Below are 576,716 nucleotides of genomic sequence, written 5' to 3'. Positions count from 1 at the left end.
GAAACCTTTTAGATATCCCACCGAGCATTTGTACCATGACTGTGAAGTGCTCAATGTCAGGCAGCTATACATTTTGTCGACTGTTCTAAGGTACCATAGAAATGCTCTATTTACATTAAATGTTTTGTCAAGAAGGAAAAGACAAAATGTATGGCTGGTGCCTCACACGCGCACAGCTTTTGCTAGGCGTGCACCATGCATCCGAGGACCATTCCTCTATAGTATCGCAGATAAAAAACTAAAAATTTTGACTTGCACCAGATACACTTGCAAGAAAAAACTGAAAGGGTGGTTATTGGGACTTGATTATTTTCAAACTGAACGAATTCTTGTTCCTCTAAAGTGAATCTTTCAATTCATTATTTCCACGCACAGTAATAAACATACCCTCAAACTCAAACTTACATTACATATACTTTACATGCACTAACATATTCAAACTCTTCTCACATACTCACACTTACGCACTCTCTCTAACTCGCACACACACACACACACACATACACACACACACACACACACACACACACACATACATACATACACACACACACACACACACACATACACATTCACATACACATACACATACACATACACATACACATACACATACACATACACATACACATACACATACACATACACACTTACACACAAACCCATACACAAACATCATCAAATAATAACTATATAAATTAAGATGATAAGATACAAAAACTATGTACAATTCTAAGTTACCTACATTATTATTGCTTATTTATATCTTTGATAAGTCTCACTTATACCTTATAATTAACTATTACAATGTATCAAGAACGAAAGAGACTGGCCCCCCCAACACAGGGTATCCTAGTGGGGGAGCTAGGGATCTTAGTTTTAGTAACTTGTACTTTTTTGAATCTAATAAAGAAATTTATTATTATTATTATTATTATTCTTTACTTGAAAAATGTTGCTATATTATCTTTGAATATGAAGATTGAGCTTCCTAAATGAAGATATAAACCGAGTAATAAGGGACTCTGTTTCAGGGTTGAACACATGAATTACGGCATCGTAGTATTGCTTTGAATTTCGAAACTTTACTTTATTCTTCTTGACGATGTGATGAGGAACGTGGTTGCTATCCCGAGAGGCATAAGCTGGGCTTCAGGTGTCTTAGAGGACCTAGACTACGCGGACGACATAGTGTTGATTTCGCCAACTCTCGACCTATTACAAGAGAAACTCGTACACCTGCAGGAGGAAGCCAGAGTAATGGGTCTGCGAATAAACCGACGCAAAACAGTCGATATGCGTATCAAGGCTAAAACCTCGGACGCCTTAATACTCGATAACCAACGCTTGGACTCGGTCGATACATTCACTTACCTCGGAAGCACGGTCACCCGTCAGGGAGGAGCAGATGAGGATATAGAGAGCAGGATCAAGAAGGCGAAGGCTGCGTTTGCCCAGCTCAAACCTGTTTGGGACTCGAATGTGCTCACAAGGCGGATAAAAATCTCCCTCTTCGACTCCATCGTGAAGTCCGTATTGCTCTTTGGTTGCGAAACGTGGAGAGTGACGAAAGGGCTGACGAACAAACTGCAAGTGTTCGTCAATAAGTCCCTAAGATCGATCCTGCGCGTTTTAAAATAACGTTGCAGTGACAGGGTATTCTGGGATATAAGGGGTACTTACACTTTATGCAGCTAATAATTTATCCTGAGGTCGTGTATCGGCTTGTTCACTGTCAAAATATATAAATATAAAAATATAAACACTCACACTTGTACCTAGGTACTAATGAACTCCCTTGCGGGGTAGGCAGAGGTGCATTGCTGCACCCACTTTTCGCCAGTGTTTATGTTAGTCCCAATGTAATAGGGGGCGGGCCTAATGCCATTTTACGGGCTCATCCAAGACCCGAGAACAAATATCTGTATTCAAACAAATATCTACCCCGGCCGGGAATCGAACCAGGGACCTTCGGCACAAGAGTCAGCGTTGCTAACCGCTGCGCCATCCTGCCGTCTAGCTTTCTTTTCTTTCTTTTTAAAATTTTATTTTATCATAATAAACACGAAAAATACACAAATATTCCGCCAAACTGTTAAAACAGTTTAGCTGCGCCACGCCATCCGGCTGTCTACTGTCAAAATACCACCCTGTATAACACGTGTAAGTAAAACAGTTCCTGGAGGTCAAGTTTGCTTCCGTTGATTGAACATTGGCATTTATTTTCTAATGCTCAGAGGAAATCAATCTAAGTACTTAGCTGGTTAGTTGATATTACTTTGCAGTTCTAATATTTTGTTTTGATTATTTCCAAGTTGTAGGATGTTCAATTACAGTGGTGGTAAAGTAAAACCTAGTTATTCTAGTCAACGTGTATCAGCGAAATCAGCGACAGACAAGTTATTGGACAGTGACAGTCAGCGACTAAGGGTGAGGCCCCATTGGTGCGTTTCGCTACTAACGATAACGTCCCAAAAATGTATGACAGCGACGACGCAGAAACTCACCAATGGGGGCCCGACCTAATCTGAGTAGCTGGAGTCCTCTCCACCATTGAAGTCTGATAGCCGCGTGGCGCTGTACTATTTCATTAAGTACTAAATAATATAAAATAATATAATAATTATGTCAGATAGGTAGTACGATAAGCAGTAGGTCAGTTCCCGCCTTGTTTCCGCTGTATATATATAGCTAGTGACGCGGACTCTAATCATATTATTTCAGGTCAGGTTTCACCAGGCGGTGACTTACCCTCATCATTAGCCAATAATCATCCACAGCTGGACATAGGCCTCTCCCAAGGAGCGCCACAACACTCGGTCCTCCGCCGTCCTCATCCAGCCACTACCAGCTACCCGCCTAAGGTCATCGGTCTAGTGGGCAGGAGGGCGTCCCACGAAGCGTTTGCCTGCGACTAACCCTAGTCTAGTTCTACTGTTTCCCACCTTATTTCAACATTCACAAACCTTATTTAATTATATTTTACCAACGTTTTTATTTGATAAGGTCCTTTACGATGTTCTCAAACAAGATGTGTAATTTATGGGAAAACTTCTCATGTTTTCTACTTGGCCTTGGAAGTTTTTCTGCTAATATGACCTTCGAACTGACCCTTTAGCATGAATTTTCATCGTGAACGTGACGTGAAATTACTCGATGAATTTTGAAGGGAAATTTTAGTTCTGCTATCGACCGCCAGGGGCGCTGTTCATATTTTCATACATATTACTCGATGAATTTCACGTCACGTTCACGATGAAAATCCATGCTAAGGGGTCTGATTTGAGAGCGTCCTAAAGGATAGCTAATAATGATGACGAGCCGCTACGTAAAAGCCATTTGTATGTATTTTATATGAAACTTCGCCCTTTACTCCATTATTTATTATAGGTTAGTCAATAAATAATATAATACTTTTTAATGAAATTAAAATTTTATTAAAGCAAATAATATACAATTAATTGTTACAAATAAATTGTAGGTAAGTCAACATGTACCGCATGAAAAATTAATCATAACGTTAAAGGCTTGTAATGATGAGAACGCGCTACGGGTAAGGTTGCTACATTGATGTCAGATTTAACTGCGAGGACAGCTGATCTACCAACATTTCAGTCAACGCTGATGTCATGTTTGCAGTCAGATTTGATGCCATAGACGATAAGGCGTCCGGCAATACGTTAGACCGTAAAGCATCCTTCACGTCTACGTCAACTACATCCATCAATTCAGAATGTGCTTCAGTTGATTCAGTAATTTCTTTTATACTAGTAATGACACCAGCGACCAGGCAAAACGTCCCAATTACACCAATTATGAGGTCTTTTAGTTTGCGAAATACACCTCTTGCTCCTTTCTCGTCCCACCAAGCGCAAGCTTCCAGCCAGGCTGGCAAGATCAGTGCAAGGATCGACAGGCAAAATGCGCCTACTAGTGAAATGAAGGGACCCAGTTTCGGTAACGCTAAAGCAAACCCCCACGGTATTAGTACCAGTATTACCCTCAGCGAATAATCGGCAATTTTGGACAGCGACGGCTTAACTCTCTTTTTAAGTTTTTGCCATATTATTTGCCAAGCAACGTAGTTCTGCAGCGGGAAGGTTAAAAATATTGAAATGGCTATAATTAATTTAGACGCCTGAGCTTTCTTATGACTGGCTGGGAGATTTAATGTAATAGATGCTTTGATATCTTCCCCGTATTTGAGGTAGCCGCAAACACCGACCACTGTGTAGAGGAACAGGATGATAAGCATAGCGATGTTGAATAAACCTGCGATCCCGAGGAACTTTTTTGGCTGCTGCATGTTGTACTCTAGCGCCAGGATAACGCCGACGGCTTCCATCGCAAACAGGGTAGTTCCGATAAACAAAGGAACGTCATTGAGTGACTGAAAAAAAAGATATACGTAAAAACGATATGTACCTACCTAATTACTCTGTTAAATATGTTAAGTGGTCGATGAGTTTCTCGTTCGATGAGGAAAGCAGAGGACAGAGTGTAGCCCTTAGGTAGTGCTTATATCCAGCAATCTATTATTGGCATGTAATCATGGTAGATTAAAACTAAGAACACCCTTTTGACACTCCTTAGAGCAAGACACACGATGCGTCGCGACGGCGGTACGGCGCCGGAGCGGCGTCGCAGTGGGCACACGAGCGGTGCGGCGCCGCATTGTTATTTTGCCGCAGCGGCGTCGCAATGTTGTTATGCCGCCCCGTATGTCCTTCCTCGTGACGCAAAAGAATTGAGCGGTGCCGCTTCGTCCGCCTCGTCTTGGTGGTTGCAAGTCCGGTGCGGCGCCGGAGCGCATCGTGTGCACGCCACAGATATTTCTATGTAAAACGACGCAGCGACGCCGCTCCGGCGCCGCACCGCCGCCGCAATGCATCGTGTGCTCTTGCCCTTAGAGGAGAATCATAAAAGTAATCCAAAAAGTACTCCAAATATACCTTGAATTTCATTTTGTCCGCGGTAAACTGAATGTCATCTTCGAGCAAATAGAAGAAGACCAGAACGTAGCCTAGAAGTGTCAGAACGTTGGAGGTGGTAGACACTGGCGTCAGCAACTTAAGGGACTTAATTAGGTCCACTATAATAAGCGGTATTAGCAGGAAACATATGTGAATACGGATGCCGTAGACAGCGCCATAAACATCTGCGACCTGTGATATGAAAACTATTTTAAAATGAAATTGGTAAAAATTATAAACAAACAAAAAACCCGACTGCACGCTAAAAAGATAAAAACAAGCCCCAATGTTAATGGAAAGTATCGAAGGCGGGGACCAACAGAGAGTTCACCATTTAGCTGAATGTTACCTAGATAGTAGGTACTACCTTGTGTTGTGGTCAAGTTGGTCCCTGCCTGCGATACTTTCCATTAACATTGGGGCTTGTTTTCATCTTTTTAGCGTGCAGTCGGGTTTTTTGTTTGTTTATAATTATATTTTTTTATTTGTAACTTTTTAGTTGTTTTTTTTTATGAAATTTTATGTCAGTAGTCGGGTTTTTTTTTAAATAATTTTGGTGTTGTGATTCAAATACCTACAATATGCATATTTTTGTAATGTGCTAATCAAGCCCTTTCATTTGATACCACACACGGCATAGTTGGATAAATACTTTTTTTTCGTTCATCACTTTTTGTCTTCTAGAGGGCGCTATATACATTTTAATGTAACTTCATATAGCCTATAACCATCGCGCAATCAATACGCTTCTAACGATACCTCAAACATCAAAATCTATCAAGTCGTTTAGGCTACAGGAGGGAACAAAGAAACAGACAAACATACATACATGCATACATACAAACATACAATCGAAAAACATTACACTCCTCCTTCGGCAGTCGGGTAATAAAATACAGGATTTGGTCATTTTGGTGGTGGGCTTATAGTTGCACTGGTCACGTCCCGACACTAAATCATACAATTTCTCCTGAGAGATAACTACATTTTCTGATCGATTATGAAATCAAAAGGTTACATTTGAAGTATAATATTGATAGTTAAGTACTTACCTGTTTTATATTTTCCGCCACAAAAACCACGTAAACAGCACAAACCCCCAGTTGCCATATCAGCAGCATGATCTCAACCAACATGGGGAAGCATTTCGAAGACCACCTCAAGAACTTCGGGCCCGTCTCCGCGGCAATCCCCATAGACTTCTGGTACGACAAGTAACCAGTGCGTTTCTTACGACAGATTACGTACTGGGACTTTATGAGGATATGTATGCAGTAGGTGGCAAAGACTCCAATTAGAATGATGCCGATTATGCCCCAGAGGACGCCGGTTCGTCGGCAAGCCTCGGGCATGGCCAGGATTCCCGCTCCTATGCTGCCCTTTAGCATGTGCATGAGGGTTTCAGAGTAAGTGGTGGGTTTCTCCACTTTCCTGTGCAGATGAGGGTCGTAATTATCCTGGTCCTCATCTCCTCCTATCGTCTCGGCGAGCCCGGACATGTACTCGTAAACAAACATGTCTGCTGTGTGGCTCACTAATATTTGAAACAAGCTCTAATCTTCTACGCAATCTTTCATAGCTCACTTTTGTAATTATTATAATTTGGTATGTGTACGTTTATAATGAATTTGTCTTCGTTTCCACTTCTTTTCTTTTATGATTTCAGTTTGTCAAAATGTTAACCAAAGACTACAATGTTAACTGGACAAACTTCTTAAATTTCTCATTTTGATCAATGTGAAGCAAGACCGTTATTATTCCAACATATTTTTTCAGAATAGTTATTGCAGTTTTAAAACATTCCTCTGAGAAACAGAAATACTTACATTTCCGAAAGGGGGACCCGGTACACTAGAGGTCCCCGTTTAAAAAGCCTACCACCTCACAATAACAACGGATTCGACTTACGCTTCGGCTGACCAACTACCTATACTGGTTCAATACTTACTTGCTATAAGTACTGGTACACATATGATACATTTCCGTACTTTTATTTGTAGTGGCACTCTGAGTAAGTACCTACCTACTTCGATCGGCTTTGTCGTACCTTCATTTTATATGAAGGTCCTTAATTTCATGGGTTTTGTTAATTTGTAATAAGACTCACTCTTAAAAAAGTCAACATTTTATTCATAAATCAGTAGGTATATCTTATAAATTACACATTTACTTAATGTAACACATTTAGTACAAAGATTAAGCTTAGTTCCAATGTAGAAAGATAGACGTCCCTAAAGTTATTAATAAAATATCGTATTTCTATTAAAATACAAAAATATTTCCCTTGCAGAGTTGCTGAAGTTTACTTTAAAGTTGAATGTGAAAGGAAATTATAAATTAAAATACGGAATTAATTGACCCCTCTAAATTAAATGACTATTGAATTGAATGGCTATGTTGAAGTGAGATTATAGTTATAATCATAATCAGCTGATCGGCCGCATTTCAAAACGGCCCTGGGGCACTATCGCGAAGTCAAAACTATATTATTTTTTTTACGAGCATCTATACTCTGTCCATTATATTATTGGTTTTTTGACATTCGAAATCCCATACATATTTGACGACTGCAAAGGAAAACAAACTTTACTTTTACCAGACACAAGGAAACGTCAAAAATACAATAACATAGTGGAAACTCTATAGTGTAAAATTCAATGGACAACATTTCATTTTCTTTACCCTATATTTTTATTATCTATTCGGAAAGGTTATAAAAAATTAGAGGACCCGTATTTTTTATTTTGTATATACATGAATTTTTGCATGTTATTTTTAACTTTAAAGTTAATTATTTTAAAGCCGGAAGTGACATCACATATTAGGCTCAATTTTTATTTTTGTCTATTGCCTTAGTCTCGAAAAGAAACATAAATGACACTGACAAGTGACATTTTAACTTTGTTTACATGCCAACCAACAAATGGGTCATTTTCAAATGACATTGATATTTCTGATGATACAAAGTAGGTACTTATCATATAAAAAAATAAGCAGAAGCATTTTTTCAGCTATGTAGGCGGTGGCATGCTCTGGGACATATTAAATAGAGGTCATCTCTTAATAAGTACTAACCATTTTATATGATAAATTAAAAAAAATAGTCAGAAAGTGTCAGAACAGAATTTATGAAAATGACCCAAATAAACAACAACGACTCGATAAAACGTCAACGTCAATCAAAAATGAAAGTGACAGTTACTTTGTTTTTAAATCTATAGGCTTTGATCATCAAAATGCATCGCACCTGATGCATGACGTCATCAGCACTTTTTTACTATTTTATGATTTTCTCGAAAATGATACATCCAAAAAATATAAAATCATTTTTTTTGTGGCCTTGATAGCTAAATCTCGAAATGGTTTTCGATTTATAGCAGCTTTAGTTTTTTGAAATGTTGTCCATTACATACAGTTTGAATTTCAAAATCTGAGTGCGTAAACCAAAAGGTGGAGAATATACTAAACCGGCCATGATCAATTCGGCATTAATATTTTTGTTGCTACAGCGGCAGAGTCTATTTAAAAAAGGTATCTGTGAAAAGAACACAGGTAGGTACAGTGAAGCTCAGTATCATTAGGTATGCCTGCATAGTGACTACCCTTTGGAATATAGCAGGCATAATTTGATATGAAATGTGTACTAACGGTGAACTTGTCCCAGAAAAAAATAAGATACCATAAAAACTTAGAAACAAGCTAAAAGCTGTCAAACTCCTTATAAATATGTTAAATTCCGTTTAAAACACGCTTTAAACATGGCTGATGTTATGGTGGTGATTAGTTAAATATTTATTGAAGCTCATAGTTAGAAATTCGTCAAAGATTTCCGTCGTGCCGTATTTTATTCTTTCAGTAAAATTATAAATATTGGAATAAAATCGTGCATAGACTAAATTTAAAAAAAACAAGCTTAGACTTTCATCGCTAGCTGCTAAAATTGGCATTATTGTAAAATGCCATGATACCTATTTTAGTATTTACATTAGAGAGTGCTTACTTTTTATATTTTAAATCACAATTTAACGATTAAGTAAATACTTTTTAAGAGTTTTAAACATTTCGGATATAAATGAACATTATATTTTCATATGTGATTTGATTACAATATACTTACTTAATTTATTATATTATTAGGTATTTTTGTTAAATTAAAACATTAACACTTTTTAAAAGCGGTACCAGGCTAAAACCTTCGATCCTATTGGATTTAAGTAGGTACATCAATATGCCAATACTAATTAAATCGATATCGTTAAAAAAATCTGTGATTTATTGACACACGATTATGATATAGGTACAAAATAGATAGTGATTACTGCCAATTATAACAGAGCCAGATACATTTCAAGATATACCTTACTTTAGTTAACACGATTTAAAGCTTTATTTTTTTTCATAAAACATGGTACCTAAATGATATAAAAATGTATTTCGGCGTGTTTTTTTTATGAAAATAATATTTACTTTTTTACTTTCCAATATTTTTTCTACATTATTGTCAAACACACTAATGTTTGGAAGCTACATCCACTGTGCATAGGTCATTCACAAAGCAAAATAAAATTAGAGTATTAAATACCCAAGTAAGTCCATAATTTTATGCAAAACAAATGACAATTTAAGTAATTATATTGTTGAACTTTTGAAGTGACATTCTAAGTTACAAAAGGCTTCACCTAATATATAATATTATATGATTAAAACACTCTTGTTAAAGTTATCTGTAAAAGTGACAACAACAACTATACTTACAAGTTACAACATTTATGTTAAATATAATTTATACGTAAATATGACACCATAAAGTCTTGACGTTACATGTGCGTCTTAGAGATTCATTAATTATAGTTTAGAAACATTACACATGTATAGGTAATAGGTATACAAATTAAACATAATATACAATATAAGAATACCGAAATACCGAGTGAAAAAAGTAGGAAAGATATGATAATAGATATGTATACAAGAGGGTATATAAATTTAAAATCAATTAAGTCATACAATTTATCTTTATGCCAAATGAAGTATACACAATTTTATGCTCTACATTCTAAGTTTACTTTTAACACTGAAGGATAAATTCTTCTTTTTCTACTTCAACAATTCTAAGTTGAAACATCTAATGCCTACTGTATATTTTAGTACTCTACTCTCCTCTCCCACCTTCGTATCACTTAACATTCATAACTTCCTTATAATATCGTCTACAGTAAAATGGACATACAACCGTTATGTTTCATTATGACTACTCTAATTTTGGCATCCCGAGAATTCCGATCGGGTGGGAACATTTCTTACTGTGACATACAGTCACTGCCATTAAAACTCTATCGATATCGATATCTTCCATCTCTTCATCTGTAAAAGAAATAAGAAATATTACTTACATACAAATACTACTTAAGGGCTGATTTTTCAATGGCCAGATAAACGTTATCTGAGGAATAATTTTGATGCTGTCACATCTGAATGTTTGTATTGACAGGTACAATTTTATTCCTCAGATAGCATTTATCTGACTATTGAAAAATCTGCCCTAAGTAAAATGTAACAGGGTGATAGGTGATTCAACTTTATCAAAAACAGTGCATCACGGTATTGGAATTTCTGACACCTTATACTGTATCATTAGACCCTCAAGCTGAACGGTCAGAATTTTAATTTCGTATGTCATATAGGTACGTCTTCTTCAAAGGTACATTTCCGAGTCACGTGGTTCCAGTGACACTGTCGCAGCAACAGTAACTTTGACACTGATTGTAGCTGTGACACTTCGGTCCAACAAAAGACTGTTACTGCGTCGCCGGAGCACTCGACTTGGAAGTGGACCTGAAGACGTCGCTAGTAGCGGTCACAAGCTTCTCCCGCATGCACATGTAAGGGCACGCAGGGTATCATGTTAGAGGTACGGTCAGGGAAAGGTAAATCTAACCCCCCTCTCATAGTAATATAGCTTCTGAGAGGGATCAGGTTTCTCTCCCCCTGACCGTACATCTAACATGTACCACCGTTTTTGGTATGTTGTCAATTTACTAATACTCCCTCACCTGCCATTCAAGCAGCTAAAGCCGGCGTTCTGCTGGTCGCTAGCTGGCAAGGTCACGTTGGTTGGCGGGCTCTTATTTAGCGGGTACCACTGCGCGACTGGTTTCCTCGGGTTGTCCAGCATTTCCAGCCAATGATCGCGGCCGACGCCGATGAGGGTGGAGCCTATTGCCGTGCAGCCAATCAGCTCGTTCGGACCAATCCTGGAAGAACACTGGGCATTAGCTGGGACTATGTGTCAGTGCACTGTGCTATGAGAATATCCCTGCTTATGCCATTTGTATTTGAGAAATTGAATCTTGGCTGACCACAAATAGGCCCCCAAAGCTGTCTCTCACTCCAGGTAAGATCGTCAGGTTTCTAAAAGACCTCGACATACCTAGAGGGTGAGATGCTGATACCAAGAAGAGTCTGAAAATCGATCTTTAAGGATCGCAGTGGCTCATGGTAATCCACCATCACTGTCACTGTTTTAGTCACTTTAACTCCTGTAGCTCCTTGCTTGCGGCTCCGTTGAGAGCCACGACAGTACGCAAGCAGAATCATCGCTCGTCTATGGCGACAACCCTACAATAGAATAGGTACCCCTTGCGATTCTCTCGCCTCTGGAAACTGCCCCTACGACAACCACCTAGCTGCCAGATTCTAGGCCCTCACCTGTCATAATCGATGACCTTGACCAGCAGCGTGACGTCATGCACGTTCTCCTGAGGCAAGTCGAACACCAGGGCCTCGTTGTACACCGGGTTAAGGGTGTTCTTCTTGACCGTCGTCTTCTTCTTCTTGATCCTCTTGCCTTGGCAGATGAGGCAGATCTTCACGTAGGGATCTGGAGAGGGAGGGTAGTTTTAGTGGAGGCGTTTTGGCACGTTGTTGTTGTACAAACAGCATGTTTGGATTTCTGAGAGTGTAATAATAATATTATATTATATGGGGACATCTCACACATGGCCATCCGACCCCAAGATAGGCAGAGCTTGTAATATGGGTATGGGAGTACTGGTATATCTACACAGATACAGTATAATATTTTATACATAATATTAACACCCAAGACCCGAGTAATATCTGTCCTTAAACAAATGTCTGCCACTATCTGACTATTAAGTGTAATCGAGTGGAATCTACACTACACCTAGTCATACCTACGGAATGTTGTATAATAACAATTACACAACATTCCATCGAGACAAGATTTGATTGTATAGGAGACCGAAAAATATACCTAAAGTATGATGTATCTGTAGTTATATTTGTAGACCAAAACCTTTTTATTTAATTTATCGTTGTCATTGTGGTAAGCTGTTGAAAAATGGCATGTGATAGCTTTAAATAGGTTCATTTTTTAAACACACCCGCAACATCTGCCATTGATTACAAGTGATTACGTAAGCAGGATTACAGTGTAAATCACTGTTTTTTTCGTTGGACAGAGAACACGAACATTGAAAAATAAAGTAGGGTCCGGCTATACTCACTTTGCAGCAGGTGGAATATGGTAGATTAATGAATAACCACCATCATCATCAGCCTATAGCAGTCCACTGCTGGACATAGGCCTCTCCAAAACACGCCATTGCATGCGATCTATAGCTGTTTGCATCCAATCATTAAAACTTTAGAACTCGTTTACCCTATCGCTTATCAGTTCTTCGACAGATGTGACTAGCCCACTGCCACTTAAGCTTACTAACTCGGTTGAGCTTGCTATATCAGTGCATTGACTTATATATTACTAGCGTAAGGACAGGCCCTACCGTTCAAGAAAATGACACCCTCGCGTTGGCCCTAAAATCTAATAAATCTGTCATAATTTGTATGAATTAGGGCCAGCGCGGGGGTGTCATTTTCTTTTGACAAAACGTTCTGAAGGGCGTATCCTTCCTTTTGAAATCATTGTATCAGTGACTTTAGTTCTCTGTCGGATTACTTTGTTGCGAATGCAATCTTTCAGAGAAACTCTAAGCATAGGTGTAGGTAGTTCCAACTGAATGTAGAAGAATAAGGCGTACCATATCAGTGGCAAAAAATACAACAAACAATTATTTCAAACTTTAAAAAAAAAATTGTGTTGTCACTTGTTTATGTTGCAAAGGTGGCGTTGTCGGACTCTATCAACGGACATAGATTCAACGGCACGTGTACGGGATTTCAGTAATCCGTTTCGTGAATTTTACTAGTTTGAATATTCTGGTGAAGCGGATTTTATGTAATATTGAATCATTTCAGCAGCGCTGCCTACCTATTACCTAACTGTCGGATTCAGTGTTCAAAAATTCACCCCAAAATTTACTCGGAATTGGAATTCAGGGGTTTTTTTTATATAAAATGTGGTGTCAGCAGTCATCAACGCTGACAAAAGTTGAAATCTGTATGAATATTTATAAGGTTTTACCTGGAATAAACAATCATCTTTATATTCAAGATCATAACAAAATAGGCTTGTTGTGGCGCTCTACAGGGAGAGTCCTATGTCCAACATAAGGTTGGACATACACCTGATAAAGGCTACTAAGGCCCTGGTGGCCCTGTATTTATTAAACAAACTTTTTACACACACACTTCATCATCATCAGCTTATATCAGTACATTGCTGGACGTAGGCCTTTACCAAAGCACGCCACTGGATGCGATCTATAGCTTTCCGCATCCAATCATTATCAACCTTTCGCAAGTCATCACCCCATCTAGCCGGAGGGCATCATACACTACGTTTGCCTAATCGTGTTCTTACCTGAAGACCCATTGATGTCCATGGCTTTGAGGTTCCTTCCCTTGATGACGGTGGCGGTGAGGCGGCCGGCCGTCGGTAGGTAGCAGAGGGATAGCATCAGCTCACCGAGGTCTTTCTTTTCCTGGAGAAAAAATACACCTGTAGCTTTTGTGGGCTATTTTGCTCTTGTATAGTCAGGGGCAGAGAAACCCGACCCCTTTTGTCTAAGGGCTGAGACAGTCATCCGAAGTTGTATAAAAGTTGCCGTCAGCAGTTCAAGGGATAATATAAAATAGCTACCTACTAAGTACATCCATAACATAAATCATTTGGAGGAAAATGCGTCACGTAATGCCTACCTTATTTTGTCATAACACAAAATACTAATGCATCAATTAGGCGAAACCATTAATTTGAAACCAATGATGTTGTAAAATGTTCGGAACACAGAAAGCACATTTCATAGGAATCCATTAGGCATGTAAATATTAAATTCGTTTCCCAATATTGTTATGAACCTACTAATATTTAATAATACTAAGAATTATTCGACATAATATGGTGTTCCATATTATGTCGAATAATTCTTAGTTAGAAGTTCGAAGCTCAAGTTATGGAATGCAAGAGATCCAAATTACAAAAAGTAATCTAGCTGTTTTCACTTACGCCTACCCAATAGGTTATTGCACCATTATATCATTATTGCTTTCAAATTATTTGATTCCCCGAATAAAGACTTCTTCTTACAGCTTCGTGCTTCGCTAACATTGCTAAAATCGTATCTTCCATACGTAGAAGAAGCACTCCTTGGTATGTTAAAGGTACAGTGACAATATACCGTCTATACCTACAGGGTGTTGCAAAAGTGGTATAGTAAGCCAAAAGCCCTGGACTCAGGGGGTCATTCTGAACAACTTTTGTTCTACGACATTTCTAAATTCGCGAAAAAAATTGGTTCTCCACAGAAACTTTGATAGTCACGTGACTTTTAACTATGGCTCTGTTTTTCCAAAGTCATAAAACAAAGGTTGCTAAGGATGACGCCCTGAGTCCCCCCCTTTCTTTTTACTATACCACTTTCGCAACACCCAGTACACACAGCTTCAACTTACCTGCGGCGGCGCGAGTATGTTCATGGTATACTCGATCTCCTGGTGCAGGTCAGCTGACTCCAGCAGCCCGCGCAGCACCACGTGCCCTATCAGGTCGTGCCGGCTGAAGCGATCGAAGTCGTAGACAGAGAACTGGAGGTAACGCTCGCGGATGTCTTCGTAGGGGACGCTGGGGGGAGGGAACGGAAGGTTAATGAGGCACTGTGAAGGTGCCACTGTGTGCGGATCAAGAAACAGTATGTGCGGGTTAGAAAACTAAGAGAAGAAATTTATTTGATAACAATAATAAAAAATACAATACAAAACAAAATAGGTTGCTGTACAGAGCGTCAAAAAGGCACCAGCTGAGTATGTGCTGGTAGAGGAGTAAGGTTACTGACATTCAACCCGGGCGAGATAATTTGGCATCTGGATGACAAGAACCAGGATGCCATGGTAATTAGCTCAGGGATAGCAGGTTCGAACCGTGGTTCTTCTCCGCCAAGAGCCTATATAGTTAACTCGCCAGGGTTTTAACTCTGAAAATGTGCACCCTGAAGTGTCAGTGGGCTGGACATATTTCCTGAAGAATCGAGAATCATTAGGTATAAAGAGATTGAGTGGAGAATATAAACACAAAAATTTAGTTGATGTTGATGAGGAAAACACAGGAGTAAAATTAAAAACGATGGTTGGGAGAGGCTTGCTTGAACCAGTGTTTTTTTTCCTCAGTGAATTGAACAGCAGTACGATTGGTTGGTCTGTTATGCTCTTCATATGAGTTTTTAATCACCCACCCACATACATAATAAATTTGGCATGCCTAAAAGTACGATGATTCATCGATTATGCTGTTTTGATGAGTATTTATTAATCTCCACAAAAATAAATACATTCGGCATGCATGCTTATAATTTTACGATTCGTTAAACACCGACCATATCTGTCAGTTTGTTGTACAATCCGCCACGAATATTCACCTGAACAAAAAGGTCTCATTGAACACTGGGTTGAGGTTCTTCCTGTGCACCTTGGTCTGGAACTTCTTCTGTCGGTCGGGGAGCAGGAACACCTTGATGTAGGGGTCACTGCTGCCGGTCACGTCCTTGATGGGCAGGTCGCGCGCTTCGAAGATCTGGAAGAAGCAGGGGACGTTAGGAATCCGGGCCGAAACGATTGTAGTGTGGATTACACCCAAATACGTAAGAGCATTAGTGATGTAAACTGGATCGAGTCATTTTCAAATGTTTCTGCTGAATTAGCACTCGATTTTTTTTATAATGTTATATATGACATTCGTGAAAAATTCGTACCGATTAGGTCGACATTACGTGACAAATATCCTGCATGGTATAGTCCTGCACTTATAAAAATATTAAAAGAAAAATTTAAATATATTAAAAAATTTAAAACCTACGGCAACTTATCTGATTATTTATCATTAAAAACACTTCGGGGCAGGATCAAGGACGTTGAGCGGCAATGTTACAATAAATATATAGAAAAGATAGAAGAATCAATCAACGTTAACCCTAAATCATTTTGGACGTACATAAAAAACAATAAATCTGCTAGCACATTCCCCTCAACAATGACCTATAAGGACACTTCCAGTGACTCCGGTCAGGAAATTAGTGAACTATTTGCCTCCTTTTTTTACTCTACCTTTAATGAAACTAGTACTTCTAATGTTCACAATCAATTCGCTGACTTTCAACCCTGCTGTCATATCTCGCAAGTTGAAATATTGACTTCTGACGTAGAAAAACAACTTCGCTCTCTTGACTTAAATAAATCTGCCGGCCCTGACACGTTACCTGCTATGTTTATAGTGCCCTGTGCTGCTGAACTATCCATTCCTGTGTCCTTAATTTTCAAGAAGATATTATCTGAAGGTACTATGCCTGTAAATTGGAAACGTGCTTTTATATCTCCTATACATAAAAAAGGCAGTAAACATAAGATTGACAATTACAGGCCAATATCTAAGCTCTGTCTTCTGGCTAAGGTACTTGAGCGATTAGTCTATACCCAATTATATAGTTGCATTAAATCTTCTTTCAGCCCCATGCAACACGGGTTCTTAAAAGGGCGATCTACTGTCTCTAATCTTGCGTTATTCAATGACTTTGTCACCGAGAAAATGGATGGTGGTAGTCAGGTAGATGTTATTTACACTGACTATAGTAAAGCATTTGATCGTATAGACCATAGTTTATTATTAAAAAAGTTGAGTAGAATAGGTGTTACCGGTGCATTGCTCTCCTGGTTCCAATCTTATGTCACGGGAAGATCTCAAGCAGTTGTTTTAAATGGCTTTACATCTTCGTGGATAAACATTCCATCTGGTGTTCCGCAAGGATCTCTTCTGGGGCCCCTTCTATTTATTATATTTATAAATGACATCAATGATTGCTTTCGTAATTCCGAATATCTAATGTTTGCTGATGACATGAAAATTTTCAAAGCTGTAAATAACTCAATTGATGAGGAACTCCTGCAGGATGATCTAGATCGACTTAGTGTGTACTGCCTCAATAATAAACTCGACATCAATGTTGATAAATGTTTTCACATCTCATTCACTCGAAAACGCAACAAACATATGAGTACGTACATGCTTCAGAATCAGAGCCTTACAAGCGTATCAGAAATTAGAGACCTTGGTGTAGTGCATGATAGTAAGCTTCTTTTTGATTCACATATCGATAGCATAATCACAAAAGCTTCTAAGGCCCTCGGTTTCTTAATACGTTCTTCTCGCCCGTTCAAATGCATGAAGACAGTTAAAATATTATACTGCGCCTATGTCCGAAGCCACCTTGAGTATGCTTCCCAGATCTGGAATCCCCAGTATGATATTTATATCGACAGACTCGAACGTATCCAAAAAAGGTTTATTAGGTGTCTCGGCTTTAAATTCAAACTTATTGATTCAAGTTACGAATGTAAATGTATCAAACTTCACTTGCTTCCTCTTAAATTAAGAAGGGATATCAGCGATATAATTTATTTAATTAAAATATTTCGAGGTTACGTTGACTGTCCGGATCTGCTAGGTAAACTTGGTTTAAGAGTTCCGTGGCGAAGAACGCGTAACAGACCGCTTCTTAGTATTCCTCAATGTAACAGCAACTACAGACAAAATTCATTCTTAGTAAGAGCTAGTAATACTTTTAACCAGATGTGTAATAGTAATAGTGTGGACCTCTTTAGCGGCAGCTTATGTTCTATTAGAAAACATATTACAACTAACTTTAGTACGTAATAGATACCAAATAAATAAGTAGCATAAGTATAATCTAAGTAGAATTTATTATTAGGTGAGTATGTGTTGTTATTGTTATATCGTCTCCATATGCGAAAACCTATAATTAGCTTTTCGTCTATTTATGTTCAAATAAGATAAACTTGTTATTAGTATAAAGCTGTTGGTTTTCCATGCAATAAATTAAAAATAAAAAATAAAATAAAATATATCGTTTACGGGAACATATCCATCTACCATAAACGCGGAAGTAAGTCTGCGTTCGTGAAATAGTTATAAAAATAAAACTGTGATATCACTGTTTACAACACCATTATATGTGCTACACCTCTTACATTGCGTTCCGATTGATTTTAGGTATATTATGAGGGTATTTCTTCCCATAAAAATGGGGTGTTTCGAAAAGTTCACCAATCAGAAGAACTCAGGTTAGAAAGCATTTCTAAATCAAGTATACACCACCATTTGTAAAACTTTTTCGATAAAGCCGCACTACCTACCTACTATCACCGTTACTGCCTCTAAAATAAATCCGACAAACAATAATACCCTCGAACGCCGAATAATTTACTCATAAAGCGGCAATTCATTTTTCCCTACACAAAATCTCAGCAGGGCGGTTCTGATGTCATTTTTATGCACAAAATCTTCGACTGAAATTTATATTCCGGTCGTCGGCTCAGTTCGAACCCCACCGGTGCCTAAGCTTAATTTGAAACGACTCTTTGAATATAGAAATCGGGCAACGAGGATTTCATTAAGAATCGAATGCAAAATTGCTGTCTCAGGATTACCCGTAGTTTCGTTTGTAAATAGACATAGGTATTTAAATTAAATACCTACCTTAACGCATACCTATTAAGCTCATAACATTATTTAGATTTAAAAGTTCTATAAGTACCACCTACCTAACCACCTAGTGAATCATTTTATTTGTAACCAAATACACTGGCATCCACGACACAGGCTGAGCCTAGTGTGGAAGCCACTGAATTTCGATAATTTATAACCTCTCACCCTTTTATTTAATTTCCTAAAATTATTTGTTTGTACCTACTAACTTTTCTAAATTCTATGGTGTTTAAATAAATATTTTTGGTTTTGATTTTGATTTTTTTATTTAAAATATTTTTATAGAGTTAGCACAAAAATGGAGTCATGTGTAAAAAAAACAGAAAAAAGGAAGTATCTGGCTTGCTTGTCCCTAAAGAGTGTTATTTTTATGAAAATTATGGGGTCCAGACTGCCACGAAGATAATATCTGATTTTATTACATTTATAAAACATAACTGGGTGGCGCGTTTACAACACGATCACCACTGACGAGTAGATTTTACAATCAATCCATGGATTAAGTCCATTTGGAGTATTGATTTAACATTCATCAGTGGCCACCGTTACGGTACCGGTTGATACAGTTCGGACCAAACAACTTCAAAGTTCCTGAAGGTGGCTGACCCGAGTCCGCGTTATTCTATGCTGCAATTACACTTTTGTATATTGTCAAACTTACAAACCGCCTATTCATTCTTTCAATGATTTGTAGTAGCAGCTACCGCATCACGAGTTCATTCTGTGATTGGTGGAACGCGTATTAAACGAGTTTATCGACGTCGATACCGAACCCGTGTAGCGGGCTCAGGAACTTTCAAGTTGTTGGGACCGACTAGTATAATCTGGCCTACCAGTGACTTATTTTCCCTCCATCTCACCTTAACCACGAGTGCCTCGACCTCCTGGTCGTACTTGAGTGCGAAGTGCAGCTTCCCGTTGAACTCCAGCTCCGCGCTATCGGTGGACGACTGGCGGACCAGCTCGTTCTTGTACAGCTCCGGCTGTGGATAGAAATGGAACTTTAGGCTTTGGGAGTAAGGTTTGTAATCGATTGTACTAGGAAAGTTCTGGCTGTGGATGGAGATGGAAGTTAAGGGTTTGGGGTTATGGTTTATAATCAATTGCACTCGGAAAGCCGTTGAACTCGAGTTCAGAGCTGCCGGTGGACGACTGGCGCACCAGCTCGTTCTTGTACAGCTCCGGCTGTGGACAGATATGGAAGTTTAGGAGTAAGGTTTGTAATAAGTTGTACTGGGAAAGTTCCGGCTGTGGATAAAATGAAATTGTGGTCTTTGGGATTGAGGTTTATAATCAATGGCAAATGGCACTCGGAAAGCCGTTGAACTCGAGTTCAGAGCTGCCGGTGGACGACTGGCGGACCAGTTAGTTCTTGTACAGCTCCGGCTGTGGACGTAAATTGAGGTTTAGGCTTTGGGAGTAAGGTTTGTAATCGATTGTACTCAGAAAGTTCTGGCTGTGGATGGAGATGGAAGTTAAGGGTTTGGGGTTATGGTTTATAATCAATGGCACTCGGAAAGCCGTTGAACTCGAGTTCAGAGCTGCCGGTGGATGACTGGCGGACCAGCTCGTTCTTGTAGAGCTCCGGCTGTGGACGGAAACGTAACTTAGGTCTTGGGAATAGGATTTATAATCAATGGCACTCGGAAAGCCGTTGAACTCGAGTTCAGAGCTGCCGGTGGACGACTGGCGGACCAGCTCGTTCTTGTAGAGCTCCGGCTGTGGATAGAAATGGAACTTTAGGCTTTGGGAGTAAGGTTTGTAATCGATTGTACTAGGAAAGTTCTGGCTGTGGATGGAGATGGAAGTTAAGGGTTTGGGGTTATGGTTTATAATCAATTGCACTCGGAAAGCCGTTGAACTCGAGTTCAGAGCTGCCGGTGGACGACTGGCGGACCAGCTCGTTCTTGTAGAGCTCCGGCTGTGGATGGAAGTGGAAGTTAGGTGTTTGAGATTGAGGTTTGTAATTAATTGTGCTAGAGGTAAGGTTTTAAGTGGATACAAAAACTTACGGCCTATCATTATGATGAGGGCGACAATATTTAGTTATTTAACTCAATTGAGCATTCTTAATTTTACACGTAAATGTTATACATATATTATACAGTCTATAAGAACGGTAAGGTAGACGATACAACAAATGCATAATAGTAGGTTCTACTAGGTAAGTAATTCATATTTTATCTGTAAAAACAGACAAAGAACAAGGATATTCCGCATTTATTGTAAAGTGTAAAATGAATTAGTATTTATTAATATTACTTGAAAAGTTTCCCTTCAAACAACAGTCGTCCTCTGTAATATCATCTACACCATTAATCAATTAATAATTTTCTATAAACTCGCCGTCATCGTATTGAAGGCAAATGATTAATTGAACTTCTTTAGAAACTCCTCCGGATTTCATTTATAATGGCACCTGGAGAGAAAATTATAATTTCCAGGGTCTTTTAGAACGGGACAGTATTTAAAAAGGATAAGTTATCCTTTTTAAATACTGTCCCACAAAATTTGCATAAGTATGTTCTTTAATAGTTTTTAGTTATTTTAGTTAAAAGTTTGTGCTATGGCATTACTAAATATGTACCTCCTTTGAATACCTACTTTAAATTTTACAGTTTCAATAATAATATTATGTGCACTGCTATCGAAGCTGCAGCTCTGACAGACAAACATAATAAACACGTCAAACGTATTCCCCTTCTCTTTCCACACCAGGGGTGAACAGTGAGAGAGCACTACTCTTCTATGCCCTGTAATAACTGGTGGAGCAATGAATTTTAATGACCACAAATAAAATATAACCTACTCTTTTATTACTCCCAGTGGGCTTAATTAATTTATGTGACTTTAGATTTAAGGAGCTGTCTCACAATATCTAATTAAGTGGTATTCATTAGTTAAGTTCTGCGGATATGAATTGTTTTATGAAATTTTATGTGGAGATTCTTTAGCACTGATGGGAAATTAAGAATAAGTAGAAAGAATTCGCACTGGAAAAGCTTTTATGGCGAAATGCTGAATGGATAAAGCTATTCGGAGCTTACCTAAAATGTTTGAATAAAAATTAGACAGCTCATAAATTTTTTGGCATAGGTTTGTTTCGGTTTACACCACATAATAAAAAAAATGTAGGCATAACAGATGCATTTTTTGCATTCATTGCCTAACTCCTGGATTTAGCTGTAAGCAATGCATGTAATAAAACATTTGAAGTACGTACGGTGGCCTGCGCCTAAAAGTATACAGGCGGAGTTTTTAAAATAGTGATCCCTGATGATGAAGGGACCAGCTACATCTGTTATAAATCCGGGGACGTGTTGTGTGTGATGTGTGTAGCAGTGGTGTTTATGTGGATGTGCTTAAGCAGCATGTGAGCTGGAGATCGCTATTTTAAAAACTCCGCCTGTATACTTTTAGGCGCAGGCCACCGTACATGAAATATTATGCTACATCTCTCAATAGAACGCAATTCCTGTAAGATCTTTACTAAATATTGTTACAAGAACAAAGGTCGGGAAGTTAGCAAAAGTAAATTTAGACTAGGCATTTGAATTTGCACAAATATTTGACTGCCTCTAGGCATAGCCAGTTCTTGTAGGTTTATACTTGAGTCGTTGACTCGTTCTGAGGTCTACGTTCTTTGTAGCTGTAGCTTTACTCTTAGATAATAATTCGACATATAAGTACTGGGCCCTGAGTGCGAGTTTTTTCACCTATCGAGAAGTGAAATCGAAACGCAAATTTGTATGGCGCGGGAGACACGCCACCTAGCGGTAAGTAGCTGTACTAGCTCCGGGCCATATAAATCTGCGTTTCGATTTCACTTCTCAATAGGTGAAAAAACTCGCACTCAGGGCCCTGATCGACATTCATGATGAACTATGAAATTGCTATACAATACTACATACTGCTACACATACTCTTCTCAACCAAAACGTAACAGCTGGATTTATTTTTCACGATTTCCGAAAAAGTTACCATTCATTGACCTGCTTTTGCGAAGTTCCCTGAACAAATTTCTTCCTCTTTTTGTAGTTTTAATTAAGAATTTCTTCATTTTGAGAGTGTTCTCATATCTGATAGTCGCATAAAACATAACTATCATGTGTAGGATGTATACTTATGTATAGCAATTCCGAGTATTCAAAGCTTTCAAACCAAAAGCAAACACCCAATGTGCTGTTTTATTTTTACTTCAATGTTTGTGCGGATTGCTGTGTTCCAGACCGCCGTCTAAAAACAAAAATAACGCCATGAAAAATACTAAATCAAAACAGATCGGTTGTTAAAAACACAAACTGAAAAATTCATGAATAATTACCGAATTTTCCTTTTAAAATTTTCAATATTATTTGATTGCTTAGTAAAAAGCTATAATGTATGAAGAATTGGTGTCATTGAAATGGGTAGATACTAATTTAATAATGTAGGTACTTATATGTATAATTTAATATACTTTAAGATATAATTCCTGTAGTAAGATTGCTCAGAAAAGTCTTTTTCAATAGCAAACTTGCAAAGACCTAAATACTTTAATTATATCTACAAAACACAAATTTATTTATTTATTTATTTATTTAGGTAATCCACTTAACACTATCATTACAGGATTTCTCCCAATACAATAGCGTAAGGTATACATATAAAAAGGTAAGTAATAAGTTAATAACTAATTATCATTTAACATACACAGCAAAAAAATAATAATAAAATAAACAGTCAGTATCATATAAAAATATACTAGTAACCTACATACTATAACACAATATATATAATGCTATCTTTGTGAATTCGTTCAGAGAACACGTAAATATATCTATTTCATTGTCCACGCGGTTGAGCAGCTGCAACGCCCGAGTGAGGGGTGCCTTCTTTACCAGGTTGGTCTTCCCTGCTGGTTCCTCGAACAAGCGGCACTTACGCAACCTCAAAAAGTCTCTTGGGACCCTTAGTGCAAATACTTTTAGGAGTACAGCATTAGCGATCTTTCCTCTCCATATTTTAAACAAATACGAGGTCAAAGCTAGATCGTACTTCCAATCTGTTGTAGCCCACCATGCCCAACACAAACAATGTTGGATACATTAGTGGGAATTTTGGATAGACCCCGTATTGTTTTTTGAATAAGTATCTTGTGAACTTATTTTGTATCCTTTCCAGCATCTGAATGTACTTAGCCTCATGGGGAGCCCAAACGACAGCACTGCATTCTAATTGGCTCCGCACCAACGTATTATATAAGCTTTTTATCGCGTCGCTGCTTTGGAAAAATTGAGCAGATCTAAGGACAAACCCAAGAGTCTTGTAAGCTTTCTTACATACGTTCGCTATGTGCTCGCGAAATGACAGATCTGCTGTCATCTGCACGCCCAGATCACGGACAGACTCTACTCGTGTCAGCGGCTTGTCTTGCATAACGTATTGGTGGTGCATTGGAGACCGACTCCGGGTAAAGGAGATAATGCTGCATTTTGATATGTTTATTTATTTATTTATTTATTATAGGTAGATACACCAACAGCATACATATTATTACAGTTTTAAAAGATACATTGAAATGCTAGTTTGTTTCTAATGCTCCAATCTTCCACATTACGGATGTCCTTTTGTAAATTAGCATGATCCACTTCACTAGTTATCGTAGTGTACAGCTTTAGGTCATCTGCAAATAGTAGACATTCGGAATTTTCAATGACATCAGGTAGATCATTTATCATAATAATAAACTGCAGAGGTCCTAAATTACTCCCCTGACTGACTCCTGAGTAAGTGAAATACGGATCCGACACACTTTTACCATATTGAACATACTGCTGTCTATCTGTCAAATAACTTGCAAAGAATTTCAATGTACTATGGGTGCATCCCACCATTGCAAGCTTCTGAAGTAGCACATCGTTGTCCACGGTGTCAAAAGCCTTGCGGAAATCAAAGTATGCAGCGTCCACCTGTTTACCTGAGTCAATCGAAGGAATCGAATCAATTTAAGTGTAACACCTTTTTTTCTCCATCGGGGATACAAGACATGTGACAAAGACACAAGCAACACGTACCACGGCCACGGCTAAACCTAAAGCAAGACAAAGGTTTCTATTTTCGTAGCGAAGTGACAAGCGACACCTACAGTCTTGAAACACGTGTTCGAACCTTAGAAGTGTTAGAAGTAAAACTGAGACAAAACTAACCTTCGGTCTTTGAATGCAGCCGTTTCGAAACTAATATACATACAGGGTGTTACAAAAAGGTTCTAATAAGCCGAAAGGGGGTGACTCATAAAATATAGAGAAGGTTTTTGTCTTTTTCGCCGCCGCCGCGACGCCGCCTCGACTCTCGTGCAGTGAGCAGAGCGCCTTAAAAACCTGGTTCTTTTAAAAGTGTGTTGTGTGTCAAAGTCAATGTTATCCAGTTTCTGTGCTAACGATTTCGTATCATATTCATCGCAGTCTCACCCCGCAAAGAAAATAACAGGTTAAGGTCACACAAAATATGTCGTAGGTTCTTATTTATATGTCGGTAACAGTAAAATTGTTAGGCATGTAACTACGAGAAGTCTCATATTGCGACCTGACATACTGTGTAAAACGTAGTGTTCTTTTCTCTATGCTGTGTACTGCAATCTTTTTTCAAGGAACTACTGTTTACCATTTTCACTGCACAGAGTAGTATATATCGTGTTGTCCATATACCTACTAATATTAACCCTAACTCAATGGTACATAACGATACTAGCAACAAAAACAAAAAAGCAATTAACATTTCACATATATTTATTCTCACTATTAATCATGAACAAAATCCTAATATACAAAAGATACGCGCACATAACCGCTCCGCACAGGAAACACACTAGGCCTATCATGATGATGAAGACGTCAGTGGCTAGCTGGTGCTTGTAGGTACCGTACTGGTCTGGGTACAGTAAGCTGAGGTGCATGAGGGCGGGGAACACGAGGCAGAGGATCGAGGTGCAGAGGCACCCGACAAACGCCACGAAGGAACCTTGGAACGGCACCACATAAGCCACTAGGACTGAAAAGGAAGGCTGATGATAGATGTGTAATATTTTATGTGTGGTATCAAATTGGAAAGTAACCTTTTATTCGCAATACCTATGTTGTACCATTTTTTTGTTTCTACTGTACAAACTTGCAGTCGTCGAACATTGCCACACGATTCCTAGTATACACTCACAAGCAATGAAAAGTGATAAAAACACCAAATTACTCCTAAACGGAGAAAGCTAGCTTAATGACTCCCTCTGTAATATTGAAGTTCATTTAACAGCGCATCAGAATATTATCACAAACTACAAACGTAAATATTGTGTACTAATTAGCGTCAGCATTTAGTAAGTGGAACCTTTTCATAGCTCGCTAGTCTATTTCAGAAACACTACATGTTAAAAAAGAAGCTTGTCCAACTGTAAGAACAAAACAATTAAATTAAGTACTAACAAGTGATAAAAATAAATATGCCACGTATGAGCTTCTCAACCAATTTCAAGTACTTTTCGTCTGGTCTCGTATCGTAGCGTTCAACTATGATCTCTATGACGATCTGTGTCGCTGGGTAGGCTTGTAGTGGGTAGGCAAGTGTTATAGCGAGACAGTAGAAAGATATTGCTACCATACTTTCTCTGGAAATTGTTAGAATATTAATTTAAAAAAAATCCTGCCATAATAAAATGTTATGTTATTTTATGCAAAACAAATAATGCAACTTTCAGCAATTAATTTAAGTTACCCTGTTTACAAACACACATGCAAACAAACCCCTAAACTAATAAAACCCACATGTTTCCTTCTAATGAAAAAACCCAACTACAAACACTTACGCTCTATCAAAAGGCAGTGACCTCAATATGTTTTCGTCCATAGCCCCCAAGGAAATGTAACCGAAGCCACCAAATATTATGCTGAATAATCCGGGAACGCCCATTCCCACCGCCACTACGCCCGTGCGAGTCGTCAAAATCTTTGGATTCCTCAAGGCTCTATCTAAATACAGTATCTGGAAAATTTATATTTTAAAGGAGATATTTTTTTTTAAGTATTAATATTAATAAATCTTTAATACGAGTATGACTGCTATCCGACTCAAAGTGATATTCTTTGTCGCCACTCTTTTCTATCTTAAGAACTACTTATCAATATTTCTTATTGGATAATTACTTTTAGTAATAAGGCCGCCGATTGTACTATTTATTTTCTTCTCTTTGTTTGTGAAACAGTTTATGTTTGTATGCAATAAAGAGTATTTTATCTTATCTTTATCTTACTGTAAAAATATTATTCCTTACCACACCGGTTGCGCTAAGATTGAACAAGTACGATCCGATCGCGAAAAATATGGGTATAGCGTTTGTAGAGGCCCACTTAAATTTTACATGATCTTTCATATAATAGACGGTTTGGAATAAAACTATCGATATTCCAATAAAAGTTAAAGCAGTCGCTGAAAAAAACATTAAATAAAAAAAAAACATAATTACGTATGTATTAAAAATATTAAACTACATGACTGTGTTTTGTACTAATGTGGTGTGTTTTCTAAACTCTTTTCGCCCTGAATACTGGGCATGTATTTGTGTATAGGTAGAGTGGCTGTGGAGTAATACCACAGTATATGTATACCAATATAATATAATATAATATAAGCAAGTAGGTACCTACCTAGTACCAATAGTAATAAAATAAATAGTAGTATTAAAAGTTAATACCTAACATCGACGTATAGCTCACAATCCTTAGTGTATTCATAAAATATCCCAAAAGCAGGAACGGTAATATAATGATTGCCATTGCAATGTTATATGACTCTATATCCAAGACCTAAAATCAAGGCACACTATTAATTTAACCACACACGAAATCTTTCATATATTTATACGTTTTTAACCCCGTTTTCTATCGGGTACTTACACGATTTATAGCTAAGCAATTTTTTTAAGGAATCGACCCTGTGACTGTTGTTGAACAACTGAAGCACGCCGGTTGATAGGTATAAAGGAGGTGACAATAAAGTAAAAGTAATGTTTTTAGATTAGGTAAGTACTAGGTTAGCTTGTCCATCTACAACTACAACAGAGACGAGATTATCTATTCTTGGACCAACAGAGCGCCTACCTCAGCTACTGCAACACCCAGGCTTGCTGCTCCAGTTTACTCGGGAGCTAGGCTGGCTGAGCTGAATTTAAGGGGATATGTACATTGTACAAAGGGTCCACTCGAGAGAGCCACGTACAGGTGCTTCGCCCCCCCTATCTGAATAGAATAGAATAGATTAGGTACTAACGTCTCGAACACATCCCACCGTGAATATTACGTAGACCGTACATATTCCCAACTGACTCATAAGCATTAATATAGATATCAGCAGACTGAAACAAAACCACAATATCTAAGTACACTTACGAGCGATGAAAAAGCTCTAGTAAGAAAATCATCTTATTGCTCCTAAACGGAAAAAGCGCTGTTTAATGACGCTGTTTGCATTATAGAAGCGCAACAGAATGTTTATACTAACTAAATATGAAAATATTTTGTTCAAATTAAAATAGCTACTCACGATCCCTTTCTAGCAATGCAATGCAACCACGACGGCCCATGTAACAGGGCTATTCGAAATCCATAGCGATACGAAATGTATGGAATTCTCAACTGCCGACTGATTTCATTTAAGCACCATAACTGGAAAATACAAACATTTGCTAATGTTCCCAACAATTTGGACTCAGCTTAGAGTAATTCTACATTACATTCATCACGACCCATCACGTCTCCACTGCTGGGGTACGGGTCTCCTTCCAATGAAGGAAGGGGCCTAAAGGCCTAGTCCAGGCAAATATAAATAGGCGGCACTCGAGTTGAGTTCTCTAGTATCTAGTCGTTAAATTATAAATCTAAAATCAAGTCAACATCAACATGTATCAAATCAAAGGGCCTAATAGCATCAATATGTGTGGTATAAAATAGTTACTGAAACCGTTTCAGCGAAACGTACCAAAGTCCAATGGGCCTTAATAATGATGAGTAAAGTGGCGACATTCAAGAAGGTCCCCAGAGCCAGCCCCGCTTGGCTAGTGGCGAGCGGTATGGCCAACATGCCGGCACCCAGCATCGTCCGGGACATGTTGAAGTACGCCATCCATTTACTATAACAATTATTATGTAGTTTATTCATGAGCTTCACAAGCTGGGTCCACACCTGACGATGCAACGCAAATCGCGATCCGATCCAAATAATTGGCAATTGGCACCTTGACGTAATGATTGTTGCAACATCAGTGTACTGGGAAGGGAATCTTCTCCTATTATCGGTCGTATACGTTCAAGAACCGAACCGATAATCTTGGATGTTCTAGAGTAAACAAACATATTCTAGAGTGGAAACCATGAAACGGGAAATTACGCGAGGGACGTCCCATACTTTGGACTTCATGTGACGCTGCTAACGTATGATACTCAAATATTGGCGCTGGTAGCCTGATGTACATATAATTATGTGTGTCTAATGTACTCCTTACCCAATAGCTCGCGAAGGGTTTCTATGTTTTTGAGGGTCATAATCATCTTCAGACTCTGGTAAAGTAAGCGGTGGCAGTTGAGCTTTTTTTAGATCTAAGTACGACTCTTTACCGATGATAGATATTTTGCTACGGCTTACTGATTCGTACGCAGCCATGGCAAAAAATAAAGTGGTGATTATATACTGGTAAAGTTTTCACTGTTTTATCCAGATGAAATCCTTACATGGTATAAGAATACTAACAATAATTAAAATCTTGGAAATCTTCAACTTTGCTTTATGGGAATCTGTCAGAATTTGGTCAGAATATGTTGGCTTTCGTATGGCTTTCGTCAATGGTTGGCACCATAGAGAAAAGAACACTACGTGTTGGCACTTTGGCACTCTGTTGGTTTTGCCAACCATATGCCAGCAATTCTGCCAGTGTCGTGTTTGATGTAGAGAAAAAGGCGTTTGTTAAAAAAAAAAAAAAGTTCCTTTTTGGAGAAATAGATGGCATTGTCTAGGGTTGTTCCAACTGTCAAACCCTCAGAACACACTCAGATCACATGTTATTCTCTGAGGCTAACGAAATGTGAAAGTGACGTAGGTAGGTAGTATTGTAGTATTATTTTCTCTATGATGATAATATATTATATCATGTTATGTAAAGCCGAACCAGGAATATAAAAACCCTCGCCATATTGCGGAAAAGCAATAGAACTTTTTTCTTGCAATGGTATCACAAAGTGTCATAAACTCAAAATGTCATTTGTCTATTGCTGTCAAACTGTGGTGCTGTCAATGCGTAGTGTTTATTATAGCTTTTGTGAGTTTTTTGTGTTTCTAAATGCCGAAAACTATCCATAGCCGTGAAAGGAAACTAATCTACCACATACACAAGTATTTATCGGAGTAAAAGTTCGTGGGATTGGACTTTATTTCTCTTGATAACATAACGGATGCTATTGTCAAAATGACTTGTAGGTATATAGTATAGTATGAGCAAAAGAATTGGCAAATTTTTAAGCTATTACTATAGTTTTTATTAACTACATTACAATAATTGAAACAGAAATTGAAAAATTGATTATTAATCTTGGTGGCAGTGAAAGCGACTCATCAAGGGACGGCGAATCCGAGACATCTGAAATATATCATATGAATACCTACATATCAAATCGGTTGAATTTTGACTGACCTACACATATTTTATCCAGTCAATGGGTTAAACTTTCTTATTACATAGTTCTGCATGCAAACCTGTAGGAGGCTTAGATGTACTATATTTCGAATTCCTGTGGGGATGGAAAATGTTAAGCTAACTCTTGTCTTTTGAATGCTTAAAACCATTTCAGCAAATATGCCTTTAGGTCATTTTAACTATTTTCAAATTGCCGTTAATGAGTACAAGGTAAATACCTACACAACTGTAATCTAAATGAGGGTTTGCACGATGTTTTCCTTCACCGTTAGACTGTTAGTACACGCCATGTTACTTAAGGCCCAAAGAACCCATAAAATATATCCTCTCACTGAGCTACTGACACTCTTTTCAAAATAAATCATAAAAAATTACTATTATAAATTTGAGCATGGCCAATTCACATTGGTATGACTATACTTAGTGTTGCAGTCCTCAACGCGAATGTGGCGCCCTTAATACAGGGTTTTTATATTCCTGGTTTGGCTATAACAATGGTTAATTTACATTACCGCGAATGATTTAACTTACTTACGTGAATGAAAATCACTTGGTATGAAATGATCCGAACACAACCATGATTCTTTTCGCAGTTTCCAATCAATTTTTCGCACATATTTATCCGAGTCGCCTTAATCCATTGTTGCGCCTGGCTTTCATCATTTGGAAATTTATGATGTCCTTTATTTTTACAAGTTGCGACGGCACACATTCTCATCTTGTCTTGTAAGTATTTCTTTGGGATCTTATTTAGGATCATACAATAAATAAAAATAGAAAATCAGTTCTCGCACGCAGCACCCGTTCAAACGGCGCGGGTAGAACTATTCACAGAATACTTAGCACTATCCCAAGCCACATGCAGTCTGAGCCTCGGAAGGATGGCTCGCGCTACCACCCGACATTTAATCACAACTAGGGAGTTCTTATTCTGAGTTTAGTACTCTTTGCTCTCTATGTAATTTTTGACAGTTGGTACACTGCGTTTTCACGCCATCTATCGGCATACCCAAAAGCTCAACTGACAGCTGTCAAGGAAAACGGCTCAATGAGCCGGTAGAGAGGTAGAGAAAGCCTGGATGATGTCTTTGTTCTCTTACATAGTTTTAAAAAAAACATTACTTTATAATGCTTTATAACATTTGTTTTGTGGGTTTGTTTTGTGTGTTTTGAGCTTGGTTTTATGCATATATTCTTCTCGTTGTTTTTGGTGAACTTATGAAAACATTTAAACATTATAATCGATTTAAAAAAAACTTAGGTGATCTTTGTCGCCGTTGTTTACAACATTTACCACATGTATTTTGCCTAATAGCACTGTAAAATTATGTATTAGCATTTGATAAATCATGATGATTGATTAGTTTCATTGATACGATTGCCTGTTTCCAGGCCAAAATCACAATAATCAATTACCTCAAACTGAATTCTCATTGATCAATTACTTGCCTAATTAAGTTAGCTTTTAAAATCCAATTAGTGATGTGGCGCGATAGGATTATTTATCATATAAGAAGAAAGAGTATATACGTATTTCAAACGCAATCAAATCAGGGAAATCGTTAATGGACCTCGAATAATCAACACGTGATTGTTTTTGTACCAGGAAGACTGAATTGTAATTACTTAGAAGCGAGAATAGTAAATTCGTGAATACAAGTAGAAGGCAAAAACCTATTTTGTTCAATACAAGCGCTACATTACATCTATGTATGGTTGGTTTGGTAAAGTATCTATTATAATAAAATGTAAAGCGTATTTGCAGTAAAACTTGAAAAAAAATAGCTAGTGGTATATTAGAGGAAATTTCTAACGAAGACATATCTCGATAAGATTATCTCCGTACGGAATCGAGAGCCTAGCTGACAAGAACCAGGGGTCAATCCGAGTACGCCCGAGCTAGTTAACGTGACATCTGGTTCTAGGCAACCAGGTCCAAGTTAACTCATCCGGGTACTATATAGTACGATGAATCTAGCATTATGCCCTACACATAGAGAATGCTGACTAGCTGGTGACCTACGCATAAATAGTATGAAACTGACAGATCGGCGCAACCTAGTAACCAGCTAGGTGCTTACATAGAGAATCGGGTTCCCTGTATCTACCTGTACCGGTAACCTGATTATGCGAAAGCGCTCACTCACATAGCATTTCCCGGATTTTTAAATGTAATGAGCGCTTTCGCATAATCAGGTTACCGGTACAGGTAGATACAGGGAAACCGTTTCGCTATGTAAGCACCCTTAGCCAGATTTCTTTTAGTATAGGGTCTTACACCTTTCATAATGACTGTGTCCTAAGACGAATTAGGGTCAATATAAAATCGATACGCTGTAAAGAACATTGCCTGCGACCCGGGCACGACTAACGACGGACCTTATTATGCTAATATTCATTCTAGAGTCATCTCCATTTCCTCTGGGTCGCCAGGTCAAGATTACTTACCGATAGCTTGTAATATTCATGACATTTTTGCTTTTCAATATTTTACAGACCCCGTTCTTTGGTTTGAATAATAAAACATAATAAAAAACCACAGCTCGCGCGATCATGTGACTACGGCTATAGAGTATATCCTCATAGCCTAAGGTCTAACGCATAATAGCCCACCTTAGAGACTAAATGCGGAAAATCAGCTCGCCATGATAGATAGATAGCCTAAGATGTAAGTTATATGCCTAGCCATCTTTGGTCACATATTAAACATCACTCGGCAGTCGGTAGTATTTGGTCGTATCACTTATATCCTGAAATGACTTACTTCGCAAAGTTTTTAAATAAGGAGACATCTTACGAATCAGATAAATAAGTCTAGATATCTGAGTATTTCTCTTTAAAGGTAAAATAAGATTCAAACGATAAACATCTTCTTTATTTTAATACTAAGCGAAAGTAATTAACTAATCTTATTAATTACCGTACTAAAATTTATTTTAACTCTCATATACTTTCCTTGCTTTGAAATCATTAGTTAGGTATCAGATAATTTAACCCTAGAATAGAAAAGTGGGTACTACTCAGAAAAACATCAAAGTGAACATCAGATAAATTTTAGACCTAATGAAAACCAAATATTCGTTTATTTTCCACTGAAATGACCGAGTTTTCCACAAATTTTGAATGATTAATCAGAGAATTAACATTGTAAAAAGATTATCGTTTAGATGTATAATGGTTACTTCAAAGGATCATAAAATAAGTAAGTATTATAATTTTATATGAATTGGTAGCTTTTGCTTCAGCGATAGCAAGGTGCTTTACAATTTGTGGTGGTATTCTTTATGTTTAGATTTAATTTCAGTTAACATGCAAATTTAATTATTCTTACGAATATGCTAGCTTTTGTCGGTTCTTAGCTCCATATTTTTCATAAAAAATGTTTTCATTTAAGTATTGAATATAACAAAAATATTAATCACTGACTCGCTAACTTATCGCCTGTTTTATTAACTCAATATAGGTACGTATGTATATTTAACCGACTTTACTGTATTTTCGTTTAATCTTTCTAATAAATCTTCAGGATTTACCCAGAATACCGCGTTATAAATTGTATTAAATTAATGCTGATGATTCCGCGCGTCCATAACTTTTCTCGTCTGTTGTCGGCCAGATGGTTCTCAATTCCCCATTTATATTAAACAATTAACGCAGATGTTCCACTCCATTTTGCTTAAAAAATTAAATTAATAACGGCCATTTTTGTCTGCAGCTGGCCTCAATATAATACAAGCTTCAGTTTTTCTAGTTACTGAGCAGAATCTGTGTGTACACTTGAAAGGTTTTATATTTTAATTTATTTAAGAATATTATAAATATATTCCTTGTCTACTTAATTGTTTTTGTTTACGAACTTTTATAACTGTGAAGTGACTTCCACGAAGAGCAAAACTGGGAAAAGAACGAATATACAGGGTGTTGCAAAATTGGTATACTAAGCCGAAACCTACATGTGCAGCATGGTATATCTAAGCCCGAAACTGAAATCAGAATTTGGAAATTCGCGAAAAAAAAATTTCATTTTCCATAGTAAAAAGTCACGTGACCAACAAAGTTTCTATGGAAAATGATTTTTTTTTCGCGAATTTTTAAATTCTGATTTCAGTTTCGGCCTTAGATATAACATGCTGCACATGTAGGTTTCGGCTTAGTATACCCTTTTTGCAACACCCTGTATATACCTAAAATAATTCAGCTTTTTGTTGCTACCTCAACTTTATAATAGACGAGTAGTGGCTGGATGAGGACACAGTATTGTGGTGCCCTTTTGGTCAAAGAATATTACTTTTTCTTTAACACGTGGGCATATCACTGACATTCTTTGATTATAATATATATTATGTACACTCCCTGACACTATTATAGGCGAGCTAGACTAGGGTGTTTTAGGCCAAGATAGTTAGCGTAAAGATTAGCGTCAGTCGCTGACAGGCCAGACTGCGTCGAAAGTATATGTATAAATTACAGTTAATGCGTCACTCGGGGAGACTCCATTTGTGCACCAATTCACCGTTTCACTACGGACTAATACTGAAGATGATGACCAGGTCATCACAACCCATCACGTCCCAATTGCCGGGGCACAGGTCTCTTTCCAACGATGGTACAGTATTAGGCCTAGTCCACCACGCTGGACGATGATCAAGAGTCGGCGCGCTCCAGTCAGGTGCTTTCATTCGGTCAGATGCTTTTGTGCACCTATTCACCGCTGTAATTACAAACTGGCAGTGAAGATGATGCTTATGTTAAGTTGTACTTCTTCTTCTTCTTCTAATGCCTCTTCACTACTGGAGGGTGTGCGGTCAGCTCTGCATATTCCTCTCTATTCTTCGCCAAGCGCATCAGCTGTTCTACGCTGGCCACTCCCGTCAATTTTCTTATGTTACGAAGCCACGACTTTCTCTTTCTTATCCCCCTCTACCTTGCCCATCGCAATGACCTGAAGAACAGCGATACCAGTCGGTATCGAACGTGTCTGAGCATATGTCTTGTAAGTTGTACTACTAACCTTAATAAGTCCAATAGAAGAGTCGGCTCGCTCCAGGCTGCAGATGCTGAACTGGATGGAGGGCAGGTCGAGGCGGTGGGACAGCTGTCGCTGGAAGGTCTGGTGGCGCGTCGGCACGATCGGCAGCGTCGTCTGCCGGAGCACCTGCTGAGGAAAACCAGGTTAGAGGGCTGAGATAGATGAGAGTTTGACTTTGAGGTTGACTACACTCACGAGCAATGAAAAAATTCAACCCGCCATTGACGTTTCATAATTCACTGGAACTTTTTCTGCACGATAGTAATATGTCAATGCTCACGATATTTAATTTACCGTAAAAGTGATGGTATACATTAATTAAATTCCAAATAACGCATTAATGTATGTGTGGGGAATATTATTAAATGTGGAGGACATCTCAAACGTATTGGTACATGTAAGCGACGGCATTCGAACCCGTATCTATGGCTCACCCGACTGAGTTAACACCGCTTTGTAGATCCGGCTAATGAAACAAAGGTACAACTACTAAAACTCACCATACCTTTATTATTAGTAGAAGCCAAAAAATGCGCTTTCGACAATGATTCTGAATCTTAACATTGAATACAAAAAGAAATACATTCAATAATAAAGAAAATATTTTAAGGTACCAAACGCATGGATGGTCTCGAGCTAATATGAAAATGTAAGTGGCTTGACATTTTAAGTTGTAATAACCTAGCGACGTTAATTTAAAAAAGCCTCGGCCGGCTATTTCTTAAATTATACTTAAAATAGAGTGCAAGTCTGCGATTACCGGGGAAAATGTTCCGCTAAAATTATTTTATTTGAAATACGCCGAGCAGCTTACGTTTACGCTCAAATTATTATGCTACAACAGCAAAGTGTACAATTTCGGTGAAATTACGTATATTAAGGCTCAAATTTTGACAGAAAACTCTGCTTGTCTTTTTAGATCTTTCTTAGTGAAGTTACTCGACTTGGTTTTAAAAAAACAATCCGTGTTTTGCAACTTCCTTGTACATTTGCTAGAAACTTGAAATCCAAATTCATCTATTAATAATAATCCTATACTTTATTCTTCTTTCCCGTTACTCATCTGAGGAGTCTAAAAGATGACACAAGTACCTACCTAACTTCCATTCTTCTCTGTCGGCGGTCAGCAATACCAATCAACTAAAATCACAAATATATTCCGAATCAGCTCTGCTTTGAATCCCTTCCACGAAATCATCGGAGGAAGGAATAATCCAGAGGATAATGTGCCATTTCCATATTGTTCTGAATTGAACCGATCGTAATGGATCACGGGTATCGAGGGGTCACTCTACAGGGTGTTGCAAATAGGTTATACTAAGCCGAAACCTACGTGTGCAGCATATTATATATAAGCCCGAAAATGAAATAAGAACGTCAAAATTCGCGAAAAAAGTAAAAAGTCACGTGACTAACAAAGTTTTTATGGAAAAAAATTTTTTTTCGAGAATTTTGAGATTCTCTTTTTATTTTCGGGTTTAGATATATCATGCTGCACATGTAGGTTTCAGCTTAGTATACGTCATATGACGAAAAACTAAGTTTCGGATCGCTGCTGCTCGAGCCACGAGTCTATATTGCACGGTAGCTCTCGTACGTTTGTTTTTCGATCATGAAGCTTCTGTAGGGGGATCGCCATAGCGAAAATACTGGGTATTTTAGTTGGATACCATAAATAATAATACTACAAAATATATTTACAAAATACAAAATATATTTATTTGACCCATTTTCACACACATTTTACAAATACACAAGTCAGTAAAAACATAGGTACATTAAGAAGTTACTTAAACTATTATTAGGTTAGCATGCAAAACTTAGGTAAGTTATTGGTGTTTTAACAGTGCTCAATACAGGTACTTAGGTAATCTAGGAATGTGTTATTTACATTTTTAATTCCACCTAAACTAGGTCTAGCCTGTACTATAGGAGGAAATGTTTTTCTAGCCAGTAGGTACATGTAGTATTGACAATGAAGGTATTTTGTGAGCGTTTACTCTTGTTACATTGTTAAGTTACATACAGATAAGTACTAAGAGAATTTGAGTTGCTATTTAAATTAAACAAACAATAAAGTTTATAATGAAGTTTATAGTGTAGGTAATTAATTTTATAATTATTTATGGGTAACATGAAATTAGATGCAAAAGATTTTTAACAAAAAATAAAATAAAATAATAGCAATGAAATAATGTATCTAGCTGTAATTCTACTAATTAATTAATTAGGTAACAACAACCAACAAGTCCTCAGTTTCCTGATAGGTTCTGTTTATGAGCCACTTTTGCAGTATTTTTTTAGCTACAGCCCTGGAGTTTGGGTATAAACTTAAACTGCTATTTAATTTGTTGTATATATATGGTCCAAGAAAACAAAAGAATCTATTAGTGAATATAGTGTTAAAAGATTGAGTTCGACAAATAATGTCATGCCTTCGTTTGATTGTTTTAAGTTGGGGATCATAAATAGTTTTTGAATGTTGTGCTAACACTGCGTTTAGTATGTATAATTGCCGAACTGACAACACCTCACAATCTTTGAACAGCTTATGGGTAGGTTCCCTAAACGATTTGAAGGTCATAACTTTTAATACGGATCTTTGAGCCCTTTCAACTTTGAGCATGGATGTCTTGTAAGTTCCCCCCCAAGCCACCACACAGTAACCTAGTAGGGACTGACAAAGAGCATAGTATATCCTGCGCAGCAGGGGATAGTCAGCAGCATGCCTTAATTTTTTGAAAATGACTATTAATTTTCTGATTCTACCCGCGAGCACTCTTATATGGTGCTGCCAATTTAGTTGGCAATCAACCTGCACACCTAGGTATTTAACCACATTTGTTCTGTCCAACACCATACAAGAGCAGCTTGCGTCTTCTGGGAGGCAGGTGTGAGCGCGAATTTCAAGGAAAGATGGCAGAGTTCGACTTGGGTTCAGTATAGAAAAACACATATACTGTGTTTTATTTACATTTAAGGTAAGTAAGTTAGACCTCAGCCATCTCATGACTACTCTTAGACCATATTCAGCTGTTACCGCAGCCTCCTCCCACGTTTTGCCATGAAAGAGCAAAGTTGTATCGTCTGCAAATGAAACTATAGAACCATTCAGAAGGTTTAGGTTACACAAGTCATTTATATATACCAGGAATAAACTAGGGCCTAATATGCTGCCCTGAGGGACGCCAAAATTGACAGATTTTATAGAGCTGCAATACTCACCTATCCTGACCATCTGTTGCCGGTTGCTAAGGTAACTTTTTAAGAGTTCCAGTGATCCGTCGCGAAATCCGACTCGTTCGAGCTTTGACAACAAGGTCGGGACAGAGACTGTGTCAAATGCCTTAGCGAGGTCTAAGAAAATACCAATACACTTGCGTTTGTTATCCAAGTGCTGGACTACAGTATCAGTTAATTTCAGAATAGCATCTTGTGTAGATAAATTTGTCCTGAAACCATATTGGTGTTCTGATAAAATATTATATTTGTTAAGAAATTTAACGAGCCTAGAATTTATTAATTTTTCTAATATCTTAGACAACGCAGGCAGAACGGATATCGGTCTGTAGTTGTTGACACTGTCTCGGTCACCTCCCTTATGAATGGGGTGGATAATGGCAATTTTAAAGTTTTCGGGAAATACAGCGGTATGGAATGACAGATTACAGATGTGGGTTATTAATGGGACTAGAACTTTGCTGGAGTATTTTAAAACTTTAGCGGGGATGTTATCCCACCCTACAGCACAATCGTCTTTGAGGAATCTCAAAGTAGCTTCTACTTCGCGTTCATCCGTGTCAGTTAAAGCAAAGGTGTTATGAAGGTGTTTTATGGCATTTAGATTATCTTTAATGTCTTGGTTAATGTCAGTTTGACCACTTGTAATTTTTTCAGCTAGTAGTTTCCCTACACTGGCAAAGTAAGCGTTAACCTGATCAACTGAGTCATGAGGGTTAGGGTAAGTCTTTAGCAGATTCAGGTTTGACGTTTTATTTTTCCCAATGTTAGCTATCGCTTTAATAGTTTTCCATGTTTTCCGGTTATTATTGGCGCACTGTTCTAATTCAGTTCGTTCATATTCATGTTTTAATTTATGCAGTATCGAGTTGCAATAGTTTCGGTATCTGGTATAAGTTATTTTTAAAATAGAATTAGTTGGCTCCTTTCTTAGTTGAAGGTGAAGTTTATCTTTATTATTAATACATCGCAGCAACCCCGGAGTTATCCACGGTTTGATTATACGTTTGCGTTTGGGTATTTTTTTGACAGTAGTATGCACTTTTATTATTGAAGAAAGCCTAGTGACAAAAATATCGGTGGCTTCATTTACATCGGTACAGTGAATGACGTCAGAGAAGTCAGCAGAGGCTATTTCTTCATTGATTAAATCGTAATTTAGTACTTTGACAAAGCTTTTAGGTATATGTGGTTCATAGGCTTCGAGACAGCACATTACTGCATAGTGATCGGTGATAGTAGCGGGTATAACAATGGTAGTTGATGGATTACAAGTTTTTAACATAACATGATCAATTGAACTATTTATATGAGTTATAAGAGTGTGGCCTGCGAGTAAACCATGCGTTCCAAGTAAATTGAGGTATTCATCTGAGTTGCTGTCATTGTTTTCTGGCTTGATATCTATATTAATGTCACCTATCACCATTATATTTTTAAATGACTTTAGTGACTCTAGGACCCCATTCAATGAATTAAGAAATTTATTCGCATTACGGTTGGCTGGAGAACGATAGATGCACACTATGGCAGTATCATTATCAAAACTTATGACGATGCAATTAGAATCATCGCAAATGTGTTCCAGAGCTTTGCAGTGGAGGTTAGATTTACAATATACTACGACACCTTCATTTTGTGTTTTACAATTCAAGGTCATATGAGAAGTATAACCTTGAATGTCCGGCACAGTATAATTATTTCTAAGCCTACACTCAGTAAACACAAATATGTCAAAGTCAATATTAATTCTCGCAACCAATGTTTCAAAAGAAGATAAGTTTCGATTTAAGCTTCTTATATTTTGAGATAATACCTTCAAACCGGGCATTTTATTTTTATTATTTATGTTTAGGTTTGCACAGACATCCTCTGCATTACATAATAAGGATCTAGATACATTAAAGTTATCTAGATCAGCAGCACAATCATTTACAACCGCCATCAAGCAAGTTGGTTAAAAGTAGAATTCTTAAAATTAGTAGAATCGTGATAGCGAATATAAACTGAGGCAAAGAATGCACAATTGAACACCTGATATAGAAACTATGATTAAATATACCTATATACTTACACTTTGGTCGGCCCGACGCGAAGATATGCACATTCGAAACCACAATAAAAGTACACTTGTTTACTTGTTTACAATGTACACTTAGGTACTGCAACATCTTACAGAAATAGAAATAGGGACTTGTTAGTTGTTGTTTACTCAAGGGTAATGCGCCCAAATGTTTATGTATGTTTGGAAATTGCATTAGTTTAGCCAGGTAAATACTGTTAACAACAGTGAGTGACAATTCGTGGATAAGCATTAACGTAGTGATTAGAATAATATGATAACAATTATACTGAAAAATATGTAGCTGTGTCCATAATATTTTATATTTATAAGTGTATCGAGTAAGGCTATCAAAATAAATGTGTATGTATAACAAATCATTATATTTTAGCACAGCATCATAATGTACATAATAGTATGGCCATATAGTGTAAGTAAAGATTAACATGAAAAAAGTATGGGTCACTTTTAAAATACATAGTATATAGGTAAAGAACGTTTCAAACTGATAACAGATATCTAAGGTTATTGTTATGTAGGAGAATATTATTTTTAATTGAGTGAATTTTGTAAAGTAAATAGGGCAATCTAATAGTTTTAGGTTAAAGATTAACATGAAAAAAGTATGGGTCACTTTTAAAATACATAGTATATAGGTAAAGAACGTTTCAAACTGATAACAGATATCTAAGGTTATTGTTATGTAGGAGAATATTATTTTTAATTGAGTGAATTTTGTAAAGTAAATAGGGCAATCTAATAGTTTTAGTTTATTGAATAAATACTTAGGCAATTAACCTAATAGAAAAATAAGATTATTTTAAATTATTGACCATTTGAATATCACGTACCAACACGTAATCGGAGTTGTCAGACTTCCGCATCAAAACTCGTCCGTTTTTGACCCAAGTGTACTTCCAACCCAGCTCCTTGGCCTTCTGGCGGGCTGCAGTATGAAGTGACTTGGTGTCGGGGGTCAGGTGCTCGACCACGTAAACTGGAGACTTCTTTTCCAGAGCGATTCCAAGGAGTGCGGTGTTCAGTTTCTCGTTAGGGTTCTCTTTGTTGTATTTGCTAGCAGCCGCTAGATATGAGTCCCTGGTGCGTGAGCTCTGGAACTTCACCAGTATGGAGCGCGGACGGGTACTTTGTGGGTTAGCCTTTGCAGTCCGAGAGCAGTACGAGATGTCAGTTTCACGTATCTCACACTTAATTATGTGACCTAGTTGAGTGACGTAACTAACAGCGTTCTCTCCTTTTGTTTCGGGCACGCACTGGATTTCGAGATTGGAGATGCGGCTGAGCTGCTCCAGCTGGTGGATACGCTGAAGCAGGATACTCGTGGTGGCGCGCAGGTCCTCATTCTCCTTCTGGACTTGGTGCATGGTGCTTTTAGCAGATATGACGTCAGATTTGAACTCTTCAAACATAGCGTTTGTGAACGAGATCGAGTCCTTCACGTCGTTGATTTCTTCTCGTAGCTGTTTCAACTGGCCTTTCAAGCATGTATTTATAATGTCGGTTAGATCATCGCGCATAGCCTCGCGGATCTCATTCCTGATGGTACTTATCAGCTCATCTTGGGTGACGCATTGATTACACGGGGAATTCGCCGAGCTCGCAGAGGCCCTGGCCTCGCGAAGCTTGGAGCGGAGCGTAATTTTGTCACTCTGGGGAAACTGGACTGGGGTGTTGGAGTTGTCACCCCTCGGCGGCTTGATGGCACACGATGGACATGTCCATGTAGACTGGAGGACTTTTGTATTTTTTTCCACAGGTACACCCACGCACTGTATATGGTAACTATTTTTACACGATGTGCAATCTAGAGGAGTATCCTTTTTGATATTTATGATGTCTTTACACGCCAAACATGTTTTTGCCATATCTTTTGTAGTTGAGGGTGGTTGAAGAACCGTTTGGTAACGGCGGCGGCGCGCGGGCGGGGCACTCGCAGGCGCCGATAAGGCCCGAGAGGTTCCGATGGTCACCGATGATAGGCGATAGGCTAACGCGAGTGAACACGAGCACTCACGAATACTCCCGGAGTTGCGCGAAGGTGTGGCCGGCCGACAGAGATGGGTGATTAGATTGCTCCTCTTTCACCCGATCGGCGCGGGGGAGGTGATACTGCACTGGATTTATGACCGATATTTACAAAGATAAAACTTTAACTATTTGCGATTTTAGACCTTATTTATTTTATATTAAGGTAAGAAACCATTTACGGAGATTTTAAAGTTGTTAAAGCAAAAGTGGTACACGACTGCTCACAACGAAAACCACTGGACGAAAAAAAAGAACTGTAACACAAATAAGATACTGTAACATACACATACATACATGATAAAAACCAAAGGGTTAAGGGGGGGTCGCGGAAGATTTTTTTTACCAAGGGGGTCACATCATGAAAAAGGTTGAAAAACACTGGTATAGTGAGTATAGTGGAGTAACCCTCCGGCTCACATATCGGGTACACTGCGGTTGTTTGAAGCCATTTTGCAAAGCACTCAAAGTAATGATAGCATGATGGAGTTCCGTTCCGGTAATTCGTCTTTCTCGAAGAAAGTGTAATGTAACAGAACCACTATTAGTGATGAGTCTGATGAGGAATTGTAGACTTACCCCCGTATTCATAAAAAAGTTAGTGGACGCTTTAGCTATTGAACTGTTTTGTCCCTCTCTGTCAAAGAAATTGTTATCTGTTAGAGAGTGACAGAACAGTTCAATAAAGTCTCCACAAACTTTTTTATGAATAAGGGGGATAGGTTCCTATGTCATTCTAGAGTAACATAAAACATGTTAAAAACTATGTAAGAATATGATGAATTGTACTTTTTTATAAAATAACAAATTGATAATGATAATTTACAAAAAATAACGTTTTATTTCATATCATAATTATGTTTTGGAAAGTCTGTACCAATATGTAAACATTTATGTAAGTTTGGGTTATTTTTAAAAACTTACGCTAGATGCATGCAATATTATTAGACATTCTATGTAGGTAAGTATAAATCATAAAACTAAATTTATGTAACTTCAATCTTAGGTATTATAAGTAGGACTTGCATAAAAAGTAGGTAAATTAGTATTTTCCAAGGTGCTATTAATCCCGAGGCAAAGTCAGTGCCTATTGTCTGCATACTTTCTTTAGAAAACAATTTTTAATCAACTTCTTTGTTTCAAAAAAATATGCTTCTCATAACTGTATATTTTCCGACGGTAGTTTTGGTAAATAACGAAATACTCGTATTTCCATTTCATTAGATGCTAACAAAGAAATTAGAATAATTATAACATTGAGCAGTCAAAGAAAAAGTGCATAAAAAGTGTTGCAAAAGTAAGTGAAAAGTGACTCAGGAGGTCATTCTGAACAAAAATTGAATATTTTTTTTCTAATCTAATGATTCGTTGCACGTGCACGTACTAACAAACACAGCATTTTTAATGATATCCCGCTATTTCGCTCGCAATTAATTGCTTTTGATAAACAAACCAGCCAACTCTTTAAAATAACGGAGGAAATTAGTTTTCAGTCAGCAAACAGATTTCACAAAGTTGTGAAATGTACTTCCAGACAAATCACCAAGCAGCAACTTTTATACAGGGTGGAATTTTATCATTGTGATTTATTATTCCTGGCCCTGTAGCACAGGGCGCTATTGACGTGACAAGAGTTTTCCGTCGCGCTCGCTCTTGAGGCTGCGCGATGCGAGTGAGCGCGATGCAAAACTCTTGTCACGTTTTATATGTGCCCCATATTAGCCCTTTGAGGCTTGTTAAAAATAATAATTTGAACAAACACCAAGCAGTCTTCATGCACTTTATAGGTATGTATACCTACAAAGTAGATTTTTGCGAGAGCTTCTATTTACCTTAAAATGTCTTCCCTTGCAGATTCCGAGATAAAATGTATTCTCATGTAAACAGTAGATTAAAAATGCACATAATCGCTAACCAATAGTTACACTAGAACTTAGAACGTGCTTAGTAATTTACATGAATAATAAACTATTCATCAAAGGTCGTACTTGTGATTGAAATAGTGTGAACTACCGATATTTACTTCATTAAAATACCCGATGCTATAAAACTTTGATTTTATGCAGCTTACTGACTTACTAACTTTTACAAGTGGCACGTGTAAAGAAAAGTGTGACATTTTTTATTACTTCTTAACTTGACACAATATTTTCTTACAATTTCTTGCAGCAGCCGCTACTCGGGTACGTTATCGACGTTGACGAACTCGTTTAGTGCGAGTTCCAATAATCACAGCGCTAATTTATGAAAAATCTCGATATAGTGACGTTTATAGTGTATATCGTCGTCGTCGTCGAAGCGTCCGTAGTCGAGCGGGCCTCAGTGATCGTAACAGATCGCTGAGGTTAAGCAACAACTGACACGGTCAGCCATTGGATGGGTGACCAATTTCAAGTGGTGCTTTTCTGGACGCTTTCGTGCTTCGGACGGCACGTTAAGCCGTGGGTCCCGGTTGTTGCTTCGGCAGCAGTCGTTAAGCCTAGTCAGAGGCCTTCGGGCGGCTTGAAAACATCTGGCAGTCGGGTTGCCCACTTACCCGACAACTCTCTCAGCACAAGCTTGCTTGTGTTGGGGTCCACCAACCCGCACTTGGCCAGCGTGGTGGACTAGGCCTAAACCCTTCCTTCATTGGAAGGAGACCCGTGCCCCAGCAGTGGGGACGTAATGGGTCGTGATGATAGTGTATATACTCTGGCGAAAAGTGGGTGCAGCAATGCACCTCTGCCTACCCCGCAAGGGAGTACATTAGTACAAGGCGTGAGTGCGTGTTTTTTTTTTATAGTGTATATTACTTTCTGCATCGTCCAATATAATATTTACATTTTTATACTGTACCTACAAGCTCAATGAAGCTTTTATATTTGTTGTGCGCTAATATCCCATACCATTTTTAGCATGTACAATATAACAAGGGAAATTTAATGTTACGATTTCATACTTGAATACTTAACATAACAAAAGTAGACTCCTTAACCTCAACATAATAAGCAATATTTAATATTTTTACGTATAAGTAAGCAAATAATATTATTATATTGGAGTCTCCGTAGTCAAGGAAAATAACTAGAAACATCCACGTTATTGCCTCTCAGAAACATTTTGTAAGTTTATTAATTCTAAATTAATTTTCTCATAAAGTAAGTTTTACCATCGAGTATTTGTTTGATAATAGTTATTATTGTAACGTCTTGCGTAGTAGTTATCACTATTAGGACTAATAAGCATAATATATACTGTATATGCATAAAACGTATGGGAACAAAGGTTCAAACATAATCCATTTCATTCTTCTTTTCTACTTTTGTTCTTTCAGTTGAATGCTGCGTATTTTGTTCTTATTCCAGTTGGTTATAAAGTAGTATGACTTGTAAAACTTCTTTCAAATCATCAACTTCAAAGGCGTAAGTTAGTACCCTTTTTGAAAGTATTGAAAAAGTTACATAACTCTTTCAATTATGTAATATAACTGTCACAAATTAACGTCATAATATAAGTATATTTTTTGTATGTCTGATTTATGTGATGTTCAATAAAGCACTATTCTATTCTATCATCAAACTCGAAGGCAAAATTATTATATTTTTTTATGTAAGTATTAAAAAAGTTACGTAACTGTTTCAACTATCCAAAATCACACAAATTAACCCAAAGTGACACCCATAGAAAACAGCTAGTACACTATAAGCTGAGCACGTGTGCACATCAAATCTATTACCCGTCTGTTGTCGGTCGCTTGGGCACAAATTGAAATGGCTGCCATTGTGCATACTGATTGCTCGGCCGCTTGCTAAATGCATGGATAACTTAATTATCACACGAAGCGGTAACAGGTAACTGGTGGACATGTGGCATTACAAATATGGAAGGAATTTCGACTATTGATTTTAATAGGGTTGTTGTCGAAAATATTTTCAATAGAGTGTCTATCGTATGTAACTCCGAAACTAATGAATCTATTTTGATTTACAGTTATTTTATGTGTATATATTATCTCATATTTGTAATATTACCATGGGTTTATTGTTTTAATTTGACTAAATATCACAGTAAGATACAAGATCTTGAATCAGTATTGATTGTGTTTTTGATTATGGAACTACCTCCAAGGATAAAATTATTAATGTACTTTGAATTGGAGTCAAAGGCATAGAACAGCATTATTAAGCTTTATGATTAGGTATATGTAGATCACAGGGTCTAATCTAACAATTTTTTCCACCATTTTTTTTACTTAGTGATAATAATATTATTCTAATTTAACATAATTAGCAAATTTTTATAAGGGCGAATATGTTTTCATGATTATGAAGAAATAAGCCATTTCAGCAGAATACTGTTATTACTACATGCTAGGGGATGCTGCAATTAACTTACTAACTACTATTACACCATTCAGAGTGCTCCGGCAGATTAATTACATCTCAAGTTAACGGTCATTAAAAAAAATCCACCCAGATGAGTGTGTAAATAACGGATAGACGATGGTAAATCCTTATCCTTACTGTGTCTGTCTGTTACTCTTTCACGCCAAAACTACAGAACGGATTTGAATGAAATTTGGTATACATACGGTCTAGACCCTGGGAAAAAAAATAGGCTACTTTTTATCCCGGAATTCCCACGGGAAAACTTTTTAAGGCGTAGCGAAGCGCGCGGGAACAGCTAGTACATTATAAATCTATATATGTCATCTTTGTGTTTGCTCAATCACTACTTTATAGAAGACGTAGCTTATTATACCTGCAAGCTTTTCTTCATCTTAAAACTTTTATTATTTAAAATCTTCAACAATCATAAAAATAGTCAGTATCTACTCAGGTAACTTGTAAGTAAGCTAGCAAAAGCTTCTTATTGCTTTACTACGAATCGTACTACGACGTAGTACGCTACGCCAGTCTCATGCTACGCCGTAGCGCCGTAGCAACGTAGCGTAAAAAAAAATTAAGTCGTCGGTAAACATAAACAAGCATACGTGCGTTATCCTTGTATTGTTACCCGTTTTTCCTGTTTGTTTAGTACACAATACTTTCTGAAATCCCAATATCGTTTGTTATGTTATTTATTGAGATGCAAGAATGAAATCAAAACAACTATACTTATACCTATCCATCCTTTTAAAAATGCGTACATTTTGGCGAATCAGAGTTCGTGGACACCAGCTAATAGCATCTAACATAAGCCAGCATGTCTAACCTTCTTAGCCGGGTCCTTGTGCTCCTGCACATACTCGGGCTTCAGCGGCTCTGACTGCAGGTCGGGCAGCGAGTGGCTGATGCGGATGGCGGCCTGGCGAGACAGCGAGTCGCAGTTGCTCTCTTCACTGTCGCGGCGAGTCCTGTGGGCGGGAGAGAGATAGTTATATGTTGCGGTGTGTGTCTTTGGACTATACAGTCGGGCTTCAGACGGCACGGGTCCCGGTTGCCGTTTTGGCAGTAGTCGCTATGCCATGTCGTAAGCGTAGAAAACATCTGACAGTCAGGTTGCCCACTTACCCGAACCGAACTCTTTCAGCACAAGCTTGCTTGTGTTTTGGGTCCACCAACCCGCACTAAGCCAGCGTGGTGGACTAGGCCTACCCTTCCTTGGAAGGAGACCCGTGCCCCAGCAGTGGGGATGTGATGGGTCGTGATGAAAGTGATGAGGTACTCGTATGGAAACATATATACTTCATTTTCCCAAATAACATTTATACTACTCCAACTGTAAGGCGTGAAAAAAACACAGGCATGCTTTAATATTGATACCATAATAACATAAGTATTGTAACTAGGTATATTGATTTAAAATGAAATATGTTAGTTGAAAAGGGTACCAAAGTGGCTAGTAATGGTGGCTGCGCAAACACCCGCACAGAAAACACATATTTGCCATTAGTGTACTTACCCTACTTGTGTATTGAGTTCCACTATAAACAATTATTGTGTGTTGTGTATATAAAATTTTAGCTCGAAGGGTGTTTCGTTTTTCTCCATCCTTTAGATAGTAAAGTATATTTATTTTACATTACATAGAGTCATTTATACGGCCTCATACTAAAGGTATAATTATTATGTTTAATTTTCAGAATGGTCAACGTTGCCTACGTTGACCATTCTGAGCATCTTAATGATTAACTATTACATTTAATTACAAATATTACATGAAAGTAAAAGAGTACTTAAGTACCTTGTTTAATTAAAAAACAATTGAAATATTGTATTGTATTCCAAATGCAATTGAATTTGTTGCCAAACTCGATGAGACGAGCCGAGACTAACCAAACCACAAGGATTAAATTTCCTTTCAACATTGAAGACTCGATCAGAATCAACGAACGCAAATTGAGGGAACATTCCCCAATTAGCAACCATGTAACTTGGTAAGCAAACATCCATCAGCTCTTATTACAACGTAATAGAGTTGAGAATTCAATTGCACTGTAGGTTTGGCTTGATGAGTTCTATAGACGTGAGCAGCGTTTAAATGGCGTCGTATCTTGAACCGTATTACTCACGTGGATAAAGAAACAATATGAAGATGGTGCCTTTTACATAAGTCGGAGTGGGAAACGGAATTGATGGAACTAATATAAGAGTTAAATACTATGAGTTTTGCTTATATGTAGGTTTTGTACGTTACCCACCGATTTTTACCAAGAACCATAGCTCAAACCATGGTTCAAAATTAGCCTTAAGCGCGTTCCTGACTCTCGACAAAATCACACGAGATGCAGCGAAAACGAGATTGTAGTGGTCCTATTCGGCAGAGCTCGCAAGCTGCAAACTGCTGTACGGCTGACGGTCTTTGCTTGCCAGTCAATAAAGCACATTAAAATGTCTAGTTTCACCATACTCTGTTAGACCTATGTTACATTATAATAATGGATTAGTTTTTAACTTTTGATTTTGACACATCTCTCAAGAATTCATGACGGAAATTTTATTTTAGATCACACTTACAATGTAACAGGAGTGTTAATGATCCAACAGACGGTCGTCGCTTGCCAGTACCCACCTGCCCATAATCCACCTCCACGTGGCAGCGCACTGGTAGCCGACAGCAGCCAGCAGCACGGCGGCCATGGCGGCCAGTCAACAACGCACCTTACGTCCTTAACACATCTGCTCATAATAAATACATACGAGTAGGCAAGAGACACCGCAGTTGTAACCGACTGCCTCCAACAGACGGTTGTTGCTTGCCAGCTAATAAAGCACATTAATGCCTAGTTTTACCATAGTTCTGTTAGATCACTAACACCTATGTTACATTCTAACAAGGGATTAGCTGTTTACGTTTGATTTTGAGACATCTGTCAAGAATTCAATTTGTGGATTTTTTTTTCAGATGACACTTACAGTGTAACATGGTTGTTAATGATGTAACTGCCTATGGTGGAACTTGGCCTTGGTCAACTACCCACCTGCCCATAATCCACCTCCACGTGGCAGCGCACTGGTAGCCGACGGCAGCCAGCAGCACGGCGGCCATCGCGGCCAGCAGCAGCGCGGCCACGTAGTCCACGGAGCTGCCGCGCACGCCGCCCGACTCGCCGGGGGGCTGCCACACAGCTGCGGGGGAGGGGGGGAATTAATAATAATAATAATTTCATTTATTTCAGATAACTTAAATCCTTAAAGTTTGTTAGAGTCTTAGCCTATGTTAGTAGATAATATCAATCATTAAAAAAGAATCATGAATGCATAGTCATTGTATTTGTTTTGGCTTTAGCAACGAGCTTTGCTTCGCTCTCAAAGGTTTTCCTGTGGGAATTCTGGGTTAAAAAGTCTATGTCCATCTCCTGGTTCTTACCTAAAGTCTGTTTTTAATCTCAGATTTTGAACGGTTCATCAACAGACGAGTTTCCCGCGATTAATTGACGTATCGTTCTAATGGCGGGGCAATCGACTGTTGATGAACCGGTCAAAATCTGTCAATCTAGTATCTGAAATTAAAAAACAGATTTTCCTCTCTACCAATTTTCAACAAAATCGGTTCAGTCGTTCTTGAGTTACAAATAGTACTTTTTAAGGCGAAATAGAGCTCGCACTCAACAGCTTATTGTATCTATTTAACTGTTTCAGTATCTTTTACACAGCAAGAAAGTTGTAACATCTGTAATTATTATTTATTGCTCACAAAGTGTTCAGTACATCCTCAGATCGTCGTCACACTTCAGTCGGTAAGTGCGTGCTGAAGTGTGAAGGTTTCATAATTAATAACACGGTGGAGGGAGAAAGGAAGGGCTTTACTATCAAAACTTACTGAACTTACATGCTGAATACTGTCAAAAGGCTGTTGAACACCTTATAAATATAGTTAAATTCCGTTGTAAACACCTGTTAAATGTGGTTTTTATGGCAATACGGTCTAGTTTTTAACCGACTTCAAAAAACGGAAATGTCGGGTTAAAACTTTAAATTAAATGTGTGTGTGTGTAAACTTGTTTATTAAAAAATGAAGGTCGGCATTATTGGGTGGATCTTTTTCAATTCTCGCGAGTGTATAATAGAATTAGATAGAAATAGATAGATACATAATTTATGTATTGTTAATAAAAAATGACGTATAACGCGATATACAAAGTATACAGTGATGATAGATATCAGCCGTATTATCTACATAGTTTTAAGCTAAAAGTTAGGTTAGTGGTCCGGTCACAAGGGATTGTAGGGTTGCGGGCGTATTTAATTTAAATTATAACGAACTTTGGCCAGAAAATAATATACAGTAATCAAGTACTTATAATAAATTTAGTTGGTATTTTTTCTATTGAATTTGGTGATCAACTTGCATTGGTAGACAATTTTGATAATCATTTATTTCTTGAAATCTGTCTCTACAAACATTAAATGTGAATAAGTAAAAGAGAAAAGTTAATGGGATAGAACATAGAGAACCCATTTCAACATGTCCTCTTGACATCTCATTTCCTTTAGTACAGAAAATGGCACGTTCATTTAAACATTATTAACAAAGGAATTGCATTATTATTTAACGAAAACTATGTACAAACAGAATATAATTTTATATGTAAAGGTGCTATTTTGCTCATTGCATGTCCCTTATTGTCCATCTTTCCTCTGTTGTTGCCAATTTGCGTTAATTTAAGTAAAGTAACTACACGACATACCGTGTAGTATTGTAAATATTCGCGTTTGGCCAGCAATATTGTCACTAACTTTAAATTACAAATCTTATATAGCATTGTGGAAAAAAGACAAGTAAGTGACTCAAACGAAAAAAGCGCCTTTTTCCTTATCATTGTGAAGGCCTTCAATTTGAATTACTTAGATTTATATTTCTATGAAATGCTTTAAAACGGATTGCAATTTTGTTGAATCAGTCTAAACGATTCGGAGAATCTGACAATTCTCAGAGGCCGATCTCGAAGACCATCGGATACCTGCCATTATTTTCAGGAATATTTCAACAAATGAATGTGTTCAATGGAATGTGAAAATAAAGGTCAGAAATAGATAATCAAATATAGTACTAGTCTATATTCCATTTATGTTACAGTGCCACAAACTTATCTGTTCCGGTGAGAGGTCACGTAAATGTCTAATATTTCTTAATTCTTTAAGATGCTAAGTTTTTCCGTAATGGTAATTTACCCTTGCGGTTTTAATAAACCCATCTAATCTATATCAATATATAATTCATTAGTAAATAATGAGATATGGACCAATTTAGTGAACTGTCACCGGAACAGATAAGTTTGTCGCACTCTAAGAATTTTGAACATGTATCTGCTTTTTAATGTTCGTGTTATCCAATGTATCATTTTCTTAATTATACGTATTATCTACGATGTATCTATAAATATACGTAGTAAGAGAATACTTCTTATTCTAAATTCACATATTTAAATATTTGGTAGTTATGATGACAATTCTAGAGTTATCTATATGTGAAGACGACAATGATAATAGGAAACTCTGACTTAACCATTTTTTTACCGATGACGGAAAATGAGGGGTGTTATAATATTGACTACCCACTTTATAGTATATTATCTTTTGGCCTGTGCAGCCCTCACTGAGACCAGGTCTAGTATAAGCCCGAGGTTCGTGGAAGACGTATCATCGAATCGGCACAATATGATTTCTAGAATTGCCGGTCGGTGTCTCATATGAGAGGTTTAGACAAGATTAGTGTCGTGTTCTCCACTAAGCTGAACTAAGCCGGGTATGTCCATGGATTAACGGTATCCCTAAGCATAATCTACATCATTGTAGATTCGTGACCAAACTTAATTGTGCTCTATTATGAAAATTTAGACGGTACATTGGTATGCTAATTTGTACTCCGAAACCGAAAGAATAAGTAGGGGAGACCGGGGACAAAAGTAACAGCGGGTAGAAAGTAACAAAGACTCTGTGGACTTCCCCAATAGCCTTAACGTCCCAAGCGACAGCTGGTAGTCAGCATGCGATGTCCCCCACGCATGATATCATTTTCCGCGCCCGTGCCGCGGTGCAAGATTGTTTTAGTGAGCATTTCGTGATTTTACACACCCAAAGTAAGTTTTTTGGCGTTTATTCATTTAGTGTTTACGTAGAATTAAAATGCCAAGAACCATATGACTATTTGTTCATTGATTCATTATAAGATTGTCTGTAGCATGTCATAAATTTTTTTCGAATAACACGTGTTGTTTTAAAGTTATGTCGCCTGATATTTCAAAAATGGGGATGGGTACAAAAGTAACAGCTCGCGGCAGGACAAAAGTAACGAATTACTTACGTAAGTTTGCCATGTCACATTATAATTTTTTTTTAAATGTTTTGATTAGATATTTGTGTCATAATATTGTATATTATGGCACAAATAAAACAACTTCTTATCAAATAGTCAGTTTAAATGATGGATCTCATTTACAGTTTATATTAAGAAGTTTTTTTTAGTTTTGTCAATAAGTCATAAGTTTTTTTTAGTTTCGATAGTTTTTTAAGAAGTTTTCTTAACTAAATAATTTGCTTGTTTTTTTTGTTCTTTCTTTTGAATCGTATTTATAAAATTGGGCAGAATTTATGGGTTGTTTCTTTCGACCCATGCCTTGTTACTTTCGTCCTGACCATGGGGTCGAAAGTAACGATTTCCCTTTTTTTTTGAGGCTTTAAAAATGCTAAAATTCGAGATGTATTAAGTAAAGTAAAAATGGATATTTGTAGACTATATACGAAAGTTTTATGTGAATATATTTATTTTATCGTAAATGTTATTAATTACGAGAAATCAGACAGAATCTACAAACTGTTACTTTTGTCCCCGGTCTCCCCTATGTATAGAATGATGCAAAAGTAAGGTAAACTGACTGGGGGTGACTCAGCAAACCATTCTGAATTACTTTTGTTCTATGAGACATTTGGAGTCCGTGACCCGAGTATACGTACAATCGATTGTCATCAATGTATGGAGAAACGGCGTCGACAATGCCGATGAAAATATTGTAGGTAGATAAAATAACCAGTTTTAATATTGCGTCAGGTAATTATGAATTATTCCACCACGTGTAGCTTGATTTAATTAGTTCCGAGCGGCTCGGCTCAGTCAAGGCCCAGTTGCTCAGGTAGTCAACCCTATAACCGACATAGCTGTGTTCATGACACATTATCACATAGAAATTGTATAAACTGTAGACATGGTTTTAATTAAATATGGCGACGGGTAAATGTCACTTTGCCCGTCATTTATTATTATGTTTTATAATAAATGATTAACTTAATTAGCAAGTAGGTAAGGACTTGTTGAAGTTTTGACTATTAGTAACACCTCGTATAATTTTACGCTCTAAGTTGTAAGTTGTAAGCAGACAAAATGCATAAAAAATATTTAATTAAAAAAAAATTTGAGGTAGGTAACTCCAAAATATTTTTTTTTTAATTGTTTGCTAAAACGTTACGTACACGTTAATAATTATTTATCAAAAGTAACATTAAATTTGAAAAGTTTATATTTACTCGCATCCTTAATGCTAAGGATTAAGTAACGTTGAAATAGCTTAATCGAAAAACATTTCAATTAGTTTTAAGAAGTACTTACCTAAATGAGATGAAAAAGTTTTTTAGTACATTAACCTGCTGTGGTCTCATTCTATGAATAAAACACCCTGTTTTTTTGTAAAAGCTGTGTTAACTATACCATAGACTAAATTAGTCTATGCCTATACTTAGGTAAAATGTCTAGAATTAAAAAAATGCAAATAATAAAAGTTATCATGATAAAAACATGTAAGTTACTATACGATATACCCACTGTAATTTTCTAATCATATATTTTTTTTAAACTTTGGGTACCTATGTTCATAAAAAAAATATTCAGTGGCCGGAAGACAAATACTTTTACACAAAGACAGAATCGCTAAAAACGTCGGAACGAGAACAAAGATACATAAAGATATATCTGAAAGGGAAACTATGAAACCTCGACTAGGATTTATGGTCCTACCACCTGTGGCGGTGTCTGAGTAGGGCGACCATCCGTCATCGTTACCCGGGACATGTCGGGACACGTCGGGACACGTGTATCATTAGTGTAACCCGCTGCTGCAGTTAAGATATAAAGTGACGGGGGGGTTCAGGGATGTAATGTGTTGTTTGTAAACATGAAGCCTTATGGCGTGTGGGCAGAGTGGTGTGAACATATTTTGCAACAGACTTGGGTACTATAAAAATCCAGAAAGTTTTGTTAAAGTGGCTTAGAACATAGAAAGTTGAAATAAGTAATTCCATAATTTTGATTTTTTAGGAATATAACTTTAACGAATTCGCATAAAAAGTATTCTACCTACTTTAAACACAAAAAAGTGTCGTGCCTAATATTTTGTGTCAATGTACGTACATTTTTGTTAATTTATTTATTATTTACGCGTGCTAAAGAAGGTGGCGTAGGTACCTACTTTCCACTTAAAGTAACAGAATAGTATTTTTGTGGTTTTTTATGTGCAAGTGATGTAGAAAAAGAGCTCCTTGGGTTATTTACCAATCGTGAACTGTCGCTTATAATTTTTACAGTAATCCACATTGACAACAAACCACAATACAATAAATTGTCTCAAATGAAAATATAATTACAGTCAAACAAATGTACAAACTCCATTCTATCTAAACTTTATCTTGCTTCCGCTCGTCCGAGTACCACAAAAGCATGTACATAATATTGGACACCCTACTCGGGGTGAACCACCGTGTTACAGCTTCAATATTACAAGGTAAATGCTTCGAACATTTACATGAGAAAATCCTTACTGATATTGAAAAAACAACATATTAGATGGAAGTTTTTGATGACAAAATACCTACGTACCTAATATAAATTATTTTGTTTATGAATAATATGAATAAGCAGTATGGTCGTGAAATGAGCACTCACGCCTTTGATATAATACGGGGTAGACAACATTGCATTTTCTCTGCTCATATTTGGCCTTAGATCATATTATTTACTTCCATTGCCACAAGTGCAGTTAGGGAAATAGGCCCATTATCATTTTATTGCTATTCTCATTAAACAAAAGTGTAACCAGGCTTACAATGAAACTCGGGGTCTATAGTAGTATACTTAGGCAGTATAGGTAGAAACTCTGAACGGAGTCACAATAATACTACTAAATTACGATCTTCTTATCGTGTCGACGACAAACTAACAAAGTCGCTAAATAATACATGCCCAGGACTGGGCGACTGATACTGCACCGCAGGTAGCGGTCATGAGCTCTTCCCCCATACAGGTGTAGGGACACGTGGGGCATGAAGTAAGGTGCACCATATTTTGTGGCGCTTTACACAAGCAACTCAGGTTTTGTGCATCCGTGAATCCCAACCTAGCCATATTGTCCTTCCTTACTACGACCGACCTGTGTTCGAAGTCGGTTTAAAAACTTCCAGGTCTTCCAAGGCAAGTTATGTCCAGGTGGGAGGTTCTCGGACAGCTAAATTACGATGTCCTTGCTTCAAAATGACTAGTCGAACTTATCATCATCATCATCAGCCAATAATCATTCACTGCTGGACATAGGCCTCTCCCAAGGAGCGCTACAACACTCGGTCCTCGGCCTTCCTCATCCAACCACTACCGGCTACCTTATTTTAGATCCATGTCCTGCCACGGTGATCAGTTAGGAATACATTTAATCAAAACCTGATTTGTCAGGAATGTAATTCTACGGCTGCTGTACAAAACTCCGAATGTGAGAATTAGCTTTTAACACTTTCTGTCCTACCCTACCCTTCTAATGAATTTAGGAAACTCCAAAACGACTAAACTTTCAGTAATAAATCAAAATATGGGATGTCAGAAGATATCTGCTTTTGGGTATCTGTCTGTACTCCTTAATTTAACTTTAATAAACATAATATATACTTAATGGTGTAATGGGTAGTGATCCTGACTGCTATTCCGAAGGTCTCGGGTTCAACTCCCGGCATTGGCATACATATATGTGTTTGAAGACAGGTACTCAGCTCAATATATCTGCTAGCTAACTTTACATACACCTATAACTATACAGGTTTAGCAAAATTGGAATAGTGAGCCGAAAGCTGACTTTTAGGAATTACCTTTTTCTGCAAGAACCTGTACAGGGTGTTGCAAAAAGGGTATACTAAGCCGAAACCAGCATGTGCAGCATGATATCTAAGCCCGAATCTGAAATCCGAATTTCAAAATTCGTGAAAAAAAATTGTGACTTTTTACTATAGAGAATGGTTTTCACATGCTGGTTTCGGTTTATTATACCCTTTTTGCAACACCCTGTATAAAAAAGATAAATTACTAGCTAACTTTTGAACGTATACCTATCACGTGTGAGGTAATTGGCGAAACACTGTCAAAAACTAATCATAATGGCTGACCAATTTACCGAACTAACAATATAATAACCTAAATTGCTGCCTGTCAAACTTTACTGTTACTAAATGTAACTCGACCGAGCGAGGTCTGAGACTGTTTGTACAGTGAAACTTAACACCAGTTGTTCTAATTTGAAGGGCCGTGTTTAAAAAGTTCTCTTGTTAACATTCAACATTTATTCATTTACTTTTATAAAATAATTTGGGAATATATAGTATTTTTAGTAAGACAAGTTTAACTGCTGCTACACACTGTTGTCTCAAAACAACAACATCTTTCAATTACAATCCATCCCCTTTTGACTATACCTATATGTTTTTGCCTAACTAAACTTTATGCTACGGTGTCTTTATGCTACGGTGTCTTTAATAGAGATCAGGAGAAATATTATTTTAGCCGGGACGATTTAATGATTGGTCGGTTTACTCATAGCATACACTTATTAGAGTTGCCAGCATCCTGTAACTTCTTACTAACCGATAGTTAACTTGGAATACTAAACTTTAGTTAGTAAACTTCTGTACTATGTGGATTCAGCTTGTGCAACGCTCTGGATTAAATTCTGATCTTAACTCGTGCGCGGTAAGAGCTAAATTTCTACGTGTTGAAGAACTAACACATATCATATTCAATATCCAATACAACATTAACTTCCGATCGGCATAAAGTGAAAAGGTTCCATCGCTTCGGGCGAGAGAGGTCGGTTAGGACTTTGGCACAACAGATATAAGGGTTGGTGACCCTCAATTAATTCTGTCGGGTTATTCGTTATTTTGTTCGCTTGATTCATTACCTTGTGTTTGTTTTACATAAAATACATGTTGGATCCGGTTTTTTCTGTTTTTTGTTATCAATTTCAAGCCAGAAGGCATCGTTACAAAAATCTATTAATGATGATAATAATGCGAACCAAAAAGGAAACACAAAGCGAAAGGGGGCGTTTATGAAGTAACTTTTGTAAAACTGGCGTAGCATGGAGAATTTATGCCGATAATAATTATTAAAAAATTTATTAAATTAATAAATTAAGTAAATAATATTTTTTATAGGGCAAAACATTTCCAGGTTCAGAGGGCAGATAAAGTTCATATTACAACATCCTAGTGTAGTCTAGTTTTCTAGAAAGTAACTGGAACCTCTGGTAAAGAATCCCCTATCTGCTTATAACCACATCATTTCCTAATTCAGTACCTGCCAAAAAAAAAAAAACTAAAAATAGTTCAGCCGATTGAGAGCTACGCTACTAACAGACACATACAGTAACGTAAAACTTACAAGATTTCTTTTTTACGTCGGGATTAAAATTAAATAAACAACAGCAAAATCCAGCAACATAAAGTGGTCAAACTTTGTTCCGTGTTTATACCCTCGCTGCTTATAAAAGTCAAAATAATTATTCAAAACTTGTGAATTTATTTACATTGTTATTGTATTTTGGACTAAAATGTTTCCTGGTTAAGGGTGGGCCCCAGTGCTTAAATAAATTCAGAATATTTTTATTGATCAATAGCCTTTTTCCGCAAGGTTGTCTGCAAATTTAAATCCTGTGGGATTTGGGGGATCATGTAGGTATATACTACACTCGCGAGCAACCAAATCGACTCAAGCCTTGACGGCGCAAACATACATTAATACAAGTAAAATTATGAATAGAAATAATAAAAATGATATGTCATTTAAAAGCTTAAGATGTCAGCTTTAATTTCATATCATTATTATTGAAATCCATTCATCATTTTTGAAATAAATGATGTCTGAACGCAATTGTAGGAAAAACGGGAATTTAGGAAAAAAGGGTATGGGTATCGTATTATACAAATTAAACAAAAAATGTTAAGATAAAAATTTATTTATTTAAATCAATACTTTGTATTGCCCCCTCTTGCCCTAATTACAGCCTGCAGCCTGTTTCTCATAGACCTTATCAACTTTTTGACAGTTTCCTGAGGAATGCCGTCCCACTCCTCTAATAAAGCTGTCTTCAGCTCGTCCACGCTTGCAGGGACTGGATTCCTGGCCCGAACTCTTCTTTTGAGCTCGTCCCATAAGTGTTCGATGGGATTCAGGTCAGGACTGAGCGCAGGCCAGTCCATCGTGCGCAATTCCTTCTCTCTCAGAAACTGCCGACTGACTCGTGCCGTGTGGCAGCGGGCATTGTCGTGCATTAGCACGAAGTCTTCACCGACAAATTCTGCATAGGGCACAACATGACCGAGTAGAATGTCGGTGATGTACCGATCAGCTGTTAACCCGCCTCCTCGGCCGCCTCCAGGCACGAAAACAAGTGCGGTTTTTCCCTCTAGAGAAATACCAGCCCACATCATGCAGGAACCGCCGCCATATGCTACTGTTTCAGCGAAACAACATTGGGCAAATCGTTCCCCCGGACGCCGGTAGACCCGGCCTCTCCTGTCACTGCCATGCAGACACACTCTGCACTCATCAGTAAACAGGACCGACCGCCATTGCGCAATGCTCCAATCGAGATGCTCTCGAGCAAACTGAAGACGCGCTTGTCGGTGGCCTGCAGTCAATTTGGGGCCTGATGCAGGTCTTTTTGGTGTCAAGTTGGCTTCCTTCAAGCGTCTTCTCACTGTCCACTCGCTGACAGCCACTTGTCGTACACGTCTCAGTTCTTGCTGCACATCAACGCCCGTAAGGTGTCGATTGCGCAGCGAGGTTGAGACAATGAAGCGGTCGTCTCTCTCTGAAGTGCAGCGGTGGCGGCCCGTTCTTGGTCTTCGATTGAAGGCACCAGTCTCTTGGAACCGTCTGTATACTCGGGATACAGCAGACTGGCTCAAGTGGAGCTGGGCAGCGACTGCTCGCTGACTTAACCCTTGTTGCAGCAAGGCAACAACTTGAGCAGCTTCTTCTGGTGTGGTATCCATGGGTTTGCGAAAACAAGGAATACAATGCAACGAGATGTGTACCGGTCAACTTGCAACAAGCGACTGATAAGGTACACCGGATGTGGAAAGGTTTTATAGCGGGATCAGGTAGCGCAAGGCGTGGATTCCTAATGAGGTAATTAACACTGACGGGCAATTAAAATGCGTCATTAAATCTGCGCTTAGTTTTTTTTTATGGTATTGATCTTAATTGAAAGCCTAATTCTTCAGCTTTCGAATGACATATCACTTTTATATTTACCATTTATCGTTTTAGGAAAATCAATGTATATGTGCGCCGTGAAGGCTTGAGTCGATTTGGTTGCTCGCGAGTGTATATACCTATATCGGATTGTACACTCGCGGGCAATGAAAAAGTTCCACTCACAAAATGCCGACACCAAACAATCCCATTTTTTTCAAACATTTAATTTATAATCTGAATAAAATATTACCGATTTAAGTTGGCAATATCCTGATGCTCTGTTAAATGTTCATCAATGTTGCAGAGGGCGTCATTAAGCTAGCTTTTTCTGTTTAGGAGTAATTAGGTGCTTTCCTCAGTGGAACCTTTTCATTGCCCGTGAGAGTGTGGCATTATAACCGTGGAATCTCGCTCTCCCTACTATATTTACTTTGCCATTTTCGAAAGAAATAATAACAAAAGTAAAACACAAGTTTAGCAAAAATGTGAGATCTGGCATTAATAAGGTGAAACAATACTGATATACTTCCCATTCATTACCTCATAGTGCGTACATATTACAGTACTTAACTCTTATAAATAGTATCTATGATGGAAAAAAATTACAATTATTGCAGATACTACTGAGCCGATGGTCCCGGGTTCGATTCCCGGCTGGGGCAGATATATGTTTAAACACAGATATTTGTTCTCGGGTCTTGGATGTGCCCGTAAAATGGCAATAGGCCCGCCCCCTATTACATTGGGACTAACATACACTCTGGCGAAAAGTGGGTGCAGCAATGCACCTCTGCCTACCCCGCAAGGGAGTACATTAGTACAAGGCGTGAGTGCGTGTTTTTTTTTATTGCAGATAAACAAACATTTTTTATTTTTTTTTATAGATTGTTCCATCCTTAAAGGCAAAGTCACCTGCCAAGTTAAAGCTTCGACAACAACGTAATTCCGAGCGACCCTTTCCTTTCCGTGAAAGTTTCAGCACTTGTTAGTACTTTTTCAGGAGTAGCTGTTTATCAAGAAACACGGAGGAATGTTTTTATAACTACCAATTTTATACTATTAGATTTGAACAAAATACAATATTAATATTACATATAAGACCATTGTAAAACTAACCTGTGTTTATGCAAATAAATTGAATTTGAATTTTAATATTTAGAGCAAATGGTGGAACACCATGGTGGTGTTTAAAAAAAAGAATTTCAGTCTTAGCCGATAATTTTCGGCACAAACACTAGAAGCCAATAACCGTTTCACAATACAATTCAATAAGGCTTTAATGTTAAGTGGTAACAGTACAATCTCAATAATTTATATTGGATGGTAGGCACTTACTATAGCTACAGTATTGAACTGTAAGAACATTTGAAAGTTAATTAAGATAAGATAAGATATTCTTTATTTGCACACAAAAATATGGACAACAATACAAAACTTAATCTAACACATATGTACAAATGGCGGTCTTATCGCTTAAAGCGATTTCTTCCAGACAACCTTTGGGTGGAAGGATATTTAGATGTAAAGGGTAAAGTGTAGCAGAAATAAAGAATGGCTTGTATTTAAACCTCCACCAAAAAATATTCAATTCCGCCTCCAATAAATTCGAAATCTCCGCCAAAACGGATAAATCGTCACCAAATCATGTGTCCTATAATATTGCAGAAATGAACCAATTTTTTTTTTACTTTATACCATAAAACTATATCAACACCATTTAAATTTATTTCAAACCAGATAAGCTATATTGTCACTAAGTAAATGTAACCAATATTTTATTTTATGAGTATCATTTGACTAACCCTGCTAAGCCAAAAAAAATATTGTACCCTAAACCAAAGTTACTTGTTAAAATACTTTTAGAATTAAATAATTAGTAGGTAGGTAGTAGGTACCTACTATAATATATCTTTATATCTTCAAATGAGGGTGGGGATAGGGATGCGAATTTAGATAAGGACGGGGATGGGGACGGGGACGGGGACGGAGACGGGCACCTTGGGCACCTTTGGCACCTTGGGCACATTGGACACCTTGGACACCTTGGGGACAGGACGGGGACGGCAACATATCTTATTTGGTTTGAAATAAATTTTAATGATGTTCATATAATTTTTATGTTATGTGAATAGTGCCAACATTTCTATAATATCATAGGAAACATGATTTGGTGATGATTTATCCGTTTTGGTGACTAAAAAGATTATCTATTGTAAACTTGCAATTATTTGGAGGCGTGTTTATTTATTTTGGAACGTAAATGTTTTTCTTTGGGATTTCGATTTTGGAGTTGGTTTAATTAATTTGGTTTTAATTATTTTTTTTGGTGCAATGTATTAGCGTACAAATATTTTTTTTGGTGATGATTTAAATTGTACCCATAAAGAATATACCATAAATATTTAATATACCAAAACATACTACCTACAATATATTTACATACATAATTTATATACCTAGCATCATAATATATAATATATTAAAATATATATTAATATATAATAAACTACATACCATGTTACTTATATATAATAATAAGCATACATAATTATTACATTAAATAGTATTAATTGGTAAAATTATTAAACGAATCATGTCAGGAAACAAATCAATAAACATTCATTTCGATAAGGATTTAAACGGAAGTATGAATAACGTGGCCTGTTTGGTATTTCTATGAATTATTGTATTTTATTTACTCCAATTGTATTTCTATGAAACAAATAGGTAAATATGTATCTATCTTACTACGTAGTAGCAAAAACAATTCGCAGAAAAACGCGATACGCAACCATTCTCACCCAAATAATAAATTATGTATACACTTTCGTTAACACGGTTTCCTAGAAGAGATTGCTTTAAGTGACAAGGTTTCCTGTTGTTATGTCACGATAAAAAATGCATTTAAAGTACCTACTTGTACTTTACATGCATTTTTTTAGGCCTCGAGTGCGAGTTTTTTTACCTATCGAGAAGTGAAATCGAAAACGCAAATTTGTATGGCGCTGGAGACACGCCACCTAGCGCTAAGTAGCTGTACTAGCTCCATGCCATACAAATTTGCGTTTTCGATTTCACTTCTCGATAGGTGAAAAAACTCGCACTGGTGCAGATTTTGTAGTCCATGGCAGTTTACTTATTAACAAAAGCAATATACACACCAACTTTCCACTTAAAGGCGCCATTAAATAATGTGAGAAAGTTCTTATAATCATCTAACATTGTTATACAGAGTTTAAATTTATCAGTGTACGTTCCGTCGGCAGGTTGTTGCAACTGACATAGGTACTGAGCAAGTACTTAAACAAAGTAAAAAGCTGCTATTTCATAAAAAAATATAAATACAGGGTGAGTCTTTCGTAGATGCATATCCGGAAGTATGTTACAGAGCTCTTCATTCTGAACAACTTTTGTTATAAATGACCTTGGGATATAACGAAAAAAAAACATGCTTCCCCATACAAAAATTTGTTGTTTACGTGACACCGTGTATACCGGGAGTAGATATTTTTTTTCGAGAATATCCCAATGTCATCATAACAAAAATTGTTCAGAATGAAAAGCTCTGTGACATACTTCCGGATGTGCACCGTCTATGAAAGACTCACCCTGTATATAGCTACTGAATAACCATGTACAGCTGTTTGTTTTTTCAGGATTTCAGAGTTGATCAAAATAGTCGCTGGTATTACATTCACCTTCCCACGGGAACCTCACTGATTAATTTCCACCCTACAATATAGAGGCTATACTTTGTTGCATGCTAATTATTCTAAGCGCGGTTTTGCACATTTCCATATTAATTTAGTTTTTGCACTCTAACTGCACGGTAACTTGGGCGTTTATGGCTCAATTTTACCTCCACTTTATTTATGAACTCTACACTTCACCTATAGAAACCTTAAGTCCAGGTTTACTGTTAACACGATTATTGGGCAGCAGACAGATAAATAGTACCTACAGTCCTTATAAACTTATTGATCTGTCGTAAATTTAAAAACTGTCATCTAAATAAAGGGTGGTCTGCTACAAGACTTATAAGTGCGTCAGACTGTACTAAACTCCCTAAGTTTTTCAGTGAACGACCTCTGTCCATCTCTTGCCAGAATGTTTATTCACATCACGTTTTCAGTATTATTGTTAGCAATACTTTTCAGACTTCTTCCCAAGTTATTGTGATAGAAAAGGTACGAGTATCAGGTTGTATTGTTGAATTATTGCAGCATCTTTCACTTTTCAATAAAATAGAGTCTATTATTTAAGTTTTAACCAAATAAGGTACAGGGACATAGGTAAGTCTTAATAAAAAATAAAAAATAAATGTGTTGATACCTTATTTTACTACGCGCTTAGCTATAAATGAATTTGGCTTATATATACAATTATACCTGTAGGTGTATAAATTATACTAAGTAGGTATCTATGAAAAAAATAATTCTTCAAATAAAAGATTTCTCTTCACGTAGGTACCTAAGTATAGTTTTGTTTCAGGCTGTTATTGAACGATCCTGTACGTGAACCACGGAAGATTCTGTGAACTGTGGGATATTATTTCAATCGATTTCAGATTCAAAACTCTATTTTAAAATTTAACACTATAGATACTCTTGAAGTACGTCTACTTAAATTCGTTTTTCAATTTATTCATCTAGCATTTCAGTCACGGGTTACAGAAGAATCTGTTTTCCATTTGTATGAAAAAAGTTTTGCGTGAGAACCTCGGAAATTCGCATGGAAGTAACTTTCATGTAAGTACAGGACGTGTCTTGACCAGTAAAGCTTTGGAATTTTACCCTTTTCGGGGTCAATATACCCAAGAACTTTGTCTGTAAGAAAAAAAGCCGGGGCACTTTTTTCTATACTGCACTATAGATTAATAATTGTAATCCTTATTCTATAATATTCATTAATTGTAAGCACGTTATACTGAGCTACTACACTAATGATACTAGCTAGACGTTATGAAAGTAACTGAAAAAATGGATATCGATTGAGTCTTGAGCAGTAAATTCTAGTCTATCTATAATCAATGCAATGCATATTGATCATAAGTAATCATTACATTTATTCGTAGTAGGAAGTCCCTAGGCGATAATATCGTCGTGTAGAGACACCTTTTATGAGAATTTATAGAAATGCGTGCGTTTTCCTCGCTTGTGGAGACAACCCTTACGGCGAGCACGAACAATTTGACACTTATCGATTCATATCGACCACTCGATACGAAGCCTACCCGGAGGCTTCGAATGCTCGAGTCGGATCCTCTGCCACATGATACCATCCATCAATATCCCTCCCCGTATTTCAGTGTCGGGGACCTGTCACGTATCACATTCAATCTACCGTTTTATTTGATGAAATTTATTGTATTTTTTATACAATGCGGCGGCTATAAAGTGGTTATAGTTGACAAGTCTAGTGGAATTAAATCTAACCAGTCTTATTTTATTTATTGTTTTATACCTCGTAAAATAAATATTTTATTTTAGTAGATTATTTTAAAAACTAGATTAGATGGATAATTATTAAAACACAGACTGTCAGACTTCGTCAAAAAACAAACCATCCGATATAAGCTTTCCATTAAGTCCATATTTACTACACAACATTTCATAGATTTTAAAGAAATAAACCTACAATTTAAAGACCCTTTTCTGAAGATCCGACCTCTAATACGTAAAGTGAAATATAATAATAAGTAACCCCTGAAGCGTTTTCATAGGCTGGTCTTTTTACGATGGTAGTAAAAAGCCTAGTAAGTACATATAAAAGAATAAGAGCACACTGGGCGGTAGCATCTTGTAAAATATTTATACGAAAATTACGTTTCTATGTTTTATAGAAGTTGATAATAAATCTCATTAGTGAAAATAAGTTTAATGATATCTTGGTGCAGCCACTTTCCACCTTCAATAGGTTACTTTGCCAAATTGTCAATATTTAATAACTCATTATTTACATGTTACTATATAAATTTGCATAGGTATTTTTATTATTAAATTATCGTACGTGCATTTTATACTATAGTGATAACTAGCTCTTAACTAATATTATTAAACATAATCATTAAACTGATGTGTGCAATCTAGTCAGTTATAAGAAGGAAATGTAACTGCATATTGTATATGTTTGGAACTCTGTATTCTTTTAACTGTTTGTGTGCCAATATAATAAAATAAAATATAATATAAAAGTATTTATTTCATTACAGTAATTATATTTACTGCAATAAAGATTTATATGAGATCACACACGCAATGGTTTGTGTTTTTGAAGTCTTTTGAATACGAGAATTGGCATACAAGTTCAGCAGAACTTGAGCACATAATGCAGCGCTGTGATTGGCTGGATTGGCGTTGAGTAGGAGTAGTAGTTCGTGCTAGGAGATCTCCTCAAAACAAAAACAGTCAAGCATCAGTCGTCTGAAATATTTAATTTCACGTCTAAAACAACATTTCACAAGATCACTATTTGTTATCATGAAATTTTATAACTCACTTTGTAGCAGTAATTTAGATTAACTTTGATAACTTGGGCGTAAAATTTTCAATATGACAAAAGTTTAAGAGCTACCTACGCCACTTCCTGAAAGATTTCTCATCAAGAGAACAGCTATAAAAACAGGCCCTCACGAAGGTACAGTGGGCCTCTTGTAAAACCAACACTTTCGACTCACTACCGTTCATAATTCGAGTGAGGTAAGACTTAAATTTCTCTGTTTCTGTGATAAATTTGTAGTGTCTTCGACTATACCTCTTAGGACCCTAGTTAGTAACAAGGTTGCTCTTGAATTTAGTAAAATAATTTTGCCTTTCAACCGCATTTGAAAAGTGGAAAACGTTTCCAATCCCTCAGAATTCCTTAGTGAAATGAAAATAAAAACCTTTTTATAAAGGTTTCATATTTGGTTTTTTAAAGTAATGTCATCTTTGGTAAGTAGGCTTGAAACTTTGCCTTTAGGCAAAATCACTACTTTTTTGGTTGAGTGGGCATGTTTAGTATGGGAGAGCTGTACCGATTTCAAAGTTGGCCCCATAAAAAGTTTCTCAGTATAATGCCAACGGGAAGGTTACTGATACATTTCCGCCCTTTATATGTCTTTAAAAAGATCGATAATGTATATGAAACTTAAAGTTAGTGCATCAATATATATAATAGTGGGTCTGTCTATCAGTCCCAACTTCGTCCAACTCACGTAGTGTTACAAAGTTCTAAGTAGTTGGAGAAAACTACGCATCCTGCTTGCCGCTAGTGCTGCTCTTATTTTTTTATCGATAGTTTTCACCTATAAAAGCCATCTTCATCGTCATTCCATCGATCACTCCGGCTGCGTTTAAAGAACTAGAAAGATCGGTCGTTGAATAAAAGTTGTTCAGAATGACCCGCAGAGTCCTCCCCTTTCACCAGACCCTTATTGGACAGATGACAACGCGGACTCCGGTATGGTTAAGGTCATTGCAATGTCCAACAAAGTTTCTATGGAGAAGCAAAAAGTAGTAGTCCGTTACATCATTAACACCCTGTTACATTGTAATGTCATCAATCATACGTCATCTCCATATTAAATTCTTGACAGATGTGTCAAAAGTCAACAATTAATCACTTGTTATGATCTAACAGGGAATGGTGGCCTAAAACAGATAAACCAAACTACTACCTACTGTTAGCTTCAGTGCCAATTTCTCCATTCGCGGTCATCTAACCAACAGGGATTGATTTATAAATAAAATGTCATCTCCATATAAAATTCATGATAGATGTGTCAAAAGTTAACCACTACACCCTGGTTATGCTCTAACCGAGAATGGTGAAATTGGCACTCAATTTCTCTATAGTCGGTTAGATCGTAACCAGGGAATGGTTGATCATCATTATACGTCATCTCCATATTAAATTCTTGACAGATGTGTCAAAAGAAAAGCAATAATCCCTGATTATGCTCTTACCCACTATGGTGAAATTGGCACTTAGGTTTGCTTAAAAATACTAATTACTATTTATGTAATCGATGTTTGGTATTCATCGATGTCCCACCAATATTATCGCTATTCGCTATTCGCCGCGCAGTTGAACACTTCTTGGAACTAAACTACGTAGAACATTCGCAAATTATGTATAATAATATGTAACTATCATAACCTTTAACGTGGAAAGTATGGTTTATGGAGTGGTGATGGCGTAACGCATAAGGTCTCGGTTCTCGTTCGTGAGGCGCGGGTTCGAATCCCTTTAGGAAAACATCGTATGGAAACTCGCACATCTACCCCCAAATTCATAGAGCTTATTGACGTGATTGACGTAAAGAGTTGAAACTTGTGTGTTTCAAAGTAAATTTTAACCTTTTTGTAAGTTAAAATACTGTCTATGAATTTGAGGGCTAGGCTAGGATATAGATATGTACCCTGAGTACATTGTACTCATTCAAAAACGGCGATACGGCATGACCTGTCCCGTGAGTAAAAATATACAGCGAAAAGCGAGTGGCTCGCTTGCGCATCTTTGCTTTCATCTACGACCACCACACTTGCCTACTTATGTACCTGTATAACTTTAGAGTATTATGTAACATAATTCAATATTAATACAACAAAGAAGAAGCCACAACGGCAGGTCTCGGTACTGAAAGTCCCTCTTTGTTCACACAACGTGCCAGCTTAGAGCATCTGAAGCGTATGACGTCAATGGCCCGCATGGGGGGCTACTCCTACTTTAATGTCTAAGCTGTCATGCACTCGGAACGTAACGTAGAGTTGTTTTTTTCACAGCTTCAAGGGACTCAAATAGTAGTTCTAAATCTAAATATTGACAGACGGACAGACGGCAAACAAAGTGTAAGGCTATTTTTTACGATTCCAGGTACGGAACGCTAATAAAGAACTAGCGAACCACCGCTAGCATTCCATGTTTAATATCATCGTATTTCGTGAAGCAGGAGTTGACCCCCTGGTTTCGCGTGACGTGCAACTTCAGTAGCGCATAAGCTTCACTGTTCTGGACATTTGTGTTATTATTTTGCTCTGCACGACGCGTTTGTTTATTTTTCAATGGATTTGAATTGAAACACTATAGTAGGTATATTTAGGAAGTGCTAACTCTGCATTGTTTTGTTTTACTAAAAGTGCATGTTTCCCACAGCATTTGCTTAAATAGCGAAATACCTAAAATGTTGTACTGGGACAGTAAGGTATTAAGTACAGGCATGTTAAATAAAAACCTTGACTATTTATGTAAAAATAAAATACTATAATACTATCTACAATGTAAAAGATAAAGATAAAGAAACATTTATTCGACACATAGACAGCAACAACAACAAAAGAAAAATACAGAATTAAAGAAAAGAAATACATATACAAAATAACAAGGCCAAAAAAATAATTGAACATGAGACAAAAACAAAAATACAGGCAAAATACAAAACAATAACACAAAGGGTTGCTGTCCGGAGTGTCGAAACGGCACCAGCTCAGCATGAGCTGTGGACAGTAAGGCCAAAGCGCTGATTTTCAGCTGGCCCTTTTAAGTGACCTCAGTCACGTACACGAGTCAGTCATGTACATATTTATAGAAGACAAACACAAGGAAAAAATCTTTCTAATTTTCTAAGTTATTAATTTTCACGTAAGTAATGCTTTTACTTTAAAGAGGTGTTATTCAGTGAAAAATTCTTGGAAACGTTGAAACTCAGTGAAGAAAGTAATATCTTTACGCTGACATTGATGAATTGGACCTTGGAACCTTCTTAAAGGAAACTTGTTACAATGGAAAAGTATCCAACTAAAATAACTAATGTGAAAGCTGAAACTTGTACAGTATTTACAAATGAAACGGTTTTAAAAAATATATCACATTGCCTATTAAATGCTATAATAGGCTAACGACCTAAGTTTTATACGGGGTGGGCAAAATGGGTAAGCAGAAACTCAGAGATAACTCAAGGGATCATTCTAAACATTTTTGTTTAATATGACTTTAAAAAAGTTGAAAAAAAAATCACTACCCAGGTTACTAGTAGTACCCGCCGCAGTAACCAAATTTAAGAATTCTTAAAAGTATTTAGAATGATTAGTCATATTTGTCATTTCTTTGCTTTATTGAGTGCCCCTGGTAAAATGTATTTTTTTTAATAGTTAGTGCTTAAGCAGGTGTAAAGAATAATTAAAATTCGAATAATATCGGTGTTTTTTTGCAGATTAATTTTATGCAAAAATGTAATTCTGATTAAATTTATCAGGTGTTTGAAAATCGATCATTGATTATAATGCTCAAGCACTGAAAAGATAAATTCAACATTTGTACTACTAGAGATTAACCTTGCATTTAGGGCCTTGCTGATTAATACAAGTACTAAGTACTTAATCCCAAGTTCACCGAATAACCTAACGGTAGGTTTCCTATATGACGCGACGCTTCATAAAATACTAGAAGTCAAATCCTCTAGTACTCTTGCAATTTACGCAAACGAAAAAAGGTTTAATTTTTTTGTTTGTCATCTGTCAAAAGTTTGATGATATTTTCTGTTTATTTTGCTTGCATTAATACTTATACTTTATAAATTACTTCCATACAAACAGTACCGCAACAAACAGTTTTTATTTTATCCATACAAATATTTGTATAGTACTTTTTCCGGTATATAACAAATGCGACAAATGTGTTATTGTTACAATTACCGAGTAATCAATCAATCTCTGGGAACGGCCGCAACTGCGTCGTCTGTTATACAGGGTGGATCAATGTAATAATACTCCACTGTGAGTTACAGGCCCAGTTTCTGTCTTGATTAAATCTACCTAGTAATGACTTAAGTCCTAGTCAGTGGCATTTCAGCCAATTCCATTCTCTACTCGTATTCTGCTTAATTTGACGTTCTTGGTTGTGAAACTGGCTGTAGTTGTGTGCTTATTATTCATGAAAACAAAGACTTAAAATTATTGAAAAGCTACGGCGCGCCGTAGAATAGTATCGTAGCTACTACGCCGTAGCATCGTAGCACAGTTGCTACTCCGTAGCAATCGCTTGATATTTTAATTATGTGAAATTCATCGATAAATCAACCATTTTTTACAGATACCTACTAAAGGTTTGTATCACTAGTTAGTTCTTAATGTTGTTATGTCTGTTAGTGTATTACTGTTCAAATTACTGATCATTTATAAAAAACATATAAATAAACAGTAAGTAAATTATTATAAAACTATAGCTAACCTTTCCTATATGATTATCATTTGTTACACCAGTTAGCTGGCTAATGGAAAACTTCAGCTTTTATGTACTACTCGTATTTATGGCAAGTAAATATGTTTTACATAAAAAAATTACATGCTGACACCCGTTACTATTTCGCAATACGTACAATTTACTTTTTGCTGTTGTAAACTAAGGAAAATAACCAACATTATTTTGTATTCAAATAAAAAACTAATGATTAACTCTAAAGTTAAATATTGTTAATGGATTCTATGAAGTAACTACTAAAATAAAATTAATCCACACTAGCCACCTGCATTATTTAGTGTTCCTAGAAATTCATTTCAAGTGAAACAGAAAACATATTTATTGGAAAAGTATATATTTTTTCATTCATTATAAAAATCATTTTTTCCAGTGACTTTAATACATAGAGTAATAGGCTGATTTTTATCATACTTCCTAAATTAGTTTTTACAAAAACGACGACTCGAATGACTCACTTTCTAGTCTTTCGACTCACTTTTTTAACATCCTGTTGAACTTTCACCATTCTACTAGGGGTGCCGCAGACTTCCGTTTCCGGTAAAGCTCGGCTCCTATTCTATTCAATGTCAAGTTAAATATAGAAGCTGGCGGAAGCTCCTGCCCGTCGAGCCTGATCTTGAACTACAAGTAGGTCATGGGCGAGGACCGACTGGGATGCCGCCTTTGTACTACAGCCTTCGGTGGGATAAAAAAACTTCGCAGTAAAATTGACGGTAATATCGTGACAGACAGATTTATCTCTGGACTGATGGAGCCTTTTCGAAATACATAGATGGTGGTTGGCCAGAATCAGGTGTGAATTTTATTTTGATTATTTTATGTGAATTTTCAATCAAATCACACATTAGATAATTTTTAAAGATTCTGACCATCCAACATTAGATTGTGAGAAGAATCTGAAGTTAAAACGATATTTTACTAACTTTTGAGTCGAAAAAACTTTATTGAGTGAATGAGGCAAAAGTTGTGAAAATGAAGTAGAAGGATCTCGCAGCCGCTGCCCAAGATCGAGCCAGATGGAGAAATCTACTCACGGCCCTTTGTCCCTGCTGAGGGACGTCAGGATGGATGTATGTATGTATATAATAAACTTTATTACATTTCAGTTTAAACCAACCTTACCTACCTAGTTTTTTTATAGAATCAAGTTTTTAACGAAAAACTTACACCAAAAAACTGCATGATACTGGGTCAAGCCACGGGTGGAGTGGGAAACACACCCGTTGCGATCTTGACCCGTCGCGACCCGTCACTTGTTGCGGAAGGACAAAGGATGGAAGACAAGAACAAACAAGCAGACAAAGAGATTGTTTGATTAGAACTCCTTACTTTCATCACTCAGGTGAAAAACGCTTTGCACAAAAAAGTCGATCGACCGAAATGTCTTTGAGCGATTGAGGTAGGAGTTCTTATATATAATATACCTAAGTACTAGAGTCCGCGTTGTTCTATGTATTGTGTCTTGTTTGTATGCAAACATAAATTCTTCCATCTTTGTCAGTCTCCATCAATACGAAATACACAGTGCCTCGATAAATAAATACCTACGCCGGCATACTACAAATACATTTAAAAAGATGGATAGAAGCAATATCATATAAATCATATACCTAATAGAGTTAATTGTAACACATTCAGAGGAGTTACACGTGCTTAAAACCGTATTATTGAGATAAATTAACTTCCTTTGAGCCCTTATAATTACATGAATACAAGGCCTACATACATTACAATAATTAAGGTACATTTTGAACAACAATTATCTAGAGGTAAAGTTCGTTTGAATTCTCTTTCTCATTGTGTGATGAAAAACCAACTGTATTTCGCTAATTGTCGGTAAAACATGAACATTTGCTGACGTCAACCATGTTGGAGAAATAAAAAGTAAAGAAAGAAGCTTTGAAAAAGATAAAGAAAAATAACAATAGACATTTTATTATCCCTACTACTTACATACAAGAAAGAACTCTCGTAGTACTTATACGAGATGAAAAATAACGATCACCGGAGAAAAAGGTATAAGACGGTTGGAAAAGTCATTAAAATTGGTTTATCTTTACCGCTTTTATAATCACGGACAAAATGAAAGCATGAAAGCAATTTTATACGAATATGATATATACCTTGAGTATAATTAACTACAAAATGAGACAAGACTGTTTTCTAAGTCTTTAATACACCTAGGTATATTTTTTTACATTATTATTTCCCTTTTTATAAAAAGTTAATTTTAAAAGTACTTGGTAGATTAATCATTATAAAAGACTTTGTAAACGCATAGTTTTTAATCCTGATATTTGTATTTACCCTCGGAAGATATTACAGAGTTGATAATACTAACAAGAAGAATAAAAAACAAGAAAAAAATATTCCCTTGAAGTGTTTCCTTTAGCTAAATATATCTGGATATATGGGGATCAGGTTTTGGTCAATTCTGTCGTGTAACCATTTTTTAACCTGTGACTGAGTAAGTTATAAACATGCATGATAGAAGACTCTCTGACTGGCAGATCCTTTCGCCACGATGACAAATCCTAGTCCAGCCCTGGTAGTCTAACAAGAAGACTATAAATAACTTTGTCCCATATAATATTTGCTTTATTCTCGATACTGTTAAAATGCAGCGGAAGCGAGCCGCCACGCGCGTCGTTCATGACATCGCCACCTGACCTTAATTTCATTCAGCCCGTGCATGAATGTACAGCCTCGCTGTAGTAAATAGCTGAAGTGCGGTCACTACATGTTACATCCGTAATGTAAAATAGAAATGACATGGGTCTGTTTCACAATGTCTGGTTAGTGGCTACCTGACGGAAAAAATACATGCTGTCACTCTCTGTTATTATTTTTTAGACAGTGACAGCATGTATTTTATCCGACAGGTAGCGACTAACCAGACATTGTGAAACAGGGGCTAAGGAACTGATTATTTATAATTTTGTTATTATGAAAGTCGACTCGTTTTGCTAACCTTATTACAACAATGGATGCTTGCGCTCTATTTAGCAAAGCTTTCTAAATTATTTCCATAAAAAAATATAGTTTAAATCTGTCTTCTACAATATTTTTATGATGCTGCAACTTTTAATGATGCGACACCCTTTTCAATGCTACCAGGAAGCCATAGCTCCGAAACATGTTCAAAGAGCTATTGAACTTTATTAGTACGAAGCGACTTCAAAGCCACACTCCTTTTACAATGCTACTAGGAACCCATAGAGTAAAAGGAAGCTCCATACAACTACCTCACTTTCCGGGTAGTACCTAGGAAGCAACTTTAAATCCCCGCTTACACCAAACTCCTTTCACAACAGTACTAGGAACCCATAGAGTGAGAGGAAGCTGCAAAGAGCAACCGTACTTCCCGGCAAGTCGGCCGCCGCGCATGCGCCAGCCAGCGATGATCTTGACCCACAACCAGGGCATCCCGCGCACAACCTTGTTCCCTGGCAAGGTGCAAGGACTCGCCGGGAATCAATACGGACGTACGCGCTTCAATGACGGCGGTATTAATGGAGGGAATGATATGTCTGGTCCGGTGGGGTATTTTTAGTGTTACAATCTTGTGTTTATTGTTTGTTAATTAATGACACGTTTTATCTCTTTGTGGTTAACGTAGTAACGAGCTAGTTGTTGATCAGAGCATCATTACAATGATCTTAATTACTCGTAATATTAAATATACAATATTGCAAGGAGACTGAAGTTTAATCTTTAGGATATTGCTGAAACAGTCTCAACTAGCCAAGTTTAGTCCTTCAGGGGGCGTGAATTGGGAGATAGCCAGATACAGGCACTTAGATTATTTCAATAGAATAGAGGAAAGTAAATATTGGAACGTCAATATGAAGTGTTGTGTATCTCGGCAGTACAGTCACCAACCAAGGTGGGACGGACGAAGACGTTGCAGCAAGAATAAATAAGGCGAAAGCTGCCTTCGCACAACTAAGACCAGTGTGGGACTCCAACGTGCTCAAGCATCGCGTGAAAATCTCCCTTTTCAACTCCGTCGTCAAATCGGTTCTGCTGTTCGGTTGTGAAACGTGGAGAGTGACTAAGGGGTTGATGAACAAACTACAAGTGTTCGTCAACAAATCCCTGAGGTCGATCCTCCGCATCTTCTGGCCGAACACAATCCGGAACGTTGACCTGTGGAACGTGTGTAAGCAGACCTCCATCGAACAAGAAATCGCATTGCGAAAATGGAGATGGATTGGCCACACAATCAGAAAAGGAGCCGAGAGCAAAGCGAGCATTGCCTTCGAATGGAAACCGCCTGGCGGCCACCGCAGACGCGGTCGCCCCGTGCACACATGGCGGCGCACAGTGGACGGCGAGCTGCGAGCGCAAGGCCTGAGCTGGACGGAAGCCAGAGCGGTTGCTGAGGACAGAACGGCGTGGCGCACGCTTGTAAAGGCCCTCTGTACCACCGGGGTACCATAGGACAGCAACAATATGAAGAGGCAATGGCGCATCAATAATAAATGATATAAAATTCGACGAGGCAGAATGATTGGTCACTTCATACAACTCATAAATTACTTAGACATTAAATTTTACAAGAAAGCTTTTCCTATACCTATTTTAACGGATCATCAGATCCTATAATCACTATATCTTCATTTTTCTTAGCATCCAATCTTTTAAAGATGTTGAGAATGACAAGTTGTTCGTTTTTAGATTACTTCACCCTTTCTGCGAACGACACGACACTCTCAAAAAAATGATTATTCAGAGACCGAACACATCAGTCACTCGCGCCCCTTTGTTGCCGGTGTTTGGGCAATGATAAATTGAAACCTATCGCTTTTTCATCAGTTTTCCCCCCAATACATTGTGTATGCATATCAAAATTTATTATTGCAAAAGGGATCGACGTAATCACAATGTATTACATCGAATATTTTATGAAATGTTGGGAGTTTTGTTTTTTTTTTCAGGATTCGTTTAGTTTTGCTACTCTTACCTGGTTGCGGTAGGTTTTTGAATCACATGGACCATTAGGACTATGAGAGTTTATTAACAATCGATAATCGCAAGCTTACACTTATGTATACCTACTTAGTCTTAGGTTACTATCAATAAGTCTCTTTCTTTAAAAACCTGCAAAACAACAAGAAAATATCTAAAAGAAATAAAGAGGCATCCAGTCCGCATTCTACTATCGAAGGTCACAGGAGAGTCCTTGACATAGCGAACTCGTTTGTAAATATTAATTTTACAGGATGCTCTATTTATATCGCCGCCCACGGCCGGGCCGGGGTATCCCGCACGCGTCACGCCAGCCACGCCCACGCAATACTACAAGTTTATTTATATCAGAAATCGCGATTTAGACTAAGAGTAAGAGATACGTCTGGGAGTTATACAGAGTTATTTTTTAACCGTAATAAAAATGTTTGGGTTTGTAGGTTTGATTTTAATTTTTGTGGCCACGTAGCTCGAATACGAGTGGAGAAATATGGCATAATTAGAGTGTCTTTTAAATCGTGTCAGTCGCTCAAAATACTGTATCATTTTTGAAACGTGTTATTTTGTAGACAAACACGAAAGGCTTAGGGTTATTTCCACAAATCCCATCGGGAAAACCTTTTATGGCATATCAAAGCTGGCAGGCAAAAGCCAGTTCAACAATACCCGGGTATAACGGTTGACATGACACAAATTTTCCTCATTCCTTATTTAGAAAACCTTGCAAATAAACAATATAAGTAGCAAAAACTCAAAATAATCCTCGTAACCTCGGTGCGAGGTAAACAAAAACCTTGTTCAGGATGTATTCTAATGTGTACGGACAGCAAAATAGGTAGGTATGCATTTCAATGCAAACTGCTTGACCTAAAGAGTCACTTTTGGATGAAATAATGCTAAGACTTTATCTACAGAGCTTTTAGGTATGTCTGAATCTGTTTAATGTTCTTCAACTATAACTCTAAGGACCTGTTACACATTATCTGTATAATGGCTACCTGTGGATAAAATAAATGCTATCACTGTCTTAAACATAATTGCAAGAGTGACAGCATGATTTTTCTCCCACACAGGTAGCCATTATCCAGACATTGTGAATTGCCCTTAGGATGAAACTGCTAGCTGATTGCATTGAGGTGTAATGTTATCAATTTTGCTGACTGTACCTGGCCCTGAAGCCTCGTCTCCAGGACACCAGAAGGGCTAGCACGGGGCGCATTTAAGACGTGACAAGAGTTTAGCATCGCACTCACTCACATCGCGCAGCCTCAAGAGCGAGCGCGACGGAGAACTCTTGTCACGTCTTAACAGCGCCCTGTGCTACAGGGCCAGGTCCATGAGTAATGAGTTCTGAAACAGGAACCGGGCCAAGGACACAGGGATCAGGGAAGCCTTATAAGATCCTTCACAGGGTTCCGTGTAAATGCGAACAATCAAACATAATACCTGCGTCGGGATATACAGGGTGAGTCTTTCATAGGTGCATATCCGGAAGTATGTTACAGAGCTCTTCATTCTGAACAACTTTTGTTTGTGAAAAGCTCTGTGACATACTTCCGGATGTGCACCTATGAAAGACTCACCCTGTATAAAAATGTTATGTCGAAACGCACGTGCGGTCTAGGTGACTGTGCCTGCTACCGAACCCGCCAGTTGTAAAGGAGCACTAAAGATGAAAGGATGGCACAGTGGTTAATTATGCTTCTTAGCGTGTGATACTAGAGTTGGACTAAAGTGTGCCACGTATGTTATGAAAGGATATCACCAGATTCCCATCTTACCGGAAACACAAAAGACATGTAATTATACAGGATGTTGCAAAAAGTGATTTAGCAAAACTCGTAGAACAATAGTTGTTCAGAATAGCCCCCTGAGTCTCCCCCTTTCGGCTTAGTATACCCTTTTTGCAACACCCTGTAGTTTCAGATCAACCTACTTTCATTCATTTTTTTTTTGTTTAATGTTTGTTTCTTGTTCAAGCTTTTTTTCCCTTTGATTCTGCAGATTAATTTCTTTAAAAGCAGGCTTCCCACTTTGCCGGTTGAACCCGGAAGGATTACATTTTATTGATAAAATATGCTGCACGGGTCTCTTCCCTGTCCAAACTTTTAATAGGAAAAGGAAGTTTATTATACAGGGCGTTTGAAAAAACTTCCAAGGGTACTACGTAGTAGCATAACTTGTTCATACTCATACGTTACGTGCCAATAACTTTACAGGTGCCAATGCAAATGTTATTATAAAACCTTAATTTTGTTTAGCATAGTAAGTACCTATAATAATTAAAATAGTTTTTATATCCTAATTTCTTTCTTTCTTTACTCTGAAATTATTGTGGTTGTCCACCCCTCATAAGAAGGGTTTACCTTAATTAATTAAATAAATAAAGGTGTAAATCTTTTGGTGGCCGCGGCCACAGTAACCATCTTGCCCCTTCCGTTAATGTACCCTCCCTAATTTACTGTGAATACCTCGGTTTAAAATGTGTTTATCACTGGCTTAAAGACATCGTTGTACCAGACCCTATCCTGTTACGGCTATTAAGCTCAAGGTAAACATAATTAAGTCATAATTTAATGGCTGTCTTAGACTTGCATTCTAGAATAATGTTACAAAGCACTGAAATAGCAAATCTTTAATGTCACGTATTAAGCTACTTTTTATCACGGGATTCCCACGGGAACTATTAAAGGATTTTGCTGGAAAAGTTAGTGTAAGGGGTAGCACTATGTAATTGTCAGGTAGTTAGAGGTGAAAAGACCGGGTGTGCGTTAAGATGGTTTATTGAGAACTAAAATTACATGGCAACCAAATGCAGTGACAAACAATGTGCTAAATTAACAGAAAATACATAATTTGAGATCATATTGGTCAGTAGGTCGCACATTCCTGCATAAATGCATGCATAAGAGTTGTACTTTGTACAGCTAGTATTATTTATTACTAGCTGTTCCCGCGCGCTTCGCTTCGCCTTAAAAAGTTTTCCCGTGGGAATTCCGGGATAAAAAGTAGCCTATATTCTTTCCCAGGGTCTAGACCGTATGCATACCAAATTTCATTCAAATCCGTTCAGTAGTTTTGGCGTGAAAGAGTAACAGACAGACAGACAGACACAGTTACTTTCGCATTTATAATATTAGTTAGGATACACGAGTTAGTATTCGCCATTGATTTATTTAAAGGCCCAAACGACCAACTGGTGGTAACTGGTAACTAAATCATCAAAGAACCTGCGGCGCTGATGGGTTTGTAAATCTATTACAGCTCCCGCTAGCCCCTGTAATTGGGTTACAATTTTATTAAACGTCTCCAATTCCATTTTCTAGTATGAAATAATAATAATTGGTGATAGAAAAAGCTGAATAATTTTTAAGTAATTGCGTATTTCATTGTATAACACAAGTAAATATATATTTTTTAAGTTGTGGTTAACTCAAAAATAAAGTAACGTTTATCCCGTTTACCTACTGTACCAATTTTACTGACGCTGGATCGGTCAGCTAGAACCCGTTTTATATGTATACGTAAAGTATGCACGTGGAAAGCCCAAGTATAACAAATTTGTGTAGGTTTATTTTTTGCTTGTATTGAGAGCATTTAACCGTGGGGCGGTCTTTACCGGGTAAGTCCATCAATCGCTAAACCTCACCCGAGGCACTTGATGACTGTAGCCTTATACCATAGATAATTCACAAAGTTTTTTTTACTAAAGAGCGATCTGGAAAAGACTTTACAGAGCCCGCTAAAAGGTTTTTTGCCCTCCCGGCGTACAGCAGCCATTTTGGCAAAAAAAACCTGAATAATGCTTTATTTACATACCTACACAGGCCGACATCTAAAAGATGGATAAGCAAAGGTTACGGATCATGATCTTCAGAGACCGAGTATGGTATTCTTAGGGTGCCTTTCCACCAGAGATGTGCTATGTGTTATGCAGCTATGCTACGATAATGTAAAAGAAATCCAATGAATATGATAGGTTGATATCTAACGCATTCGTATATAGCAAAGCGAAGGATATCTCTTTACATGCTTGCTTTTGTCAACCCTTGCCAAGGCTTGGCAAACGTGTAAACGTAACACCAAATTACTCCTAAAGAGAAAACGCGAACTTGATGTAGCCTTATGCAACATTGAAGTACATTTAACAGAGCATCGGGATATTACCAACTAAAAACAATCATATTTTGTTATATTTTTATTAAATGTTTGAAAAAATTGGCTTCGTTTGGTGTCAAAATTTTGTGAGTGGAACTTTTTCATTGTTCGTGAATGTATGAGGTACAGTTGATACGTCATCACTCGGAGAAGCTGTCTCTTTACTCAATGAGGCACTAAGAGATGTTGGCATCTTTCTTCCGCTTCCTTCGCATTCGCAAATATCTTCCCACGCCGTCTTTTATGTGATTTTTGATTTGTGAGGCCCTTTGACATTGACATTATAATACGAACTCGGTTTTGGAAACTTTTATTATTGTGGATCTTTGACATTATAACCTAACACCTTTTTGTTCAAGGCTTGTAAATGCCTGTAATGCTATACATATGTACTTATTCGTGTGAGTACCTTACTTCAATAAAGATTCGGTAATTTTAATATAGGTACTTGATTTCTACTCGAAAGTAATCGCGTGACTACGAATTACGGTATAAGTACTACTATTTTATTATTGGTATCTATTAAGTATATGTTTACTTACAGGTAAATAAAAGAGCGTAGTCAGATAACAGTCTCTTATTTTCCGGTAATGTTCTATAAGTTTATAAATTTGGTTTACTAGTAAAATAACTATATTTTTCTCTCGTTTATAATCCTGCGAAAGTTTATTAATTACCGCGTAAGATTAACCTGTTATCTTCCGGTGACACAATATGTTGTTCACAAAACATAAACGTAACGTAAATCAATAAAGTTAAATTCATGAAACATTCAAACTAAACGTCAAATAATGGCAAAAGCCGAGATCAAACGGTTGCACCAAGTGGTTCTAAATAAAGATAAGAATTATTTATCTTTAAAGAGTCTCTCTGTAAGCACCCTCAAGTGTTTAAGCCGACATCGATCGAAGTACTCTCGGCAGGATAAAAAATTGCCGAGACTTCCACAGACGGCTTAAGATTCATGGATGAACGCTTCAGGATTACCTTAAAGGCTTGTTACATCTTCGTTGGTCTTTTTCTCAATCTAGAACCGATATGAGTATGACACGTTTTAGAATACGATAAACTCATCCCGAGTCCGCGTTGTTCTATGGTTAAAAGACATAATATAATATGTTAAAGTGTACCTATGTAAAAGTGTTTTTAAGTTCTGAAAAAATATAAGAACATTTAATTACTTTAAAGATTTTACCGCGAAAACATTTTATACTACGAATCTTCAGGAAAAAGGTTGCCAACTTAGCTATGTGCAATCTTTTTTGTGCATACAAAAACTCACAAAACACACACACGTTTCAAAGACCTTGGAAAACTGAGCACACATATCTTTGTGAACTCATATTACGATATTAACCCATTTACGAGAGTGCTCAGGAGAATGAAGATTCCAATGGCTGTTTTAGTTTTTATGATAGCATAGACATGATGTGACGAGATAAGTAAGTATGCACATTATAAATAGGTATTTTTCTAACCAGATACCTCAAAAGTGGCGCGGCTGATGATTAAATTATTAAATAATTAAATTAAATCATGTTTGTTATTTGGAGCGTCTACTTTTAATATTAAGGGCTGTTTTTTCAATAGTCAGATAAATGTTATCTGTCGAATAAAATTGTTGCTGTCACTGTCTACGAGTAATACAAACATTCAGACGCGACAGTATCAGAATTATTCCTCAGATAACTTTTATCTGGCTATTGAAAAATCAGCCCAAAATCAGTAACAAAATGTGCTTACCTCGAATAAATCTCCACCTCAAATAGGCACGAAAACTTTAACAACTCACATGCACCTATCTACTTGCAATTAGATTGCAAATATTATGAAACATTTACTGCAAAATCATTTATTAAAACTACTAAACTCAGAACCGATGTAAATAAAGTCAAATGCGATACTAATATGTAACAATTAATTTTAAATTAGAATGAGCTAGCTTTATCTTTGAAACCGGAAGCCTAAAGATAGATTACTGTATCTACTTCCGGTGAATTTAATATGTGTATGTAACTAGGTAGATACATAAATACATAGAAATTATATACATATATATTAGTTTTTATTCAAATTTGATCAATTCAGTGGAGTTACTTTTTTCTTTGTATTATAAGTATATTTCTTCATAACCTTCATGAATATATATTATAGTTATCGAAAAAGGTTAGTAACATACCCAAGAGAAAACACTCAATTAAAATAAGCTTAGTTTCGAACTATCTGGAAAATTTAGTTTCTTATTTACTGTAAGAGCTATTACAGGCTCACCTTGACAATACGAAGTAGGTACATTAAGTATTTCTTCAAGCCTTTTCCATGAAAATAAAAGATAATGGAAAATAACGTTTTCTTAAATTATGTATCGGATTTGTTTCTAATTTGATGAAGCATTAGGGACTTTCCATTAGTTTAATTAATTTTCAGTCAGTTTAACGTTTGTCTCTTGTTGAAAGTTTTAAAATATACTTAGATACAAACTTACTTAAATTATTCATTTATCCTGCCTCCGCCTGTATTCTAAAAGTATACAGGCGGAGTTTTTAAAATAGCTATCCCTGATGATGAAGGGACCAGCTACATCTGTTATAAATCCGGGGACGTGTTGTGTGTGATGTGTGTAGCAGTGGTGTTTATGTGGATGTGCTTGAGCAGCATGTGAGCTGGAGATCGCTATTTTAAAAACTCCGCCTGTATACTTTTAGGCGCAGGCCACCGTACAAATAAAATATTTATAATTCTGAAAGCACTGAGGCGCTCTTGTCCTGAAACGGGTTATTGCTCTCATATAACTTTCAGAAGCGATTCATTTAATCGTAATATAATATATGAAACTTTATTTACGGATTTCTAGTAAGACTTCATAGTGAAAGTTAATAAAATTGATTTCGAAGAATCATTTCTACTCGTATCAGAAAAGTTTGACTAATATTTTTATTAAGGTAAGGTATTTGTGTAAAAAAATACATACTTATTAAATGTTTTTTTTTTCTTAAAACCAATTAAAATGTAGTTTACAGGCAAAAATTCTACCAAATGTAATACAAAATATGACTTAGCACAAACACAAGGTCTGTAATCTGACAGATACAGGGTGTGCCGTCTATTTAGTCCAACAGCCTGCACGCACAAATTAACTCGACACAAAAACAAAACACGCACTGCAAAAATAATCTGGCAAATTATTACAATAGAGCATGAACAACTTTTTTCAGTTTTTTTTTTATAAAATTGTTTTTCAGCTGAAACATTATAAAATCGGTCCATGCCCTTCACATCTTTTACATACAGCTACATATCGTAACACACGCACCAACCTATACCACCTCTGCCTTCTTTTTCTTAAACGAAATTTTATTGTTCCCTTTTTTCAAAAACGAGACAAAGCACTCAAAATTCAAATTCGGAGCACTGACCTTCGCTGGCGCGCGTTTCCCGCGAGTCGTCCACTATCAACAGGTGCGGGCGGCGAGCGCGCTCGAGCAGATGCTCGGTCGGAGAGGGGTCCCGCGTCACGCCCATCACTGCCGGCAGTCGGGGCGCGAATGGCTCGGCGGCTGCACGAATACTGGCTGGGAACACGGTGGCTGTATACCGCCCGCCCTTTGCCTAGACGGCGCGACGGCGATCGCTAACCTTCACTGAAAAGTAAACACAACGCCGACGGCGACGGGTGAAATTCGAACGCATGTTCCATTTTCAAGTACATGTTGCCATTACAGCCGGATTTTCACGGCATTCGATTTCCGAAATGCGAATGTTAGTTTTCATTTTCATATTGATTGATTGACGTTTCGACTGACTGCAACTGAAATCTGAAATTATTCGTATTTTCGTAGGTAGAGGTACTGAATTAATTTTGTAACGCTTTACGCTATCATTAAATGAAAACTGATGTAAAAGCACCGTCAGATTTTTAATGAACTAAAAAAATAAATAACATAAATAGCAATGAGAACACAGAGTATTCATAAAGGAATAAAATAAATGTAGAGAAAGTTCTACTCTTCCAAGGAGAATACAGCTACCAGAGCTTTCCTTGTAATATTGCTCTAAGCGATGTTTAGTGCATATTTTATTAGAATTAAATAGTCTTACTACACAGGATGTGATAATAATTGCACAGCAAAGGAAATAAGATGCTTTTGTTGTAGGTACTAGTGTATCCCATAACACTTTGTGTATCTTTTCAATGTTCTGCTTATGACGGACATTGTTATGAAAGTAATTAAATATATTTTCTATAGTATTCAGCAGCTATACATATAAATGTATATAATTAGCTTTTGTATGCTACCTTCACTGCCTTTAAAATAGTAAGAACATGCAAACTTTAAAAGAAATACAATACACAATACAATACAATATAACTTTATTGAAAAAACACACAACATACATGAAATAACAAAAGGAGTAAGCTCAATAGGCGGCCTTATCGCTAAAAGCGATCTCATCCAGGCAACCTTTGGGTGATTGAAAGACTTATGGAGTAAAAGAGGAAGGTGTACACGTCTTAAGAAACCACCTTTTCGAGACATTTAAGTTGTAATTGTCAATCAGTATAATTTTTTTTATTATATTTTCTTTGCAATATTAAGTGCTTTGCTTTTATTGTTTCCAGTCAGCCCCTCAAAGTGGGAGGGTGCGATTTCCATACGTTTTCTCCCGCACTATAGCCCCGAGCCATTTTTTGCTGAAGTAAAAATGATTACAAAACAGATTGCGGGGGTACATTGAGTATTACGGTATATTTTCATGTTGCATTATCATATATAAAAGATTACAGACAAAACAGAAATAACAAAATAGAGTTCATCATAATTATGTACAAGAGAGATAAGTTGGTGATTAATAAATTAAATTATGTAATTAATGCTTACATCATTTGCAAACCATTTTCATAGTAGCACAAAAAACATACTGAATCGTAGATTCTTATCTTAAATGTCACTATTAATTTCATAAATTGTATCTAGTTTTTTTCAGAAATTACCGGCTAAAAAAATTTTGTTTTTTAGAAGTAAAAGTCGTAATTAAGATATTATGTACTCAATTAAACTTAAAATCTTTATAAAAAAAATATAGGTAGCAACAATTTTACACAAACAAATACCATTCGATTTTTCGTGCTCGTTTAGAAAGAAGAAACATTCGTCAATAAAAAACATGAAATTTAGTGTACGGCTATTGAAAAACGAGGATAACAAAAGCTTTGTGCCACTCACTCGAAACAAACATACGGGCTATGTGACTAACAAACAAACATACAAACGACGGCCCTCGACAATTGTCATTGATTGCCATTTCACGGCCTGTCGATTCGCGGCAGTCACCCTATGAAATGTTAACTTGTTTCGGTTTCAAAGTTAGCGTTGTTAGATTCTAATAATATTTAGACTCGAAATTTTATCATACTCTACATTTTGGAGTATAAGTTACTACACTTAACGCATGGGTACGCGATTTATACCTATCAACTAGAATCGACAACATTCGTGATCAGCACACAGGTATCTCCGGAATGACCAGCACGGGGCGCAATTATGACGTGACAAAAGTTTTGCATCGCGCTCACTCACTTCGCGCAGTCTCAAGAGCGAGCGCGACCGAGAACTTTTGTCACCACTTAATTGCGCCCCGTGCTAGCCCTTCAGAGTCAAGATTGGCGTAGCAGCGATTCGAAACCTTTTTCGCAAGCGAGACCAAATACATACCTATCTAAATGAACGTGAACGTAACTTATATATTCAACAAGTGGGAAAAGTTTGTGTTTGTAGAGAGAGCTGATTTGGAATCGCGAGCCGTATGCAAATAGCTCCGGTACTCCAGTAAACAAACATTCTGACGGTTGTATGGCGTAGTGGTTAGTGGCCGTGACTGCTATGCCGAAGGTCCCGGGTTCGATTCCCGGCTGGGGTAGATATTATTATTATTTGTATTATTTGTACTCGGGTCTTGGGTTTTTATATTTATATTTAATATGTATCTATCTATGTATTTGTGTAGATATATCAGCATTCCGATACCCATAACACAGGCTTTGCCTACCTTGGGGTCGGATGGCCGTGTGTGAGATGTCCCCACATATTATTATTCTACAGTGACGTAGGGTTAATATATATTTATAGGGGAAGCCGGTGTGATAAAAATATAAGCAGGTACTTTTCATTAAATATCTTTAGGTTAAACCCAAAGCCAACTAGCGCCGCCAATTGAAAAAAAACTTTTGTTTAAAAGTCTTTTTTCCAAAACTGCCACGTTTTATGCCCTCTTCATGTAAATTCCAATTTTTGAAACCTACCTCCTAATTTTTTAAATTGGCGGAGCGACTGGGCTTTGGGTTTAAACTTAAGGTAAATAAATATTAAAACAGTCAGTCCAAAAGGGAAGCGTATGGGAATCGTCTTGTTCGCCAACCTTCGATCATATGTACAATGTGTATGTATGCACCTTAAGTATAAGTTATACATTATAAACCACGCCTGCATTCGCTTTTATATAGCGGATAGTATGTTTAAGTAAGTTTTTTTTTACGTAATTTCTTTTTTGTAAGTCAACATTGATTGAGGAACTATGCCACATTTAAATTGTTATCTTTAGTAACCTGTGGACAATGTTGTGGGTTATACATTGAACCAACATTTTTCAATACTTTTAGATCCTAAGATTTAATGTATAACTGTTTTTTGTCCCAAATAAATAAAAAAAAAATAAAAAAAAATACATTTCTTGGCTCTGAAAAAGACTAAGAACTCTGCACTCGACACGATAACGCCCACGTCTGGCACACAAGTCTGTAGATGCCTTTAGATTATTCGAACAATACGTCTTCTTGATATCGTAGCACTTATGTAGTTTATTGTGTAAAATGTGCTGTTTTGATAAAAACCAAAATACGTAGGTATAAATATACCTCGATAATGCGTCGTATTTTCCATACATAGGAAATTTCGTTTTAAACACTTATTAAACAACGCTTAATGTTTTGTGGCAAAGCTTGTTCCTGACCTGAACTGAAAGCGCTACTGCATTTTATTGTAATATGTGTTTCATTACAATGTAAATAAAAATTAATTACGTCATCGTCATTCCACTGACGTACCCCTACCCATTAATGCTTGCAAAAATAGCATCGAATCTAATAGCAGTCATCAACGCAGCCGTATAGGCGATCCAAATAGTCCTAATGCAATCAAATCGTACACTAAACACCCAAACATACTAGACCTTGGCGAGCGCTATTTCTTCTGTCGCATAGTTGTAATAAAGGGCTCAAGTAACACTGGTCACCGGTTGGCGATTCTTGCAAAAATCGGTGACATCGGAAAACGCTATACGTTGAATTACCCCCCCAATGACGTTTCCATGCCCCCCTCCCCCCTTCTCCACTTTTGGCGCCCAAGCACGTACGTCCAGCAATCGAGCGAAAAAATAATAGGCCGCAATACGTGATACTTTTGTAATAAGCCCCAGCTCAGGTGAGTCGGGATAACACCGTTTTATAAATGTAACTTTGGAATATATTATCTGACAGACTGGATACTCGTTTTAAGTGGACAAAGGATTTACTTTAGAGGTAAAAAATGTGTTTGTTCCTGCGTCCATTGTTCTAATATTCCAAAAGGACCATAACTTTTGAAAATATATATATATATATATTTTCAAAAGTTATATAACTGGAAATCATATTATATATAAATTTGATATTTGATTTCCAGTATTTTTACCGTGACAAGTAGTCATAGTCGAGGATATGCTTACCTAACGGTTCAGAATGCATCACAATCGCCAGAACTGCCGTGTCTGCCTTTGTATACAAACTAACGTTACATATATACATTATAATATTATGTTATATACTCGTATATTTGTCCAATGATTGGTATGAAATCTGTTATAGATTGCACTAGATTCTCTAATTATCTAATGCATACATTTATGATTTCAGCTTAATTAGCCAAATATTGGTGTTGGACTAATATTAATATGTTGTAGGTAAAGACCTAATACAAATAATGTATTGGAATCTCTAACATATACTTACTAACTGAACTAACTACTGCCCACACCATTTTAATCAACCCATTATTTTATTCATAATAGTCGTGTCGGTCAATCCGTTCCATTGGGCTATGAGAGTGATGGAACAGAGAGTGCTCCTGTGTACTGCGCACACACTTGGGCACTATAATCTACTCCTGCGTAGATGGCTGATCTCAATTGAGATTGGCCGCCGTGGTCGAAATTCGGCTAGGAGGACATTATTATTTTATTCATATCGTTGTGTAAAGCTTGAAAAAAAAATCTATTTTATCTAGGCACCAGTTTGCGCTGGGAGACGCTCCGCTTTGCTTTTAAGGAACATTATATACACCTAACAAGCTCCTTTGCTCTTGCATAACATATTAAATTACTTGCTACCTGTTTATTATGAATTGTCTCCATTGTCAAAATATCCGTGTTTTCGCAATGTCCGATTTTCGCGAAAACTCGAATTATCAAAATAATCCTACAACATATACCGCGTTTATTATTTATCTTTTCCTGAAGAGATCAATGAACCAGGAGTGTTAGTTACTCTAGCTTGACTAAAAGCAACAATCGTACGTTTAATTCAACAAGATAGAGTCGTGGTTAGCGCAGCACCGTCCGGAAACTTATAAAGCTACAGATTAAACAGTAGTTACTTTAGTTAAAGGCAATCTAGAGTGACCCCAGAGACGTGAGAATGAATAATTCGAAATCGTGCTATCAATGAAGAGCCAACGTCGTAAAGTTTAGGGTTTAAATTTATATGCATGCATTTAAGCTGACACAGTACCTACCTAAAGTTTTATTAGTATTTCAAGATAAACAAATAATTAAATCGTTGGATATACTATTGCCTATGCTATCTGTGAAGGAGTGAAGTATCGTAGCTTGATCTTAGGCGTCGCGTCTTATCAGTTATTACCATAGAAAAATAATGGTAAAATATCACTCTACGTAAACTCGTACTCTCGTGATACGTAAATAAGTACATATATCCCGCACATGGTGACACGTTTCTTCAATCATTAACAACTTTTATAACCACTAACTAAAGTCGTAAGTCGTAACTGAATCTAGAACAGAGATGTAGTCCAACGCATACAGTCCTTGCGACCCAATCCCGCTGTTTCATGAACCTACATCTACATTCTACAGCCCTACATACATACAAATGACTGTTTACTTTACAACTCGTTGCGCTGATCTGTTTCCAGGTTATTTGCCAAAGCTCGAGACAATTTACAGCCAGCAGGGTTACTCTATACTGACGAAAAACGAACTAACGAGAGTTGTCGTGCAATAGGCACGTTTAACACAACGAGATAGAGTCGTGGCTCACGCAGCAGCGATCCGAAACGTCGTTCGTTTTACGTCGTATAGTGCCAATTGCAGGGGAGCTCAACTCACGGCCTCTGTCGGCTCTACTGTGTCTTTAACCAACTGGGCGTAAAACGGGTGTGTTCGATTGACTGTGTTGTGTGTCAAAGTGGCCAAGTACAGGTAGGGAGTAGGTAGTATGCGTTTAAAAATAATAATTAGCGTGATTTATTACTTTTGAACGGGTGAGCGATAAAAATTAACAATATTGTGGATCAGTAGGTACACAAACACACAAATTTAAAAACTGACAACAAACAAAATTATGACAACAATTTCGGTTCTTCCTTCCTTGCCACAAAAGACACAAATCTTTATAACACAGTTCTATTTCGATTGCAGTTCATAAACGCTAATTTGACACTTCGTGAAGAATTGATAAGGCTGTCCTTGGCTTTCCTGACGCCCTAATTACAACACGTGCCGCTTTACGAGTTATTATGTAAATAAATTCCTATGGATTATTCCTAGAAAACATTAATTAACAGGGAAACAATTATTAAATAAATTGTACAATCCTAGTATCAACACACCTTTTATTAGTCCATAATGCTTCAATATTTTTTAAATGAAATATATGCACATCTGTTGTTTCTTTTTTATGTTCTAATAATGAGACAAATTAGCCATATATGTATGGTTGTTGGGTATACTTTACTTAACATTTAGCGCTATAAACACGTATGTAGGTAGGTAGGCTTCTGTAACTTATCAAAGTACACATTCCGAAATAGTTGTAGGTATATGAAATTTTATTTGGACAAAATACATTCATTGTTTACCTATACAATACACATGAGTTACATGACTGTACGTACATAGGCAAAACAGTATCATCGTCCATTTTTATTTCTACCAAAACGAAAGGGTTGAGAACCCTTAAAAGCGAAACATGAAGGGGTTTGTTTGTCAGTCTTTCACTACTCAAAGGAACGACAGTACAGTATGATATTTATATGCACATAAAGATAAAGATAAAATACACTTTATTGCACACAAACAGAAACAGTTTCACAAACATAGAAAAGAAAAATGGTACAATCGGCGGCCTTATTACTAAAAGTAATCTCTTCCAGACAACCACATAGTGGATACCCACCCGAAAACCCAATCAGACCACATCTTGATTTCAATTCTTTTTTATCTGAAACACAGGAAATACTACATTATTTAGTATTTGTCAGTTAGGCCAGTATTTTAGTTATGAACCCTTATTTGCTAACATTCAGATTCATTATGAAAACATTACTTACTTAATCTGAATAAAATATAATCCTACATTAAACCAAGTAATTACTGTACCCGAAGCCCGAAGACGTTGCGTGCAAAAATTCTCGGACCGACGGGAAGATGTCAAGATATCTAGGTCGCCTATTAGTATTCCGCGGAAGATAGGCTGGTTCACTCAGCCAACCATTACTCACACAGGACTGGCCTGGCTGGGACTAAATGTGAAATATATATCACAGAAACACTTATAACATTGTTAACATTGTTTAATAAATAAATAAGAGGATAAGAGGATAATAGGTGTAACCTTCTAATTATAAGCGTGCTGGTGACAAACAAGCAATACTATAAAGTGTTTCTAGGGTTTGTCGAACGTTTTTCGAAGTTTGTCGTTTGTTTGGGCGACCGAATGGCGTAGTGGTTAGTGACCCTGACTACTGAGCCGATGGTCCCGGGTTCGATTCCCGGCTGGGGCAGATATTTGTTTAAAACACAGATATTTGTTCTCGGGTCTTGGATGTGCCCGTAAAATGGCAATAGGCCCGCCCCCTATTACATTGGGACTAACATAACGCTCCGGTGAAAAGTGGGTGCAGCAATGCACCTCTGCCTACCCCGCAAGGGAGTACATTAGTACAAGGCGTGAGTGTGTGTGTGTGTGTGTTTGTCACCGTGGTGAAAGCATCTGCCAATCAGAACAGCGCCAGTCTTTGACTGCAAGGTGCGCTCGGTTTCTAGAAAGTGTGATACGTTACTTGGGGCCTCTCTGGCCACAGCACACGCTGAGCTGGTACCTTTTTGACGCTCTGGACAGCAACCTTGTTTGTTTGTGTTATTTTCTGTTTTTTTTTTCATATTTATTTTTTGTAGTATTCTTTTTCTTTTTGTTTCTGTTTTTTATTGTTCAGTGTGTCAAATAAATGTTTCTTTCTTTCTTGGGGAGGTTTCTTTCGTGCACCCCCGTGATAATAATTTGTATTACAATGTTATGGAATATTAATTCATTTTTTTATGTAATTACCTAGTCAAACTTCGATATGTTCCAAAAATTATAGTTGACCCCGCTTGAATACCCCTGTTCCGTGACAATACTCTCTCACTCACACTCTGTGAACTAGGCCTGCATTAATACCGCTTAAAAATATCCCTTATCGTCACTTGTTTTTCTCATCTTTAACACAACCATTTATATTCAAAAGTAAATAATACAAATATATTTTCTGATTTCTGAAATATAGCGGTTAAGGTTGAAATTTGTGTGCTCTCAGACAGCACACATAGTGTAGTGTGGCAACACTTTCCCCTACCAATAAACGTCATTCTAACATCAGACTTGGCTTTGATTGCGCGCGTCCTCACATGGCGACCGTGCCAGCCGGCCTGCCTCCGTGGCAGTGCCGGCGGACCGAATAATAAAATAAATTAAAAACAAAAGACTTTTACATAAAATAAAAAAAATAGTGTGAGTGATAATGTTAGTAAAAATAAAATGAAAATGGACGATTCATATAATCTAAACCTAAAGGATAAAAATTCCAATAAATAATAATAATTAATTAAATATAAGAAACTTGAAGAAAATAAACATGACAATCAAATGGACAAAATATAATAAAATTCTACAAAAACATGGATGGCGCCGGGAGACAAATTGGCTGCTGAGGAGAAGGCGCTGGGAGTGTGCGAGTCGGGTAGCAGAGGATGTCCTCCGAGCTACAGCTGCGAGGCTGGAGGAGGATGCTGCTGCCTGATGCTGCCCAGAGGGACGCGAGGAGCTGGACGCGCCCACAGTTGGATCCCCGCATGTTCTACCGCCGCGCCACCCAGATGAGAAATTTATATTCTTTCGGAACATTACTTAGAAATTCAGGTTCGCAAATTATTTAAATTCTTTTTTTTGAGTTGATTTACATTTTTTCAGTTAAATTCGTTAAATTCGTAAAGTTATTGTTGTCAAAATATAAGTAAAGTATTTTTGTAATTTTATGTAGAAGATGAATACATAAATATTTCAGTAAGAATAAATAGTATTCGAATGCTTAAATAGTAATTCAGTTCTTAAGTATTATTATTAGTAATTCAGTTATAAATTGTTGCATGTTTATTTTCTTTGGGAAAAGATATATGTAATTAGTTATTGACGCTTGTTGACGACTAGGTAATATTTCATCAATTAAAATCTAGTAAATATATTAGAAAATCATACATATATCGTACGTGTACGTGTCCATACTTATTGTCAATTTTTATATTACATAATATTATATTTCATTTCAGGATATTTTATTTTACAGGTTTAAAGTACCTACATGCAAAATTTCATTTTTTTCAAAACAAAAAAAAATACTTTGATTTAAATCTCATAAAAAATATTTTGATTTCTAAAAGATAAACATATTCATACCGATAAACAATGGAACTCATAAAATTACCAAATAATAAAATATATAATAATAGAAAATCTTACCTTTTTTTTTATAAATTGTTCGAAAATATTTTTTAATTTAAAATGTCTAAATTCCGTCAAAGTACTATTCAAATTTCAAAATTAAACTGCTAACCTAATCAAATTACAATAAATTATAATATATAAAGCTGGATTACCACTGATCTATTCATTGACATGATTGTTCTCCCAGAAGGAGCCATTTTTTGATATGAAAATGTTTTAGGGATATGTACAGGTTGCTCGGGTGAGTAGAGAAAAAATCCGACTTTTTAAAAAAAGTTGTAAAAAAAAAAAATTTTTTTTGCTCCTCTTTTTTGGTGACCATACATTTTTTCATATTTCGAGGGTGTATTTAGAATGTCTGACAGATTATAAAAAAAATATAAAAAAATAAAAAAACAAAATGGCGGCCGAGTTGCAGTGAAGCAAAGTTTAGGGCGTGTCAGACCCGACTTGAGGTGAATTGATCTCCCGGAAGGGGGGGAGGTGGGGGGATGGTGTTTTTTGTAAACGGTGGGGCACATGATGAAATTTAAAGGAAAATTCCAAAAAATGATTTTTTTTTAATTGCGTGGGGAGGGGAGATTTTTTTATAAAAACGTGTTTTTTCGGGGATTTTCAAAGCATTTTTTTATTGTGTTCGAGGCATTTGACAGGTTTGACTTGTATAGAGCGGTTGTGTAGTTTGACGAGTAGAGTTGCCATGTGAAAGAATTTTCCCCATTTTTAGGGTAAATTTGGAGATTTTCCCCAAAAACATGAAAAGTAGAAATGGCCACTTTTGATTTTAAAATTTGATGCAGTTTTGTCGGAAAGACCCGTACTAATGACATTTGACCATTTTTATTACTTTCGACTGGCAACCCTGGGCGATAGGCGAGATTATATTTTTTCCGATTTTTTTACGTCGACCCAACTTGAGGTGAATTGATCTCCCAGAAGGGAGGCAGGTGGGGTGATGATTTTTTTTGAACACGGTCTGATGTATGGTGCAGTTTATGGGAAAATTCCGAAAAGTTGAAAAAACAAAATGGCGGACTGCTTTGGCGGCCATTTTGTAAAAGTGACTTTTTTTCACGATTTTTGATTGTTTTTTTTACATGTTTAGAGTGGTTGGGGAGATTTGTCTTGTATAGCGCATTTGTGTAGTTTGTTGGGTAGACTATACCAGTTAAATAAAATTTCCCCATTTTTAGGGAAAATTTTGAGATTTTCCCCAAAAACCTGAAAAATAGAAATAACCGTTTTGGATTTTAAAAAATGATGCAGTTTAGTCAGAAAGGCTCATACTAATGACATTTGACTATTTTTATCACTTTCGGCTGGCAACCCTGAGAAATACGGGAGATCATATTTTTGAAAAAGTTCGACGTCGATTCAAGTTGAGGTGAATTGATCTCCCAGAAGGGGGGAAGGTGGGGTGATGTTTTTCTTTGTAAATGGTTTTATAAATGGTGAAATTAATAGGAAAATTCCGAAAACTGCAAAAATCAAAATGGCGGATGAAGTGGCAGCCATTTTGTAAAAGAGAAATTTTACATGTTTTAAGGCTATTTCACCTGTATAGAGTGGTCTGACAGTTTCGACTTGTAGAGCGCGTTTGTGTAGGTGGATGCATTTAGTTTTCTTATGAAATAAAAACTCCCCATTTTTTGGGAAAAAACCAAAATTTTCCCTAAAAACATGCGAAATTATACATAAATATGCAATTTTATCGTTTTGTGATGGTCTGAGGAGATTCGAATGTATGGCGCGTTTGTGTAGTTAAATGCATAGATTTTTAATTAATAATAAAAAACTCCCCACTTATAGAAAAAAAAACAAAATTTCTCTAAAAACATGGGAAAATTTACGTAATATATGCAATTTTGTCGTTTTGTGATGGTCTGAGGAGATTCGAATGTATGGCGCGTTTGTGTAGTTAAATGCATACAATTTTAATTTAAAATAAAAATTCCCCACTTATGGGGAAAAAAATCAAAATTTCCCTAAAAACGTATAAAAAATTACCAACATTAGCAATTTCACCCCGTTGAAGTGGTCAGACAGATTTATGGTATATGCCATACCATTCTGAAATGGAAATTCATACTGAAAACTGTCTCCCACCTAAAACAAAATCATCAGTACCCCTGTTATAAAGAAATTCATAGTGAACACAGTTTTTAAGGCATAACAAAACGCAAGAAGTATTTGCTACGGTATGGTCAAGTCAATACCCTGCTGAAACCGAAATTCATATTGAAAACTGTATCCCCCCCTGAAACAAAATCATCAGTACCCCTTTTATAACGAAATTCATACTGAAAACAGCTTTTAATCCAAAACAAAACACAACAAAGACTTGCTACGTTTTGTTCAAGTCAATACCCTACTGAAACCGAAATTCATACTGAAAACTAATCCCACCTGAAATAAAAATCATCAGTACCCCTGCAATAAAGACATTCATAGTGAGAACAGTTTTTAAGGCGTAACAAAACGCAAGAAAGATTTGCTACGATATGTTCAAGTCAATACCCTGCTGAAACCGAACCAAAAGCATCAAAGCACCGCGCGGCTGCTTGCAGCCCGCGCCACAACGCGACCTCTAGTTATATAATATATATAGCTGGATTACCACTGACACACTCATTGACATGATTGTTCTCCCAGAAGGAGCCATTTTTTGATATAAAAATGTTTTAGGGAAATGTACAGGGTGCTCGGGTGAGTAGAGAAAAACCTCGACTTTTTAAAAAAAGTTGTAAAAAAAAAAAATTTTTTTTGTTCCTCCATTTTGGTGACCATACATTTTTTTATATTTCGAGGGTGTATTAAGAATGTCTGACAGATTATAAAAAAAATATAAAAAAATAAAAAAACAAAATGGCGGCCGAGTTTCAGTGAAGTAAAGTTTAGGGCGTGTCAGACCCGACTTGAGGTGAATTGATCTCCCGGAAGGAGGGGAGGTGGGGGGATGGTGTTTTTTGTAAACGGTGGGGCACATGATGAAATTTTTGATAAAATTCCAAAAAATGATTTTTTTTTAATTGCGGGGGGAGGGGAGATTTTTTTATAAAAACGTGTTTTTTCGGAGATTTTCAAAGCATTTTTTTATTGTGTTCGAGGCATTTGACAGGTTTGACTTGTATGGAGCGGTTGTGTAGTTTAACAAGTAGAGTTGCCATGTGAAAAAAAATTTCCCCATTTTTAGGGTAAATTTTGAGATTTTCCCCAAAAACAAGAAAAGTAGAAATGGCCACTTTTGATTTTAAAATTTGATGCAGTTTTGTCGGAAAGACCCGTACTAATGACATTTGACCATTTTTATTACTTTCGACTGGCAACCCTGCGCGATAGGCGAGATTATATTTTTTCCGATTTTTTTACGTCGACCCAACTTGAGGTGAATTGATCTCCCAGAAGGGAGGCAGGTGGGGTGGTTTTTTTTTTTGCACACGGTCTATTGTATGGTGCAGTTTATGGGAAAATTCCGAAAAGTTGAAAAACCAAAATGGCGGACTGCTTTGGCGGCCATTTTGTAAAAGTGACTTTTTTTCACGATTTTTGATTGGTTTTTTCACATGTTTAGAGTGGTTGGGGAGATTTGTCTTGTACGGCGCATTTGTGTAGTCTGTTGGGTAGACTATACCAGCTAAATAAAAATTCCCCATTTTTAGGGAAAATTTTGAGATTTTCCCCAAAAACCTGAAAAATAGAAATAACCGTTTTGGATTTTAAAAAATGATGCAGTTTAGTCAGAAAGGCTCATACTAATGACATTTGACTATTTTTATTACTTTCGGCTGGCAACCCTGAGAAATACGGGAGATTATATTTTTGAAAAGGTTCGACGTCGATTCAAGTTGAGGTGAATTGATCTCCCAGAAGGGGGGAAGGTGGGGTGATGTTTTTCTTTGTACATGGTTGGATATATGGTGAAATTCATGGGAAAATTCCGAAAACTGCAAAAATCAAAATGGCGGATGAAGTGGCAGTCATTATGTAAAAGAGAAATTTTACATGTTTTAAGGCTATTTCACCTGTATTGAGTGGTCTGACAGTTTTGACTTCTAGAACGTTTTTGTGTGTATTGGTACGTTTAATTTTTCTATGAAATAAAAACTCCCAATTTTTAGGGTAAAAAACAAAATTTCCCTAAAAACATGGGAAATTTTACATAAATATGCAATTTCATCGTTTTGTGATGGTCTGAGGGGATTCGAATGTATGGCGCGTTTGTGTAGTTAAATGCATAAATTTTTAATTAATAATAAAAACTCCCCACTTATAGGAAAAAAAAACAAAATTTCCCTAAGAACATGGGAAAATTTACATAAATATGCAATTTTATCACTTTGAGATGGTCTGAGGGGTTTCGAATGTATAGCGTGTTTGTGCAGTTAAATGCATACAATTTTAATTTAAAATAAAAATTCCCCACTTATGGGGAAAAAAATCAAAATGTCCCTAAAAACATATTAAAAAATTACCAACATTAACAATTTCACCCCGTTGAAGTGGTCAGACAGATTTATGGTATATGGCGCATTTGTGTAGATAAATACAAACAATAATTATTTAAAATAAAAACTCCCCACTTCTAGGGAAAAAATCAAAATTTCCCTAAAAACGTACAAAAAATTACCAACATTAGCAATTTCACCCCGCTGAAGTGGTCAGACAGATTTATGGTATATGGCGCATTTGTGTAGATAAATACAAACAATAATTATATTATAATAAAAACTCCCCACTTGTAGGGAAAAAATCAAAATTTCCCTAAAAACGTAGAAAAAATTACCAACATTAGAAATTTCACCCCTTTGAAGTGGTCAGACAGATTTGTGGTATATGGCGCATTTGTGTAGATAAATACAAACAATAATTATTTAAAATAAAAACTCCCCACTTGTAGGGAAAAACTAAAATTTTCCTAAAAACGTATAAAAAATTATTAACATAAGCAATTTCATCTCTTTGAAGTGGTCAGACTAATTTATGGTATATGGCGTATTTGTGAAGATAAATACAAACAATTATTATTTAAAATAAAACTCCCCACTTTTAGGGGAAAAAATATTTTCCCTAAAAACATACAAAATGTAAATCAACTTTACCACAGATTAAGTGCCGAGCGCAGCGAGGCCATAGTCCTCCTACAAGCTATACCAAAATAAAACCAGCCGAGCGCAGCGAGGCATCCGATCGACAAGTAACCCTGCCATAAAGAAAAGAAATCCGAGCGAAGCGAGGCATTACGTATCATAATTATTATTATCAATAAAGAAAAACTACGGGAAAAGTCCCGTTTAAGAAGTGGAAAGCCGAGCGAAGCGAGGCAAAACAACCTAAACCATCAATTCAAAACCTAGAGAGCCGAGCGGAGCGAGGCGAAAATACTGAAATCAGCATCCGGAAACCCGATGAGCCGAGCTAAGCGAGGCTAAAGCGCAATAAACAGCTAGTGCCTATGTAACTGCAAAGCCGAACGAAGCGAGGAAAAACAACCGAAATTACCATTCTGAGACCTAGAGAGGAGCCGAGCGAAGCGAGGCTAAACTACTTTAATTACCAACTGCCTGTTTGACTGGAGAGCCGAGCGCAGCGAGGCAAAACAATCTAAACCATCATACCTCAAACCTAGGTGAGCCGAGCGCAGCGAGGCAAAACATTTCAAAACATCATACCACAACCACTGAAGAGCCGAGCGCAGCGAGGCAATACAACTTAAGTATTACCTTACCGTAAAAGAGGAGCCAAGTGAAGCGAGGCAAAACAAGGCGAACCACCATACTTCAAACCCTCGAGAGCCGAGCGAAGCGAAGCGAAAAAGGCGCGAATGGGGGTGACTCAGATTTATGAGGTATTAAAAAACCCAATATTTGTACACAAAACGATGCCGATGTCGGCTCGATACTAGGTAAAGTTTACGAAACCAAACGTATTTGTGTGAGACAATCCGTAACAGGAACCAATTTTTTTGGGTACGAGTACGGGATGGAGAGTTGGGATATGGACCGAAAATTTGGATGCGTCTTTGACTTGAACACCAGAAAGATCCGCTACGTCGTTGTAAAGTATACCTACCTGAATTTTCCTACTGGTATTTTTAAGGCGAAATGAATACCACTAAAGTAATTATAATAGCAACATTTCATAATAAGAAAATCATAAGCATAAAGCCATAAGTATTCTTCACTCAAATTTGAATACAAAGGAAAACGCCAGAAATTTGGTATATTATAAGTAAAGCCAGCTGACCGATTATTATACTTAAAAACTGTTTTGAAAACAAAAACAAAAGCATCAATACCGACATGATATCGAAATTCATAATGAAAATAGTTTTTAAGGCCTTACAAAACGCAAGAAAAATTTGCTACAGTATGTTCAAGTCAATACCCTGCTGAAACCAATATTCATACTGAAAACGTATAACTACCTAAAACAAAATCATCAGTAGGTACCCCTTTAATATCGCAATTCATAGTGAAAACAGTTTTGAAGGCATAACAAAACGCAAGAAAGATTTGCTACGGTATGTTCAAGTCAATACCCTGCTGAAACTGAAATTCATACTGAAAACTGTTTCCCACGTCAAACAAAATCGTCAGTACCCCATTAATAAAAAAAAATCATAGTGAACACAGTTTTTAAGGCGTAACAAAACGCAAGAAAGATTTGCTACGATATGTTCAAGTCAATACCCTGCTGAAACCGAACCAAAAGCATCAAAGCACCGCGCGGCTGCTTGCAGCCCGCGCCACAACGCGACCTCTAGTTAAATTATATACTTAAATAGATACATTTTTGTTTAAAATATAAAATAATCCAAATTACAAATTCAATGCATTGCACAATTTCCTATTTACTTACTTAATCACTTAAATTCAAAATATTCTTTGGTACTATAAAAACATTCCTTGACTAGCCATTTTTTTTACCTATACTTAAATTGATTATTTGCATTTAAAAATTAAACCGCTTTTCATTTATTAAATCACATAATATTATAGATACGAAGATAAGAAATAATAAATAAAATATTTTATTGCACTTAATTTACAATTAAAAAATAATCAAAGAAAGAAGTAAAATAAAAATTAAATGAATTAAGTAATCCACTATGAGATATTGGTCAAATGAAATTAATAGTACGTAAATATGCAATTCAATAAATACTTTTTATTTTAATTCTAGTAATAAAGTTAATCCCGCGTAAATACTTATTTCATACCTACGTATGTATGAGTACGTTTAAAACCATACTTAATCAAAAACTATATGTATTTTATCAGTAATTAGATTTTTTTAAACCCGTCATAACAATTTTTCTTGTATTAGATTTTACCTTGTGCAGTAATAAAGAGTTTGTCATAGTCTATAACCCGATACTATTTTTCCCCATTTTCTTATTAAGTATAAAAATATCGTATCAAAGTCCAATTACATATTTGGAGCGATGCATAGCATTATTCTTTGAATCCATATAACAAAAACATACTTCTCACAAAAATGGTCACACGCTCAACAGATATCGTATTTCGATCCGCCGCGCATGCAGTGAGGAATCTGATGATCATGCATATTGGGAAATCATGTCATGTCTCGATGCAACACTTAAGCTAAAGTTATAACAGGTCTAAAATAATTTTTTTTTTTTTGGATGTAACTACGTTTAGGATATCATTCATTGGAAGTATTAAAACAGAATCACGAAATATGCAGTAGTCAAAAATTCAACGCGTTAGATAATTAAATACATTATAAAAATAAAAACTGATAATAAAAATAAATACTTACGTACAGTTAGATTCAGAGAAACCTGACCACCTGTAATTTTTTCACTAAATTAAAATAATGTAATGCCCGAACCATATTGATAAATCGAATATTAAAATATATCTCAACAGTATAATGAAGTTCCAGTATCAACATAAATTTCAACACGTATTATTAAAATATACAGTATCTCGAAAAGACACGTACGTCACTACAGAATATAGATAAATAAATAATAAATAAATTTAGTAAACTAATAAAAATATAACTACGTACCAGAGTTAGATTACGATAAATGATTTCGAAAAATAGTTACTGATTTTAAACTTAGGTACCCATAAATAAAAATTATGACGTTTGGAATGTAAAGAATAAAAATATAATAAATAAATATTAGATATTGTTACGTAAACATTATGGTTTAAAAAGAAAACAAAATCGTAATAGAAGAAAGATAAGTAAAATATAAAGTTTATTTTGCGAGCAAAGACACGGCTAGATGTAGTATTAAAGATCTTTTTGTCGTTCCAAGAAATGATGATTAGGTACGAATCGTCTTGTCGTCGTCGTATGTAGATAAGCGAAGGGTATAGGTATCGATGTACAAGTATAAATGTTGTTTAGTACTCTTTTGAGACTAGGGATTGATTAGTTTTGTTAATTGAATGAAGATGTATGTATTATAGTGAAAATGGTTATGGGTAAGCTATTATAGAATATTAGGCAACGTTTGAGAAGTAAAGTAGCTCTGTACGCGTAGGAGCAGTGTATGGTTGAGGATACTTTGGTCTCTAAGACGTTGATAAACAATTGGACTGATCACCCAAGCGTTAACAATATTTTATTGGCCGAAGGGTTCTAAAGGACATGAGTAATATAAAGAAGGTAATACGAGTAAGGGACATACAGAGCGCAATTACCAAGATAATTAGCGATTACGTATGGTCAGAGGACTTATATAAATAAAAAGTTAATAGCAAAGTCATCGAAGGTACATATGGTAGGGTACAACAAGGTGTCACGTCCTTTTTTTCTGATCATAGTGCGGTCGAGAACCCTCCGTGAAGAATTTTGGAATTGCCTAAGAGTAGAGCTAGTTTAAATGTGCCCTTGTAATATTTATGGAATATGTGTTTTATATTATAATTATTATAGAGTCGACTCTCGTTGTTTTGCGTACCCTACAGATAAATATATAAATAAATAATGAAGACCAGCGCTGGCCCACCAAAGAGTGGAAATAATTATATGTACCCTTTCGTAAATGTATGTGTGTGAAATGAAATAAAAGTATAAATAAATAATAAAAAGATGACTTTGAAAATAAAAGAATATGAATGATGAAATATATACGCAAAATAAATGAAATAAAGTATAAATAAATGATTAAAGGTAATTTTGAAAATAAAAGAATATGAATGATGAAATATATACGCAAAATAAATAAAATATAGTAAATGTCAAAAGAAGTATTTAAAAAAGGTAATATGTATAGGAAGAAACATTTTAATGGTTTAAATTAATAACTAACGTCAGTTTGGTATAAAACAAAAGAAGGAAAGATAAAGTTTTAATCATAATTTAGTAAATAAATCAAATAAACTAATAATTTACATTTAAATATATTTACAAGTAGTACAATCAAGGACAAATCCTTCTATAATCATTAGATAATTTTGAATTTTAGTTGGACACAACTTGTGTTAAATGAGTTTCTTGTAGAGTACGTATGTACTGAGTTTTAATAATATTGAAACTAAATAACTTGAAATAATTGAAATTTTAATATTAAATCTAAAAATATGTTTGGAGTATACATTTTAAGGGTACCTATAAATGGATTTACTTATACCTATACAGCTATACAGGTGTAATAAAAATAAAAGATTTTAAATAATACCTATATACCTACATTTAATTTTGGGTAATCAAATTATGAACAAGCGAGTCTTTATAGTCGTCAACAATGCGTCAACATTACGTTATAAGTAGTTTTAAGTTACAAATGTATAATCATTCGTATATTTTATATATTCTTAATTAGATGATGTTTTAAGCTGTGCTTGCTTCTGATTATGACTTTCTTCATTCAACATGATGAATATCTAATAATAATAACAGTAATAACATACATAATTTTAAATATTTTTCATTTATTGGTTTCAAATGTCATACGAACATAGGTACTGTGTATTACCTAATTTGAGTTGTTAAAAGATAAAGTAGCAAACTTAATCATCCTATAGTGCCTAAGTAAATATTTATTGATAAAATATATTAAAGTAATCAATATATTAAAAAAAAAAAAAAAAAAAAAAAAAATTATGATGTCAAGATTGTCAAGTATAGGTAAAATTGTTTTGTGTCTTCAGTGCTACAAAAACCGAATTTCTCTATCTTTATTATTATAAATTTTGGGTTTTATGAATATTATACAATTCATAATGTTTTAATAGTACTTAACCAACTTTAAGTAATTCTGTATAAGTAATAGATATTAGTTACCTTGTCGAAAGAACGAAATTTAAATTAAACTTGGTATACATTAGATATAAATAACTAAAATTGTATTCAAAATATAATATTCATCCTCAGAAAATTATATTATACTTGTTGGCTATATTGCATACTTAAATTCATTATATATTATGTAAACTTTTAGCAAAATTATAGTGTATTGTTGTTTTGGCTCTATAAAAAATGATTTATGTAACATTTTTTTTTTCGAAAAGGGGGAAGGTGTAGTGTGGCAACACTTTCCCCTACCAATAAACGTCATTCTAACATCAGACTTGGCTTTGATTGCGCGCGTCCTCACAATAGATACACAGCAATTGCCAAGACGCTAAACCCAATAGCTTTTATCCTCAAAATAATAAGGATCCGAATATATTTTCTGGAAAGATCCAAAGTTTTATACTCTTTGACGGCGACAATATTTTTTCCAAGAAAAGAAAAACAAATTTTTGTACATACTGTAGAAAATTTTGCAATTTTTTTTTTAAATACTAGTAATTGTAGAACAACTGTTGTTTATAATAAACCTCAGAGTCACCTCCGTTCGGTTAAGTACCTATACCGCTTTTGCAACACCCTGTATAGTATATAGGAGGTCGTCCATGAAGGTTCACCTTTGTAGCTTCAGCTACAGTATTCTACAGCTTCATAATTAAGTATTCCACTGAACAAATACCATTTTAATTAAAAAATAATCCTCCAATCAAGATAGACATCAAAAGAATCATGTAACAAAGATACCGAGACACCCTGTAGAAATTAAATATTGATTCTTGATCAAATATCAATACCTACCCTTCCTATCAATATTTGTGTTATTTGTTTTACTCTTCCACGGGAAATCAGCTGGACCACTTTAGATGAAATTTGGCTTTTAACATAGGATATAGGCTACTTCTTATCCCGAGATTCCCATGGGAAATAAAACCTGATATGAGCTGTGTGAATTTTACATTATACCAAATGCTGTGCTGTGTTGTGCCCTTTTGGTCACATGCATAGCTTATGCTGAGCCTACACCTTTTATCATATAATAATGCAAACAAAATATTGTAAACACAAGTGTTTTCTTAGATTTTCTTTTTAAAATATTGTATTGTTCTACTATGTCTGTGTATATGTATGATAATAAACGTTTTCTATTCTATTCTATTCTAACCGTTAGCGGAAACCGTTTTTCTATAAGATACTCATCAATAACTCTTCGAAAACCTCAACTATTGTATAACAACCGAATGACTAGGCTTTTAATCCCATCAGTCCATTCAATCGGTTCGTGATTAATCATTTTGATTAGTCACATAGCGGGTGACTTATGAACTGTGTTTGTGATCGTGTATTGCCAATATTGTGGTTAATTTAGCAATTTCAAACCAATCTCTCAGTGATTTAGGCTAGTACTATACACCGATTCTGGTTTAACAATAACAAAAATTTTGACTCAGTCAAAACCGAAATTGTTTACATGATCATTAGTACCTACAGCTATATTATATCTCTTTAAATTTTCCGGTAACCTACTTAATAACTGGAATATTTCACATATAAAAACATATATTTCTCTATTTAGGAATGGTGAAATTTCACCAAACGCTAAATGTATTTAGTAGCCTGTCAAACGTTTGTCAGTTGGTACAAAATGTATTTAAATTTTTTCTTAAATATAATTTTAAATACGTTTAGCATTTGGTAAAAGTGACCCTTAAACAAATACCTACACACAAACAAAGTTAGTATCTAGTTGTCTACGCACTTTTGCTACGACGCGTCGTAGCGCTACGGATTTACTACGCCGTGTTGTAGCGTTACGGAATTACTACGCGGCGTAGCATCAACATGTCGTAGTAAAAATATCATTGGCATACAACAATACATGGAACAAGATATTTGGACAACAACAATAAAAGACAAATATACTGTACAAAATATCTTAAAATATAAACATGTATGTTTTTGTATGCAAATTTTTATTTACAAACTATATTCAGTTCTTAGTAAAAATATAATGTACAATGTACACAAATATTAAATCAATATAAATTCAATTCTAGCGAAGACAGAGACCAGTAGCCATGTTTTACTACAACTTTCTACTGTCTTCCAAGAATTGAAATTGAGGATTTTCCTAAGCTCCCTTGAACATTAAAGACACACGGCGCAATACAAGCTGGCGAGAACAGAGGCCAATGTCCTTTGCTCTGTTAAGTATTGAATGTAAAATAACAGCCTAACAAAAGTATATTGACCCTCGACGATGATGCAAATTATGAGAATTTATAAAATAACCTATATTTTACTAAACATACATTATTTTAAGATATCCCAAATCTGAGATTTTATAGATACTGACAAAACAATGAATATTTATAATAGCCTTCAGAATCACGCTCTATTAAAAAAATATGTAATAAAATTACCATTTTGCTTATTTACTAAGCATAAATAAAATACCAGGTAAACCGCTGTATCTAACTGAGAAGAATCTTTGAGGTGGCATCGTTATTTGCCATCTAACTAGTCGCCATTTTACTCAAGTCTTATTAGCCACGCTTCCTTGGAAAGAGTCACTTCAGGTTTTCATATATATACTTAGTAACATACGAAACACTGGTTAAATCAAGTTTTATATGTCTGACTCTAGAGAAATTACGAGCGGTGTACCTCAAGGTAGTGTATTGGGTCCATTATTGTTCCTGATATACATTAATGATCTACCCAAAGACATACCTCACCCAATGGTCTTATTCGCTGATGACAGCACAGTGACTATTAAATGTATAGATATTGACATATACGAATCTTCCATTAATCAGGCTTTAAAAGACATTATCAATTGGATGAATAATAATAAATTAATAGTAAATATTGACAAAACTAAATTTATGACATTTTATCAAAATACTAATACTACTGACTTTTTAAATATAAATTATGATGGACATCCTATTTAAAACGTCACAGTTACAAAATTTCTGGGATTGAAAATTGACTATAAACTGACATGGAAAGAGCAAGCCTCAGAGGTATGCAAAAAACTGAGCAAATTAGCATATTTGCTCTATAAACTATCTCACATAGTGAACCGTAAAACAGTCCTATCGGCATACCACGGCTTCGTTGCATCTACGCTCCGCTATAGCATCATATTCTATGGCAATTGCACGGAGAGAGAAGCTATTTTCAGGGCTCAAAAGAGGTGCTTACGTTCTATATGTGGAATAAAGAGTGATGAAAGCTGTAAACCACTATTTAAATCACTCAAGATTTTAACATTTCCATCTCTGTATATACTTGAAGTAGCAATTTTCGTTAAACAAAACCCTAAACTCTTTCTAAAAGTCTCTGAAATACGCAAAAGAGAAGTTACCATGAGATCACAGTATGCTAATACTCTGTGTTTACCGATGGCAAAAAAGGCACTTGTCAGAAAAAGCATAGTATATATGGGACCAAAAGTATATAATAAAATTCCCAATGACATACAAATTCTCAATCTTCAAATGTTCAAAAATAGACTACATAAACTGTTAATAGAAAAATGCTATTATTCAATTAATGATTATTTAAATGATGAACTTTGACATAAAACTTATTTAACCTATGACCTATATGTACTTATCGACCTTTTCTTTAAATCTTGTTGCCTGTTATATTTTTATTTTATTCTCACTTACAATTGAATGCATGTGCATGTGCTAATTAATTATTCCCCCGCCCGCGCAGCGACGATCCGAGTCGGACGTGTTTGTTTTGCTCCTACAGTTAAATATTAAAAACATTGTTTACAATTACCGATAGCGAAATTAAACTAAAACTTTATAATCAGTGTACGTAAATGCAACTTAATAAGTGCTCAGAAGTTGAAATTGTGTGCGATTAAGTGTTTTATAGCCGGCGCATTGTGCTTATCGTGAATTGGTGATTCATATTTTGTTTGGCTGCTATTTGCACGACTACCGCACGATTGGTAGCGCCTGCCGTCTTCGCATAGCAGTGAATACATCGGTGCTACACTGCTACGTCTGTCGAACTGTGAAAAATTTGAACTGTCATTAAGTACCTTCTACCTAAGCATTACTTGCTACTATTCTACTTGGAATCGTTGAACCTGTATAACTTTGGTTGATCCTATAAGCGCGAAAGATGTTGCGCACTCCTGAAAGGTCTAGCTCCGAATCTAACTTAACGGAGTTACCTATTAATGTGACTACGCCGATGAGGTTCGCTAACCTGCGTAACAAACGAAAGCGCCCAGAGGACTCTTCCGGTGATTTAAACGACTTTAAAACTGAGATGAAAGATATGCTATCTACATGGATGGCTCACCAAAAGAATGAAACAACTCAGATTTGCTCATCTTTAAAAAATATTGAAACATCGCTTACTTTTTTGTCTGCCCAATACGATGAGATGTTTAAAAGGATTGAAGAATTAGAACGAGAAAAAAGAAAGATAAGGAACAGATTGTCTTCTTAGAGAATAAGATTGAAGATCTCCAAAAGTCACACCGCAAAAGTTCATTCGAACTGAAAAATGTACCCCGAGTTTCATCAGAAACAAAATCTAGCCTTGTAAATATGGTTACCAACTTGGCTACCTCGCTGAACGTGGATATTCACCCTGGAGAAATCAGTGACATCTACAGGTCTTCAAAAAAGGGAGAGGCGACGCCAATAGTGGTCGAACTAACCTCGTACATTAAAAAAACTAACCTATTACAAGCCGCAAAAAAATTCAACATTGCTAACAAGAGCAACAAAATCAATTCTACTCACCTCGGTATGAAAGGAAATAGTACGGCAGTGTATTTATCAGACCATCTGACGCAGAAAGGAAACAGACTCTATTACCTTGCACGAGAACTGGCTAAAGCTCAAAAGTATAGGTTCTGCTGGACATCTTTGGGTGACGTCCTAGTGAGGAAAGATGAAAACTCACCGATTATAAAAATCATTAATGAATCCCAAATTCAGAGACTATACCAGCAAGATAACATATGACTATCTCACTTAATCTCCACATTGTGTTATTTTTGTATCCAAACTATAATGTATTATCTATATTTATGCATGTTTTTTATTACTGTAAGCGATAAGATTTATCTGTATCAAGCTGCGAGCTCAATTAGTCCTGTAAAATTTTGCAATCAGACACAATTTGACACAATTAGTTTCACACAACTGTATGTTACACAACCATTTAAATGCTACATACACACTTTTATATACTTACCTACTGTGGAATTCATTAAATAAATACTAATTTAAAACATAATTTATCTGTATTACATTCTATGGATATTCTACTACAAACTAATTCAGAGTTAGATAAGACACAGATTGCCGTGGCAGTTACCTGTGCGCCAGAGGAATGCCGTTCACATATCAAATCACCAGGTAATTTAACAGTCCTCACACAAAACATAAGGAGCATGTATAAAAACTTAGACACCTTTCGTGTGACATTACAGTCGCTACAAATCGATTGCGATATTTTAGTTTTAACGGAATGCCGACTTTCAAAATATAAACCAATACCCGTTCTCAACGACAACTATAATACCTACTATACAAAAAATACGCTAAATAAGTGTGACGGAGTAGTGCTTTACGTAAAGAAAAGCCTTAACCATAGCGTCTCGGAGCCCAGTATAGTAAATGCGTCTTGCCTGCTTCTTACGTTGCCAGATACTATCATTATTGGCATTTACCGAACGCCGTCTATCAGAAATACTGATGAGTTTGTTTCCTCTCTATGTAAATTACTCGATAAGTATGACGGATGTAAAAACATAATAATTACTGGCGATATCAATATTGACATTAAACCTGAGAACCTGGACAGTAGAAGCTCAAACTACTTAACTTCTTTATCTTTTCATGGCATTCTTCCTGCCCATAGACTACTTACTCGAGACAAAATGTGTTACGATCACATGATGATTAAAACTTTCCACGAAGCTCAAGCGTTTGTCCTTACCAATGCTCCCACTGATCATAGTACAGTTCTATTAAACCTCTTATCACAACCCACACGGCGAAAATGTCAAAAGACTAAAATAACTATTAATTATGATAAAGTTTTAGATGAAATCAAACCTAACCTACCGGCAATACTAGAAATGACTGATCCAAACCAAGCAGCTGAGACTTTAGTCAACACAATTAGTATTGCCATAAAAAGTAATCAGCATTTAACAAACATACCCTCTCGGAAACGCTGCTTACAACCTTGGATCACTCCTGGCGTACTACGCTGCCTTCGAAATCGTGATAATCTACACAAAAAAGTTAAAAAAAATCCTGAAAATGAAATCATCAAAATTACTTATTCACGATATAGAAATTACTGTACTAAATTAGTAAGAAAACTCAAAATAAACTATGAAAGAGATAAACTCAATTCCGCAGCCAATAACCCAAAAACTTTATGGAACACAATTAAATCAATTTGTAGTATTAATAAACGCAAAACTAATGACACAAACACTCTTACAACGTTGTCTTCCTCACCTGTAGAGTCCGCTAACCTAATTAATAATCACTTCGCTGAAGTGGGCAAACAATTAGCTGAAATTCTGATGAAATCCCAACCCGAAATAGTAAACTCTTCTATGTATAAGGTCACATCCCCAGCTAACTCCTTCGTTCTCTTAAATACCGATGCATACGAAATCAACAACATTATCACAAATCTCCCTAACAGCTCTGCTCCTGGTTGGGATAACATCACTACAAAATTTACTAAATTATCTAAACATGTTCTTATACCTATTATCTGCCACATCTGTAATCTTTGCTTTGAGAATGGTGTATTCCCTTATATATTTAAAATGGCCGTCATTACTCCCATACATAAGGGTGGAAGCAGTGACGACGTCAACAACTACCGGCCTATATCAGTCCTTCCTGTTATGTCGAAAATTCTAGAAAAACTCATTAACAACCGTCTAAAAAAGTTCCTCACTGACAACAATCTGATATCTAAGAACCAATACGGCTTCAGAAGTGGTCTGTCTACAGAGGACGCTGTCTTAAACTTAACCGAAGAAGTTACCAAACATCTGGATGGTGGTGAAAAATGCGTTGGAGTCTTCTTAGATCTGGCCAAGGCATTTGATACCGTCGCTGTTTCCATCCTCCTAGACAAACTACTTACTTATGGTATAAGAGGAGTACCCCACTCATTGCTCAAGGATTACCTCACTGATCGTCATCAAAAGTTAAAACTCGGGGAATACGTTAGTCACACTTGTGACATATCTTTTGGAGTGCCTCAGGGTAGTGTGCTCGGACCTACCCTCTTCCTTATTTATGTGAATGATCTTTGTAATCTTGTCCTCCCAAACTGTAAAATTTACACATATGCAGATGATACAGCTCTTATTTTCCACTCCAAAACTTGGGAACACTTAAAAACTACAGCTGAAGAGAGTATATCTCTTGTTTCAAATTGGCTTAGAGCAAACCTCTTAACTCTCAACGTAAAAAAGACCAAATTCTTACCCTTTTCAATTCGTCAGAGTTCACTTCCACAAAATTTCCTATTAAAAGTCCACACATGTAACAACCCTCAATCAATCACCTGTGAGTGCGAAGAAATTGACAAAGTGCACCAATTTAAATACCTTGGTGTTATTATCGATCAGCACCTTACCTGGAATCCTCATATCAACTTGACCTCTGATCGATTGAGAAAGTTGATGTGGGTCTTTAAAAAACTGAGACAAGTGGCTAACGAGGAATTGCTTATATCTACGTACAAAGCCCTGGCTCACTCTGTACTAAGCTACTGTATCCCAGTATGGGGTGGTGCCGCAAAAACTCACCTAATTACTTTAGAAAGAGCACAAAGAGCTCTACTAAAAACTATATTATTTAAGCCAGTCCGTTTTCCTACTTTTGAACTGCATATGTCCTGCAAAATCCTAACCGTTCGTCAAACATACATCCTTAGATCACTGTTAAAAAAACACACCACTTTAGAATTTAACCAAAATTATACATTAAAGCGAAGACACGACATTGTTTGCCAAATTGTTAAATGCAATAGTACATTTGCAAAAAAACAATTTCAAGCTCTCTCGTCGTCCCTCTACAATAAGATTAATAGAATAAGCCCAATTTATCCTCTAACTGTGTCTGAAGTCAAGCACAAATTAACACTACTTCTAATTACATTGAATTATGATAATACTGAGTCGCTACTTGTTACATGATTATTGCAGTTGTTAATTTTATTTTTCTATTTTCTATTTGCTTACAGTTTTACTAACCCAATATATAAAGAAAACCATCCATACCCATTGCAAAGTTAGAATTGTCTAACGCTAATATTTATTTTAATAATAATAATAATATGTGGGGACATCTCACACACGGCCATCCGACCCCAAGCTAGGCAGAACCTGTGTTATGGGTATCGGACAGCTGATATATCTACACAAATACATAGATAGATACATACTAAATATAAATATCAACACCCAAGACCCGAGAACAAATATCTGTGTTTAAACAAATATCTGCCCCAGCCGGGAATCGAACCCGGGACCTTCGGCTCAGTAGTCAGGGTCACTAACCACTACGCCATTCGGTCGACGTATTTTAATATGGCAATTTGTTTTCTAATCTCTAGTGGGAGTGCCATTTGGCCATTTGGTGGCGACATTATTGGACAGGTTTAACTCCCTTATACCCGTGGGCTGGCCCATGTACTTATAATAAAGCCCTTGAACTTTTAAGAACATTTAAGTACAAAAGCTCTACACCGCATAATAATTCACTTAAAAGGAAATTGTATTGAGTGAATCTATTCAACCCGTAAAACGGCGCTGAATTATTAAAAGTTGTATTTATGTTGGTGACATCAAAGAAGATGAACGCTAAAATAATAAAGACTGATTTTGAAAATGCCATAAACATCTGCAGCGAGAAAAAACTTTACATTTGGCGTCGTAGTTCGTAGTCAAAGAATCCTCTCTTATTTTTGTGATCCGACAGTAATATTGCATTTCCAAGTTAACCCATATATGCCCAGAGGGTCGCTAACGACCCACTTGAGTTTTTTGCATATTTGAACTCAGAATCTGAATCTTAATCATATCCCAAAGTAAAACAACTTCATATAAAAACTAATTATGGGCATATATGGGTTAGGCACTGTGAATCTAGTCGTAATTTTTAAACAGGTACTTTGCAAAGAGTAGTAATACTTATTTATTTTCTGTAATTTAATAATTTATGCAATTATGCTTGTAATGTTGTACTTATACAGGATGTTGCAGTTGCAAAAGGACACATGACTCTGGGGTTTAAACTGAACAATTTCGTTCAACGACTTTCGCGAAAAATAAATTATATTCATCACCGTATTTTACTTAACGAGTAACATCATAGTGAATGTCATGTGAAGGTGCCGGGGCGTGTTGGCGCGGCCGGTCGGTCAAATCGAGTGTGAGAAGGGGCTCTCCATGGCTACTTGGTATGGATAATACCGTTCACTGCCAGTTTCAATAACTCTATACAGGGTGTTGCAAAAAGGGTATAATAAGCCGAAACCTACATGTGCAGCATGGTATATCTAAGCCCGAAACAGAAATCACAATTTCAAAATTCGCGAAAAAAGATCATTTTTATTTCGCGAATTTTTAAATTCTGATTAAAGTTTTGGGCTTAGATATACCATGCTGCACATGTAGGTTTCGGCTTATTATAACCTTTTTGCAACACCCTGTATATCGATAGCTGACAGTAACTTTTATACCTACGATTTTGGCAGAATGCAACTTTAATGTGTCAAAATCTTATGATTTATGAGTATTGAAACTTTCAGATAGGGGTTATAAAGTGCTGATAAATATTTGTATGATCTGTTTAGCAAACGCTAGAACGGTTGTACAAAATTTAGTAAATTTTGTACGTTAGAGTAACATTAGGGTTGCTAGTAGATATCCTCGCTAACTTATACTGTAGTAACTTGTACTTGTAACTTGCAGCCTGGCTGAAAGAGTAGAAATTAATACATGGACAGTATGGGCACTCAAGTACCTTGAAGGGCTGCCAGTCCAAGAAAAATTGTTCCGTTTCTACAGTACTTAACTTGCTGTAATTTGTAATGTAGAGGAAGCCCAAAGCGACGAAACTGATGGGGGTACTATTGCTTGACAAATACGAATTGTCGAATTTACCTCCTCTAGCAAGAGTAGACCATCACAGCCAACTCCACCGCTGAATTTTGCCACATACCGGTTCTCAAGTGATAATTCACCAGCAGTGTCGTTATCCTCACGATATTTCCCTTGACAAATTCTTCATAGCTGAACTTGGTTGAAGTAAACACACTTTTATTCGAAATTTATGTAATTAAGTTTCCTTATTAAGTCTTTGATGAAATTTATTAATAAAGATTTAATAGGTACTCATTTTATTTCCCCCAAAGTTTGTTGTTGCTTGTTTAGCATTTTGTTTATTCTAAATTCTGTCTAGTTTTAATAGAGTTTTTATTTATTTAACGCTACTTATTTACCTGTATCTAATGAAAAGTAATAAATTGACATAGATTTCGGAATAGTATTTCTGCGGGATTTGGAAAATTATGAACTGTCACAGGAATAACCTACACTGCAACGAGATAATAATATTATATAATTGCTGTAAATTTCGGTACGTACTACTCGTACGAATTAACTGTGCACCTGGCCAACAAGAACCAGGTGTCACGCCGGGTACGCCAAAGCTAGTTAATATGACATCTGACCCCTTAGGGTCAATTTATTCTAGTACAGAGTCGAAGCGCATCGAAGCGTCTATTCAATACTGAACATTACAAATACAACATTAACTCCACAGCATAACGCACACATTGCTACTGAGATTTTAAAAAGTCGCGCGCATTCTTCGCGATTCGCGCGTCTACGCGTGACCAACGCAACCAACCATTCGTGCGGATTTGCTTTAGTTGTGAAGAATTTGACGCTTCGCTGCGCTTCGACTCTGCCCCAGTATAAATTGACCCTTAACATGAATTTTCATCGTGAACATCGAGTAATTTTGTATGAAAATATGAACAGCGCCCCTGACGGTCGGTAGCAGAACTAAAATTTTCCTACAAAATTCATCGAGTAATTTTACTTCACGTTTACGATGAAAATTCATGCCAAGGGGTCTGGTTTATGTCAGTCAGTTGCACAGTTAATTCTACGTGTAGTACTGAACAAAGCCGCATCCACACTAAGCTAGTACCGTGTGCGAGGAGCGGTCACGTGGTCGGGCGCGCTCGGGCGGCGTCTCCGGTTCACTGCCTGCGACTACACGCACTCCGAAAACTGCACACTCACCCTATACAGGGTGTCCTACGTATAGGATAGGATGTACCGATGAATTATAACTACTTACTTTCTTCTTCTTTCTTGTGGCGCTCCTTGCCTATGTCCAACAGTGGATGATTGGCTGATGATGATGATGAATTTCTTCTTCATCGTCTGATTCGGCGTCTAAAAAGTATATAATTTAGTAGGTATATAGAAAATATAGGTTATAGAATTAAATAAAGTAACGCATATGTTTATAACTTATAACTGTTACAACGTAGGTCCGTATGGTAAACTAAAGTCTAATCTTGAATTTTCGTCAAATTAATATTTTAAATTTTATCAAAATTAATAAGGCATACATAAAGAAAACTGTGTGTTAAATAGTCAGCCAGTAACACGGCTGTACAATTAATCTGCAGCTTCCTTCACTAACACACTCTTTATAACTACACGAGTGCTCCCTTTGGCACGACTCAAGACTCTTTAAAACTGTAACTAGACTATTACTAAGTGTGAATCTTTCTACTTAGTTTCCTCTAGCCGGCAGAGCCGCTATTCTCTAACTTCTGGTTGAAAATCAAGGATAATGGAATGAAATGTCTTACGTCAAATATTGGTAAAAACGGAAGCATCTGATTAGTTCATATTATCTACTCTTATTACGACACTGATGTCGATTCTGAAGGCAGAAATTCTAATTTTAACGCTCTGTCAAACTAAAAAATACCATAAAATGACATTTACGGAAACAATCGTAGAGTCGAATTTTAAACAAAGAAATTAAGGTTTTGACAGCTCTAAATTTAGAATTTCTGCCTTCAGAATCGACATCATTATTTAGAGATTTAAAAAAACATAAGTACAAAACATTTATTTTTTTGTAAACGTTTTACTTAGATGGTAAATTTCTAATCTCAGAGCCATTTGTAATATAATGATGGGCAATTTGTTTGTTAATTTGTATTAAATACACTCCAAAACTACCAAAACGATAAAAAATCTATATTTTAAGTACTTATAATCATTATCAAGGTAAGTACATAATCTCCGAACCAAAGCTAGTACTCAGCCTAGCTACTTTGTATACCAGAATTGACACGGGAAACCCTTTTAAGGCGACGCGAAGAGGAAAGCAAAGGGTTGAAGCCCCCTATTCACTACCAGTAGGGCTTGCACGGGGCGCATTTAAGATGTGACAAAAGTTTTGCATCGCGCAGTCTCAAGATCGATCGACGGAGAACTTTTATCACGTCTTAATTGCGCCCCGTGCTAGCCCTTTTGATGTACAGAATAGGGGGCTGGTCACACGAGGAGATCTAATGCAAACTAACTTGTTTAATGCAAGGTGTGATGTACGCGCGTATGATATTGTGTGTCAAGTCACTCACGCACGTGTAACCGTATCATGGACGGGAAGGTGGTGATATTGAGTAGCCATGCTTTAGTGTACCTATACAATCTATACCTACATATACCTCTACATTGTACATAATCATAGATCATAGGTAAGCGTCCACAAGCTATTTATGGGGTATTAAAAACATTTTATAAAAGCTTTTTATGGTATAAAATTTATATGAATTATAAAATTTCTCAAAAAGTTTATAATTACCGGTCGGTAACGAACAAACGTCTCAAGTATGTATGAGTTATTTATTCATTCTTCTGAACGCAACTATAGCCCAATAGTTTTTTATAGCTGCAATCGAAACCAAGTTTATTGTCAAATTGTTGGCTACGCTTGATAGTATGGAAGATTAATTTCAGTGAGGCCCCATAGGGATCCTTGATAATGATATAAAATTGGCCTTAACAATATCATTTCTTATATTCATGGCTAAGGTAAAATTTGGTGAGGTTTCTAAACTATGGTAATTTTGATCCTGGTGCCAATTAAACAATTATTTATGTACAAAGTCTGTCTCAAGATTACAAACAAAACCAGTTTATTTACTCAAAGATGTTAAAATAAACGTAATCAATATGCCAAGGCGTGCTTAGAAACACAATCAATTTAGATACCGTTATTAAATTCCTGGCAACACTGAACCTCAAACTTTGTCTATCAAAGCCTCACTACGGTAATATTCTAGCGGAGCTATGTCTAGTCCACAGCCTACGTTGACGTTACTGAGGGGTCACTCTATATGAGGAAAAACTAACCCCCTTATTCATAGAAAAGTTACAGAACGTTTTAGCTATTAAACTGTTTTGTCCCTCTCTGTGAAAGAACAGTTTGTTTTTTTGACAGAGAGGGTCAAAACAGTTCAACAGCTAAAACGTTCTGTAACATTTCTATGAATAAGGGGGTAAGTTTCGGAGCTATGCTGTGCGAGCCACGACCCAAGTCGTTGTATTGAATGTGCCAATTGCACGACAACTCTTGTTTTTCCTCAGTATAGAGTGACCATCTGCTCGCTGCACTGGGCGTTCACAGTTATTTTACCTCTGATATTTGTTGTTAGAGAAGTACTTATGTATGTGTCTTGGTTGAGTCATCATCACTTTTTTCATCATAATTTCGGTATAAAACCTTACCTAATCCAAATTACCATTTAGAAGATAAGAATATAATACTCTTACTTACAGTTAGTACCTCAGTCTTACTCCGTATACACACGTTTAAACAAACACATAAATATGTTGACAGATTGAAAAAGAAGTGTCGTTTGTACTCGCGTACAATTTTATTCTGTGTAAAGTCCAGACTCCAGACTATTTAATCACTTCTGAAATCTATAATAAACATAGAATAGAAACATATTTCCGGGTTCTACACCCACACACTTGTATATTCAGTTTTAGTAAGACTAGTTTTCTCTAAGTCTCGAATATTAAATGGTTGGTGTAGTGTGAATGTCCTTTAGCGGAGATTATGGCAAAATCTCCTTTGCAGTTAATCCGAGTGTGGGTGTGCTTATCAAGTTCTTGCATTTATAGACTGCGTTATTCAACCATCTTCATCGCAAAGCTAAGGTGCCAGGAGGGTTACTCTATACTGGCGAAAAACAAACGAACTAGAGCTGTCGTGCCATCGGCACGTTTAATACATAGACATAGAGTCGCGGCTCGCGCAGCACTGCTCCGAAACATAGTTTTTCGTCATATAGAATGACCCCTCTGTCGCTGTGACATCAGTGACATGTCGCTCGCCACATCTATACAGGGTGTTTCAAAAAGGGCAAAGCCGAAAGTGGACGATTCTGGGAGTCATTCCGAATTACATTAATTTGTTCTAATCCTTTTGAATATTATATTTTAAAAAACTTCTATGTCTCTCTTCATATAAAGTTGAAAGTCCCGTGACTTTATACTACGGAGACATCGATTTTTTTTTCAAATTTCCAAATTGCCTAGAATAAAATCTTCTTTCGGCTTAGCTTATCACTTTTGCAACACCCTGTATAAATTTACAGCGACAGTTACGTTGTCGCCTGCTGTAACCTCATTTGTCTTCTACCACCAATTTTCACCTTTATACCTACCCCATACCAGCACAATAACCTGTAACTTAAAATTAAGTCCCCAACTGCCAACCCAGGCTGCGTCTAACAACTTGTGTATCCTTCACCGATCCCATCATCCACTTATAGTTCGAAAACTACGTTTGGAGTTGTGAAATGTGAAAGATGAAATAGTTATACATCTATACAGGGTTGAATTTTGTGATTTATCAAGACACAAGGGGGTGGGAGGTAAATATATAAATATTTAAATATGTGGGGACATCTCACACACGGCCATCCGACCCCAAGCTAGGCAGAACCTGTGTTATGGGTGTTGGACAGCTGATATATCTACACAAATACATAGATAGATAGATACTAAATATAAATATCAACACCCAAGACCCGAGTACAAATATCTGTCTTTAAACAAATATCTGCCCCAGCCGGGAATCGAACCCGGGACCTTCGGCTCAGTAGTCAGGGTCACTAACCACTACGCCATTCGGTCGTCAATGCAATTGATATGCCAAAGAAAAAGAAAACAGGTACTTACAAAGAAGCGTAATAGAAACGACTTATAATGAAAACAGGTGCACCGTTCTATTAAAGTGATTTTTCCAAATAACGATTCTTTAATAAACTCTACCCAAATTGTTACTTGCAGAAAGCCTCATAAGTCGGGTAAATTATCTGTTTTCGGGTCGATCACTAATAAAACGTCACTCTATTCAGTTCATGGCGCTGCGGGAGGTGCCAATGTACGTTGTACGTCTGCGAACTTCAGGAATTCCGACTTTGTCAAAGCAAATAAACCAACTTTTGTTAGTGCGTTCAGTGTACGTACCTTGTCATCTTAGAAAAATATATATTTGTAAACTTATTAGCATCTGCCTTATAACGTGTCACACGTGACACTGTCATCTGTAAAGACGCTAATTCATCACAGTCATCAAGGTATCTGGGGGTAGTTTTTCTCTTGCAACCACTGGACTAAGTGTCCTAGGACAGCTGTCTAATCCGTACAATGGTAGCTATTCTGAAGGCAGAAATTCTAATTTTAACGCTGTCAAACTATAAATTTTGCTAGAACAAAATGACATTTACGGGAACACTTATAGAGTCGAATTTTAATTATAGAAATTAATGTTTTGACGGCTTTAAAATTAGAATTTCTGCCTTCAGAATCGACAGCATTATATTGATATTTTTATTTGATTTTTTTAAGGAAAAACCAATTGGAGTTATTAGGCACAAACCATATTGGAAGTATTGGAACCAACCTCAATTTTTGACATAAATAAATTTTAAGAACTATAAATTAGAATATAAGATAGACTAGGACGCATTTTGTTTAACATTTACAAATGCCTTGCACATAGTGCACATACTATAGTCTAACTCTCAGAATTACGTATCAGAAAATTCTTATTAAAATGGACGTGTCGGTTGAGTTGGTAACTTTTTCAATAAACAAGATTTTTCAGCATGAATAAGTATCGTACCTATCAATACTCCAACAAATAGCGTGGTAAGAATGCTTTATTATCTTTGTTTTACAAATAATATTATTTCACTATTTTTCAATAAAGCTTTAAAAAAATTGGTCTGTTAAACGCCGACATTTTGAACAATTTTTATATACAAGGAATTTTGAAAATTTGCATGCCTCCCTATAGTTATTTAGAATGACGACCTGAGTGACCCCTTTCAGCTTACGATGCCACCCTTACAACAACCTGTAAAATATATCATGTACCTGTGTCGACCTGTGATGGCAGCCTCCAATTCCAAACTTTCCCTCTTTTTGCGTCAGCTATACAAATTCCTTCTAAGCTATCTTTCCTTGTCACTGAGTTTTTAACTTCTGACGAAAAATCACAATACAATTCCCGCAGACAACTTTAATACTGTTTCTTTATCAGGTCTTTGTTATGATTTCATTTCGTTTTGTCGTAACTCATAACTGTAATAACTTGGAAGCTAATAAAGGCCAAGGTGCTGAGTATCAGTGGTATAACTCGTGCTGTTACTGATCACTCGACCCGATTTCGCTTTTGGATCATTTACAAGGTCAGCAATTGCTGCAAGTACATAATGTACCTGCAGCGCTGATTTTCAGCAGGGACCCTTTATGTGACACACGGAAACTACAAATTTACAGGTACAGTAAAACTATAAAGTCCTGATAACGGAAGTGAATCCTAACTAATTGTTACAGACCGTATTTAATCGATGTATCGTTAAAAAGCCCGTGCCCCACGGTATTTTATTATTTTAATGTATGTGTAAGTAAATAACTGATAATCATAAAAAAGTCTTGTCAGGACTTAATAGTTCGACTGTATAGGTGTTACAAATTTATCATGCAATAATCTTATTATCGTGTCATACACAAGAGCTCTAGGGCTTGCCACCGTGTAGAAAGTCAAATTAGCCCCAGTGGCTGATTGCCCAGTGCCCAGGGTGCGCGGGACGTATGCAAGGATAAGGTGAGACATCCCTTGAAGAGGCTCTATTTGGGCACCTTATAGGGGCCAGCTGAAACCCAAAGCTTTGGCCTTATAATATCTTCAACACATGCTGAGATAGGATTCGTAATGAAGAAATCCGCAGGAGAACTAAAGTTACCGACATAGCCAAAAGGATTAGCACGCTGAAGTGGCAATGGGCTGGCCACGTAGCCCGCAGAGCCGACGACCGCTGGAGTAGAAAGGTTCTGGAGTGGAGACCCCGTGTCGGCAAACGGCGTGTCGGTCGCCCCCCAACCCGTTGGTCTGATGATCTGCGGAAGGTAGCGGGAAGCCGCTGGATGCAGATTGCGGGTGACCGTTTGGGGTGGCGATCGTTAGGAGAGGCCTATGTCCAACAGTGGACTACAGAAGGCTGAGAGAGATGCTGAGCTGGTGCCTTTTTGACGATCTGTACAGCATCCTGTTGTGTTAAGTATTGTTTGTTTTATATTGTATTCATTTCTGCATTTTGTTGATGTTTTGTAAAAAAAATCAGTATTTCTATGGTTCCGTTCCCTTTTCTCAGAAACGGGTAACGGGTAGATATCAAGCTGATGTTTCGCATTGATATACAGATTTAGGGCCCCAACAATGTAGTTAAACAAAATATTGAAAAAATAATGGAACTAAACTAAAGGAAGGATGTTTTTTTCTCGTTGTTTTGATGTTGTGGGGTATAAAAAGGAAAACTATCTCAGGTAAGTAAACTGGTACTGAACCCTCAGTTCGCGAGTCCAACTCGCACTTTGAGGTCTACGCGAGGTGGCAGCGAGGTGGTTTTACATACAACGTCATAATATATATGTTTATACGTATTTGGTATTTGTATAGGATTCATTTACAGCTAATTACATACTCGACGACACGTCCATATAACTACATCAAATTGTTCTAATATACTCTTTTGCTCTCTAAACTCATGATTTTCGATCCGTTACCTATTATATTATTAAGTTTACCAACATACCTAATACATAATGTAATGAACCATACCAAATAGTGTAGAAGATAAGATGAAATCCCGCACCTACGTCAGCAAACATACACACATCATACACAAGTATATTTATACATATACGTATATTATTATGAAGGTTGGTTTTACGACAAGAGCAAGGAATATCTAGGAGGGCTTTTTCAATGCCACATGAAGTTATGTTCTATTTTATACCTCTCAAGATTGCTTTTACACCGAAGAGCAGTCATTTAAAGTGTGATCATAATATGCCTTTATCCTGTCGTTTTAAGTGCTTCTCCGGATATAAACACTAGATGCTGCGTTTTAGATTTACCCTCAAATTCGTAGACTGTATTGTAAATTTACAACAAGGATAAAATTGACTTTGAAACACACGAGTTTCAGGCGGCTCTTCATGTCACTCAAAAAGTTAAAGTTCGTATATCACAACGTCAATCTTAAACCTATTTTAAAGTGCCAAAAAGCACTATGACTTCGCGGGTTAGCATAGAACAACGCGGACTCGGGGGGTTAGAATTTAAACTCATCTCCTGATTATTGAATAGTAATTATTTATTTTGTGGTATTTCATATAGATACAGAGCGTTACAAAATTAGTAGGTATATGTATTAATCCAAAAAAAAATATCTGTTTTTGGTGTGTACTTGTTTACACAGCAATATTCTACAATGAACTGTAAGATCAAAATTATTCATTATTTACTAAGTAACAGTATTTAGTAAGTATTGTTCGATTGTATGATCCGTACATTTATAAATATGTTTTCATCATTAAATGGCCATAGCTGCCGCAAACTTGAACCGAGCAATACCGAGATATACAATGTATAAAATGTATATCTAGCGGATGCCTTTTGTACAGAAATGAAGGTAGTCAGAATCAAACGTTGCCACTCCACTTGTTTGTGAAATGAACGCCATTGTTTCTGTCTTGAAGAAGGTAACAATCGACGTTGGACAAGAAAAGGCATAGAGAAGTCCTAATTTTGCAAAAAACATGATGAATTTATAATAATTTTTGTTTTTATTATGCAGTTAGTTTTGTTTAATATTCGTTACTTACAGTAAATTTACAGAATCTACACGGTACCTAGATCTAACAAATGTAAAGAAGTTCAAGAACCGCATAATATTATTATTATTAGATTTATGCTTTTAACTTGATGCAATAAAATCATTTTCACAAAGCCATTCTTGAAAATATATTTACTTAATGCTTTAACAGCCTTTGCCCCACGGGGGGGTCATAGGACGCCAAGAAGAAGAAGAAGAAGAATGCTTTAACAGGTAGGGACATAATAATAAACAGTACTTAAATACAGTACGGAAAAAATATCGGACTAAACTACTCTACTCCACCAATATCTAGTTCGCCGGTGGAGGTTTTTTCATATTTTTCTGTCCATCCTGTATCTTTCTTTTCTTTGCCCTGTACCAGGTATTCATGACTGGTAACAGGCAGTAATTGCTTCAAAATCGATATTGAGAATTTGCCTCGGATATACATAAGTTTGAATGTATCTTATTATGTAATATGTATCTCTCTGAAGTCACCTGGCTAATTATTCTCGTAATTTATTTTTTCCATTTAGACAAACTTGTTAGGTACTGTTCACAACTACGCTTTTTAAGCTGTTTTAATTTTCGATTATTTATATCCTTTTGAAAAGAACCACTTGAAATCGGTCACCCATCCAATGACTGACCGTGCCAGTTCATTGAATGACTTTTGTTAATTTTTATTGGCATATAAACTAAAGCAGATCAACAAGCGATTTTGAGTTCAAGTGTGTCGTTTAGAGTGTCTTCCACTGTTCGTATAATACTCGTAGAAAATACCGCGTTCTTAAATATTTATTCTCCTGTCTCCCAAAAATATATTTGCTGAGGCACTAGACCCCGAAAGTAATAAAATATTGGGTAATCAATATATAGCGTGGGTGTTGGGCAAATCAAAAATAACGACCTGAGAGTCCTGTGACACTTTCTACAGGACGTAAAGCCTATTTTTGTATGACACTTCATTATTCCGAGACACTTTATTATCTTCGGCAGCCAATGCTGATAAAGAAGGTAGGATAAAGTAGAAAAAATATTAAAAATCAATTTATTTTAACATACAATAGACCATAAAATAGGTACAAACCTGTTCTATATGGGTGGTAGGGATAATTAATTAGGAATCTTTTATCCTAATAATGAAATAACAAAATTTAAATGCTATGAGTAAAATTATACCTTTAGAATCTAATAAGTATTTTCTATTCGTCACACGTAAAGAATCTATAAAGAAACCGCTATATGTATACATAGAGTTGGAAGACGATAACTTTGCAATTGATGATTATTATAAAAAACCTATTTTGGTGTTGGTATAAAATAAATAAATAGCAACAAAATATCTCATCCACGAGCTCAAGTCACAGTAACTTCTAGGTGTTGTCGCCTAACGCAATTTCCTTTGTCCTTATTGCTTCAGCCTGAATAGGTAGTGTAATGTAAAAGTTCCAGCCTATTTTAAGCTTCCCCTTTTGTTAGTTACTGAAGTTTTATCCTACGCTTTAATTAATCCGGTATTTAAAAATAATCTCTTTGGGCCGGCAGGAACGGGTTTTATATGCACTTACATAATACACGCGCGAGCAATGAAAACGTTCCACTCACAAAACGCCGACACCAAATGACTCCGTTTTTTTTCAAACATTTATAGATTCGTTGTTTGTTACCGTGTTGAAAGTATTAGTCACTCATAAGGCGGACCCTAGACCTACAATAATATTGTGCAATATATTTACTGTGCAATAAGTTTATAATCCAAATGACGTTTGCGCAATCTTCAATACGAGTATTAACCCTAGACGATGAATTATATTGCACAATTGTCAATATTGCGCAATATAATTGATCGTCTAGGGGCCGCCTTAGCCTATCTCTGAGTGCCCAGGCCCCGGGGTGTGCCGGGCGTACCTATACCTGTATAAAACGGAACAGGTGACACGTCACTTAACGAGACTCCTTTTATGAATTTCCCCGTATGAGAGTAGCATACAATACCTACCTTTCTGGCCCCCTATCGCCAACTTGTTTTTGACAACGATTTTCGAATTCAAATTGTATTGAATTTGACAGTATAATTACTTCTTTGTTACCTACTTCGTTTTGACTTCGCGATAGGGCACCTGTTACGGTCAAAGGTCATTGAACCTAATTTAATTAAAATCGTTTTTTGATTTCAAGTATTTTACTGCCTATAGTTACTAAGTAGTTCGATACTTGCGCAATTGGATTAAAGGTAAATACAAAAAACAATTTTTACTCCCTGGGGAAGTAGAAGTGCTTAACAAAGTTTTGTAATATCCTAAATTGAGTTTCAAGTTTTAGCACGAAATTCATAATTGACTTTAAAAATGTTAAGGTCATTCCGTCTCAGTAGATAGGCTTCTCAAGACTTGATATAGCTAGAGGGTTCTTGGCTATATCTCCTCCAAAATCTTCGACTCAGAGTGGCTTCGTAACAGATATACCTACTATCTGTGCTAATCACTTATAACACTCCACCTACACTTACTTATAGGTACATCGATAATTTTATCAGTGTCCCTGTATTCTTTAAAGAAACTTAAATGACACATGACAAAATCGTATTACTTTCAGTATGCTTCCTTAAACTTCTGCACACTTGACTATTATTATTTTATTATTAATTTAAATATTTAAAATCATGCGATTGATGCTTTTAGCACTAAGCCAACGTGACTATTCAATAAAAATAAATAAAAGGCTACAGGTAAAAATATAACCCAATAAACAACACCAAATACTTAAGTATACAATTCTCCCTACAACTCTGCTAGCAAGCAGGCTGGCGACATTGCCCCCAGTAGGACTGAACATTGTCCATAATTTGTTTTACATTTCCGTCGCTGGATTAGGGTCCAGATATCTAGTCCGATGGGTTCACGGCCCGTCTAGACTCTAGCTAGACGAACGGTCATTTGTTTGTCTAATCTGTAGCCTGGGGGGTCACTCTATACAACGAAAAAATTGTTTCTAGTAAGACTAAGACTCTTGGGGCCTTACCACAAAAACATAGACAGTATTTAACAGGTGTTTACCGCTGTGAAGCGCCTACAAAACCTGTCAAATTTCGTTTTAAACACTTGTTAAACAGTGTTTAAAGTTTTTTGTGGTAGCACGGTTGTTGTATTAAACGTGTCGATTGCACGACAACTCTCGTTCGTTTCGTTTTTCGTCAGTATAGCGTACCTCTACCGTATACCCTCATGTAGCGCATCTGCAAATTGTATAAATTATTTTGTGCCTGGTTGTATTTAGTTTCGATTAAAATCAATGGCTATGCATCTCCAGGATAAATATATCTTCATAGAACGGGATTATATGGCTTTTATCAGATGGAATCGGTAAAATTATGGAGAGATCCACCATTTAATAATAATTTATAACTGTTTTATATTCATAATATTTATTAAGATAACCTGTGTAAATTTTTTGGTTAAATAAACATTTTTTCATTTTAATTTTTTTCATTTTCATTTAGAATTATTATATTTATTTACTTGTATTCTTACGCTATCAATTTTCATTTTATATAGGTACTTTGCCAAAAACGTTTAAAAATACCCCAGTGGTTCTCCAATAAAACTTTCTTTACAGTCATATACTTACCTATTAACTATAGTTTCTTAATTTTTTGGAATGAAAAAAAATTACACCTAATAATGTTAGGACTACTGACTTTAGTTTGTAAAAAAGCTTTTAGAAGCATACCTACTCGTACTATGTTATTATTACTTGGTATTCAAAGCTCCTAAAGATCTATTTTTAGCCAAATTTCTGTGTTGCTAGTCCATTTTTACAGCAGGAAAATGGACATGCCTACAGAATCAAATAACGCTACATGGTACAAATCACAGATTGACCCATTTTCCCTGTTCTTTGCTATTATGCGAGTAGGTAAGTACATCACGTTTCGCGTTTTATCTAAATCCGTATTTTCAATTTGTTGCTAGAGAAGAGAGCATTAAAAACGCTAATGGTTGCTAAAACTCTGAGTACCTTAACTACCTTCCTTGTTAATTAAAAAGTTTTTATTATCACCTTTTCCCAGTAGGATTCCGTATACTGGCTGCTTACCGAAACCTTAATAACATACCCTACATTGTTGCAGAAATAAATTATTTGATGGAAAAACTATTTCTTTAACACCTATATCTAAAAGTCACTGTGTACGGTCAGGTGCAGAGAAACCTGACCCTCCTCTCATACTAACAATGCTTCTGAGGGGGGTCAGGTTTATCTGCCCCTTACCATGCGTTGCCCAGATATAGCATTGCCTTTCATTTCATCCATTTCAGTAACCAAGGCCTATCTTTCTGTTTTCAGGGCATACTGGTCTACCCTCATGTGAAAGGTCCATAATGGTCTGAGAGAAGGCTCTAGTGCTGAAGGTGTCAGAATCGAATCCCGGCCCGGAGAACGGAATTAATTGAATTGCACAGGCTACAGAACCCTTATATAGGTTTTTAATTTGTCCACAGCCAATTAAATGCTAACGGAGTCATCATATTTTGTTAACTAATTGATATTTTTTAAAGCTGTTATAATCTTTGACCTATATTTGAACGATGAGATGACCCCTTTATAAATTGTTAAATTAAGGTGCACAAGGAAATTTTTTTTTTTTTTACAAAGGATTGTCGAACTTTATCCGAATTTCGTCGTCCAAATTACGCGTGTGCCTTAAATGAAAAAAAAAAAATTGTATCTTTACCAATTTACCGGTTAAAACAAGCTGTTAAATAGTTTATAATAGGCCATAGGGTCATGACATGAGGCATGTTCACACTGTACTGTACGTATTCGTACAGTATTATTATGATTAAGTAGTGCATTTTTAATTTTGCACTAACTACCGTTCTATACAGCCTTCAAAATATCCCCCCTCGCAAACCCCCAATGCATTTCAGAACTTATCTAGAACCTATCTAGACTGAAGTGGCCACAGTCTGACCTATAAACGCTTGTAAAGTGCCACAACTCTCGCTCTCAAGAGGTACAAAATGCACAAAGCAGGTAGCAGACTCGCGAAGTAACTTCAACAATAAAACTACTGCAAACTCCGGCTGGCGAGGGCCCTCGAAGCCTCGGCTGTGGCTCCAGGTTCCAACAAAGCCTCCAACTAATACTTTTGTAGAGTTTTGTCATTGAGATGCTCCAGCGTCGGTATGCAGGCGGACTACCTTGATTGTTTCAGGGAATAGAATCAAAGCGTACCTTTGTATACTGTTGCCTTTTCATTTATCATTATGAATAACGGGGTAGGTTTATATTATTATGTTTTTGATCTTAAATGACAATAGAAACAGTTATGCTGCTTTAGTGATATTCTAATTAATTAGTAATGTAATGTTAATCCACACAAGTATTACCCATATGATTCGGTAGGAAAAAATAATACTACATAAGATCACATTTGTAAAAAAAAATTGGTCCTTTCTGTAAATCCAAGCAATCAGCAAAACACTCATTCTTTTTTTAATGATTTGTAATAAATACACTAAGGTTGCTTTATATTTCTACATCTTCAAATAATTACGATTATTTGTACGTTTAACTACTTATAGAATAATGTATTTTATATCCTACATATGTTATAAAAGTTACACCTAATATGTGGCTGCCTACAAACAATAACGTTTCGTTCAACGCAACGAAGGTGATTGATTATGAGTTAGCCTGCGCCCGGGGCCACAATGGGGTGGGATGAAAGAAACGGCCTGATTGCCTTTACGACTCACTGCCTCGAGGGTACGCGTTCCTTACAAACCACAGATGACAATCTCTTTTAACTGAGCTGCGGTTGAATTGTGACGAAGGTTAGAATATGACGGTGTAGCACCTATAGTATATAATGTGATATTGATATTATATTGTCACAGGTGCGAGTTATAAGAACCTTTACTAAAGTTTGTAGAATTTACTGTTTCCGCTAGCTTTGAATTGCCTGTAAAGATAAAAAAGCTGCCTACGCTTTTGCTAAAAATAGCTTACCTGTACCTCAAAACCATCTAAAAACTGAACACTTAATTTTAGTATCCTCCATATATGGGTCAAGTATTACGTCACTTCAAAAAGTTCTAAAACCAACGCGTGGGTAGGTAGGTACCTACAGTGTGCTACGGCTATAAAGGTGGCCTAAAAATAAAGCTAAAAATAGAAAACAACTTTATAACTTAAGTGTGAGGGATCTCTTCCCACGACTACTTTAGTAGTTTTCGTAGCGAACGTCGTAGCAAATATCGTAGCCATTTTTCGTAGTAATTTCGTAGCGATCATGTAGCTCTGAAATCTATAGCGATGCAATGCTGTCGTTGCCCTTCGTTTAAGTACTGAACGATCTAGAGAACTCTTCTGGGGTGCTAGTGAAGTAGTGATGAAATAACAATTCACATCAGCACAAGAAAAAATAACAAGCCACCTAAATATTGACTTATTGACTTTAAATCAAACGATTGCCTCCGACCCGGTCCAAGTCCAAGATGATGATGAACATCATAGTGACTCACAGTAACTGAGTTTATGTTATATATAAGTTATTATATAATATGTATACGTAGCGTCGTTGTCTCTACGCTACGGTTAAACATAAAAAAAACTCTACAGCAATGTCGCCGTCTAATTGTTTTAATTAAGCCAGCGTCGGCGGCAACATAACACTTTTCCATTGTGTCATTTCTCTTTCTTCGGGAGAAAACCTAATTGGACACCAGCACGAGACTTTCGACAGAAAAGAGAAAATTAATAGCTATTGGGCACGTGCTAGATTGAGATCAAAAGGAAACCAGATTTCGTAGTGCCTTAGTAGGTTACTAGCTACCTGCCTACTTGCGTGGGAGTCCATAGGTAACTAATTACTAAGAATTCCCAGCCGGTAAAAATCACCCTTTATTAGTGCCTGGATTGGAACTTAGCTTTTATTCTAGAAATAAATAGTTACTAAGCGACGCTCGAGGGTAAATGCTCGTGGCTAGTAATCAGTACCTATATAGTAGTATTAGCCATTCAGTAAAGCGGTTAGCACTCAGCTTACGCCATTGCACTTAGGTAAAGTACCTTCCCTACTGACCTACATGAAGGTCTCAATATCGGTAACAAGATATTATCCATTATACTGTGGGTTGAGTGGACCGAAGTAGACCTGAGTATTGTCTAACGACCTACCTCATGGGCAATCATGTTGCTTTGATCAGGTCAGGTATGACAATGGTATTGGTTACAGGCACTTACAGTGTGTCTAGTTTTCTTCCTATATATTATACCTACCTCGTCTGAACATAGCAGGGAAGTGGGGTAGCAGAGTGGTGTTAGAGGTAAAAATCGACCAGACAGATTGCATATCCAATGGGTGCTATGGTATCTTCTATGCTAGGGTAGGGAGGACCCTAGTAGGGGTGCATATCTATAAAAATCATACAAAAACGGGTCGGTGCGAAGGAATAAGGCCTCTACTACAGCTGCGCTATATAGCTTCGCGGCTGTGGGCCTGAACAGACCGCCATTTCGCTCCGCATTAGCTACCTCATTTCTCCGCTGTGCTCCGGTAATCAGGCAGCCAGCTTTCATCTGCTGAAACAAGAATATAAAATTTAAATGAAACCAAAACTTCATTCAAAATCAGAACGAAATTATTAAGCTATCTAACTACTGAAGCTGATGGAACAGATAAAGTCTTGTCGTACTGTACTTATCTAACTAGGTATCCAGTTACAATTACAATCCTCTACTTCAGGCATGAAGATATCTCTTAGGCCTTAGGCATTTGATAGTCTTGTGAGGGAAGGTCTCGTGTGATCAATTATTATTATAGCCACCTACTTTGTATTTTCCTAGTAAGTACTTAGGCCAATATTATAAACCTGTATAGCTACGTAGTTATACATAGAACCTAATAGTTTGCTGAAACTACTGGCTGGGAGCAAATAAACTGTGTAACATTTCCTTTGCTGGGGCAAGTAGGTAAATACTAGTTCACATTCAAACGAGACGAGTTCAAGCAGTCCAATGTATAGCTACCGTGGATTAAGTAGCGTAGGATTTAATTGAATACGACCTACCTATCTAAAATCATACAAACACGGGGAATTAAATAAAATTGGGTATTGAAATACACATACATCGGTAGGTTCCTAGAAGGAGAAACTAGGTACCTACTTTCTTTTCAGATGAAACTTTCATTGTAAGATTAGGATTAAACATTATCGACTTTCAACGGTTGGATAACAATAATGGACGATTATGATGAATGCTTACCTAAACAGAGGATTGAATTTTCAGGAAAAAATACACTCTACGGGCAATGAAATAGTTCCAGTCTCAAAATCATCAAGTTATTCCTAAACGGAAAAGGCTACCTTAATGACGATGACGCCATCTGAAATATTGAAGTAACTACATTTTGTTCAAATTTCCTATTAATTGTATAAAAAAATTTAGGCCAGTGTCGGAATTTTGTAAGTGGAACTGTTTCTTTGCACGTGAGTGTATTAAAACTTTTTTATTATGAATTATACACAGTTCTGTGGCCGAAACGCGGTTTTGTTATCGACGTCGATAATCACAGAGTGTGCAGCGAGCATAGGATTCGATACTATTTTCGAATCTACACGAAGGGACACTTTTACCAAAAGCTAAAAAACGTATTTTAAATCAAATTTTAAATACATTTTGTACTAACTGACAGACGTATGACAGGCTACTAAATTTATACGTTTAGCGTTTGGTGAAATTCCACCTAACATATGGAAAAAACAAATGTCACTTTTGGAACTAACTTTGCTTTACATTTTGACAGTGACAGTTGACGATACGCAACCATAGAGAAAAGAACACTACCTACGCAACGTTAACGGAGGATCGAAACTTGTGCTCACGACTCAGTATTTATGGCGAATCACGATATAGTGTCGTTTTTTTTTAATGCATTTATTTCATAATAATCTTAACTTTAGTTAAATAAATAAATAGGTCTGCCAAACTGCATAACAGTTTGATGGCAGACATTAAACAACGTCGATAACGAACCCATGTAGCGATAGCTCAGCTGTATACCTACACGCCTAAATCAAGTTTCTGGAACTCTCTTGGAGATTGTTGAGCCACTACAGGTCAGATCGTTACCAGTGTTTCGATTGACGGAGCATCCATGTCGTCGTCCGAACTCGTCCGGAGGGAGTCACCGTTCTCGGAAACTATATTTCCGAGCGCTGTTGCACTAACAGTGTATCTGTCGTTGAATTAAGCGTACCTACATGATGTTAGCTCTCCTAAACTTCGTTTGTCAAGCAAGAGTAACCCCAGTGCAGGATCGAGTTAAGTTCCAGCATAGGGAGCGGTCAGCGGATGAACTTGTTATTGTTTACCTACTACTATGAATACGGAAATACAATGCAGGGTGTTGCAAGTCGTATTATACGCCGAAAGGCGGTGACTCGGGATGCATTCCGTAAAAAATCAAATGTTTTATACGCAAATTTTCAAAAGTCGTAGAATAAAAGTCCCCCTCTTTCGGTTTACTATACCTTTTTTGCGTTCAGTAGCATAAAGTACCTATTTTTATTTATTTTTATTTTATTATTGTTAAGGAAACATACAGAGCAGATGGATGCATTAAAGTTAAATACATAAGTAGTACTTTTTCCAATAAAGTTTCCATTAATATTTAAAGACATTTTAGTTTTAAAAATCCACAATACACACTAAAAACTTAACACACACAAAAACATGGTTACACAGAGCAATTATACTACAAAATTACAAAGGTCACAGAAACTATGCAAAATGCAAAATTTAAGATACTACAAGGCTCAATATAATAATCCTTATAAACCTATTCACAAAAGGTATTCATTAGGTATTTTTTAAATATACACATTTTAGTATGGAATGGATCAAGTTTGGAGAAGTTTTTATTAAAAGACGTACATGCACGTGATATAAAAGCGTTATCAGCATATTTGGTTCGAGTTGAAGGTACATGGAATAACTTAGGCTTTCGACAAGTTACCCTAGGGCATAAAATAGATACTTTAGAAAGCAAGTTTGGGGAGTCAATTTTATTATTAAGTAATTTGTACATAAACATTTACTCAAGATAATTGCGCCTATTTTTAAGTGATACAAGTGAAATGGAGTTATCTGATTTGAGTTTGTTAGTATTTATTCTATAAAATAGGTGTTTAAGAAAAGTTTCTTGTATTTTTTCTAGTTTTCCCACATATACAGCGTACTGCGGGTTCCAAATAGTCGACGACCTATCGCAAAATGCACCGCGGAGATTTTATTTTTGTAAGCATAATGTACCTATCGCATAATGCACCTATCGCAAAATGCACCCGTCTCAAAATGCACCTGTCGCAAAATGCACCTGTTGCAAAATACACCTATCGCAAAATGTACCTGTCGCAAAATGCACCTATCACAAAATGTACCCTTGTAAACAAAAATCTATTAATTATATTTTTTTTTACTTTCACATAATAATTATGTGATCCTGTCTGTTGGTTGATATTATTATTATATTTTTTTGTATATTCATGGAGATGATGATATTTTTATACCATCATCTCCACTGCTGGGGCACGGATCTCCTTCCAACGAAGGAAAGGGTTTAGGCCTAGTCCACCACGCTGGCCTAGTGCGGGTTGGTGGACCCCAACACAAGCAAGCTTGTGCTGAGAGAGTGGTCAACCCCACTGTCAGATGTTTTCAAGCTGCCCGAAGGCCTCTGACTAGGCTTAACTACTGCTGCCGAAGCAGCAACCGGAACCCACGGCTTAACGTGTCGTCCGAAGCACGGAAGCGTCCAGAAAAGAACCACTTGAAATCGGTCACCCATCCACTGGCTGACCGTGCATGTGTTGCTTAACCTCAGTGATCATCATCACTGAAGCTCGCTCGACTACGGACGCTTCATGTATTCGCTTCTGTATTAATATATTCATCTATATTTTAGAGGTAGTTAAATTATAGTCTATTATCATGTTTATTGTAATCAAGGTAGGTTTTTATACATATACAGGGTGTCCGTAAGTTAACGTCAGGCCGGTGATAAAACTCATCATTCTAAGCAACTTTTGTTTGGGTTCTTCATACCAATTGAGTTGGTTTTATTACTTTTTAGTATGGGGGACTTAATTTTTTCCGGAAATTTCGATATTTTCACAGGAATAAAAGTTTAAAGTATGAAAATTATAATATTTATACATATACCAAACAACAGACAGGATCAGATAATTATTATGTAAATGTAAAAAAAAGTTTATAAGGGTACATTTTGCGATAGGTGCATTTTGCGACAGGTGCATTTTGCGATAGGTGCATTTTGCAACAGGTACATTATGCGATAGGCGCATTTTGAGAAAGGTGCATTATGCGACGTTATTTGCATAGGGTACATTTTGCGATTGGTACCTTTTGCGACTGAGCCTTTTTTTGAAACACCATACCTATAATGTATAGGGTGCCACCGTCAAGAGTCTACGTTCCTGGATCATGTGCTGGATCATAATCATAACTATTATACAGCTGAAACAGCTTGAAGAGTTACTAAAATGCGCTGTTGCTATCCTATTGCTGTCTGGTTGTATTTATAGTTTCTTCGTACTAAAATTAATTGGGGACAACTTGAAATAATAAGGCAGGTACTTATAATTTATACATCAATTTATTAATGCAATTTAACCTAAGATCATGCGTCATAGAACTCATAATCTACTTTTTATGGAACGTATCCATAAATAAAGTAACTTAAGACTAACACTAAATTCTAAAGAGATGTACATACACTTTTCTAATCAATTTTCCTAGCACATTCAAACAACACGGTAGGAAAATAGATTTCACAATTTTAACAATTATTTATTTACTTCACAAAAACATTTGACTGATGATCCGAAATTTAGTAATTGGTGTCATATTGGAATGTGTCTTATCTTTAGTAAATTTTGCAAAAAAACCTGTACTTAGAAAGCGAAATATAAATTAAAAACGTAAGCAGACTTTGGATACAATATTTGTAACACACATAACAGTTCTTCATAGTACTTGGTCAATATAAAAAGCTTTTTGTAAGTTAAAGTTTAGCTACCTAAATAATATAGGTAGTAGATTTATATTATGTTGATGGGATTTTATTTTCAGATAGATTTTAAATTGTTAAGACACTGAAGACTAAGATAGATGTATCTAGTTCGATAGGGATTCAAAACAATACAAAAATAATCCCCACTCATCCCCGTAAGTGGAATTCAAAAACAATACTAATCAATATGATGTCAAATGTCATCAGCACCTAAATGCCGATAAATTATATGCTTGGGAAGAAAATCAATCAATTCAGGTTGCCGTGAGACTGTGACTGTGCTATTTTCCGCTACATAGACTAGCAGCAAACCCTACAACCGAAGTCTAAGCTAGCTGTGGAACTTCAGCCACTACATCCAAATCAAAAAGTCTTGAGTTACATAAATATTTCCGTCAACATTTCTTCCGTGGTGTCAAATGCAGTCATCCTTGTCTAATGCCTGGCCTCCCGGCGGTGGTCTCTCTCCCTCTCAGCGGCGACGGGCTCGCGGTCGCGTCGCTCGCGGTATCTCTCGTCGTAGTACGGTGCCGCTCTGCTTTTAGCCGCTGGGGCGTCGCCGCCGCCCGCCTCGGCTGCGGGCTCCACTGGCGACTTGCCGCGAGGTCTGGTGGTGGGAGAAACGGTATGAGTAAAGTTATCTTCAAGTTTAAGCAAAATTTTTAGGGCAACACGCCAGATAATCAGACACCATAGAAATCTATTGTCGTCAGGTGCGATATCGCGACTTCCGGACGCAAATGGTTAAAACCTAATACGAATGGCAATTATATGGATCTGGATAGTATAGTGTTTTTCTTTTGGTAATCTGGCAATACATATATTATATTGCCAGATTACCATCGAGGTTAATACGTATTATAATAGTGGTGACTAAACAATTATGTATGTCAATGAAACTGAACCTGCATATTGCAAAATCCTTTTTTCCATTCCGTTACCCACAGTTTTATAACAAAACAAACAAAAAGTATGATTTTTCGAGGTTAAAAGCACCCGCAACCAGTGAGCTGTCATGTAGTCATATAATATTTATATGATAATGGAAGAGGCGACAGGTAAAGTTACTGAAGACGAAATAGAAAAAACGTACCTGCTAGTGCCAATGTTTCTCGATTTGCTTATGCTTGAAATTTTACTGCAAAAAATGGTTTTATGTTTCAGATACTGTCTCCTCGTGACTCGGATTGTTATCCACTTTTACGCCCAATTTTAAGATAATAAGAAAATAAAAAGGTTTTGGACCGAATTAACTGAGATGTAACGGAATGGACTAAGTAGGAATTCTATTGAAATATGGGGATTAGGGTGAAATAGAAGTGTATTAAAGTAAAACACACACCCTTGAAATTATACCATAATTATTTCATTGAGATAGCCATAGTGCTTTGTTATTGCTATATGAAATTTGCCTGTTTGCTAATGTTAATTTTGAGACACAAAGCTCAGTTGCTATATAATCAGGCTCATTATCCTCACCTCTCCTCCCGACTGTGTCCGCGGTTGTAGTGGTCGGTGCGTTCGCGGTCGCGCGAGCGAGAGCGGTCGCGCTCCCTCTCGCGGTAGTCACGGTAGTACCTGCAATGAGAGACGTTGTGTTCACTTGGTGTTGTGATAGGTAGAGTGGGTGACGGGTGCGGTCGATTGGTTAATTAGTTGTGTCGGTTTGAGGTTGGTTGTATAGTCAGACCAACGCAATTCAGCGGCTTATGGGTAGCTCAGGGAATGCCACATACTGAATACAATGTTTAATGGCAGAGAAAATAGGTGTTATTGCAAATATATTTGCTTTTCGCATCAAAACATAACAAGTATATAAAACTAGAATACTGTAGACAGTGGTGAAGGTTCCAGGGTATTTACATGGAAACATTTTGGCATACACTGTCGATGGCTATATAACTACTACCATGAGTTTTATGTGTGCACTGTCTGTCTCTGAGCTGGCCCAAGATCGTAAAGAATGGCGGCGCTTCACTTCGGCCCTTTGCTCCCCAGCGGAGATTGGGAATAAGTAAGTAAGTAAGTACTGTATTTATTCTCTGCCGGAAACCCTCTTCCACAGAAAGCAAGATGCGATGCGACCATAAAGATACAGTTTAACCCCCTTATTCATAGAGAAGTTACAGAACGTTTTAACTAATAAACTGTTTTGTCCCTCTCCGACAAAGAACAATTTGTTCTTTGACAGAGAGGGACAAAACAGTTTATTAGTTAAAACCTATTGTAACTTTTCTATGAATAAGGGGGTTAGTATTTCATTCGGTACGTAAGTTACTTAAAAGTATCGTGACCTATAAGCGTTAAATCTGCTTCCCCAGTTACTATTTACTATTCATACACGCGCAAACAATGAATCCTCAGCTTTCAGCAGCGGAAAATGTAACTTACGCATCACGATCCCGTTCGCGATCCCTTGACTTTGCCCTGTATCTGAAATAGAATATCCACATTGAACTGGGTCCATAACTGTTGTGAAAAACTCGAACTACCAATTGCAATCTAAATATTCTACTTCAGTGCTTTTCGAAATGGCTTTTTTAAAGTTATGTTACATAGCCCACATACGAAATAAAGTACACCGAGTACATAAGAGTAGTTTTTCCTTTGCGGCCCGTCATAACGTGCGCGTCCGCTTACGCCACACGAATCAATGTAAAGCTAATATTATACAGATCGTTGCAAAAGTGGTATAGTTAGCCAAAAGTCACATTTCGAACAACTATTGTTCAACGACGTAGATTTTAAAATTTGTGGTTATTTTTTTCAATCCAAGTGACTTACATAGTTTCTGATTATTATTTTATTTTACCCTCTAAGTCACTTTTCGGCTAACTATACCCTTTTCCACACCCTCAAAGAACCCCACCCCGCTCACCTGTCCCGATCCTCCCTGTCGCGGCTGCGGTCCCGGTACCTCGACGAGCTTCGCTCCCGACGCCGCGGCGGGGCGCTGCGGTGGTGCGCGCGAGCCTCCCGCTCCCGTTCCCGAGAGCGCGAGCGTTCGGTTCGCCGCGAGCGCTCGCTGCTGCTGTATGACTTGGTTTCGACGCCGTGGAGAGTGTCTTGGAGTGAGGATATGAGGATCTTGCAGCGGTCGTCGTGAGCCACCTGGAATGAGTTGGAGTTGTCATGTGAGCTTTCTGCTGGGGTTTCTATGCTGCGTACTTAGATGGAAATATGGACATATTTGACAGGCAAGCGCCGGTTATAATGGGAAGAGGCAGGTGCAAGACCGCTACTATTCGGGGAAGCTCATGTTCTGGGCTTAACGGGTCGTAATTTTTCGACTGACGATCTTCATTCGTGTGCATTTCGCAACCTATCAGACAAAGATCTTGATTTATAAAGAATGCAGATGCAGATGCTCTCAATTCTCATCTAACCTGCTCAATAATCCATTAATCTACATTCAAGTAGAAATTACCAACCTTGCTCTGTTTGATCAGCGATATCGCAGTAACCAGCGTCTCTATAGCAGACGCGTACTCCCCGGCCGCGGCATCAGACACGGCGCGGGCAATGGCGCTGGACGACACCGTCCTATTGCGACCCATGACCTCTTCGAACTCCGCCTCGCTGATTGGCGGGTGTGTGAGGTGCGGCGCCGGCATTGGTGCAGCGTGGTGCGGCGGTCGCACCGCCTCCGCGCCGGGGTAGCTCTGCAAATAGAAAGGTAAAATTTACAAAACATTGAAATAAATACGGTGTGCGGCGGTAGATCAAAATAAACGACACCAATTGGTAAGCTCTACGCTGCTCGGTTGCTATTATTTTACTGCAGAATTGAATTGGCTTCGTGTTTCCTTATAAGTGTATACGATACGATCTCCTCTTCACGTCTCCTGGTACATATCATCAACCAGTCTCTGCTACACAGGTCCGTTATTGACGTAGGTAGACGTCACGTCACGAAATCGCGATTCACGAACATGGAGCTATGATTGGTGTAACGTACAATAAATGACTTTATCATAGATAACAGAACCGTGCAGCGAGTTCTACATCTGCTATCCATAGCTAATGCTTCATTAAACATTATATTACGCATTAAGCCCACCTTTTGTACATCTATTTCGTATATTTGTGCAATAAAGAATGAAGAAATAATAAATAAATATATTACCTGTGGTGGTCTCCCGTAAGGCGGCTGTCGCGCGCCGGGCGGCGGGCCCTGCTGCGGCGGCGGCGCGCCGTGCGGCGGGTGCCCGTAAGGGGCCGGACCTAGCAACAGAAGACATGTTAGTAGAAGAGCATAGACGCATGGCAGTGCTTTCAAAATAATAGTATGGAGTGATAATTTTTGGCATAGCTTGTAAGAGGCTGTTACGGGTTATTGCTAAATTCCAACGTAGTCTTCTTCCCATCCGGTCTGGCTTGGCAGCTGTCGGAAAGCCAAAGCATCCGACTTTGTCTGAAGACCCTCCCTTTGTAGTGGAGATGCGCTACCACCATAGCATCTCCTTTCTGTCACTAACTCGCTTATATAAAACCAATGTCTACAAAGCCCTTATTACCTGGTGGTCCCGGCTGCGGTCCCGGCTGGGGGCCGGGCGCGGGCTGCGTCGGCTGCTGGTTGAAGAACGCGGGGTTCACGTGCGGCGCGGGGGCTCCCGGGCCCACTCCTGTGGACAATGGAGACCAGCGGTGAAGGAGTGTTTATGGTATGAAGCAGTTTATACGCATGTGGATGGTGCATACAGGAAGCTACTCTATTAACCCGAAAAAATTGAAACGGCTGCGATATAAAATTTCACCTGCATGTTATTTATGGTATATGAAGACCATAAGAGGTACTGTACGTATACGTAGTATGTACTTATATTTATTTTGATTTAACTTGCAAGCAGTACTTAGTATGCTAATAAGTTAGGGCAAGCCGTGGCGCTAGTAATGCTTTGTTATAACTAAAAGCATCCCTTAGTTTTTTTGGACCATCACTTTTTGCTTATGTGAACTAGCCTAATTTCTTTCTATGTTCTTTGAATTCAAAGTTATAGTGGCCATAGCCATTTGTATTCCAGAGTCTGGCAGCTGTATTCTTGTTAAATAACTGCCCAATGGTGCGACTACATAGTCCAATAGATAGCATTTCCTATCTTGTTAGAGCCAGCCATGAATATAGTGTATTTTGTATCATGCAATCGTGTTAGTACCTAGGAAACTATTCTACAGCACCTTTCATCATTATTATAGATTCTGAATGTGAAGCGCCTTAATAGATACTGGCCGTAGCAATGTTGTGTACTTGTTTTTAAGAGGTATAGCAGTGCTATAAGCCGCTTGAAGCCTCTTTAGTAACGTTTCATCTTATACAGCTTGCACTCTAATAAATGGCATTGTTTGATACCCAAGCAGTAAGGTACTACAAAGCTTAGTAAGTACCTCACTCTGATCACGTGATATCCTGCTACATAAGAACAGTTACCCACCCGGCTAGTCATTTATATCTACAGCTTGCATCCTTTTATTATTATAGCGGTGCTACAAGCCGCGTGAAGCCTCGTTAGTAGACCTTGTCACCTGGTATCACGCTAAGAACAGTATAGTGTCGTACCCGGGTAGCCTTTCATACCTACAGCACAGCATCTTATCTACAGCATTTTCGTCAGTAGTACAGCGGTGCTACAAAGCCTCGTTAGTACCGTCTCCCGTCATGCTAAGAACAGTGATGTATCGTACCTGGGTAGCCGTTCATACCTGCGTGCGGCGGGGGGCCGCGCGGGGGGCCCGCGTGCGGGGGCATCTGGTGGTGCGGGGGCGGCATGCCTTGCCCTGGCGGTTGCTGTGGGGGAGAGGTAGAAGGGTTATGAGTTGTTGCATTTGAAATAGTACCGACGCTTCAGACATAGGATGTTTTTAACAGCATGCAGATTTCATCACGCAGGGATTGCGCTTCATACAAGTGTTCATTATGACGAGAGGAATACGAACGCGGGAAAATGGCGACCATCCCGCGTACGTGATGGAATCCGCATTCTGTTAAAATCAGCTATAGTTATGAAAGGCAATGAGGTAGATAATACGAAGTGTGAAGTGTGTTAGAATAAAAATGAAAAGACAATCCCACGTCGAAGTTACTAATAATATGTTAAAGCTGCAGTTTTTTTGGTGCTGATTAGGTTCCTTCTTTCTATTATTAGAAATCATTGATCACCTAATTTCAGACATACATGCACACATTATGCTAACGACTGTAATCCCAGAAAGGGTAGTCAGATGATTCGAAAGCATGCCACCCGCTTTTCGCTGTACATATTTTATACTCACGTTCACTATTCGTGTAAATACTCAATTTCAGACATATAACTATAATAAGGCCGTGTCCCCAGTGACAGACTGTTAGCGGCGAGATACTGAGATAGTCTGCGCGCGTGACGCTGCAAACTGCGTACTAAACAAGCAGACTGTGGACACTCCATTATACAAATATATGGAAGAGCGTACTAAATCGATACGCCGCAAACTCAGTCGATCGCTAACGGTTTGCCTGATGAGGGGACACGGTAATATGTATAGCTACTCACATGCTGCGGGGGCGGCATCTGGTGCGGCATCTGGTGGTGCGGCGGGTACTGCGGCTGCTGCGGCGGCAGCGGGTGCGGGGGGCGCGCGCCCCACTCGCCGCGCGGGCCCGGCGGCCGCTGCATGGGCGGGCCTTGGAACTGTCGAGGAAATGGATGGTTGTAGTGTGGGTGGGATAGGAGATGCAGAAAGGTTTTAATGGAAATTATCGATATTAACTTATTGGTTTTAGTCAATATTTTAAGAGATACATTAACTGTCTGTGATATTTGATTCATTAAAAAACCCTTTCTGCAACTGGGTGATACTCTGAAGATGCACACAAAGCAGCATTTTATTTTCTAGGGTAAGTACATATAACTCATGGGGCCATATTTTTATCTCGAGAACACGTCACACGTCTTCTTGTCGGTTGCGGATTAAAAAGATATCTTTCAGTATATTATTAGAGAAAATTAAATCCAAAGAAGCAACAAAATACACACTCAAACTTTTGTATTTGTAAAGTATAAATAAAATGAAATTACATGCGTGTTCTCTGGTCCGCGCGGACGCTGCATTTGGGGTGGGCCTTGGAACTGTATGGTGGGGTGGATAATCGTTACAATTTACATTTTATAAAAAAATATAATTCATCAAAATTATTTTCAATTTGGAGTCATGTTGGATTTTTTCCGCAGCACGGAAATTTTGATGATCCACCGACTATGAGACGTTCATACAAACAAATCATGAGGAGCTGTGATAACCACTAACAAACAGATTTAGTACATCTTAATAATAATAAGGATAGAAAAACTCAAATTACATGCATATTATCCGGGCCAGGGGGTCTCTGCATTTGCGGTGGACCTTGGAACTGAAAAGAAACGAAAAAGTAAAAATAAATTAACAATTCATAAATTAAAAATAGTGACAAAGCAAGTGACAAAATTATTCTGCTCTAAGGAAGTTATAACATCTTGCTATTTAAGTACTATGTTTCGTAACAACATAGACTGGATAGAGTAAATCAATAGGGATAGGTAGCCGGTATTCGTTAGATAAGGAAGGCCGAAGCCCGACTCTTGTGGCGCTCCTTGAGGACTGTAATCTGAGGCCTACTCTTGCTAGAAGAAATGCTGCGAAGTTTCTGAGCTACTGCGCTAACCACGACTCTACCTCGTTGCTTCTAAAATACCAATGGCATACCACCAGCTCTCCGAAACTTCGTATTTCTTCAAGAATAAGCATCCAGCCACCAAAAATTGCTGATCATCATCATCAGCCTATAGCAGTCCACTGCTGGACTTTTATGTAGGTCTCTCCCAAAGCACGCCACTGGATGCGATCTATAGCGTTCCGCATCCAATCATAACCAGCCACCTTTCGCAAGTCGTCACCCAATCTAGCCTAGAATTGCTGATAAGTTACACAAATAAGTCTCAACCCCTCACCTGCATAGGCGGCCTATGCGGCGGCGGCCCCTGATGGGGCGGGGGGCCCTGATGCTGCATGTGGTGGGGCGGCGGGCCCTGGTTGTGCTGCATGTGGTGAGGGGGGCCCTGATGGGGCGGCGGGCCGCGCATCTGGTGGTGCGGGCCGCCCGGGCCCGGCATCATCATGCGGCCGGGAGGGCCGTTCGGGCCGGGGCCGTTGGGGCCGCCGAAGAAGTCTGGGGGGTTGGGAGGCGCCATGAATTGAGATGTAAGATTGTGTTAGATTACGAGTTCAGTAATTTAACCACAAGCTGCTTTAAAATTTTCTGTCTAGCTTGACTACCATGGTGTAGTTTCAAAATAACACCCCGGACAAATTCTTAAAAAAAAAACACGCACTCACGCCTTGTACTAATGTACTCCCTTGCGGGGTAGGCAGAGGTGCATTGCTGCACCCACTTTTCGCCAGAGTGTATGTTAGTCCCAATGTAATAGGGGGCGGGCCTATTGCCATTTTACGGGCACATCCAAGACCCGAGAACAAATATCTGTGTTTAAACAAATATCTGCCCCAGCCGGGAATCGAACCCGGGACCATCGGCTCAGTAGTCAGGGTCACTAACCACTACGCCATTCGGTCGTCAAATTCTTAATTTAATTATTTCTATTTTTATAATGCTACATACAGGTACCTTCGTAATGTCCCCAATTAACTAGTGTCTGACACCAACCTATGTAGTCTTCTATACTTTCAAGTAGCGAGTCTCTGACAAAACGCTGCTATAATTTCGTTTAGGTATTTGGGTTTTTCACCGTGGTGAAAAGATTGGTCAGTCGCTGACTTGCCAGGATGCGCCAGACATGTATAAGCAACTGGCGAATGTTACGCTGAGGTGCTTCTTTCGTGCACCCCAAATATATGGTCGCCTTGGAGGTCAACTAACCCACGAATTTTTAGAAAAAATAGTTAGGTAAGTATACCAAATGATTCAGAATTGATAAGTCTACAGTGGACAATCATTTTAAGCCAGATCAGCAATCAATAGCAACTGACCTCCTGGATGCGGCCCCGGCGGGCCCCCGGGGTGTGGTCCCCGCATGCCGCCGGGCCCATTGTTCGGCCCTGGCGGCGTCGACCGCGTCTTCGACTGACTCTCGAACTGGTTCAGTGCCTGCAAATGTTATTTACTCCAGTGATATTCGAAGAGAGGCAATGGTGCCTGGCTGCCTGGTGCATTTTCTACAATACTATGATTTTATGAAATTCCATATTGGTTACAACACACAGAACTTTCTTGACTTCACGAATGCTCTGTTGGTAAATAAGTATCTTTGTATGACTGAAGGTTGGCCGGGTAAACAGATTCCATATTATAAGAAGATCTATCAGGGAAATTTACTATAATGGTAAAACAGCCACATGCTATTTAGCTTAAGATATCAAAATTTTCAAGCTAATTAGAAGATATGAGATACTGGTAATGCTTGGGAGCAAACGTAGCGTAGGACGCTCTTTAGACCGCTGGCCCGACGAGTTTATAATCGAAATAGCTATTAGTGACTACATACATAATATCAGAAAGGCACATTGTCTAGCTGTAGTCGATTGTAGATTGTGTATTGATGATGAATTGGTAAATTGTCAATTGTTAGGCTTTAGTACTAACAATCGAGCAAATCTAAAAATGTAACCAACTATACACTCTAACGCATGACATAATAAGCATATTACACTATGGAATATACTCGTCCTATAAAGCAGAGTCTATATGATTCAAAACGGAGCATCAGACTATTCAGCGATGGTTATTACCTGTTTAGTGGGCAGAGTCACAACGGGGTGTTGTCCGTGGATGTCTTTCTTTGGCAAACGGTCTAGGACCATCCTCAAGGATTGATCAGAGCCGAGAGAGATGACACAGAACCCCTTAGACTGGCCATTGGCCCGATTCTCGAAGAATTTCACATCTTGAAAGTCTTGTACTCCAACATCCGCGACGGCGTTCGCTATATCCTGGTCTGTGGCCCACTGAAATCATGGAAATCAAACATGGCGTCTACAAAATGGAGACTGCGAAGGAGAGCAATAATGTCATGTAAAATGTATACGTACTGTGGTTTTGGAACCGAATTTGCTCTTTCTAACTGCGACGCAACTTATTCGAATATCATGAATGTTTTATCAGATGTTATGTAACGGTTTTGTAAGAATTAGTTATGTTCAAAACTATCTTGCTGATTTATATTCCTAGTACTACCTAACAGAAATTGCTAGCTTCTCGTAATCTATCACTTTCTCCATTCATCATCAACTCACTCATGCGCTAAATAAAACGCGGTCCTCTCGATTACTGTATATGCGAAGGAACGGCCGCTAAGGATTTCGTAAAAGAAACAGTTTTGTTTTATAGATTAATTTATTTCCATTATCACATTATTATTTTTTATAATAATTAGGAAAATCTCGTACGTTTGTTGTTATAATTACGTCAAGTATGACAGTATACTGAAAATATACAACAGGATTATTTCAGTTTAAACGTGGAACAAATATAATTAAAAAAAACTATAATTACTTACAAATAGCAAGTGAATTTTCAAACGATCATACAAGTAATAAGAACTGATCGCAACAGGTTACTCTTTCAATAAATTATCATATATTATGATTCGGTTTATACACAACCTGCGGATTATTAGTTATATCGTTTATATTAAACAAGGTTGCTGACAACATTAACAAGAAATAGTGTTATATGTAACAGGCAGTAGAACCAAGTCAACCAAAACAGACATGTATTTTAATTTTCATAAACCAACACGCGTACTGGATAAATTTTGGTAATATATTGTTATTATAATATAAATATATTCGACGTATTATACAATTTAGATAGTTCAACTCAACAAGTTTTCACAAAAAGACAAAAAATTGTTTTCTAACTGTGAGAACTATAATTTTACGATATGTTTTTAATATTTTAAACTGACTCAACATCTGACAACATGACTCCCGTTTCCTTATTTATCGTAGATACATTGTTTAAATTAAAATACTCGTGAAAGTCGTGAACACATATCAGGCAAACATTTCAGTATAATATGAATACAGACAACTAGTAAATCTCAAATACAATGAGATCAACCAATGATGAAAAGCGTAAATGAAAAATAAAAAATAGTATAAACACATAAAAACGCATGAAACAACCACAATATCATCTTACCTCCAAATAAACCTGATAAGAGAGAATTATTAGTTAAATAACAATCGCCCCAATTAAATCTTAAGGATAAATAATTATTAATTAACCGTAAAAATCTACTTGAGCAGGCACCAAAAATTCATGGCATAAAGTATATAAAGATTTGTCATAAGCCGGGGAGAAAATGATATAAAAACTTGGTATGCAAATGTTGGATTAACTCAAGAGATAATCCAACTGCTGAGGCCATAGACATAACATTTAAGATTTAAGCATAATATCAGATCACGCGAAATTTTATTGGGATTTCTAGAACAATAACCATTTTATTACAAAATGTCGAATCAGTACACATTAGCATGGACATATAAACATTTTGGGTTAAATTAATTAAATATCACAGAAAATACCGATAGTAGTCGTGGACTGTTCTTCCAATAATCACATAAAATTATTGGGGAATAAATTTGATGCCGACAAGAGTTGGAAGTGACCACTGCTTTATATCTTAGATTTCATTAATCTACTGAGAAGCAGACCTTTTTATGTTTGAACCACATAATATTACAGAAATCGACGAATAATTCAAAATATTTTGTCACAACAGTTGTACTATAATGTAGGAGTATGTTTACATTATCTAAATAAATAAATACATAAGTACATAAAAAACACTCATCATCTACATTCACTCAATCATAAAAATCATATCATTCAACAGCAAATAGCATGAAAACCATGCATTTTTGGTTATTGAATACCAAGAGATATTTACAATGCGGCAAATGTTACGGTTTGCGCGCCTACCAAAACTACTAGTCAGTTGCAATTTACATTTCATTACAATATTACTCCTTTATTACACATTTTTTATGCAAATGATTTTAATTTATGTTTACCTTTCATATTATGAGCTATTGCAATCATATTTTTTCATAATTAACATTCAATTTAACAATTTCTGTTTAACATACTCACATAGAATAAAAATCACAATTATTTTATGAATACAAAAAATATATATTTAATGGAGGATGTTGGTTTTTGGATTATTCATTACATCATTAATTTTATGACATTGCAATTGCAACTAACATATTTGTACATAACTCACAAACCGCAACTTTACCTATAGTTTTGTAAACATCTCTTATTCCCGGATTACAGAGGAATAAAATTACCGATATAAAGATAAAATATAAACTAAATTCTACAACTTGTAGAATAAAATAGAAATATAAAATCTATTAACTAGAGATGTCCCATAGTCCTATGTAAATTTTATCGATTAAAAACTATCATTTTTATCACAATGTTTTCTGCCAATATTAGAAAATTGACAACAAATAACCCAAAATAATAAAACAAAGATAATAAGTGTTGAATAAAGTAGAAACTTCATCAGTAAATATAAATGAGATAATGTAGGTATGGTAACCCTCCAGACGACTTTCACACATAACAAGATTTTTAAGTGCATTGTTAGATATTATGAAAGTTATGACTGTTATGAGAAAGACATAATGTTACCTTTTTCTAATAACTATTTGTTCGTGTAGATATAATCAACCAATTGTGAAGTTATGCATAAAATTTAAATAACCGGTTCATTTCATTTCAAGTGACGAAAAATGACAACCGTAAAAAAATCCCTGCGACCTATTTTATGACTAATTGATTGTATAAACTGAAATTATTCTATGAATTTAATTTCTTATAGGTATACACGTGACAGGTTCCTGAAAAATTAAGGGCAATGGTGCATTCAAACATAGAAGCAGAGCATTCACCTTTTTCTTTTAGGAATGAGTCAGATGCCTTCTCAAATGAAGTTGGTATTTGTAGTAAACTAATAGCTTAAATCATAGCCATACATAATGCTAATACTGACAAATTTTATCTTTATGGTACCAGATTACTTTTGCTAGTGAAAAATATGCGAAAATATACTTACTTTTATATTATGGCAAATAATTATGCTATACATAAAAAACAAGGATTTCCAATATGCAATATGAAGAATGTATTCAGAATATATTATTCTGACTTTAATACATAGAATTACTTAGTACTTCTACTAATGTTTAAATATAACACAAGTTTAGACATTTAATTTGCAATATTGGAGATGCTTGGAGCTATTGCATACAAGTGCATTCAAACAATTTCATAACAACTTTAAATTGTGGAGATTATCACAGAACTATCACATCTAAAGCAATTTATTCTAATGAGAACCTTCCCTTTTATGAAGTTGGTTAAAAGAGAAAGAAATGATTATAACCAATGGCAAATTTGACATAGGAAATTAGTATGTAGTGTGATAATCATCCATAATTGTTTAAACAAAGGCAATCCGAAATTGAGAAGAGTGCATTCCATTTTATGTAGGTTGATACATTGACGTGGGCAGTGAGAAATGCTTCTTAGAAGCATTACATAAATATGAGAAATATGTATAGTTGTTCATATACTAGCAGAATTTAAACTCAATTAGTGGTGAAACTACCTAGATAAATTTATAAGTAGTGACATATAAATGCTTAATTTCAAAACTATTTTAACAGCTACTACAGGTAGTCAGGACATATTCCTGAAGGAAGTACATGTAAAGTAACCAGACAAATACAGATACCTAAGGTTAGCTTATTTCTGAAGCATAGGGACTGGGAAACTATTGACAAAATCAATATGTATAGTGAACTATATTTCACTCAATCAAATCATTATTAGTAAGTATTATGTTAATGCTTAAATCTCTAAACTAGAATGCACTCAACATATTGGAACATTTTTTATAACATAAAACTTTTTTAGAAAATTCTTGCCACTACTGTTGGTTATGAGATGATTCCGGATATTCGGAATGCCTTTGATTCAGTTTGAATATTATTAAGATAACAGGATTACCAGATAACCATCGTAAAATTTTCCAGCACTAGTGTTACTCATTAGATTTGCCCTATACCTATAAGACTGGTACAGTTTGGTCCAAATAACTTGATAGTTCTGAAGATGGAAGTGATTACACTTTTGTGGTATGACAAAATAACTCAATGTCAATCTTTGAAAGTATGAATGTGTGGTTTGATATTTTGACGAGGTACAAAAGTGTAATCGCTGCCCTATCAAGTTGTTTTAACTGAATTGTGAGTAATGTTTGCAATTAGGCAATTTGAATAAGATTTTAGTTAGTGCGTATCCCGTTAAATCCTTTCAGACAGATACAAATTTATTGTGTACATAGTTCCCGAAGATAACTGAAACTGGGTTTGAAAAGGTTATGAAAAGTTATATTTTATATGAATGCCCATAACTGTAGGTATATTATGGTCTATTGGAAATTTCTGCAGTTGGTATAATAATAAAAATCCAAAAAAAGCACCAATAAAGTTGCAAAAATTACCACGCAATAATAAAGAAATCGGCAAATGAAAAAAGTGATCTGGTAATCCTGGCAATTGGTTAAATCGTGTAGATACAAAAAGTAACAACTTCCTATTACTTATGTACATAATTAACCTAAAAGAAGACAAAATTAGGTACAAACCCAAGTGAGGTTGCCGATGTAAAGCTGGAAGCGTCGGCCGCCATGATGGTGAGACGGCCCGTTGTTGTGGTACGACGAGTTCCCGTTGGTTTCCTCCGGCGGGTGCGAGTTGTGCGACGGCGCTGAAGACGGTGGTCGGTCCCCATCCTCCGGCTTCGAAGGCGCCGCTATCACGTCGTCGTACAAATCCACGTTCTCACCACCAAATTCATCCTGAAATAGCCGCAAGAATTCCACTCACATATCTATGTCAAAACAACGGCGGCGTCCAGGAAAATTGTATCAAACGTTTTCTACGCCTAATATCGTTAATTTCACACAGTTTAAACTCACCTGTCTATTAAAATCCGATTCAATATCATCGGCGTACAAATCTATATCGACGCCACCGTCCGCCATTTTGCGAAGATTGAATTTTTTTTCATGCATTGCAACTTTTTTGTTTTTAAATTAAACCGGAAACAAGGTTGCCAGTTACAGAACAAGTAAAATCTACTAATTTCTAGACGTGAGACCGTTAATATTCTGAAGGTGTGATCTGTCTTATACTTTGTAAAATTGAGATAATATTTTGTAGAATGATGTTTGATTAACATATCATTATGCTTGGTGAATAAAGTAATTTGCATAATTGCATCGATCGCAAACAAAACATGAGTGTACTGGAGGTGGTAGATCACGATGAAGTCTTTTCTGCTTAAGCCGCGTACACACCGGGCCAACGAACGCCAACGAACGTTTTTCGTTGGCCTTCGTTTCTGCAATCTGCTCTGTATTATGTACGTTCATATCCATCGTTGGGATAACCGTTGGCGTTCGTTGGGCGTTCGTTGGCCCGGTGTGTACGCAGCTTTACGATTATCTAGTCAGTTTTTGTCGTGTTATGATATACCAACTTTAAAGTCATGGCGCCACTTAAGTCTCATGTCAGTGCGTTCTTCTCAACCGTCAATACAAATACCAAAGCTGTTCATGTCCCGCATGCAAGCATGATGAGTGAAATAGCTGATGTTAAGAGACTCTTGTGCGCCCAATTCCCATATTTTTATACAGGAACTGACACATTTTAAGGATTCTTGTGTAAGTTTAAAATCAAAAGACATTAGGTATATTATGTACTTATAGCTATTTACAAAAAATGAAATGTTTATTAACCTACTAACGCCATCTCTGATTTCGTTGTTTCTGCTCTCGGAAAAACTCCCATTGATTATGTTATTTATACTATGGTAACATGGTCATATCCGGTAGAAACTATTAGATTTTATCAAAAATCATGTAGATGTCGCTAGCTGTTACTAAAATATAGAAATTTGATTAAAACGATTCATTTTTCGGTATCAGGGTAGGTTTACATGAATTTTAGTAGTATGTTTTTTAAACTAACTTTTGTTGCCACAAAATTCTATCTGGATTACTTACTACGATGTAAATCAGTTGTAATATTGCATTGTAATAAAATAATAGTAGCAGCGCCATCTATTGCATTCAATTAAAACTAATTAGCAGTGCTGCCACCTACGCCAGTTACAAAAAAACACCAACACAGTTGACATGCGCGGGTTGAGCGGAGGAGGGGCATCTCCAGTCGCCCTCGCCATTTTCCGTCAAGCTTGCTTCTGTCAGTCGCTGTGTTTGTGTACTATGTTGTGATAAATTCTTCGTGTCGATGATACTCAATGGGAAATCTTGTTGAAAACGACACCAAACGATGGGTCGTGCTTTGTGTTTGTGGCTTTAATGCATCGTGTTATCTGTGATGATGGCAAAGTGATTGATAAAGTGAAGTGTTTTGTGTCTTATGTCGGGCTGTCACAGCTGTGAGTGGGATCCTTTCTCTGGATAAATCGCCCTCAAGACGTCGGGTCATCGAACAAAAAGGTGACGCACCATGTCTGCGAAGAATATCCCAGGAGATAAGGTTAGTGCTGGCCTACGAAGCCATTAATGTTGCCCCATAGCTGAACGTAAAGGTCACAGTTTTTGTTTCTAAACCCGCGTATCCGTCTCCTTTCTCTTGCGTCTGGCCATGGCAAGCTGTTTATTCCACTAGTTTGTTTATAGATTTGGCAGGAGTTGCATTTTTAAACGAATGATTTGGTAGTAGGTAGGTATGCAAAGCAGCAAAACACTGCACTGCTGTTAGTTCCAATGCACCTGCAATGATAACAATAACATGTAAGCATTGTTAAAAATTCAGGTTCCTGCACATTGGTTATAGAGTTTCTCAATAGGTTATGAGTACTGACATCTGTGTAACTTCAAAATAGAACATCCAGTGCCACAAAGGTCAAGGCAATGGCTTTGTTTCCATTCTATATGATTTACTGAACACTGTCCTACAAGGATTGAAGCTCATCAAGATGTGCTATTAGGTAGATGAGTATGATAATGTGACTTGGTGTTATTCAACCGATAAACAACTTAATAATTTGGTTTTTGTGAATATCTGAATTATTAAGCTAGGTAACAAAAATCTAGGTCAATAAAATCTAAAACCATGGTTCTATCTTGTATCAATGATGGGTGTAAAAACTGAAAGGGGGTAGACATCATGTTTATAAGTGACTGTGTCTATTTACTACAACAACACTGTTTATCAAGTTCAGTTCAGTTCGGAAATTCAGTTTTTGATTGCTTTATTTCTTAATTGTAACAATCCTGAACTTTTTTCTTTTAAAATTAAATAACTCAGGTGGGTCAATCTGAATAACAGAATTACCCCCAGAGCCACCACCTTGTTGGTGCACCTATTTACATGACAACCGTATATTGGTAAAATATTAGTAATGCATTTATGAAAGAAATCATTTAACCTATCTGTTGGCATCCTTGAAAGCAAAAACTTTAGAAAAAAACTTCAATGTAAAACCATGAATCACATGGCCAAAGCAGTCACATTATGATCATAATAATTCTCATTCAATAAACTAAAAAAAGCTTCCCAATACATATCTAACATGCAATTAGGTATAAATCTCGTAGGTATGTAAACTGTAGGTATTCAGTTTATCAAACTAAATAATATTTGGGGACATATTTACTGTAATTTATTTATTTGAACACTTTATTGTACTATATTATGTAGGTATATAAGAATACACTAGTACGATAAAACAAGGGTGGACTTATCGCCTAAACGAATTTCTTCCAGTTAACCCTAATTTAACAATTTAGTGTCCAAAACATAAACTAATCACAGTTCACAACGAAGAGTTCGTACTTTCAACAAAACACTAGGTGCCTAAAAAGCACAAACATAGACACAGACATAGACAGTGTGAAATACTAGAGCGGGCACTACCTGCGGCACAACGTACTATCGAACAAAAAAGTGAGTTGCCACTTTTAAAACAAATCCCTTGCAATCCCAAATTTGCCTTTGCCTATCTTTTTAACCAACCCCATTTTTTAAAATTTCTCCCTTTGTATTATTTATTGCTTTCGGACTTTCGCACCTTTAAGACAATGCAATGTTGTTTTGTGTTTACACATCTGGTGGCAATAGAGACAGTAACTTTTGTTCAACTTGTACCCCATTGGTCAAGAGCGAGTCATTGATGGCTGATGCCTGCAAAGGAAAATGATCCTTAAGGGGGTCCACACTTTTTTGTTCGATAGTACCTCGACGCGTCCGTCGCCTCTTCCACATGAACGGTTCACTTGCCTCTGGTCTGCGAGCCTCAAGGTACCCTATTCCGGCAACTCGAGTTTTAAACAGACGCTTTACTAGTTTTGACGGTAAAATGTCATTCGTGATAGTCATGATAGATAGGTAAATAGGCAGATTCAAATCTTATACTGACTGAATTGAATTACCTATGTAAAAAAACTTTTGAAATATTTTTTTTATAAAAAATACCTTAATGCTCCATTTGCCAAATGAAGCGGCCTTGTTTTTGTTTTTATTTTTTGAAATACAGCCTCTAATTGGTCGTGAATCATAAAAAAATGTACGGATCACGTGGCACAGCCTATTAAGGTATAAAATGTTACTATCTCATGGCTGCTGCAGTCAACGACATTTGAAGATGGAATGTCAATGCAAAAAAAAACGGCTGGACAAATAACACCTCCCTTCTACCACTAGGCTATTTTAAATGAGTTCGGTTAGAAGATTTGTGACTCTATTCATTGGTGCAATGGTTGTCATTAGGTTGAACTAAAAATGCGGACAGTTTTTTGCTTTGTTTTTCTATGCGAAACACCATATTGTTCGGAAATCGTTAATCCAAGGCTATTACATCGACTAGAAACCACTACAAAAACGCACTCGCATTCCTATCGCAATGGATCCGCTCAAATACCCTGAATAGGGTGCCAGGCTGGGCAGCCGCCATGCACCGATGCTCGTGCACTCCGGTTGCACCTGGCTGTGTCATCGCAGGAACATACCATCAGAGCTGCAATGCAATTCTACCGTACAGGGCCTATAAAGTTCTGATTTAACACCTGTGTAAAAGTTATGGATGCAAAAAATTATTGATTATTGAGTGACTGTGAAGGTACAAACTTTAAATTCGGTTTGAAATTCGACTTTATTATTGGCTTCATGAAGTAAATATATTTACTGTTTTTCAAATTTAGGTTGACAGCTTTTAAATTAAAATGTGTGCCTTCAGAATCGCTACCATCGGAGTATTTGACGGATGTAAAAAATAACGACCACCATTTTGTGGTCACAATGAGAATGGCCGTAGAGTTTCGGCTAGGAAACCATAGTTTTGTCATCTATCTTTTCACCCCGGTGACAAATTTTTGTCTTATTATTTCATGCGTTTGTCAGCGACACGAGAAAAAGAAGACTTATACTTAATAATGGATTTGCTGACCTTTAGGACCTTAAATAAACTGTCTAGATTAGGCACAAATTCTTGAATGGACGCTATAAGTCTTTAAGCAGCTGATTACAATTTAATTGCCTGAACAATTTACAAAACAAGGCCAAAGAAAAAACCAGGTAGCCCACAAAACAAAAATGTAACATAATGGATGACTAATAGCATAAAGCATAACTTAACTATTCTAAATTTGGTTGAAACGAAACTAATTTACTTAGAATACTTACGTCTTATTTACCTAAAGTGTAACAATTCCAATTTTGCAATTTGAGCCGAGTACGGATAATGATCCGTGGAAACCGATTTCCATGGTTTTGTAAATGCCACAATAGCAGCAATGAATTAAAGTGGCATTGTACAGGATCTTTATTTAGGTCAGTGTTACGAATGCGACAGTGGACCAGATTAAACACAGAAAGAGCTTAGCCTCAAATCCGTGGATTCCAGATCTCATTCCTTTTACACCCGACCTCGCGCTCTCATTTGTTTTAGTCTGTGGAAATAAAACACAGTTGCAGACTACATGCTAGGAAGAGTGGATCTACCAGTCGCGAGAGACAATCTGAAAAGAATGTTTTTGTTTATGTTTGAAGAAATTACTTTTTGGCAATAAGACCGCCTTTGTATGCGAATAGTTTAAGTCTGTCTATAACCTGTGTAGTCAAAATTTAGTACTTATAAATAAATTTTGGATCGATAGTAATTATTATTATATTGAGGTATGCCAAAGGAAATATACTTACTTAATTATTGGAAAGACAGTTTATTTTCCAACTATCACGGATCATCACGATCAAACAGGATACTACACAACACATGAAATTGTCACATAAAATTACATACGAACCAAGTTAATCCTACGATTTTCTTCTGACTTAATCAAACAATAGATAGGACTTCATACTTTCCTTTTAAAGTGTATATTTAGCATATTCCCCTCACACACCCCGCTTTCGACTTAGTAGATCCTGACTTAACAAAAAACAAAGGGTCAGAATTCGGTGCCTGCCGGATTTGCATAAGTAATTTAGTTCTGGGCTGTTGCTTTTAAATCCAAGAGCTGTTTTTATGCACTGTTGAAAACCTTAAACAGTTTTAGTGTTATGTTTTGTTCCCTACATTATTGCAGTGCAATCAATAAATGTACTTTATTATAAATAATAATAAAAAAAAATTATACCTTTTCTTCGGACCCTGTAAAGTATGTGTATTGATTCGATTCACTTCCATTCTATCGATTAACTTAATTATTTTTACTTAATTATTATTTTTAAATTGCAGCTGGGATGTATAAATTTATTAAGGAGCCAAAGAAAGTACATTTGTTATTGTATATTACATCTGTTTTTCTTGATGGCCTTGTTTCAGTAATGTTTTTCAACAATTTTTCGGTTTCCAGCCGCCTGAACTCGGAAGTCAGCCACGCATAACTCTTTTCATGCTTTCAAGTATAGTGGATATATTTTAGCTTGTCTTATACTTATTTATTTATACAAAATATCTTAAGGGCGTTTCCACCAACCATGTGCGGTGCATATAAAACTTTTCTTATCCACCAATAGCCAGGTGATGATAGATATAGATGTTTTTGGAGGTTACAAGTTTATCCTAACTAATATTATAAATGCGAAAGTAACTGTGTCTGTCTTTTACTCTTTCACGCCAAAAGTACTGAACGGATTTGAATGATATTTGCTATACATTTGGTCTAGACCCTGGGAAAGAACTTAGGTTTTTTATCCCGGAATTCCCACGGGAAAACTATTTAAGGCGAAACGAAGACAGCTAGTATTTTATACTTAATATTATTTTAATTTTCATAGTTTCGCCTCCCCTTAAATAAGAAAACAAGTGGCAGGGAGCGGAACAGACTTCGGTAGATGCTTGTTATTTCCCCCGGCTTTGTTTCACGTTGTGTCATTGAAGTGAGCTAGTGTTCCGTGAATTTTTGCGTAATAGGCTGTCTTTATTCAGCCTCTTGTGGAAGAGAAAGCTGATTGCTTGTATTGTTACAAAATGTTTCTGTTTTGTCGTTCACGGTGAATTATGACTAATACGTGGTATTGTGGTGAATTATACCGTAAAGATGCTTCAAGCCTACAGCCGGTATTTTTGTAAACTACAACCCAGAACCGATGCTACTAAGAAAGTAAAGATTGTCGCTTAGGAACCAACCATCCTATAGCGGAACACTATAAGAAATGTTGCAACTCCAGCAATGTAATATTATGTATTAAGTTTTTGTCTTAATCGTAACAAGGTAATAGACAAAAGATTAATTCGATTTCCATTGTATTGGTCAGACGAATCATCACAGAAGCCGCAACTAGTGAGGGTCACAAGATAGTGGGGCCTTTGTTCTCGGCCTCTGCGGATGATAGGAAGCAAGTGAATAACAAATTAATGTTAGTAACTAAAGCCAAGCCCTAGGTGGCCTGACCGCGTCCAGGCGACACGGGGTACAGTTAGCTGGGACGGCTGTCCGAGGCTTTAATGTCGGATGTACTTGCCATATAGTGACCTTCTTTGCTTCCTACTGTACCAGTTTACAAGAGCTTATGTATGCGCCGAGGTATCTAATTCTTTCGTTTGTAGTCGAAAATAAGCTTTTAACGGGATATCTTATGTGTACGTACATAAGAATGCTACCTATACTGCTGTTTTATCCTGATTGCTAATATGTAGTCCCTAGTCAGCCCTTGTATGAAATATGATCTATCTTATCTATCCTGGTAACAAAATCTATAGATATTATTTTGAAATGGGTCATTTAACCTTAAAACTTAATAAACAAATGCTATTGGTTGTTGTGCTGCTAACACTGCGGTTCAATCACTCGGAAGCGATAATGTCAGTTCAGTTTAAGCAGATAAACCATGGGCATGCGGTGAACCAGCAAATTGATAAGGATAGCCCGAGCTTTGTTATCAAGTTGCTGTCCGGCTATTATCATTGATTATGTTGAGCTATTGTAAACAAATTGAAGGGTTAAGTAGACGCTCTTAATAGACTAACTGAAAGTTTGATGCGGGAACAAGAAAAGTAGAGTAAATTATGGTTTGATGTTCAATCTTAGATTCTTCATTTATTGATATTTGTATATCTTTATGAAATGCACTGTAATCTATAAATTACAGTCGTAGTAGTATTTTTCACTATAGCATCCCTCAAAATATTACGCGATTGTCGATCCGCACAAAAGCATTGTTCGTCACTATTGTTTGATTTAGAACTCAGTTTTGACGTGAAGAGGCAAAGCTTTGAGGTTTTCGCCAGATTTTCAGACCGCACGATTAGCCTATTGTCCTTTTGTACAACTTCGAGTATGTGTATGTATGTGCATACTAGTGATGTAACGAATGTGTGTTTTTGGACATTCGCGAATGCGAATGCGAATGCGAATATCTGATATCCACATTCGCGAATGCGAATGCGAATGCGAATATTCAGCTTGGGTTTGGTGGCTGTCTCGTACTGAATAGGTACGTTCCGTTCTAGGCGCATTCCGAATCAGACTAGCCAATACTAGTCGCAGTTTTTTTTAAGTAGGTAGTTACACTTTTGTTAGATTCGTAACTGTTACGACACACTGCGACTCAGTGCAGTTTCTGAAGTCGACTTACACGAAAAATTTAAACGTAGGTATTTAAATCTATGGCAGTCTTGCTCTGACACTATAGGGTTACTGGTAAGTAGACCTGATCCTTTCAAGAAGTGATAGAGGAAGACATTTCCAGTCGATTGAACCCTTTTATGCATTATCCGAACCTTAACCATTTCTAAAAACAAATAAGTTAAATTTAAAAAGAATGTCATATGACAATTTTTTATTTTTTGGCCATATCTTGGTCATACCTAAATCGATTTTATATTGAAATATCTTATTCAAAAGCTTATAAGTTGATAATATTTTTAAGCTGAAGTGCACAAAAAAATGTGTTAATGATATACTTTTTTCTTTTAACTTATTTGTTTTTACATTTTTTAAATGTTTAACTATTTTGAGGTATTGTGCCTAATTTAAGTCAAATAATGCACATTTGCTTATTTAAATTAGTTTATTAAGGAGTCACTAATGCAAAACAACAAAAAAATATTGAAATATAGCTAGTTTTTTTTTTAATTTTCGTTTTTAAGTAATACATTTAAAAAATAAATAAAATAAAACTTTAATATTAAATATCTTAGAAATGGTTAAGTTTCGGATAATGCATTATTGGGTTCAATCGACTGGAAATGTCTTCCTCTATCACCTCCTGAAAGGATCAGTTCTACTTGTAAATAACCCTGTATCAATATACACTTTTTGTTTGTTGAAAGAGTTTATTTATGTTTACTCACTCACTCACTCTTGATGGCTCGTTGACGAAGTGGATCTTGGCCTCCGCTACCAAAAGGCCCACTTCTCTCTGTTCTGCACAAGTTCTCGCCAGTAGTCCGCAGATCCTTCTCCACCTCATCTCTCCAGCGATACTTGGGGCGACCGACTGGCTTACGCCCAACGGGTCGCGCTTCGTATGCCATCCTAGCCGCCCGATCCTCTCCCATTCATTCTACGTGCCCGAGCCAGCGGAGTCTTGCAGCTTTAGTCTCTCCAATTATGTTGGGCCCGGCCATTAGGTTTTCGAGTTCAGCATTTCTACGGATCCTCCAGGTGCCATCATCGCGTTTCGTGGGGCCAAATAGCTTACGTAAGATTTTACGCTCTGTGACCAGGAGTTTATTCTTTTCACTTTGAGTCAACGTCCAAACTTCGCACCCGTTATTTATGTTTAGGTCTTATGAAACTATTAACTATATTATCTAAAGTTTCATTTCCCAAGGTAAATAAATAATACCAAATGATAAAGTATGACTGGAAATGTGATTAAGAGGGTAATTTGTAATAGGTAAAAAGGTTAGATTTAGAATGAATTTAGATTTTGTTAACCTACCATTATTTAAGTAAATAGTTTTGTTTTTAATAAGTATTGATATTCGCAAAACATTCGCACAAAATTTTGCGAATGCGAATGCGAATGCGAATATCCAAAAATATGCGAATATTCGCGAATGCGAATGCGAATGCGAATATTCGTTACATCACTAGTGCATACATACAGTATGTAGGTACGGTCAGCAGCATAAGTAGGTGTACACTATTGTACCTTGTCAAACTTGCTACATAACAAACTGACAATGATTTAATAGGCACTTTGTGAGATTGACAAGGTACAAAAGTGTACACCTACTTATGCTGCTGACTGTACATAGTACATGTATGATATGTGCGCTTTGTGGTGCCAAAGTTAGTCATAAATTATTGTAAACTGTTAAAAGTTTTTACAGTAGGTACTTAGACTTACACGGGTATTTGAACGTAGAACTTAAAAAAAAACTTAGTTTCATAAGTATTGAATTCCAACCACATAATAAAGTCTAGCATGTACATCTAACCATTGCAAAAACCTTCATAACTATAGTCCTACCCCCACTTCCTGAAGATTATAAGGGGGGTATTAACCCTTTCTCCATTGCAAACAATGAGCAGAGGTCTTCATTAAAATCCGTCGACAAATATTATTTCTTCCAAAACATCGTGAAAAATACACCAACAAAGAAGCAAGGGATACCGTTTTGTTTGTTAAAGACTGGATAGAGTAGAGAGAATGAGGCTACTTCCCTAAATTATCAACTTGAATTGAAATATATAAACACCAACAGCAGCTATGTATCAATGAAATGAAAAAAAAAACTGAATTTATTACAAAAAATCAAGCCTAACCTGAAGTGATGGCAACAATAGTTTTGACACTGTTTCGTAAACATGTTACGGGATCAGTGCAGCGAGCACATGATTCGATACTATTTTCGAATCTACATCTACACGAAGGGTCACTTTTACCAAACGCTAAACGTATTTAAATCAAATTTTAAATACATTTTGTACTGACAAACGTATGACAGGCTACTAAATACGTTTAGCGTTTGGTGAAATTCCACCTAACATATGGAAAAAACAAATGTCACTTTTAGAACTAACTTTGCCTTACATTTTGACAGTGACAGTTGACGTTACGCAACGTTAACGTTGGATCGAAACTTGTGCTCACGACTCAGGAAACCCGAATGGGATAAAAACAGTTCCGCAAGTCGATTTCTTTAAGCCAAAATGAAAAAAGCTTGTATTTAATAAAGGTTTATAAAATATACGGTTCCTGGTAAACATTTGCCAGGAAAAAACATCAGTTCCGCCATTGTATAACCTCATTCAATCAACACACGTTCTAGCTTCTCGAAAACGATATTTCGGATCTCTGCTGCGCAAACTTCGCCTTTATCTCGTGGCATTAAACGTACCGGTTGCAGGACAGGCAGGTTTCTTCGAAACTCCGCCAAGCAAGAGTAGCCCCAGGTGTCGCATCATAGTAGGCCAGACCATACCGTTATTACTGGACAGGGGGGTCACTCTTTACGACGAAAAACTAAGTTACATTTAAAAACATCACATATGTTGTTGTATGTTTTATTTAATGGACAAGAATCATCAATGAATTATTTCGCCTTTGTATGGGCATGGGCACATACAAAGGCGAAATAATTCATTGATGATTCTTGTCCATTTAATATTAACATGACCTACAATAGACAGATGAAATCATTATTTACTTTAACAGTCTTTAAACTAAGTTCGTCATCGGTTAATTTATTTGACATTTGATCACTATTTAACATTTAGTAACGCAAGATAAAACTAGTTACGCATGATTCGGCGTCAACGGTAACCGGTTCTGGAGGGTTACTCTGTATTGAAGAAAAACGAACGAACGAGAGCTGTCGTGCAATCGACAAGTTTAATACAACTAGATAGAGTTGTGGCTCGCGCAGCAGCGCTCCGAAACTTCGTTTTTCGTCATATAGAGTGAGACCCCTATGTTCGATGCCATAGACAAAGTTCACCACTATATTTTTTGTCCATCTATACCGCCTGTATCGAGCGTAACGGTAACAGTAGTTATAAAGTTACTCGATCAGTGATCGTCATGATCTCATCGGGTTTTCGAACCGTGCGAAATAACTGGTTCGCAACTGGCAATTTTCTGCTTAACGCGTTCGCGAATTGTTTATTGTTTATTGTTCATTTATTAATAATATTTCTTAATAATATATACAGTGCTCTTAAACCTAATTAAGGTTTGAATGGGCACACATCACTCATGGTTGCCATTCATAGTTAAGTAGGTAGGTATTATATTATAGTTCACCGAACCAGGTGTATTTTTTGCCGTCCATCGTGTAGTACTTTCAGATATTCCCGCTTTTCTTAATGTTTACGATGGCTTCTTCCACTGTATTCTATTTTCATGAGCAATTTCCCAAAATACAATGTCACAGACGTTCCAGGAATGCGATAACAAAAGCTATCTCTTGACTCATTCCATTCTTTCCTCGGGAAGCCGTTGGACTTTAGGACGATGACTTGGCTATAGACGCTGCCTAGCGAGTCTTTTGTTGTTATAGTTACACAAAGCTTGATTCGGTACTTTACCGCCCACTGACTCTGTCAACCGGTATCATGGGCCGGATATTTTATACGCTGCTTACGGACGCGAGCGCTCAACTGTGAAATCTTAAAAAAATGCCGCTTCATATAGACCCCGGATATTGAATTCAATCCCTTAAAAGAATAGAAAGCTACAAAGTTTATTTTTACTTCCAATATTTCATATTATGTCGATTACAACTGTTGTTTTCTTTCGGAGTAGACGTCTGTAAGTTAAATGCAAAGCGCAAAACTTCGGTAATAATAATACCTTAGTCTAAGCACATCAGAAACATTTTCAATTTATTTTTCAGTCATGTCGCGATTGATTTTCTGTCATAGCGTTAAAATATGACTTTAAACAGTTATTTTCGGAATTCCTAAATTGTGTTTTGAATTTGTTTTCTCGTAAGTTTCCGTGCGTCGATGGGGGCGTTCATCTTAATTTTACCCACAGCAGCCAGACGTCAGTTTTCTAGAGAATTACTTGGTGTTGTATTAAAGTGTTTACCCAGCCGGGTGCCCGGGGGATATCCCCTCCTCTCGGGGAACTCGTATCTCCTGCACCCCCACACTCGCTCCTCCTTCGGGAGTTAACAATAAATAAATTGACCGTTGTTTCTTTTACCTTGCCGTACGCCACTGTTTCTTTACCATCTTTGCGGAAAATTGAGTTCAGATTATCTGTAGTATCTGTACCTCAAGATAGAAGTGTCTGATCTTTCACAACACGTGTTTTGTTAGAAAGCATTCAAGGCTATAAATATTGATGCGTTTTTTTCGAAGTCAAAAGATCTGAGTAGTAAAAAGCTGATGTTTATAGTTTGTTGTTGGGCAATAAATGCCGTGGCGGTGGAGCGGCTCGGCTCGGCAGGCTATGTTTAGTTTACGCTACCAATTCACAAAGCGGAGGAGGACGGACGTTAAATCGTAGAATTAAAGCTCTCGCGTGCTCCACTTTATTTGGTCTACTTGTCACTGATTTAAAAGTTTACTTTGTAGACCGCTTAATTATGGCTGTATTTCGTGCCCTGTCACGACTTGTCATTTTCCTTCCGTTATTTATGCGGCCTAATTTCGGCTTTAGCGCAAAAATAAATTTCTGCTAATGTAAAATACAAATTCATGAGAATGTTTTACACTTGCAAATTATTCTACACTGACTTATTAAGGGGATGGCTTGTGTTTAATTTCTTCAAATTGGCATTGCTTTGCAGCTTTGCTTTTAGCCTCGAATTACCTCTTAAGCTTAGTTATGTCATTAACGACATAAATTCAATATTCTGAGTATCCCGCGGTGCGTGATGGTGTCACTGCCAATAGGACAAGTACTTGGCCTGTTTGAAGAGCACTCGAGTCCACTTAACATACAGAAACTTGTCCCACTTGCAGCTGACAAATACGAAACTATGTATTAAATAGCAATTTTGACAAACTAAAAGTCTTGAAATTTTCTGTGAAATTCCGCTGCTTGATTAGGTACCTACTTAAAAGTCGCAAAAAATACAAATGACAAAAACCTATTAATATATTGATGTCACATAAAGATGAATTACTGAAGTTCTTGAGACACATACACTCATTAATCCAAAAATTATTACATCGTAATTCCTAATAGTATCCCGCATCCGTGCCGATCGATCTCGAACTCCATTTGTTTGACAGGCGGACTGAACTCGGAGCAAACCTGCGATAAATTGGTATTGCATTCGAAGGGATATAATTCAAACAGGATTATGGGGATAATACGATTGACGGGCCGTTAATAAGAAACATTCACCCTTGTTAGTTTTACACACCCGCCCTTTGTGTCCCGCCTGAAGTGTGGAATCGGGGTAGTAAGTGTTCTTTTGTCATTATCTCTCCATTTTATAGTCTCATCGTCGTTTTTAATGTGACCGACCATTCAAACATCATTGTTGTGAGAACGCAAATCCCCGATTTAATCTCTTCACTCAGCCAAACAGTAAATAAAAATATTGAAATAAACATTATTTGCATAGTGTTTAATTTTGTTTTTGGATGTGTCCTTTGCAGGATAATGTGTAATAGTAACTCAGAAATTATCTAAAAGCTCACAGTCTAATGCAGCTGTAGGATTATCATCATATTTTACACATATGCAGTTTAGTGACCTTAATAAACATACCAACTACCTGAAGACACTCCACTTTCCCAGTTGTATTAATAGTGTAAATGAGTTTCACGCGGCAATGCCCCCATGTTCTAACATTTAAGCAGTAAGGGTCTGGTGCACTGATTTGATTGAAATCGCCTCCTGCGTGTCATTGTCCAAATTACTCCTACGCTGCCTCTTTTGATGAGCAGGGTGAATCGGAATAAATTACCGGACGCCTGTTTTTCCGTTTCATCACTTAAATGGTTTTGGGTAAAGTCGGGAGGAACCCTAAATTCCTGCAAATGGAATGGTAAATCAAAGGAGCTCATTTTCCGATGCAACATAAAAGCGCTTTTACCTGATGGAAACCGGAACTCAGATCGAATTATACCTATCATACAAACATTCTATAAGCGAGAAAGGACGTTAGAAACTACGCTGAAATGACAAAGCTACTTACTTACCGAACTGTCATCCCTTCAGATGAGTGTTTACATATGAAAGGATAAGGTCTAAGAACGAAGACATTTTCCATTAGGAGCCTACACCACCCGCATCTCGCGCCATTACCTCCCAAATGGTTCGTAGAAAACCTTCAGCAATTCTGCGACTTGGCTTTATCGTGGAAGGAGAATATTTTTTATGTTTTAAGCGCTGTATTAACTGTGTTCTTTTAAACAATGGAATCAAAGCCGATAAGCCCTCATAGACAATACTTCGGGAAACCCCAAATCGGAAATCTATTTATAAAATATAATCGTCCATTTAGTTTATCCTATTGCTTTTTATCGCTGGGATCGCCATAATCGGCTTAATTCAATTCGGACTCAGATTATAGGAATTAATTTTACTTCTTTATTTCTGTTTTGGCTTTCAGTTGCGATATGTTTTCTACGTATTTCTGTGCGGTAACCTCAACCATAATTCACACTCTGGAGCTTTAAAAAAAAGAAATGCTACCCCAACAAATGATTGTCCATCATGCCAGTATGTGTCCACCCCCGGTCTAATTGACTCGGGCCTCATTTGTCCAAGCTGGTGACTCAGTGGAAACTTGGGGTCGCGCATAATTTATCACCACACCAGATGACCCATGCTTACATGCACTTGTCTCTGTGTAACAAAAAAATATGTTTTGAAATTAAATCCTTAGAGGAAATAGAAATATAACGCTTAGAGGAAAATATAAATTGGACAAACAGGAAAATTAAACAGGTCACAAGAGATGTCAAAGACCCCAATAATGTTTAATGTGAATAACATAACAAAAACATTGATTCTATTGTAACTAACATCGATTGTTTCTTTTGTTCCAGGTACTCGAAGCTGACTCAACAGCGATATCTCATGATTTCCTCGATAAGTTTTAAACGTCAAATGTCTGAACAATTGATCCGGCACAAGGAAATGCATTGTGTGTTACATAAAGACAATGCTCTTATCGTAAAGATTAAGAAAGCGACTTATCGGGTAACGTAATGCGTTGTAAAGAGATATCCCAATAATCCTGAGTAATGCCGTGGGGTTGTCGCCCTAACATCCAATATGTGCCGTTTTGGCGCATACTCGCGAGGGGTGCATTCTCGAGTGCGGAGTCCTGGGAATAGTCCCCTCGGACGTCTTGCCTCCTGCCCTCAGGGGGCGACGAGTAATTTTATTTTATTTCGCTTCTCCGTCGTTCGGGTGTCGATCGCAGCAACTCCGTAATCGAAACTCCGATGTAGCCGCGTTCCGGCTGACGTAACAACCGAGAGAATGGACATGGCGGAATGAAAACGCTCAGAAATTCTCACTTGTAGTTTGTTGCTAAGAAACTGCAAAGTTTTATTGGATTTGGACATTGTGCAAGATACGTTATATTCTGCGGCAGTCATTACGAGCATAACGCTGTCGGAACGTGGCTACACGGCGATTGTGGCTGCCTGAAAACTGGAAACAATAAAATGTTATTCGAGGACAACTCCTGCCGCGCACAAAGCGTTCCGAACATTGGACAATGAAATTCACGCTTTAAAAACTCCCGACAAAACTTTTTGTGCAAGTGCAACTAGAAACTAGGCTATACATTACGGTGAACCGGCACATAAGTCGGCCGACGCTGGCCGTTGCGGCTAAGATGTGGCGCGGCGCGATCGTGAGCACCGATAAACCGTGGCTAGTTGGAAGTTTTATGGAGCTACCGGCCGTTCGCTCGTTATCGCCGACCGGGGGCCTTAAATCAGGTGCCTTTTATTCTTAAAGGCTTTGAGCCTGACAGCGTTCGACGAACCGCAGTCCTGAGGGAGCAGTGAGGGGAGAGTGCGCGCTTTATCTATGGTAATACTGCTTATTGGCTGCGGCTACCCCCCGATGTAACACTACTGATAGCGGTAAAGCTCGGGTTACGATTAGTACAGGAATCATTGTCTAAAAGCTAACCGTCTCGCTTACGATACAGACGCAGCAAAAACAATAGTTGAACACTAGACGAAGTCATTAAAACACTTTTTAATGCTAATGATCCGCTTGGAAAAACGCTGCGGAAGGCGCATTTAAAACGCTTATTCTAGCGAAACCTCGCTCATTGGAGTATTTCCTTTTAGTTGAAAACGTTTAATTAGCACACTACCCGGAAAGCTACCGCCCAGCATCTCACTGAAGTAGAAATGAACCCTGAATTGAGCCTTAGAATTTCTATCGTCCATTTAGGAGTTTAGCCCGAAAACTTTTAATAGCTTTGGAGTTTATTGGGAACATTCGATTATGGTATCTCTAAATTCATTGTTCTAGTCGTTTACTTTTAAACTTACCTCAAGAATTGGGGCAAATCGCTTTAAGTCGTGAATGTCAAGGTTTACATTAGTCACGGTCTAAATACTGCTTCCTTGGTCTACGTTCATTGTGTAAACGTCCCTTTATCAATATGGAGGTCTTATACATCTCCATACAATGGCACCTCACGAGGATTGTTTTGTAAAGTATGTATTTAATCATCGAGACATAAGTATATTGTAAGACAACATCATTATCAGATTTGCTTATTAAATGAGACGGATCGGTGTCGTCTTCTGTCTTAATTTGGTTTGATTATTTAATAAGTTTTATTTTATTGATAATATTTATTGCTTTTTTAAATTAATATTTACTTAATAATTTACCGATCTATCGAAAGTGTGGCAAAATGAACGCATCCTTCCCGATTACATTCAAACAAAAAAACACATTGCAATAAATCAAATGGTTCTAGAGTTTTCGTATTCACAGACAGACAGATACACTACACCACAAACCCCAAAAAAAACGGTCGGGGTTAAATGTATCAAGGTCGGCTCGCGTCTTCTTCACAAATACCGGATTATAAGGTATCTTTGCAAAAGATTGAAAAAGTTTATATTTTGATGGAGTTTCAAAAACTTGTTTGGGTGAAAAACATTAAACAATTCAGATATTTAAAAGTCAAATTTGTAATTGTAATCACTATCGTTTATTTATACTTTGGAGTTGTGAAAGTCAAAGATGATAGTTACGGAGGATCCAATTATAATAATCTCTAATCCAATTATAAGCGGCGAAGTGATCCGGGGCACGTAGAAAATTAAGCGCATCCCCCAGAAATGTGAGGTTGGAATTTTAACAAGGGGATTACTTTATATATGGAGGGGAACTTCTGATTTTTGCCTAACTGGATTATCATTTTGTACTCTCTTTTGCATGCCTGCTTTGTTTTGCCTTTAGAGTTTTGAGTTTTTTTTGCGACATAATATTATGTAGCTTTTGCAATTGCAAGCCTGATTACGGGATGATTGTGAGGATAATTAAGCCTCTCAAGCTTCCATCCATACAGAAAGAAACACAAGTGACATATCGTTCATAAATTACACTTTTGTATTTAATACTCGTATGTACGTATATACATAATTTATGTTTATTGTACATGCTGTGGATAAACCAACCCCGTTCGTGTGCACACCGAATTTACTTGTATCGCCGCCGTAAATGTACTTCATGTTGTTCAGGGTTCAGTACCTACGTGTATTAACTTTATATTCACCTTGCATGCCACTGAACATTTCCTGAATTTTAATTTGATATCAAATAATAGCCGTTTCATTCTAGCTTGTAAATTGGGATCTATTAGCAAACCTCTTTTAGGATGCATCTAAAATTGTTTATGGCGCTGTAGTATAAAAAAATATATAAAACGTTTAATCTCGGCTCGAAATAAAGAGAATATTAAAACAGTCAACATAATAGGTTAATTGGCGATAAATTTAACTTTCAGTTTTTAACAGGTTCTTGCTTTTATGCTTTTATTCCCAATCTCCGCTGGGGAGCAAAGGGCCGAAGTGAAGCGCCGCCATTCTTTACGATCTTGGGCCAGCTCAGAGACATCCGCCCAAGACATCCCCGCCTGGCCCATTTCCTTTTTCACAGAGCGCTGCCATGTCTCTCGCGGTCTGCCGAGTCTTCGTTTACCGCCCTCGGGGTGCCATGTCAGCGCTTCCTTTGGGACGTCTTCAGTACGCCTTAGAACGTGTCCTATCCATCTCCATTTGCGTTCTTTTACGGTTTCTGCTACAGGTTTTTGATGAGTTTTGCGCCAAAGTTCCTCGTTGGAGACAAAGTCAAACCAACGGATCCCTAGGATACTGCGTAAGCATCTGTTTACGAAAACCTGTAGCTTGTTCGTGGTTTGAACCGTTTTCTTCCAAGTTTCGCAACCGTAGAGGAGAACGGTCTTTACGCACGCGTTGAACAGGCGGATCTTGGTTTGGAGACGGAATGCGGAAGACCTCCACACTGGACTTAACATGGCAAAAGCTCCACGGGCTTTGTTGATGCGGTTGCCGATATCCTCGTCAGTTCCACCATTTGGTGTGATTTTGCTTCCCAGGTAGGTGAAGGTGTCAACATCTTCAATGGATTGGCCGTTGATTTTAAATGGAGTACGGTCCGCAGTCATTACTCGCATTGACTTTGTCTTTTCTCTGTTGACATGCATGCCCACTCGGTTACCCAAATGTACGAGGTCATTGAGTTTTCTTTGCATATCAGCGCTATTTTCGGAGAAAATACAAAGATCGTCCGCAAAAGCGAGATACTCCAGAGATGTTCCATCGGACCAATCCAAACCTCCTTTGCCATTCTGCTCCATCATATCCAAAATTACTTCGGTAATCATGATGAAGAGTAGTGGGGATAACATGCAGCCCTGCTTGACGCCAATATTGGGGCTTATTGGTTCGCTCAGCTTCCCTTCGTGGATTACTTGGCAAGTGTAGCCATTGTAGGCTTCTTTAATAAGGTTTCGCATTTTATTCGGAACGTGAAAATATTTCAGCGTATCCCATATCGCTGACTGGTGTACCCTATCAAAGGCCTTCTCAAAATCCACAAATGTCAGGAAAAGGGCCTTTTGCCACTCGGTTGATGCTTCCAGAATTATGCGGAGTGTGTTGATTTGGTCCGTGCAATTTCTTCCCCTGCGGAATCCTGCCTGTTCACTCCTAAGATGTTCATCTACCCGGTTTTGGATTCTGTAGAGGATGATGGCATTCAGTATCTTGGACACTATAGGCAGTAATGTGATCCCTCGCCAGTTTCTGCAGTCACTTAGGTCACCCTTCTTTGGGAGTTTAACGATTGCCCCCTTCTTCCACTCCTCGGGTATCTTCTCTGTCTCCCAAATCTTTTCGAGGACTGGTTTCAGGATGCCTACTGTTGCAAGCGGATCGGCTTTGAGCATTTCCGCTGAAATATTATCGAGTCCTGGTGCCTTGTGACTCTTGAGCTTCTTTACCGCAGCTAATATTTCAGCTATGGAAGGTGGACTAGCGTCGAAGTCTATATTTTGAGTGTGCCTCGCGCAGTTCAGCTCGGCTTCCACCCCATCGTGTTGGTCGACTCTGAGTAACTCCTGAAAGTACTCCTTCCATCTTCGCAATACTTCGCCAGGCTCACACAGTAGCTTTCCTGTCTTATCTTTAACAGGGCGAGAGGGTTTTCTTGGTTTCCGCGTGATTTCTTTTATGACTTGGTAGAGTGTACGGGTATCTCCCTTGTACGCTGCATCTTCGGCTTTTCTAGCCAAGTCATCTCCCCACTTTCTTTTATCACGTCGTACTCCCCGTTTCACTTTTCTCTCCATGTCCCTGTACTGCGCCGCAGACGTGTTCCCGTGCAGCAGAGATTTGGCTTCTTTTCGCGCATCTATCAGTTGCCATGTATCAGCTGTGATCCAAGGTTTGGTAGTTTTCCTTGTGGTGCCAAGAATACTGTGTCCGGCTTCGAGATATCCCGCCTTGACCTTGCCCCACATAACATCTAGAGAATCCTCCTCATCGAAGTTGAGGTTCCTTAGATTTTCTCGCACCGCTTCGCCGAATCGTTCCCGGGTCTCATCATCCTGAAGTTTCGGTACATCATATCTTCTGGGTTGAGTTTCAACTCTTCTATGAACAGCGGCAAGCTTCAGTCTGATTTTGCCCACTACTAGATGGTGGTCACTGCCAACGTCAGCCCCTCTCTTGTTCCGTACATCTAGTAGTGAGCTCCTCCAGGTCTTGCTGATCGTGATGTGGTCGATCTGGTTCTGTGTGCGTCCGTCTGGTGATACCCAAGTTACCTTGTGGCACTCCTTGTGAGGAAACAAGGTTCCACCGATGACTAGGCCATGCATCCCGCAAGTTTCAATGAAACGCTCGCCATTGTCATTCATGGTTCCAACACCGTGTTTCCCCATGATCATTTCTAAGCTTCTATTCTGGCTCCCTACTTTGGCATTTAAGTCTCCCATCAGTACTACAATGTCTTTCCTCTTTATTTCGCGAAGGGTCTCGTCGAGTTGCAGGTAGAAGTGGTCTTTCTTTTCGCACTCAGTATCTTCTGTTGGGGCGTAGCATTGTATAATGGAGACATTCCTAGCTCTTGTTTTGAAACGCGCGGTAAGTATACGCTCGTTGATTGGTTTCCAGTTGAGAAGGCACTGCTTTGCAGACTTGTTTAGGAGAAGGGCTACTCCATATTCGTGCTTATCCTCTTCATTTGGTTTTCCAGAGTATAGCAGTGTATAGCCATCACCCACTGTTTCTTCACCAAAACCATTCCAACGAGCTTCGCTGATGCCGAGAATGTCAAGACTGTACCGTCTGGCCTCCCGAAGAACTTCTTCAAGTTTTCCATCTCTGTGCATTGTCCTAACATTCCAGCATCCAATTCGGGTGTCCGTTTTCATGCCAAAGGTCGTCGTTTTTTTAGCGGTCCGGTTTTTTTCTTCGTCTTCGGTTTCTGTGATAATGGTGTTTCAGGTAGATGAGTTATCAGCCCGTCGTACCCTAGTCTATTAGTGGGGCTGCCACCTCAAAGCCTTAAGACCGGCTCGGTTTAGTACGGGTAACCTTCCCTGTGAGTAGATCCTGTTTTAAGGCGCAGGATACTCGCCCTTTGCCCTTCTATCCTCGGCAACTACAGCACTAGGTGGCGGTCGCACCGAAGTGCGGCTGTAGCAGTATCCAGGGTGCACGGCGCGGACGTGGATAGAGCGGACTGGCTGGGTTCTGCTAGTTGGTAATTGTGTCCCGCCACTGACACAGCAGAAGGAATTCTGGTATTTTTTAGACAGTTCTGACCTCACAATCAGAGACTATCGCCAGTCCATAACCCAGCTTCGCCATGCTGCGTGATCGGAATAAACACAGCATGTGGAAGAGTATATTGCAAAGAAACAAAAACTCAACCAACCCTAACAGGTTCTACCAGTAAAATATTATTATTTGATGTTCTGTCGCCCGCGGATGGATCTGCAAAATTAAAAGCTTTCGACTTGATAAATAATAAATCAAAATAAGAAAAAGTGTATTTAATATCTAGATCTAATTTAAAGCGAAGATTAAAGTATTGCTTTGGAAAGCAATTTATTTACTTATAAAGCATTTTATCCTTATTAATAGACACTCTAGAAACTAACTACATGTTTTGATTCCATCAAGAGTTCTCGGTATTGAGGGGACGACTAGAGGCTTGACGGTTTTTGTGTGGTTATTCCATCCGCTCTGCGGTTTAGAATTACCAACTCTGTGATAAGTCCCACACGGCGCCCGAATTATAAATCTTTTCCACAACCCCGTCCCCAAAGGACCATTTTACTGCTTCAAAACATGGTGTTTCGTGTCCAGATCGACGCTGTAATAAACCGCCCTTTTCTCGCTGGTCAAGTCGTTAAAATCATCGTTAACCTAATTAATTATCTAAAATATTGTCCCATGTTTTAACGCGTATTCCCGGTATTTTTTCCTACTCGAATGCACCATCTCGCTTGAGTTTCATCAGTTAATTAGACGAGAGTGAAGTGTGGGATATAAAAAGTGCATACCAGGAGAAACGTTACCCCTGTGTGAACCTGAGCTAGCGACGCCACATGTTGCCGCGTCGACGTCGTCACGAAAGCCATTCACGGGGGTTTTTTATAGACTTAACATGTGTTTATCATTCAAAAACTCTCCGAGATGAGCATGTCACACCTGCACGGAGTTTAGAGAGAGCTATTAGAACACATTTTAATAGAAACTATATTATAAAGCTGTGAGCAGGAGTGAAATAGAAGGAAATCATGGTTACATAATACACTGAAGAATATGCAGCGAGATAAACGCAACACAATTCTAACTTCCATTTGAAAATGTCACCGCTTTAATATTCCTATTCCTGGAACCTTTTCTATATAATACCCTTTTGCAGTCGTTTCTTAGCCTTCAGTGAAATGAAGTTAAGTGAGCGCAGTGACATCGTTGCGACGACGACGGTTCACTAGCTTGAACGTGAGGTTGCTGTTTAAATGCATATTCGTTGACATAACGAATACGGAGCTTTCAGCTGAAATGTTTTTTGTATCCTACTACTTAGGAAGCCTTTACGAAGACTCTCACTCAAAACGCTGAAGCATTTAGAAAGTTGTTAATTATTTTTACATTCAATAAGTGTCTGAGTATTGTCTATGGATCTCCGATTATAGTTGAAAAATTAAGGTAGCGGACATAATATGAATACTATTATATTTGACATCAGATGATTGACGTTAATGAAGGTGAATTTCTTACAGAATTTTCAATTCTTCAACATCATCTCAACACTGGACATATTATCTCGAGGCCTGCATACAATATTTCACTTAATTTTCGAGATCTGTCGTGTCGTGTGCCACGGAATATCTAGTGAGCGATTTTTTTCCCCCCTGGACCGTATTCTCGTATTAGATAGGGAAATATTGATGGACATAATACAAGAACGTTATATTTACATGTATAGTAAAAGATATGACCATGCAAGTCAATCTATCTGCAGTATCATTTACAAAGGTCGTCAAACTTATCTCACACCACATCGCACATGTGTGAGTAATTATTTTGAACGAGTCGTGTCGCTCCCCGTAAATGCTTCGTGCTGATGAAAATTAAACGAATTATATTCTAAGTTAATGCAAGTGACAGTTTTATAAGGCCGCAGGGAAAATTTACATTGAGTTGATGAGTTTTATAATTAAATGCCAAAGTTAAAACTATTTGAACAGACTTTTTAAAGCACTCCTTTCTTTATATTCACGATATTACCCATTAATGGCACATAGAAATGGAATGACTTTTTTGCAATTGAGAGTTGCCTCATAGTTGATTGTTTTGCTACATTATAGGGTACATAGCGGCCAGTTTCAGAGATTGCCCAAGACCATAATACGTCTAAAAACATTTAAAATCGCATCAAAGCCATATTCTGTCCTCGTTTTTATAAGGCGACCGATTCACGACTGTAACCCGAATTGCTTTTGTTGACACAGAAAAAGCGTTCAAGAAACAATGAGTCCTTAGGTAATCTGGTGAGATTAGCCCCGAATCGTTATTGTTTCAGTGGTTTGAATTCGATGCAATCCGAACCTTGGCTCTGGAGGCCGACTAGCACACGGGTGTTGCAACATCCTGTATAATATCGGCTCTGTTTGCAGAACATCGTTAAATATCTCACCCTGTTTATTATCGGCCGGCGTCGCGGTGAATTATTCTTCTGAGTATTTCCCGTGTTCGCGCGAACTGTCCGCTGCCTGTGAAGGTTGTGGATTTAGGTTAATTACTACGTCATCTACATAGATGTCAAATTATGTTTTAAGTTAAGCGAGGTCGCTAGAGTATCGTTAAACGTACTTAAGTACAACGTTATTAAAGTGTGGCGATGTCTGCTTAGGTTGTTATTATGTTAGCTAAGTTATTAAAATACTTGAAATTTTGCTGGTAAAACAAGTTGTCTACTGCTTGAGTTGAGTCGATAGGCATCAGTTGAATCCGCCTACGTCCGTCTTCCATTCCCTTTTTGGATTGCTTCACTGATGCTATCTGTGGCAGTGATTACAAAACGTACTGTTTTATTCTAGGCAGCTCAAAGTAGGCACACCTATTTTTTGTAAACTTCTTTTTCAGTTTAATGCACCAAGCCATTCAATATGAAGAATAAAATGTTAATGTGTATTTATAATTAGGAAACATTTTTAGCTAGTTATAATGCCGCAATGTACACCGATGGATACAAATCCACACTTAAGTACGCACAACAGTATGTCGAAACCACTTAAGCAAAACAAATGACACCGACCACTAATTGAAATAAAGCAATAAATTGTCTGTTGATCCCAATCCGGACGGTGTCAAACATATCGTTGGGCCCAGTTGTAATTGTCCATGGTAACGCAAACATTGCGTAATGTAAATAAAGCATTGTTCCGACACATGCTGGGTCGTAACCCGATGATACAACCGGGACAGCACCAGTATTCAAGTATTGCTTCTCATCATTGTTTAAAAAGCGCGAAAGTGTTTGTGTGGATTGGCTCGACCTAATCTTTGGCCTACCTTTTGTTTTCGTATCTACGGCATGCATCGCGGTTTGCTCAATTTGAATATGGCGAAATATTTATTCAGTTATTAATTAGCAGAGTCGAATTTGAATGAATGGTCTATACACAACTTTTTAAGTACTATAATTGAAATTTAACTAGCTGTTCCAGCGAGCTTCGCTTCGCCTTAAAAAGTTTTCCCGTGGGAATTCCGGGATAAAAAGTAGCCTATGTTCTTTCTCAGGGTCTAGACCATATGTATACCAAATTTCATTCAAATCCGTTCATTAGTTTTGGCGTGAAAGAGTAACAGACGGACAGACACAGTTACTTTCGCATTTACCGTGTTATGTACTGTTGTACATAAAATTTAAATTTTGCGGTTTACACAGTGTCCCTCAATTAGTCACACACATCCGTCGGTGTACAATTAACAGTAATATACCAATAGAAACTCTTAGTATAAATTACTATATTCACTTGCAACAATTAAACGTAGTGAGGTTATAACTGGAGTGACTCACAAAATAGTACAACTGCTGCCTTGCTCGTCCAATCACTACCTTCCTTCTGTTATGTCTACTATGCTATGGCTATAACTCAAATTAAATCGCATCGCGCTGCTAAATAAATAAACTAAATATGTTTACTTTTTATGTACTTAAATAAGAAATTATTATTATGTACTGCATTTTAACAGTTGCATAAGTAATATAGGTACCTATAGGTACAGTTTTGTACCTTGTCAAACAAATCAAACTTCAATTGTTTGACCATCAAATCAAACCAAATTCACTGTTTCTTAATTTATACGTTAAGGTTGTCTGGATAAGATCGCTAAAAGCGATAAGACCGCCTTTTGTACCCTAGTTAAGTGTCTATGTAAAATTGTTAATTATTTCTTGGTGTACAAATTAAGAGTACGAGTACTCTATCTCTATCTATCTATCTATATATACGTTGACAAGATATAGAAATGTATACGTGTTTATACAGATGAGTATACCTACTTATTAAAGATTTACATTCAAATGCGAAGCCCTGCCGCTGGTGATTGGACTCATGCATTTACAACACGCAAGTTAAAAATGTTTTTTAATTTAGTTAATTCATTAACAAACCAGTTTTAGACGAAACTGGTATGGCCCGGTAAATAAAATGTGGAAAATATTTGTTATTTGAAGTCGGATTTTGTAAAAAAACTCAATTTAACAGTAAGTTAAAAAATAAAAACTGTAGGTGCTGTGGGTTATAAAAACATGAGATGTTGGACTTAAGAACGGCTTGACTAATTTTGACAAACACAATGACAACCTGTGCAATTAGTACTATACCATGCCATTTCCATCCTGACTTCGATTCGATTCATTTTAATACAATTCATTTCACAAACAAGAACTATATTATCAGCAAACTTATTGAAGAACTGGAACATACTATGTTCAGTATAGAAAGTAGGGTTCATAAAACGACTTTAATGAAATCTTGGAAGTGCTTTGATCGCTCGCACATATTATTAAAGTTTGACCTCTTTTGTAGAAACTGAACCTCGAAATAATTTGGTTGTAAGCTTCAAAGATGTTTTACGCAACCCTTCTAGAAACTTTATGGGTTCAAGAAAATATGTTATGGGTTTTGCAAACGGAAGGAACGTGTACAAAACTTTATACAGGGTGCGGTTTTATTAGTGTGCTTCCCGTACGGAGGCAGGTCAATGTACCCGACATACGAAGCAACTGTCATGGGACCTATGCATTTTAGTTTAGTATACTGTATTTAATGGCCATACTTTTTTCGCTCAGTCAAATCAAGGTTATTTTTGCCTTATCTGTTCACTAACCAAAAATCTATTTGTTTCAGGTATGAATGTTCTTTGGCAGTACGTGAGTTTAAAGTCAGCCAGTTTTAAAGGATGTTACATAATAATATTTTAAGCCAAAACTGAGACCCATAACAAATCAAAATACAAGATTTTAAAAGCATTATTAAAAAAAAACGACATACGAAGCTCTATAATAGTTTTAGTTTTTGACAAACGTACGAGTAACTATGCGTCTTCCTCTTCTTCATACATTCAGAGTTATCAGTTAATTAAAAAAAGGTTGTTATTATCTATAATAATCTATATTATATACTTCATTACGTTTTCAACTCGTACGACAAAATTTGTCACCGATTCGAGAGCTTTATTCAAAACGTCCTCTTTATATGCGCTAATTGCCAATTACGAATATTAGATTCCATATTATTGTAATAATAACATAATTAAGTGCTTCGTACATGAATTTATGACATTATTTATGTAAGTAAACGTTTATTAGGTAATGATGTATAGTTGAAAGATATAGACAGGATTTGTTATTGTTATTACTCTTCGTCTATTTATATGCTACGCTACAAACCATGATAAATAACAAAGGTAATGAACTAATATTAAACTACACAAGACAACAACATTATTAACACGCCATAAACTTAGCTATACTTTGTAAAATATTGCATGAGTCATATGACGTTTGATTGAGAGAGGCTTATGCCTGATAAATAAAGTTCATTAATTTCCCTTGAAAACTAACAAATGATGAATAAAATATTTGAAGTTGACAGCTGTCACAGCACTTATGCTATATTCTGCAAAGTATAAAAACGACGAAATGAAACCACATGAAGTTACATCTATATAGCTTATGGCTAAAAAGGATGCCTGCAATTCTTTTTTACGACACAACGGCCCTGTACAATCAGATCAGATGCACACAATAGCTCACGAACATTGATAAATTACAAATGGCGTTATCAATCCCCTTTTGACAGTCTGTCCGCGGTTTTTCAACCGTGTAACCGCATTCATTTTCCATTGGCCCATATGCCGCTTTTCCCTTCAAAGGTTCGTTTTAATCCGAGCGGCGTCGAGACAGTCCCTGAAAGCGAACTTATGGGATTACGCTCTTGGCGACTGACAAGCACTGATTCTAGCGAATTCAGAGGCTACCTCTTATTATGTATTAGAAGATTTACCGCCGAATAGTTGCTATATAAAAAGCAAAAGGGCCTTTTTTATTTGCGGTTTTTACAAATCATACGAACTCTATTACGTGGTGGGCAACGCCAATAAATGTAGGATAATTGCAGTCCAATTTAACTCTTCTCTTGTGATGGTGATTACAAATTGTAACGGTACACGGTTCGAGTAACGTTCGGATTTACCCACTGTGCATAATAAATGCTACACAATCTCGGAATAGCCACAAGCGTGTTGGTGTTTCCATCTCCCGGCACTGGTGGGTCACTCTCTAGAACGAAAAACGAAGTATCACACCGCTGCTGCGCGAGGCACGACTCTATCTCGTGCATTAAACGTGCCGATTGCACGACAGCTCTCGTTGTATAGATAGAGTTACCCTCCTCTCCTGGTACATACAGCCCCGGTCCCCCGGGGCCAATGTCCATTAATGCTATTCCAATTAGCGAGTGTCACGTCTTGAGATGAACCCGAATGCTCCGAATATGAATTCTAATGAAACCCTATGAATATCTAATGATGGCACCGAGAGACGAAGGTATTGGAGTATTGGATGGGCCTATCCCTCTCTACGACCCATTACTTTAATTGGTCTGCTCCCACGACTAATGACATTTGCCAGTTATGAATGTATGTAGTTGGTAGTCCGGCGTTAGTTTGTTAAGATCGTATCGTGGTTATAAAGTTTTTTATTCACTGTTTCAATGGTCCATTAAGGCCTGTGAACAATGTCCTTTATGGCATACAGTTTACGGAGCCATTAGCACCGCTTATTCGATTTTTAACGCGGGCACGTATTACTAAATCGTGGCTGCGTTTCTCCCCTTCACTTCTCAGCAATCAGGGTTAACGATGTTTCACATCAGTAGACCAAACGCACTTCGGCAGTTCAAAATTGGCTCCTAAGGTTTTCAATAATAAAATGCCTTTTGACGAAAAAATTTAGTCACAGCGGTAATGTAATTGATTTTAGAGTTGGTCGCATCATAAGATGGTCTTTTTATACGACTTTTTCATGGCTTAAGTTGTGTCACATTTAATTTACATGCTCGTTTTGGATTCATCCGTATATTGGTATCAAACGAGGGAAACAGGAAATGACAAGAGCATCGTGTTTAAGAGCAACTTAAAATATGTAGACATACATACTCCAATAATGTTATATTCAGCCTATTCACAGCGTATAAAATGAAGATAATATATGCAACATGCCCGGTTATATAGTCTACTTAACACTCGCACTGAATAGTGTTTGAATCGGACTTTAAGCGTCAATTCACACGTACCACAACCACACCACGTCGCAGCGACATAATGTGGTCAAGCTGTGGTTACGTGTGAATAGTGTGGCAGCGGCTTTTTGCAGTTGCGTTGTGGCAGCGACAAAATGTCGATGTGGTTGTGTTGTCGCTGTCGTTGCGATGTGGTAACCACGTGGTCGTATGCAATTAATAGGGAGAGGAGTCAGAGGAGGTTGCCGCGGTGCCGCCGCCGCGTGGCGGCGTTGCCGACGCGACGTGGTTGCGATGTGGTTGCGATGTGGTCGTATTACACAGGTGGTCGATGACAACGGCAAAATGTGGCACGTGTGAATTGGATTATTCATTTGAAATACAAAATATACGCCATACCACACGGCGTGGTTGTGGTGTGGTTGTGGTACGTCTGAATTGACCCTAACAATCAGTCATTTCACTTCTAACTCATTGTAAGTTTTAAGTAGAAATACATTGAACCTAAAATAATATTGTAGCTTCAGTCACAATACTTACAACTTACAACCTTGGCTTCGTTCTGATAATAGGTTACCTGCTTTGATTTAAATTGAAAATAACGTCTCAAAAGAGACCAATGAAAGGGCAATACCTGGAATTGAAATCTATTTTTGCATTTACCCTTATTAAGTATTTATGGTATCATATTAGAATCAATAAATATTTTTATTTACATCGGAAGCCAATTATGGCTTTGATCAAATAGTTCTATGTTTTTTTTTTCATAGTCTACAATTTTGCTAAAGAGAATTGAAATAGTTCATGCTTTTTGACCAGAGAAAGGCTGACCGTACTTGTTCACCAGACAAACTTAGAAGGAAAGAAAGTCTCGTACGAATCATTGGAATAAACTTGTATTAATTAGGTACAATAAGTGTCTGGGTTACCTGCTCGGTATGTAATCAATAAGTAGACTTTCAGAGGCCGTGTTAGAAATAAAACCAGTATAATAATACACTTTATAAGATCGATAACCCCGTTTCCGCGAAGTGGAGCAGGGATCCAATAAAATTATCATTAAACAACTGAATTTATTTGTACTCAGCCAATAGACTGGAACTAAAGCAATGGTTTAACGTGTTTACTTGGCTATCGGCTGTATCGTCAATAGGTAGCATTGTTTATTTTTATTACATATGAGATAAATCTCCAATAATCTATCGGCAGTGAAGTTGTTGTTGTTAAAACACAGCTAATGCGGAGTGGGACACTGCGCTCCTTGAGCCAAAGTGTGTCCAACAGCGGAAGATAATAATTATCTGATGTCAAGATGTTATACAGGGTGTTGCAAAAAGTGTATGCTAAGCCGAAAGGGGGTGACTCAGGGGGTCATCCTGAACAACTTTTGTTTTACGAGTTTTAAAAATTCACGAAAAAAATATTTCCTTTTCCATAGAAACTTTGTTGGTCACGTGACTTTTTACTATGTAGCACGATTTTTTTTTGCGAATTTCCAAAATTTATAGAACAAAAGTTGTTCAGAATGACCCCCTGAGTCACCCCATTTCGGCTTAGTATACCTTTTTTGTAACACCCTGTAGAAATCTGATAAATACTCGGATCACTCAAACAAAACGGACTCCAGTCCTGCAACGCGGTACAGCGCGGTCACAGTTAATTTGCCAGGAAAGTTTCACAGCTGTGTGATAATTTTTTACGCCATCGTCGCTGCACGCCCGCCTCACTTTCTACACTATGGTTGACCCCACTCCGGGTAGCCTATTGTCAACTACACGTCTTTAAAGTCGGCTTTAATTTGCAATAATAATGTGGACCATTTTGCATAGACTTTAAGTAACAGTCACATTTTTCCATAGGCGTGTGGTTGTGAATTTGCTCCCTGCAAAGACAGTCTGTTGTTATCACTGTAAGCTCACAAAACTAACCAAACTTCCTTGATGGTTATTTCTGCGGGTCGGGTATTAATGGTATTATTGCTTTAAATACTTACCCCCTTATTCATAGAAAAGTAACAATACGTTTTAACTAATAAACTGTTTTGTCCCTCTCTGTCAAAGAACAAATTGTTCTTTGTCGGAGAGGGACAAAACAGTTTATTAGTTAAAACGTATTGTAACTTTTCTATGAATAAGGGGGTAAGTATTTAAAGCAATAATAAGGGGGTTAGAAACGCTTGGGACTCGTCTGTCCTAACGCTTTTTTCCTTGTTGGCAAACGCCGAATAGGCCATTTTTGTCTGTCCATGTTTCAACTCTATTGGGTATTTGTATGTGACGGGTATCCAATACGTATACCATTATCTCATGAGGATCCGTTCAGTAGTTTTTACATGAAATAGTAACATTCTCACAAAATTTCACCTTTATAATACGCATAGTATAGTATAGTTTGACATTATTTATTAGCATGAGTGGTTAATGTACTGAGATCTGTATGTTCTTGTACGTTTGTTTTTGCTGACTTAATTAGCTTATGTTATTGAGAGTGTTGTTTGCGTTCATTACCATTGCTATATTTACTCATCTATTATTTACTATTTAATCAGCATCATAGTAGCGCAAATAAATACTTATTAGGGGCCGTCCATTAATCACGTGAGGCTCAAAGGGGGGGGGGGAGGGGGTACTGAAAACCTCACGAAACATCACGATGGGGGAGGGGGGGTCTCGTTAGACATCACGTGTATTAATTTTTTAACAAAAAATGCTAAGTATTTCTGAACCGAAATTTTGAACGGCGCAAAAAAATTTACAATTTGTAGTATGACCTTGATGATTCGGATAGAATTTATAGGATTAAAATAATAAAATTGATTGCATATACACATAAATATTTTTCAATTCAATACGCAATTTCGTTATATTTTTTCTAGTCAAAAATTGCCTTTACATTGTCTTCCAAAAAAATACACGTGATCCAAGGGGGGGGAGGGGGGGTTGGTCCCAAACCTCACCAAATATCACCAGGGGGGAGGGGGGGGTCAAAAAATGAGAAAATCGACCTCACGTGATTAATGGACGGCCCCTTAGATGTTTGTAGATTATCTGCTGCTGGGAGCTAGAGATACATACTAAATGCAATTATCTCTGCGATGCCAATACGATGTAAGCAAATAAGAGTTATTAATAGAAATGTACTATGTACCTGCTATTATATGATATATTTATCAATAGTGTTAAAATATCTACTTCTAACCATTAAACCTTAACCTTGCCATTTTATTTGACTGGCCATTTCAACGACTCAACATTAACACAAAAAGTAGGTAAGTATATTATAAATTAAAAGTATTTTTTACGCAAAGGCTGACTTTTACGAGTTGCGCCAACAGACAGCGCGGTATGGGCTCCGTATATTTAATTACTCTAGACTGGCCGGTCACATCTGGCCGATATTTTTTTTACTACGGCATTTCCGGTGTTGCCATGCCAACTGGGCGACGCGCGTGATTGTGACAGACGTATTATAAATCTCGCCCCATTTGTGAGTCTGCGACGGACCGAAAAAGCAAAAGGTTTTTTGGCTACGTGTTTTGTGCGTCTAAAGCGGTTTAGGAAATGCTCCTCTGATTTATTTGCTCACACTTCGGTCGGTTCGATTTACTAACGTTTGTTTATCCGAGTGTTTGTTATTCCGTAATAAAAGGCACACGTGTCGGCTCCAGTGCCCCTTTCAAGTTTTGTGCCGCTTCGAGTAAACAGTTCGAATTCGAGCAAGCGACTGTAGCCGGAAACATTGTCTTGCCAGTTTCGAGAAAAATACTTTGTATGTATCCGTAGCGGATCGCTCTTGACCATTTTTTTACATATAAATAGGCTCAGGTAAACTTGAATAAATTTATTCGACCTTGAAGTATGTCTCGGTTGAATGTGACACGCAAGGGACGGGAGGGCGGTTGCCATGGCGACGGCAGGACACCTGGCCACGTCCAGATTGATCCCGCTGAGGGGAATACAAATAATTTGCATGTTAAAGCTGCCAGGGCCGGCCCGAGGGCTCTTTTGTCATTAAATCGGCTCTTTTGAGGTTTTATCGCGTAATTCGTTACGTTTTATAAAAGCAACATTGTTAGTCTATAGTTGGTTTGGTTTTGACAACGAGGATTTTATACTTCGCCGCTTTATACTATACCGCTCGCTAGCTTCAACTTTCTGGCGCGTAATTAATTACTTAGGTACTCATGAATTCATAGTGCACACTGGAGTTTATAGCAACCCTTAATCCAGTGAACTTCACCATCAACAATATTAAAGTCAGTACAGTAGTGTCAAGCGGAAAACTTGCATCCAGTTGACCCCGATTCAGAATAATGGTTGAATCTTTCGACGAACGCTTTTTCGCTTGCAACTCTTATAATCACCTTTTCACTATCTCAATCTAGTAATTTTAATGTCTGTCTCTGACTATATTTATTGTGTTGGCTACCAACCTCTGCTGGGGAAAATTTTGCACTTTCTGTTTCCATTTTATTCAGCGTGCAGAGTGTAAGTTATTTTATTACATCGAACAGTGAGAACAGCGCTAATAAGACGCCACGCCACCGCGCCACTGCATGTACTGGCTTTCTCAGTCCATACGTAAGGGAGCATACTCCGGAGACAGCTGACACTGGCGCTATCTTTGAAATGTTTTGTAAGTTTGACGTAGGGCGTGCAAAACCGGATGGTTTTCAAAACCGGTTTTGAGTTTGCGGTTTTCAGCTTCAAAACCGGTAACCGGTTTTTCACCGGTTTTGATCTTACTTATATGTTTTTTTTCATACAGTGTACTGTTATTACTGTTATTAAACAAGAATCCCATATTCTTAGATAGAGATATCCACAAAACATACGAATAAAACATTTTTTATGATATACTTACTTACCTGTTCTTAATCAACCATTTATGACAAATAAAAAATTTAGTTAACAGAAAATATAAATTAAATAAGAGTACTGCTATCAGATCTACAAAAAGTGTGTGGCACCTTAATGGTGTTTTATATCTTTCTGTTATAATCAATAATTGTTTATTTTAAACATACAGGCAGATTTTGAAAAAAAACCGTTTATCGTCTGATTCTTACGACCACACTATAGTAGCAGTAAGATGATGAATGTATTTTTTGTTCATATCAACGTAACGAAAGAAAGCCTAACCGATACACAAATTGTTTTATTTTTAGAGTTTATGGGTGCAACTTCTAATGTATGTGTTTACATATATAAAAATACGATCAAAACCGGTGAAAACACGGTTTTCGGTTTCCGGTTTTGAGCCCCCAAAACCGGTTATGAAAAACCGTGAAATATAGTTCGGTTAACCGGTTTTTCCGAAAAATTTAACCGGTTTTGCACGCCCTAGTTTGACGCTGTACAAAACGAAAACAAAAGAAGATAAAAGTACACAGCTCCTACAAAATAGCGCTTACACAAGCAGTTCGAATTCAAGACTACGCCAGTCGAAAGTAGCGCTGAATCGGGCCGATCGAAAGTGCAAGATCCTCACGATATCGACACGTGCGAGTCATCGCCTATTCATCGTCAGCCCTCATGCATATTGATGGGACTTTCGCGTGGCATAATCCCCACTAACGAAGACGGAGCGCGGCGGAGCACTCACGTCGCCGGACCTGGGACCGATTGATGGGGACAAGTTGGCTGGTCCTCCTCTGAATGTCAGCTTTGCGGAAACGATGTTTGGAAGAGAAGCCGGTAGGTAGGGTTGATGTAATGCGAATAGACACATGGTCAGTGGGTAAAACGTTTTCAGGAATTTTGAGTGCATTCGAATAAGGACGCAGGAGGGTGATCCTTATAGTAATCTTCACATACACACCAGTTAGAAAATAATCAGTTGACCTTAAATGAAGGAGTAACTTGTAGCTTTTCTCTGCGTAACCAAAGAATGAATTAGCCATCTTGCTGCGTTGCTTATTTTCCTTAGCTATATACGGACGGATGGCGCTAAAAAGTCTATAAAAGCAGGTCCTTGGAAACAGCAGCGTCAAACCGGGCTGTTATACGGCCGGCGGTAATTAAAGCGGCTCTCCAGATGCGCGCCGTGGACCCCGTTCAGTATTCATGAGGCGGCCCCGCACTTCCCGATTACTCTGATCTGCTCGCCACTAGTTTCGGATTAGGCCATGTTACCGGCCCGCTTGAGACGCCCGGGTAAGCAATTCCAACTGACTGAATTAGGTTAAAGGCTGCGAAAGTTGGCGGACCCTTATTACACATTTAGCTGGCAACATTACAGCTGGATCAAGGAGCGCGTTTCCGGAAATTGGCCGTAAGATATTCTGCAAAGCAGCGCGGAGTAATAAGCTCATTCCGTCCTACAGAGCTGGTTCCAGGTAGCTGGATGAAATGCGGCCGTAGCTGGCTGGTTTTATTATATTTTTTTCCGCAACGGCAACGTCAAAAGTGAAGTTATCAGCGTCAAACTCGGCTGTCCCACTTTAAAACAGTCTCCGGCCGTAGGTACTATATACCTTTCGCGTTCTACTTTAGCTCTTTGTTCCATTAGAGTTGGGTTTTGGACTTTTTCTCTGTCCCAGTCGTAGTCATTTCCGAGCGCGACAACTTTTGTAATTGAACTTTATTATCTTTCCCATTTTCACGCTTTGCCTCAACGCCGAGTGCATTTACTGGGATTTAGCTTAATTGACGCCAAATTCAGCCTCTGTGCAAGAAATAAATACTGTAATTTATTTATTCACTGTAGATTACGACTAGTTTTTCCTAGGGAAAGCCCGGTAACCCAATAATGGCTTGAACAACATTGTAATGTAGGTCCCATCTCCGAGCGGCTTGTTTGCACACTTCGGCGCTACTTTCCAGCGCTTGGTGCGTGTGTGCACAGCTCTCTACCGTAACCTGCTTCTGCTCTGTGATAGGCAAGCACACAGTTATAACTTATAACCTGAGAGCTTGCTTAGCGCTGGCAATTTATCGCTGAATGCCCAAACAAGCCACTATTCGTTTCCCCCATATGGAAATACTGCTGTCGCTAGAGCTAGCAAATGAATTTACCTTACCAATCAGGGTCTGCGCTAATATAAACTAACCGGAACAACGTCTAGTCCGATTTTATTGACTTACTCACTGAATTTTTATACCTATTTCTATGACATGGAAATTTTTTATCCTATTAGATACCTTAAAAAACTGTAACAACAATTATAGATAAATAGAAGTTAATGCAACGATAGAGCAGATCTTAAAAGCAAGAGATATGAAAATGTATCTAGAGTAAAAATTATAATGCAATGATGCAATATTATTAACATTATGCATATAAATGATGCAGCGAGACCACTTGACCGCGTTGAGAATAGTCCGTAAAGGTAATTAACCTGTCATTGTGCCTCTTAGGCCCACTTGCGTGGATCACAGGGTTAAAAATATAAACTCAGAGGTAACTAACTCAGGGTTAACTTTGTAAAATTTTAACCCGGACTTTTGATTGCGCTAATGGAAAACAACCCTGAGTTAGCTAACCTGACGTTTCTTTTTGCACTCTGTGAATCTATGTCCCGTTCCAGGCTGAAAGGGACCAAGTTTCTATTGCCGTAAAAAACCATTGTCTTCTATCTCACGTCTTTGGATAAAACTATCCCTCTCTATTTCCAGTAATTTGTATTTTGTTTACAAAGTGTCATATTTGTGATTTCCTTGTAGATATACATTACGAAAATTATAAAAAATTTAAAAGAAACGGCGGTAGCTCATTCGTGTAAGCGCTCGCTTCTCACACAAAAGATGCGTGTTTGGATCCTAGCGCAGTTACATACCATTGAGTTCTTTGGAATTTAAGTACAATGTGTGGCAACTTACTACCACACATTCTACTTACCACAAAACGTTCAAGAACCTTATCATAAGCAGCTCTCTTCAATCTAACCGTACCAGCAAGCAATACTCAACCAATAACAACAGCAAGTATTGATTTTATTGAACACATCGCGGTTGCAAGTTGTGCTTTAGATAACAGCAAAGATAGCCCTGTAAAGAGCTGTTTCTGGAAACAAAGAGGGAGTTCCGGAAATAACTGTTCAGCAAGCTCAAGCAAGCAGCAGCAGCGACCACCACCGTCACCGCGGCAGCTCCTAGAGGAGAGCCTCCGACAGCGCAGAAAAGGAACGAGTCCCCGTGCATTCCCAACGCCACGAGTATTTAAGTTAGCACCGCGCGTATAAGTAGGCTTATTTTCTGTAAATAAATTATTATTCTGTCCACTCTGAGTATTATTTTCTACCTACTCTACACAATATCTCCAAAAATGTATACCATAGCACTTATGGTGAAAAAAACATCGTGATCTAAATGTGTACCCTAAAGTGCATTGTACTCTTTCAAAAGCGGCGATACGGCTCGCGACCTATCACGTGAGTACAAAAATGTACAGCGAAAAGTGGGTGAGTCACCTCTGAGTAACTACATTACAGTCATAGTCGTGAGCATATATGTATGTAACCACACCATCGTGCTCTTAATTTCACAAGTGGGACCATTTGCTACTTTGCTAGATAGGGGAAAAATATAAGAATGGTGAGTTAATCATCATAATCAAACATTTCCAACGAATACAAGAATATTGATAAAAACCTTTTCTTTTGACGTAAGCCGGGTTAGCGTCTTAACCCTCCAATATTGGGGGGTTAATTATTTAAGAGTTTATCCCAAGGTTAGCGCTCATATTTCAGCGATGCAAGACAAATTAATAAACTAACCCTCCTTATGTCAAATATCTCCGAGTTAATTCGCTAACCCAGGTCTGCGCAAGTGGACCTTATAATTCTTCTGTCTTCTACACTCTACTATACAATGCGACGCTTCTTATAGTCTATTACCCAAAGCAAATTAGTACGTTAATTATGTATGTAACATGTTTTAATCAGCGAAGCTTTAGGGCCACTTACACAAACATTTAAATCTAGATTTACTGTCAAATCTCGATTTAAGAAACGTCAATCCATATAAAATTTGACACTAAATCGAGATTCAACACCAAATCTAGATTTAATATGTTGGTGCAAGTGGCCCTTAATCTCGAAAAAGTCACTAAACGAAGATCAGCACTATCCGTATTGCATTGAATATACAAGCATTGTTTCTATATTCTCAATAAAATAGAGAAGTCTCAATCCAATAAGCTTAATTCACAGCGACGTTGGTCATTTATTTCCGCCAGCAGCGGAAAGAAACGGCCCTAATTGTCTCCGACCTAGTTCCCAAAAAGGCACCGACAGATTGAAAACAACGGTTACAGTATGCAAATCCCCTATTTAGGAGGCGCTAAATATCCATTCTACGTCACGTTCTGTTTGTTTATAGCAGTGTTTTTCAACCTTTTTCAGGATGCGACCCCCCTGGTACAAAAAAATATTTCGCGACCCCCTTGACCCTTCGGTTTTTTTATCATAATATTACACAGTATTACCAATATTCATTCCATACGACGTATTTATGGTCTCCAAAGTCTCCATCATTAGTATTCGTGCATACTTATCGGATATAAAAACACATTATTTTACAGTTAAAACTCTTCAAGGGCCAAATCAAATGTCATCACTACAAAAGACAAAATACATGGCTTTACAGAAAAAAAAAGTGTGGTTGTCGTCTTTGAATCAAAATAACTTTGATGCTTTTTCGTCGACATAATCTTTTACTGAAGAAGTCGATTGTGAGGTGAACATCAAGGCATATAGACCGGGCTGTCCCAATGGTCAATGTCATGCCTTGAAGGGCTGATTGGAGTGGCTAGAATATCTTAATATGACCTTGGTAAAAATTTGAGAATTTTCGAGATATTGACACTTTTATAAATTTGCTGAAAATCGACACCTCGGTTCAGTTCTTGGCTTGCCGCCGGTACAAAATTCCATATTGTTAGGTTTTTTTTTATGTTGCATCAACCCGTATAGTCCTACTATTGAGCACAGTTAGTGATGGGCCGAATGTGGTTTGACCCGATGTTCAGCCGAATTCGGTTAATCTGTTGCTTTTTTAAAATTTTATCAAACTGGATGAAATTTCCTCAGAGGAGTTCCCGAAATACTGAGCTACTTCATAACTTGACGAAAAAACCTAAAAAAAACGAATACAGCCGTTCTAGTACTTTTACATTTTAGATTATCTTAAATGCTTTTAGCATTAAGTCCACCCTTTGTACTTTTATTTGTAATATTTGTACAATAAAGAGTTAAATAAATTTTTTTAAAAATTATCTTTACTATGTAATACTTGTTTGATTCGCGATTATCAGAGTGTTTCCAAAAGTTGCTCAGCATAACGGGTAGACTCACCCGCCAACAAAAACGTCACTGACAAAATTCCACACTATATTTCTTAGAAAATTGTAGAAAATGGTGCGCCGGATGTTTGGGATTTGAACCGAATTTCGGCCGAATATCGAAGTTCGGTTGAACCTCATGTTTACCAAATTTTGGCCCATCTCTAATCACAGTCCAAGAAAGAAGCGAGTAATGCTGTATATAATTATGTTTAAAAAAACACAGTTTTCTAAACCTATTTTGAGAAAATAATATTGCCAAAACACAGATTTCTAAAACTATTTTGAGAAAAAAAAAAACCATTTTGATGTTAAATTGTGTAAAGATAATTTTAATTATATTTATTTAGGTACGTTATAAGAGCTGTGATCTGGCGACCCCCCTACAGAAGCTTCGCGACCCCCCAGGGGGTCGCGACCCACAGGTTGAAAAACACTGGTTTATAGAACCGATTACAGATTCATAAGACTTCGGGGTCGTTGGTCCGCGAAAATTGCGGTCTGCCGGCATTTTTCAGAGGTGCCCTTTGGGCGTCGTAAAGAGAATTTCTCAACACCGCCAAGATTAATGAGTTATCCTCCTAGTAGACCGTTTATGGGACGTGAATTAATTTTAGAAGAGATTAATGGTTGGAACAAACTGGCTAGCCCAGGTAAGTTCTTCGTGCGTTCTTTGTCTGCCTTTTCTTAACGATCATTATATTTGAAGCGAGTTGAGTGAGTCGAATGAATTATAACTCCATCGCAGTAATCTATGGGACTAAGAACTTTTCCATTGTATGCTATCCGAGATTTTTACCCTTCAGATATAATCAGCTGCAACCAAACTGTATTAAATACGCAACGTATTTTGTGGAAGTAGGACGAGGTCGATCTCACTGCAGGAGCCCCAGGGAGCCCCGCAGATGTACGCGCCTATTGACACCCTCGTCACATGGAAGAAAGTGGAAGTGAAATGAGCTGAAATGTCCTGGGATCCAATCATGGAAGCGAGCATGTCTGGAAAACCAAAAATGTATCCTCATATTTCGTCATTTCAATTTGCTCTTCCACTGAATTGTTTGTCCCGGACAGACAACAGCCGCCGTCTCCAGTGGCGCACGTTGGTAATGACGATACTCTTATTTGTTGCTGGAAAACATGTCCAGGATTGCAATTTGTGGCGGTAATAACACGTCCGGACAATTTAATGGCGTAAAGTTGGATTTTGTACGGCAATGCGGTGTTTGCGAATGCTTTTGAGCTTTTATTTATATGTTTATTTTTACTACTCTGTAGTTTATCTTTCCACAAGTACTTAATACTAAAAAGCTCTGTTATCATGCTGAATCGACATTCTATCAAATTGAGAGTGAAAAAAGTTAACCCGACCGTGTGTGTCTAAATGTTTAAGAACACCGCAGTATATTCCATAAGAGACACGACCTCATTTTGAGATCCCACACATTTGCCAATACAAAAGATAAATTGTGTTATATTTTACACCCAGCAGGCTGTAGCAATCGATGCGTTAATAGCAGATCGCACGAGTGTGTCAGGGGGGGGTCACTCTATACTGATGAAAAGCGAACTAACAAGCGCTCGCTACAGTGGCTGACGCAGTAGCGCTCTGGAACTTCATTTTTTATAAAGATAAAGAAGATAAATTTCGTTATAATGTATCTAGAGTGACCCCCAGTATCGACCGCGTGTCGCGCAAGGTCGCACAATGTCGCCTCCTTCACCCGGCGACTGCGACCGAAGCCTGAATGATACATGATTGCGCCCTTTGTAGCGCTGACCTACTTATTGACGCTTATTGATATTCTCCACTACCTAGGAAAGCTTTCAATAACCTACAAAGAAGGTACGCCGGAGTCGTATTCGAATAAACCTCAGTTGTCGGTTGGCTCGTAATAAGGAAATCTATATCACTAAAAGGCCCGCAGGAAATTGAATAAAGCTTCGGTGTCTTTGTTATTTTACCTGCAATATTTCCTTTCCACGATTTATTGCTGGCGAGTCCGTATTGAAACAACAGCGCGAACGAATCTTATCGAACAGAACGGAATAATAATGACGCCTTTTCTCATTAGTTATGGATTATTTACCATAATACCAATCATCGTTATCAATCATAACCTCATTTTCACATCGGGAAAATAATATGGCATTCGGAACTTGAGGCGTACGTATGTATTTATTTGCCGACTGGTATTAATGATTGACTTTTGCCAAAGGGAAAAGAAAAACACTTGGTTACGGACAAACGACTCGTTAATATTATCGCACCCTTCGCCTTTTCAATTTACTGGTTTACGTCCACAAGTAATTTCTTCTCGGAAAATACGATTCTGAAGCTTCAAATTAGACAATCTGGGAGAATTTAATTTCCCGTCACGTGTCCTCTATGATTCAGGGTGACGTGGTACAAAGGTGCTATTTTGACGCGAACACTCCACGCTACATCTCCGACGTGTAAGCGCAAGGTGAGATCGAAAGGGGAACGACTACCGGAGATCAAGAGCTCTACACTGATAAGAATTGGGATCACTTTCCTGTGCTTCCGAGCAGATATGCATATATACGTAAGTCAGGCTACACACACGGGTATACCCATTTCGGAATTGGGTCACAGAGCCACCCGCGGGCTGCAGAAGCTCCGGTTGCCCAATCGATCCGTTGACTAGTCGACAGATTTGTTCGTTTTCTTTGGATTGATCGAAGGATGTGTCGGATGCAATGTTTGAATGGGTTGCCGATTTTTTGGGTAATTAAATAGACATAACGTGGTAGTGTAAATCGGTTTAAACATCGAATTTAAGGTTTTATTATAAAAACTCATGATAAAAGTATTTATTTTATGTACATACTTGATACGACTTTTGTTACGATAAAACCTGCCATTCTATCACATCGCAAAGATGGCCTTCAGCAAACGTACACCGTACAGTCCCAAATCGTTCCAAATTGCAGACGTGAGAAAACACAACTATAAAGTATAGCCAGAAACAAAAGGGTGCTCCAAACAATTCTTTCCAATAGTTGTTAGTTGACGGAAATTACAGAGAGCTATTGGGGCCTGCGGGCGCGCGACCACGCCTGGAAAATTCTCGATGGAAGCCACCGAATTCGAATTGGATCACTCGATAGTTTTGATTGCTTTGCGCGTAATGTCTGCTGCTACTCACTGCACATTCTTGCTCCTACTCTAAGATGCACCAGATAGCGGGTTGTGTTTGCTCCTAATTCGAAATGTCGTCGACTCGAATTTGTGCTCCCTACTTCGCTCCGTTAATAGTGTTATCATGTTTATTCTCAGCTATTTCCAACTTTGTCCCAATGTGTTTGTTCTCGTCTGCAAATTTCTCAACCTTTACAAATAATTCGAATGCCTTGGCGAAACAAGCTGAAATGGCTTTGTCCAGAAGTTAATTGGCAAACTCAATCATGAAAGTTTTGGTCTTTAATTAAAATATTTGTAGCGCAAGAAAACACTGGCGACGACGTAAACAATTATCAATTAATCCGGACCAAATAGACCGACGCTACTCAGGTTGTTTGTTGGAAGAACGCTTGAATTGACTTACAAGCAACTGTATTCCCAGAACTTGTTGACCTCTGTACCTGGGCTTACACTTGCGAGATCCCGTATAGGTTATACAGCCGGCATGGGTCTTTGATGTTGGTCACCAGGTGGAACAACTTTTCCAGAATTGTTTCAATACCGTACATTAGGTACTATCTGTTTTCTCTGGTAGTCTATTGAACTAAAAGCTAATGTGTTATTTTGTTTTGTTCCAGGTATCTATCTATGGGCTGGCAAATGGCAATATGAATGGCGCTGTATTATTAAGGTTTAGTAGATAAATATTGTGTTGTGATTGAGGTACTCTTAAAAGGGCCTTCAATTCTAATTGTATTATTATTGTGTTTTTGTTTCTAAAGGTCATTGTGGGCGGCAAGCCTACGTTTTTGTGGTTCCTTTGGAAGCGTTGATAAATGGCCCTTTTCAAAGACACTGAATAATAATTAATGTTTATTTATTTAATTGTCGTGATACTTATTATATCATTCACATTAATATTATCAAGGCGGCGTCCTTTCTCCTTTACTGTTCTCCCTGTTTATCAACATCCTGGCAAACAAACTTACTTCTAACTACCACCTATATGCAGACGATCTTCAGCTCTATGCCGGTGCACCACCTGAGAGCTTGAACACGGCCGTTAGTTGTATTAATGAAAACTTGGAAATTATTTCTAAGTGGGTCAAGTCTTTCGGTCTACTGCTCAATCCCTCGAAATCACAAGCAATTATCCTCGGAAGCTCACGAATGCTTCGTAAAATTGACGTGTCAGCTGTCATGAAAGTCACATACGATCAGACTGTCATACCATACGTAGCTTCGGTAAAAAATCTTGGCGTGATCATGGATTGCACACTTTCTTGGATTCCCCAAGTAGATGCTGTCAGCAAGAAGATGTTCGCGTCCTTCCATTCTCTTAAGCGCTTGCAGTACTTTCTACCACTGAACACTAAAGTTACGTTGGCACAGTCCTTACTGCTCCCTATTCTTGATTACGCCGATGTAAGCTATCTTGACCTCACTGAAGAGCTACTCAACAAACTCGAACGTCTCCAGAACTTGTGCATCCGATTCATTTTCGGATTGCGCAAATATGATCACATTTCTGAGTATCGAGCTCAATTACAGTGGCTTGCAATTCGCCTTCGCCGGAATACTCACATTCTCAACATATTGTACAGTGTTTTAAATAACCCCTCATCTCCCCAATACCTGAAGTGCAAGTTTTCGTTTTTGTGTTCTCATTCTCAGGGCAGAGCGTTGAGGTCAGTAGAGAACAAATTGTTGAGCATTCCTGATCATAATGCCGCCTCTTATAGCGATTCATTCGCAATGAAGGCAGCATGTTTGTGGAACTCCTTGCCAGAGGGAGTGCGACAGACACCATCAATGGCAACTTTTAAAAAAAATGTTAGGCATCACTATTTTGAATCATTAGGTTGGCAGGTAAAATAGGTATATATATATATGTATTTATATATTTTATGTAGTATTATTTATATATAAGTATGATGTTATTTTTATAAGTATATTTTATGTTGTAAGTAGTTGTAATCTATACAGTAATAATTTAAGGTTAGGTTTAAATCATAGGCTAAGTTCAGTTTGATAATTGTACCTACTCAAATTAGTTAAGGGATCTAATGGCATTTTTCTTTCACCCAGTCGAAGGTTGGCTGGAAGAAATTGCTTTTTGGCAATAAGCCCGCCTTTGTATACGTTTGTGTTTTTTGATTTGTAACTGTTCTCTTTTATGTTTTTATTTGTATGTGTACAATAAAGTGTATAAATAAATAAATAAATAAAATTATCAAATGTATATAAATTTTCCTACGTAGTCGACCTGGCGAACTACTTTAAGTAACAAACTACTATGACACGTCAGGTAAAGTAATCCCAAGTAAAACACACATTTACATAGGTATATCGCTTTACTAGTAAACTTCTCTTCACTAAAACTGCTTACACAAGTTGGTAGCATCGGATAGGCGAGGTTGTCGACCCTTATAATATCGACGCTTCAAGGACAAAATGTATTAAGTTCAATTTTAATTTATTTTACAAAAATGCATAGATGACAAAAAAAGGAAAATTGTAATGATACTTAGTAGTACCTATCATTATCATAAATTATAAAAAGTGCTATCTATACATATCTTGCTTCTCCAGCATCGATTTTAAGTGAAACTAGCATAACTTTTAAACGATCTTGAGTCACAGTAGTGGGGACTCCCATCTCGAAAAATTCACTCAAAAAATTCGTGTGGGTAGCGCGCACGATCCTACTAAGCTCCGACCTCTACGGCATTTTAATTTGACAAACCATGTCTAAAGCCATGGAAAGTGTTATTCGTGACATGCAAAAGTCGCTAGACATACTAGTGAACAAAGTGAGCGCACTGGAGTCCAAGATTGGTGAGCAAAACATCATTATTTCAAACCAGTCGGTTCTTATCAATCGTCTAAGTACGCCATTACCAGCTGAGGCCACGCCCACATCATCTCCGGCTACCCTCAAGTCGACGCCGACCCCGGCGCCGACACCGCCGGCAGCGCGGGCTCCGACAGCGACGCAGCGCCCGGTCCGCCAAGCCCGTTTAATCGCAGGCGCAGCCATTAGCGCTTCAAGAAGCGCTTTAAATTCAAAAAGTACGCCAACAGTACGCGTGCCGGACGCCGAATCTTCCCCGAACACCACCGACGTCAGCCGAGCGCTGAATAAACCCATCGCACCAACGAACAAAGCGTTGGGCAATTCTGCCACAACAGGCAATGATCATAACGAGGAAGTCAATGGAGCCGCAAACGAGTGGCAAACAGTGGGAAAAAAGAAACGTCCGCAGAGCATCCATCCACGACGGATAATTATTGAAGGGACTGGTCAAAACAACTATGGCCTAAAAACTGTCAAAAGACAAAAGTACATACAAGCTTGGATGTTCGATGCTACCACTACAACTGAAGACCTGAGAACATTTCTACAGAAAGTAATTCCTGCTAACGAATACTACATTGAAAAGCGAAGCATTAATACAAATAGACATGCATCCTTTGTGATTGGCATTGATGAGGACCGATTTGATGAACTAAAAGCACCAGCTATTTGGCCTCCAGGTGTCAGATATGCAGATTGGTTTCAATATCGGCCCCGCCAGCAGCGGGGCGCCGCCGCCAATACTACTGCCAACCGCGATTGCGAATCGCCCTCCGCTAGTGACGCATCGTCGACGCACGGGAGCCGAGCCACCGCCGCCGCCGCCAGACCGGTCGCGGCCGCCCCTGCCCCCGCCGCCGCCGCGCCTCCCGCCCCCGCAGCACCCCGGAGGCGCATCTAGCGCCTGCCCCGACACTCGACCAATGTTTACTATTAGTCATCAAAACGTTAGATCGCTAAATAATAAAACAAAACGACTTGAAGCCCTTCTATTACAGGATTTAAAATGTGACGTACTAGCAATTAGTGAACACTGGCTGACATTAGATAAATTAAAATTGACTACTATTTCAAATTACACGATGACATCTAATTATTGTCGCCCGAATATTGAACATGGCGGGACTTGTATTTTTGTAAAAAATAATTTTAGATCGCAGCCTATTGACCTTCTATGCAAAATGTCAGTCGAGCAAGTCTGCGAGGTATCAGCTGTTCGCCTGATTGATATCGACTTTGTAATTGTGTGTATTTATAGGTCGAACTTGACGCACTGTAATGAGTTCTTCCCCGTGTTTGAGAGCTTGCTCGATAGAATATTTGATTTTAAGTTTGCCAAGCTAGCTATAGTTGGCGATTTTAATATAGACACGATGGTAGTATCGAACCATCGCAAACGACTGCTCGATATACTCTCGTCTCACGATTTGGTGAACATTGTAGACTTCCCGACTCGCATATCTGGCTCGTCCTGCACCTCACTCGACCACGTAATGGTGTGGCGCGGCGCGGGCGGCGCGGCCCTCGCGGCGCCGGTCACCACGCACCTCAGCGACCACCTCGCCGTGCGCACGCGCATGGACTGCGCACAGCGCGACCCCCCGCCGATCACCGTCACTGCCAGGGATATGTCGCGTGCTAACAAAATGAGATTCGTTGCAGGAATAAGAAGTATCGACTGGGAGGCCGTCTACACCAAACCTCGTGAAAACATAGACGACCTTGCAGATTGTATAGTTGATATACTCCATAAAAAGTTTATAAGTTGTTTTCCGATGAAACATAAGACAATTAAATTTAAATATGACAACTGGATATCCCAGGATGTACTTAATATGAAAAGATTGTTATTTAACTTACTTGACATAAATTCTAATATTGACGACCCAGACCTGCAAAGGATGGTGAGTATGACTATGGACAGATACGACCGTATGTTATCGCAGGAGCGCACGAAACACCTATCGACCAAAATCAATGGCAGTGACAATAAGTGTAAGGCAATGTGGAGCGTTGTAAACGCAGAACTAGGCCGCGCAACTCGCAGCTCACTCGATTTTACTGATTTAGTAAAAGCACCTGACGGATCAGTGTATGCTTCGAAGCGAGATCTGCTGGACGCTATGAATGAGCGTTTTGTTGGGGCGGCGACGACGTGCGGCGCACCCCGCGCGGACCTGCCGGCCTCCGGGGCCAGGCTGGGGTTGCTGTGCCCTTCTCTTGACCAATCTTTTAGATTCAAACACTTCAGCGCTCGAGAGATACTCAACATCATCACAAAAAAAATACCTCGCAAAAAGAGTAAAGACATTTATGAGATGTCATGTGAGTTGCTGAGTCTTGTAGCGGACTCGGTCAGTCCCGCGCTGTCCATTCTTTATAACCGATGCATACGGGAAGGTATTTTCCCAACAAGCATCAAGCGCGTGAAAATATCTCCCGTATACAAAGGGAAAGGTAAAAAAGAAGATGGAAATGACTACCGTCCTGTAGCCATCATACCCACTCCCGCAAAGGTATTAGAGAATGGAATTAGCGCTAGACTGACTGAGTTCCTGAGTGAGTCACGCATCCTGTGCGACCAGCAGTTCGCGTACCGAGCAGGGAGGTCCACGACCGACCTGGCACGCGAGGTGGTGTGGGGAGTGCTCCGCGCGAGGGATGCCGGCCTGCAGGTGGCAGTTCTGTGCTGTGATTTGTCCAAAGCATTCGATGTGGCCGACCATGACGTCATTGCCAACAAGCTCCAACACTACGGCATACGAGGGCCGGCACTGAGCCTTCTGGTGGACTTCATGTCCAACAGAAACCAAACTGTGGTAGGAGAAGGGGGACTTGCTAGATCTAAAGAAATAGCTACCAAAATTGGTGTACCGCAAGGCTCATCTCTATCGAACATCATATTCTCCCTTCTCATGAACGACCTGCCTAACTCAGTGAAAGAAGCCCAGGTAACTATGTACGCCGATGACGTCGCCGCGTTGGTCACCGGTCGATCCGTGGATGACCTCGAGAGGCGCCTGGCTCTGACTGCCACGCAGTTAGCTGAGTGGTTCAAGTGCAATGGTCTCGCCCTCAACCCGCGAAAATCACACCTCATGCACTTCAACCTGGCCGGCCGACCGAGCCGTCCCCTGCAGGTGCGCCTGGACACGGATTGCTTGGCGCAGGTCAGCACCACCTGCTTCCTCGGCTTTCGACTGGACAGTGGTTTGTTTTGGGACTCGCACATCGAGTGGTTGTGTGGTCGCCTTGGAAGCGCGTGCTTCGGCCTTCAGCGGCTGGCAGCGACGGTTCCGCAAGATGTGACGAGATCCTGCTACTTTGCCACTGTTCAGTCCCTTCTCACATACGGCATTGAGCTGTGGGGCCGTGCAGCGGACTGGCATCGTGTATTCGTCATGCAAAAGAGGGCAATACGAGCTATGGCCCGTATCAAAATCGGCGAATCGGCTCGACGATCATTCGTCGACCTGCGCCTCATGACGGTGCCCTCCTTGTACATACTGCATGTTGCCCTGTTTGTCAGGAAGAACATGCAGTTGTACAAGGTAAGCCAGCGAGCCCGCCGCAGCGGCCTCCTCCTCGCGGTACGGCACAAGCTCGCGAAGTGCGCACAGTCGGTGTATGTGTGTGGCCCGAGCATCTACAATGCCATACCAACTGAGATACGGGATGAAGAGCAGAAGCTAACTACATTTAAATTTAAATTAAAAAAATGGCTCACTGAACAGGCTTTCTACACGGTGGATGAATTCATTAACAGAAAGAAATAGAACTTGTATACTTAGATAATTTGGTTAAATCAAAATTCGTATTAGGTATAGTAGGTACCTAAGAAAATTCTTATGACATATTTTATCTTATTTTAATTTTATGACATTTACAAATTGACATTTTATATAGAATTTTTATTTTTGAATCTTTGACATGTTAATTAATTATTATATCTTGACTTACGATTATTTCTATGTTTTACGCTTATGTAAAAAAATGTTTATAAATATTATGTTGCTATACAAAAGAATTGACATGTAATGTATAATTATGAAATAAAGAACCTAAACCTAAACCTAAACCTCGACGAGATTTTGTTTGCTTTTTGTCTTCGTTAACTGCCTGTAGGAGTTGGCCCAAGTTTTTAATTACGGACGAGATTGCGGTCCACTAGCCGCGGGGTTTCTGGAGCCGTGTGGAGATATTTTATTTACAGCTAACGGGTAAATGGAGTGGGTACAAGATTGACGTGTCGTGTGTATTACTCGAGTTTTTCCGGGCAATTGAATATCTCGATGAAGTCATCTCTGAATTTAAAATGGCAAATTAAAACTTACAATGATTATTTTCTGTTAAACACAGAACAGCACGCATTATTTTCTCCTGTCCTCCTGAAATAATCCTCAGTGGGAATTTCATGATAAAAAGTAGTCTATGAATTAATGCAGGGTGTCAACTTAACAACAAACTATAAAATCGGTCCAGTGGTATCCTGTGAAACAGTAGTATCCATCCATCCATACTTACAAACTTTCCCCTTTTATTATATAAATAGGACTAAATAATACAGTTTCATCTACTGTAATTGGCGTGGCCCGTCACATGTAATGTGCGGACTAATGAGTGCCGATGTCGGGGGTAAATCAATATCGTGTATTATGTAGCGCCACGTGACGGCTAGCCAGCGCCGAGTCACGCTACGAGTAACTAGTGAAAACTGTTACGAATTGGGTCAGCTGTTGTTGTTACGAAAAACTGTCGGCTTTTGATAGTTTTTTCGTGTTTTTTTTGTAATTACTCGTTTAATGGGCATTGGATTTTCTTTCAGACGTACCTACTTTGATGACCTTATTGTGTTCAGTTCTTCTTCTGATCGTGTCGTTTACTAAAACACTAGAGTAGGAATATATCATTTATCAACGTGATAAAAGGGTGAGTTAGAATAATTCTCAGTAGCTGACTATCCAGGGTGCGATGGACATATATTAGGTAAACTTGACACCCCATATTCAGTAGGTATGAAACTAGGAATGCAACTTCAAAAGTTTCAATCTTTAAAATACATCTAAATGAATTATGTACCAACTATATTCGTCTACTATTTAGTTTATCAGTCTTTAGGCTTGCCGCCCACACAACTTTCTAACAACAGAAGAGTTACTTTTTTTCTAATTTGTGAAAGACAAACGACTAACTATACGATGTTCAAATGTCGCGTATTCAACACGGCGGGTTAATTGAAGTGTCAAACATGTCACTCCAGCTGTTAGACAAAAGGCCTGGGATTATTTTTTACTGTCCTCCGACGAACCGGTTAGTAAAAGCTATGGTTTTTGATTGTTTAGGGCCGGATGTTGCCTCAAAAGCCTACCTTATAGTTTTCTAAGAATTAGTTGATGTTTTACTTGTAAAGGAAGGAATAATGAAATCTCTCGGTACGTTAATATCTACTTGCTATACTAAACCCGGTCCTATTATAAATTCAAAGGACGGTTTGCCAGTAATAACAGCGTTATTGAGTATTTTCTTCAAACTAACACAAACAACACTAAAACTAACAGCAGACACTAAATTGAGCGTCGCTAACTCGAACAATGAGCATTTCAAACATTATTTTGAGATCCATTTGAGCATGGAATAAAATGGAATGTAAATTGAGGTGATTTGCTTAACGAGTGACTCATTTATGTGTATACTTTTCATTTCACTTGTACACGTATTATATCTTGACGTCATGAACACCTGCTAATCGTTATAGATTGTAGCTTTAAATATATAACACTAAGGAAGATTATGATGGCTAATTCTTCACCTCTATAAGTTGTGTTTCATCATCATTATCATCAGCCAACAATCCTATCCTGGTGGACATATAAACTCAAGGATCGATAACCCTCTAGCGATCCTCATCCATGTCATCCATCCTGATAGTCGTTTCTTATATTCTTTTTTTGGCATATTTTACAACTTCCCTCTAAGGCTGGTTTCCTGTGAGCAGGTAGAATCCATTCCATACTCGGCATGCTTACGCCGCGGATTCCGCACATCCTATTATAATACTTAACGATGAAATGGTGGGCGGAAGGGTAATCGACATACATATTCAATAAGACATTGTTTTTCCTTCCCGTTAAAGTTTTGTTGGCATATTCGGAATGGCCGGAAGTATAGGGGTGTTTCTGTGTTGCTTTTACCTTATACATAGAGTTTTGTAGTTCGACAGTATCATCTTCTAGCGTTTGCTATACCATGTTTACTTCATACCTCTACAGGGAACAAATAGTCTTTCCATTATAAATAAATGTGATTGGTTTAAGAATGTTGATACATTAATATCATTTTTATTGGCAATTAATTGGATCGTTGCCTTCTTAGGCCGAAATGTCTTTCCAGAATTAGAAAAGAACTTGGAAATACTCGGTAATTATTTTTATTGTATTTTGAGCCGACAGGGCCCAGAGCTGATCATAAATAAGTAGCAAGAATTTAGATTGCCCGGCGCCGCGCCGTCCGTATAAGGAATTTATTGTGTTGATCGCTATCTGTTTAATGTGCTCAGTTCTGTTACTAGATTTCTGCTACTTCAATATAATGATAGCATTTTATTTTCAAAGAAATATCTCTGGATTTTTGAGTATGGTTTTGATTTGTTATTTTTTACGCTCAATTGTATAAAAGGCTTGCCTATAACTCAATTATGATTAAATACACTCCCGGAAAAACAGAAACAGTCATATACTTCCATATTATATCAATTTTAACCTTTTTATTTAGTATTAGTAACACATTAAAGACATGTTTGTAATGTACATAATCTATCAATTTACTTAAAATAAGCTGAAAAATTACCTTTTATAATTGCTATGGTTAGTCACGGCCATTAAACTACTATAAATTACTATATAATTAAATGTAGTGAGACATATGAATGAGTCCGTTGGCCATGCGGCTAGTAAGTGGAGAAACGTTCTTAATTGACTTTCGCACTAGCGCGCGCGCAAGGTTAATTTACGCGTGTAATTAAAAGGTGACAAGGTTTACTTAGTACGTAAATTATCGACAATGATCAAGGAAAGGCTCGACGCAAGAGGAAACGTATAACATATTGGTATTGCATAATATAATAATAGCACTTAATACATATTTCGGAACTAAGACTTTTTCTTTCAATTCTATGAATTCAACTTGTCACTTTCATGATCTTATTAACACATGCCTTGTTTATAGTTTCATAGACGATCTAAAATGCGCTACCCTATTGGATCTAATATAAATAAAAATATAATTTTAAGGTATATCCAGTAATGTAATAATGACAGTGGTACGTAGTCTATGTAAATTGTATTTTAAACAGTAATTATCAGATGTAGATTTATCGAATCGTTCGTTGTTGCGAACTAAGTGAATTATCTATGTCTCATTGAAAGCAATAATACGATCAAAGACCTATTATGGGTTGGATAGAAAGCAATAAGCTTCAGCAATCGTAATGTTATTCAAATAATGTTAAATCCAATCAAATTGTATTACACGTGCGTGAATCCGAAAATACCTATGTAATAAATAATTTCAATATATATATAATGAATGCTAGTAGAGAAATGTAAGGCTCTAATGTAGTTAAACTACTAAAATGAAATATTAAGCCTTACGTTCAATCATCAGTGGCCACAGCATCTTTACAGATGATAGTTGCAGCATATGCAGAGGCACTAGTTTAGTTATGATTGGTTGATTTGTACTAGAACCTTATCTTGCCATTTGAATTGCGTGTTAAAAAGTCTCAACCGACATTTCACAAGAGTTCTAATATGAAAATAGAATAATAAGCTAGATGATGTTTTAAAATATTAACGACCTATTTAACCGTCGACAGGTTTAGTCTCCCCTCATGTCTATAAATATTATTAGAATCGAAACTCATCCACTGATCGTCTTTAACATCGGACTCTACGTATTCGCATTTTATTTTTGTTGCCTCAGTTTTATCTACTTTTGGCAGTCCATTCTATTCGGAACGGCGAACTTAACAACACAAAAAATATCATAGCCAAACAGCATTTGCAAGGCTCAGTGCCTGAATAAAACATGCATTCCGTATTGCCCCGGGAGCGTAATCAAATCCTTTGGCTACAACCACTACAACTGTGAATCCCCGAATTCGCTTTGTTTGAGCAGCGTAATGAAACACTGCGCCGCGACCCGCGCTGCAATATTCACTCCCGCGGCCAATTTATTGTTAAACAAGCCCACGTAATTAAATATTACATTGCCCTCTGAATTGGACCTTATAGCATCGAGACATTGGCCATTACGTACGATCGATATTTGATCAACTTTGATGGTCGCCAAAGTAAACCACAAGTTTTTCCCTGGTATGCAAAGTGGTATACCAATGACGTGACGCGATTGTTGAACAGTTAACTCCGCTTGGATTGATTGTCTCACGGTTTTCAGCCTTTGTGGGGCACGACTCCATTTGATTGGTAAACTGCAGTGGTATTTTTACTTATTTGATTGCTGCGGCGAGTGGTCCGTTGCACAACCGAGCCATAATCAGCCGGTGGATCTGTGGAGGAAGTATTACTGGAAACGCGGAAGCGGGCAATTGGGAAGTCTTGATAGAAGTGGACAAAATATATATGAGGAAGTAAGGAGGCAATGTGCTCGTTAAAACTGTGATGGGAATTTCAATCGAAATGCCAGCCGGCGATGACAAAGGGGTGGCTGTGCTGCAGTTTCCAGTTAGGGTTCGTTGTCCGCGACGCTCAGTTGCAGCAGACCTCAATGGGGCAGATAACGTCGCCGGTGAATGCCTCTCCGTAACAAACTTGTGAATGCTCCTTTGTGCCAGCACCCAGAGTATCGTTCACGCCTCGCCGCCGCCGCCGCCGCCGCCGCTGCACACAACACAGACATAATGGTGTCTATACCTGTCTGCCTCGGTGCGTGAACGAAATGACATCAATAGTCCCCAAGCTTTACGGGACATTGTTTTGTTTTACATATGCAAAGTTGTACCTGGCCAGAATAGGAGAAACGCTTTTAAATGGCGTTTTCGTGCAGAAGTTACAAAACTCGCTTTTGTTGTGACACACATTTATAACATGTTTGCTGTGATTTCTTTTGAAAAGTTTTGTTAGTGAATATACTGCATCAGAAGTAAAAAATATTAGAATGCCGCATAAATCTAGCCGTGCGGCTGTAAGCGGTCGGTATTCACTACTCACAATACTAAATCTGTGGAGATTCTCTATGTAAATCCTCGATTGAGCTCGGCTTTGGTTCATAAAGCAGCATTACATACAATATCACACTGTCTGTTCGTCTGTCCCATTTATATTAGTGATTCATACCCGCTCAGCGCAGGTCAGGCGGGGTTAACAGGCACGCCCGCCTCGCTGAGCATTTTTACTTTTTAAACTTGTAACATAATAGAAAGTTCTGGTGGGTAACTATAAATATTATAAAGAAAGAAGCACCCTGGGTTACATTACACCGCTGACTCTTGCTTTGAAGACAAATGACGCCACTCGAGCTCGCGGCGAAATCTCAAGACTTTAAACAGCCCCATCACTCCCGCTGGCGTAAACAATCCAAACAAAGCCACTTATTTGGCAAAACTTCCGGGTGAAGTAATTATCAAAAACCAAGTAATAAACCCCGGCAGTAAAATTGTAGAATGATGACTTCGGATTCTTCAAAAGTCACATAAATTTCCCACTGAAGAAGTTATCTACGATCCTAGAAGTATATTGCACCTTTGAAAGTTTAACCATTAAAAAAGTAGTTTCAAAATTATTGTTACTATTTCCCAGAAGTTGTATCGTAAAAAGTTTTTGGTCTGTAAAACAGGACTTGTGAAGTGGCGGCCTTGATCAGGATATTTTGAACTCCTAAGAAAAACTAACCTGAATTTTCACATGGCAATTCCATTGCAAATAGTAGTAGCTAGTATAACCGTCAGTCAGAACTGGAATTATTAATTTGATTGCCTGCATTGAGCTATTGCCTCATCTGAAGCCAATTTTGATTCTCGGCCTTTTCGAACAAATGAATGTCGACAGCAGAGCAATCAGCGATTGAATCTGGCATCATAATGTTTATCAAAGCTCGCATCTAATGGAATAGGTAGCGCTACCTTTTTATTTATAAAAGACTTCATTCCATACATACATATATGTACATTTGTAAACATTACCAAGTTACACATAAAGAAACACAGAGAATGTATAAAAAAGCGGGCTATTGCCAAAAAGCAATTTCTTCCAGCCAACCTTCGATTGTGATGAAAGATAAATTATATTAAATCTTGTTTTATATCTATTTTGTCTGCGAACCAACCCAACTTCTTGTCAAGTGGTCATACCATAAACGCGATAGCTTTTATTCATATTTAAATTTCTTGCTCCAAATATGTGCTACAGAGTTTGAGTAATTCAAGTTGCAACCGGCCCGCCCCAGCCGGGTCAAGAAGACAACGGCCACGGCTGTGTTTTATTAATGAGTCAATTTCCGCGCGGTGCGTCCCGCAATTGGCACAAATTGCTTGAGAACGTTCCCAGATGAAGCCTCTGATTGCGCTTGGTCGTACAATATCCTCTTGTTTCGCTCCAAACGTGACTATTTTCTTAAAAACAAATAAAACATTTGGCGCTCTGTTAAAACGCTCTCGTTTTCCGCCATTGCTGATGTTATTTGCGTTTCACGACTGATTTAATTTAATCGCGTGCACCGTGGTTACCTTACTCGTGTGTGCCACACTGCTACCGTGTAATTCCGTCCTGTCAATGTTGCCGACATGTCAACTGCACACGTTATCCTCGTCGTAATGAGCATCTTGTGTGATGCCAATTAGCGGCATTCCAGCGCGACACTGTATGTGTAAGCCCACATGGATCTATTGTCAGCGATTTACGGCAACACGCTCGGTAATGACGGCAAGGTGATTAGCCTTACTCTAGTCATTACGACAGGCTACTATACTACGATAGGTACCGTAAACCGGTTGTGTCTATGTTATTTATAGTACGTAAGTATAATACTTGCATCTAACAAAGTCACCTTTGATGATGATTCGTAAGATCCATTCTGATGATTAGACGGATTGTATAGTACACGGGTCATCGTCATTTACAGCTACCAGTTTATCAGACGCGTCCGTTCAGCGCGGCGGGTCAACGAGCTCTGAGCGAGCTGAGTCACAGTGCGCATGTGTTGGTTACTACGCATGCGTGTGCGCCTATGATCATAGTAGGAATGTATTTTGGAGGACGAACAAGCGATGCGCCGGCGCAGCCCATGCTGCACTTTGGTCTAGTTTCTGTGCGCCCGCGGTCTATTTATGGAATGCGCGTTTGTTATCCGCATGTTAGATGCTGGATTTGTTGTTTTGCAGCTGGATTTCAAAGTCTGCTCCAAAGTAAGGCTGTTTAGTTATCTACCTATGTTTACATAAAATATTTATCTATCATCACTTGTCCACTAACTTAAAACATAATTGATCACGCTTCAAAAGGGAGATTCATTATTGGAATTCAGAGTGGTTTACCACAGCTTTTGAATGGCCACAAAATCATTTGGCTAATTCATATTATCGCACGTTTAAAATCAATCACACAGTTTCATTTGCAATTAAAAGCATTCATACGGAATGGCCTTCCATTTCGTATGAAACGTGTGACGCTTAATAAACGGCTTGTCGGGTGATTTCAGTGATAGTGGGTATTGTGCAGCGCGGTGGCTTTCGACAACTATCTCAGTAAACGATAAGCAGTATATTCTCTTCCTACTACATGTAATACATACATACCTATGTAAATGACATGATTGTCGTTCTATTCGTAATATTAGAATGTGAAAGTGGGAATATTTTATGGACGGTATGACATTATTAAGAATCGAGCCCACAGGGAAAGGTTGAAAGCGTAGGTACGTTGTCATTAGAACAATGTTTCTATGGTTTTACCATAATGGTGGCCGCCTCCCTCTAAACGGGTGTATTCGTGCATGCATGTTGAATGTAAACGGTAATTCACATTTTCAATAAAGGTTTGTAATTAGGGCTGGCATACTTCCCTCCCGGATATACACTAGTGGAGACTTGGAGAGTGGTAATTATCCGACCGCAGCAATACAGCGCTGATAGAAAGGGGCTTAGTTCAACTGTGGGGCTACCGTACTGCCGTTCCACCGAATAGGCCCGCAAATCAGTAGTTTAATTAAACACCCTTCAGCCGGCGGATTGAAAATTGACGCTACAAATAAAATGGCAAACATGCCTACGAATATGTATTCAGCAAACGAAGGAACTCGAACACGAATAGCTTGTGAATTGTGCAGTTTTTGTGTGAGTATTCCGGCGCGCGGGCTGCTGAATTATGTATTGATATTTTGCTGAACTATTCCGAGCTTAATGGGCTGTAGAAGCGTGTCAGTGGGTTCTTGTATTGTGCTTGTTCGCTGGTGGTCTGCACGTCTGTAATCAGAATCACTAATGAGCTGTATTACCTGGTATCACTCAAAGTGGTATCACTTATCAGAATATAATATTAATTATTCGGATACAACGGTAATTATAGCTTATTTGTGAACTCAATGCAATGTGTATTGTATAGTATATCCCACAAAAAAACCCCCAGCAAAAATAACCTATTTAAATTCTAAAGCGGTCCTTCAAAAGTCGAGGACTCAATTAACTTGCTAATTGTTAGGAAGCGTAACAGCCATATCACATCCCGCATACGATTCCTACCCGAGCTACGGAACAACCGGCCGATATATTTCCCTCGCTTACGCTGAGTTGGGGGGGAAACGTTAATAATTGACATCTCGACAAGGGTACGGTTTCACACGACGCTTTCAGCTAAGAGCTGCCTGCGGAAAGAAATATAAAATACATTCTATGAGAAGTGACGTGGGGATGGTAAATGTAGGTCATAAGAATGATGATAGGATAGAAAATTTGAAGGTCTTATTTTTATTTACTCCATACATACTTGATAGCAGATATATGCTAGAAGTTACTCAGAAATGAGTCCATTCAAGCTGAACTGAAGGGCCGGTGCTAGGTAGCGGAAAACCGATTACCATTAGGGCAGATGAGTTCTCGAGTGGAGAACAAGAACAAGCGAAATAAGGTAGCGTGGGTAATTGGGTACACCTAACGGCGATACGGCGATCTGAGTATGGTGAGGTAGGTGGCAGGCTGTGCTACAAGAAGAAATGCCAAGTCAGGATGAACGGCTTACTAAAGTCTTTATTAAGGAGTGCACGCTTGACTGATGGTTTGGAAGAGATCGTTTGTGGAGATAAGGCCGCCTATTGAACTACCTATATATCTTTTTCTTGCAAATGGTATATACAGGTTGTTGCAAAAGTATTGAAATTCGCAAAAAAAATATTTCGCTTCTCCATAGAAAGCCCTGTAGGCTTTTTCAGTCGAGTTGTATTCTGTTGTTCCTCTGTGTGCTGAGGCCACATCTCCCACTGTCCAGTGTGCTGGAACCCGATGCCACGTTCTCACTTTTCTCCGATTATTGGCACTTTTCGGTTCGCAGTAATTTTCGCTAAACCAGCGTTTTCTGACGTTTCTTTGTTTCTAGCGGGTCGCAACCTTCGTTAGATGTGTGAGTTGCCTTGTTTGAACTTGTTCTCGGTATAAAGTTTTTGTTTGTTATTTGGTACATACTGAAATTACTGAAATATGACTGATATGATATCGATTATGTTTCTTCGAATTCACGAAACAATTATCTATGATAAAATACTATACCTAATACATATAGCATACATAATACATATATTATACTCACCTACTTTACTTACCGTTATTTCTTATTTATGGACTGCAGTTTTTATTATGTTGAATAGGGTAACTATTATAAGGCGAGATGTAACGATAAAACTTCGACATATAAAATTACTTAAGTGGCACTATAACACAATAGCCTGTAATTATGTCGCATAAATACGCACTCCCACCCGGAACCCTAATATTTCATTATTTATATCAAATTGAAATTAACTGTATGTAAAATAAGAACATATATTACTATATGTACCGCTAAACTCGTAATATAAGTTGGAAACCTTGTAAAATCGTTGATAGAACGAGAAAGTTGTAAAAAGAATCCTTAGTGGCTTCTAAGATATCGAAGTTAAGATATCTAAGATTATGAAGAACTTTGAGGATCTAGTTCTACTGATAAATTTAATATCAATGTGAATATTATCCCCGCTTCCTTCAGTAATCTTTGATTTTTAATACCTCTAATATCACGATTTCAAGGAGCATTGTAGATAAAATTTTGGAAAATGTTAAATACCTAAGTATATTTTTGTCTTTATTTCTGAAACTATATTTGTTTTTGATTGCAAGTGTTTTAACCTGTATTGTGTACAGGGTACAGGGTGCAGAGAACGTGAGTACAAATAAAGATAACATAATGTACTTATGTTTTGTCACAAGCCAAGGAGCATTTCCAAACAGACAAAAGAGATAAAACTAAAGTCAACCGCAACGTGTTTCTAAACGGAAGTGTGAATGACTGCTCTGTGAAAGCTATTTAAAGTTTCATAAATCAGAAGCTGATAACGATAAGCGACAGTGGGCTTTGTTTCATGCGTTCGTTTGAATTCAGACATTGTGTTGTACATTGAAGTAAGTTGCATTATATTTGTAATCTAGAAATTTTGTCCCATAAATATTATCTTAAATTTATTTTACACATTTCCACCAAAATGATTTTATATGTCATCGAATTTCAGCAGTAACGAAAATGTGTAAGAGTCTGACAACGCTAAATTTGCAACCAATAAAAGATGGGAGTTTTTTTTTATTAATTCGTTCCACGTTACTGTTGATGATAATGTTGCAGATGTTGCAAATAATAATTAATTGTTGCACTATTAATCTTATATTGGTGTTCGCACTTGTTTATGTTGCTTTGTTCAAACTTTGACTCTACATAAATTATTTACTTAAAAATATCTAATATTTAAAAGACACAGAAGGCTTCGCAACCCCAAATCATTGGACGTAACTTGAAAAGACCTTCGTTCACTGGTTCTAAGCTGGCTCATTTATTTTCCCTACGGGAAGGCATCTCCCATGTTTCAACTGCGGACCCCTTAACCCAGATCTTGACTTCATACACACACACAGGTATATCTGGCCTATAGTAGCTGAAGTTATACAGGAATGCCGTGATACGAAAGGCGCTCCAATCCTACATTTTGTGTACACGGACAATGTATGTAAATATAGGTAACTATACTAACGCAGTTCCTTGCTGCAGTATTTAAAGCTGAGCGGTATTTCTTTTTCTATTCATCTTACCAGTAACAGTACTGACAGTGGTAGGTATATTCCCTCTGCTCCCATAAATAGGTATCGCCATAGAATAACAAGTACACTAGTACTCGTTATTCTATGGTATCGCTTTGGAAATGCCTTTTTCATTCCTGAATAAGGTAACTGAGTGTAGGTACATACAGGTTGTACCAACTCCGTGTCACAATTGTTTAACTAACTATTTGGGAGTAATTTCCTAATAACAACATTGCTTTAGAAGAATCTTAATGGCATCCGTGTAACGTACTACGTAACATAGCGTAAGCTAGGTTATTTTGTATGCATAGGCTAGACTCTGGTAGGCCCTGCTTTTTAGGACTTTTCACCAGAGTTACATCTTCAAATCGATTCAGAGCTTTTAGAAATAATATAAGTAATCAAACCTTTCATTAATCTCTAAGGAATATGAAATAACTAACTAAATTATTTGTACAGTAAGGGCCTGTTTTAAAATATCTGGATAACCTGTGCCACTTTTCCATTCAAAATTCGCTACAAATAACTATTACCATTTTTTTCAAGTTTCTAACAGCGATCCGTTGTTATATCTTAAAAATCTGCGATCCAACCTTTATTCGTTTAATTTCCAAGAAAGTGTTAGAATCCCAGTTCACGCCTCCAACTTAATTTGTTGTACACAATAACGCAAGTAAACAGAGTAAAGTACACCGGCGCCATGCGGCCGTTAATTCCAAATTATCAGATTACATTTTACGGTAATTTACGGTAAAGGTGCGAGAGATAGCCTGCCTTCTTTTATGTTAGGGTGAGGCCACACGAACGTAATTTTGTGAGTTGTGAGTCGCGTAATTTCGGTCGCAGAAATTCTGTCCAGCAGAAATTCGGTCGGGCTGCCACACGGGCGTATTTTTTTCATTAGCAATCCTGTAGCTGACTGACGCTTTCCCCGCTCCCCTCGCCCCTGCTAACAGAATTCTGTCGGAATTGTGCTTGTGAGTCGGCAGACAACTCATTTTACGCCGCCGTGTGAATCAAATAGGACTTTTCTATGAGACCGAATGCGGCAGAATTTCTGCGACCGAAATTACGCGACTCACAACTCACAAAATTACGCTCGTGTGGCCTCACCCTAAAGGTGCGAGAGATAGGCCGCCTTCATTTATGTTAACTGATACTAGCGCCGTAATCTACGGGTGAAGAGGTGGCGTAACTTGTTCCAAACTCTTTGTTAGTGGCTGTTCTTGCACGAAGTTCTTTGTGTTTGATGTTGACCTCTTTGGTGGGTTCGGTATTAAAATATTGATTTGTTGGTAGCTAAAGCGCATATGATCTTTTTCGTTTAGTTATACCGTTAGTTTATTGCACAGTACAAATTTTACGAATTGGCCTTGTTCCGCTACTACACTGTGTTGTAAAATAGATAAAATACGCCAATATTAAGTTAAAATTAAGTTAAATGGGAAAAGTAGGCCAAGGTAGCATTGAGGTTCTTACATTTTGAAGACATGAAAGGAAATTCAGCAGTAATTTGCGAAAATATAAGCCTTCAATCGTTCGGGGGCTTATGTTCTCAAAATATGGTAAAGAATTTATTGTAACTCAATTTGTCCTGTTACGTTACGTGTTTTTTTTACAATTTTATTTTGGCAAAGAAAAAATTTCGTATATCGTAATTGAATTAATTATAGAAGTAATGAGATAACTATTGGCATTGACACAATTTCACTATCAAACATGGTTTTCCTCCCACAAAACATTTGAAGGTCGCACTTCCGCAATACCTTGCTCTATTATACAGTACGAATTAAATACATTATATGTAATATTGTTTGATTATTGAGTTATTGTTGATATAATTCATCAGCCAATAAAGTACTACTATTGGTTTATAGCCGTAGCCGCCATGGCGTCCTTATGAGGCACGGCTCTGTATTCTTCGAAGTTAAAGCTATAACATCCGTCCACTGTTGTCCTAATGCTTAGTCCTTACCGAAGTCCTTACCGGTACCTCACTGTCCGCCTCTTTGGTCTACCAGTATGCAGGAGAGCTTGTTCCGGATATTGACATACAGGGTGTCCCTGAAAGAATGCGCCAAGCAGATATCTAAGTACATAAATAAAGCTTTTATAACTTTTATCCTGGCGGTATCATGCCATATTGAGGATAGAGAAGCATTAATTTATCTAAAGCGGTGTATGATTACGGGCTGATGATGATGATGATGATGATATTTTCAATAACCCTGTTTCGTTTGCTTCATTTCCGGGACAACATGTACTGTAAACGTATTGCTGAACGGTTATTTCAATTCAAATTCATCGCATTTCACAGTGTAATATTTTTACAATTTAGACAGCAATCAATTTCCTTTCAGCGTTCAATGTTGCGTATTTATTTTGTCATTACCAATACGGCTGTATCGGATTACAGTTGGGCTGGATATTTTGATATTTTCAACAAAAATTGCAATAGCGGGTTTTAAAGCTTCGTCCCTCGCTTCAATTGACAAGTGAAATTTTATTACAATCCGGGCAGATTTGCTCGCTACATTTCTCGTCCATATTTTGCAAGTTTTCCGGCCGGCTGCCCGCGGCGCTTGACTTTGAAATGGCCCAGTTGTGTAATTTGCATGTGTGCTTCCACGATATTTGGAGGTACATCTTCATTGTTTAAGCAATGTTTTAAAAATTCGGCACTTATAGCACTTACTAATTGGAGAAGTATATTTTTTGGCACTACAACGTTTTTTCCCCTTTAGGACCATGTTTTGCAAACCTATTTTTTAAACATATCCGTGCAGTAAAAAATAAAAAAAAACTTACATAAACATAGTTATTGCAAAAACTAGAAACTACGGCAAAATCCCGTCTGAAATATGCGCCCCGAGGACAATGTCCTTCCGACACAATTCCTCATCATTTAACTGAGCCAGGGTTGTCACTAACACACCATTAACTAGGCTTGCGGTTTGCAGATGTACACGTTGACCGCAAAAAATATCCGTGCAGAGCGTCGCCGTTATCAGTGGGTTTAGAAGGATTAGTCTATGTTTTTGTGCCTATTCGTATTTTCAGCCAGAATGTTAGTTTGTAAATAAGCTCTTTATAGCTACGGCTACTGGTTTTGTGGCATTTTAACTGTCTATCTATATTTTAAAATAAGGTGATTGATACACGGAAGTCTTTTATCATAATAATTGTCAATCATTCAATAAGTTCTGAAAATAATAGGCACCCTGCAAGTTTTTACCGCAAAGCTGGTCTTCATAATCAATAGTTATTAGCTATGCAGTATATTGGTAGCACGGCTTCAAAAGTTGTTCGAGTTAGTTCCAACTTTTCCCGTTGGGGTTTTTGCTTCGGTCAAGTGGAGCGCTGCATGAGTGAAGCTCATTCACAGTGGAAACAAAGAACTTATCCGGGTCAGCCCTGATTAGAGATGCATTCTAATTTGTAATAGTCTATCGTGAGGGAGAATTTTAAAGTTATCTTACATATATCTAATAGGATAAGATATATACACAATGTAATTACACTTTTAAGTACCTACGTTATGTAATTAGATTATAAATAAATAAACAAAGCTAATGAAATTAAACAATATACATCAGATTCTATGTAAAAGCTAGATCAATTTGAATCCAGTGTTTAGGTTAGAAATTGTCGGAAAGAGCGGGTCAACATTGTGTACTTTGTTAGGGATTAATTATTGCTGCATTCACCCTGATACATATTCAGGTCATTTCTCGTGGTACTAATAATATTCATCATATTTTTGTTTTAAAGTTATTTTTGGTAGTTTTAGTTGCTAGTGATAGACGATGGATGCGCCATGGTAGACCATGTTGGTGTGAAATTTAAAGGTTTTAACATCTTACTAGCCGCGATGTCCTTTCTAGACAACGGTTAGCCAACCGTTATCGGTTCTTATGTCGCCTCTACACGTCTGCAGATGCGTCCGCAGATGCATCCGGAGATGTCATCCGCGGACCTTTAGAGGGGGTGATTTGGGCATCTGTCGTCCGCAGACGCATCTGCCACCGATCCGTTGGCATCGATCGATGCGGATGCATCCGCAGACGTGTAGAGGCGCCATTAGACCGACGTATCCAGCGCATATTCACTGCCTCTTTTCTCAAAAGAAACGACGAAGATTCACCTAGTACTTGACATAGCTATGGTGCTGCTAGATTTATATAACACTATACTGGCAACACTAAGTCTTTTAATCTAATAGTGCACACAGCCCGGTACGTGACAAATGCAATGTAAAACAAGTTTAATCCCATTTGCCGGAGATCAGGCGGCGCAAGGTCCGCGGAATGGGGTCAGCGGCTCAGCGCGTCTCTTTAAGCTGCTTATTCAGGTCATCGCAGTTTTAACACTAGATGTACCTATATAGGTACCTACATGTAGGAGGGTGTTATTATATTCCGAAGGTTTGGTTTTTAGAAATATTAGTTTTCATGAGAACGCAGGGTGAGAAAGAAAGCTAGCTAGCTAGCCTGATGAAGGATGAAGCTCCTGTACGTGACTCTCTCGAGTGGGATCCTTCTTCATATCCCCTAATTTCAGCTCAGCCAGCCTAGCTCCCGTGTATGTAGAAGGAGCAAGCCTGGACTTTGCAAAACCTGACTATTTATCGAGTTAATAAGCCTTAAGCCTTTTGTCGGTATTTGCGTCTTATGTGTTTCATGACGTCGATCGTTATATGTCAGATATTATGTTCCGATCGTGCACAACGAAATATAAAAATACTAACCTTGTTTTTTTCGTTTCAGGTAAACAACGCAACAAATTAAAGTAAACAGTTCGGTTTGGTTACCACTTTACTAGAACCGTAAGGTACTTATTTTATGTTTATCTTTGTACCTAAAAATATTCACTTTTATTATTATTTATAAGCGTAGAAAAACAGTTTCATCCATAATTACATACTTTACTTCTTTATTCTCATCGCCTTGTGATGTCTCAAAGTTCTGAAATAATATTTTCAGTTATAAATTGTACATTTATTATTGATTTTATAATAATTGTAACTACATGGAGTTAAGAATTTAAATCAAATATTTTACTTCATCCATAGATATTAAGTTGTACATAAAATATATAAGTTGGTCACTGCCGAATGGCGTAGTGGTTAGTGACCCTGACTAATGAGCCGAAGGTCCCGGGTTCGATTCCCGGCTGGGGCAGATATTTGTTTAAACACAGATATTTGTTCTCGGGTCTTGGATGTGCCCGTAAAATGGCAATAGGCCCGCCCCCTATTACATTGGGACTAACAGAACACTCTGGCGAAAAGTGGGTGCAGCAATGCACCTCTGCCTACCCCGCAAGGGAGTACATTAGTACAAGGCGTGAGTGTGTGTGTGTGTGTGGTCACTCCCATAAAACCCTACATCAATATTCACTGTCAAACTTTATGTCCAAAGAAGCTCCCCACATGCTTAGATTAAATCTGGCGGGTCACTGACCGCTATTTACGATTACGACTCTAGAACGGTTTATGGGCGATATGTCAATGTTTCTGAGATTTGAAACCGCTTCACTATTTAAGGAAATGTACGTTTTATAGACGCCGCATGGCCGCCGGGGATTCGCTGTGACTCTAATGTTTTTGGGATCATTCATATTTTTATGTTTACCACTAATGGTGATGAATAATTTGCACAAGGTCAAAGTTCTTATTCTGCTATGAGTACATAGTTGTATATCATAATATGTATACCTACCCACATAGGTGATGTACACCGTATACTGGTTCCCAATTTCAATATTCTCATTCTTTTTCGTGCAGATTTTTTCACACTTTTCTGATATTTTAACTTCAGCTAAGTTTGTCCGTTGTCTTGAAAAGGCCTGGGGCGTCAGCTCCCGTATATTCTTATCGGGCCGACCATTTCTCCCAGAAAGGAGCTCCGCGGCCAAACGGTTTGTATTGTTGCGATAAACTTTTATTCCTTTTTTTGCGCCAAGTTTTTCTTTATGGCAAAAAGTTCGGCAAAGTCTCATTTATTGCTATAGACGGAAAGCATAAAATTGAATAAAAATCAAATGACAAAGAAGGCTAGTTGTCTCATTGGCTAATTGTCAATTGACCTCCGTCGAGTCAATCTCAATTTGAGATAAACGCCCTGGCGCCTATTCTGTGAATTTATTGAAAAGTTAGTAATTTGTATAATTTATATTTATTGCTATAAATATATTAATATTCTGTAAAAAAAATATCATAGGGAGGTGTATGCATGTGGGTAGGTAACTAGGTACTACCTATGTCTACCGATGTAAGTACTAGCTACAATAATTAAAAACTCCAGGTTAATAGGTATAAGCTACATTATCAATATCATCACACAGTTTATCGCTTTCAATTAAGTTTACATATTTATGCTCCATTTCGCATTAGAGTGGTTGGTAGACCCAGAATATAGAGGAAGACAGGCGATGGGGATTTAGATTAATTGTCCGTCTTCAACTCTTTTCTCAATCGGATAATAATTAGCAATTTAGTTTGGTTCCGTAGCTTTCGCTTTGAGTGAAAGTCTAAATTGTCGCTAAATTTGACTCTAGAGAATTTTACTTTTCTACTTATACGTAAATAAAAAATTTAATATTTTCTTAACATTTTGTTGAATTCCTTTGTGAGTAAGTACTTTTTTGTTTTTAGAATGACTTGGTTTTTAGTTTGCATTATAGCATTGATATACTGCAGATGGACGTGCGTAATGTCGAGATAGGTAGGTATAGCATTATAGAAAATATGTATTAGTATGACGACCGAATGGCGTAGTGGTTAGTGACCCTGACTACTGAGCCGAAGGTCCCCGGTTCGATTCGATTTGTTTAAACACATATATTGGTTTTCGGGTCTTGGATGTGCCCGTGCTTGGTAGGCCCACCCCCTATTACATTGGGACTAACACAACACTCTGGCGAAAAGTGGGTGCAGCAATGCACCTCTGCCTACCCCGCAAGGGAGTACATTAGTACAAGGCGTGAGTGTGTGTTTTTTATTATTTTGTGTATTAGTAGCCCAAAAGAAAACGTCCAGGGAATAAATAACTAAAGACATGTCATCCAAGTATATTTAAACAATGCACAAACGATGCATCTCCACAATAACCCTACAAAATCAGATGCCGCCCTCAATTACCCGCTCACGTACGCACACACAGCGATTGATTAGTGTTTCGGTGTCTCCTTAATTCGTAGTATTAACAGTTTCCGCTCCATCTGTGCCGGACATTAGGCTAATTGATCGCCGAGCGCGCCACGTGCCGCGGCCTGCACCTGAATAGGTTTGCGTGTATTTGACCTATTAATGAATACATTTATACAATTTTATTAAAAAAATGGCTATATCGCTCAGAGGCAATATCTTATCTCTTGGGCGGTGAGAAAATATCCCTGAAAATATTTATAAATTTCATGGAGTGAGTGATGGCTTTCAGTCCAGTGTGCGAATCGCGAATATATACTCTAACTCATCGATACGTAATTCGATAGGAGTTTCTACAGGGTGTTGCAAAAAGGGTATACCAAGCCGAAGCCTACATGTGCAGCATGGTATATCTAAGCCCGAAAATCAGAATATGAAATTTCGCGAAAAAAAAATATCATAGAAACTATGTTGGTCACGTGACTTTTTTACTATGGAGAATGACTTTTTTTTTCGCGAATTTTGAAATTCTGATTTCATTTTCGGGCTTAGGTATACCATGCTGCACATGTAAGTTTCGGCTTAGTATACCCTTCTTGCAACACCTGTATACGTGTCATTATATTTTTAATGTTACCGACAGGGGCGCTGATCAAGATGTCATACAAATTAAAGTGTACCGCCTATCGACTATCGACGATCGTAATAATCAAGCGTTGAGAGTTGGAAACGTTACGTTGCAAAGAATACGTTACGCTGCTTACATTACATACAATACCTACTCATAGTATTGTATAATTGTTTAGTCCGGCTTGTGTTTGTGTTGGACCATATGGCGACGTCTCAGAGTCCGACACACTGTTACACACGTGTTACATACTAATATAATATGTAACTAATTACATTGCCAACTGACATGGATACACGCGGTCTCACGTTGCCAGAGATAACTTTCTCCCGGTGACATGCTCGTGACAAGTTATATAATTTTGTTCGAGACAGTGACAGCTATTTCAATAACCAATATGTAGGTATGCATAAAATAAAATAAGACGATTTTGATTTCAGGAGTATGTCAAAGTGCGAAAAACAGTTCTACAATGCTAACTTTTCATAAGAAATAAATGCCAACACAAAAATTAATTTATTATATCAACAATTATACTTGTAATTTCTAGCATTGATGTCTGCCGAGAGAAACTGAGGGTTAACCGTACAGTTTACCTACTTAATAAAGAACAGAAGTTGATTCTGACACGATGTTTAGTTGTTTTTGTTTGTTGTTCAGTTGTAACAACTGGGCTGGCTAAGTGAGCCCTTATTAGTCCGAACAGTCGTCTTATGTTACTTTATGAGGTTGATTTATTACTTTGCCAAATGAAAATTTTTGTTTTTCATGCTTTTCGCTCCATCTGTGTAGGCTTAGTTTTTTACTATAAAGTTTTGCTTTATAAATTTTACACTTTTAAAACCACTGTGCCACATTACCCGGTTAATAAATAATATTATAATTTCTTAAGCATTTTATGTCATTAAAATCTATTTAAACTCTCGTGTTTGAAATAACACGCCAACCCCTTAAGAAGCAAGATTTTAAATTATCCTTTAGTGCGATAATATAAATTTAGTAAAGCATAAAAATGTTTATAATCTCCCACAACCATTACTTATATCATAATATTACCTGCAGGGTCGACATACTGCTAGTGTGTTGTGTCTAATCCTATAGTTATGGTGAAAGACACGGAAAGAGAGGATAAAACTTATTTCGATACTCACCAATAATATTACTTACTATTTCGGTAAGATATAGAGATTTGTGTTTTCATTTAGCAGTTTTATTATCTAGATCAAATCCGGTCAACTGTGAAGATAATGTATCTTCTGCTGAGCTATTCTAGGTAATTAGGTGCTATCATCAGTTTTAAGTAATATAGTAAGTATAAAATATACGATGAGGCCTTTTTGTGTCTCCGGTTAGAAACGTGATCAAACTTCATAAGTGACTCTTTTATACTTATTCATATAAAACGCAATCGTAATTTATGTACGATAAAGATCTAGCTAGAGACCGGAGGGAGTAGAACTGATGTACAGTTCTCTACTGTATATGTATATAAAGAGAAATGGCATCACCCAGTGCCTAATTAAAAGCAAACCCTTATTTATTTACGCATCTCGCGAAGACAAAACGTGGCTCGGAGTTATCATGCCGCGTCATTTCTTCCCCTCGCTAGGCAGTGAAATGCAACTAGTAAGATGTATTTAATACTTTATTGCACAAATATAACATTAAAGGGTATAAAGGGTGGACTTATTTAATAAATAATTTAATTTTTGACTGATTCTAGCAATGTACAAAGCTAGTTAGTCAAACGTTTCCGAAAACGGGTTTTGCCTGTAACATAAGAAATGAATTGTTTTATTTCCAAGATCAAATACAAGAGTATACTGTACCAAGTGGTTACGATTCGGAGGTTGCTCCACTGTCCAAGGTTCACTCCCTCTCGGCCGTGGGGTTAATTAAAGAATTAATGACGACACAGGGCCTAAGGGACCCTCCGTGACTGAAATTTGTCACGGGGTTATTAATCGTAGGTACGCTTTTGGCCGGCTTATTATTCGGAATCTTTTGCTGCCGAGGCTGCTGATTATTACCAGGTTTTATACAGGGTGTTGCGGTACACCTTCTTTCGGCTTAGTATACTAATTTTGAAACACTCAGTATACATTCAGACTACTTAGTGTTGCGGCGATGGTGGTGTGTATGGTTTCAGTGCCATTTTACTACCTACGTGACGATTTCCGAAATATAAAACAGAAAAACTACCAAGTTTTCTAGATTTTATTAAGGTCTTTGCGAGCAATAGTTGGAAAGTTAATTAAACTTAATAAATCATCTTGTTCTCGTTGGCTTCCTTAAATAACTATTATCTTTTCCTCGCCTTTCAGCGAGTTGAATCCATTCCTCATTTTGTTCCAGTCCTTGATTGTTGTTTCGTCTTCATATTTCCGCCATTATTCTTCCTTGTTCATATTCACTTGGGTGCGGCGCATATTTTTTCGCTAAAGATTTGAGATATTAGACTTCTCTGAATATTACTGCGGAAAACGCGTCTCCTTGACGACATCTCTGCTAAAATATTACTTATTTTGTTGTGTTCTTATTACTTACGTTTTGTCAGTTCGTTCTCTTCCGTCCACCTGGAAGTAACGGTTGTAGGATTTTCGGAATAAATCTGTTACATTCTAACGCGATGATAGATGCTCTTGCGCAGTGTTTTCCGGGTTCTTATTAAGTATATACATCATGTATATTATTATTTTTCAGATAGGTACACTCTTAGAGAGTACAATATAATATAAAATTGTTCATTGTATATAAAACAAATTCAGAACAAAGGCGAACTTAAAGCTTGTAGCAACCTCTACCAGATGTCGAAAAAGTGATTGGCAGTGCTGTAGGCTGAAAGAATTAATTTAATTATTTGATTTTGTATTATTAGGTCGAACAAAACGTCTAAATAGTCATACGGATTGGAAATATTAGCAGAAATATTTAATTTCCTCCCTCAATTTCTCTTACGCGGCAGAATCGCCCCGCATTCACCGGGAACCTCTAGAAGCCTTTTCTTCGCACAAAACATCAATTGAATGCCATAATCACTATTGAATAACCCCATCCACATTTCCATTATCTCGGAATAACTGCGGAGCGAATTGGATGCGAGTGGTTTGATGTAAAACGGACTTAACGGTACACGTTGTGCTTGCAGCAATCGCCTGTCTCTTCCTTGCGTCTCACAGTGGCCCGTGTGATCGACAGACGGGTGCTGGTGAAACGCACGGCTCATGTGTGTATGCTTCTTGTGTAATCTGAATTATTCATGGATTCCACATCCGCCGAGATTTGTGCACGTCTTTGACGAAGGTTGCTTGACTTTGCCTTGCCAGCGAATTGGTTTAACTTTGATAGGATACGGGTATTTAGCAAATAGTGCAGAAGATTTACCTATGTATCTATTATGTACTAGGCTGGTAATACTAAAATAGTAATTAGATATTATGTAAAACTAGGTATGCAACAAAATGTAGCCATTTTAGTGAGATCATCTCTATGTGTGTTGTTACACCTATAAGTATGTTTAGATTCAAATACTTTTCAATAGACAGAAAAAAAATATTAAAGATTTTTATAATTCTTTTAAAATATCACTGTCCCTCATCCTCAGTTTATCTATATCTTTCGTAGCGACACCGAAGTGATATTTCTGCGATCGCCATAATATTTATCCTTGAACAATTTTCAATATCCGTTATCGTTGTTTCTCCTTGTGTTTTCTGTTTATTGAATAACAAGTGGATATTAAATGCACCTCAGTATATTTGCTGCTTCAGTATATTTGACAAGTGACTTGTTGGACCTTCACAGATGTATTTCCCTGAAAATTTTATAATAATTTAAACTCGGGTAAAATCATCGCGCGTATTGCAGAGGCTAGAACACAATGCTTAATTGTTATGGGTTTAATGTAGTGTTTGCACTTACAAGTATTCCCTGGCAAAGGAAAAGAGAAAACATAAAGGCGAAGTTTCAGCAATAAACATAGTCATTAATAATCATTTACTTACCTTTTTGTTTTAACAAAAATAAAAACACTGGTTAAAGAAATAAATAGCATTAAATTATGTACACCGTAAACTAGTTTATATACCTACCAATTTAACTGTCTAAAGTATTGCTTATCCGAAATGTAGAAGTAGGCTTATTTGCTACTCCAAATATGTTTGTCACGGATAATAAAATATTACATAAAACAACAGAACGAGCCAGGCATAGTTTACGGTTAATAAAGTAGACGAGATACGACGTAGTTACTTCCATAAGAGTAAATACAACAGATAAAAGTAAAACAACTCGTTTTGCTAATAAACGGACAGCGAGCAAACAAGTTCTGCAGATGAAACAACTTAGTTCGATTATATGTAGTACCTTCAATATTCTAGGCACTGGTACCTTTGGGAAAATACGTAATTGAATATTCAATGTACTTTTTCCACTGATCAAAGGTTGCCTGGAAGATATTAATTTTTGGCAATAAGCCCGCCATTCTATGGTGTTTCGTTTGCAATGTCTTTATATTGTGTATTGTGTGCAATAAAGTGTTCATTTAAAGTTTGCTCAGCGTAGGTACTGTTGGGGAATTGGCCAGTTGCTCATCTTAAAGCTTAGAACCGTACCAACAGTGCATCAAATTTTATAAGTATATTATAAACACCAGGTAATTCCGGTTAACAATTATCAATTTCACATCGTACACCTATTTTGACCAGAGCATTTCTCAAAAAAGATTATACAGATTCAACCATTCCATGAAATTATAAGAGCATCTAACATTATTGAGACACAAAAGCGAAACCAATCTATTCCACATTATGCGGTTTAACGGATAATATTTGTGTACACGAAGCCAATTCATAAGGTAACATTAGACCCGATACAGATAGTCTCGCAGCCCCGGCAGAAATCCAATAACGCTCACACGCCTTGACTTATTAGTTCGCTCCGAGCATAAATCAATGGAACGCAAATTATGAGACGTGAGGCTTGAGAGCGAGCTCCGCTAATATTGTCATGTCTGCATGAGTGATCGCCGGCGCGTCACATACTATTATTAACATGGACGCTTTATCAGCAGGGGCACGGAAGCTCATTTTTTCATATTGGATAAAAGGAACACTCTGTAGATAGTTTTGGATGTGTTATTTCTAACTAGAACAAGTAATGATAACATTCTGCTGAAATTATGTGATATACTTACTGCTTATTTCTTATTGTTTTTTTTCATGTTTAATTTCTCATCATACAGAAAATTATGGTTTTAGTTAGCTGTATTTGAAGTGACTATAGAAAATATCTAACATGAGTTGAATTTTTAATTGTTATATGTAACATTGTATCTATGTATTTTCATAAAACTCGGCCATCTTTGAGAACTAAGCTGGCCACTGCCTCGTGACACAGACTAGTCTGGTCTGTAAATCTGTCAAGTGCAGCGCCCCATTGTTAGGAGATGTTCACACAGGGATTTATTGCGATTTGGTGAACGAAAAAACCCCGCAATCTCTTATAGCCGCCATCGACGAAGCCATACGAATATAGAGAAAAAAATATAAAAATGTATTGGAGAAGAGAATTCAGACTTCATTTTATTTATAAAATGTAATTAAAACATAAATGTTCCATCTTCAGATTGATTTCGCGTATTATGAATGATTTTTTTAATCGCTGACTTTGGGAGTTACAGAAAATAAACAGAATATGAAGAACCTCCCTACGACGTACATATTGTCCGTTTTTATCCACGGGTGATATACAAACAAGCGAGGCAACATTCTTGTAGCGGCGCGTGCGCATGTGACGTCACGACCGGTTCTCTTGTTGTCTCGCCGTCTCTCTCTAACCGCATAGGCGTGTCACTGTCTGCCATCACCTTTTCTTTCCCCACCTTTGTAGTCTATTTTGCACCGACATTCCTTAGTCAGGTTCTTGTAGCGCTCTTGTTAGGGTTTTATTGTTATTTTTCCACGGGCACTTTGATTTGAAGCCGTCTTGCTGGAGTTATCAAATATTTTCGTAAACTTTTTCAATTTCTTTTAACCTTTTCTGCACATTTCTGTGACCATTTCCTTCCTTCCTTCCTGTGAACTCTTTACCGCTGGATGGTCTCAATCCGCTCTCGACACTCTTTGGTCTGCAAACTTTGAATCACGTTATATTCTGCGATTTGAACAGTATTTGTATGATTTGTTTCCGCTACTTTCTATCCGGTTTTTTGGTATATAAAGCTCCTCACTAACGATAGCTTTTTGGTAGGAGTTCGAAAAACTGAAAAAGAGGGATAGGTTTGTTGACTTTACTTATAAATTACTTATGTATCCGTGTAGAGATATCAGCTGTACGATACCGATAATAAAGGCTGTGACTGGCTTGTGGGGATTATTATGTATTTATACAACATCGAAGCTCTGAACTCTGAAATGTGTAAGATTCAAGAAATTTGTTTAAGCTCTTAAAAAGTAAGATCATAAGTGCCGGTGTTTATAAGTTTTATAAATAACAGTGATAAACACCAGGATCTGTCATGGTGATCATTACATGTCTCAAGAGAGAGGCTCCTTTCATGCAACCACCTGATACTTAATGCCAATGATCTCAGTGAACTGTAGATCCACTTTATAAAGCCTCGTCTAATGACATTAATTGGCTATGTCACTTAAGCCCTCTCCTGCACACATGCCAATCACTTATCACCGGCTATTAGAACTTATCCCATTAAACTTAGAGTATCGCCATCTCATCGTATAAGGAGTTAATGGCCGTCCCGCTACGGACTGTCATCAATCGGTGGCTAACGGTGCACAGTGCTACTTGCCGTAATAGTGCACCGATCAATGGCTAAACTGGTATCGAAGCTCACGCGTCGTGGTACAATTTCAACTTGTAGATTAAAGCACCGTTTCAGGCGTCAATGTAGCTGTTCTACTGATGAGCTGGAGTAATTTCTGGAAGTACAACTAAGGCATCTTCACAAAATGCAAACCGTAATCCCAGTAAGAGCATCATATAACTTGATGAACGCAACGTTATAGCTTATAAGTGCACTTTGTAGCCGCAGCTGTGGCAGTGATTACTCTGTATATGCTTCAATAACTGTACAATGTAGATTGCAGTGCCAAATCCGAGCATTACGGTGACGTGGAACGCGACGCGCTAACAAAATTTGGCATTAGCCGTAGTGCAGCGCTGACGAGACGTCTGGCAAACAGACACGTCGCAATTAAACAGCACAAATACAAAATAGACATGTTTCATTCTAATTCGGCAGCGAAATTTGAACAAACGCGCGCGCACTCGCGCCGTGCAAATATTGTGTTTATGCAGAACGCCGCGAGGATGTTTGTTTCAGTTGAACCATTTATCTCGGACATGCCAGCGCTTGGTATGCGGCGCTCCCCGCGAGAGCTTCGTAATGTATGTGCGATGCAATAACACCCGCCGCGGCACAGAGAGCCGCTACACATGTGTGTGTGTGTGTGTGTGTGGACCTCATGTTGTCACACCGCGTGTGTGTGTCGCACTGCTTAAATCAACTAACCCAGTAATGCAAGCTTTGTTTGCAATCCATGCATTTCCCTATTCGTTTTCAACGCAGAACAGCGTGGAATCCGAGCGATTCCTTTCAACTATCCCATTTCACCCGGTAAACATAAAGTATGCGGAGTTACCGACGAAAGAGTAGCCTGCATGTTGGTTCGATCTGGCTGAGTAAATAGCAGTGAAGTGTCGAGATTGCGCAGTTTGTTCAGCATCTGGATCACGACCCGTGATAGTTCTGTTCCTCGTCTGAGTTCGTATTGAGCGTGTGTGATGCAAGCGAACGAAGTTTGCCTGTGAATTGTTAGCTGTTGAGTTACGATAATAATGATGAGGGTTTAGAAGCTCCAATTCGTTTGTTCCTTTCGTATGCCCTGCAAAAGTTATCTTTAAATGACCATGTTAGATTTGGTTTATGTGCCACTTAATATCTGATTTAAGAAATAAATACTATGTATCTGACAGCTTACTTAATACTTATCTTGTGGGACCATCAAGAGTTAAAGTCCAATTTAGAATCTGTCTTCGAAATGGCTCTCGATATATCTTAATCTAAAGTGGCGTAGAGTCCTACAAATAGTTACTTTTCTAGGTTACCGGTCCCTTTGTCCTTCTAAATGACTATTTGTATTAATTTGAGGCTTCATTGCTAGGTATTAAGGAGCTCCGAAGTAATGAGGTTGGTCTTGTTTTAGCTCTAAGCGCTTTCTTTATAAATGTCTGAATGTCTGATCCTTATGAGTTCTAAGATTTATATAAAAAGCAAGTTTTAACTGTTTTTAGTTAGAAATGTTATTTTCATAACATAATGCCTTAATTAAATTTAATTTACGAGCTCCAGAAGAATATTTCTAGAACAGACATTACTACAGTGATAGATTATGGAAAATCTACAAACGACTGCCGTAATTTAGCAGTTTCGCCGCCGATAACTGACTTCGTTCCCATTAGTCCACTCCCAATTCTAATCCACACCCCGCCGTCGGTATCAGCGTATAGTTCGACAAATATAATTATCGCCATGTCATCGCCATAGTGCAATTGCATTGGTCCGTACAGTGCAGGCGGTGCGATCGTAAAATACGATTAGACCATTTATATGGACGGCCGCGTCGCATCGCTCACGTCTGCGTTTCATATCCTACCGCGGCGCCGTCGATTTTCGAACGTACTCCGAATAGGGTTGTTCCTAGATTTTCCTAACCTCATTATTGCCGAAAATTGTTGGTCATTATTGGTAAAATTGTGGATGAGTTGTAATTAATAACCCTGGTAACGACCTCATCGTTACATTACATAATGCTAGACAGTGGTGGAGATAAAAATATACCACGAATACTTACCCTTAGTAGTAAAATAGTAAGTACCCTAAAAGGTAACTACTGAAATTTCAAGTTATTTAAGTATTACAAATTTAGTCATGTATTAGGTATACTATCAAGAAATGAAAAACCACTTGTGATTGATGTAACATCAAAAGCTAAATCCTTTGAAGAATACGGGAAAACCCCGACATGACATTACATATATTGCAGCGGGAAATTGAATTTGGTACGTCGAATGGTAAACGAAGGATTTTGCACTCTGTCGCGCCGCGCCGCGTCACCGCTCCCATCTCCACAGAGTAGCACAGAGCCGCTCTAGCCGGCCCACTTGTCTATGGTGCGCTCGCCATGGAATGGAGTGTAGTGGTGCCGTTTAGAGAACTGTCAAAGCATTGTGAATTTGTGACTGTGTGTGTAAGTGTTAGGCGGGTATGCGTGTCTGAAGACACAGTTAAAAGTGTCATTGAGTGTTTACTAATTATTTTTTTCCTCTGTTTCAGGTATTACATCACGTGCAGACAAAACACACTGGCACACTTCGCTAGTTACGTACGTCGCGTACGCACGTAAGGTCGTAAAAACCTAATGAAACCTCCGAAGAATTCGCGCCGTCATAAAAATATATTTTACTAAAATAACTCGCGTGAGCCTCGGAATAACAGTAGACAATGGGTGGCATGCGCGCGTCACGTCAGGTGACAAAGAAATACCTCTTGCCTTCGCGAAAAAGTCGGCATCTTAAACACGTGACAAAAAGGGGTATAAAATAAAACTGAATAGGTCTTGGAAACAGATTCCTCGCGCGTTCTTCCCGCTTCGTCGTCCTTATTTTGTTTTTTTCAGGAAGCTCCGCGCGGCTAACGTAGCGGTTTTGTTTAGTGTTATCACGAGCGATGAATCGATGATTCAGATAGCCCAATATTGTAGTAGTGAGAGATATGGAGCCTTGTGTTTTATCGGCTCACGTCGTTTTATCTACTTTATAAAGTTTGTCGAAATTTGAAAACTTCAAACCGAAGTATGTATAACTGCATAATATTTCTAGTCGTACTTATGTATATTGTACACGATAACCAAGTGTTCTAACCCATTAACGAAACATTGCGTTTAAAGCATTAAAAAGTACCGATAGCTATCTCGACGTACTTTAGATTTAGATTTCAAATCGGTTAGCAACAGATAATGTTGCCAGGAAATAATTGGTGTTTCTATCATCATATGAGTACGTACACACGAGTATAATACTGTAAAAGTGTAAGCCATTACTTTGTACTCTCTTATTATTATTAACTTGTAAATTATTGAATTTATCAATAAATGATTGAAATTGAGTGTAGGTTATTAAGATATGAGTATTATTTTTATAGCCGACTCCGTAGTACGTAGCAAGAATGATTATGAGTTCCGTTTGTATGTATTTATTTATGTGTCTGACTGTGTGTGTAGGAAACCTTCAGTTATGTCTTTAAGTGCATTGTAGGTATTATTGCTCTTTCCTTTCATGCCATAAGTATGTAACATCGAACTACTTTACCCTTTGATAATTACAGTCGTGAACGCGTATATTATGATATACCATTGCCAGAAGGGCTAGCACGGGGTGCAAGACGCGCACGTCAAGTTGTGACAATATTTTTGCATCGCGCGACCTCAAGAGTACTTTTGTCACGTTTTGAAGTGCGTGTCTTGCGCCTCGTGCTAGGACTTCTGACTGACTTAAAATAAAATATTGAATACCTAGGTTTTTTTACCCAAACAATGAGCAGTTTCAAAATATAACCGTTTCCTCTCCTGGCAACACCAGGCAGCTCGTAACGAGGCTGTGTGCGCGGTTTTATCTCGCACTAACGATAGCGTTCAAATTGAATGGCTTCAGCCATTAATATGGTATACCGAGTGCCGAGTGACCTACATACTGGCTACTTGCATTCGTAAACCTATTTATTTATAAAGTTTAGGTTATGCTTCAGGTGTAACGGAAAATAGGAAATGTGTGTCTCTGTGTTAAATACATATGAAAATGAAAAAGTCTACTATGTATTTATATACCTAACAGTCCGCGACTAGATATATAATAATTTAGGTATGCATTAGTTTCTAAAAAAAATAACGGACTTTTTGGAACCATTCGAAAATAGAAAACACATATTTTAAAAAGGGTACAAAAAATATCAATCAGATCATATTCGGCATGCGTACTATTTGTAGGATGAAACAATATTTTATTTGAGCGAGCCGGCGTATTGTTATAACTGGGCGCGTGTGGCATTTATTCGGAGTATTCGTTATATTTTCAAATGAAAACAAAAAGTTTCAGCACCTGTGTATCTGTTTATGGCGGACAACAGGCCAGTTGTTGTTACATTCTGAAAATTCTCCTACCGAGAGTATTACTTTATATTATATATCATAATATAAATCTGTTTCTACCTTATACGGTCTAAATTCCACGCCAGCGTGGTGGACTAGGCCTAAACCCTTCCACCATTGGAAGGAGACCCGTGCCCCAGCAGTGGGGACGTGATGGGTCGCGATGACGGTCTAAATTCTAAATCCTGAAATGGGTACAAATTCGTAGTTACTATTTTTATCCTTAAGGTTAAACCAAAATGAAAAGATTCCTTTTATATTGCGAGTAGGCGCTTTATAGATACTGTAGAATTAAAGATATATTACTAAAATATCACTCAATACGATCCGTGATGGCCCAGACGCATTCGAAAAGAATTGGGTCAAAACTCAAAACCGCGTTATTGAAGACAATCCAAATTGATTTTTACTCGGTCGGTGCGTTGCGAAAAGTTTTCAATCGATGAATTGGTCTCGATCATGACCGCGGATTACTAGATTACGGTGTTGTAGCACGGTTTCCAGTAGGGCTGCCACGCGAGCACGCATCTATCGACAGCCTATCTATAATTTAATAAAACACGAATGTATCGATGTTATTGGTAAACAGCAATACCAGAGTATAGTGGCAATACTATCGACAGTATTGACCGTGCCAATCTTACTACCAACGATAATATCGATAGTATTGCTCTTTTATATTAAATAATAATAATAACTTGTCCTATTCATTGCGTAGGTATACATGTTTGTCCAAGAATCTGTTACAAAACTATCGATTGTTCGACAACACTAGTTTCCAGCCTCGAAATGACTGGGTCAGTGGAGCGGTTTGACTCTCTGAATTGGTTGTGGTCACAATGTGATTGGGACTAGTGTACATTTATGGACTCGAAGTCACGAGAACTATGGTATACTATTCACAAGATAAGTTCATTTAAAATTAAAGCAATAAGTCTACACTGTCTTATCCTAATCCTAACTAATATTATAAATGCGAAAGTAACTGTGTCTGTCTGTCTGTTACTCTTTCACGCCAAAACTACTGAACGGATTTGAATGAAATTTGGTATACAGATGTTCTAGACCCTGAGAAAGAACATGGGCTACTTTTTATCCCGGAATTCCCACGGGAAAACTTTTTAAGGCGAAGCGAAGCTCGCGGGAACAGCTAGTTCATAATAATTTATCAGTAAGTCCTCAGAGAACATGATACAAGCCCTATTAAAGAGACGACCTTAATAAGTGCGTCGAAGGCTGTTGATTCGGTCAAGGAAGCGATCGGCGCGGCAAATCTCGCCACAAATAAATTGGTTTCATTTTAAGGGCTTCTTCACTGTGATTGGTTACGAGAGACGACTCGCGGTTACACTCGTAGCAACTCAATTTCGCGTGAAAATCGTATACGCGTTTCGTTTATTTATTTATTCTTTATTGCACAAATTACAAAAGTAATCATCAGGGCTGTACAATCAGAAGGGCTAGTACGGGGCGCATTTAAAACGTCACAACAAAGTTTTCCGTCGCGCTCGCTCTTGAGTGTAGTGTAGTGAGTGAGCGCGATGCAAAACTTATGTCACGTCTTAAATGCTCCCCGTGCTACCAGCCCAGGTGGACTTAATGCTAAATTCGGTCGATTTTCATTGGTGAACCAGTCAGCGGTAGGTCAATGTAATTGATTATTATATGTATTAATCCTACTGAGCAAGATTAATTTATTTATTCAGAATATTAGTAATAAATACGTAAATAGTATTCGCTGTTCCATTCTTTTTTTCAGAATACCTACAAGAACAGAGATATAATTTCGTATCTTAAGTGGTACTAGTCATTATTCTGTGTCTTAGGTAGGCACCTAACTAAATTGGTTTGTATAGGACTCCGATACTAGGCTCTTTGCCGTACGCAATGTAATAATCAGACCCCTTAGCGTGAACGTGAAGTAGAATTCATCGAGTAATTTTGTATGAAAATATGAACAGCGCCCCTGGCGGTCGGTAGCAGAACTAAAATTTCGCTACAAAATTCATAGAGTAATTTCACGTCACGTTCACGATGAAAATTCATGCTAAGGGGTCAGAATTCTTTTCTAATACTTTTCGTCAGTATAGATAGAGTAACCCTTCAGAATCGACTTCTTGGTAAACTCGCAGCGGTAACTCGCTACCACATTATTACTTCGTATTACTTTCCAGACGCAAAATTGAATTTGTCTGAGTGATGTCTGCGCCACGTGGTTATGTAGTCTGCTAGTTTGTGAATGTCAAAGGTCAACGATTTAATATTATTATATGAAGATGTTTTCTTTCTTTGTTTTACATTTAATATTAGATATCAAACAACACGGTTCATCATTCATCAGCAATTTGTTGCTTATACATATATTCCCGTTGTTATCTATCGTCCTATGTAAAGTATACTAAAAATACCTTTACAAGGAACGTATCACAATATAAATAAGTGTTACAGTCGCATCATAAGTTCAAAGTAACATACATACATTGTGTACACTTTTGATCCTTGTCAAACTGACGAACCGCCGTTAATTCATTTATGTGTTACTTTGGCAAGATACAAAAGCTACTTATAAAGCTGACCGTACAATGGACAACATTTCAAAAAACTAAAGCTGCTATAAATCGAAAACCATTTCGAGATTTAGCTCTAAAGGCCACAAAAAAATGTTTTTGTATTTTTTGGATGTATCATTTTCGAGAAAATCATAAAATAGTAAAAAAGTGCTGATGACGTCATGCATCAGGTGCGATGCATTTTGATGATCAAAGCCTATAGATTTAAAAACAAAGTAACTGTCACTTTCATTTTTGATTGACGTTTTATCGTGATGTTGTTGTTTGTTTGGGTCATTTTCATAAATTCTGTTCTGACACTTTCTGACTATTTTTTTTATTTATCATATAAAATGGTTAGTACTTATTAAGAGATGACCTCTGTATAATATGTCCCAGAGCATGCCACCGCCTATACAGCTGAAAAAATGCTTATTTTTTTACATGGTTAATACTTTGTATCATCAGAAATATCAATGTCATTTGAAAATGACCCATTTGTTGGTTGGCATGTAAACAAAGTTTAAATGTCACTTGTCAGTGTCATTTATGTTTTTTTCGAGACTAAGGCAATAGACAAAAATAAAAATTGAGCCAAATATGTGACGTCACTTCCGGTTTTAAAATAATTAACTTTAAAGTTAAAAATAACATGCTAAAATTAATGTATATACAAAATAAAAAATACGGGTCCTCTAATTTTTTATAAACTTTCCGAATAGCTAATAAAAATATAGGGTAAAGAAAATGAAATGTTGTCCATTGTAACGATGACGTCGCAAGCCAGTCCCACAGGTAAATTGGAAACTTGTAGTTACCTAGATGTCTAATTGCCGGGCAGTATCGTGATTGAACCAGTTCCCAACTCCTTCGGAGCCTTATTCCCACATATCCACGGCACGTGAACACTAGGGGGCCACTCCAGATTACGAAAAACTTTGTTCAGAACGCTCCTGCACTAATCACGATTCTATCTTATGTCATAGAACGTACCAAATGCAGAACGTTCGTTCGTGTTTCGTTAAGGTGGAGTAACCCTTCTGTAACTAGATGAAACGCCCGTGTAAGCTTTCAAAGGGAAGTTTGCTTACGAACGTTGCGGATATCAATCATGGGTGGAACGGTATTAAGTTATTAGACGGGTGCCTGCCGGCTGCTTCGATAAGTGTTCTCGAGTCTAGTGGTATATTTGTCTATGAGTGTGTATCTGTTTGCTAAGTTGAATAAGTAATTATCTTGTGTAATGCAATTTCCATGGGAATTACATTTGTACTTCTTATTCAGTTCCTTAGTCTTATAAATATATTTTAGACGTTAGAGCGCAATCAGCAACAGAAACCGCCATACAGACCAACGAAACAATAGAACGCAGTGCCAAAAATACGCCGACTTCCCGTCCGAAAATAGAGAGAAGAGGAGGGCCACTCTATCTTACCAAAAATTAAGTTTTTTTTTCGCACTTACCACGACTCTTTGCATTGGACACCGATTGCATGGCAGCTCTCTTCATCGTTCGTCTTTTGTTTCCTAACCTGGAGTAACCCCGCGAGCCCTCAAGTCTCACACGCTGCATTCAAGGGCACTCTTCATTATGATACGGCGGCCATTAGCGGGTGGAGATGACGTCACGCGAGGCGTGCCCGAGAGCGGCCGCCGATGCCAACTGGGCCACTGGAGCGAGCCTTGAACGCCAGCTTTCTTGCTTTCATTTGTGCTGAATCAAGCGCTGCATGTGAGCCGCTTAGTTGGCTTTTTTGAGCTGTGGGGTACCGCCAAACGTTAGCTATTAGCAATTATTAAGGGTCTGCAATAGGGAATCGAGGGTTGGCATTGTCATAGAATTATGTAGTAAATGATGCTCTACAGCCTTGAAAAAAATCACACAGGTAGTTGAAGAGTCTAGCTAGGTGCTGAATCATTCGAATTCAAGTAAATGATTATGGATAACTGTAAATTAATTTCAGAATATCGAGAAAAACCAGTCAATCACACTCCCGTATTGTAACAACTGTGTCGTAATTATAAAGAATTTTCATATGATTTTTATCATATTATAAAGTTAAAGGCTTGGACTAGGCGCTAAATACCTTGTTTTTTAATAAACACACACTTATTTTGTGTAAATTAATCCCAAACTTGAGCAATTTTTTTCCCTCAAATCTTCATACAAATATCTATGGCGGCTTTCTGTCTTATAAAATCATAAACACAAGTGACGTTTGACTCAGTTGGCCGCTGGCCTCCAAAGAAGGGTCACGTCGGTTTAGGCAGCACTGACAGCTCGCGATCTTATCGTGTACAGATACAAAATCACTGCACATTGGTTGTCATTGCACTTTTTCAACTTTTATGACACCAACATAATTTGATTTTAAATTGAGGAAGCATAATTCTTCCAGTATATTCAATACATTAAATTAAATTAGATAGTGTGCAATATTCTCGTGATATTACAGTCTCGTAAAGGTCTGATGAGGAGCAGGAATATAGCGAATGGATCTAAGTGATGACAATACGCACGAACATTAGGTTAGGGATCAAAAATACAGTCTCTTGGTGCTGGTTGAGGTATGGTCTCGTGAGGATCTGATGAGGGCAGTAACACGGTGGTGGCTCAATTTTATTTCAAAGATGTTAATAGCTAAAAGCATCGAGTTTGGGCTATTAAGTATGTTTTTCAGAGAGAGAGAAAGAGATTTTGTTTTTCCTCTGGATGTGTTAGGTTTACTGGGTTTACTAAGTTCATTCTGTTAATGGCATCAAGTTGTTATGTGTTCATAAGTAATAATTTAATATATGTGTTCATAAGTAATAATAATACTTAGAGGTACAATAGATAATAAAATTAATAACTTCTACTCTGTATTACATAAAAGCTTCGATAAATTTATTCCAAAAATCACGCCAAAAAACAAACATTATCCAATTTGGTTCAGTCGACCTCTTATTAAAGTAATTCGTGAAAAGAATAAAGCACATAAAAAATGGATAAAGTATAATAACGCCAGGGATTATGATGAATTTTCAACTTTACGAGCAAGACAACACAGAATACAAAATAAATGCTTCGAAAACTACACTCAACATATTGAAGAAGGAATAAAAAAAAATCCTAAATTATTTTGGAAGTACGTAAAATCTAAAAGAAATAGCTCCAATTACCCTGCATCATTTACATACAACAATAAAACATACAATGATGGCCATAGTATTTGTACGGCATTTAATACCTTTTTCGAGAGTGTGTTTACGCCGGCATCCAACACGAGAGTAGATGATGTTCCTTGTAGCCAAGATACCACCTCAGACAATTTTTGTGACCTTCAAGTAAGCGAGTATACAGTCAAAGGCATTCTTAGCTCGATCGATAAAACCAAAGGCTCAGGTTGTGACGGAATACACTCAATCTTCTTGTCTCAATGTGCTGAATCTCTAGCATTTCCCATTACACACATTTTCAACGACTGCCTACAACAAGGTATCTGTCCACAAATTTGGAAACAAGCTTACATAACACCAGTTCATAAAAAAAGGTTCAAAGTCTCGCATAGATAACTATCGCCCTATCTCCAAACTAAACATATTAAGTAAATTATTAGAGAAAGTGGTTTACAATAGTATCTATCCTACACTAACAAGAGCAATCTCAGAACGGCAACATGGCTTCATGAAAAATCGCTCAACTACATCTAATTTAACTTCTTTTACAGACTTTGTATTGAACGGTATGGAGAAAGGAGGACAGGTAGATGTGGTTTACACAGATTTTGAAAAAGCATTCGATCGTGTAGACCACATCATCCTCCTTGCAAAGTTACAGGCACTCGGAATCAGAGGAAACCTGTTCAGATGGGTTCAGTCCTACTTGTCCAATCGGTCGCAGGCTGTTGTACTGGGTGGCTTCAAATCTGACTTTATCAGCATCCCATCCGGTGTTCCCCAAGGATCCCACCTCGGCCCTCTGTTCTATAACGTCTATATTCATGATATTAACAGCTGTTTTCAAAATTCTCATCATCTTTTATATGCTGACGACAAAAAAGTTTACATGAAAATCCGTTCCATAGAAGATTGCATACTACTCCAAAATGACCTTACCAACTTACAAACTTATTATGACAGAAACAATATTGCCATAAGCATTGGTAAATGCCAATGTATTAGTTTTACGCGTAAACATAAACCTATCTCATTTAATTATAATTTCAATAACGTTACAGTGCAGAGGGTCGAGCTGGTCCGTGATCTTGGAGTGTGGCTAGACTCAAAGATGCTCATGAGTCATCATGTGGGCATTACTTTCAGTAAAGCTTATCGGAATCTAGGATTTGTGCTCCGTACATGCAAAGCCTTTAAGAACGTGAACAGTCTACTAGTGGTCTACTATGCCTATGTACGCAGTATTCTAGAGTACGCAAGCCCCATTTGGTCACCCTGTTATATTACTTACAAGCAAAAGATTGAACGCACTCAAAAGATATTCCTCAAACATCTAAATTTCCGAAATAAAATAAGATTTAACGATTACACTGAAAATTGCCGCCATTTCAACCTACTCACTCTTGACGAGAGACGCTCATTAATGGACATGAGTCTCCTGTATGACTTGCTGCGCGGGCGGCTGGACTGCCCCGAGCTGCTGGCGCGGCTCGCGCTGGCGGCGCCGCGCCGCCGCACCCGGCACACCCCGCTGCTACACGTCCCCCCACACTCCACTAATTACGCCCAAAACGCAGTCCTCAGTCGACTTCCCAGGTTGTACAATAAAAAGTTCAGTGAGGTTGATATCTTTAGCGGTTCAAAACTTTTATTCAAAAACAATATTAAAAAAGTTATACTTACTTGACCAAATTTGAAAGGCAAATCGTAAATATAATACAACCTATAACTCTTAAACTAATCTTTTATGAGTAGGTATGCATATTTTACGTATCGAATTATTATATATTATGTATTTTACATATAAAATATGTATTTATGTCTATAACACTAATTAATATCTAAATATGATTTTTATTGTTTTATTGTTTATACATTACACCTATGTATGTTTGTATGTATGTATTTATATTATGTTCATATACTTAATTTATTTTTTTCTTTTTGAATATGTGCTCATCATATTCATTAAATACGAATAGTTATCTTTTCATTCTACTTGCAGATAATTCTTAGTTGAGATTTTCTTCCATCAAATTAATGTAGAACTATGAATGGTATTTTGTCACTTTGTTAGTCAGAATTTAAAATGTATAACTTTGTTTTGTTTCGTTTACAACTTGTTATTAGTTAATAATGTGGGAACTTGTTATTGGCCTTGTATACTATTAATTATCTTAAGTCACATATGTTTTATAAGCGCTGTTAGTTTCCTGAATAAACATAAAATAAAATAAAATAATTATTTATTAACAAAATGCTGTTGATTCTCCACGAAAATGTAAAAATAAAAATAAAATAAATAAAAATAAATTCGTAACGTAAAATTGTCAATGACGGAATTTATTCTATAGACAGTAGCCACAAAAAAACAAACGATAGATGGCGTGATTTGAAGATAAAGATACATTTTTTCGACACATAGACAGCAACAACAAAAAAAATACAGATTTAAAGAAAAGAAACACATACTTATACAAAACAACAAAGAAAAAAAAAGGATACACATCAAAATAACTGGAAAAAATATAAGCCCCAATTTACTTGTGTGGGACAGGGAGTACCATAATATTTTTTTTGGGGTACTCCCCATCTATGCGAAATATAAGCTTGATATCTTTACCCGTTTCTGAGAAAAAGGGCGGTGACAGACAGTCAGTCAGACAGACGGACAACAAAGAGATCCTATAACGGTTGCTTTTTTTCTTTTGACGTTCGAAACCCTAAAATTAAGTAAAAATATTATGCTGCCAAAAAATGTACTTACAGGTATTGAAAAAGCGGTATATAAACAAATTATACCAGCAGAGGGTTCACCATTTAGCTGAATGTTACTTAGAAAACGGTCTTGAGTGGCGGTCAAGTTGGTCCCCGCCTGCGATACTTTCCATTAACATTGGGACTCGTTTTCATGTTTTTAGCGTACAGTCAGGTTTTTAGTTTTTTATAATTGTATTTTTTTATTTGTAACTTTTTAGTTGTTTTTATTTTATGAAATTTTACGTCGGTAGGTAGTTCATGATCATTTTTTATTTCAATAATTTTGGTGTTGTTATTTAAATACCTTCAATATGCATATTTTTGTAATGTGAAAATCAAGTCCTTTCATTTGATACCTTACACGGCAAAGTTGAATTATTATTTTTTCGATCATCACGTTATGTCCTCAAGAGGGCGCTATGTACATTTTAATGGAACGTCACATAGCCTATAGCCATCGCGCTATCAATACGCTTCTAACAATACCTCATACATCAAAATCTATCAAGCCGTTTAGGCTACAGGAGGGAACAAAGAAACAGACAAACATACATATATACATACATACAATCAAAAAACATTACCCTCCTCCTTCGGCAGTCGGGTAAAAAGGAGTAAGACAGGGGGTCATTCTGAACTTTTGCTCTACGAGTTTTGGAAATTAACAAAAAAAAACCTTTTTCATAGAAACTTTGTTGGACATGTGACTTTTTACCATGGAAAACGAATATTTTTTTTCGCGAATTTGCAAATCTCGTAGAACAAAAGTTGTTCATAATGACCCCTTGAGTCATCCCCTTTTGGCTTAGTATAGCCCTTTTGCGACACTACGAGTATGTATTTACTTTGCTTTGTCGTCGGGGTTCAGTTGGCTGGAGGATGCCCGAAACTTATTATCTACACTTTAATACTTTTAGTTACCTTTCTACAAGTAAATACCACATTTGTTTGAGAAAGCTAATCGGGTTCCGAGTATAGAGTAAAGTGGCACCCCTATTAATTTCTACTCTTTCCTGGTGCCTACCAGTGTAAGTAAGAATTATACTTACTTACCCTAAAATCACCCAAAATGTACTTGAACATAATTGTCAATAAAGTTGGCGAGTAAAAGTTTATCGACCCACTGTGCAAACTTACATGTGTGCGTGTCACTGCGTGTGCTGTGTGAAGAGCATTGAAAACCCAAAATTGGCGCGGCACGTCACCCTGTACGGGCCCTTAAGCAGGTTGGTTTGATTGTCTAATCTGACGTAACTTGTGTGGATCTGACATTTGTTTGGCAAGCGACCGACGCTGCTTATGGATTATCAATCGCTAATGTGTCTGTGGTGGTACGGTAGCTGATGACAGCATTTTTTTTCGCGAATTTCCAAACATCGTAAAATAAAAGTGTTTAGTATGGGTAAAGTCATTTCGGCATACTATACAACTTTTGTAACACCCCTGTATAATAAATACTTCTACAATGTTCATGGACACTAATCAAAGAGCCAGAGAGAACACGTGACGTGATTGAAGTCCGATCTGTGTCCTTTAATAGCTCTTTGATGTTCCGTTTCGACAAATTGCATTTCGATCATATAATCGGGTTTCCCTCTCTCGTGCATGAGCAGTCGCATCCACATGAGTAGATCATGCCGAATACTTGTGATTTGTGATCACATCAACTGCTTTATACTTTTACTTTTATACATATTTTTAACAAAATAAACAAAATGAAACTGGAGGAGGTTTGAAATTAGTCTGTGTGACTTTTTATTATGACCCTTCGGATATAGTCAAACAACTAATTTCATCACAGATCAGCGATTGCTGCAGCTCAGTTGAATAGTACTCCAATCAATGCATGTTCAAATGCCACAAAATGTTATATGTAGACATATGTATTTTATAGCATTCCAGCTATAAAATTGAAACAAGTCTGAGTCGCTACAGATAATGATGGTACGGGCTCAGGTACGACAGTTGGAATGGCTTCAACAAATTACGTGATACGAGAGATTTACGAGTTCCGGCGCTGCCTCGACTATCCATCATTTTAGGTGCTGCTTATCTGTCGACTCATCTTCGGAACTGCATGCAGGGTTGCCCCTTCTATTGTGGACTTTGAACTGTAGAACACATTCGAATTAAGGAGTTAGGAAGATTAAAAACTATTACAGCATCAGCCAGTTTCATTTTAAATTTTATAGAACTATGAAAAATATCAACTGATTAATCCACAGATAGACAGCGTAGCGTGGGACGTCCTCTGACCCTTAGACAGGTGGCCGGCAGTCGCTGGATAATGAAGACGGAGGACGGAGTGTTTGGCGCTTCTTGGGAGAGACTAGATCCAGCATCGGATAATTACGGGCTGATGATGACGAATCAACCGAAAATTTGAGCCATGAAATAACACAATCACACAGAAGCTTATATTTATTCATGATTCATTCAAGAATAATGAGACTGTCAGTTGAAGTCGCGCATTCCACCTGATGCATGAGCCTGATTTATGAGACGTCGGTCCTTCCCGAAGTAGCACACATTTCCGTAACTAGCGCCTCCATTATAACTCAAAGGTTTTCCCGTTGCAAAACTAGCAAACTACATAATTTGAAATTTTATTCATAACATGTTTTCAGAATACTTTAATGGAAATTTACTACCGCCGGGTCTGAAGTTTGCTACTAAATAAACACAGAAAGCGCACCCCTGCGAGGCACAAGTTTGCTCCGCAATATTATATTATGTACTAGGTACTGCGCCGAATTTTCACACCACACACTGAATAAAAGCCGGAGTCGAGGTAAATTGACAAGCAATAGCTTCTCTCGACGCCGCAATCCGGTAACGCCCGTATTCAATATCTCGCCCGTCAAGGAATCAATCATGCCTAGAGGATGACAAAGGAATTTCATATTTTTATGTTTGGATAACGCCCTCGCCTATGGGCCGTGATCGATGGCGGAACAGGAGGGTTACTCTATACTGAAGAAAAACGAACGAGAGCTGTCATGCAATTGGTAAGTATAATACAACAATATAGAGTCGTGGCTCCCGCAGCAGAGCTCCGAAACTTAGTTTTTCGTCTTAGAGAGTAACCCCCAAGCTTTTGCTGTTTGCATTGTAACGAACGCGAGGCTGTTTCAGATTAATTTGTCTACAGGAATGCGGGATTCTGCCACGTTAATTGTTAATTTTGCCTCGCGACACAGAGTTGCCTCTCGGCTGAGACATTTTGCTTTATCCCGACAGATGACAAAGCATTCGTTTGGTGTACAAATGCAGGGAGGTATCGTCTAAAAGTGGTTTCGCATAGTGGCACGACTGGCTGTTAGTGAAACTCTATCCTGAAATGTTAGTATAGTTAAATATTTACACCCAAGAATGTTTCGGTTCGTAGGTGCAACTGGGACTAGGCAGACATGCAAACCAATCTATCAAATGAACCCAGCCTGTTAAAATTCATACAGCATTTTCTGTGACATACAGCAGCTAAAGCCTTTCTTGTTACTACCACAAAAACGCTATGAGATATGACACGATTATCCGAGAAACGCTCTTCATAAAATACTCATGTATCCATTGCTGTGGCTCATTAGGAGAGCCGATCCGATATTTCCCGTCCGGTGTCCGATCACGAACTTCCGGTTTCCGGAGTGGAACCGAACGAAACTAGTTTTTATTGTAAAAGAAAATACCCTTTGTTGATTCACCCGTAGCAAAGATTATATTGGACTTTACCTGACTCAAAGAAACTTGAGCTTTATTAAAAGAGACTTCTCGGAAAGACTCAACAATATCCAGTGCTCATAATGAAGTTTCTCTGATATATTATTGGAAGTGCCACTTGAACAGATTTCTTCAGCGACGACGGGGACCAATCTCTTTTCAATAACAGAATTTATGAAACGTTTTTTACAGTTATTTCTTTCTATCTTGAGTAGGTAGTTAGATGCAATATTGAGTTTACGTTTTTGGACAACTTGAACACATACCAATTCTGTGTATTAGGTGGGTGTTATGTGTGTTCAATTTTTAAAATTTCTAATAACCCGAAATCTGAACGTTTCAAACTCACACGTAGTCATGTCATAGTAAATTACCACCGATCCAACCGTCTATCCAGTTTCAGGTCAGAAAACCCACTTCTTCCCCACCTTCCAAAATGGTAATATTGAATGCAAAGGCAGCGCCGCCGCATTGCAGCCTTCTGAACGCAGGTACCGAGACGTAAGTCATCCGCCGGCACTACGACTGTTACGACGCCTATAACTGCAGTTACACCTGATGTATGGCTTTATTGCCGCTGCATATGAGGCACAGCTTCACGGCACTCTACAGGATGTAGACTGTGCACATACTGGGTCAAAAGGAAGGTTGATACAAACAAAGATGTTATATTTGAGCTACAGGTTCAGCCAAAATCATAAATTCGGAATACAGACATTTTTATATTTAAAAAAATACTCGCTACGTAGTTTAACATAAAATCTCTAACTTTTGCTTGAAATTAGCAAGAAGGCAAGCCACTGCTGATCTTAGGGAATCGGTTCACCCCCATTTAAAGGCAGAACTACGAAAATACAGAATACAAACTTAAAACACCCCTGTAATGTTAGTTAACTTTCAAACAAAACTGATTTTTTTAATAGGACGAGAGCTACTATGTACTCAAATTCCAAACACATTAACTCCAACCTCAAATAACCGAAGTAAGTCTCAAATGAGATTGCAACCGTCCGTACTCCCTACCATATTATTCGCGAATGTGGAGCGAATTTTTTACCGACTATAAAATATGTTTGTTGGCACAGAAAGTGGTGAACTTAGGTGGTGCAGGCTCGGATGGCTTGTTATTGGCTCCAGCGTTTGTGGGTCAAGGCTAGCTCTACGCCAAATACGTATTCTCACCGCTTATTCTGCTTTAGTAATGAAACGTTTTTGTGATAAACATAGAAGTTAGAATTACGTGAGAATTTGTCCGAACTTATGATTGGAAATTTAAGTTATAGTTTCTTAACACAATAGGCATAAAATGCGCGACCGAAATTTGGCATGATTATTGATTAAACCTGAAATGAATTTCAAAATTACTTGAAACACTATGCCGAAATTACGTGTCATGATTCCACTACCTTCGGTTGCGTATATTTTCAGCCTAGTGTGTTTAGACCCTTACAAATGAACCAGGTTTATGGTGGCATAGATACATATTCCATGTTTTGTCTCATTTAGATAATTGATTAATAATAATAAGAAATCGTGATCTAGTGTTATAAAAGGCTGGGCTTTGACCTCGTGAAAGATAATGAATATTTGGATTGACCGATACTATTCTGTTTAATTAAAAGTATTATTCTCTATCTATAATCGACAATATCGTAAATAAGTAATATCGATACTCTAATACAATTTCAAGGTGACTATCGTCCAAGTGAATCATCGAATTGAAAGGTTAAGTAAGAGTAATGGAATAAGGTAGGTACATACAATTTATACATAGTTATAACTGTTAGTGCATTTCAGACATTAAGATCCTTTGTTTTGTTAGGTAATTTAGGTATGGTAATTTTTTGTACTTGAACTGTTAATTCAAATAATTATTATGATGAGCTAAAAGTACTCAAGTACTTCACAAAATAATGTTTTGAACTTATCCAAGGTAAAAACTCTCAATATTCTGAATCATGTTCGAGACGCCTTTAGCAACCTTTCCTGTTATTAATTATTTCGGTCACTAGCAAACTGAACACTTCATGCTATATTACTAAACCGATACGCTCTCAGTAGACGGCGAACAATTTGCCTACTGTGAACGCAGACTGCCAGTAACCACAATTTTTACTTCGCGCTGTGGACAATAGATGGCTCTGCCTACAGCACTTCTACATCGCGGTATGGTTGTGTTTCGTTGTCGATACTAGTGAGAATGCTACAGAAGGCCAACTTTACAGACAGATACACATACGGATCACCCGTTCAGGGATCCGTATATTTTTTTGGAATATCGGACGTAGCGTATAGCTTCCGTTCCGACTAATTATAATTAATAAATAAACTGATGAAGTTAATATTGTTTATTCTTAAACAAATTAACTATTAATAACTAGATAAATAAATTAAAAATACCAATAAAATAATCGCGATATTCCTGGTCTTTTTCAAATTAAAATTTAGATGTTGGTTAAACAAAATCAAATACCTTATGCATCTGTCAAATACCGAGTCAAACCTTTTAATGTTGACTCTGCTTTGACATTCCCATTTACGTAACTTGGTTCAATCCAGCTCCCTGAGGCAACAAGTTTGAGAACCCCGGCACAGCAACGTCTGCAACTTAATCTGACTGTACTTAGTGTTTCATCTCCACTCGTGTCTGTCTGAATCTGAAACTCATTAGTCATTAATGAACCTGGGATTTCATTGAGGTTATGAACTTTGCTACCTTTATAGCTTTGAGTAAATAATACATGATCTACTTATAAGTAGTCGTGGAGATTTTGGTGACATTTGTTTCTCGATGAAACTCCTTATGCAGACCCCTTAGCATGAATTTTCATCGTGAACGTGAAGTAGAATTCATCGAGTAATTTTGTATGAAAATATGAACAGCGCCCCTGGTGGTCGGTAGCAGAACAAACATTTTCCTACAAAATCCACCGAGTAATTTTACTTCACGTTCACGATGAAAATTCATGCTAAGGGGTCTGATCATGTTCCTTCTAAGTCCTGTAATGTCGTGGAAATTCCATTTATTATTACTCTTTGTCTAGACAACTTGGCTATGGCTATTTATAAGTGTAAGGATATTTTTTCATTATCAACAATACTCATAATTTAATTAAACTTGTTGACAATAATTTTCACTATTCCCATTGCTATGATGTTAATAAATAACCTAAGTACGTACATAGTTTCGTTGAATGAGCTTAATTATAGTTAAACTAATGATACTATCTACGGCAGAGCGCACGCGTAATGAAATGACCCACATAGGTTAATAGGTTGTGTTATATGAGCTATGCGGATAACTTATGTATTGTCTGTCCAAGTGTACATTGTTAGTTAGGTTATTACTCATACTTCATTAACTGTCAACATTAGTTCCAATTTCTCCATGGTCGGTTAGATCATAAACAGGGAAAGGTTGATCAATTATACGACATCTCCATACTAAATTCTTATCCAATTGACACATGTGTCAAAAGTCAAGCAATATCCCTGGTTATGCTCTAACCCACTATGGCGAAATTGGCACTTAGTCCTTTTCTGGACTACAGGCTAGGTCTCTAAATGCGCCAAAAACTAGTCCTAAGTCTTTATTAATGTTATTATAAATTATTTATTACACATAAAACAAATAAGTACAAAGGCGAACTTATTGCTAATAGCATTATCTACGAGTCTTTGTATCTCACGCAACGTATGTATGTCCTTATAAGTCAAATACTTAACTATTGGATAAGTTAGGTAGGTACCTATTAATTAACTTGTTGGATGAGTTAATTTAATATAAATACAGACACAAAACCTGTATCATGCTCTGAAAACACGTCGCAGGGAGAACCCTTGCGTGACTGGAGCTGAAAAAACATGATTTTGATTGCTTCAACTTAGGCCACAATGAAAGGTTTTCCCAATTAGAAAACCTGAACAAATTAGGTACTTCAGCTGAGGTAGGCTTCAGTTGAACACTAACTTCTATCTCAAAGGTATAAACTGTAAATTGAAATACAGTAAAACTGACTAGGACTATGGCTTTGATTGCGTCGCTCGAGTGTTATGTGACAAAATGTACAGATCAGTCAGTCAAATGTACGGTCAGTTTAGTGGGCTTTATTGAATTATTGGCGAGTTAGCGGCGCCAATTCCACGTGTTCACTGCCCGTGTACGCGCGTGTACCGTGTTCTCAGTTCGTGTATGCGCGTGTAGCGTGTTCGGAGTCCGGACTGGCTTGTTGCAGCTTTAGGCGCGTAGGTGACAGAGGAAGTACACACTGGAGCTTGTACTCGTATACATTATAAAAATGAACACTATCGTATAATATAGCAAAAGATGAAAACAAACCGATTGCGATAAAAAATATATAAACTAATGCTATTATTTTGTAAGTGCACACATTTTTTAATAAATAAATAAATATGTGGGGACATCTCACACACGGCCATCCGATCCCAAGCTAGGCAGAACCTGTGTTATGGGTGTCGGACAGCTGATATATTTACTCAAATACATAGATAGATACATACTAAATATAAATATCAACACCCAAGACCCGAGTACAAATATCTGTCTTTAAACAAATATATGCCCCAGCCGGGAATCGAACCCGGGACCTTCGGCTCAGTAGTCAGGGTCACTAACCACTACACCGCACCATTCGCCCGTCCACTACACCATTCGGCCGTCGCAATATCGCGCATATAAAATAAATACATTAAAAAACATGTTTGTTACTGCATTTTTAAATGGTTAAATCAATTTGGACGAAAAGAAAATCTCAAACCAGTCAGCTGTTCACAGATCATCATCATCCAATAATCCTTCCTTATCCCCATCAAGGCTTCTACTTGGTCGCCCCATTACTATTTCCTCGGCCTACACACTTCCTTATAAATAAGCATAAACGTCCAATACACTAATTAAGTAAAATATGTTTTTGTTACAGGTACGGACAAGCACCATCGACACATCAGTAAAAAACACGCCAACATGGAAGGAAGTACACATTTATAACATTCTACATTATGTATATCACCCAACATCGTTTGCTTTTAATTACGGTTCATTAGACATTTGCCGGTAACGTGCGATTAATATTATTTACCGGTTTATGTAAACAGCATTATGTCTAATTAAGGTCTAAGGTATGGGCATAATGGGGGTTTCGCACGAGGTCTGAAACGATCAGGGGGAGACGATTTATTTGTAACCTATATTGAAAGGTGCTGCCTACTATTTGTAGTTTGAGTGTAGAGTTGGTTACATGGATATCCGTATTACTCTATTTTAAAATTGAATTTAAAACAACAGAGTGATATATCTACGTACGTTTATCCTGGAATTCCCACGGGGTAACAATTTAAACTGCACTATTGCGAGCTGAAGCATAACATAAAATATATTTTATAAAACATGTGATATTGCGAGTTTAATATAAAATGAAATGCCAAGAAGACCCGAACTCAAGGCCACAAGAAGGAACCTACTTGTAGCTATTGCCACTCCATCATAAGGAAGCAAAAACCGTCTTATTTTCTTAGAAGAGAGTGAACTAAGAATTCCCATGGCGAAGCCTGCTGTAAATTTATTTCAGTAAAGGAGAAGTAAGTAGCCGCCGCACCGCCAGGGGGTTACCCGCTTCATACTTTGCTAACTTTATTGTGTAAACGAACCGTTTTTGTGTTGAAAATATTATACAGGTAATATGTACAAGCTTTTCACGCGAGCTTCGCTTCGCCGTTTTCAATAAAATAATAACCATCCGCTTTCCTGTGAAAGAGTAACTAACATATATTCATGCTACTTACAAACTTTCCCATTTATAGTAGGTACTTATAAGCATATTATATATACATAGTATAAGCAGGATTTACGTATAACTAGTTGTCTACTGCCTAATGAATCCAATGATAATGAAATAACTAACTTAACCTAATTTGACTGACTATAAAACATAAACAAACCCCTCGAAATATTAAACATTCAACGAAATACAATAGGTATATCAATATTGGTGGTCCACCCCAGTCGCCGGGCCACAGTTCTGAAAGTAGGTCAGACCTCCGAGGTGATGTCTTATCGATTGAGGAATTGAGGATTAAATGAGACATCCCCTGAAGCCTTCCTGAAAGATGTGTAATTGAAAAAGATTCAAAGTAGATTGCAGTAATTTCGATATGAATAGATAAGAAATTTCTTAGGAAGAGCGAGCGAGGGGTGCTTTTGAAAGATTGCTCAGTTTTTAATTTTGTAATGCACAAAATATTATGTTATAGTGTTCTACTATATCCCAGCTCCGTTGTCTAATGGTGTATAGACTTTCAAGTATGGAGGGTTTTGTTTTGAGTGTTATAATAATTTTATCATCACCTTTTTAAACATAAACACAAAGAAACTCAAAAAATAATATATCTTTAACAAATATTTTCTAAAACGTAATAAAATTGTCTCCAACAACAACTAACAAAATAGGATTCAGAGCATATCAGTGCAGAAGTAACTTTCTAGATCCAGTGAAAGTTTATGGACTCTGATGCAACTTACAGCTTGATTTTTATTGACAGTATTACGTACTGTGTGATTGCTTGTTTGTCTTGTCGTGTCAGGCAGCGTTCCCACTACGCCGGACCGGCAGATCTGCCGAAAACCGGACACCGGACAGAGTGTTCACATTACATCGGATCCCGGAAGAAATTCAGACAGTCCTCAGTTGAATTTGGACCTGCGCGCACAATCGAGGGGAGCACGAGCGGGGCGAGCGGGGGACAGATACCGGCACAAACTCGTTCACATTACTCCGGGCCCGGTCGGTCTACCGGCAATTCGTAGTGACAAAACGTTCGGTAGAAACGCCGGGCTCGGCAAAAATGCCGGACCCGGGATAATGTGAATAGCTTCATATAAATTGTACAGCCACTAGCTCTTCCGGCAGATTTACCGGCGCGGCAGATCTGCCGGTCCGGCGTAGTGGGAACGCTGCCTCAATTTCCTTTCGGTTGACTGGTAGATACTGCTTTTAGAATTAAGTTCAGCTTTGAATGCTAACACCATTGGCTCATGTCATGAAACTGGCCACTACCGGCTGTGATCTCGTCATTTTTTTTTGGTGCAAATAAAGTAGATATATTTTAAGCTGCTGGTGTTCCAGTTTAAATAAATAAATAAAATCTGTATTGTTTGCAATATTTGGAACATTTTTGCCCGTGTGCTCCATGAAATGAAATCAATGAATTTGAAAGCGTAATTACATGTCTGTTTCAAATCGGTGTCATATTGTTAAACATTTAATATTAAATTCAGTTGTAGGTTGCCACGCTTCAATTGAAGCAGCACTCGATATTCATTCAATTACCAAAGCGGTAGTGATTTTGTTTCAGTGGTTTTGTTTGTTACATGCGGCTCAATGTTTGTGCTAATATTGTGTTAATGTGAGCTGTGCGTGGCAGTAACGGTATGCACTTTTGTACGATTAGCATGTTAATGATATTATTATAGTTATTTGCTGTTCGGCAGTATTGTGGATCTGAACCGCACCGAAAATCAAAAATAATATTTATAAACATAATATAGATAATTATCAACAGGCAAGCGAAGTGTGGGATGCCATGATTGAATTGTTTCTGTCAGCTGGTTTAAATGACGAAAGCTTTTTTTTATAAGATTTTTACTACCGATTATTTACGTAAGTACTTACCTTAAACGCTAAATTAAATATATACAGTCATATTTTCATCATTTCTCCTGCAGTGCATGCAAGTGCAACCTAATCATGTAAGTCACGCACGTTACCTAAATGACGACGTCACACAACTTGGCCGTGTCGTGGCCGAGTCTAGAATACCTAGAAGCTAGACCTAATAATTAGGGTTCCTCGAATTATTAATACTGTACGGTGAATGCCAAGGCCTAGGTAGATCAATAGTAGAGGACACGCCAGCCGAGGGTCACTCTCTTAGACGAAAAACGAAGTTCCGATTGCACGACAGCACTCGGTCGTTCGTTTTTCCTCAGTATAGAGTAACCTCCCAGAGTTGTTTCTATTATTGTGATTACTTTATTAGAAATAGTATTTGTACGACATTCGACATGAGCGTCGAACATGAAACGGTAATAAGTTTACTTAGTTACTGTACAAACTGATGGAAAGTAATTACATTTTATTACTTAAAAGACGCTCTGTTTTGCCGAGCTATGTTTGTAACTAATGAAAGGAAAAACTACGTTTTTAACAACTTTAAATACCATGTGAGTCGCAGATTACATATTCGCGAAAATTCTAACCTACGCCTTTACTAAGAGGCCCTTCTAATTTTGCTTTACGAGTACGAGTTCGGCAATTTTGGAACACTCCTATTTTTCGTCTCCTGTTAGTCGTATGTATTAGATTGCACTGATCTTGCAAAGTGCTCACAACACTGCCCAATCCCTGTACAGTTAATGCGCCAGTAAGTCAGTACTCAGTATCGAGGTCAATAGACGTCCGTCTAATTTATGGCTCCTCCCCCGCAAGGAGAATGTTTTTCCAATACCGAGCCATTATTCTAAGCCCCGGACTTCACACGTGGTCGACATTACGTGGCCATGCCGTATTTAACTTTAGTTAGTTAATAAAATACATGCAGACAAATTGAGAACCTTTGCTCGAAGTCGGTAAAAAAATATTAGCTTATCGATCAAAAAAACATGTACTCTAGTCTAGTAACTTTTAGTCAATTTGTTATACGGAACCTTTAAGTTGTTTTTTATACGGAATTATCCTAAATATCTGAAATCTAATAAATGAGATCAAAATAGCATTTTTGCAAAACCCTGTTTAACATTTAAGTTTCACACACATTTTCACCAATAACAGGAACTAAGCGGTATAAAAAAAACCCTATCTTATACATATAATTCAAATACTACAAACTTAGGTATGTTCACTTTAAACTTAGAAAGTGAATGTTAACAACAGCGGATGGCGCTCGCTAGCCCTTTGTTCATGTCATCGAATCATAGAACGTGTTTCCTAATTGATGCTGTTGCCATTTCGTGATGAAGCGGTGTTAACCTCTGACATTCGTTATCTACGTTCGTCTGGTGAATGAAAATATTGAAATTTTTACAATTGTTTTGTATTCGCAGTTGTCTCAGGAAGGCTTACCTTTCTGGCTTGGGTTTTTTTTATAAAATTGTTAGTCAAGTCACAACTAACTTTAACAAAAGAAGGTTATAAAACGTTCTGTTATTTATTTAGCCTTAGTTTTTACCGCAAACTTGCACACACGGGGGCAAGTTTAGCAGTTAGTTATGGATTAGGAAGTTTACATCGCTATAGCATCGCGCAACTTGTGTGAATAGTGCCGCTACTCGCCTGGGGGTCACTCTATATCACGAAAAAAAGTTTCGGACCGCTGCTACGCGAGCCACGGCTCTGTCTCGTTGTATTAAACGTGATGCGAATCGCACGACAGCTCTTTTTTCGTTCGTTTTTCGTCAGTATAGAGTGACCCTCCTGTACCCCGCAGGGCTGCCAACTTCATCGCAAGCTGTTGCTAGAACATTAAATAGCCACCCGCTTACTAAATACAATGTAATTATTACGCTTTCCGCTGATAAAACAGTGTAAAGGGTAAAGTTATGGATACAGAACTTTGTAGGTACTACTCTAGCCGTGGGAATTTCGGGGTTTGTGGTTGCTAATTCGCGCAACTATTGATGTAAATGTACGTATTATTAATTTTGACGGTTCAGGTTTGCGTGATTTTAATTACCGTAGGTAATAACTAAAAATAATTCCAAAAATATGTCACACGGGTGTTGTGTGTCTACTACTGCAAGTCTGCAATGCCCGTGTGTCGCAACTCGCACCGCAAAGTTTTCAATGCAGTAAATGTCCCATCGGCCGGCGCTGCGTTACCTGGTTACGTCGTGTCGATGAGAGTGTGTGTATGGCGCAGCGCTCACGCAGTGCAGACACAACGGCCGTGTGGCATCGCTGAAACTCTTCCTGCCCTAGCCCGGTGCAGAGACTCAGACTAGAGGTCACCCTAGGAAGTTTCTCGATTCTTGCTTCTCGAGCCACGACTCTATCTCGTTGTAATAAATGTGCCGATTTCACGACCGACTCTATCTCGTTATAAAAAACGTGCTGTCACGACAGCTCTCGTTCGTTCGTTTTTCGTCAGTATACAGTGACCCTCCTGAAACTCTTTCAGCCTCCCAGCCCTAGCCCGGTGCAGGCTGGCGCGCGCCAGCACGCCGCGACCGCACACACTACACAAACGGTTCAAACTCACATAAAACCTTGCAGTCGCTACGTGTACACGTAGCCCCTTATATTTAGTGAGATGTGTGATGAGGGACCCTGCGTTTTTATTAGTAAGCCCCTTGTTGCGCAGGAGGCTACATTGTGTCTGTCAAATAAACATATTCAGTATACCTACAGCAACTTTGTAATCTAGCTTTGATCAAAGTATATTACCTATATCGATATTATCTTTATAAATTGTTTTTTTATAACATACCCAAGAACAATGTGCTTACAGTTAATTGGCCGGGAGCCATTTCACAGACGTCAAGGGCCGCAAATTAATCAAATAATGCAATTTATTTTAAAGTTATATCTATACTGATACTTTGCTATAGGTTTCCTCTTTTATTAAATCACTTACTTATCTGAAATCGGTCAAATTTTCATTATTTCAAATCGCAGCGAATAATTTTAGCAAGATTGTAGGTTACATTAATGAATAGAACAATGTTATACGTGTGGGCCGAACATGCAGCCATAACTCCCGCGATATCGGTACGTGAAACACGAAAACTGAATTCCCACAAAGGCTGAGTAATATTCAAACAACCCGTGAGCCACAATTTATAGGGTCAAACGCAGGTCAGCCCGGCTGACACCCGATTATGAAATTCAGTGCAAATACCTGCTCACATATGTAATTATTCATCTGTTAGTCGTTATCCGGAATAACAAATGGATGTATTTGTTTATGAACACTTATCCTCCTGACGCCCAGCCGTTATTTTATTTTTTAGGACTATCTGCCCACGGTCCTCACACAAGGACTATTGCGTTTACCTAGCTTACTGCCCAGAAACTTAAACGTGAATAAATGTCGCAAAAATTATTATATACTGTTCCTAGTAGTATGTACGGTCAATGCATTAAAAAAGGAACCAGTTTCAATAGGTTTAAATTCGAAAATCATTAGTCCTCATGTGAGGACCGTGGGCAGTTAAAAAAAGTTTGATTTATTGGTAGGCAATATATTTATAAGGTAATTTGTTAGAAATAACAAAACTTATGAAATAAGAACCAGTTAGGAACACATTTAACACTTTAAATCAGTCTCACATAAGTTTAGAACTTATATTTATTCTAGATAAACTCTTACACTTATCAACTATTATAATTATTGGGATCAATATAGGAACAAAATAAGATAAAATGAAAGGCTCAGCTAGCAGCGCCTGGACATCATCATCACAAAATTCAAATTCTACGGGTCATGGTGAGTCATTTATGTCGTCATATCATCGTCCTCCGAGAGATCTATGTCCGACATAGCTAAATTTCCTTCAATTTCTTGGATTTCGCATTATATTCTGTAAAAAAAATACATAAATAAGTATATCTAAAATTATAGTATAGCGGTCCAGAGTCCTCAAGTGAGGACTAAACGTTTATGTCATTGAGGACCACGGTACTCAGACGAGTACTAATGTAAATGGATGATCATAGAATATTATTTAGAACCTTAATTGATAAAATATTACTATTCGTCTCTTGCTAATATACTTAACAATAAGGTTTTATTAAATTTATTGTATTAAATGATTAGATCACATAAGTAAAATGAGATTTCAACTTACTTAGTCGACGGTGGCCCCGCCATGGTTCCGTTTTTTGACGTTTTTACAATGAACGATTGATTATCCTCAGATGACACTTAAGACAGCTGTCAGTGATGGAATGTTAAATCCATTGATGCAATCCCAAAAAATAATGGCGGTAAATTCAAATATGGTTCAAACACAAAGTATTCGTCCTCGGAGAAGGACCGTGGGCATTTAGTCCAGAAAAAATATGTTATAGCTTGGGCAGTAACAACTATACTCGTTAAGTACTCACAGAAGGACCGTGGGCATCAGGAGGTTATACCAATGAGGCATCTAGGTAACAGACAACACCCCATACGACCCTTTATAGACAACGCTTAAGCAAACTTCGTCATTACTACCGAATCCACCATGACAGTATGGCAGAGCAGACGCTCCGCCACTTGACGATCGCATAATAAAGTATCTTATCTGCCATATGAAAGCGCTGCAGTGTAGGTGGTGGTCTCTGATTATTTTAAAGGTTGTAAACCCCAATTTCTCCATAGTCGGTTATCTAACCGACCAGGGATTGGTTCATCAATTATACGTCATCTCCATATAAAATTCTTGACAGATGTGTCAAAAGTCAACCACTAATACCTGGTTATGCTCTAACCGACTATGGATAAATTGGCACTTAGCCTAGGATAGACTCTTCATAAAGAGATTCTGAACTAATGTATAATTTTCCGTCTAAAATAATTTAACAAAAGCTGAATTAGCATAGAAATATGTCAACTTACATTCTCTCTTATAGTAAGTAAATTTATGCAATAATGGAATACAAATGGAGCATGTCCAAGTTCACTAAGAGCTTTCTTACGCTAAGTGTCATATCTGTTACCTACTCATCTTCTCTTTGCACGTCCATTTAAACTGTGCTCTTATTGCTGCGGCATTAAGGACTAACTTTAAGCAACAAGGCCCACAGCCTGAATGAAAATAGTATCGCTACTTTGCTCTTTCTTAAAATTTTATGTTTAAATTTTCTATTTCCTCCAAGTTGTGTGGTGGAAGTGGGACTAAAAGAATATGGAACTAGGCTTCAAAACTTCCTTCAAAAGAAGTTAGGTGTGGGCCGGGAATACTAGTTAAATTTTTAAGAAGACTACGACGTTATACAAGTTTTCTAAGTTATGTGACTTGATATTTTAGATTGAAAGTCCAAATGTAAATAAAATTTTGTATTATTTTTATAAATCAACACTAGTAGCTTATGACTAAAGTTTAAGTTACCAAACTAATATGGTTTAAAATATGAGTAACAAACAATGGCTTTGACTTTAAAGCGGGAATACCCGGTTAAGTTAGTAATAACGACAATATTTTTATCTGAGTGCACAGGACAATGGCTAGATATTGATATTCTTTTAATAAATATTATACATTATTGTTCAAAAACGACATCCTGTCTCGATTGTAGGTAATCGAATGATATATAGGAATTTAAATCTTACCTATAGACATTTAATTTAAGTATCTATAAGTACTAATCTATAGTGTTAATGTAACCGATCCTGACCCAAACAATCTCAAATATAAAACTGTTAATATATAAATAAACTCCTCCGAAAAATACCTACACGCATAAGATAGTACCAAACACTAAAGCGAATTTTGTTTTTTTCAAAGCGATACATTTAAAATACACGCAATATGATAAAACATCTGTCACAAAATGTGGGATAGTTTAGATAGATAGTTTTTTTTCTGAAAACGGAAACCTTTTCCTACTTATTTTTAAATGAAGAATGAATTTAGTTCCGGTTTAAACCCGGCTTTGATTTGTATAAAATCTCTGGACTGTAACCGGTTCTAAACCAGAACTATCTCCGTTTTATACTAAGGGCGCTTTTCTTTACGTAATTGCCAAACCCCTGGTAGCCTGCGAGTAGCACTTTTTTGTGGTAAAGCAAAGTAATGTAATATGTAGCATAGTTGGCATTAGTTGGCAACGCCGACAAAGGAAAAGGAGCGCTAGTTAATGTAGTTAGCCGAGTGTGGGGAATCCTGCTACGGATCTGCTTGTGTTTGGGCAAAATACTAGTAATAACTTGAGTAGGTATGTGTAATGCACAAATATAATTACCAAATATAATTACCATCTGTTCTTACAAAGAGATTTATGAATGTACATCTTGGATGTATGTTCTTTCTCATTCCAATCTTCTTCTTAGCGTGTGAGTAGCACACACTGCAGTGCAGCGATCACAGGATTCGATACTATTTTCGATATGATTGTGTAGTTTCGATTTCATATTTTTTGTAGTTTCGAAAATAGTATCGAATCCTGTGATCGCTGCACAGGTATACTAAGACTTGCGTTTGTCACTGTGGTGAAAGGATTTGCCAATCAGATTAGTTTTCATTTGTATTATACTGGTTGGAAGGGTACAATTGATACGTCACTCAAGAAGGCTCATTGCGTCTTATTCCAATAAGTAAGGCCCGGGTCTCCTATTTACTCCGTAGGTCGCGTCAAGTGTCACCGCCGTAGGCCGCGTCACAATGTTCATTATGTCTACGCGCCAACGTCGGCGTGTGAGGGAGACCGCATCAGTACATTTCTATAGTGAGCATAGTGACGCGGCCTACGGCGTGACGCTGGACTCGACCTACGGCGTAAATAGGAGACCAAGGCCTAATACTATAAATTTCGTTAGAGAGCGTCTTTCTTTTCTAACAAGTTCTTCATATAAAATACTGTGTTTTCAAAGCCTAGTATAACTTTATTTCTTGTCAGAAGCCATTCGGTCAAACGGTTGGATTATAATAATAGCAATAGCATGGCACGAGCCTATATCTCACTTGTTAAGTTAATGTGCTAGTAGTATTAAACATAACTTGTAAGAACATAAAGTAGCAAGGTATGAAGAGGAAATGCAAGCTAGCAAGTTTATTAATACGCTTTTCAGTGTCTAGTGCGGCATGCAATATACAGTGACGCTGCATTGCAGACATGTTTTACATTTTTATAGTTTATTCGGTACAGTGCAGTAGCTTCAGTGGCTACACAATACATATTTCGACACAGCGTTATAGGAACAACATACCTTTATTTGTGTTTAAATATACTTTCAGCTACTACAACGCTTTTGCTACCTTGTCATGTAGTGTTCATGTCTTTTCACTATAGAATTTTCAATTTACATACTAGGGTAACTAGGTACTATAATAAATTATCACACCCTGCCAAACTCCGTATAATATTACATTATTGTTATCCCTACCACTGATTTTGAAACTAAAAAGAAGTAAGTAAAAATATTACAGAGGAAAACATGAAATTTGCGTAATGTGAGTTATGTTTTTGAGTTGAAAAGGGAGACAAGGGTGCGAACATTAAGTACCAATACTACCAATAGACACCCTTAATGCGTTCCACGATTTATGCTTGAAATAATCCATATTATAGTAAAGATTTTGTTATTCATGTATACCAACGATATTTATAAATATTACAACAAGACAAAAGTTTTCCAAAAGACATTGGCATCTAACGGAAAATAATAATAGTTTTGAGCCATTATGCGAATTTTACCAGCCAGCTCACAAGTAGCTTTTCTTTTGTACCTTGTCAAACTATGTTTTAAAAAACCATCAATGTGTGTATGAATAAAATGTTTTTTGTGTGTTTGACAAGGTAAAAAGTCACAAAAGTGTATTAAATATTATTATATAGCTTTAGCTACTTATGAAGATACACAACAGTTTATTCGAAAATAAAATCGAAATTAAGAGTCTTACCTACCCGAAATAAGGACAGTAATGGAAAGGGCTAGAAGTATCCCACCGTGTACCTCTTATGGGCTGCCTTGCGCTGTTTATTTTTCATAATTATTATTATTCCTTTCCCTTCAGAGTGCGAGTACTCGTGTGTTCTATTTTCGTCCTCCATTAGGTAGGTACCTATCTGTCTGAATGTTTGCGAGTAAACAAAAAGAAATAAACAAAATATTACAACTTGTACGAATCTGCGAGTGGATTAGTGACCTTGAATTTGTAAATCACAGTTCCAAGACTTCCAAGGTTGATGACTGATTGTGGTGATGACGTAATATTTCTTATTTGCTTTGACTGTGGAATCATAATAGTATTTTCGTTGACATGGACATCTGGCCCTGTGGCGCAACGGATAACGCGTCTGACTACGGATCAGAAGATTCCAGGTTCGAATCCTGGCAGGGTCGCGGAACTCTTTTGTATTTTTTAAATACAAATAAATTTTATAATTTTTAGAATATTTGTTTTATCTATATTTTACATGTTTTTTGCTTTGAAATCATAGTTATTTTTATTTTAAGGAAGATTGGAGAAACAGCTTGGAAGTAGGCAGGACTTATTATCAACTAAACACAATACAAGTTACAGTAAATTGTATGTAGGTACTTAACGAAAACTTTACAGTTACGCAACAAACGCAAGTGGGTATCAAGATGGAAACTGGTAATTTACATACTGTCCCATACATATTTAAGGCAGGGCCGACCCTAACTAAATAAAGTAGCTTCTGTGGCTTTGTCATGTTAATCTGTGCCGAAATAGCGCAGTTAATTCGGCGATGGCGTTCTCGGGATATATTACAACAGACTCTGTCGCTACAAGAGTGCCACCCTTGAGTGTACTCATATTCTTTATTCTGTTAGCATAGAAATTATGTGTATTAAATTATGTAAATAAGTACCATCTTCTATAACGAGTATTATAAGAAACGAATGGAAAGCTTTGGATCATCAACTTTTGTCAAATAACAAAATACTCACGTCACTATTATATTATAACCCTTCCTTTTTCAGTCAGTTCTGAAAAATGGGAAAAAGTAACAAATTTATACAAAGTGTCAAACCATTAATCGTGAATGTGGTTGACTGTATGGTATATAATATGATACAGCACGCGATGGCGTATGTAATATGAATATGTATTTAAATATTGTAATGCGCAATTGCACATAGAACATCCGCAGTCCGCATCGTAGGTATAAGCGTGAAATGTTTGAATTTGAAGTGCTGTGTCCTTATATAACTTCAGAGATCGAAAGGTTGTGCGTTTGTAACATAAATGTCAACGAAAGGCTAGGCTGGATACATCATTTGTTGTGCATCAACAATGTAAATTATATTATCATTCTGATATGTACATACACTAATACTCGACTACACTTTCACGGTTTGCGAAAACATACGTAGTAGGTAATGACAATTATTGACTGGCAATTTTTAGGTCTAATGAACATTGTAATCTTTGTCATATTGTTAATACATCTATTAAATATTGATTTCAAAACAGCTCGACAACATCTCAACATTTGTAATTATTCTCATCTACAAACGTGTCCTAAGACTCCTAAGATCAGCTCTAGTAATGTTTATCATCGTGGCGAATGTCGGTACAGCGTCGCTAAGGCAGACTTATCGCCTAAACGCATTCTCTCCAGTCAACCTTGAAGGTTAGGAGACAACTAGTAACTCTTAATATATAAATTTATGTTTTGATACAAAATAACTTAGGTAACATAACCTATATTCTAATCGTTCGTGTGTTTGTTCCAGATAAACCTGCGTCTGATCCTGGTGTCCGGCAAGACGAAGGAGTTCGTGTTCAACCCGAGCGACTCGGCGGGCGACATCGCCGTCCACGTGTACGACAACTGGCCCGAGGGTGAGTGTGCACAGAGCTTTACTATAATGCGGACAAATTATGTAGGCCACCGTAGGAAACGTCCGACGTCCGTGGCAAAGAGTTCATTTTGTTTAGGGGATGCCGTGTGTTTTTTTTTAATTTTAAGTACAAAATTATGTGGGCCACCGTCGCACGCAACGGACGCAACACATTCAGTATTCTTTGTATAGACATTCACACAAGTGCGTCCCCTTCATCGGCATTTCCGACGCCGCCGCCGTTACTCCATACATTTATGAAAATCTATCCGATACGTACGATACCGATAGGGGGACGCTTACCTTTACGGGAGGCCAGTGTTTTTTTACTAACACAAAATATCGCAAATCAAATTAGTACAATCCAATACAAAATCCGCATAAATACAGTACCTATAAGAAATAGGACTATACACTGAAAGTTACGTAGGTACCTCCATGACTGTGTCGAACCAATGATATGTAAAGTAAACGTGATTCGGTTGAGTAAATACACTTTTTATCGAAAGGGATTATCTTCTGTATTTTGTTCCCGATAAAATATGAATGATGTAGCTATGGGTAGGTTGTGGGAAAAGCGACCTTCTCCACATTTCACCTACGTCACTCTTCAGCTCAATATTATTATGAGTACTTGTGGCGTATTTAGAAAGAAAAACGTTATTAGCTACTGCGGCAATAAAGCTCTTTTTTTCATGAACTGGCGCGTAAAGGTCTCTATTGAAAATAGCTGATGGTTATTTACGTGAGTTGGAATTGGCTATAAATATCTGTTATGACGGAAGGCCCAATGGGGCGCCCCTCAATGACAGGTCTATGGAAATCAGGTTATAAAAGAGGCGTTTTTGTGGCTATTCGGATGCTGCGGGTTTTAATGCCAACTGTAAACTATGTTCCAAGTACGGCACTAAGTATGCCAACTTCTAAATTGCCCCTTTCGTGAAGTTTATAAACAGAATCATCCGCCTTATCTTTTAGTTGCAGAAAACGTTAATATTGTTCGCAATTTTTTAAACGATCTCTCCCGCTGACGATATATTACATCCCTGGGAGGTTTTGCCGGGAAAATATTTACTGAACGTCTTTGAAGTTATTTACGTGGTTATTTCTTAGCTCGTGAAAAAATATCACTGCTAAAGGGGTGACCGATGAAGGGTTAAAGCTACGCTCGTGAGAGCAATGTCATCTGTATAAACACATAAAGAGTGTGGGTGGATGGCAATCTATTTGTCGATTTAATATACTACTCTACTACTAACCTTTCGGTGTGTACAGTACATAAATAACTATTATCAATTGATGATACATTAACACTGCTGTAAGACACTTACATTTTACATATAGTTCAGATTGGCAGCGCAGTGTAGATAATAATATAACCAAGTTTAAGTCACAAACTGTATGGAAAGCGCGGAATGTAAAATAATTATGCTACCTCCAGTCGGCGCTCCGAGTTTGGCAAATATTCGAATGGGGCGCGTGACTGCCGCCTGCCGAAAGACGTGATTTTATTTAGCGAGCGACGACGACTGGGCGTAGGGGCCTGCTACATGTAGGTACCTACACGGAGTAGGTACTACTTGTACTTCTACAGTGGTTGCAGAGGTGATGTAGGTGAAGGGACTGCGGCGCATAGTGCTGAGGACTCATATTATTATCATACCTGCTTCATAAGTTCATAATGACAAAGTTCCAGTGACAATAGCACTAAATTACTCTTAGGCCTTGTTCCACAATGTCTGGTTAGTGGCTACCTGTGAGATAAAATACATGCTGTCACTGTAAAATATAATAACAGAAAGTGACAGCATGTATTTTATCTCACAGGTAGCCACTAACCAGACATTGTGGAACAGGGGCTTAAACGTAAAAGGGTTGTTTTATGACGCAGTCTGCAATATTGAAGTATTTTGTGAGACTTTTTCATTGCTCGCGAGGTCGCGAATGTATTAATTAAGAGAAATGATTTGTTATTATTATAAGATTAATATTATTATATCCCGAAGGCCTAAACTCCGTTCCTAAGCTTGGACCATTTTCCTACCACGCTGGCCCACATCTAGATGTGCACTGCACAATGCACATTGTGCAGGTTTCATCACGATGTTTTCCTTCACCGTTAAATCTAAGCTTGGTTTTTGATAACTGTTTAATATTCCCCATGTATATCCACCACCCTAATGTATGTTCACGACTTGTCTTCACAGTATTCAGATTCGTCGTTGAACGATGTCCCTTTTTGTTACCGTCCCGTTTTCGCTGACCCTTTTCATTGTTGCATTGTTTTGTGAGCTCTGTGGCTCAGACAGAGTATTATTCAAAGTATGAGTAGATAGACGGACAGTTTATTTTATACAGGATGTGGCAAAGGGGTATACTAAGCATACCTATTTTGCAACACCCTGTATACATTCAAACGTATACTACCTCAAATTGCTTCGAATGTTTTGTTCCCATTCCGGGGCTACGATGTCTGTCTGAGCTGACTAAGAAGGGGTTATCGATTTATCGCTTAATTTATAATAGATTCTGGTCATGGTCAGTCTGTTTAGTTCTGTAAGGGCCTGTTTCACAATGTCTGCATAATGGCTAACTGTGGCAGAGAATGACAGCATGTGAAACAGGCCTCAAGAGTTGCAATGCAAATCATATCTCTGACTACCCCTCCAGGGATTATAGTTTGCAATGCCTATATTCGTAAATAAATAATCGAAAGCTTATTTTTTATGAGCATATAGATGAATCGCATATAAACCTTCCTATATAAACCTTCGCCGACGCGCAAATTTACGAACACAAACGTTTTTGTCCGTCATCCGTCACATTACTAATGCCATAATATTTGTTTCTCTAATTTGCATAGTATACAATACAATACGGTAGCGAAATTTTTGCTTACGCTGATTGTGTTAAGTAAGGTCAGTGAACGAGTCAGCTTTGTTAACGCATTGTATGCGTATTCGCTGTTGGGGAGTCATAAATATCATAATTAATGCAAATTTCTAGGAATGCAATGCACCTTAGTGGCACTATAATAAAGGGATGCTTCAAACAAACGCTTTTTGTCCATTATATTTACCATTCGAATTTCGAGTAGTTGTGTTTCTTTGTTAAAGTAACTATTTTATATTTATTTAAAATCGTTGAGTTTCCTCTTCATTTGCCGTATATTTTACTCGGTTGGTTGAGTTGGTTTGACTGACTGCAGCGCCACAGTGGTCGAGTTTGGAACTAGCACTGTATGCAACCTAACACTGAACAATAAAAACTACTCTACGCCCTAATGCACGACAACTTTGTAATTATAGTATAGATAGACCACAAAATAGTAAATAAGTATAGCCAAAGTATGTAACAGTATTGAAATATACAGGCAAAAAAGTAAAAATAATTTTCAATAAATATAAGTTTATTATTTGATCGAAAGGTTTAAATAAAAATAAAAATCTACATAATGTATTTTTTTCGCGAACCCATTAGTATTCCACAACATCGGTATTATTTTTCCTGTTTACTAAAGCTTACTGCTAACGCCATCTACATTTAACTGAAGTACACGTTTGCTTCTTTGTTGTGTGCCGTGTACAAACGAGTTGTAGTGGTGTGAGTGGGCACTCGAGCCCAGTCGATATGAATCGCTATTTACGACAGCACAGTCGTCAGCCTCCATAGCTCAGGGGTTAGAGCACTGGTCTTGTAAACCAGGGGTCGAGAGTTCAAATCTCTCTGGGGGCAACTATTACTTTTTGTTTTTTATTATTTTGCTTTTTGTTTTTACATTTCTGAAATGGTTCTACCTTTTTTGGCATAAGATTTTTTTGCCTAATCTCGTATTGCATAGTAACGTTTGGTCAAAGTCTCGTTACGCCGAAAATCGTATGGCATAAATCTCGTTAAGTAAAAAGTTATTTCGCATAACATTGTTTAGCCTAATAATGGTATGGCCAAATCTTGAATAGCCTAATAATGCTATGGAATAGGTTTATACAAAGTAATAATATTCGTTTGGCTTTAACTTTGACGGAGCGTCTCCCTACATAGCGCAAACTGGTGCCTTGTATTGTTTCCGCTGTTTGGAAAACGCTCCGCTATTTTTAGGTTTCGATCTCATGGGGTTTGTAATGGTTCTACCTTTTTTGGCATAAGATTTTTTTGCCTAATCTCGTATTGCATAGTAACGTTTGGTCAAAGTCTCGTTACGCCGAAAATCGTATGGCATAAATCTCGTTTAGTAAAAAGTTATTTCGCATAACATTGTTTAGCCTAATAATGGTATGGCCAAATCTTGAATAGCCTAATAATGCTATGGCATAGGTTTATACAAAGTAATAATATTCGTTTGGCTTTAACTTTAACGGAGCGTCTCCCTACATAGCGCAAACTGGTGCCTTGTATTGTTTCCGCTGTTTGGAAAACGCTCCGCTCCGCTTCGCTGCGCTCCGCTTTGGTTTTGATGAACATGTGCACCTAACACGCTCCTCCTCGCTTTGCTCGTCGTCGCACCTATTTTTAGGTTTCGATCTCATGGGGTGTGTAATAATTATATTGGTCGTTAACTTTCGATTTTTTGATCATACAATATCGTGATTTTCGGGATGTAGGAGAAAAATACCACAATTTGTACATTTACTACATACTTAATATATTATTTATTAAGATAACATTAGGAGAAACAAGATTATACATAGGTTATAAACGAACATAAATTTGAGCAAACGAAACTTAGGTGTTTAAAGATTGTGCCTAAAGAGTTTTAGACGAAACGAGCCTTATGCCACATAAGTCTTGGCAAAGTGATGGTTCGGCCAAAAAAGTTTAGACCATACGAGTTATGCGAAATGAGTTTTGGTCAATAAAGATTATGCCAGATGAGCGGAACCCTTCTGAAATAAATTAGAATAGGTATATTTTGGAAATGTTGAAATTAAAAAAAATATACTAGGTACTTTGTGAAATGTTTTTCCAAAAAATCTTTTCATTATACCTTATTTTGTTTATTTTTTTGGAATACCTTGAATTGCTTTATTTCTTAATACCTAACTAGTACCTTGAATCTAAAAGCATACTTATTTCATTTCTGCTGGATTCAAAAGTTTTATATGTAGGTACTAGGTATTGGGAGGAATCAATACATAGGTTACAAAATTCATTGTAAATTTTTCCACCTTGCCCTAACCTGCCTATCCTCTAATTCCAGCGGACTGGGCGACGGAGCACGTGTCGCGCGCGGAGATCCTGCGCCTCATCTACCAGGGCCGCTTCCTGCACAGCTCCGTGACCCTCGGGGCGCTGGGCCTGCCGCTCGGCCGCACCACCGTCATGCACCTCGTGCCCAGAGAGCACCTGCCCGAGCCCAACTCGCACGGTAAGCGAACACGAGCTTTGAATACACGTTTCCAACTTTGGTGACCCACACAGGGTTGAATAAAATACCAGATACCAGATGGGCCAAGGGTATCGGAATGCTATTGGGGTATGACGCCATTGTGCAGCTTGACCGACGACCAAGTGGCCGGTAGTGGCTGGATGAGGAGGGCTGAGGACAGTCTGTTTTGGCGTTTCTTCGGAGAGGCCTACGTCCAGCAGTGGACGATTACTGATTGATCATGATGATAAAGCAGTAGTGTACGTTATTGGTGCATCATTATCATCGATGTCTGTATTTTAGTGCGTTTGCTGTGCATGGTTAGTGTAAGTTATGAAGTGTATGAAGTGGAAACTATATGATGGTTGAGTAATCTCAAAAATGTAGCTCGGACGAGCTAAATGGATTTTCGCACTATTAACTTGAAGTAGCACTACCGACCTAATTCAATATGTTTTCCTTCACAGAAGTGCGATGGAGCTAACATATACTTATTCTATACCCACATGTTGCCCCTAATCTTGTAAGAATACGTTCCTATTTGAAGTACTCACTTGATCGATATCGTATACGTAGTGTAAATACTTGTACAGCAGTAAATAACTGATAAATTGTAATGTATTCGTTGGTAGTGGTATTTCATGAACCGTTTCAGTCTTTCTGATAAAATAGTCCGTCAGTTGAATAAGATTGCTACAGAATAAATACTGAATTGGTTAATAAATGCAGAAATTTTGGCAGATTGATTATCAGGAAGAACGAAATATAGGTACATTTAATTACTATGAAACTTTGTTATAATTAATTTTAATGTACTATGTTAGTCATTTCATTTACACGTAAGTCCTAAATGAAATAAGTTTTTAGCTAAGTACCTACCTTAGTAGGTATGTTTTATATAAATAAATCTGCCAAGCTGGGCGTTTTTAGCAGGGACAACTATCGTACAGTGCTCCAAAATTGATAATGCGCATAGAAATCTTTGACAGATCGGTTGTTTTCGATTATGTGACACATGATAATGACTCCTATTTCTTTCGAACAACGTGCAAAATGCAAGTGTTTTTAAGGCTCTTACGATTTAATGATTCGGGTGTGAAGATCTGCATGTGCATTATTAATTTTGGACAAGTGTACCTACCATTGCTTTGGCCGTGTGACTTGTAACTAAATTAGACGTTTCACGGGCCTTTACCATATTTTGCGTATCCATTAGAGCTTGTACAGATTAGGATTTTAAAGCGCGCTTTGGGGTAGAGCAGTTTATCGGAGGCAAGCGCTCGCTTCAAAACGCCTAATGTGTACACGCTCTTAAACTCATAGATAACTAATTTATAAATGAGTATAATTAACTAACTATTGTTTGTTTCCGGTTCCAGATCAGCGACAGAAGAGCAAGGGCGGCTCCAGCAGTTGTTGCTCCGCCTCGTGCTGCATATTGTAATGTCTGTACATCCGGTACGGCCGCCGCTAGACCGCTGTGCCACGGACACCGAGCTACGGAACCCTGCTAGCACATACGTCAAGCTACGGAACCCCTGCTAGCACATCGGTTGAGCTATGGATCCCGTAGCAAATTCTTCGTGCTATGGCATCTGTGCTAGCACACAAGTTTTGATACGGACCCTGTGCTAGCACACTGGTCACGCTATGCACCTCGTGCTAGCCTCTCGGTCGTGCAACGTAACCCGTGCTAGTACAACGGCCGTGCTAGGGACCCCGTGCTACACCCGACCTACACTCACTTCGTTGTTCGGTCAATTACTTTAGTCTCTCTCGTTCATTCGAAACGCACACGCTTCTAGCGGATAAGGAAGTATCATTTTAGGAGTTCGAAAACAGTTTTCGTGAGATTTTTTGTTTGCGAGTTGAGTAGCGAGGTCTGGCGTGATGCAGGCGGTCTAGCGCGACGTGTCTTGTCGTGGACGGCGGTGGTAGGCCCGCCGTGGTCCCCACTACGTATGAATGTCAAAGGACTCAACGCATGAGATTGAATAGTGTATGTATAAATTTTGAGATTCATCTCCTGTTCGATACTTCATTCGTAACCGTTGTCCCACGTGGCTAGCGAGACACAAAATTATTAGTATTAATTATAATTTACCTACTACATGAATTTACGTAACGTTACGATGGAAAATATTTATAAAACAAATAAATAATGACAAACTACTTGGTAACAGAGCGGAGCGGTGTATCTCCACGTTCATTGTAAATAGTGTATTCGGTATCGTTAAGAGAACGTTATACGGGAATATTTTTTTGTGATAAGTTTTGCAATAAATTCGGTATATTTTATTTTTACAAAATTTTCTTATTATGCGCTAGGTGTAGCTTGTAATTAATGAAATATTGGCACTGCCAGAACAGCTCGGTTCTTTAATATTTAAAAATATTTAATTATTTTTTGAGCTGTAAACAAAATTATCGGGACAATATTTTTAAGTTGTAGAACGTGATGTCATATGAAAGTTTCAAGTTTATTACAAGATAAATTATATTTCCTGTAAAATATTACACAAATATACTCCTTTTAATCCGCACTGTGTAAGTTGTACCACCTCCTAGGCGTTACCAACATTACTCTTTAAATGTAAATAATAAATAAACCCTTGTTTCCTTCACATCACATCATACGCATGTAGCGACATTTTGTCTTCATTTGGCATTTTTAGAGATAGCTGTAACAAAGTACTATATTATTATTTTATTTTTAATTGGCGTAAGGATCTAGGTTGATACCTCCTAAAATTACAGGCCTGGCCTTCTGTTGTAAGCTCTCCCACTAATATCGGAATCCTTGTAACATTTGTTTAAACCCAACCCTTACTCCATCCAGTCGTTGCAACAATACGATTTCTTTGTGATAGTACAAATTGTTTATTTCCGAGACAACCGTTCAGTAAATGTAAGTGCCGGGCGCCCGCAACAGTATTATGAACTGATGTCCGCGCGTGGCTCATTTATTTCATCCCTCTAGGTCACTCTAGATTTACTTTACTTTGCTTTTAGACGAGAGCTGCTGTCATGTACTGAGGGTCTAGTACAAGTTTGATAATTTGTCGAAAACTAATAAAAGTTTAGTTTTTCTCGCATACAAATCATCATGAAACTTTTGACACATAATGTATGCAGATTACAGAAGAAAATCAAAACATTTTTCGTTTTCGTAAGGCAAAACCCGTAATAGAGACTCTGTACGTTTAATGTAACAAGATGGTTAGCGCAGCAGTCGTCCTAAAATTAGTTTTTCTCAATCTAGAGTGACCCCAGGACCGATCCTCTTGCCATTTGTCCGCCCTAGAGCCAGCTTCATGACAACGTGAAATAAATGAGGCAGTGCGATGCTCGCGAGTGCGAGCGGGACGCCGCTATGTATGATTAATTTTTATTTTGGTTGCTCTGTTTAGTTGCTGTATGTTTGTATTTTGTTAAGTTGTGTAAAATATACCTAGTTTATAGATAAAATAAAATTTAATACAACTTAATTTTGCATGTTTTATTTTTGGTTCGTTCGTTCTTCAGTTTTCCGTTTTCGATCGTCGTGTAAATATAGATGTCGCTTCGAATTTTTGAATTAACGATAATAACAATAGACGCTTTTGTAATAATTCTGACGGCAGTTGAGATATGTTTGATATGAAGGTACGACGATATAGTCTGATCTTGTCCGACTATTCACTATGTATGTGTGTGTGTGATCAACAGTCGTGTATAGAACAGTCTGGTTGCAGACGTCGGGTAAGGTGATATGTAGGGCCAGGTAGATGAATGTCTTCATTGTATTTTAATATTTCCATAGAATAGTTAAAGTTTAATCTAACAACAAAGTATATAGGTATTTTGCTGCAGTGTTAATGCAAAGCCCCGTATATCGAATAGATTTTCACAATAACCTTATGTGGATAGTACAATGCGACACTAGCATGGTTAGACAAGATTTCCCTATGAGTATCATCGCAAATTATATAACTAATAATAATAATATATGCAAGGGCGACACACTGCGGCAGTGAAGCAAACGAAATGTAAATAATATTCGTGATCTTTTTAATTTAGCAAGTCTCTAGAATAAATAAGATTAAATAGCTTGGAGTGATTATCAGTATGAAAGGGCAGTGTTGCATAGCTGTTCGATATTGCTTTGAAAATAATGTACAAGTTATGTATTGTAGTTATAATATTTTAAAGTCTAAATTTGATTTCATTAAAGTATGTATATTAAATTGTAATATTCAAATAACAAGTGATCGTAACTTTATTTACATAAATGTATTGTGTACCTAACATATTATGCGTAAAACATGTAATTATAAATATGTAATTGCTTAGATTCGACACTATTGACATAATATTACATACGAACAGACACGCAACACTGCAGTACATAATAATAAATAATTTAATTACATAGGTGTCGCTGTTTAACAGGTGTTTAACTACGTACGTACATAATCTATATACTTGTTAATATTAATTAATAATTATAACAATGTTGATTACTGTCACCTGAGTTCTATTAACTTTATTTATTATGCAAATTAGACAAAACTGATGCGTCAGGGTAGCGAATGCTTTGAATATGAGAAATAAAAGAGTTTTTACAATAATTTAGTGTTCCGTTCGGGGTGCGATTCGTAGAGAGTCGACGGTTATTGTCATTTAATTATTGATCGACACATATAAATAATAGGTTGTACATTGTTTGGATGATTGAGTTAAATGAGGTCGAATAAAATTTTAAGAATATAACTCGTATTTTAATGTATCCTATCCCTTTACCTACCTTTTGTTCAAATAATAATGTATGTTTTATAAATAGTAGCGGGTGAATAGAGCCGGAGTGCAAGTTTTTACACCGTTCGAGAAGCGGCGGGTAAACATTAATTTGTATGGTGCGGGAGAGACGCCACCTAGCGGTAAGCAGCTGCACTAGTTCCACGCCATAAATTTGCGTTAGGTTTCACTGAAAAATCTAAACTAAGATCTCAGAAACGTAGTAGGAAAGAGACCAATTTAGTAGGGTTATCTAACTCCGCCTATCGAAGCACGGAAGATGCCTACTTCAGTGATGTATCACTTGTTTCTTATATACGTTCACCGCATGTTTTAGATAAATTGAAATATTTAAGTACCTTAAGTTATCCAGGCTGGCACGCCGACATAGAATCCTTGAAGATCCGTAAAAATCTTTACGATCACTCACACTTTGTATAACACTCTTCCAATATGTAATAATATGCACAGATTTAATGCCTCTCAGATGGAAGCGATATTTTATCACAAAATGTACATAAACATTCCGAAATCCGATCTCGATAGCGTAAGAGAAGCTAAAAACCGACCGACCGAGGCAAGAATCCGCGAGCTAAAACTACCGCACGAAAATTGTAACATACCCGCATTTATTTATAAAAAGTATTCAATGACTTACAGCCTGGCAAATCAGCCTAGAAACGAAACAATTTTTTGGTCTGGCAGCCCTACTCGCATCTATGGGTAAGCTATTTGGGTGGCCATGTATAAGTGGAGCGAGCCCCTATTAATTTCTACTCTTTCTTGCCAGGCTGTAAATTGGACAAGGGTAGTCAGCTAACTGTCGCTAATATGACTGGTCAATGTTTTTACAATGGTTACAAACCCTAGTCTAGCTTTAGCGTTTTTCACCGACACTATAAGTAAAATACCGGTTATCTAGCAAATAGTAATAAATAAAAACCTTTAGGCTGAGTTCAATTATCTTTATACATGAAGTACCAGTGCAGTATGAATAGCGCCTTGTCCAGTTCGATCTCTGCCGTGGACAGTTGCTTGAGTTGCTTCTCTACCGACTGGATGAGTTGCCGTTCCGGAGGCGTTATTGTCTCTTCCACCTGGAATTATGGAGATTATAGGTTTTAGGCATGTAGGAACATAGAAAATATTTTGTCATAGTATGATGATAAAGGCTGATGATGATGATGATGATAAAACATGGCGTTCATTGGGAGAGGTCTATGTCCAGCAGTGGATGGTATCTTATTATGAAAATGATCCACCAACTCACTCTAGTGTGACTCATGATGTTGCTACGAGTAGTTGAAGTCAGATATCTCCACGCATTAATTTATCTACGAATGACGGGTGTCCCACTCTACATTCTACAGGCTGCACGTAAGGTTACTTACATACTTATGGGCTAGCCTGTCAACGTTACCTATCGAATCCCCCAGTATCGAATGTATTTTCTATATGTTAGAATTAATAGCAAAATGGTCACATTTTTTATTGTCGCCGCCGCTCCGGCCGCTGCGATGGCAACGTGGTCGCGGCCTAAGGGGGAACGATTGCCCCACAGCTGTATTGATGTCACTGACACTAATCTACTTCGCTAAGGAGAACAATAACTCACCCGAGCTATATGCTGTTGCGGGTCCTCCCTGACCCTCATACTGTGCACCACACTCCTCACCCGGCGCTGCTTGTCCAGCAGCCTCGCGTGCGCCCGCCGCGCCGCCGCCGCGCGCCGCAGCCCGTTGTGGCACGCTCGGTAGCAGAGTTCACGGGCTGTGTGCGCTGTCTGTAAGTGTGGATTTAAGGATTGGTGTGGTGTGAGTAGTAATAGTGCTGCTACTTGGCGGTAGATGGCGTTAAATCGTTAAGTGGGGTAAGATGTAAGAATGGATTCGCGCCGCCGCCGCGCGCGCCGCAGCCCGTTGTGCGCCGCGCGGTAGCACAGCTCGCGGGCTGTGTGCGCTGTCTGTAACAGTGGATTTGAATGTAGTGATGCTAGTTGGCGGTAGATGGCGTTAAATCGTTAAGTGGGGTAAAATGTAAGAATGGATTTACGGAGTGGTGTGGGTAGTGGGCGGTAGATGGCGTTGAATGGGGTTATAAGTTTGGATGGTATAGGTAGTGATGATAGTGGGCGGTAGATGGCGTTGAATGGGGTTATAAGTTTGAGTGGTGTAAGTGGTGATGCTAGTGGGCGGTAGATGGCGTTGGATGGGGTAAAAAGTTGGAGGGGTAAAAAGGTTGGGTTGGATTATTTCAGAATGTGTTTACATTCTTGAATAATCCCATCCAAACATAGGTACATTTTTTTATTTAATAAAAAAAAACTCTGGTAGTAAGAAGAAGTTAGAAGACGGGGCAAGCTACAATTTCAAAACAGCTTACAAATGTTTTATATAATAATGTTCGGATAAGATAAGAAGGTAAATTACCTCATGTAAATTGATGTAGTATAAATAGATTGCTTTGACTAGTCCTCCCCCCGATGCTGCTTTCCTCATTGGCTGAAAAAATAATATTATTGGACTTTATTACGACGCTTGGTATTTTACATCAATCGTATCAAGCAAATAAAAGTGCTGACTAAGCTCGGTGGTTACAACAGTAGGGAATTAGATAATACTTATCGGGCGCTAATAAAGAAACACTATAAAAATATCGTACGGCATAAGGCTGTTTGGCCTATTCGTATACATACATAGTATTTGTCAATAGTCGTTCTTACTCGCATTTTCATGTTCCTTTATCTGCGAGCGTAATAGCCACTATAGTGTTTATGGTCACAACTCCTTTGTACGCACGGTATAACAATCTACTAGCAGTGTTGTATAAATTTACCGGAACACTGATAAAATGTTTTCCTTCACCGTAAGAGCGATGGTATACATTGTACTTAGATTCAAAGAAGTCATTGGTACATGTCAGCGCCGGGATACAAACCGGCATCTCTTGCGAGAGAAGCGGGCGCTTACCCGACTGAGGCTATCTAGCTAACAATCTACTAGCAGTGTTGTATAAATGTACCTGAACACTAATGAAGTGGTGCTCCATGAGCTTGTACGTGAGCTCCTTGCACTCCTTGTTGGGCACCATGGCGTGCTTGCGGATGTCCTCCTCCTCGATGTACTTCTTGTCTCGGATTAGTCTGGAAATAAGAAGATAAAACTTTGAAATAAGGATTCAGTTGTTGTAATATGACATAAACTGCTTTTTTTTTCTGGCTATCGCTGAGTTGCAGAAAGGGACTTTAAGCTAATGTCGACATTAAATATATAGCTGCCTTGCTTTGACAGTATACGGACAGAAAGAGATAGACATAGATTTAATGCCGACATTAGCTTAATGTTCCTTCCTGCAACTCAGCGTAAGTCATTTACTTCGCCCGACCGGTCTATCGACCAATTACACAATAATTCTGACTACTATACACTGCTGTAGGATGATTTAGTGTAAATTCCGCTGGAGACGAAAGCAAAATGGAACGATTGCTTGCAACAATAGCGCTACGACGGACGATGCAACAAATAATAGAATATTTTTACTTACGGACCTAATTCGACGCAATTTTTCGCTCCCATCTTCGATATCTTTTAGAGCGAAAATAGCTGTAGCTGATAGAAAACCCTCACCTGAATATCCTAGCGGCATTGGACCCCAGTCTCTCGTTCACAGTATGTTCTAGTAGCGCATACACGGTCTCCTTCGCGGCGCGCTGCATTTGCACCACGAACTGGCCGCCCGACGCGTCGCTCGACCGGTCCACCGACCAATCACATGATTACGACTACTATCAAGCAAAATGAAACGATTGCTTACTACACTAGCGCTACGACGGACGATGAATGGAAATACTCGCTGAATACTTTAACTTACGGACCTAATCCGACGCCATTTTTCGCTCTCAACTTCTCAATTGTCTAGATGAGATATAGTTAAATTCCTCACCTGAATATCCTAGCGGCATTGGACCCCAGTCTCTCGTTCACAGTATGTTCTAGTAAAGCATACACGGTCTCTTTTGCAGCGCGCTGCATTTGTACGACGAACTGGCCGCCCGACGCGTCGCCCGAGCGCCGCACGAAGCCGCACCCGTTCTCTTCTGTGAAGGAGATGTTTAATATAATAAGTTTAAGTATCTATTGATGAAAATTGACTGACTCTTTCGGTGGATTTCGTGTCGGAGTTGGCAATCTGGAGCGTGACATCGCGCGTATTAAGTTTGAGTTTGTTTATTTAGAACTTAATGCAAAGAGACATTGTATGTTCATTATTTAAAGGAGGCGACAACTGGCTTTTCATGCGTAGAAATGGCTAGTGTCCATACTTTTGGAATTCCCACTCTCTATTGTCTAATGGACAGACTTGTCGAGTTTTCGATTGCGAGCTAACATGGCGCCGATACGCAGTAATTTACAGGTCCTTAATCAATGACTAATCCATAAACGTCTCATAGTTGTCTATGTAATTGAGCAGCAGTGGACAATAGATAGAGTACTTTTTATTTGTACACTATTAAATAATTTCAATGTAACATTACAACTTCATTAGGGTACAAAAGGCGGTCTTATCGCTTATAGCGATCTCTTCCAGACAACCTTTGGATGGTATATTCAGCGCCTTACCCACAACCCTAAGATAATGGTCCACAAACTGCGCGAGCAGCGGTCGCTCGGCGGCGCCCCTCCGCGTGCTCTCCTTCAACTGTAGCGCCGGCACTGGGGTGGACGAGGCGGCCCACGGAGGCGTGTTCAGGTATACTTGTACTAGCAGGTGGCGCATTAACTCGCCCGCTGGAATAGGAAGGGTTAACATTAATTCACTCGCTGGAATATTAAGGGTTAGTTCAGTTGTAGGTCTAGGCTGGAATGCGAAGGCAAGAGTTGTAAGACGGAGAATGGAAATGTTGGCTCAAATCTTGGACGTGACATGTATTTAGAAATAAATTGAATTGGTATGGGGTGAATCTTAAGCAGTTGAACACCAGAGGTCACCCTCTTTCGGTTTACTATATCCTGTAGATAGGCGAGCGAAGCGAGGCCATACACCTCAACCCTGCATTGCCTAAAGTCTGCAAAGCCGAGCGCAGCGATGCCTCGCTGCCATCGGCTACTACTATACTAACCCCGCATTTCCTAATAAACCTTGCATCGCTCGGCTCTTTGGGGTTTAAAAAGTGCCGGTTAAGTATGTATAGCCTCGATCATTTCGCTCGGCTCTCTAAGCTTCAGGGAATGCAGGATTGAGATGTATGACCTCCTTTCGCTCGGCTGTCCAGGTTGTAAATGCGGCCAGGTGCAACGTAACCCCCGTAGAGAACACAATACATACATAATAATTATGATGTGTCCCTGTATTTACTAACTAATAAAATAATATTATTTGATTGTTTCATATCAATTTTATCATTACCACCATAAGAGAAGCTTATCCGATATATTTTGACTAGCTGCTCTTATAGTGGTAATGATAAAGTTGGTATGGTAAACATACCATTTTCATCAACTCGTCTGGTCATTGCGTCGATCATAATCTCATCTCTGAAGTCCTGGTGGAAACGGTCGAAATTCACTTTCCAGTAGATATCTGAAATTGTAAAACCATACCTTATAGGCATTACATAAAAAACGGTTCCAAATAGGGAAGTAAGTAGAGTATAATATTTATTTAACACACTCCAAACACTTCTGTTTAGAAGAAGATTATTAGTAAATAATCCGCCATTCAAAATGAAACTATCTTTTGGCCTGATTGAATTGAAATTATATTATGATTGAACCCAAAGCTTCCATGCTCTCACCAAACTAATATGTCAATTTGTAGGTAGTTAGGTACCATATAACTCCCAGAGTATCTGACCACACTTTACTAGCAATGTTTTATCGTTTACACACCACATAATTCCACCCAGTCTATAATACTAACTATCAGTAACCTCGGCCCCCTCGTTCATAGCCAGCACAAGCGTCCTGGCGTCCAGCTCCGGCACTATGGTCGCCACCGCCACCATCGTGGGCACCTCCCCCCCCTCCCCCTCCTTCACCTCAGCCACCGCCGCCTGCTGCAGGTACCCGGCCGTCGCCAGGCTGATGAACATGTCTTTTAGCGAGACTATTGATATGTTTTTTTCCTGGAAAGGTGAAGGTGGATTAGAAATTTGGTGGTTTTCTTTGAGAGTTTTATGAATGGACATAACCAAGGATTTCAGGATTTGAAGCAAGAAACCCTTGTATGATTGATTACTGTATTATTAATAAAAATAATGGTTCCACTTATACCCTATCATCCTTATATTTCCTGGCAAGTGTGACAAGTAGGTTGGTGGCGGTGACGCAGCCGCGCTGCAGGACCTCCTCCACAATCATCTCCGCCTTGCTGCCGTGCTTGCTCTTGATCTGGAGCAGGTATCTGCGGGAGATAAGAAGATAATTTTAAGTGTTAAGTCTACATACAATGTAGACTAATACTCATAGTTGGGGAACTTTTGTTAGTTTGGCTGCAACTATTAAGCATTGTAGTTTTATAAATACTTTTACCATTATAACATCAACTATCAATAAGAGCTGTAAGCCACACAATATCCAGAAATTTCCAACAGTAAGGCAATGCAAATCTCCCACAGAAAGGGAAATAGTATGGACTCATAGCAAAATTTTGGCTATCCTATATAATCTGTATTTATTTACCTTGGATATCGCATTAATAGAAGAATATTGTCAGGAACTATTTTGTAGTCTGCAACTACTTCATTCTTGGATGGTTCAAATGTTACCAAATCATACTTTAGTAGAGTGCGGAGACTTTCTACTACCTGTAAATATATCAAAATAAATAATTCATTACGACCCATTACGTCCCCACTGCTGGGGCACGGGTCTCCTTCCAATGAAGGGTTTAGGCCTAGTCCACCACGCTGGCCAAGTACATACTATCTCATCAGTTGGAATATAGAGGCTTGACACTGTAATTTACAGAGTAGCTCCTCAGCTGCGGCTGTTTCAGCTAAAAACAAGGGGATAATTCAAGGGGAGGTTTGACTAGAGCGAGCCACAAACAGGAACATTCTCTACCCAGAATATACCAGTAGCAGTTGAATATTGCACAAAAGGCTGAATAGGTGACTTTTTATGTCTCGTTTTCCATAGATGTTCATATAAATACTTACTTTGATCCTGGGAATCTCGGTGGTCTTGGCGATAGCAGCAACGGGCCTCGCACCGAACGAAAACAGATCATCACCAACTTTCTGAACTATTTCACCGAAGTGTCGATTGAGTATTTCCGATACCAAACTCCCAAGTTGATGGGACATTTTAGCGGGTTTTTATTTGGTTAAATTAGCTTAAAACATAAACCCTGTGAGATTTAATAAATAAATAATAATACATTCATTCAAACAATAAATATTCTAAACACACTATTTTGAGGTTAGAAAACTTTCGAAACTTTTACAGATGTCAAGGGATAGGCTACTCAGAATAATAATAAGAACGTGGTAGGAAAAATATTTTTCTATTCATCTTGTGTGTGTGTGTGTGTGTGTTCAATGCACCGAATAAAAAATGTTTTTTCTTTCTTTTAAATACCCTGTATAGAAATAGAAATAATGATCTTTTTGAGGAAACGATAGTTTACAAACGCTGCTATTTCCGGTCAACCCACAGATTACTGCCACTGACAGTTCTATTCTGACAGCAATAGCTTCAATGTTATTGTTTTGGTCAGGGGATTTTCTTATTTTAATCACAAACTGATAACATTTCATCAATACTACCAACGTTTAGTTGCTTATTTGCGCCCTGTAAACATAGTGAATAAACGTGTGTGCCCATGAGCTAGTCGAACACAAGATGAACATCGAAAGTGCTGCTGTGAATATTCTGAAGAGAGGTGTGGAGTTGGACACAAAGAAACGGTACACTGAAGCCCTGGTCTGCTACCAAGAAGGTCTGCAGATATTAGTGGATAAAATGAAAGGTTTGTTTGTTCCTTGTTAATAAGCATTTAAAGTTTTAGTGCTCAGGAAACATGTTTTAAACAGTCAAGGCTATAACTGTAATAATAAATAATTAAACTGTTATAACTGTAATGATCTCTCTTGCAGGTGAACCTGACGATTCAGTAAGGACCTATCTTAGGAAAAAGGTGGAAGAATACATGAATAGGGCAGAGACAATCAAGAGGATAGTGCTACACCAGAAAGAGACTGGCCAGTTCCATGAACAGGTTCACATAGAGAATAATTCTACTGGCCACGGATATAAAACATTATTTGGAAGGTTTCTGGATGCTGATGTAGACTTTGTTATAGTTGAAGACCCTTATATTAGGAGCTTCCATCAGGTCAGTATCAGCTGAACTTGAATATCTGTTTTATGTGCTGTGCATAAACTTTGAGATAATGGTGAATTTGCATTTAAATTTAAATTTTACATTACTTTATTGCTTTTATGAAGTGTAGAATATTGTGTTTAAGTGTTATACTTAAGCCAGTAGATACAATCAAACAATTGTAAAGGTGATATCTTGGATGGTTGATGATAAGATTACTAGTATCTCTCAGAATAAGGTTTACCAGGCCAATCATTTAAACTAATGTCTAATAATTACTGAATATTTATGATATTTATGTGCCTTTGTTAATTTTATGTATTTTTTATTTTCAGTGTCAAAACTTTTTAAGACTGTGTGAATTGTTAGTAAGATCCTGCCCCAACCTAAGGCACATAGAGCTTCTTACATCCAAAGATGCTAAGACAGAAGGAGATCAAAGGGAGTGGCTAAAAAGCTTAGGGAATGATCTTCAAAAGTACAAAGTTAAACTACTGGTGAAATATTCAGAGACTCTACATGATAGACAAATTACGTAAGTACCTAAATAGTTTATGGATTTATATTGTTATTATTTATGTAATGCAAAATATTTAGATGAAGGATTTCTATGTCTGCTTTTAAAAAACCTACTATTCTATCTATTCTATTCTCTGTGGGGGTGTCAGTACCTACACCTGGCTCTCTCGAATGGAACCTTTGTGCATATCCCCAAGGTCTAAACTGCCTTCCTAAGCTTGGACCATTTCCCACCACGCTGGTCCACTGCGGGTTGGTGGGTTCACATATCTAGATGTGCTAAATCTAGATATGCAGGTTTCCTCACGATGTTTTCCTTCACCGTCTCACGATGTTTTCCGTCATTTCTATGTCTGCTTTTAAAAAACCTACATTTCCACACATAATTCACACATCATAATTCTAAACAATTCATTTTATATTTTCAGACTCAGCTCGGGTTGGATAATTAAAATAGGTCGAGGTCTAGACTTCTACAAGGCTCCAGAGAACAAGTTTTGCCTTGGTGTGTATGACCTGGAGCTCAGACAGTGTCATGAAACTACAGTGGATATTGTACACTCAAAAAATGTGAAACAATCTTATGGATGATGATAAATTGCATGTTTTAGTGCAGTGCCTTAGAATTTAAGTGAAATGGACTTCTCAAATTGCGATCAATGTTTGTATTAATTTATAAATAATACATAAAAAATTGGGTGACCGTTTGGGGTGGCGATCGTTAGGAGAGGCCTATGTCCAACAGTGGACTACGGAAGGCTGAGAGAGAGAGAGAGACATAAAAAATTAAGTTATTTCATATTTAAATTACTTGCCAACACAGATATAACTTTAAGTCAAAATTTATGCTGCACTATTGTAGAATGATACAATACCAATCCAATACACTCCAAATATAATAAGAAAGATTTAACGCCATCTACCGTCAAGTAGCAGTACTATACAAGACAGGTTGCATAAAAATATTGAGTCATCTACTGTGCCTTGGGCGATTTCAGTGGTGAGTTCCTCTATTGTATGTTTTCTAATGGCGCATCCACACATGCCGCCGGGTTTCAGACCGCCTTACCGCTGAATGCAGGCCGCCGGCTTTACCCTAAACAAAAAGCCAAACCAAAATCCGCGCGTGCCGCGGCTGAGATGCGGCAAATGCCGGCGGCTGCCGCCGGGCATGTGTGGATGCGCCATTATATTAATAATAATAAAAATAGGATTTTTGGAGGTATGTCAATAAAAAATATGTAAGTATCTAATGTCTAGTATACTTTATTTTGTAAACAAATAACATTGCAGTGAGATAACTGCTAAGGTCTACGAATTTCTATGCAAAAAGTTTATACAGAGTATATTTCCACTTAAAACTAGAGATATATTATACAAAAAGTAACATGTATAGTAAATGAATTCTGTAATTTTCACATAAAATTTAAATGAAAAATGTTTGCGATAATCAACAACAGTAGATTCACTTCTAAGTAGGTAGTTTCAACTTAAATACTTAAATGGTGGTATAAAAAAGAAAAGTAACTTCGTACTTGCAATCAAAAAGGACTAGTATAAATAAGTATGGCCCCAGAGTAAACTTAAGGATAAATTTCATCAAGCAAATTTATTAGCACAAAAATAGAAAAAAAAAACTTATAACTAATATAGCATATAAATACGGCTACATACAAAGCACTATACAATGCTAGAATATAAATTAGCCTTTTAAATACGCAGTCTTTATATACAAAGCCACTTAAATTTATTTTAAGTGAAAGTATATGGCCATTTCATATAACTTAGCCTAATCGTATAACTATAAATATGGAAACACTGAGTATACTATAGTTAATAACGAGTAATATAGAAGCCTCTGTCAAATCTAAGAGCGATTTTCTGTCTTACATACTAACGTTATACACAAGTAAAACTGCAGGTATAATCCAACAAAATTAAACATAACTCTCTTGTTTAGCGGAGAAGAGCATAAGGGATTCCATCAGATGTGGTCGGATCATTTCTTCGACGTCTTTCTCATACTCTAGAAATGCGCTTTGGTGGTGCTTGAATATGGTCCTTAACGCCTTGAGGCAGTGTATGAGCGTTTGGTCTGGGTTGACGTCGTCTTGGGGGCGTTTCCTTTGCATCCTAACCAGGCGGATAAGATGCGGAACGCCTTCTAGTTGCACGATCTGCTGCGCCACGTCGGGTATCACGCATAGCCTGTAATGGAAATGATCGGTAAGTTACTTTATTACCACAATTTAATAGTCAATCTATAGAATTAATAATAAATTGATAGGCAAAAGAAATGGGCTTAAGATGACGCCTTGTGGAACTCTATCAGATATTCATCTTTAGCACTTAGTTACAAGTGCACAAACTATTAAGGTCGTCTTCAAATCTCAATACAAGTTACAGGAACATCGTACTTAGCATTTATTTAACTAAACTTTTAGCAATTCTTTTTTAATTTACCTAGAGATAGCCTCAGCGGCGTGGCAGTGAAGCCTGGCTTGCGCTCGGAGCTCGGCAGCCCTCGGCCGTTGCGCCGGAGACGCCCGAGTGAAGCACACGAGTGCAACAGAGACGGAAGACAGGCGAGACAGCAGCAGTACGCAGCGGGCGATGCGGGAAAGAGACGCCAGTAGTGACGCTGTTTGCTCCTGTTGAAGTGGATGGAAAATGGTGAGTTAATGAATCTAAATCTAGGCAAGTAATATCTAATATACATATCTAATAATTTTTGTTTTGGTTTAACAGTAATTTAAAGTACTTAAATAAATTAAATTTCTTCAAAAGATCAATAAAACAAGAGAAGCAACACTGACACACAAGGTGGTGGTTGCACCAAGGACTTTACAAAGTCCTTGGGTTGGACTCTGTCCACTGTTCCGACAATCTGTCATTAAGGGCTAGGGCTAGCTGGTGCCGCTGATTAACAGAATTTATTACAAGCTTTGTGAAAAACACTTTTAAACATAAGTTTTTTTAGTTTGCCTTATTAACGTCCACGCCCTCTAGGAACTAAACTGTTCCAGTAGGCAATAAACCTCACCTGCAAAAACACCGAGATATTCGGTCCTCTGCGCTTCACAGCATCCAACAGTCGCTCCACAGTCCTATGCTTCGTGATGGCCTCCACCACGTCGGACCCCTCCCTCCCCTCCCCCTCCTTCCTCTCCAGCTCCAGCTCTCGCACCAGGTTCACTAGGCACGCGGTACAGAGTAGCAGCAGTTGGCAGCAAGAAGTCCGGGATAGGATTCCTGCGTAACGAAAGAGGTTGGTTGTGGTTGTGAATCTCAGAATAATGACGGTTTTGGGTTTTGTGTAGAGGTATCTTAGGTAAATGGTCGAAGCTTAGAGGTATAGGACATGATGTAAAGTTGGTTTGCCTTTGGGTTTAATCTGCTATGAAAAGTAAAATTTTAAGATTTTGTATTTCCATAGTCGCAGGTTCGTTTAACTTTCGTTCATAGTCCAACGACCCTGATAGATAAAATGATGATGCCACTAAATTTGCAACTAATGTAAGTGAGAAATCACACTAATGATAAGTAGACAGCATTAGTATTATCCTTCTAATGAGTGCTAATTAACCTGTATTCAAAACCCATTTAACAAACGCTGCAATTTACAAAACTTAAGTATAGATGTCGCTCATAAGCTACCTTCAGGTCAAAACAATAGATGGCGCCACAAGTCCAATTGACAACCATTGATAAAACTTTTTAGGGAGGGAAAAATACCTCATTTATTAGTCATCCTCACCAGTAATGTTATCAACAATAGAGTCCAAGTATAGATGCATTTGGGTGAGATCGTAGTGACCTCGTAGCCACGGCGCCGTAATCTGTGTGAGTACGGTGATGGCTTCCCGCATCTGAGGTTCCGGGTTCGATCGGTCCGAGAGTATGTCTGACAGGATCTCTATTCCGCCGCCCTGTAAAAACAATTGTAATGTTAAAGTAGTGTTATATTTTAACAATGATACCCTCAAAGGTTGGTCAACCCGACTGGACGTATTTTGTTAAAAGGAAATTAAACATCCGACTTTTTCTCTGGCCTATCCTACGCAATTCATCAACCGAGCAGGCCAATCAAGCTGTCACTATTGTCCTGAGGTTATTCACTTACAGGTTTTTGTAATGAGTTTGCACGGCTTCGCCAATTCATTTGATGTGGTTCTTAGCGCTAGCTCAATCATGTGAAGCGGCCAAACACCTTAGGAATTAGGGTATTTTAAACACGCTTGGGTTTTTACAAAGAGGTATGCTGTGCGCTAGAATTATAATCATTTTAGTTTCTTACCTCTTCAAATTGCTTGACGGCATCACCGTTGACGCAAATCGTTGCCAGTGCTCGTAGAGACAGAGCTTTGATGGAACTCTTGTTGCTTTCAATAATGGCGGTCAACAGAGCCCTCGGCACTCCACAATCCACGAACGGCAATTCGGTTATACTCTTCACAATCTCCAAACATTTCTCGTGCAGGGAACTTTCAGTAGTTTCCGCCAACATGGCTAAATGTCCAATTGATGTAAGGGTACTCTTCAAGATCATGTCGGACGGTGGTTCTTCGATTATGGAGACTAAGGTCTGAAATTAACAATACATAAGTCAGTGTTTGTTAGATGGGAAACACGTATTATTATTGGTGAATCATGTTCGGTATTTACGACTAACATTCGCACTTTGTAATTTTATTTTTGCTCAGCTGTGTAATGTTTTAAAGTTGCATGACAAATTGTATAATGTTATGTTCACATCTGCATTGAAATATGTAACTGTACGAGCAATAAACATGACTATCAAACTACAACAAAAGTTTATGTAAACTGTACCGAATTATCCTCGTCGTTTCGAAAATGTTCACATGAAAATTTATCGCGTTAGTGATCATTCTACGACCGTGAAAGTGAATGCCTTTTCAAAGATGATAAAATCTGAGCTACAATAAGTTTACCTTCATTTGCTGGACCAAAACAGCTTTGGTGGTCTCAATGAAGATTCCAATCAAGCCATCCAGGTGCTTCATTACCACGTCCCATTGTGGTAAACTTTCGTTTAGCTCGATCTTAACATCGTCGCCAATCTCGATGAGCTTCTCTAGATACTTCTGTAAGGACTTCTTGATCTTGTCCCACCGCTCCGGGGTCTCTCCCGGAGGCTTCGTGTTCAATGTTATGCTGTGAGTCAGCACGAATTCGTTGATGTTCGCTATCAGAAGACATATCTGATCTTCGCTTATGTTCTTGGTATCTATTTGCCTGGAATACATAGGTGAAATTAGTTATTGGTGATTCGATTTTGTTTCGAATCAGTTAAAGAATGCAATAGCTAATGTACTCGTATGTAACTGTTAACTATAAATATATTTTGAATCACAACAATGAAGACTTAGTCCACATACCTGATGACATCACTGTACTGGTGCACGATGATTTGTCCGTGCGTCTGGACCTTCTTGATATTTCCGGTGATGGTGGCTGAGCTGGCAGAGACCAAGGCCTTCATCTCAGCCCCTAGCGGCTTGCTCTGCAGTGTGGTCATACACTCGTTCTCACAAGCACCGACGAGGTCACAAAGCCAATGCTGCACTGGTTCTGGCTTCCTCTCGCAAAGACGCTCCAAAGCCGTTTGGTCTATGCTCCTCTCTCTGTACAGTAGCTCGTCCTGGCTATTCAATACTACCCTGTGAACAAATACATATTTCTGTTAATAGAGGTACATAATTTTGAATTGTGAATTTGATTAAACATGGGTCTTTTTTATCTTCAATCTATGATGAATGGTTGTCACTGTTAAGAGGACCCATTTCTCTTTCAATATGGCTCTAGCGGTTAGCGGTAGTCACATGGCACGACACTTTGAGTGTTAGGTGTGTTTTTATGTAAACAAACAAAAAAGTTAATTTAGAAACGCAATGCCCACAATGTTGGCATTTCAAGCACTTAATGCGTCCAACACGATATGACGCGGTTCATTAGTAACAAATGGAAAGTGCTTACCCGTTAAAGTTGTCTAAAAGATTTATTCTACGAGTATTCTTGGTAGTGCTTTTTGGAGTTCGCATATCGCCCATAAATTCGTGAGGGGCTAACATTTTTGGCGTCGATGTACAAGCTAAGTTTAATTGCACGTCTGTAAAGTTCATATCTTTGAAGTCATCATCCTTTAACTTCTCCCTTTTTGAGTCGTGTGTTAAATCTTTGTCGTTCTTTGAGTCTGTTTTATAAGGTGTCTTCTGTTTGTCTTGGAATTGAGGTGGGGGTGGTAGTTTCTTGATATCAAAGTTAGTATCATCTTTTTCTTTTGGAATAGTACCTATGTCTATTAGCCTTTCGGTATAGTTTGGAATGAGCATTTCCGGTTCGGGATGGCCGACTATGACCCATGAATTGTGTTCTGAAACCCTCGGGAGGCCAAGAGATGGCACTCGGCTCCCTTCCAAGATGCCTCCAGCGTAAGATTCAGCAATATCCACTTTGTCTTTCTTTGAGGAGAAAATCTTTGTTCGTTGCTTAGCTTTAGGACCTACTTTCTTTGTAGGTTTTAAATGAAGGCTATCCATAATATTTTTTCCAAGTATAGCTGTAGATGGCTGATGAATTTCCTTCACATTCTTAATATTAATTTTGGGATCTTCATCTATGTATTCTAGGGAATGATATCCTTCTTGTATGTCAAGAATTTGTTGATCTAATCTTTGAGCTTCAAAGTTTAGTGATTTATTTAACCTGTTTCGTTGAAATTTCGGTGTTATTGGTGTGGGAACATTCTCTTCATGAGAAAGACTTCTCCTGTACTCAGCTTTAGTTTTTGAAGATGTTCTTTCAGTAGGTACATATGAGATATTCGATATTGGCGAACGGACACTGGGTTGATTATTGACAGCTATCACATTGTTATCTGCTAACTTTATGTATTCTAGACTTTCATCAGACTTATTTTTACTCGTATCCAGGTCTTTCACTACAGCCACTTTACTTGTAATAGTACTATTCTTACTAGCAACAAATGACTTCTTGGGTGGATACTTCTTTGAAGGGCTTATGATGGTATCGTCTTCTACAGCTATTTCTTTGGTTTCTTTCTCTATTGCACCTTTGTTTGGAGTATTTTCTTTGTTGCTAATATTATTTGGTGGCGTGATTTTTATCTCTATTTTATTTCCTATTTTTGTTATGTTAGTATTCTCACTGATTGTATTTTCTTTGTTAGATTTGTTCTTATTGATAAGTCTAGGAGCGGGATACCTAGGCTCTGCTTTCGGTACAGTTTGGTTCATATCACATTCGACTTCCTGAATATCTTTGAGCAGCTTCTTATGTTCCTGCTCATGATTCATTGCGTAGTAATTCTGCAAGTCGTATGATGTTTGCACGACACTGCTACTCCGTAGGCGGGGTTTAGGCACTGGTGCTTTAGTTGGAACGATATAATTAACGGTGATATCAGGTGTTCTCTCATTGTCGACTTCATCCTTGCTCTCAGCTTTGCTCTCAAAGTCTACAATATGCTTAACAGTAATATTTTCGTTGTTATTGGAATCGCTGCTACTCGATGATTGTTTACTGACTTTGGAGTCATTGTTGTCTGTAGCGTAGTACTGGGAGGGGGGCGGGGAGCTGTCGGAGTCTGAGAACCCTGAGTCTTGGCTTTTATGGCTCCCGGGACTGCCGTGCCGGAGCGGCCAGGGCACGTTCGCCTGCGCGATATTGTCGGCGCTATTGTTCCTCTGCGGCTGCGCCTCATTCTCGATCCACTGCGGCAGCTGAGGCTCCCAGTCCGGCTCCTCCTTAGCCTTATTATCCCTGTTCCAGTCCGGCAGTGGACTCCCTATGCTGGGCGGCGAGTCCCCCCACCAGACCTTGCTGCGCGTCCGCTGGAAGTTGGACATCCTGCAACAAAACAAAAGAACCGATCAGTAATCGACCCGTGAGAACACCATGTCTAAGGTGACGGGTGTAACGATCGGGTGACGTAATGTCTTGGACCATTATAGTTCAGAAGGTAGATCGACGGTGCGTGACGGCCGCGCGGGCCAAATTATCTATGTATCTACTTATTGTCCTTTTTTGTTCCTCATCCATGGGAACTTAGGCTATTCATCATTTGTTTGTGGTGACGCGTTACCTTGAATATTTTTTTTGGGAATATAAGTTTGAGACCATAGAACTAAATAAATATTCAAATGTTTGAGATTTGCTGGTTGAACCAGCGATGTCACAGTAATAAATAATAATAAAATGTCATAATATCGCACGGCACGGACCCTCGCGGGCAGATGTTAAAAACCGTTGCAGAATCTATTGTGCCGCTGCAGAGGGCATCTGTTCATCCCGACTTGGCTGTAAGCTCGACTCCCCTTGCCTTGCATTGGCTTAAAAAATAGCATATTTCTTGACTTCTAAGTTTGATTTAAATTTCACATAACAAACATAAGACCTCAGAATCAGTCCTTAATTTTGAATAAGTATCGAATTTTTTATATTTTTTTTTGCAATCAGTTATTCTGCATCTGGACAGTACTATAGTAGGCAATTAGGTCTTGTCTGCTACCAGATTGCGGTATCACATGACTCAATGTATCTGATTCATAGTGAAGTACTTAAATCACATAGTAGGTACCACTAAGTACTAAATACCTACATCCATTAGGATATGCTTATAAATATTTTGCAATTGCACTGTACCTTAAAGAGTAACTTATAGTTTTACCTGCAATGACTCAATATTCTTAAGTTAATGAGTAACGTAGTTATCCACTGTAGAATACAAGTATAAACACACTACTAATAACTCGTATTTATACGTACACTATACAGAGTAACTAACTAAAAGCTCGTCATTTTAAGACTTTTCTTCAACTGTTGATAAATTGTTAAAAAGAAAACTATGCATAATAATAAAAAGTTGTCTAGAATAATCCTCTGAGTCACCTAGCTTACATACTAATGTTACAGTATACCTACCTACCATTTTTATTAAAAGCCTATCAGTACTATCAGTTTGTTTTGGAAAGGCTTTGTTTACCATTTACAATATTACCTATTAACAAATCTAAACGTTACCATAATTGTGTTATGTTGTTCATTAGTCTATGTGATGTGACCTATTTCTCAATCGCAGAAAAAACTAACATTTCAATACTAATGTGGTTGCTAAAGATCTCGCTAATTAATGGAAATAACAGGTAACAACTTCTAGCAGTGTATGATCGATCGATCGATAGTATAGTATGAGAGAATTATCATTTTTAACCCTCGACGGATGAAGAGGGGTGTTATATTTAACGTGTCTGTGTATCATATGTGTGTGTATCTGTATGTGTAGCCCAGCTCCGAAACCTTGGAACCGATTCGTTTTTTTAGGTTCATAGAGTCATAGCTAATGTTATATTGGAGTGTCCTTAGCCATATTTTATCAAAATCGGCTGAGCCGTTCAAAAGTTATGCGACTTATACAGTTGAATGTCAGGGGCTTTTTACATTGGTAAGGTTAGGTAAGGTTTTTAGACAGCTGCTGTGCTCATCAGCCATATACGTCACTAATCTCTGGACTCGGTAGTTGTAATGTTTTAGCCGTGAAATTCGAGCTTAGCCCATCTGTAATAGAGTCCGGCAACGCTCACTTTGCAAGGGTATGTAACGGTTCATCAACATTCGAATTAAGTATTCGTCGCCCACTGTACGCAGTTTGTGGACAAAACGTTCGTTGGGCGAAACAGTGAGTAAGCAGCAGCCTTGATGGAAAACAAGAAATTCTTATCAATATTATTGAGTTTTCAGCCTTCTAACGTTTGATAATGTCTCTGTCAGGAAGTCAGGAAGATGCCCTTGTCAGGTAAATAATCTACTTTGTTAACTTACTGTTTTCTTAAAACTTCTCAAGTTTAAAAAAAGTTGATAGGTACTGACCTATAAATATTTAAATAAGTAATTCCGTTTTAATCACGAAGATGTATAGTGTAAATAATTCCACAATATTTTTTCATTTAATATTCTATTTCCTTAAGTAAGTATATAACTTATAAATATTATGAACAACTGCGATCTATAATAGTTAAACTACTTTTAAAGCCAGCTGTATTGTAAGTATAAAGAAATTATAAATGATTTTAGGGGAAAATATGAAACCGAACCGTGTTACCGTGTTGTATCTTACTGGTTTCTCAACGCAAGATAAAAGCATCTTCACAACTTATCGACTGATCAGCATCGTTTATCTAGATTGTGATAGCAATTTCAATAAATTCTTACGTTTCTCGATCACCGAAGTGATAGTAATAATGTGATGTGATACTGCGCATTCGGAAAGATATAAGTATCTGTCACTACATAGGTAAATAAATACTTTTAAACACATTTTATTTGGTAAAGAAAACAAAGGACTCACTTTTTAAACCCTGAAATTAAAGATACATTATTATGTATCTTTATTATTATGTATCTTTATTTCCTGCTGTACTTAACTATTACGTTGTCATACGTGCGTATCTAAAAGGGCTAAAGAGAAAATACACTAGATATTTACTTACTTTCACTGAAAATAACAAGTACCTTTACCTATAAAATGATTTAATGAATGGATATAATGATCTAGATAACGATGCATTTAAAACTATCGATGGAGCGAACAAAGTTGCGTAAAAGAAAGAATGCGGTTTATAATAATTTCTTACATTCATAACGTTAATAATAACTTTAATATCGTTCCTAAAGACTGAAACCTGCTGAAAGTACCCATTAATTTAAGAACTACATTTATTCTATCTGTACCGACGACGTACCAACATACTAATACATTTTTTAAATATCTTTGCTCAGTTTTAGTTGATAATTTTTAAGACAAAACATTACCCTCCTCCTTCGGCAGTCGGGTAATAAAAGTAAGTATTGGTCTATTAACATAATATTAATCACCTATTCGTTTCGGACGTAAGCAATGAATTGAGCACATACCTACATAGAATGTAAGGAACAAATTTTAATAATTTTACGTAACGATTTATGTAAATCTAGAGCTATTGATATTTAAAGCCAAAATAAGGAAGTTATCCAATATTTATTACGTAAAAATCGACATCGTTAGTGATTCTACTAAATCAGCATCGGAATATTCCGGATAGAAGTTGTAAATTAACTTAATCATAGTATTACTGTCTCAGTTTGCTAAAGTATCTGTTCACATTGTGGTGAGTAACTAACCTGAGTTTACGAAGAATGTCCGAAGAGCGAAAGCATGACTAAATTATTCCAATAGCACATTTATCGCGCTTCATTGGCCGAAGACGCAGCATCCCGCTGTCATGATTGGATTTTAACGGTTCGTGTAAACACAATTTGTTCTTAAAATATAAACACTTCACGCTTTTTATCTATATTATTGTCTTCCGGGCACTATGAACTTTAAATCACAATTTTTCCTCATCGACTATTTAAAAAAATATCACGTTCGATTTTTGAATTCACCCAAAAACAACAACACGAATTATCACTGGCAGTCGTCCTCGTCGCGAGCGGGCGAGTAGTGTTGCGATATGCAGGCGTGTGCACCTGGCATAACGGTCGCGTGTCATCTGCGCGTCTGCCGCCCTCATATGCCACCAGGCTGCATGGCACGCGCCCTTGCCCTTTCAAATTTAAGAAAAATAAACTAGGTATTCGATTTCATGTGTTTAAATTTGGAATTTGCATTCCTTCTCATCGAGTCTGGAGAAATAATTTAGACAGGATGTTATTCTCTTTAGAGGTTCTTCTTAGCGCCGCGTCGGCGTCGAAGTCGAATAGCGAATTTCCAAATGTTTACTCAGAAAATATATTTTTCTAGAGCGTGTAGTTAACCGTTACATTTCCCACGAGGAGCAAAGGATCGATATTGCGCGCACGCATCGCCGTGTAGTGATTTGATCGCTATGGTTACCGCCAGGTGTAGCCAAGTTCCGCCGCACTACCGACAGGGGTCACTGGTTTGGCGCCCCTGGCTTTTTTGATGCGATCGATAACCAAACAGGCTGTTCTTATTTTGAACTTGAAATAAGCAAAAAGGTTGGATTTTGACTTTTTCGTTTTTCTGTTATTATAAATTGAGGCCAAAAAGACAAAGCGTTTGTAGTTTTGTTTTTATGGTTGTTCATTAATTTAATTAGCCACACTTGCCCATTAATCTTCAAAATTACAGGGTCAGTTACAGTGTACGGAATAATTACAAAAGATGAGTAACATTGCCAATATTTGGAACAAAACTCCTATTAAACAATATGTAATAATATATTGTCTAAATGTACTAGACCCGCTTCTATTGTTCGAGAGGTTTATATTATGTTCTTATGCGCAACGCTGCCTACATTTCTATTAGCGAGCGCAATTTTAGCTGTCAAATGCTAATTAGCATAAGAAATATCACTGCGTAATTGTTTTTGCTCATTAACATAATAATAATGAAATGGATTTACGATTACATTACTCATTCATTGTTTAAACAAGAACATATGGTTTGATTTTATAGATTAAGTAAGTGAATTTAAGTTAGCATTTCGCAGTGAACGGAAATATAATAACTTACCTACGTTATCAATCTGAACATGGATCCAAAAAAATACTTTAATTAATTTTTACAGAAAAAAAAAGTTCACCCTGTGTAAAGCTCTCGAAAAAGACACTTTAACTACAACACTATATTTTAATCGCTCGGGATATTCGGGACCTTATTCCTTACGCCGGGGTGGGGGTCGTTACCGGTGCGCAAACATCTGTCCCACTCGACTACCATAGACTGTTGCATTATGTCTGCTCGAATTACTTATAATGAGAACTCGAGAAGGGACTTCCTAAACCCAACGGAATGTTAAAAGTGAAAGTTTCTTGTATATGTTATCTGGAAGATAAATATGTAATAAGATACACGTATGGTTAACATGTATCTATGATTGAAATTATGAGGGTTTAGCTCAGTAGCCGGTCTGCGTACTTCTGTAGTTATTGGATGCGTTTATAACTTCTCTTTCTTGGAGCCCGCGTTAATATTGACATATTGTATTGATATTAGGAAATAATTTCCATAGAGATTGACATGATTTAAGTACCTACATTGAAATAAAACAACTGATAAGTAAATTTAGTTTTTTTACAATATAATACTCTTATATAATACTCAAAACAGAACCACATCCTAATTCCTAACTAATATTAAAAATGCGAAAGTAACTGTGTCTGTCTGTCTGCTACTCTTTCACGCCAAAACTACTGAACAAATTACAATGAATTTGGTATACATACGGTCTAGACCCTAGGAAAGAACAAAGGCTACTTTTTATCCCGGAATTCCCACGGGAAAACATTTTAAGGCGAAGCGAAGCGCGCGGGAACAGCTAGTGCAAAATAAAACTTAAAAATAAAAACAGTACAAAAAGGCGGCCTTATTGCTTATAGCAATCTCTACCAGACAACCTTTGGATGGAAGAGAGTTATAAAAATAAAAACACGATAAGGGGTAGCTGAGGTTTTAATTAACTAACATTATCTTAATGTATCGAATTACTTAATTAGAAACAGTTGATTAATTAAATGAAGTAGTAACGGCTATTTATTTTGCGAACAATTTACAAAAGGGTAAGTACTTATATATATACAAATATATCTTTTTATCAAACTAATACCCATACAACGCAGCCGAGGCGATAACATAACAAATAAATTGAAAGCCTACAAACATAAATAGCAAGGACCTGGCAGTTAAAACAAGTGGCATTTAAAACTTAAACTTGGAACATCTTTACGCGTTCGAATACCTTTCAAATTGCAACATGAAACTTGTAATGCACGATGCAAATTACAATTTTACTATTAGCTGAACTCTGTTATAGCTTATTAAGGTACCTACCTAATGATGATTATTTTTATTCACATCTTAACGGTTTTAAAAGTTGCCCACCTTCTGAAGTCCTTGTAAAATTCGTAGATATTTTATTTGGGATGACCCAGAGTATATTTTACACTTTTCTGCCTAATTTAATAGATGGCTGGCATTCCGCACTTCATAATGCAACATAAGGGATATCTTGAGGGCCATACCAAGGAAGAAAGGAGTTTTAAAAAATATGCATCGGTAATGTAACAAACTTTATGGTTCGCTGGGTCAAACCAGCCAGCCGCCCCCCGCACGCGCCGTGGCATATGGCTGATAACGATAATGCACACAACACACTCTAATAATTCTTTAAAAAAAAAACAGGCGCGTGCCACCGTTTTTTACTTTTAATTTTATACAAGGCACCGGGTGAAGGCAATTATCATATCAACTTTATCCTCCTGACCTTATTATAGCGACTGGATGAAACACAGCCTTGGAGTTTCATTGGCAATGAATTGATTAAACATTTGACATTTAGTTAATAACGGGGCAGCTGCAAATTGCCCGGTATTTAGCAATTACTCGTTTTTCTTAGCGGCAGATGTCTTCAAGACTACTTATTTACTAGGCACTAACCGCGAGTTCGCGCTAACGTTCGTCGCGCGAAAACCGTTTATTTTTTTCTAACGTTGATAGTTTCTGTTTTAAGTTCATGACTGTTTGTACCAACAAAGAACCCTACCTCACGCTTTTGATGTATAGACTGAATTATATGTAAATTCTTGTTTTCCAATTACAGCTCAACTTATCATCTAGTAAAGCTCCTCTATCTAGATTGTTTTCAAAGCTCAGTAAGGTGATTGTTTATGTAATAGAATCCTCAGCTCCAGCCACGGGGCTGGGAATGTCTTTGTGTCGACTCACCGAGAGTGTGGAGTCATCACCAGGAATGCACACGTGCACCAGAGACACGGTAGAGCAACAGCATAATATGGTTCACCATAGACAACGCATAAATAAGGAATTTGTTAAGGACAAGTCCTTTAGCGGCTTTGTCAAGTGGAAATAGGTCCTGACTATATACTTACTATATAATTACCTTTATATTTGTTTCGCTAAACTAACATAAAACATAGTAAGTACCTATAGTCCGTAATTAACAGATTAATTGTGCATCCTCAAGGTTGGAGGGTTTTTGCCATAATGTCCATGTTTTGCAAGCACGTTGCAGATAGCGGAAAAAACCTTTGACACTACATACCTTACTACACATTTTCAGATGTTTCACCATCCGGGATTCTAACCCAAGTTGTTCGGAAAATATCAAAAATGTTTTATTAGAATAAGATGTGCATAGAATGAAAGCTCTCCGCAAGGACAGCTATTTTATTCATAAAATATTAAAGCTTTAGCCTAAACCTAACTGAGAAAGTAAAAGTAAGGTCTGTATCGTACTAGACTAGGTCCACAGATACGTCAGCATTCTTCTCACAATGTATAATTAAGTCATAAGTAAGTGGTTAAGTAATTCCCAACACCCGCTTTATAGGTAAAAGTATTGCGCAAAGTCACACCAATTATCAAATCCAATTATGAATTACAGCTTTTGTTACGAGACTTACGAGCATAAATCGTAAATCGAATTCTCAGATCTATTAATCGGTGTGAAATACCTCCGTATTTTAACAATTGGGCAGTTTTTGTGCCATTTATAAATTAGTCAGAACCCACATGAAGCAAGTTATTATTGAAGTTACCTAAGTAATTTGGTCACGAGGAACTTAGATTAACTAAGGTAGAAAATTCAGTGAATTTATCAGTGTTAATATTGTACTATTTTCGTTTTCTGTATGATCCCTATCTGCATTAGTTTTATAGCACCCGCAGCTAATGTTTCTAACACATCCGTGTGTACAAAAATAAATGCACGTTTCTGAACATTGCATTCCAATATTTCCAATAATCATGCTCTAATAGCATTCTCGGTTTTATTTAACCCACTTTTTTTCAGTAACCGACGACGATTGTAACCGCGTCTATTACCCAGATAGATAGTTTCCACATAAATATGTTTATATCTGCTGGTTTCTCCATGTTTCCCATGCGCTAGATCTAGATTAAGTACTCAACTGGTCTCCTATCAATCTGTGATACTAGTGATAGTGATAGGTCTGTTTCGTTTACTATAGAAAGCTGTGGTGAATAGTTAGTACCTACCTTATAGGCAATATCCGAAGTACATTATAGTAAAAGAGTAGGAAATAGGAGCCGTGTTGATACTTAGTATGTACTATGTACCTAGTGTACCTACACAGAAAATTATGACTATGAAGTTGGTAAAAAAAATATTCTTCTATAATTCTTTTATTTTAGGTAAAAATAAAAGAAGACCTTAGAAAATATTAAAAAAGCCAATGTTCAACTATGGGCAAGTGCAACTTACCTACTGAAATATTTAGTATACAAGTTCTGATTCTGTATCTATTAAATGAGATTAGAATTCTTATGCCTTACCGATATCGGCACCTACATGAATTTGTTAAATTATTTGTGAACACATCTGTATTGACTTAACAATAAACCTATACCTACCAGCATTCCTTATTAATTCAATTTTAGTATTAAAATAAATATTGGGATTAGCTACGCTATACATACCTATCTAAGTAGTTTTTACTTACAGTAGCCTGCGGGGGGATAAAAATAAGTACTAACTTATAGGTACGGAGCAAAACAGTAGACGCAGTACCACAGGATAATAACTATGTAGTACAGTACTTAGAAATTTAAGTTTTGTTATACTTAAACAAAGGTTTATTTTTATTTTTTGTCAAATTATTGAGGACAGGACTTGACCTATTCGTGGAAACGTTCACTTCCATATAGTTCTATTCTACTGAACTATAAACAGTAAGCAAAGACGTATACAATACATATTACCTATTATGTATGCTTTTCTTAATAAATTGAACGCAACTGACAGCAACGACGTCGCCATTTTAGAATCCCGATGAATCATTTCGAATTCCGAACACGTATCCGATGCCTCGCCACATCGCTACCGACTTACCGAGTTACGTTTACAAACCATAGACCACGAGCTGGCCAGTTACATATCAGGAAGTTTTTAAACTTTTTCGTGTCGTGGCTTTCCGCCCTTCGCGGTAACTGTACCACTTCTGCTAATCGGGCTTAGTTTCTGCGGTATGTGCGATAAAACTAAACGAAATGCGCTTTTAATGTCTAAATGGCTTGTTCAATTAGAAGGTACACTCACTTAATTTGTACCTACTAAGAGATAGGAAGTATTACCTACTATATTAAGTGGAGTGCGTTTGTAAAGCACATTAGTAGAACAAATACATTAAATTCACAAGCACGAGAGAGATCGCCATATTGCGGAACTAGGCATAAGTATTCCGTCAGTTCGTGACTTATGCAATGGATATGCTTGCTTATGCTGAATATTCAGAAACCTATCAATCGTACAACTTAAATACAAGTTTATCACATAGCAAGACTACAAACAGTACGATGATTGATACAATAGAATATAGATAGATAGATAGAATATTCTTTATTTGTACACAAGAATAGATATTGTTTAGTTTAAAAAAAAATAGTTTTTTTTAAATTATGCAAGCCACGTTGACGTTGTTGATTCTTGGCAGCCAGCAGTTGTCCTGACTCTTGATTGTCTATGACATGACATATTGAGGTTAAAGTTAACACTGTCAACGTGACAATACTGCAGACACCAATCGTTTGCCAACTGCCATTGTTAGGAGATTTTCGTTTATCACTTGCGCCAATCTAACACGTATTTATTAAGTAGATAGGATTAATGTGTAGTGTTCTTAATACTTTTAAAACCGTATTTAAATATGCAGGTAAGTATTTCACAACTCTTAGTTCAGTAGGAAATCAAAGTAGGTTTGGTTGGAGGTATATGTATATTTTAATGACTTTAATAAAAAATAGCCTTTCTTTTATTTTAATTATTGAATGAAAGAGATATGAGATATTGTAAATTATAAATGTTTCTATGTCAAAATTACCTAGCTACAGCCAGGCACTTGTAAAACAGAGTACCGTTCTAGGTATGCACTTATTCAATTATCGTCAAAAAACTAAATAAAAGGTTTAACTCGTCGCCCCTAGCGGAGAAAGTCCCACGAAAATCAATGATAGATGCTTCCTGCCTACCTGTTGTAAATATATTACAAATAAATACTACAGTCACAACACCGGTGATCAAAAGAACATTATCTTGATATTAAAATAACACTTTCTGTTGACAAACTGATGGCGTTAGCGACAAGTGCACTCAAGTGTTAAAAAACTTAGCGGCTCTTTCTTCCTCTGGAGTTTCCATATTTTGTGATATTTAAAAAAAATATAGGACTGAAGACATAATTTATATAATCTAATAAGTTAAGCCTAATCATATACTTAGAGGACACTACGTTACATGCTAAACTACAATTTAAAACGGGGGAACTAAACCTTAATATTAATTGGATTTATTTCTCGATTATACCTATCGACCGTTAAATTTTACTAGACAGACACTTTCAAGTTTATTCATAAAATTAAATGTAGGTATGCTATGCTCTGATTTTATCAGTTCTAAACCTCATTTTACTGGGAGCGTCATTCGTCATAATATACATAATTATAATTTAGATAAACCAGCATATTTGAATTTGAACCAGTATGGCCCACAATGGTCCAGTTGGACGCAGGACGGGCTTGACATTTCTTCATCCGGTTAGTGTAACTGTATAACTGTACTGTATGGAGATTTATAAAATAAGTTTTTGATGCATTATTTTTTTCTAAGTAAAAATCAGATTCCATAACTTTATAAGTACTTACCTATACCTACTACCTTTTACATAGGCTTTCTTCAAATTGCTTTAATATAGTAAGCAATACCCAATATTTTGGCTCTATCCAAAAATGGTTTATATATACACTAGCATACATAGATTATGTTTATGTGTGTGAGTGAATAAAACTAAGCATTAAAAAAATAATTACCATATTAAGTACTAAAACTAAAAATATTTGGTCAGTATAATAAAAATAATAAATTAACTTTTGTATGTTTCTTTAGCTCGGGTCAAAGGCTTGTTATAAAAACAATAATAAAAAACTAAAATTGACGTAGCATGAGTCAGCAATGACGAATTCATTCACAAACTCCGTCCAACTTTGAGAATGAATTCCGAGAACCAATCACCTTGCGGATCTCACAATTTACTATCTACAGCCTTTCCGTATGACTCATTTATAGTAAATAAAGTGTTAGGCTGTGTCTGGCGATGATGAATATGATGATACATTTATTGATAACTGGCTGTTTATTATTATTGTTATTAACATTATTATTAACATCGTTATTAACTCGCGCGCTTCGCTTCGCCTTAAAATGTTTTCCCGTGGGAATTCCGGGATAAAAAGTACCCTATGTTCTTTCCCAGGGTCTAGACCGTATGTATACCAAATTTCATTCAAATCCGTTCAGTAGTTTTGGCGTGAAAGAGTAACAGACAGACACAGTTACTTTCGCATTTATAATATTAAGTTAGGATAAAGTTTTTGGCCAAGTCTGGCGATGATGAATATGATGATACATTTATTGCTAATTCTCATTTATAGTGCCGAGTCTCACATTTTTACACCTGCTACAGCATATATTTTTAAGAAGAAGACAGGCAGGGCAATGCTTTTTTCAACAAGGTCATTGTTTTATGGATCCGTTAATGATATACAGGAACAGAAGATTGACAAGGGGGTGACTCTGAAGATGACTCGGAGGGGGGTTATTCTGAACAAATTAGGTTCTAAGTAATACTTTAAAAGGTGCTGAAAAAAGTTTGCTTCTCCGGAAACTTTGTTACTCACGTGACAGATATTAATTTCTATTCAATGCTTGTTTTGTATGGCACTTGTACTGTGCGTCATATATTAATTTCATCAAAGTCGATTAGGATGACGCCCTCAGTCACTTTTACGACATTCTAAAGATATCCACCAAGTTACTGATAGTCTTATAGTACGAGGAGCAAAGTACATAGATATAAGACCACTAGTAGATAGCCAATAGCAACCACAAACTCACCTGACTGGCTAGCAAGTGCAGCTTTCCCGGAAAACCGGATGTGGACTCACTCGCGACACCTGAAACGGAAATGAAAGGAAAATTAATTACAACACCAGTGAAGAAGGTTAAGGATTTAACCACAGTTAAAAGAAAAGTTTAGGGTGATACATTTTAATAATTTTAGATGACTTTAGTTTCTATTCTACATAAGTGAATGCTAAGTCAAACATATCTTACTTGTAAGTAAATTATCATAAGGCAAATTGCTCAATAGTTCTAACGTAAAACATGTAATCGAGAAGCCATAAAGAAAGAAAATTACATAATTATTGTCTATGGTAAACCAGCGTTCCTACCTAACCGTCATGGCGGCAATATTATAGAAATGGCCGCCGATGTCATTACACTCCAGAGGAGACGGGATGGAGACGTGATACAACGGGACCCAAGATCAAGGAAGGTGGTTTCTTGCCAATCTTTCAGATGACTATGTTTTCCTTTGGCAATAGGTAAAAAAGAAACATAATATTAAGTACAAGTTTTCTTGGATGATATGTTTCTCGCGCACATAAATTTATATAATTAATAAATAATATATCAAGGTAACTTGACAGATATTATTTGAGACGCTCACTTTCAAACAAGATACAAAATTGTGTAGCTTCACTTTACGCACGAGATGTAGATGATAAAGCGAACAATGTAATGTTTACCAACAATCTGTGACTGTGTGACGGTGGCACTTTCAAGAAATACGTAAGTACTGAATATGAAATGGTCATACACGTAGGTAATGCCAAATCAAGCAATAAACGCGCACGTAACCAGACGTAAATCATGCTAAATTTATAGACGGCCAGTCGGCCAGAGCGCGTTCAAATTAAGAAAAACGATTAATAAAATATTGTTTATGGAAACGAAACATGTCATTACGCGTGTTCGAATTTTAAATCAATCACATTCGAATCAAAGAAACGGCTGAAACGGTTCTGCTCGAATAACAAATGACAATCATGCAGGTATGCGGGCGAAGGAAAAGTGATGTGATGATTATTCGATTATTCGAGCACCAAGACAAGTCAGGGCGGGCGTAAGCATTGAGCATTCTGAGAATATTTCAATAAGTACCAGGGTACGATGTAGGTACCAACATTATCTGAGTCACACCTTAGTGTTGAATATTCAATTTACACTGGAGCTTGCATACAAGACGTGCAGTATGGACTTACTACACTACATGTATTTGAATTTGAATTACGGAACTCAAAACCTGTTTCTATTCCAATCAGATCAGTCAATATTATAACTAGGCCAGTAGTCAGTACTGATGCGAACCGTATGTTTTTATTATGTGCTTTTTTGAATGGCACTTTCATATTTAGCACACCGGGTTATAGGATAAATTTAAGAAATATTTCCCAAATATGAAAATTAAGTCTATAACTTAACTTCATCAACTTTTTTACTTCAGATTTAATATTTATCTTCCTTTATTTAAACAGTGTGGAATTTGATAGTGTTATAGACTTTTGTGAACTACCTACCTGCTAAACATCTTCACATGTAACGTGAAATTGATACCAATAATAAAGGCCAGGCACCATACTTTATTTACCAAGAACAAAAGCATGGGAACCAGATGAGAATCTAGTATGAACTAAAGACAAGAACATCGCAACCCGTCGTAATTATGTTTTTGTTCATATCGTGTTCACGCCAAATTAGTCTTCATCTGATACAGCATATCATATTGCTGATATAAGTGATATAACACCTCTGTGACACACACATTCATCCAAACTTGGAATGAAACTGACTTGGTGTTATCACTGTTAAAGCAATACCTTCCTTTACCTTTTTATTGTCACTGGCCAGTTTATTTTATGACTTATTTAGATTTGTGATTAAATTTAGTATTCATAGTCCTTGCAGTCCCTACCTAGGTTCCTTTGATTAAGCTAGGTATCTCTATGCAGTGATGTTTTATAGAAACGTCTTCAATATTAGCGTAGTATATTTGCCGGTGCTATTTTTATTTTATTTTATAAATTGGAATTGGAATTTTAAATTGTTTTTCTTTATTATGTTGTGGATACCAGTGTGTACTCCTTATTTGGGATTTCCATCTGCTCTTCACATCACCTGTTAGGTACCTGTTGTTAGTATGGCATCTTCAGCCGCAATAATAATACTTTGTATTTAACTATTGATATTCTATACTTTTTTCAGTTAGATCTTTTTTTTAAGTAAGTACCTATAGCTAAATAAATAGCTAAAAAAGTTACCAAAACTCTTTGAAAATCGAAACTTATCAAGCCTCGGTCTTGTGCCATTTCATTCCAACTTCTCAAATCCTTTGTCATTAACAGAGTGCCTATATCAGGTGAAAAGCCACCTACTCTATTCTATTCTATTCTCTGTGGGGGTGTAAGTACCTGCACCTGGCTCTCTCGAATGGAACCTTTGTGCATATCGCCAAGATCTAAACTGCCTTACTAAGCTTGGACCATTTCCCACCACGCTGGTCCAATGCGGGTTGGTGGGTTCACATATCTAGATTGAAATTGTGAATATTGTGAAAAGCCACCATTACGATTATTTATTAATTTATATCTAGGCACATAACTACTCTAACTACTACCTAGATATTCTATAATAAGTAAAATTAATTAAATGGTGACGTGTGTCATGCTGTTAATGGATGTACAGATGTGTCACATTTACGAGTATCTGTATCGGCACCTGGTATCCAATTATGGGTTGTTATTAACATCTGTATAAAATATTGGATGCTTCACGTGTCTTGTGTAACGGGCATCAGGATATATTTTGTAAAAGGGAATAATGAAAAAAACAGTAAATAAATACCTGAACAAGTTTTCAACCTAGCGGATAATCAAATAATACAGGCTACAGGATGTTCAAAAGTGGAGGAGTAATTCGAAAAGGCGGTGGGTGACTCAGGTAGCAGCTTTACTTATATGTACTTATGTTTACCTAAATGGTCACAGGCTTGATTACACATTATTACATATTTTTTGATAAAGTTGTTTTAAAAATTCCTAAACGTCTGGTCTAGATAAAAGAACCTGTTTAATTGTAAAAATACTTTTGATTTCCAAACGATTATGCATACGGACGTGTTAGATCCTCTGCTTGTTTGTTATTTGTGTTGCGTAAGTTAAGTAGCTTTAACATACCTATACCTAGCTATTTTTGTATAAATAATTAAGTAGGTATGTTTAAAGATAAGTAATGGACTCGGAGGCAAGCTGGGTTTAGAATTTCCTCGCTTTGAAATCATAATCCGACCGGTTAGCCCGACGACCGCTGGATATAAAATGACGCAGCTTTTATCACTCGCCTGGGGTTATTTTTGTTACATAGCTATATACATATACGTACTTATAATATAATGTAGCCTACCCACCAGTCAACCGCATAAATCTTCATTTAAGATGTTAATACCTAAGTTGTTACGGGATGGGCTTTAAATATTTAGGGGCAGGAGTAGTAATCTTGACCATTTCGGATGCAGAAAGCTGGGCTGAGCTCCAGTGGCGTGCTTTGGTAGAGGCCTACGTCCAGGACTGCTATAGGCTGATGATGATCTGGACCAGACACCTAGGTAGGTATACTTACTGAAGAAAATGATACAACTTGTCTAAAGTTAAGCACACATTTCTTTCAATAACATAGGAAATGGGGATATTTATTTTGAGAGCAATATTTATCTCATAATCTTGGCAAGATAAATCCTATACTCCTACATATAAAATATAAATCTATTAGTAGGTAAGTACTTACATTAAGTTCCTATCTTCATAGATACATTCTTTTCCAATCGGCGCGGGCGTATGTTTTTATCAGCCGAAGGTATTTTGTTATCGTTATTCTTGTAAAATACTCGCTACAGAAAACATAAAGAAAAAAACATTATCTCATCCGTTTAGAAGTTAAAGTATTTAGCCGTAATGGCACGGGTATAAACTGATAGCGATTTATTTATTATGATCAAGAAGTGAAGTTTAGAAGTCGGTAGAAACATGAAACAAGTTAGCCCTTAACTTTTATCTACTTACTATTACCACCATTGAACTAATATTACAGTAAATTAGCTCAGTTACTACTTATAACATACCGAGCGAATAGGTGGTATACTCGTAATATTTACTCGTATGTTTCGAACTTGACTAATTTTATTCACCTAAAAATTAACTTTATTCCTACTTTTAATCTCAGGTATGAAATAGACACACATTTTCTGAATTAAAAAAAAACTTTTGAGCTAAGTATTTATATTAAATTCTATGGAGGTATTATTATAGTGTCCTATGAGTTTCATGGCCCTACCTATGAGTAACTATATATTTAATAAAAGTACTCACTATTCGACCCAAATTGCTTGTAAAATGAGTATATCAACGCTAATTGCTCGGCAGTTCCGGTGACATACCTAATAATCAATATCATATTTTATCAATGTAAGTATATTTAACCTACATATTACTGGTAAGTACCTATAACATTTTTATGATTTTACTAAGGGACTCTCGCACACTACCGCCCGGCCCGATGATCTTCCTATAAAAAGGCGCTCGTGTGCGGGCTGCGGGCCTATATATAAAGATGTTTGTTACTCTTTCAACGCAAAAGCTACCTAAGGGATTTTGATAAAATTTTGTATGCAGATAGTTGACCAGTTGGAACATAGACTGAAAAATTGCTGAAACAATTCACACGATATTACATTATATTTTGGTATCTGCCCTTGGTACTTACCTAGTTAATACATAGTTATATGAGTAGTGTAGTAAACCAACAGTAGTAGTAAACCCTAGTAAATACTAAAAGGATTGCTTGAAGCCTAACAAGAAAACAAACCTTATTTTATTTAACTGTAACAAAATAGGTAAGTAAGTACTTTTACTTACTTAGTTAGTCACTAACATATATTATCATATTTTTTATAACTAAATTTAATATTGAACTTCCAATCAAAGCAAACTTCCGAGGGATTGTAAATTTATAACCTCTTAGGTTCCTACCTACCTACCTACTTACCTATGATATCAAGTTTACGAAAGATAACACTTTCTTCAAAATCTGAGTGACCTTTGTAATTTTTCTGTTAATTTTGTAGTATAAATAAATGCTCTGTGTAACCATGTTTTTTGTGTGTGTTTAGTGTGTATTGTGGATTTTTAAAACTAAAATGTCTTTAAATATTAATGGAAACTTTATTGGAAAAAGTACTACTTATGTATTTAACTTTAATGCATCCATCTGCTCTGTATGTTTCCTTAACAATAATAAAATAAAAAAATAAATAAAAATAAAAGAAAACTAAAAAATAATAATTATAAGTTCTTACGAGTAGATACATACCTTCATTAATATTTATAATCTATCTCCTAATGCATCTGACTCTTCTAATTCCATCTCGCCAGTCAAGGCCCCGCAGGCATAAGTGCCCATCAAACTAAAGAAACGACAACGTTTTTAAGACGGCCCGGTATCCCCGATAACACTTAAATGGATTACCGTGACCCGATTAACGTAATGTAACGTTAAAACTAAGCACTTGACTAGGGAAGCCTTACGCCTGTGTCGGTCACTCAACGGTACACCACCGCTGGCTGACACACTGCTCGCCATTGCACGTAGATTAAAAAAAACAAAGTAGCACCATAGACCATATAGAATAACCGCGGACGTGCAATGAGGAGGCCGTAATGAGTTTGTATATGAGCTTGCAGTCTTCTTGCAGACATCAATATGTCACGGAGATGCGTGATTACTTGCTTTCTCTTCGACTTTGGTTGCAAGCCAGTTACTTTTACATAAATACAATAAAATCTGACAAAATATTATTATAACGTTAGGGACCAAGGAACATAATTAAGTATTTATCTACGACAAGTTAGGCATAGCGACGATCCGTAAATGTTCTATTGGTAAAAAAAGTTCCTTGCATAGACAGATTTTATTAACAAGTCCATCGATCATTATCGTGTGCTAGTTTTTACTTCACAGGTAATATTTATTGATCCAGATTAGATTTCTAATTCAATTAAAAAACGTCTCGACTCTGTTAACTAGATAGATGTTATATTGTTATGCAATCCCAATCGTTACGAGAGCCATTAGGCCATTAGATCCAAAGCACACGTCAAAATTCAAATTAAACGAAAGTTTTCCGTGTCGTAATGTAAATAGGTACCTCGTACGACCTCACCGACTCATAAAACTAATGTTTTATTAGATTTTTTGAATACTTAACGAGACAAAAGTAGATCGATCATTAGGTACTTAAGTATATTATTTATTATTATGTCCCCCCACATATTAGCAGGTAAGTATGTGCAGGAGAAACTGGGCAGCCTCACTGAAATAGTCTTAAGAATACAACTTTATATCTTTTTAATAACTGCCGATGTCCTTATTAAAAAGCAGTAAGTTTTTCAAAAAATGTATAGGTACTTTTTCCACCATTATGTAATTTTAAGTAAAGGAGAATCCTCGACTTTACTTTCGGTGCACCCTGGGCAGTCACTCTATTTCCAGCCTTCGACCACGGGGACAAAGCCTAGACCAATTCTAGTGTTGTTCTCTGACACGATAAGAAGAAGATTTTCAACCATTGTTAAAACAATGGTAACTAATAGTTAAAAACCAACAAAACTTTACACTTAACACTTAACTATTTGTTACTTCATGATGATGATACTCAATCTTTTATTGCATCTGCATTTTGATACATGACTTCACCAATGGTTATAATTAGTTGACTACGGGTTAAAATCTTATTCTTATAGTTAGGTAGCTGTTAGTAGCTGGATGAAGAAAGTCGAAGGCATAGTGTTGTGCGGGAGAGGTAGCAGTGGACGATTGTTGGCTGGTGATGATGATGATAAAATTGATGAGGCTGGTGTAATACACCTATCTATTAATGCCAGCATGACTAGAATCTATACTACTTTTTTGTTAAGGTTTCTCAGTGAATACTTACATAATTACTTATTTGTAATATTTACATACTTATCATCATCATCACGGCCCATCACGTCCCCACTGCTGGGGCACGGGTCTCCTTCCAATGAAGGAATGGTTTAGGCCTAGTCCATACATACTTATAGTTAACTAAGTATAAATATAAAAATCAAATTGGGAAAGATATCCGATATCCGTATCCCAAATATTTCAAAGCATAATCTTTCATGGCAAAAGAAAACTACAGCTACTACTAGCTTGTATATTGTATTTAGTTCCTAAAGTACTTACAGTAGGTAGGTACTTTTGCCAGAAAGAATGAAACAAAGAAGAAAACACATCCTTAGGTAAGTAAGTATACATGTAAGTATAACTATGTATTTTTGTGTTAAGATATCCTATCCCTAGAGTCACACATGTAAGTATAGTAGATGGGGGTAGACTGATAATAATTTGAAGACGTGTATTATTATGCAGATTATGCCTAGTCAAGTAGGTACCTACTAGTGCCTACTACCTACCTACTGCGCTGCGTATCAGCATACTACCGTCATCTCCTCTCGGTCTGCCAGGCAGTGCGAGTACTTTACCAATTATATTAATTGAATTTTGTAGATAGGTACTTACCTATATGGAATTAATAGACCTATTAACAAAACCACTTACCCGTAAAATACCGAAAACACAATCACCAAATCCGTAATAAAGTCCAAAAAGTATGTTCGTTATATAAACAATAATGCACAAATTTCACTGTACTTATTGTATCTTCAATTCACACTTTTTTCTATGCACTCGCGGGAATATTTGTTTTTTCGCCGGCCATTGTACTGTGCGCTACTGCCGCGCTCTCCGCCGTCGCACGCACGACTCGCTAGCTGCGTTTACGTTTATCGAATACTAAATAAACACGATACTTCGATGACTCCACTGCTGTGACTCCACTATGTGACTCACATTCCATTCCATTTAATTTACAAAACATACTAGTAGCGCCATCTAGTACGAACTATTCGACTTACGAGAAAACATTTCTACGAAGATTTTTAAGCGCCATCTGTCATTGGATAGTTTTTTAATTTAATACTTCTACTCCTCGCTAGATGTCAGTAGTAATGTTACCAGTACAAAAAAAAGTATTTCTCCTGGGTGTCAAAATAATAACTTCCTTTAAGCAAGCATCTTCTAAACGCGAGGGTGTTATTATTCTGGAGTCATGTGTATTCCCCGACCATAGACACCCCCCATCTTCTCTTGGCTCGTTGGCGGGGCCGCCCGGCCGGGGCACTCCCGTGCCATAGCAAAGGTAGATTAGATTATGTAGTTCTATTAAAAGCAGTAGCCAATAGCCAGTAGCAACAACACAAAACAAATGTTTTCATTCGCACTTCAGTATTATTTAGTTACTTTACGCTACGTGTAACGTGAAACTTGATAGAAGATTCTACATCTACAGCAATCTTGTGATTGGAAAATACTACGTCTACAATTCTACATCTAGACACAATGTGTGGGGCATCAGTGATTGTGAAAATTGTAGCTGGCATAGTACTTTACACCGGCAAGGGTGTTTGGCTGCTCGCTAAGCTCGGATTTACGGTTGTCGGCGTTGCCGCCGGCAGTTTGGCGGCAGCAGCCATGGCCGCCACAGGAAACGTAAAATCTGGCAGCATCATTGCTAGAGCCACCAGCCGGGCTATGAAGAGAGCCTGGTGAATATAATATAACTGTAGGTATCTCTACAGTTTTCATGTCCTTACTTTTATTTGTACAGTAAAGAATATATTGATGGGAAATGGCCTTATTATTTTTTCTCCTTTGTATTCGGGGCTCGGCCACGGGCAACTCGCCGAGATAAGTTAGTGGTTACTTATTGAATACATGAACATGGTTTGCTTATTACGTCAATGATCATTAGAAAAAAAAAAACACGCACTCACGCCTTGTACTAATGTACTCCCTTGCGGGGTAGGCAGAGGTGCATTGCTGCACCCACTTTTCGCCAGAGTGTTATGTTAGTCCCAATGTAATAGGGGGCGGGCCTATTGCCATTTTACGGGCACATCCACGACCCGAGAACAAATATCTGTGTTTAAACAAATAGCTGCCCCAGCCGGGAATCGAACCCGGGACCATCGGCTCAGTAGTCAGGGTCACTAACCACTACGCCATTCGGCCGTCAATCAATCATTAGACGTTTTCTTTAATAAAGATTTTGGTAATGGAAGTAGAAAAAAAGGGTAACGAGAATGCCACGGTGAAGAAAGAAATGGGCTATGTCCGAAAATAATCAACAACGCTCATATTCTTTCTGATGATAGGAATAAACCTCCGTATCATCAAAAAAAAATCTCAGATTTTTTCTATTCGTTAGTATTTTTTTTTATATCTATAAAATTACCTACTAACGCATAGAAAAAAATCTGAGATTTCAAAATATTTTTTTTGTATAAAATTACTAACGCATAGAAAATATCTGAGATTTTTTAGGACGATACGGAGGGTTATTCCTATCATCAGAAAAAATATGAGCGTTGTTGATTTTTTTCGGACATCTCAATTTCGCCCATTCAGATAAGAGTCTCAGAATAATAACGACCCATATTTATTTTACTTTTGAGAATTTACACCAATGACCATTGACACATATTTTCTTATTATTCGTATCGTATCAATGACCAAAAAAAAAAAAGTTTTTTCTTTGGTCATTGTATCGTATATAGTAAAGTAGGTATGGTCTATTCTTGTGACAAAATTACTTAGTTTATAAAATACAAAATATTTTTATCGATTTCATTAGTTTCGATAAAACAGGGTTTTTAGTTAAACCGGTAATCAAATTTACGCGCTTATTCCCATCACTAGTTCTTTCTCTGTCAAAATGGCGGCCGTGCAGGAGGTGTGTGTTTAATTATTTTATAATTTTCGTGTTGAAATAGTGTATTTTCACGTGCATTTTCTTTAGAACACAACAGCTACAATGTTTTTTCGTATTGATGTTACAGGCGAGGCGCGAACCTATCCAAGCTGTGCAGGTCTTCGGCCGCAAAGTAAGTGTTGTCAAATGGATCCACGTGTTGGGCCCGATTTCTTCTATTCCTGTTGTATTTTTCATTGAAATCCAAGTCTCAAAGTGTTTGTATCTTCACACTGATAGCATTGCATTGCGAAACCTTCAAGTTTTTATCAAAGAAATACTTCCAAACAATCCTAACCTCAAAAACTAGGTTTACTAATTATTTCTACTATTCTCTTATAAATACAGCAAGTACCTAGATAATTCAATTCACATACCTAAACTAACCTATTAAGCTTATTATTCATGCTCAGCTCAGTGTCTAATTTTATGTACAGTGATATGACCAAACAACAGAGGTTATCTTGTTTTATTTAATTTTCAGAAAACCGCTACAGCCGTTGCTTACTGCAAGCGTGGTAATGGAGTGCTGAGGGTGAACGGACGCCCGCTGGAGCTGGTGGAGCCCCGTCTCCTTCAGTACAAACTTCAGGAACCCATCCTATTGCTCGGCAAGGTATGTGCTATGACATTGTTAGTGTGGTCTTTTGTACTTTACGATTTGGTTTGCAACACCATGCTACAAGCACTTATGTGTTTTTATGTCTCTGGAGATGTAGCTCTGAGATATTTGTGTTGTTATTATTTTGTTGGTGCGGTGACTTCCTGAGTACTCTTGGCTATGTTGCATTACAATCAGGTTACAGTTATGTTACAATAGTCAAACTTACCGATTTATTATGTTTAGTCAGAACCATTATGATGAGTCAATATTTCTCCTTATTCCGAACATGAGTATCTTCGGATGTGAAATAAATCTACCATGCTGAATAACCCACACAGTTTCTTCAAATTTTATTCTAAGACAACCTCTATTGACACTTAATTTCTCTGAACTTCAGGAGAAGTTCTCCGGAGTGGACATCAGAGTGACGGTGAAGGGTGGAGGTCACGTCGCGCAGGTGTACGCTATCAGACAAGCCATCTCCAAGGCTCTCATTGCCTACTACCAAAAATGTAAGTGTTTCATTTTGTTTTTACTACCTCAGGTACAGCTTTCATCTTCGTTATTTATCTACAATTATTTCATGCTTTACAAAGTTTAAATTCAAGAAACTAGAGGGAGCACGAGCTTAATGTTAGGGACATTTTCAAATATCCTAATTGAGTAATTGGTGGGCTACAGTAGATAAATAAGATAATGAATGCAAGATGTTTTCTGTCTTTCATAGTTTAATAGATCAACTAGAATCTCTACAACCTAACAACAGAAACAACTGTTTTATAACAATTTGTATTTAAAATTCTACATTGAATATTGCTGTACTTAATTAAATAAAAGTTAATAAGATTATGTTTGCTCCGTTCTAAGTACTCAATGAAATACCCTTTCTTTCCAAAGCTGTCTCATCACATTGTGAGTCAGTCATTTCAGAGAAAGGAGATCAAAGGTGACATTTACCAAGCAGCAGGATTTCTCAATATCCTGCTAGTTTGAAATGTGTACAACATTTTCTTACAACCCATGTCCAGTCATCATTCTTCATCATTAACATCATTGTAAGGGCCATCCTAGGGTATTTTTTTTTTAGTTCTAGCTCTACTATCAGCCACACACATCTTATAGGGCATGGTATGGCATACTCATCATATTATTGTCAGATGCCCAACAGACTGCTCAACTCGATGAGGAAGTACTAGGACAGTGTTGTTTGTAGCACCACATTCTGTCCTTTCCCTTAGTCATGGTTTTCTGGCAGATATGACGGGTTCAGATAATGTCACAGCCTTTGAGATATTTGTGACTGATAATTTTTATTTAACCCTGAAGGGCTAGTACGTGGCGCATTTAAGACGTGACAAAGATTTGCATTGCCCTCACTCACATCGCCTAGCCTCAAGAGTGAGCGCGACGGAGAACTTTTGTCACATCTTATTAGCGGCCTGTGCTACAGGCCCAGGGCTGGCCCTTATGTATTTTTTTAAAAGATAGTGTTGCTGTATGTACATTATTCAGACATGTATCATTTAGCATATGAATATAATGCGCAAGATCAGCAACTGAAGATGCTTGTGTGTACTCAGTCTCATAGCAAGCTTTGAAATTATTCTTAAAATCTAACATAAAACATGGTGTGCCAGGCACTCTAGGGCAACAACTTACCTCACTTCATATATGTCTTGCATACAAGCAAGTTAAAATCAAGCATAGGTACTCATCCACGTAAAAACTTGGTAGATTATCAAAATCCTTAACTACCCAATTCACCAACTAACTAAACCAATTCCCCTGCCCCTTCCAGATGTTGACGAGGCCTCCAAGAAGGAGATCAAGGACATCCTGGTCCAATACGACAGGAGCCTGCTAGTGGCCGACCCCAGGCGCTGCGAGCCCAAGAAGTTCGGAGGTCCGGGCGCGCGCGCTCGCTACCAGAAGTCTTACCGTTAAGGATCTCGGAGGCGCGCACGGTGTGGTATTGCAGTGGTGTGCTTTTGGTCAGTGCGATATCATATGGTGTTTTATAAAATAAAAATTCAAAAAAATTAGCACGGTTTTTTTGTTGTTGCCTTTTTAATTTTTAAGTGCTGGGTGGCTGCAGTAACGAGAAATGGCATAAAAAAAAACAAATATGTTAAATTGTTTGTGATAATGAATTGATCAAACGTTTATTGTACCTATGATAAACGCCCATTATCGCTATAAATAATCAATGGAATTTCTCGTTAGTGTAGTTCCAGCATAAGTGTAGCATAGATCCTTCTAAGTCGTAAAAGTTTGGGAGTAGGACTGATATTTTTTGGACTAGGCAGTAAAGTAAAAGCCAAATTCATAATTAGATGAATTTACTAAATTAATTTCACATTCTTATCAAGTCTGTCTTTCTTTCACAATTTCTTAAATGCAAATGTAAATTCAATTAGTTAGCACACTTTTATTAATTAGTTCATAGTATTAAGTTAGTTCATAGTAATTGGAAGACAAATACTTAGCTATCTACAAAACAAGAAATGTGCGAAGATTGTTAGGAATTATTAGATTTAATTAATGTCTTTTAAATAATACATTTTAATTTAACGCTACACAATATTAAACTTTAATAAGATCATTTCAGGGAGATTATTATTATAATATAAAATATAAGAAAGTAATGGCATAATTATACTCAATATAAAAACGTAACTTAAAATTAACGTACACAAGTACAAGGCCCTTGGCACCCAAACGTAACTGTAATACCCCATTTACACTCTCGCCTCGGCCCTCGCCTCCTCGCTCGCCTCGTCACTCGTGCGGAGGCGCGAATGTAAACACCCACTCGCGTGTGACGCGAGTGGGTGTTTACACTCTCGTGCAGAGTTCAGTTGTCTTTGAGCTAGCAACGATGGAGGAAGTCGAAGTTTTAGTCGCAACAATAAAGAATTTATGTATGATCACCGATTACTTCGCCGTTTATGGACCGATTTTGAAAATTCTTTTTTTAATGTATTGGGTTGAGATCCCATGTGGTCCCATTTTTTTAAAATTTTGATTCCACCTCCAAGGGTGGGTAAAGGGTTAAAAACAGGCTATGAATTTCCATTTTGGGTACCTATTAACCGATTGTAGTTAATGAAATTTAGAAAGTACATAGGTACTTACCTATATTTTTATCATTAAAAAAAATATGATGGTGACCTTGAGCTGATCTAATGATGGAAACGGAAGGTAGTCAAGGGAACTCCTCAACGGTAGGTATATAGCAACTACTTCGTGTTTACTACTGACTAGTAGGACTTATAGGTATCATTTGCTTCTTAATTTTGATTGTCAATTATTGCAAATAAACTAAGTATAAATAAGTAATAAAATAAAATAATGATAAAAAAAAGACTTCAAAAAACCACTAAAACGTAAGAAATAATTTAAGGTTTAGACATGGTTTAGACCTATTCTATGTGACAGTACTAATATATCTAAGCAGGTAAGTACTGCTTTTATTTCTTACGTTTTAGTGTTTTTTTATTATTATTATTTTATTGAAATATTTACTTATATGAAATTAAATGTTTCGTCTTGCGACCAATCCAACTGAGGAAAAAACACTACGACGACGAACACAACCTGCGCGGCACGATGTAGAAGCCAGAATGAAGCGGACGCGAGAGTGTAAACACCCGCTCGCGTGCGACGCGAGCTCGACGCGAGCTCCTTTGACTCGTGCCCCAAAAACCGCTCCGGACGCGAGCGCCGCGAGTGGCGAGGCGAGCGAGGAGGCGAGCCACGAGCGTCTGTTCACACTCGCGCCTCGCCCCTCGCCTTGTCGCTCGCCTCGCCACTCGTGCGAGAGTGTAAATGGGGTATTAAAGTTAGTCCCAGGTTTTACAGGTGAGCAGCACTACTGCTCTCAATAGCTAGGTAGTTCATCTGTTTACAGTACTTTTGTAAGACCGTAGTTAAAGTCGTCGAAATATACTAGGCTCGTTTGGACAGCTCGAAAATGTATGGGATGACAGCTGGTGTCAAATCTAAATCATAAAAAATCTAAACAATAAGTAACTTTTGGTGCTTCAAAAGTTCTTTTTTCTTTCAGCCTTAAAAAAATAAGCCAGTATGTGTCTTTTTATGTATTTCATCAAGTAAATCAAGAGTAAATAGCAAATTTGTGTAGCTGTCCAAACGGGCCTATTATATTTCGACGACTATAACTAGTTAAGTTCTCAAAGCGTTTTCTATCGGTTGGCTTTCTACCGTTCCTACGTACCTATCCTCTTAATTTTTCTGTTACTCAAGTGTAAGCTAAAAACGTACACTTCTCTTCTGAAAGAGGCAATCGGTAACTACAGATAATCCTTTTGGTTTTTATGAAATATGGCATATACTCTTAAACTATACTTTAAACTACATAAAACTTGGAAAACACTAATACTACCCAAAAATAAACAAATCTTGAACAGTTCATAAACTATAACAATATGCATTATAATATTTTAAGTAAAATGTATGCCTCTGAGAATTAGCACAAATATATCCAGATCATGAAACTCCTTGCGCCTAATAGTGTTCAGATTCTGAACATATTCTCTTATACCCTGATTACACCTACCGAGTGGAGTGGCCGAGACAGTATCCTTTGCCAAGCACTCGGTCAATTGCTAGACGTTCATTGGTCGAGGATTGTCCGACGATACTGTCTCGCCATTCTTCAGCCGTTAATTGGTACCTAGAGGATTGTCCGAGGATACCTGTCTCGCCACTCTACTCGGTAGGTCTAACAAGGGTTTTACACAACAGGTTAAGTACGCAGTCTATTTATCCAGTTTTTCTTCAGGAATATCCTCGAATTTGGCTCCCATGCGTTTGAGCGCGATGACAGCCGACACGGCCTTCGCCCATCGTTTCTTGATGACGTATCGCTTGAGCTTAGTCTTGGTGACGTGAAGCTCCGTGCATAGAGCGGACTGGATGAGCCACGGGTGTTTGAGCACCTCTGACGATTGGAGGCGCTCGCTGGAAGGTCGAAATGGTGGTAAGTGACTGGTACTTATTTCTAATTTCTAGATACTTACGGGAAGAACCGTTGGCACATTGGGACGGGTTCTCGAGTGGAGACCATTATCAGACACATGTGAATACAGGTGTAGTTTTGTGGTCTACAGATCAATTTCAACTAATGAAAATCAACCCGGCTCACTGCCACTCCAGCTCGCAGATTTTAAGTGCTGTCGGTTAGGTACCTAGCATAGTTATCAATTTGAAATTAAGGATGGGTGGTATCGGTTTAGAATAAAATTAAAACCATTAATTACAAATAAAAAGCCTTATATTTATCAACATAAGTACACATAATAACAATAAATTACATAATAAAACCTAAAAGAAAAGGAACACCTCTCTGACACCTCAATTAAGTACAGTTTAAGTATTTTCGAAACTAATCTTAATGTTAATTACTATTGTCAATGTAAAAGTTGTGATTTGATTTCCAAACGATTTTCAGTCTTAAATACTGTGTATTATTGTGTTATTCCGACTAGAGTCATTTTTATACGTTGTCATTTTCAGCTTCGTATTCTTAATCTAAAACAAATTATTTATTAATCTCAACTTGATCGTTACTTTGGTAACACAACTCCATGGCACTAAATTAGTATTAAGTCCCTGTTTCAAACTGACACCGTAAAGAAAAAAGGATGAACAGCTAGAAGAGAACTTGGTTGACCACTGCAGTATTTTGCTGCGCCACGATTTTATTTCATTGTACTGCCTTCCACTGTCTGTAAATATCCATGCTATCCCCAACTTTTCCTTATCGTGTCCTATATTGATACATTTAAAAGTAAAAATCATTTGGTAGTTTGAAAAGTGGATGTGATTTTATTTCTGTGCGTTTTCTCATCCGAGGTTTGTCTCTTGTAGAACGCGTGGACGCTACTCATAGAGTTCTGAGCCACTTCGTTGGAAGGAGACCACTCGAGAGATATCGACTGGTGTCTGCCGCCATTGGACGTGCCTCCCGCGGACCTTTCCTCTACTTCTTCGTTCTCCCCCCACTTTTCTAGCAAGTGAAGTAGAAGGTCCTTTGTCCTGTGCGCGTTGTTCTCATCCCCCCTTCTGTAAGGCATTTGTCTACCGTTCTCGGATCCGTTGACGAGTTTATCGATTTTCTCTCTTCTTCTGTCGAATTCGTCGAAGAAGCTGTTTCGTCTCTCCTTGGGCTGGTCCGGAACGTCTCTGCTCAAATTGGTAAGTTTCTTTGCCCGCGTCGTGGCCGCCTTCGCCCACGGCATATTACTGGTCATCGGCTTCTCTGGTAACCTTTGTGTTAAGAACGTAGACGTGATCTTATGACTAGACTTTGAAGTTGTGATGTTTGTTTGGTTGGCGTTGCCGTTTGTCATGGTTTTGGTTGTTGTCGTCGTCGTTTCCTTTTTAAACCCGTTCGGTATCTTCTTCTCCTCCTTTGTCATGGATTTGGTTTCCGTAATATTCTTGTCTATTTCCTTGGTGCTATTATTATTGGCGAGGTCGGTGTTCATAGTGGAGAGCATAAACAGATGGTCGGAAAGTTTCTTGATTTCCTCGGCGAGGTTCTTCCGGACGAGCACGTCGGCTCGCTTGTGCAGGAAGCAGGAGCTGTCGGAGGCGCGGCGCTCGACGGGGGTGTAGCGGGGCGGGTCGCGGGGCGCGGGCGGGGGCAGCTCGTCCTCGGTGAGCACGGAGTCGGGGCTGCTGCTGAGCGAGCTGCGCGGGGACGGCGAGCAGCCGCCGATGGACGACCTCTCCCCCGCGAGGCAGGTGATCTCGTGCGCCTGGTTGTCGAACACGTACGGCGAGTTGGGGTGCTCGCTCCAGCGCTCCACGAACAGTTTCAGATTGTCTTTGGCCACGTCGAGCTCGTGCTTGGGAGAGGGGAGGGGCGCGGGGCGCGGCGGGGGCGGGGGGCGGCGCGCGAGCCACCCGTGCCGCAGACACTCGGGCGCGGTCGGCCGCGACCTGCGGACAAGGACCCTTTGTTACTAACACCCAACACCCCACGGTTTTAGAGGACAGTGCACGGATACTATGTAATTACATAGACTAACTAATGTTTAAAATGATACAGATTTAGTTATTATGGGCTGGCTTTCAGGAAATAGATAAGGTGGTGTACTGGGAATTTCATGGATAAATAAATACAGACACAGAGTGCTATTTAGATGTTATTTCTAATTATTAATGAAACATAAAGGATTGCACTACAATCTACATCTACTTGCTAAGCATAAAGACAAAGAGTTAGCACGCTTTGGTACAAATGGGTTTAATGTTAATTTACTATAACGAATAAATGTAGCCAATGTTTCTAAGGATGAAGAAGTTGGTATTGAAAGTCAAATGGTAGCAAAATAATGAATAGGTACAAGTATGATACAAATAATGTTAGTTACTAAAACACTTTCCGTCTCAGTGTTGGTTGAAAGTCAACAAAACAATAACAAAGGGTCTTTATCCACAGGTTCATTCATGCAAAACAAAATCGACTTTCGCAATAAAGTCTCCGTCAGTTCAGGCTGCCAAATCCTAGTTTGGCGATGAAAAAACTGAATGTTCGTATCCTTGATTTCAAAAAGGATATTAAGCTATAGTCTAAAATAAAGTCATCAGAGATTTGTTTGAAACAACAATGTTTCCGCAATCTATTTCTACATCCATTCTTAGACAGACATCTTGGCAAACTTATTCAATCAAATCCCTGATTCCGATAGTAACCTACATAGTTATACAAATTCTGTCAGCATTGAATCCACTTACTCTTTGTCTTTGACGAGCAGTTTCCTGATGAAGTCTTTAGCGTCGTCGGAGATCTCATTGAAAGCTTCGTCGTCGAAGTCATATTTAGCGACCGTGACGTTGGCCATCGTCTCTATGTCCGTTTCGCCCATGAACGGTGATAGGCCTGATAATCTGGAATTATAAAGAAAATACAATTATAAATACTTTTTTTATTTGGTCCAGGCATATCTTCACATGGACATGTTCCGTAAATAGAGAGAATATAAACTACTTTTCAATTCATCGGTGTGCAAAGTGTTTTGTGAGGGGACATCAAGTGTTTCTCTAGGTCTAGATACTAAGGAAAACTATCATACATGACTCCTAAATGTAGCTACAAATGAAGATATACTCACAGAACATAACAGATAACGCCGACAGACCACATATCTGTCCCGTAGCCGATCTGATCGAAGTTGACCACCTCTGGGGCCACAAACTCGGGAGTTCCGAACAGCACTTGCAACTTCTTCTCAGGGTCGTAGAACCGGGCCAGACCAAAATCTATGATCTTTATCCGGTTACCAGCCTTTGTTAAACAGAGGATGTTCTCTGGCTGCGGTAGAAATAAAAGAAAACTTGATTAGTTACTTGAAAGCGAAAATAGAATGTGGAGTTCCGCAAGGGTCAGTTCTTGTTCCTATTTTCTTGCTTGTGTATATGGTGCAGGGAATTTTGCCAAGACATAGTAGATAATGGATCGGGTTATTAATACACAGGTACATTGTATTATTTATGCAGGGACTAAGTATTCAGAACAATGAACTCTTACATGAAAGTGTGGAAAACATCTTAATATTATGTTAAATTAATGTATCCTGTCTGCGGCAGAGACACATAATGTATTTTTGTGTAGAAATGTCTCATTCAAAATGTTAAATTAATGAAATTAATTTTAGAAGTATCCCACACAGTAAAATCACAGTTATAAACTCACGTCTGGCTAACATAGTGATACAAGTATAGTTAGGTGGATAGGTATCTAGATGATATACTTAATTAATTCACAGTCACAGGAGGTGCCTTAAACTTGTTATTTTGTATCTGGCTAGTTAAAGAGCTTATGGTGCTAATGGTGGTGTTAAACTCCAGTTTTGTTAGTGCCTACTCATAATGAAAGTTGTTCATTATCTAGAACGTCGTCGTCAGGTATTATAGGTAAGTAGGGACAAGACTTGACAACCGAATAATCACTGATAAAGTTCCTCTTTATATAGCAATAGGCTATTTTTGAGCGCCGTCGTATAAGCTATCATCATTAATGAATGGTACAATGTGATCAACGAGATCTATCGTTAATATTTCCCGCGTTTTTGGTCCGCGTCCAAACACATGATTCAAGATGGCGTCTATAGCGGAAAAGACATGCGCTGGAGTTTTACGATTGTCAGTTATAATAGCGGCTGTTCCTGTTTGTTTTGCCGACGAATTCCCAATTATTTTTGAATATCTTTGTCGTTCAAGCAGATGTTGCGAAATTAGTTTTTTATGATGACATATATCTGCGTCTGCTTGAGTCTTCACGGTCAGAAATGTTTGTTTTATTGGCGACGACGAATTTATGAGTGATGGTCTGCTGTGATGATCTGGTGTTGCATCACCGGTGATGGCAGTATTATTGTCTGTTGACATTGCAGAGCTAATAGAATTATATTCTACCATAAACATTTCACTGTCGACATCTTTACGAGTAACTTTATTTTTAGAAATAGGTTATTAGAGTACGTTACTGAACTAATCCCTTGAAGATGATGGATTATATCTACTTAACATTCAACTAGTAGGTGTAAGAATTACTTTGCTAATACCCACCTAGATGGAATAGGAATGCTAGAGTAGATCAGTGTTATTGGCGATCGGACAAGGAAGAGATTAAACCCGAAGCTATTATGTTGGTAGATTGTTTACGGCTAATGTTAGGTGGAATAAACTTAGGATTAGCCAGTTAAACTCAGACTTTGCTGTTGATATTTCGTCACTGCTCCCGCAACTGTTAACGTGAAGAAGCACTAGGCATCGGCCACACTGCACGCACGCACTTGTGACTTGTGTGAATTTCTATAAGTAGGTACTTACAAAGAATACTGAATGCGATACGTCCGTTGCGTACGATGCCGAAATGTAATCCACCACATAGGTTACAGAGATAAGTGGAACGCTGAACTCGGAACTCTCGCGTGCTGTGTGGCCGACGCCTAAATCCGGGTCCACACCAGACGATCAAACTGATTTCCAAGGAATGTAAATGTTACAGTATACAATGTGTATGTAACATTTACATGTTACATACACATTGTACGTAACATTTTCATGATTGAAGCGCGCGATCGGATCACGTTGTATCTGGTGTGGACCCAGCTTTAGGCGTCGTTCACACAGCACGAGAATTCCGAGTTCAGCGTTCCACTTATCTCTGTAACCTATGTGGTGGCTTGCGGTAAACGTCGACCTTTATGCTATTTGTAAAGACACTGAGTACGCAGAGCTGACCGCCAACGTCTAGTAGTGGAGAGGCACTAGAAGAAGAAAGACACTGACCTTCATATCCAGATGCAGTATGTTCTGGCGGTGCACGAACTCGATGCCCTCGCAGATCTGCCGCATGAACACCGTGCAGGCCCGCTCCGTCAGCACGAAGTCCTCGTCTATCACGCGCTCGAAGAGCTCTCCGCCTGTGATCCTGCGAGGAATGATGGTGTCAGAGACTTTTGGTAGGAGCGTAGGGAGTTTCCTGACAGATCGTTAAAGAATGAACGGACATACAGGAAGCAGAATATTTCGAATTTAAGTCTTTTTTAAAGAGAAATAGCCTAAGATAATCTTTCTTCTAAACGTGTCGGTCAGTAATAAACATTTAGGGATACCCTGGTGAAATGAATAGCCAGCCTCTAACTACCCAGGCCAGGGTATGTATGAAGGTAACAGTCGATACGTCATACTAGAATGCTCCTGTCATGCACCCCTGAATTACTAATACCTACAGCATTGAGCTCTGGCTACCTGATGATGATGATACCCTAGTAACGGCAGACATATAAATTCAAATCTGGACTTTTTCTGCCCATATCTGATCTCTATTTCCATCAGACACCGTCTGAGGTCGTCGAATCGTAACCAGGTTTTGAACTGTTTACCTACTGAATGAAGTCGATTAACTAAGTAAATACAATGCTATGCTTTTGTCGTCATCCTTGGCCATTTGTGAAGAACAGTTTGAACAAGTGCTAGCAGTGAAAGAGCACAATATTATATATTTATTAACGACCTTTTCAATTGAATTTAATAGTTTTTCGTTTCGATAATTGCCATTGGAAATTATACACACTAATACGTTTTCGTTCTCACTCTCCAATAAGTATCTAGTAGTACTTATCAAGTATTAATTAGGTAATGCACTCCTCTGTAATCAGGTTTAATAAAAAAAAAATAAGAAATCGCCATCGTCATTCCTTTTTTTACTATTAATAATTTCACTTGTAAACTTTGTTTCCTTGAAGTTTTTTCTCCAACACAGAAACAACAATTTTGTTTGTTTTCCATCCGCTCATACGGAAATCGTTAACGGCTTTTAAATTTAGAACTTATGAATAAAGGTCGGACGGATCGCGTAGTTTTCACGCGAAAACCATCTCTGTGACGTTGTGTTTGTATGAAATATTTGTGAATATTTTTGTAAACATTATGAATATGTAAGCTTACGGCCGTGACGCACATAATATCGTAGATTATCGTCACTAATTATGCGAAGTATGTGGTATGGTACACTGTCTGTAATTTGTCTCGCGGATGACCCAATTATATTGCTTTGAAGATAATTAATTGCCAACATTACATCACTATTTCAATGTCGTTTGTGCGTATTTTCAAAGTAGGTAATGCTTAGTTATTTCTATTTTATGCTGAGATGAAAATATAGTTAATTTCAACTCAGGCGCCGCCGCAGAAACTGCGCCAATAAGTAGAGGACAATGCTAAGTGTGAAAGATGAATTAATGCAGATTAATTTTATTGCATCAACCTCCGATGGGTTACAGGTTACAGCTAGGTATGGGTTTAAGTATAAGTAGGTTTATGGTTCCTAATTTCCTATGCGTTCCAGGTATAGGTATCTACTATCTGCATGTAATTTTAAACACGAAACACCGTCCTACGCAACGACCGCTTCTCATGAAGCTATCATTCAATGCAGATTCTTAACACGGCCGCATATACCTCAACAAATTTACATCTCATCCGGCCAATAACGTTACGTTCTATGAAATAAAAGTGTTTGTAATTCAGTAATAAAGGTATGTTAGCAGAAATAACAGCGTGGCGGTGGCGCCTCGCCAACTATGCGTCGTATTAAACCGACGCAGTTGACGCCATCGCCGACGCTCTATCGTCGATACACCATCTTGTTTTACTGCTGTTTGGATAGCGGATAACTTCTGTATCTTTATGCGTAAGGTTCGGTTTCGTCTGAGATGTGTGTGCAGATAAGTTGGCTGATCGGGCGATTCAGCGTCTCCATGTACGGAAGCACTTCAGTGTGACGTGATTGATCATGTTTGGATTGTCTGCCCGAGCCGCCGCCGCCGCCGTCGCGGTACCTACGGCTACATCTTACCACAAACAAATTTGGCCATTCTTGAGGCAATTATTTGAAATTCGGTACTGGTCGAACATTGATCTATTGTACCTACCTACCTACCTTCTGTTTATTTCAAAGAGAAGTCGAAGATTACTATTGATAGCACCTAAATATTGGTACGTGGTCAATTAGCCGTTGGGGAACTGGGTAGGTATAGCTGCTGCGTGAATTGAAACACAGTTTCGGCAGTAAAAGACGATACTGCATACGTACTCTCTCCGTTTTGCCAATACAATAGGTCCCAGACTTTCACATCCGCTAGCTCTGTTCTAGATGGATAAGCTAGATCTTTACTGTTGGTGATTTGTTTTAATGGTCACGTTGTCTATGCAAACACGGGTTTACGGCGTACGCTGGTCGTGCCGCAATTTACATTTATTCTTTTAGTTTTTGCATTATGTGCCAAATACGAGCTGTTGCCTTTTACAGAGATCTAGGGCATGTCTGTGTTGACTGTAAAACGGAAAACTGCTTTATTTTAGAGTTTAATGAAGTTGTTATACTTCGGCATTTATATTGTATGGACTTAAGTAATTGCTGTATCGATACGGTTGAACGTATTCGCTATGCCTTTTGGTAGAGTTTAGGTAAGTATAATAATTGCATAAGTTTTACCCATAGAAGCGTAAGTAGTTAGACTGTAGAAAATCGATGTTATGATAAAAATAATGAGCAATTTTTTACATGATTAGTTACAATTTACCACGTCCTAAAGATATTATATTATAAGTATTGTATAATCATACAATACTCGTCATCGAAAGTTGTTTAGTTTGACCAGTAAGCCGACCATGTGTTTTAGTTTTTCAGGAGCAAATACATAAGTACTAATATTATTTACAAACTGTATGTGTATAGAGCGTAAACAATAAGTACTTACTTATACAAATCTATCTAGCTATCTAAGCTAGCCCATTCCCATTCCCACAGTCCTTCCTATCCCTAGTTACACCAACTTAGTATCAACTTAGGTAACCTAAGTGCTTAGCAACTAAAGTGCAAGCAACACAGAAAGGAAAGTTGCACACGAGATGAAAAGTGGCCTGTAATCTGATCCTAGTCTAGCTGCTAGCTCGTAAGCAGATTATGCTACACTTTCACACCTCCGTTTTACACTCATGTGAACTAGTAAGTAGTGGGTCTGGTCCCTAGCTAATGCTTGCAAATTCTTAGGACCGTGGAAAGTTACAGATTGAATTATTATCCCAAAGTGGTAGTTTGCAGTTTTGTACTTACAAATCCCTAGTAAGTGCCTAAGTACCTACTTTTAGTTTAAAATCAATCAGTCACAGTTTCTAGATAAGTAGAATTTCTTGATAATGTAGTATTTTTTTTCGTAGGTTTAACTACCTACCTGTAACTCCTGTAAGGTAACCCTTTGACTGTTTAAGTGAAGGTGTACCTGTAGGAGATTTAATATTTATTTTTCAAACTAAAGTGTATTAACTACTGCTGGCACTAAATAATGAATTTGTCCTCTAGGCGGTATAAATAAACTATATTCTCATTACCTAAGCAATAGCATCATAAATTGCCTTCTATATCATTATCACCTACTCTTACTTATTCATTAAAAGCCCATTAAAATGCAACAGGCGCCTTTTAAGTTTAGAAGCGAGTTTATTCAATAACAGCAGTGGGTGTTTAATGTACGTTTTATTCAATTAATTATTGTGATACTTTAGCCACGGGTTAGTGACCCGGTAAATGTTTGTGTTGGCAAGTGTTTTTAAAACATTTGTCTTGATTTAAACAAAAAATGTGTCTTTTCTCATTCTTCAACGCAAATCCTCGATAACTCAGTGAAACTAATATTTCGTCATATGAATCCTGAGCGACTGTTCCGTATAAAATTATCATGCATTAAAATGTTGTTACATAACGTTGTCATTAGTAGCTTGAGAGTGAAATCCCCATTAATAAGATGCAAAACATCACATCAGCTGGCACAACGACCCGCCTAATGAACACACCTGGATTATTCATGCCCATTCATTAATTCTATCATCTCCAGGATGATAATTCTCATCCCAAGTTCCGTCGTTTAATCACGATCCAAAAATTCGTATCTTAATTTTAGCTGTTATTGAAAACGTCATAAAATAAAGTGAAAGGGACAGAAGTATTGGTGTTCTCTGTCACACAGCAGTTAACTTTCGGAGAGAGATGACCGACCTTAACCTACGACAAGAGAGCCGTTTCTTTTTACGGGGCCCTCGATAAATACGTTTCCAGAAATTCCAGCCAGTATATTATGAATTATGATTGTCGTTGTGACTCACGCGACTTGGCCAGCGAGTCGGTATTCGAAATTTAAATAAACGGGATGCACCAACTGCATTGAATTTCGGAATAGCGCATATCCGCTCCACGTTACGTCTTGCGGTTTTTTAAACATCATCTCATGTCTCATTCTAGCTCAGCCGGGTTTAGTATTCCCATCCTAGTCTAGTCTAGGTATTACGGCACAAGGGCGCATGAGTCAGACGGTACTACATGTGTATCGCCCACGCAGTTATTTACTGCAGAAATAAACGGTCTGTTTAGACGTTGCTTTTAAAGGATTCTTGGTGATTTCGGACACAGCTGCGGTGGTTTTTGGCTAATGAGTAATTGTCCTGGGAGACGGTGGAACAACTGGTATATAGCTGAGTAATGAGTCATGGCACTCACTCTCATGAGCAAGAAATGTCGGTGCATAAAGGTTGCCGTTATTTCGGTTCAATGGTATTTAATTAGCGGTCGAGTAAGAGTTTTATTGTGTTGTCTTTTACTGCTTTTTTGTGTTGTGACAATTATTTGCGATATTTTGCCTTTCCTGGGAAAATCTCACTAAGTAATTCATGAATTGAGTCCTATACTCGATTTTTTTTCCAGTTTCGTCACAAGTTGGCAGCTACAAGTAACATTGACATTGGCATCCATACATTACACACGTTGCGCAGGATTCTAGAATATGGGTAATCAATTGCGATACTATGGACGTGCCAAGCTACATTTATTCTCAATATGATAAAGTATGTCGTCTATCTCAGTAGAATTGTAGTCTTTGCCCCTTTGCCCAGTTTATAATGTTGCACGTGCATACTGCATATAACTAGCACTAAAATTGTGGCAAAAATTCTAACGATTACCAGTGCAGCGTCTCTCCCCAAGTGGCGTATCAGTATCACCAGTTCCCTATAACGCCAAGAGCACCCTGTGCAGCAGGCCACGCTAATCTGACTGGCCAATCCTTTCATCACTATGACAAACCCGAGCCCGGCTCTAGTGTTTGTGACAAACAAGCTTATAAGAAGAAAATCCTTAGATTTAGAATACCTTATTGAAAACAGCATAGAGAGAAAACTCTGTCGAGGATTCCGTCAGAAAAAACATGCTAGGTATACTTATCTATGTATGTATATGTTATTTAGTTACTTCAAGTAGATCTTTCTTTTAATACTCACAGTTCGAGCACGACGCACATGCACTTGCCCCACTCGTAGGCATCGTACCTACAGCTGTATCAGCCGCGGGTGCCGCAGCCGCCTCATGACGTCCACCTCGCGCTCCACGTTGCGAGTATTGTCGACTCAAGTCGATAGCTTACTTCGATAGCAATTTGTATGACATCTTGATCAGCGCCCCTATCAGTAAGTTAGTAACTAATAAAACGCATACAAAATCCAGCTATCCGCCTATCAAATTACTAATGACTTAAGTCGACAGCACTCGTGATACACACACCTTACCCGCTGCACGGATCCATTATCGACGTAGATAAACGTCACTATATCGCGATTCGCCATAAACGCGGCGCTGTGATTGGCGGAACGCAAAGATTCTATCGACGTCGATAACCGACCCGCGGGTCATAATAAACAAAAGGCTACTCACAGCTCGAGCACGACGCACATGCACTTGCCCCACTCGTAGGCATCATACAGCTGTATCAGCCGCGGGTGCCGCAGCCGCCTCATCACGTCCACCTCTCGCTCCACATTACGTCGCTCGTCGCGTCCGCGTACTGCTACCAGCTTGGCGGCGAGCTGGAGGCCGGTCGACTGCTCGCGGCAGAGGTAGACTGTGCCGAATTTACCCCTGGGGGTGGAGGAAGCGGGGTTTAATTGGTTATTCATAAGGGGAATCCTACAGAATTACATAGGTATACAAACACGCTATTTATTAAAACTAAGTGAAATTACAGACAAGGTTCTCGGAGCAGGCGAAAGCAGGAATTCATTTCACTGTTTCATATTATACTTACCAACTAAATGGATGTTTTTTTCGGGATAAAATAAGTATTAATTCAGAGTGCCAGTTTCTTTAGGTATCTATCATATTTCATGCATCATAGTTCAGCTGTTTTCCCGTGAAAGACTATCAAATATCCTTACAAACTTTCGTGATCATCAATAAAATTGTTGAACATATTAAGCATCTCCCATGGAGGATCAGAATGAAAGTGACAACGATTTGCTATGTCTATATAGGTTTATAGATCGACTATGTATATTCAAATACTTGTGTACCTACATCAAGCATTAAATTCAAATGCAACAGATGGTAATCGTCAGTGGCTGAATGAATTGGCGCGATCGCGTATTCCACTTACCGTCCAATCTCTGATAGCATTTCATAGTGGTCGTTGACATCTGTGTTCCTCTTGATGACAACATCTCTGTACGGGAACGGGGGCTCTATTTCTGTCGAAATAAAAATATGTTTATATTAGAACATAAACACCGACCGAATGGCGTAGTGACCCTGACTACTGAGCCGATGGTCCCGGGTTCGATTCCCGGCTGGGGCAGATATTTGTTTAAACACAGATATTTGTTCTCAGGTCTTGGATGTGCCCGTAAAATGGCAATAGGCCCGCCCCCTATTACATTGGGTTGGGACTAACATAACACTCTGGCGAAAAGTGGGTGCAGCAATGCACCTCTGCCTACCCCGCAAGGGAGTACTTTAGTACAAGGCGTGAGTGCGTGTTTTTTTTTTTTTTAGAACATAAACATTAAACTCCTTTGCATTAAATTAGATAAGTACTTTGGTAGGCACAGATGCATGGTGGATTAAAGTTTCGCCGTTAGTTGTACTATCTAATGCACGACCATACAAACAACGTGTTAAACCTATGAGCTACGTAGACTAATAATGTAGTCATTATCAAATAAATTATTTATTATAAGGTAGCTATATTACAAACGTATATATTATAAGTGCAGCGTACATACCTATTACAAGCTACATAGGTATCTATGTACCGAAGTAATACGCATAGCACTATCTAAGCCCCAATTTGTCTTTATCTCTATTAACACCCATGTTAATTGCAAGGCAAACAAAAAAATCACACTTTTATTGCGCTCATTAATTTCTGAAAGAGCCGAAAAGATAAACGAAGAATAAAATTACGCACATGTACTCGTATGCTAGCTCTTAACAGGGTAAAAAATGGTGTGAAAATAGTTTATAAGGTACTCCTTTTAAAAAAAGTGAAGCCCTTGACTTTTTGCAAAGGTAAAGTTAATTTTCAGCCAGCATTACAACGACCTTTGTGGTGAATCAAGATTTGTTTTGTCTGCGCGTTCGACGTTCAAATGCTAGAGTTGAACGGACCACCGCTGGCGCCGCCGCGCCGCTGAGGAGGGTTACTCTATAATGACGAAAAACGAACGAGAGTTGTCGTGCAATCGGCACAGCAACGAGATAGAGTCGTGGTTCGCGCAGCAGCGCTCCTAAACTTAGTTTGTCGTTATATAGAGTGACCCCCAGACGCCATGCTGCGTTCTGAACCATGTCATTTAATTACGTACTACTGTTAGTGGTCATTTATTCAAATCATTTTGAATTTGTTGTGTTCATTCGATTTACGGTGGGATTGCGGGCTTTCAGAATTCAGAATAGTTTGGGCTTTGGGCTTTAAATGAAGGGAACACATTTAGGTTTAGTAACTAGGTGTACTCTATATTAAAAATCTAACTTTTATCTAGTAATGAAGTAAGTTAAACCCCATTACGTTTTTTAGGAAACTAGACTCAACATGCGACATTTTTACTAGAAAATTTCGTCGAACTTACAACGCGTTGATGTCTTTTGTATGGGAATAAGAGGTCAAAAATTAAATTGTTTTTTTTTTGTAAAAAAAGTTAGTATTTTTAATATATTTTTTTGGATTGCATTTTGGCTAAGTAAATACTTACGTATTATAATATGTACCTACCTATTTGTATAACTATATAATTATGACATCAGTCGAGTGCGTGTAAGAATCAAACGTATACTTTGTATTATGGGAGCACTATAACACTCAGAAGATGACAGGATAAAATCCGACAATACATTATGCTGTCGTAATGCGTGTCATCACTGAATCACGGAAAGTACATCCCCAATATACAGCCAAGTGTCGCCGCGATCACGACTTGGAAAGGAACTTGGCCAGACGCCTCCAATTCATGTCAAATCATGCATTGAGTGATATCTTTTCATTTGCAGATACAACAACAATTAGATCGTCTGTTCATCAGTAGCAAATGCATTATGTGCTTGTGGATTACTTGTGTTCTTCCTTATCTGGCTGTATATTCGGAAAATATTATGTAATATGTATGTACAATTATTAGCATCCTATATTGTATTGTACTTACATAAGTACGTATAATGTATGTATAATTATATTGCATCGATATCAATATGTATTATGATTATGTATTCCCGGAGACGGCACGTTGCACGTCGATCTAAATTAAAATAACGATTCCAAATCCAAATCGAAAATCACCGCCATCTTGGATGCGTTCCAAAAGCGAACTTTCTAATGTCAAAGTACAATCTTGAAATTAATTTAATGTATCGTTGGCGCCGCGGCATTTCGTCCCAATAATTAGGTTAATTGCATTGTCAGCCAGATTATCGGTAGAGCCGTTATAAAATCATTGATTAATCGTTTTGGTGACTAGATCATCGCCATTTGATGGCATTATTTAATTCTCAAATACACGATGGTTCAATCATAAGGTTTATAAATGCATTTTGATTTGATGACGTACTTTTGCTTTCAAGGATGTCAGATACTAAATCATATTTTCATGCTTCCATAATTAAATGTGGTAACGGTCTATTCGACCTCAATCCTAGCTGTCTAGTTAGGTTCCTTGATCCAGACTAACACTAACAGATGACGAATAAGCGTAGCTGTCATCGTTAACCTCCGGTCTTTGCCGTCGTCGGGTAAATGTTAAAATAATCCTGAGCGAAAATATTCACAGAGGAATTCCGGAGGATTGCCAACTATTTGAGTATCTTTTTGTTTTGTTTATTTACTTTTACGTTAGCTTTTCAGTAATTGTTATTGGATATGAAATAACCTTATCATTGAGATTTTTCAGTCTGTTTCTACGTGGATAGACCAAGATCAAGTTAACTAGATACAGAGTAGGTAAGTAAGTATATTCAATTTGATTAATTTATCATTAGGGGAGGAATTTTATGGATCAACCCAAAGGAAAATAACTTTGTATATTAAATACGGCCAAAAACGTGCAAAAATACGCTATAACATACGAGTACTCGTACTTGCGCATAATATACTGTACTAAACATTATGTGGCGGTTATTGACATTGACCATTAATAAATTTATACCCGTAGGTATTTGAAAAGATTTCTTACCTCCAACTGGATCAGTCTCGTCCACGTGAATCATCCCTGAAGACCTGAAACAATCAATTAGACATAATATAGATAATGATTAAAAAAAATTACGATAAAAGAGAATATCCAATTAAATTGTTTAACCTACCAAACATAATTATTTGTATTATGTTTTGAGTGCCTAAATACATACTACAAATGTAGGTACAAGTACTTGTTTACTATCCAGAGGTAATATACTAATCAGGATCTATGATGTTACCAGTCCATGGTCGTTTACAGTTTACGTTCAGGAGAGTTTGATTCTGAACAGATATTTCTGAAACGGGTCGGATTAATTCTGAAAGAGTTTCCGACATTATCATTATACTTAGTCATTACGATATGCGAGAGGTCATTATTATTTTTGTATCAAAGGTTATTTAGCTCATCGAATAAACAAAATAGAGATAGCGAATTGGAAATGAGACCTGAAGGCGTAGGAGAGGTAGGCAGACCTAGATCATCATGGCTGGATTGCGTGAAAGAAAAGAATGTGAACTGAATGAGGTTATGAAGGAGGATATGGAAAAATTGCGTTATATGACGCGAAAATGATAATATAGGTTGTCTGGTAGAGATGGCTATAAGCAATAAGGCCGCCTCTTTGTACTGTTTTATTTTATGTTTTTGTAATTTTTGTTCTTGGTGCAAATAAAGTGTATTGTATATATTGTACTTAATAGAAACGGATCGTTGAACAGAATCCGACCGTCTGTGTAGACTCGGTGCAGTGATATATGTAGGTCGGTTATTTAAAATTATATGAGAACTGTGCTACGCCATATGCCGCGGTCACTCAGAGTGGCGGGATACGTGTGGATATCAGCATCACACGTGGTCAATTTCACAGATTTTCTTCTCTATACAAGGCAGCAGAGCTGTACCTATAAAAGTGTATATATGTATAAGTGTATATTGTACCTATATATGTATGTATAAACATTAGTCATTATACCTAATTAGGAATGGTACCTACCAGTTTCCCTTGCATTATAGGATATTTTGTGTCAAGTCAGTCCGTGACCTCTACGACCGGGTTCTAGCTGAAAACCAGCGCTAAGGCCTATCATAACTAGAACCCGTTTCAGCACCGAGAAGCAACACAATTATTTGTGTTATTTCGCATTAGTTTGGAATAACTAATCTGATGGACGGAAGTAAGTCATACATTTTAGAAATATATATGTATATGTCAATGGTTTAGAATGGGTTACGAATAATCTGCGAGTTTGTTCCATTGAAAAACCTCAGTAGTGTCAGTTACATACTCTAATCTACCGTGACAGAACAGAAGACGAACGAACGAAATCAGTGCTCAGAAACTTCGTTTTTCGTTAGCTAAAGTGAACCCCTTCTTTGTATATACCTCTAGCTATGAACAAGAAAATGGGAACCTTGAAACATCTTGGAATGTTTTCCACGTTAAAAATTTAAAATACTTTTGTCTTTAGACTGAGAGTGTAATAAAAACTTTAGTACCGGAATAATTTAGCGTATGTGTCGTAAAACACTAGATTACATTTTTTCTTTGTCTTTAAACCGACAGAAATGTTACGGTAAGGGGCATCAGAAAAAGCTCTTTGAGCTCAAAGGTTCAGCTCTATCTACAGCATAAATTGTTTCATATCTATAATAGTCATTTATCTTATAACCATAGCAACGTTTTATTTATAACCATACTACCATTTTTTGCGAAAACTTTGAAGATGTCTCTCAAAAATGTAAAACCGAAATAAATTCTTCTTTATACATATTAAAGGAGTCACAGATAACTATGATGATATACCTACCTAATATTTTATGCAAATTATTATAAGTATTTTAATTTAATTTATGGAAATTGACGTAATATGAAAGTATGTCTAATGCGGTCTAAATCATGCCTAGCTATTAAGCAGACACAATATCCAAATAAGCTGTAAGTATTGTATAATAATAATATATAGCGATAAATATTATGTTTTAGCGAGGTATTTAAAATGTACCCATACGTGAAATATTATTATACCATCCTAATATAAGTACTTAGATACATGCCAACAACAAGGTAAATAAGTACTAGGTAATAAAAACATTGAAAACTTTTTTTTCTCACATGCAAACTCCTTACGAGTAACCTCGCTTCCTGTGCGATTAAATACACACATAAAGCGGTACGTTGGTATATATTTATATTTCAGTAAGCCAGTCTGTTTACACGCGGCGCGTACTCGATCCGAGCTTTCTCGATTCAAGGTGAAACGTGAATCGAGTTGGTTAACAAGTCCGATTTATACGAATATGGAGGAAGTGTACGAGCGACGAAGGATATGGGGCCCGAATTTCGATGCACTGGAATGTTCTGTATACTTATAATACGGAATACGGTATTAACTGGTTAAGACGACTGAAAAGAGGATGATACTACTTATTTCCTTAATTATGTAACTAATAACTTCAACAAAATAACTTCATTATGCGATTGAATTTGTAATAGCAACTAACTAAGTGGTACCTATCTATACTCGTAAATACCTCCCTATGTAGGTATCATCTTAGACAAGTAATCTACGTGTAGCCCAGTGTAGGAAATATATTTTTTAGTTTTAGTTATAATAAATTTCGATTAGGTATTCATCGATTTATCAAAATATATAAGTACTTACAATTTCCTTTTTAATTTGTGAAGCCTAGCCAAAGGGGCCATGTCGCGGCACGAAATAATATCATAAGTACAGTTTTGATTTGTTTTAATCAGTAGAATTAAATTGTGTCCATTTCAAAGCTTGCTCTAGATAATTCACATTCCACTCACAACTCACAATAGTTACAATACAAGATTGTAGGTAGGTATGTACTTTTAGACACTCACTCATAAAACTGCACTGTGATAAAAAATAAATAACCTAGATTCATTAATTTAGTAACACACTTCACTAAAGAACGCGAGCAGCCATATTTAATTTTTCCCTCCATTTTCGAAGAGTGGAAACAAGAGAGTTCTGTAAACTTTTTGGTAAGACTAAAGTTTTTAAAATATGTTCTGTTTTCAAACCACTTGAGGGTCACGTAGAGTCGACAATAAACAACTGATTCTGGATGGATTGATTGGTTCGATTCTTGGCATCGGCAGCAGTCTATGTATGATAGGAACGCGGTATCAGTAATTTGATTGCCAATATTCTTACCATATGCGTAATACTATACATAATTAGAAAAAAAGTAAGGAAGTTTTGTTGTCAGTGAAATATTTTTAAATAAATAACTTCTAGACTATGACTACATGGGATGGGAAAACTACAAAACCAATCTGTTTATAAATCTTTAGTGTTAAGTAATTAAATTGGTGTAAAAGGTAGGTACCTAGATTTCCAATTAAAAAATCTCTATTCTATCACAGAAAACGAACTTTTTTAAATTCAAAAGTCGCAGTTGCAATGCAATGTCACACGGCCGCCAACAGCCTAGCCGAATCGAATGTTTTTACGAGTTCATCGACCGGCATTAACTTTCCAAACTTGTTTTATTTAAAAAAAAAACACTCCCGAGACAGTCACGTCCTCCAGTGTGTTACATATACAAGATAAGCACTCGGTTTTCCTTGTCTTTGTCATGGACAAGTTGCGTTTAACAATGTCGTGCTGATATGGTATCTAGCTCTATGTAAGGCCTGCACGCCGGTGCCACAATAGCAAAGATAGATGGAGTCGACAGCATTGTTGGAGTTTTCTATTGAAGACTCGACGTCAAACGGCCGGCGCGGACACGAATGTGTTGTAAATAGAGATTGATTGTTGTTTGTTTATTTTTATGATTTCACATCTTCTCAGAGAAGTTTTAACTTTTGTTCCTTATTTCCATACCCGAGTCCGCGTTGTTCTATACTTATGTCAGTCCACTGTCATGAGCTAAAGTGATCTTTCGCATCCGTAGAGTTACTTTTTATGCAGGAAAATCCGCTCATATCAAATCATTAATTAATTATCTTTAATGTTTTGGGTTCCATTTTTTGCAATTTATTGATTCGTTCTTTTTCTGTCCATCCGTGTATTTACAACCACTTTTTCCCGAAACTATGCATATTATTATATGAACTATCTATACTGTTGAAATTTTGTAATTACCTAAGTACTTACATTGTATTCTGTGAACCGCATTAACACGCCAATAATTGAATTAGAATACGCATTTTGGGAGTTTCCCATACTTAGAACTGAAAATGATGGTTTTCTTTCACTCGTGTTAAAAAACGTCCACTCAGGATCTAGTGTACTATACGCAAAAAGAACCTTACTACATAATTAGGTAGTTATATCGTCGCACAAGCATCTGACTATGCCGACACTACGAGGCCGCAAATGCTATTTTCAGAAGCTGAATCCGTCAAGTCTTTACAGCTTTATCAAATTAGAGAAGTCCTTTCCCACTGTCTGTCTGTCTGTCCCTATGCTGTGGCCTGTGATCTTTTAAAGTATGGAATGGATTTTCAAACGGTTTTTTAAAGCAGAAGTGACTAAATATATTCATTTAAATGTGTACATAATAAATGTAATAGAGACATTTTTGTAGTACTAGCTGTTCCCGCAAGTTTAATCATGTCGGTTTTAAGGATAGCGATTATTCATTTTATTATGATATCTACCAAAGTGGAATGAGGAAATGGATGCAGCTTTTTCGACTATTCAACTTGCTATAGGAAGGTAAGAAAGTACCTATTTACTGCATACCGATGTGCAAAAATTAACATTTGTGTGATATCTACAGGTACTTACTGCAGATTTTCATGAAAATGCTGAATTGAGAATACTGGTTTGGATTTGTTTATATAACAGTTCTTTTTTTAATGTTTTCATTTGCTACTTGCTACCAAGCATATCTCTGCGTCTCTGCCATAACTTAAGCACCTACCTATGAAAAAAAATAGCAATGTGATGGGCTGAATTGTATACTGTACTAATTTACCGAAGTAGGTATGTAACTGACATCTACTAATAGGTCAGCAAACACACTAGGTATATTCAAAAACCATTATGGGCATATCGAGCTTAAGGTATTTGATTGACTAATTCTAATTATTAATTACCTTATTAGGCACAAAATATGGCATAAGATAGAACCTACTACTCGTTATCTACTACTATAATTATTATGATTTGGTAAAACCAAATTCAGTAGGTAACCATTGTATCCTAACTAATATTATAAATGCGAAAGAAACTATGTCTGTATGTCTGTTACTCTTTCACGCCAAAACTACTGAACGGATTTGAATGAAATTTGGTATGCATATAAACCCTAAGAAAGATCATAGACTATTTTTTATCCCGGAATTCCCACGGGAAAACTTTTTAAGGCGATGCGAAGCTCGCGGGAACAACTAGTAAGTAATAAAAGCGCAAGATGACCCACTAACCGCAGCTGCAGTTTAGTTGACGATGATTTGCTGATTTGGTGATGATTAAGAAGAATAAAATAGCTACGTGATTAAAAAACTTTCCATTAAATAAAAGTTATTCCTAAATTAAAATTTTACGTACTAGTATTTAATAGGTAAGTAGGTTTAACGTAATCTATTACGGATATCTAATTTAATCATTATCATAATAATGATTCATATTAAAAGATAAGCCATGCAATGCACCTACTACCAAGGTAGTTATTAAAATGCTTAGATATCAATCAATAAAGTAGTTATCTTAATACCTACACGTGAAAGACACCTTATCAATGACTAACAACTTGTACTCTAAAAGGTAAACTAAATACTTAGACGTACGTACCTAAGATATGATTTATAAAAATATTTATCATAAAAATCCAAGACCGAAAATATTTCCGGACCTAAAAGTTAACTTACACACCTTATAAAGTAAGCGGCACTTACCTTCGACAAGTTTTAGCACAAACACATCACAGCACACCACACTGGAATTTAAAAAACTCGTCCTCCGCTTCTTATCCCATAAAATATGAACCACAACGCACACACACTGCTGAAAATTATAAAATCACTGGCTGAGAAGAAAATCCGTTTCGTAATCACTTGAAAAACAAAAGAAAACAATCGTGGAAGTTCTAAATTTAAATTTGTACGTAAGAGCGCCGCAAGCGCTGGTTTGCGACTGAGGCGGTCGCGGACCAAGCAGTTTCTAATTTTACCGAGGAGGTAGTAATACGAGATAAAGCCACTCTTTATTGAGGAACTTTTATTTATTTATTTTATGTGAAAAGTTAACTGGAGATTGCAATGCGATACGTCTGGGGCCGTTTAGGTTGATTTGACTGCGATGGCGCCACAGGATGGATGCGTCAGCGGCCGCATACTTCCATTGCATTGCCTACTTATTCCGATGATTCTTTTTCTGGCTCGATAGGTATAGTTGGCATTGATTCCGAAAGTGGACATTTCAGGGTCGGAAACAATGAAGGTCGTGTAGGCCACCGCCACCGCCAGTACAAGACTATTCAATTACCTAGGTCTTGTTACTTATTTCTTATAGCTCTACTGATTTTTTAACATTGTAGAATTTCACGGACGGATTTAACCTATATTAAGTGGTTCCTGCCGCTTTAAAATACATTGTAGAGTAGAGTAGACATAATAACGTAGTTCTTTTTAAGCCAAGGTCAGCGATCTATCGTCACAACAGAGGGCTTTATTTAAATTTGTACTAAGGAGAGTTTCTTCGGCGTGTAAATTAATTGGAGAAACCTTGCCAAAAATGCTAAAAGCCCCAAGGATTTTGTTCAGAAAACAAGTGAATGTGACTAAAATAACAGAGTTCTCGACGCGTATTGTTTAGTGTTAAAAAAGTCCGCGCGACTTTATTTCTGCTCATACGACTTTCGTTACCATGGCGACGAAAACAGTAAACAAACGAAATTTCTTAACTACTGTCAGTGACAGTGCTGTTTACAAATATTATCCGCCGAAATAAGACTGTATAATTATTGAATATTCCTTTTCAATCAAATTAATAAAGCGAAAATGGATCTAAACTTAATGGACAAGCTGAGGATCTTGAAAATCGATGTCGAACTACGTCCAGAGATTAAGATGAAGCCAATGAGCCGCTACTACTTCATCACGTCCACCAATCCTGCGGAACAGTTCTTCGTGTTTGCCTCCACGGCCGCCTGGCTCATCCGCCGAGCTGGTCGGGACTTCGACCAGCCCCATGAGGAAGATGACCCCAACTCCATCATCGCCAATATCCTAGAACACCTCAGAGAAAAAGAGATAACTGTAGATTTCTCGTCACACAAATTGAAACAAGGCTATGGAGAACAGGTCTGTTTCATCTTGAACGTTTTGACCAATGAGGTCCTGAAGAAAGAGAAGTTTCAATGGGAAAACCCGGTGGTACAAGAGGCAGAAACGGAAGATGCAGTAGACGACGCCGACCAAGTTGAGGATGAAACCGAAATAATTCTGGACAAAGTTGAAGAGGAAATGGGTATTTATTCAGCAGAGTCCGGAGACGAGGAGCAGCTTGAAGATAAAGAGGTGGTTAACGTGACGGATAAGGTGCACGACTGGGAAGCGTGGAAGTTGGAGCTGGAGAGAGTAGCGCCGGCGCTGCGGCTGAAGATACCAGCCGACGGGCGCGACTGGCGGGCCAGACACGCACAGATGAAGGCATACAAAGACGAACTGTTCGACAGGTTTAAAACCACAGGCACACAGCTGAACAAACTGCACACAAACATCAGCTCTACCATGGACAAAGTGTCAGCCAGAGAGAATATACTCAACGAGCAGTTTGCACCAATGGTCCGCGAATACGGAGCTCTATTAGACGAGCTTAATAAAGTAACCCACGAGTACAAAGAGGTTAGTGTAGGGATAGTTGAAAGGCAAGAGATACTGAATGAATTGACTGCAAAAGTGGAAAGTGTTAAGCAGAAGACAGAGTCCCGGGGCTCGTCGATGAACGACAGCTCGCCGCTGGTAACTGCTAAGAAGGCGTTATCGAATTTGAAGAAGGAAATTCAAGAGCTGGACTTCCAGATCATTGTCCTGCTCTGGCTGTTGACGACCAAAGAGAACCCCAATAGCAGCAATCTGCTAGGCACCGCCCAGTCTAGGATGATCGCAGATGAGGTCTATTAAGAAGAGTATTATTATCTAAGAAGTAAGGAAATTAACGTCATTTACTACTAGCCTTACCCAATAGAATGTTTGAATGGATTTTCCTATGTAGCCACCATACTAACAATCTCTGAGTCTTGTTACTTGAATAATTATTGAATTTCAATATTATTATTATTACTAACGACTTTTACCTAGTTTATAAGTAAGGTTTATTTCTAAAAGAAAAGTGTGTTTGAGAGCTTGATATAATTTATTAAAATACTTACAACTTACACATTTTCTTTGGCATTATCATTTGTGTTGTAAATATTAAGTTGCTGATTTAATTATAATATTAATTCATGAAAACATAAGTGGCAGACAGATGTATTTCAAATACCTAGTCATTCACGTTAAACCAGATATTAATTTAAAACGATTTGGTACTTAAATCATTACATAATTCGTAACATAAAACTATTCAGTTTCTCTAATCTCATAATATTATGTGAAAGTAAAACAATAGTGACTACAATACATTTCAATTCAACATCCGTATCAAAATATAAGGCGATAATAGTGCTATTGCCATTCTAACATATAACAAATATTTTACAATTTACACAATAAAAATTCACAACAGTTTAACAGTGTATTTACAGAGGTTGTATTGTTGATAGATTCTACATTGATGAAAAGAGAAATGGTGATGAATGTTTTTTTTTTTACAAGAAGGCCGTGGATATGAGTATTTCATTACATTGCTTGTCATGTATCGAACTGTTTTGACATGCGATAGTTCGTCTCTAACATTATTAAATTATTATACATTATAATTAATTAAAAAAAAAGAATTCGCCCAATCGTTTAAATGGATGTTAGCCCAAATTATAATAATGAATTAGGTATCCTTTTACCTTAAAAAATCTACTCTCGTGATAAGAAACTTAGTAGGTATTTTTCGGTTTCTTGTATTAGCGTATTATACTTAACATAAAACATAGACGGTGGAGTCTAACTACGTATACTATACCTATATAATAGATATTTTCACGAAAATACGCTTTGAAAACTTATAAGATAATAATACTTAACGTAAAACAGGAACAACATTGGAAATGTCATGATTAATGAAATACAACAACCAAAATAGCGATATACTTATGACGTTGCGCATCATTGTAGCAACTATAAACTAGCTCTTCTGTACAATAATAATAATGAACAATGAAATGTTACTTACTGTTCATTTTCTCCTCAAGAGAATACAACGCTAACACAACAAAAATATTGTATAAAAATATGCTGACTTATTTCATGTTTTCACAACATTGTAAATGGAATGTAGAACTTAATGCTGTGGTAATGTACCTATTTGTTAGTTTGGTATGCAATACTTTTGGATGGTTGGCAATAGTATCTTCTTGACAGAATTAATTTAAATCTGCCTTGACGTATTATGGCAACATAATGATGACTATTTTGATATAATAAACAGTTCAGTTCACCTAAGATTAAAATATAATGATGAATTAAATAATGTTTTTTGTTGGTTTAATGTTGGCAGTAGCTCTTTATGTGCGCAATTAAAATAAGGAGTATACTAACAGTTTTACATACATCTTCATTCACTCATGTCATGGGCTCGTTCATTCGACTGTAGCTTTGGAACTTTATAATTAATGATAATTTTCCGCATACCGCGTGTAAATCAGCATATAAAACACAATATGTAATCTCTCTTTATAAATCTCACTTTGCATTGAATTCAGCACCTTAGTAAATGTTTAAACGGAACGAAAAACATCGTAACCTTTTTTGCAAACCCTTAAAAGAGTCCAACCAATACCATATTGGTATTTTGACGCTTTTACTTATGAACTTTGCACTATTATGTCTAATTGTCGATGATGGATGACTTTAAGACAGATAATAATACTTATAGAGGGAGTTATGGCTATCCGACCTATGTCCAGCAATGGCCCTGGTATTGGCTGATGATCATGAAAGCTCAAGCTGCCATTTAGTTGCAGTCTAGTCCAGCTAGTCTAGTCCAGTACAATCCGCCCTAAACGAGGGCAAACCTGACAGCGAAAAATGGGTTCAAATGAAGTCCAAGTTTGAAATTAATGTACTCAGTAGTTCCATCGCCTGTCGTAGCGCTAGTGTTGCAAAAAACCTTTACTTTTGCTTTCCTCTAGGGCGGAATTAATACGGAATGATCCTATAGAAAAGGAATGTTATGTAAAGCAGATACCACAGATTACTTGGCCAGTCTCGTTCGCTACGTTTTCCCCTGGGGGTTGTATTCTTCATTATTATCGAGGGTCACGTTGTATTTCTTCTTCAGGTCGCTCATGAACTCTTGTTTGAGTATCGACAGGCATCTGTGGACAAACATAACATATTAAACTGGTATAAAGGAAAGTAAACCGCTATATCTAACGAACGCCATGTATCGTTGACGTGCAACACTTGCACAGCTAATAGCCACTACACTCACATCATGTAAGACGGCTACACTGGTGCCATCTAGCCGTGATGTGCGACACTAAACTCACATCAGATGACGACCGAATGATGTAGTGGTTAGTGACCCCGACTGGTATGCCGAAGGTCCCGGGTCCGATTCCCGGCCGAGACAGGATGGAGGCCACTACCACCGCTATACTAGCCACGTCTATCACCATCTAAACATCACTTGACACCATCTATAGCTGAACACAAAAGAGTAGAGATTAATGTTTTTGGAACTAAACAGATTTAAACCTGGCAATAAAAAAAAACATGTGATTTGTGGTCTGTTTCTATGAGGTTTCTATGGTTTGAATGTCAAACTCGCCCTGTTCCTGTATAAACAAATCAAATTTTGCTTAATTTTGGAGTTTTGTGGATTGTTGAGTTTGTTCAAGAGGTGAAAATGAATAAAACCATTCGCAGCGAAGCTAGACAGATGATTTACAGCGTTTACCTACGATGTTTGGCGGAGAATGAGGCTGGAGAAGTATTAGTCAATATATACGATGTTTATGAAAGAGCAGCGTTTTATACTGGTGAGTAGGTACTTAATTTCTAACCATTAACATACATTACTTATATTTCTTGTAAAAAAGTACTATTTTGATGTAATAGAATGCCTTTCAATGTGTATTTGTTATTCTTATAGAGGTTAGAAAATACTAGTGTCAAACGTTACATGACATCAGGGTCTGGATGCTAATGTTGTTAAAACATCAGGTCTAGATACTTTTTTACTAACCCCCGACTCGAAAAAGGGTATCGATAAGCTTTACAGCTGTAGGTGTCTATGTGTGTCGGTCTCTCCGTGTTAGAGTATCTATTGTAAAAATATGTGTAAGAATATGTAAGTGTCGGTATAAATTCCACAGACATAATAATTTGCAAGTCACTGCTTTTCTGACCAATTAAATAATTTGTTGCAGGAAAATCGGTAAACACAGTTTTAGAAGAATTGCCGGGGCACATTTGAACTTTTTCCTGAGCAAGAAAAAACTGTAATAAAATATCGATGTGTGATACTATCACTTTTCGTCTATAGTAATTACATAATGGGATAACCAACACGTGTTTCAGTGCAAAAAAACATTATGAAATACACAATGAAATAAAAGTTACAGTTGATTTGATTTAATGAAATTCATTCAAGACTGCCCCCCTCTCCCCTACTAATTTCTTCTCTTAACATAAACCTCCCCAAAAAGTGGCATTTTATAATTAGTAAATATTTGAAACATTTCTCGTTTTGATTTTTTCTGCTGAAGTATCGTGATACTTTTGTCCGTTTTCTATACTATAATAGTGTGGCCACTTTCTTAGATCGCCACGCCCTCAATGATTCTCTACTCTTTTATGTTCAGCTATAGCTGAAATGCGCCACACTAGCGCCATCTAGCGGCGACGGGCGACACTAGCACAGCTAACACACTAGCGCCATCTACACTCACACGCGGTAGTCGGGGCGCGCGCGGAAGGCGGTGATGTCGGCGGAGGGCGCGTGCGGCGCGTGCACTATGAACGCGCCCGGCAGCACCACGTGGCGCCATCTAGCGGCGACGGGCGACACTAGCACAGCTAACACACTAGCGCCATCTACACTCACACGCGGTAGTCGGGGCGCGCGCGGAAGGCGGTGATGTCGGCGGAGGGCGCGTGCGGCGCGTGCACTATGAACGCGCCCGGCAGCACCACGGCGCGGTAGCCGCGGGCGTAGAGCTCCACGCTGTGGGACACCTGGAAACAATGTTACAAGTACAAGTTTTATAAAAACACAAATGCTTTTGCGGCCGCTTCACGAGTTTGTTATCGACGTCGATAAACTCGTTTATTGCGCGTTCCAAAAATTACAGCGCCGTATCTATAGCGAATTGCGATATAATGACGTTTATCTACGTCGACAACGAACCCATGCAGTGAAGATGGTCTTTCTTTCTTTCTTTCTAAAGCTTAGCTGCGGTAAGTAAGGTGCTGAGCTGACCACCATGAAAAAAGTAAGATTTGTAATTATTTATCTAGCACAATCACGACCCAAAAGATTTGTTTAAATATTTATATAAGCAGTTGTTTATGATTGGCTTTGTAGGCAAATCTTCCATTATCAGATAACCCAATGTTTCTTATTTTATCTTCTGTTAGGTAAGAAGAAAGAGCCATGGCATATAATATATTTATGGTATATAAAGTATGATTTCAATTAGCTTCTCCAGTCCGGAATCGATACCGGTGGTGCTTAGATGTTCAGTATGAGTTAGAAATATTAAAATAGTGAAGTAGGTACCTTATTCCAGCCGAATCCTGAAAATCTTGTGTCGTATCTGGGCACCGACCGATGGACTACCAGGTAGGGTTCATAGTCAGCCTGCCATTCTACCTGGAAAGAAGAAAAAAACTGTTGTGAGTAGTAGTAATTAACATCAAACTTTCTAACGTTTTATCAGGAGCAGAGCTTGGGGTCTAGAGCAATATACGTCAGAGGTAAGTGAATTCTTATTAAGTATTAAACAACCTGTAGTAGCACCGCCTTGTCACGCGGCGGGGACACGCGGTAGCTTATTGTAGGCGTTAATTGGCATTGGGCTATTTTGAAGAAGGCTATTATGGCACCACTGCTTCCTTTTAATATAGGAACCTAAAGTATGGTCCAAGTATAATTGTGGATTTTAATTAGCATGCGGCCATTTTGAACGAGCTAATCATGGCCAACTGACCTAAATATAGCAAAAATATAATGCCATCTGAATTTTCAATGGGTTTTGAAGGTAGTAACAGTTTTTATTCCCGCGACGACACAACCAAAACTCATTTTGATGAGTTTTTGTGCTCTTGCTTGCAGAGCCGTATAGAGGAAGCCGGAATTCCTATGGATAAATCATTTTGATAGCCTATAGAAGCCACACAAAATAGGTCATTCATACCTCATAGGGCTCGGTCGCGGTAATCCAGCGGCTATAATTCGTAGCTCGATGGCCCCGAGGCTCGAAAGGGGGCCACATCAGATCGTAGTCGTGCTAGTAGCGCCGCCTTGTCGCGCGGCGGAGAGACACGGTAACTTATTGTACGGGTTGATTGGCATGCGCCCATTTTTAACAAGGCTATTATGACACTTATGCGTTGATTTAGGTCATAAATAGACTACCATCTGTTTTTATAGCAGTGGCAAAGCTAGGGGTCTAAAACCCTATAGGTAAATACAAGAGATCAATAATTAACTATTAAAATACCTCATAAGGCTCCGTAACAGTGATCCAGCGACTATAATTCGTAGATCTATGCCCCCGAGGCCACTCGCGCGCTCGAAACGGGGCCACATCAGAGCGAAGTCTCGCTAGCAACGCCGCTTTGTCGCGCGGCGGGGACACTCGGTAGCTTTATGTAGGTTCTTTTTTATTGACATGCGCCTAATTTTAACAAAGCTATGGCACTGCTGCTCTTTTAAATGTACCTGCCTAATGTGAAACACGTCGAGAAATCGTGCAGTAATATTAAGAAACAGTGTCACCTCTGCCACGTGGTCACGTCCTTTCCAGAAAAAAAAACTATCGGGTAAACTTATTTATCAAGAGCTAGGGGTTTAGAGCCATAGTCAGTGATTAAGTAAGAATATACCTCATAAGGTTCCGTAGCTGTAATCCAGCGACTATAATTCGTAGCTCTATGCCCCCGGGGCCACTCGCGCGCTCTAAACGGGGCCACATCAGAGCGAAGTCTTGCCAGTAACGCCGCCTTGTCGCGCGGCGGGGACACTCGGTAGCGGGTCGTCTCGAACGCCGGGACTACTAGGCACTGTGGGAGAAAAATTTAATGTTAAATTTATACGTTATATAGAAAGAAAGATAAAACTTTATTTGACAATGACAGCAATCATACTTCATATGTAGTACCTACCTAATTTGTTTATTTTAATTCTTAAGTTCTGTTTATGCACCTGTCTTGAACTGTATTTTTTTTCTGTTTATTGCTGTGTATCAAATAAATGATTTCTATTCTATTCTAAAATTTATTAAGGGACACGTGGTAGCGCGTCGTCTCTAACGCTGGGACTACTAGGCTCTGTGGGGGGAGATATAGGGTTAAGTTAATTGTAATGAAGCGAGTGTCAGACATGGATGGACAAAAATTCACAGGAGCTACGCATGCCTGTTCGTGGTCTTCACTCGTCTCAGGCTACAGCTGCAGTCCAAAACTTAGCACTAGATTCCCAGCAGATATTGTGTTTATATTATAGTAGAAAAGTCCCGCCAAGTTTTTTGGTCTTTCGAGCCGAACATGAACTCTGAAAAGCATCTACAGATAGTAGTAGAGTATACAGGGAGTAAGGGTAAACTATTTGTACCGAAAGTTAATAATAATTATGGTAAAAGAACAAAAGAATATTTAGTTCCTAAGATATTCAATAGTATGTCTGATTCAACGAAGAGTGTACTACGACATAAAGTCTGTTCTAGAAACAGGGCACTTAAAAAACATTTCCTTGAACACTTGTAATCTACGCCTTAATGATCATACTGTTATTTAGTAGTTGCTTACCGATAGCTTTTGTAATAAATGTAATAAGACTCAATTATTGTTACCTTCAACTTGTGTTTTTTATTGGGATTGCATAAACTATAGTACATAACTTGCTGCATGTTTCATATAATTTAATTGTATTTATACCTACTTTAAGTGTTTATAAAAATAGCTAGCTAATTAGAGTGTACTACCCCGAGAAACAATTGTATTGTTTGGGGTGTTATGCATAAATGTATATGTCTTGTTTGAAAATGAATAAACGATTTAATTTTTAAGTACCTATACCCTTTTTGAAACACCCTGTATATCTAATTAAGGAGCCGACCTTTTTAAGCGGGTAGGGGTTGACGAGGCGCAGCGCGCGGCGCAGGTGGCGGTGCAGCGCGTGCATGGGCACGAAGTCCACGTCCACGAGGAACACGTAGGGAGTGTGCACACTAGACAGCGCCCATGACCAATACCAATATAGTATAGAGCGTGGGACACCCCGCACCTCATATGTGTAGCATATAGTATAGAGCGTGGGACACCCTCTTCCTCATATGCTCCGCATATAGTATAGAGCGTGGGACACCCCGCACCTCATATGTGTAGCATATAGTATAGAGCGTGGGACACCCTCTTCCTCATATGCTCCGCATATAGTATAGAGCGTGGGACACCCTCTTCCTTTATGAAAGTTAAAAGCCAGTTAGTTAATAATGTGACCTTCTTGAGCGGGTAGGGGTTGACGAGGCGCAGCGCGCGGCGCAGGTGGCGGTGCAGCGCGTGCATGGGCACGAAGTCCACGTCCACGAGGAACACGTAGGGAGTGTGCACACTAGACAGCGCCCATGACCAATACCAGTATAGTATAGAGCGTGGGACACCCACTTCCTTTATGAAAGTTAAAAGCCAGTTAGTTAATAATGTGACCTTCTTGAGCGGGTAGGGGTTGACGAGGCGCAGCGCGCGGCGCAGGTGGCGGTGCAGCGCGTGCATGGGCACGAAGTCCACGTCCACGAGGAACACGTAGGGAGTGTGCACACTAGACAGCGCCCATGACCAATACCAGTATAGTATAGAGCGTGGGACACCCACTTCCTTTATGAAAGTTAAAAGCCAGTTAGTTAATAATGTGACCTTCTTGAGCGGGTAGGGGTTGACGAGGCGCAGCGCGCGGCGCAGGTGGCGGTGCAGCGCGTGCATGGGCACGAAGTCCACGTCCACGAGGAACACGTAGGGAGTGTGCACACTAGACAGCGCCCATGACCAATACCAATATAGTATAGAGCGTGGGACACCCCGCACCTCATATGCTCCGCATATAGTATAGAGCGTGGGACACCCTCTTCCTTTATGAAAGTTAAAAGCCAGTTAGTTAATAATGTGACCTTCTTGAGCGGGTAGGGGTTGACGAGGCGCAGCGCGCGGCGCAGGTGGCGGTGCAGCGCGTGCATGGGCACGAAGTCCACGTCCACGAGGAACACGTAGGGAGTGTGCACACCGGAGAGCGCCACGTTGCGCAGGTAGTTCACTGGGTAGTGGACCTAAGGGAATAATTTCAACGTTAACAATAGTATAGGTACTGTACGTGACTGGCTAGCCCGTATAGCTAGATAGAGTAACTCGCGAAGATTCTAGCTACAACATTCCATCACTTTTCGGAAGTTAGTAGGTAGCTTACCTACTTTTTGAATTATGATTCGAAACATGTGATAAGGTTGTGTAGAGCACAGAAGACGAATAAGGTGGATATTGTGTAAAACTCATGTCATATTTTAAAATTACTGGAATGTCGTTCAACTCATCACATCGCCGTGTTTATCGCGAATCGATATAAGTATGACGTTTATCTATGTCGATATCTCGTGCAGAAGGGTGCGAATTGCAACCTTATTACTATAGAGATATGAGTGTAGAAAAAGAGTAATAAGAGGCAATGTTTATGAAGATTGAATAAGACTGAGCGATATCGCTACTATTTCAAAATTATGTAATAAATAACACTAACTGACCTGTTCCTGTTTGAACACTAAATGGTACCCGATGTTGGTCCTCGAGCTGAGCGTGTCCGAGTGCTCTCGGATGAAGCTGCCGAGTTGTTCCACTTCGCAGTCCGATAGGTAGATGGCGACACTCAGCGGACCTGACAATTGAAAACTTATAATTATTGGGATATGAGTGTAGAATAGGAATATTAGGCCTAGTTTCACCATAGTCTGTTAGATCATTAACACCCTGGTTACATTGTAAGTGTCATCTAAAATAAAATTTCCATATTGAATTCTTGACATGTGTCAAAAGTCATCATCTAAACCCTTGTTACATTGTAACTGTGATGTTAATGATTTAACGCCCTCTAATTTCTCACTTTGTTTCTGCAATATATAAGGTTGCCTGTAAGAGATCGCTCTCAGCGATAATGCCGCCTATTGTACATTAGTTCTAGTCTAGTATGTATAAGTATGTTTTTATATGTCTGATTTATGTGGTGTTCAATAAAGCAATATTCTATTCTATTATTTTTTGTGTCCTACCTACCAGTGTATAACTAATAACATCGGACGGGCTCCAATTTTTCTCAAAAATATCTCACCTTCCCAATACTTGACCAATCTCTCCAAAAACTGCATCCTATCGAACGACAGCTGCAACGCCAGCGTCACATCGAAGTTATCCGTCACAGTGTATTGATACTCGGTGTAGTACAGTAATGTGCGTAACTTGACGCGCTGGGCTGAGTGGAAACTCGCGCAGAGGTCGTTGGGCTTCGTCTGAAATTAGTTAAAATAGAATTGTCTATTTTATTATGTATTTTGTTGCTCCGAAAGTCAAATATAAAACCAAAAAAATATACAGATTTATCTGGGTGTAATTTCCGGGGTAAGCAATGAAATTATCAGGAGTTAGGAGTATTCACAGACATACGAATAGAGCGAGATACCAAGAGTCCGTCCGCCATTTTCACTGTTATGATTAGTATATCAGCTTATATTTTTATAAGAAAGTTATTACCTATTAATTAAACAATAACAATATTTCTCACCTCTTCAGGAGTGACCACTTCCGTCGTGTAACACTTATGAAGCTTATTCCGTAACAAATTACCATCTAAGTTAACGTAGAACAAATGTAAAGTCTTAAAATATTCTGCATCTCTTATTTCTATGTTCTGTTTTTTGTTTGAATTCCAATGAATTACCTGAAATAAAACGATTTTATTCATATTAAGCCAATCAGTGAATAGGAAAAACCAAAATGGCCACTAGATTAACCAATCGCATAAGAGCTTTTACAAAATACAGCAGCAGAGAGAAATGTCCACTCACCTTAACATTATGAATATTCTCCCCATAACAACTTTTAGCTACAGATCTTGTAGACATCTGTATATTGTACTGGCAGCTGATCGGGTACAGAATGCTGGGATCATTCTTTATAAGAACATTGATCACATCTTGATCTGCTAAATTTAGCTGTTGTAGCTCAGCTAAATTGTCATTTATAGCTTCATGCCATAGCGTGTTCCAATCGACCGTTTCTCGAACTTTCGACAGGTCTAGTAACATGACTCCTGTGTTATATCCCTGGCCTAGAGCAGGCCACCGGTGCTGGCCGAAGTACCAGTCACTTTCGTTCTCGACTAGACCTATAAACTGAAAGGTAATCAATTATTTTGACTTTAGAACCAATGAAGATAGATGTGCTGAGATATGCTTTATTTATATATATAAAATAAGCATATTATAGAAGAGGGGTGGCCAATCGGTCGATCCTATTAGTCTAGTTGATTCAAGAATTATGTAATTCAGTGTAATCAAATTGGCCACCCCCGGTATTAGCTTAAATACAGAATTCTGGTGGTTGGCGGTCAAATGACAATCACCAAAGTACTTTATTTCAGGATGCTGGATAATTCAAACAGGATGAAGTGTATTGAAAGCTATAAGTACCTGTCTATCAGTCATATTCCGGAACATGCTCCACAGCTCGGCCACATCTGACAAGAAGGTCAGGTCTGAATCCAGCATGATAACCCGAGGAAGGCTAGCCGGCAGGATCTCCGGGACTAATAGCTTCACCAGCGTGTAGATGCCCGAGTAGTGCTTGTTCGGCACCCAGGACACCTTGAACAGGTGGTCTTGCGCGTTGTAGCAGCTGTAGTTTACTGGAATGTTAAAATTTTTATCATGTTATTCTTTTTTTAGTGGCTGGATGAGGTATGTGAATTACAGTTATTTTTTGGACAGTTTATTGTGGTGTTCTTTAGGAAGGGCTTATTTCTATTTTGCTATAAGGGTTTTTCCATCAGTATTCTGGCCTATTAATCTAAATCTTACAAAATTACTTCAGTAGATCTAGAGTACCTACTGTGTTTTGTACAAATGGTAGCAAAATGGGACAAATGTCAAGACATAAATAGAAAAAGTTGTGAACATGTTATCAGGGAGCTTCCATTTGTCCAAACTATATTATTTTAAAATTGTTGTATCATTAACAACTATTTATTCATTCATTTAGAAGTGACCACTGTTAGAAAATATACTTACTTACTTACTTATTCCCAATCTCCGCTGGGGAGCAAAGGGCCGAAGTGAAGCGCCGCCATTCTTTACGATCTTGGGCCAGCTCAGAGACATCCGCCCAAGACATCCCCGCCTGGCCCATTTCCTTTTTCACAGAGCGCTGCCATGTCTCTCGCGGTCTGCCGAGTCTTCGTTTACCGCCCTCGGGGTGCCATGTCAGCGCTTCCTTTGGGACGTCTTCAGTACGCCTTAGAACGTGTCCTATCCATCTCCATTTGCGTTCTTTTACGGTTTCTGCTACAGGTTTTTGATGTGTTCTGCGCCAAAGTTCCTCGTTGGAGACAAAGTCAAACCAACGGATCCCTAGGATATTGCGTAAGCATCTGTTTACGAAAACCTGTAGCTTGTTCGTGGTTTGGACCGTTTTCTTCCAAGTTTCGCAACCGTAGAGGAGAACGGTCTTTACGCACGCGTTGAACAGGCGGATCTTGGTTTGGAGACGGAATGCGGAAGACCTCCACACTGGGCTTAACATGGCAAAAGCTCCACGGGCTTTGTTGATGCGGTTGCCGATATCCTCGTCAGTTCCACCATTTGGTGTGATTTTGCTTCCCAGGTAGGTGAAGGTGTCAACATCTTCAATTGATTGGCCGTTGATTTTAAATGGAGTACGGTCCGCAGTCATTACTCGCATTGACTTTGTCTTTTCTCTGTTGACATGCATGCCCACTCGGTTACCCAAATGGACGAGGTCATTGAGTTTCCTTTGCATATCAGTGCTATTTTCGGAGAAAAGACAAAGATCGTCCGCAAAAGCGAGATACTCCAGAGATGTTCCATCGGACCAATCCAAACCTCGTTTGCCATTCTGCTCCATCATATCCAAAATTACTTCGGTAATCATGATGAAGAGTAGTGGGGATAACATGCAGCCCTGCTTGACGCCAATATTGGGGCTTATTGGTTCGCTCAGCTTCCCTTCGTGGATTACTTGGCAAGTGTAGCCATTGTAGGCTTCCTTAATAAGGTTTCGCATTTTATTCGGAACGTGAAAATATTTCAGCGTATCCCATATTGCTGACTGGTGTACCCTATCAAAGGCCTTCTCAAAATCCACAAATGTCAGGAAAAGGGCCTTTTGCCACTCTGTTGATGCTTCCAGAATTATGCGGAGTGTGTTGATTTGGTCCGTGCAGTTCACTCCTAAGATGTTCACGAGTAGAAAATATACATGAAATACAAAAAATAATAATAATCATAAGCTCTTACAAAAACTATGTATATTACCATCAGGCAAGTCCCAAGTCTTCATGAGTGTATTCAGAACATGCTCGGAGCTGGTGTCCACAATGAAGTGGAAGTGTATGGGGTTCTGTCGGTGATGCAGCAGAGACTTGAGCAGCGGAGTGATGGTCGGCGGACACTTGCCCATACACACCAGCGCTATGTGGATCTTCTCACATAGGGTGCCTACTATGTCTGGTATCTGGAATTTAGATTAAGAATTTTAAAGCCTTTTTCAGTGCTTATGTAACATAAAGCTTAACAGAACTTTAATTTATAGATCACAGTTCTGATTTTGGCTCAAGGCAGATGGGGTAAGTAAAACTCCAGGGGAAAAGAAACCAGTACTTATCAAAATTTTACTCTCTTTAGTTTATTGATTATAAAATAACTGGTGATCTCCTTACCTCTTTGAACTTAAATATTCATCAAATGGCCACAACTCAGGGACATATCGTGGGATGATAATTTTAATAAGTAAAGGCCTTACCTTAGCCAGGCACAAATTAATTATAAGCTTAACTATATATCAATAAATTAGTCTAAAATATGTTGTGATAGCAAACTCACCACAGGCACCTGATAATTGCTCCACATAGGGCTAAGAGTTTGCAATTCAGCTAATTTATCTGGTGTTTTGAATACTGGAGGAGGCATGTGATGGTCAGTGGTGCTGATGCTGTAGATCCAGCTGTAATACACCAGGGTAACCACAGCTATCCATATCCCCACTGGAATGCCGAGCCACGGCCGCAGAAACCATCGGGAAAATATTTTAGCGCGAATTACCATGAACTTTTTAGTCATTTTTAGTTGGGCTGGCTGAAATATATTGAAAGTTCAATTAATGTTAAGTGCTTCAATACGATACTTTTGATGTGTAATTGTATTGAATAAGTTATGATTTTTTATCTTTATCTTATCTTTATGGAATTATAGATAGACTTACCAATTTATTTACAAGGTTTGTTGTGTGTATCAATCATTGGCTTAATTTTATAAATGGTTATTATCTAGGCATTTTAAGAGTAAAATTTATACATTTATTGATTAAAAACAGTCACCAACATTCACTTTTAGTTGTCGGTATAGTCTATAGCTTTCTATTTTGGTTAAATTAATTATTTATTTAGCTTTTTCCAAGTTTATTGAACTAAAATCGTGAAAGTAAAAGTTCATAATATGTCAAATTGTCAATATGACTACGTCAAAATTGACAACTGTCTGTCAATCTGTCAATGTAAATTTTTATTCATGTGCAACGTTGGCTCAACGTTGTAAAAAAATTCGTGATCTACGTGAAGCACAGATTATTTTAAGTTCGATATAGTTGTTATTCTGAGAGGTTACTGGCTATTTGGTCTAAGAACTCTAAGACCTTATCCATTCTTCCATTTTGCCGGTACACAAACAGTTCCCTTGGTCAACAAATTTAACTGGCTCATGCCATCACTGGTGTTTGTTGCTGACACGCTGAAGGACATCCCGTCATTCCAAACCTTAGAACAACTCCAACGGTCTCGGGTGCTCTTAGCACGTGTAGACGGACTCGTTACCTAGCGGAGCGGTGTGAGATGTAATAAACGCTCAATAATTTGCATTAATTATTACCTCGCACACCGCTTCGCTTGCCCGCCCGACACTGGTGGACAGGCGGCCTACGCAGACCGGGACAACATGGCATTTATAGTACATTGCGGATTGCGGAACGGGCGGCGCAGGCGCAGCAGTGACACACACTATAATAAATTATGCAGTATGACATGTGTGGATACAGGATCAGCCGACTTAGTTTCTTGGTATAGATGTGTATAGTGCCACAAACTTATCTGTTCCGGTGAGAGCGAACTAAATTGATCCATATCTCATTACTTACTAATTAATTGTATATTGATATAGTTTAGATGGGTTTTTATTATAACCGCAAGGGCAAATTACATGAAGAAATATTAGACATTTACTTGAACTGTCACCGGAACAGATATAGTGCCACAATCTTATCTGTTCCGGTGGCGACGTCGCTGTCATGGAATCCAGTGATTCCATCGATTAAATTTTGCCTATTTCTGGTTTAAACGACAATGCATTTCTGCTATTACCTATTGTTATAATTATAAACCAGAAATAGGCAAAATTTAATACATTCATAAGTATAGATAAATCAAAATATAGGGTCGATAGTAAATGAAAGTGGATATAATATATCAAACGACATTTGTTGTATGGAAAATTTGTCCACGGCGAACAGAAATAAAATTAGTTCTGATTATGTTCTGCTTTTGATATAGGAGATTAAATCTAGATTACAATGGTATAGGTAATATATGTGGGCCGTGAGAATAACGAGATAGATAGACTTAAAAAAACTATTAATTAAGTATTATTTTTGAACACTTTATTTTACATTTTCTAAAGTAACAAGAAACAAAAGCATACAATTAAAAGAAATTCAGACAGTGTGCAAAGGCTAATTCATCATCATCATCATCATCATCTCGACCCATCACGTCCCCACTGCTGGGGCACGGGTCTCCTTCCAAAGGCTAATTGCTAAAAAGCAATTTCTTTCAGCCAACTCTTGATAAGTTGGGAAAACAATGACATGTCATAAATCATCATTATTTCGTCTAAAATCGCTGCAGGTGCGCGAAATTCTTCTTGGTATATTGCCTAAGATTTAAAGTATCATGTCACGTCCTCACACCTGTAACCAAAGAAAAATAAAGATTATATACTTTTCATCACGAGTACCACGACCCATCCCGTCCCCACTGCTGGGGCACGGGCCTCTCGGGAAAATATTTCATAAAATTACATGGAGTATAATTGGGTAAAATTATTCGTCATATTTGGCAACACTAACCTGTAGCCGCTGCAACTCGTTCTTCCAATTTTTCAAACGGAATTAAAGGCGCCTGAATACGTTATTCTTCCTGCATAAAGCCAATATATATAGTATTACTTTTCTTGCATCACATTACAGAGTTTTTGGCAGTATTTCACCCAGAAAATCACAAAACAAATTAAATAACGTAGCGTCAGCTTATTCGCAGAAATTGACAACTCAAATAACGCACAGAGTATGAAATGACGTTTGACAATGACGTCTCGTTGTTGCACATTTTGACCACCGGAACAGATAAGATTGTGGCACTATAAGTTTGTGGCACTGTAGTAGGTCTATGGTAAAGATAGAGACACTGCTGGGTTTTTATCTTAATTTATTTACCAAATAGGTTTATGTTCAAAATTTTTACTTAAGTATGTAGTAAAGTAATACATAAATTTAACTTATAAATTAACATTAAGATAGGTAACAGTTTTGTTTTTGCTAAGTGTAGGGTAGCTATAGGTACCTACCTATCTAGTTAGGCTGGAACCAATGCTCTACGCTCGGATGCGCGGTCTTTATGGGAAGTACGTAGTTAGTTAAATGCTTAAAAATATTATAGCTTCCATCTCCATAGGTATATACCTACTTTTGTACGTAGGTATAAAATGCTACCTATCTAAAACATAAGGTACAAGGATTCTGTGTTGAAGCTGTCGTGGTGGGATATTAATTTAACTTACCTAGACAAATAAAATATTGTAAACCTACCTGTTGTAAAATGCCAAAAAGGAAGGTAATATACCTATTTTATTATTTACTTAAATTATAGTTACATAGAAATATACAACAACAAGTACCAATATCTCTCTGTAATAAACACTTTTACACCAAAATACAAGAGAGCATGATAGAAATATTAGAGTAGCTAATACACACAATGATCTTACTACTTTAGGTACCTATTAGGTTTTAAAAGTAGGTAGAATAGAATATAAAATTAAACAAAAAGTGCATGGCGGCAATAATTAAAAACAAACTTAGTTAACTAAACTAATAAAAATAAAAAAAACTACTTAGTTAATTAATTTCCGTTTCCCCGGCCCACTGTCGGCTCTGCTGTCCCTGATTGAACTCGTCTGCTAGCGCCCTGGCCTGGTCGTATTGGTACCCGGGCTGGTCGGATGAGTCTCCCACAGTCACGGGGTCAGTTGGCAACGGACTGTCCTCCCCGAGGTCCTTCTTGTAAGGAATGCTTTCCGAGTCGGAGTTCACTTTGAAAGAGTCTTCCGGGTCGATTGCAGTTGTTCTGGGAAAGAGCGAGGTAAATTTGGTTAAGTTCTTAGAGGGTTGCCTTAATTGTAAGAGCGTCTACATCAACGGTATGAAAGGTCACAGGTCACAAGAGTGTGGTAGTTTATTCGACCAGTTAGCAACGCTACTGGTTTCCTCAAACTTATATTTAATTTAAGTAATTTATTTATTCAACAGACAACTAACGGTCTAGGTATATTATAGTAACAACGTCCTTAGCCTATGTTAGTATATTTATCTATATTGTATGATCAGAATTTGGTTCACCCATGCAACCCCAAGGACCCAAGCCCTGACTCAGTACCACCCTCATCCCTTTTTTAAATCAAAGTTGGTTAAACATTAACGTCTGTAAAATTCTGTAAAAGATAAACTATGCCTTGATTGGTGACCTACTCAAAACCCACCCGTCTCTGCTACATCTACCATTTACTCCACTCTAAACTCACTTGATCATAAACTCGTCATCCTCCTTCTCTTCAGCCTTCCTCCGCTGGAGGATCCTCCAGCCGATGCAGATGAGCACGATGACGATGGGCAGCATCACCGCCGAGATGATGCCCCACGTGGCGCCCAGTGTGCGCGAGGAATACTCCTGGTTGCCTGAGGGTGGAAGGGTTGTTAATGAGGGATACAAGATTGTTGACTTATGATGATGATCTGGATGATTGCCAGATCATGATGATCGGGATGATTGGCTGATGATAATGAAACAATTGACGAGCAACTATAACCATTACCGGAAAGCTTAGACTGCTGCAATATTGGTTGAAAGGAAAGCTGCCGACAGGGTGTTTTGATGTTCCTTTGTCTAGCAGTGGAAGAGTTTAATTGGCTAATGATGATGCAATGTAATTTCAGAAAATGAATGGGCAAAGGTGTTTTATGAATCAATATTGATTTGATTAATTCATGAAGTTAGCTTTCTGGTTACTAGGTATAGGTAGGTCAAATTATTCAGAGCGACTTCTTTAAATAACTCTCAAAGTAGATAGTAGGTATGTAGATAGAGGTACTAGATACTTGGTGAATCCTGAATGTAGGACACTAACCTCTGTAATCAAATTACATGATTCAGAAAGAATTTTCTGCATGAACTAACGTAATGCAAAGTCAATAATATAACACCATAGCGTATCAAGCTATCACTGTTATCTGGGACCTAAATCTTTTATCTACGTTTAAATATATAAAAATGTGTACCAACCGTCCGTGTGACCCACATACTCTTGTTGATTTAAGATAAGAAAGCAAGTCATAATCTCGTCGGTTTAGGGAAATAACGAAATAATTACCATCATTTAGCTGGAGAAAATTTCTATTCCACTCAGGTGGTTCGCGACTTGGTATTGCATTATCTACGAATCTTTTATGTCTTGCTTTCCTATTAAAAGTTTGTGACATTGTGACACTTCATTTTGGAAGTCATTCTACCGTACCGCGGAACAGAAATTTCCTCTTACCATGATTTCAGTTGCATTTTCTTCGCAATAATTTATTTTCTTTAGAATCGTTTTCTTAACATAAAACATTACAATGATACCTTGATGGGAACCTCATTAATACTGCTTATACTTACCTAGCAAACTAATACATATAAGTGCCTTGATCTATGAATGTGCAAAAATTAACTCACTATCCTACCTATCTTAAAATTCTACTTTTATTAATTTTATTACAAAACGAATAGGCCCAGTTCTCCTACAATATTGTCATTTTAAAGGGCAGTCTTGTCTAACCTCGGTGGTATTGCTACATAAAATGGCTTTACGTTGGTAAAATAATAAAATCTTCAGCATCTAATTTCAGATTTGAGCTAGATTAGACCATCGTGGATCTACCTGAGAAGCTTGGGATCTCACTGGCAGTTGGTGGATCTATGAGAGTCTCCACCGACTTGCCTCTGACTGGAGGCATTGTGAACGTCCTTATTGGGTCAATAGGGGCACTTTTAGGTGCTTCAGGTAATCCTGGACGGTCATACGGGTACACTACATAATTCCGAATTACTTTTTTACGAATATGAAAATAACGATTTTTTAAATTTCGAATTTCATAGTTCCGAATAATTCACAATCCCGAATTTTAAGTTTCCGAATAACGAAAATCACGAATAGTTTATAAACGAAATTTCAAACAACACATTTATTAAAATGACGAAAGACAATTTTCCGAATATTATTATTTCGATGTTTCAAAAGTACGATTTTTATTATATCGAATTATTTAAATTACGAATCCCGAAGTTTTAATATTCCGAAAATACAAATTCCCGAATGTTTCTTAGTTAACAAGAAATGATTATCTATTATGAATAATGCAGCATAATGCGTATAAAACAATATTTTTTAAGCTATATTATGTGAAACGCTCCGCTCCGCTTCGCTGCGCTCCGCTTTGTTTTTCGATATCAATGTGCACCTAACACGCTCCTCCTCGCTTTGCTCGTCGTCGCACCTATATTTAGGTTTAGGTCCTAAGGTTTTTAAGTTTAAACACCATAAAAATCCTAGCAATTGCTTTGCTCTATATTTGAAACGCTCCGCTCCGCTTCGCTGCGCTCCGCTTTGTTTTTTGATATCTATGTGCACCTAACACGCTCCTCCTCGCTTTGCTCGTCGTCGCACCTATCTTTAGGTTTAGGTCCTAAGGTTTTTAAGTTTAAACACCATAAAAATCCTAGCAATTGTTTTGCTTTATATTTGAAAAGCTCCGCTCCGCTTCGCTGCGCTCCGATTTGTTTTTCGATATCTATGTGCACCTAACACGCTCCTCCTAGCTTTGCTCGTCGTCGCACCTATCTTTAGGTTTAGGTCCTAAGGTTTTTAAGTTTAAACACCATAAAAATCCTAACAATTATTTTGCTCTATATTTGAAAGGCTCCGCTCCGCTTCGCTGCGCTCCGCTTTGTTTTTCGATATCTATGTGCACCTAACACGCTCCTCCTCGCTTTGCTCGTCGTCGCACCTATCTTTTGGTTTTGGTTCTAAAGTTTTAAAGTCGTTTATGTTTTTTTGTCAAAATCACGAATTATCATATTTCCGATCGGGATTTGACTTTTTCGTGATTATAATAAATCGGTATTTTATTTTTCGTATATTAAAGTAATCGTATTTTTTAACATTCGTATATTTAACAATCGTAATAACAATATTCGTGATTATAATATTCGAAATTATAATTATCGTGATTATTATAATTCGGTATTTTAAAAAATCGGTATTGCAATATTTCGTAAATTACATATTCGGGGTTATCAAATTCGGAAAAAAGTTTTTCGGAATATTTGGGTGTTCCCCGGTCATACGTATTTCTTGGACTGTTGTCTGAAGTAGGGCTTATTGGTGGAGAGTAAATTTCAGAATAAGTTGGAGAGTATGCAGAAGAAATAGGGCTGTATTTTCCTTCAAATTTCTGTGCATAAGGATCTTCGGATCCATCTTTAGTGGAGTAGCCAGAGTCACTACCCAGAAGGGCGTGGCGCCCGGTCTGCCGCGGCTTGCTCACATACTGGATGTCTTTAGCTGGCCGAGTCAGAGTAGAGTCTCTGTTAGATTCCGTGTCAGAAGGAGACGTCAAAGACAGAAGGTCCTCCTCAGACAGATCCCAAAGCTTCTCTGGAAACTCGACATCCGGCGCGCCCGGAAGAGGCTCATTAGTGCGATAAGTTTTATCATAGCCTCTGCGCTTTTTCTGAAGCGAACTGTTATCAGATTTACCAGAATCACTTTTGTTTGAGTTGGTATATCCTATGCCTGAGCTCTCGCCATCTTGTGGCTGAGGGATCGCGGGGGCCGACCTGGCTATTAACGATTTATTAATGGGAGTCTCCTCAGTAGGACTATCACTATCGGCTAATTTAGCTTTACTGGAAGCACTTCGAAGAGTGGAAGACTTCATGGTATCAGTGAGGTTGCCCATCGAGGCTGATCTTAAATTAAGTCGTGAGGCTGACTTTGACCGCGGAATATCTTCGAATCGGAAGCCCTCTTTGCCCTCAGATTTAGGCTTGTACCAGCACCAGAACCAGAGGAGGCAGATCAAGAGGCCTAGAGGTAGAATGACTGCCACAATGACGCCCCACGTCAGGAATAGTGCGCGTTGCGAGTACTCCTGGTTACCTGGATGTCAAAGCAAGGGTAAGGTCTCAAATATGCTCTTGAAAATTGCGTAAGTAAACGTAGTGTTTATGTATTTTTAAGCAATATAGGTATGTATTAAATAAAGGGAGGTTGTTAACTTACGTAGGCACTCGGTGTAGCCATAGTCGGGCAGGTTCCACCGACCGTCACTTTCGCAAGCTCGGCGCTTGTCACCGATCAGGATAAAGTTTTGATTGCACTCAAAGTTCACCTTAAAAGAAATAACAGTATTTTAAGTATTGATGGTCTATTACTTGTGTTGTTGGTACTCGTTGCGTACAGTATACTACTTAGTCGTGGTAGGTAGAAATAATTGACACATAAATGTACCATTTAAGTACCTATATCTATAGATAAACGCTCACTAAACTTACCGTAGTTCCGGGAGTGAAGAAGAAGTTGCTTTTCCGTCCGAACCGCGGTGTCTCCAAGATGCCACAACTGATGACTCTCCTTGCGTTTTTCTCCTTGATGTTTGTCTACAAGCAATGTAATATGGTTATTATTATTGAGGGCTATTGAAGCCGGTTCCCACAACAGTCACAGGCAGACTGCTGAGTAATTTTTGTCATAGCTAAGATGTGGTTGTAGACCTTGATGCATTATAATTGCAAGAACAATGGTGTGCGCAGACGCATCTCGATGCACGCACGCTGGTTTATGTTCATTGACTTTTAATTTATTAAATTCTTTATTTTATAGCCTAGGTGTCTATTAAGTTTCATCATAAACAATGTAGGTGTGGTAGGTAGTGGGTCGTAGCCAAGTATACGTATTACGTATAATAATAATATCGTCGTAGGTATCCAGTAGTTTACTATTGCATTAAATATTGAATCATTTAAAAAAAGTCTGATGCATGCAGCTTATTGTGTTGTTATATTAGTTTGGTACTTAGCCTTTTGCTTTTGGTAAAACACAAAAAATCAGCTAGTCAGAGTTCTATGTAGGTATGACTCACTATTGACAATGGTGTACCTAGCCCAAGGGAGTCATAATAATTGCGTGATAACTACAAATTACGAGACTATTCATTATGTGATGAGTCGGTGACTCATGATCCTATCACAGGTAAATAAGTAAATACGCACTTAAAGTACATATTATATTCTCGGTATTAACTGACCTAATCTTCAAGTGGCTTCCTTTGATAACGTTTACAAACCGATACCGTTGTCCGATTAAAAATAACTTTACACACAAGAAATGAAATTATCAACTCACGATAGAAGACAAATAGTTCTTGGTGAACTCAGCCATATCTCTGTTGAGGGTCATTCCGTAGTCGTATCGGCACTGGTAGGAATCTTGGCAGAGTTCGGTGGCCCTGGATACGTCGAAGGACCGGTTGGCTGGTAGGAAGTCTGCTGGTTCTCGCAAGAAGTTTGGCCTGAACTGGTCATCGTTGTAGTAGGCGGCTGTTCGTCCGTACTCTCTGACGAACATCGCCACTCCTATGTCTTTCTGCTCTCTATCGGAGAGGCGCCCTGGAAGAGTTTTTATTGAGTGAGGTGTTGACAGACAGTACTGATTCGTATCAAATGGCATCGATGGCAAAAAATGGTAGTTGTACCTACAATTTTGAGAAAGAAAACTTGATCCCTTCATAGTTACAACACTACCTGACAGAGGCCAGGCTTCTTTGCCCAAGACTGTACCTATGTACATGATATTATAGATGGCTAAAAAGATTTCAATAATTAGTGGTAAGATCAAGATACTTACAATGTTGTGCGAAGTCGTTATGAGCTGACTGGAAGTTGTTGAGGTCGACGTTGACGATGTTTCCGTCCGGCCTCGTGAAGTCATCGTTGATGTCGAACGACCAGTTGCCGAATAAGCCTTTTGTTTGGTTCTGGAAGATGAATAAATCTATATAAGCGCCTGTGAAACGTTTACACATCAGCGTTTACACAACAGCCTTGAGCATAATGGCTTGTATGGCCGCGCTGACACACCATTCTTCAGACATTAGCAATCAATCATCCTTTCAAACTGCATGGAAAAACTGTCGGAGGTGGTACGGTGGATGTTCTTCATTACACCAAACATGATGTCCTACAGTAATATGAATCATACCAGAAGTCAAAAGCTGGGTGATATTATATCTAAAATATCTTGAAAAAGCCTCTGAACTCACCACATACGTCCACGGAAGGTAGACCCTGGCGGTCATGAAGCCCTTGTTCTCCACCACCTCCAGCCCGGCACCAGACGAGAACATCACCACGATCTCGGACTGGTTCAGCACGTACATGGGCTGGTAGACTGTCACTCCTGCAAGAATTAACGGATGTTATCATTTCTTGACGATGACGGAGCGGTTAGTGGTGATGGAGACTGTTGTCTTGGTTTTTTTACCGATGAGGATAGATAATTGAACATTGGAGGGATGGCCCTCTATTGCTTTGGAAGTTGGGAGGATTACAATGTAACAACTGGATGGATTGTAGAATCTCACCTGGGAAGTATTGCACTCTCAAAGCAGCTCTGTCAAAGTAAACTCGTTTGTTGTCAGCGAATACGTCCAAATGGTAGCGCCATTGAGCATGCTGTGGCCTGAGACGAATCTGCGATAATAAACATTAAGATAAGTACCTACTTCATTACTTTTTTTAGCATTACAGAGGGAGTAAATGGGAGGTAAAAAATGAACTTACTTCAATAGGCACGGAGTTGTTGGAAGCTGCAACTATGGAAGTCAGATGTGTGGCATTGACGGGCCCGTAGATGTTTCTGGAAACCTGCTCGAACCTTCCTTGCACGTCCAATTTCAGGTTGGGGTGATCCACTTTCACCAAAACATATTCACCTGAAAGAGAAAGGATATTGTAAAATGGAGGATGGTCAATCATGATGACGATGAATCTTGTTCACAAATATTATGTTTTGTTACAAACCTTTTCCGTTGAAAGTGTACTGAAGATCATCAAAGGTAACGATATGAGGATCACCAAATATTCCTGCCACTCCTGGCGACTGGTACGCCACACAGTCTTGCGAGGGTCTTCTTTCAAATCTAGAAAAGATGACCAATTATTGCTTGCACATTGAACACGATAATGAATTTATGGTGTCATTTGAGTCAGTAAGGAGAATGAGTTCAGTACAACAGTAAAGCTGTAAATTTACCTGTAAGTTTCACATCCAACTGATTGCTCCTCCTGCCACGCACAGCACTGGTAGAAGGGCACCATGTCATGGAACCAATGGGACAGGGAGGGCACTTTGTTGGCTTCGTTGTAAGGAGTAAACCCAAAGTCGTGGGAGCGCTGGGGCCTGGATCCCCACATCTGATCGTAGGTCAACATGAGGTAGTGGTTCTTGTCGTAGCAACATTGCTGACCTGAACCTTCCGCACTGGAAATGAAACATTGGTAGGTAAATAAATAAATTAATTAAAGGATAGGAAACGACTGAGCATTAAATAAAGATCAAGCTTTCTAACCTTGCACTACCGCTCCTAACACAATGGACTCCACCCCAGTTGTATCTGCAAGTTGGGTTCGTGTCTTTATCGCAGTGAGGGTCAGGCATGAACCGGCCCTTGTCCAGCAGAGCGTGCTCCAGGGTGCATGGGCACACCCACACTTGTGACGCGAAGTTCTTCAGAAACCGGTCGGTCCTCAGCCAGTTATTACACATAGTCTGGGGCCACTTCTGACCGTGGATTCTTTCCCATTGCGGCGCGAAATACCAAGCTAATGGTATTGGACGACTCCACAGAACACTGGAAAGAAAAAGTTATTGGTACTTAAGTAAATGAATTTGATCAAAGCTGAAAGTAGATTAAAACAAGAATGCCTGTAAGAAATAAACTTACGGTGAAATTGGAATACCCTTGTAAACATCTGGCGTTGTTAAATTGATTTGCAAGAAACCGAACTGCATGTCATTGTGCATGATATTCTCCCTGTTTCTGAAATTCTGTGGGTTGATGACGTATTCTCCAGTATTAGCGACACCGACTTCAATCATGTCGATAAACTCCAGCTGCGGTCTGATGGTGACCTCCTTGTAACCCCACAGACTTATCTGCAGCTGGACATTCAAGTTGGTAGTCAAGTTGAATCTGTCCCATGTGACCTTCACTTCTGGTGGGTATCTCTCGTGGACTGCATTGTCGAGGAATATCTTTTCGGTAGCTGAAGCAGGGGTTTCTGAAAGTGAAATTTCATTATCAAGCTATGCTATACAACTAACTAGGCACGTAGTAAAAGTCAGAGCGGGACACTAAAGGCGATAAAAGATTAATTAAAGATCAGTGAAATCTTACCAACAAAATATTTTCCCTTCCACTTATAAGGCTCATTATTGATAGCCACTTCGAACCTAGCGTAGCCATTATGCCAGAACCTGGGCTGTACACAGATGGCGCGGTTGATGTCAACCACTGCTCCCACGACGGACTCAGTATCGAAGCGACAGGTGATGCGATCGTTGGGGTTGAAGCAAGGACCCGTGATGTTGACGATAGTTCCTCCAAGCATGTTTCCACTCTCCGGAGCAAACATAAGAGGTAGATTGGCACCATCTAAGAACAGATACGAAACATAGAAATCGTAAGTTAAGTTACAATGATATCAACCAATAACTTAATAGTTGTGGATCATTACTCACCGATATCCTTGTTACAAGTACCCATGAGTATTTTCTCGTCGATTCTGAATATGTGACGCCCTGGGAAACCGTTGGCCCATCCTCTGCTGGTTAGATCACGTAGAACGGATGCTTGTGAGTATGGCTTGTATTCGTAGCTTTGAGTCCCGTTGCCGGCGTTGAAACCAATCTAAATGATACAAATACAAATTAGTTGTTGACTCGAAATAGTGCACAATTAAGTTTGTTAGTAAATTCTTCACTTACATAAGCTGGCACTCCACCTTCCCCTCCAGTGGTGTCACCACCAGCCTCAGTGTGTGCACTCCAGTTGATCTCCAAGTAGTTGAAAATTGCATACGTAAACACTTCATCTGTGGCTAGAACCATTTGGAAGGTGTTCGTCTGAAAGAAAGCCAAAGACACGTGAACAATTTTGCAAATAGCATCAATTTCGGGTTTGTTTTGCTTTCAACGGAAACCAAAAACGTAGAGTTCATAACAAAAACCTCGTACTTAAGTATACCTTGTAAAGCGAGTTGTCGATGCCTCCAGCGAAGGACATATTCTTCCAGGTGACGGTGACGGCGTGTTTGGGGAAGAAGTTCTCCGAGCCGATGACGCCCTCGCGGATGTCCCACATCAGGCGTTCGCGCATCTCCACGCCGAGCTGGTCTGTACGAGCCTGGGTAGGAGGAGCAAAGTGAAAGTCAAAGTCAAATGCTATTTATCGTATGAATATAAAATTACCTGATGAATTTAACGCTTCTGTTCATCGTATAAGTATAAAATATCCTGATGAACAGCTTTTTTTACCAATTACAATACAATACAATACAAAACACTTTATTTGCACCAAGAACAAAAATTACAAAAAAAAACAAAACTTAAAAATAAAACAGTACAAAGAGGCGGCCTTATTGCTTATAGCAATCTCTACCAGACAACCTTTGGATGTAAGAGAGTAAGTCTATATGATTGTGAGGTAGTTGTGGTGCAAGTATTACTCTCCGGAGCAAAAGAATATGCTGAGTATTGTTTGAAATACAAGGAGATGATTAACAGATATGACGATACAGTGATGATGATGTTATTTCAGAGCTGGAATGAAATGTTACCGGTTGCAAATGGTGTTAAAGATTCTTAGCTTTCGATAGTACTTAAGTTCTACACAAGGACATATATACGGAGTAGTAGACAGCAGAGACGTAGCAGCAAATTATAACAATGTACTTAGCAGTTGATGGTTTACCTGAAGATCTCGGTCCATTCGGAAGTAAATGCCAGGTCTTCTTTGGTCGGGGTCCTCTGGCCTCTGTGACCCGATACGGCACTTGCTGAAGAAGATGCCGATGAAAGAAGGGTCGTTCAGCTGAGGCCAGTCCTTGATGGGGAACGACAGGGGGTACGTGTAGTGGTCCGGGGGATCGCTGAACTGTAGGTAACCGTGCATTGAGACCTGGAAAAGAGTTTTAGAAGTTTTTATCAGCCTATATTTATCTATAACCAAGTTGTTAAGTGTACTTATGTAGTTAGTCTACATATCTGTAATTTAAAACTCATGTTATGGATATAACTGTCTGCTGCAAACCGCAGTTTGTGCAACCGAATTGTGGAATGTTTTGATATCTTTTCAGAGGTGTTTATTGTAAAATTATAACATGTGGACTATAGCATGGTCGCTGATGAGTTGATGACTGATATAGAAAATTTATGATTCAAAACTCACCCGTGTATAATTGAACCTGAACCCAAAGAACGGCAACTGAAAGTTGAAGTTCTTATGGATCTGCGGAGTCGAGGAGTGGATGTCTCTCTGGTAGTCCCCGATGTTCTCATCGCCCCCCTGGTCGTAGAACCAGTACAGGAAGTTGCCCCGGACCTGCTGCAGTCTCTGCTGCGTGATGATGTAGGACTGCCCGTTGTTCTGGTAGGTCGTGGACGGCAGGACCCGCCCGTCGATGTGCGCTGGAGAGGTTAACAGAAACATAAGATGGTACGATGATATTCTTGGTGCAAATAAAGTTGACTGTGTATAAGGAAATGCTTTATTTTGACGACGTGACAGCTTTCAAGCGTAATGAAAGCCGTGGTAGCGTAAAACACCTATGTATCTATGCGTTGTAGGATATAAGAAGTGATATAGGTACTCTTTTGTTTGTTTCCTTTCTTTACCCATTAAACTTTTACTAAGGTACCTATGAAGTAGACTGGTTTATTTATTTAGTATTTGATATCGAAAATGCATATACTTAAAGCAGTAAAAAGCCACCATAAATAGACAAGTAAATGCTTTGAAAGGACGCGCTGACCGTGGCTTATCGCTAAGTAGGTAGTTAAGTACCTAATTGGAGCTTCTGACGACAGTGAAAGTGGACTTCAATGTTTTTTTATTTACTTATTTACTCTTGTCAAATAAATGAAAAGGCTTTGTTAGTACAATACAGTGAACCGTTTTATTAAAATATCGATTTGATAAGTTATCATCAAACACATTATCTTTAATGGTGGTCTTCAACTACCTACCAAAGCACAAGCTCAATGGACAGGAATTATAGATACTTTGTAGGTATACCTACTGAAAGAAAACTGAAACCTTTCCCAAGTTACCTTGTTATCTGAATGAATGGTGCAATTTTAGTGAAACAATAACTTAACGCTAAGAACTTGCTTGGGTTCAATCACCTCGAAAAAACACTAGGTAAGTTAAAAAACTTAAGTACAACTTAAGTATAAGTGATATGTATTTGTAACTACATATCCTAACTTAATATTATAAATGCAAAAGTAACTGTGTCTGTCTGTCTGTCTGTTACGCTTTCATTTTAATGAATAAAAGTTGGTATACAGATGGTCTAGACTCTGGGAAAGAACATAGGCTACTTTTTATCCCGGAATTCCCACGGGAAAACTTTTAAGGCGAAGCGAAGCTCGCGGGAACAGCTAGTATTTTCATAAGTAACTAAACACCAAAACGACAAAACGTTACGGTTTCAAAAAACATTCGCTGCTATTAGTTTTTACTCTGGAAATCCAATTAAAAAACGCTTTTAAAACTATGTGAAGCTAATGCTGAAAATTAAAAATAATCTTGAACTAAATTCCCGCGAGTGCCCTAAAAATGTTGATCTCAACGCAAACGCTGTGATGATTTCATCCTTCGTTTATAGTATAAATTATGAAAGAAGTTTATTATCTGCACCAGCTATGGTTTCTGATAAGGGCCCGTACTTATCAATTTAATTGACATACCTTTACTGTATAAAGCTACTAATTTAAAATGTCTTCTTGGGCAGAAACTAGTTTAGAATACTGAAGGAGTTGTAATTTTTCAGTTTTCATTAGTAAGGTGCGGCTTGTTATCTAGCGTTGTTATATACATTTTGATAAGTATGTAGAGGTTTGTAACCTGAATTAAACTTTGAAGTGCTGTATAACAAATGAATGATACTTTAATATAATAATATTACTAAAAACCCAGGGCATTCTAGAATTAAGAATCGTAGGTCGAGGAGCAAAACTATCCCACATCTACTTAAGTACACAAAGTTTTAATTTTTACGTGTTATCCCTAGCTACCATAACCATAATTTTATCCCGGGTTTCCCATGGGAAATAAGCGACTACTATAAATCGATTCGATAACATTATCGAATGAATCCAGAAATGGAGCACGTAAGTATAATAGTTAACATTGAAGCATGATCTAATATTTTTATCTTTACTATCGGCGGATCGACCGTAATAAATGGAAAATAAGGACAATAGATAACTAACGGAATATTGGCCGGTGAGGTATAGTTATTGATTTATACATTGTATATTCGATAGCATATTTTAATGTACTTGACAAGTAAAGGGAGTATTCTTCAAAATATTGAGAAGTTCAAGTACCGCTATGATTCATTTTAACAATTTATACCTAGGTACTTAGTGCCTAAGCAGGTATACGTGTGTCGTGTAAAAGTGTACATGATCCATTCAGACTGAAATTTTACTATAAGTACTAATAACTATGAAAACAAAAACTAAGTAGACCTAGAATTAGTCAGTTTCTCACTGTGAAATGATTAGTTAGATTATCGATTGTTTTGTTTTTTAAATAGTAATTTCAGGTATTTTTATGTTGACTTTTGTAAATATTTTACTGAAGTAGTTAGTTCTTACTCGGCTTGCCTGGAAAAAAATCACCCTTCATAATTCCTTAGGATCGTATGAGATGAAGCAGAAAAAATGCTTCAAAGAATCTTACCATACTCATTATTAGTAGTTGCCGTGGTTGAGGGGGGGTTCAGCAGCTGCCTCCCGAGCTGCTCATCCAGGTCCACGGCTTGGAGGTCCACTGGACCCTCGTTGAGAGCATCATTGAGCGCCTGGTACCGCCCACTCCTCACTGCCACCGCATCAGATTCGGCTATCACTTCCACTGGAGCTGTTTCTTCCACAACTCCTTCCACTCCCACCTCCTTCGCTTCAGCGACTACAGGAACCTCCAAGTCATTACTCACTACACTCGTGACGTCATTCACTAAACTGTCCTCATTAATTATAGCGTCCTCCTGTCCTTTCACACTTACACTAAGAAGTAAAGCTAAAAACACTAACTTTACACACCCCATTGTATTGTCTATATCACTTTCATGGTTTTGGTCAGTTTTGTCTGCGTTATCAGTGATTTTATGAAAAGTTTCGGCGACAGGTGTAGTGTGCTGGTGGGTCGGTACTGCCGCTTCATAGTGGAGGTGCTTCGTGATAAACTGTTATCTCGGTGTTGTGATAAGATAGCAAATAGAAGTGTTAGGTGTGCCAAATTCTTTGTCCTAATCCGCTGGTTTCAACGTTATTGTGGACGGTTATGTTTTATTCAGTGTATCTGTGGAATTGCTACTGGGTTAGTTTAATTTAGCTATCTGATTACGACTTGTTTTCATTAAGTTACATAATATATTGTACTTACTTATTTGTGTATTTCTAGTCAAAATCTTTTAAGCTACTGTTTTATTTTTAAGATTTACCTAATTCGCATCAGATTATTGCAGGAAATCCCAGATTCATCATATTCTAACTTGTTCTCGTATTTTTTTACAAATTATTTTGTCACATAAAAATACCATCATGCAAGAGTTACATTATGAATTGTTTATTGATAGTCCCTGTTATCTGTTGTAGGAAAATGACTAAATCGAGATAAGACCGTGTACTCACTGTTTATTCAAGTAAAATGAGTCAGATGATTTTTTGTACTTAGAAAGATAACCTACGCATACCTTTCAGTTTTCAAATTAATCATACTCTTGTAAGTACTTCTAAAGCGGAATAAGTTGACAGAGTTTTAGCACAAATATCCTGATTTCTGCTGGCAATGAGCAATAGCTTCTCAGCGTGTCTGACAAACACGAGACTCTAGAGCGAAGAATATAGGATTGGTCACCATGAAAAAAGGCTTAGCCAGATCAGCGTCAGTCGCTGACTGTCCGGGGTGTAAAGAACTGTTAGTTTATAGTGTTGATACCCCATTAAGTATCTATATTGAAGCGTTGCCCACTTACCCTCAACTCTCTCAGCACAATCTTGCTTGTGTTGGGGTCCACTAACCCGCACTAGGCCAGCGTGGTGGACAAAACCCTTCCTTCATTGGAAAGAGACCCGTGCCCCAGCAGTGGGGACGTGATGGGTTGTGATGATGATACCCCATTACCTATAATACCTACCTATACGCCACTCGTTCGTTACTCCCACAAAGCAAACACATAGTAGAGCTGTTGTAAGCAACGTAGCCGTGACGTAGCCAAGTTCGACCTGTCGTCACACGGTCTGTAGTTCAGTTACTCCACGCTTGGGGTGCTGACATCAGTGCGTGACAGGTCCCGAGCTGGAGCGGTACAGTTGAGTCTTGAAATGATTTTATTTTACGTGTTTCTCGATAAAAATGAAGCTGTTGCATTGTTGGATGTAAGAGCTACAGTGATGATAGAAGATTTGTGGACGAAAGCAAAGTATATTTTCACGCGTAGTGATATTTTAAATTATATTTTATTTTACTTCTAGAATATACTAAATTGCTGGAAGCGCCATCTTGTGTCAAAAAGAAATACTAGTAAGGGATGTACTCAGGCCGGATGCCGCCCGTAAAAAATAAATAGGGGCGTCATGTTTATTATGAATTAAATATTTAGTTTTTCTTAGATTTCCTGACACTGCATTGAAGCAGCAATGAATTAAACTAATCCACAGGCTGAGTCCAACAAAATACAGCAAAGTATGTTCTCTACATTTTAATGCGGAGGACATACCTACTAAACACGAAAATTAGGTTTGAAAAAAATAAGAGAAGGCGCTTACCCTAACATTCCATCACAAGAAAAGCTAACTTAAATTAATTACTAAAACCATCGATGTTGAAAAGGGGCGGAAGGAATCTCGCTAACTAAACACTGAGGCACAACAATGGCGGCGATGTGAGAGTGTGTGGGTGCGTCGTGATTATGATTATCAGCCATAAATGAGGATTGGCTCCATTCACTAAATGCACATATCCAAGAACAGTCACCTTTATTTAATCATATCACACACCTCTCCAAAGAAATTATAGAAAAATATATAAATATTAGATTCAGGCATATTGCTACTTCCAAACACAACAGTCACAAAGCGACAGCATTTTAATAAGACTGATCTTTTTACAGGTGATTAATATTATACCTGATTTTAATCACATGAATATCCGAAATGAAAACGATTCCGTGTTTGGAGGGCACGTTGAGCTGTCGATCCCGCCATCTGGTGTTTTGGTCCGTACTCACATACGGTATTACTCGATCGAGCTAAACTGTCGAGTATGATAGAACCCATGGCATGGACTTCAGCTTTGATTTATCGAGTGGGGCGCGTCGCATACACATATTTCGAGCGGCTTCGAGAAGGTTCGACGAAAATTACTTTCATTTAATTCCATCGGGCCGGCTCGGCGCGAGCCTTCGAGCTGTTTTTTGAGCTGAGTTTTGCGGTCCATGCGTAGATTTTTACTCAACTTCGAGTAAAACTATTGAGTAATAACGATAGTGAGTACTGTCCATTTAATTAACAATAAGTGTTAATATATAAATAATAAAAAAGTTAACTATTAAATAGGTAAATATTTAATAAACAAAACATATTAAAATATTTTTTTCATGTTTCCCTTTTCTCATACTGTATTTAATTCTGACCATTTAGCGCCCCATTTTGTATTATGCCTTAGTCCGTCCCTGTCTACCAGTTCGCAATGACAAATAAATTTGAAATACATTACGTCATTTATTCTTCTTTGGCCTTCAGATATCATATGAGCTACGCAATGTATAACCACAGAGGCTACTTTTTCTACTTGAACTTAGATGGCGTTAACCTGAGCTTTACATAAAAGTTCATCTACTTGAACTAAGATGGAGTTCGCGTCCCGCACCCCCGCGCACCTCAGCCTTCAACCCCAATTAGTGGCTTCATCTCATCCTATATAGAAAACGAAATATGGCAGCTCTACTTTGTATTTGCTTTGTGGTTCATGCGCTGTCGTTCATGGTTATGTTAATTAATTTTAAGGTTTTCTTGGCAATGTTAAAAGTGTTAGTATATCATAAGTACTTACCTACTTATTTGTGAAGTCTGTAATAACACACTGTGGCAATACTTTACTAGACAGGAATGTAATAAATCTAAATCTTCTTCAGCCAACAATCGTCCAACATCGACATAAATAGTACTTAGTGGACGGAGGATTAGGTACAGGGTGATGACGATGATACCTTCGGGAGTATTCAATCTTCTGGAGACTAAGAACTTGCGCCAATTTTATTTAATGAATGTCCATCATTAGGTACCTAGATCATGTCGTATTTTTTTTCTTGTTTACAGCTAAGCACTTATTTATTTATTTATTTATGCTTTTATTGCACAATTTACAAAAGTAGATGTACAATTAGGTGGACTTAATGCTAAGAGCATTCTCTACCAGTCAACCTGCAGGAGGTTCAGGAGCAGAAAGTAGGGTTACAATAGTTACAGTACCTATCACGGTATCGTAAATGACTGATAGTGATAACGATGTGCGTTCTAAAACTATGACCTCAGTATTAAGGTACATCAGTAGCTATACACGTATATTTTTGTACATTATCAAATTAACAAATCCTCAGTATTGGAATGAATGAATAGACTACCAACCGAGTATTCAATGTACGTAGGTACTTACTGCATCTTTGTTCTTTGTTGGGCAATTGAAAATATTTAACAACGTTATCGATCTTATAATGGAACTCAGTGCGCAACATTTGTTTATAGCACACGACACCAATCATCGAGTAGAAGCAGCCAGAGCATCCAGACGCCATCCATTGCTGTCTTTCTAAAGAAATCCTGACGCACTGGTCCATAAAGCCAGCAATGTACTGAATAAAGAAATTAGTGTAATCACAAGTGCAGATATTCTGAATCGTGCTGTCTTTGTCACACAATGTTTGAGTGGAAATACTTGACTCAGATTAACGATATATGAGCAAGATGGTGTGTCTCCACATACAAAAACAACGCATAAAACTGTCCGCATTTTATTTACATAATCTTCTCACCTAACTTATCCTAACTTATATTATAAATGCGAAAGTAACTATGTCTGTCTGTCTGTCTGTTACTCTTTCACGCCAAAACTACTGAACTGAACGGATTTAAATGAAATTTAGTATACATAATATGGTCTAGACCCTGAGAAAGAACATAGGCTACTTTTTATCCTGGAATTTATAAATAAGAGCTCAGATATGGAAGTGGGGTGTTTTAAAATATGTCGAGAAGTTTCTTTTGCACAACACTCCATCTAGTTCGTAAAGATATCGTTGCATATCGATCGCTCAGTGCACTCAAGATGATAATAATCGTCAATTCAGTATAAATGGCGAGTGCACTGGGTTCAGCTCGAGAGTTGTGAGCTGATTTTGAAAGCAATTTCGTGTCTGTTATTAAATTTTATTTTACTAAAAACTCAAGATGCCTTGCAAAGGTTGTGGTGACGGTAAGTGTATCGATTTGACTGCTAGTTTTTTTTTATCAATTTCCTTTATCAATATTGTGAGGGCAGAATATATACATATAATCTATTACGATATGTATGATATCTTCCTCTCATCTGAGCCTTCCGAGAGGATGTAGGTACATTCAAATCCTGGCAAGTGCGATCGTATAAAAATATTTTCAATTGAGGGGTTTAAGTTCTGTTATTTAGTCAAATTACGTGGAATTTTAATATTCTTTTGTGAAAACTATGTAATTGTTTGCACCACACATTGTTCTAAACCTAAGCTACATGCAAACTTCTGGCTTGTATCCCAGAATCTAAAAATAAAGCTCATCTATGTTCATATTTTTAACTATTCCAAATCGTATCGTATCCAGGCATAGATGTATCCAGGTAATAAGAATTTAGATAGATATTTATTATTTAGATAGATTGACATCGCTAAATTTAAAATTTCTGCCTTCAGAATCGATATCATTATTTTCATTAATTGCATAAAATCCGGAGATTTTTTAAAATTGATAAAATTAGTGTCACTGCAATGATTGATGCAAATGAATTAAAATTTTAATCTGAGTAGCAACAGCAAAGTGATTTTATAAGACATTTTACATGTTATTACCATTCATCGATGAGCCAATGATGTATTTTATAGAATAAAATAAAAATAAATATGTGGGGACATCTCACACACGGCCATCCGACCTCAAGCTAGGTAGAGCCTGTATTATGGGTATAATATAACAAATATCTGCCCCAGCCGGGAATCGAACCAGAATCACAGATTCCGTCAGTTTAAACTTTAAAGGATAGTTCAAAATGTTAATAACACCTCGGCAGTGTTGAAATATTGCATAATATTTAAACGTTTAAATACATTAACACCATTTGCCACGCTCCCATTTCATAATATTTTCGAATTGATATGCGACATCCTCACATAACAGACTAATTAAATGTTCAGAAACTTAGGTATGTACCTACCTAGTATTTCAGTAATAAAGTATTTATTGAGTCTAACTATATGCACTTTACGTACTTTATGGAAAGTTTATCTTGATAAGAAAATCCCAGGGGCATCCATAACGAATCAAAGAATTGGATTAGAAACAGTTTCTTGTATAAAAAATAACATATTTGTAAGTACCTATTCACTGAAATTTTTTCAATATTCTCATATATTCTTACGACCTTCTTGACGACCGAATGGCGTAGTGGTTAGTGACCCTGACTACTGAGCCGAAGGTCCCGGGTTCGATTCCCGGCTGGGGCAGATATTTGTTTAAACACAGATACTTACATGTTCTCGGGTCTTGGATGTGCCCGTAAAAAGGCCCGCCCCCTATTGCATTGGGACTAACATAAACGCTGGCGAAAAGTGGGTGCAGCAATGCACCTCTGCGTACCCCGCAAGGGAGTACATTAGTACAAGGTGTCAGTGTTTATATATCTTACCACCAGTACCATATTCCTACTAACAACAACAAAAAAATACTTGTAGTATTCACACACCAACCCGCACTAGGCCAGCGTGGTGGACTAGGCCTAAACCTTCCCTTCATTGGAAGGAGACCCGTGCCCCAGCAGTGGGGATGTGATGGGTCGTAATGATGATGATGATTCACAAACTTGAATTCATGCTTTCCCTTAAAACTGACGGCCAAATGAACATTCCTTGTTATTATTAATTGTTTAAATATATATTTATTATAGATATGTATATATAATTCTAAAAGATGTAGCTACTTATGTGAAAATAGGTTTTGTTAGGTACTTTAGTATACAACAATAAATTTAGTTATTAAGAGTTTAGCCACTTGTGTCCTTACCTCCAGGGTTGACTGGAAGAGATCGCGTTGAGGCGATAAGTCCGAACTTGTATACTAGTCTAGTTTAATTCTCTTCATTTTTTATTGTTATACCTATGTATATTGTATACAATAAAGTGTTTAAATAAAAAAATAATAATTCCTGTAAATTTCAGGCTGTAAATGCTCCGGCTCAGCTTGCTGTACGGCGTGCAAGTGCGACGCGGGCTGCCACTGCGCGGGCAAGAAGGAGACCGCGCCCGCCACCACCGTCAAGAAGTAGATAGAAGATGACAGAGGGAAGAAGATGAGGAGATGGAGATGTGTTTACGCGGATTGATGGTTCTAAAGCAATAATAAAAGTTATGTTTCGATTCGTGTCGTTAAAATCTGAAATTTTCACATGGCATAATGTGATTTATTTGATAAAGGTGATTTTGTTATGTAAAGATTTAGGTTTTGGTGGCTGTAAATTTTGAATTATCTTGCTAAGAATGATTGATTACATCACAATGTAAGGTATCTTCAAAAACTGTCATTTACAGGGATTTTAAATAAAGCACTAATATAGTAATATATTTTTCAGTATTTACCCATACTTACGTTATACTTTTTATTTTCATAACGGTTTACATACATTAATTATTACCTACAGTAAGTACTTACAGATGAATTAAGTGTATATTACATAATTAACTTTAACTATTAACTAAGAAATATTAGAGGAACTATAATTGAACTACATAACCACGACACTAAATAAAATAGTTTGAATAAATTCCAAAACGTCTCGTGGCTCATCTCATGCATGAATCTGAAAATTCAAAAACGTAAGTAAGTATTTACAATTTCAATACAGCTATGCTCCTATTGCTCCTATGTCCTCGCCGAAAACAAAGATGAGAGCGAAAGATAGCTTGGGATGAGATCCTGGGGGGTCACTCTATACTAACGAATAACTAACATACGGGAGCTGTCGTGCAATCAGAACCTTTAATACCACGAGATAGAGTCGTCAGCGCTCCGAAACTTCGTTTTTCGTCATATAGGGTGTAGTTCTATTATTTGACTTAGCGATAGTGTTCCAAAAAACTCTCGCTTTCATCTTGATACTGTTGTATTGTAGTTAAACTAGAATATAAAGTTCAAGAAGCAGTAGTAGATCTCACTGGCCACGTCGATGTGGTGACACTCGCAGGCGCCCACGCAGCCGTCTTCAGGCGACGATGACTTCGACGCTGAAACCAAAACACTTTTGTGAATATACTATGTTAATTTTTATCACGACGCAATGCACGATCTTGCGCGCAACCCAAATGTTTCATATGGACCATGAATTAGGGGACCCTGTCCCCTGTATATGCTATAATAACCTGGCCCCGAAAGTATACAAACATCAAATAAGGTATCTATATAAATGCTTGAAGAGGTAAATAAAACACATAATAATACGATAGCCAGCCTCATCATTTTCTTAAACAAATCAACTTACATGGAATCATCTCTTCAGACTTCATTGTTCAATTTGTGATGAATTTTAAGGTTCTTGAGCAGCCAATCCGTTGGATATATGCTGTTGGCTTAGCGGTGTTTGTTTACAGAGTGCTAGTGGATGCCAAATACAACTACTTAAGTATAACGTTTGACCAAGTAACGTCAACAATATAAAAACAGAAATTGGCCATGCCTTCTGAACTGTGAAGCGGCTGGCCTAGACTTGATCAAGGCTACTTTTTTATGTGACGGAAGCAATGGACGGAAGCGAGAAAATGGTAGATGGACAAGTAACCTTTTCAGAAACTTTTGTCTTAGCTAGAAAGATTTCTCAATAGTTCCTAGGTATCAAACATTGAGTGTATTATAAACCGGCTAGGTACTATAGCGAGTTGCGCAGTGGGCACACCCTGTTGTCCTGGAAAATAACCATAAATATAATAATTTCGTGTCCTAGAAAAGCCACACCAACCAGTGTCGTCTCACTACATGATAAATAAAAAAATTTAAGCTCATTAAAGTTTCTCGATTTTCTCTTTATGTAAAACTACCCAAAAACCCATAAATATAAAATTTATTGAAAGGGTCCGTAAGTATAGTATCTTTGTTATTAGCTATTACGTTTAACTAAAAATATACTTGATACAGTAACTCTTACAACTCCTTTCTCTTTAATATATTAGTAAAAAAAAAACTAACTAGTGCTGCAAATTGCAATGAAATACATAAAGGAGCTATGATTACTTGTCAATCCTTCTAGAACTTTCATTTGTGCTGCGCGTTGATGTCTTTTGTATGGCGCTGGCAGGACGTACTCTGATATTCATTTTGATGATTAATTGTCTATGTAAAAAATCAACAACCTTAATAAATATAAATACGTACCGAAATGTTATAGGATACATCGTTAACCAAGGGGTTATAACTTATTATTTTATTCCCCGAGGTGGGGTTTAGCGAGAGAGCCTTGTGAGATCCTTTAGTCCGAGGGAATTCATCCGAGATAAATACCTTTCATTACAAATACAATAGAGCGGTGGTAGCTCAGTCGGGTAAGCGCCCGCTTCTCACGCAAGAGATGCGGGTTCCGAATCCCGGCGCTGATATGTACCAATGAGTTCTTTTTTATAACTTAAGTACAATGTATACCATCGCTCTTACGGTGAAGGAAAACATGGTGAGGAAACCCGCATATCTAGATTTAGCACATCTAGATATGTAAACCCACCAACCTGCAGTGGACCACCGTGGTGGGAAATGGTCCAAGCTTTGGAAGGCAGTTTAGACCTTGGGGATATGCACAAAGATTTCACTCGAGAGAGCCAGGTGCAGGTACTTACACCCCCACAGAGAATAGAATAGAATACAAATACAAGAAAAAAAAACAAGAATATAAAATATGATTACCTTGATAAGGTAAAATATAATCAGGCGTTCGGTTTTAGATGGTTTTTACTTGAAATCCACCATCTTTCATCATCAACATTTAATTTTGCATTCTATAATTTTCCCCAGGGACGAAAAGAGATATTTACACTACCCATTTTACTAAATTTCAGAAAAGAGTAGGTAATAAAAAATAAATAGTTTGATCAGCGTTTGATTAAAATCTAACGCCTTGTTAAATATGTTCGCAAAGATTCACTGAAGCTGCTTTGCAGGTTTCCTTCCTATAGGTATCCTTTTTATAGGTATTTATGTTAGAAGTGCATGAAAGTTTCCATACAATACATTGATATTCTATTGTAATAGTTATCCTGTGCTATGTTATATTTATTCAAATGAGCATTTTTTTTATTTCTTACTGAGTACTTTACTTACCTACGTATTTTAGGTACAACGGTACTTAGGTACAAAAAAAAAGTGTCTACCTACAAGTGAAGTCCTACACTTAGTCCCTGACCGAAATACGCCACCCTGTATATATACAGAGGATGTTGCAGAAATTGTTGGTGCAAAAAGTTAATTTTCTAGACACTGTCGCCTTTGCTCAACCGATGTCGATCGTTAAATCGAATCGATAATGTAAAGTCAGATTGGTCGTTATTGTGATCGTATTGTTAAGGCTAACACGATCTAACTAACTACTACAAGAGTTCAAAGGGATTTCGTGCAATAAATAGAACTTTTGAAAAATATGTCTTCTTATCGCTAGTAAGTACCTAAATGCTTTTCTTAATGCAAAGTAGTAGCAGAGAAATCATAAAAAACTATAAAAATATCCTTCACCAAACATAATTTATTACAGGAAATTACAATAGAATACAGTATGCAGCCATAATGGTAAGAAAGGTAAGGCTTATGGCCACAGCAAAACACACGTTAGCAATTAGTTTGACTAACATTCTGGTTCAGAAGAAGAACGAAGGCATTAGAAGGTGGAAGAGAAGGCTGGTGAAGATGTGATAGTCTTGAGTTTAGCAACAGCCACCTGTGAATAAAAAACATTATAACTATTAGTGAAAGTTAGCGGGAACCATTATTATTAATTATTATACCATGGCGGACGGCGGGATACAAAATAAATACGTCAAGCTGATTTTCTTTTTCGTGTCTGTAAAAAACTAAACACTAGACACTAGACACTAGAGCGCGCCTAAGCTTGACCTAATAGTAAAGTAATGAAGATTGATTCTTGATCTTAATTTGTTCGATAAGATTGGGCTAATTATGAACTGAAACTTATCAACCCGTCTTGGGCTAGACTAAAGTTTGTAACCATGGTTAAATTATTGGAAAATTTAGTTCTATTTTCTATAGCGTCGTATTTGGCCAATTTGCTACGAACCTTTGGAGCCGTCATCACAGCACTTGTCATCGGCGCATGCGCACGAATCCTTGCAGGAGTCCGCGCAAGTGTCTGGAAAATGAAACCTTTGTTACCTTTTGTTACAGTAAATAAAAATGGTGTATTTAAAATATCATAACATTTGAAATTTCATAATTTAGATTACTCAATGTGTAGAGATACCATCTAGACAGGTGACCGGTAGTGGTGGCGCTTTCCTAATCGTGGTATCTCTACACTGGCTGGATGAGGAAGGACCGAGGACAGAGTGTTGTGGCGCTCCTTGGGAGGCCGATGTCCAGCAGTAGACCAATACTGGCTGATGATCATGATTATTTTTTAGAGTTACATAAAAGAAAACTTGAAGAAATTCTGAAAAATAATGGTCTCACCTTTGCAGGGTTCACAGGGGCTAGGCATCTTGTATAGTTGGTTGGTGGCTGTGAGCTCAAACTATACTTCAGTGGCACAGAACTAGATGTTTTATACCAAACGAAATACTGTAAAAAGTGACCCGACTGAAGGTGACAACTAGAGTAGAACAAGGTTACCTAACAATATTAGGAAAAAAACTTTTCTGTAGGCTTTGGTTTTTCTGGGCTGAAGAACACAAATTGTTAATAAGTGGGTAATAAAAATATTTGCACTCCAATGAAACTATAAAATTTTCAGTCATTGGTACATGGTACCTGATATTGACCATAATCATACATCCTAACTAATATAGTCTAGCTAGACCCTCAGAAAGAACATAGGCTACTTTTTATCATATATTATTAATATATTATGGTTTAGGTTTTTAAACAATTTTCCATTAATAACCTATGAGCTAAGTTAAAAAAAACTTTTAGTAGTTGCTATTAGGGTGATTGATGGATGATGGGTAGCGTTTTTTATTCGTAGTAAGTATTTGAAATAATCTGAAAAAACGAGCAATTTTCAAGGTTTTCCCAGTAGCTTCCAACGTTTTGCTCGATTTGATATCGACAATGCTTGCAGATACTTTTATTACGTTTTTCCGGCTATTCCTAAACCCACTTCCTAATATCGAGCAAACAAAGCTTATTTCAAATAAGTTTCAATGGCGGAAACTATTTAAAACTATGAAGATATATTTTTATTATCATTTCCTAACACAAGCTCGGAGCAAGTGCAAGTCAGACGATCAAAATGTGCCAAACTACAGAAGGTAACATAACAAAAGTAAATTTTATAATGCTTAGTGCCTAATTATAGTTGCATGTACTAAAAAAATCTGCTGTTACCCGAAAGAAAGAAGCCGACGTTAAATAATGAAACGGAAATATGACACAGCAAAATTAGTCAAATTACGTTAGTCTAACTCAGTGTTATATTGGAATTTATATTTGGTACGTCTACCAGGGCCCTCCCAATCCGCTGGTATTTAACAACCACCTTCTGCTTCCAGCCTCCTTCTCTCAACACGAGATCCTCCGCCCTGCTCACAAGACTCTGAGCCCGGCAGAATGTCCTCAATGCTCACAGGCCAAGTCTGCCTTCTGGCTGCAGGTGTTATTCACCATCCTAGGAGTGCTGGTCGCCGTGTCAGCCGCCTACCTGATGGTGGCCACAGACTCTAGGCTGTATCTGGTGTTCTGGATCGCCTACTCTGTGTTAAGACGGATGATGAAGAAGAAGACTCATGTTAAGGCTGATTAGCGAATTAAGGAAATATTTGGAGATGGATTAGTGTAGGTTTCAGTTTATTTATTGTTCGTGTAGTTGAAAATAATAAAAATTATAGTAAATTATTTATTCAGAGATACTCTGGTAATAGGCTAGGTAAAATTTTATGCACGTGATGCCCGTAAATTAATAAATAAGTTGCGAGTTGCTGTAAACTATAAAAATACTGTGTTTAATTTGAAAAATTTTAGTAAAATTATATCAAACCTTAGGTAAAATGTAGTAATGGGTAAGAATCGTGCATCCGTACCTAGGCGAGTAAGATACGTAATATAACTCAGTGCTTCTAAGGACATCGACCTCACGATCAGAGGTAGAAATGCACACTTCTTGCCGTTTCCTCCATTCACCCATTGTAACTTGACTATACACATAGACCGAGGTAGACTAGACTGATGGGAGTCTATTATAGTGATCATATCATCAAGGAATTTAATGGACTCCTTTCGAAATGAGCCGTAAAATATGGTCAGTTAAGCCTTGGTTTGGTAAGTTAACAGACTTTATAAAAAAACGTACTTATACTTAAATATATAGTTTTCATACACATCCTTTTTGTAACGCATCTATCTGTGTCTATGTATTTTGCATCCTCGAAGTGTTCTTATTTATTCTAAGCACTGTTTAGTGTATGAGTTGATAGAGGCATTGCAATAAAAGTTAGACGATAGTTTTGGCCCCTGTCCGAGGCAGTAAGACAAGTGTGATTCATCATGAGACCCATGAGCCACAGTTCAATCAACTTGTTACATAAATTGCTCTGGATGCCTCATTACAATTGGACTAGTCATCCTCGTGTACCATGTTATTATTTTGTATCGCAGAGAAAAAAAAAAAACACGCACTCACGCCTTGTACTAATGTACTCCCTTGCGGGGTAGGCAGAGGTGTATTGCTGCACCCACTTTTCGCCAGAGTGTATGTTAGTCCCAATGTAATAGGGGGCGTGCCTATTGCCATTTTACGGGCACATCCAAGACCCGAGAACAAATATCTGTGTTTAAACAAATATTTTTTTTTTATCGCAGAAACTACCTACATATATACTCATAATAATTATCTAGGTATGTATGAATATCTATTATCGATTAAGTAGGTATATATAGGATATATCTACTCATACCAGCGTCTGCCGGGTGTATCAAAGAGGCTGTAGCTTATATAGTAGGTACCTACATATAATCGGAAAATTTAATTTTATCAACTTAACGCCTAAGAATTTTATTTGTAAGTACGATAATTTTCAAGAATTTCACTAGTAGCGTTAACATACATTGTTAGTAACTTACTTACCTACATTTAAATAGGAACATGTAAATAATATTTAAGTAAAAAAGTGGAAAAGCACCGAAAAAAAGAACATACTGGGTACCTACATAGGCTTTTTATTGACAATCCCACATGCCATGATTCGAGTAGGTACCGATGGTAAAAACTAAAAAGTTATTCACCGTATCTAATTCGTAAGAAGTAACCGGTTGGTCGCGTGTTTTTGTTTACTGCTTGCTCTGGGTACATGCACCTTGCCTTGGACCATAAAAAAACAGTATCTTTATAATAGTCGAGGAGCTGGACACACAATTAATGCTAAGTATGTGAAGATCGGTGCCAAGTCACTACAACTAGCACACAGTCTGATATAACTTGTAACTCCATAGTTTTTTTGTAGATAAAGTGATACGGAAAGTAATTAGGTACCTATGTCTAACTACTTTATTATAACTAAGTTTTTAAGTTACTGGAAGAACGACCTATACAATGTGTAGAGTTTATTTATATTTATTTATTTATCAAATATGGAACACCAGCAGTTTACACAACACACACTGATAACTTATTCATTATTACTTACAAATTTTGTTGCGAAAACCATTTATAGGTGTACACGTTATTATCAAAGAATCTTATCTTAAAAACAACATAATATTAAAGTAGGAGTTTAAACATAAAGAAATACATAGGTTATAGTTATATACATAGAAATAAATAGAGTTACAACATAGGTACACACATAGCCCGTAAATCGTCCAATGCAGGACACACAGGGTCCGAAGACAGGAGGATTATTGCCATAATCTCCACGCTTATTGGACCCTCGCCCCAGTAGTCGTTGTGTGTGTTCTGTGAAGAAAGGTAATATTTAAACACATAAAACTAGATGGATTATAAACATGATGTCCTACTCCCGGTCCACCTATCACTGAGATCCCCACGACCCCCCCTTCGCCCAGTTATTGACCCGGCGGCGGCGGCGGCGGCGGCGGCGGCGGCGCGCGCACCCAGCCCGCCCCAGTGCGCCTCGGTCTAGCATCTAGACCACTATCAGCCGCTGAGCTACCAACATGCCCGCCCCGTGTGAATCTTGCAAGGGTGAGTTAGCATTTTTACTGTAATTATGTAGATTTTGGGACCTTGGAAGGGCTTTTCCGAAGGGCTGTTCGTACGAATCATTTGGTAATTCTGGCGCTTCCTTTTAATTTTTGACTGATTCCTTTGTGATGTTTTGGCGATCAGCTGAATATCTCTGAAGGAATGAATAGGTATAGTTATTGACTTTTGCAAACAACAATATTTTGGTTTTTAAACTTTCCTATTTTAGTGAAATGTTTAGTTGTTTTGTTAGGAATAGTGCTCTAAAAGTTGCATAAAATCCAAGCGTATATTTGGATGTAGGATGTTTCTAGAACAATAGTGCAACAAAAAGCTACCCTTAGTTATACTTTAGATAGAAAATCAATTTTACATTGCATGTTGCGCATGTCATGAATGACATAACTATCTACAATAGATATAGAGCCTCTACCCATCCTAATATATTTTTAATCTTTGCAAGGATCGATCAAGATACCTGTGGTATCATTGACATATAATATTGTATGCTATCGAGTGTTTTCATGAAAGATTATTGCAAACAACTTTTGAACGATTTCTATGGATCACATTAACTTCAATTTTAAAAAATTACGGTTAGGGAATTAAAGTTAGGGCCATATGAAGTGAATTTTCCCTCAACAACAACGTCTGACCCTAACCGTGAGTTGCCGCGTAAGGTCAAAAAACACCTGTTGCCAGAGATGTTCGTGGTCTCTAGTGGTCTATAGGTACTCGAGAACTGGCCATGGCCACTTGCCATCATCATCCCAATCACGATCACGTCCCCACTACTGGGGCACGGATCAACTTCCAATGAAGGGTGGGTGTTAGGCTTATAGTATAGTCTCCACCACTCTGGCCTAGTGCGGGTTGGTCAACCCGGCTGTCCACCACTGGCCACTGGTCTTATAAATAAATGTGGTTGTTTCCAGACAGCTGCGGCGGCGGCAAAGCGGCGTGCGGCGCGGGCTGCACGTGCGGCCCGAGCTGCGCCTGCGGGGACGGGAAGGCCTCAGGTGACTACCGCATTGTTTATAGTTATAGAAGCCCCCGTAGTAGCACCTTAATGCGACATAATTCTTCTTCGACTGTGACTGAATCCTCTTCGACTGCCACTTAATGTTGATGGTATTAGACCCCCTGCAGACTGCAGACGGCGCAGATTACTCGGCCTTAGTGTGAGGCCCCACTGCTTCGATGCGTTGCGTCGGGGTTGCGTCATGCCCATCATTACTTATCCATCATATTATCTAACTATACTTATACATACAGTAGGTATACAGACGCACATCGCACATACCTATCTAGTAAAGTCTCAACTAGACTTTCTTTCACCTCAAGTTTGATCACAATGGGTGGCCCAGTAGACATTTTTACAGTTGCAATGATCAATATTTTCATGCACTCGAGGGAACGATACTAACCTTTTCATTTTTTATGCTATTTTCAGGGGGAAAGCCATGCTGCCAAGGATCTAAGAAGTAATTGTCTCAATGAGGCTGGAGAATGACGAAGATGGAGTGAAGGATGGCTATGCTTAGAGTTAAACTACAGTATTTTATTATTTAGGTATCAGATAAATTATGTTTAGACTGGCTAATTTGATATTTCAGAGAAATTTATGAGGTAGGCAATTAAATCGAGAATTATTTTGCTATTTGGAATTTAGAATTTTATATATTAATCTTATATACCTAATTTGTTACGACATATTTTATGGAGAAATTTAATAGTCTTGCTATTGAAGTCTCATGGAATAATTATATGTTGCAGAAGAGACGGCTTTGTAGTTTATAAAATAATTTAACTCTTATTTCAGTATTTATTAATTATATTACGTGAACTGGTGAGAATACTCCTCCAGAAGTACTGGCAATACTCATTAGATGTAATAAAAATGCGACATCGTATTTAATTAGAAAAAGAATTAGATTTAGGTTAGATCTAGAATATTTAAAAAATATATTATATATTTATGCAGTTTGTTGCAGTTTAATGTTACCTTCCCACATAATAGAAAACATAACACTAACCTACATAGCTATGTGTAGGTACTTAAACTAAGATGGTAGATACATAGTAGTTAGATGCAAGGAATAGTAATTCAAACAATATTCTATTTTAAATAAAACATCTTTATTTACGACAAATATAATAATATATGAAATGTACCTATGCTAATATATGAATACAATAATGGAAGCAATGGTACTTTGTGTCTTACATTACTAGATAGTTTCTTAAATCTATAATAGGAATAAATCATATTATTATTCCGCTGTGTTAACACTTAACACAGAGTCAAATACAAAAGACATAAGAAATAAATGAAACATAAAAAATATCAAAAAGTTTATTTCATATAATTTCCAATAAGATATAAAATCATAATTTACAACTAATATCAAAATAATTCAGTCTAATATCAACATACACATTTAAATGAGTTTTTGTCTTAAATATACACACAATCATCACACATAATATTCACATCACTCATGTTGAATGCTGATATTGCCCTGAAAAACAATACTTAGGGCGAATGTCACCATTACAAGTTTAACCATGTGGTTATATTTAATCTATCCATGGTAGAAGTACCCAGCTGTCATTATACCACAGTGTACAAAATGACAGGTGGAGATTTAGGTAAACCATGGATAAAACATTGATGCCATTCGCCCTTTAAGTTTTAAATAAATTTCAGGCTTGGCCTGGACTCAAGTAATTCAGCTTCAAAAGCATCATATTTTGTACAAAATTATTCGAAAAATGAGACACAGAGTACACTATACCTTAAACCACGAGGTGGCGACGCGAAATACCTTAGCGGCTTTGTAATAGCGTGGCCTCAGATTGATTATCAAAATTGGACCAATCGCAGGGCGTGCTACTACGAAACGCCGCTTAAAACATTAATGTAGTAAACTTGTTTGGCATACCTACACCTACAGCCTGATCCAAAGTCATCATAAAAATATATAAGTACTTAGGTAGGTATTTACATGGGGCAAATACGACATCTCTGAAAACTAAGCCACGTTACAGTAAAACCAAACAATAGTCACCCTAGAAAAATTACCACCCAACTTTCATTTTTAACAATTTAGTAAATACATTCTATGGGCGATTGGAAATAAAGTTACCTGAAAGGTACATATTTCATGGTGAAAGAGTAACAAAATTCACTTTATACCTACCGGCTAGGTAATCAATACTAGTCACATAAAATATATAACTTTATATCGAGGGGACCTTGCTAATGGACGACCAGTCGATCAGTACCTAGTAGTTATTTGACATGCTTTAGACTTTCAGACTTACAACGATTATAAGTTAAGTAGGTAGGTATACCTCATATAAAATACAATTATTGTATTGTATCAATATCATTACACATTTTCTACGTAACACACTACGTAAGTGTATTCTACGTGAAACTTTTAAAGGTAAACAGCTTATTAATAGTAAATAATGTCAATATATTGTAACAACAGCTAGATAGAAGAATATAATAAGATTTTATCTGAATACGGTTTATTACACCTTTCCAATTCTAATCAAAGTAGCCCACAGTATTTTAAGTTCTGTCATGCCCAGTTAGACCCCTGATAGTCATGTTAAGCAGAAGTCGATTATAGAATGCAACTCTGTGATTGGCTGAATTTTCGTTGAAGAAAACTTAAGTTCAAGCTTAAATATCTTAATTACTCAAGTGCGAAACTAAAAGATGGACTTAAGTACCCGGTACATAGTTTCCTGATGAGCAAGACCGTGAATAAACTCATATGGCGCCCTCTAGAAGAGGCCTATGTCAGAAAGAGAAAGGTTTAACAAGCCCATAAGCACCCTACGAAAAATAGAACATTGGTTTTTTCATTTCACAATTACAACATAGATTAAACAGCACATCTTATATATTTAAAACATGATCAATAGAAGTAGACATAGGTTTAAAATATACTCATCCACTTTCCAACAGTTAGCTCATGAGCTAGTTATGTTAATATCTAAATCGATAACATTGTCAAATCTCAAAATAGGTATTTAACATTGTAATAAATTCACTTTGTTTCAAACAACACAACCTAACACACAGCAGACTTAAATAAAAAAATATCTAACGTAATTAATCGAAAACAGCCAGTCGTAAAAACAAAGTACACCTATCACTCAAAAACTTAACAGAACGAAAAATAAAAATAAAACTTAATTTTATAACTCCTGATTTGCTGAGAGATGGCAAAGGGAGTTCAAACTATGGGACACCAACATTAATTTTGTTTTCATAAATATTTATTATAACGTGATTAAGATCCTTTTAAATAAACGCCCCCAATCAGAACTAATACATCTGCTATGACTGAAAATAAACCTTAACAAATGAAAGTTACAGGGAGGCTTTTCCCTGACACAGTTTTATCGATAAAAAACACTAGGATCACTGAAAATCACAATAGTTGTAGTAGTCTATGGTAGCGTCTAGGTTGTCTATGGCACGGCCTCTTCGTCGGTTCCTTCTTCTGAGTCGTACACGGGCGCTCCGTTCTTCATTTGAATCACGGACTTCTTCCGGTGTCTATGCTCTTTCAGATCTTGCTCAATGTCTCTGAAATTGGACCAAATTGGTAAGTAAAATAAAGCTCTAAATTCCATGTAAATACTAGAGACGTGAAAATCAAGATAAAAATCATAAGTAGTTTGATAGGGACCAAAATGGAATAGGTAAGCAGGCTTACTCGTTGTTTTTTTATGACACCTATGTTATAGTATAGCTGACAAATAATTTGATTACAGAAGAAGAAAATGGCAGCCATCTTGGATTTAAGGCATTTTAAATGTAAAATGGCTCCCTTATGAGCATCAGCGTCTTTCCTTATCACAACCCCGGCATGACGCGCACCAATGGCGATGCGCGGTTTACACTCGTTCCGCCGGCACTTCCAACGGATCTAATGTTAGCCTTCAGAAATACATATTTTATTATACATTTATACACATGTACCCGTTTTATACTGACCTACAGCTAATAAGCGGGTGCAGTGCGGACTTGAGGCTCGCGAACAGGTCGGGGTAGCGCGCCTCCTGCGCCGCCAGGATGTGCCGCGCCGACGCGAACTCGTCGGAGGAGAAGGAGTAATCCTTGTGGGTCTTGGAGGGGGAGGAGGGTTTGCTGTGGGAATAAAAGTGATGTTATATAAAGTTGTCTTAGTTTTGATAAGGCTATGAGAATAAGGATCGGATGCAAGAACTCCGATGTTTTGCCCTATTATGAGTGAAGTTTAGCCTATTTACTCTTATGGTCGAGGATGTGTTTAAATTAATTTCATGCAAAGTATACCTCCTTTCCAAGAAGATGTAGTAGTACAGGTTGGATAGTTTGTCGAAAACTATAAAAGTTAACGTTTTCTCGCATACAAAGTGGCGCCTCTACCGGGAACTATCATGAAACTTTTGACACATAATTGTATGCATAATTATGACAGAAGAAAATGTTACTGCTCGTACGTTTTTCACCACCCCGAGGGGTCTCACCACCCCGAGGCGACTCTCCTTGTGAGTACTGTGGCTATACGCTGCAGCAGCTAGATCCACTACTCCATGGATCCCTGATGTCAGACTACCGTCTGACTGAAGTTAAAGTGCCTGTAGTTTATGACCGAGTCGTCGAGAGCTATACTAAAATTATATCATTTAGTTTAGAAAATGGATTACGTGCTCGTACTAGGGGGTCATGTCCTAGGTAGGTACAGTAATGTCAAAACTAACTGACCGAAATGAAAATTTAAGTACTCAGCACCTACAAACAGATCCAACTCACCATTCCCCATCATCGCTATGCTCCGGACTACCCTCCCCGCGCCCGGCCGCGCCGCGGAACTCCGGCAGCAGAGCGCGCCCGAACGCGGCCAGGTCGCGCTCGCGGACGTAGATGAACGGCCGGATTACACGGAGGTTGTGTTCTCTGGGGAGAGGGGAAATAAATTATTGAGTAATTTTTATACGGCTCCGGCAGTTACGGAATAGATGATAAGTCGCGCTCGCGGACGTAGATGAACGGTCGGATTACTCGGAGGTTCTGCTCTCTAAGGAAGAGGGATATAAAATGTTTAGGTAAGAGTATTCGATGCAAATATTTGAAAACGATTATACTGGTATTTAACTAATTCTTGGAGTCTCGAAAAACATCTAATAACTCAATCAATGTAAGTAGTCCACATTGATCTGGAATCTGATGACGTTCGGCCTACGCATGGTAGGTACCTACGCACCGCAAAGTGTTGAGTGTCTAAAGGTGAAAATTGGCGGCGGACAAAATAAGGTTGCGGTATACGACATTAGACAGACGTCGCAACGTCACTGGTGATATTTATGTATTTATACGGACCCGGACGTGTCGCATCGAATAAAATCCATTAGTAAATAGAAAATCATGCCACTCACCACCTATGAACAATATAGGTACTCCATTATTAGCTAGGTGACTCACCGGAGTGTCACATGCGCCTTGTGAGCCGCGAGCGCGTGGTGGCGCATGGCGGCGGCGTCCAACGTCTGCGCCACGGCCAGCGTGGAGTACGCGTGCGACGCCGCCGCGCGGTACTGTGTCTAGTAACTAGGTGACTCATCTACTAGCCAGGTGACTCACCTAAGTGTCACGTGCGCCTTGTGCGCGGCGAGCGCGTGGCGGCGCATGGCGGACGCGAGGAAGGCGCGCGCGGCGGCGTCCAACGTCTGCGCCACGGCTAGTGTGGAGTACGCGTGCGACGCCGCCGCTCGGTACGCGCCGCGACGGACCAGGTGCGTGCCCCAGCGGGGGACCACTGAGGTGCTGTGTCCTGGGGAGAGAAGTTAAAAAAGAAATTAGTCAACAATGAGAAAATGTCGGGGTCACCACTGTTGGAAATAGTTCAGATGAAAACCTATAGATATGCTGAGGAAATTTGTATGAAAATTAAATATATGAAATCAAAGATCTGAAGAGTTATAACTTGTTAATTTTATTATTCTTTTTTGGTGTTGGTACACTTGGTACATACATTATATTTATCATGTCGGGGTCACCACTGTTGGAAATTGTTGGGATGACTAGTTACAGTCTATGCTGAAGTCGTGCTTCAAACGAAAATATACAATAAGTCTCATTGTACTCTTTATTCGTGTCGGATCATAATGTCACTAAGGTCGAAGCTTATGAAGGGAGTTTAGACCTTAGCCTAAATATATATGCATGCACAAAGATTCCATTTGTGAGAGCCAGGTGCCACTTTCACCCTCCACATATAATAGTATAGGTGCTTACTGCGTGAGTCTGTGTCGTCGTGTCGGTCCTGGTACAGGAAGCGTACTCCGAGCGAGCGACAGTACGCCATCAGGTGCAGGGGGTCCACTTCCGATTGGGGCTCGTGCACGAATAGCGCGCCTGGAAGATAATGAATGTGTTTTAGTAAAAGTAAAAGTTTAGGCCGATTGGTCCCTAATGGAAAACCTTTATTAACATGGATTGATCTATCAAGTAGCCTCACCAAGCCACAAAGCTTAAGTAACAGTTGTGACCTAGCCAAATTGCCATGCAACTGTTAGACTTTAGTACGTAAAACCCCATTACAGAGATTTCACAGGTAAACTAAAAAGCTGTTGTAAATCGATACTACTCGATACTGACAAAATCTGAAGGCCCTTGGTTTGATTAAAACTTATAGATGCAATAAATGATTGAGTATTGATTCTAGATAGGCTCTTGGTTATTATACCCTCTTCCATCAGAAAACACATCACGTCATTTATTGCACCTGCCCATGACCTGCCCCTAACGCTAAAGCAGAATCATCTATTTCCACATTCTTTACTCTTGCTCAAATAATTACGTTTCCACTCACCTATAGAGAAGTGCAGTCCTTTAGCACGCCCGTAGAACTGGTACTGGTGCATTGTGTGTAGTAACGCGATGGACTCCCGCGAGCCGGACAGACACACCAGCACCTTGTCGCCTGCCCGCACCATGCCGTACTCGTGGATCGCCTGCGTGTGAAACGTGACGGATAAGATTTGGGAAGATGTAACGGATATTTAACGACATATTTTAGCCTCTTGCGCTGATATATACTGTACTCCTGGATATCCTAAGTGTGAAACGTGCCAGTAAGAGTTTGTATAGATTGTTGATAACATTGTACTCGTGTTGATCGCTTGAGTGTGAAACGTGAGGGATAAGATTTGGAAAGGTGTAAAGGGGTATCTTTGAGACTGGTCCACCAATATTGAAATTAGCTTAAAACTGGTACTGGTGCATGGTGTGTAACAAAGTGATTGACTCTCGAGAGCCGGACAGACACACCAGCACCTTTTCGCATGTACTCCTGTATAGCCTATGTGTGAAACGTGACAGTAAAAGTTTGGGAGTTTGTAAAGATTGTTGAACGTTGTACTCGTAGCTTGAGTGTGAAATCTGAGGGTTACAGTTTGTGAAGGTTAAAGTTTTTTAAAGTGATTTTATTATATACATATTATGTTTATTTGTTATTATTAGTGTGATGTTGGCTGCTGGACTGAAGCACTCTGTACTCGGCCTTCCTCAACCATTCACTCCCATACTTAAAGCCTACTACAGCTACTTGGACCAGATACGTAAAAAACGTAAGAATCTCACCTCAACACAGCTCTTCCAGATCGTCTTGGGCGGGCAGTGCCACTTGCCCTCGTCGTCTATAGTGAAGTCTGTCAGGGAGTCCGTGCTGCTGTCGTCCCGCTCCTCGTCCCAGCACTCGTGCTTGAGCAGCTGGCATTCTGGCTCGCTGGGGAGGGGAGTAAGATATTGGTTAATGAATTATTGGAATAGAATTTGCTAGTTGATGGCTCACTGGGAAGGGAAAGATAGGATATTGGTTTAAAGAATTGTACGAACAAGTCGGCAAGTTGAAGTGGCAGCGGATATATCTGCCCTCAAATCTCGACAGACGTTTAAACAGGTAGGCAGTTGGTGATTGGAGAATGTCTGTATACTCTACTGGATACTACTAGATACTTCTAGCAGAGTTTTTTATATCACGCCATTGTCATGCAGTCATCCACACTCCACACTCTCAGACATTAGCAATTGGGTCGTCGAACAAAAGTTTTTAAAATTGACCTCCTAAGTCCTTTCGGCTTAATTATACAAAGAAGGTGCTTACTCCGGTTCCTCGGGCTCCTCCCGGGAGGGTCTACTGTCGGTCGAGTACCCGCTGGAGCGAGAACTCCGCTCCGAGCAGCTTGAAGAGGAATTACTGTTGCGTTTCCAGTCGCATGTTGTTACACTGGAAGTGAAGAGGGTACGGGTAAGTGATAGAAAACAAATGAATTACAAATACTTAAAGATACCTAATATCAATCAAATAATCCGCCCCGGGTCGTTCCTTTCTAGTATGTGTAAGTTATCTGTGCCTGTGGTGTTGGTAAGAGGAGATCATTTACGTAAACGGAGGTGATTACTAATGGACTAGTTGTTAAAATAGCCAAACTTTGTTCAAGCTTACACTAGCGGTATATACAAGTCTTGATGTAATTGGGTTGCCATGATTGTAGCCATAAATGTAGAAAAATAACACTGACAGTACAAAAACAATTGCGTTTTGTGTGGCGGTGTTAAAACGTAAGTAAATAGGTATATCATCCAGCTTAGATAATAGGAACTTTTATTTAGTACCTAATATACGAAAACTACCTGTTTTCTAAATAATGCATTTTCAAATTTTTTTATCTGAATGAAATAAATGCATTCTTACCGGTTACTGTGTTTCTCACTCTCATCTGGTATTTGGAAATTGACTCTTCCGCCGTCATTACTAGAGTCGAACTTTGTATACTGTCTCTTATGTTCACTGGCACACACTGGCACTCCTTCTATAATGTCTGGCACTTCGCTTTTCTCATACTTATGGCACATTCGAAGCCTGCCCTGGAGTTTCTTGGCCTTATTTGTCAGAGGATCAGAGGATGTTCGCCATTTTACTGAAAAACACGAAATAATATCATCAATTTGTTCACATTACATATGAGATTAAGGCTGTATCAGTGGCGGATGTGAGTGGGTATGGATTTTGAATTCTAGTGCATACTAGATGAGGTTTATAAAGCATTGAAGGGTATTAACATTGTCCTCATAGTTCAGGGAATCCTAGTTTGAGGACCAAGGTTTCAACAATTTGTATGTGTCTTTGTTGGTTTTCAAATAAATGAATTTTTATTTTATGTATTTATTATTTACTAAAATCTAATAAAATGACAAATAAGTACCTAGATGAGAGGTAATGAAAATGTCTTACCGAAATCTAAATATGAATCGGCCTCACCGAAAGAGAGGTTGATACCGCTGTCTTGAGAGCTCCCTGTGGTCTTCTTTATGCAGCATTGTCGGCAGGACAGGTCCGCACATATCTCATCATCAGACAACTTGTTGGAGCTAGACGACTTGGCCACTGTAGGCGACCCGTGCGAAGATGACGTCACCATTTGAATAATCGTTTCTGGAGTCGACGTCTCACTGGAATTAAACGACAAGCTATTCGGACCCGAAGACTCGTGCATAGGCGACCGCTTCGCATTCGAGGCTTTACATAATCTATCCGCGTCGTCGTAAATACCAGATAGCACGGGGCTGGTCGGACATTTCTTCAAAGTCGCTGCCTGGCGGTTCAACTCCAGCCCCAGTTCTGTCCCCGAACCTATTCGTCGCCTCGCCGATTGAGGAGGCGAATTCTTCCTGGAGCCATACCCTGTGTACTCAGGGGAGATCATTTCGTCCACTTGACTCACCATTTCCCGTATCTCGTGCTTCACTTCCGAAGCCATTTCTCTGGACATCCCCATCAGATACTCCGCCACGTCTATGACTGAGACAGAATTCCTGTCGCTCTGACTAGATATTGAGTTAATGCTTAAGTTTGACTGGTCGATCGCCTCAGAATTCTCGAGAATGTCGTCTACTCTGGAGATGACTTCGCGTATTTCTGACTTGATCTCCGTCGCTATTTCTTTGGTCATCTCTTTGACGTATGCGTGAATGTCGTCCGAATTGTGTGAGGTTAATGAAGTGGTGGGGGAGGCGCGGCCGGCCTGGCTGCAGTCCGATATGGATGCGCTGCTCTGAGTACTGTACGGGTACATTCTTCCAGGAGACATCATGGGGTCGTCCAGAGACTGCAAGTCGGTCTGACTGCCGCAGTTGCAGAAACTACTGGCCGTAGTCTCGTTGATGCTGCTCGGACTTGCCTCCTTCATCGTGTTCTGGATACTGAACTTTATTAGCGGACTATCCGACCCCAGGCTGTAGCATCTAGACCTGACTAATAAAGGCATAGATTTCGCCCGAGGGTCCAGGTGCACGGGCGACACGGAATCTCCGATGGCGAACTGGACTGGGTTCGTCGCAGGTGGGCTCTTTGGTGAAGTTTCTTCTCTGTGTATCTCTTTAACACTAGATTCTCTGGAGTAAAACTTTTGATTCTGCTTAAGCCTAAATACTTGGCAATCGTCCAGTGCTGATAGACTGAAGTGCCGTGGCGATGATCCTAATATAGGAGACGAAGTTATGTGAGACCTGGAGAATAGCAGACTCTTTCTGGCACCGGTGTATCCGGATGGATCAAATGGCACAATATGTTTGACATTCGCCGATCGTCCTAGTAAAAGTTCATGCGCTTCTTTCGGCAACATGAACCATCTCAGGTAATCGATGCGCGGATTGAAGCTAACTTCTGGTTCGGCTGTCGAGCATTTCATTGCCAACTTTCTAGCTCTATTGAACAGGTTTCGTGCTGTTTGTAGACATTCCGTGTACGTTTGAGGGAATATGCCTGGTCCTGGAAATAAGATGTTGAATATTTAAAACAAATCCTATTCCGTGAAAAGTAGAATTTCAACTGTAAAGAACCAGAATCTTACCAGAAATTCTTCTTTCATTCGCCGTCATCTTCCCGTCATGGAATCTGACTGAGTACAAAGACTTTCTGTCTTTGAGTGTGGAGCAACTGTGGTGCCTCCACTGTCCTGTCTTAGGGTTGACTACGTATTGGGGCAAAATCTTCCAGCCTTCGGTTGCTACCATCTTAAGGGCTTCCAAAACAAATGCCAGTTCTCCCTCGGACATGAAGAATGGAAGCGAGACGCGACAGAATCCCGGCCGGAGGTGCTCGTTGTAAATCGGTATGTCTGGAGATTTGGCATCGCTGATCTTTCTGGTATGGGCTATTACTTTTTGTCTGAAAATTAAGTTACAAAAAATTAATTTTATGTCACGTTATATACAATTATACGTTATTATCGTAGTAAGGCTTGTTTAGGGAATGTTTTTATAAGACTCATTTCTTAACATGTCATTGTGGCTTCTTAAATTTTATGTAGGCTTCAGAAAATAGCATCCATATCAGGTACTTACGCTTCAACATCCAACAGCTTCTCATACTCCTTGAGCAGTTTCTCATCAATCCCCAGAATATCCTGCCCGTAGTTCAGATTACTGTTCAAACCGCCCCTCGCCTGGATCCCGAACACGTCGTTTAGGATCGCACACACGAAGTTATGATGGAGGAACGTCCCTCGAGGATGCTTCACCATGAGGGAGAATATCGGGAGCCTCCTGCCGTTGGGAGACTCGCTCCCCAGCAGGATCAGCTCGGGAATGTTCTTGATGTGCGACAGGACTTGTCTGGAACAAGGAGAGGAAATGGTAAAGCGGGATATGTAACCTAATTGATGATAAAGTTATGTAGTTTTAGGACTCCCTCTATGGGACTTTTATTAGTTAGAATCCGTTGTTAAATTGGGCTTTTGGGAGACTTATTTCCAGCAGTAAATGACTACGGACTTGACCACTATCTACTTAGTGTTTTACGAGTATTTACATAAGCGACAAACGACATGTAAATAAATAAATCATGTTCTTGGACATTACGTTACACTCGTAAAGAGATAACAATTTTACGATTTAATAAACACAATGTAGCAAGGGCATGGTCAAGGTCAATATAAAAGTAAATACATATCTAGTTAGAAATATCTCCGTGATCTTGAGAACTAGGGTAGGTATACCTTACAATATATCCCCAACCTTGTAAGAAATATTTCTAAGACTACAAATATCCAGTACTAATGGCAGTTCAAGGATGTCTAAAAACACCTAGTTACTAACAAGTTTTGCTGTAATTTGTCGTATTCAGGTCACCGGCGGTCGCTGTGCGTCACTTAAATAGGTCGTCGCTTAGTTCAAATGTATCACTAATGGCCATCTTCGGTATCCGATAGATTTTCTTCAATGATAGCTTCTTGGCTATGTACTTTTACGTCGCTTGTCGGATAAGACGGAAGGTGTTGTCTTACCAGACAGATAGGTATTGAAGTGTGAAGAAGGAAGTGAACAGTTTTGTGGCACTAATTCTGTAAGGCATATGCTCAGCAGTGGATGCAAAATAAAGGGTAGGGATAGGTAAGTTGGTACTTCGACTGAAAAATACGTTCATAATAGGTAAGACCAATAATCCATAATGTCACATCCATTAGTTAGACATACGAGTACAGAACGAATGTAATGAAGATCCGTAGATGCGTACTATAACTACTACCTATACATACAGTTGCACTCATGGAAATGACAATTCGCTCATCCGACATCCTGCAGGAAAAGATGCACTTCCAATAGTAATTAGGAGCTGCTGGAACGGAAGACAATATATCGGAAACGGAAACGATAAAAGCGCTAGTAGGTAAAACAACAGTGCCAGGAACTACACTCACGTGCAATGAAAAAGTTCCACCGTCCGCATGACACTGAGACGTTTTCATTGCCCGTGAGTGTATACCTATGTAAGGTTTAATTCTTAAATTTAGTTTAAGTTTTAATTCTTTTGTTTTTCTACTTCAAAACATAACTTTTGTAACAACGGCATACGATAATGATAGTATCAGCTACTCGTATGCCTAGAAACTACAAGCCAAATCAATTTAAACATTTTAAAACATATAGGTATGTAATAATTATAGTTTAACACAGATTGTTAATCAAACATTGTTATTTCACAAACGTGGCCGCTCCCAAACAGAAAATTAAACATTTGAAAACTAAACACGATCAGTTTCCATGCGAAAAAACTTGGCATGATCCAGATAATGTTTATCTAGACACGTTTCCGCCAATTAATGTAGCTGTTATCATGCTGAATTCGGGCTGGGGTATTCAGATGAGATGGACAACCGATAAAAAGGCTAAAACTATAGGAAACTTAGGTATTTTCAACAGTGGATCATGAAAGCTGAAAGAGTTTAGTTGGTAAGTAACTCTGTTTTGGTAGCTACGCCGCTGCCTCTAGAAATTGGCCAACAGAAATTGGCACGTACAATTTACCTACAAACAACAATAAAGATCTGCAGGTACATATTATATATTTTCGTTGATTTTAAAGTATTATATTAGCAGAATCTAAGACACATAACCACCTAGGCACACTGGCACAAGGCTGACTGTAAGAACTAACACTAGATAGACGCGTAGAGCGGGCCACGTGTCGGTACAGTGGGACAACGGTTTAACTCCGGTGTTTAGCTAGCTCAGTGTGTATTTGCAGAGCTGTAGATAATATTGACAGTACGAGTTGAGCAAACGGATTTACATGGCGGTTTTCCGGCATGTACCTATCTGTATACCTAATCTACTCGTAAGTTCTACGATACTTTAGCCTAGTGAGGGACTTATAGACATTTCTAATATAATAAAAAAAACTATATACCTAGTAGGTACGCGGTAAAAAGCTTTAAAAAATCTATAAAACGTGCAAGGTACTTAAAGCTTATTTGTAATCTGTGCTTTTAAAGTCAAAACATATTTTTCTATCAGTTAGTAAGTTGGCAAAGGTATTAAATTAGGTATTAAAGGTATAAAAAATTCCAAAAGAAGTCTAACTGATGCGTAGTGTAACATTAAAATCGATCTTATATAGTACCTATTTCGTAGCACCTTGGTAGGTACCTTACCTACGTAACTTGCATCTCTTTGACACAGTTCCTCCTAGATGGGTCAAACTGATTATCATAAGAACTTGAGTGAATTGAATTACGCCATTCATATTCTAAGTAACTTCTATCTTCACTGCAGTTCTATCTATATACAGGATGGAAGTTGTTGCATACATTTTGGTTGAGTAGAAATTTATCCCATCCTATTCTCCAGTTGGTCCAATAAAATTTTCTTAGTATTTCTTGTACATTTGCCTGGCGTGCAGAACGACCGAAAAACACTGATAAAGTCCACCCTGTATAGTCCTAGATATTCGTGTGGGTGCACGATTCGTATGGTAATACAGTCTCAAGAAACATATATTTTTAGGTCAAGTGTGTTAATTCTTAATCTGAAGTGCATAAGTAATATTATTTATTACACATCGCGTAGGTTGGTTTTGATCCAGTGACCAGTGAGTACCTACTAACAATTTATTTCGTATCCTTATAAGTACCTACCACTGAAATTAATGACTAGTTATACTTATGTAGGTAAGTAAGTATTTATTTATTTTATTATGCTTTTATTGCACAATTTACAAAAGTAGATGTACAATCAGTATCTAATTAATACAGCAACTATAGTAAGATACTGGAGCTGCACTCTATTGATTATGCTACCACATTGAAGCCTGTAGCTTCTTCTTCTTATAGTGCCTCTCCATCATTGGAGGTTGGCAGTCAGCTCTTTGCAGCGTTCTCTATTCCTGGCTGTTTTAAATAATTCTTCCACGGTTTTTACACCGGTCCACTCTTTGATGTTGCACAGCCACGTCAATTTTCTCCTTCCAGGCCTTCTCTTTCCTTCCACTTTGCCCATTATTATGATATGTAGCAGCTGGTATCGCTTATTACGCAAAACGTGTCCTAAGTAGGCTACTTTGCGCTGCTTAATGTAGTAGTAGCTTGTAGCTTCTACCTCCTGTAAAGTCCTGTATAGGTAGTTGGTAAACACAAGCACCTACTTAGCATCCACTATGCAATGATTAACATGATTAAATGGTTCAGTAAATTGAATACGTCGCTATTGGGTATTGGGTAAAGTGCTAGAGTATACACAAGCAAGGTAGTAGGTAACTCTATTAGGTATAGTAGTGTCTATTTAATACTTTTAGGTTGGTATCTAAGTACTAACCTACCTAGGTTTGCAGGGTAATTTGTTGCTTATAGAAGCATTTTCATTGGCTTCTATCCAAAATGAATTTGACGATTCGTTTATATCCACAGCTAGCCGATAGATTAACGATTATGATAGTATAATGTATGCCAAATTAATAAATTTACAATATGTAAATAGAAAATATCTTGTTAGTGTGGTGTAATAAAATAAGTTGAAAATTATTTCTACCTATATTTGCATATTTTTCGAATAGCTGCATCAAAAGTATGTGCAACAATCATCTGTGGTTGACATATATCTGTCTGTAGGTCTATATTATTAACCATAAGTACTTTATCTATCAGACATACTGTCTACACAACACAACTACTTGTATAGTGTGATAAAACTTCCTATGAGTGCAATGGTTTATCAGATGATCTATCTTTATCTAATGTAAAGTCAACAAAAGAGATAAAAGTATCATCCTCCGGTGATAACGATTTGATCCCAAGAGTTACAGATGAAGAATAATTAAATTACTTAATGATTGTTTATTCGAAATATACTCACAAACTCTGTACTATATGCACAAATCAAATATCGAATCAGTATAAGTAACAGTCATTTTATAAATAATATACTTAATACAATGGTAAAATTAACATTTTTATCTTACTTAGATTAAACCAACATAAATCTGTACTTAATCACAGATTACTATTACTAAGGTTGCATATTTCATTACCTCATAAATCACTAACAATTAATTTAATATTTGCAATACAGACAAAGAAATTACTCCTTACAAATGACCTCTACAGTGAGTCATATTTATGTACAATAATTGAAGCACAAACATCTGGATATCTGGAGCTTTGTCTGATACCCTTCAAGTTCACAAAAAGCTCTGACCTAAATAACTTCAGCGACAGCTCAATAGCAAATGTGTCATTCGTTTGTTTCCGGTGAAATGCATCCAATACGACAAAAATAAATATACCTACCTACTGTATTGTATACAGTATACCCACCCACTTACTATTAGAAATTGTCAAAAAAACTATTTTAAAAAGTCGTCAAGGTTAACAATAAGTAAATGATTTCATATTTTATTTACAAATGCAAATATTGTTCAGTATTTCAGGCGATGTTATATTTTGTCATAATGATGTCTTATCTTTATGGCGACCGACTTCTAAAAGTGAAACCAAATAACTATAAGTATTTTTTATTTACTTGATCAATCGAAAACTTTCAGCACTAGGATGTAGGTCTGTATACAGCGCAAACATAACTCTGTATTTAATATGTACTTTGTGATCTAACTCTTACACGTGTCATCGTATGCTGGGCGACCTCTGACCTATAGCTGAATGCTTCGTTTGAACTTCAAGAGAATTTTCTCCACTTCAATGTAGATGAAGATAGGTTTGTGTGACGTGGGTGTGTCATACATAGCTATAGCTAAGATGTTGTGTTGATGGGACGTGAGGGTAATAGCATAAGTACTTACCTAGATATAAATGGATGGTGCTATAATTTGACACTGTACCTAATGTAACGAAGAAGATTACCTAACCGTTTAGCAGCTGTTTACAATAATAAATAATCGATTTTTGAGATGATTGAAAAAGTGTCTTTTAACTTTTTTGCTGGCGGTACTAGGGAAAACTATACACTACAATTTAACTATAATTATACAATTAATTGCTGGCAACTAATTATTTCCTCTACCACCATGTTTGTACCATGACTCAGGGTTGACTTGGCATGATAGGATTACAGTAACTTCGTGGCAGTTCGCTCCGCGACCGGCGACACTACTAGTCCAAGACACCGTCTCGCGGTCTCCTGTCTCGGTCTCGCTTGACACATTTCTTGTGTTGCGGCGCGAACCGCCTCCTTAAACAGCAGTAGGTACATACCTGGTGATGCTGTCCTGCCGCTCCGCGATGTTGGCGAGCCCCACGGAGTCCCGAAGCTGCAACACCAGCGCCGCGCGCACGCCGTCCACGCTGCGCCAGTCTTCTACCTTCTCACTGAGTGCCTGGGGGTGAGGGGGATGGTTAGGATGAGTAAGAATAATAATATAGACATCCGAAGTTTGTATGAAGAATACATTATACGATAAACATAGTGTCTTCAAAATCGCTCATTGCGGGAATTTTGTTGTTTTAGGAACACTGTCATCAGTTTTTTGTGGTAGACTTTGTTCCCGTTTCAATGAAATTGGGTCACAAGAAACTGCAATATATTTATTTACTCTTCCAACAGATTTCATTAATTCAAACTGGTATTATGAGGAGATTCCACCAAAAAAGGCTTTAGTTTAGATATACTCACATCCACATCCGCTTCAAACACCGGGCTACTTTCAAACACATGTTTCTTGACAACCGCTACATACGGCCCTTGAACGCCACCGACAAACTTCTCACAGTTGAAGAACAGAGCATCTTTCTTCACCATCTGCTCATCCAGACCAGGTATAGTCGGGTTCATGTTCACTGCAGCAGAGGGCGCCACTAGCGTGTAGTCCCAGAACGCCCAAGCCCCATACTGGTGGAGCAGTATAGTGGTGGCGACATCGTCAGCTAAGACGCCGGTAAGTTTGGAAGCCGCAGGAAAGAAGCCAATTAGACGCTTCCCTGACCCAGTGTTCTGGATGAGACGCTGTTCTAAGTTGTTCAGGTCGATGAAGCCTTCTTTTGTTTCGGGGACTTTGATTATCTGGAACAAGAGGGGTAAGGTTATGTTGCGAAGGAAAATTATGGGTGTTTGTTTCAGATAATTTTCACCTCACCAAAATCGAATGACCTACGACTGGACTGTATTTATAAATAGTTAGTTAGCAGGTTACAAATATAGTTTTATTAAGTACCTATAGGCAGTAACTACTTCCATCATAACTATTTTGGTCACAAACAAAACAATAACGTACGTTACATCTTCGTGACTATTCTCAGTAAAAACCTAATTAGAAAATGTACCTATTTGACCGCATTTTTGTATGAGACGTAGTGAGTAACCCAATTCTAACAGCGGACACACATGCGAGGGTTGGTAAAAAGCAAGGACAGAAGTTTGTTTGTGACCTACCAGACCAAATGAGTGTGTTTGTTTTTGCAAAAAACAAGGACAAAATAAACCTGATGTGATGCCTGACCTAATTGTTATAAATAGTATTGTGCTTATTTCAGACTGAAATTGAATCCCATTTTGTAAGTACCAACCTACTTATAGGTTAGCTAACTGGAAGGGTTTATGGGTTTAGTCTCAAATCTACTCGCACAAAAACTTTCGGCTCCGTTCATCTGTTAGAAAGTTAGCCCCTACAACACAGGGAATCCTAGTGTAGAGACTAGAGATAAGATGCATTTGTGTGAAACTTTACTTTAGCACCAAATTAACGATTTTTATTTGTATTTGGAAATGATCCAACCAAATCCATAGGACAACGCGAATTTGAGTGGAGTATTCAATGTATCTACTGATACATATTTTGAATAACCCTGAACTTTTATGTTGTAGGTTATAGGTAAGATGATACAATGTGTCTATCGCTTTATGTAAAGGCGGTTAACATCAATCTTATGTATTTACATAATGTGGCAACCCATCCCTTTATTCGAGGTCAGAAGGGTTGGGTTCTTTCAAGAACACTCTATTTAAGTTTATTTGCATAGGTATAGGTATATATACCTACCTATACATATAAATTGTTATCCTAATTTTATGTAAAACTTTCTCTAATTCACGATTATTAAATCCATGTTATAATTATATAATTAAGACTTCATGTAATATTTTTAGTGATAGAGTTTCACTCTGTATAAATAAAGCGCTCTAAGCAGGTAATTAACATGTTTGTTCTTCAAAGACCTTGCATTTTATTTTGATTTGTATTTAGCAGATAAGTCAGTATTTAATTGGTAAACTCACGAGATTACCTACTTACCTAATCATTGAACAAATAATTACTTCATTTTTAATAGTTCACAGCTGTATAAACAAATTATGATATCTATCGTAACAAAAAACCGTATTTAGTACTGTCCTCGAATAAATTAGGCATTGGCTGAAAATGCCAACTTAAAATTACCAGAACTTAATAACAATAGGGTATTAATTACACGCATTTCTTTTTTTAGCGGTCTAAAAACTGAACAACATTCAACAAGTGATAACAATTCCGTAGAACATATTTGAAATTTTTCAAACGTTGTTTAAGTTTAGGAACTCATTTTTCAGTTATCTATGGAAGATACTGATTCGCATAAAACACTTGTAGTACAATATTCAGTTTAGTACCAAAGTAGGTAAGTACCTATCATAACCATTTGTGTACACTGTACATTTAAAATAGCCCTCACTTGAATTCTGACGCTCTGCCAATGAACCGATTGATTGATAAACACGCGTTAGATCTACAGACTACAGACACACTTCAAGGACCAATGAATTGTATTCAACTTTTCAATGTTCACATTAGATATCTCAACATCGTGCCGATAGCTTACAAAGTATTTAGTAATATTAATAAAATTATGCAGCTCTTGTAAACCCCTGGGTGCACGACAGCAGCCAGCCCGAGTGACGTATCAACTTTTCTTTATAGGTCCAGCGCACCCTGGGCAATCAGTGACTAACGCTATTCTGACTGGCTAAACCTTTCGCCACGGAGAGAAACCCTAGACCAGCTCTAGTGTATGTCACATGCGACATGGAAAGAAGATCATCACTGTAACATATGGGCGGCTCGCAGTCTAAAGCTGACGTTTATGAAGTTGCATGAACATCCATAAATCAATAAAGCAGCCCACGGCTGACGCTTCAGCCAAACAGTTGGCGATCACGCCAGAGGGGTCATGAAAAAACTAGTTTCAAATGGCTGGTACGCTAACTACGACTCTGTCTCGTTCCTTTAGACGTGCCAATTGCAAGTCGGCTCTCGTTTGATATTTTTTGTCAAGCTAGAGTAGCGCTAGGCGCCATGCCGCACGTATCGCGCAGAGCGTGACTATGATGCGTATGCGCATATTCTTGGAAACACTGTCTTCAATTCTGATAAGCCCAATAGGCTGGACATTATGACTTGTCTTACGCCTTTACTTATTTGTTTACATAAAGTAATAAAATACTCTTTAAATCTTCATGATTATAGCCGCACGTGGCGGCACCCTGGGCAGTTAGTGGCAGACGATGATAAGAACAATAAATTGTGCAGGGTTAGGGACGTACAACGGAAACGTACAGTACTGCAGACGCAATATCTGTCAGTGCCAATTCATAAAACAATTTTACAGCAAGCGGACTATGCCCCACTCTATGCAGAGTATTGCAGAGGAATTTCCCGATCGTAAAAAAACATTTGTTGCAGTTACATGCAGTTGCACGCCGTTTAATAGCGTCAAGTCTATGAAATTGTAATTTATGTATTGCGATTGGCCATTGGACATGACCTTCGCAATTTGATGTTTGTTTACCAGCTAGTAGACTAGGCTTATCGGGAAAATGAGTTTTTAAAGTAAAAACACATAACCTTAGAGATTATTAAATGTTTTGTTTTGTTTATCAATCCGTCCGAAGGTGAAATTGGGATGGTAGTCTATCAAAGCTTTACTGTGCGGTATGATACGGCATTAGCAGTGGTAATAGAATAGCAGACAAGAAAGTAACTACAGGAAGCCAACGCAGCTACGAGTAGTTTGCACGTGATTTGAACATAAATTGTAGCAATAAAGTGCTCATATCAACTCAATTTGTGGGTGTTATATATCTGATGACTAACACATAACATTTTGGCAAATTATGATCATGAATATTAGATAGAAATGTGAAAATTACTCGTAAAACAGGCGTTCCAAACGTGGAATTGTAAACATGAAACGTTTCTGTGAAATCGATAAGTATTTATAATAATAAGAGACATCTTCTGTCTCTCCCTGTTAATTTACGATCATAAGTTATGCAAATCGTTTTGTTTACACTGCGGCTCAAGGTAACGAGCATTTGTTTTGAGTTTTGTATGAACTGAACATGGATGGGATCCGTGACTAAACATTCAGATCAGACAATCAATAAAAGGGCACATGATTAGTAAGAACATCGCGGCATTGCACGAACTGGGTAACGTTTTGGTCTGGCATTACACAGAAGGATATTCATTTTGAAGCTGAGGAACTTAGAACATTAGGCTTTAGAAGGATAATGCACAAAGGTCCCATTGCAAGGAGCCAGGAAACACTACCATCCTTACAAACTATGTTCAGACGTAAATTCCAAATTCCAGAGAACATTCAGTAAGTTGAAGCTAAGCAGAGAAAATTGTATGTAACTATTGAATAAAGATTCGAATAGAAATCTTACCTCAGCACCGCACTCGGTCCACGGCGCCAGTTGCCTCGCCGTCTCCCGTGAAGACACGAAGACGGCCACCCTGGCCAGGGTCAATGACCGCAACAGCCGCGGCAGGGCGCCTCCGACGATCACCACGTCTTCCGGACAGGCGTTCACTGCCGAGCGGATCACGGCTTTCGACTCCGATCTGGTGGAGGAAGATTTTTTTATGGTAGAGGTTTTCGGTATTGGTTTTGAGTATGCATCTTGGGTAATTTGTGATGTAAAGTGTGGTATGTGGCCAATTTGCATTTCTAATCTAAATTGGTAGATTCCAACACACTGACAAGGTTCATCTGGCAAGGCGACAATCGGTCGGGGTAGAGCACAGTCCTATTGGCCCAATGACATTTGGAAAGTAACTGGACCAAACTGGATGACTATATGGGGGCAAGGGGTCACTCTCAAAATCGAAGAACGATTGAACTATAATTAAATACAACGAAATACAACTCATACAACTGTAATAAGCGCAGCGCTCCGAGGCTACGGAAAAACTAAACTGCAGCGTTACTCTATCTCGTTGTATTCAAGCGTACCGAACGAGTCACCCCCCAGGACCGTGGAACTTGGTGTAATATGGAGGAGATATACCCTGCAGTGGGTTGCCAATTGACATATTCTACAGGTTCATACTAACTTGTACAGCTCGCTCTGCCCCGACGTGTAGGAGAAGGCGGTGCACTGCGTGGCGTGCGTGGGCAGCACGCTCTGGGCCACGTGCTCCTCCAGCCATGACAGGGAGCGCCCGGAGCCGCTGTAGTCGCAGTATACCACTGAAACAAGGAGAGCGGGGTTTAGAGAGCTTGCTAAATACACTTATGCCACTCACGAGCAAGGAAAAAGATCCACTCGCCATTGCCGTTCCATATGTCACTGAAACTTTGTCATTGTTCGTGAGTGAATTTTGTCTTAGGCGGTGGAAGTGCTTGCCTTCAAATATTTGGTCGTATACTGCCTTCCTAAACTTGGGCCATTTCTCACCACGTTGGTCGATTGCGGGTTGGTGAGTTCAATACGCAAAATGCGGCAAATCTAACAAGTGCTAACTAAATGTAGATAATGCACTTTTTTTCATGATGTTAACCTTCTTCACTGCAATATCGATGGTATATGTACATAGAACATGCCATAAAATCCTGAGTACTCATTGGTACTTGATAACCGGGATTTGATCCGCATCACTATCCTGAGAAGCTGCGGCGCTGAATGATCTGTAGCACCGCCTTTGAACACGCTTGTACTATGTTCAGGTAACAGTCCTTTAGAGAAACAAAGGCTAATGTCATGGTTACTATATTGAAATAATGTATTAGATTCAGAAGTTGCTTCATATTACAAGTGCCAACGACCTAAGGTCAAAGGGCATACGGTGAGTGACCTGCTCCGACTAATTTCAGAACCTTTATAATGGAAATCTACCACACTTGAAAGGGATGGTTCTTTCAGCGTTAACGATGTAGAAAGAAGCCTGTAAACAGAGGTCGTTATCATGATAATGATATGGATAAATAAAAAAGAAATACCCCAATGCGTTAACAATTTTGAGTCGTTTATGTTACTAAAATCATAATAATGCTAATCCTCCTTATAAGTAGGAAGTAGGAGTAGGTAAGTACTCGTATTACATACTTAATTTAAATACCGAAGTACATTGATATTCACAATCGCATTACAATGTCGGCGACATTATTGTTATTGCCTTAACCTTGTCGAATGCAAGAAAATTCCGCTGATTTACAAATAAATCGATACTATGTGATACTGATAGTGCCTTTATACTTATACCTACCTGGGAGTATTGATAACCAACAAGGAACGGCCTAAAGACTTACAAAATCGTTCAAACCTGTGTTTGCATCGCAAATATTGTGTGAGCCAAGCGTTGACAATTCGATGTCGAGCAAATAGTAAATACGTTAGGTACTTTGCTTATCTTCCATACTTAAATTACCTACATACATAGCCGTTTATTTAAGCCTATTGAAATTGAAGATTGAAAATTCATAAAGATTCTACTAAGGAGGAGAAATTTTTGGACCAAAAGTTTTATTTACACATCACTGGCAGCATCAATTACTTAGCCAGAAAATAAATGCGCATAAGAATTTCGATCACATTGAAAAATAAAATAAAGCACTGGATAATAAATATTGAAACTCAGTCTCCTGAAAACAATGAATATGCAAATATGGAAAAGTTACTGAATAATGATAAAATAAATATCAGCAAACGCAAGTCTACTGAATATTTTTAAAAGCTTGAAGATTTTTTTTTGAAAAAGATTACAGTTCCGGTTTTTAACAAGAAAACCATTTTAATAAACTCAATATAACTACCTCTACAATTATAATATGTATAGCGCATCCAAATGTTTATCAGGTCGTTATCATTCACCCAATAAACGTGAATTGAAGATAAGAGAGAACCGTCTCACCCACTTCTGCGACAGACACAATTGTTTACATTAATACTATCTTACGTAACGATGAAATTATCATAAATATTGCAGTAATTGAAACTCGATACGCTGAAACAACAGGAAAAGCTAATGTATAATGCAAACGTGACCTGACAATGTGACACCGCAAAATATATGAATCAAGCAGAATTTATAGAGGTTAGCTAACTAGGAAGCTCGCGCACCAGCAAATTTTACAACTTACAGACGATATTATGTGTTTACTACTTTACTTACAAAATATTATTATAAAATCATATTCCGATTGTTTAAATTGTAAAGCTAGATAGTTTCAGCGCCAACTGCTATATCAGAATGAACCTATTGAAATCGATAAAACAAAACTAAAAATACATTTAGAACAGGTTTGAACTACATATTATTGCTTCCACACGAGTGAGGAAAGGAGGAAATCTACTCAATTGATGGTCGTGATCCTTGAACAACAGATATACAGGGCGTATTTTTATCTTTCACAAGACAAAGGTGGTCCACGTATCTATTGAAGACGAAAATAGGCGAGACGCGGAAAATGTGGCCTTGATCGCCTCGTGAACTCGGGAACTGGAGCTCTGCTAACATGTTGAAGATACTCGGAAATAGATTCTTAAGAGATGAGAAAAAACATATTACATATATTCTACATCTACTTGAACTTAGGGTACTACTTCTAAGTTAGGGAGTATTTATTAAATTTAACTTTTAAATTTTACTTTTTATGCAATGCAGGTCAAGACAGTTCAACCTAATAATAAGATGCATGGAACAAAATTAATTTTGGTAGTGTAATTTCAAAGCCACATTCTTTGTGTGCTGCCAAATGTTCTGACAAGTTTAATATTCCATACGATGGTTCGTCTTACAAATTATTGCTACTCCTAAATCAACTAGCAAATCATATTATTGCTAAAATTAGAACTTGGCTAGGTTTCAGACATTGTTCGATCTAAAAGCGATGTAGGTAAGAGATGTTGTGGTCTCAATGACAATTATCACATTTATCAGGAGAATACAATTACAAACTGAAAAACATGAACTGAATTTTACGGACTTTAATTTTGTATTACTATTCAATACATTTTATTGAACAACACAGAGAGAAGACATAAACATGTATATTATTAAATGTAATTGATTCGGGTTTTTTTAACTATTTATTATCTAATACTCTATTCGAACCACGTGTGGACAAACGAATGGGTTGGGGAGTCCGACACATACGTCGATGACATCATCGTCCGTTCTGAAACTTATACAAAATCCAACAGAGGAACTATTGTGGTTTAAAAATAAAAGTATTTTGGTATCAGACGCATGTGGCCTTGGCTCAGTGTGGAGAAACGTGTGCGAAGTATAAGAAAAAAACAAACATGGTTTATGTTGTGAGTATTATGATTATGAGACCTCGCGGCCTGCACAAACTTACGTAAATATTAGCATTTCGGGTGATCGCTTGGCGCGTTATTTTTATATATTTTTATATCTATTTATTTTTTCGTCTTTATAATATATGTGTCAGTAGCATCGGTATCAACATCACGGTTCCTAGTTAGGTACAAAAAAATCTGTGTTTATTTATGTTACAGGTATTTTTGTGACTCTTTGCATATTTTATTTGATACTCAAGTCTCGTTAATAGGTAGGTAAACAAGCATTAACATTGATAGTTATTTTAATAGCCTTCAGCTGTTTTGTCGTTTATCGCAAATCCTAATCAGCAAAAGGTTTCCACTACCGATTTACGGTTTTCAGATAAACAAGTTAGTTTTAGTTTAGAATTTGCACCTGGCTCAAATAATTAAGAATACCATATTATTTTAAATAGCCGTGGCGGCGTATCAGACTCTAGAACTCCCCTAGTTTGATTATCAATTAGAGAATTAGGTACATCAAATAAAAAAAAGGCATTGAACGATATTTCACTTGGTTCCTAGGAACAAATAAATATGTTTGTAAGTGTATGAATTCCTAACAACTAATATTACGGACGATGTTTTGAGCAGCCATTTTGAAACCTCTCCTATTATGTTGACAAAACAATTAACGCAGTCCACTAACAATAGAATTTTCCTTAGCAAAATAACTATATCTAAGTACTCGTTACACCAAGGTACATGCCTATTGCCTCCTATTGCCTATGCCATTATTACTTTTGTGTATGTATATGATGTATGTATGTATGTATATGTATATATGTGTTTGTATATATTTATATATGTATTATATTGTATATAATTGTGTATTATAATACATGTGTGTATATTTTTATTTATTTTTTGCTTATATTTAGTGTGTAGTTAGATAATAATAACTTAAATTATACTATATTCCTTGAGTAAGTACACTGTACCCCTTTTATATCTCTAGTCCATCCATCCAAAGGTTGTCTGGAAGAGATCACTATAAGCGATAAGACCGCCTTTTGTACCCTAGTTAAGTGTCTATGTAAAATTGTTAATCATTTCTTGGTGTACAAATAAAGAGTACTCTATCTATCTATCTATCTACTTTTACTTCACTAACGGTTGTATGTGTAGGTAATAATAGGTATTTCTTACATTCTACGCAGTTTAAATAATTTCGTAGGTGGATTTTGTTGGTGTTATTATTTAATTTTTTATTTTGCAATTTTGCAAACTCGTTAAGTTTGCTGTTTTACTGTTTCAGTAATAGGTTATTGAAGTGTATACTTACAAAACTCACGCAACAATAATAAGAAAGTCGGTAAGTACTGTAATTCCACGATTTGCACAAAATCTTAATTTCCTGTTGTTGTTGATTATTTCAGGTTTTTTTTAGCTTATTTGTATATTCTCCACACCACGCCCATACGTTAAGGTACTGACTTCATACGATAATACTTATTTACTGCTGTAACTGTAGCTCTCTAGTTTTTTTTTACTTGGCACAATTTTATCGCGTCTCGCTACACATGTGGTGCTAAACCTTGGAAGTGCACATGTTATTCGCGATATCGCGATACGAACGCAGATGGAAAATATTGTAATATTGGAATAAGTATAAAAATGTTACATAATTTCACAAATTTTACAACTGAAAGATAAACAAAAAATTAAATGAGAATCACCTGTGCCTGTTTAATTGTTTATTTCTTAAGTATCTTTCCATAATTAATTATCGAATCAACAATGAAATATTCCATATTCATGTAGATTTTCAATAACTTGTTGTTAAAAAATAACAAATGACAAAGTTATTTTCTAAACATTTCCTAATAAATTTATGAGCGTTTACGAGCCATTAACCTGACGTATCGTTTTTGCTATTTATGCGGCAAAAAATAATTAAGTCAGTACTTGAATTCAGTTTTAGGGACTTGCAGAAAATACTTTATTTTTTTACCTAAATCTTTATATTAAGTATTCATATAATTCCTTAATTTATTCAAGTAGTTATAGTTATGATCACCATTGCAACAGAGACATCGGAATTCCAAATACCTCAATCAACCGCTTACTACGCAAACAAGTCAGTACTTACGCACATACCATTGATCGAATCGTGACAAACACTTTGATTGGCAAAAATTTAAAAGTATCGAACAATGATACTGGTATAGACGATGACAACGGAAAAGCATACCTATATCTATTACCATGTGAGCTACAATTATAGGCCTGTAAACACTGACTCATACGTACACACGAGTGCTAAAATTATAGAAGGGAGCGACCAGTAAGTAGGTGTTAGCTGGTGGACCAATTATTCGAACATTATGTAGATAATAATGTAGATTGTTACGCGACTACGCAAAACTAAGTTCATGGCTGTTGGAGGTCGTTTGTATGTTGTTAGCAGTGTGAATTTTTGCCCTTGAGTTGATGGTTCATTTCGAAATTAATTGATATCCTGTATTAACACTGTTACAGCAGTTGTTCCGTCATAAATTAGAGCGCAAACTGAGCAATTATTTTACACAAGTCTTTTAGTATCTCTAGGACAATAAAACAAAAGACAAGCTCGATGTTTAACAAAAGCAGAAGAAAAGAGGTTGGTCACTCACATTTGAGTAAACTAAAATACAAAAATAGACATCCAAAGAGACAAAAAAGCCAAACATTTTAATAAAACATTCCTGCCTACTACGTAATACTACCAAGTGGGATGAGGTTATGTAAGAGTAACGCTGGGTCCTACTACGCAACACGCTTCCTCGTCCTTGGAACCCTGGGCTCAGTGAAACAGGAACAGTGCAGTGAAGCTTTACACATATCTGTTAGATATCTCGACTCGGAATGAATTATATGTACTTATACACTTATACTTTTTTATAGATTCTAAACTTTAAGTACCCATATGAAACTTTAGAAGTGGTTTGCCATAATAATTAATAACATACAATTTGTAAGATGTAAGATTCCATATTTTGTGCCAGCTTCATTTCTGTAAAAGAAATATGCTGTATTTTCTGAAATATTAATTTTAAGTGATTGTCTGCATGATTTTCAAATCACGACCATACTCTATCCAGGCAGGTATAGCAAAATCCAAAATTCATTTTTATCGCAGTTACTGCCGCCAAAATCTACGCTAGGTGATGCGGAAACATACATATTATATTCGATTAAAGTGATACAGCTATATTCATGACCCACTGTAATAATCATCACAAAATTCACTTCCTGATTTGAGTCGCCCCACTTCTCAAAGTACACTTCAGCTCTGGGTATTGATCTCTGCGTCACTAGGCCAGAGCGGTGTTCACGGTCACTCCTGTTTTCTACCCGTCCCTTTCACTCGAATCGCTCCGTCTCCCTCCAGACCCATGGGGAGAGGGTCCCATTTGTTCCCAGTTTACACGTGGTGCGTTTTACGCAGTTACGAGGCCTTGACTCTTGCAAGGACTGCGTAGGAGGTTTATGACTTTAGTCCTTCAGTTATTGAAAATGTGTGCAATTGATTTGGGGATGTTATACGATTTCATTACCTTTAGCATTAATTTGGTTTAGGACCGGGTGCCAGTGGTAGCTTTGAGTCATATTAAGCTCTACTTTAGCGTGAATAGCTTGGTGACAGTGTCTTCTTCAAAACATTTTGTAACGCAGATTATTTCTGAATTTTCATAACAGATTCTGAAACCATGTGCTTTGAATTCCAATGTACCATTTTAGTTTTTATTACAGTCGTCCAAGCACTGTGTTAAGTTTTGATAACATCCGCGGGTTCTAACTAATTGCATTAGTCCAGAGCGACATTCGCTATTGGCAGATTGCCAGAAGATCTTTTATAGCTGTTAGGTCATAGGCAAGGGAGTTTGGCGGAGAAATTATAAAATAAATTTGATATTGGACTGAACGTTTCGTTACTGAAAATCTAACAGTTATCTTCCTGAAAACCCGAAATACCGAATCGTGGTAAACTGATTTTAATTTTGACAACAAACTATTTTAATGTCAATCCAAAAATACAATCAAAACGATGCTCAGAATTTAAAAAGCAACACTTGTATACAGAAAGAAGATAAGTAAATTTTCTTTGTGCTTATTGAATATTGATCCAAAAATCGTCGTAATCGTCTTGTAAATTTCGCTTTGCTCTTCATACTCATAGCTATAGTCATGAGCGAGATAGCGGTATGAAATGCCGACACAGTCATTTATGAAATTTATTTGTTTACGCATAGAATTCGGGTCACATTTGTACATTTGTGATCATCGTACCAGACCAGACTATTGAACGACACAAACAAAACATAGAAAGGATGCTAGAATTCTTTGACAATTCTTCTAAAGAATTCAGCGCAATCGCATAAATCTCTCCAGTATCACATTTAAACACATTTACGGAAGAAAATGGTCGCAGTCGATTGTTTATCGATGTACAAAGGCGTGCATCGGTCGGCCAAGGCTGGTGGCACTGGGGGCTGGCAACTCTCCATCTGGCGCCTGCAGACTCTCACGGGTGATTTTCCACTTTCTCATCTGATCTGAGGCTTGACTTGACATCTCTTTCTTGCAGGCCAGTTGCATCTGTATCATTTCAAAAGACAAACGATCTTAGCGGGTGAGAGAAAAGTTGTTCGAGCAAATACGCCTACGGTCAGCTTCCTAAGTAGCTTTACACTTTTGTAGCTTTTCAAACTAACAAACCATCAATGTTTGTATGAATAAGGTGGTTTGTGAGTTAGACAAGGTAATTAAGTGAATAGTTACTTACGAAGCTACTTTATGGCTCAACGATGTTTTTGCTTGACAAGTACGCGTACTTATGGTTACACGCAAAAGTTCGGCGTACATAATTGAACGTCTATTAACCTCTTTATGTGTAGTATATCTGTAATCTGTATCTCTGTAGTTTGCAAATTCATCCTACTGATCTGCTTCATATGCCGTCCCTTCCATTACTCTATTGTGTTTAGGATTGCCTTTTACGCAACCGTAAAAATCTTCAATATTACTTACTGCATATCGTATTGGCAATCGCAAATACAATGTTGGTGGTCGCACCCTGCGTCGGTGTCAATTATTATCGAAAAGAAAGATAAGAATAACGAAGGTCTTGACAATGAATCCTTGGTTTATCGGTCTTTTATGTTGTTGATACAATGATGATGATTCGCAAATACTTATTAATTTAATAACCAATAAAAAGTATAACTGGATGAAATACATTTATACTATGATAATAGTGCAAGAAAGTATTACTGTCTAGATAGAATATTTTCGGATTGTATATGGCATAAATTTCAACTGCAGAAACTACGCGGAAACACCGAAATACTGACTAAGTTATACCATTATGATATTGATCACAATAATATTAATTTTGGTACTAAAGAACATTACTCGTAAATACATAAAATTCACATGAATTAAGGTAGGTCACGTCGCAGTTACATTGAAACAAATACAGTATGCCCTGCCAAAACATGTTTTTGTATTCTGAAATACGACTTAAGTTCACGGTTTCCAATAACTCACATGGCAAGTGTAAGCCATGATTAGTAAACAATACCTTTAATACAACGTACTTGTATGTACCTGCACGTAGGACTCCACGTGCCGGATCAAGCGATCAAATTCATTACAAATGAAACACTATCATCAAATTACTATCCACAGTAGCCAGAAATATAGCCACTGTTTGCATTCCACACTAGTATTCTACGCGGTACTACAACGGGTCATGTTACAGTGTGTTTATTAAATTATAAACAACTTGGGTCCCAAGGCATTCCTTGGGGTACTCCTAGAGAGACATGCGTCATAAATAAGTTTTACTTTGTTATAGTGCCAACATACATGCAGACACTTAGGTACCTATACTGCTCAGTTTTTGTAGAAATAACTCTAAATACTCGTACTTGCAGCAATTTGATGACTAAATTCCTTAAGCCTAAGATGAGAAAGGTAGTAGATATTCGTACATGATAATATAATAATACATAGACGGTAAGACAATTGAGCCTTTCTCATATACAATATCCAAAGGCGTTATCGTCATGATAATACGGATGCACATCAAGATAGTGATGTTCATAAAAATTGCAAAATCGATCGGTGAGTGTCTGTAAATGTCCCATCTGACTTCCGTCACTACCGTGTGCTTTTTCTACACGTGTTAGCGATTCATTGTCAAATAGCAATAACAAAATTCACGGATTGTCAACAACATCTGAAAGAGTAGCCTCTTGTCCGGCAATGCTTAAGTAAACAAAATCATAAATTTCCAGATAAGGACTCACGTTTCATGAACCACTTGTCATTGAATGAATGGCTGTAACATTAATTGCAAACTTCCTTGCTCCAATTTATCGAAATGAGTAATGTTTGGGTTCGCGAAAAACAACATAATAATCATGAATGTGGTCATGTGTGTGTTTTCGAGTTCAGCATTATCTAACAACATTAAGCTACTGGATACTTTTATCACAATTATTAAACTCTGTCATCTACAAAATACAGATAGGTACATATTTGCTTTACAAAAATTACAATATTGGTGTAGAATATGGAGTGTCAATCTACTTATTTGTCCACTAAATATATGTATAAGTCCTTACAAAGATACCTATATAACTATTATTATTATCATTGCCGTTATATTCACAAAATATACCTACATAGATCTAGTATAAAATATGGCTATCAGAAAAAGCGTCTAAATACTACAATTTAGGTATTTACTTTTTTAACACAAAAAAGCACATCCAGATTGAATTTTCTTTTAGATTATTAATAAAATATAATGTGTAGACCGTGTGTTACGTTCAATAAAGTATGATAACAATCGAAAACATTGAAATGTCATTAGCACTATTCTTCTGAGAATAATAAAAATACTTATCATTGTTTTTAAAATTAGAATTTGTTACGTATCACTTCTAATCAAAGATTAGATTAAGTATCTACTTCTAGTATCCAGGGTATTGATGATAATAATGATGTTTTTTTTTTTACTTTAGTGCTATAGGCTTGTCCACAGAAACGCCTCAACTCAACACACATATATTCCTTGGCCCACACATAGCATAGCACTGGTGGGAAGCGGCGGCTACCTGACTTTGAAAGTGCAGCAGATGGCTGATGATGATGATGTGGGCGAAATCATCGTGAAATATTCCTTTCAGCAACATAACTACCTACTATCAGTTATAATTAAGGTGTATTAAAAAATTAGATCTTTAGTATTTCCATAAATAAGTTAAATATTTTTAATATTTTACCATTACGCGATGGATGTTAAGGAGCGGGGTCTTCTGGTACAGGTATTTCTTACTTAAAAGAAGACCCCAGCCAACTCATAATATATTTTTGAAATTTATAGTACTGCAATAAATATTTTAAACAGCATGTAAAGGTTTTTCAAGAATTAAATTACAAGTTCATATTAATAAAAAGAATTACAGTGGAAATTTTACAAAGACTGTTGGCACAGAGAATGGTGAATCAGGCAGAACACTAGGTACAAGACACAGTAATGTTTTGAGTACAACTGTCCTTGTACAATACAGACCTACATTACTAAAGCCGACACATGACAAATCGCGAGTAAACCACGAACGGAAAGAGATAAGAGTCTGTTTTTGCAAAAATAATAAACTAACCCCCTTATTCATAGAGAAGTTACAGAACGTTTTAACTAATAAACTGTTTTGTCCCTCTCCAAACAGAGAACAAATTGTTCTTTGTCGGAGAGGGACAAAACAGTTTATTAGTTAAAACGTATTGTAACTTTTCTATGAATAAGGGGGTAAGTCTTCAATGGTATATATTATTATAATTATCCTACATAAAATATATTGCATTGTAAACGCGAAAGTTTGCCAGTATGGATGTTTGTGACTCTTTCATGTAAAAACTTCTGAATGAATTATTATGAAAATTGGTATGCAGTACCTAAGCGTATACCCTGGATTAACACAGGCTTCTTTTTATTTAAAGCTCACGTGTATAAGCTTGTACGAAATCATTTTAGGCCTGAAATGATTTTTTGTAGAAATCTGCGGATAAACAAGTAGTCTTTAGAATTGATTATGACAAGACATAGGGCCCCATGGCTTTACTTATCATATCTAAAAAACCAACAAGGTAACTGCATATTTTTCTCACATTTCCTTCAATGTCTGCTATTACAAACTCTTTCAAATGGTCATCAGCTACCTACTTGTTAGGGTCTAATAGTGAGCGGAAGCTATGACCTTACTGGCCGCAGGGCTCCAATTCTCTACCACGGCTTTCGAGTCGAGCGATATAAATTCATTGCAAATTGATCACTATACTTGTTGCGTTAAGACGCTCCACTGATATGAGACTTTAAAGGCTGGTGATCGAGAATTGGTCTGCGCCGAGTGGCCGACCGGTTTCGCCTAGCAACAGTTACTAGGTCTAAGCTCTTATTCATTTGACGTTGATATTGATATGGGCAGACATTTACTGCTATCAAAATAAAGCTGCAGGCTATATTGCCGTTTACTTGAAGGAAGTGTCCAAGATTTAACTGATTTGTAAAAGAGTGTGAATGTAATATAGTTACCTACCTGCCTTACGACACATAATGTGTTAGATATAATAAATAAATAGCAAAAACTGTCGGTAAGGTTACGTTACAACACATGTTATCTCAGGTCAGGCACAAAAAGGCGATTATAATAATTGAAACGTTTTTATATCAATAAGTTTTTGTTGAGCACACAACGGTAGATAAACTCTACATTAAACGTGTTTAAAGGCCAGCCACAGAGAAAATATTTCTAGACTAGACAGCTAGAATTGTTTATACGTTTAATTACTGACGATGAAGGAAAATTGCCTTATTACCAAGAACTATCCACATTGGTTGTTCTTATATGAAAGAATGAGGAATCCTTCAAGAAATACATGTGGAATCGTGGGTGCGCTCAGTGCAGTATTTTATTGATACTATCAATATTAATTGAAGTCTCGAGGTATTTCTAACGACAGTCGTTTCCGCGTGTCAAGCCTATTTTACCTACATGCAACGTTATACTAGTAATTAATGCACTCTTTGTTCCACCATGTGACGTGGATTGTTCTAATCGCTTTTTGTGTTTCTAGTCGATTGACAACGATGCAGTTGTATTATCTGGGTTGATATTGATAAGACATAAGAAATGCTCTGTTGATTCAGTATGACATTTGGTACTTACTGGCTAAGAGATCTTAGGTTATTAGCTTACTCACTGCTTTTAAATTACATTTCTGACAATCTAGCGGCCGGTCTGAAGTAAAGAAGACGTAAGTTTGTACAGAACACATTTTCAATAACAGGAGAAGCTCAAATGATGAAAGATGCAATGTTATGTTATAAAAATTGGGTCACAAGATGCGATGGCGAGCAGACCGCGCGTTGTGCCAGTGACACATTTGTGCCAAACATCATGAAGGGATCTCGGGAGATTTACAACTTTACGCCTTTTTGTTTTTCGAGGTTTTCGGAGCAAGTTTATTTTTGAGGAACTTCAAATAACTCACTTTTTTCATGCATGACATTTACAAACATAGCCGTTCATACCGCAGTGATACAGTTACAACTAATGTAGCGTTTACTACTCTAAATATCAAACAAGTATACCCTACATCCTACGATGTATTTAACTGAAATTATAGCAATACAGTTAGGTACAATACAATGACTATTCGACATTGGCTTCAGGCAGCAAACAATAAAACAAAAGAATGCGTGGGCACATATAGGTTGGTACCAATTATCTATCCTGGCTAAAAAAAACTAGAACAAAGTTATAGGAAATAAACGGGCTAGTATTTAAAGTCAAGATCAAGATAGTAGGTGGACTAAACAAAAAGTCTTGCTTGATATTCAATAACGAGGATACCGTTACTGATCTTGGCATAGAATGTGATGGTGACAAAAACTATGAGAATGGGGTACTTATATGAGGATGTGAAACCGCACTGAGATACAAACACTATCAGACTTGTGGCTGTGACTGTGTATACTAAGTCTATGGTGTGAACGAAGTCTTAAAATAACTATTTTAAGACTTCGTTCTTAATAGACTTAGTATACATATACATATAAGTACTCTATGGTTCACATAACTGATGAGTGCAAATGACAAGTAAAAGGACATTGCCTATCATCCATAATGACCCATATCCCTGTACGACACTACAAACAAACTGCTAATATACTACTCCTACTCAACATGTAAGCTAGGCATTAACTACTAAGCCTTTGTAAATTCTACATAATAGATATGGAAGCCACGCTGTCTGGAAAAACCGGATCATTTCAAGAGAGCTATCACCACAATAAAATAAAAAACAACAATAGTAAGTTCACCTTGACCGAGGAAATTCAAAAGGTACATTGTCACATAAAGGTCTGTGAAGACTATAACAAAAGCCTGCCGTTTATGTCCCGTTAATAATTCTATTGATATTTATAAGTACCTATCTACAGCGACAATTTGATAGCCACTTACGATAGATAGCCCACAATTAGACAATGAGTTTGTCAAAAAAGTCGGCAACATTAATCATAGTTTGATGGTAAGTTCGTTACACCCAACTCAGGGCGACAAGCAGTCTATCTGTCTTTTATTCGTCATCACTAAAAATAAAACAACAGTTTTTGCCAACAAACATGTAGCGAAGTAATTAGAACAGACAAGGGTATCTGGTGTCACTGTGAAAAATATTTGTTGACCTTTATTCTAGAGAACTAGAGTCGCTTTTGACGGTAAAGAAATCATAGAACAAGTAGGGCGGTAAAGAACATAGAAGGTTGACGAACTGTATCGAAATGACAGTGTAGTTCACTAATTCTGACCAATTGTAGGTCCAATGCCCCTATTCGGCTTCCGGCTTAAAATTGGCCTTTAGGGCTTGTCAGCAGGGGCGTGGCGGCCTCATCACGACGAAGTCAGGTACTTATTAACAACAACTGAAATTGAGACTAGTAAATAATAAATTGCAAACATGGTAATAAACTTTTGACGATGGTATGCCTGAGGCTAAATTTGTCAACGATACGATGTCAATCGAAACATTAATCCTATAGAATGCTACTATGATTAGGTATGATGCCCATGTCATAACATCCAAAGTTTAACACTAAGCATTGTTTCATATCAGTGAATAAATAATAATATGGCATTGTAATGACAATGTAGATAGTATCAAACCTTTTGTACCTAATGAATGCCTTGCTGTATTACTATATGAGTGAATAAACTGTATAATACCTCTACTTATCTACAGCATTATGTTTTATGCATAATTTATAAAGAAAAACATAAAGATCAATATTATAATTTCCTAAATAATTCGCGGTAGCTGATTATCAACCAAATTATTTTGACTTCTGCAACAAGATTTAGGGAAGTTGCCTGTATCAAATATCTATTAAAACTAAAGTAGTAATCTATGTGTATAAGACAAAATAATTGAAAAATGAACAACTAAAAATTAATAACAATTAAACAAAGTACATAGTAATTCAGCACATGACTTTTCCGTTGTATTATAAGTACCTACATACCTATACAAACAACAATGAAATAGAAATTAAGATATGGCATGGAGCAAACCAAAAAACACACGATAAGTAACTGTTTCTATTTATAAACTTTTTTGTCTAGTAACGCTCAGTGTTTGGGTCACGTTTTGAAATTTCTATTCGATAAATATCCTTCACGTTTAAAACTTATAAATCTAATAGAAGATAGCAACAGACTATAGTTAAGTATAAAACAGAATAGAACATAAAATTATCAACTTATCAATAAGCATATCCTTTCAGCACAAATGTGCAACATTACAAAATGGGTAGCACTTAGGCAAACAGGTCTAGTGCACATCAGTGATCTAGGTCTAGCCCTGGGCTATGAAGGAAATGACTCACAGGCACACTGCATCTAGTATAGTATTAAGTAGTAGTTTCTAGATGCTCTGTTTATGATAATTATTTTTCCTTGAATCTTTATAATCGCAGCGGGATCTATGAAGCAGTGCTGTGCAAAATTTTTATGCTTATACAAATTAATAATAATTTCAATGAATTTAATGGTGATGAAGTTATTTTTGTTGGAAAAACAACACAATGTATTAATTTTAGTTACTAGTTAGTAGTATAAGTAGCAACATCCGCTGTTATTGAAACTCGACCCGGTCGGAAATTAAACAATAATATTACTACAATAACTGTATCGTAAATAGCATGTTCTTATGTTTGTGGTAAACTTTGAAATTGTGTCAGATAGAGTGAAAATTGCCTGATAGTGTCTATATTTAAATAAGGTAGGAACTAGGAACCGTATGATGTAGAGACATTCCAAGTTATTTTAGAAATAAATAGGGTCCATTTTGATAAAATTATATTTTACTTCAATGGACTTGCTGTGTCTGATGTCTGTGTTGCGGTGTTTTCAACGATGTAATTTTTTACTTTACCTAGAGTGCAAGTAAATATTATTAGGGATTATATCGTAGGTCGTAGAACTGGTAGATTACCGCAAAGGTCAAGGAACCCCGGAAATAACATTGTATAAGTGTGTCAGTAATGTTTTTGGCAGTGCCGAACTGCCTAAAGCACTCGGTAACATGAACATCTCTACTTTTTTTTAACAATAAGTAACTAAAAAACATTCACCGAACTTTTGTCCCAGTTTTTAATGACGTCAACAACGTAGAGTAATTAGCAAATAATATTTCGGCTTTCCGCGCCATTTGCATTAAATCTAACAGAATCTGTCGTGAGATGAGACCCATATGACATGACATGAGTCATGCCTAACGTGACCATACGTCCCGCTTTGGGCGGGACAGTCCCGCTTTCAAGCTGTCCGTCCCGTTGTCCCCCGCGAGGGCAAAAATGTCCCGCTTTCAGATTCACAGACCAAGCAATAATTTAAATTACCTACATTTTGTAACTTCATCCCATATTTCCTTTCTTTCTTTAAATCACTTGAGACAACTATTTATCTTCTTATCACTTACTCACATAGACTATAGGGAGTAATATGAGTCCGAGTTCCACCGAGACTCCGCGAGTAACTTCGTTCAGTGACGATCATTGACTCTCTCTTGTTCTATCGTGTATATTATAAATTTATCTCGCTCACCTACCGATTCCTAACAAAGAAGAAATGCGTAGGAGTACATGTTTTCCAAAAAAGTAATCTGTATTAACTTTTATGAATGTGGAAATAAAATAAGATGCACTATTGATAAGAACTTTAAATTAAACTACTCAAATTATTTAAAAATCAAAGTATGATATTTAAGAATTTTGTAGCGTCTGGTATGAGAACACCCAAAAATTCCGAAAAAAAAATCCGAATTTGAAATATGAATATACCGAATGTACCTAATTTACAAATTATTGTAATAACGATTTTTTAAATATCGATTTATAAAAATCGAATACGTATAATAATCACGAAGGTTTGTTATTACGATTGTTAAATACACGAACGTAAAAAGATACGATTACTTTAGTATACGAAAAATTAAATATACAGATTTATTATAATCACGAAAATATCAAATCCGGACCGAAAATATGATAATTCGTGATTTTGACAAAAATAAAATTAACGTTTCAAAAACTTTAGAACCAAAACCTATAGATAAGTGCGACGACGATCAAAGCGAGGAGGAGCGTGTGAGGTGCACATAGATATCAAAAAACAAAGCGGAGCGTTTCAAATATAGAGTAAAAATATTGTTAAATAGAATACTATTTGTAGTAGGTATTTTTTGTTAAGTTACACAACAAAGCAAAACAATTGCACGGATTTTTACGGTGTTTTACGTTAAAAACCTTAGGACCTAAACCTAAAGAAAGGTGCGACGACGAGCAAAGTGAGGAGGAGCGTTTAGGTGCTCATAGATGTCGAAAAACCAAGCGGAGCACAGCGAAGCAAAATAAGTTAAATTGTTAACTAAAATACATTCGGGATCTGTGTTTTCGGAATATTAAAACTTCGTAATTCGTTATTTAAATAATTTGAAATATTTTAAAAAAATCGTAGATTTAAAACATCGAAATTATAACATTCCAAAAATTTACTTTGGTCATTTTAATAAATCTGTTGTTTGAAAGAAGAATGGCGAAACCTGACCCGCTTTGCGTAAGTTAGCAGCCACTAACCAAACCTATTTTAAGTTATTGATAAAAATGTCTACTATCAGGAAAAAATATTTTAAAAAATCTAAACCATGGGGTTCTTGAGATATTAGGGTTCAAAAGTAAATTAATGATTTTTTTTTCGTTAAATAAGGTTTTGATGAACAAATAGTACACGCATAAATAAGTTTTATAATCTAAATCATGGGATTCCCAATACATAGTGCATCACAAAATGTATAACATGATTTTATTTATGCAAATAATATCATAATTATTTCTGCACATTTCACACTCAGAGATCTATTTTTATAAAGAGACCAATTATTTCAAAAATTATTTCATTCTATTCAAGTTCCCGTTATCCCAAAGTAACATATAATACTTTTTATACAGGAATTACCACGGGAACACTTTTGAAAACAATTTTTAGCTCGAGGGTAACATCTAGTACAGTAGAAAGACTTGATCTTTCAACACTTATATCTTCGTTCTCCCATGTCTCATAATAATAAAATTAATACCAGTATATACTGTAGTCACGGACTACACATCAGTGTTTGTTTCATCAATGGCCGCTCTGGGTCATGGCGCCATAGATAAATTGCCATTCTCCTTTCGTTTATCAACTTCTCGTAATTTTCGTTATTCGGAAACTTAAAATTTACTAGAACTATGAAATTCATAACTAAAAAAAACGTTATTTTCATATTCATAAAAAAGATATTCGGATTTATGTAGGGTATATTTATAATAAATAACATAGTAAGTACTTAGGTATCCTAAATATACCACTTTACAAGATTATTAGATAAATATAAAAAATGGTCATTCACCATTCAAGCATCTCTTTTCACATTTCACTCTTTCATCGTAGGGATTGAACTTTCAATTGATGCACTGAGAAAACTGAGCGAAAGGATAAGAAGATAAGAAAGAAAGATAATATGTATCTTTGAGGGATATGAAATTCGGCAGGTGTCCCGCTTTGACAAAAAAAATAAATGGTCACGTTAGTCATGCCACGTCTCTGGTGACATGCCAACCTGCATCCGTGACGAGATCAAAGAGGAAAACTGACGAGCATTTATGTGAAACTCAACATTTCAAAAGTTTAATGAACTCAAAGATTCGTATCTCATAGTAGTATTTCAAATAGATCAAGCAGGAATTTGGTATGAATAGTTGGCAAAGTATACTGGTATATCGTGTAAAAAGCTAAGTTAGGCAGGTAAATCTCTTACTGAAAGAAATTAAAATATAGTTGACAAAGTACCTTTTGTTTTATGAATTTTATGCACATTCCACCATCAAAATATTATAAACATCTAATGAAATGAATAAACTTTATCATCATCACCATACCTTAATGGTCCACTACCGGATATTCCCTTTCCACGTTAAATAAAATACAAAATAATATTATGTAATATAAAGATAACCGTCGTAGGTTGCGACCTAAAGTAATCTACAAAAAGCCTTGACCCTGGCTTTGCATTTGGCTTTCCTGGACATAGACTTTGAAAATAAAATGAACTTCCCTTTTTACACTGATTTGCATTTAGGTAACCAAATAATTCAGAAGATGTGCATTTTATATTACGATGGCAATGATCAGTCTGAAATCGCACTGTGAAATATTCCTAAATTGCATTGTTTTCAAAGAAATAACATTTATTGTTTTTTTCTTATACTTAGTACTTATGTGGAAAGAAAATTTTAAATACTGTAAAACTGTCCGCCTACTCGAGAATCTTGAATATTCACGATAGGAATCGTTAGATCCACTCGAGAACTTGAGACTGCGTCAAGTGTTCACATCAATAATATTACCTATTTATAATAAGTCTAGACGCATTTTAAAATTGAATTGTTATACGTATGTGTTTATTAGTACACATATGCACTCACGGCTGTAATCCCCGAAGGTGTAGTCAGAGGTGGCTCACAAGCGAGCCATCCACTTTTCGCAGATCACGTGATAGGTTGCGAACCATATCGCCGTTTTGGAATAAGTAAGTACAATGCAAATGGATAGGATACACATCGTTTATTGTCACAAACACTTGACATTCGTCTACATTACAACGTCAACCTTCTACCTGCTACCGTACCACCACCGACCTTAGCTTAAAATGTTCGGTGGCGGTAACCCTACTGTATATGGGTCTTTATATTGATACATTATACATAAAGATCACTTTAGATGCCATTAATCACGAGTAAAATTACTGAAATATGGTACTTATTGTACTAAAGCTATGTAAAATAATGCAAGTTACGTCTACGAGTCATTCAGTTACACGTGTACCGTATGAAATATCAATATTTATGCAAAAGATAATGTCAGTACTTACCTACGACAGATTGAGTAGATGCATAGGTACTTCACTGAAGTATAATCAAGTTTAGTGTAAACTAATAATTGGTGAAGATTTGTTAGAAAAGCTTATTGCTTGGTTTAAACTTACCGACTAAGAGTGAAACTAAAAGTTCATATCACAAAGTAAATTACCTGAAACAAAAATAGGGAGGGATTTATAATTGTATGTACGCTTAAATTGAAGAAAAATAATATAGTGCCTAGGTAAATAAAATAAAAATAATAGTGTTATAATGATAATGTCACCAAATATGTATAAAAAATTACAGATTTTGCATCGGATACTACCGGTCATTTAAGTTATCATAAATATCAGTATTGACACTCGACCCGTAGATAATGATTTATTTGGAATCGGCACTGCTACTGCTGGTAACAAGCGTTCTTTCTGTATGTACAGTCATAGGACTCAAAGGGGCTAGAGCAAGCACCGAAAATGCCACATGAATCGAGTCTATGCTGGCATTTGACAGTAGGTACTACATAATATATAATTAATGTAGTAAGTATGTATTTATGCGCTACGAAGCAACGTGTGTGTGGTAACTATTATTTATTTACATACGCAAATGCTCTCACTATCTAAATTACCGAACTCTGTACTCGAGCTGCCATACAATAAACAAAAAACCCGATAACTACTCATTAATTGAATGAGCCATTCGCAAACAACACTGAAGGTCAATAATAACGATAATTCGATCTAAACGATCAACAGTTAACACGGAGCACGAAAGTAGCTATACAATACACATACATTCTGCTCCCTGTACATCTTGTTGACTGTTAGAAAATGACAACTATTATACGTCCGACAACAACCGACAAAATCTGTCACTCACATCGCGCAGCCTCAAGAGCGAGCACGACGACAAAGAACTTTTGTCACGTCTTAAATGCGACCCGTACTAGCCCTTCTGGTAGTGTTTGTCATCGACACGCCAAGAAGCAGAAGAGTAAACTCTGGAGTTTTCGATTTCTTCATGCATAACATTAAAAAAAGGCATGGTTCATTTGTTATCTCTATCAGATGACGCCTTAGTGTCTGAGGAAAACAAGTTATGCGTCGGTATAATCAGTTTTTAAAATAGATAAAGTATTAACATAGTTTAAGTGGAATAACACACGTGTGCTCTACATTTGTTGAACAAAACTAGTTTGATTTTAAATATTCAATATGCAGGTTGAATCGAATGAATGTTATCGTAAAAACAAACCGTGTGGAATATTTTTTATACCTGTGTAGAAATAGACATTCACTGTCAAGGCCTTTCTTAATCTTTAATCGTATTAATCTGATGATAAAATTAGATTTTGTTATGAAGCCACAATAATATCGTAACTAACACGTGTTTTTAGCTTTAGTGACTTGTATTTATTTCTAATCATTCTCATTAGTAGTAAACATAATAGCAAAAAAAACAATGAAAACTTCCTAAATATACTTTGGACTTTGGACTACACTGGTGTAAACATGAGTCTATGAAATTAAATAGACTTTTCGTTTGAATATAGTTAAGTAAGTATACAAACTTCTCGATCCACATACCACAACTATTATCCTAAGTCGCCCCCTAATTCAAAGCGAATATAATCGAATGTCTAATGGCCAGTAATAACCACTGACCGATTATTAAAATTAAAATCAGCAGCATAGCGGCCAAGCCGGAAGAAATTATTTATCAGCTTGCTACATACAATACATCAGCCTAGCAACTAGGCAAGGTTAGCAAGACAGTTAGAGGTTGTGAAATAAATAGCTATAGCAAATTCTACACAGCTAGTTCCTTCCTAAGATATTAATCTTATGCACTAACTTTATTTATATTGAATTGGAAAGGAACGGTCATTGCTGTGACCTTTCGTTTTTAATTCGTCTACAGTTTTGATAATTAATAATAAATTACTTATTGGTTGTACAGAATTTAAAAGTAGAGTTACAAAAAGCGAGAGTTAATAGTAAAATGATATAGAGATTAGAAGCCATACGGTAAGTTTAAAATTTTCGGGACCAATCAAAAATTAGCTAAAAACTGTGACGCCGCGCAGGCATGAAAATTACGTTTATTTGGTATGAAAAAACTTAAACGTATGACTCAAAAAACGAGAGCACTAATAATCCTAGGAATAGATAGTTAGTCACAGTAACGATTCAAATGATGGAGAGCTAATCAGAAGAACAGAAGATAATTTAGAGAAGACTCCCTGACCCAGTTCTAACCATAATGATTATAATAACACCGTTTCATATCCTATAACGTTACACGATTACATAATAGTTCAGCTGATGCAGGAAAAACGTAGTTTACCGTAATTAATATACGACATGAGGGCTCACATACATTATAGGCACGATGCCAGAAAGAATCGAATATAAACACGAGTTGTGGTAGCGACTAGCGACTAGCGACGGATGAAGGGGAAATCTTTCTGCATGGTTTATTTGGTATCCTTATTGGCAATCATTTGTGTGTTGATCAAATTGTGCTTTACAATATCATGTGAACGAAATTCGTTTTGCAGCCGAATTTGTGTATTTTTTTATTTGAAGATGAGATGAAGATGACTTTTGCAACATTTTTAAAGAGTAAAAAGATAAAAAGTGGCTAATAATACTTACTACATTCAGGGTTAGTAAGCATTGTAAAGCTGAAAGAGTTTTAAAATCACTTTAGTAGTTTTGAGTTTATTACCTACACCATCCTCATACAATTTTTTATCATTCCTGTACAGTAATATTAAGTATGATTCGCAGGTTGTGAAACTAAATTCAAGAAAGCACAGAAAAGGACAAAAACCAAGAATATTCAGTTACGACGCATCATACAAATCAATCAAAACCTCCAATACATCGAAATTCTTCAAATGATGCTAAGTTCGGAACCGGTGTGGGTCGGTTCTTGTTTGTGTTTGCATTGTAAATGAAGCGTTCTCAATGTCGACACGCGGCCTGCATAAGGACAGGTGGATGCGACTCGCGTAGATGAGTCGATTATAAGCCAAGCATCTACTTGTGAGTTAACTTGTTGCATAATAATCATAATTTACGCCTACAAGAGTCATTTTACTTATTATTCTGGATTATTGCACAGATTTATACCTATTGATGGGCTTCTGTTCGTTATCATCCAGCAATTGCAGTTCACTGTTAATGCTGGACATATTAACTATGCCTTGTTAATGCTGGACATTTGGCGGTAGCTGCTATCCAATCTTTCCGAATTTTCTTTAACAGAAAGTCAAGCCCTACAATGATTTATCGAATCGCGCAACTGAGCTAAATCTGACTGGCTCTAGTTTAGTGTTTTTCACCGACACGCTAAGAAGACTACTTACTAAAAGTAAAGAGGTCGTAGCAAAATAATTTTGTCGACAAATCACTCTCCTATTTTTAAAGCTAGCGGCATGGCAGCGCTCAGTAGCAGGCGCCACATCCATCAAACAGACGCTAATCGTTATTTGGGTCCAAAGGTTAGTTCCTTTAGTTCACAGTCACACTACATTCGCGAAAATATTCAGTATGTAATCCGGAGCAGTTTGATCATATTTATTTTGCATACCGATCGATTCGGGTTCCGAAATAGTTTCATGAAGCTGTGGGTTGGGCTAAAGCGATTCTCAGTTAAGCTTCTGAAAGTTATCATAAGGTTATTTACAGGGCACAAAACAGTTATTTTTGTTCTTGGTGTGTTAAGCAAGCGTTGTCGAAGACGCCGGTGTTTATAGTCAATGTCAATGATTTACATGTAACCCTTAAAATCTGCTAGGCGAAAAAGCAGCAGTGAAGGTTTGTTGTCTGATGATGATGACGATGATTGATACACAATAGTCAACTATTTAGCAAGCGAACAGTAAGGTGTTTTTTTTTTTTGGGAGAAATTCAAAGAGTCTTGTCAACCTAAATCTCTTATATTTTTAGAATTGTCTTAGAATTTTATCTCGGTTCGATAAACGATATCGTTTAAGGGGATCCCTAAAGCTAAAATGCTAAAGTCGGCTTGATATACTTGATTAGATTGGAAAAACGGTGGCTTCTATCACATTGATAAAAATATATTTTGTAGCAGAGGGTATACTGAACATGTTAGTTGCTTATAAATTGGTGCAGGATTATAATAAGTATGTTAAAAAAAATTGCAAACACACCATTTCTTTTGCCATTTTTTGACTTATTATGAAAAAACCCTCGAAATCAGAGGGCCCATTTACATGGAATCTTATATGTATGTGTAGGTAATTAAATTCTTAACAAAGTTACCTTAAAGAGTTGGATTTAATGGACCAGAAGTCAACTTTTTTTGCAAAAAACTAATAAATTCCGGTTTAAAAATGATGACACCGTGACAGATTTCAGATTTCTTCAGTCGTCGCCCTGGTGGCGGCCTGTTAGGAGCGATACCCACGCCATTTTATTTTTTATCAAATATTTCACAAAAACTGATTAAATCAACAAATTATGACTACAAGTATTATAATACATATGCATTTGCTATGGAAAGTTAATTTTCTAATCATTTTAGATGCAGAAAAGCCGAAAATTCTTAGAAAACATTTCGCCTTTTCGATTTGTTTACATTTTTTACTATAGAGTTACAGATGCATAGATAAAGGTAAACATTGCACATAATGACACTTATTAGATTCTCCGAATAAGAACTATATGGTCAATGCAGTATGCCAAAGCGCGAGCCTGTTTATATTCTGAGGGGTAATTTATTTTATTTTAACGGTTGTGTATGGTAGGTAAGCTACACAATATACAGGGTGTTGAAAAGTAAGTTCATAATTTGTTTTATTTGAAACCAAAAACCGTAGTTAATTAAAAAAATATATATTTTAAGATGTGGTAGTCTGTACACTACAGGTTGTTAAAAATAAGTAAGTATTTTTAAAAATTGAAGATCTAAAATTTACATAATTTTTTAAATCTATTTAACAAGCTTTGCAAAAAAGCGGTTAAGTGCGACTGTATCTCGCCATGAAAAAAATGAAATGTTTACTGTAGCTATGAATTTTATGCGTTACAAGTGGAATAAAATACCGCATAATATTATGTACAACTATGTAAGAGCCTAGTTTTAAAAAAAAAACTCATAAGAAAATATTAAATACACAGGTTTTTTAACCCCTGAAGGAAATAGAGGGGTGTTATAAGTTTAAAGTAAGGGCTGAATTTTTTTTTTAAATTAGGGTGATAGGTAATGTATATTTTTAATGATTTTTTCAAATAGATAAATGTTATACCATTTTTAAATTGCCATAAAATTACCTATAGTTATAGTTATAGTTATAGAAAAGGGCAGGGCTACCAGTGCCCATTCGCCACTGCAACCTAAAAGATCTATAAATTATTATGACTCCCCATGCCGAGTCTCACTCTACAGGCCCAGGTCTTTTATAAACCTGATATTACCTATACAGGATGTTGCAAAAAGGGTATACTGTGCCGAAAGGGTTTGACTCAGGGGTTATTCTGAACAACTTTTGTTCTCCAAGTTTTGGAAATTCTCGAAAAATAAATTCGGTCTCTATAGTAAAAAGTCACGTGATCGAATAAGTTTCTATGTAAAAGGTTTTGTTACGTGAATTTTCAAAATTGTAGAAGAAAAGTGGATCAGAATGGCACCTAAATCCACTTTTGGCTAAGCTTTATACCCTTTTTTCAATACTTTGTATAAAATATCGTCAGCGTCACCTTAGATCGTAATCATCGTAACTCCTCGTGACCAAATTTTAGAGGAGACAAAAATACTGTTTTATTTGTAGTTCTAGTTGGCATACTACCCACCTAAAGTTTTTTTTAACTAGCCTAAAAATGATTTGTTTAGACAGTCTATCTTCCTGTTCAACCGCAGCCTGAGTGCCAGTGACTCAATGACTGAAAGGAGGCCATTAGTGCTCCTAAATAAATAAAGCAGGCCTGTAGATTATCTTTCAGTGTACCGACACATCTGATTGCTGTAAGAGCCTGATAAGCTCTTCGAACGAGTCATACCTCTGTGGTGGTACGGTTTCGACCTTTCGGACAGTCAGTTTGGCATCCGAAATGCGGATTCGAATAGTGGGTACAATACTTTGCGTTCGTTCACTGTCGGAGCAGGATAAGAACCACGGGCGAGTTGTTGCGCTGCTGTTTGAAACGAAAAAATTGCTGCAGCTGTGCTCGCCATGCAGTGCATGGGCTACTTCCGAATCTGGGGGGCTGTTGCAAAGGAGTCCGTTGCCTCTATACGGTACGGGTTCCGTGCGATCTATGATCCTTCCGGGAGCACCTGTCTTGTCAAGTCGAAGAGAATGGCTCGTATTCGACGCAACCTGCAGTACTGGTGGGATTGGTTGGAGGACAGGACAGCAGGAAGCTGCAGCAGCCGTCATGCTGTGATTCGACGCATAGATGCAAAAAAAAGTTGAAAGTAACTTCATGTTAATAAAATATTAGATCTTAATTTAACAACATAACATTGCAAAAAAAAATTAACATTGTTGAGTATGTTATTGTAATTTACTAAAGTAGTAATAAAAACAAAGGCTTATTGCATAGTTTTCGTTCACGTTCGCCTACATCGCACGTTGTATATGAGAATAAAGGGTATAATTACTAAGTTTTCTTGTTTAAAAATCACGGTTTGGGGTTTAGAGGAAAACAAATGGTAAAATGCGGAATACAGTTTTTTTTTCGAATAAAGAGGAAAACATGTGAATTCAAAAAACGTTTCTATTGACACCAAAGAGTACTTTTCGCCGAGAAAAGTGGAGTTACAATGTTTGCGATCTAAAGTGATGATAGAACTAGAACTTATTTTTTCAGTTCACCTGCTGTTGAGTGAAATCGTAATTAGGTAAATGACTCCTTGACATGAAAATAACTTTTTTTTTATAATCGTTATAACAAAACCGTTTTTTTTAATACAGCAATATTTGAAGGTGTACTTACAGTGAGCAAAAGAGCGCAGCAAGGTGTAAATTTTTTGGTTTTTAAGAAACAAAAATATTATTTCTATCATATCCCAAAGACACATAAGTACTTAAAAAAAAAATACACACTCTCGCCTTGTACTAATGTACTCCCTTGCGGGGGTACTTACATGTTATTATTTTTCTGGTGACCTCCCCATATCCCTTTGCCAGCTACGTAACCTTTTGTGACACCCTGTATATGCAGAGTTCTGCAAACTACTGTTCTGCTTTTGAAACACCAAAAAAAAACAGGTCGTCTAACTAAAAGGTCACGTGACCAAAAAAAAATTATATGAAGAAGCGTTTTTTTCATGAATATAAAAAATTACGTAGGATAAAAGTTTTTCAGAGTGACGCCTGAGTAACGCCCTTTCGGCTAACTATACTTTTTTTATTACACGGGGGCAGAGTTTAATACAACACCCTGAACTATTAAACTCTGATAATATTTTCGCGATTTTTTTACATTCTGATTTCATTTCCTGGCTTAGAAATAACATCAATAACATGCTGCACACGTAGGTTTCGGCATAGTATTAAACCCTTTTTGCAACAACCTGTATAAATATCGGCACGGGTACGACTTTATATATAATTAATTATTAAATATTAAAAATACTTTCAAATAAAAATAAATATTTTCGTATCACAAAACAATATTACTTACTTAGTATATTTTTAACAAAGTGGCATGTCTTCACTTTTATGTTTTCGAGTACTATGTTAAAATTTCATGTCATTGTCCGTAGAACGCCCCGCATACCTCAACCCCCCCTCACTAGATTTGACAGATTCTGATTTTCTTCCAGCTTTAGTGACAGCCTTAAGTTTAAACATCACATGGTCCGCGTGATCTGGTTGTAATCCGCAGATAATACAATACAATATTATCCCTCGGTACCTACTACATGATAAAATTTATCAATAATATCGTCATATGATAAATCTGATGATGATGAGTTAAGGTTGTGATGTTTAAAGGTCATCGGCGCGGCGTAGAAGAAATGTTGTTCAGAATAACGAGCTATGTCGCTTTCAGCTCACTATAACATTTTTGCAACACTCTGTATAATAATTATGTTGGTGACAAAATCGACATACAAAAAAGTCATGAAAAGGCTTGGAGGCTACTTGTTTGAGGCAATTTTCCTGATTGGAGAAGCCTTTCGGGCAGAACGCGTCAAGGCGAGGGCTGGCCGAATAATTGGGAGTTGTTAGGGTTTCTATATGAGCGACAGTAAGGCGACAGTTTGGACAGTAATGCATATGTACCTAGTACAGTAAGGGGCAGATAAACCTGACCCCCCTCAGAAGCATTGTTAGTATGAAAGGGGGGTCAGGTTTCTTTGCACCTGACCGTACCTACCATTCATAATATTATGTACCTGCTCCGATAATCTAAAATACCGAAAATTATACACATTTGTCTAAGAAAACTTAAACATCATACTGTGGCGCTGGCGCCAATGCCAACACGATATAGCTGCTCGTATTTGTGGTTAATATAGATAGTTAAATAAGTAAATATAATAAAAATATCCTTTTTTAATATTAAACCACATGTGATATAAAAACGACAACAAAAATACTAAACAGGCTTATCTTCTGCGGTTTCAAGAGGAAAACTAAACAAGGACATTATTTTTGCATGGTGACTCTGTGTTCTTCGTTCCATCATCGCAGGCACAATAATAAGAAGATCATGATGAGTAATGAGGGATGTTCCTTGGATGTCTTTACGGTGTTCATCGAAAATACAGAAGACTTTTATCATCATCAGCCCGTAGTTGTCCACTGCTGGACATATATAGGCCTCTGAAGAAGACAACTTTGCTGAATTTTGTAGTCGTTAGTTTCGGCACAATATCATTGGATTCTAGAATATTATTAATTGCAACGATTAAACATGTAGTTGTAGATTTCTTATTGATTATTAGATGCCTTAGTTAAAGGAACTTGTATAATAATATTATACAAGTATACATATTTTGCATAAATTATATAATCGAACCCATCGTAAAGTCAACAAACCAAGTTTTTTTTAATTGTTGGTTTCAACAAACAACCGGCAGTTTTTTTAAACACTGAAAAAGCTGACTTCAAAATTTACAGCGAGTTACCCAAATAAGATACTAGACTATTTGACCTCCTAGACAAAAGGATCAGATGTGGGCATAGAGTAAATAGGGTGTGGGGCATATCATGAACTGCAGCCAACAGAGAGGAAAGTAAAGAACAGTAGGTACTACATATACAATCACGAGCAATGAAAAAGATCCACTTACAAAATATCGACTCCTGATGACCCCAATATTAAAAACATTTAAATTTAGAATTGATCGAAATATTTTAGTTTATATTCTGGTGCGCTGTGAAATGTAGTTAGGTACTTCAAAATATGCAGACGGCGTCATTAAGCTAGGCTTTTCCGTTTAGGAGTACAGTGCCACAAACTTATCTGTTCCGGTGACATATAAATGTCTAATATTTCTTAATTTTATAAGATTTTAAGTTTGCTCGATTAATGGCAATAGGCCCGCCCCCTATTACATTGGGACTAACATAACACTCTGGCGAAAAGTGGGTGCAGCAATGCACCTCTGCCTACCCCGCAAGGGAGTACATTTAGTTCAAGGCGTGAGTGCGTGTGTTGTGTGTGTGTGTGTGTGTGTTTAAGTTTGCTCGTATTGTTAATTCGCTCTGGCGGCGTTAATAAACCCATCTAATCTTTTACAATATAGGTACAATTCATTAGTAAGTAATGAGATATGGATCAATTTAGTTCGCTCTCACCGGAACAGATAAGTTTGTCACACTATAATTTGGTGCTACTGTCACTGGAACTTTTTTCATTTCTCGTGAGTGTATTATAGGGTTCCGAGGGGTTAAATATATTTGCTATCTGTACCCATAAAGTACTAGTACTTGATCAGAACTCTACATGCATAATAGTACCTAATGAATCATTTTATGGTCTGGTGTTTGCACCAATAAGTGCTAGTTATATTATGCATGCAGCAATAACAATTAATCCAATCAAATACAAAGCATGTATATGTGTGTGTCTGGAGAAAGATATAAAGGTACGATCTATAAGTGACTGCAAAAAATAATTTTCAATAAATTCGAAATATTTCGAATACCGACACATTAGCCATTGTGTGGCCAGAAACCGTAGCTTACAGCTTAACAAAAACTTAAGGAAAATGCATGCAAATATTGGTATCATATCTAAACCAAAAGAAAGTAGCAATGCACGATAAAATATAACATATTTAACGTTGTCATGTAATTTACCCAGGAACATCAAGTTTGAATCAAACAATGCGACTACCGTGGTCGGATGTCACACTACAATGGGCCGCGAACAGTGAATCATCAGTCATGGAAACACTACACGTGAGTTGAAACGTGGTCCGTTCGTTTATTGATATCTAAAGTGCAATGCAGATTAGTTGTGCAATTTTATTGAAGGCTTGCAGTTCAGTGGAGGTGTGGAAAATCTGGAATTGTTAATAGCACATAACATAACTATTCTTCATGGATATTGGCTATGGCTATGTCACAGCTCATAGCCATGGAGGAAATGGTACTTAAATATTACCATGCCATCTAGAGAAAATTTGAAATGAAATTAATCAGTAAAGTGTATTTAATTTTATATTTATTGGCGATATAAAAAAGACAAAATCACCTTCTCGATTTTATATGTCTGTCCCTACAACCCTACATGTATACGAAAATTCATGACCATGCTTTAGTTATCGTTACGGTTATTCTTGTAGAGGTAGTGGATATCAATTTCATTTCAATTGTTATGTATGAATAATATATATGTAAGTATAATTTTATTCTATCAACTCCCATAGTGTACAAGTCTCTTAATCGTTCAGTACAACGTGCACTAAGTTTACAATGCGATTAATTAATATGCAGCGTGGCAGTATTTTGAAATACAAAACTGTGATGGCAATATGCGCAGTATTTTTTAGGACCGCTGACTCTACACTGTTCACATTCCAAACTTTGTGTTTTTTCGCAATCAGCTCACCACCAAACTCTTCAAATTATACGTCATTGAATTTCGTGCTTCCACGAAATTACCAGCAATTTTACTACAGAAGCTGTCAGGGTTTTCTTGTGAGGATTCTCATCTTATTCTGAGAGTAATAGAGGCCATATTTGTGGGAGAAATGGTAAATAAACAGTATGTCAGTCCAGGTTTTTGATCCCGAGTATTCCCTGGGTAGAACCAGTTTGGTGAGACAGCCTTTCACTTGAAGCTTGATGGTCATACGATGTTTTTGTGGATGTTATTAAATGCGTGCATCGCATGAGGAAAATTTCGTAAATAAAACTCATTCTTTTGCTCTCCCGCAACTTGTTAGGGCAAATTGTTCCGATGCTTTCTTATTGAAAGTCTTATACATAACTTTATATCGGTGCGTTCACGTCGATTCCTTTGAGTATTTACCGTCAGATTTTACCCACTATTGTATATAGTGTGGATAATGATGACGATGAAGATGCTAGAACGGTGATGGTAAAATCGTAAATGGGCAGTATCAACATCCCTGTTGATAATTATTTCTGATCATGATGAAGTACCTATGTTCTATTTTTCTATGTATAATACGATATTGAAATTGAAACTAGCTGGAGTGTGCATTATTGACTAGTATTCTCACATTGACATTCGATAAACAGCTTTAGCGCCCGCATCACAGTTCTTGTGTGGGCGTGTGAATAATTTATGCCAACACTCCTGCTTATCTTTGCAATATAGCTTTGTTCTAGCTCTTGTGCTGTAACGTCAGCTTTTAGAAAAACTTCGTGGTGTTATTTATATGTATAATACCTAGGGAAGACGAATTATTTTATGGTAAGAATTGTTAAGGTACCTGTACCATCTCGCTAGGCTATTACTGTAGCATCTCTATATGACACAGACACACTGACCTAATCACTAATCATTGACATCCGTTCAATAGTTATTGTGAGTGGCCAAATTTACCTAAGTATTCAATAATAATTGTATTATTAATCTAAGTACCTCTATTCCAACTTTGGTTGTGCTTCAAAAAATGTATGACCACCAAAAGTAATTTCTCATGTCAGTCCTAAACATCTGTTTTAAAAGTGTCCCAGTTTTTGTGGTAAGACCGGTGTTAAGTTCTATTATAGAACCAACGATTGGTAGATACAATCAAAGGGTTTTATTACTCTGTATTGTGGAGAACTAGACAACGCGCCGCCACCGCCGCCGGTTAACGTTAACTAGACATTAACACAATACGATCAACACGTGGAGTTTAATTAAAAGTTAAAACAGCGCTGGCCTTGGCAGCTAACAACAACAGACTCCTGTGTTTATCTTGTAGCTAAAACATTATTTTTATTTAAGTTTTAAAGTTGATAAGTTTAACGGCTGAGGTGCCGGAAAAATTGAGATAAGTAGAGTAGATAATCATTAAGTTTAAGAAATTACGTTAATTATGTATGTATAAGAAATGAAGGCGGCTAACATTATTGTTATAGTTAAGTATACCTTTAGGGATTTTATTATAATCACCCGATATTTTTATTATACTTAAAAAGTTACGCCCCAGACAGTATCCGAACTTGGTACATCCGCCGATACAAAAGCCACAGCGCTCTAAACTCTTGACCACACGATCGTAAAATAAGTAGGTAGGTATATAATGTGGAAGAAGACATTATGAAGAACCAAGAAATGAAGTAAAGAAAACGAATCCTTAATTTCTGATTTTAAAATTAAAAGGCTGCTACAAACTTGAATTCAATACAACAGTGATATTGGATTGGTACTTACTCCAAACATGTCAGACTAAGCAAAAACCGAGCATGCTAATGTATCCTACCGTACTTAGCCATAGCCATACTAACTATGTACTTAAGATACATTATTGAAAACGGCATTTTCCTTGACATCACAGATAAATAGGTCTTAACAGACTTATCTTTCAAAACTAACAACATCATCAAGATAAAATCGGGCCACCCCTAGACTAACATAAACAAAAGAATGATCGATAACTAACTGTCCAAATCACACGGATTAAACACCTAAACGCAATTAGCAAACACTGACATATTGGAAGACATTCGTAAACAATTGGACCAATTTATTTTGGCAACGACAACTTTTTTCCTCCTTGCACGTGCGCGAGAAACAAATAGATCGAAGATTAATATTCTATTTAGGCCACTTGGACCAGAAAAATGTTTCGGGACTGACCTTTCCTCCTGCCGTACGGTCCACAGAAAGAGTTCCCTTTCCCGACGATGCTATCGTCGATGTAGCGGACCAGCTTGGCCACATCTTCCGTCTTCTCACCCCGGGAGTCTTCCCCCCATCTGGCAGGCAGATCCTCCTGCATAGATTCCGATTTTCCTTTAGAGCCTTTTGATTTCTTCAACACACTTGTCATACTGTCACATAACAGGCAAAACAAAACACTGTCTCACTTTTCTTTGACACTTTTCTGTACGTTCAATTGTTTTTGTCCGAAACGTTATCGCGGCTAGTACGTTTAAACGCGACGCGTGCGTGTTCGCTCCGAGCTACTGAACGAATGAGGAATGAGTGGAGTGGGCCGAGTGGGTGAAGTTGCCACGGTTCCCGCGCTTTGACGATATTGGCGTGAACTGCGCAGTGTGCGTGGCGCATGTTTGGGCACTCGGCAACCCCATTGATGGCCTAGCTTTCTGGACCCACTTCCGGGTTCAAACGCTACATTTGGACTTGAAATCGCTTCATTCAAAAGATTCAATAACAACAAAACGTGCAAAGCTTCATATTGCTAAGAGAATAAAGAGTTCAATAGGTGATCTAGTAAATGAAATGCATGATAATGTTAATCATAACTTTTAGAACAAAGTCTTTGTATGTATGCAGAGTGTATTATTAAGCCTATTTAAACAAAGGAGGAAGTTGTAATGATTAAACTCTTTGTTCGGCACATTTTCCTTGATATTACCATGGCAACAAAGCTGTTGGATCCTTGATTTGTCAAAGGTGTCATTGATTTGTTTTGAACGTTGGAGTTTTTGTAATTTTTGGATATTTTTCTGGTGATTTTTGTACATAGTTGAGCCAGGATGTCTATGAAACTGCAGATAGCGAACGACCAAGATCGGAAGGAAGCTCAGAACAGGGAGAGGAGGAGACAATGTGAGCTGGAGAGAAGAAACAGGATATTCAATGCCAGGAATCGGAAAATTGGTGTAAGGACTTTTTCAAAATATTATTTGGTCTTCTCATCGAAATATTAATAAATACTTAGTAATTTCAAGTTTAGACTGGGCCTCATATATAATATTGACAATGGGAGCAAGTTTTATCAACACAAACAATGCCTCCTTCGAAGAAGCAAAGTCCAACAGAGGACGCTTGTATTGTATTGTAGACGATCTACCACGTGATAATGTTGACTTCGATTTTCTTGCTATCGAGTCGGTGACAAACGCTACTAGGCTTTTCACCTTGGCGACAGGATCAGCCAATCACATCCATTGTTAACCTGGCTTACCAGGATATCAATTTTCATCATCAATCAACCTATAGCAGTCCACTGCTGGACATAGTCTTCTCTCAAAACACGCCACTGGATGCGATGGAGGATAACAATTACTACCTACTACTCGTGCGAATTATCTGTGCACCTGGCCAACAAGAACCGGGGGTCACGCCGGGTACGCCAAGGCTAGTGAATATGACCTCTGGTTTTTGTCAATTAGAGTAGTACGATGAAATGCTTCCAGGTGGACCTCCCGTTCCTGGAGCGCCAGATCGAGGAGAAGCGAGCTGAGAGAGAGGAGCAGGAGCGCCGAGACCTCGCCTTCGCCCAGCAGATGATCAAGGACAGCAACTTGGCGGTGGTGCTGGAGGCTCGGGAGATGGAGGTAGACTGACGATGATATTCTGCCTTGATTTGTTTAATAATAATGTTTGGTTATTACACACACATCCGTTATAATGTACCTAAATAACTGTGCAATTTTTTGATCGAAGACACAGATAGATAAATAAATACACAACAACTAGACACAAGGAAAATACGTAAGTACTTAAGTAACTTATTACACAAATATTTGCCCTGGCTGCCCTAAGAATCCAAGGGTTTTCATAAATATTTACTACGTATGATGATGATGCCTGATGTTGATCATCAGCAATTATTGTCATAATTAGATCTTGCTCATACTTAATAATGTATTAACTACCTTTATGCACTGTAAACTCTGGACTATAAACCAAGGTCACCCATTATGCATCATGAAGAGTTTAAAGTGCAAACGTAGTAGCGTAGTGATACAGTTACACACTATAATTGTGGTCCATTTGCCAACTCTACAATAAGTGTGACGCGGTAACCAAATTAGTTAGGCACTTGAGTGTAAACACGCATGCAAGTCTCTCCATTAGCTGATTTAATCCGCTGGCTCATTACCCTACATTCCTTAGTGCTCGTTTAAAGCTCACTAGGTCCATGAATGAAATAGGCGGCTAATCTGCTTGGCAGCTTTTCCAGATTTCGCAATTACATCAGGGAAAACCTATAATAAGCAATAGATGGCTACCTAGATTTGGAATGTGTTCTGTTAGAATTAACACCCAAGATTACACTCTAGAAGGTGTAGATACTTACCTAACTCATACTATTTGCTAACAGTAACTATACTTACTAGGTTAAACGCACCTATTTTCAGAAAATCTCATAATGCATTCGTCTAGCTCAAGCAAGACAGCATGCAGCTGTATACTATTTTGAATTTTCTAGTTCAAATGCACTATTCTGTATTGTATTATTATCTATAATGTAGCTACCTACATACTACGTCTTCATAACGCATGAAACTTCGTCTTTAGGACGCCGGACGTAGGACATAGGACACCTTTCATGTAGGTAATTTTACCGTTTGCCTATTGTTACAATAGTAACAACGTAACTTGACCAAAATGGCTGCCATGTTGAGAAAAAAAGAAAATTCTACCCGCACCTCGAAAGGGACCTAAAAAGGGTCTTGCGCATTGGATAAGTTACTAGGTTCTCATCTAGGTATACCACTAAAACTGTCTCCTAATCCTCTCCAGGAGCGTCGCCGCATAGGCCTCGAGATAGACGAGTACCGGGTGCGCTATCAGCGCCCCGAAGACCGGCGAGAGTTCGACCTGAACGACCCTGACGCGCTGAAGAAACAACTGCCTCCGAGGGCCGGTGATGACATGCCCGTCGGACTGTCTAGTGCTCAGAAGTAAGATATGGGGTAGTGGTGCAAAGGGTGGTGTTTGAATGGCTAGAGCAGCCATCTTATCATCGGTGGCCACCTGAAAATTAATCTTGGTCCCATCGAAGTATAAAAAAACGCACCTAAGCACACACTCTCGTGTCACCGCCATTACTGTGCCTAATTTTTTAGTTAGCGAGATTCCTTCCGCCTTTTTTTCTACTTCGATGCTTGGTCCTTACAAATCAAGCTGAGATGTTAACTCTATAGGACAATAATATTGTACAATCGATAGGGGAATCCGCCGAAGCCACCGAAGCCTAGAAACGCTTCAAGCCAACATAAATTTCTCCAATAAACAATGTCGAGTGGTGCTGTAAATCAGAGTTTTCAACTACTTTTTCTTCCTCATCACTAACCAGATTCGAAGGCGAAGACCTGAACTACGAGGAGCGTCGCAAGCTGATGGCCGAGCAGAGGAACTCCTGGCTGCAGCAGCAGATGCGGGAGCGGAGGGCCGCCGAGGATGAGCGGAGGAAGGCCGAGGACGCTTACATGGTATGGCCAGCGTGGTGGACTAGGCCTAAAGCCTTCCTTCCATGGAAGGAGACCCGTGCCCCAGCAGTGGGGACGTGATGGGTCGGATGATGATAGTTATTCGACCTTAAATTTTACAATTATTTGTCGATTGTCATATAATATTACTCTATCACCATTTCACAAAGGCAATTTCATTAAGGAGGAACGAAATGATGAGAGAAACTCCTCGAGCATCTTTTCAACGTTTTGCTTATATCTACATAGTAGGTAGGCACACTGACTACTTATGTAGACGAGAGACTGGCAGTCTAAAGTAGGGTTTATTTATCTAGAGTCCATACATGGAGGCATATATTGGGGTGTGACATGTGGTGTTTGAAAGAATGAATTCCGCTATAACACCCGCAGATTAAACAAAAAGTTCTAAATGGTGGACAAACTCTTACTATTTTGCATATGGTAGCACAAAATTCAAACAAACTGCACAAAAATAGTTAAGTAGTTAGTAACTACTTAGCCATTGTCGGAAAATAACATAAGAAGTTAATATGTGATTCATAAAATCTTCCTCTTGTGTAGTCTACACCTACAGAATAGAATTTGGACAGAGTTGTATTTCCCCTAACTTCCTAACAAGACCTCCCAATGTACAGATGGCAATAAAGGCGCGGGACGCGCGCGCGGGCGAGCTGGACCGACTGGAGCGCGAGTGCCGGCTACGCCTCGGGCATGCCAACTTGAGATACAACGAGGCTTTGGTAAGTTTTTTAAAGTGTCAAAAAGCTCTTAAATTCGGGCGTTACCTACTCTAAAAAAATATTATTCAAACCGTGTCGGAGACAAATATTAGAGCTGGACTGATCTTTGTCACGGTGGTGAGAGATAATATTAAACACTGTTGTACACTGTACAGACCTGCCCCAAATAGCTTTCCTCGAAAACCAAACACTTGTCTAAGGTAACGTCAGCAGCGGTCTTTGAAAGGTGTCTCACACTATTGTGGCAATTTTTCCAAATCATGTCCTCGAGTCTACGCATACAGGGGTGCTTACTTCGGCACTTCTAAGCAGCCCACTCTCACGTCACTTGTAGATTTTTAGAACTACATATGTAAGTATTGTAGGTACCTATTACCTAACTAAGGTCTTCGAGCGGCAGCGTCTCCCTGAAGTCTCTTCGTGGTAACTAGTTACCACTAAAGTTTTCCAACATTTTTATACCAACAGGCAGCCGAGAAGAAGCAGCTAGAGGACATAATAAAGGAGCAGGAAGAAGCAGACAATACTGCAGAGATGTACAACCACCTCACCTCGGACATGCTGACTGAGAACCCGGACGTGGCCAAGAGCGCTTTGGGGACCAATAGGTAGGTATTTACTAGATTTCTGGCCTTTTTTCGTGCAGTAAAGGAGCCTCCGCGATGATTTCTGGATTGCCGGACAGATAGACTAAATGATAGAAGAGGATAGATGTAGCCTTTAAGGCTGTCACTAAAGCTGGAAGAAAATCAGAATCTGTCAAATCTAGTGAGGGGGGGTTGAGGTATGCGGGGCGTTCTACGGACAATGACATGAAATTTTAACATAGTACTCGAAAACATAAAAGTGAAGACATGCCACTTTGTTAAAAATATACTAAGTAAGTAATATTGTTTTGTGATACGAAAATATTTATTTTAATTTGAAAGTATTTTTAATATTTAATAATTAATTATATATAAAGTCGTACCCGTGCCGATATTTATACAGGTTGTTGCAAAAAGGGTTTAATACTATGCCGAAACCTACGTGTGCAGCATGTTATTGATGTTATTTCTAAGCCAGGAAATGAAATCAGAATGTAAAAAAATCGCGAAAATATTATCAGAGTTTAATAGTTCAGGGTGTTGTATTAAACTCTGCCCCCGTGTGAGGTATAAGAATAGTAAATAAAAAAAGTATAGTTAGCCGAAAGGGCGTTACTCAGGCGTCACTCTGAAAAACTTTTATCCTACGTAATTTTTTATATTCATGAAAAAAACGCTTCTTCATATATTTTTTTTTTGGTCACGTGACCTTTTAGTTAGACGACCTGTTTTTTTTTGGTGTTTCAAAAGCAGAACAGTAGTTTGCAGAACTCTGCATATACAGGGTGTCACAAAAGGTTACGTAGCTGGCAAAGGGATATGGGGAGGTCACCAGAAAAATAATAACATGTAAGTACCCCCGCAAGGGAGTACATTAGTACAAGGCGAGAGTGTGTATTTTTTTTTTAAGTACTTATGTGTATTTGGGATATGATAGAAATAATATTTTTGTTTCTTAAAAACCAAAAAAATTACACCTTGCTGCGCTCTTTTGCTCACTGTAAGTACACCTACAAATATTGCTGTATTAAAAAAAACGGTTTTGTTATAACGATTATTAAAAAAAAGTTATTTTCATGTCAAGGAGTCATTTACCTAATTACGATTTCACTCAACAGCAGGTGAACTGAAAAAATAAGTTCTAGTTCTATTATCACTTTAGATCGCAAACATTGTAACTCCACTTTTCTCGGCGAAAAGTACTCTTTGGTGTCAATAGAAACGTTTTTTGAATTCACATGTTTTCCTCTTTATTCGAAAAAAAAAACTGTATTCCGCATTTTACCATTTGTTTTCCTCTAAACCCCAAACCGTGATTTTTAAACAAGAAAACTTAGTAATTATACCCTTTATTCTCATATACAACGTGCGATGTAGGCGAACGTGAACGAAAACTATGCAATAAGCCTTTATTTTTATTACAACTTTAGTAAATTACAATAACATACTCAACAATGTTAATTTTTTTTTGCAATGTTATGTTGTTAAATTAAGATCTAATATTTTATTAACATGAAGTTACTTTCAACTTTTTTTTGCATCTATGCGTCGAATCACAGCATGACGGCTGCTGCAGCTTCCTGCTGTCCTGTCCTCCAACCAATCCCACCAGTACTGCAGGTTGCGTCGAATACGAGCCATTCTCTTCGACTTGACAAGACAGGTGCTCCCGGAAGGATCATAGATCGCACGGAACCCGTACCGTATAGAGGCAACGGACTCCTTTGCAACAGCCCCCCAGATTCGGAAGTAGCCCATGCACTGCATGGCGAGCACAGCTGCAGCAATTTTTTCGTAATGAATCATTGGGATGTCATCCCCGAAGGAGGCTCTCAGCCTACCTCACGACCTGTGTGACATTAGAAAAATGCACTGTGCTAACGCCGTTTGCGAGCTTGATTTGCAGGACCGCGTTGTATGCCAAGTTCCACAGCAGAGGGGTCCAAGACCTACCGCTGTGGAACTCCGCAACTGAACTTCTTCAGTGAAAACAAACCCTCTCTTTTCGCATCCTTAATGTACTTGTTAGACACGTATGACCTCTGTCAATTTTCTGCAGATAAGAAGACAAGTGATGGTATACAAGAGCCGCCCTAAAGGTTGGCCCTCTAGGGGATAGAGTTGAACGCGGTTACTATTTTTAAGCAAACAGCCAGCGCAACAACTCGCCCGTGGTTCTTATCCTGCTCCGACAGTGAACGAACGCAAAGTATTGTACCCACTATTCGAATCCGCATTTCGGATGCCAAACTGAATGTCCGAAAGGTCGAAACCGTACCACCACAGAGGTATGACTCGTTCGAAGAGCTTATCAGGCTCTTACAGCAATCAGATGTGTCGGTACACTGAAAGATAATCTACAGGCCTGCTTTATTTATTTAGGAGCACTAATGGCCTCCTTTCAGTCATTGAGTCACTGGCACTCAGGCTGCGGTTGAACAGGAAGATAGGCTGTCTAAACAAATCATTTTTAGGCTAGTTAAAAAAACTTTAGGTGGGTAGTATGCCAACTAGAACTACAAATAAAACAGTATTTTTGTCTCCTCTAAAATTTGGTCACGAGGAGTTACGATGATTACGATCTAAGTTGACGCTGACGATATTTTATACAAGGTATTGAAAAAAGGGTAATAAAGCTTAGCCAAAAGTGGATTTAGGTGCCATTCTGATCCACTTTTCTTCTACAATTTTGAAAATTCACGTAACAAAACCTTTTACATAGAAACTTATTCGATCACGTGACTTTTTACTATAGAGACCGAATTTATTTTTCGAGAATTTCCAAAACTTGGAGAACAAAAGTTGTTCAGAATAACCCCTGAGTCAAACCCTTTCGGCACAGTATACACTTTTTGCAACATCCTGTATAGGTAATATCAGGTTTATAAAAGACCTGGGCCTGTAGAGTGAGACTCGGCATGGGGAGTCATAATTTATAGATCTTTTAGGTTGCAGTGGCGAATGGGCACTGGTAGCCCTGCCCTTTTCTATAACTATAACTATAGGTAATTTTATGGCAATTTAAAAATGGTATAACATTTATCTATTTGAAAAAATCATTAAAAATATACATTACCTATCACCCTAATTTAAAAAAAAATTCAGCCCTTACTTTAAACTCATAACACCCCTCTATTTCCTTCAGGGGTTAAAAAACCTGTGTATTTAATATTTTCTTATGAGTTTTTTTTTTAAAACTAGGCTCTTACATAGTTGTACATAATATTATGCGGTATTTTATTCCACTTGTAACGCATAAAATTCATAGCTACAGTAAACATTTCATTTTTTTCATGGCGAGATACAGTCGCACTTAACCGCTTTTTTGCAAAGCTTGTTAAATAGATTTAAAAAATTATGTAAATTTTAGATCTTCAATTTTTAAAAATACTTACTTATTTTTAACAACCTGTAGTGTACAGACTACCACATCTTAAAATATATATATTTTTAATTAACTACGGTTTTTGGTTTCAAATAAAACAAATTATGAACTTACTTTTCAACACCCTGTATATTGTGTAGCTTACCTAGCATACACAACCGTTAAAATAAAATAAATTACCCTTCAGAATATAAACAGGCTCGCGCTTTGGCATACTGCATTGACCGTATAGTTCTTATTCGGAGAATCTAATAAGTGTCATTATGTGCAATGTTTACCTTTATCTATGCATCTGTAACTCTATAGTAAAAAATGTAAACAAATCGAAAAGGCGAATCCCCTTAAGAGGATCCTTAAAGCTAAAATGCTAAAGTCGGCTTGATATACTTGATTAGATTGGAAAAACGGTGGCTTCTATCACATTGATAAAAATATATATTGTAGCAGAGGGTATACTGAACATGTTAGTTGCTTATAAATTGGTGCAGGATTATAATAAGTATGTTAAAAAAAATGCAAACACACCATGTCTTTTGCCATTTTTTGACTTATTATGAAAAAACCCTCGAAATCAGAGGGCCCATTTTCATGGAATCTTATATGTATGTGTAGGTAATTAAATTCTTAACAAAGTTACCTTACAGAGTTGGATTTAATGGACCAGAAGTCAACTTTTTTTGCAAAAAACTAATAAATTCCGGTTTAAAAATGATGACACCGTGACAGATTTCAGATTTCTTCAGTCGTCGCCCTGGTGGCGGCCTGTTAGGAGCGATACCCACGCCATTTTATTTTTTATCAAATATTTCACAAAAACTGATTAAATCAACAAATTATGACTACAAGTATTATAATACATATGCATTTGCTATGGAAAGTTAATTTTCTAATCATTTTAGATGCAGAAAAGCCGAAAGTTCTTAGAAAACATTTCGCCTTTTCGATTTGTTTACATTTTTTACTATAGAGTTACAGATGCATAGATAAAGGTAAACATTGCACATAATGACACTTATTAGATTCTCCGAATAAGAACTATACGGTCAATGCAGTATGCCAAAGCGCGAGCCTGTTTATATTCTGAGGGGTAATTTATTTTATTTTAACGGTTGTGTATGGTAGGTAAGCTACACAATATACAGGGTGTTGAAAAGTAAGTTCATAATTTGTTTTATTTGAAACCAAAAACCGTAGTTAATTAAAAATATATATATTTTAAGATGTGGTAGTCTGTACACTACAGGTTGTTAAAAATAAGTAAGTATTTTTAAAAATTGAAGATCTAAAATTTACATAATTTTTTAAATCTATTTAACAAGCTTTGCAAAAAAGCGGTTAAGTGCGACTGTATCTCGCCATGAAAAAAATGAAATGTTTACTGTAGCTATGAATTTTATGCGTTACAAGTGGAATAAAATACCGCATAATATTATGTACAACTATGTAAGAGCCTAGTATTTAAAAAAAAAACTCATAAGAAAATATTAAATACACAGGTTTTTTAACCCCTGAAGGAAATAGAGGGGTGTTATAAGTTTAAAGTAAGGGCTGAATTTTTTTTTTAAATTAGGGTGATAGGTAATGTATATTTTTAATGATTTTTTCAAATAGATAAATGTTATACCATATTTAAATTGCCATAAAATTACCTATAGTTATAGTTATAGAAAAGGGGAGGGCTACCAGTGCCCATTCGCCACTGCAACCTAAAAGATCTATAAATTATGACTCCCCATGCCGAGTCTCACTCTACAGGCCCAGGTCTTTTATAAACCTGATATTACCTATACAGGATGTTGCAAAAAGGGTATACTGTGCCGAAAGGGTTTGACTCAGGGGTTATTCTGAACAACTTTTGTTCTCCAAGTTTTGGAAATTCTCGAAAAATAAATTCGGTCTCTATAGTAAAAAGTCACGTGATCGAATAAGTTTCTATGTAAAAGGTTTTGTTACGTGAATTTTCAAAATTGTAGAAGAAAAGTGGATCAGAATGGCACCTAAATCCACTTTTGGCTAAGCTTTATACCCTTTTTTCAATACCATGTATAAAATATCGTCAGCGTCACCTTAGATCGTAATTATCGTAACTCCTCGTGACCAAATTTTAGAGGAGACAAAAATACTGTTTTATTTGTAGTTCTAGTTGGCATACTACCCACCTAAAGTTTTTTTTAACTAGCCTAAAAATGATTTGTTTAGACAGTCTATCTTCCTGTTCAACCGCAGCCTGAGTGCCAGTGACTCAATGACTGAAAGGAGGCCATTAGTGCTCCTAAATAAATAAAGCAGGCCTGTAGATTATCTTTCAGTGTACCGACACATCTGATTGCTGTAAGAGCCTGATAAGCTCTTCGAACGAGTCATACCTCTGTGGTGGTACGGTTTCGACCTTTCGGACAGTCAGTTTGGCATCCGAAATGCGGATTCGAATAGTGGGTACAATACTTTGCGTTCGTTCATTGTCGGAGCAGGATAAGAACCACGGGCGAGTTGTTGCGCTGGCTGTTTGCTTAAAAATAGTAACCGCGTTCAACTCTATCCCCTAGAGGGCGAACCTTTAGGGCGGCTCTTGTATACCATCACTTGTCTTCTTATCTGCAGAAAATTGACAGAGGTCATACGTGTCTAACAAGTACATTAAGGATGCGAAAAGAGAGGGTTTGTTTTCACAGAAGAAGTTCAGTTGCGGAGTTCCACAGCGGTAGGTCTTGGACCCCTCTGCTGTGGAACTTGGCATACAACGCGGTCCTGCAAATCAAGCTCGCAAACGGCGTTAGCACAGTGCATTTTTCTAATGTCACACAGGTCGTGAGGTAGGCTGAGAGCCTCCTTCGGGGATGACATCCCAATGATTCATTACGAAAAAATTGCTGCAGCTGTGCTCGCCATGCAGTGCATGTGCTACTTCCGAATCTGGGGGGCTGTTGCAAAGGAGTCCGTTGCCTCTATACGGTACGGGTTCCGTGCGATCTATGATCCTTCCGGGAGCACCTGTCTTGTCAAGTCGAAGAGAATGGCTCGTATTCGACGCAACCTGCAGTACTGGTGGGATTGGTTGGAGGACAGGACAGCAGGAAGCTGCAGCAGCCGTCATGCTGTGATTCGACGCATAGATGCAAAAAAAAGTTGAAAGTAACTTCATGTTAATTCTATTCTATTCTATTCTATTCTATTCTCTGTGGGGGTGTAAGTACCTGCACCTGGCTCCCTCGAGTGGAACCTTTGTGCATATCCCCAAGGTCTAAACTGCCTTCCTAAGCTTGGACCATTTCCCACCACGCTGGTCCACTGCGGGTTGGTGGGTTCACATATCTAGATGTGCTAAATCTAGATATGCAGGTTTCCTCACGATGTTTTCCTTCACCGTAAGAGCGATGGTATACATTGTACTTAAGTTAAAATAACTCATTGGTACATGTCAGCGCCGGGATTCGAACCCGCATCTCTTGCTTGAGAAGCGGGCGCTTACCCGACTGAGCTACCACCGCTCTCTTCACCGATCTTAATTTAACAACATAACATTGCAAAAAAAAATTAATATTGTTGAGTATGTTATTGTAATTTACTAAAGTAGTAATAAAAACAAAGGCTTATTGCATAGTTTTCGTTCACGTTCGCCTACATCGCACGTTGTATAAGAGAATAAAGGGTAATTACTAAGTTTTCTTGTTTAAAAATCACGGTTTGGGGTTTAGAGGAAAACAAATGGTAAAATGCGGAATACAGTTTTTTTTTTTTCGAATAAAGAGGAAAACATGTGAATTCAAAAAACGTTTCTATTGACACCAAAGAGTACTTTTCGCCGAGAAAAGTGGAGTTACAATGTTTGCGATCTAAAGTGATGATAGAACTAGAACTTATTTTTTCAGTTCACCTGCTGTTGAGTGAAATCGTAATTAGGTAAATGACTCCTTGACATGAAAATAACCTTTTTTTTATAATCGTTATTACAAAACCGTTTTTTTAAATACAGCAATATTTGTAGGTGTACTTACAGTGAGCAAAAGAGCGCAGCAAGGTGTAAATTTTTTGGTTTTTAAGAAACAAAAATATTATTTCTATCATATCCCAAATACACATAAGTACTTAAAAAAAAAACACACACACTCACGCCTTGTACTAATGTACTCCCTTGCGGGGGTACTTACATGTTATTATTTTTCTAGTGACCTCCCCATATCCCTTTGCCAGCTACGTAACCTTTTGTGACACCCTGTATATGCAGAGTTCTGCAAACTACTGTTCTGCAAACTACTGTTCTGCAAACTACTGTTCTGCAAACTACTGTTCTGCAAACTACTGTTCTGCTTTTGAAACACCAAAAAAAAACAGGTCGTCTAACTAAAAGGTCACGTGACCAAAAAAAATTATATTAAGAAGCGTTTTTTTCACGAATATAAAAAATTACGTAGGATAAAAGTTTTTCAGAGTGACGCCTGAGTAACGCCCTTTCGGCTAACTATACTTTTTTTATTTACTATTCTTATACCTCACACGGGGGCAGAGTTTAATACAACACCCTGAACTATTAAACTCTGATAATATTTTCGCGATTTTTTTACATTCTGATTTCATTTCCTGGCTTAGAAATAACATCAATAACATGCTGCACACGTAGGTTTCGGCATAGTATTAAACCCTTTTTGCAACAACCTGTATAAATATCGGCACGGGTACGACTTTATATATAATTAATTAATAAATATTAAAAATACTTTCAAATAAAAATAAATATTTTCGTATCACAAAACAATATTACTTACTTACTTAGTATATTTTTAACAAAGTGGCATGTCTTCACTTTTATGTTTTCGAGTACTATGTTAAAATTTCATGTCATTGTCCGTAGAACGCCCCGCATACCTCAACCCCCCCTCACTAGATTTGACAGATTCTGATTTTCTTCCAGCTTTAGTGACAGCCTTAATTTTGAATATTACTCTGTGGCCTTTAACACTCAATAACTACCGTCGCCTCTTTCTTTCTATGGGTAAAGTCGCGAAACGGCGAAACATCACGCGCGCCTACAGACATGAGTCTCTTAATTAACGTTATGAAAAGTAGAACGTTTGGATTGGTTATAATGTTATGTTATAGATGTGCCCTGGTTCACACCTGTTGACTTATATTTTTCCACAGAGCCATAGGCTACATGTACAAAGGCATGAATCAAGAGCAACTAAAGAAGTTCCATGAGGCACAGAAGGAACAAATGATCGCCGCCAAGGTATGACATAGAAGTATTATTTTAAGTATTATTATAGTCAGTACGTCAGTATTATTATAATCACTATAGGAAGTACGTATCCTGACCAGAGGCTACACGGGTCTATTCAACTTCGATTAAGTTGTTTAATGTGCGTTCTACCAATCACAGCGCAGTATTTATGACGAATCGTGACATAGTGACGTTTATTTACGTTGATAACGAACCCTTGTAGCGGCCTAGCGTACTAGAGGGTCTGGTAAAGGCCATTGGTATTGGTAACGCTTGTAGTAACTTAACTCCTCTTATGATTATTATTTCCTTTCTTACCCACATTCTCTTCTTCCAGGCCAAACGCGACGAAGAAGCTAAAACAGAAGCCGAGTGGCAGGCGCTGTCCAATTCTATACAGCGAGAAGTGGCTTCGCTGGACCTTGAAGATAAGAGGAAACGCAGGTACTTACCTACATACTTGAACAGATTTACATTATTCAGTAGAAGTTTGCAGTTGGACATAGGTAATCCTTCTGCCATATTTGGAGGATTATGGGAGGAATGAAGATCGTAGTTTTAAAATACGAAGCAGAAATCTCTTATTAATATTGCAGTCACTCGTAATGAATGAACTATTGTAGTTGCTCTTTTCCGAATACCGAGTAAATATTTCTGCACACTCTACAGGATATTGCAAAAGTGGTAAGTGGCGTAAGCCGAAAGGTGCTAACTCTAAGGGCCACTTGCACAAACATATTAAATCTAGATTTAGTGTCAAATATCGATTTAAGAAACGTCAATCCATACAAATTCATTTCCTAAATTGAGATTTTCTTTCTCTTTCTTTTGAAAAACCTCTTCTGCAAAAACCTGTACGTACGTACATGATTATCTGCTAAATATTTATAATTTAATTATTCAATTCCTCCAGAGAGCTGGCCCGCCAACTGATGGAAGAGAACCAGCTGCTAGCTCTGCAGCAGAAGGAGAAGGAGAAGTATATGAGAGAGGTCGTCAACAACAACGCGCCCACTGAAGAGTATTACGCGCAGTTTAATACCACTACTAGATAAGAGAGAGATGTGTGGCATTTGTTCCTAGGTACACTAGAAATGTATGTATCTCTTGACTCTCTACCTATATAGAGTTTAAATTAAGACAAGACTCTCTATCTGGGGTCTCTTGAACTATGCGCCAGTGCGTTTTTCTAGTGTACCTAAAGTGTAAAAAATTACCACAGTACTACATGCCTACGTGTCTGTTTTGTTTGGCTTGGCTTGAACGAAAAATTTAATGCGACACATAACTACAACAGCGGTATAATTTAGCTTTTTGAAATGAATAGCTTGCTTTATATGAGAAAATTATAATTTGGTTCAATAGTAAAATTCATAATTAAGTATTTATTTATGACCTGATCAATATGTAATCAAGTAAAAATAAACTTACCCCGATATTTTATTTTGTTTTTTTTTATACGTATTTGGCATTTTTATTATGTTAAATTATATGGTTACAGAAATTAATAACAATAACGTATTAAACTAGATTATTTATTGACAAATATAGATCATAATTATTTATAAATAAGCTAATAATTACATTACATCATAAATTATGTTTATGCAATAAATGGAATAAGTATCACATTCATAGAATAGACTAGAAAAATATTACAATGACTAACAAGTATATAAATATAGCAAATTGGATTTGCTGATCTGATAAATTTCTACTTTGGCACATTTAATACTGTCTAAGACATTTTGAGATCAAAATCGTATTAATAAATTATTTTAAGGCTCATAAAATATTATTATCTACTATATTTTGAGTTAAATAGGTATGTAGAATTTACATTTACTAATCTTCGAATATATTACCAAGAATTCTATGCTTGATATTGTTGGGAAGGCTTTTAGGTTCTAAAATAAAATCTAGAACTTCTCGAAAACAAGAGTCACAATTTCGTATTAATAATACCTTTCATAAAAATAATATTAAAGTACTTATAATGGGGTTTGTTTACTTTAGACAGCATGTAAAGAGCAAACATGAATTAATCTGATTGTTCTAATTTAACGTAACTAAAACAACCTAACGCTTAGCTTCAATCACAGAACCTTTACAACTTCCGAAATACAACATTACATAGTCAACTCTATGGCTTAGCCGTGTCTTTATCACTTCGTTATATTATCACATTTTCGTTGTCCTTTCCAAAATCTCAAATGCAAATAAAAACGAGAATACTTAATTCCTTTTCATAAAACTGTCCCGCAAAAAGTAACGCACTTTCTATGCGGGAAAACATAAAGTTTTGTTAGTTTTTCAAATCATATACACAAACCTGTGCTAGACGTACAGTAAGTCAACTTAGAAAACTGAAGCTCCAAACCTCACTGCCCCTCCGTCTCCCCCCCCCCTTCCTCCGCGGTTGTCTGACAGATGAAGTGCTTCTTGTGCAGGTTCATTACGGCTTTAAAAGTTTCAATCTATATTCCGCCAGAGGCGCCACTTTCTACGCGACAAAACAAAATATGCTTTATCAAATTCGGCTGTAGACGGCCAGAAAACTTAGAACCCCCCCTGCCCCTCCGTCTCCGCCCCCGCCCCTTCCCCCGCGGTCGTATGACAGATGAGGCGGGTTCACTATGGCTTTAAACGTTTCAATCTACATGCCACTAGAGGCGCCACTTTCTATGCGACAAAACAAAATATGTTTCATAGACGCCGAGACAACCTACAAACCTTCCTGCCCCTCCCTCTCCCCCTCTTCCGCCTTCGTCTGACAGATGAGGCGCTTCTTGTGCAGGTTCAGTATGGACTGGCTGATGACGCGGGCGCTGGCGCGCAGGTAGCCGCCACTCGTCAGCATGACTATGGGTATGGCACGCTTCTTGCAGGACTCGAACACGAATTCGTCGCGTTTTATTACACCCTGGAAGTGATAATGGGAAGTATTAGTTACTAATTGGATGTGGTGTGCACAAATCGAATTTCAAGCATTTTGGGTACTCAGTCATTTTGACTTTTAGATATTAGGAAAATGAGGTATTACGACATAAAGCCTCCATGAGCCGGACGGGTTTGTAAGAGAAGTAATAATCTATGTGGCGAAAAATACCTACCCAATTTTTTTTGTGAAAAGACAAGTCAAACCACTTACAAAATCCGCACTTCTCTTCTACTCAACGGCAAGGGCTGAATAAAATTGTCGTTGAGTAGAAGAGAAGTGCGGATTTTGTATGTGGTTTGACTATTTTCCTCAGTTCCCTTCACAGCGCTGTCGACATCATCGTGCGAGTTTTTTACTTATTCGCAGTGTAAGGTTGATTTTAACGGGTTCTACCTTTTTTGGCATAAGATTTATTTGCCTAATCTCGTATTGCATACTAACGTTTGGTCAAAGTCTCGTTACGCCGAAAATCGTATGGCATAAATCTCGTTTAGTAAAAAGTTATTTCGCATAACATTGTTTAGCCTAATAATAGTATGGCCAAATCTTGAATAGCCTAATAATGCTATGGCATAGGTTTATTAGGTTAATACAAAGTAATAATATTCGTTTGGCTTTAACATTGACGGAGCGTCTCCCTACATAGCGCAAACTGTTGCCTTGTATTGTTTCCGCTGTTTGGAAAACGCTCCGCTCCGCTTCGCTGCGCCCCGCTTTGGTTTTGATGAACATGTGCACCTAACACGCTCCTCCTCGCTTTGCTCGTCGTCGCACCTATTTTTAGGTTTCGATCTCATGGGGTTTGTAATAATAATTATATTGGTCGTTAACTTTCGATTTTTTGATCATACAATATCGTGATCTTCGGGATGTAGGAGAAAAATACCACAATTTGTACATTTACTACATACTTAATGTATTATTTATTAAGATAACATTACGAGAAACAAGATTATACATAGGTATAGACGAACATAAATTTGAGCAAACGAAACTTAGGTGTTTAAAGATTGTGCCTAAAGAGTTTTAGACGAAACGAGCCTTATGCCACATAAGTCTAGGCAAAGTGATGGTTCGGCCAAAAAAGTTTAGACCATACGAGTTATGCGAAATGAGTTTTGGTCAATAAAGATTATGCCAGATGAGCGGAACCCATTTTAACGTCGTGCGGATTCACTCACGCACGCGGGATTCATGCCCCGCACGCGTGACAAGCTCAAGTGTTCTTTTTATACAATACTAGCTGTACCCGCGCGCTTCGCTTCGCCTTAAAAAGTTTTCCCGTGGGAATTCCGGGATAAAAAGTAGCCTATGTTTTTTCTCAGGGTCTAGACTACTCTAGATCTGTATACCAAATTTCATTCAAATCCGTTCAGTAGTTTTGGCGTGAAAGAGTAACAGACAGACAGATAGACAGACAGACAGACACAGTTACATTCGCATTTATAATATTAGTAAGGATTCATTGCACGCTGGACGCTGGAAAATTGCGTCGCGTGCGTGAGTTCCGCACGATGTTAAAATCAGCCTAAAATAAACCGCCCAACTCGACGTTCTCAGATGTAACTGACAGATAGGTGACCATATTATAATTATGTAATTGTTAAAACAGAGTCGCGAGCACAAGTTTCGAACCTCCGTTAACGTTGCTTATCGTCAACTGTCACTGTTAACATTTATGGCAAAGTTAGTTCCAAAAGTGACATTTGTTTTTTCTATATGTTAGGTGGAATTTCACCAAATGCTAAACGTATTGAGTAGCCTGTCATACGTCTGTCAGTTAGTACAAAATGTATTAAAAATTTGATTTAAATAAGTTTAGCGTTTGGTAAAAGTGACCCTTCGCGTAGATTCGAAAATAGTATCGAACTAGGTAAGTGTACTCACAAACTCGCTAATGTTGAGGTGGCCCAGCGGGTCGGTGTGAAGCACGTCGGTGCCCGCGTTGTACACCACGATGTCCGGCGTGAACTCCGCTAGAGCCTCCTTCAGGTTACTGGGAAACAAAAGATAAACTTCAGCTATGAAATTCAGTTTAATATTTCACTCTACAGTCCAACTATAAAGTCATGAAAATAAAGAGTGCGATTTTGCAAAGACTTTTAATAATTTATTTGTTGGATTTCAGTGAGTAGTTCCATCTTCTGTCGCAGCGCTAGTGTTGCAAAAACTCGCTTCATACGCTTTTGCTTTCATGTAGCATTAGACCTCCGAAACTTCGTATTTGATGAAGCTTGAGCCCCAAAAGCGAATACACTCTTCAAAACCCCCGATCACAGACGTCTAGATTCCCCAAGTGTACGTACTGCGCGCAACTAGCAAAAGGTTGAGCATTTCTCAACTTTTGGTTCCGTCCAGCTGTCATTATCAGTGTCAAATCCTACACAAAAATCGGCACGCGTGGTTTTCATAGAAATGGGCGCATTTGTGATGATAGACTTCTGTACCCCCGATTTACGCAACCAACTTCGGCCGACTGGTGTAGTGGTTAGTGATCCTGACTGCTATGCCGAAGGTCCCGGGTTCGATTCCCGGCTGGGGCAGATATTTGTTTAAAGACAGATATTTGTACTCGGGTCTTGATATTTATATTTAATATGTATCTATTTATGCATTTGTGTAGATATATCACCAGTCCGATACCCATAATACAGGCTCTGCCTAGCTTGGGGTCGGATGGCCGTGTGTGGGATGTCTCCACATATTTATTTATTTATAACTCACTTCCTCAGTTTCACCATATACTCGAGATCCTCCGTCCCGCTCTTCAGTTCCACATTGCGGCGGATCGCCTGCTTGGCCTCCTTGTCTCGCGGGTAGATATGCTTGTTGTACATGTCCATTATGTACACCTCTTCCACGTTTATGAAGTCTCGGGCGTAGCCGTTACCCTGGGAGAGAGGGGGGTAGTTTTAGGTTAGGATTTAGCATAAATAAATGTGTGGGGACATCTCACATACGGCCATCCGACCCCAAGCTAGGCAGAACCTGTGTTATGGGTGTCGGACAGCTGATATATCTACACAAATACATAGATAGATACATACTAAATACAAATATCAACACCCAAGACCCAAGTAGGTACAAATATCTGTATTTGAACAAATATCTGCCCCAGCCGGGAATCGAACCCGGGACCTTCAGCATAGCAGTCAGGGTCATTAACCACGACACCATTCAGCCGTCTAAATAAACAAGGCTTAGAGGCAGTTTGTAAGGCCATTTTTGGACACACTCTTATTACAGTGAGTAAAGACAGTAGAGACGGTTTTTAAATATAAGTCATGTATCTTGATCAAAATGGCAGCCTGCAAATGTTGCATTTAGGAATAAATGGAGAAGATTTGGACAGCGTCTTTGCTATAGACTATAGTCTTATAGCGGCCGTGGACGTAAACCTTCCATTTAAAGGATTAAAGGGACTTAAACAGGGTCAAGATCAAGATACATGATTTCTACTAACTCAATCATACATAATTCACACTCTCACCTGATGAGCATCCAAATCAACAATCATGGCCCTCTGCACCCGCCCGCTCATCATCAGGAACCTCAGCATCAGCGTTATGTCCGCGTACGCACAGAACCCCCCGCCGCGGTAGCCGCAGCAGTGGTGGAAGCCCCCGCCCACGTTGATGGCCCAGCCTCGTTCGAGTGCCAGCTTGCCGGCTAGCACTGAGCCGCCGGTTTGGAGCCTGGAATTAAGTGGATAGACAAGTTAATAATAGGTTTATTTCAACACAAGTAGACTTTTTCTGTGCTACCACAAAAAACTTTAAACACCGTTTAACAAGTGTTTAAATCTAAATTTGACAGATTTTTTAGGCGTTTGACAGCGCTGAACACCTGTTAAATACTGTCTAAGTTTTTGTGGTAAGGCCCTTTATGTTTCTACGATTTACTACTCTTTGTCAGGATAGTAGTAGTATAAAATCTCACTGCCGTCAATCAAGATGCAATTTAGTTCTGTAGTTTCTTAAATTCATACATGAAAATGTGGGTCACTCTTGTACAGAATAAGTTGACTTTTGCCTATAGGAATAAAATGAAGAGAGAGCTAAATTATTATGTTCTAAAAATAGTCACCTACAACTTATAGAGTTGTTGATTTATATTTATGTAACTCTGGGAAATATCATACAGGATTACAGGATACATAATACAACATAGAAGAACTATAGATTTATACATAAGTCACATTCATAAAAACATACAAGTGTGTACTAGATGTGTGAAAGTGTATCATTCACACATACCTCATAGGGTAGAGGTATCGCTTCTGCACCAGTACGTTGGGACAGCAAGCGACGCATGGCAGCTCGGCTATTGACGCCACATACGCACTCCACTGAAATCAATCACGGTATTGTGACTAGTATTCTATCACTATGACCAAATGAGTGGATGCCTAATGTATACCAATCCCTATCATTATGTATTTATGGATACCAAGCTAAAATATAAAAAATATCTGGTTGAATATTGTATAAACTTACAAATATAAACTCTATGTATAACAAGAACTTTTGAATGTTTTGGTAAGTTGGACTGGCTTTGGCCTTTGACTTCAATCTTCGTGAGACCATAGCACCCTAAAATAAATAAAAACTACTCAACAAACTTACTGTGCATACAGAAATTGCTCTAAAGAAGCCATTGCAAAATAATATAATACAATAAGTAGGTAACACAGATATCAGAATAGGAAGTGTATGGCCAAACTTTCTTATAAGTATGTAAGAATTTTGATGGTCCTATGCTTTTTCCATTTCAATTCTTGAAAGGAAAAAAATTATAGTGATCAGTTTTATAGGTATGTAAGTTATATGCTATACTCTACATATTTACTCTGTCTACCATTCCTCACTGTCAAGAAATAGGGATATAAACTTACTGTTTGTATATCAATACATATGAAACAATCAACACTCAACACCAATGCCTACTTTGATTATTAACCATTTCCTGGTTCCAATGAATTAAAAACTAAAATGTATTTTTTTCAAAATTTGTATTTAAAGTGACTTACTTTTAGAGATTTAAGATATTTCTTGGTATGCACCACCAGTAGATCACTCTTCTTGGCTTCATTTGGCTCCACAATATGTTCGTCATCTATAAGTTTAGCTTCCTTCAAATTCTGAAATAAAAACAAAGTTTCCAATAACTATTTACCTGATGTTTGTATCTTATACTACTCTTCATATTTCCTATATCAATAAATGGCTGGTGGGTCATCTTATTAAGTTAAGTACGAATGTATTGTAGCTACTGGAGTAAATTGTTAATGTAAAATACTTATGCCTGCGATTAGATTCGACTTACTTTGATAACATTGCCCCACTTCCCGGCATCGAATGCGTGGTACCTCTCAAGCCCCCAAAAGGACACATTGTACTTTCGATGGTAGACTATCGGCCACTGGTCGTCCCTTATATCGAAATATAACTGCGAATCAGGTCTACAAGAAAAAATATGGTTTATGCGTTTCGGGAATTAAATAGTATAAGTAGTGTATTAAAAATAAGCATTGATTAAAGATTCTTACAAGTTTTCCTGCATATTTTTAATTTGATTAGGTAGTGAACATCAACACATATTCGTAATCTGAGCTAGAAACATACAATTTTTTGAGATAAAAGCTAAGAAATCACAAACAAAACAAATCAAAAAATATTATTGACCGCGCGCAAATGTCAATCTGACAGATGTCAGCTGCGAGGATCGTTCAAAAATTATAGAATTTAACGCATCCTCGTAGGATTGTACATTCATTTTTATGGAGGGTCGACAAATGCGTTTTCAGTCCTCACCTATGAACCTTGGTCCTTCCTTTCCTTACATTTGCAGCACCTGGCATCCATACCTACTGAGAAAAAGGACAGAATCTTTATCACTAAAGCGAGGTTGTTATGATTCAGTATCGATTAGAATTTATGAACGTTACTTTGGTTGCCTAGCAACGATGGTACACGTCTACCGCGGGAAATGTAAACAAATCGAATGTGTGATAAAAATCTACTATGCGATATAACTTTAGTTGACTACTTATTTATTTTAAATGATAGTAATGGCTAGCACCAATGATGAAGCTCTTCAAAGTGAAGTAGAGTTTTACAGGGTGAGTACGAGTATTTACTTATTGTTTACACAGGCGCTCTATTACCTTTACCTACGACAGCCCCATTCTCACTATCTAATGATTCCTACTTACCTCAAATAAAATACTTACGTAGTACTTACCTACTTATATTTGGGTCCTCGGTGGTCCTCATCCCAACTTTGAACTTGCCTAATGGTAAATTCGATGATTAACAAAAGACAAACGTTTAATTTCCAGCAAAACCAGACAGTAGTAGAACGAGAAATCCGGGCCCTCATCGCGGACAATCAGAAGCTGTCGCAGCAGGTCGGCGCGCTGCTCAAGGAGAAGCTGCAGAGTGCTCGGAACGCACACGACGGGAACACTGATGAGGAAGTAGAGGAGCTGAGGAAACAAGTCAATTTACTTACTAAAGTAAGAATGTGTCTATGTCATTTTATTGAAAGGCAGCTTAAAAAGTTGTTTCACTTACCTAATCAAAAGTACTTACCTTCAAACAACCAACAACTTACCTTACCTTCATCAATCTTACTCACCTTTTAGTTAGTCCGATTGGCTGGATGACAAAAGCCCAACCATTAAGTATTGTGTCGCTATTTGGAAGAGGCGTTGGTATGTCTAGATAGAAGTAGACTATACATACAGTGAAACTATAAAGTATGTCTAGAAGTAGACTACGGGCCGATGATGATCCACTGTTGGACAGAGGACTCTCTCAACATAACACTGACTAAGTGCCTACTCGGCCAGTTATACAATTAGGTATACTCTATTTTCAGGAAAGAGATTCTTTACATGTTCTATGGCAGACCTCCCAGAAGACCATCGATGCTCTAGAGACGGAGCTGAAGACTTATCAGGGATACGATGGCAGGGGACATCAGGTAAGAAATTTATTTCGTAGGTATTGTAGGTACCTGTACCAAGATATAATTCAGATAGAGTAGAGCTTACCGGTACCTACCTACGTTTTTGTCTTATCATCTTACTTACAAACTGCCTATTTTATCTCTAGAAAGTGGCAGACGAAAAGAGGGGTCTAGAACTAAAACTGCAATCAGCTTTAACTGATTATATCGACATCGAAACGAAATACAAAGAATTAACTTCTAAGCACCAACAATTGGAAAATGAGCTAAGGAGCAAAAATAAGGAGCTAGAAATAAATCAAGTAAAAGCGAAAGATCTAGAGCAAAAGCTAGAAGAGACATCGAAAGTTTTAGAAGAACATAGAATCAACTTGGCAGTGGAAAAGAAGAGCAGTGGAGATATGAAAAGTTATTTAGCCATGAGCCAGAAGGAATGTGTTGAACTTGTGAAGAAGGAGGCAGAAGCTAAGGCCAAGGTATATAACAAAGCAGTTTATTTATTTCTTCCTGGCACGTTTTCCTACAACTAAACTAGTTTTTACTGCAATATTCGCTTCACACTAACGAAGAGATACTTCCCTAATATCTATTTCCCTGTAATTCCTGTTGCAGAACAAATATACTTAAGTACCTATTAGAATATTTTTTACGTTCTCTTTAGGTAGCGGAAGCTCTACAACTTTTCGACGTGGTCTCAGCACAAAAGAACGAAGCCTACAAAAACCTCTCTGAAACTACAGGTAAATAAAAATATAATAATTTAACAGACATTATAATAATCGAGGACAAACCTGTTAATAATCAAAACGAAATAAATTTCTTACAGAAGAACTAACAAAACTAAAACACACTTTAGCAAATGTAAAGCATGATACAGAAGCAGCATTCCGAACAGAAATAGATGAAGTGAAGGAGAAATATAATGAGAAAGTGGCAGATATGCTGAGCCACATCAAGAATCTAGACTCTGAGTTAGTGGAAAAGGGACTGTTATTGAACAAGGCTTTACGGTATATTTTCATAAGCCAAGTAGTCAATCAGTTTTTTCAACTATCCATAAGTAGATAACATGTCTGAGCAATTTATGTATGGTTTCAGAGAAATAAAAGTCCTTCAGTCAGCGAATGAAAGTTACTTGAAAGCACAACAGGAGTCTTCAAAGTTCGTTGATCCGAAATTGGCACTTGCGGAACAAAGAATGGAAGCAATGTTTCAGGAACTGGTAAATAATTATCTTTAAAACTTATAGACCTATTAACTTAGATGCAAAATTCATAAGCAATGTTAGAATCAAACATTCGATACCATCCAACACAAGTCCAAGTCCAAACCTAAAGATCCGAGCAAAAATTTTTTTTAATGTTCTAGCCTCCTCTAGTCAATGGCCGTTTTTCACTGTCCTTAGCAACAGGAGTTTTGCCTAAGTTAATCTAAATGAAATCCGAATCTCACCAAGTCTATATCATCACAATAAGTACAATAACTACAGCTACCATAAACCCATCTTCTCCGCCAGTTATCCTCAGAGCGTCGCAACATCCAGATGACATGTGAGAAGCAGTGCCTCGCCATGGACCTGCAAAGAGTACAAGACCTCCACGGCCGGGAGATCAAGCGGAGGCAGTGGGAGGAGACGCTGCTCAGGACAGAGTGCGATGAACTCAGGTATTTGAGAGGGAAGAGGCTTATACCCAGCAGTGGGCAGATATGGGCTGATAATGATGATGATGATGTGAGAGGACTGACTTAGTATCCTATGTCCCCTAGATGGGACAGCACAGGGCATCCAGTGACTCTCCGAATCACTTTGTAAGTGTAGCTCCACTGACATAGTGATTCGCGAACATTCTTTTTCGCCTTAGTCACTCGCGAAAACCATTCGTAGCGTATGCCTTTCATACACCATACAAATGTAATAAATCTCTTTTTTCTTGTTAAATTTGCTTGGAATTATGTGGTCTTTTAGTTAACATTTCTTCTGTTTACAGAACACAAGTGGAACATCTTCAGAAGTCTTTGGAAGAGACTCACGGGATGGTCAATAAATTACAGGAGATTTTAACATCTAGAACCGAGTTGAACCAAAAGTAAGTGTTTCCTTTATAACGCACTCAGATAAAGAAACAATATGAAAATGGCGGCTAGGGTTACATATTCGCCCGAATCGTACGTCAACACTGTATACTACTCCTACTTATGAAACGCACGGATGTTAATTTCCTAGGCTACAAAATTATGTAATTTAATTTCAGGATGGTAACGACGAAAGAAGAAGAGCTTATCGAATTGAATAAACATTTGGAAAATCAAATGGAACTAAACAAAAAGTAAGACTGAGCCCGCTATCCTCTCTCTACTTGTACAATGTATACACATAATAGAAAATGTCATTGATTAAAACATTAAACTATCTTTTTTCAGGTGGAAGGCATCCTACATAGAAATGACTGAAAAGCTGAAAAAGAGGCTCGACCAGTTACAGAAAGAAAACTATGAATTGAGAAATATTACCAGGACCTCCATAGGCTCTTCCAAGAGCGAAGATTTCAGTATCACCAGTTAACACTGATCAATGATAATTGTGTAGTATTCACTCTGTCTGATTAAATATGAGATTTGCAGCCAATACAGCATTATATTCAGTATTTGATAAAATGTGTTAATAATGAAAAAACTGCCAATTTACAAGTATACCTCAGGTAAAAAACTAAGTGATCAATTAAACATAAACTAAGTGCAATATAGTTTAATTAAATAAATTATATTATAAAATTCTCAACATCATTTTATTTACAGACTAATTTAATACATAGGATCATAGCATGATTATACGCAAGGGCTAACTAAGGGAAACCCTTGCCAAAAATGGCATATCAAAGCCATAAAGTTTATTACTCTATGATCAAATAAGTCACCATTAGGGCTACGACCTGTCCTCGCAGCGCGGGTCCTTTATAGACGCTAGGATAAGATATTTATCACATTTTTACACCCAACCAAAAAAAGTTCAAAATTCCGCCCAACAACAGTAAGTTTATCACCTGAACATCCGCCCACAGTCTAACCTGTCTACTCCCGCCACTAAGCGGCGGAGACACATCCGGAGAACATGCTCGGGAACCAGTAGAGGGTTTCTCCCGCCTGGGTGTCCACCCACGCCAGCCCCTCGCGCACCATGTGATTGAGGGCTGTCTGCGCTCGGCTCTCGGTCCAGCTGGGGATAGGAGGACATACTCTTTATGGCATACTACAGGACCCACATACGTAAAACTGAAAATAAATGGTACAATCTGTGGCGTTATTACTAACAGTAATCTCTTCGGATTAAAAATAAGGTTACCTATTTTTTCCTGCACATCCTGCAGGTTGACAGGCAGAAAATGCTTTTAGCTTTGTACTTTTATTTGTGATATTTGTACAATCAAGAGTTAAATAATAATAGTGAATAATAATAAAAATGGGTATAGTGTGAAAGAGATATCATCATGGGCCTTGTACGTCTATGACAGACGATTTAATTAATGTCTGAAACACGATATTTCGCGACTATAAAAGCCGATACGGGAGCGGCAAGGCCTTCCGCAGGATCTACAAGTGAATAAACTAGGATCTACAAGGGAAAGAGATATAAACTACATATTACTTATTCTTATTTAAATAAAATTGAAGGTGTGTCTTCAATCAGTGAGTCCTACATGGTCATGGTCATGTGTTAAAAGGTAATGGAAAGCACTATGGTCAGGGTTTCTCTGGAGGATATTGCTAAGAGCTGGAGTGGATATTGTGAACAGGCAAAAACAGTATGGTATAAACTCCTTCAGTAAACTGATAGCTGGAGTTCTCAAGTAAACGCAATATGGTAAAAAGCTCCAGCCCTCTGGACCAAGTAGTGGTAGTAGAGGTAAGTAGAGGCCAAAATATTTCAGCACTCATTGGGTGAGCATTTTTAGCTGAGAAACATGATGAATCCTAACTAATATTATAAATCCGAAAGTAACTGTGTCTGTCTGTCTGTCTGTGTGTCTGTCTGTTACTCTTTCACGCCAAAACTACTGAACGGATTTGAATGAAATTTGGTATACATATGGTCTAGACCCTGAGAAAGTACATAGGCTACTTTTTATCCCGGAATTCCCACGGGAAAACTTTTTAAGGCGAAGCAAAGCGCGCGGGAACAGCTAGTATAAAATAAATGAACAAATAAGTACCTGAGATCCTCAACAAGCTTGCTAACAGACACGGAGGCGGTGCCGAGCGCACTAGCCGCCTGCAGCACCTGCGTCTGGTCGAGGTTCAGCTCGCCCGGCACCGACTGCACCAGCCACTTGCCCTTGCCCACTGACACTGTTGTGAATCTGTAAGTGTTGAGGACGACTGTTGAAGTATATTCACAAGAAATTGGTTTATTAAACATATCCATATGTTGAACTAAAATCAACACAACCAAGTGTTTAAACTATCCGAATACAAGAATCAGCCTATGTCCGTGACTATAGATAAAAAGATTAATGATGATGGAACTGAATGGCTAGCAGTTATGTTACAAGGTAGAAATGAACAGGAAAGAGGCAAATTAAACTCTTATGGATTGGTAACAGTAGAAAAAATTTAAGAGCAGCAGTCCCAGTGAATATAGTTCCTTAATAAGCAGGGAGGAGTTACAATAAGTTTTGAATGAAGTAATAAACCCGTCCTTCATTGGAAGTAAACCCGTAGTGGGGATGTGAAGGATGTTGTGTGTGAATGCATGTTGTGATGTATTATGTATGAAGTAATAAGGCCCTACTCTGACAATCAACTATAATGAATTATCAACTACTTTTTGCTCTTACCCATTTCCAAATATCTTCAGCTTCTTGACAGCAGCCAACAGATCTTCATTAGTGATGTCTTGCAGTTTCTTAGCTTTACCCCGGGAAGCTATGAGCCTGGTCCTCAGCTCCTCCAGTGTAATCAGGCCACCATTCTTGTAGTTTGTTGCCATGCAGACCTCTACTATTTGGACTCCTAACTCATAGTAGAAGTCTCCGATACCTATTGTTTTTTTTTACAAACACAAAGATCCTGTTACCAAACACATTGTAAGAGTGATAGACCAATGGTAAAGTGCTGTGATGTGAAACATGACAAATATTATAGTCAACTCTTTGCAAAAAAAGGTTAAGAAAGTTATCTTAGCTCATAACAGTCATAAGCAGAACTGAATTTTCATGTTAGTGAAAAATTATAGTAATCATCAATTCTTATTGAGAAAAATTATAGTAATCATCAATAATAATACAGTTCTGTAAATGTCCTACAACAATAAATCAAGATACTGACCTAGGACAGACCAAAATCCTTTCCCTGAAGCTAAAGGATCGACTCCGATAGCAGCACACATTTCCTGAAACTGTCGTCGAAACTGGGCATTTTTCTTTATTTCACTTTTATGCTTTGCAGCAAATTCCTCAAGGTTTTCCCTGAAAACCTCCAGCTGCTTCGACATTTGCTGGAACTGATTCTCTTGAATCTCTGTGCCTTTTTCTTTGTACTTTTCTAGTTCTAGCTTTTGTTTCTGTATAGCCCCAACTCCAGCACGTCTCCTCATCTTGGTTTAGCCTAGTATTTTACTTTATTTACTAAAATGAATTTATTTTCAATGCGAATACGAGACGAGGAGGATGAGAAGAGCAATGAAAACAAACATTCAGAACTTGGTTTTCACTATATAATTATGAACGTCATCGAGAGGTCTTAATGTTATTTTATAGCCCAAAAAAACTAAAATGAGTGAATTATATTTTGACTAATATTTTATAAACCTTATCATTTATAAAACTGTGATAAAATTATATCGATCACATTAAAATTATGCATCGATTACGATCATGATGGATGATATTTTATAGTATTGTAGTATTGATATAAAAACGTACCTACCTACGTACTTTGGCGGTAAATTTGAATTTGTGCTTTCAATCGACAAAAGAGAGGTGTTATTAGTTTGATCTGTGCCTGTTTTTATTCGCATGCAATACTCTCGCAATACTAATGTCTTTAAGATTGTTTTAATTCGCTGTTTCATTAAAATTGTCAAACCCCGTTCAACACTCGCTACCTCTTCCATATTTTTTATAACAGTAGTTAACCCATTTCAGCGCTATCGCCATGTAGGTCTTTGTGTCTGTCTATGGGCTGTGGGGAGTTTATGTTTCCTATTCCTACTACACACCACCCTCCCCAACGAACGCCCACAAGTACAATAATTACTGATGCACCAACGAATGGGTTTGAGGCTTGAGGCTTTGAGAGTGTAATTAATTGTTTATTTTAATAAACAAAACCCAACTCACACGTAATGAATGAGTATACGAGTAGTTGGTAGGTGTACTTTAATTACCCAATTTGTCTCATTGCGCTTTATAGGTCTACGTTGTAGGTATAATGTTGACATTACCTAAACTGATAGCTAATGCAAAGCGGATATGTATAAAAGGACATTGGTATTCCATTTAATGTCTGAAAATAATAAAAAAAGCAATGCTGTTTGCATCCCTGGTGGGGATCGAACCCACGACCTTTGGATTAGAAGTCCAACGCGCTATCCTCTGCGCCACAGGGACAGATGCAGGAGACGTCAAAATAGAGCTATCAAACCTGTAAACCACCACTGACACAATATTATGGACGCACACAATGAAACGTATTGTGTTCACATTTTCTACTCCATCCCTACTCGTTACTTTTTAACCGACCAAAACGTATACATTACTATTTTAATATTTGTTATTACTCAATAAATAGATTAAATGAAATTAATATTTGTAACATACCTATGAAATAGTTATAAGTAATCTTATTATTAATTAAAATATTTTTTGTTTGAACCGGAACCAGTTAAATTTAGGAGTCCTTCCTAAAGTTTCAAAACAAAGAAATGTCAAAGTCAATTGGACAAAAGGGGTAACGTAACGTCAAAAATGTTTGGGAATTTTAAATTTCTGTGAGTGGAAAGTTAAAATGGGTTTCAATTTATTGAAATTCATCTAAAATAATGATATAAACTATAGATAACAACAGTATTGATGTATAAAAACATGGAAAAACTCATAACAGAAGATAAGTCGCGTGAAACTTTAAAAAATGAAATTACAGAGGATGGCACATCATCTGAAATGTTTCAAGCTTTTATGTACGACTTATTCGAAAAAAATGGTATATTAAATGATGTGAGGGCCCATTTACGGAGTCACATAGCAAGTGTTCTAAAAAATGCTTACTCTGGTTAGTAAACCAAAATAATTCCTTAGGTTAGTTTGACTTCAGAAGGTTATAAACAAAAATTGTTTTATGTATTTCAGAAGGTCCACTGCCATGTAAAAAACGTTTTCTGGAACGCACACAGCCAACCAGTCAAGCTATAAATGTATTAATATTAGAATATTTGATGCGATTGGTAAGTCTCTCAATAATAAATTAAACACACATACTATATTTTTTTCAAATATTTTATAAGGAAATAATTCATTCTTAATTTGCAGGAATTCAATTATTCACTGTCAGTGTTTGTATCAGAGTTGCCCCTCAACAACATGGTGTTCAAGTTTTGCAAAGACGTGAAGAAGTTTGGAACTGATCAAGATTACTCGGGAATAAGATTTTCTGATCAGGATGTATTGGCCATCATATCACATTCTGGTATGTAGAGAAGTAGTAAAATAGAAAAGACCTCTCTCTATACTTTTAGACAAATGGTGGAGAGTAGAGTAGGGGAGAGGTGGGCTAATGTGTGATAACATTTTGTACTGAGCACTGTGAAGGCTGTGAAAAGACAACCATAGCAGGCGCGGATCCACCCATATGGGCAAGGTGGGCATGCCCATCACCTGAATGGCTACCTCAAGGCGAGGCAAAACAACTTTTTTAGACTCAGTGGCGGATTTACCAATAGGCCAAAAAGGCCAGTGCCTAGGGCGGCAGATTGAGAGGGGCGGCAAATTTGGCAAATAGTTTTTTTTTATAGTTTCTTTTTATAATTATACGTGTACACTATTCATGTATAAATTACGATTATAAAATACGAAAAATTTGATTCTGGATTATTACATAAGGTGCAAGTGGGTTATTCCGACTTTTGCCGATTTCTTCCAAAAGCAGCCATACTTTAAACCGTGGAACCTTCACCTTGACGGAAACTTAATCTTCTACCTTGCTTAGGTTGACTCAGAGCGCTAGGACTGGGCGTGCGTGTTAAAACGTAAAATTAGTAAGTGTAAATTTCCGCATTTTTTTATGTTTGGAGCTACCCATCATCATCATCATCAGCCAATAATCATCCACTGCTGGACATAGGCCTCTCCCAAGGAGCGCCACAACACTCGGTCCTCGGCCTTCCTCATCCAACCACTACCGGCTACCCGCCTAAGGTCGTCAGTCCAGCGGGCAGGAGGGCGCCCCACGCTACGTTTGCGCTGTTCGTGGTCTCCACTCGTGAACTCGTCTACCCGCACATAGGTAATTAAGAAATCAGTTAAGTTATTTAACTGATTGTTTTTTCATCCGAAAGATTGTCGTTTTTGTTCACTACGTTCGGAATTTTAAAAAACCAAGCTCATTTTTTTTGTATTTTCCTGAATTAGCCGATTAGGGTAATTCCGAATATTGGAACATTTTATTATGAAATTCTGGGGATTGGGTAATTTCGAATTATAAATATAATATAAATGTGTATAAGTACTTCTGGGCAGTTGTAGGCAATATTTCGAAATGAGTTTTTGCAAGGTTATAGCTGATCGAAAAATACATATGGTCCTTTAGCTTAAATGACTGTGTTTATGCGCTATTTATCTCCCCTCGCCAGTCAAACAATTAGACCTTGAACAGTTTCTAGAAGGTGCTTCCTCAAGTTGTTCTCAAGTTGATTATGATGAGCTTCTCATTGTCGGTGACTTTAACTTATCTTATTTAAACTGGTCCGCTCGAGTTGATAGTCCGGCTCTTATCCCTATCGATGACTCAAGTACTGCTTATGAAAGCATTTCAGAGTTCTTAGCTTTGCACGATTTGAAGCAGTATAATGGTATAAGAAATGGAGATGACCGCCTGCTGGATCTGGTCTTATGTACATTACCAGCAGTGCAGGTGCAAATTAGCCAGGATCCTCTCTCTAAGATTGATAATTATCACCCGCCTTTGGAATTTTCTATTGAACTTTCGTCAGATGATAACTTACTTAGTCCTAATAGTAAACCCCGGCTTAACTATTATAAAGCTAACTATCCTGCAATACAAACCGAGCTGCAGATGATTGATTGGGCATCTGAACTAAATAAATATGATGACGTTAACAGCATGATCGATTTGTTTTATTTAAAATTAAGGGCTATAGTTCAGCGGCATGTACCTAATACTACATCAAAAAATTCAAAATATCCCGTATGGTTTACTAAGGATCTTATTGGTCTACTGAAAGAAAAGCTTAAATTACGAAAACGACTTAAAAAATACAATAATGGCATGGACAGTATATCTTTTAACATAATTAGAAAAAGATGCGACTCCGTAATGAAATTTTGCTACAAAGAGTATTGTGAACGTGTCGAGAACAATATATCTCGAAACTCAAAATACTTCTGGACTCTTATGAAACAAAAACGCAAAAACAAATGCACTATTCCTTCACAAGTGTGGCTTGGTAATGAATCTGCTTCTGATGGTGATGGAATCTGTAATCTATTTGCGAAATCTTTCTCATCCGTCTACACTAATCTTGACAACGTAGGACAATTGCCGGTTCCTGAACAAACAGTCAGTCATTCTCACGCTCTAACTCTTATTCATATCTCTGAGCAACAAGTAATTAACCACCTTAAAAGATTAAATCCCGAGAAAGGCGCAGGTCCTGACGAGGTTCCTCCTGGATTTGCGGTGAGATGTGCAGCTCAACTGTCTCTTCCATTGAAAATTATATTTAATAAGTCTCTTATAAGTGGGGTGTTTCCATCATACTGGAAAATAGGTAAAATAGTACCAGTCTTTAAAGAAGGTTTAAAAACTGACGTCTCAAAATATAGGCCTATAGTAATCCTTTCGGTTTTTCCCAAACTGTTTGAAAAAATTGTGTATTACCAATTATATAACCTGGTTAAAGGTCAGCTAACAGACAAGCAACATGGGTTCCTTCAGAGAAGGTCGTGCAGCACTAATCTGGTAACTTTTTGTGAAAATATTAATGCAAATGTTGACAATCGCACTCAGGTAGATGCTGTATACACAGATTTTTCTAAGGCTTTTGATACTGTGCAACATAGTATCCTCCTTCATAAAATGTGTACAGTGTTTGGCGTGGATGGACCCATGTTGAAATGGTTTGAGACATATTTAAGGGATCGAACTTGCTTCGTTGTAGTTAATGGATATAAGTCATCAAATTTTAAGCAGTTTTCGGGAGTACCACAGGGTTCACACCTTGGCCCACTGCTGTTCGTAATTTTTATTAATGATATTCAAGATTGCTTTAAACACACCGACGCATATCTGTTTGCAGATGACCTTAAAACTATAAGACCTATTAAATCAATTCATGATAGCAAGTTGATACAAGAAGACTTGGTGCGGCTTCAGGACTGGTGTCGACTTAATAAAATGCTTCTAAACAGCAGCAAGTGTTACTGCTTATCTTTTTCACGGAATCAGAATATTTTACCAACATCTTACCACATCAATAATGTGAAACTTGAAAAGGTATCTATCATTAGGGACCTTGGAGTGATTTTTGACAGTAAGTTGACATTCAGGCCTCAATACGATAACATACTTATAAAATCTTCTAGAATGATGGGATTTATTATAAGGAACAGCAAGAACTTTAAGCCGAAAACTAAACTCATCCTGTATAACAGCCTGGTAAGGTCAACCCTTGAGTATTGCTGTCAGGTATGGTCTCCCTTTTATGATGTACATAAAAATAGGATTGAACGCATACAGAAAAGATTTTTAAATCATTTGACCTTCTGTTCTTATAAAAAACGCACTCTGAGGTCTTACTCCAGTAGACTGAATCATTTTAAAATACTTTCTCTTAACAATAGAAGAAAATTACTAGACATGTCTTTCTTTTTTAAGCTATTAAATAATCAGCTTGATTGTCCACCTTTGTTAAGTAGCATAAATTTAAACATTCCTTTTAAAATGGCAAGAGCTCATGTCTACAAACTGTTCAAGGAGAAACCACACAAGACCAATCTCGGTATGAACAGCCCTATAACCAGGATGATAAAAATGTATAACTCGTTTCCAAAAAACTGTAATTTTGATATTTTTAGTGAACATTTGCATGCGTTTAAACGAAAACTAATCACCTATTACACACATTTGGATAAACATATTTAATAATTATTAAACTGTAAACTAACCAACCTTAACTAATTTGTTGTACCTACTTAACTAATCTTTGTTTTCATATTTTATATTATTTCATGTTGCTATCTTTGTAAGCTGTGGTTACCTATAAGTGGATGGTCACCTGACCTGAAACATCTATTGTTAAATTAATTAAGCTGTTTTTTAATGTAATGTGTACCATCTGTTGGTGATCCATAAATAAATAAATAAATAAATAAATGACCTAAAACTCATTTTTAATTTCATTCGAAATTACACTCGTGCAGTGAAAAAAATATCAGCTTTTGAAACTTAAATATTCACGTATTCCGTGGGTACTTAGAGAAGTCTTTTAAACGGAGTTTTAGCTATTGTATTCAATATATATTTCATATATTTCATACAAAAATATATTTTGTATGAAATATATGTTTGTATGAAATATTTTTCATTGATGATTTTGCAAATTTAAAATTTCGTAATTTATCCCATTGTCTTTTTTGTATTGTTTTTAAACTGTTAAGTGCATTTTTTTTAACAAAAGCAATGTTTACTGACCACTCATTATTTTTTCTGTAGTGTAGGTATTTTTAAGTGATGCCTTTCCCCACCTTATGATTAGTACATGCTGTTGTTTTAACCCCTGACACAAAAAGAGGGGTGTTATAAATTGACGTGTCTGTCTGTGGCATCATAGCACCCGAACGAATGAACCGATTTCACTTTAGTTTTTCTTTGTATCACATGTGTTTTACGGGAGAGTGTTCTTAGACAATATGTTTGCTAAAAATCGATTGAGCCGTTTAAAAGTTACAGATGTTTTACGCTTTAAAGTCGAGGTTTTTTTATTTGCCTGTCAAATTAAACTTGTTAGGTCAACATTAAACTCTTCAATATTACATAGCGGGTTGCAAAAATAAACTAGTAATTAAATGACAGAAATATCATTAAGTTCACAATCGTACTAATAACGGAATTAAACTAACGTATTAAATTTCAAAAATCAGTAGGGGCGGCAAAATTTTAATGGCCTACGGGCGGCAAATTTGTAAATCCGCCACTGTTTAGACTTGCCCATCACCTATTTTGAGGTCTGGATCCGCGCCTGAACCATAGCCAATGTAACCTCTGGTCTGTTTGGTGAGGACTGGATAAAAGTCACCACATTAGAGTGTTAACTATGTAGGAAAACAAGGGCTGGTTGTAGAAAGATACATACTGTATCTTGTGCATTTTGAGAGGCTTATTTTGAGACCTTCCTTAACGCTATATGTACAAAGACTACATTTGTGTAAAGGTGTAGGCACTGACCCTACAAAGACATGACCATTGACCACTAGAATATAATAGTGAGCCTGTATGTGTGACATGGTTTAATCCTCTAGTACACCAGATATAGGATGAAAATAAAGGAGAGAGAGGATGAGTACAAGATATTATACAATAAAAATTAAAAGAACCAATTTTATTTTAATAATAATATACACAATTACACACACACGCACACGCACTCACGCCTTGTACTAATGTACTCCCTTGCGGGGTAGGCAGAGGTGCATTGCTGCACCCACTTTTCACCAGAGTGTTATGTTAGTCCCAATGTAATAGGGGGTGGGCCTATTGCCATTTTACGGGCACATCCAAGACCTGAGAACAAATATCTGTGTTTAAACAAATATCTGCCCCAGCCGGGAATCGAACCCGGGACCATCGGCTCAGTAGTCAGGGTCACTAACCACTACGCCATTCGATCGTCTTACAAACACTTTTTAGATTATGCTAGTTTTGTTTGCAGTCTAACCCCCTTATTCATAGAAAAGTTACAATATACGTTTTAACTAATAAACTGTTTTGTCCCTCTCTGTCAAAGAACAAATTGTTCTTTGTTGGAGAGGGACAAAACAGTTTATTAGTTAAAACGTTTTGTAACTTCTCTATGAATGAGTAAGTCTATCTATTTCGTTTTATATCTAGGCTAGGTAATTAGGTCTTCTAACCCGTAACTCGCTTAAGCAAACTACGCTATGGCTCACTAGTCAAACTTCAGCATTGTTACCAGAGTGTTATACTAATACTATTGTATTGTTGAGATACAGGGTGTTAATATCATTCGCTTTCGAGATAAACTATTTAGGCACTTATAGGATTAATTAATCAAAGTATGCTATTATACTTATAATAATATCTAATTTAATATTTCAGGTCTTGGGGTGGATTCCGAGCACACTTCTAAAATCTTGCAGATGTACAAGGAGGATAAACAGCCGTTACTGCTGTGTATTCTACAATGCATGCCATTGTTCAAAGAAACAATGAAAGGTCAGTAATTTTTGTGCCTGGCTGCAGTGCCTTAAATTAAAAGTATTTTATTAGATGTATAAAGGGATGGTCAATTTATGTTCATTAATTTTTTTTCATAACTATTAAATTATAATTAATTATAGAAATCAAAAGCATAATGGTCATTTTTACTTCACACACTTTTAGTTCCTGGTTCTTACATATTTTTCCTTGTTTCACAGTTGATAATGCTTCTGAAGCAACTCTTTCAAGTAGCACAAAAAGCGTGAATTCTTCACTACGGAACAGAAAACTGATACATAAAAAAAGAAAAAGAGACAAATATACGAAGCTTCAAAAAAAGTATAGGGAAAGGAAAAAGGTTAGTGTAAAACTTTTTTGTAAGTACAACAAAAATTATTAACTGGCTTCTTTCTATAGATATACTTTCACAGTCCTTGATGATTGAGTTTCTTGTTAGGACCGGCCTCTGCCCTGCTGAGGATAAGGTGAATAACTGGTGTTGACCTCTTCAAACCCTAATAACCCTTATATTGTATCATCAATAAAATATAGTATAAACTATAATGCCCGATAGTAGGTAAAATTAAATGCTCCTCATTTTAACAGAAAACCGATGAGTTGACCTTACATGACGACATATTGAAAGACGTAAATATCTTGGAAAGGAAGATGATCAACGAGGTTACTCACCAGATTATGCTATTTATATATTATGTAAAGTTATGTTTTGTATAGACAATGCGTAATTTTTATCATCATCACACTACTCCACTGTGAGTTTGTTGGTTCACATATGTAGTAGGTACTTACATATTTCATCACGTTTTTTACCTCACCGCAAGAGCGGCATATCATCATATGGGTACATGTGAAAAACACCCAAAGTCTACACATTTAAACCCGAATCTTTGTCGTGTATGCAACTCGCTTGAATAAAGAAACGATATGAATAGGAATGAACTATGGCATACCTACAATTAGTAAAAATTCGCTCGCTAAGTATTTCTCATGCCAAATAATACCTCCATCCGCTCCCAAATTCCTCCTTGCTCATTGATAAAACTGCACCCTGTACCTGCAGATGTTCAGTGAGCTACGCGCAGTGTACGAAGCCGAGGTACAACAAGTGCGTGAGAGTGAGCGGGACAGAGTGAGGCGGTGTGTCGCCGCCTATGTGACGAGGCTGCGGGAGAGGCAACAGAAGGTATCATATTGAAATTATAGACGCTTTTAGAATACCGATTAACATATATATTATTTCTACCAGTCACTTGCTATCGGCTAATTTAGTAAAAAAACATGTACACACACATTAGCCAATAGCAAGTGATTTAGTCACAAAATTGCTCTCCTACTTTAGAACTGAAATCAACCTGTTAGTCCAGCGGCGAATAATACGTAACTACTGTTAACGTATTATTCCAAACAGTAATGTATATAGATTCTAGACGCCTCAATGTATCTCACAGCTCACCATAATAATGTGTAGGTATTTACAATGTTATATAAACTCTGTTTCTTTTTCTTATAGGTATAAGTATGCTGATAAATAAATAAATAAATAAATATCTGTGTAAAACTAAGCTTATCTTATTTTCCTTCTTTTTTTCCAGTTAGAAGACTCCTACTCCCGTCGCAAGAGCGAGCTAGAGTCATCAATCACTGAGAGGAAGCGTTTTTTATGCGCTTTGACGCGCCGCCTCGCCGCCGCCGCCGATAGACAGAGACGCACTGTGAGTATAGCTGTCTCTCTCTAGCGAGTATACCCGTGATTACAGATACCGAGTAGTAAGATTGCCTGTAAGAGATCGATCTCAGCGATAAGGCCGCCTATTGTACATTAGTTCTAGTCTATAAGTATGTTTTTTTGTATGTCTGATTTATGTGGTGTTCAATAAAGCAATATTCTATTCTATTCTATTCTAAAGTGGCGAGTCAGTATCCTCGGCCAATGAATGGCTGCATACGAGTGCTCGGCCGAGAATAATGTCTCGCCACTCTACTATAGGGTTGACTACAGAATCTTGTCACGGCCCTTGTCTATCTAAGCTCAGGTAGATTATTCTATATTCAGATAGACAAGGTCCGTATTGGTATACGGACATGGATACATCCACCAAGATAAGATACCTTAATAGAGTTGACCTTGCGACATCTTGCAAATAAAAAATTGAAGACTTTCGCTAAACCTTGTTACAAGCAATGATATAGATCTATCTTTGTTTACTGAGGAGGTTAATAATCACTTGAATAATAAAAGACATGTACTTGCAATCATGATTGATTTCAGCAAAGCTTTTGATACACTTAACCACGAAACGCTTTATAAAAAAATGCAGCAGAATGGCATACAGGGACCAACGCTGGATTGGTTTAAAAACTATCATACAAACCGATACAATACAGTTAGTATTGCCGGTGAGCATAGTGACCTAAAACAATCCTTACGGGGCACGGCCCAAGGGTCGGTTATTGGTCCAACTGAATATTTGATTTATGTAAACGATATGTGTAAACTATTCCAGCGTGCTTCTGTTTACCAATTTGCTGACGACACATGTCTAATAGTAGGATGTCATGACCTAGAGGTTGCGCAATGTACAATGCAAAAAGAATTTGATCTATTATGTAAATGGGCGCACGACGTTGGTTTATCCATCAATTATGAAAAAACTAAGTTAATGCACATTCACTCATCATACCTAAAATCTAGCATTACACCAACAATCGTAGCCCACGAACATAACTGTATGCATCTTCAACAAACACCATGTGATTGTAAGCCTCTTGAAATTGTAAAACAACATACCTACCTTGGCCTAGTAATAGACGATAAATTTAATTGGGGTCCGCATGTGGACCATGTGTGTAATAGGTTAAGAGCTATATTGGCTAAGATTAAAATTCTAAAACAAAAGATACCATACAAAACCTTGAGATTACTATACTTGTCCATGGCAGACTCAATAATAAACTACGGCATAACGACTTATGGCTATACCTATAAAACACACCTAAAACGTATAAAACATCCAAATCAGACTGTTAAAAACAATAGTACCATTAAAAATTAAATATGAACATAGAAATAATTATGAAAACTTGTTCCAATATTGTAAAGTAATGAGTGTATATGATAAAGTAAAACTTGCAATTGTATGTGATAATCAGAATGAGATACTGTCACTTAACTTAAAGAAGAGATATGGTAGCCTACGAACTCTGCCAAAAACACCCACATTTAATATACCTAATTGTAATAACGAATACGGAAGAAGAATTTGGACGTACAGCCTACCCCATATATTAAACTCACTACCAAAAACTTTAATAAATAATGTAAGAGATGCAAATCCAAAGCAAGTTCGTAGTTTACTTAAACGTTACTATATATATGACAGATATAAGAAAGAAGGGGATGTACGTGCAGATAATTCACATCCAGAATGATAATTGTACTATGTTTGTATTGATTAGGCACTTAATTATAACCACATAGTTATGTAAATGAGGGCAACCTTCCCAGGGATAAAAATCTCAAATATGTAAAGATTAAACCCGGGAATTACTAATTTATCCAATTAACCTTTTTTATGAAATAAACAGTTCAATTTTTTTTTTTTTAGATATCGTAGGACTTATATTAATCCCTAAAACATTAATTTGCTTATTTCAGGAGGAGAAAATAAAACAACAACTACAAGAAGCAGAGCAAACCATTAGACAACGCGGCGAAGAATTGCGCGAACAAATAACCAAAGAACTACTCCTTTTAGTGAAACATTTAGACGAAATCAAATCGGAAAAAGACACATTGAACCGCGAGAGAAAAGACTTTGAGAACTTACGCGATTCCCTATCAACTTGCAAGGTGATACGGAACAATTTAGAGGGGCAAGACGAAGATTGGGCATCAAAATACAAGCATTTAGAACAAGAGTTGCTCTGTATAAAGAGTTTCATTAGATCGTCAGCGTCCCAACAGATTCCTTCAGAAAGTGTGTCGAATACCAACGCAACGTTTTCCAAGACCAGTGGTTCGTTGAATAATGTGCAGATTAGTGAGAAAAGTAGTGGGTTCAGTGAAGAGGGGGTTGGGTCGGTGAAGTTAAATGCTCAGAAGGTGGTCAATGATTTGAAGGGAATGAAGAATGTTAATTTTAGTTCGGTAAGTAGCAGTAAATATTTTAATTTTAATGATCTGTCTATCTTATTTCCTTATAATTTTTGTGGAGCTAGAAAAAGGGGTAAGTATTTGAAATATGTTGAAGACATTGGCAGGCTATTGTGTGAGTCTCCAAAACACAATTTATTTCATAATAACTAATGCTTGGTGCAGATTCATTGAAGACTCGATACACAATAGATTTTCTTAGATTTCACGGCATAAAATGAGTTAAAGATTGTGTAAACAGGGTGTTGCAAAAAGGGTTACTAAAACGCGGAAAACTACGTGTGCAGCATCTTATATCTATGCCCGGAAATTAAATCCGAATAGGTATGTATCAAAATTTGCGAGAAAAAACGATTTTCCATAGAAACTTTGTTGGTCACGTGTCTTTGTATATTTCCATCACAGCCAAGTGTCCATGAGATCCACCGGTCCCGCGCCGTCTCCCCGCCGAGCGAGGAGGGGCGTCCCACGGGACAGAGTCTACTGACTGACAACGAACAGCTGAGGGCATTCGCCAGACAGGTAAGTTAACATGGATCAGAGAGTGAATAATAGGAAATTAATAGGGAATATTTGCTACAATCTTTTTATTTCCTACAAGCTGTTCCCGCGCGCTTCGCTTCGCCTTAAAAAGTTTTCCCGTGGGAATTCCGGGATAAAAAGTAGCCTATGTTCTTTCCCAGGGTCTAGACCGTATGTATACCAAATTTCATTCAAATCCGTTCAGTAGTTTTGGCGTGAAAGAGTAACAGACAGACAGACAGACACAGTTACTTTCGCATTTATAATATTAGTTAGGATGTTATTGATTATTATTAGAAAATTCAATTTCAAATTATGTACACAACTATATAAGCAACCAAGACTTTTCATTCCAGCTATTATTTATTTTATTTTTATTGGTTAAGAAAACATACACTGTTTCTTAATATTACTTAAAAATAGAATTAAATAGTCTATCACACACCAGTGAAGTTTTCACAAAAAGATATTATGTCTTTAATAAGTACTGTTTCTTTGGCCAATTCTCTGAAAGACAGCGTGGAGAGTATGATGTGTGTGTGTAATTAAAACTGCCAAAGTACCTACTGCATGTGACCTTATTCCCACACAGATATAGTTTCTTACATACTTGTCCGGCCGTGTATAAACAAAACTATTCTTCCTCAACACCCCTATATCCCACACATATCTCCCTCTATTCCTCAGCAATCCGCTCACATAGAGCTAAAACAACTAAGCTACTCTTACGTAACATCCCTACAACTCACCCTTACCTATATATTCCGCAGCAAACCGCCCACATAGAGCAGCTGTCCTCGCTCCTGACTCGCCTGCAAGCGGAGCTGGGCGCGGCGAGATGCACCATCGAGACCCTGCGAACCACGCCCGTGAGGCCGGAGCCCTTCCATGTGGCCGTGAGGAGGTAACTTGAATCTTCTTACTGTCAATTCCGGTTAAAAATAACTTGAATGTAGCGCTGTGATTAATCTTCCTGTTTAGATAATTATAATCGTCCAGGACGTATCTAGAAACAACGCGGAATGCCTCAGCCACTATTCGTCTTTAAGTATTGTCGCAAATGCCTACTCCGAATCTTACCGAATCTCCGAATTTACATCAGAATACATCTTTCCTATCTGTTACTGTTTTGTGTCTACGTTACCGCCTCACTGAATTTCAGCCTACTACACCCTTACTAACACCCTGTGCAACACTACCTTACCTTTCCCCCTTCCAGAGCCAGTAACACTCCCGCGCAACCCATATCGGGCGCGGGCGAGCAGCTAGCGACGGTCCCGTGGGCGGCGCCGCGGGTGCTGCTGCCAGGAGACACGCTGCCCTTTGTGGGGGTGGTGGGGGGACCGGGGAAGAGGTCTGTGTCCTCACATAATGTGAGCAGTGGCGGATTAACGTATAAGCACGACAAGCACGTGCTTGGGGCCCCGGGCCTCCAGGGGCCCCCATCCTCTGCTGCTGTTTCATTTTATACCTACATTTTATTCATCCACAATATGTCCGATGTGCCTAATGAGTTTGGTCTGATTAAAGGGTCTACCACACGCGTAAGTATCACCACAGTTTTGCCTGCGCAGGCCGGCTTAAACACGGAATACCGTGCTTGTGGTTGGTAAAGGGCCTACCACACGCGTAAGTATCACCACAGTTTTGCCTGCGCAGGCCGGCTTGTACTGTACATGGAATACAGTGCGAATGGGTGGTAAAACTGTATACCGCGCCAACACCGAAGCGCGGCTTGCGCATTTTTCGACATGTTTGAAATTTTAACAATTTTGCCATTCATTAGAATCTTCTCTTAAATCCTTAAGTAGTTTGACATGTGAATGTTTTTTTTTAATTTTACAGCAATTTTTTTGTCTACTTCGATCGTGTATAGTGCCACAAACTTATCTGTTCCGGTGACAGCTCACGTAAATGTGTAATATTTCTTCATTCTATATGATTTTAAGTTTGCCAGTAGTTGTAATTCGCTCTTGTGGTTTCAATAAAGCGGCTAAATAATTTACCTATTTAATTATTATATGTCATTTTAATTTAATTTCATTGAATACCATTACTAACATAATTTTTAAGTTCATTGTTACTAACAAAATATGGATCAATCCGAAATAAATGATTTATTTATTTATTAATAAACCCATCTAATCTATATCAATATAATATATAATTCATTAGTAAATAATGAGATATGGATCAATTTAGTTCGCTCTCACCGGAACAGATAAGTTTGTCGCACTGTATACGGTTTGATTTTTGGGAATAGCAACGAGACTTTTTTGTAGTGAAAAAATTCTAGTTGTTTGCAGGCATTGAAAATACACCAGTAGAAGAAATAGTTCCTCATTGGGAAACATTGTTTCCAGTTTCCACGCCGACGATTTTGACAAAAATGAGGCTTGCGCGTACTTAGGGTCAATTCTCACGTACCACAACCACACCACAACGATGCCGTGTGGTCGGGCGTATATTTTGTATTGAAAATGAATAATCCATTCGATGTTATCGAGCACCTGTGTAATACGACCACATCGCAACCACATCGCGACGGCAACGCCGCCACGTGGCGGCGGCACCGCGGCCACCTGCTCTCCCTATCATCTGTATACGACCACGTGGATACCACTTCGCGACGACAGCGACAACGCAACCACATCGACGTTTTGTCGCTACCACAACGCAACTGCATAAAGTCGCTGTGACACTATTCACACGTAACCACAGCTTGACCACATTTTGTCGCTGCGACGTGGACCGTGGTGTGGTTGTGGTACGTGTGAATTCACACTAACTGCACACGACCACGTCGTTACCACATCGCAAAGACATGTGCAGTTGTAACTGTGATGATACTTGCGCGTGTCGTAGGCCTTTAAGGCAAGCATTTTTTTTTTAAATGTTTTACATCCTTTTTTATAGAAAAGTTATAGGACGTTTTAGCTATTGAACTGTTTTGTCACTCTTTTTCAAGGAACAAATTGTTCTAAATTAGGGGCCTACACAGGCTTCGTGCTTAGGGCCCCCGATCCTCTTAATCCGCCACTGCTCACATGATGTACTAATCCTAATCCTTAACAATATATTATAATATTATAAATGCGAAAGTAACTGTGTCTGTCTGTCTGTTACTCTTTCACGCCAAAACTACTGAACGGATTTGAATGAAATTTGGTATACATAGGGTCTAGATCCTGGGAAAGAACATAGGCTACTTTTTATCCCGGAATTCCCACGGGAAAACTTTTTAAGGTGAAGCGAAGCGCGCGGGAACAGCTAGTTCAGGAATAAATATGAAAATGGCGGCTGTTCTATAAAGTGGGAGTGGTTAGCTGTATTCTTCGACTAGCATACGATAAGGCGAGAGAGTTTGAGTCCGTCCGCCATTTTGATATTGTCTCTTTATCTCAATGCCTTATAGGTACGACATGAAAAAAAAGGTTAAAGGTGGTGTGTATGGTTCGGCTAGAAATAGACAAAATGTTTAATATGGGCTTCAGAATAAAATTATACCGATAGGTATTCGGAAGTCTAGTATTTTAGTTATTGTACCTAGAGATATTCGGAAGGAAATAATAACATCCTTTTGCAACAGGCATCTAATGAATCAATGGCGCGCGCTGCGCCGCCTGTCTCCGAAAGCCGGTGAAATAAACAAACGCACTCAACCGACAGAACCAACACCTACGCAAGAGAGTACGGACAATATTCCGCATACACCTGGTAAGTTATCATTACAACTATCTCTGCTACCTTACATGCAATGTATAATAGATACACTAGTTTCTAAAATCAGTGCATTTTTTTATAAGTAGCTAAATATAGTATGCTGATGGCCTGACTGCTATTCATACATACATACATAATATGCACTCACGACTGTAATCCCCGAAGGGGTAGTCAGAGGTGGCTCACAAGCGAGCCGCCCACTTTTCGCAGCACATTTTGTACTCACGTGATAGGTTGCGAACCATATCGCCGTTTTGGCATAAGTACAATGCACTTAGGATACACATCTAGAATCTAGATGTGCACTGTGCAGGTTTCCTCACGATGTTTTCGTAACAGCACGTGGTATTATTGTACTTAAACTCCTTAATTGTTCGTTGGTACAGGCCAGGATTTGAACCCACGGCCTCTCGATTGAGAGGACGATTATCATTACGCCACCACCGCTCATTCTCTCATTCACTGCTATTCACGTCTTGGAAAACCTGGCTACATAACCACCTCGAATGACACAATTATGTTTATCTCCCAATAACATTAGTTGATGTCTGAAGTTAGCTCAATAATAATGTGATGGTATATTTTTAGTGTCGTCTTACGCCCCGCCGAAGTTAGATCATGTACAACCAGAACCAATGATCAAAGAGGAACTTTCGATTACCACCATGTACGTCTTTCTTCTTTATCTTTTTATAACTATTACCAAATAGTTAAGTAAAACACTTTAGTTTAGGTTCACACACAAGTCTTTAACAGAAGTATAGGAAGTCTTATATGGTGGTGGCTAAACACAACCATACCGCGATGTAGCATGTGTCACACCAGCGCCATCTAGTGAAAATCTCGGTAAACAAATTCTTTAAACATATCGCCCCCCAAGGACTATTAATGTCCTTAATAACAAGTAAGTAATAATATAATAATCTTGAAAGTATTATATTAGTTATCAATAAAGCGAACAATGCAATATTTTGTAGTTAGTATTTAGTGCTTACAATTAACTTGACATTGAATTTTAGTAAAACAGGTGGTAAACAATTTCAGTATGTTAAAAATCAAATTCAACGAATGTAGGACAATAACTACGAGTATCATGAGTTTATACAATAAGACGAAACTAAAGATGTACATTGTATGTTGTTTACAGATGTAAATGTGTATAAAATCAAATCAAGTAAAATTAAAAGAATTTTGCAATAGCATCAAGTAAATAAGTTCAGTTACAATAGTTTTCTTAGTGTCCATAACAATTTTCATTTTGAAATTATCACTTTGTGCAACTTTAGTTCACTTAAATTTAACACATTGAGGAATTTCACTCATCACTAATTCACTATGAGAAGACCACTTGTGTAAGGACAAGCCTCCGCGTGAGAGACGCTGTGTCATTCGCTTTCGTAGCGTTACTGAATGTTTCTCATTGGATGCTCTCATCAACAATTCATCTATGTTATGTGTCTTCAAAGTAGCTTCTTTTTCAGTAAATTCTTTGCGTTCACAATGTGCAGTTTGGCGTAAGGTATGTATCGGTGTAAGTAAATCTCGTGTATCTTGTTGTGAAGGTGGATAAATAAGTGGCTCTTCATTAATGCTGTTTGTTTTCACAGGTTTGGCACTTCTATCAACGACAACTTCAAGTTTAGTATTTAATACTGTAAGGTCAGGTAAGTAGTAGAGTTTTCTACCATCTAATCTTTCTTTTTCTGTTTCAGGTACTCTCTGCGGGTGTAACTTCTCTTCGTATTTATTCATGAATTTATCCTTAGTTTCAGGTATTTTTTCCAATTGCAGTAATCGTTTTAGATCAGCGTTTTGAGTGTGAGTTTTCTTGTGTTGCTCTTTACACTGAATCTCTTCATTAGTCATCGACTTCTTTTCAGGTAAGTACTCTTTTTTGTCTTGGAACTGATCTACTTTAAACCTTATATGTGCCACAACAATATTGTGTGGTTGTGCGTCAGTTGGTGTAACTCTTCCAGATATGATCCAGCCCAGTCGGGAATTGAGAGCAATCAGGGAGTTGTGTCTTTTTATTCCATCTAGGATTATTTGTGCATGTACTTCTGCACCAAGCAATAAGTCTATTGATCCTGGCTTGTAATATTGTGGATCGGCAAGTTTCATACATTCATGAGTAGGCCAGGTATCTTTAGAAAACTCTTGTGATGGTAACAAGGAAGAGAGTTTTTTAAATACGTATGCGTTGGTTGTGATTTGCGTATCTTCGTTTTCTTGTGTTGAGCAGAGTGTCAATTTCACCATAGAGTTTGTGGATACCACTGATGTGTCTGATATGCCTGTGATTTTGCCATCTACGTAAGTTCGATCGAGACCGAGGAGTTGTGCAGCTGCTTCAGTGATAAAAGACGCCTGTGATGCTTGATCAATAAGCGCTCTTAGTGTGTGTGTTTTTCCATACTTTGAAGTAACTGATATCAAGGCAGTCGCTAAAAGAACCTGTGCGCTGTTACATGTGTTTGTGATGGTCTGAGTCTTCAATGTCACCGCTTCATCTTTCTCAAGTTCTTTTTCAGCTGTTCTTACGTTATCGTACGTAACGTGTAGTAAGGTATGGTGACGTCGACCACATTTCCTACAGCTTGTGATTGAGCGACAGTCTTTCAGTCTGTGTCCCTTGACTAGGCAATTGAAGCAGATCTCGTTTTCCTTTATGAATTCTTGTCTTTGTGGTATATCTAGTGCGGCAAATTCTTTACAGTGGCAAACATAATGATTCTTGTGACAAAAAGTGCATTCTATTGTGTGTTCTACTTCAGTGACAAATGATTTTACGGATGTAGCCTTTTGTGTTTGTGGTGGTGGTCTTATGTATTCTGGTTTGTATGTAATTTGTGATTTCGACATCATTTCCATTGATCTGAATCTAGTTTCTAAGTACGCAGATAGTTGTGTGAATGTGGCTATGTCAGTAGAAGATCCGAGTGACTGTTCCCAAAGCTTGTGAGACTCCATATCGAGCTTTGCAACAACAATGTGTACTATAATCGCATCCCAGCTACAGGTATCAATCTGAAGGTTTTGCAATGAATTTAGGCATTCCTTTGTAGTGTCGAGTAAATCTTTTGTACTTCGAACACATTCATTCGATATTTTCTTCTGATTGAGTAGGCGATTCAGTATTGTGTTTACAATAATTCGTTTGTTATTGTAACGATCCTCTAACGTTTTCCATGCTGCGTCATAGTTTGCATCTGTGAGTGAGAAGTGCTTCAGTAATTGTTGGGCTTCTCCTGTTAGGCTAGATTTCAGGTAATGGTGTTTCTCTATCTTTGATAATTCAGTGTCATTGTGTATTAGTGCTATGAATAAATCTCTGTAACTCATCCAATCATTGTAATTTCCGGAAAAAGTGGGTATCGGTATGGGCGGTAACTTTGTGCGTTTGATAGAAGTTGTGTCATTATTTGCAGTGTTTTCTGTTGAACACTGTTGTGTATCTTTCTTTGTGAGTTCTATCAAACAATCTTTGAGTAAAGTTTTCAGTTCTAAGTTCTAAGTAAAGTTCTTCCGCTGTATCAAAATTCTCGTGTATGTCAAGTCTTATTTCTGCTAGGACCTCATCTGTGACTGTATTATTAATTTCGTTGTATTGTGTGTTAAACAATGTCCAATAGCCTTCTAGAGTTTCCAACCGTGTTTCGATGTAACCCTCTGTGTATCTAGTCTTAGGCGTCTTCTTAGTGTTACTTAATAGCTTAGCTATTCTTTCTGATAAGAGACGTTGGGATTGACAAAGTTTCGCCATAGTTGCAATTCAGTCGGAAATCAATAATAAAACTTCAAATTTTCAAAGTTCAAAATTCGTTGAAATTTTGTCAGAGTCCAAAATCGCAGAAATTTTTCTAAGTGTTTGAAAAAAGCACTGGGATCAAAGGTCAACTTCAAAACAAGTGACGATTGCTCTGGTACTCTTTTTACTTACCCAGAGATCACGACTTTACCACTTTTTCACTTTGGCACATTTCACATTTGTCACATCTTATATTGCACTTAGGGTTCGAACGATACTTTCGATACCGAGTAAGTATCGATACTTTCGTTCGCGATACCCGATACTGAGTACTCGATACTTTTGGGCCGATACTTTTTCGGTATCGATACCCTCGTCTCGATACACAAATCGCTGGTATCGAGTACTTTGTCGTCACATTATAATATGATAGGCCTTCATAAAATATCTTAAAACGAAATCAATCCGTTAAAACCTCAGAGTCTTTCATTTTTTTTTGTGTTTATTTGCTATTATCACCAAAACTTTTTTTTAAATGCAATGGAAATAGATTTTTATGCTAGTGAAGTTACAAAAATTAACTATTTCGCAAGTACTCGATACTGAGTAGTATCGATACTTTTGGACCGATACTTTTTCGGTATCGATACCCTTGTCTCGATACCACATGAGTACTCGGTATCGATACCGGACGCCGATACTTCGAACCCTAATTGCACTTTTTACATTTATCCGCTTCCGAAGGACCAAATAGTTAAGTAAAACACTTTAGTTTAGGTTCACACACAAGTCTTTATTAGAAGTATAGGAAGTCTTATATGGTGGTGGCTAAACACAACCATACCGCGATGTAGCATGTGTCACACCAGCGCCATCTAGTGAAAATCTCGGTAAACAAATTCTTTAAACAATTGCTATATGATTATCTTTAATACCCCATCCACACGCTCGGCGAACAATGGCAAACAGCAAACAGCAAACAGCAAACACTGACGTGTGGATGGGTGTTTGTCGTTGTTTGCCTGTTTGTGTTTGTGTTCGCCAGTGTTCGGCATCGGTGTCGGTTTTTCTTGCCAGATCAAAGGATGTTCGGCAAACAGTTCGCTACGTATCCACACGTCTGGCAGCGATCAGTATGCGCGCTAGCATTGCGGGAGGCGGACGTATCAACTTGCTACACTTTTTCGTTGGCGCGCATTTTTTTTTATGTATGTTCACCGATTACTCCGCCGTTAATGAACCGATTTTGAAATATATTTTTTTTTTGTATTGGGTTGAGCTCCCAGGTGGTCCCATTTTTTTTTCAGAATTTTATCTCACCCCTAAGGGTGGGTAAAGGGGTAAAAATAGGCTATGAATTTCCATTTTGGACACATATTAACCGATTCTAATGAAATTAAAAACATAAATATAGTTCTTGTAACAAAAAAATATGATGGTGACCTTGAGCTGATCTGATGATGGAAACGGAAGGCAGTCAAGGGAACTCCTCAACGGTATATAGCAAATACCTCGTGTTTAGGCTTGAATGATTCGTATTGATTAGTAGGACTTTTTGGTATCATTTGCATCTTACTTTCGATTAAAAATTATTGCAAATAAACTAAAAACTATAAAATAAAATAATAATTAAAAAGAAGAAGTCAGTTTTTATTTTTTTTAATTATTAATATTATCCCACCATCGTCTTTGCTTTCTTCTTATTTTCCTTTTTTCTTTCTCTTGCTTTAATTTATATAATAAAAATATGTCAACCCGAAAGTAATAGCTCGTCGTCCGCCGTGTTTGCCGGTTCGGAATGTTATGAGCATTCGCCGAGCATGTGGATGGCTGTTTGTGTTCGGTGATTGTGGTTGGTGTTTGGGACTTTGTTTGCTGTTTGCCGTGTTTGTGACAAACAGCAAGCGTATGGATGGGGCTTAAGAAAGCGTATTTATGTTTTGTCCTTTTTTCAGACAAAATGAGGATATACAAGTTGAGAAAGGGGAATCACAATATCATAAGAACTCAAAACATAGCCAGGATAACCAAATTATAAGAAAGAAAAGGTATGTTTTGAAATCTAGTTATAATTTCGTTGTTATTAAACAAGGTGCTATTCTAATATTAATTTAATTAAGCCTACAAAATGCAACTTAGAAATACGTCCGGAATTCTTGCACTCATACTGAGCTAACTTCTGTTACGGTTGTGGAGCAGGCAGAGGGTAGGTAAATCTTATAATTTTGTATTTCAGTTCAAAGGATGTTCTGCCAATAGAACGCATGGAATTTCATCTCCTTAGAAACCCCGATGTTGAATGTCCAAATAATAAGTTAAAACAACATGACATACAAAGGTATGTGTGACTGTTACTAAAAATATTATCAAAGACTAGCTGACCCGGCGAACTTCATACCGCCTCTTACCCTATCCTACCCTACACTACACTACCCTATACTAATCTACACTACCCTACCCTACATTTCTTACCTTTTAAACCTTCCCTGGACTTCCACGAATATTTCAAGATCAAAATTAGCCAAATCGGTTCAGCCGTTCTCTAGTTTTAGCGAGACTAACGAACAGCAATTCATTTTTATTATAGACGCGCCATACCGGGTGCCATCGTCGACTGCTCATTATGCTTATCGTGATAGTAATTTCTCACAGACATGTTAGATGTCTGTGCAATTTCTCATATTCGGCCACCCTCATCTCTCGGTTACCTGTCTAAGGTCTTGCTAAACGGATTAGAGGTCGACACACACTACGTTTATCTGCTAGTTACTAAGGGCTATTACGGGGCGCATTTAAGGCGTGATAAGAGTTTTGTATCGCGCTCATTTACATCACGCAGCCTCAAGAGCGAGCGAGACGGAGAACTCTGGTCGCGTCTTAATAGCACCCTATGCTACATGGCCAGTTTGTCGTCTCAGAATCCGTCTACCATTCATTATTAATTCCAGTTCAAAGAAAACGGAATCCCCAGACAGACAGAGCCCGTCCACGGTTCTACGGGAAGCAAAACTGCGTCTCAAACGACTGGAGATAGAAGCTGATGCCGTGGAGCAAGCCTACCAGAAGTTCCGGCAGAGACAGCGGGGGAGGGAGGAAGGGAGGAGGGAATATAGTACCAGGGGAAAAGAGGATGAGAGAGAGCATTGTAAGTGCATATATGGATATTTACCTTTCACTTTAGAAGTTAACTTTATGTGATAGCTAGATGAACATAATTAGGTATATTGGTACACTATACTAGTAGAATAGATAGATAGACAGAATACACTTTATATGTATACCAAAAAAGAATAATAAAATTAACAAGTTGTAACTTAATTATGTTACTATTGCTGCCAGACAACCTATTAGAGAATATTAAACATGAGTGCCCGTGGCCAAATATGTTATGTTGATGTCCTTATAAATAAATGTTTTATTGTTCCAGCATCAAGACCACAAAGTTCACATAATACAATTGAAAAACGGAGGGACGAAACTCAGAAAGAGAGGTCGAAGGGCAAAGAAACTAACCCATATCTGGACGCTCTTGGTCGCTACAAACCTGCCTGTGACGAATACAACAACAGAAAAAGTATCGAGTCATTTACTAAACCCATAGTTAAAGCTTACACAGTGCTTAGCGAAGATAACATACCACAGGACAAAGGTAATAACTACCTTGAAACACCTATGCCGGAATTCAGAAAGCTTTACAAAACCTCTAATAAGTCTAAAAAGGTACCAAAGGCAAAATACAATATACCAATTGTAGATAGTGTAAATTCTGTAGAAGATAAAGAAGTGGAAGCATTTGTTAAAAAGCGGATGGAAGAATTAGCGTGGAAGGAGCTTGGTACTTATAACTTGAAGAGAATGAATGCTGGAGATTTCGCCGATCCTGAACCAGCCAACCTGGAGATAGAGACTGATATTAAACAATATGAAAATCCCCCAGACATAAAGATAGAGACTGACATTGAAAATGATGAAATTTCAGAGACAATAGAGAAAGTCGACACAGTTAATGAAAGCCATGTTGAAGTTCCAAGCGAGGTCCAACCTTCGTTGACTGAAACCAAACTAGAAGAGGATGTTTTGAGTAAACAAGAGCATATAAAACATACTGAAGTAATCTCCGAACCACTTTCTACAGAAATTAAACATAGTCCTCGGGATATGGGAAATTCGCCAAAATCTAAACTTGGAATTGTAAATCAATCACAAAATCTATCAATTTTTGTGTCAGGTTCAGAAGTCACACAAACTATATTCGGCAAAAATGGACAAAAATTAAATACAGAGATGACAGTGGTAGTTATACCGAATACAGAAGAACTTAGATCTCCCAAGGTATCTCCTATTCACACTAGATCACCGGAACAAGAAGCTAATATCACTAGAACAGATGTTATGGAGGCTATATACAATGAAAGCGATGATGTAAAACTTGATATTGAGTCTGAAAAAGAAGATGAATATGGTGATGATTTTGATCCGGATGATTACAGTGGTGACAACGACTTTGATTTGTCCCCAGTTTCGTTGCCAAAAAGCGATAGAGACAAAGATAGCGAATGGTCATAAAAAGAGTAAAATTTCAAGTTATAACTTTTATTTGTCATCTAAATGTTAACCGTGAATTAAAACATTATCCCATATAAAACATACTTTTTTAATACAATTTACTCTTCGAATATAAAAGTACAAACATTCGTAAATATATGAACGTGAACAATCCAAGCAGTTCAGTTCTGGCATAGTATTAGCCAACATAACAGATTTATTTATATTATACCTATTGCTATACTATTTCGTATGTCTATTTACAGTTTCAAATTCAAAATTATTATGGCGAAAATAAATTGTTTCAATCATGACAACCTATCTTTATTAGGGAAAATCACATTATCATTTTCGCATATATTTTTATTATCATTGTGAGGTGGAAATTAACACCATTTTATTTATAACCTACCCAAAGTAAACATATTTTGAACGGATGAACAAACTTTCATAAAATATAGCTAAGACAAAAGGGGACAAGACAAAACATCAAATTGAAAGTTTTCTTTCAGATCCAAAAAACACAAAACTAGCTTTTCTATAATCTATCCTAGAGGTTCTAAAGTCTAATCAATAATAAAACTTGAGGTCTAAATCAAGAACACAAACTATAAATGCTAAACGAATATTTATCATGATTATTGTCATTATTATTATTACTGACATGGTTTGTAAGAATTAAGAATTTACACTATTTGAGAAATGCAACTCAATCTTAGGGGCGTGTTTTTACAACTTAAATTTTAATTACAAACTAAGGATGAACATTTAAAGATTCACTTTTTATATTTTATGTGAAGTAATGTTTATAAAAACATGGCGTTAAGTTGATATTTGGGCAGTAATCTCTTCTAATTATTAAATATTCATAATAATTATTTAACTTAACAATGTTATCACGATTACATTCGAATTTGTTTTCAACATTCTAGAATTGATCAATACACAATAATAAAAACATCTAAACATAATAATCACAACAATTATAAACATGTATTTATGAAACTCGTGAATTTTTCCACCTTTTATAAAGCGTTACATTTTACAGCCAGATGTTTAAAAAATTCATTAACTTTTGACTGACTGAACTAAGCTAACAGGCACTGATGCATCAAAATTTACATAAAACAATACTGTGTAAGCCTTCAACATTTTTTCTATATACTATTATGAAACTTTCTGCTTATACAAATTTATTATACCTTGTCCAATTTATAAATGTTACCATTTGGAGATTTGCATTTGCGCTCAAACATGCGATCAAGATACAGAGGTTTAGACAAGTGATAAAGAGACTATACGCAACGCATATGGAAAATGATACAAATGTATGCCCAGCTTCCGCGGAATCGAATCTTTATCTACGTAGATAAACGATATGCATATCCAACTTATCACATCTCTGTATTTAACGCGAATTGGGATATAGTGACTTAGGTTCTACCTTTTTTGGCCTAAGATTTATTTGCCTAATCTCGTATTGCATAGTAACGTTTGGTCAAAGTCTCGTTTCGCCGAAAATAGTATGGCATAACTCTTGTTTAGTAAAAATAACTTTTTTCGCATAATCTTGTTTAGCCTAATAATAGTATGGCCAAATCTTGAATAGCCTAATAATGCTATGGCATATAGGTTATATAAAGTAATAAAATTGAGCGTCTCCTACATAGCGCAAACCGTTGCCTTGTATTGTTTCCGCTGTCTGGGGAACGCTCCGCTCCGCTTCGCTGCACTCCGCTTTGCTTTCGACGAACATGTGCACCTAACACGCTCCTCCTCGCTTTGCTCGTCGTCGCACCTATCTTTAGGTTTCGATCCCATGGGGTTTAATGGCGTTTGTAATAATTATAATGTCATTCACTTTCTATGTTTTGATCATGCAATATCGTAATTTTCGGGATGTACCTAGAAGAAAAATACCACTACTACTATAAGTATCATTACATTTTACTACATACTTTATATACTTATATTTTATTTAGATACTATTAGGAGAAACAAGATTTAGGTGTTTTAAGATTATGCCAAAGGAGTTTTATGCGAAACGAGTCTTATGCCACATAAGTCTTGGCGAAGTGATGATTCGGCCAAAAAAGTTTAGACCATACGAGTTATGCGAAACGACTTTTGGGCAATAAAGATTAGGCGAGATGAGGGGAACCCAGTGACTTTCTACGTCGATAATTATGTCATTCCACGGGATCACCTAGTTTAATTGGTTCGTGATGATGAACTTCGTAAATACCAGTATCATGCCATTCACAACTGAACGAAGAGCCGCAACGCAACATTTTAAAATTATTAATTGAATTAAGTATTGCGACACTAAAATAATACGCGAAAGTGTTGCCAGCAACTTAGTGACATAACGTTGTATTGTACCTCAAAAGCGTGCGGCTGATCGTACGTGTGATCCAAATGTGTGAATATTTTTTAATATCCGAAGCTGACGTTGTGTCCCACGTTCTTGGTGGCAGCCGCGCAACGCGGGGAGTTGGGGCCCGTCACTCGCAGCCAGTTCGACACCTGAGATAAAAATATTTTCAGTTTATTATTAGTACAGTACTTGAATTTAGAAGCTCAATTAAAGTTGGTCTACTCCTCCTAACGTACGTGTTCTACCTTTTAAGTGCTTATTTTGAGCTGTTAATCAAACTCTCGTGGTGAGAGAATTTTACATAACACTTCGTAACGTACTGCTAAATGAAGAAACACAACTGTATGATTTGTATTCTATCTAGATTGTAGCTCTGTTTGGCCCATATTTATTATTTATACCCAACATGTACCGGCAGCCAATTAGGAAGGTAGGGTGACCCTTCTAACACTAAACATAAACTAAACATAGGTCTAACTAAAGTGTATTTCAATTAGTAATAGGCAAAAGGTCAATGTTAGGTATGATTCAACCAATAAATACTTACTTACTATTGTGTAGGCCTATCTCCACTGATCGATATTGAAAATAAACGGTTACTATTGGTCGCTATAATGCCTTAGTGTGACCTTTTGTCTATTGCTATTTACAATTAAGTATTTACCTGCAAGTTAACCTCAGTGGGCGTATCCCTCGCAACTTCCCTCTTGGGAGTGCTGCACTCGGGGGCTGCGCGGCGGCCGCGGCGGGAGACAGTCGACAGGTTCAGCGAGACGGAGACAGGTGAGGATGGGAGACTGCTGTCTAGCGGTGGGGGGCGCCATCTGGTGGGGGGAGAATGTTGTAAATTTAGGGTACGAAATTAGCAGTAAGGAAACATCTACACTGATCAGAGCGCATATCTCAGTTATTGCACTCAAGAGTCACATACATGATCTTCGCCCTCTCGTAGAATAGAATATAAAGATTTTTTAAATAAAAAAACAAGATTTTATAGTTTGTTATGATAATTAAGACGCGCTCTATAGTTTCGTGTTTGTTACTCTCACGCAAAGAAAAAGTTGTTTTTCTTGTTTGTTTATAATTATTAGATGGGCTTCCAAATTACTGGACTGATTTCCAAAATTCTTTCACTTTTATAAAGACCAATAAAATTACCCCTGAGGCTACTTTTTACCCCGCCCGGTACCCCGCGAACCTAGGGCGGAAGACTTAGTTAACATAATAAATAACAACACTACAGGTAAAGTGCTCCAAAATTGATAATGCGCATAGAAATCTTTGACAGATCGGTTGTTTTCGATTATGTAACACATGATATTGACTCCTATTTCTTTCGAACAAGGTGCAAAATGCAAGTGTTTTTTTAAGGCTCTTACGATTTAATGATTTGGGTGTGAAGATCTGTATGTGCATTATTATTTTTGGACAAGTGTACTAGTTGTTATTCTATGACAACACTGACTTCTCTCTCTCCTTGGGCGGGTACAGTGCTACGGTGTGCCTCCAGCGGTAGATACTCGGGTACTGGTCGGGCGTGATGTGGCAGTCTGCTACCGCGTCGTACACTAAGCGGTCCATTTGAGTTGGCTCCTCGCTGAGGGGATAGGGAAGAAAATGTTTAGTGGGCATACTGGGGGGAAATACGGGGAATCAGTGCAATAGAAAATAAAATGCAGCATAAAGGCTTAGGCTCAGCATGTGCTGTAGCCAAATAGTACAAGTAACAACCAAGGCGAAACGTGACAAATTTGTAACAAGTCGATTGAATATCAGTCAGGCGTTAGTTTTCCGTCGCGCTCGCTCTCGAGGCTGCGTCATCTGAGTGAGCGCATGCAAGCCTTTTATCACATTTTAACGTGCGAGTCTTGCGACCCGTGCTAGACCTTCTGGCGTCACTCTAGGTATTCTAAAAAAACGGCTCACGTGCTTTATAACAGGATTGTGCCGCCATTTCTAAACATCTTTCGTGAACTACAGTGTTAGTCCTTAGGACTTACCCATAAACGAAGGGGTCATGCACAGTCTGCTCACTGGCGTCCTGCATGTCATCATCATCATCATCATCGTCAGCGGCGCGCTCGCTCGCCGTCTCGTACTCAGACGCGTCGGACGGACATGCGGAGTGGAGGGATTCGTCATCGGATATCTAGAAGTAAAGTGTTGCGGTTAGAATTGGCATAGCTCGAATGAATAGTGTCAAGACAGTAGTAGAACAAAATGCAATGGAGCCATTTTGTACTGGATTTAAAGGCACATAACGATATTGACGATTCCTTGTTTATTTGCATACATAAAAACAAGATACATCTTCACAATAAAATTACTAAATAAATTCTTTATGACGTATGGTATGGTTGATATAAATGACGAAGGTATGCCGTGTGAATGGTGTGTTATGCTTATGCTGCTATCTGCTACCACTATTCTATATTAAATTTTACTATTTATTCATTTAAGCACTGACCTCAGCGTCCACAACCTGACATTTGTCCATCTGAATGGTGTATACTGTTCCTTGATCAGGGGGCGAGCGTGAGGCGGAGGTCTCCTGCGAACATACACGCTATACTTAGTAAAATATAGCATTGAGTTCTACGAAAGCTGTAAATCCATAAATAAATTTGATCTCTTTGCACCAGACATACCTAAGCATCTGTCAATGAAACGACACAGGGCTCTTGCTATCTTTTACAAAGTATAGTCATCATCAGCCAGTAATCATCCACTGCTGGACATAGGCCTCTCCCAAGGAGCGCCACAACAGTCGGCCTTCCTCATCCAGCCACTACCGGCCACCTAAGTCGTCGGTATAAAGTCAAAATATACTGATGAGCATCGAAGTAGAAAAAATGGAAGGAAGCTCGCTAACTAAAAACTGAGGCACCCTCGTAATTCTTACGACAAGCCCGACACACACGCATTCATACTCAAAGTAAGCCAGTTCGCCGCTATTAACCAATTACATCGCACCTACGCACCCACACACTCTCATGTCGCCGCCATTGTTGTGCCTCAGTGTTTAGTTAGCGAGATTCCTTCCGCCTTTTTTTCTACTTCGATGGTGTTGCTATATTATTATATAGCCGTTCCCGCGCGCTTCGCTTCGCCTTAAAAAGTTTTCCCGTGGGAATTCCGGGATAAAAAGTAGCATATGTTCTTTCCCAGAGTCTAGACCGTATGTATACCAAATTTCATTCAAATCCGTTCAGTGGTTTTGGTGTGAAAGAGTAACAGACAGACAGACACAGTTACTTTCGCATTTATATTATGTGTTCCGTAGCGACATCTGAAATCCATGTTATGAGATAGCATCTCCCTTATCGTCACGCCAACTTGCAGTTTTCAAATATTCGCGCCTAAATTCCACGCTTCTCATTGGTCAAGCACTCGGGCGGCGTCCTTTCTAGCCGTCAAGTTGGTGAATTTTCCGCCATTATTGCGTCCAACTTAAAGTCGTACGCATTGCAGTTTTTTCAAAATCTTGTTTTAACTGAAATATTAGCAAATTTCCAACAAGATTTTGTTCGCGTCTCGCGTGTTGTGTGAAAATACCAAAATTAAGATGGATGCAGTGTCAGATGAGTGCAATTCGACCGCGGAAGTGTTTTCCGCAAGTCAAAATGGCGCGTGCCTTTCCGAAGAAAATGAGTGTGTGGTGTACATGCTGCGGTCCCCCGTAGCAGGCGCGCCAGAGGAACACAACACGCAAGTGCAGGAGGCGGGCGGCCCGGCGCCGCGCCCGGCCGGCGCGGCCGCCGCCCCCGCCACGCCCACGCGTCTGCTGCCGCCGCCCTCTCGCTCTCGTAAGAGACGTCGAGATACGTCGAGTTCCCGAAGCCATGGTTCTCGGAGTGGCAGCAGCAGGAGCAGGGCCAGCAGCTCATCAGAGTGCGCGCGCCGCAGCCGCAGGGATCGCCGCGGCACGCGCCGCGCGTCCCGCCGTCGCGCGCGCTTGCGTTCGCGCCCGCGCCACCGCCGCCGCCGGGGCGCAACCCGCCCCCGTGTCTGCTCATCGAGTTCTTCTGGGCTCGATACAAGGTTTGAAGTTCTGTCGCAGCAGCTGGTAAGTCAATTATCTGACTTAGTGAGTGCAAATAAGGAAAACCAACTAAAGCCACAAGAATTTTTACTTCCACCACAATCAAATGACGAGGTGTGTAATTTATCAATTTCCATAAAAGAACCGTTAATTCCGGCGGCGCCATCTCATAGAGTGGCTAAACTTGTGGAACATCAACACTTTAACAAAAGTGACTGGAAGTCTGTGCGATATGCTGACACCCAAAAGAAATATTTAGCGTGTCCCGCGTTCGTAGACTTAAAAGTTAACGAAGAATTGGCTAGCCTGGCCGACGAGTCGAGTTCCTTTATTAACTGGCCTCGTATGGAGCGTAGTATTGCAGCATTATCGAATGCATTCTTAACTCAAAATGAAATAGTTAATTCTTCACTGCAAAATGTTATTGACTGGGCGTCAAAGGTCAATGAACCGATAACAGCTTCTACCTTGTATACGAAAATGAAAGAAATTTTTGATAAGGATTCTAAGTATAAACTAGTGTCTCAGGATATATTACAGATTATTTGCGGAAAGCGGAACGAATGTATTGCGGCACGTAGGGGGGCACTTTTGAAACTTATTGGCGATAAATATATCTGTCAGGGCGTAGACAATATTCCACCGTCATCTGAATATTTATTTAATCCAGTAATGCTGGCAGAGTACATCAATAAAATAGGCGGTATTGACAAGTTAAAGCGTGCTGCCGTGAAATATAACACTGAACCACAACCTTCGACTTCAAGGTCAGGGTTATCGGTCTTTACATCGCCGACAAGACAACCCGCGCGCAGTGCTAGGCCGTTACAGTCGGTACATCCCGTGCCCCCGGCACACTCACACTCTGCTCATCCGTCTTATAAGCCAAGGCCCTTTCGTGGTTTTCAAGCAGGAGGGGGAGACAAAAAGTTCGATAACAAAAACAAGTCCAATTACAATAAATTCAAAAAATCTTATGATAAATGACTTATAGCCGTTTGTAGGTGGCTGCCTTCAATACTACCTTAACGTTTGGGAATCACTCATGGTGCCACCTGTAGTACTAAAACTAATAAAATCAGCTCGAATCCCAGTTTTTACGAAACCACCACTGATTATACCTCAGCAGAAAACATAATAAGTTTCCATATACAGATGTCGCAAAGAATGACTGCTCAGATAAACCAAATGGTTGCAACAATCACCAATTGGATAGCGAAAACCCTCAGGACTCGAGGATTTCACATAATTGTGTATCTCGCCGATTAATGCCTTGTCAGTCAGTGCAACTGCAAAGAGAGAGATCCTCTTAGAACACACAAGAGCAACCATAGATCTTCTACAAAGCTTAGGATGGATCATCAACTTTCAAAAGTCCATAATGACTCCATCAAAAAGTCTGGATTTCTTGGGTGTGGGTTGGGACATACACGCAAACTGCAAGTCCCTCCCACCATCAAAGACAGACAGTATTCAACAGTCAATTACTCGTCTGTTGGCATGTGGCAGTTGGATCCTAAAGCAGGCACAACGCCTCTTAGGGAAACTCAACTTTGCAGCCTTCATCACCCACCGGGTAAGGCTGCATTGCCGTTTTATGCAAAGACACTGTCAAAAACTCAAACTATGCCCCCAGACAGAGTTATTGATTCCAGAAGAGGTTTCAACAGAACTAAAGTGGTGGCTACAGAATCTGCACATCCCGTCCTTGATCCACGAACCACATCAAGTGATATATTACCTGGCCACAAATGCCTCAGACCAGGCACAGGGAACCCAAATAAACGATTCCAAAGTCATCGGCCAGTTGGAGAGTTTTCAGATGTCATGGCATTGCAATTGAAAGGAAATGTTCGCTGTTATAGGTGCCATAAGAATGAAATACAAGACACTCAGACATACAACAGTATTACTGCAGACTAGAGCGACAACTGGACAGTTATGGCCTACATCAAGAAAGAAGGAGGGACCAGGTCGTTGACCCTACATTGTCTAGCCAAGACACTAATGGACCTCATTGACGAGCTCGACATTATGCTGATACCACAGTACCTTCCAGGCCCTTACAACGCAAACTGCTTGTCACGTGGTCGACCAACTCCAGAGTGGCATTTACTCAGCCCAGAAGTAGAAAGGATCTTCAGCCTTTGGGGCATACCTCAAATCGGTTCTTGTTCATAAATCTGTTATTTATAGTATGTGTGAAATCAGTTCTCAGGAAAAAACACCACAGAATCCGGTGGAAAAACATGATTTAAAAGCTATTTCAGTAGCAAAACCTGTGCCCATGAAAGCACCCATCTGGGATGCACGGGTGCTCATAGATATCTACAACATTCTTCTCCACAGGTAGATAACTGGTTTGAAGTAACTAAGAGAATAGCTGTTTTACTCCTATTATACTCGAGGCTCAGGGTACATGATTTAACTTTGCTGCGTTGTGACAATGAACATTTAATTGACAATGGTAATAGTATAGTCCTAATTCCTGTATTTGGTTCAAAAACAGATACCAACTCATTTCAACAGTCAGGTTGGAAGCTGTTATCGGGGGCAGATCATAATATTGATGTAATTTTCTGGTTAAGACGTTTATTAGAATTGTCTAGTATTAAGAGAGAGGGGAAACAGCTCACTGAATTGTTTTTAACATGTAGAGGAGAAGTTAAACCAGCTTCGGCTACTATTATTGGTGGATGGATTAGACGTTGCCTTAAGGATTCCGGTATAAGTGCTTCACCAGGAAGTACACGGTCAGCTGTTTCTTCCTTAAACTGGATAGAACCTGTAACCTGTAAATGACATTATTTCTAGTGCCAATTGGCAATCTGTGATAACTTTTCGTAAGTTTTATCAAAGAGAATTGCTACCAGTTGTTAAACCTAATGAGGGCAAACATTCCTTGTCATTATATTTTGAATCTGTGTAATACTCTATTGTTAGTATTATATTCTTGTTCTTGTTACATTGTGATTGAGATAAGAATATTTTGTGTGATAATAATTATATTTTTAGAAAATTGATTTCTGTTAACAGAATTATTATGTGATATTACATGCCTAAATAGGTACATAATTATTCTAAGTTTGTTGTGATTAGGTCCTATAGGTTCATGGCCAATTTATTTCCAATAAATTAGTATTATTATATAATATGGTTTCCTCCATTTCATTGGTATTTCCATAGTTAGTACCTAGATTCTCATCACAGCTTTATATCTGATGATGATCAAAGTACCTACCTACTTCACATTATTGCGTCATCTCTAGCCGCCAGGTGATAACAGACATTTCTCATAACATGGATTTCAGATGTCGCTACGGAACACATAATATTGGAGTTTTACCTACCATTAAAACTCTTATTATGTTTCCAGCGACATCTGAAATCCAGCAAGCGCTACCTGGCGCTGCATTATTATGATTATTCGGGAATATAATGGCGGAAAATTCACCAACTTGACGGCTAGAAAGGACGCCGCCCGAGTGCTTGACCAATGAGAAGCGTGGAATTTAGGCGCGAATATTTGAAAACTGCAAGTTGGCGTGACGATAAGGGAGATGCTATCTCATAACATGGATTTCAGATGTCGCTGGAAACATAATAAGAGTTTTAATGGTAGGTAAAACTCCAATAATATTAGTTAGAAAGGATTAGGATTTGAACCTATTTTCCAGTGGCTCATGCTGTATTTTACAAAGTATAGTGATGCTATCTAAAGCATGGTCGCTAAGCATAGCGAAAAACGGACATATCCCTTGTTACATTGTATTTGTCTCGGTCGCACACGTAATGGTGCCCTCACGCTCGCACAGTGACCTCGATGGCCGGCGGCAGAGATTGTGATTGGTTGTACAGATGTACAGGGTGTTTGAAAAGGGTCCACTACCGCAAATTTTGAAATTCTGATTTCATTTTCGGGCTTACATATAACATGCTGCACATGTAGCTTTCGGCTTAGTATACCCTTTTTGCAACAACAAATACAGTTGTCAACAAATACAGTTGTCAAAGGTCAACCTTCGATTTTCTGTACTTGCCTTGGCGGTATCTATGTACTGACCTCAGCGTCGACCACCTGGCACTTGTCCATGTGCACAGTGAACACGGCGTCGCCGGCGGGCGAGCTCGGGGCGGGGCGCGGCGGCGGCGGCGGCGGCTGAGAGCGACCGTCTCCTGGGAACATTATTATACTGTTGAAATGTGAAGCATAGCGGAATATGTCAACTACTTTTACTAAAGATGTGTGCAAATAAAGAATATTCTATCTATCTATCTATCTACTTCTACTAAAGCGACATACATGATATTGGAGCAGTGGTGCCGCCCGATACTGTATTTTTATTTTCAGGAATTAACAAACTTTTGTGGACACTGGGGAAGTTTGTCGGTAGGGGCGGCAGTGTTACTATTATGATCGGTATTGTTTAAGTTACTGGTATATTTTTATTGCTACTTAACAAGGTTATATTAAAATAGAGGAAAGCTGCATAATACACAGCAGTGAAAATAGTTCGAATGGCTGACCATATTAAATAATTATTGTCTATACTACAGAATAATAAAATATGAGATAGCCAACTTACCAATATCATTTTCGAAGTTCAGTCGTCTAATAAAGCTTTCATTCTTCGGACTCGTCGACAAAATGGATCTGTTCTTTCTGAATGACGCATTCTTCTTACTGTTTCTATCAAACGTCTCTATGTTCCAGTTGCAATGGCATTTAGACGCTTTGTCCCATATCTCTGTACATTCGGTCTCCGATATCGAAGGCCCTTTGGAAATGTCTGTCTCAGACAATTCCTCAGCTATAAAACTAGATAAGCACCTGACATGACTGTCTATCACATTGTTTACCTTAACTTTACCAAGACCGCGGGGCGACGGCTTTCTTTCATCGTCTGAACTGAAAATATCGTCATTCGGACATCTAAGCTTGACTAGGAATCCTATTAAGTTGTTAACATCGTCTAATTCTATGGTTTGCTGCTTGAGTTTGAACACAACTAGCTGGGCGAGTCTTGAGTGTATTAACGCGAAGTTTATGTGTTGAAACCTTTCGTCGTCCATGTAAGTGAACATTGTGTGTTGGAGATGTTTCGCTTCGGACTTGAGTGAGTCGCCAGCGACTTCTGGTTCCGCTGTCAGCGAGAATATCAGTGCGTCTGCTATTCTTTTGGCGAAGACTTGGCACGTTCTTTCTATACATAGGAGTTGGCTGACTGTATGGCTGGTCGCTTGTACTGCATCGCCGTTGGTTAATACCGCCAGTTTGCCCGGTTGTCTACATAATCTTTGTCTAACCGGATCAGTTTTTCTCCAATGAGCCGGCCTGTCGTTGGATATCGCGCAAGTTTTCATCGCAACGCATAGCTCTGACATGGGACTTAGATTGGGGTCTTTTGGGGGACTTTGTTGGGAGAGGTTGAGGCTTATTCTAGATAGTGAGAGGTCATCAGGGTTGTTTTCAGCGCAACTTTCACTGAAGGCGAGTGAACACGCGTTTTCGTACTTCTGTCGCAGGTAGTTTTCTAGTAAATTGAGCCCTTCAGTGGTACGGAGGTCAGTGAAGGTATCGAGGAAGGGCCAGTACTCCTTCCAGCCCACTTTCATTTCTTCCGCTATTTTCCTGGAAGTATACAGAACAAATATTTAAATACAATAACGTGTCTTATAGTACACCAAGAAATGGCTCGGTACGGGTACACATAAACCGATAAAAAATACCAATAAAAGGCCAAGTTACTGCTTCTGATTGCCACAAACTACTTTTTATCCCGACAAACTTCATAAACCGTATCATAACCCCTAGAATACTATTACAAAAACCCAAAGCCAATAAAATTAACAACAAACCTGCCATAACCCTCTAGTCCTTTAGCCGTGTCCTTCAGCCGGAAGTGCGTCCGCGGCGGCGTCTTCCACTTCCGGCGGAAGTCGGCCGCCTGCTCCGGCAGCATGGGGCCCGCGAACGCGCGGATCTCGAGACGAGGCGATAGAGGGTCCACGTTCAGTTCCTGGTGGGGAAAATTATGTTGTTGATATTAGGTATAACTAGATTGAAGTACTTGAAGACCAGACAAATATGATAAATAAATTAGCACACAGAAAAAACGCATTTAGAAATTATTAAGGTACGAATCTAGATCCAAATCCAAATACGGCAGACATATCCGCCATATTTACCCCCCACGTTATTAAGGTTGGTTGACAGCTTATTAGGGGTTAAAGACAGTGTTTTTTTTAATTACTATATAGGTGGTCTAGTAGGCGTGTAGGGCTGCCCCACGCGCGGCGCACAAGTGTCTAGCTAGTACTGCTAAGTGTAGGTAGAAGTGTATGTAGCTGTTCCCGCGCGCTTCACTTCGCCTTAAAAAGTTTTCCCGTTGGAATTACGGGATAAAAATTAGCCTATGTTCTTTCTCAGGGTCTAAACCATATGTATACCAAATTTCATTCAAATCCGTTCAGTAGTTTTGGCGTGAAAGAGTAACAGACAGAGAGACAGACACAGTTACTTTCGCATTTATAATATTAGTTAGGATTGAATTATTATATAAATACCGGTGGTCTAGTGGGCGTGTAGGGCTGCCCCACGCGCGGCGCACACGTGTCGTCGGCGGTGTGCAGGGCTGGCACGTAGTACTGCGGGCGCAGCGCTGAGCGGATGCGGGCGGCTGTGTCGGCGGTGGCGTTGGGGGCCCGCTTGCAGACTATCTGGAAGGGTGGGGGGAAGATAGTTAAAAATTTGTATAGTAATACTAGTGCTATAAATACTTAGCGTACAGTATTTAGTGTGAGAGCAGATTTACGGCTCAAATCTAATACACTACGCCAAAATGGCGATCAAGATGTTGGTTAAATGTGTAAATTGATGGTAACATCAGTGCTGTAACTTGGAAGTGGATGGTATGTAGTGTGGGAGCCTAGATTTAAGAATTGAATCCAGTATAATGCAACGAAATTGTGGCCCAATACACTTGACTATGATGTTTCATTCATGATTGAAAATAGAGAGGTCTGAACGAGCCAATCGAATGGCACAAATGTCAGCGCTCGGTTTCGAAGTTTCGATGTACCCATTCTATTATATTCCACCCATGGCTGACACCGTAAAGCAAATTCGCATAGTGTGGCAGAGGCGCCACCTAGCGGTAAACGCACTGCACATTATATAATCCTACCTACCTACCTACATTATATAATACCTCGCATTTACTTCTCCCAGATCCCTTCCAACCCTTTTTTACTTATATCTAGCGGCGCCATCTAGCGCAAACCTCGCTGCTTAGCTACCTTGTCCTTGAAGAACAGTACTCACATCTAGCGGCGTCTCCCCGTACTTATTCGAAGCTCTGACATCACACTGCGCGGCGCTCGCCAGCAGCTCGGCCGCGGCCGCCGCGCCGTGCTTCACGGCGAAGTGTAGCGGCGTCTCGTTCATGGCCTTGTCTGTGTGTGTAGTGTGGATCGACGGCCCGAATCCAGTATAGCGAAACGTAATGGCGGCCGAATGAAGTTTCATTCATGAACGAAAATAGAGCTTTCTGAGGGAGTCAATCGCATGGCGCTGTAGAGTGCACTAATAATACCGCATCCGTGAATAAATCGTTCGAGCAGTGTAGAGCGCACTTATTACTACTTTATGACATAATTAATTTTTTATATGTATTTCTTTTCTTTAATTCTGTATTTTTCTTTTTGTTGTTGTTGCTATTTATGTGTCGAATAAATGTTTCTTTATCTTTATTATGACAGCGCTTAATTTTGATGCAATCTAAGGAGATTAATGTAGAAGAGACGCCATCTAGCGGTAACCTCGCTGCTAAGCTACCTTGTCTTTGCTACAACAGTTACAGTAGTGTACTCACATCTAGCGGCGTCTCCCCGTACTTATTCGAAGCTCTGACATCGCACTGCGCGAAGCCCGCCAGCAGCTCGGCCGCGGCCGCCGCGCCGTGCTTCACGGCGAAATGTAGCGGCGTCTCGTTCATGGCCTTGTCTGGCGTGTTCAGGTAGCGGTCTACTAGGATTGCGGCGAATTCCTGGGGAGAAAAGATGTTTTTGAAAAACTTTAAGGCGCGAGCTACTTTTATCGACTGGCGGTGCTATTGCTGCATGTAATAGCGCCTTAAGGGTCAGTACAGGTGACGTGCCCCGCCAAATTTGGGTTTTCAATGCTCTTCACACAGCACACGCAGTCACACGCACACATGTAAGTTTGCACAGTGGGTCAAACTTTTACTCGCCAACTTTATTGACAATTATTTTCAAGTAGTGATTTGAGGGTAAGTATAATTTTTAATTACACTGGTAAGCACCAGGAAAGAGTACAAATTAATAGGGGTGCCACTTTTCTCCATACTCGGAACCCGATTAGCTTTCTAAACAAATGTGGTATTTACTTACTTGTAGAAAGGTAACAGGTATTGAAGTGTAGATACTAAGGGTATACTAAGCCGAAAGGGGATGACTCAAGGGGTCATTCTGAACAACTTTTGTTCTACGAGTTTTGCAAATTCGCGAAAAAAATATTCGTTTTCCATGGTAAAAAGTCACGTGTCATCAAAGTTTCTATGAAAAAGGTTTTTTTAAAGTAAATTTTTAAAACTCGTAGAACAAACGTTCAGAATGACCCCCTGTCTCACTTGGTTTTACCCGACTGCCGAAGGAGGAGGGTTATATTTTTCGATTGTATGTATGTATTTTTGTAAGTATATTTTTTGGTAGCAGAATAATATTTTTTCTTATTTATAGGGTTTTGTACCTCAAAAGGAAAAACACACACACACGCACTCACGCCTTGTACTAATGTACTCCCTTGCGGGGTAGGCAGGGGTGCATTGCTGCATCCACTTTTCGCCAGAGTGTTATGTTAGTCCCAATGTAATAGGGGGCGGGCCTATTGCCATTTACGGGCACCTCCAAGACCCGAGAACAAATATCTGTGTTTAAACAAATATCTGCCCCAGCCGGGAATCGAACCCGGGACCATCGGCTCAGTGGTCAGGGTCACTAACCACTACGCCATTCGGTCGCCAACCGTTCAAAAGGAAAAAAGCAACCGTTATAAGATGTCTTTATTGTCCGTCTGTCTGACTGACTGTCTGTCACCGCCCTTTTTCTCAGAAACGGGTAAAGATATCAATCTGATATTTCGCATAGATATGGGGAGTACCCCAAAAAAATATTGGTACATACAAGTAAATTGGGGCTGATATTTACAAATACAAATACAAATCGTTTATTTGGTGCTAAGTAAAGGTTCACACAAATGCATCTTATCTCTAGTCCCTACACTAGGATTCCCTGTGTTGTAGGGGCTAGCTTTCACTCTTCCACACTATTTTACAAACATTTAAAATATATATTAGAGTGTTACAAGAAAATATATACAATTACAAGTACAGTTAGTCAGAAAGCTAGGAACTAAGTAAAATAAAATCTAAACCCGTTTACATTTGAATTGATTATGTATGTGTGTATGTATGTATATGTGTGTGTGTTTGTGTGTGTGTGTATGTGAGTGTGTGTGTGTGTGTGTTTATGAGTGCGTGTGTGTGTATGTGTGTGTGAGTATGTGAGTGTGTGATCACGTTAGTATAATTATGTTGTTGATATGAGTATTAGTAAGATGTTGGTAGGTGGTGTATTGTATGTGTCTGTATTATATACATATACTTATAGATAAGTAAGGAAGTATGGTTAGCTCTGCGAAATAGTCTTGGGATGTTGGAATCAACCACTGATCTGTTTTTATTTCGGTATAAATGACTCAGTTGATTCATAATTGAGTCCAAGAAGCCAGGTGCATATTTTATTCTTACAAATGAATCTAGTGGAATTGACTATATCTATTAGATTATGTAGTTTTGTGTAAATGTAAGGTCCCATGTAGTTAAAGCATCTTTTCCCAAATTTTAGTTTGATAGCCGGTAGGGTCCATTTTAAACATCTTTGTGGACGATGTAGTTGCGGTAAGGTCAGTAAAGCTGCTTTATGGAATCTTAGCGCCGTGGCTAGTATAAATAGTCGACGAATGCTAAGAACCTTTGTTTCATTATAGAGGGCATCAGTGCGATACTGCCTGGGTTTCTTATAAGAAACTTTAAGTAAAGCTCGTTGTGCGCGCTCAACTTTAAGTAGGCGCGATTTACATCCCGAACCCCAAGTAGTTATGCAGTAGTTGAATATTGATTGAGCTAGTGAGTAATAAATAGTTTTAATAATTGCTTCTGTAGCTATGTCCCTTAGCCGTCTAAATATATGCAACAGCTTCCTTGTACGGGATGAAACTGAGTCTATTTGCATAGCCCATGATAGGGAACTGTCAAGGAAAACGCCAAGGTATTTGATGCTATGGACACGTTGGAAGGAAGGACAGTTACATAAAAGGTCGTTTTCACAAGTATGTAAGCGAATTGCAAACAATGAGTGAGGGGCAGTACGCCTGGAGACACAGAATTCGATCACCTTTGTTTTGTCGGCGTTTAATGTGAGTAGATTGTGTGCAAGCCATACATTCACTCGGTCAATTCCAGTTTGAGCTGCAGAATAATCCTCTTCCCAACTTTTACCACGGAATACAATCGCCGTATCATCAGCAAAGGTGAAGAGCTTTGCATTGGATAGGTTTATTGAGCAAAGATCATTAATGTAGAGTAGAAAGAGAGTAGGACCAAGCACACTGCCCTGAGGCACGCCAAAACCTATCGTTCTACTGTCACTGTAGTGCTCGCCAACCCGTAATCTTTGTTCACGTTCACTAAGGTAAGAGGTAAACCAGTCCAATGCAATACCGCGAATTCCATAGCATTCCATTTTTTTTAAAAGAATTGGACGTGAAACTGTGTCGAATGCTTTCGCAAAATCGAGGAATACACCTACGCACATATCACCAGTGTCGAGTTTGGTCACGATGTGATCTACAAGATTTGTTACTGCATCTTCAGTTGATCTATTGTTGCGGAATCCGTATTGGTTATCAGACAATAGGCCCATACTTTCAAGATATGCTAGCAGTCTTTTGTTAACAACCTTTTCTAGGATCTTTGATATGGATGTTAATAGCGATATGGGTCGATAGTTACTGGGCATTGAAGAAGTTCCAGATTTGTGAATAGGACAGATATTTGCAATCTTAAGTCCATGTGGAATTTTTCCAGCAGAAATACTGAGATTGCAGACGTAAGTCAATAGAGGAACCAGTATATGTTTAGAAAGCTTCAACACTTTGTTGGGAATTCCGTCCCAACCAGGAGCAGATTCTGTTTTTAGAGCAGATATAATTTTATCTATTTCAGTCATGTCGCATGGGGAAAGAAAAAACGAGTCTTTGGGTTTGTTAAATTGATCGGGAATTTTTACCATTAGTGATAATTCACTCTCGGTTTTATTAAGTCGCGTTAGTGTTTGTTTGGCGAGACATTCCCCAACCGTTGAAAAATATACGTTAGCATTGTTAAGCGAGTCAACTGCATTTGATTTAGTTTTTAATAGGTCTAAGTTGTTGTTCGAATTTTTATTTGTTAAGTTGCATATATTTTTAATAGTTGACCATGTTTTTTTGTTGTTACCTTTGCAATTTTCTAATGAGTTTCTTTCATACTCAGTTTTTAAATTTTGAATAGTATTGTTACAATAGTTTCTGTATAATTTATAGCGTTCTTGAATGTCCGGGTTAGATTTATTCACTTTTTTATTTGCTTCTAGATGCAATCGATCGCGACGTCGGATACACTTCATGAGGTTTTTTGTAATCCAAGGTTTCCTTATAGCCTGTGAGTTTTTAATATGCTGAGTTGTAGAATGATGTTTTATTTTGTCACTTAGATTATTGGTTATATAGATCTATCTATCTATCTATCTATCTATCTATCTAAATTATTGTAGTCGATTACTGTTTTATAGATAACTGTATCCTTGATATTGTTGGTTGACAATGGCGTGTCAAGTTCAACGCCAATAATAACTGTGTCATGATCAGTTATTGCTGTTTCACAGACTATGACTTTCGTAGATTTCTTTGTTTTAATTATGGCATGATCTAGACAAGTACGACCATGAGTAGGATAAAAATGACCGGGGTAGAAGCCGTAATGATTCAAAATATCAAGATAGTCATTAGCGCGATTATCAGTAGTACCTTCCACGATATCTATGTTTATATCACCTACAACGATACATGCCTCTGAAGTACAGTTTTGAATAACGGTTTCTAAAGATGAGCAAAAGTTGTCAATTTTTTTATAGGAAGGAGATCTGTATAGTGCTATAATATTAAGTTTTTTCCGAAACTATGAAACGAGATGTTTCATAGTAGCTCGTTATGTCTGCGTATACTGTGTATTGGGATGAGTATTTGTGTTGTGGTTGTGGTAAAATGTGTTTGTGGTTATGTGTGGTGTGTGATAATGGGTCGATCTGTAGTATTGTGTGATGGGTTTTTGGTATTTTTTTAACATTACGATTATGATTTAGTCTAACATTCAAGGTAGTTTTTATAATTTTATGAAAGCATGCAGTAGATAAAAATAAGAAACAAAAAGATAAAAATAATGACAAGTATGACATACAGGTATCATTAAATTTAATAGTCATTTACTTTTGATGAGATTGTTGAGCTCCGACTCGTGTTCAATGCGTATTTGGGGCATATTCTCCGATTTCCGCAGGAAAACCGTTCCCCGAGAAGTCCAGCAAAAGGAGTAACCATTGGCCTTTGAAAATTCACGGGCTATATAGAATAGCTTCTGTGTTCGGGGCGTCAGGGATTCGGAGACAAACACCGGCTTTTTTTCCTTAAAGTTCAGATGCCCAGTGTTAAGTTTTTCATGAAGTGTCTTGCCTTTGTTGATTTTTTTTGCTGAAGCGACAATTTTTTCTTTGGTTAAAGTTGAACAGAACTCAACGATAATAGGTTTTTCCACAGACCTTGAATTAATTCTATACACGTCTTTAATGTCACTATCATTAAGGCCTACTTCTAAAGTTTTCCCCATGTCCTTGATGATTTGGCATAGGTCTTCTTTAGTTTCTTGTTTGTCTTGAACCCTTTTAGGTACATTACGCACCTCTATCCCAGAGGATCTTAATTTTCGCTCCAGAAATTCAACCTTGTCCTCCAAAATATGAATGCGCTTAATGTCATCGGTCTTCTCGCTTTCCAATTTCTTAACCCTCTCGAAGAATTCATCATATTTCTCTGAGAGAAACTTTATGCTGCTTGTAATCTCTTCGTTCTGTTTTTCGATATTAGACATTGAGGTTTGTATGTTGCTAATTCGTTTGTTTTGTTCCAAAGAGAGTGATGAAAACATATCCTTAATTTCAGTCATAATTGCTTGCATATCCAAGTCAGTCTCGCGTTTCCTCTTGGAGCGGGTATTGATAGCAGTATGGGGCTCAGTAGACAAGTTCGGTGCTGAGTCATAGCGTTCAGGAAGCGGATCTTTTGGGCCCGGGAGCGTCTTGGATGACTTGGGAACAGGTGGTGGAGATCGTCTAGTGCTCATTGTATTTGAGGAAAGCTATACGGCCACAGAATGTGTAGTTCAGATCGCGTATAGTAGTCGCCCTTTACTACAATACCCAACGATAGTATCGTTTGTCGCTTTACTGTCGCTAAGATCTTGGTACAGGCTTATATTGACTCACCGCAAGCAAGCAACTGGAGATTTCGCCGGGGCGATCTCACGCTCGGTGGCTCGTTCGTCACCGCGCCGGCTCGAACGCAGGTGACGCAGGTTCAATCCGCGCCGATCGACGATGGACTTTTCTTACTTTTAAAATTTATCTTGATACGTCTTCACTCTTGATTAAAGTCGGAGGGAGACAGCAGCGTTAAAATCCAATATGGCCACCAACCCTTACGGGAGCGACCACAAGATAGTAAGAGAGGGACCGATTTTAGGAATGAATAAATTAAATAAAATTATTTAAAACTTTAGAAATTTAAGTGCCGAGCCAAGTAACACGTCCACTCGCAACAGTGACCAGGTGAAAGAGGGTTATTTTGATGGTGTAGGTAGGGTATCGTTGAATAGGTCTCTTAATATAATAGGTATAAAAAAGGTTAAAATATAATTATTTTGCTTTTACCCTTAAATTTGGGGACCACACCATAGACAAATCCAAATTAAAAAATGATTTCAATAGATGGCGTGTTTTTATGTTGGGTAACTCAGAATAAGAAGTGATGATATCTCAGAATAATAATGGTTAATGGTGCTATTCCGCTGAGCACCGAAACCGCGCGGTGGGACACAACACAAGTGAAAAGTGGTCATGGAAATGCACTAGGGTAGACCCTGCTCCTAGAACAAGGCATGAGTTTGTGATTTGTGTGCGAGGATGGAAACTTTGGATATTTTATTGATTTTTTTATTATTGATGCAATAACATATAGTATTTTTTCTGAGTTACCAACCGAAGTCACCCCGTGACAGGGTGACTAGATAGGTACTTCTGCAAATTACGCCATCTATCGTTGGTTTTTTTTGTAACTACTGTCTATAGAAGAAATTCCGTCATTGTCAATTTTATGTTCCGAATGAATTTAGTAAACCCAGTAAACCTAACTAATCCAGAGGAAACCTAAAATATCTTTCTGTCTCTCTGAAAAACATACTTAATAGCCCAAACTCGATGCTTTTAGCTATTAACATCTTTTAAATAAAATTCAGTCACCACCTTGTTACTGCCCTCATCAGATCCTCACGAGACCATACCTCAACCAGCACCATGAGACTGTGTTTTTGAATCCTAACCTTCCTACGTATTCTCATCACTTAGATCCATTCGCTATATTCCTGCTCCTCATCGGACCTTTACGAGACTGTAATGTCACGCGAGAACATTGCCCACTATCTAATTTAATTTAATGTATTGAATATAGTGTAAGAATTATGCTTCCTCAATTTCAAATCAAATTATGGTGGTGTCATAAAAGTTGAAAAAGTGCAATGACAACCAATGTGCAGTGATTTTGTATTTGTACACGAAAAGATCGCGAGCTATCAGTGCTGCCTAAACCGACGTGACCCTTCTTTGGAGGCCAACGGCCGACTGAGTCAAACTTCACTTGTGTTTATGATTTTATAACACAGAAAGCCACCATAGATATTTGTATGAAGATTTGAGGGAAAAAATTTGCTCAACTTTGTTATTAATTTACACAAAATAGGTGTGTGTTTATTTAAAAACAAGGTATTTAGCGCCTAGTCCAAGCATTTATCTTTATAATTTGATAAGAATCATATGAAAATTCTTGATAATTACGACACAGTTGTTACAATACGGGAGTGTGATTTACTGGTTTTTCGTGATATTAATCTGATTATCCATAAGCATTTACTTAAATTCGAATGATTCAGCACCTAGCTAGACTCTTCGGCTACCTGTGTGATTTTTTTCAAGGCTGTAGAGCATCATTTACTATATAATTCTATGACAATGCCAACCCTCGATTCCCTATTGCCGACCCTTAATGCGGTGCACGAAGGAAGCCTCGTCGTTTGATGTAGGTATTACCTAATCCTCATTGAGCAGTCATCTTCTGACGCTAATTTATCTGGCTAATCCTTTCACCACGGTAGCAAACCTTAGTGAAGCTCTGGTGTTTTCTCACCCACACGATACGACAACAAGAAAACTGCTTTGGATAGTTGCTGTATAAATAAATCCGCGAGCAGAGTGTTGTACAGCTCCTTATCTAACAGTTGACGTTAATATGCTGATGATGAAAATTTACGTAGGTAGTTTCCTGACAATTTCCGGGAAAAGTCGCTGATCTACATAACCTCACTCCCATGCAAAACAATTGATCTTGTCATTAGATGTGCCCCTTACAGGGGAAAGTTTTATGATACAGTGACATAGTCTGAAAGCTGACCTTGCAAGTCTCGGAGTCAGCGTCAGCGCCGTACAGTCTGGCTACGAAGGCCGGGTCGCCGACTGTCGTGAGGATCAGGTTGCAGATCTCTGCGTTTCCCGCCTTGGCTGCCACGTGGAGAGCGTTGTAGCGGGAACCCTCCTGTGGATTAATAGTAAGGTGGTGATTAGGTAAACTAATATTCTTCTTAGAGATAAAGATAAAATACTCTTTTGGACACAAAAGGACTTACAAAGATGTAACGGCTATACAGTTGGTTATGTTACTTCTATTAAACAACCGAGTACAGCAAATGCAAATTTTTCTACCCAAAAGGAAGTCCATTATCACAGATCGTGATGGATTATACAGCACAATCTGTTAATGCACCTGTGTGTACATGCTTTGGAACATAGTTAGATCAGATTCTATGATTTTAAGAATAAGAATAATAAGAATAATTTATTTCCATAAAAATGTTACAGTAACTTGTTATACAAAAACAACAATTAAGTATGTCTCTACTCCCTAAAGTAGGGTGAACCCTGTGTCTTAGGATGAGTAGTAACACTTCCCGAAAAATGAGAATTTATGCTAACAAGTCTCAACAAAAGCAAAACAAAGAATTATCCAAAAACTAAAACAATAATAGAAAAAAATTAAGGTATTTTACATGCATATTTATCTTACTATTTAATTTTTATACAGAAAATAAAAATATAAAAAAGTGATGTGATGTGTGTAGATTTGTGTAAGTTTAGAGAAGATGTGGAGTGTAGTGCATGTATGTAAAGTGTATTTATAGTGAGTGTTAGTGTAAAATGTATGTGGTAAATTTTCAGTCAGTGGTTTATATTTAAGTACCTAATATAATTACGATGTCACTGAAATAACTCTTTCAGTTTCATCATAGTTTTTAGATTTTAGCCAATCAGTTATAACCTTTTTACATTCAAAAAGGGTTTTTGGGTATATGATAAGAACTTTATTAAGTGTGTTATATATGTATGGTCCAAGAAATCTGAAAAATCTCTGTCTGAAACAAGTTCGCCCAATATTTGTTTCGCAAACAATATCCTTTCTGCGCTTTAAGATATGTTGAAAGACAAGTTTATTATGCTGTTTTAGGACAATATTTTGAATAAAAAGTTGTCTGACAGTTAATACGTCACAGAATCTGTAAAGCTCAGAAGTTGGATGAAGGATTGGCTTGAAAGTGCACACCTTTAGAACTGCTCGCTGTGCACGTTCTAGGACAATAATGTTGGATTTATGTGCACCCCCCCAACAGCAGATACAGTATCGCAAGATTGATTCACATAAAGCATAATATATTATTTTTAATAAATTTGGATCAGCTACGTGTCTTAGGTTTTTAAAAATATGGATCAGTCTTCTTACTTTGGCACTAAGCAAATGAATATGTCTTTTAAAATTAAGATTTTGATCGAGTATGATACCAAGGTATTTTATCTCAGGTACTTTATCAAGTGATCTGCAGGAACATGTTAATTGATCTGAGCAATCATGTACTAACAACCTGAAATCACTTGTTGGTTGGGTGGAGTTATTGATGGAAAACGTTATATAGTTAGTCTTTTGAGCGTTCAAAGTAAGTACATTAGATGTGAGCCACTCTGTTACTTTATTAAAACCAACCTGAGCGATATCAAATACCTTAGACCATGATTTGCCCCTGAAGAGTAAGACTGTATCATCAGCATACGTCACAATGATTCCTTGAGATAATTTAAGTCCGCAAAGGTTATTAATATAAATTAAAAATAAGGTTGGCCCAAGGATACTACCCTGGGGCACGCCCCATTCTATAGCTTGAGTGCAACTGATATTTTCCCCTATTTTTGTACACTGATGTCTGTTTGTCAAATAACTCTCAAACAGATTATGTTGTGTGCCTCTGATTCCAAGATGTTCAAGTTTATTTAATAGCAGTTTGGTCGAAACAGTATCAAATGCTTTAGCAAGATCCAGAAATATTCCCAAGCATCTATCTCCTTCATCCAGGCTCTGCACCACAAATGGCTTGTTTACAACTAATGTATGAACTATGTACCGTTTTGTATACCTAAATAAATAAATAAATAAATAAATAAAGCTTGAAATTTATCAGTGAAATTCCCATACAGAGATTAAAGTACCCGTCATACTGAGCAACTTTTATTATCAGGCCAGCTGTAAAAACGAATGTCACTTATAATATTCCACCCCATATTGCATTATACTCTACCATGTCAATCAAGACTCCAGAGACACGCATATTCTACTACAACCACAAACACCAACATTTCATTCGACATTCCTTACTCATTCACCGCTACTGAACAGATTTTCATAAAACTTTCCAAGGTGCCCCCCTACCTGTACATTTGTTTCGACGCTAGTTACTCTTAGTCTTTCACGTAAAAATTGCTGAACAGATTTTAATGAAATTTTCCAAAAGGTGCCCTCCTACCTGCAATATAGCGGGGGTGCTCCCGCTGCTGACGAGGTAGCGCGGGTTGTCCTTACTCTTTCACCGCTACTGAACCGACTTTCATAAAATTTGCCAAATCGTGACCCCCTACCTGCAATATAGCGGGGGTGCTCCCGCTGCTGACGAGGTAGCGCGGGTTGTCCCACACGCGGTCCCGCACAGCGCCGGCCAGGCCCGCCTCGATGGCCTTCCGAAGGGACACCATGTCTTGAGGGGACGGGGCTTTGAACGGGTACGGCTTCTCGCCTACTAGGGCTGGGGAGGAAATCACAGATGTTTTATGAAGAAAAAATACATGAATGTAAAAAAAAAACATTATTTTATTTAGGTATTTTTTAAATACTTTATTGCACAAATACTAACTAATATTATAAATGCGAAAGTAACTGTGTCTGTCTGTCTGTTACTCTTTCACGCCAAAACTACTGAACGGATTTGAATGAAATTTGGTATACATACGGTCTAGACCCTGGGAAAGAACATACGCTACTTTTATCCCGGAATTCCCACGGGAAAACTTTTTAAGGCGAAGCGAAGCGCGCGGGAACAGCTAGTATAACATAAGTGTACAAAAGGTGGACTTAATGCTAAAAGCATTTTCTACCAGCCAACCTACAGGAGGTACAAGAAAACAAGTAGAAAGGTGCAAAAAAAAAATTTAAATGCCAATTTTCAGCGATAACTATTTTTAATTTCGGCTGTGCGTTAATAGGTGAGTCATTTATTATAATTATATAAATTAATTAATAAGATTAGTACCTACAGCAGAAGCCCGTTCCATTTTCATAGGCAGATAGGTATTATTAGTAGACACGCTATTCCCTAACTGGTTTATGAACTAGCATTTTGCACGATTTTACTAATACCTTACTGGCCTAGAAACTATAATGTGTCTAGCACATTATAGCTAGCCCATCATTTTGTACCTAAATAATTTTGCTGTTACTATGGTACACTGTAAAAGCTGGTTTTATCAACTTTAAAAAATATATTCCGAGTTTGAGCTTTACCTACCTTACCTACGTTTAAAGTTTGCCTGCAAAATATCGCTTTTAGCAATAAGGTCGCCTATGGTACTATGACAACTTGTAAATTATCATATAAATGTTGTGTTGTGTGTTTTATTAATAAAATTATAAGATTGTACTCTTTATTTTTCATCAAAAACCTACAACTTTATGTACATAAAATCAACACCAGAAAAAGTTTCTAATCAGTATTTGCACTAGGCAACTATAGGTACATTATGTTAGTTCCGGGTGAAAAAGAAATAAAACGTTATCGTAATTTCTGTGAATAAATACAGTTGACCTTAATACAATAGAGTAGATAAAATTTAAGATATTGTTGGTGAGGTGTCTATCATTCTGAATCCTACTTTACATGCTAGGTATCTTTCTTTGTATTGAGTGGCTAGAGAGTGCAATAGGGTTATTTTTATCATGCAATTCTCATCTCTTAACAATTAATTAGGCTGTAAGTGTCACATTTTTGTATAGATTTATATTTACTTTCATTTTGATAGGTACTGTGCCGACATTACTTCCTATAGACTCGGTAATTAGTGAGTGATCATGATCATAGTCATAACATTGATAAGAAAAGTTTTCTTAAGCTATCTCAATTTGTTTATTTTCTTACAAATGATTATATCAACAAATAAGGACCATATCACTTCTGCAGAGTGGCGTGAGGTGTGTAATATGATAATGATAAGTATGATAAGAGAGCAATGCCACCTAAACATTGCGAGATGTTTAGTGCAGAAAAAAATACGATTGCAATTATGTTGTAAATAGATCAATATAAGTACCTAATTTACCTTCTATGTATACCTATGCTAAGCATAATAGCTACAATGGGATTACCTTTAGAGCTTGTCTTTGTTATAATGCTTTTTGCATTTGCATGATAAACTACTCATAATAAAAATATTATAAAGCTAATTAACAAAAAGTAATTCCTAAAGTCATGCAGCCACTACCACCAGTTTATTATCTATGAACCAGAAAAATCCTAAAACTTACAGTTCTCATGCCCGTCATGGTTCTCCACGTCGGCCCCTCTCAGTGCGAAGGAGACGGCGTCCTGGTGGTTCTGGAACACCTTGAACCGCGCCAGCTTGTACCGCCGCACCAGCTCCATGGCCTCCGACTTGCTCTTGTACACGTGCAGTGTTTCTATAAAGTAGGTTGTTATAATTGTGATGTTTGAGCCAAGTATACTTATTAATGAAATTGATAAAAATTTAAATATTGTAGTCAATCATATGCAACCAAAAAAACTGCTTATGTTGGCAAACTAAATATGTAGTGACTATTATAATTTGAGTTGCATTTTAATACTGATTGTTATTTGCATGTTCATCCTATTTTATCAGTAGGATTATCCAGTAAGGAAGTGAAGACAGATTTTTCAAGAAGGACTTATTTCCTTTTTTAACTGCCATCATCATTGCTATGTTAAATTATGAGACTTAAGTCGAAAATGCAATAAAATATTTTACAAGAAAATAAGCTTTTTTGAAAAATCACTCCTCAAGTAAGAGCTAGGTCCCAAAGTAGAAGGATGAATATCCACAGTAATAATTTATTCATGCATTAGTTGAAAAGAAACATAAAAATCAGCACATAGTATTTATGTATGTATTTTCTAATAAAAAAACACAGACTATAAGCAAAATAGTATTAATATGTAATATTTCATTACATTTACAACAATATGTAAATAAAACTAAATGTTAAAACATATGTCATTGTGTTCACAAGCTCTACTAGGCAATATTTATCTAGCAAATACCCAGATACATAATACTAGGACCAGTAGTGTGTGGCAAGAAATTCCTTCCACATTAACATACAATGAACAATCAACTAATTATGTTTTGAGTCACAAGGTAAACATAGGAATTTTAATTTTAATAGTTCTAGCCTTGAACTATAAGAAAATTTGGAATTAATAGTATGAGAACACTGTCTCGTATAGCCCTATGATTTATTTAGTAGCACTATAATTAAGTACTAAGTTGTAAGAAAAAAGAGTTGTAAATAGCAAGAGCTTACCTTCATCTGGGCCTTTCTTAATTTCACATGGAATATAAACTCCATAATATGTCTGCGGTGGCTCAGCAGATGTTGGGCTGCCTGATGTGTTGCTCTTTTTACCCAGGGAATCCAACCTCAGAAGTCTACTAAACAAACTTATAGGACCATCCTTTTTATCAGTGGGCGAAAGGGATATATCTTCTCTCAAACTCCCTATCTCCTTGTTACAGCCTGGTATAGCAACAGCTTTCGACATTTTCTTTCCTCTCTGCAAAAGGGTAAACAAAATATAGGTCGTTATTGTTTGGTATTTGTATGTGACGCACTCAATAAAGTTTATTTTTGTAGCTCAATGTAATGGGAGGGACTGCCCAACTTACCTTGCAAAACTGGTTCTATCATAAACACATGGTCCAATTATTTTAATAATATCCGTCACGTAATCTTGTTTTAGCACATATAGAATTTATAATGAAAATGAATTAAAATAGACACGTAAAAATTCAAGAAATGCGACGATCAAAAAACGAACGACAAACGGCGACACAACGGATGACGTTTTGACTTTTGTTTGACGTTATATTTTTTAAATTTACTATCGTTCGGAAATGTTACTCTGTTTACATTTTTTAAGTACTCCTCCCTTAGAATAAGCAATCTTTTTTTAAACTTTACTTTATATTGGGATTGGCACCTTGCCTTTATATTTCCTCATAGAGAAATAGGTACCTACATATTTTTAGTAGGTATCTACACTATCTACCCAAAATCTATCTTTTTGTAACACTATGATAAACACTACGGCTGGATGCCTGGATCAAGGAAAATAAGTTGTTCTTCTCTAGCTAGAAGGTAGGTAAGTTGTTGTTAGATGCATATTATAAGTTATATGTTGTGGATTTGAAATAGAATATGATTTGGATAGATTGGATCCATTATTTACTTTTGAATGAATAATTAATATAAAAAAAAAAACATTTTATTTTGAATTACAAATTGTTTATTACTATTACTTAGACTTCTTTTTCTTCTTCTTCCCATTGACTTGAGCTGCAGGGGTAGGTGCATTCAAAGCCTTTTGAACTGAAAATGCATACAAATTAGCATTAATCTTCTTAAGTTTTTCTAATTCTTCTCTTAACTGTGCTTCTTTCTTTGAGAGATCTCTGTCTAATATTTTGGCTGGAACATTTTCCACTATCACACCTTTAGCTTCAGGCCAGAAACTAATTTTATTATTAGTTAAAACATCTATTTCTGTCACATCATCTGAGTCTTTCTCCAGGGTCCGGTCTAGGCTGTGGAGAACAACTGTGGGGGAGAAGTCTTGCTTGTAAATGGCTGGGAAGTTGACTGTGAAAAATGCATTTGTAATTGGTCCTTTATGCCTTACAGTTCTGATTGGCTGTCTACTTCGAATGTGCCACAGTATGACCTGCTCGTCATTGGACCCTGACATTAGTGTCTCACCATCGAGAGATACGGATAGACAAGTTACAGCTTTTGTATGTGATATGAATGTAGGAGAGCTCCTGCTATCTTCTGTATTAACTAACAAATCTCTATTCCTGGGTGGATTTGTTAGACTGAACTGATGAATTTTCCCTTCTGTGGTACCAACAAATATATTTAATTCCAGCACATCAAATGCCACTGATGTTAGAGGTAGATCGAATACAAGGTTAAGCAACATCTCTCCTGTTGCTAAGTCATAAATTTTACAGGTTCTATCACTGGAAACTGTGCACAGTCGGCCGTGCATTCCTGTCTTACTGATGCAGAGGTCAGTGATGGGCAGAGAGTGATCTGACAGCACATACACAGGGTCGTGTTGGCCGGCGGTGGTCTGCGACACCAGCCCCACCTCCGGGTGAGCGGCCACCGTGGCCACCGACCACACCATCACCATACCATCTTCCGCAGCTGATATAAAATGGCTCCCATCAGGTGTAAACTTCAAAAGTACGACTTTCTGATAGTGGCGGTTTATTATAGTCAACAGTGTACCAGAAGCTATTTGCCACAAGTATATTTTCTCGTCAATCCCCGCGACACAGTAAGCTCCGTCTTTGGTTATGTCGAGGGCGCTGGCTTTGCCGGGCAGAATGAATCTCATTCCTTGAACTGTCTGATGGGAGTTTAGAGGCCAAATGTGGAGTATTGGTTTGGCTCTCTCAACAGCAGCTACGTAGTCGTTCCCGATGAACGTGAGGGTTCTAGCCTCCGCCGTCCCTCCGCCTCTGTAAGTCATCAGACTTGTGCCGGTGTGCGCGTCCCAAACGCAGCTGGTCCATAATGTGTTGTTGGAGTCACTTGTAACTAACACTTCAAGTAAATTGGACATTTTATCCATGCAGAGTTCATTTAGGAAAAGGCTAACTAGTTTAGTCAAAAATCGCAAGTAAACACATGTGGCTGCGGCTGTTTGACAGATATGAGAAAAAGTTTACAGTGACACTGTCATTTGTCAATGACCACAGATTAAAAACTTCAGGCGTACACTGTAAACTGATGGCCTACTCCGACTTAACGAATATGAATCGTGTCAAAAACAAATGTAACAAACGACAAATATTAGCGATTATTCATTATGCTGAGTACACATTGCACCGCGAATGCCGCAAAATGATGCAACTACGGCGACGCAAATGAGTTTGGTCAACGATCATGAATCACGATTATTATGAGCGGGCAGCCGTTATTATTCTGAGAAAGTAAAATCAAAGTAACGGAATGAAGTTAGCCGATAAAGAAAATCAGGTGCAGGTGAGGCAACTTAAAAATAAAATACATGTCAAAATCAAAATAAGTGATTGTGTATCATCCGGTTATTAATTAATTGTTTTGGTATAATTAAAGTGAAACAAAAAGCAACAACATGTTTAAAAAGTGAGTATTTTCTAATAAATTAAGATATTTCCGTAGAGTAGAAATTAAGTATGAAATAGCACGGTGTACGAGGTTATAAATTCATTAACTGTGTGAAGTTCGTGCGTATCGAAATGGCAGTATTTGCTCATTGGATGAAATACCTATTTATTGACGTTACGTTTTGTTTACCAATCACAATTCGGCAATAGTGATGTGGTTGAATCCAATTCATAACTTGACTGATTGATTCATTCGAATCATTCGTAACTTGACGATCATTAATTTCTTATTTTATTACATTTTAAGCATCAGTCATAAAGTCTTATGTAATCTTATAAAAAAGAGAATACCCCTAGGCCTTTTACTACCGCTTTTTATTCATTCTTGAACCAAAAAAATACAACTATTGAATACAACAGTCATGTTCATAACTAATCTGACTCACTCATATCATTCATCGATCTAACTAAAGATAGGGATGGGTAGAGGTGAAACGTCAAGTTGACAGATCCATTGAAGTGAGCAAATGCAAGTTTCGTGAAAGAAAGAAATTAAAAATGGTGACTCGCGTGCAGCAGGAGGTCGTCTGCAGCTGATCGGCGTCTATCCCGTTATGAGCGTCGACCTTTGAACTAAAAACTTATCTCAACCGCAGTGGAAAGCAGCTAAATCGATAACGTTTACAAAACATTGTGTGAAACGAGTGCGTCGTCGTTAGTGACGTAATAAGAAATCTCGGTAAACAGTGTGCGTGTCGCAAGAAGGTCACGACGTTTCCTTCCCTCCGTCTGATGGTGATTAGTGTTGTTGAGCTCTGACACCGCCAGGATGTGGGAGGCGGACTCGGACGGGCGCAGCGCGTCGTCGGACGGGCTGCGGCGGCGGCAGGCATGGGACCCGGACGTGGCCAGCCTGGCCAGCCAGCTCGACGAGCTGGACGAGGTGTTGGCCGAGGAGGAGGACGGCTGCGCACTGCCCTCCACGCCCGAGGACCAGCAGCTCCTCGACGCTGAGATGGCGGAGGTGCTGAAAGCGGGAGTGCTGTCCGACGAGATCGACCTGGGCGCGCTGGGGCACAACGCGGCGGAGCAGGCCGAGGAGTTCGTGCGCAAGGTGTGGGAGGCGTCGTGGAACGTGTGCCACTTCCGCCACCTGCCGCGCTGGCTGCAGGACAACGACTACCTGCACAAGGGCCACCGGCCCCCGCTGCCGTCGTTCAGCGCGTGCTTCGCCTCCATCTTCCGCATCCACACCGAAACCGGCAACATCTGGACTCATCTGCTTGGCTGTGTTGCGTTCATCGGAGTAGCTGTCTTCTTCCTGACGCGGCCATCTATTGAGATACAGACACAGGAGAAACTCATCTTTGGTGTGTTCTTCATGGGTGCTATCGTCTGCCTCGGCTTCTCGTTTGCCTACCACACCCTGTACTGCCACTCTGAAATGGTGGGGAAGCTCTTCTCGAAGCTGGATTACTGTGGAATAGCTCTGCTGATTATGGGTTCCTTTGTTCCATGGCTGTACTATAGTTTCTACTGTCATTACAGGCCGAAAATTATTTATTTATCTGTAGTGATTGTCTTAGGAATCTTGTCCATCATAGTATCCCTGTGGGACCGTTTCTCTGAGCCACGCTTGAGACCTCTGCGTGCGGGGGTGTTCATGGGCTTCGGTCTATCAGGGATAGTACCTGCAATCCACTATGGCATCACAGAGGGCTGGTTCAGCCAGGTTAGCAAGGCCTCCCTGGGCTGGCTAGTGCTGATGGGTCTACTGTACATCCTGGGGGCCATGTTCTACGCCCTGCGTGTGCCGGAGCGCTGGTTCCCAGGCAAGTGTGACATCTGGTTCCAGTCGCACCAGATCTTCCATGTGCTTGTGATCATGGCCGCCTTCGTGCACTACCACGGCATCAGTGAACTGGCATCATACCGTGTTACTGTTGGTGAATGTTCTATGCCCCCATCCAATATCGCATTCTAGCCTACTCAGTATCAACATGTGATAGTAGACCATAGATAAATATAAGTAGATACATAACAGGTTCAGAAGCCTCTTATTTTACCAGTTTTTGAATCACTTTATATATTTACAGACTGAAGACAGGCTGTCTATAAATAACAACTAAGCTGTGAGGCTGAAAATACGAACTTCATATATATTTTTTAAATTTGAATAATTATTGATTTGTTTATGTAAAATATAACATTGTGGTTTTTTACGCTGACCTTTAATGTAGGTTTTTATTTATTGTTAAATTAAGAGAGTTAATAACTAAAAAAATGCTGCCAGTTTGTTGAAATATTGCTAGAGTGTTGTAGGTTCAAGGTCTATTCTACTGCAGATCAGTCCATGGACTCACTGTAACATACAATCTGAAACAGTCAATGGGTGGGTGCTTCCTCAAAGGCTTTTGGGCTTTGCCATAGTCTCTACTCTAGGCAAGATGTCTCTTTTTTCCTATCAGTGTTGACAATTTACCTAAACTCTTAATAGCCTTGGCTCCAACATCATCTTCTAGCATATATTTCAGCACAGTTTTGCTTCGCACATATTTCTTTATAGTGCAGAGAGCACTATTCTCCCATAACGTCATTTTTCTGCTTCAGCTAGGGTGGAAATTGTCACACATTGCACCTAGCTGCCAAATTCTTCATCTCCTCTACTTAGAGCCTTTGTAGAGGCCACAGATTTTCTTACTAAAGAATTCGGTACTTAATTGATAGTAGTAGTTAACTATTACCCACATTATTTGCACCTGTAGAATCTGTAGATGCCTTAAAATCTACTATCTTCTGTATGGCCGTGACCCTACTTTTTTAAATCAAATCCCTGCATGCATTGTCTGTAATGTTCTTTGTTCATTAAAAAAAATGTCATATAAAATTGTTATCCACATAAGTATAAAGAGGCGTTGTGGGGGCATAATTTATATTTCAAAAGTGCATTGATGAAAAATTGAGAAGTCAACAGTATGCCAATAGCCTGGAAGTGATCGAAATAATCTGGCTAAACTCTAATTTAAAATTGTTATCTACATAAGTATAAAGAGGCGTTGTGGGGGCATAATTTATATTTCAAAGTGCATTGATGAAAAATTGAGAAGTCAACAGTATGCCAATAGCCTGGAAGTGATCGCAATAATCTGGCTAAACTCTAATTTACTAGTATTATACCTTTTATCGTTTTTTTTCCTTAATGGAACATTACAGACATTGCATGTAGAATGGCCTATATGTTTCGCTCTAGTTGCTTTCAGTGTTGAAGAATGATAATTGTATTTTTTCATCCTAACTAATATTATAAATGCGAAAGTAACTGTGTCTGTCTGTCTGTCTGTCTGTCTGTCTGTCTGTCTGTCTGTCTGTCTGTTACTCTTTCACGCCAAAACTACTGAATGGATTTGAATGAAATTTGGTATACATATGGTCTAGACCCTGGGAAAGAACATAGGCTACTTTTTATCCCGGAATTCCCACGGGAAAACTTTTTAAGGCGAAGCGAAGCGCGCGGGAACAGCTAGTACTTCATATACACACACTCTATTTAAAAGCATTGATATCTCTTTATTTTTATGGTCTTATAATTTGGCTAGGAATGGCTAGGATTCTAGTATTTTTTGTTTAAAACTTGATACAAAGAATATTGTATTTATCTTTAAACTACATTGATTTTTCAAGATAGAGAATCTCTTAGTTTAACTTTTTTACTGAAACTTGGATATTAGTATATTTTTCTGTTTTATATACTACTTCTATCTTTATAAAAAATATATTTTATTCATCTGCTAAAACATATTTTGTTATATTTTTATTACATGCTTACTATACTTTTCAGTGCAATCAAATAGGTACTGTGGACATAGAATTCACATTCCATGCTTTTTAATGTCTCATTATTCTTGTAAACTAGTTTGAGCTTCTCATATCAGTTGGCAAAGAATGGGTGATAAAATCCGGCTCGAAGGACCAAAATATGTATCTAAAGATTATTTTTTCATGAAATTGTATGGTCTTGGTCGAGTGCATACATTCGTTAATTACGTATTTTATTGTCATTGCCTATTTCTCTAACATTCTGTAGACTATAAAGTGTTAGGACACTAACGTAGGGCATGTATCTCTAAAAGGTAATATTTCTTATACTTATGAATAATTAGAGGAAAACTAATGAAAATATATTCTAAATTGTTGTAAGTGTTCATACATTATGTAAAATTTTATCAGATAACATAGAAGGGAGTTGTGATTTTTCTGCAAGAGTTGGAAAAAACATGTTGTTTCAGATGTGTGCATATGAAATTTGTGTGTTAAATTGCTTATAGTTTAGTTTTAAAAATAGGTAGCCATTAAAAGCGATATTGTGAGTGTGTCACGTCACATCTTTGCATCTGGAAAAAAAAAAGTAAAGTAAAAGTTAAAATTGTTTATTTGCACATAAAACACATAATACCTAAGTAAAATTTAAATCTTATTTTACAAAACAAAAAGTATTCTTGCGCACATCTTACATTTAAAATCACAAAATGAACAGGGGCCCCCGAACTAGGAAAATAATGGAATTGGTTTAAAACACAAGAAGTAGACGATAATAGAGTCGAAAAATAAATAAGTACTTTTCCTTTCCCTGGACTTGGCCAGATGCATTGATTTGATTGAGTTAAAAAAGTACCTTTTCCTATCATTTACCCAGTTTTGTGCTGCCTATGAAAGTATAACTATAGTACACTATACATACAAATCATGTATCTTGATCTTGCTTGACTAAACCGCCACCCACATCTTTGGTAGTTACCACAATAGACGAAATGCGAAATAGCGAACACCAATAACTCGGTTCTTGCACATTCCACCCCAAACAGACCACAACCCTTCTAGTGGGACTAAATAGTGTATACCGTGCGTCGGTTATGAGCTTATGAGTCAAGATACATGGTTCCTAGTGTTTGATTATAATTAATTATAATCAAAGGTTCCTAGTGTACCTGTAACTACAATTTTATCTGTACTTCAAAAATCTTTGATCGTCAGAAGTGACTGTTAAAAGACAATATTACTATCAAAACACATTTTATATTTTAATTTAGTTGTATTTTTTATTATTGTTAGAAATTAGAAATATTAAGCTTGGCTTAGTCTCTTTTTGGATGACTAAACATCTTTAAAAGGGCGCAAAAGTTTTCATTATTATTGTGATTTAGTTAATACCACAGTTCTTTCATTGTTAAATATTTCTGTTTGTATGGTCGATTTATGGAACGACGAAATTGATTATGTAATAAAGTATTTAAATGAAAAATTGTTTTTTACTGATTTATGGAACATAATATATTACTTATGATAAGACTAATCATAGGTTTCCCTGGATTACATTAAAGTGTAAAGGTGCACATTTTACTTAAAAAGACTTTAAATCTACTGAGCAAAGAACAATATTAAAAGAACAATAACTTATTTTGTAGGTATTACAAATATATTAAGGCCCTGTTTCACAATGTCTGGTTAGTTGTGAGATAAAATACATGCCGTCACTCTCTGTTTAATTTTTTTGACAGTGACAGCATGTATTTTACCTCACAGGTAGCCACTAACCAGACATTGTGAAACAGGGCCAAGTATATTACATAGTTTTTTTTCTTCACTTTCACTGTAGGGTTTAATGTGCCACTATGTATAGGCATCAGATATCGTAATCATAATAGCTCGTTATTCTATGATAATAGGTACTGTAAGCTTTACACTAAGCATTAAGATAATTTGTTATTCCTGAAGAAATTAAGTAGGTAAGTACTAAAATGGTACCATTTTTTACTTATAAATCAATATTAGTAGCTGGTTAACCGTTACTAATATTGATTTTCTAACTTCCTTAGTAATAAAGTAGGTATGGTACCTATTAACGCCTACATAAGCTATTGGAGTGGGTAGGTACTTACTTAGATTGCACTTCATATAATTATTGTAAGAAAATCGATACTCCTCATTAAACTTGCATGAAATTGCAGGATTAGTGCCAGCTATCTAACGGTGGTATCGATCCTGTAGCTATGACCTTTCAACCTTGGACAATGACACGGCTGCATGAACCTACAACATTCAGGAGGTACTTCAAAACAGTAATTGTATTTGCATTTTGCGTTAGCTAGGTGAAACGACAAGCTTATTACTTCAATATACTTAATGATTTATAATGATTGATTTTAATTATTTTTTATTTATTTACTATTATATCTCTAAGAATTGAAATTATTTTTATTAAAAATCGATAACATATATGTTATGATATGTAATTAAATCATAGGCAATGTTAACTTAAAATGTTAATTGTGGTTATTTAAATTGTTATTTCTATTCTCATGCAATGTAATGTTAAATTATAATGTTAATGCAAGGCAATGTTAATTTATAATGTTAATTGTGGATACTTAAATTGTTATTTATATTCTCATGCATGCTGTGTTATTTTGTGCTACACCCAAAGCGGTAAAATTACATTGATACTTTTATTATTGTACCTAAGACTAACAATATACATGTAATTTAAGGCAATAAAGAACTGAACTGAACTGAGCTTGATCTACAGATAATCGGGCCTTATGGCTGTGGCTATATTATAATAGTTTTCTTCACGTAAGTAAGTACCATAGTCTTCACACTTTTTAGGAAGGGTAGCTAGTACCTACCCGAAAAGGCATTTTTTTCCAAACAGAAAAATAATTATGTATTTAGGTAGTAAGTATACTTATCCATATACCTACAGCAAATACGTTATGCCAACATTGCCAATCATCTTGGACCCCAAAGTCAAAAAAAAACAAACTCTTCTAAGTTTTAATTCGTAGCACCTTTGTTGTAGTCGGTGCCGGTGGTTCAAAATAAGCTTTTTTCTGGCAACGTTACAGGATGTTTTATGATTTAATTTGTTTAGACTATTTCAAACAGCAGACACTCACGTGCTAGATAACTTATCTACTTGTAGGTACCCTGTTTCCAAAAGGTCAATCATTGTCCGATACTTAAATTATTTGTATTTATACCTATTACTTTACCAAGTAAATAAAAACATAATGAAATGGGAAGTTAGACTAGGTAAGTATGTTCCATTGCATAGGAAAATATTAAAATAATCCGAATAATATATTATACTACTTAAGTATTTAACTAGTAACTGAATCTACATATGTAGCTAAGTACCTACCTGTAAATATTAACATTAAATTCTAGCTTTGGACCACTCCAGCCTACTAAATTACAGGACGATCATATCATCTCTCATAAACTAATGTAGGTTTTACTACCACCAACCACGACTAATTCTCAGCACCACGTAACACCACTTTACACCTTACAGCAACATCCATTACCGGCTCTCTTTCTTTATACAAAATCATGCACTTACAAAAGCATCAGTGCACCTACATAATACCTACGTAACTATCGTAATTAGTAGCTATTCTAGGCACGTGTTAATACGTCACGTGTTTCGCTTCATTCGTTGACATTGAGTGTCGATATCGTGTGATGTGAGTGCGGATTGCGCGCGAGCAACACGCATGGACTTTTAATACTTCACGCATTTTGTAATGCCACGTCAACAAATACATACATAGGTATATGAAGTTATGCCCGTTACTACCGCGATATTTAGAATAGAATAGAATAGAAAAACTTTATTCGACACAAAAAATTACAACATGAACAGTAAAATAGGTTACAAAAATACTTAATTAGTTACTAGAAAAATAAATATTAATAAATGCGTAGGTAAGGTACACTAGGTGCTAGTTGCTGCTCAGTGTCGAAAAGGACTCCAGACTCAGCATGTGCTGATTGCAAATGCAATCCCCGGGGATATAGCGCTGGTTTTCACTAAGTAACGGAATAGCTCTAGGTCGAATGTTATGGTAACTCCAACATCCTTTCGTTGCGACTTGCGTTGCTATGGGCTAGTTAAATGCATAAATAATGTTAACCATGCACTAGGGATTGCATTTGTAATCCCGCATGCAAACGTCCCGTAATCCAGCAGGACTAACTAATATTTAGTCTGTGCCTCGGGAATAGCATTCCGACATTTCCAACATCCCCGAGTTAAAAATCTAAATGAAGATGTAAGTACTTATAGGTAATAGGTATATGTTTAATAATTTATTGTGATGTAATTATTGCGATTTGCGGTGCACACCCGATCTTGACGCGGTTAAGTATAATAAAATAAACCTACCTATAAGTATATGTAGTTACCATGTCATCAGTACCGGCGTTAGGGTAGGGCGCGGTTGGGCGACCGCCCAGGGGCGCCGGACTTTAAGGGGCGCCGTTAAGCGGCGCGCCTTAAAGTTAATGTGAGTACTCGGAATCTTGGTCTTTTTTGTACAATTTAAAACAGATTCCAGAAAAAGACGACCTTATCAAATTCTGTAGTGATCTCCAATTGAAATTAAATGTAAATTCCAAATCAGATATATAGATGGATGTATATTGTGCGATGAACTCGTAAGTCTGAAATCGTTTTTGCCTGATCAGAAAGTGGTTACTCCAGTTTTTGTTTGAAATTTTATCAAAGACCGCAACTTACAAGAGCTATAGGGGAACCCGGGGTAAGACGGGGTCGCGGGGTAAGACAGGGCCACCCACATATATGCAAAACTATACATCTTAGGAATCTGAGTAATGAGCCAATAGATAGGCTCAAATGATTGACCTTTAGTGCGCCAGTGACAGCAGGTGTGAGCGCGTGCGTTTTTTGTGTTAGCTCAATTGTTTGTTTTTCCGTAGTGTCTATGTTATTTTTGACCGGTAGAAACAACTTCACAACACAGTAAGTAAAACTGCCATTTTTGGTAATTGTGTGTTTTTATTTAAGGTTTGGTACGCTTTGTTTAAATTTGTGCAAAATCACTTTAGCATTGAAAGTATAATTTTTATGAATTATTTTTACAAAAAATATAACGTGGGGCAAGACGGGGTATTTTTTAAGGGGCAAGATTGGGTACGGATCAAGCTTGGTTAAGTTTTTTTTTTCTCCAACCCGATATTTGATATTGAAGAAGGGCTCTAGGGCTTCTAAAAGGGCTTCATGGAAGTTGGCTAAAAACACAAATCAGATACTGCCTACGAAGAAGAATTACAACGAAGATGACTGTGTCTACCTCTACTGTGAGGATATCAGTCCTACTTTAAATCTAGCAAAAACTGGGTCGGATGTCAAAGGTGCAGGCGTTGGGCTCACACTGCAGGTGCTGGTGTTGACGATTAAAACACAGAATAAGTACCCCGTACACGGGGCAAGATGGTTTATTTCCCATTTTTTACATTTCTTAAAAGAAGTCAATTGTAATAATTACTTTTTTGGAAAAAAACTGTGCCAAAGTGTTCGTAATTAAGTTCCTAATGAGCCATAAATAATTGAGAACGTTGTGGTTATAAATAGGTACCTGTTGTTTTTTTTTTATTTTCCCTTAGCGATCACGTCTTACCGCGGGGTCCCCTATCCAAATGTTTGGATAGCATTACGAATATTATTAACTATTCCCGTAACGGTTCCTAGTGGAGAGAGGAGTTTTTGTACGCTTAAGCTGATAAAAACCTATCTGCGATCGACAATATCTCAATCTAGATTGACAAACTTGGCAACTTTGTCAATCGAAAATGAAATTGCTGAAAACATCGAAAGAGTTCGCCGATAGAAAGGATAGAAAAGTAAAATTTTATTAGTTTTTTAAATAAATGTTTATTTCTTATCATAAATGGTTATTTCATTACTATGCTTCGCCTTTTTTCGTAATTTATGGTTATAATAAAAATTAAAAAGTTATTAAAAAAATAATATGACAGTAAAATTATGGGGCAATTTTTTGTCAAAGGGGCGCCGTAGAAATCTCGCCCAGGGCGCTGGTAGTACTAAAACCGGCACTGCATGTCATAACAGTTAGAATTACTACGGTCTACGAGTACTCTAGGAGAATCTAGCTAGATAAAATAGAAGTAGGTACTTAAGTAAGTACCTATTTCCGTATTTGAGATCACCTTGAAAATAATACAAAAATATCTAGATCTGTCGTGTCGAGTTAGTCAAGATTTTAGCACAAAAGTTCCTATTTCCTTAAACGGCTAATTTAAAAACCAGTTATTAAAATTTCGAGAAGTTTCTAAATTAGTATATTCGCATTAGTTCGTTTACATCAGCTCCATCTACGTAATAGGTATCTACATAATATAAGATATTGTTAAATTGTGGTCTTCTTGTATCGCCTCGAATTTCCACTTGTCCAGTCTTCCTGTTTATAATATTATGCATATAAGTAGATTGATATTGATACTATAGGCAACTGTACAAAGTATTTACTAACATTCAGTCATGGACATAATCCACTACTGAAACCTTGAAAACGCTACGAAGGTGCTACTTTACCTACCAGTAGGTATTATCGAATTAAAGCTAGACGTCCTGTTGTTACTAAATACCTACCTAGGTACCAAGGTATGATGTAAGTACCTACTAACTAACTAGATAGATACACTGCTATAATGTGAATTTCTTCCTGAATTTTACTTTTAGTTTTACTACAGATATTACAGAATGAGATCAAGGCCGCTCTTTGTTGACATAGTTCCAAATATCGACTGCCTAGAACGGTCTAGAGATCCTTAACAACCAAACACATTAGACATAAGACAAGGGTCATATGACTCATATGGCTGCATCACTTCATGCTAATTGTTCTAGTCTAGTACCTACCTCACTAATATTCAGTTCCACCTATTTCATTACGACTAGGTCCTATCCAATATTTAGTGCTGGTATCTAGATTCTAGTAAGTATCTGCCTTATTTTCACGCTGCCTATTTGGATTTAGGACCCCTGTAAAATGAAAATAATCTATTCTAAGTACATCTAGGTACAGTCTAGCTAGACTAATAGATAATAGAACTCCTTTTTTACTCTTATATGTTATCGTGAAATAAGGCATTCAATAGACCCAATGTATACCCGAGCGTTTTCAGATTGAACATTGTGTAGGTCTGAAAAGCAATTTGAATTACAGAATTTTCTAACATATTTACCACTGTAGTAAATAATTTCCACAAATAAAAAAAGTGAACATCGCCTTTGAAAAAGGTTCTGCTGATCTAGCCCCACCACTGAAACCGCTATTTCGAGAGCAAGCTATGCAAAGGGAGACAAGTAACTTTACGTTCAAATCACGTGCGTACGCTCGGAGGCTCGTAGATAGGAGGGACGGCTGTGAAGCCATCGCGATGCATTGGAAAACGTGAAACGTGACAGCCATATTGTTAGTGGGCACCCTTGGGTCACTCTAGCTTATGAAAAACTAAGTTTTATACAAAATGTAAGTACTCTATGAATGGATACTGTTGCACGGAGCTCTCGTTAGTTCGTTTTTCGCAATCTAGAGTAAACCCTCTTGGACTGACGGTAGGTTCAGATGTTTTAATTATGCTGGGCCTACGAAAGGGTTTGATGGGTAAATTTTGATTTTTAGAAGCGCTGATAGGTCAATCCTACCGACATCCTAGTATGGGTTGTGGAGACATAATAGCTAGTGGCTTGAGCATATAATACTTACATATATGTAATATAAAATAAGTAAGTATATTTATGTATGTATTAGTCTTGGACATGTTGGACTAGTCTAAATGTACAATAAATAACAAGTAACATGTGCAATGCGATAAGATAACAATACACTTCCCGCTTACGGATCTACTTTTATCCTTCATGACATCATTCACAATATTCTCGAGTATCAAAGCAAAGTCGTCTCGTAGATGTATGTACCTCTCCCTAGGTAGGTAGTGTACCTATAGGTCGTTTTTACACTCAGATTTTATATCAATTTTTGATTATGTTATGATTATGAGATAGGTCACGAGCTAGGACATGATCGAGCCATTCAAAGATTAACTAAATTCACCCATTTCGTTACATTCTTATATCCCGTAGATATGTATAATGCTATAAGTAATGTATTTTTTTTAGGATTAAGTAATAAACTACTTACACTTTTTATTAAATAAACCCTAACTCGGTGAGCTATGGCAGTGACTAGATCTCTCTCTTTAGGATCGCTTGGTTGCGGATGCGATCTTTCAGAGAGACTCCAAGTTATTTCCTTATACATAATGTATATTGTGTTAGGTCTGTAATAAATAACTACGGATAATAGGTGTGTTATGAACTTAATATGATGATTAAGTGGTCTACCTTTAATGATAACGGGTTTATTTATTGTGTGTAATATTTCTGTTTAATCTTGCCTTCGATAAAACCTACTTTATCTGATAATCATTTAGAATTCGGCGAAATTGGGTTAAAAGTTACTCAATGTTCTACATACCTACTTCTTATCTACCTGTACGTATTAGGTATATTATGGATAGATACTTTATTTATGGCTTATGATTATGAAGCATGTGCAAAATCCTACTGTACAGTGGATTAATTAGTTAACTATGGGGTAAGTATCTACGTACGGTCAAGGGCAGAGAAACTTGACACCCATCTCATAGGTAGAAAGTTATTTCTAACTAATAAAGTGATCAAAATCACGTATGACTGTTTTAATTATCTTTCCCTGGGTAAACCTTGTACCTTACTGCCACCCTACATTATTAAACAGGCTACGTTCTCCGACCAACTAACGTTTTATCCCGGAATTCGAAGCTTCCAGACCAGACTAGACTACAGCTGGCTTTATCATGAACCCACAAATAAAGGGGAAGAAAACCAAGTGGAACTGTTGCAGCGCAATATCGAGTGTACCTTAATTAAACTGACCAATCAACTTTGGGGGGACGAAATGACAACTGAACCAACCAATTAGAACGTGGGAATCGGGTACAGTCGCCTTCCGCCATCTGTAATTATCTTTTACCTTTTCTCCCCATTGGATAAATGCATTGTCATTCAACATCCCCGTCTCTTTCCCCCGCAGGTTCGACGAGAAGGAGAGCATATCTGGCATGCAGCAGCTCAAGTCCTCGGTTCAGAAGGGCATACGAGCCAGGCTGTTGGAGCTGTACCCGACGCTCGAGAACTATGTGGACCAGGTGCTGCCGAAGAAGGATACGTTCAGGATTGTTAAATGGTGTGTAGACTTCTTAGAATGCCTGTAATGCCTGCCCCATGGCCAATGGGGAAAGGATAGCGATTATTAGCTAGTCCTATTAGTGGTCAGTCGCTGAATGGTACCCAGAGTGAACCGTACAAAACTGCCACACCAGTCGAAGAGGTTTATTTATGCATGTCTTATTAGGTATAGGGTTTGCGGGTTGACTGGCAGAAAATGCTTTTAGTATTGTCCATCCTTTGTATTTTATTTTGCAATATTTGTACAATAAAGAATTAAATAATAATTAGCCGAAAGTCAGCTCATGCGCTCTCAAAATTTACACCAGCATTCATTATACTGTTATTAAAGGATACAAAGCATTTAAAACCTGCAATAAAATAAAACAAAAAAAGGCTAATTAAAAATGCCTTCCTCGGCTTCGCGTGTGAATTTTCTGCAGCATGTGAGTTTTTGCTGCACAAAAATCAACATAAAGCCTACCGTACGAGACACTTGTGTTATTAATTGCCTAAAGCAGCCAACTGACGCTAGCACAGGAGCGGGGTTTTCAGCAGCCATGCGATATGGAAGCCTACTGAACACTGGCCCGGTGCCAAATCTAAATACAAAGTTTCACCTGAAAAACTAATAAAAACCAGTCAGTGTGACGCTGGGAGAGCGTACTTTGCACTTGCTATACAGGCTGTTTTTTTAAATTATTATTGTCAATTAATTTCCCGAATACAGTTTCAATTTTTGTTCCGCTAGTCGCGCACTCTAATTTACAGATGACCTACATTGTATGATTTATATTAATACTAGCTGTTCCCGCGAGCTTCGCTTCGCCTTAAAAAGTTTTCCCGTGGGAATTCCGGGATAAAAAGTAGCCTATGTTCTTTCCCAAGGTCTAGACCGTATGTATACCAAATTTCATTCAAATCCGTTCAGTAGTTTTGGCGTGAAAGAGTAACAGACAGACAGACAGACAGACAGACAGACAGACACAGTTACTTTCGCATTTATAATATTAGTTAGGATTAGGATTAGGATTAGGATGTAGGTATTTAATATGTAGGTTTACTTTCTGTACGTTAAATATCCTTCCGAGTTCGTATATATCGTACTTAACTATTTTTTACCTTAACTACTCTCTCGGCATTTACTTAAAAAGCACGATGAATAGAGAATATGTAAATGTAACTATTCATATCTCATGTAGGTAACGTGTAAACTGTAATAGATCAAAGAGGCAAGCCCAACATAACCGCCGGCCTCGTAGAGATCAATACAGTTAGTCCAACAGCAGTGCAGCCTATTTTAGGACATAAGGGTTCTACGACTTCTAGGCTTATCGGAACTACGTATAAGTATAGGTATGGGCTTATGATGTAATTTTGTGTCGGGACGTTACGCATCATGCAGGGCTCTTCAGGAATATCAACATATAGTTATACCTACTTTGTACCATGAGTTCATACCTACTTAGCTACTTGACTGAACTAAAGGTACTTATAACTTTAAGTCAGCTTTAAAAATACTTTTAGTTTGTTTGTACTTACTTACATAAAATCTGTAACGCTGCTTAGATTAGACCTAGCCGACTCGGTTGTCGCTATTAGCTATCACATAATCATTATATTGATAGTTTTAATGCTCTTAATGACACACTACAAAACATAATGGCAGATTTTCCTTCTCGACTGCTGATCTGATGGCACTGACTGACTGGTTATACAAATAAATACGATCAGTTATTTTTTAATGAACACTATTTAACGTTCGTGACGTCTCTAAGTACGGCAGATATAGGACCTTTTATCCCGGAATTCCACGGGATCCAAGATACCGTATATCTGCGAAAACATCGGAAACTTTTTATAGTGAAGTGGAGGTCGCGGCTCACGCTGTAGAATTAACCGTAGGTCTCTAATCTAACTACTATAAAAATAAATACTTAACGTGTAATTTATTTTTCGTGTTCCAGCCACGAGCACGTGGAGATAATGGTGAACAGCGCCGGCGAGCTGCTGTTCTTCCGGCAGCGCGAGGGGCCCTGGATGCCCACGCTGCGCCTGCTGCACAAGTGTAAGATCTACATCATCATCATCACGACCCATCACGTCCCCACTGCTCGGGCACGGGTCTCCTTTCAATAAAGGAAGGGTTTTAGACCTACATATAGTCAAACACGCTGGCCTAGTGAGGGTTGGTCGACCACATCATCATCAGCCAATAATCATCCACTGCTGGATATAGGCCTCTCCCATATGGAGCGCCACAACACTCGATCCTCGGCCTTCCTCATCCAGCCAATGCCGGCTACCTGCCTATGATCATCAGTCCAGCGGGAGCGCGTCCTACCTAGCAAAGCGTACCTAGATTCCTAGCCATGGATATACTTGTCTAACGTGAAAGCAACCTGAGATAAATATTGTGATGTGATCCGTCAACACAGGAGATATGAAAGTTTTAAACATAGAAATCAAACATTAAAGTATCAAACCTCTTTACACCCAACCTCCTTCTCCACAATACCTAGTATCAAACCTCTTTACACCCAACCTCCTTCTCCACAATACCTAGTATCAAACCTCTTTACACCCAACCTCCTTCTCCATAATACCTAGTATCAAACCTCTTTACCCCCAACCTCCTTCTCCATAATACCTAGTATCAAACCTCTTTAGACGACCGAATGGCGTAGTGGTTAGTGACCCTGACTACTCAGCCGATGGTCCCGGGTTCGATTCCCGGCTGGGGCAGATATTTGTTTAAACACAGATATTTGTTCTCGGGTCTTGGATGTGCCCGTAAAATGGCAATAGGCCCGCCCCCTATTACATTGGGACTAACATAACACTCTGGCGAAAAGTGGGTGCAGCAATGCACCTCTGCCTACCCCGCAAGGGAGTACATTAGTACAAGGCGTGAGTGCATGTTTTTTTTTTCAAACCTCTTTACACCCAACCTCCTTCTCCACAGACCCATTCTTCCTGCCCATGCAGCAAGTGGACAAGGGCGCGATCCGGTTCGTGCTGAGCGGCGCCAATATCATGTGTCCGGGGCTGACGTCACCGGGCGCCCGGATGTCCCCCGTGGATAAGGGGCAGGTGGTCTGTGTGCTGGCTGAGGGGAAACAGCACGCGCTGGCTGTTGGCATCACGGCCTTGTCCACTGACGATATGTGAGTTTTTTTGTTCTTTTTCTTTAGTTGTTTTGAGCCAGTGTTTTAAACTATAATAAGTATGTAAGTACCTAGGTATCAGTATCAGATAGGGTTTCTGATTTCTCGACCTATTTTCGTTCTCGAGCTTCGAGAATTCTCGAGCCCAAATTCTCGAGTCTTCTCGAGTCTCGAGCCTTTCTAAGAAAACCTTTAGAAAAAAGCCTTAATTAAAAAAAAACACTTTATCTTATGAAAAAAGCCTTAATTTAAAAAAAAACTCATTTTTTCACTTTGTCAACTTAATCACAAATAAAATACTTTACTAATACTCATAATTAGCTGTCTAGCTAGCTACTGATTACTAGTACAAGGTGGGCCAAAAGTAATCACCCCAATGGAAGTTGCTATCATTTGTGCCAATGGCCGCCAATTTCAAATCAGTTTTGATATTGGTGGACTAGACAAATGCAGAATACAAGTTCAGAACCCGTGGAGTGATATACTCCCCAAGAACGCGGAATAATTGTGTTTATTCAGTTTTCGGGTCGCCTTTTTTTCGTTTTATCTGTCATTTTTCCCTGCAATATCGCCCGATTTAACCGTTTCAGACAGTTTTTCTGCGGTTTTTTGAAATCCAGTGTTTATGTGAATAAACCCGTGTCTCTGGAAGCCCTTAAGGACAACATTCGACACGAGTGCGAGAATCTCTCGCCCGAAGTTTTCGCTGAAGTGATGAGAAATGCCATAAAACGATGCCCGTATCGCAATCAATTGTGACGGCGCTCATTTGGCCGATTTAATGTTCTCGACTTTACCAATAAAATTGTAAAGGTTCAAATAAACATAATCAAAAATAAGAATCCAAGTTTTTCATTTAGAAAAAAACTGAGAGCCAAACAACATCGGATGACTTGGCGGCGCAGGAAAATTCGATTTGAATATTTTTAATTTTTATCTCAAGGCTCGAGAAATTCTCGAATCTTCAGATTTTTTTCTCGTCTCGAACCATAGAATAGAATAGAATAAATCTTTATTCAAAGAAAACAACTTATGCTATTACATACATCCCACAAAACCAAATGTTAATATGGTTTGACTGTGGGAATTTCTCGAATCTTCTCGAGCTCGAGAATTCTCGAGCAGAAACCCTAGTATCAGAGTATCGGCTGGTCAGTAACTGATAAGTTATCTGATTCTTACTACCCCTCCATAATTTATTTAAAAATTGTTTACTTTCTCTTGTCATTAAATATATTGTTTTTGTATTTACAGAGCCAAGGTGAACAAGGGCGTCGGTATTGAAAATTGCCACTATCTCAATGATGGCCTGTGGCAAATGAAACCAGTAAAGTAAATGTAAAGGTGTAAATTGTGGATTTCCCAATGTATTTAACTATATTTTAAGTTTTATATATAATAAAATTTTGTTTAATAAGTAATAATTGTTTAGATTTATTTTCCCTTATATTTAGTTAGAAATACTAGAACATAGTTAGGTATTATAACTACGATTATTTAATTGCTGCCTTGTTGCCGCACTTGCAGCCACTTAGAATGCCTCCTTCTTCCGAGATTCAATCACTAGCAGTAGCAGTAGCAGATTATGTGAAACGAAACGTATCGAGATAGTAAACAAACGAGATCCGATATTTTAAATGAGCGTAAAACGGAACGCAGCAGTCACCAAAAAAAATGGCGGTGGCACTTGTTAGTTCGGCTCGTCAGGGTAAATAAATATTATTTTTACTAAGAAACAAGATGAATTTAGTTATTATACTGATATATTAATATAAAACACGTATATATCTACATTATTCATAAGTTTTGTGTCCCTTTTTATTTATAAATTAAGGTTGTTTTGATGACGTTGTTGTGAATCAGCTGTTTTGTTTTCAGTTTTCGTGAAAGTTTTTACAAAACTACAAATTATAGTTTGTTTTAGACACAAATCTTTATTAGAAAGTGATAATAAAATGTAGTGAATGTTATGTTGTGTTCAAAATATAAATCAACGTTATGCAATGTGTGATCAAAACAACAGATCAAAGTTCAAAGATTCATTTGTTTTCATTTACTTTCATAATTAACTTTGTATTTGTCAAAAATTCGCAGTAGGGAGGCTGACAAATGCTGCCAGAAGACTTTATTCAGATGTTCAGCCGAAGATAACCACTCACTACACAATACACCCTAGGGAGAAAGATCCAAGATGGAAAGGTATGTATAATTTGGACGGAATATTTTGATAACCTTGAAAATCTTAACTGGCTGATGTAAAAACAAGTACAAAAGTATTGTTATCTTTTGTTGCTAAGTCAATACTTTAAAATCAACCAACATTTAAGCAAAGTCATATGCTTATATTTATACAAACAAAGCCAAAAGTATTGAAATTATTTTTAAACTGGCTTGCTCTCACATTAAAATGATGATAATTTTATTTTACAGAAGTAAATATGGAGCGTATTGCAGAGGAGACGGACATCCTCATCATCGGTGGAGGGCCGGCCGGCATGGCAGCTGCCATCAGAGCCAGGCAGATTGCCGCGGAAAAGGGAGCTGTATGTTGAGTTATGCTCATTTAATCACAAAAATAATAGTGAAGATGCACATAGAAATGATGATGGTTCATTAACATTCCATGAATAGCTCAGCCATGGGGTTGATGCCGAGAACATGATTGTATACTTGGAATATTCTTTTAAAGTCTTCTATTTTGGGCTCTACATGGCTCCTTTAAGTTCTGATCAAACATTTCAAGCAATAAGTTTGACATAGAACATGTAGGACTGTAGGACTCATGTTCATGTAAACCAATGTTTTTAGCTAAAGGTAAAATTTGTTAACAAAAATGTTTTTTAAATTGCAGGAAGTCCGAGTAACACTCCTAGAGAAAGCTGCAGAGACTGGTGGCCACATCCTGTCCGGTGCGTGTGTGGACCCCATCGCCCTGAATGAGCTGATCCCCGACTGGAAGGAGAAGGGTGCTCCGATGAACACTGAAGTCACTGCCGACAAGTTCGGGCTGCTGTCTAAGACTGGACGAATTCCGTTGCCAGTGTTTCCAGGTAAATTTATTGAGAACATTATACATATAATTGTAGATAGAACAGATGTAGATTCAATAAGCATAGTTTCTTCTCATATACTTTTCTACAATTAATATTAGACAAGTTAGCATTAGTTAGCTAATCAATATTGGTTCATTAATTAATGATCATATCATAGTTAAATATTATTAGCTAAGTTATTTCACAATCCTCAAGTTACATGTAACATAATAAATATTCTTCCTCCAGGCCTGCCGAACTACAACCACGGTAACTATGTGGTGCGGCTCGGGCACCTGGTGCGGTGGCTCGGGGAGCAGGCTGAGGAGGCTGGCGCTGAGGTAAATATAAAATATACAGTTGTTGCGATTTGTTAGTCTGCTGTCAGCGGCAGACTTAAAAAGCCCTTATTTTTTGAAAGCTAGAACTGCCTTTTGGATATAAAATTATACAATTCCGAAACAGATGATTATCCACCTGCAACACCAATGCAAATAAGTACTTTCATACTGAAATTGACTAATAAAGTAACAAGCGATGGATGAATATTAATAATACTTTATGAATAGAGACAATAGAGCAAATTGTATGATGACACTGTTTCCAACTGTGCGCACTAGGGATGGATACTTATCTCTTTCTCGTACACATAAATTGAGACGACCGAATGGCGTAGTGGTTAGTGACCCTGACTACTGAGCCGATGGTCCCGGGTTCGATTCCCGGCTGGGGCAGATATTTGTTTAAACACAGATATTTGTTCTCGGGTCTTGGATGTGCCCGTAACATGGCAATAGGCCCTCCCCCTATTACATTGGGACTAACATACACTCTGGCGAAAAGTGGGTGCAGCAATGCACCTCTGCCTACCCCGTGCGTGTTTTTTTTTATAAATTGAGAACACACTAAAAAACTTATCTTCTCCCCCGCCAGGTGTGGCCGGGCTGCGCGGGCGCAGAGCTTCTCTACCGGCCGGACGGGTCGCTCCGCGGCGTGGCCACCGGCGACGTGGGCGTGGCCAAGGACGGCTCGCCCAAGGACATGTTCGAACGAGGCATGGAGTTTCATGCCAAGTTGACTATTTTTACTGAAGGTCAGTGTCATAGAACATTTTAGGCTATAAAGCCTTGTTGCAAGCTTCGCTTCGCCTTGAAAGGTTTTCCCGAGGCACTTTCGGGATAAAAAGTAGCCTATGTTATGTTTACTACATGCGAAGAGTAACAAACATCCATCTATCACCATTGAGTACATCTGAGTCCGCGTTGTTCTATGATCTATACGAGTTCAAACGTTCACATTTTTTTTGTGCTATTACCAGACATTCACAGTCAATCTATTTATCTCCTAAAATTATGTTCAATACAATACATCAGTATTAAACTCCAATAATGTTTCGATTCCAGGGTGCCACGGGCACTTGACGAAGATGGCGAGTCAAAAATACAACCTGCGAGAGAAGAGCGAGCCGCAGTCATACGGTATCGGACTGAAGGAGCTGTGGGAAGTCGCACCTGAGGTAAAATATTAATTTAGTCACTTTGCCAGTGGGATTTTTATAGTGTTTATTGCAGTGCTGTATTTGATATTACATCCCAACTAACCCAAGAAGCGCGATACCGCAATTTAAAGGGTGGCATTTTTAACCGACTTCGTAAAAAGGATAAGGATCTTAATTCACTTGTTAGTGACTGAAATTCTAAGCCACTTTTAATATGCGACCAATTCTAAAATCGCGAATTAAAAACCATCTGTAAAAGAAAGAAAATACCTTTGTCTACAAAAGTAAAGTTAAATAAATACCTTTTAATATTCTCGCTTAATGAATGAAATAACTACCTCTGACGGCTTAGAATGCCAAAATTTGCGTACATATCTTCATTTTCTTTCCCCCAGAACCACCAGCCCGGCCTAGTCGAGCACACAATCGGTTGGCCACTAGACAAAAACACCTACGGGGGTTCCTTCATCTACCACCTCAAGCAAGCCGAGGGGGAGGCCCCATTGGTCGCTGCCGGCTTCGTCGTAGGGTTGGACTATAGCAACCCGTATCTGAGCCCGTTCAAAGAGTTCCAGAGGTTTAAGACGCATCCGTATATCAATAAGCTGTTTCAAGGTTAGTTGGTGATGTATCTTTTAAGGGGTGTGTAAGTTGTACGGAAATACTCGAAAGATCGCCACACAACGTTTTTTAAATAAAGTCTCCCCGTTTTTTCACGGCTTAGAATGTCAGTTTCGCAACACTGAAAATCATCGTCATCAATCAGCATCTCTACATACAATTTTATTCCTGATATCTTCCATCTACCTCATGTAACCAATACTGGCTACAAAGAATCCACGACGATAAAAGAAGGAATCTGGAAGGTTATACAGAGTAATACCATATCAGATAGATAGCTTGGTAAGATCTCGGGCAAAGAATCCCAACCCCTCTCACGTACAATTTTTACCTGATTTAACTTATCTTCAATCCACCAGTCCAATAACTTCCTTAACTTCCCACCAGGCGGCACCCGCATAGCGTACGGCGCCCGCGCCCTGGTCGAAGGCGGCTGGCAGTGCCTTCCTAAACCCGTGTTCCCGGGCGGCTGCCTCGCCGGCGACTCGGCTGGCTTCCTCAACGTGCCGCGCATCAAGGGAACTCATAATGCTATGAAGAGCGGTATGTAGCGTGGGACACCCCCGGGGCTCCCCACGCCGGTGTTCCCGGGCGGCTTCGTCAGACTAGGACTGAAATATATTTCGTTTGATAGTCAAGATCCATGCGCGGGGCAGTAAAGAAGCCTAAATTACTACGTCCTTCTACTATACGAACAAGAATATCGCTTCTTGGTTCATCAGAAAGCCTATCTCAGCTGTTTAAAATAACTAGGCTTGCTACTACAGCTTGGCTCTGGCTACAGGTTAGGTTTTCAGCTTATTTATATAGAATAGAAAACACAATATTTAATCATTAACTAATTCGATTTCATCATCATCATTACAACCCATGACGTCCCTGCTGGGGCACGGGTCTCTTTCTGATGAAGTAAGGGTTAGGCCTTAGTGGCCTTTAATTGGATTTACTGCATAGGTACACTAATTTATCTGTTATTTTCGCAGGTATGCTAGCCGCAGAAGCGGCCATGGATCTGATAATATCTGGCGAGGCGACGCACGAAGCCGGCGTGGTGCCCGCCGCGTATGAAGACAAGCTCAAGAGCTCATACGTTTATAAGGAGCTGAAGGTACGTTATTAAATTGTTGTAGCAAATACATAAAATTCGCACTTGTTACGACGGAAGCATATTTTTGTGTAGTTGAGGATGAATTAGCCAATTAAAAATCCTATGCTATCCTTATGTGGGTATTGATTTTTTCAACCAATTTCAGTTATATAAATAACTAGTTGTCCCCGCGCGCTTCGCTTCGCCTTAAAAAGTTTTCCCGTGGGAATTCCGGGATAAAAAGTAGCCTATGTTCTTTCCCAGGGTTTAGACCGTATGTATACCAAATTACATTCAAATCCGTTCAGTAGTTTTGGCGTGAAAGAGTAACAGACAGACAGACAGACACAGTTACTTTCGCATTTATAATATTAGTTAGGATTAGGATTAGGATTTGATTGCACATTTTCTAATGATGCAATAAAATCATTTCGTATTTTCAATGAGCCCGCAATCATCCACTGTTGTAAACTCAAACTCAAATATTTTTATTCATCGTATGAATATAATATTTTCTTCGTGTTCGGATAAGGGGGGCTCTTTCTGTCTAAGGAGAAGAACGGAGGCAAAAAACTCCTGAGCCATCTTTTTTAAAAAAATACATAAAACTAGTTGGTATACAATACTTATAAGCTTAATAATAATTATTATAATAATATGTACACAGACAGGTTTCATGGGAAAGCAAAGGTATCGACATCGGTGGCAGAAGATTAACCAATCTTCGCTTCGCCGATGATATCGTGCTGTTTTCCCCGTCGGCATCAACACTCGAACGCATGCTGCAAGATCTCAGCACGGCAAGCCTTCAAGTCGGATTGTCGATGAATCGGTCCAAAACGAAGATCATGTCTAACAGCGTGAAACATAGGGTCACGGTAGACGGTCAGGATATACAATATGTCAACGAGTACATTTACTTAGGCCAGCTAGTCTCATTCGAAAACAGGCAAGACAAGGAGATCGATAGACGCATCGATAACGCCTGGAAGAGCTACTGGTCTATGAAGCAGCTGATGAAGGGCAACCTTCCACTGTCACTCAAGCGCAAACTCGTTGACATGTGTATCTTGCCCGTCCTAACCTACGGCGCACAGACATGGTCACTGACCGAACATCAAAAGACCAGACTGAAGGTCTGCCAAAGAGCGATGGAGCGTAGTATTCTAGGTGTAAAATTGACAGACCGTGTCAGGAACACCGCACTACGCTCCCAAACCCGCATAATCGATGTTGGTGTCGAGACCGCGAAGCTCAAATGGAACTGGGCCGGCCACGTCTGCCGAATGCACCCGGACCGGTGGGCCAAGATAGCGACCGAGTGGGTGCCGGGCGACGGGCGCCGGCGGAGAGGCAGGCCGAGAAGGAGGTGGCGGGACGACCTCGTCAAATATTTGCCGGATTGGGAGGTAGCCGCATTGGATCGGGAGAAGTGGAAAATTAAAGGGGAGGTCTTTGCCCAGCAGTGGGAAAACACATAGACTATTAAAAAAAAAAAAAAAAATGTACACAGACTCCAAGGAGCGCTACCATACTCTGTCCTCGGCCTTTCTCTTCCATCCTCTAACCTACCTGTGTCTCATCTCTCACAATATGTCCTTGTATGTCCGCAGCAAGTCCGCAACTGCCGTCCGTCGTTCCACACCGGTCTCGGTCTGTACGGCGGGCTCGCCTACTCCGCCTTCTCCACCGCAATGCGAGGCAAGGAGCCATGGACGCTCAGCCACGGAGGTAAGGAGATTTAGGATTATATTCGATGCACCGTAGTATTCGCTTATAATTAGGGAGATTTATGACTGAAAGACAGCGCGACGAATCAAACTTAAAACCCATCTCATGGCCTCCAGCATGCCTCCTGATGCCTCCCGAGATATATCTACAATGATTCAACTAAATAATAAGAGCATACGACGCTCAGCCATGGAGGTATGCACTTTATTAGGGTTCCTTATTACACTTCCTAAGCAGAAAGCACATTAAATTAAACTTCAAACCCGTCTGATGAATTCCTCCAGATGCCTCCGGGCACAAAGTAGCCTTATCATGTCGCAAATGGTCAATATAGTTATGGATGTAGATTTTAGATTTATCCAGGCTATACGCCCTTGCTTGACAGTCCTAGTAACATGCATTCTACGGGTCTTCCGTGAAAACCTACTTATACATAAAATAAAGGTCAATTATTTTATCAGTTTTGACGTATGCGGTTGCTTGCCACTTTTTACTTCTTTCCGGCTACATACGGAAAACCTGTCCCATACATCCTTTGTTATTGTATTTTATAGTAATTCCATTATTATACAAACTCACTCAAACTGACTCAGGGGGCCACCCCCTTACGGCTTAGTATACCCTTTTGCAACACCCTGTATACATATATTGTTATATTTGTTTCCCAGGAGCGGACCACGCGCGCCTGAAGCCCGCGAAGGAGTGCCAGCCCATCGAGTACCCCAAGCCGGACGGCGTCGTCACCTTCGACCTGCTCTCCTCTGTAGCTCTTACTGGTACTGTAGAACCACATATAACTTGACTAGTCCTCGCTGCACTGGTCTTATAACGACGTCGCATCGATTCGCGATAAATTCGGCTCTGTGATTGGTGTAGCAAGCTAAACGAGTTTATAAGAGACTTTTGGGTTCACAATGTGTCGAAACCAGGCGACGCCATTGATCCACTTAGTCAGTCAACAGCTATTATCCTTTTGAAAATTAATTGCGCCTGGCATCGATTAGCATACAAAAAAAAATCTATTTATTGCAGTACCATAAATTTCAAAAATATGACTTGGCTAGGGCCTTCTTTTAAGTAAGAAATACCTGTACCAGAAGTCCCCGCTCCTTAACATCCATCGCTTAATGGTAAAATAATAAAAATATTTAACTTATGGATAATACCTACTAACGATTTAATTTTTTTACAAAATTACCTTAGTACATTATATGCATTACTAGCATGTCCCTAAGTTTTGATGGTAATACAATACAATAATAGACAACATCTAACATTGTTTCCCCTGCAGGCACGAACCACGAGGCGGACCAGCCAGCGCACCTGACGCTCAAGGACGACTCGGTGCCCGTCAACACCAACCTCGCCGTGTACGACGGACCCGAGGCACGGTTCTGTCCCGCAGGTAAGAGACGACAGTAGAACGAATTGTATTTATATATACCTACTTATTATAATATAGTAGAATCCTATCATCATCACAACCCATTACGACCCCACTGTAATGTCACGGGTCTGTCTCCTTCCAATGAAGAAAGGGTTTAGGCCAAATCCACTACGCTTGGCTAGTGCGGGTTGGTGGACCCCAACACAAGCAAGCTTGTGCTGAGAGAGTTGTCGGGTAGGTGTGGAACCCGATTGTCAGATGTTTTCAACCTGCCCGAAGGCCTCTGACGAGGCTTAATGACTGCTGCCAAAACGGCAACCGTGATGTGATGTATTATCCAATAATATAAACTAATTACTATAATGTTGATACTTGATACTATTACTTTGTTTTCAGGAGTGTACGAATATGTACCCATGGAGACTGGTGATGGCCAAAGACTACAAATTAACGCACAAAACTGTATCCATTGTAAGTACATTATATACCATAAATGTGTAGTAGATCTATGACCATAAATGTAAATAAAAAGTAATGACCTTATTTACAATATTTAGACAAAACTGCACACCTAGATTTAAAATAGCTTAAGTGCATTTTATGTACTCGTTCAAAAATGGCAATAGGTGTACCTATTGCCATTTACGTGAGTACCTAACAATGTACCTAAGTGTAGTAGCGAAAGACGGGTGGCTCACTTACTAATCACTTCTGTCTATCCCTTCGTGAATTACAGTCGTGAGCATTTCCATTTATATATTTTTTCTATGTTCCTTCAGGTAAGACGTGCGACATCAAGGACCCATCACAGAACATCAACTGGGTGGTCCCAGAGGGCGGCGGCGGCCCCGCATACAACGGCATGTAAACGCTATTCAAAGAACTATACATAGTACGATCGAAGTATAGCGAACCCACTTGTTTGAGCCTTACATTTTAACACAGAGATGTCAATTGTTTATTGTGAATTTTAGATTGGCCAATCAAAGTGCTCGATTCTAAGCGGTCAAATCAAAATGGCGATCTCTTAGTGTGCTGTTACGATGGCGGAAACAAAGTTAATTGATACTTGTTTTTGTACCTTGTAAAAGAAGACTAGGGAAGGAGTATGTAGTATGTTACATGTGTTTATAACGAAACCGTACAAAAACTGTAACCTATGTCTTCATCGCTATGTACAAAATGATGTTGGTAGATTTAATTATTTCGTACCTCGAAGTTTTGATTTACTTTTGTATCACTTAACTCTCTCATAAACTTGTGATAGCGGTAATGAGTGATAAGATTGGTAAAAATAATTTTAATTTAGTTAAAAATATACCTAATTAGGCTAAAATGAGTACCTACATACCTTTGACCTATATTTGAAACTATTACTACTGTAAAAATAACGAATCTGTTCTGATAGTCGATCATAGCTGAAACGGTTTTATTCCGTTTTTGTAAATAATTTCAGAGGAATATATACATACATACAATATATCTGAATATTTTTGAGATTCCCTTTTTACCTTGAAAGAGAAGTCATATTTTTGAGATTCGATATACAAATATACAATAAATCGGTCTATTTCTATTGCAAGCTATTGCGATCATCAGTTGTAAATTTATTTATAATTGTATTAACATAAATAAATTATTTTACCTGTACTAGAATGCTGAACTGTGTGTATGTTATGTTGAGATCCTATTTAGTAATAAGTGTTAATTTTGTAACTTTTACGAGATAAATATACCTTAATTTTAATAATAAATTGTTTTATTCCTCCTTATACCGCAGGCTCATTTCTTTGACAGTAGGTATACGTACCACAAAGCAAAATTAGCTTTGTGATACATACGGACTATAATATACTTGTATGTGTTTGTAGTCCTAAATTGGTTAGGAGTCCTAACTAATATTATAAATGCGAAAGTAACTGTGTCTGTCTGTCTGTCTGTTACTCTTTCACGCCAAAACTACTGAACGGATTTGAATGAAATTTGGTATACATACGGTCTAGACCCTGGGAAAGAACATAGGCTACTTTTTATCCCGGAATTCCCACGGGAAAACTTTTTAAGGCGAAGCGAAGCGCGCGGGATCAGCTAGTAGTTAATAAATATAAAAATATTCATTGTTTTTTCGAACAGCCCTGTAGATATATCAGCTGTCCGACACCCATAACACAGGTTCTGCCTAGCTTGGGGTCGGATGGCCGTGTGTGAGATGTCCCCACATATTTATTTATTTATTATTATTATTATTTATCTTAAGCTGCGTACAGACCGGCCAAACGAACGCCCACGAACGGGTTTCGTTGACCTTCGTTGCTGAAATCTGCCCTGTATAATGTTTGATAAATATCCATCGTTGGGCATTCTTTGGGTCGGTCTGTACGCAACTTTACAAACAATCTTCATTGAAGGAAGTAAAATCATAGGAACACTGTGTACACCCATTCCTTATTCTAGGATAATTTGACCCCTCTGTGGTTTTCTTGCTTTATTTACTCTATGAATGGTTTATTTTCTCTATGTGAATGGCATTTTGTGTCATGATAAGATCCTGAATAATAATGTTTTTCGATACAAAAATTGAATTGAATTATTTTTCGCTTCAATGAATGTAACAAAATTTTCGTAAAGATCACGGGCAATTAGAATTATGTTGAAATCATGATTAAATTACTTATTTTCTTTTATCTATGGTTTTCAGTAAGTAAATTAGATTTTATTTACTTTTTTAATCAGACAAAGTTAAGTATCACGCTAAAACGCTAGGTAAAGGATAATGTTGTGTGAGGAAAAATACAAATCTAGATTCTAGGAGACGGTTGGCGACCTCTCACTCTCACGTAAGTGCATTGGACGAAGAATGCTTGCGAGTCACCTCCCTTACCCCACTAACCAGTCAATTCAGTTCAGTCAGTCAGTTACCATTATGGTAACATGAAATTGAGAAGTTTTACACGAAAATATTACTTGTAAGTAGAGATAATAAACATAAACATAAATATTATACATACCAGTAGATCTTTCATGAATAAGGAACATAATAGACGCATTTTTCCTGAAATAAAAATGACATATTATGTATCTAGCCTATCTGAAACCTAGTTAAACATTGTGAGATATGGCGTTTCGACTTTTTCCGTGTTCGGCATCATAAGGGTCACAGTGACAGTTAAATAAAGTCCATTTTTCTCTCCACCTTTAATTTGCAAGGTGCGGGTGCCTATATAAATAGAGTGAGTCGCCCGCGCGCCTCAGTTGTAATATCACCATGCAGAAATGACTAGGTTTCAGATAGGCTAGATACATAATATGACATTTTTATTTCAGGAAAAATGCGTCTATTATGTAGTCTGAGCCTATCTGAAACCTAGTTAAACATTGTGAGATGTGTTTATTATCGCATGGTGGAGAGAAAACCAACTGTGACCCATAAGCTACTGATGAGTATATCAGTAGATAAATATTTGAATCTATAAATTTATAATGCATAGATTTCTAGGTAATAGATATACTAAAAAGAAAGGTATAAGTATACATAAGACTTAAGTACTTCCTTATTATTCCTGACTTGTCAGAAAGTTATGGAAGGTATGTACACACGGCAACGTTAAATGGTTGGCAGGGCACACTAACGTAGGTAGTGTATGTGTGTGTCAGCGACGTCGACGTAATTATTTAGTTCTGGGCAACCCACACTCGGATATTGTAAGCATGTAGTTGTGCCAGTGACAATGATTCATTGTTTTTATGATATGAAGCAAAATTTTGCAAGGCATTGTAATAGATTGAATGGCTCAGTTGGTATGATACAAGACTTACAATAATCGGTATGGTGGTTCAAATCCCACTGAACTTTACAATATTCCTTTTTTGTTTTTTTTTTATAGATTTAATTTATTTTTAAGATGGTTAATAATAGTATTGTAGTATATACGAATAAAAGCAACACAGAAAGTAAATGAAACAAGTTATTAAGTGTTAAAATTACCAAATTTATTCTTGCCGTAACATAAACATTAACCCCCTTATTCATAGAGAAGTTACAAGACGTTTTAACTAATAAACTGTTTTGTCCCTCTCTGTCAAAGAACAAATTGTTCCCTGTCGGAGAGGGACAAAACAGTTTATTAGTTAAAACGTTTTGTAACTTTTCTATGAATAAGGGGGTAAGGATGTTACGTTTTAGTTGTTTTTCGTTTTAAAACATAGTTGTAGTTTATATTAATAAGGAACATTTTCAATTAGCAGTTTTAAATCATAATAAACATCAGAAAAGGATGGACTGGCTGTTTTACTAAAGTAAATAGGCAAGTCATTAGTTATATGAATCAACATGTTAATTAGCTAGAAATAAGATAACTTATTCCAACCTCAGTAACAATAACATCATTAACACATTGGCTTACCCATAATTGTAAATAATAATAAGTCTTTAACAAAATAACTAAAATCTTATACAAATGGAAAAATAAAAATTACTGAGCTAACCCCAATAATTATAATTTTCACCACTTTTTCGCCATAATGTCTTACGTCCATCCTTGTCTGACTTAAAGGACTTTTCATCACTAAATATCACCACATTGTTGCACCAATCAAAGTTTAAAATAGTCAGTCGCAAAACGCACTCTGTTTCGACATCGTCGGATCTGATCGGTTAGAGCAATTTTCTTCGTCGGCTTCCGACACCGCAACCCAGCAACACGCAAGTGAACCCGTACGGTTTGTAGGGATAGATTATGTGTTGTGGCCGTAGAACGGGTGATGCAGAACGGATCAGCGCTATGTGCAGCTACGATATCTCGTTGGCGTGGTGATGCATCCGTATAGACGACTACTGTCTACATGTCCCGAATCTGCGTATCGGTGAACCCATAATTGAACAGTTCTCCTCTGCAAACAAAAAAAACAAATACTTAGCTTATACAAATACAAATATTCTAACAGTCAAATAAAATATTAACAATTCTATGTTACTTACCGTTAAACGTCTTGCGATTTCACTATTGTAATGTTTTGTTCATATAAATACGATTATCTCCGCCTTTTTGAACATGGTTAAGTGACTTTCCATACTGACTGCGAAGAGTAATTAATTAAATTGACAAATCACAAAGTGAATCACTTTGCAGACGCAGAGGTGAATTGTCACTAAAACTAAAAACAAATTTCGTTTATTCATATTGTATGAGGGTAGAATGGTTTTAATTCTCAAATGAAGAACGAATCATATATTTTTGGCGAAGAGAAATAGTCGACAGCTATGCAGCTTGTAGTCATTTGTCAGTTTCAAATATATTAATTTTATACTCAACAGCGTTTAAATGAACGCAAAATTTGAATTAAGTTAAATAAAAATAACCATCCGTGGACTCGAACTCACGACCTATGTTTCATTAGTCTAACATTCTACCATTGAGCTACGAAGTGTATAGACACAGGTAGTGAAATTTTGCTTCACATCAATTTTATAACTATTTCACTAACACTACCGGTTGATATTTTTATGTCACAGCTGGTATGCGGGCGTTTGCCTACGCGCAAACTCGTTTGTGCTGTTGTGTGTGTGTGTGTGTGTGTGTGTGGTTTGTTACTGGTGTGTAAACCGATTTCTGCGTTTATGCACACATAGACAACGTTAGTGTGCACACATACACTACGTTAGTGTGCCCTGCCGACCATTTGATGTTGCCGTGTGTACCTATACATATTATACTCGTAGGTAGGTATTTATACATATGGATACACACAGTGCCTCTTCGAAAGCAATACTTATAAGTAATTATTGATCAAAATCTTGTTATTGTCAAGGCAATATTTTTAACATACACTAGCCGAATGGATGGAACCAGTGAAATACTTTGCAACAATATTTAAAAGCTGTAAAATGTAGAATATCGATCCAGGCCGCTGGGGCTCAGGTCAGCACATGCTGACTAGGGTATGTAATTCTGGACTGACCTCAGAAATGCAGCAGCCGACCCTGGAGCCTCGAGGACCTGCTCAGTCAGCCCTGTACGACGACACGGCGCGGCATCTAGTCCTTGGAACGAGGAGTGGTGCTTGAAGGGAAGATAATTTTACTAAATATCTCAGCCTCATCAGCTACTGGAAAAGATTAGATGAAGGCTGTGACACTGGCGGATAACTAAGTATTCAGTTTTTCAAAACATGATGCAGGTCACTATATTCATATTCTAGATTGACAAGTAACATACAGTCTAATTTTGTATTCTAACTGTTAACGAGTTCCTGTGCAGTCCTACTAGGAAGGAAAGTTATTTTATAAGCCTTTGCACCGATTTTGTGGGCTACTATCATTCTGTATCATCATGTGTGAATATTATGAGCTCTGGCAGCATTCCTTGGTAGATGACATCAATTAATAAAGATTGATTAACACAACAATAACAATTATAATAGTTGATAAATTAAACCCGGCTTACATGTCTTAACTGGCTAAGTAAATGATCAGTCATGCCACCAGGATAAGTAAAATGTTCAGTACTTCACATGAAAAACATTAACAAGGTCACCTTTAGGTATGTTCGTCAACACTAAGGGCAAGTCTCGGCCAAAACCTTAAGGCTTCGCCTTGTTGCAACTTCAAAGGTACGTAGGTAGGTACCTACTTACATTGTTGTAGGTTCGATTTTGAAACCATTAAGTCAACCTAGATAAAACAAAATAAAATAGCTCGATTAAATAAAGATGGTACGTAAAGATGTTAGTTGTACCTGATCAGACCTGATGCAACGACAGCCAACATAGACTCTCTAATCTGTGGAAGCAACAATCATGGTGGCGGGAACATGGACAGTTGGACGAGCCACCTCGAGCCTGACTTATCAATCAGACTATTAATTGACAGTTCGCCAACAGCAGATAGCTTGCGGCTATCTATAGGTAAACTTAGGTAGTTAGCTATACCCAAGAAAAAGTCCTTGGACATCGATATGACAGTGGAACGGCGAATAACTGTGACATTCTTTAAAACAAAAAGGCTTGTTGTTGTTGTCCAGCTAAGGAAGGTTACCTACTTCAGCGACCTGGTATTGCATTCTGAAAGAACTGCGAAGAGTTAATATTATGACTAATAATTATTACTTATTAAGAAAGTTTTCAGCAAACTCTAATAAATCAAGCAGCTACCACGTCACCGCTGCCCGTTTATAACTCTGTACTAGCTTAGTAGATATATATACCAGTTCTAGCCTTCAGCTAGAGGCCAGAGAGCTCCTAAATGAGATGCGAGTACGAGCATGACACAAGTAATTTTTTACTTGGTAACTAGTTACATAACTAACTGAAAGATCCATAAAACAGTTGAGGATTACTCAAAATGGAATTGTGAAAACGGCACGTCTGCATCTTAACCAGTCAGTCTAAGTAGTTTCAGCAGATACAGTGTTGAAAAATAGTTATGAAACGTTTGCGCCAGAATCGAATTAAAAATAGATTTTCATTAGAGAAGCCGTTTAGGCATGAATAGGTACTTTCACCCTTTGGATTGTGCTCCAAATGGTGATGACCTTCGAAATTCATAAAAATTTAATGACGACTGCCATTGTTTATTATCTAGCCCCGTACATTGAGTAGGGCTGCGGCTACACGTAATGTGATACACAGTACACAGTAGGTATATGCATGTTCCCAGAATAGTGGAAGTTATAATTTTACCAAAAGGTAGTCGTCTCGTGCAAGAGCACCGTTACTCGATTTATTCGATACACAACTATGTAGTAGACAGCTGCTGCGTAGGAGGTTCACGCATTTTTCAACAAAGAGCTCGGACACACACTCACAATCCACTGGGACATAAGGAAGACAGCTAATATGGTGCCACTCAGAAACCACGATGACACTCCGATCATGATCACCCGACAGTAGGATCATAATAAATTCGGTAACTTGTGAAGCGGTATGGTATAGCAACAGCGACTTTCACGAAATCAGGAATAAGCTCAGTGCTTTTAGGTTGAACACTCGCCTGTGGGATTCACTTTGCTCACAGCCGAGAAAAGAAAAGACTCAAAGCTGGAATCTGCCGATGTGTCATGACCCTTAAGATAGTGTCTGGGGGGTCACTTTATATGACGAAAAACGAACTTTCAGTGCACTGCGGCGCGAGCCGCTCTATCTGTTTGTATGTATTAAACGTGCCGATTGCACGACAGGTCTCGTTCGTTCGTTTCTCATCAGTATAGAGTAACGCTCCTGTACTTACCGTGCGTCACCATTCCCATGAGCAGTCCAATGATCTTTAGGCAGTTTAGAACAAAAGCTGCATTAGACAGTTTCTTCAGCAGAGACATCGAAATAAAAAATTGATTGCACAACTATCCCCAGGAGCAGTCTACAGGTCACTTTGGGCAGTTCAGAAGAAAGCTGCTTTAATAGAATACCCTACCTCAGCGAAGGCATCAAATTGAAGTGCTATAACACTTTTAGAAGCGGTGCACGTTACCCGATTTGTCGTCATCCATGCCGATGCGGCTACGGCGACTGCAGGTGGTTACTCAGGCTTCGTTGGTGTGCCCTTGTATGGCTAAAATGACCAACCTTGGCAGTAAACGTTCGTCTGCATATGCCAAAATCACTGATGAATAGCGCACGTTACTCGATACCTTCTAAATAAGTCACTCATAATGATGGCTGATGATGATGATGACCGTGCTAGCAATAGTGCAGGCGGTTCCGCTGAGCATAAAATCTCTTCCCAGACAGGGGGCGTTTGGATCTGGCAACCGGAACAGGAGTGCCAGTGCCAGGTGTGCGCAGCGATGCAGGTGGGACAACACAGCTGCCAGGGCAGGAGTGCATGGCTGGGTCTATGCAGCGATGCAGGTAGCACAAACCGGTGGCCAGGGCCAGGACCAGGTGTACGCTGCGATGCAGGTGGCACGAGACGGCGGCCAGCGCAGGAGCACAGGGCCGGGTGTATGCTGCGATGCAGGTGGCACGAACCGGTGGCCAGGGCAGGAGCGCAGGGCCGGGTGTACGCTGCGATGCAGGTGCCACGAGACGGCGGCCAGCGCAGGAGCACAGGGCCGGGTGCAGGTTACACGAAACTTCAATTTCACCGAATCGGGTAGGTACCGGCGGATCACATTACTCGCCGCACATGCCACAATGTCCCAACATACTGAAACTCGGAGCCACGTGCTTCCTGTAAAAAATCCTATGACGGTCCTGGAAAGCTCCTGTTTGTAAAGCCTTACATAAGCTATAATCAAGTGCATTATTGTAATAGCAAAGTTTTTATCAACTGTTTTCTAAAAATATTAGAAATTGAGGGTAGAAAAATATATTTTTATTATTTTTTCCTGTATAAAATTAACATATGCTTTACATAAAGCGGTCATTAATGTAAGTATCTAGCTCAAGCGCCACTAGTAGGACCGGAATATGTGATCAATCATCACCACGACTATTGAATCGGACCCTACTGCGTGGGATAAAAACCCCAAGCGCCGGAGCATTATGACCAGTGGCTGAGCTTTTAAAAGCAGTAAATAATAGCATTTTACTCACGGCTTATCAACTCAAACCTTCGTTGCGAAATCCTCAGCAATGGCTGCGTGCGCAGCAGCCGGCAGGTCCCGCTCCCCGACGCCACGTGTCGCGGCAGCCGCGCCCCGCGCCGCCTGGTCCGCATCACGCTACAGCTCCCGGCAGCGAGGACTCCGCAAATTCAATATTATATTTTTCCCCGTCGGAGCGAAGCCGACGAGAACCGTGGCTACATTGAGCCATTTTGCCGAAGTGTTCACTTCAAAAATCAAAAACCAACTGAGGCGCGCGGGCGACTCACTCTATTTATATAAATACCTATATAGGCACCCGCACCTTGCAAATTAAAGGTGGAGAGAAAAATGGACTTTATTTAACTGTCACTGTGACCCTTATGATGCCGAACACGGAAAAAGTCGAAACGCCATATCTCACAATGTTTAACTAGGTTTCAGATAGGCTCAGACTACATAATACAGTTTCATGTTCTATTGCAGCTATTCTCAACCTGCTACAATTTGGATCTACCAAAGCAGTATCGAAAAGAAAATGATACATTTGTAAGTACCTATTATACAATTTCTATTTTACGACGACCAAACATTATATTACCCAAGAGGTGAATACATCATGATCTACAATCTGAATCTAAGAAATAATTCTGCATTGCTTTAAGGTGGTAGGTATTTTTCAGGCTCCGTAAAATGTTTATGGCAATTTCCAACAGTTGTTAAAGGTGTTACGGCTTGAAGCTTGTACATTTTTAACGAAGGTTCACGATAAATATTAAGTCTTGCTGTAGGTAAAAGGTTTTTATGAAGAAATGGCCGAATAACACTGTATTATCGTAAATTAATTTCGGGATTTCGGCGTAACATTAAGCTCAGTTTACAAAGTAGGTACTTACTTATAATTTTACTTCATCACAATAATGATAAACGTAACTAGTTACCTCTTTTACTCACGATTTTTTTTGTGGGTCGTTTTGTTCTGCTACGCCGTGCTACGAGATGGCTACGCACGCTACGCTTTTCGTAGCCTTATCAGATAAGCCGTGTAGTAAACTTTTCTTTCTAGGGCCTAGTTTGTTTTCCCTAAACTCCCTAAACGATCGAGCAGTATAAATGGAAGCCACTTTGTATGGCGCGGAGCTAGAAAGAAATTCGCGTTTATTCGGTGTAAAATCTACCACTCCGCATGAAAATAGTTTGGGAAAGCAAACATGGTCTGATTCTTGGAAACCCTAATTTTAACATTAACAATATGATATTTTTCAAAGAGAGATTCTAGGAAAAGTACTGAACTGGATAGATATATTTCTGGTGATATAGCGCAGTCATAAATACACTATAAAGTTTATTAATAAACCGATATAAACGATACTATATGTACACATTGCAAGCTTAACGTTCACCAAACAGAAATATCTGAAAAATTACTATCCAATATGTGTTTTATTGCTATCATAAAGCTCGAGGCAGGATGGATAGACCATTAAAATCATTTTCCGATGCGTAAAGTTGGCTTGTGTCCCCATTATTGACTCGCGTACACCTGCACTTACCACAAGCGATATTAGGACTTATTGACAATACTTTATGTTGTGTATTATGTAAGTGTGTGCTTGAATTTTTATAGCGAATGACATTTATTGCTATTGGTTACAATATACAGGGTATTTTTATAAAATATATTTATTCATGCAAGGCCAAATTAAAATTAACAATTCCATATAAAAAATCCACCACAGGTTTCGTCATTAAAATATAAAATTACATAATTTCATCCGCGACATGCTTCGTCCATTTACAAAATAAAGAAGTCAGCAAACATCCTTCGTCAAGTTAAATAATTAAAATAGCCCGCCCCAGGACGCACCCGACCCAAAGGTTCCCATGACGAATTATACTTAAGCATGGCTATTGTTAAAATCTACGAATCTTAATTCTTTATAATAAAATTCTGGTTTTCATTTTACGATCCCAAATAAAAAAAAAAAAAAAAATATACAGGGTGTAAGGGTCAATTCAGACGTACCACAACCACACCACAGCCACAACCACACCACAACCACGCGATGTGGTCGGGCGTATATTTTGTATTGACAATGAATAATCCAATTCACACGTGCCACATTTTGCCGTTGTTATCGGCCACCTGTGTAATACGACCACATCGCAACCACATCGCAACCACAACGCAACCACATCGCAACGGCAACGCCGCCACGCGGCGGCGGCACCGCGGCAACCTGTTTTCCATATTAACTGCACACGACGACGTGGTTACCACATCGCAATGACAGCGACAACGCAACCACATCGACATTTTGTCGCTGCCACAACGCAACTGCAAAAAGCCGCTGTCACACAATTCACACGTAACCACAGCTTGACCACATTTTGTCGCTGCGACGTGGTGTGGTTGTGGTACGTGTGAATTGACGCTTAAAGACGTCGTGCTACAGCAAAATGAAACTGTCATACATTTCTGTTTTGTATCGGATCTGTGGTGGAAACTAAGTTAATTTGCTAGGATGTTTTATACTACACTTGCATTAAAGTCTAATGTAATATGATTAAAATTGAATGAATTTGTTAAAATTTGGGAATAGGTAGGCATACCTGAACCCATATTTCTTATGTACATACTACCAACAATAACACCTCAATGCAGAATTCAAAAAATAATTTGTCGCTCGCTAACATAAAAATAAAGATGTGGCGAACGAAAATTTATACACGTAATAAACTGAACCGACGGGCTAACACCCTATTCTCGTTTAATGGTCCATTAAACATTTTTACGAGGGGAATTTGTTTGGCCCTAACCCTTGCCTGAATGAGGCCAGGTGAACCACCCACCTCCGTGTCAATGCATTGTGGTCTAGTTATTTATGTCGTAGGCTAAATTAGTTTGAATCCTGCATCAGGATATTCGGGATCCCATACGAAAGGGGAATAGCAATCTGGGAAGACTGAGATTTTAATGAAGATTATCCAATATGCACTAATTTAACTAGGAATATTACGGAGAAAACCAATCTGGAAGACTAGGTAGTTTTTTAACAAAAATATAGTGAACCTATGTCGGGTCTTAGGTGCAATGTCAAATCTTCTGGAAGTTCATTCGAGTAGGTTGATATGTAAGTTTATTTTCATTCCCGTTTTCGTGGTAGTAGATATAATTATATAATCCTGATACTGAAATTTCAAGGAAAAACCTCATTGAAACGAAAGAAAGGAAGCTATTTATAAGTCGTTCTAGGTAGCAGCGATTTTTTCAGTAGATGAAGCCCTCCGTTACAAACTTTGTTTACGGACGCAAACAGAAGTTTTCATAAACTCATTTATGTTGTAGAGTTCTTTGTAACGGCGAATTGAAAAACTTTAGCTTTGGTTAAATTTGGGGAAATTCACCTAGATATTTGGTTTCTTTTCTTGTTTAATTACATACCTACTGTTCCAATTTTTTTTCCTAAGTAGGTACGGTCAGCTGCATAAGTAGCTATACACTTTTGAACCTTGTCAAACTACCTACATAACAAACGTCAATGTTTGAATAGGCAGTTTGTGAGTTTGACAAGGTACAAAACTGTACAGCTACTTATGCAGCTGACTGTACTTCCGAGAATGCTTGCCCAAGAAATAGATGTGGATTTTTAGTTGAGACCCTGAATAATTTAAAAATGCTTCTATCGTTCATAATACACTCACGGGCAAAGAACTTCTTCTTTGTATATATATGTATAAGTAATTATAATTGCAAATATTTTAGAGGTGTAGCTTAATTTAATTATTTATTACCTTATTTTATATACCCTTGTGGCGGTCTCCTAGCCACTAAGTTCAGACGAAGATCAACAGATGGCGCTCGGAACTCAATACAGAGAAGATGTATGGGAACTACGCAAATTACTATGAAAATCCTACATCGCGCATTCGAAGTTTCTCACCTACTCTGCAATATATAGAAATCCCCAACGCTAACCGTTGGGCAGCTGCCCGCCAGGCCACACCACCCGGCCTGGTCGGAGGATCCTCCCTTTGCATGGGGATGCTCTACCACCTCCAGCATCTCCATACTGGTGACCCCGTGAAGAACATCAGCGCAGCCTTCTGAAGACCCGCAGAGCAGCCTCCACGCCATCTTCCATCGACTTTCTCTCCTCACCTCAACAGCCGTGCAGCAGAACTCTCAGCAAGCAGCCCCTGGAGCCAACCAGCCAGCATCCGGTCTCAAAGGGCATCACGACCACCAGCATGCAGCGAACGCGCAGGCCTGGTCACACCCTCGACCCACACCAGCAACTTGGCACAGCACCACTGCACTTCGGCCGGTCAGCAAGCAGAGCCATCCTCTCCTGGTCGACGCAGCACTCTGCCACCATGCTCCACTGCAGGCTCATCCCGACTCACCGTGGACATCGCCACTGCAGCATCACCCCGACTCACTGGGGACTCCTCACCGCACTCACAGTCCCGACTCACTGCGGACTACGCGGCACTGGCTGGCAATCAAGACTCTCGGCTGCACTGAAGACTATCGCCCTCCGGTCTCGGTGGGGGAGTGATGTGGCGGTCTCCTAGCCACTAAGTTCAGACGAAGATCAACAGATGGCGCTCGGAACTCAATACAGAGAAGATGTATGGGAACTACGCAAATTACTATGAAAATCCTACATCGCGCATTCGAAGTTTCTCACCTACTCTGCAATATATAGAAATCCCCAACGCTAACCGTTGGGCAGCTGCCCGCCAGGCCACACCACCCGGCCTGGTCGGAGGATCCTCCCTTTGCATGAGGATGCTCCAACACCTCCAGCATCTCCATAGTGAGCGGAAACTCGCTGAAGGCCTTCAACGACATCAAGGACAGCCTCTGTAGCGCAGCGCTACTGGCTCATCCTGATACGCAGGCCAAATTGAGTCTGGTCACGGATGCGTCTGCAGTACAAGGATGGGATTTGGCAGCCTCTAGCATTTTTCTCCCGCAAATTGAGCCCTACGCAGGTGAAATACTCACCCTACGACCGGGAGCTCCTTGCGATTTACGAGAGCATCAGATACTTTCGGCACATGCTAGAGGCCAGGCACTTCACCATCTATACTGACCACAAGCCGCTGTGTTACGCTTTCCACGAACGCAAGCGTAACTGTTCACCACGTCAGTATAGACACCTGGACTTCATATCTCAGTTCACCACCGATATCCAGCACATTGCTGGCAAGGATAACGTGGTGGCTGACACGCTCTCTCGTGTTGAGGAGCTGCAAAGTCCAGTCAACGGTGAAGTATTAGCCGAATCCCAAGCTTCAGACATGGAGCTTATCCAGTTGCTGCAGGGTGAAACATCACTTCGGCTAGCAAAGGTACCAATTCCCGGGTGTCGTACTGAATTGTACTGTGATATCAGCACTCCGACCCCCAGGCCATTCGTACCTAAACCTTTGCGCAGGGCCATTTTCGACTGCCTACACTCGATGAGTCACCCTGGAGCCAATGCTAGTGCCAAACTTGTAGCACAGCGCTACGTTTGGCCACTGATGAGGAAAGACTGCCGCGAATGGGCTAAGGCATGTCTAGACTGTCAGCGTTGCAAGGTTACCCGACATGTGTCCGCGCCTTTGGGCACACTTGACGTACCTGCAACGCGATTTAGACATGTCCATATAGACCTCATCGGCCCTCTTCCTCCTTCCAATGGATACCGGTACTGCTTGACAGCCGTCGATCGCTTCACGCGATGGCCGGAAGCTGACCCAATTACCGATATCACAGCGGAATCAGTGGCTAAAGCGCTACTAGCTTGCTGGATATCCAGGTACGGCTGCCCAACCTCCATCGTTACCGATAGGGGCCGGCAGTTTGAGTCTGCCCTCTTCCAGCACCTGTCCAAATTTGTCGGATTCCAGCACCGAAGGACCACCGCATATCATCCGCAGTGCAATGGGTTGGTGGAGCGTTTTCACCGGCAGCTCAAGGCTGCAATCATGTGTCACGCTGACACCACCTGGACTGAGTCGCTCCCGCTCGTTTTACTCGGCATCAGGAGTGCCTTTAAGGAAGACCTCCAGAGTTCCTCTGCCGAGCTGCTGTATGGCAAACCATTACGCCTGCCGGGTGAGTTTTTTAACTCCACAGCCATCGGTCATACAACCGACGTGACTGAGTTTTCCACCCGTCTGAAGTCATTCGCCAACAAATTGCGACCTACTCCAACTTCGCACCATGTCAATCACAAGACTTTCGTATTTAAGGATCTCGCCACTTGCAGCCACGTATTCCTTCGAGAAGACGCGCTGCGAGGCTCACTCCAACCCGCATACACGGGCCCGCACGAAGTCTTGGAGCGCATCAGTGCCAAAGTCTTCAAGTTAAATGTCAAGGGCAAAGCCGTAACAGTATCTGTAGACCGTATTAAACCAGCCTACATACTGACGGACTCGGACACCCTTGACCAGCAACCTGACGTCACACCTGCACCTGCACCTGACGTCATGCCTGCACCTGACGTCACACCTGCACCGGTACCGGACGTCACTCGTGCATCTCCACCTGAACCTCCGATCAAAACCACTCGTTCTGGGCGAAGAGTCCGGTTCCCCGATTTTTATCGCCCGTAACCCGGTCTCTGGAGGGGGGTGATGTGTCGTACTCACCACACATAAATATATTTATCATTATATTTAATTATTTACCTATTACAAATATTTACACTAAACTTATAACATTACAGTATACAAAATTAGATATAAAACTATTATCTAAAAATATATATTTATATACCTACATCTATATTATTATATTATACAAAACATTATCTATTTATATCATAATTACCTATACACAAATACACGACAAAATTATACCTAACACCTTATTTTTGTTGTCAGTGGTTAAAAATGTGATACACACTTTGCCGTTTTTATTATGCGCTTACCCGCGAATTCTGTGCGCGCGAGCAAGCGCGCATCAGTCGCCAGTCGTGAACTACACCTCCGCGGCTATTACATTATTTGTTTGCGCTCTCGCCTGTTACGCGAATATCAACCGTATGCCTTTGTGATAAGGACTATTGACTGTTCGTGTTTTGTGTATCTTGTGAAAAACTGTTCGTTAACTTATCTAAAAACTATTTGCGCTTTCTTCTTTCACACCTTCTATCTTTCTATCTTTCCTGTGTGTGTTATTGTGACGATAATAAACTGTTAACATTAATTTGGAGTTCGGACTTTAATTTAAATCGTCGCACCTCAACATACCTAAACCCTACATAATCTCCTCCTTTATTTACCATCTCACCACCTGAAAGAGTTTCCTTTTCAGCGGTTTCCGAACACTACGCTGACGTCCAGGCGTCTCCCGCGAGGGTTCCTACCAGGCTCGCAGATCTTTAAGGAGAGAGACCATGACGCAGATCACACTTACACAGGTGCAGTAACTGTTCAGTGTAACGTTATGTCACCCAAACCATGACTCTGAAATACTTTTATAAGCCTCATGGATAGAAACAATGTGAAGATGGGGGCCGGACTCATACAGTGCTATGTCGCCGTATTTGTAGATCTGTCAGTACTTCTACCTACTCCCACTTATGTTATGGCAGACACTCTTAACTCTATAGGGTGTTGCAGAAACTTTGCATTTTTTTTGCGAATTTTGACGTTATGATTTCATTTTCGGGCTTAGATATAACATGTTGCACACGTAGATTTCGGCTGAGTATATCCTTTTTGCAACATTCTGTATATTCTTATCTCTACCTACCTTTACCTCTATGTGGTAACCGTATAGTGGCGGTGTGGTTTATTATATCTCCAAATTCCAGTGGTGCAGGCGAACTTCCTTCATCCATCACCATGACGTCATCACCTCTCTACACTCCTCCACAGGGCCTCAGCGGGGACACAGCTGGTCAGCGGGACGCGGGGCGCCGCGGCTGCTCGGGGACGCGTGTCTGCGAGCCCCCAGGCCGGCGCCAGGTCGCGCCGGTAGACTTGTGGTGGAGTTGCTCAGGTGGGAGTCTGCTTAGTTAGTACTTCTAAGTGCTAGAGGGGCAGAGGGCTAAAGTTCTCTATCGTTGTATGTGAAAACGTGTTATAAGGATATATGTAAGTATATCATTGCCTTTTCCACCATCGATTGAACGATGTATCCTGAATAATTCCCTCTTTAAATGATGAAGTCAATCACGAATTACTTTATATACCACTACATCTAATTCAATGTCCTACTTCGTGAACACCTGATTCGTCTTATACGTCCGGTCCTCCCTGGGCACTCAGCTAGTATCTAATAATGAAATTCCACCAGATCCATACTACAATGAAACAAAAGTATCTCCAACCTCTATTACAGACGCCTAGAAGGCCCCCCAGCCCCGCTCACGAAGCAGCTGCTAGCGTCCCTGGTGCGGGCCCACGTGCTCGTGCAGACGACGTCTCTGGACCAGGAGCCGACCCTGACTGCGCTGGTGCGGGGGCCGGCGGAGATGCGGGCGGAGCCGCATGCCTCCTTCCCCAGGGTCAGTGACTTTGAATCTTAATAAGCGACAACGTCCGTTTCTTGCGTCATAAATAGTCGCACACGAATATTTTTCGGATATCCAGGAGTGCGGCAGAATTATTTGGTCTTTGCGGAGTGTTGCTTCCACGCAATTTCTGGAAGAATCTTAGGGGCCGCATGGAAATCGCGACGATGCAATCAACCAATCGGTCACATCGCCGTGTGGGGATACTTTCTTTGGGAGTATATTGTAGAAGTGCGTGGCACGACGATAGTATCGGCGCGACTTCCTCGCCCGACTTACAAAGGTTAATTGGTTAAACATCAATAACGTAGTGTATTTCTACTCAGGTGATGGCGGCAATGTGGTTGTTGCTCACTGATGCAGACAGCCTGGCTGAAGACGGCTGGTGCAAGCTGGACAAGGTAAAATTCTAGTTCATAATGAGTATTAGGATAGCATCGCGTTCTACCAATGGCATCGCGCTGTTTTGACACATGCTTCCTGCAAGGGGACCTAAAAAGTGTTTTCTGCTCATTGGCCAAGTAACATTATGGTTCCTAAATCCTGAAATCCGAGTGTATCATTGTTACATTACACAAAACCTAATTTACTAATATCATACATACTAATATCATCTTTAAAACAGCTGAACGACTTCCTCAACCACGCCGAGCCGAAAAGCATACCCGCTCAGCTCAAGCGCATAGACGGTGCGTTGTCGCGCGCGCGGTACGCCGTGGAAGAGTTCATCCACAACGTGGTGGTCACAGGCGACCTGCCGCTGCGGCTGTACCCGGCCAGGACTAGCACTACTCAAGTTGGTATTGCTTGTGTATTCTTAGGCCGTATAAAGGAAGGAAGCTTGTTACCAGCGCCGTATAAGTTTCATAAATTTGACGCACCGCGGCAGATTAATCTTCAGAAAACACTACTGGTTCTGGTAACCAGCTTCTCTTTGTATACGTGAAACCTTTGTTTTGCTATGAAATGTTCCTGTGTTGGATGTAGGCCTGACCGAAGGATTTGGACGCGCAGTTACTCAGTACTCACATACGTTCAAGCTTCTGCTAGGGGAAAATATTGCCTTTTAATTAGCTATCGATAAGGTGTGGCGTGGCAACACGTTTTCCTATCCTAATCCCACGTCATCAAATAAAATAAATAATAAATAAATAAATATGTGGGGACATCTCACACACGGCCATCCGACCCCAAGCTAGGCAGAACCTGTGTTATGGGTGTCGGACAGCTGATATATCTACACAAATACATAGATAGATAGATACTAAATATAAATATCAACACCCAAGACCCGAGAACAAATATCTGTGTTTAAACAAATATCTGCCCCAGCCGGGAATCGAACCCGGGACCTTCGGCTCAGTAGTCAGGGTCACTAACCACTACGCCATTCAGTCGTCAAAAAAAAATAAACATACTTGAACAGCACTCGTAGTTTGACTGGACCTTCCATCTTTATAGTAGGTAATATTCATGTAAACATTCATACCAACAGGTTAGAACAACAACAACCACAACAACCTCCACCCCCGCGCCTCCCCCGACTACGGTGACCACCACCACGGCTGCCAACTCCACCAATGTGACTACCATAGAGACTACCACTAGGCGGTTCCAGCCGACACGGCCGAGGAGCACACGGTCAAGGACCACCAGAGTAAGGCTACAAGATAAGGAATGCTGTATTACATGCTAATTACTTGTATACCTTTAAAATAAGCCAATGCAACCTGAAAGTGTCTGCGTAAATGCTATAATTTTGATAAGTCAGTCGACTGAGCGGTGGTAGCTCAGTCGGGTGAGCGCCCGCTTCTCAATCAAGAGATGCGGGTTCGAATCCCGGCGCTGACATGTACCAATGAGTTCTTTTAACTTAAGTACAATGTATACCATCGCTCTTACGGTGAAGGAAAACATCGTGAGGAAACCTGCATATCTAGATCTAGCACATCTAGATATGTGAACCCACCAACCCGCAGTGGACCAGCGTGGTGGGTAATGGTCCAAGCTAAGGAAGGCAGTTTAGACCTTGGGGATATGCACAAAGGTTCCACTCGAGAGAGCCAGGTGCAGGTACTTACACCCCCACAGAGAATAGAATAGAATAGAATGGAATGGGTAATCTAAACCACTTATATGAATCATACGATTGAGTAAATGCCGGATGTAAACAACCTGAAACTGTAGTTCTGTTTCATAAGACTTACTTTCATAACATTTAAATTATGCACCTTCATTACAGACTCGAACCACAACCGAACCACCAAATCTACCAGTCAAAGAGCAATACATAGAAGGAGATGACACTTCAGACATCTACCTCAAACAGCTGTTCGACTCCTTCCCCGAAATCCACATCTCGGATTACCATGAGACCCATTTATCCAATAACCAGATCTCGGAAAATCCGGTTGGCCCGAAAATCCCGGATAAATCGAACGATCCGAAGATCCGTCGGGTGCGGGAACCTAGGATGCGTTCGCGCAGCTTTCAACTTGAGATTTTCAGGAGTTTGATTATTTTTGTGACGGTTTTTGTTTTGTGAATAAATTGTTTATGCTTGGTGTTGGTGTTTTCATATTAAATATTAAGTACATAAGATTTGCGCCCTGTTGCAATTTAGTTTAGGTAAACGTACGAATCACTAAGTCTACCAGAAAATAGAGGAGGCTCCTGACATCCTGTTTGATCTTTAGGTCCATTGTCACAGCGATAGTGCTCTGGCAGGGGACTTACGAGTATATGTATTTTCCTCCATAGCCCACAAGTCTATCAGGGATCTCCTCTCGTATAAAGTCTCTTCCGTCAAGAAGGAGACGAGACGGGACAGGTCTCAGAATAATTATATGTATATTTCTTGATCATTAATTTAATTTATTGCACTCTGAGATTTCTTATCTTTGAATTGTTTTTTTAAACAGTTTACTTTACACAATTTTTTAAAATTTGTTTACAAATATTTATTATATTTTGTATTTAATTAAACTATTAACTGCAATGGGATTCAAAATTAGCATTGTACTGATTTACTTTATTTATATGGTATGTAAACTTCTTGTCTACTCTACATAATTCAAAAACGGTGGTATGGGTAACCTCTTGCTCTTTACCAAAAGTATTTTTGTTTTGAAATAAAAATGATAGAATATGGAGGCAACGGAAACATTAAATAAGTAAGTTATTGAAGCGTCGGGGCCCTCCTGCCCGCTGGACCGACTACCTTTGACAGCTTTATAGTCTAGAGCCTGATGATTAATGGCTGATATCTATAATTTTGGCCAAGAACCACATGTCGTCGCAGTGTCGTGCAGAATGCAGCCGCCCTCGGCATCAGCTGGCACCAAGTCGAAGGCGTGGCACAGGACCGCTCAGAGTGGAAGTCTACTCTTTGAGCCCTATTATATCCCTGATTAGGGATCTCAGGATCTCATGATGATGATCTATAATTTTGCAGGCAAACTTAACCATTTCCGTGAACATCAATGAAGAAGTGGAGCAGTTCTTCGCAGAGTCGTCTCCTATATTGAAGCATCAATCTTCGCTTGCTAGGAATAACTCCCACTGCCTCCACTTGAGGCCCAACGCCACTGATGTGGTCCAAAAAGTTTACACCTATATGCCATAGTAAGTACTAAGTTAGTAAGGCTTACTTAGTAATTAGTAGTCTGTTGTAAGGCTAAGGATGGTGATTCTAGGTATGGGTGATGAGCATTTAACCTCTTTCGGATCACTGTGTGACTACGCATGGGATCACGAAGGGTCCGATTCGAATGCACTTTTTTACCAAAAATATCTTCCATATTTATATCGGTCGTGTCCATTTATTCCAGCCTGGCAGTGAATAAGACAAAGCTACCGTTCGTGCACCAGTTCCGCTCTACCATCATGACTATGACGAAGAAGGGGACCCCTCAGGACCAAGAGGCGGCTTTCTTGGCTTCAGTCCTGACTCCGATCATATTCCTCCAACACCACAAGGATACTTGGTGCCTTATGGATCGGGTGAGAAATTTGATTATATTTTATATTTGTATTTACAGCATGTTTTTATAGTAACGAAAAATTACTTACGTTTCAGTTCATTTTACAAAGTTAGTCAATAAAATACTGTTTACTATTTTCAGTTCCATCGCGCTTTAAGGTTTTTCACCATTTCTTCGGGACCCGAGAAGACGTCATCTCTCCAGATCTTGCAAAACTTGAGAAGCATCAATCAAAAGGTATCTGACTTCCTATCTCCATATCGGTTCTAGGTATCCAAGAAAATAGGTTTTCAGCCCGTCCGACTTAAAACTCACTTTTACCGTGAAGCTCCATTGCTGCGGTGCGTCGTAGCGCTGCCTTTGGTTTTCCGTATATTTTTCAGGGTCATGTCGTATAAAGTATATGGAAAACCGCACCGCAGCAATGGCGCCTCGCCCTTACTCGTACTTCCACTCTTGTTGATTGCCATTTCTCATGAAGCCAGTTGTTAGAGTTAAAACGTTACTGCTTCCTTCATTGAAAGGAGATCCGTTCCCCAGCTGTGGGGGCGTGATGGGTTGTAATTATGATGATACTTACTTACTTATTTTATTCCCAATTATGATGATGATAATAAATAATTTATTGTTGTAGATTCGCTCATTTATCCGTGAGCTGGATCAGCCAGAAGCTGTCGACATGGCGGGAGACAGCAACCACTTGGTGCTCGGGTTGGCCGCTAGACTCTGACATTGTACGTATTTTTATAGAAGAAAATTGTTTACGTTTACCTTCCGTGCGTGTGATAAATTACGATAAAACGAATGTTGTGTTACTATTGGACTTCAAGTCTTCAAGTAAAGTGTTTCAAAATAAATCAACCGAAATAATTTGACTGTGTTCTTTGAAGATTAACATGGCCCTGTATGGATTTATTGTATTGATTTCAATATGGTTTGAGGTACTTTCAGTGGAGAGCAGATTGCAGCTAGAAGCCTATAGTACAAAGCTCATCAGAATGCCCTTTCTCCTCTCCTCTAACATTCGTAATTAAAACTTAACTAGGCATAAGCCGGCTGGAGTAATCCGACTTTAGTTCTCTTTATAGTTAAATAGGTTGTTGAAGTTAGTCTGGTGTTTTGATCCCGCCCCACCAACTATGAGGGAAAGCTTAGGTGAAGGAAACTTACTAAGTAATTTAATTTTCTTTACAATTTCCCCTTTCTTTGGTGTTACTTAAATAAACTTTGCTGTTGTGTTCTAAGTTTTAACTTATAATGCTTTAAGACGTTAGAAAATGAGCAATCTTTGATGAGAATAAAATTGAAGTTGGTTGTTCTGCTAGTAGCTTCAGCCAGGCCATTAATAAAAAGATAAAAAGATAAAAGATAAAAAATATTTATTTAAACACCTATGAATTTAAATGAGTAAGTACAATATTATGAAATTAAATTGGAAGTGTGTGAGTTAGTAAATTTACGAGTTTTGGTGGCTTCCACACTAGGCTCGGCCTGTGTCGTGGATGCCGGTGTACCGGTTATAAAAGGTATAATATTAACAAAGAAGGTAGGTAGCACTTACAGTAAAAACAAATGTAAACAATGTTTAAATTACTAAGACTAATCATAGGAACATTTTTCGTTGACTTATATTCATTAGTAACAAAATAAAATAAAATAAAATTAAAATTAAAATAACTTCTAAACAAAAATTTAACCATTTTGGTATTTAAGAACAAAGAAACATGCATTCTTATTTATAAATATAAATCGACTGAGTAATAAAATATGTATTGTTGGGTATGGAGTAATGTAATGTAGTTAACCAAACATTTTATGGAATATAGCTAAACTAAAATATAGATAATAATAATAATAAATAAAAGTATATGTATATGTATATTTATATATATATATATATATATATATATAGATCAGTATAAATAATAATAATACATATTAATAATACTTATGCTTAAGTAGAAGAATCAATGTAAGTAAGTGTCTGTATATTAATAATGATATACTTAGGTATATTAATTTAGTGCAGGAAGTAAATTTTAAGGGCAGCAGCGGTAAGTTAATCATTAAATTATTTCCTTATTAATAATAGTTCTTCAGTCTCAAAATAATTAAGATGGTGAAGCCATTTCAAAACTACTTTTTAGATATGGGGGTGGAGGAAGGGCGGGAATCTTTGGGCAAATGTGGTATTGGCGGGCACTGTGTCTATTCTAAATATTCTTTGTTTTAGTAGCTGGCTGTAATTACTGGAGTTAAGTGTCTTACGGTGCTGAAGAAGGACGACTCTAATTATAAATAATTTCCGTATACTCAGTATGTTGTATTCTTTATATAAGGTAGTGGTTGGATATCTTCTAGGTTTTTTGTACATAACTTTTATGATCGATCTCTGAGCTCTTTCTAGAGTGATCATATTACTTTTACAGGAACCACCCCAGCAAGATATGCAATAGCTGAGGACCGATTCACACAAAGCTACATACACCAGTCGGAGTGTATCTTTGTTAGCGCCATTGCGCAGAAGTTTCATAATATTTATGAGTTTTCTGGCCCTGGTGGATAATGCATCAATATGTTTATTAAAGTTTAGCTTTTCGTCTAAGATTACGCCGAGATATTTAATTGCGTCTACTCGAAGGATGCTATCGCAGAAACAGGAGTCAGACAGACGATTGCATGTGTGTATTTTTAACGGTACAGATGTTTTGGGCTGTGAGGCAGTTGTCTTGTGGAAACAAATGTACTTAGTTTTCGTTGTGTTCAAGGTCAGTAAATTTCTTGATAGGTACTTTGCTATGTTGGAAAGGCCTTCCACAGCATTTGATTCTGCAGAACTCCAAGAGTTTCCAGAAAATAGAATCGCCGTATCATCGGCATAGCAAACTACTTCTGCATTAAGGGTGGATGGAAGAGAAGAGTGTATATCATTGATGTAAAGAAGAAATAGAATTGGACCCAGTATGCTACCTTGCGGTACTCCATATTTTATCGGCATGAGATCACTACAATTGCTTCCTACTTTTACTAGCTGTTGCCTGTTTGTAAGGTAACTTCTGAACCAGTCTAGAGTTATGCCTCTGACCCCAATGTTTTCGAGTTTTTGTAGGAGAATAGGGACCGACACTGTATCAAATGCCTTCGCTAGATCTAGACCAATGCAGCATTCGTTTTTGTCAAGCTTGGATGAAATAGAATTAAGAATTGTGTGTACAGCATCTTCAGTACATTTCCCTTGCCTAAACCCGAACTGAGTAGGTGAAAGAATATTGTTAGTCTCGAGAAAATTTACAAGCCTTTTACTGACAATCTTTTCTAGAAGTTTGGAGAGAGTGGCAAGTAAGGAGATAGGTCTGTACCCGTATCATGAAAATTCGAGCTAACGAATAGAATCGAATTCGAGTGCGACTATTGTCAACTTGACAGCACTTTCGAACACTTTTTACCTTTCGAATGAGTTTCGAAAAGAATGACCACAGAGTACATGATATTATTCTGACAATGACCTATGGAATGATAGCTGTCAAACTTTCGCAAATCTGTATAGTGCCACAAACTTATCTGTTCCGGTGAGAGCGAACTAAATTGGTCCATACCTCATTACTTACTAATGAATTTCATATTGACATGACATAGATTATATGGACCAATTTAGTTCGCTCTCACCGGAACAGATAAGTTTGTGGCACTATACACCGCAATACACCGCCATTTTGTTGTTGACAGGTTGACAGCACTTTCGAATAGACTATCGAATAGAATGTGCTGCGTTTTTTCCGGATCGCCCTACTGTAGTTACAGTGATTGTTTTTTTCGCCTCCTTTATGAACAGGTGTAACAGCTGCAGTTTTCCACACAGATGAAAAGACTCCGTTCAAAAGACTGAGATTAAATATATGAGTAATGGGTTCTATGATCGTATGTATAATATGTTTGAGTAAAAGGTTTTGTATTCCGTCAATTCCAGGAGCGCTATCATTTTTTAACTGTCGAATTAAATCAATTATTTCAGTCTTATCCGTGGGGTTCATAAAAAATGAGGAAGCTGGGGAAGAATTAGACTTTGACAAGTAGGCAAGATTTGTTTCAGTTTGACCAGTTTCTGTAAGTATTTTATTAGCTAGATCATTTCCTATTGTTGTGAAATACGTATTGCACTCATTTAGAGATTCTTTTGGTGTATCTTTGTTATTTAATAGTGTAATTGAAGCATTTGTTTTAGTGTTTGATATTTCACAGATATTTTTTATGACGCTCCATAATTTTTTTGTATCATTTTTGCTGTCAGTAAGGAGTTTGTTTTCATAATCGGATTTAATTTTGTGGAGGAGATTGTTGCAAAAGTTTTTATACCTATTGTAAATAAGCCGGGCGCTAGGATCTTTAGGATGTTTTCTGCATTTTAAATGTAATTTGTCCCTATGTCTTGTACATCTAAGTATACCCGGGGTGATCCATGGTTTTTTAATGTGTTTAGATCTTGAGACATTTATTTCACAAGTATGTTTTTCGATTGTAGCATTAAGGTGAGATGTAAACGCCTTAGAAGCTTCCTCGACATCGTTATTACAGGTGATGTGGGACCAATCATATCTTTCCAATTCAGCTGCAACAGCTGAAAAATCTGTTTTACGTTGCTGTTTTGATGAATAAGAATGGCCATTTTCACATTGAAGTTTAAAACCGACAATTGGTATGTCGTGATCCGTTACTGAAGTTTTACATACAACAGCTTTCGATTCACACTTGGTTCTAACTAGGATGTGGTCAATACAAGAGTTTTCTCTTGTCGGTATAGTTATAGCTGGTACTAGACCATGTTCTGACATAAGGCATAAATAATCTGACTTCCGGTTATCATTTGATCCTATTAAAATATTTATATTTATATCACCAGCCAATATTAATTCTTTGCTGCTTTTAAGCGTATCGAGAAGATTATCTAAGGATTCCATGTATTTATCTATATTTATTATAGAAGTTATTTGAAAGTTTAATTAAAAGACAGTTTGCATCATTAAATATTGGTTCGGTAATTGTGGCATTCCACTTTTCTTTAAAGTATACTATTATACCACCATTTTGGTTGCTAAATGTCTTAGTGTTAAAGTGCGAATAACCTTTTATGTTTTTAATAATTGGATTATGCCCGAGGCGACATTCA

At 38.0% G+C, this 576,716-nt stretch overlaps 26 protein-coding genes, 5 long non-coding RNA genes and 3 other non-coding genes across 47 annotated transcripts; 16 read left to right on the top strand and 18 right to left on the bottom strand.

The window, feature by feature from the left end:
* Window positions 1-3,414: 3,414 nt before the first annotated feature.
* LOC105383486 (proton-coupled amino acid transporter-like protein CG1139) lies at window positions 3,415-6,668 on the bottom strand. The gene is made up of 3 exons (XM_038120516.2): window positions 6,026-6,668; window positions 4,953-5,165; window positions 3,415-4,390 (listed from the first exon to the last, which is right to left on the bottom strand). The coding sequence occupies exons 1-3, from the start codon at window positions 6,488-6,490 to the stop codon at window positions 3,563-3,565; spliced, it is 1,506 nt and encodes a 501-aa protein (XP_037976444.2). The 5' UTR covers window positions 6,491-6,668; the 3' UTR covers window positions 3,415-3,562.
* A 3,306-nt stretch (window positions 6,669-9,974) lies between these two features.
* On the bottom strand, window positions 9,975-84,993 carry LOC105383485 (synaptotagmin-10). 4 transcript variants are annotated; one of them, XM_048625331.1, is made up of 11 exons: window positions 84,753-84,993; window positions 50,441-50,588; window positions 48,232-48,373; window positions 35,673-35,816; window positions 19,809-19,931; window positions 15,809-15,963; window positions 14,850-15,018; window positions 13,759-13,879; window positions 11,682-11,853; window positions 11,027-11,227; window positions 9,975-10,337 (listed from the first exon to the last, which is right to left on the bottom strand). In XM_048625331.1, the coding sequence occupies exons 1-11, from the start codon at window positions 84,856-84,858 to the stop codon at window positions 10,334-10,336; spliced, it is 1,485 nt and encodes a 494-aa protein (XP_048481288.1). In that variant the 5' UTR covers window positions 84,859-84,993; the 3' UTR covers window positions 9,975-10,333. The 4 variants fall into 4 exon arrangements, with proteins under 4 accessions (XP_048481288.1, XP_048481287.1, XP_048481289.1 ...); XM_048625330.1 differs by having other exon boundaries at window positions 35,673-35,819; window positions 84,753-84,913; XM_048625332.1 differs by lacking the exon at window positions 84,753-84,993 and adding an exon at window positions 83,080-83,255 and having other exon boundaries at window positions 35,673-35,819.
* On the bottom strand, window positions 25,701-29,748 carry LOC119694350 (proton-coupled amino acid transporter-like protein CG1139). Its single transcript, XM_048625334.1, has 9 exons — window positions 29,477-29,748; window positions 28,954-29,104; window positions 28,519-28,640; window positions 28,246-28,330; window positions 27,671-27,782; window positions 27,251-27,405; window positions 26,786-26,961; window positions 26,406-26,587; window positions 25,701-25,980 (listed from the first exon to the last, which is right to left on the bottom strand). Exons 1-9 carry the CDS (start codon window positions 29,632-29,634, stop codon window positions 25,709-25,711), a joined length of 1,413 nt encoding a protein of 470 aa, XP_048481291.1. The 5' UTR covers window positions 29,635-29,748; the 3' UTR covers window positions 25,701-25,708.
* A 50,689-nt stretch (window positions 84,994-135,682) lies between the features above and the next one.
* Window positions 135,683-151,309, bottom strand: LOC105381269 (cleavage and polyadenylation specificity factor subunit 6). Of its 6 annotated transcripts, none has more exons than XM_048625309.1 (17): window positions 151,151-151,309; window positions 150,818-151,030; window positions 145,875-146,090; window positions 145,116-145,233; window positions 144,080-144,297; window positions 143,452-143,502; window positions 143,171-143,221; window positions 142,646-142,783; window positions 141,801-141,903; window positions 140,636-140,743; window positions 140,245-140,342; window positions 139,550-139,780; window positions 138,997-139,229; window positions 138,510-138,551; window positions 137,598-137,696; window positions 137,212-137,256; window positions 135,683-136,725 (listed from the first exon to the last, which is right to left on the bottom strand). In XM_048625309.1, exons 1-17 carry the CDS (start codon window positions 151,244-151,246, stop codon window positions 136,554-136,556), a joined length of 2,232 nt encoding a protein of 743 aa, XP_048481266.1. In that variant the 5' UTR covers window positions 151,247-151,309; the 3' UTR covers window positions 135,683-136,553. The 6 variants fall into 6 exon arrangements, with proteins under 6 accessions (XP_048481266.1, XP_048481267.1, XP_048481269.1 ...); XM_048625310.1 differs by having other exon boundaries at window positions 141,819-141,903; XM_048625312.1 differs by lacking the exon at window positions 137,212-137,256.
* Window positions 151,310-152,113: 804 nt separating this feature from the next.
* On the top strand, window positions 152,114-269,094 carry LOC105383506 (ubiquitin-like protein 3). Its single transcript, XM_038120543.2, has 4 exons — window positions 152,114-152,738; window positions 260,626-260,734; window positions 265,931-266,098; window positions 267,478-269,094. Exons 1-4 carry the CDS (start codon window positions 152,709-152,711, stop codon window positions 267,540-267,542), a joined length of 372 nt encoding a protein of 123 aa, XP_037976471.1. The 5' UTR covers window positions 152,114-152,708; the 3' UTR covers window positions 267,543-269,094.
* Window positions 216,208-238,957, bottom strand: LOC125489506. Its single transcript, XR_007267053.1, has 3 exons — window positions 238,777-238,957; window positions 227,802-227,805; window positions 216,208-216,220 (listed from the first exon to the last, which is right to left on the bottom strand). It is a non-coding gene; the product is annotated as an uncharacterized LOC125489506 (long non-coding RNA).
* On the top strand, window positions 259,191-259,263 carry Trnar-acg. The gene has a single exon. It is a non-coding gene; the product is annotated as a tRNA-Arg (tRNA).
* Trnat-ugu lies at window positions 264,396-264,468 on the top strand. The gene has a single exon. It is a non-coding gene; the product is annotated as a tRNA-Thr (tRNA).
* A 2,732-nt stretch (window positions 269,095-271,826) lies between the features above and the next one.
* LOC105383484 (DNA-directed RNA polymerase III subunit RPC3) lies at window positions 271,827-278,307 on the bottom strand. The gene is made up of 11 exons (XM_048625396.1): window positions 278,034-278,307; window positions 277,555-277,679; window positions 277,147-277,276; window positions 276,794-276,998; window positions 276,362-276,454; window positions 275,494-275,661; window positions 274,817-274,970; window positions 273,896-274,016; window positions 273,304-273,375; window positions 272,490-272,657; window positions 271,827-271,971 (listed from the first exon to the last, which is right to left on the bottom strand). The coding sequence occupies exons 1-11, from the start codon at window positions 278,178-278,180 to the stop codon at window positions 271,831-271,833; spliced, it is 1,524 nt and encodes a 507-aa protein (XP_048481353.1). The 5' UTR covers window positions 278,181-278,307; the 3' UTR covers window positions 271,827-271,830.
* Window positions 278,308-278,553: 246 nt separating this feature from the next.
* On the top strand, window positions 278,554-280,372 carry LOC105383483 (MIT domain-containing protein 1). Its single transcript, XM_011553531.3, has 4 exons — window positions 278,554-278,845; window positions 278,973-279,211; window positions 279,535-279,734; window positions 280,147-280,372. The coding sequence occupies exons 1-4, from the start codon at window positions 278,719-278,721 to the stop codon at window positions 280,307-280,309; spliced, it is 729 nt and encodes a 242-aa protein (XP_011551833.3). The 5' UTR covers window positions 278,554-278,718; the 3' UTR covers window positions 280,310-280,372.
* A 596-nt stretch (window positions 280,373-280,968) lies between these two features.
* Window positions 280,969-307,578, bottom strand: LOC105383505. Of its 2 annotated transcripts, XM_011553555.3 has the most exons (10): window positions 307,330-307,578; window positions 299,689-299,747; window positions 285,716-287,608; window positions 285,118-285,399; window positions 284,671-284,974; window positions 284,016-284,303; window positions 283,476-283,647; window positions 282,762-282,970; window positions 282,182-282,369; window positions 280,969-281,926 (listed from the first exon to the last, which is right to left on the bottom strand). In XM_011553555.3, the coding sequence occupies exons 3-10, from the start codon at window positions 287,605-287,607 to the stop codon at window positions 281,656-281,658; spliced, it is 3,606 nt and encodes a 1,201-aa protein (XP_011551857.3). In that variant the 5' UTR covers window position 287,608; window positions 299,689-299,747; window positions 307,330-307,578; the 3' UTR covers window positions 280,969-281,655. The 2 variants fall into 2 exon arrangements, with proteins under 2 accessions (XP_011551857.3, XP_037976271.2); XM_038120343.2 differs by lacking the exons at window positions 299,689-299,747; window positions 307,330-307,578 and adding an exon at window positions 290,918-291,209.
* Window positions 307,579-309,530: 1,952 nt separating this feature from the next.
* Window positions 309,531-312,207, top strand: LOC105383481 (40S ribosomal protein S16). Its single transcript, NM_001309082.1, is given in 5 exon segments — window positions 309,531-309,562; window positions 309,660-309,713; window positions 310,065-310,196; window positions 310,582-310,696; window positions 311,983-312,207. Coding segments are annotated over 5 exon segments (465 nt in total). The 5' UTR covers window positions 309,531-309,544; the 3' UTR covers window positions 312,129-312,207.
* Window positions 312,208-315,462: 3,255 nt separating this feature from the next.
* LOC105383504 (myosin light chain kinase, smooth muscle) lies at window positions 315,463-336,527 on the bottom strand. 2 transcript variants are annotated; one of them, XM_048625244.1, is made up of 8 exons: window positions 336,154-336,527; window positions 330,267-330,310; window positions 327,203-327,293; window positions 326,485-326,688; window positions 320,511-320,652; window positions 318,329-318,528; window positions 317,952-318,104; window positions 315,463-317,153 (listed from the first exon to the last, which is right to left on the bottom strand). In XM_048625244.1, the coding sequence occupies exons 2-8, from the start codon at window positions 330,298-330,300 to the stop codon at window positions 316,004-316,006; spliced, it is 1,974 nt and encodes a 657-aa protein (XP_048481201.1). In that variant the 5' UTR covers window positions 330,301-330,310; window positions 336,154-336,527; the 3' UTR covers window positions 315,463-316,003. The 2 variants fall into 2 exon arrangements, with proteins under 2 accessions (XP_048481201.1, XP_048481200.1); XM_048625243.1 differs by lacking the exon at window positions 336,154-336,527 and adding an exon at window positions 332,936-333,452.
* A 238-nt stretch (window positions 336,528-336,765) lies between these two features.
* Window positions 336,766-338,643, top strand: LOC105383480 (intraflagellar transport protein 57 homolog). Its single transcript, XM_011553526.3, has one exon. It carries the CDS (start codon window positions 337,258-337,260, stop codon window positions 338,380-338,382), a length of 1,125 nt encoding a protein of 374 aa, XP_011551828.3. The 5' UTR covers window positions 336,766-337,257; the 3' UTR covers window positions 338,383-338,643.
* Window positions 338,596-352,457, bottom strand: LOC105383503 (xylosyl- and glucuronyltransferase LARGE2s). The gene is made up of 13 exons (XM_048625245.1): window positions 352,114-352,457; window positions 351,735-351,986; window positions 351,168-351,366; window positions 349,308-349,522; window positions 348,684-349,010; window positions 348,401-348,556; window positions 347,951-348,128; window positions 347,370-347,500; window positions 346,746-346,901; window positions 344,467-344,643; window positions 343,139-343,231; window positions 342,464-342,594; window positions 338,596-340,730 (listed from the first exon to the last, which is right to left on the bottom strand). Exons 2-13 carry the CDS (start codon window positions 351,969-351,971, stop codon window positions 340,628-340,630), a joined length of 2,103 nt encoding a protein of 700 aa, XP_048481202.1. The 5' UTR covers window positions 351,972-351,986; window positions 352,114-352,457; the 3' UTR covers window positions 338,596-340,627.
* Window positions 352,458-354,495: 2,038 nt separating this feature from the next.
* On the bottom strand, window positions 354,496-368,788 carry LOC105397210 (protein mesh). Of its 2 annotated transcripts, XM_038120302.2 has the most exons (22): window positions 368,302-368,788; window positions 365,779-366,017; window positions 365,302-365,508; window positions 364,576-364,734; window positions 364,317-364,454; window positions 364,071-364,239; window positions 363,727-363,984; window positions 363,274-363,610; window positions 362,899-363,180; window positions 362,583-362,810; window positions 362,351-362,469; window positions 362,111-362,262; window positions 361,912-362,020; window positions 361,591-361,727; window positions 361,176-361,305; window positions 360,675-360,937; window positions 359,825-359,929; window positions 359,553-359,661; window positions 358,617-359,429; window positions 357,202-357,293; window positions 355,758-355,903; window positions 354,496-355,303 (listed from the first exon to the last, which is right to left on the bottom strand). In XM_038120302.2, the coding sequence occupies exons 1-22, from the start codon at window positions 368,666-368,668 to the stop codon at window positions 355,075-355,077; spliced, it is 4,788 nt and encodes a 1,595-aa protein (XP_037976230.2). In that variant the 5' UTR covers window positions 368,669-368,788; the 3' UTR covers window positions 354,496-355,074. The 2 variants fall into 2 exon arrangements, with proteins under 2 accessions (XP_037976230.2, XP_048481293.1); XM_048625336.1 differs by lacking the exons at window positions 357,202-357,293; window positions 358,617-359,429 and having other exon boundaries at window positions 355,758-355,911.
* A 4,042-nt stretch (window positions 368,789-372,830) lies between these two features.
* On the top strand, window positions 372,831-375,195 carry LOC125489472. The gene is made up of 2 exons (XR_007267027.1): window positions 372,831-373,095; window positions 375,083-375,195. It is a non-coding gene; the product is annotated as an uncharacterized LOC125489472 (long non-coding RNA).
* Window positions 375,196-375,288: 93 nt separating this feature from the next.
* On the bottom strand, window positions 375,289-376,307 carry LOC125489473. Its single transcript, XR_007267028.1, has 2 exons — window positions 376,076-376,307; window positions 375,289-375,720 (listed from the first exon to the last, which is right to left on the bottom strand). It is a non-coding gene; the product is annotated as an uncharacterized LOC125489473 (long non-coding RNA).
* Window positions 376,308-378,619: 2,312 nt separating this feature from the next.
* Window positions 378,620-379,713, bottom strand: LOC105383476. The gene is made up of 3 exons (XR_960584.3): window positions 379,581-379,713; window positions 379,189-379,260; window positions 378,620-378,831 (listed from the first exon to the last, which is right to left on the bottom strand). It is a non-coding gene; the product is annotated as an uncharacterized LOC105383476 (long non-coding RNA).
* A 3,422-nt stretch (window positions 379,714-383,135) lies between these two features.
* Window positions 383,136-384,891, top strand: LOC105397213. The gene is made up of 3 exons (XR_007267060.1): window positions 383,136-383,265; window positions 384,201-384,284; window positions 384,719-384,891. It is a non-coding gene; the product is annotated as an uncharacterized LOC105397213 (long non-coding RNA).
* Window positions 384,892-385,382: 491 nt separating this feature from the next.
* LOC105383502 lies at window positions 385,383-439,797 on the bottom strand. Its single transcript, XM_048625586.1, has 17 exons — window positions 439,433-439,797; window positions 406,437-406,572; window positions 405,767-405,944; window positions 401,741-402,127; window positions 401,323-401,444; window positions 395,684-395,953; window positions 395,191-395,507; window positions 393,573-395,108; window positions 393,033-393,258; window positions 392,442-392,564; window positions 391,919-392,063; window positions 391,149-391,290; window positions 390,572-390,691; window positions 389,918-390,107; window positions 389,090-389,233; window positions 388,289-388,441; window positions 385,383-387,877 (listed from the first exon to the last, which is right to left on the bottom strand). Exons 1-17 carry the CDS (start codon window positions 439,623-439,625, stop codon window positions 387,760-387,762), a joined length of 4,500 nt encoding a protein of 1,499 aa, XP_048481543.1. The 5' UTR covers window positions 439,626-439,797; the 3' UTR covers window positions 385,383-387,759.
* Window positions 439,798-439,957: 160 nt separating this feature from the next.
* Window positions 439,958-454,356, top strand: LOC105383474 (RIB43A-like with coiled-coils protein 2). Its single transcript, XM_038120631.2, has 9 exons — window positions 439,958-440,421; window positions 440,959-441,099; window positions 442,292-442,452; window positions 442,848-442,983; window positions 443,619-443,723; window positions 444,192-444,331; window positions 452,835-452,922; window positions 453,251-453,357; window positions 453,827-454,356. Exons 1-9 carry the CDS (start codon window positions 440,296-440,298, stop codon window positions 453,966-453,968), a joined length of 1,146 nt encoding a protein of 381 aa, XP_037976559.2. The 5' UTR covers window positions 439,958-440,295; the 3' UTR covers window positions 453,969-454,356.
* Window positions 454,357-454,489: 133 nt separating this feature from the next.
* LOC105383473 (histone deacetylase 11) lies at window positions 454,490-461,828 on the bottom strand. Its single transcript, XM_038120469.2, has 8 exons — window positions 461,403-461,828; window positions 461,180-461,315; window positions 460,884-460,994; window positions 460,111-460,202; window positions 459,345-459,549; window positions 458,579-458,745; window positions 457,742-457,850; window positions 454,490-455,836 (listed from the first exon to the last, which is right to left on the bottom strand). The coding sequence occupies exons 1-8, from the start codon at window positions 461,414-461,416 to the stop codon at window positions 455,639-455,641; spliced, it is 1,032 nt and encodes a 343-aa protein (XP_037976397.2). The 5' UTR covers window positions 461,417-461,828; the 3' UTR covers window positions 454,490-455,638.
* Window positions 461,828-465,449, top strand: LOC105383501 (nuclear matrix constituent protein 1). Its single transcript, XM_038120699.2, has 11 exons — window positions 461,828-461,975; window positions 462,195-462,371; window positions 462,737-462,841; window positions 462,973-463,302; window positions 463,488-463,566; window positions 463,653-463,836; window positions 463,925-464,048; window positions 464,343-464,491; window positions 464,815-464,913; window positions 465,079-465,153; window positions 465,248-465,449. The coding sequence occupies exons 1-11, from the start codon at window positions 461,916-461,918 to the stop codon at window positions 465,387-465,389; spliced, it is 1,524 nt and encodes a 507-aa protein (XP_037976627.2). The 5' UTR covers window positions 461,828-461,915; the 3' UTR covers window positions 465,390-465,449.
* Window positions 465,450-465,557: 108 nt separating this feature from the next.
* Window positions 465,558-468,512, bottom strand: LOC105384149 (vacuolar-sorting protein SNF8). The gene is made up of 4 exons (XM_038120470.2): window positions 468,149-468,512; window positions 467,659-467,860; window positions 467,035-467,181; window positions 465,558-466,040 (listed from the first exon to the last, which is right to left on the bottom strand). The coding sequence occupies exons 1-4, from the start codon at window positions 468,414-468,416 to the stop codon at window positions 465,908-465,910; spliced, it is 750 nt and encodes a 249-aa protein (XP_037976398.2). The 5' UTR covers window positions 468,417-468,512; the 3' UTR covers window positions 465,558-465,907.
* An 846-nt stretch (window positions 468,513-469,358) lies between these two features.
* Window positions 469,359-469,431, bottom strand: Trnar-ucu. Its single transcript has one exon. It is a non-coding gene; the product is annotated as a tRNA-Arg (tRNA).
* A 336-nt stretch (window positions 469,432-469,767) lies between these two features.
* On the top strand, window positions 469,768-493,523 carry LOC105383471. The gene is made up of 16 exons (XM_048625555.1): window positions 469,768-470,092; window positions 470,170-470,264; window positions 470,350-470,506; window positions 476,393-476,509; window positions 476,713-476,852; window positions 477,101-477,175; window positions 477,576-477,698; window positions 478,108-478,227; window positions 480,171-480,662; window positions 481,074-481,190; window positions 481,961-482,094; window positions 482,410-482,544; window positions 490,620-490,712; window positions 490,901-491,002; window positions 491,613-491,847; window positions 492,016-493,523. The coding sequence occupies exons 1-16, from the start codon at window positions 469,894-469,896 to the stop codon at window positions 493,228-493,230; spliced, it is 3,549 nt and encodes a 1,182-aa protein (XP_048481512.1). The 5' UTR covers window positions 469,768-469,893; the 3' UTR covers window positions 493,231-493,523.
* A 1,857-nt stretch (window positions 493,524-495,380) lies between these two features.
* LOC105383500 (ankyrin repeat and LEM domain-containing protein 2 homolog) lies at window positions 495,381-521,684 on the bottom strand. Of its 2 annotated transcripts, XM_048625585.1 has the most exons (14): window positions 521,421-521,684; window positions 521,059-521,308; window positions 520,024-520,176; window positions 518,088-518,251; window positions 515,524-515,664; window positions 507,503-507,676; window positions 506,196-506,348; window positions 505,488-505,648; window positions 504,215-505,260; window positions 503,692-503,804; window positions 497,587-497,735; window positions 497,052-497,183; window positions 496,251-496,410; window positions 495,381-495,735 (listed from the first exon to the last, which is right to left on the bottom strand). In XM_048625585.1, the coding sequence occupies exons 2-14, from the start codon at window positions 521,294-521,296 to the stop codon at window positions 495,643-495,645; spliced, it is 2,877 nt and encodes a 958-aa protein (XP_048481542.1). In that variant the 5' UTR covers window positions 521,297-521,308; window positions 521,421-521,684; the 3' UTR covers window positions 495,381-495,642. The 2 variants fall into 2 exon arrangements, with proteins under 2 accessions (XP_048481542.1, XP_048481541.1); XM_048625584.1 differs by lacking the exons at window positions 495,381-495,735; window positions 496,251-496,410; window positions 497,052-497,183; window positions 497,587-497,735 and adding an exon at window positions 506,953-507,078 and having other exon boundaries at window positions 503,672-503,804; window positions 507,629-507,676; window positions 521,421-521,679.
* Window positions 521,685-522,017: 333 nt separating this feature from the next.
* On the bottom strand, window positions 522,018-523,490 carry LOC105384525 (WD repeat-containing protein 18). The gene has a single exon (XM_011554788.3). It carries the CDS (start codon window positions 523,391-523,393, stop codon window positions 522,050-522,052), a length of 1,344 nt encoding a protein of 447 aa, XP_011553090.3. The 5' UTR covers window positions 523,394-523,490; the 3' UTR covers window positions 522,018-522,049.
* Window positions 523,491-523,781: 291 nt separating this feature from the next.
* On the top strand, window positions 523,782-541,594 carry LOC105384171 (malignant T-cell-amplified sequence 1 homolog). 2 transcript variants are annotated; one of them, XM_048625306.1, is made up of 6 exons: window positions 523,822-523,929; window positions 529,916-530,013; window positions 536,870-537,022; window positions 538,971-539,071; window positions 539,969-540,170; window positions 541,425-541,594. In XM_048625306.1, the coding sequence occupies exons 2-6, from the start codon at window positions 529,958-529,960 to the stop codon at window positions 541,504-541,506; spliced, it is 594 nt and encodes a 197-aa protein (XP_048481263.1). In that variant the 5' UTR covers window positions 523,822-523,929; window positions 529,916-529,957; the 3' UTR covers window positions 541,507-541,594. The 2 variants fall into 2 exon arrangements, with proteins under 2 accessions (XP_037976185.1, XP_048481263.1); XM_038120257.2 differs by lacking the exon at window positions 529,916-530,013 and having other exon boundaries at window positions 523,782-523,929.
* LOC105384522 (adiponectin receptor protein) lies at window positions 524,216-526,417 on the top strand. The gene has a single exon (XM_011554786.3). It carries the CDS (start codon window positions 524,740-524,742, stop codon window positions 525,892-525,894), a length of 1,155 nt encoding a protein of 384 aa, XP_011553088.1. The 5' UTR covers window positions 524,216-524,739; the 3' UTR covers window positions 525,895-526,417.
* Window positions 541,595-541,761: 167 nt separating the features above from the next.
* Window positions 541,762-551,276, top strand: LOC105384539 (electron transfer flavoprotein-ubiquinone oxidoreductase, mitochondrial). The gene is made up of 15 exons (XM_048625444.1): window positions 541,762-541,878; window positions 542,265-542,369; window positions 542,601-542,713; window positions 543,022-543,220; window positions 543,452-543,543; window positions 544,136-544,295; window positions 544,606-544,718; window positions 545,096-545,315; window positions 545,709-545,864; window positions 546,305-546,429; window positions 548,022-548,139; window positions 548,808-548,915; window positions 549,431-549,544; window positions 549,923-549,997; window positions 550,306-551,276. The coding sequence occupies exons 1-15, from the start codon at window positions 541,845-541,847 to the stop codon at window positions 550,392-550,394; spliced, it is 1,821 nt and encodes a 606-aa protein (XP_048481401.1). The 5' UTR covers window positions 541,762-541,844; the 3' UTR covers window positions 550,395-551,276.
* A 765-nt stretch (window positions 551,277-552,041) lies between these two features.
* Window positions 552,042-570,133, top strand: LOC105384521. The gene is made up of 9 exons (XM_048625468.1): window positions 552,042-552,223; window positions 559,534-559,596; window positions 566,366-566,471; window positions 566,932-567,055; window positions 567,398-567,563; window positions 567,896-567,970; window positions 568,195-568,365; window positions 569,065-569,226; window positions 569,812-570,133. The coding sequence occupies exons 1-9, from the start codon at window positions 552,185-552,187 to the stop codon at window positions 570,112-570,114; spliced, it is 1,209 nt and encodes a 402-aa protein (XP_048481425.1). The 5' UTR covers window positions 552,042-552,184; the 3' UTR covers window positions 570,115-570,133.
* Window positions 570,134-570,482: 349 nt separating this feature from the next.
* Window positions 570,483-572,427, top strand: LOC105384520. Its single transcript, XM_011554784.3, has 5 exons — window positions 570,483-570,611; window positions 571,024-571,193; window positions 571,400-571,571; window positions 571,694-571,789; window positions 572,187-572,427. The coding sequence occupies exons 1-5, from the start codon at window positions 570,567-570,569 to the stop codon at window positions 572,280-572,282; spliced, it is 579 nt and encodes a 192-aa protein (XP_011553086.3). The 5' UTR covers window positions 570,483-570,566; the 3' UTR covers window positions 572,283-572,427.
* The last annotated feature ends 4,289 nt before the right edge of the window (window positions 572,428-576,716 follow it).

Source organism: Plutella xylostella, chromosome 14 (genome assembly GCF_932276165.1).
Source record: "Plutella xylostella chromosome 14, ilPluXylo3.1, whole genome shotgun sequence".
Classification (NCBI taxonomy): Eukaryota; Metazoa; Arthropoda; class Insecta; order Lepidoptera; family Plutellidae; genus Plutella; species Plutella xylostella.
Note: the sequence above shows the minus strand (reverse complement) of the source record. Positions and strands in the feature narration are given on the sequence as shown.

Excerpts from the sequence above, each read along its gene's own strand:
- LOC105383484 (XM_048625396.1), bottom strand. The coding sequence starts at position 278,180 with ATGTCCCATCAACTTGGGAGTTTGGTATCGGAAATACTCAATCGACAC. Across the intron at positions 273,376-273,895 it reads ACCACTTCATTAGTGTTCAG|CCAATGAGGAAAGCAGCATC; the intron begins GTACATTTATAC and ends TTATTTTTTCAG. Across the intron at positions 271,972-272,489 it reads CGCAACAGCATATAGCTCGG|GTGGAAGAGACAATAACGCC; the intron begins GTGAGTTATTGT and ends CCATAATTCCAG.
- LOC105381269 (XM_048625309.1), bottom strand. The coding sequence starts at position 151,246 with ATGCATGAAAAAAAATTCAATCTTCGCAAAATGGCGGACGGTGGCGTC. Across the intron at positions 143,222-143,451 it reads CTGGCCCGGATAATATGCAT|TTCCAAGGCCCACCCCAAAT; the intron begins GTAATTTGAGTT and ends CCCACCATACAG. Across the intron at positions 142,784-143,170 it reads GCGGACCAGAGAACACGCAT|TTCCAAGGCCCGCCCATGCA; the intron begins GTAATTTCATTT and ends TTTCCTCGACAG.
- LOC105383471 (XM_048625555.1), top strand. The coding sequence starts at position 469,894 with ATGTATAAAAACATGGAAAAACTCATAACAGAAGATAAGTCGCGTGAA. Across the intron at positions 470,265-470,349 it reads TAGAATATTTGATGCGATTG|GAATTCAATTATTCACTGTC; the intron begins GTAAGTCTCTCA and ends CTTAATTTGCAG. Across the intron at positions 490,713-490,900 it reads CAAATTATAAGAAAGAAAAG|TTCAAAGGATGTTCTGCCAA; the intron begins GTATGTTTTGAA and ends TTTGTATTTCAG.
- LOC105384520 (XM_011554784.3), top strand. The coding sequence starts at position 570,567 with ATGGGATTCAAAATTAGCATTGTACTGATTTACTTTATTTATATG. Across the intron at positions 571,194-571,399 it reads GTTTACACCTATATGCCATA|CCTGGCAGTGAATAAGACAA; the intron begins GTAAGTACTAAG and ends CATTTATTCCAG. Across the intron at positions 571,790-572,186 it reads TGAGAAGCATCAATCAAAAG|ATTCGCTCATTTATCCGTGA; the intron begins GTATCTGACTTC and ends TTATTGTTGTAG.
- LOC105383474 (XM_038120631.2), top strand. The coding sequence starts at position 440,296 with ATGTCTATGAAACTGCAGATAGCGAACGACCAAGATCGGAAGGAAGCT. Across the intron at positions 440,422-440,958 it reads CCAGGAATCGGAAAATTGGT|GTGGACCTCCCGTTCCTGGA; the intron begins GTAAGGACTTTT and ends AAATGCTTCCAG. Across the intron at positions 442,453-442,847 it reads GGACTGTCTAGTGCTCAGAA|ATTCGAAGGCGAAGACCTGA; the intron begins GTAAGATATGGG and ends ATCACTAACCAG.
- LOC105383505 (XM_011553555.3), bottom strand. The coding sequence starts at position 287,607 with ATGTCCAACTTCCAGCGGACGCGCAGCAAGGTCTGGTGGGGGGACTCG. Across the intron at positions 284,304-284,670 it reads TTTTGGTCCAGCAAATGAAG|ACCTTAGTCTCCATAATCGA; the intron begins GTAAACTTATTG and ends TGTTAATTTCAG. Across the intron at positions 281,927-282,181 it reads GCCGCTGAGGCTATCTCTAG|GCTATGCGTGATACCCGACG; the intron begins GTAAATTAAAAA and ends TTTCCATTACAG.
- LOC105383504 (XM_048625243.1), bottom strand. The coding sequence starts at position 332,976 with ATGGCCCCTTTGGCTAGGCTTCACAAATTAAAAAGGAAATT. Across the intron at positions 320,653-326,484 it reads ATGTGCGTCGTGCTCGAGCT|GATCACAGGCGGAGAGCTCT; the intron begins GTGAGTAGCCTT and ends CATTCCTCGCAG. Across the intron at positions 317,154-317,951 it reads CTGCTCGTCAAAGACAAAGA|GTCGCGGCCGACCGCGCCCG; the intron begins GTAAGTGGATTC and ends CCTTGTCCGCAG.
- LOC105384525 (XM_011554788.3), bottom strand. The coding sequence starts at position 523,393 with ATGGATAAAATGTCCAATTTACTTGAAGTGTTAGTTACAAGTGACTCC.
- LOC105383501 (XM_038120699.2), top strand. The coding sequence starts at position 461,916 with ATGATAGTAATGGCTAGCACCAATGATGAAGCTCTTCAAAGTGAAGTA. Across the intron at positions 463,837-463,924 it reads TTATTGAACAAGGCTTTACG|AGAAATAAAAGTCCTTCAGT; the intron begins GTATATTTTCAT and ends GTATGGTTTCAG. Across the intron at positions 465,154-465,247 it reads CAAATGGAACTAAACAAAAA|GTGGAAGGCATCCTACATAG; the intron begins GTAAGACTGAGC and ends ATCTTTTTTCAG.
- LOC105384522 (XM_011554786.3), top strand. The coding sequence starts at position 524,740 with ATGTGGGAGGCGGACTCGGACGGGCGCAGCGCGTCGTCGGACGGGCTG.
- LOC105383500 (XM_048625585.1), bottom strand. The coding sequence starts at position 521,296 with ATGTCGAAAGCTGTTGCTATACCAGGCTGTAACAAGGAGATAGGGAGT. Across the intron at positions 520,177-521,058 it reads TAAGAAAGGCCCAGATGAAG|AAACACTGCACGTGTACAAG; the intron begins GTAAGCTCTTGC and ends CCTACTTTATAG. Across the intron at positions 497,184-497,586 it reads CATGACCCCTTCGTTTATGG|CGAGGAGCCAACTCAAATGG; the intron begins GTAAGTCCTAAG and ends CTATCCCCTCAG.
- LOC105384521 (XM_048625468.1), top strand. The coding sequence starts at position 552,185 with ATGATTAAATTACTTATTTTCTTTTATCTATGGTTTTCA. Across the intron at positions 567,564-567,895 it reads CGCATGCCTCCTTCCCCAGG|GTGATGGCGGCAATGTGGTT; the intron begins GTCAGTGACTTT and ends ATTTCTACTCAG. Across the intron at positions 568,366-569,064 it reads CCAGGACTAGCACTACTCAA|GTTAGAACAACAACAACCAC; the intron begins GTTGGTATTGCT and ends TCATACCAACAG.
- LOC105383473 (XM_038120469.2), bottom strand. Across the intron at positions 459,550-460,110 it reads CGATACCTCTACCCTATGAG|GCTCCAAACCGGCGGCTCAG; the intron begins GTATGTGTGAAT and ends ACTTAATTCCAG. Across the intron at positions 457,851-458,578 it reads TATATGGTGAAACTGAGGAA|TAACCTGAAGGAGGCTCTAG; the intron begins GTGAGTTATAAA and ends TTTGTTTCCCAG.
- LOC105383486 (XM_038120516.2), bottom strand. The coding sequence starts at position 6,490 with ATGTTTGTTTACGAGTACATGTCCGGGCTCGCCGAGACGATAGGAGGA. Across the intron at positions 5,166-6,025 it reads TGGCGGAAAATATAAAACAG|GTCGCAGATGTTTATGGCGC; the intron begins GTAAGTACTTAA and ends TTCATATCACAG. Across the intron at positions 4,391-4,952 it reads CGGACAAAATGAAATTCAAG|TCACTCAATGACGTTCCTTT; the intron begins GTATATTTGGAG and ends CTTTTTTTTCAG.
- LOC105384171 (XM_048625306.1), top strand. The coding sequence starts at position 529,958 with ATGACCTTTCAACCTTGGACAATGACACGGCTGCATGAACCTACAACA. Across the intron at positions 530,014-536,869 it reads GAACCTACAACATTCAGGAG|GTTCGACGAGAAGGAGAGCA; the intron begins GTACTTCAAAAC and ends TTTCCCCCGCAG. Across the intron at positions 539,072-539,968 it reads GCTGCGCCTGCTGCACAAGT|ACCCATTCTTCCTGCCCATG; the intron begins GTAAGATCTACA and ends CCTTCTCCACAG.
- LOC105397210 (XM_038120302.2), bottom strand. The coding sequence starts at position 368,668 with ATGGGGTGTGTAAAGTTAGTGTTTTTAGCTTTACTTCTTAGTGTAAGT. Across the intron at positions 363,985-364,070 it reads TACTTGTAACAAGGATATCG|ATGGTGCCAATCTACCTCTT; the intron begins GTGAGTAATGAT and ends ATCTGTTCTTAG. Across the intron at positions 355,304-355,757 it reads GATGACGAGTTTATGATCAA|AACAACTGCAATCGACCCGG; the intron begins GTGAGTTTAGAG and ends GCTCTTTCCCAG.
- LOC105383485 (XM_048625330.1), bottom strand. The coding sequence starts at position 84,858 with ATGGGCGTGACGCGGGACCCCTCTCCGACCGAGCATCTGCTCGAGCGC. Across the intron at positions 48,374-50,440 it reads TGGAGGTGGATTATGGGCAG|GACTCGCCGCGACAGTGAAG; the intron begins GTGGGTAGTTGA and ends TCCCGCCCACAG. Across the intron at positions 11,228-11,681 it reads AAGGTCATCGATTATGACAG|GATTGGTCCGAACGAGCTGA; the intron begins GTGAGGGCCTAG and ends GTGTTCTTCCAG.
- LOC119694350 (XM_048625334.1), bottom strand. The coding sequence starts at position 29,634 with ATGGCTGCGTACGAATCAGTAAGCCGTAGCAAAATATCTATCATCGGT. Across the intron at positions 26,962-27,250 it reads ATCTTAGCGCAACCGGTGTG|ATACTGTATTTAGATAGAGC; the intron begins GTAAGGAATAAT and ends TAAATTTTCCAG. Across the intron at positions 25,981-26,405 it reads CATATTTATTTTTATCACTT|TCCTAGTGGCTTATGTGGTG; the intron begins GTTAGTACTTAA and ends CTTCCTTTTCAG.
- LOC105383502 (XM_048625586.1), bottom strand. The coding sequence starts at position 439,625 with ATGACAAGTGTGTTGAAGAAATCAAAAGGCTCTAAAGGAAAATCGGAA. Across the intron at positions 406,573-439,432 it reads ACCGTACGGCAGGAGGAAAG|TGGTATACTGCGACTACAGC; the intron begins GTCAGTCCCGAA and ends TCCTTGTTTCAG. Across the intron at positions 405,945-406,436 it reads GGGCAGAGCGAGCTGTACAA|ATCGGAGTCGAAAGCCGTGA; the intron begins GTTAGTATGAAC and ends TTCCTCCACCAG.
- LOC105383506 (XM_038120543.2), top strand. The coding sequence starts at position 152,709 with ATGTCTGCGAAGAATATCCCAGGAGATAAG. Across the intron at positions 152,739-260,625 it reads AGAATATCCCAGGAGATAAG|ATAAACCTGCGTCTGATCCT; the intron begins GTTAGTGCTGGC and ends TGTTTGTTCCAG. Across the intron at positions 260,735-265,930 it reads GTACGACAACTGGCCCGAGG|CGGACTGGGCGACGGAGCAC; the intron begins GTGAGTGTGCAC and ends CTCTAATTCCAG.
- LOC105383483 (XM_011553531.3), top strand. The coding sequence starts at position 278,719 with ATGAACATCGAAAGTGCTGCTGTGAATATTCTGAAGAGAGGTGTGGAG. Across the intron at positions 278,846-278,972 it reads ATTAGTGGATAAAATGAAAG|GTGAACCTGACGATTCAGTA; the intron begins GTTTGTTTGTTC and ends TCTCTCTTGCAG. Across the intron at positions 279,212-279,534 it reads ATATTAGGAGCTTCCATCAG|TGTCAAAACTTTTTAAGACT; the intron begins GTCAGTATCAGC and ends TTTTATTTTCAG.
- LOC105384149 (XM_038120470.2), bottom strand. The coding sequence starts at position 468,416 with ATGAGGAGACGTGCTGGAGTTGGGGCTATACAGAAACAAAAGCTAGAA. Across the intron at positions 467,861-468,148 it reads AGGATTTTGGTCTGTCCTAG|GTATCGGAGACTTCTACTAT; the intron begins GTCAGTATCTTG and ends AAAAAACAATAG. Across the intron at positions 466,041-467,034 it reads AAGCTTGTTGAGGATCTCAG|CTGGACCGAGAGCCGAGCGC; the intron begins GTACTTATTTGT and ends TCCTATCCCCAG.
- LOC105383480 (XM_011553526.3), top strand. The coding sequence starts at position 337,258 with ATGGATCTAAACTTAATGGACAAGCTGAGGATCTTGAAAATCGATGTC.
- LOC105384539 (XM_048625444.1), top strand. The coding sequence starts at position 541,845 with ATGGCGGTGGCACTTGTTAGTTCGGCTCGTCAGG. Across the intron at positions 542,370-542,600 it reads GAAAGATCCAAGATGGAAAG|AAGTAAATATGGAGCGTATT; the intron begins GTATGTATAATT and ends TTTATTTTACAG. Across the intron at positions 544,719-545,095 it reads TGTGGGAAGTCGCACCTGAG|AACCACCAGCCCGGCCTAGT; the intron begins GTAAAATATTAA and ends TCTTTCCCCCAG.
- LOC105383503 (XM_048625245.1), bottom strand. The coding sequence starts at position 351,971 with ATGACTAAAAAGTTCATGGTAATTCGCGCTAAAATATTTTCCCGATGG. Across the intron at positions 349,523-351,167 it reads GACTTGGGACTTGCCTGATG|TAAACTACAGCTGCTACAAC; the intron begins GTAATATACATA and ends TTAACATTCCAG. Across the intron at positions 348,129-348,400 it reads AAGTGGTCACTCCTGAAGAG|ACGAAGCCCAACGACCTCTG; the intron begins GTGAGAAATATT and ends AACTAATTTCAG.